Source organism: Pan paniscus, chromosome 9 (genome assembly GCF_029289425.2).
Source record: "Pan paniscus chromosome 9, NHGRI_mPanPan1-v2.0_pri, whole genome shotgun sequence".
NCBI lineage: Eukaryota > Metazoa > Chordata > Mammalia > Primates > Hominidae > Pan > Pan paniscus.
In genome coordinates this window covers 118,891,658-119,453,497 of record NC_073258.2, presented here as the reverse complement: position 1 = coordinate 119,453,497, position 561,840 = coordinate 118,891,658, and the positions used below count along the sequence as shown (strand labels likewise).

The 561,840-nt window shown below is 44.6% G+C and overlaps 16 protein-coding genes, 5 long non-coding RNA genes, 2 other non-coding genes and 1 pseudogene across 107 annotated transcripts; 10 read left to right on the top strand and 14 right to left on the bottom strand.

Moving 5' to 3' along the window:
• Window positions 1-17,991: 17,991 nt before the first annotated feature.
• On the top strand, window positions 17,992-26,475 carry LOC129393417 (uncharacterized). The gene is made up of 2 exons (XM_063608290.1): window positions 17,992-18,479; window positions 25,502-26,475. Exons 1-2 carry the CDS (start codon window positions 18,329-18,331, stop codon window positions 25,639-25,641), a joined length of 291 nt encoding a protein of 96 aa, XP_063464360.1. The 5' UTR covers window positions 17,992-18,328; the 3' UTR covers window positions 25,642-26,475.
• An 18,658-nt stretch (window positions 26,476-45,133) lies between these two features.
• Window positions 45,134-45,239, bottom strand: LOC112441349 (U6 spliceosomal RNA). Its single transcript, XR_003029270.1, has one exon. It is a non-coding gene; the product is annotated as a U6 spliceosomal RNA (small nuclear RNA).
• Window positions 45,240-64,625: 19,386 nt separating this feature from the next.
• TREH (trehalase) lies at window positions 64,626-91,097 on the top strand. The gene is made up of 15 exons (XM_003820034.5): window positions 64,626-68,485; window positions 84,590-84,690; window positions 84,833-84,977; window positions 85,061-85,148; window positions 86,050-86,150; window positions 86,311-86,403; window positions 86,531-86,647; window positions 86,758-86,880; window positions 87,125-87,174; window positions 87,307-87,501; window positions 88,076-88,293; window positions 88,559-88,670; window positions 89,023-89,135; window positions 89,307-89,360; window positions 89,599-91,097. The coding sequence occupies exons 1-15, from the start codon at window positions 68,397-68,399 to the stop codon at window positions 89,749-89,751; spliced, it is 1,752 nt and encodes a 583-aa protein (XP_003820082.3). The 5' UTR covers window positions 64,626-68,396; the 3' UTR covers window positions 89,752-91,097.
• Window positions 78,191-89,640, bottom strand: LOC117975041 (uncharacterized). The gene is made up of 4 exons (XR_010113496.1): window positions 89,450-89,640; window positions 88,580-89,331; window positions 83,536-83,675; window positions 78,191-82,744 (listed from the first exon to the last, which is right to left on the bottom strand). It is a non-coding gene; the product is annotated as an uncharacterized LOC117975041 (long non-coding RNA).
• On the bottom strand, window positions 90,015-140,620 carry PHLDB1 (pleckstrin homology like domain family B member 1). 35 transcript variants are annotated; one of them, XM_034933828.3, is made up of 27 exons: window positions 140,493-140,620; window positions 134,154-134,234; window positions 133,368-133,491; window positions 131,846-132,016; window positions 122,990-123,115; window positions 119,402-120,747; window positions 116,592-116,864; window positions 116,018-116,158; window positions 115,775-115,912; window positions 113,020-113,148; window positions 112,523-112,678; window positions 109,066-109,176; window positions 108,816-108,905; window positions 108,063-108,206; window positions 106,292-106,462; window positions 105,684-105,824; window positions 104,138-104,278; window positions 103,891-103,993; window positions 103,374-103,418; window positions 102,415-102,709; window positions 102,240-102,330; window positions 99,940-100,086; window positions 97,862-97,978; window positions 97,508-97,610; window positions 92,359-92,444; window positions 92,157-92,189; window positions 90,015-91,360 (listed from the first exon to the last, which is right to left on the bottom strand). In XM_034933828.3, exons 2-27 carry the CDS (start codon window positions 134,211-134,213, stop codon window positions 91,220-91,222), a joined length of 4,623 nt encoding a protein of 1,540 aa, XP_034789719.3. In that variant the 5' UTR covers window positions 134,214-134,234; window positions 140,493-140,620; the 3' UTR covers window positions 90,015-91,219. The 35 variants fall into 35 exon arrangements, with proteins under 35 accessions (XP_034789719.3, XP_034789716.3, XP_054950908.2 ...); XM_034933825.3 differs by lacking the exon at window positions 140,493-140,620 and adding an exon at window positions 137,514-137,777; XM_055094933.2 differs by lacking the exon at window positions 140,493-140,620 and adding an exon at window positions 137,514-137,777 and having other exon boundaries at window positions 119,402-120,744.
• A 4,613-nt stretch (window positions 140,621-145,233) lies between these two features.
• Window positions 145,234-175,776, bottom strand: ARCN1 (archain 1). Its single transcript, XM_003820039.5, has 10 exons — window positions 175,591-175,776; window positions 166,684-166,947; window positions 164,821-165,000; window positions 164,161-164,366; window positions 163,531-163,695; window positions 157,663-157,828; window positions 155,310-155,457; window positions 154,454-154,562; window positions 150,242-150,446; window positions 145,234-147,529 (listed from the first exon to the last, which is right to left on the bottom strand). The coding sequence occupies exons 1-10, from the start codon at window positions 175,591-175,593 to the stop codon at window positions 147,440-147,442; spliced, it is 1,536 nt and encodes a 511-aa protein (XP_003820087.3). The 5' UTR covers window positions 175,594-175,776; the 3' UTR covers window positions 145,234-147,439.
• On the bottom strand, window positions 154,059-154,164 carry LOC112441214 (U6 spliceosomal RNA). Its single transcript, XR_003029162.3, has one exon. It is a non-coding gene; the product is annotated as a U6 spliceosomal RNA (small nuclear RNA).
• On the top strand, window positions 167,538-178,088 carry LOC134731259 (uncharacterized). The gene is made up of 2 exons (XR_010113497.1): window positions 167,538-175,545; window positions 176,049-178,088. It is a non-coding gene; the product is annotated as an uncharacterized LOC134731259 (long non-coding RNA).
• Window positions 178,089-182,069: 3,981 nt separating this feature from the next.
• Window positions 182,070-204,770, top strand: IFT46 (intraflagellar transport 46). 5 transcript variants are annotated; one of them, XM_063608817.1, is made up of 13 exons: window positions 182,070-182,333; window positions 183,046-183,142; window positions 188,227-188,306; window positions 190,208-190,360; window positions 191,057-191,196; window positions 192,778-192,852; window positions 193,017-193,110; window positions 194,724-194,852; window positions 196,995-197,116; window positions 197,478-197,544; window positions 203,464-203,524; window positions 203,824-203,909; window positions 204,306-204,770. In XM_063608817.1, exons 3-13 carry the CDS (start codon window positions 188,262-188,264, stop codon window positions 204,399-204,401), a joined length of 1,068 nt encoding a protein of 355 aa, XP_063464887.1. In that variant the 5' UTR covers window positions 182,070-182,333; window positions 183,046-183,142; window positions 188,227-188,261; the 3' UTR covers window positions 204,402-204,770. The 5 variants fall into 5 exon arrangements, with proteins under 5 accessions (XP_063464887.1, XP_063464889.1, XP_063464890.1 ...); XM_063608816.1 differs by having other exon boundaries at window positions 182,087-182,333; window positions 203,782-203,909; XM_063608819.1 differs by lacking the exon at window positions 190,208-190,360.
• Window positions 186,399-187,668, bottom strand: LOC129393416 (large ribosomal subunit protein uL18-like; annotated as a pseudogene).
• TMEM25 (transmembrane protein 25) lies at window positions 202,631-218,147 on the bottom strand. 31 transcript variants are annotated; one of them, XM_057299260.2, is made up of 10 exons: window positions 218,112-218,145; window positions 217,467-217,563; window positions 216,877-217,188; window positions 216,131-216,421; window positions 215,787-215,918; window positions 215,451-215,481; window positions 215,209-215,309; window positions 214,983-215,069; window positions 207,252-207,385; window positions 202,703-203,198 (listed from the first exon to the last, which is right to left on the bottom strand). In XM_057299260.2, the coding sequence occupies exons 2-9, from the start codon at window positions 217,534-217,536 to the stop codon at window positions 207,288-207,290; spliced, it is 1,122 nt and encodes a 373-aa protein (XP_057155243.1). In that variant the 5' UTR covers window positions 217,537-217,563; window positions 218,112-218,145; the 3' UTR covers window positions 202,703-203,198; window positions 207,252-207,287. The 31 variants fall into 31 exon arrangements, with proteins under 31 accessions (XP_054950904.2, XP_057155243.1, XP_063464878.1 ...); XM_063608808.1 differs by lacking the exon at window positions 207,252-207,385 and having other exon boundaries at window positions 214,983-215,072; window positions 217,467-217,560; window positions 218,112-218,147; XM_063608810.1 differs by lacking the exon at window positions 207,252-207,385 and having other exon boundaries at window positions 217,467-217,560; window positions 218,112-218,147.
• A 205-nt stretch (window positions 218,148-218,352) lies between these two features.
• On the bottom strand, window positions 218,353-222,219 carry TTC36 (tetratricopeptide repeat domain 36). The gene is made up of 3 exons (XM_008973453.5): window positions 221,750-222,219; window positions 220,571-220,759; window positions 218,353-218,692 (listed from the first exon to the last, which is right to left on the bottom strand). The coding sequence occupies exons 1-3, from the start codon at window positions 222,003-222,005 to the stop codon at window positions 218,430-218,432; spliced, it is 708 nt and encodes a 235-aa protein (XP_008971701.3). The 5' UTR covers window positions 222,006-222,219; the 3' UTR covers window positions 218,353-218,429.
• Window positions 218,703-234,784, top strand: LOC117975040 (uncharacterized). Its single transcript, XR_004665262.3, has 3 exons — window positions 218,703-218,842; window positions 228,051-228,099; window positions 229,671-234,784. It is a non-coding gene; the product is annotated as an uncharacterized LOC117975040 (long non-coding RNA).
• Window positions 222,531-313,614, bottom strand: KMT2A (lysine methyltransferase 2A). Of its 5 annotated transcripts, XM_055094925.2 has the most exons (38): window positions 312,619-313,614; window positions 310,436-310,534; window positions 280,725-280,794; window positions 277,589-277,912; window positions 275,259-275,395; window positions 272,597-272,774; window positions 271,218-271,452; window positions 269,181-269,245; window positions 267,327-267,704; window positions 266,924-266,997; window positions 265,093-265,224; window positions 264,432-264,545; window positions 260,637-260,783; window positions 259,519-259,614; window positions 259,157-259,277; window positions 258,088-258,210; window positions 257,476-257,660; window positions 256,174-256,347; window positions 255,007-255,117; window positions 254,638-254,711; window positions 253,511-253,704; window positions 253,048-253,154; window positions 251,337-251,474; window positions 250,882-251,040; window positions 249,989-250,106; window positions 249,497-249,575; window positions 248,265-248,425; window positions 247,555-247,740; window positions 242,764-247,012; window positions 241,800-241,880; window positions 240,208-240,272; window positions 239,285-239,455; window positions 237,379-237,453; window positions 229,571-229,749; window positions 229,303-229,406; window positions 228,480-228,563; window positions 227,948-228,077; window positions 222,531-227,468 (listed from the first exon to the last, which is right to left on the bottom strand). In XM_055094925.2, exons 1-38 carry the CDS (start codon window positions 313,360-313,362, stop codon window positions 227,193-227,195), a joined length of 10,137 nt encoding a protein of 3,378 aa, XP_054950900.1. In that variant the 5' UTR covers window positions 313,363-313,614; the 3' UTR covers window positions 222,531-227,192. The 5 variants fall into 5 exon arrangements, with proteins under 5 accessions (XP_054950900.1, XP_054950895.1, XP_054950897.1 ...); XM_055094920.2 differs by having other exon boundaries at window positions 275,259-277,912; XM_055094922.2 differs by having other exon boundaries at window positions 258,097-258,210; window positions 275,259-277,912.
• Window positions 313,615-315,461: 1,847 nt separating this feature from the next.
• On the bottom strand, window positions 315,462-335,106 carry LOC129393415 (uncharacterized). The gene is made up of 2 exons (XR_008620273.2): window positions 320,273-335,106; window positions 315,462-318,521 (listed from the first exon to the last, which is right to left on the bottom strand). It is a non-coding gene; the product is annotated as an uncharacterized LOC129393415 (long non-coding RNA).
• On the top strand, window positions 333,699-371,246 carry LOC130540615 (uncharacterized). 2 transcript variants are annotated; one of them, XR_010113495.1, is made up of 4 exons: window positions 333,699-333,737; window positions 333,888-333,994; window positions 335,090-335,173; window positions 370,960-371,246. It is a non-coding gene; the product is annotated as an uncharacterized LOC130540615 (long non-coding RNA). The 2 variants fall into 2 exon arrangements; XR_008954613.1 differs by having other exon boundaries at window positions 370,907-371,246.
• On the bottom strand, window positions 343,309-355,991 carry ATP5MG (ATP synthase membrane subunit g). Of its 3 annotated transcripts, XM_063608792.1 has the most exons (5): window positions 353,198-355,991; window positions 351,168-351,276; window positions 350,789-350,998; window positions 345,412-345,572; window positions 343,309-343,508 (listed from the first exon to the last, which is right to left on the bottom strand). In XM_063608792.1, exons 3-5 carry the CDS (start codon window positions 350,838-350,840, stop codon window positions 343,410-343,412), a joined length of 312 nt encoding a protein of 103 aa, XP_063464862.1. In that variant the 5' UTR covers window positions 350,841-350,998; window positions 351,168-351,276; window positions 353,198-355,991; the 3' UTR covers window positions 343,309-343,409. The 3 variants fall into 3 exon arrangements, with proteins under 3 accessions (XP_063464862.1, XP_063464861.1, XP_003820098.1); XM_063608791.1 differs by having other exon boundaries at window positions 350,789-351,276; XM_003820050.5 differs by lacking the exon at window positions 351,168-351,276.
• UBE4A (ubiquitination factor E4A) lies at window positions 353,295-392,991 on the bottom strand. Of its 4 annotated transcripts, none has more exons than XM_055094919.2 (21): window positions 392,847-392,955; window positions 388,216-388,346; window positions 387,291-387,452; window positions 383,682-383,855; window positions 382,951-383,063; window positions 380,815-380,967; window positions 379,813-379,972; window positions 379,187-379,389; window positions 378,790-378,981; window positions 377,244-377,577; window positions 375,750-375,870; window positions 372,702-373,006; window positions 370,944-371,076; window positions 369,691-369,878; window positions 367,743-367,843; window positions 367,533-367,646; window positions 365,870-366,044; window positions 362,574-362,754; window positions 361,691-361,838; window positions 359,621-359,778; window positions 353,295-356,196 (listed from the first exon to the last, which is right to left on the bottom strand). In XM_055094919.2, the coding sequence occupies exons 3-21, from the start codon at window positions 387,409-387,411 to the stop codon at window positions 356,070-356,072; spliced, it is 3,201 nt and encodes a 1,066-aa protein (XP_054950894.1). In that variant the 5' UTR covers window positions 387,412-387,452; window positions 388,216-388,346; window positions 392,847-392,955; the 3' UTR covers window positions 353,295-356,069. The 4 variants fall into 4 exon arrangements, with proteins under 4 accessions (XP_054950894.1, XP_034789700.1, XP_034789701.1 ...); XM_034933809.3 differs by having other exon boundaries at window positions 378,772-378,981; window positions 392,847-392,932; XM_034933810.3 differs by lacking the exon at window positions 388,216-388,346 and having other exon boundaries at window positions 392,847-392,991.
• Window positions 392,992-396,848: 3,857 nt separating this feature from the next.
• On the bottom strand, window positions 396,849-417,056 carry LOC100979261 (T-cell surface glycoprotein CD3 gamma chain). Of its 4 annotated transcripts, none has more exons than XM_008973495.5 (7): window positions 407,551-408,512; window positions 402,935-402,958; window positions 402,016-402,243; window positions 401,303-401,434; window positions 400,311-400,354; window positions 399,495-399,578; window positions 396,849-398,867 (listed from the first exon to the last, which is right to left on the bottom strand). In XM_008973495.5, the coding sequence occupies exons 1-6, from the start codon at window positions 407,603-407,605 to the stop codon at window positions 399,513-399,515; spliced, it is 549 nt and encodes a 182-aa protein (XP_008971743.4). In that variant the 5' UTR covers window positions 407,606-408,512; the 3' UTR covers window positions 396,849-398,867; window positions 399,495-399,512. The 4 variants fall into 4 exon arrangements, with proteins under 4 accessions (XP_008971743.4, XP_054950892.1, XP_054950893.1 ...); XM_055094917.2 differs by lacking the exon at window positions 407,551-408,512 and adding an exon at window positions 413,026-417,056 and having other exon boundaries at window positions 397,011-398,867; XM_055094918.2 differs by lacking the exon at window positions 407,551-408,512 and adding an exon at window positions 413,026-417,056 and having other exon boundaries at window positions 397,011-398,862.
• LOC100979946 (T-cell surface glycoprotein CD3 delta chain) lies at window positions 408,671-414,658 on the top strand. 2 transcript variants are annotated; one of them, XM_003820054.6, is made up of 5 exons: window positions 408,689-409,472; window positions 411,419-411,637; window positions 412,106-412,237; window positions 412,524-412,567; window positions 412,791-414,658. In XM_003820054.6, exons 1-5 carry the CDS (start codon window positions 409,418-409,420, stop codon window positions 412,854-412,856), a joined length of 516 nt encoding a protein of 171 aa, XP_003820102.3. In that variant the 5' UTR covers window positions 408,689-409,417; the 3' UTR covers window positions 412,857-414,658. The 2 variants fall into 2 exon arrangements, with proteins under 2 accessions (XP_063464860.1, XP_003820102.3); XM_063608790.1 differs by lacking the exon at window positions 412,106-412,237 and having other exon boundaries at window positions 408,671-409,472.
• A 15,331-nt stretch (window positions 417,057-432,387) lies between the features above and the next one.
• On the bottom strand, window positions 432,388-444,778 carry LOC100978919 (T-cell surface glycoprotein CD3 epsilon chain). Its single transcript, XM_003820051.5, has 9 exons — window positions 444,658-444,778; window positions 444,433-444,540; window positions 442,128-442,148; window positions 440,995-441,009; window positions 437,261-437,278; window positions 436,565-436,813; window positions 435,557-435,724; window positions 434,938-434,984; window positions 432,388-433,953 (listed from the first exon to the last, which is right to left on the bottom strand). The coding sequence occupies exons 2-9, from the start codon at window positions 444,479-444,481 to the stop codon at window positions 433,897-433,899; spliced, it is 624 nt and encodes a 207-aa protein (XP_003820099.3). The 5' UTR covers window positions 444,482-444,540; window positions 444,658-444,778; the 3' UTR covers window positions 432,388-433,896.
• Window positions 444,779-484,999: 40,221 nt separating this feature from the next.
• Window positions 485,000-496,001, top strand: MPZL2 (myelin protein zero like 2). The gene is made up of 6 exons (XM_055094916.2): window positions 485,000-485,340; window positions 486,333-486,499; window positions 486,782-486,992; window positions 489,231-489,378; window positions 492,122-492,197; window positions 494,203-496,001. The coding sequence occupies exons 1-5, from the start codon at window positions 485,283-485,285 to the stop codon at window positions 492,183-492,185; spliced, it is 648 nt and encodes a 215-aa protein (XP_054950891.1). The 5' UTR covers window positions 485,000-485,282; the 3' UTR covers window positions 492,186-492,197; window positions 494,203-496,001.
• A 1,052-nt stretch (window positions 496,002-497,053) lies between these two features.
• Window positions 497,054-523,033, top strand: MPZL3 (myelin protein zero like 3). 2 transcript variants are annotated; one of them, XM_003820056.5, is made up of 6 exons: window positions 497,054-497,210; window positions 509,068-509,198; window positions 512,148-512,358; window positions 514,158-514,323; window positions 516,222-516,285; window positions 519,822-523,033. In XM_003820056.5, exons 1-6 carry the CDS (start codon window positions 497,138-497,140, stop codon window positions 519,846-519,848), a joined length of 672 nt encoding a protein of 223 aa, XP_003820104.1. In that variant the 5' UTR covers window positions 497,054-497,137; the 3' UTR covers window positions 519,849-523,033. The 2 variants fall into 2 exon arrangements, with proteins under 2 accessions (XP_003820104.1, XP_003820103.1); XM_003820055.4 differs by having other exon boundaries at window positions 509,032-509,198.
• A 14,984-nt stretch (window positions 523,034-538,017) lies between these two features.
• JAML (junction adhesion molecule like) lies at window positions 538,018-559,164 on the top strand. 2 transcript variants are annotated; one of them, XM_003820057.5, is made up of 9 exons: window positions 538,018-538,080; window positions 540,341-540,495; window positions 542,191-542,416; window positions 546,883-546,992; window positions 549,203-549,440; window positions 552,257-552,395; window positions 554,790-554,883; window positions 556,060-556,146; window positions 558,472-559,164. In XM_003820057.5, the coding sequence occupies exons 1-9, from the start codon at window positions 538,038-538,040 to the stop codon at window positions 558,562-558,564; spliced, it is 1,185 nt and encodes a 394-aa protein (XP_003820105.1). In that variant the 5' UTR covers window positions 538,018-538,037; the 3' UTR covers window positions 558,565-559,164. The 2 variants fall into 2 exon arrangements, with proteins under 2 accessions (XP_003820105.1, XP_008971746.1); XM_008973498.5 differs by lacking the exon at window positions 538,018-538,080 and adding an exon at window positions 539,569-539,987.
• Window positions 559,165-561,840: the final 2,676 nt, after the last annotated feature.

Below are 561,840 nucleotides of genomic sequence, written 5' to 3'. Positions count from 1 at the left end.
TACCACCTCCTACAATTGTTCTCAAATGTAAAGCTGAACATACATACCCCCAAAACCAAGGTATACTACATCTTAACAGTATGAATGGAATTCATATGCTGAGAACTACAAACCACTGATGAAATAAAAGATTGGGAAATAAAAGTTGGGAAAAGCAGACACTTAAAGCTGAGCACATCACTCTTACTACCTCTCTACCCAAAGAAAGGCTTAAGTATAACTAAGAAAATAGTCAGTCCCCTGTATCTGGGTTTTACGTCTGCACAGTCAACTGCAGACCAAAAGTGTTAGGCCTACAATGGTTGGGTCTGTACTGAGTATGTACAGATTTTTCTTGTTCTCTGAACTACAGTATAACAACTATCTACATAGCACTTATTGCACTAGATACGAGTAATCTGGAAATGACAGAGTGTACAAGATGATGTCCAGAGATTATGCGCAAACACTACATCATTTTATATAAGGGACTTGAGCATCTGAGGGTTTGGGTATTTGCAAGGGAGGGTGGAATCCTGGAACCAACCCCCATGGATACCAAGGGGCAAACAACTGCAATACCTATATGCTGGAGCTACAAAATAAACTGACAGAAAAATCAGACCTAGATAAATGGAGATGCCATGGTTCATGGACTGGAAGAATAAATCTGAGTTTCACCAATTTGGTCTAGAGGGTCAATGCATTTCCAGTCAATCCCAATAGGCTTTTTTGTAAATACCCACAAGCTGATTCTATAAAATAATGTGGAATGCTGGGTGTGGTGGCATTCACCTATAGTCCCAGCTATTCAGGAGGATAAAATGGGAATATCAGTGGAGCCCAGGGGTTCCAGGCCAGCCTGGGCAACATAGACGTCTCTAAAGTAGTAAAATTTATATGGGAAGGCAAATTATGCCGTAACAATTCTGTAATAGGAAGAAATTGGAGGAGTCACTACCTGATTTGGACTCAATATAAAGATGCAGTAACGTATTAGCAAAAGGATAGACATGTATTGATGGAACAGAATAGCCCAAAAATAGACCCACACAAATATAGTTGATTTTTGACAGTGCAAAGGCCATTCAATGAAGAAAATAGAGTCTTCAATAAGTGATATTGAATACGTTGCAAAAATCTTTCACCCATTCCTTGTGCCTTCTATAAAAACTCAAAATGGATCATACGGCCAGGCACAGTGGCTCATTCCTGTAATCCCAGTACTTTGGGAGGCTAAGGCAGGCAGATAACTTGAGGCCAAGAGTTCAAGACCAACCTGGCCAACATCACAAAACACCACCTCTACTGAATATATAAAAATTAGCTGGGTGTGGTGGTGCATGCCTGTAGTCCCAGCTACTTAGGAGGCTAAGGCACAAGAATTGCTTGAACCCGGGAGAGGGCGGTTGCAATGAGCCAAGATTGTGCCACTGCACTCCAGCCTGGATGACAGAGCAAGACCCTATCTCAAAAAACAAAAGAAATGAATCATAGACCTAAAAGTAGAACATGAAACTAAAATTTCTGGAAGAAAATGAGAGAATCCGTGACCTGGTTGGGTTTGGCAGAAAGCTGAACATGCAATGTTATGGAGAAGATTGATGAGCAGCTGTTAAAATCTTCTTATCAATTAAGTGAGCTGTGGAGGATATAGAATAAGTAGTAACTTAGAATAATAGGAATTAGAATTTAGTTCAAGTAAATTCAGAAGTTAAGGAGAAAGCTGGGCCCAGTGGCACACGTAGTCCCAGCTACTCAGGAGGTTAAGTCTGGGGGATCGCTTGAGTACCTGGAGGAGTTCAAATCCAGTTTGGGCAACATAGACCCTGTGTGTGTGTGTGTGTGTGTGTGTGTGTGTGTGTGTGTGTGTGTGTGTGTGTGTGTGTGTGTGTGTGTGTGTGTCTCAAAAAAAAAATGTTAAGGAGACTTCAAAGATTTACAGATTGTACATTGGAAAAGTACATTGGCCAGTCACAGTGGCTCACACCTGTAATCCCAACATTTTGGGAAGCCGAGGTGGGGGTATTACTTGAGGTCAGGAGTTTGAGACCAGCCTGGCCAACATGGTGACACCCTGTCTCTACAAAAATGCAAAAATTGGCCAGATGCAGTGGCTCATGCCTGTAATCCCAGCACTTTGGAAGGCCAAGGCAGGCGGATCACGAGGTCAGGAGTTCGAGACCAGCCTGGGCAACATAGTGAAACCCCGTCTCTACTAAAAATACAAAAATTAGCCGGGCATGGTGGTGCATGCCTGTAATCCCAGCTACTCGGGAGGCTGAGGCAGGAGAATCACTTGAACCTGGGAGGCAGAGGTTGTGGTGAGCCAAGATCGTGCCACTGCACTCCAGCCTGGGCAACAGAACGAGACTCCGTCTCTAAAAAAAAAAAAAAAGTACAAAAAAATAAGCCAGGCATGGTGGTGGGCACCTGTAATCCCAGCTACTCGGGAGGCTGAGGCAGAGAATTGCTTGAACCCGGGAGGCGGAGGTTGCAGTGAGCCGAGATCGTGCCACTGCACTCCAGCCTGGACGACAGAGCGAGACTCCGTCTCGAGAAAAAAAAAAAAAAAATTAGCCGGGCATGGTGGCATGCACCTGTAATTTCAGCTGTTCAGGAGGCTGAGGCAGGAGAATCACTTGAACCCAGGAGGCGAGGTTGTATTGAGCCGAGATCGTGCCACTGCACTCCAGCCTGGGCAGAGTGAGACTGTCTCAACAAAAAAAGTCAAGTCAGGTAACCTGTCTCCAAATTCAGTTCTTTCACTGCACTACCCTGTCTATAAAGGAATGTGGGGGGACATGTCTTCAATCAGAGGAGCAAAGAGAACGGATATGAAAATCACTTAACAGTACTGTACAGTCTGGTCTAAGGTCAGACTTCCTTGTAGACTCTGTGGGAAAGTATTGATCCTTAGATTCCCCGGTTGTCTTTCCATTATCTCATTAATCTAATTACAGAATAGAGAGTGTAGCAGGTGCCTACATCTTCAGGGCTGTTCTCTAAGCTCACTGTCTCCACAGATTGGCCCGTATGAACCACACTAACATTCCCTTTGGTCCCTGGCTTCCATTTGGGTTTGCTCACCAGGGATTCCCCCCAGGAAATCAGTGGGAAGGAAGACAGTAATGTCCTCTAATTCCCTAATTAGAGTGTGTCTGCCTCTAATTCCCTCCCTGCAAGATTGTCTCTAGCTGCTTCGTCCTTCAGCCTGAGGTCTCTTACTGAGTCTGAATCTACATGACTCTTGTCTCATTTTCTGGTAACTGTTGCCTCCCTTTGTTAAGTTCTGCTACATAAGTCCTCTTCAAATTATGCTATTACAAGTGCGCCATCTGTTTCTTTTTGGGATCCAGACTGATAGAGTAATTGGTACCAGAAGTGGCCCTGGGAAACAGACTCTTAAAATTAGATCTGGGATTGGGTTAGTCATACTTGAAGAGCTCAATAACCTCCTCATGGGAGGTGGTGGAGGGGAGGCCGGGAATGGGACATGAGTGATCCATGGCATACAGTGGTGTCACAATTCAAATTTTGACTGGTGGTACCATGGGATGGAGTGAGGTAAAGGGCAAGGCATGGGGAAAGGGAGCTGTGACAATTATAGTGACAATAGGCCCTCAAGTGCATGCAGAAGAATAAGAGAAATAAAAATTAGGGACATGCCAGCTGGGTGCGGTGGCTCACACCTGTAATCCCAACATTTTGGGAGGCCGAGGCAGGTGGATCACCTGAGGTCAGGAGTTCGAGACCAGCCTGGCCAATATGGTGAAACCCCCATCTCTACTAAAAATACAAAAATTAGCTGGGCATGGTGGTGGGCGCCTGTAATCCCTCGCTACTCTGGAGGCTGAGGCAGGAGAATCGCTTGAACCCAGGAGGTGGAGGTTGCAGTGAGCTGAAATCGCACCATTGCACTCTAGCCTGGGTGACAAGAGCAAGACTGTCTTAAAAAAAAAAAAAAAAGGAACATGCAATTAACATTCAAAGAGAAAGAGAGGGCCTCCTTGGGAGTTTTGGTGAAGGGCCCTTATCTGTAGATATTTTTGGTGTTAGCTAATTGATTCCAGTGTCCCTAGGACTGAAATAGATGGCAGCCTTTGAAAATCAAGTTTTACTTGATTTGTATAAACAGAAAAGCTCTAGATCTGTTGAAGAGAATTCTGACTTGAGCTAGTCTGTTGAACTCCCCTCAACAAGGCCAGTTCCTTGAATAAAAGGGAATCTGAATCTGGGTCCCCCTTCTAGCCTTTCTTTTTTTTTTTTTAGACGGAATCTCGCTCTGTTGCCAGGCTGGAGTGCAGTGGCGCGATCTGGGCTGACTGCAACCTCTACCTCCTGGGTTCAAGCGATTCTCCTGCCTCAGCCTCCCAAGTAGCTGGGACCACAGGCACGTGCCACCACACCTGGCTCATTTTTTGTACTTTTAGTAGAGACGGGGTTTCACCATGTTGGCCAGGATGGTCTCGAATTCCAGACCTCATGATCCGCCCGCCTCGGCCTCCCAAAGTGCTGGGATTACAGGCGTGAGCCACCAGGCCCGGCCTTCTAGCCTTATCCCAAAAGGGCTTGTGACTGTTTACCAGGAGACAAGGGAAGAGGAAATAAACAGACGTTTGAGGACTACTGTAGACCCAAAATAATATGGCTCAGAGTAAAGACTATGCTGGTCAAGTGATCCATGGAGTTTTGGCTTGGGTCCATCTCACAGTTGGCCTAGTGGGTCCCTGAACCCAGGTCCACACAGCATAGTGGGAATGGACAGCCTCAGCAACTGACAGAATCCCCAATTTAGTTCCCTGACCCATGAAATAAGGAATATTATGATAGAAAATGTTAAATGGAAGACAGCAGAACTGCCTCTTTCAAAATAGTAAACCAAAAACAACACTGCATTCCTGAAAAGACTGAAGCGCTTAGTACCATCAACAAAGACTTAGAAAGTGTCGGATGGTGGTTCCTGCCATTACTCCACTCAACGCACATATTTTGTTTGTTCAGAAGATAAAGGATCATCAAGAACGACAGTGGATTATTGTAAACTTAATCATGTGGTGACTTCAGTGCAATCTGCTGTCCCAGATACTGTGTTCTGTTTGTCTTTTTACAGAAGCAAATCAACATCCCCTGCCACCTGGTATGTAACTATTGATGTAGTGAACATGCTTTTTTTTTTCCCCCCCAGACCTGATAGTAAACACTACCAAAAGCCATTTTCTTTCAGCTAGCAGGACCAGCAATACAACTTCGTTGTTGTATGTCAGGGCTCTATTATCCCTCTACGTAGTGTGCAGAGACCTTCATCACCTCTAAATTCTATGGGGTATCATGCTGATCCACGGTATCATGGACGTGGTGAGCAGGATGTAGCATCTGCCCTGGATACTTTAGTAAAACTCAAGCCTGCCAGAGGATAGAAAATAAATCCAACAAAAAATCATGAACCTGCCTCCTCAGTGAAATTCCTGGGGATCCAGTGGGCTGGGCCATGTTGCAATAATCCCTTTCTAGGTAAAGGATAAATTACTGCATTGGCCCCTCCTGCCACTCAGAAAGAGGCACAATGCTTAGTAGGCCCCTTTGGATTCTGGAGGTAATATATATTTGGGTGTGGTACTTCAACCCATCTGCTGAGAAATGTGAATTGCTGCCAGTTTTTAGGGTGGCCCAGAACAAGAGAAGGCTCTGAAACAGGTCCAGGCTGCATTACAGGTAGCTCTGCCACTTGTGTCTTATGGTCTGGCAGAAGTGTCTATGGCTGACAGGAATGCTTATATGGAGGCTCTGAAAGGCTTTTTCAGATGTGTGGTAGCACAGCCCTTTAGGAATGTAAAGAAAAGCTATGCCGCCGTCTACAGGTAACATTCTCCTTTTTTCCCCCCTTTTTAAATATATAATTATTCTTTAAGGTAGTGATGGGGGCTTGCTATGTTGCTCAGGTTGGTCTCAAACTCCTGGGCTCAAGTGATCCTCCCGTCTCGGCCTCCCAAAGTGCTGGGATTACAGGCATGGGCCACTGCACCCAGCCTCATTCTGCTTTTGAGAAGCAACTTCTGGCTGGCTATCAGGCCTTATTAGAGCCTGGACTCTTGACTGAGAGTTACCAGGTTACCATATAACTGGAGCTGCCCATCATGAACTGGGTGTTGCTTGGCCTATCAAGTTATAGGGCGACTTTGGGCTCTCCTGGTCCAGAGGTCTGAGCTCCTAGAGGAGGAATACCTCTGTCAGGGAACTCAACAATGGTTCCATTAAATTGAAAATTGAGACAGCCACGTGCCTATTTTGGGCTTTTTATGCTAATGAACCAACAAGCAAAGCACTGTTGGGATGATTGATGCTGATGTGAAAGGTGAAATTGGGTCATGACCACACAAAGAAAATAAGGAAGAATATATCTGGAATGCAGTAGATCCCTCAGGGCTACCATAAATGTGATAAATGTTGATGGAAAATGACAACAACTAGGTAGGCTGTACTACTAACAGACCCTTCAGGAATGAAGTTTCAGATCTTATCACCAGGCAAGGAATCAGGACTAGCCAAGATATTTGCAGAAAGCAAAGGAAATGCAGAATGGGTGGTGGAAGAAGGCAGTTATAAATACCATTTATGACCACATGACCAGTTGCAGAAATGAGGATTATTATAGTTATGAGTATTTCTTCCTTATTTTATCATAAATCTTGTAAGTATATATGAACCAATTCTTTCCTTTTCATCCCCTCCCATTCTCCTACTGAGATAAGATGTGTTAGCAAAGTTTAACCTTGGCCAGGCACAGTGGCTCACACCTGAAATCCCAGCATTTTGGGAGGCCAAGGCGGGTGCATCACTTGAGGTCAGGAGTTCGAGACCAGCCTGGCCAACATGGCAAAACCCCATCACTACTAAAAATATAAAAATTAGGCAGGTGTAGTAGCATGCACCTGCAGTCCCAGCTATTTGGGAGGCTGAGGCAGGAGAATCGCTTGAACCTGGGAGGTGGAGGTTGCAGTGAGCTGAGATCATGCCACTGCACTCCAGCCTGGGTGACACAGCAAGACTCTGTCTCAAAAAAAAAAAAAAAAAAAAAAAAAAAAGGATTATCTTAAGCTGGAGGCAAATGGGAATCAACAGGGGCAGAAAAAAAGCCTTCCCCTGGAGCTTCCCTCTTCAGCTTTAAGTGGAAACTTCTGGAAAATTCCCTCGCCTAGGGAAGTTTCATGACCATGAAGAAGAGGGAAAGTCAGTTGAGCTGGACCTGCATAAATAATCCTTATCTTCCATTAGTTTCCCCCATACATTTATCTTCCCATAGTTTTCTGCCCGTTCAAGCCTAAAGCCCTTTTTCTTTGTCTTAACTCTTATCTATAAATGTATTGTTCTTTGCTAAGATGTGATATAAGTCCAGGTTCTAACCATCCCTTTGGGTTGTTCACCACTGAATTTTCTGCCTTGCGATGTGCGCTGCATGCACTGACAAATTGTTTTTCTCTTGTTAATCTGTTTTTTGTCAGTCTAATTTGCTACGCTCTAGCCAATGAACCTAAGATGAGTAAAGGAAAAAGAACATTTTTTCTCCCCTAGGAAGTGAAGCAGCAGGCATTACAATCTGAAGATCATCATCGTTAGTGGTGATGAGCGACAGACGTAGACGTGGCAGAAGGTTCTGGTTTCTCCTTGCTCTTTTCCCTGCTCCATGTCCTCATACTTGCTTTGTGTTTAGCTGTTGCTCCTTTTTGCCAGCTCTGCTGACCAACAGCAACGCTAGACCTACTGCCAGATATTTGGCTGTGAATTCACAGAGACTGTAGATATAAAGAGACAAGCTCTCATGGTCTTCTGCCCCAGCACCCTGGGTGATCCCAACACAGCAGCTGGATGTGTCCCACTTGCAGATTTCCCTGAAAGCATTAACTTGTGCCCCCAAGCTACTGTTTCACGAGAGCCAGTTCGTGATTTTTCCGTTGGCTTCCTAGCACCCTTATTGGACCATGACTTCTCCGGGCTGTCTTCCATTAGTTATTTCATCTTGGCAGGAAGTGGAAGGCAGAAGTCTTTCTCCCCAGTTCCCACCCCAACTGGATGTTCCTTTTTTTTGTTTTGAGAGATGGAGTCTGGCTCTGTCACCCAGGCTGGAGTGCAGTGGTGCAATCTTGGCTCACTGCAACCTCTACCTCCTGGGTTCAAGGGATTCTCCTGCCTCAGCTTCCTAAGTAGCTGGGACTACAGATGTGTGCCACCATGCCCAGCTAATTTTTGTATTTTTTTAGTAGAGATGGGGTTTCACTATGTGTTGGCCAGGCTGGTCTCGAACTCCTGATTGCAGGTTGTCCACCTGCCTTGGCCTACCAAAGTGCTGGGGCTACAGATGTGAGCCACCTTGCCCAGCCTTTATGAGTTTTGTTTTGTTTTGTTTGAGACAGGGTTCTCACTCTGTCACTCAGACCAGAGTACAGTGGTAAGATCTCGACTCACTGCAACCTCCACCTCCCGGGTTCAAGTGATTCTCTTGCCTTAGCCTCCCAAGTAGCTGGGACTACAGGCACGCACCACCACACCTGGCTAATTTCTCTGTATTTTTAGTAGAGATGAGGTTTCACCATGTTGGCCAGGCTGGTCTCGAACTCCTGACCTCAGGTGATCTGCCCACCTCAGCCTCCCAAAGTGCTGGGATTACAGGCATGAGCCACTGCAACCCGCCTCAACTGAATGCTTTTTTTTTTTTAAGATGGAGTCTTGCTCTGTCACCAGGCTGGTGTGCAGTGGTGCTATCTTGGCTCACTGAAACCTCCACCTCCCGGGTTCAAGCAATTCTCCTGCCTCAGCCTCCCGAGTAGCTGGGATTACAGGTGTGCACCACCATGCCCACCTAATTTTTACATTTTTAGTAGAGATGGAGTTTCACCATGTTGACCAGGATGGTCTCAATCTCCTGACCTCATGATCTGCTCGTCTTGGCCTCCCAGAGCGTTGGGATTACAGGCGTGAGCCACCGTGCCCAGCCTAACTGAATGCTCTTAAGAGCACCCATGTCACCTCTTCAACACTTTGCTGCTTAGAAATTTCTTCCACCAGATACCCTAAATCATCTCTCTCAAGTTCAAAGTTCCACAGATGTCTAGGACAGGGACAAAATGCCATCAGCCTCTTTGCTAAAGCAAAGTAAGAGTCACCTTTATTCTACTTCCCAACAAGTTCCTCATCTCCACCTGAGACCACCTCAGCCTGGACTTCATTGTCCATATCACTATTAGCATTTTGGTCAAAGCCATTCAACAAGTCTCTAGGAAGTTCCAAACTTTCCCACATCTTCCTGCCTTCTTCTGAGCCCTCCAAACTGTTCCAACCTCTGCCTGGCACCCAGTTCCAAAGTTGCTTCCACATTTTTGGGTATCTTTATAGCAGCACCCACTCCCAGTACCAATTTATTGTATTAGTCTGTTCTCATGCTACTATGAATTACCTGAGACTGGGTAATTTATAAAGAAAAGAGGTTTAAGTGACTCACAGTTCCACATGGCTGGGGAGGCCTTAGGAAACACAATCATGGCAGAAGACACCTCTTCACAGGGCAGCAGGAGAGAGAATAAGTGCCGAGTGAAGGAGAAAGCCCCTTATAAAACCATCAGACCTCTTGAGAACTCACTCACTATCACGAGATATGAGGGAAACCAGCCCATGATTCCATTATCTCCTCCTGGTCTCGCCCCTGACACATGGGGATTATTACAATTCAAGTTGAGATTTAGGTGGGGACACAGAGCCAAACCATATCACCAATCAAGCAAGAAGAGAGCTAAGTGAAATATTCAATGTGTTCAGAGAGAAAAACCACCAAACTAGAATTCTGTACCTTGTGCAATTATCCTTCAAAAGTAGACTTTTTCAGACAAAGAGAAATTGAGGGAATTTGTTGCCAATAGACGCGCCTTGAAAGAAGTGCTTTAAAAAGTTCTTTAGAGAGAAGGAAAATAATATAGGTCAAAAATTTGTATCTATATAAAGAAAGGGGCTGGGTGCAGTGGCTTATGCTTGTAATCCCAGCACTTTGAGAGGCCGAGGTGGGGGGATCACGAGGTCAGGAGTTCAAGAGCAGCCTGGCCAACATGGTAAAACTCCGTCTCTACTAAAAATACAAAAATTAGCTGGGTGTGGTGGCGTGCACCTGTAATCTCAGCTACTTGGGAGGCTGAGGCAGGAGAATCACTTGAACCCAGGAGGCAGCGTCTGCAGTGAGCCAAGACTGTGCCACTGTACTCCAGCCTGGGCGACAGAGTGAGACTCAGTCTCAAAAAAAAAAAAAAAAAAAGGAAGAGTACTGAAGCAGGAATAAGTGAAGGTAAATTTTATTTTTATTTATTTATTTATTTATTTTTAGATGGAGCCTCACTCTGTCACCCAGGCTGGAGTGCGATGGCACGATCTCGGCTCACTGCAACCTCTGCCTCCCAGGTTCAAGCAATTCTCCTACCTCAGCCTCCCGAGTAGCTGCGATTACAGGCATGCACCACCACACCTGGCTAATTTTGTATTTTCAGTTGATGTTATGCACACCAAAGTTTGAGAACCAGTGGCCTACAATTGATAAGGTCAAAATGCCAGATCCGGCTGGGCACAGTGGCTCATGCCTGTGATCCCATTACTTTGGGAGGCCGAGGCGGACAGATCACCTGAGGCCAGGAGTTTGAGACCAGCCTGACCAACCATCTCTACTAAAAATACAAAAATTAGCCAGGCATGGTGGTGCATGCCTGTAATCCCAGCTACTCAGGAGGCTGAGGCAGGAGAATCGCTTGAACCCAGGAGGCGGAGGTTGGAGTAAGGCAAGACTGAACCACTGAACTCCAGCAAGGGCGAAAGAGTGAGACTCCATCTTAAAAAAATAAATAAATAAAATAAAATAAAAAGAGACCAGCCTCAGGTGCTTCAGTCAAAACATTAAATTCTGGCCAGGCGCAGTGGCTCACACCTGTAATCCCAGCCCTTCGGGAGGCTGAGGCAGGTGGATCACCTGAGGTCAGGAGTTCAAGACCAGTCTGGCCAACACAGCAAAACGCTGTCTCTACTAAAAATACAAAAATTAGCCAGGTGTGGTGGCGGGCGCCTGTAATCCCAGCTACTCGGAAGGCTGAGGCAGGAGAATCGCTTGAACCCAGGAGGCAGAGGTTGCAGTGAGCCGAGATCGCACCATTGCACTCCAACCTGGACGACAATAGTGAAACTTTGTCTCAATAACAACAAAAACAAACAAACAAAAAAAAAACATTAAATTCTGAATCGCAGATGACTGCACCGATGTTATTGAATTTGGCCCCATCAAGTCTTATATTCCATCACCTTTCATCCAACACACTGAGAATTCACTCCCACCTGTTTCACTCCAGGCTGTGCTAATACAGATTAGCAAAACCTTCTACCTCTTTGGTGTATAAACCATACAAAAAAAACAAAAACAAAAAACCAGTCGGGTGCAGTGGCTCATGCCTGTAATCCCAGCACTTTGGGAGGCCAAGGTGGGTGGATCACTAGGTCAGGAGTTCAAGACTAGCCTGACCAACATGGTGAAACCCCGTCTCTGCTAAAAATACAAAAATTAGCCAGGCATGGTGGTGTATGCCTGGGCTACTCAGGAGGCTGAGGGAAGAGAATTGCTTGAACCCAGGAGGCAGAGGTTGCATTGAGCCGAAATCGTGCCACTGCACTCCAGCCTGGGCAACAGAGCGAGACTTCATCTCAAAATAAAAGGCCAGGCGCAGTGGCTCACGCCTGTAATCCCAGCACTTTGGGAGGCCGAGGTGGGTGGATCATGAGGTCAAGAGATTGAGACCATACTGCCCAACATGGTGAAACCCCATCTCTACTAAAAATACAAAAAATTAGCTGGACATGGTGGCAGGCGCCTGTAGTCCCAGCTACTCAGGAGGCTGAGGCAGGAGAATCACTTGAACCTGGGAGGCAGAGGTTTCAGTGAGCCGTGATTGTGCCACTGCACTCCAGCCTGGCAACAGAGCAAGACTTTTTTTTTTTTCCCCTCAAAAAAAAAAAAAAAAAGAAAGAATTAGCTGGGCATGGTGGTGCATGCCTGTAGTCCTAGCTACTCAGGAGGGTGAGGTGAGACGGTTACCTGAGCCTGGAAGTCATGACTGCAGTGAGCCATGATTGCACCACTGTACTCCAGCCTAGGTGACACAGCAAAAGCCTGCCTCAAAAAGTAATGCCAGATCTTCCCTGGTATAATGTTGTCAGGAAAGGATTCCTAAGACTTCAGAAAATGGGTTTGGTGGAATGGCTTCATTATACTCAACCTGCTGTTACCGGAAAGGGGTCCCAATCCAGACCCCAAGAGAAGGTCCTTGGATTTTGCACAAGAAAGAATTCAGGGCAAATCCATAAAGTGAAAGCAAGTTTATTAAGAAAGTAAAGGAGGGCCGGGCACGGTGGCTCACGCCTGTAATCCCAACACTTTGGGAGACCCAGGCGGGCGGATCACGAGGTCAGGAGATCGAGACCACGGTGAAACCCCGTCTCTACTAAAAATACAAAAACTTAGCCGGGCACGGTGGCAGGCGCCTGTAGTCCCAGCTACTCGAGACTGAGCAGGAGAATGGCATGAACTCGGGAGGCGGAGCTTGCAGTGAGCCGAGATCGTGCCACAGCACTCTAGCCTGGGCGACAGAGTGAGACTCCGTCTCAAAAAAAAAAAAAAAAAAAAAGAAAGTAAAGGAATAAATGAATGGCTACGCCATAGGCAGAGCAGCAGAGCAGCGGCAGGGGCTGCTCAGCTGTTTATACTTATTGTTACTTCTTGATTATATGCTAAACAAGGAGTACGTTATACATGAGTTTTCTGGGAAAGGGGTGGGCAATTCCCAAAACTGAGGACTTTTCCCCTTTTAGATCATACAAGGTAACTTCCTGATGTTGCCATGACGTTTGTAAACTGTCCAGGTGCTGGTGAGGGTGTCTTTTAGAATGTTAATGCATTATAATTAGCGTATAATTAGCAGTGAGGACGACCAGAGGTCATGTTCATCACCTTCTTGGTTTTGGTGGGTTTTGGCCAGCTTCTTATCTGAAACCTGTTTCTGATGGCGAAGCTCCTGGCCTTTCCCACTCAGCATCTCCATGATTCCTGCTGAAATTAGACAGCCCAGTTCCAACATCCCTGTTGTCATCTCCAACTGCTATCCTGGCTATCACCGATCTCTTGTAGGATGGTGGTGCTTCTTGTAAGAAGCTTCACCAGTGGCTTCTTAATGCCTCAGGGAAGGGTTTTTCTTTTCTTTTTTTTTTTTTTTAGCCCTCCAGGAAGTACAGGTGTCAGAGGCATTTGAACCAGAGTGACCCCATCTTGAATGGGTCTGTGTAAAAAGAGGCTGAAACCTACTGGGCTACATTCCCAGGAAGTTCAGGCATTCTAAATCACAGGATGAGATAGGAGGTCGGCACAAGATGCAGGTCACAAAGACCTTGCTGATAAAACAGGTTGCAGTAAAGAAGGATTACAGGCAGAAGCCACCATACCCAGCCCTTCTTTTTTCTTATACACATCTTGCAAATGTGTTTTTTGTTTGTTTCTTTGTTGCTGTTTTTGCTTTGAGACGGAATCTTGCTCTGTTGCCTAGGCTGGAGTGCAGTGGTGCGATCTCAGATCACTGTAACCTCTGCCTCCCATGTTCAAGTGATTCTCTTGCCTCAGCCTCCCGAGTAGCTGGTACTACAGGTGTGCACCACCACACCCGAACTTCCCAGGAATGCAGCCCAGTAGGTCTCAGCCTCATTTTACCCAGAATAAACAAGGTGATCGCAATGATCACAACAAGCACAGCGCCTCAGTGGTAAGTGTTTTGAACCACATGGATCTATGATCGAGGCAGTTGATCATGTTCTTGAACCAAACTATGGTCCACTCACCCACAGTAGCAGAGCCAAACTGTGGCATTGGGATAACAGTGAGAGAAAGTGAGGCATTTGTTGCAGGGCACCAAGCAAGGAGAATCCAGCAGCTCATGCTGAAGACCCAAACTCCTGGATGGCTTACAGGTAAGGGTTTTTCTTTGTTTGTATTTGAGACGGAGTCTTGCTCTTGTTGCCCAGGCTGGAATGCAGTGGCATGATCTCAGCTCCCTGCCACCTCCACCTCCCGGGTTCAAGTGATTCTCCTGCCTCAGCCTCCTGAGTAGCTGGGATTATAGGCATGTGCCACCACACCAGGCTAATTTTGTATGTTTAGTAGAGACTGGGTTTCTCCATGTTGGTCAGGCTGGTCTCAAACTCCCGACCTCAGGTGATCTGCCCACCTTGGCCTCCCAAACTGCTGGAATTACAGACCTAAACCATAGTGCACGGCCTAGGTAAGGGTTTTCTTTTTTTTTTCTTTCTTTTTTTTTTTTTTTTGAGACACAGACTCGCTCTGCTGCCCAGGCTGGAGTGCAGTGGCGTGATGTTGACTCACTGCATCCTCTGCCTCCCAGGTTCACACCATTCTCCTGCCTCAGCCTCCCAAGTAGCTGGGACTGCAGGCACCTGCCACCACACCCAGCTAATTTTTTGTACTTTTAGTAGAGACTGGGTTTCACCATGTTAGTCAGGATGGTCTTGATCTCCTGATCTCGTGATACACCAGCCTCGGCCTCCCAAAGTGCTGGGATTACAGGTGTGACCACCGCGCCTGGCCAGGTAAGGGTTTTCAAAGGCAGAGAGGCACAGGTTACAGGCAAAGCCATAAACCAATATATGATGGCTATACATTGGTGTTCATTGTGAGACCCCCATCTCTACAAAGAAAAATTTTTTTAATTAGTAGAGTATGGTGGCTTGTGCCTGTGGTCCCAGCTACTTGGGAGCCTGAGGTAGGAGGATCACTTGAGCCTAGAAGGTCAAGCTTGCAGTGAGCTGAGATTGTGCCACTGTACTCCAGCCTGGGCTACAGTGCAAGACTCTGTCTCAAAAATAAAAAAAAAAAGGAATGTTAGCCCTGGCATGTGGGAATGACCTCCTCCAGGCCCCTCAGGAAGAAATGTAGAACAAAGAACTGTGGTCAGAGTTCAGTCCTCAGTTTCCCCTTATGTGAGGCTTACAAGCTGGTGGGATCTGCTTGGTGGGTTTCTGTTTGGTCCGGGTTTCTGAAAAAACAACTCGGGGACATATGGTAAGATGTTATCTTTAGTTTCTATAGGGAACAAAACATCTCCTGACCCTAATTTGCTTAGCGATTATTTTAAGTTACTTTTACCAAAGAAAATGGTCCGGGCACAGTGGCTCATGCCTAAAATCCCAGCACGTTGGGAGGCCAAGGCAGGTGGATCACCTGAGGTTGAGAGTTCAAGACCAACCTGACAAACATGGAGAAACTCCATCTCTACTAAAAATACAAAATTAGTCGGATGTGGTGGTTCATGCCTGTAATCCCAGCTACTCGGGAGGCTGAGGCAGGAGAATCACCTGAACCAGGGAGGCAGAGGTTGTGAGCTTAGATAGCACCATTGCACTCCAGCCTGGGGAACAAGAGCAAAACTCCATCAAAAAACAAACAAACAAACAAAAAAAAAAAAAAGAAAATGACTGAGGCAATGTTCAATTTAGAGGTTTATTTTGCCAAGGTTGAGGATGTACATGGGAAAAAAAGACACAAGCCACAGTAAAATCTGTGGCCCATACTTTTTCCAGAGAAGACTTTGAGGGCTTCAATATTTAAAGGGGAAAAAGTGGCTGTCAGGCCTCTGAGCCCAAGCTAAGCCATCATATCCCCTGTGACCTGCACGTACACATCCAGACGGCCGGTTCCTGCCTTAACTGATGTCATTCCACCACAAAAGAAGTGAAAATGGCCTGTTCCTGCCTTAACTGATGACATTGCCTTGTGAAATTCCTTCTCCTGGCTCATCCTGGCTCAAAAGCTCCCCTACTGAGCACCTTGTGACCCCTACTCCTGCCTGCCAGAGAATAACCCCCCTTTGACTGTAATTTTCCTTTACCTACCCAAATCTTATAAAATGGCCCCACTCCTATCTGTCTTTGCTGACTCTTTTCGGACTCAGCCCACCTGCACCCAGGTGATTAGAAGCTTTATTGCTCACACAAAGCCTGTTTGGTGGTCTCTTTACATGGACGCACATGAAATTTGGTGCTGTGACTCGGATGGGGAGGGGGGACCTCCCTTGGGAGATCAATCCCCTGTCCTCCTGTTCTTTGCTCCATGAGAAAGATCCACCTATGATCTCAGGTCCTCAGACCGACCAGCCCAAGGAACGTCTCACCAATTTTAAATCAGGTAAGCGGCCTCTTCTTACTCTCTTCTCCAACCTCTCTCACTATCCCTGAACCACTTTCTCCTTTCCACTCTTCAATCTCTCCCTTCTCTTAATTTCAATTCCTTTCATTTTCTGGTAGAGACAAAGGAGACACGTTTTCTCCGTGGACCCAAAACTCCGGCGCCGGTCACGGACTAGGGAAGACAGCCTTCCCTTGGTGTTTAATCATTGTAGGGACACCTCTCTGATTATTCACCCACATTTCAGAGGTGTCAGACCATGCAGGGACACCTGCCTTGGTCCTTCACCCTTAGCGGCAAGTCCTGCTTTTCTGGGGAAGGGGAAAGTACCCCAACCCCTTCTCTCCGTGTCTCTACCCCTTCTCCACCTTTCTGGGGGGCAAGAAACCCCCAATCCCTTCTCCTTCACCCTTAGCAGCAAGTACCGCTTTTCTGGGGGAGGGGCAAGTACCCCAACCCCTTATATCTCTGCACCCTGATCCCCAATTTCCACACCCCAACCTCTTATATCTCTGCACCCTGATCCCTTATTTCCACGCCCCAACCTCTTATATCTCTGCACCCCAATCCCTTATTTCCATGCCCTGACCTCGTATCTCTGTGCCCTGACCCCTTTCCCACTTTTCTGGAGGGTCAGAACCCCCAAACCCCTTCCCTCCATGTCTCTACTCTCTCGTTTCTCTGGGCTTCACTATGGGCAACCTTCCACCCTCAATTCCTCCTTCTTCTCCCTTAGCCTGTATTCTTAAGAACTTAAAACCTCTTCAACTCTCACCTGACCTAAAATCTAAGCATCTTATTTTCTTCTGCAATGCTGCTTGACCCCAATACAAACTCGACAGCAGTTCCAAATAGCCAGAAAACGGCTCTTTCAATTTTTCCATCCTGCAAGATCTAAATACTTCTTGTCATAAAATAGGCAAATGGTCTGAGGTGCCTGACATCCAGGCATTCTTTTATACATCCGTCTCTCCATAGTCTCTGTTCCCAATGCAACTCATCCCAAGTCTTCCTTCTTTCCCTCCCGCCTGTCCCCTCAGTCCCAACCCCAAGCATCGCTGAGTCTTTCTAATCCTCCTTTTCTACAGACCCATCTAACCTCTCCCCTCCTCCCCAGGCTGCTCCTCCCCAGGCCGAGCTAGGTCCCAATTCTTCCTCAGCCTTGTGGGGAAAAGCAAGAGAGATCAGATTGTTACTGTGTCTGTATAGAAAGAAGTAGACATAGGAGACTCCATTTTGTTCTGTACTAAGAAAAATTCTTCTGCCTTAAGATGCTGTTAAGCTACAACCTTACCCCCAACCCCGTGCTCTCTGAAACATGTGTTGTGTCAAACTCAGGATTAAATGGATTAAGGGTTGCGCAAGATGTGCTTTGTTAAACAAATGCTTGAAGGCAGCAGGCTCTTTAAGAGTCATCACCACTCCCTAATCTCAAGTACCCAGGGACACAAACACTGCAGAAGGCCGCAGGGACCTCTGCCTAGGAAAGCCAGGTATTGTCCAAGGTTTCTCCCCATGTGACAGTCTGAAATATGGCCTCGTGGGAAGGGAAAGACCTGACCGTCCCCCAGCCCGACACCCGTAAAGGGTCTGTGCTGAGGAGGATTAGTAAAAGAGGAAGGCATGCCTCTTGCAGTTGAGACAAGAGGAAGGCATCTGTCTCCTTCCCGTCCCTGGGCAATGGAATGTCTCGGTATAAAACCCGATTGTACGTTCCATCTACTGAGATAGGGAAAAACGCCTTAGGGCTGGAGGTGGCACATGCGGGCAGCAATACTGCTTTGTAAAGCATTGAGATGCTTATGTATATGCATATCTAAAAGCACAGCACTTAATCCTTTACCTCGTCTATGATGCAAAGACCTTTGTTCACGTGTTTGTCTGCTGACCCTCTCCCCACTATTGTCTTGTGACCCTGACACATCCCCCTCTCGGAGAAACACCCACGAATGATCAATAAATACTAAGGGAACTCGGAGGCTGGCGGGATCCTCCATATGCTGAACGCTGGTTCCCCGGGTCCCCTTCTTTCTTTCTCTATACTTTGTCTCTGTGTCTTTTTCTTTTCCAAGTCTCTCATTCCACCTTATGAGAAACACCCACAGGTGTGGAGGGGCAACCCACCCCTTCATCTGGTGCCCAACGTGGAGGCTTTTCTCCAGGGTGAAGGTACACTCGAGCGTGGTCATTGAGGACACGTCGACGAGAGATCCCGAGTACGTCTACAGTCAGCCTTACGGTAAGCTTGTGCGCTTGGAAGAAGCTAGGGTGATAATGGGGCAAAATAAAAGTAAAACTAAAAGTAAATATGCCTCTTATCTCAGCTTTATTAAAATTCTTTTAAAAAGAGGGGGAGTTAAAGTATCTACAAAAAATCTAATCAAGCTATTTCAAACAATAGAACAATTTTACCCATGGTTTCCAGAACAAGGAACTTTAGATCTAAAAGACTGGAAAAGAATTGGTAAGGAACTAAAACAAGCAGGTAGGAAAGGTAATATCATTCCACTTACAGTATGGAATGATTGGGCCATTATTAAAGCAGCTTTAGAACCATTTCAAACAGAAGAAGATAGCGTTTCAGTTTCTGATGCCCCTGGAAGCTGTTTAATAGATTGTAATGAAAAGACAAGGAAAAAATCCCAGAAAGAAACGGAAGGTTTACATTGCGAATATGTAGCAGAGCCAGTAATGGCAATGCAAAATGTTGACTATAATCAATTACAGGAGGTGATATATCCTGAAACGTTAAAATTAGAAGGAAAAGGTCCCGAATTAGTGGGGCCATCAGAGTCTAAACCACGAGGGCCAAGTCCTCTTCCAGCAGGTCAGGTGCTCGTAACATTACAACCTCAAACGCAGGTTAGAGAAAATAAGAGCCAACCACCAGTAGCTTATCAATACTGGCCGCTGGCTGAACTTCAGTATCAGCCACCCCCAGAAAGTCAGTATGGATATCCAGGAATGCCCCCAGCACCACAGGGCAGGGCGCCATACCCTCAGCCGCCCACTAGGAGACTTAATCCTACGGCACCACCTAGTAGACAGGGTAGTGAATTACATGAAATTATTGAGAAGAAAGGAAGGAGATACTGAGGCATGGCAATTCCCAGTAACGTTAGAACTGATGCCACCTGGAGAAGAAGCCCAAGAGGGAGAGCCTCTCACAGTTGAGGCCAGATACAAGTCTTTTTTGATAAAAATGCTAAAAGATATGAAAGAGGGAGTAAAACAGTATGGACCCAACTCCCCTTATATGAGGACATTATTAGATCCCATTGCTCATGGACATAGACTCATTCCTTATGATTGGGAGATTCTGGCAAAATCATCTCTCTCACCCTCTCAATTTTTACAATTTAAGACTTGGTGGATTGATGGGGTACAAGAACAGGTCCGAAGAAATAGGGCTGCCAATCCTCCAGTTAACATAGATGCAGATCAACTATTAGGAACAGGTCAAAATTGGAGCACTATTAGTCAACAAGCATTCATGCAAAATGAGGCCATTGAGCAAGTTAGAGCTATCTGCCTTAGATCCTGGGAAAAAATCCAAGACCCAGGAAGCGCCTGCCCCTCATTTAATACAGTAAGACAAGGTTCGAAAGAGCCCTACCCTGATTTTGTGGCAAGGCTCCAAGATGTTGCTCAAAAGTCAGTTGCCGATGAAAAAGCCCGTAAGGTCATAGTGGAGTTGATGGCATATGAAAACGCCAATCCTGAGTGTCAATCAGCTATTAAGCCATTAAAAGGAAAGGTTCCCATAGGATCAGATGTAATCTCAGAGTATGTAAAAGCCTGTGATGGAATTGGAGGAGCTATGCATAAAGCTATGCTTATGGCTCAAGCAATAACAGGAGTTGTTTTAGGAGGACAAGTTAGAACATTTGGAGGAAAATGTAATTGTGGTCAAATTGGTCATTTAAAAAATAATTGGCCAGTCTTAAATAAACAGAATATAACTATTCAAGCAACTACAACAGGTAGAGAGCCACCTGACTTATGTCCAAGATGTAAAAAAGGAAAACATTGGGCTAGTCAATGTCATTCTAAATTTGATAAAAACAGGCAACCATTGTCAGGAAACAAACAGAGGGGCCAGCCTCAGGCCCCACAACAAACTGGGGCATTCCCAATTCAGCTATTTGTTCCTCAGGGTTTTCAGGGACAACAACCCCCACTGTCCCAAGTGTTTCAGGGAATAAGCCAGTTACCACAATACAACAATTGTCCCCCGCCACAAGCGGCAGTGCAGCAGTAGATTTATGTACTATACAAGCAGTCTCTCTGCTTCCAGGGGAGCCCCCACAAAAAATCCCCACAGGGGTATATGGCCCACTGCCTGGGGACTGTAGGACTAATCTTGGGAAGATCAAGTCTAAATCTAAAAGGAGTTCAAATCCATACTGGTGTGGTTGATTCAGACTATAAAGGTGAAATTCAATTGGTTATTAGCTCTTCAATTTCTTGGAGTGCCAGTCCAGGAAACAGGATTGCTCGATTATTACTCCTGCCATATATTAAGGTTGGAAATAGTGAAATAAAAAGAACAGGAGGGCTTGGAAGCACTGATCCGATAGGAAAGGCTGCATATTGGGCAAGTCAGGTCTCAGAGAACAGACCTGTGTGTAAGCCCATTATTCAAGGAAAACAGTTTGAAGGGTTGGTAGACATGGGAGCAGATGTCTCTATCATTGCTTTAAATCAGTGGCCAAAAAATTGGCCTAAACAAAAGGCTGTTACAGGACTTGTTGGCGTAGGCACAGCCTCAGAAGTGTATCAAAGTACTGAGATTTTACATTGCTTAGGGCCAGATAATCAAGAAAGTACTGTTCAGCCAATGATTACTTCAATTCCTCTTAATCTGTGGGGTCGAGATTTATTACAACAATGGGGTGCGGAAATCACCATGCCCACTCCATTATATAGCCCCAGGAGTCAAAAAATCATGACCAAGATGGGATATATACCAGGAAAGGGACTAGGAAAAAATGAAGATGGCATTAAAGTTCCAGTTGAGGCTAAAATAAATCAAGAAAGAGAAGGAATAGGGTATCCTTTTTAGGGGCGGCCACTGTAGAGCCTCCTAAACCCATACCATTAACTTGGAAAACAGAAAAACTGGTGTGGGTAAATCAGTGGCCGCTACCAAAACAAAATCTGGAGGCGTTACATTTATTAGCAAATGAACAGTTAGAAAAGGGACATATTGAGCCTTCATTCTCGTCTTGGAATTCTCCTGTGTTTGTAATTCAGAAGAAATCCGGCAAATGGCATATGTTAACTGACTTGAGGGCCATAAACGCTGTAATTCAACCCATGGGGCCTCTCCAACCCGGGTTGCCCTCTCCGGCCATGATCCCAAAAGATTGGCCTTTAATTATAATTGATCTAAAGGATTGTTTTTTTTACCATCCCTCTGGCAGAGCAGGATTGTGAAAAATTTGCCTTTAGTATACCAGCCATAAATAATAAAGAACCAGCCACCAGGTTTCAGTGGAAAGTGTTACCTCAGGGAATGCTTGATAGTCCAACTATTTGTCAGACTTTTGTAGGTTGAGCTCTTCAACCAGTTAGAGACAAGTTTTCAGACGGCTATATTATTCATTATTTTGATGATATTTTATGTGCTGCAGAAATGAGAGATAAATTAATTGACTGTTATACATTTCTGCAAGCAGAGGTTTCCAACGCAGGACTGGCAATAGCATCTGATAAGATCCAAACCTCTACTCCTTTTCATTATTTAGGGATGCAGATAGAAAATAGAAAAATTAAGCCACAAAAAATAGAAATAAGAAAGACACATTAAAAACACTAAATGATTTTCAAAAATTGCTGGGAGATATTAATTGGATTCGGCCAACTCTAGGCATTCCTACTTATGCCATGTCAAATTTGTTCTCAATCTTAAGAGGAGACTCAGATTTAAATAGTAAAAGAATGTTAACCCCAGAGGCAACAAAAGAAATTAAATTAGTGAAAGAAAAAATTCAGTCAGTGCAAATAAATAGAACAGATCCCTTAGCCCCACTCCAACTTTTGATTTTTGCCACTGCACATTCTCCAACAGGCATCATTGTTCAAAATACTGATCTTGTGGAGTGGTCATTCCTTCCTCACAGTACAGTTAAGACTTTTACATTGTACTTAGATCAAATAGCTACATTAATTGGTCAGACAAGATTATGAATAATAAAATTATGTGGAAATGACCCAGACAAAATAGTTGTCCCTTTAACAAAGGAACAAGTTAGACAAGCCTTTATCAATTCTGGTGCATGGCAGACTGGTCTTGCTAATTTTGTGGGAATTATTGATAATCATTACCCAAAAACAAAAATCTTCCAGTTCTCAAAATTGACTACTTGGATTCTACCTAAAATTACCAGATGTGAACCTTTAGAAAATGCTCTAACAGTATTTACTGATGGTTCCAGCAATGGAAAAGCGGCTTACACAGGGCCAAAAGAACGAGTAATCAAAACTCCATATCAATTGGCTCAAAGAGCAGAGTTGGTTGCAGTCATTACAGTGTTACAAGATTTTGACCAACCTATCAATATTATATCAGATTCTGCATATGTAGTACAGGCTATAAGGGATGTTGAGACAGCTCTAATTAAATATAGCATGGATGATCAGTTAAGCCAGCTATTCAATTTATTACAACAAACTGTAAGAAAAAGAAATTTCCCATTTTATATTACTCATATTTGAGCACACACTAATTTACCAGGGCCTTTGACTAAAGCAAATGAACAAGCTGACTTACTGGTATCATCTGCATTCATAAACGCACAAGAACTTCATGCTTTGACTCATGTAAATGCAGCAGGATTAAAAAACAAATTTGATGTCACATGGAAACAGGCAAAAGATATTGTACAACATTGCACCCAGTGTCAAGTCTTACACCTGCCCACTCAAGAGGCAGGAGTTAATCCCAGAGGTCTGTGTCCTAATGCATTGTGGCAAATGGATGTCAGGCATGTACCTTCATTTGGAAGATTATCATATGTTCATGTAACAGTTGATACTTATTCACATTTCATATGGGCAACTTGCCAAACAGGAGAAAGTACTTCCCATGTTAAAAAACATTTATTGTCTTGTTTTGCTGTAATGGGAGTTCCAGAAAAAATCAAAACTGACAATGGACCAGGATATTGTAGTAAAGCTTTCCAAAAATTCCTAAGTCAGTGGAAAATTTCACATACAACAGGAATTCCTTATAATTCCCAAGGACAGGCCATAGTTGAAAGAACTAATAGAACACTCAAAACTCAATTAGTTAAACAAAAAGAAGGGGGAGACAGTAAGGAGTGTACCACTCCTCAGATGCAACTTAATCTAGCACTCTATACTTTAAATTTTTTAAACATTTATAGAAATCAGACTACTACTTCTGCAGAACAACATCTTACTGGTAAAAAGAACAGCCCACATGAAGGAAAACTAATTTGGTGGAAAGATAATAAAAATAAGACATGGGAAATAGGGAAGGCGATAACGTGGGGGAGAGGTTTGCTTGTGTTTCACCAGGAGAAAATCAGCTTCCTGTTTGGATACTCACTAGACATTTGAAGTTCTACAATGAACCCATCGGAGATGCAAAGAAAAGGGCCTCCACAGAGATGGTAACACCAGTCACATGGATGGATAATCCTATAGAAGTATATGTTAATGATAGTGTATGGGTACCTGGCCCCACAGATGATCGCTGCCCTGCCAAACCTGAGGAAGAAGGGATGATGATAAATATTTCCATTGGGTATCGTTATCCTATTTGCCTAGGGAGAGCACCAGGATGTTTAATACCGGCAGTCCAAAATTGGTTGGTAGAAGTACCTACTGTCAGTCCTAACGGTAGATTCACTTATCACATGGTAAGCAGGATGTCACTCAGGCCACGAGTAAATTATTTACAGGACTTTTCTTATCAAAGATCATTAAAATTTAGACCTAAAGGGAAACCTTGCCCCAAGGAAATTCCCAAAGAATCAAAAAATACAGAAGTTTTAGTTTGGGAAGAATGTGTGGCCAATAGTGCGGTGATATTACAAAACAATGAATTCGGAACTATTATAGATTGGGCACCTCGAGGTCAATTCTACCACAATTGCTCAGGACAAACTCAGTTGTGTCCAAGTGCACAAGTGAGTCCAGCTGTTGATAGCGACTTAACAGAAAGTCTAGACAAACATAAGCATAAAAAATTACAGTCTTTCTACCCTTGGGAATGGGGAGAAAAAGGAATCTCTACCCCAAGACCAAAAATAATAAGTCCTGTTTCTGGTCCTGAACATCCAGAATTATGGAGGCTTACTGTGGCCTCACACCACATTAGAATTTGGTCTGGAAATCAAACTTTAGAAACAAGAGATCGTAAGCCATTTTATACTATCGACCTAAATTCCAGTCTAACGGTTCCTTTACAAAGTTGCGTAAAGCCCCCTTATATGCTAGTTGTAGGAAATATAGTTATTAAACCAGACTCCCAAACTATAACCTGTGAGAACTGCAGATTGTTTACTTGCATTGATTCAACTTTTAATTGGCAACACCGTATTCTGCTGGTGAGAGCAAGAGAGGGCGTGTGGATCCCTGTGTCCATGGACCGACCGTGGGAGGCCTCGCCATCCATCCATATTTTGACTGAAGTATTAAAAGGCATTTTAAATAGATCCAAAAGATTCATTTTTACTTTAATTGCAGTGATTATGGGATTAATTGCAGTCACAGCTACGGCTGCTGTGGCAGGAGTTGCATTGCACTCTTCTGTTCAGTCGGTAAACTTTGTTAATGATTGGCAAAAGAATTCTACAAGATTGTGGAATTCACAGTCTAGTATTGATCAAAAATTGGCAAATCAAATTAATGATCTTAGACAAACTGTCATTTGGATGGGAGACAGGCTCATGAGCTTAGAACATCGTTTCCAGTTACAGTGTGACTGCAATACGTCAGATTTTTGTATTACACCCCAAATTTATGATGAGTCTGAGCATCACTGGGACATGGTTAGACACCATCTACAGGGAAGAGAAGATAATCTCACTTTAGACATTTCCAAATTAAAAGAACAAATTTTTGAAGCATCAAAAGCCCATTTAAATTTGGTGCCAGGAACTGAGGCAATTGCAGGAGTTGCTGATGGCCTCGCAAATCTTAACCCTGTCACTTGGGTTAAGACCATCGGAAGTACTACGATTATAAATCTCATATTAATCCTTGTGTGCCTGTTTTGTCTGTTGTTAGTCTGCAGGTGTACCCAACAGCTCCGAAGAGACAGCGACCATCGAGAACCGGCCATGATGACGATGGCGGATTTGTCAAAAAAAAAAGGGGGAGATGTGGGGAAAAGCAACAGGGATCAGATTGTTACTGTGTCTGTATAGAAAGAAGTAGACATAGGAGACTCCATTTTGTTCTGTACTAAGAAAAATTCTTCTGCCTTGAGATGCTGTTAATCTATGACCTTATCCCCAACCCCGTGCTCTCTGAAACATGTGCTGTGTCAAACTCAGGATTAAATGGATTAAGGGTTGTGCAAGATGTGCTTTGTTAAACACATGCTTGAAGGCAGCAGGCTCTTTAAGAGTCATCACCACTCCCTAATCTCAAGTACCCAGGGACACAAACACTGCGGAAGGCCGCAGGGACCTCTGCCTAGGAAAGCCAGGTATTGTCCAAGGTTTCTCCCCATGTGACAGTCTGAAATATGGCCTCGTGGGAAGGGAAAGACCTGACCGTCCCCCAGCCCGACACCCGTAAAGGGTCTGTGCTGAGGAGGATTAGTATAAGAGGAAGGCATGCCTCTTGCAGTTGAGACAAGAGGAAGGCATCTGTCTCCTGCCCGTCCCTGGGCAATGGAATGTCTCGGTGTAAAACCCGATTGTACGTTCCATCTACTGAGATAGGGAAAAACCGCCTTAGGGCTGGAGGTGGCACATGCGGGCAGCAATACTGCTTTGTAAGGCATTGAGATGTTTATGTGTATGCATATCTAAAAGCACAGCACTTAATCCTTTACATTGTCTATGATGCAAAGACCTTTGTTCACGTGTTTGTCTGCTGACCCTCTCCCCACTATTGTCTTGTGACCCTGACACATCCCCCTCTCGGAGAAACACCCACGAATGATCAATAAATACTAAGGGAACTCGGAGGCTGGCGGGATCCTCCATATGCTGAACGCTGGTTCCCCGGGTCCCCTTCTTTCTTTCTCTATACTTTGTCTCTGTGTCTTTTTCTTTTTCTTGTCTTTTTTCCAAGTCTCTCGTTCCACCTTACGAGAAACACCCACAGGTGTGGAGGGGCAACCCACCCCTTCAAGCCTCTGCTCCTCCACCCTATAATTCTTTTATCACCTCCCCTCCTCACACCTGTCCGGCTTACAGTTTCGTTCTGTGACTAGCCCTCCCCCACCTGCCCAGCAATTTACTCTTAAAAAGGTGGCTGGAGCTAAAGGCATAGTCAACGTTAATGCTCCTTTTTCTTTATCCCAAATCAGATAGCGTTTAGGCTCTTTTTCATCAAATATAAAAAACCCAGCCCAGTTCATGGCTCGTTCGGCAGCAACCCTGAGACGCTTTACAGCCCTAGACCTAAAAGGTCAAAAGGCCATCTTATTCTCAATATACATTTTATTATCCAATCTGCTCCCATTAAATAAAACTCCAAAAATTAAATTCCAGCCCTCAAACCCCACAACAGGATTTAATTAACCTCGCCTTCAAGGTGTACAATAATAGAAAAAAGTTGCAATTCCTTGCCTCTACTGTGAGACAAACCCCAGCCACATCTCCAGCCCACAAGAACTTCCAAACGCCTGAACCGCAGCGGCCAGGCGTTCCTCCAGAACCTCCTCCCCCAGGAACTTGCTACAAGTGCCAGAAATCTGACCACCAGGCCAAGGAATGCCTGCAGCCCAGGATTCCTCCTAAGCCATGTCCCATCTGCGCGGGACCCCACTGGAAATCGGACTGTTCAACTCACCTGGCAGCCACTTCCAGAGCCCCTGGAATTCTGGCCCAAGGCTCTCTGACTGACTCCTTCTCGGCTTAGCAGCTGAAGACTGAGGCTGCCTGATTGCCTTGGAAGCCCCGTAGACCATCGCGGATGCCGAGCTTTAAGTAACTCTCACAGTGGAGGGTAAGTCCGTCCCCTTCTTAGTCAATACGGAGGCTACCCACTCCATATTACCTTCTTTTCAAAGGCCTGTTTCCCTTGCCTCCATAACTGCTGTGCGTATTGACAGCCAGGCTTCTAAACCTCTTAAAACTCCCCAACACTGCTGCCAATTTAGACAATACTCTTTTGAGCACTCCTTTTAGTTATCCCCACCTGCCCAGTTCCCTTATTAGGCCGAGACACTTTAACTAAATTATCTGCTTCCCTGACTATTCCTGGATTACAGCTGCATCTTATTGCTGCCCTTCTTCCCAATCCAAAGCCTCCTTTGCGTCCTCCTCTTGTATTCCCCCCACCTTAACCCACAAGTATAAGATACCTCTACTCCCTCCTTGGTGACCAATCATGCACCCCTTACCATCTCATTAAAACCTAATCACCCTCACACGGCTCAATGCCAATATCCCATCCCACAGCATGCTTTGAAAGGATTAAAGCCTGCTATCACTCGCCTGCTACAGCGTGGCCTTTTAAAGCCTATAAACTCCCCTTACAATTCCCCCATTTTACCTGTCCTAAAACCAGACAAGCCTTACAAGTTAGTTCAGGATCTATGCCTTATCAACCAAATTGTTTTGCCTATCCACCCCATGGTGCTGAACCCATATACTCTCCTATCCTCAATACCTCCCTCCACAATACATTACTCTGTACTGGATCTCAAACATGCTTTCTTTACTATTCCTTTGCACCCGTCGTCCCAGCCTCTCTTCACTTTCACTTGGACTGACCCTGACACCCATCAGGCTCAGCAAATTACCTGGGCTGTACTGCCGCAAGGCTTCATAGACAGCCCCCATTACTTCAGTCAAGCCCAAATTTCATCTTCATCTGTTACCTATCTTGGCATAATTCTCATAAAAACACACGTGCTCTCCCTGCTAATCGTGTCTGATTAATCTCCCAAACCTCAATCCCTTACAAAACAACTCCTTTCCTTCCTAGGCATGGTTAGTGCAGTCAGAATTCTTACACAAGAGCCAGGACCGCACCCTGTAGCCTTTCTGTGCAAACAACTTGACCTTACTGTTTTAGCCTAGCCCTCATGTCTGCGTGCAGCGGCTGCTGCCGCCCTAATACTTTTAGAGGCCCTCAAAATCACAAACTATGCTCAACTTACTCTCTACATTTCTCATAACTTCCAAAATCTATTTTCTTCCTCATACCTGACGCATATACTTTCTGCTCCCCGGCTCCTTCAGCTGTACTCACTCGTTGTTAAGTCCCACAATTACCATTGTTCCTGGCCCGGACTTCAATCCGGCCTCCCACATTATTCCTGATACCACACCTGACCCCCATGACTGTATCTCTCTGATCCACCTGACATTCACCCCATTTCCCCATATTTCCTTCTTTCCTGTTCCTCACCCTGATCACGCTTGATTTATTGATGGTGGTTTCCACCAGGCCTAATCGCCACACACCAGCAAAGGCAGGTTATGCTATAGTACAAGCCACTAGCCGGCCTCTTAGAACCTCTCATTTCCTTTCCATCGTGGAAATCTATCCTCAAGGAAATAACTTCTCAGTGTTCCATCTGCTATTCTACTATCCCTCTGGGATTATTCAGGCCCCCTCCTTTCCCTACACATCAAGCTCAAGGATTTGCCCCCACCCAGGACTGGCAAATTAGCTTTACTCAACATGCCCCGAGTCAGATAACTAAAATACCTCTTAGTCTAGGTAGACACTTTCACTGAATAGGTACAGGCCTTTCATACAGGGTCTGAGAAGGCCACCGCAGTCATTTCTTCCTTCTGTCAGACATAATTCCTCAGTTTAGCCTTCCCACCTCTATACAGTCTGATAACAGACCAGCCTTTATTAGTCAAATCAGCCAAGCAGTTTTTCAAGCTCTTAGTATTCAGTGAAACCTTTATATCCCTTACGGTCCTCCGTCTTCAGGAAAAGTAGAACGGACTAAAGGTCTTTTAAAAACACACCTCACCAAGCTCAGCCACCAACTTAAAAAGGACTGGACAATACTTTTACCACTTTCCCTTCTCAGAAGTCAGACCTGTCCTCAGAATGCTACAAGGTACAGCCCATTTGAGCTCCTGTATAGACGCTCCTTTTTCTTAGGCCCCAGTCTCATTCCAGACATCAGACCAACTTCCACTGTGCCCCCCAAAAAACTTGTCATTCCTACTATCTTCTCTCTAGTCATACTCCTATTCACCATTCTCAACTACTCATACATGCCCTGCTCTTGTTTACACTGCCGGTTTACACTGTTTCTCTAAGCCATCACAGCTGTTATCTCCTGGTGCTATCCCCAAACTGCCACTCTTACCTCTTGAAGTAAATAAATAATCTCTGCTGGCAGGACTATGCTGAATCTCCTTAGGCACTCTCTAATCAGATGTCCTGAGTCGTCCCAATTCTTAGACCTTTTATACCTGTTTTTCTCCTTCTCTTATTCCATTTAGTTTTTCAGTTCATACAAAACCGTATCCAGGCCATCACCAATAATTCTACACGACAAATGTTTCTTCTAACAACCCCACAATATCACCCCTTACCACAAAATCTTCTTTTAGCTTAATCTCTCCCACTCTAGGTTCCCACGCCACCCCTAATCCCGCTCGAAGCAGCCCTGAGAAACATCGCCCATTCTCTCTCTCCATACCATCCCCCAAAATTTTCGCCATCCCAACACTTTACCACTATTTCATTTTATTTTTCTTATTAATATAAGAAGACAGGAATGTCAGGCCTCTGGGCCCAAGCTAAGCCATCATATCCCCTGTGACCTGCACGTACACATCCAGATGGCCGGTTGCTGCCTTAACTGATGACATTCCACCACAAAAGAAGTGAAAATGGCCTGTTCCTGCCTTAACTGATGACATTGTCTTGTGAAATTCCCTCTCCTGGCTCATCCTGGCTCAAAAGCTCCCCTACTGAGCACCTTGTGACCCCCACTCCTGCCTGCCAGAGAACAACCCCCCTTTGACTGTAATTTTCCTTTATCTACCCAAATCTTATTAAATGGCCCCACCCCTATCTCTCTTCGCTGACTCTCTTTTTGGACTCAGCCTGCCTGCACCCAGGTGATTAAAAGCTTTATTGCTCACACAAAGCCTGTTTGGTGGTCTCTTTACACGGACGTGCATGAAAGTGGCCGGGCACAGTGGCTCAGGCCTGTAATCCCAGCACTTTGGGAGGCCGAGGCAGCTGGATCACAAAGTCAGGAGTTTGAGACTAGCCTGACCAACATGGTGAAACCCTGTCTCTATTAAAAATACAAAAATTAGCCGAGCGTGGTGGCATGCACCTGTAATCCCAGCTACTCAAGAGGCTGAGGCAGGAGAATCGCTTGAACCTGGGAGGCGGAGGTTGCAGTGACCCAAGATCACGCTATTGCACTCCAGCCTGGGTGACAGAGAGAGATGCCATCTCAAAAAATAAAAATAAAAAGTAAAGGGGAAAAAGCAGGCAGGACGGGAAACGGAACATTAAAAAAAAAAAAAGAGGGAGGATATGGTCACTTTGTTTTGCAGCTTTGTTTAGGCTCACTGAATCCACATGTTGCACAGGAAAAAAAGGGAGTAGAAGGCCGGGCATGGTGGCTCACGCCTGTAATCCCAGCACTTTGGGAGGCCGAGGTGGGAGGATCACCTGAGGTCAGGAGTTTGAGACCAGCCTGGCCAACAAGGCGAAACCCCATCTCTAATAAAAATACAAAAATTAGCCAGGTGTGGTGATGCACGCCTGTAATCCCAGCTACTGGGGAGGCTGAGGCAGGAGAATCGCTTGAACCTGGGAGGCAGAAGTTGCAGTGAGCCAAGATCACACCACTACACTCCAGCCTGGGTGACAGAACAAGACTCCCTCTCAAAAAAAGAAAAAAAAAGGGGGTTGGGGACGGTGGGTAGAAGGAACAGTCAATTCTGTATTCATCTCACATGGTAAATTGGCACTTTACATAAGACAAAATAAACAGTACAGGAAACAGTCAAATATGCATTTATCTTGGAGTGGGTGGGGACGATGATTTCTAGTCTCCTCTTGTCCCTTACCTACCCTCATCCCCCGCCTGCAAAGATAAGCTGTTAATTTACATTGTCAGGGTGAAGGAGGCCACCTGTGGCCTTCCATCTGCAGCTATCAGTTTAGAAACAAAAGGAAAGGCACTTGTTCCCGCCCCCTCCCGTGACTCAGCTTCCACACTTAACTTTTCCTTTTTGGCATCGTGAATTTGGGCTCCCAAGATTTTATTCTTCCTTTCACACTTTCTTGCTTATCAAGTTGCTCATTTACTTCTCAAGGTCAGCTAGGTGCCTGGAATTTCCCTTGAAGGAAGGAACTCAAGGTTTTTGTTTTATTTCCATGCTGGGGTGGTCGGGGGAGCAGCCACAGGCCTCTAAGGAGGAATCCTGCTCTGTCTCAGTCACAGGGTCTCTGCTAAGATAATGCAGCCTTCTAACATGCTGCTAGACACAGGCAGGATGAAACACTCCAGTCTGATGGAACAAAACCTAAATCAAGCTTGTCCAACCCACAGCCCACAGAGTGCATGTGTCCCGAGACAGCCTTGAATGCGGCCCAACGCAAATTCTCAAACTTTCTTAAAACATCATGAGATTTTTTTGTGATTTTTTTTTTTTTTTTTAGCTCATCAGCTATCGTTAGTGTATTTTATGTGCAGCCCAAGGCAATTCTTCTTCCAGTGCAGCCCAGGGAAGCCAAAAGATTGGGTAACCCTGAAAATCAAGTCACTGTAGTGTGGTTTCACAACCTTTTACACAGGCCTCAGAGCTAAGCTAGTGCAAGGATCCAGGGCCTGTGGCCTGAGACAGGCCAGGCCCCTTTGGGAAGGACCCTGCAATGTGCCACAGGTAACCTGTGACTCTTCCCCACGCCCTCACCCTGCCACCCCATATGCACAGAGGGATCTGCAGCCATTCCCCAGGGTAACGGGGGCAGTCACTGTGTGCAGGGGCAGATGTGGGTTTGGGGGCTGTAAATAAAAAATGAAATTCTAAGGCCCCCCTAATCATCTGAATGGACCCCTCCTCTTGGCCAAAGACATTCCAAAGTTAACCTGAAAAACTAGTTCAGGCCATCATAGAAAAGGAGGTTGGACATGCCTCATTATCGCTCCAGCATCAACATCAACACAAACCTTACCTCTGATAAGAAACATTTACAATCTATTCTCTCTGAAGCCTGCTACATGGAGGCTTCATTTACATCATAAAACCTTGATCTCCACATCCACTTATAACCCAGACATTCCTTTTTTACTGATAACTGTGTTTTTTTTTTTTTTTTTTTTTTTGGAGACAGAGTTTTGCTGTTGTTGCCCAGGCTGGAGTGCAGTGGTGTGATCTCGGCTCACCACAACCTCTGCCTCCTGGGTTCAAGCGATTCTTCTGCCTCAGCCTCCTGAGTAGCTGGGATTACAGGCATGTGTCACCATGCCCGGCTAATTTTGTATTTTTAGTAGAGACGGGGTTTCTCCATGTTGGTCAGGCTGGTCTTGGACTCCTGACCTCAGGTTATCCGCCCACTTCAGCTGTATTCTGACCACCCTGGGTACATGTCATCAGGGCCTCCTGAGACTGTGCCATGGGCCCTGCTTAACCTTTGCAAAATAAACTTTTTTTTTTTTTTTTTTCAGACGGAGTCTTGCTCTGTCACCAGGCTGGAGTGCAGTGGTGTGATCTCAGCTCATTGCAACCTCTGCCTCCTGGGTTCAAGCAATTCTCCTGCCTCAGCCTCATGAGAAGCTGGGACTACAGGCACGCACCACCACGCCCAGTTTATTTTTTGTATTTTTAGTAGAGACGAGGTTTCACCATGTTGGCCAGGATGGTCTCAATCTCTTGACCTTGTGATCTGCCCACCTCGGCCTCCCAAAGTGCTGGGATTACAGGCGTGAGCCACCACGCCCAGCAGCAAAATAAACTTTCAAAATCGATTGAGACCTGTCTCAGATACTTTTGGGTTCACAAGGCCCTGAGACTAATACAATTTGAGGTACCATTTTTTAATAAAATAACCCAAAATGACAAATAAACAGTTGTAAATAAAGCAAATACTATTTATTTATTTTCTCTTTTTTAGACAGATGAGGCCTTGCTCTGTCGCCCAGGCTGGAGTGCAATGGCACAGTCATAGCTCACTGCAGCCTCAACCTGCTGGGCTCAAGTGGTCCTCCTGCCTCAGCCTCCTGAGTAGCTGGGATTACCAGTGTGCAACACCATGGTTGGCCAATTTAAATTTTTTTTTATAGAGACAGTGTCTCACTATGTTGTCCAGGCTTTTCTCAAACTCCTGGGCTCAAGTGATCCTCCTGCTTCGGCTTCCTAAGGTGTCAGAGGCGTTTGAACTTTAGATTCCATTTGGGGTTTTTTTGTTGTTTTTTTGTTCTTGAGATGGAGTCTCACTCTGTTGCCCAGGCTGGAGTCCAGTGGTGTGATCTTGGCTCACTGCAACCTCTGCCTCCTGGGTTCCAGCAATTCTCCTGCCTCAGCCTCCTGAGTAGCTGGGAATACAGGTGTGCGCCACCATGTCCCGCTAATTTTTGTATTTCTTAGTAGAGACGGGGTTTCACCATATTGGCCATGCTGGTCTCGAACTCCTTACCTTGTGATCCGCCTGCCTCAGCCTCCCAAAGTGCTGGGATTACAGGTGTGAGCCAGCACACCTGGCCTAGACTCCATTTTGAATAGGGGCTGGGTAAAATGAGGCTGAGACCTACTGGGCTTCATTCTCAGGAGGTTCAGTCATTCCTTTTTTTTTTGAGACAGAGTCTTGCTCTTGTTGCCCAGGCTAGAGTGCAGTGGCACGATCTCGGCTCACTGCACCTCCACCTCCCGGGTTCAAGTGAGTCTCCTGCCTCAGCCTCCTGAGTAGCTGGGATTACAGATGCCTGCCACCATGCCTGGCTAATTTTTGTATTTTTAGTAGAGACAGAGTTTCACCATGTTGGCCAGGCTGGTCTTGAACTCCTGACCTCGTGATCCGCCTACCTCAGCCTCCCAAAGTGCTGGGATTGCAGGCGTGAGCCACTGCGTCCAGCCCCAGGCATTCTTAGTTACAGGACAAAACAGGAGGTCAGACAAGATACAGGTCACAAAGACCTTGCTAATAAAACAGTTTCAGTAAAGAAGCCAACCAAAACCCACCAAAACCAAATGGCGATGGAAGTGACCTTTGGTCATCCTCATGCTCATTATATGCTAATTATATGTATGTATGTATGTATTAGCATATATACACTCCCACCAGCGCCATGGCAGTTTACAAATGCCGTAGCAACGTGAGGAAGTTACCCTATATGGTTTAAAAAGAGGGAGGAACCCTCAGTTCCGGGAATTGCCCACCCCTTTCCCCGAAAACTCATGAATAATCTATTCCTTGTCTAGCATATAATCAAGAAGTAATAAGTTCATGCTGCTTGCTGCTCTGCCTATGGAATAGCCATTTTTTATTCCTTTACTTTCTTAATAAACTTGCTCTCACTTTACTCTATGGATTTGCCTCAAATTCTTTCTTGCTCGTGATCCAAGGACCCTCTCTTTGGGTCTGGTTTGGGACCCCTTTCTGGTAACAGGATCACTTGAGCCTGGGAGTTGGAGGCTGCAGTGAGCCGAGATCACACCACTACATTCCAGCCAGGGCAACAGAGAGACCCCGTCTCAAAAAAAAAAAAAAATGCTGGGCGCAGTGGCTCACTTTGGGTGGCTGAGGCAGGAAGATTCCTCAGGAGTTGGAGACCAGCCTGGGCAACATTGTGAAACCCTGTCTCTACAAAAATTAGCTGGGTGTGGTGGTGCACACCTGCTGGGGAGGCTGAGGTGGGAGGATCCCTTGAGCCCCCTAGGGAGGTCTAGGCTGCAGTGAGGTGTAATCGTGCCATTGCACTCCAGCCTGGGTGACAGAGTGAGACCTTGTTTCAAAAAAATTTTTTTATTAAAAAAAAATTGCTGTTGTTTTAAAGTTATAGTTTAGAAAAGTTTCAGCTTCTAACACATTATTGGAAAAGTGCAATTTTAGGGTTGTTGTCAATGTTGGGGAAATCTTGATCAGGTTTCTTTCATATATGAGCTGTAAGATTTGTTTTTTGTTGTTGTTGCTGTTTTAATTTTTAAATTTATTTATTTATTTAATTAGAGATGGAGTTTTGCTCTTGTTGCCCAGGCTGGAGTGCAACAGCACAATCTCGACTCACAGCAACCTCTGCCTCCCGGGTTCAAGCAATTCTCCTGCCTCAGCCTCCTGAGTAGCTGGGATTACAGGCGTGTGCCACCATGCCTGGCTAATTTTGTATTGTTAGTAGAGACAGGGTTTCTCCATGCTGGTTAGGCTGGTCTCAAACTCCCGACCTCAGGTGATCCACCTGCCTTGGCTTCCCAAAGTGCTGGGATTACAGGCATGAGCCACCACCCCCAGCTTTAAATTTTTTTTTAATATAGAGACAGGGTCTTGCCATGTTGCTCAGGCTGGTCTTGAACCCTGGGCTCAAGTGATCCTCCCGTCTCAGCCTCCCAAAGTGCTGCGATTACAGGTGTGAACCCCATAATATTTGGAAGCATCTTCTATAGTTTAACTTATGGCTCCATACGTTTCAAAGCTTGGTTCCCTTCCATTACCTGTATTTTCAGTGCCAGGGACTGTAAGCCAGGTTCATATTTGAAGACTACTTATAACCTGCATTCATGTTGCAGTACTGGACGATAGGCACAGTAGGTGGTAGAGTATTTTTGGAAGCCATTTCTATACCAGAATTGTTACCAATTACTTAACTACACACAGCAGTGACTGTGAACTTCATACAAATATCTACATAAACATATCTCCGCCGGGCGCAGTGGCTCAAACCTGTAATCCTAGCACTTTGGGAGGCCGAGGCGGGCGAATTGCCTGAGGTCAGGAGTTTGAGACCAGCCTAGGCAACACAGAGAAACCCCGTCTCTACCAAAATACAAAAAATATACTACATGAGAGACTGAGGCAGGAGAATTGCTTGAACCTGGGAGGCAGAGGTTGCAGTGAGCCGAGATCGCACCACTGCACTCCAGCCTGGGCGACTCCATCTCCAAACAAACAAACAAACAAACAAAACTCAATAAACCCAAACAGATGTATCTCCACCTCAATTTTCCTTTAGATGGTCCCCCAAAATAACTACAACCATTCTAGTGCCTTAAGGAAAGATGAGAGAGAAGGTAATAGAGAGTGGAAAGAGGCAGGGATTGCCATTAATATGCCTCAATCTTGTGCAATTTATTTTGTGTAACATTATATTTCAATAAAGTCCAACTAGCCCAGCATGGTAGTTCATGCCTATGATCCCAGCAACTTGGGAGGCTGAGGCAGAAGGATCACTTGAGGCCAGGAGTTGGAGACCAGCCTGAGCAACATAGTGAGACTGTTGCTAAAAAAAAATTTTTTTTAATTAGCAGGATATGGTGGTGTGGACCTGTTGCCCCAGCTACTCAGGAGGCCGAGATGAAACAATCACCTGAGCCCAGGAAGTCAGGGCTGCAGTGAACTAGGATCATGCCACTGCACTCTAGCCTGGGCAACAAGGTGAGACACCATCTCTAAAAATAATAATAAAAAAATAAAGTCTGGTCAGGCGCTGTGGCTCACGCCTATAATCCCAGCACTTTGGGAGGCCGAGACAGGCGGATCACTTGAGGCCAGGAGTTTGAGACCAACCTAGCCAACACGGGGAAACCCTGCCTCTACCAAAAAATACAAAAAAATTAGCCTGGTGTGGTGGTGTGTATCTGTAGTCCCAGCTACTCGGGAGGCTGAGGCGGAAGAATTGCTTGAACTGGGAGGTGGAGGTTGCAGTGAGCCGAGATCACACCACTGCACTCTAGCCTGGACGACAGAGTGAGATCCTGTCTCAAAAATAAATAAAGTCGGGGGGCTGGGTTCAGTGGTTCATACCTGTAATCCCAGCACTTTGGGAGGCTGAGGTGGGCAGATCACTTGAGGTCAGGAGTTTGAGAGAGACTGGCCAACACAGTGAAACCCCATCTCTACTAAAAAAGTACAAAAGGCCGGGTGCCGTGGCTCACGCCTGTAATCCCAGCACTTTGGGAGGCCGAGGCAGGTGGATCACGAGGTCAGGAGTTCAAGACCAGCCTGACCAACATGGAGAAACCCCGTCTCTACTAAAAATACAAAATTAGCCAGGTATGGTGGCACATGCCTGTAATCCCAGCTACTTGGGAGGCTGAGGCAGGAGGATCGCTTGAACCAGGGAGGCGGAGGTTGCAATGAGCCAAGATAGTGCCATTACACTCCAGCTTGGGCAACAAGAGTGAAACTCCGTCTCAAAAAAAAAAAAAAAAAAAGTACAAAAATTAGCCAGGCGTGGTGGTGTGCCCCTGTAGTCCCAGCTACTCGGGAGGCTGAGAGGTGAGAATCTCTTGAACCCAGGAGGCAGTGCTGCCATTGCACTCCAGCCTGAGCGACATAGCAAGACTCTGTCTCCAAAAAATCAATAAATAAAAAAAAATAAAGTCCAGGTGGGGCACGGTGGTTCATGCCTGTTATCCCATCACTTTGGGAGGCCGAGGTGGGCGGATCACCTGAGGTCAGGAGTTCAAGACCAGCCTGACCAACATGGAGAAACCTCATCTCTACTAAAAATACAAAATTAGCCGGGCATGGTGGCACATGCCTCTAATTTCAGCTACTCGGGAGGCTGAGGCAGGAGAATCCCTCGAACCTGGGAGGCAGAGGTTGTGGCAAGCCAAGATCGTGCCACTGCACTCCAGCCTGGGCAACAAGAGCAAAACTCCATCTCAAAAAATGAAAAATATTAAAAAAAAAATAAAGTCCAACTAAAAAATTTTATATGTTTGCAAATTTTATAAATGCATATGATCATGTTAACACCAGGGCTTTAGTAAGTGAGCAGTCTTGAAGCATAAGCATCATTAGCTTTATGGTAAATATGCCTCTGATCCTGGGGAAATAGGAATATCCACACCTTCCAGGGGTTATTCAATCTTGCTCTGAGCTTGACTGATCCTCAGAGACCTAAACTACCCACAAGGTTCCAGTCAGAGTAGGGACATGTGGAGGTCAGGCAATTGGATGGAGTCTTGGCTATAGGATGTCTACCATTGGGACTGGAGACACATCTTGTACATTAAACCAGTGGCCAATATATGGTTCCATCTTCCCCACAGGTGAGATGTGTGGGTCCAGGAAGCAAGGCCTGGAGAGGAGAATTATGCTTTTCACTATTATTCCTAATAACCCACTAAAAAAGTTTGCTTCCCATTGTAAGAGTTAAAGAAAGAGGGAAGAAACACGAACTGTGGCTCAATTTAACGACAGATGTATTTTAGAGAAAATAAGCCGGAGAGGGGCTTCTGGACAATTTTGTTCAGGAGCACTTTCTCTTACGGACTAAGAGTATATATTGGTTTTAGGATGAGGGGGCTTATTACAAGCTCAGAATGTTTCTGTGTGGGGGAGAAGTTTATGGCGGGGTTGGGATGTCTCTGGTCGGAGGGGAGGTTATCTTGGGTCTGACATCTTTCTGGCCGGAGGGGAGGTTATCTCAGGGCTGGCATGTCTCATGGAGGGGTTTGGAATGTTCCTGGTCAGAGATGTTATTTATGGTTTATGGTCATGCTGACCTTAGCCATCAGGCTGATATCCTTTGGGTTTAGGCAGTTTTTGATCAAGGGGAACTTCAGAATGACAGTGCTTGTCCAAGATGGCGATGCTCTGGCTCTGTCACCCATCATCCCACAACATTGACGCTGGAGGTTCTGGGGCCTAGAAAAGAAATGCTGTTACAGGAAACAGTCATGCTTCTGATGAATCGGAAGTTGAAGCTACTCCCTGCTCATTTGGGGCTCTGCATGCCATAGACCGAGAAGCAAAGAGAGGGGTTATGGTAGTAGGTAGAGGATGGACCCTGATCACAGGATGAAACTGGATTGCTGCTGTTGAAAAGGGGCGAGGAAGACAGTGTCTGAAATCAGAGACATCACTGGAGCACTCCTAGTCCAACAGTCCTAGTCAGTGGAAAACTGTGGCCACCCCCAAATACAATGCAACTGTCTTAGTCTGTTTTCCATTGCTATAACAAAACACCTGTCTTAGTCCAACTGGGTAAATTACAAAGGAAAGAGGCTTATTTAGCCCACGGTTCTGGAGGCTGAGAATCCAAAATGGATGGCCACATTTGGTGAGGGCCTTGTGCTGCTTCAAGCATGGCAGAAAAGAGGAAGCAGAAGAGGGCACGCGGCCAGAGGCAGCCTTGCTTTGTAACAACTGGCAACTGCAGTAATCAATCGAGTCCCACAAGAAGAACTCACGCACTCCTGCGCTAATCCCTTCGTGAAGCTGGATCCCTCATGACTCAAACACCCCTTAAATGTCCCGCCACCTCTCAACACCATTACAGTGGGGACCAAGCCTCAAGATGAGTTTCGGTGGGGACAAACAATGTTCAAATGATCGCAGCAGCCGAGGACTCAGACCCTGCAGGAATGAAGATTTGGGTCACCTCGCCAGGTAGAGAACCCTGTCCAAAAAGTGCCAGCAGAGGTAAGGTGAGCATAGAATGGAAATTATGATTACCTGCTTAGGTTTTGGGGACAGCTAAGGAGGTGGGGACTGTAGCAGCTACATTTCATGAATTTGGGGCTTTTTTTCTTCCCCATCTCAATCCATTCTCCATCTTAATCCATCTGGGTTGCTGTAACAGAATACTATAGACTGGGTGTAGCATAAATCACAGAAATTTATTTCCCACAGTTCTGGAGGCTGGGAAGCCTCAGATCGAGGGGATCGAGGAGCCAGCGGATTTGGTGTCTGGTGAAGGCTTGCTTCATGGCTCATAACCAGCATCTTCTTCATGTGGCCTCATATGTCAGAAGGGGCAAAGGATTCCTCTGGGGCCTCTTTTATAAGAACCTGATCCCACTCATGAGGACCGCATCCTCGTACTCTAATCACCTCCCAAAGGCCCCATCTCACACCATCCCCTTGAGGGTCAGCATTTCAACACAGGAATTGCGAGGAGACGTAAACATTCACTCTGTTGGATTGGGCACCATGGCTTACGCCTGTAATCCCAACACTTTGAGATCAGCAGTTCAAGACTAGTCTGGCCAACATGGCAAAACATTGTCTCTGCTAAAAATACAAACATTAGCCGGGTGTGCACTTGCAACCTCAGATACTTGGGAGGCTGAGGCAGGAGTCACTTGAGCCTGGGAGGCAGCAGTTGCAGTGAGCAGAGATCATGCCAGTGCACTCCAGCCTAGGGGACAAAGCAAGACTCCATCTTAAAAAAAAAAATTCACTCCGTTGCACCCCCTTTTACTCATTACCTTAACTGAGGAACACCGGCGATTTCAGCTGAGAGTATGACCAGCTGACATCAGTCCACAATGATATGGTAGCTATTACGACTTATAGATCCCCTGTGTTAGGCGAACAAGCTCTTCACCTGGACAAAAGTCTAGAGCGGGTGCTGAGAGGCCAAAGGGCTGGGCTGGGCTATTTACCTTTTGTTTGCCCCTCCGTATGCACCCCCTCACCATCTCCACCCTGCCCTCTGAGGCTGACCTGTGTGGTCCACATCCACCAACTCCCGTGGCAGGTGGCCAGAGGGAGACAGGGGAGGGAGGTCGGGGTGTTTATTTCCCTGGCTGGCTGTATCCCTCAAGGGACAATGACATCTTCTCTTCCTGGGGCCTCGCAGCACCGCTCTCTCCCTGTGGGTGCCAGGGACTGTTCTCCCCTTCATCCCTTCAAGCTTCGTGAGGGCACCGCCTGGCTGCTGCTAAACTCTGGATTACTGCGCCATCCTTTGTGGTTCCCCGACACCCACATCTTTGCAAATAAACTCTCCTCCAATGATCCTATTTTGAATATGCCATCTGTTTCCTGGTGGGAGACCAACTAATACAGTGGGTTTTATGCCAAAATGACTCTGCTAACAGTTTCATATTTGAACTGCAACTTGTGGTGTCCTGGCATTTCCCTCTTAAAATCGGAGCTGTTTTGAGGAGAGCCTGGGAGTGCCTGCCGGTCACCCTGGCAAAAGGCAAAAGGGCGAAGGAACACAATGTAATCATCTAACATGGGGCCTGGGGCAGACAGACTCAACTGCTGGAAGATTCTTTCCAGTTCCCCATTTCCCTGTTATCCCATTAAGGGCCCCAGGCTCCGTACTGCAAACGAGGCTGCTGGAGGGAGTCAGCATCCTTTGTGTGCCTATAATGCAAGTTCGTGATTTGAAGCAGGGAGGGGTTAGATTCATCTTGGCAAAAAAAAAAAAAAAAAAAAGAGAGAGAGAGAGAAGCTATATTATTGAAGGCCTGCTCAATTCTTAAATGTTAATACACTTGCAAATGCAAAAGGAAAGAAGAAAAGACATCTAATTTAATAAGTTTGGAAACAAACAAAACCGGACTCCAAGCAGGACAAACCCAGTCCACTGGCAAGCAGGCGTAGACTGAACGCGAAGTTAATGAAGCTGAAGTCCCAGGCACCGCACTTGCATGAGGCCCTTCAAACACCCTCATCCTAATTTTGTATTCATAATTTGATTCTTTTTCTTAAAGAGGCCTCCCCAAATTATTTAAGCTTCAGGTACCACAAAACCAAGCTCCGCCCTCTGGCAAGTGATTATTTTGCCTCCTCTCCAGTACACAATGAGATTCTGTTTGGGACACTTCAGTGACCTTTTTGTCTGCCGGCTTACCCCATCAGAATTTACATACATTCTGGGTTCATACAAACAAAATAACGGCTCAGAAGAGACGTGAGCTGTGCTCCGTGACAGTGGCAAGGCTGCAGCCTTGGCCACAATGAGAGCTCTCGCTCTCTGGGCTTCACCCATAATAAGGACACGTGAATGGGTGGGATGACAGACAGGAAACACTTCCCCAGCTTCCACCGGGGCAGGGCATGCAACCACAGCAACCACAGGGCATGGGGCGATTATTTGACTTCCAAGCCCAAATTAGAACATCACAACCAGCTGGGCGTGGTGGCTCAACGCCTGTAATTCCAGCACTTTGGGAGGCCAAGGCGGGTGGATCACCTGAGGTCAGGAGTTCGAGACCAGCCTGGCAAACATGGTGAAACCTCGTCTCTACTAAAGATACAAAAATTAGCCAGGCATGGTGGCGGGCACCTGTCCCAGCTACTCGGGAGGCTGAGGCAAGAGAATCGCTTGAACCTGGGAGGCAGAGGTTGTGGTGAGCCAAGATTGTGCCACTGCACTCCCAGCCTGGGTGACAGAGACTCTGTCTCAAAAACAAAAACAAAAAAATCACAACCACCATTAACCACTACCTCGAAACTCTGTGGCTTCACATCGTGGAGTGGGAGTTGTCCTCAGCTCCTCATGCCAGGGGTAAAGACTCTTCATTATTCAAAAAAGGTGCCATCTGATTTGCTTCAGAAGTCTAACATTTTGTGAATCCTTTGACACTGCCGTTCCATGTTCAGAAGTCTGTTGTAAGGAAATAATACTACAGTGCATAAAGACATGAGTACTCAGGCGTTCGTTCTCCCCAGCGCTGTCTGTAAGAAAAAAAGGAATAAACTAAAATGTTTATGTTTATTCAGTGCTTAGTGATAAATAAATAATTAAATAAATGTTGACACATCCACATAGTAGAATGCTGTGAGGCCATTAACATTAGAAGGTGGTAGAAAACATAATAACAGCCGTGCACGGTGGCTCATGCCTGTAAATCCCAGCACTTTGGGAGGCCTAGGCGGGCAGATCACCTGAGGTCAGGAGTTCAAGACCAGCCTGGCCAACGTGGCGAAACCCCATCTCTATTAAAAATACAAAAATTAGCCAGGTGTGGTGGTACATGCCTGTAGTCCCAGCTACTCAGGAGGATGAGGCAGGAGAATCACTTGAACCTGGGAGGCAGAGGTTGCAGTGAGCCAGGATGGGGCCACGGCACTCCAGCCTGGGCCAGCAAAGTGAGACTCCATCTGAAAAAAAAAAAAAAAAAAAAAACAAGAAAAGAAAAGATACTGACACAGAAAGGTAAACATGGTATGAATAGACCCAGGGATGGGCCCTGTGGTCCCACTCCCTGGTGTTCACACCCTGTGTAACCTCCTCCCCTGGAGTGCCGGTAGGACCTGCAACTTACTTCCAGCTAATAGACTGTGAAAAACGTGAGGGGGTTTTGCAGACATAATTAAGGTCCTAAGTCAGTTGATTTTGAAGTCAAGGGGGCATTTTCATGGGTGGGCCTGACTAAATCAGGTGGAAGTCTTTGAAAGAGTGTCTGGGCCCTCTCAGAGGGTCAGAGACTCTCCGTCTATTACTGGCTTTGAAGAAGTAAGCTTCTATGTAGTGACAGGGCCACTCGACAAGGGACTACTGTAGTCTCTAGTTGCTAAGGGCCATCCCTGGCTGACAGCCAATAAGAAAACATGAACCCCAGTTCTAGTCTTACAACCATAAGGAGAAGAATTCTGCCAACAGTCTGAGGGAGCTTGGGGGCCAATATTAAGCCTTAGATGAGACCAGCTGAGCCTCAGATGAGACCATAGCCCCAGCCAACACCCGGACAGCAGCCTGGTAAAGCTCTGAAGCGGAGAACCTAGGTGAGCTGGGCCCAAATTTCTGCCCTCAGAAAAAGATGTGTGTTGTTTTAAGTTCCTTATCATGTGAAAAACAAAGAGCAGGTTATGAAATAATGTGTAGCAAAATCCCATTTTTGACTTAGAAAATGGGATCTTGACACATACTTAGGAAAAAACCTGAAACAAATACCAAAACACAGATGTTATATAAGGACTACAAAGGTATTATAAAATAGGATTAGAAAGTCTAGATACTTGAGGAATTAAAAGCATAAGAAAAGAGTAAAATACTATGACTAGGTACCATGGTTTGAATGTTGTCCTCTCTGCAATTTACGTTGAAACTTCATCCCCACTGTGTCAGTGGTTTTTTTTATTTATTTATTTTATTTATTTATTTTTTGAGATGGAGTATTGCACTGTCGCCAGGCTGGAGTGCAGTGGCGAGATCTCGGCTCACCACAACCTCTGCCTCCTGGGCTCAAGTGCTTCTCCTGCCTCAGCCTCTCCAGTAGCTGGGACTACAGGCGCATGCCACCACACCGGGCTAATTTTTTGTATTTTTAGTACAGATGTGTTTTCACCATGTTAGCCAGGATGGTCTGGATCTCCTGACCTCATGATCCGCCCGCCGCGGCCTCCCAAAGTGCTGGGATTACAAACATGAGCCACTGCACCAGGCCTAATTTAATTAATTTTCAAGTAAACTAATTAAGTGAAGATACAAAGTTGCAGAGAAAGAACATCTAGATCAGGCTGAGGCTGGGCACCTAACAGTTAATACCCTTTCATTTGTAATTGACATAGAAATATATTTAAATTGGCTTAAACAACAAGAAGCAGTTACTGCTCGTGTTACTGAAAATGAATGTGGTTGAATTCAGGTGGGAAACGATGTAGCTTTCAACCAGGCTTCAGGATCTGCTCCCTTTAAATCTCAGCTCTGCTCTTCTCCATGCTAGCTTCATTCCCAGGCTCTTTCTCTAACTAAAATGTAAGCTTAGGCCAGGCATGGTGGCTCATGCGGGAGGATCGCTTGAAGTCAGGAGTTCAAAACCAGCCTGGGAAACATAGTGAGACCCTGTCGCTATAAAATAAAATGTAAATGTATTGCTATTTTTATTTTATTTTTTAAATATGGAACACTTCATGAATTTGCACATCATCTTTGTGCTGGGGCCGTGCTAATCTTCTCTGTATTGTTCCAGTTTTAGCATATGTGCTATGAACCAAGCACTGTGAATGTAAATAAAATAAAATAAAATGTCACTATCATGAGGATAGTGACTTTCTCTTTTTTGTTCACTATTTAATCCCCAACACTTAAAATCGTATTTTTATTACTGCACATAATAAGCACCAAAAAAATTTCCAGGAAAAAAAGGAGGGGGCCAGGAGTGGTGGCTTATCCCTATAATCTCAACACTTTGGGCAGGAGGATCTCTTGAGCCCAGGAGTTCAAGACCGCCCTGGGCAACAAAGTGAGACACTGACTCTACAAAAATAAAAATTAAAAAAGAAAGAAAAAAGGAAAAGAAGGTGGAGGTATAGCAGCACAACAATTCCGGAGCAGAATAAATAAGACTATGTTAAATACATTTTAGAGAAACCGAATAACACTGAAGACAAAGAGATGATTTAAAAAATAACCTGAGGGGCCAGACATGGTGGCTCATGCCTGTAATCCCAGCACTTTGGGAGGCTGAGGTGGGCGGATCACTTGAGGTCAGGAGTTCAAGACCAGCCTGGCCAACATGGTGAAACCCTGTCTCTACTAAAAATACAAAAATAATCCAGGCATGGTGGCGCATGCCTAGAGTCCCAGCTACTTGGGAGGCTGAGGCAGGAGAATGGCTTGACCCCGGGAGGTGAAGGTTGCGGTGAGCAGAGATTGTGCCAATGCACTCCAGCCTGGGCAACAGAGTGAGACTCCATCTCAAAAAATAAATAAACAAAAATAAAAAACCTGAAAGATTACCTGCAAAGCAAAAGAAGACAGAAATCAGTGGAATTCTAAATTCAAAGTGCTGCCGGGCGTGGTGGCTCACAACGGTAATCCCAGCACTTCTGGAGGCCGAGGCGGGCAGATCACAAGGTCGAGGCAGATCGAGACCATCCCGGCTAACATGGTGAAACCCCGTCTCTACTAAAAATACAAAAAATTAGCTGGGCGTGGTGGTGGGCACCTGTAGTCCCAGCTACTCGGGAGGCTGAGGCAGGAGAATGGCGTGAACCTGGGAGGCAGAGCTTGCAGTGAGCTGAGATTGCGCCACTGCACTCCAGCCTGGGCGACAGAGCAAGACTCTGTCTCAAATAAATAAATAAATAAATAAATAAAAACTCAAAGTGCTGACAAGGAATAACTCATCCTAGAATTCAACCCCCCTCCCCATGTCAAAATTCCATTCAGGAGTGTTTTGGTTACCTATTGCTCCATAACAAATAACTTTAAAATTTAGTGACTTAAAACAACCACCACCAGCCAGGCACAGTGGCTCACGTCTATAATCCCAGCACTTTGGGAGGCTGAGGCAGGAAGATTCCTTGAGCCCAGGAGTTCAAGACCAGCCTGGCCAATACAGTGTAACCCCATGTCTACAAAAAAATGTATAAAATTAGCTAGATGTGGTGGCACATGACTGTAGTCCCAGCTACTCAGGAGGCTGAGGCAGGAGGATCACTTGAGCCTGGGAGGTCAAGGCTACAGCGAGCTGTGGTCACACCATTGCACTCCAGTCTGGGCAACAAAGCAAGACCGTGTCTCAAATAAATAAATAAATAAATAAATAAATAAATAAATAAATACCCACCACCATTTATTTGCTCACAATTCTGTAGTTTGGCAGGGCTCAGTTGGGACGGCTCATCTGTGTTCTTATGTGATGTTTTGGCTGAGGTGGCTCAACTGGGACTGTGAGATCCCACAGCTTCACTCACCCATGCAGTGCCTCAGCTGAAGGGGTCAGAATGGCTGGTGGCTGGCTGGGCATCCTGCTCTCCCTTTGCTGTCTTTCATCTTCTAGGTCATTTCTCTCTCCAATAAAGCAGGTGAACTTGGTTTCATAGTGGCTGGATCCCAAGAGGGTGAAAATGGAAACTGCCAGGCCTCCTAAGGCCTAAGCCTGGACCTGGCATAATATCACTTCCACCTTCTACTAGTCAAAGTGAGTCACAAGGCTGGCCCAGATTTAAGGGAAGGGGCGAAAGGAAATAAATTTCACTTCTTTTTTTTTTTTCTAAGAGGAGACTAGCTCTGTCAGCCAGACTGGAGTGCAATGGTGCAATCTTAGCTCACTGCAACCTCCGCCTCCCAAGTTCAAGCAATTCTCCTGCCTCAGCCTCCTGAGTAGCCCAGCTAATTTTTGTATTTTCAGTAGAGATGGGGTTTCACCATGTTGACTAGGCTGCTCTCAAATTCCTGACCTCATGTGATCTGCCGACTTTGGCCTCCCAAAGTGGTGTGATTACAGGTGTGAGCCACTGCGCCCGGCCACATTCTACTTCTTGATGGGAGGAGTGACATTACAGGGATGAACAAAACTGTTGGTGGCCATCTTTGTTGATAATGCACCACAACGAGTAAAAGTGAAATGGAGATTTTTTCATCAATGGGAGGCTCCACATGAAAATTTTCTAAAACAAAACAAAATTTAAAAATTAAAACAAGGTCTTTTCAGAGGAAGACTTTTGAAAGAGTTTATCCTAAAGTACCATCAGCAAGAGAGCTGCTAACACATTTTTGTTAAGAGAAAGGAAATTGACCTCAAAAGGAGTGAGAGGGCAATGAAAGCAATGAAGAGCAAAGAAACTGGTAAACATGTGGGTAAGTCCACAGAAGCACCGATGGTGGGAACCACAGCGGCAATGACGATGATTGGTTGGAGGCATGAAAACAAAGTCAGCCTGTGATGCCGAGTGACAGTCTGTAAGACAGAAGGTGTGATCAGAGCTAAAGAGTGCCTTTCCTCCTGCAGGGGACAATTTCTGATTAGCTTTAGATTCTGTAATTCAGTGCGCATGTGAAAAATGTGGATGGAGGGAAGCATGAGAGACTAGGAATGAAATCCATCACTTCCAAGCCCAAACAAACAAACAAACAAATGTATGAACAATAAACAAATAAAGAAATAAAACTAGAAAAAGTAATAAAAGAGACTCAATACTTTTTTTTTCTTGAGACTGAGTCTCGCCCTGTCACCCAGGCTGGAGTGCAGTGGCACAATCTTGGCTCACTGCAACCTCCACCTCCTGGGATCGAGCAGTAAGAGAATCAATAAATTTGAGGCCGGGTGCGGTGGCTCACACTGGTAATCCTAGCACTTTTGGAGGCTGAGGGGGGCAGATTACCTGAGATCAGGAGCTCGAGACCAGCCTGGCCAACATGGCAAAACCCTGTTTCTACTAAAAATATAAAAATTAGCCGGGTATGGTGGCAGGCACCTGTAATCCCAGCTACTGGGGAGACTGAGGCAGGAGAACTGCTTGAACCCAGGAGGTAGAGGTTGCAGTGAGCCAAGATTGCGCCACTGCACTCCAGCCTGGGCGACAAAGCGAGACTATGTCTCAAAAAAAAAAAAAGAAAAATTTGATAGGAGTAGGACAAAAGTGAAGAGAAACAAAAAGGGCTAGGTGCGGTGGCTCACACCTGTAATCCCAACACTTTTGGAGGCCAAGGTGGACAGATCATCTGAGGTCAGGAGTTCGAGACCAGCCTGGCCAACATGGTGAAACCCCATCTCTACTAAAAATACAAAAATTAGCTGGGTGTGGTAGCAGGCACCTGTAATCCCAGCTACTCAGAAGGCTGAGGCAGGAGAATCACTTGAACCTGGGAGACCGAGGTTGCAATGAGTCAAGATTGCGTCACTGCACTTCAGCCTGGTTGACAGAGCAAGACTCTGTTTCCAAAAAAAAAAAAAAAAAAAAAGTGGATGTTCTTAATGTCCCTGAAATGTACACTTAAAAGTGGTTAAGATAGAAAATTTTATGCCATGTATATTTTACCACAACAAAAAAACATGCCAAGCAACCCTAGCAGATCCACGCATGAACAGCAGAGGTATAAAAGCATGCAGGGGACTGATACACCATACATTCAGGAGCGCAGTCATGCCTGGGTGGGCGAGGAACCCAGGTAGGAAAGGGAACACCAAACACAGGATGCTTTCGGTGGATCTGTTATGCTTCCGTTCTAAAAACAGAATCTGACATGCTTACATTTCTTACCATTATACTGTAGGCTTTTCTTTTCTTTTTCTTTTTGAGGTGGAGTTTCACTGTTGTTGCCCAGGCTGGAGCGCAATGGCATGACCTCTGCTCACCGCAACCTCTGCCTCCTGCGTTCAAGCAATTCTCCTGCCTCAGCCTCCCAAGTAGCTGTGATTACAGGCATGCGTCATTACGCCTGGCTAATTTTGTATTTTTAGTAGAGACAGGGTTTCTCCATGTTGGTCAGGCTGGTCTCGAACTTCCGACCTCAGGTGATCCATCCGCCTTGGCCTTCCAAAGTGCTGGGATTACAGACGTGAGCCATTGCACCCAGCTTGTTTTTCTTTCTTTTTTTTTTTTTTGAGACAGAGTTTCGCTCTTGTTGCCCAGGCTGAAGTGCAATGGCACCATATCGGGTCACTGCAACCTCCACCTCCCGGGTTCAAGTGATTCTCCTGCCTCAGCCTCCTGAGTAGCTGGGATTACAGGCGCCTGCCACCACACCCAGCTAATTGTTTGTATTTTTAGTAGAGACAGGGTTTCTCCATGTTAGGCAGGCTGGTCTCGAACTCCCAACCTCAGGTGATCCGCCCACCTCAGCCTCCCAAAGTGCTGGGATTACAGGCATGAGCCACCGTACCTGGCCAGCTGACCACCTCTTTATCCTGGGAACAAGCTCCTCCTGCAGCTGCCTCCGCGTATTTGGCATCATCCTTGCCAAGTCTGGAGCAGGGCCTTGTGTGTGGTGTTGTCTCCCCTGGAAGTCTCCAAGTCAGAAGATCCTTCCTGACCCACCCTCTCCAGGCCGACCCACCACATCGCCATTGCAAGAATCCCAGCAGCAGAGGGTGGAGAAACTGCCTGGGGAATCTGAGCTATTAAACAAGCCGTCATCCGCAGGGGCTGCAGCAGCAAAGGCTGCCTTTTCTGGGGAAACCTGGAAGTGTCTTTTTGAGTCAACAGTAGGTGCCCTGCTGTCCTCGCTGCATTTGCTGGAAGTTGTTTGCAGAGGTCTGGGCATCTGGAATTCACTGCCAAGGCCGTGAGGAAGGTGGTCGACATTCCAGCTCAGCATCACCTGCCAGAGCCGCCTCCTTCCCCAGCAGGTGACCCCTTCCCCCTTGAACCGGAGATGAAGGTGTTTGCTATGATCTCACCTCCATGTTACTGTCTCCATTCCCCTGGCTGAGCTGAGCCTCTGTGGCCATGGGTGTCCTCTGAGCTCTCATGCAAATGGTGAAGCCAAGCCTGGACTGCATGCGGACCATGGTAAGGCCCCAGAGGACGCGGTCCTATTTGCTGCTTTGAGGCTGATCTTTGCTTATCTGACCACCAGGGTTACCCTGAGGCTGCAGGCGTGGAAGTAATGCCCAGGTGGGCCCCTGCCACCCTCCCTCCAGCCACAGGCTTGTGTTATGTGAGGTTCAGAGTGAGAAGGCTCCTGAAGGAGCAGCTTTGTGGTAATTGGCTGACAATACTCTCAACACGCCTCCTCTGAGCCTTCTGGAATATTTGCCAGGAACATGACTGAGGCCTGCACAGTGAGGCAGAGGACACAGTCCTCTGGGCCCCTCAGCTGCTGAAATGGAGTCAACTGCGGTGTTTCTACCCATAAGTGAAACAGGCGTATGGCTGACTATCTGCGCGGCTAAAATACATCATTTCCGACTTTTTTTCTTTTTTTTGAGATGGAGTTTCGCTCTTATTCCCCAGGCTAGAGTGCAATGGTGTGATCTCAGCTCACTACAACCTCCACCTCCCAGGTTCAAGCAATTCTCCTGCCTCAGCCTCCCAAATAGCTGGGATTACAGGCATGCGCCACCATGCCCTGCTAATTTTGTATTTTTAGTAGAGACGGGGTTTCACCATGTTGGTCAGGCTGGTCTCGGAACTCCTGAGGTCAGGTGATCCACCCACCTCGGCCTCCCAAAGTGCTGGGATTACAGGCATAAGCCACCGCGCTGGCTAATTTTGTATTTTTAGTAGAGACGGGGTTTCACCATGTTCGCCAGGTTGGTCTTGAAACTCCTGAGGTCAGGTGATCCACACGCCTCGGCCTCCCAAACTGCTGGGATTACAGGTATGAGCCACCGCGCCCGGCTTATCATTTCCAACTCTTACAACGGCTTTTGAAGAGAGCTGTTACTATCCCCACTTTGCCAAAGAAGAACCTGAGGCTCAGAGAAGTCATATAACTTGCCTGCATGCAAGCCAAATGTGGTCTCAGAGGTCAAAGGCAGGTGGTCCCAGGGGGTGGGGTGGTGGGGTGGGCAGGCCCGAGCTCTGAGCTAGGGCAGGTGCTCTTTTGGCCCCGAGTTCCTGCCATTGCAGGCAGCACTGATTGAGGAAAGTGAGTGGGAGGTGTTAGACCATAGTAGTTTCACAGCAGCAAATGACTGTCACAGTAAGGACAAGCTTGTTCTTTGCCTGCTTATTTATTTATTTAACTACCACTCGCCACAACAGAAACTGGTTATCTGCAGGTGCACAGCTATTCTAAGAGAGTGAATGGGTGTGCAGCTTCCTATTAGAGCTCCAAGGATCAGTCAGAGCCCTCTGGCCTGGCCCGCCCTGCCCTGCCAGCTCTGCTGCCCCGGGAGGCCACCTCACGTGCCGGCTGCTTCACTGCTCTCCCCTCCCGTCCAAATGGGGCCAAACCAAGCATGGTGGTGAACTTTTTTTTTTTTAAGACAGAGTCTCGCTCTGTTGCCTCAACCTCCCCAGTAGCTGGGACTACAGGCACCCGCCACCACAGCCGGCTAATTTTTGTATTTTTAGTAGAGACGGGGTTTCACCATGTTGGCCAAGATGGTTTCAAACTCCTGACCTCAGATGATCCACCCACCTAGGTAGGCCTCCTAAAGTGCTGGGAGTACAGATAATAAGCCACCGAGCTCGGTTCTGATAGACTCTTTTTAAAAATTCTCAAAAATGTCTGGGCGCGGTGGCTCACACCTGTAATCCCAGCACTTTGGGAGGCCGAGGTGGGTGGATCACCTGTGGTCAGGAGTTCAAGACCAGCCCGGCCAACATGGTGAAACGCCATCTCTACTAAAAATACAGAAATTAGCCAGGTGTCATGCTGCATGCCTATAGTCCCAGCTACTCGGGAGGCTGAGGCAGGAGAATCGCTTGAACCCGGGAGGCGGAGGTTGCAGTGAGCCCAGATCACGCCACTGTACTCCAGCCTGGGAGACAGGGCGAGACTCTGTCTCAAACAACAACACCACAAAATTCTCAAATGATTTTATTATCAGCTGTAGCACAACCCAGGAAGGTGCATAAAACACATATGGCAGTTTAACAGATCACTGTGAAGCAGACACCTGGAAATCGAGTGGTGACAGGGCCTTGCATCCCAGAAGCTGGAAGTGCGCAGCTCCACACCATCCCGGCCTCGCTGCCCGCCACGGGGGATGTCGGGAAGCGTTTGCCCTAGAGCTCAGGTGAGAGGTTTGGGGATCCAGAGCTGGTGTCTACCAGACAAGGCAGGTGTGAGAAGCTGTGGATGCACACGCTCAGTGTCACCTGATGTTTGGGTCTGTATATATGGATATTAGTCCTTGGTTCCTTATGCATTATTCGACACCCTTCCTTCACCCTCTTCCTACAGTGAGGTCTGCCTCTCACATCCAGAGGGAGGTTGAAGTTAGGCCAGGCAGAGGCGTGCTACAATATCCCTAGGACATTAGAACCTGGACGGAAATGTAATGGGAATGAAGGAAAGCGTGTGACCGGAAGGCCCCTTGAGAAGAGAGCAGATGCTCAGAGGAAGGATCTGCTTGAGATTCCCTTCAGCTGTGACAGAAATCTGAAAACCAGAGGCTTAAACAACTATGAGGGTTGTTTTTTCATATCACAGAAGTCTAAGGCTGTCGTGACTGGAAGTTGCCATCGAGAACCCAGTCTCTTTTCACCTTCCTGGGCTGCCATCTGAAGCAGGTGGCTGTCAGCTGAGGTTTACTGCCTTGTGGATGCAAGGTGGCTGCTGCAGTGCCAAGCCTTTCATCTGCATCAACGCAGAGCTGGTTGAGTCTCTCCCCTTTTAGGAGCCTGCCTCGGATCCTTTTGCAGTGACGTCCACTTATGTCTCATTTGCCAGAACTGGGTCCCTGGCCACCCTGAACTGTAGGGGAGCCTGGAAAATCAACTTAAACAAAGCTGGTCACGCTGATACCCTGAGAACAGGCATTGAGAAGGAAACTAGTAGCTTTTCCTCAAAGAAATAATTTGCAGTGGGGACAATAAGACTTCCCTCCCCTAAGCTGCTTTCTAAGGATGGTGGGCCCAGGAGGGCTCAGAGGCCTTGCTGCATGGGGTGAAACTTGGGGTCAGAGCTGAGTTGCTGAGGACAAAGAAGAGGCTGAGCTGCGTCTCCTGTGGTGCCCTTCCCAGCCCTTCACACAGCTTGCAGCTTCTCCTTGAAATCAAAGCTGAACCCATATTTTAAAGTGTTCTGTTTTCCCACCAATGATGTATCTGCTTGTAAGTATGTTAAGAAAGACTGGGCAGACAAGCTAAGTGGTGAGATGTGGGTGGGGACTCAGGTACACGCAACCCCGAGGGCAGCCCAGAGCTGCGTCCTTATGGGCCAGGGCTTCACCATATTGGTCAGGCTGGTCTCAAACTCCTGACTTCAGGTGATCCGCCTGCCTCGGCCTCCCAAAGTGCTGGGATTACAGGCATGAGCCACTGTGCCCAGCCCTATCTTCCTTTTAGACTTGTAAGAGATCTCTACATATTACAGATACCAATATGTACATAGGATACCAATTTAAAGGGACACCAAATGATTGTGTCAACATTCCAGGCTGAGGTTGCATTCAGGGGTACGGTCCTGCGCTCTGCAGGAGTACGAAGTCCCGGCCCACAAAGCCCCTTTGGTGGAGGTCAGACTCCTCCTAACCGTACACACACAGGTATCACTCTTAGATTTACAGTCAGAATTAGAGACATTGAGACATTTTAAAAACAGGAGCGTGTGAGCTGAAATATAAATTTCCACCTTCCTTTGACAAATCAGGATCCCCCAGCCCCATAGCAGCCACCCTCTGAGCAGTGGCCTCCCTTACACAGGAATACGCTTCCGGTTCAGCCCAGTTCCCGTCACCCCAAGACTAGGTCCCCAACACTCACTTCCCCCTTGCACTGTTGGCTCCCTTATCCCCAACATATTTTGCACATTCCTATTACTGGAATTTGAGTTTGCAACACTGACCTAGAGCAAAGCCTTCAATTTATATACAGGCAACGAGGAATGGTAGAGGTTCTTGCCCAAGGGCACACAGCCTATGATGGTACAGCCAGGCCTTCAGTGGGGTCTCCTGGGAACTAGTGTCTCCCGGAGATCAACTAACACTGTCAATCCCTGGGACTGCAGAGCCTGTGGGGGAGAAAGGGAATGTAACTTGAGTTGGGGTCACTTGGTTGCATCTGAATTTGCTGGTATTGGGCTGTGGCAGTGGAACTCCTGGCCTGGCAGGGAGATGCCTAGTTGTCTGGGCATGGTAGCTCCCTCACCCCATGCCCCGTTCCCACGGGGAGAGAGGAAGCCACAGTGGTTGAGGTGAAAACCAGAGGTCGTGCAGCCCTGGCAGACAGAGGCAACCACGGACAGCTGCAGCAGGCTGGTGACTGGCCCACAGGCACCCTCCACACCCTTTCTGCAAAAATTGCTGTCGTGTGCAGAATTTCGGAAACGTGCAAAGCCTGAGAGTGGGTGCTCAGGAGCCCTCCCTGGTGTGTGCAGGCGGCCCTCGGTGACTCAGCCCAAACCCCAACCATGGGCATCAGGCAGCTGAGGGTTAAAAAAAAAAAAAAGTTTTTGATGCACAGATGGCTGTGGTTTGAGTAGAGGAGTAGGAGGAGAGAAATGGAGCCTTCCTTGTCTTGCTCCAGGCTCTGGTTGAGGCGTAGGCCCTGCTCGGGGAGGAGGAGGCGGCAATGAGGCACACAGGCTGGGGGTCAGGCTGCGAAACAGCAAGCCTGCCCCTTGGTGGTCTGCCCGCTGCCCTACCTGTGTCCTCCCCACCAGCTCCTCCTCTCCTCTTGTTTCAGGGAGTTCTCTCCTCCTCTGTCTCCCCTCACTGCAGGCTCATGTCCTGTTTACCCTCTGGGATCTCTCCTGTCCAAGGATGACTCAGAGATGGGCCTGGAACATCAGGAGAGCCGGAATGCAAGAAAATAGAGATGAGTTCGGGCCTGCCCTCATGACCAACCCACCAGCCTTGGGCAAATCCCTGCAACCACTGTGTGGTTCTCTGCAGAATGAGGGGCTTGGCCTGAATGAACTTGAGGCCCCTTGTGCAGTCATAATAGGCCCCATAATAGGCACTGGACCTGCAGGCCTGATACAAGATGCAGCTGCCAGAGCCTGGCCTGAGGTCCAAGAGCCCACTGGCCAGAGCCTGTCCTCCCTCCCTCTCCTCCTCCAAGCTGCCCCTTGAACTGTGCAGGCCTCTTCTCAGGATTGTTCTAGCAAACTTTCTGCTCCAGCTTCCTAGTCTGGGTGTGAGAGGCGGCCTAAGGGCCTGACCACAGCACCCGGGCTCAAGCCCTGACCCTAATATTCTCTCTGTGACCCAGGGCAGGTCAAGGCTCTTTCCTAAGCCTGAGTTTCCATCACCAGGGACAGAGATGAGTGACCCTGTCCTGTCTCCTGGACTCAGGCAATGTCCACCCTTCGTTCCACATGGATTTATGGAGCTGTGGCCACATCAGCCACTTTACCAGCTCCTGCAAGAACAATAATAATAGAAGAAAAACAGCTGGGCACGGTGGCTCATGCCTGTAATCTCAGCACTTTGGGAGGCCAAGGTGGGAGCTATCATCTGAGATCAGGAGTTCAAGACCAGCCTGGCCAACATGGTGAAACCCCATCTCTACGAAAAATACAAAATTAGCCGAGCATGGTGGCGCATGCCTTGTAATCCCAGCTACTCGGGAGGCTGAGGCAGGAGAGTCGCTTGAACTTGGGATGTGGAGGTTGCAGTGAGCCAAGATCGCGCCATTGCACTCCAGTCTGGGCAACAAGAGAGAAACTCTGTCTCAAATAATAATAATAATAATAATAATAATAATAATAATAATAGAAGCAAAACAGTAACAGAAGCACGGTTTGAAGTAGAGAGAAGTTAGGGCCCGCTGGTGTGGGTGAGCGGAGGGTGTGTTAGAGAGGATGGGGAGGGACAGTGTCTCTGAGGAGGTGATGTGTGAGCAGAATTGTGGCAGGAACCATTGCTGAGCTGATCTGGGAGAGGACAGTCCAGGCACGGAAAGGGCCGTGCAGAGGCCCTGAGGCGCTGTTCAGGGATTGAGAAGAAGGCCTGTGTGACTGGGGCAGAGTGGGAACAGGTCCAGGGAAAGCGGGGCTCCAAGCAAGAGGGTCTGGGCTTGGGCTCCAGTGGTAGGACTAGGGATGGGATAAAACCCCAAACCCTTTCCCCAGATGAGGGGATGTGGATGAGCAAAGTAGCTCAGGACGGGGCTGAGCAAGCAGTAGCCCTGATTCCGCCTGAGACGGAGGCCTGGCCCAGGAGCTCAGGGAAGGAGAGCCCAGCAGGCAGTGAACATCTACCCAGTGATGCCAGAGACAGTGCAGGCAGCCCAGAGGAGACAGGACAGGCTGGGGTTTCCTGGGGAGGGTGGGGAGCCTTCCTGGAGGAGGTGAGGCGTTAGAGTAGATGCTGCCCGTCTGACCTCAGAAGTTCTTTCTAGAGGGCTCCTGTAGGGCCCAAAGGCAGCACTGCCCCAGGGAACGACTCCCAGGCCACAAAGTACAGAATCCTGCGGGCGCAGCGCTTGGCCGCCCTGAACACAGTCCTGTGGGATGAGCAGACCAGTGCCTGGTTCGACTACGACCTTGAGAACAAGGAGAACGGGGAGTTTTACCCATCCAACCTCACTCCACTCTGGAACGGGTGTTTCTCTGACCCTGGCGTGGCGGACAAGGCTCTGAAATACCTGGAGGTGAGGGCACAGAAGGTGGGTCTGGCCCACTGCAGGCAGCACTGCCCCCTCCCGACCCTGAGCAGGACCTGCAGGGGAGGCCGCTTCCTCCGGCTGTGCCCCTTGTCCCAGCCGGTGGGTCCCGCGGAGCCACCGGGGGGCAGCTGTGAGCCGAGAAGAGAAGGGCCAGGAAAGGGACATCTGGCTTCCCGCCCGGCCAGGCGTCGTGGCTCCCAGTCCAGCCCCACCCACAGTCACGGGAATGTCTGGAACCTTCTAGGGCAGCCAGATCCTGATCTACCAATATGCCCCAGAATTGGATCCGAACCAACTTTGATATCTACCAGCAAGTCAGCCATGTATGAGAAGATGAGCTGGCCTGAGCTCTCCCCGCACCCCCAGGGCGTCCCCGTGATGAGGCAGGAGGGTCAGGCTTGGCAGGGCTCAGGGCAAGCGCAGCTGGGATGGTGGCGGCGCCCAGTGGGCACTCCTGGGCACTGCAGGGGCTGCTGGGAGGCAGAGCGGCTTCTCCCGACAAGGATCCCGTTGTTTGTTGTCCCTGTGGCTGGGGGTGGGTGGGTGGGGGCAGTGCCTGACCTACGGCCCGCCCTCTTATTCCCAGTATGACATTAGCAACGGTGGAGAGCCCGGTGGCGGAGGGGAGTATGAAGTTCAGGTGAGCAGGCCAGGGGTGGGCTGGCCATCACCCTACAGGGAACTCCTGGGCTCTGCTGCCCACGACCTCCGCCCCAGGCCTCAGTGTGCTCACCTGCATGTGGGCCTGGAGGAGGAGCTGACTGGTGCTCCCTGTACCGCTAGGGTTAGGCAGGGCCAGTGCCCCTGGGGGGAGAGCCCACAGCCCCCACTGAGAGGTGACAGCGTGCTGGCAGTCCTCACAGCCCTCGCTCGCTTTCGGCGCCTCCTCTGCCTGGGCTCCCACTTTGGCGGCACTTGAGGAGCCCTTCAGCCCACCGCTGCACTGTGGGAGCCCCTTTCTGGGCTGGCCAAGGCCGGAGCCCACTCCCTCAGCTTGCAGGGAGGTGTAGAGGGAGAGGCGAGAGCGGGAACCGGGGCTGCGCGCGGCGCTTCCGGGCCAGGTGGAGTTCCGGGTGGGCGTGGGCTTGGCGGGCCCCGCACTCGGAGCAGCCGGCCGGCCCTGCTGGCCCCGGGCAATGAAGGACTTAGCACCCGGGCCAGCGGCTGCGGAGGGTGTACTGGGTCCCCCAGGAGTGCCGGCCCACCGGCGCTGCGCTCGATTTGTCACCGGGTCTTAGCTGCCTTCCCCCGGGGCAGGCCTCGGGACTGCAGCCCGCCATGCCTGAGCCTTCCCCCGCCTCCCTGGGCTCCTGTGCAGCCCGAGCCTCCCCAACGAGCACTGCCCCCGCTACACGGTGCCCAGTCCCATCGACTACCCAAGGGCTGAGGAGTGCAAGCACACGGCGGGGGACTGGCAGGCAGCTCTACCTGCAGCCCCGGTGCGGGATCCACTGGGTGAAGCCAGCTGGACTCCTGGGTCTGGTGGAGACGTGGAGAACCTTTATGTCTAGCTCAGGGATTGTAAATACACCAATCAGCACTCTGTATCTAGCTCAAGGTTTGTAAACACACCAATCAGCCCCCTGTGTTTAGCTCAGGGTTTGTGACTGCACCAATCGACACTCTGTATCTAGCTGCTCTGGTGGGGCCTTGGAGAACCTTCGTGTCCATACTCTGTATCTAACTAATCTGATAGGGAAGTGGAGAACCTTTGTATCTAGCTCAGGGATTATAAACGCACCAATCAGCGCCCTGTCAAAACAGAACACTGGGCTCTACCAATCAGCAGGATGTGGGTGGGGCCAGATAAGAGAATAAAAGCAGGCTGCCCGAGCCACCAGCGGCAATCCGCTGGGGGTACTCTTCCACAGTGTGGAAGCTTTGTTCTTTTGCTCTTTGCAATAAATCTTGCTACTGCTCACTTTTTGGGTCCACACTGCTTTTATGAGCTGTAACACTCACCACGAATATCTGCAGCTTTACTCCTGAAGCCAGCGAAACCACGAGCCCACCGGGAGGAACGAACAACTCCAGACGTGCTGCTTTAAGAACTGTAACACTCGCCGTGAGGGTTCGCGGCTTCATTCTTGAAGTCAGTGAGACCAAGAACCCACCAATTCCGGACACACCACCAAGGGTTTGGGGCTTCCCCAGAAACCTGGCCTCACTGCCCTGCCTCTCCCAGGAGGGCTTTGGCTGGACGAATGGCGTGGTCCCGATGCTACTGGACTGCTATGGTGACCGGCTGCCCTCAGGGGCCCAGCTGGCTTTCTTGGAGCCCCACTGTCTGGCAGCCATCCTTTTTCTCAGCCTCCTGCCACAGTGACAGCCCTCCCCTCCTCACGTGGCCCCAGCTCCTGTCCCATTAAACCCCTGCACCAGTTCCTGTCTTCCCCTGCCTCTTCATGCCCTCCTACCTCCCAGCCTGTCCTCTGATCACAGTGAGGTGGGGGGCAGGGTCATGACCTGGAGGTCATGAGTAGGGGCCTAGCTCCCTCCTGGAACCTTCAATAGGGTGGAAATCCTGCTCTGGGGGGAAGACCTATCCCTCCTACCCCAAGCGCCCCAGCGCCAAGCCCCACACCTCCAGCCTTCCACTCACTTCTTTAGTCCGAAGGCTTTGCAAGTACTGAAAACCCCAGCCTGGGCCCAGGCAACCAAGGGCTCAATGCTGGGAAGGAGAGCAGGGGAGGTGGGGCCCGAATAAATATGTATAATTTATTTCTGCCCCTGATATTATTCCTTCAAAGGAGTCTGAATTTGAATGGATTGTCTCTGATCTATTTATCCCCCAGGGCATCGTTAAAACAATTGTAAAATCAGCTGGCAATTAGTGGAGTTTAACTGCTGGATGTGCTCAGGGAAAGAGAGGAAGGGAGCCCTGCCAAGACCACTGTCACCCCAGAGTGGCCGTAGCCATCCCCAAAGCTGTGTCTCCCCGAGGAGCAACCTCATGGGCTTAACACAGAGGGTGGGAAATGGACCAGGAACGTAATTCAGCCAGTTGCTCCCCAAACACACAAATGAACAATAGCACGCTCTGGGTAGAGTGTGGTGAGGCAGCCAGTACCCAGCATTGCTACAATATGTTATCTAAAATGTTTGTTTTCCTACAAAAAATTACAAGACACACACAAAAAAACAAAAGTATGACACACACACACACACACACACACACAAGCAGGCAAGAGAAATTGTCTTATAGGAGTGACCACTAGGCTGGGCACGGTGGCTCACACCTGTAATCCCAGCACTTTGGGAGGCCGAGATGGGTGGATCACCTGAGGTCAGGAGTTCGAGACCAGCCTGGCCAACATAGTGAAACCCTGTCTTCTACTAAAAATACAAAAATTAGCTGGGTGTGGTGGCGGGCGCCTGTAATCCCAGCTACTCGGGAGGCTGAGGCAGGAGAATCGCTTGAACCCAGGAGGTGGAGGTTGCAGTGACCCAATATTGCACCGCTGCCCTCCAGCCTGGGCAACAGAGCGAGACTCCATCTCAGAAAAAAAAGTGACCACTATATACTAAGGAAAGGGTATCAATAAACAGATGGAAAGTATTAAAAAGGGCCAGGGGTTATAGTGGCTCACCCCTGTGGTCCCAAAATTTGGTAGGCTGAGGCAGGCAAATCACTTGAGCCCAGGAGTTCAAAACCAGCCAAGGCAACATAGTGAGACCCCATCTCTACAAAAATAAAAAATTAGCAGGTGTGGTGGTGCACACCTGTAGTCCCAGCTACTCAGGACGCTGAGGTGAGATTGCTTAAGCCCAGGAGGTGGAGGCTGCAGTGAGCTGTGATTGTGCCACTGCATTCCAGCCTGGGCAACAGAGCAAGATCCTGTCTCAAAAATGATAATAATAAAAAAATAAAAATTAAGAAAGGGCTGGGTGTGATGGCTCACACCTGTAATCCCAGTGCTTCGAGAGGCCAAGGCAAGACGATCACTTGAGGACAGGATTTCAGCGCCAGCCTGGGCAACATAGTGAGCTGTAATTTTTAAAATTAGCCAGGCATTATGGCACATGCCTGTAGTCCCAGCTATTTGGGAGGACAAGGTGGAAGGATTGTTTGAGCCCAGGAGTTCAAGGTTGCAAGGAGCTGTCATTGAGCCACTGCACTCCTGCATGGGTGACAGAGGAAAACCCTGTCTCTAGAAAATAAAAGAAAAAGAAAATACAAAGAGAACTGGCCAGGCACGGTGGCTCATGCCTGTAATCCCAGCACTTTGGGAGGCCAAAGTGGGAGGATCACCTGAAGTCAGGAGTTCGAGACCAGCCTGGCCAACATGGTGAAACCCTGTCTGTACTAAAAATACAAAAATTAGCTGGGCGTGGTGGGGCATGCCTGTAATCCCAGCTACTGGGGAGGCTGAGGCAGGAGAATCGCTTGAATCCAGGAGGCAGAGGTTGCAGTGAGCCGAGATTGTGTCATTGCACTCCAGCCTGGGCGACAGAGTGAGACTCTCAAATTAAAAAAAAAAAAAAAAGAACTAAATGGGGGTTTCTTGTTTCTGGCTTAGGGTGTAAGGAGTGTGGCAACTGTCACTCCATCTTAACAACAGTAAAAAGCTGAATAAACAACACCAGCAACTCTTCTTAGATCTGTCAGAGAATTAAGGTCACAGAGCAAATTAAGGTCACAGAGCTGCCTCCAAAACTGGAGACAGACAGGCAGATACAGAGAGTCACAACTTACCAGAGTAGACACCTCCACACTGGGTTTCTTTTACCCAGTACTGGTTTGGTTTCAAGAAAAAACTAGAAGTCTTACTAAAAGGCAGAAAATACCACTTGAAGAGACAGAGGGGGTATCAGAACCAGACTCAACTATAGCGGGGATGTTGGAATTATCAGGCTGGAAATTTGAAACAACTATGATTAACATGCCAAGGGTGCTCATGGAAAAAGTAGACAACATGCAAGAACAGATAAGTAATTTAAGCAGAGGGATGAAAATTCTAAGAAAAAAACAAAGAAGAAGAACAATGAGGAAAAAAAAAACACAAAGGAAGTGCCTTTGATCAGCTCTTTAGTAGACTGGACATAGCTGAGGAAAGAATCCATGAACTTGAGGATATGTCAATAGAAACTTCCGAAACTCAAAAGCAAAGAGAGGCAAGACTGAAACAGACAGAACAGAATATCCAAAACTGTGGGACAATGACAAAAGGCATCACATATGCATTAATGGGAATACAGAGCAAGAAAGAGGGAACTGAAGATACATTTGAAACAATAATGAATGAGAATTTCCCCAAATTTGTATCAGACACCAAACCACAGATCCAGGAAGCTCAGAAAACACTAAGGAAGACAGATGCCCCCCAAAAAGAAGAAAAAATCAACACCTAGGCATATTATATTCAAATTGCAGAAATTCAAAGATAAAAAGTCTTGGAAGAGGGCAGAGGAGTAAAAAAACCTTACCTATGGAGGACCAAGGATAAAAATAACACCAGACTTCTTAGAAACCATGCAAGGAAGAAGAGAGCCATGTGAGATATTTAAAGCATTGACAGAGAAGAAGACCCCACAAACCTATAATCCCTAGAATCTCTTTCCTGCAAAACCATCCTTCAAAAGTGATGGAGAGGCCAGCACAGTGGCTTATGCCTGTAATCCCAGCCCTTTGGGAGGCCGAGGCAGGCAGATGGCTTTGAGCTCAGGAGTTTGGGACCAGCCTAGGCAACATGGTGAAACCCCGTCTCTACAAAAAAAAATACAAACTTTAGTGGTGGCACATGCCTGTGGTCCCAGCTACTTTGGGGGGCTGAGGCTGGAGGATCACTGGAACCTGAGAGGCGGAGATTGCAGTGAGCCGAGATAGCACCACTGCACTCCAGCCTGGGCAACAGAGCAAGAATCTGTCTTAAAAAAAAAAAAAAAAAAAAAAGAAAAGAAAGAAAAGAAAAAGAAAAAAAGGAAAAAAAAGTGATGGAGAAATGAGAACTTTCACAAGCCAACGAAAATTGAGAGAATCTGTAGACCTGTCTTGCAAGAAGTATTTAAAAAAAAAAAACTTCTTCAGAGAAAAGAAAGATGATATAAGTTAGAAACTTTGAACTACATAAACAAGGGAAGAGCTTTAGAGAAGGAATAAGTGAAGGTAAAATAAAAGCTTTTACTTTTCTTATCCTTAGTTAATCTAACAGATAATGGTTTGTTCAAAATAAAACAGGGCATTTATCCAAAATGCTTGATACCAGGAGAATTTTGGATTTTGGATTTTTTTTTTTTGAATTTTGAAATATTTGCAATATACTTACTGGTTCAAAATCCCAAATCTGATCATCCAAAATCTGAAATGCTTCAGTGAGCATTTCCTTTGATCATTATGTCTGTACTCAAAAAGTTTTGGATTTTGGAGCATTTCAGATTTTGGCTTATCAGATTTGGGGTGCTCAATCTGTAATAGCAACTGTGTATTCAACGATTCTAGTTTATGGATAAGGGAACTGAATGACAGCAATGATAGAAGGGACAGGAGGGAGAAGTTAAGACTACTTTGTTATCATAAGGTACTTGCACTACCATGAAATGTAGTGTTATTTGAGTAGACTTGGTTAGTTGTAAACGTATAATACTAAAAAAAGAACTGCTGGAGGCCGGGCGTGGTGGCTCATGCCGGTAATCCCAGCACTTTGGGAGGCTGAGGTGGGTGGATCACGAGGTCAGGAGTTCAAGAACAGCCTGGCCAATATGGTGAAACCCCATCTCTACTAAAAATACAAAAATTAGCCGGGTGTGGTGGTGGGCACCTGTAGTCCCAGTTACTCAGGAGGCTGAGGCAGGAGAATCACTCAAATCCAGGAGGCGGAGGTTGCAGTGAGCCAAGATCATGCCATTGCACTCCAGCCTGGGTGACAGAGCAAGACTTCGTCTCAAAAAAAAAAAAAAAAAAACTACTGGCTGGGCATGGTGGCTCATACCTGTAATCCTAGCACTTTGAGAGGCCAAGGTGGGAGGATTGCTTGAGCCCAGGAGTTTGAGACCAGCCTGCACGATATAGTGAGGTGTTCCCCCAGAACAAAGCCAGTCTGCATAATGGGCAGAAGATCTGAATCACTATAAACCTTGCTTAAAAGAAGACATACAAGTCGCAAACAGGTATATGAAAAGGTGCGCTACATAACTGATCATCAGAGACATGCAAATCAGAACTACAATGAGATATTATCTCACTCTGGTTAAAATGGCTTTTATCCAAAAGACAGGCAATAACAAATGCTGGTGAGGATGTGGAGAAAAGGAACCCTCATATACTGTTGGTGAGAATATAAGTTAGTACAATCACTGTAGAGTCATGTGTTTTTTTTAAGAACATTGGCTGGGCACGTTGGCTCATGCCTGTAATCCTAGCACTTTGGGAGGCCAAGGTGGGTGGATTGCCTGAGCTCAGGAGTTCAAGACCACCCTGGGTAACATGATGAAACCTCGTCTCTACTAAAATACAAAAAATTAGCCTGGTGTGATGGCAGGCTAATAAGTAAGTAAGCCCTTACTAATAAGTAAGCCCAGCTACTCAGGAGGCAGAGGTTGCAGTGAGCTGAGTGACCAAAAGTTGGTCCTATGAAAAGATCAACAAAATTGACAGAGAAGACACACATAAAATCAGAATGAGTGCAGAGGCACTACTATCAACCTTACAAAATTGAAAATAGAATACTATAAACAAGTATATGCCAACAAATTAGATAACCTAGATGAAACAGAAAAATTCCTAGAAACAGAAATTATCTAAACTGATGCAAGAAGTAAAAAGTCTCAATAGGCGTGACAAGTAAAGAGATGGCAGTAAAAAACCTTGCAATAAAAAAAGATGTTTAGGCCGGGCGCGGTGGCTCACGCCTGTAATCCTAGCACTTTGGGAGGCCAAGGCGGGTGGATCACCTGAGGCCAGGAGTTCGAGACCAGCCTGGCTAACATGGTGAAAACCCATCTCTACTAAAAATACAAAAAGTAGCTGGGTGTGGTGGTGGGCGCCTGTAATCCCAGCTACTCACGAGGCTGAGGCAGGAGAATCGCTTAAACCTAGGAGGCAGAGGTTGCAGTGAGCCAAGATCGTGCCACTGCACTCCAGCCTGGGCAACACAGCAAGACTCCATCTCAAAAAAAAAAAAATGTTTAATTTTATGTGTCAACATGGCTAGGCAAAGGTATCCAGATAGTTGGTCAAGCATTATTCTAGATGTTTCTGTGAAGATATTTTTTAGATGAAAATAACATTTAAATTTGTAGACTTTGAGTAAAGCAGGTTACCCTCCCTAACTTGGATGGGCCTTATCCAATCAGTTGAAGACTTTAATTTGAAAAAGACTGACCTCCCCAGAAGAAGAAGGAATTCTCTCAGCGTGCTGCCTTCAGACTTGAACTGCAGCTTCTTCCCTGTTTCTCCAGCCTGCCAGCCTACCCTAGAGATTTTGGACTTGCCAGCTACCTCTCAAACTCTCTCTCTCTACCCCCATCCCCCATATATGTATTGTTTCTGCCTAATATGGTCCAGGACCAGATGGCTTCATTGGTAAATTCTACCAAACATTTAAAGAATTAACAATCCTTCTCAAACACTTCCACAAATAGAAGAGGGGCATATTTCCTAACTCATGCTATGGGGCTAACATTACCCTGATATTAAAACCAGATAAAGACATCACAAGAGGGCTGGGCATGGTGGCTCACACTTGGGGAGAAACACTTTGGGAGGCCAAGGCGGGAGGATCACTTGAGGCCAGGAGTTCAAGACCAGCCTGGGCGACACAGTCAGATGTAGTCTCTACAAAAAAATTTAAAAATTACCCAGGCGTGGTGGCATGCACCTGTAGTCCTGGCTACTCAGAAGGTTGAGGCCAGATGATCACTTGAGCCCCAGGAAGTTGAGGTTGTGGTGAGCTGTGTTCATGCCACTGTATTCCAGCCTGGGTGATGCAGCAAGACTGTGTCCAAAAAAAAAACAAGGAAAGAAAATTACAGTCAAATATGCTCTGTACATATTGATGCAAAATTCCTCAAAAAAATACTCGCAAGCCAAAACCAACAGTTTATTAAAAGGATTAGACATCATGACCAAGTGAGATTTATCCAAAGAATGCAAGGGTGGTTGCACAGCATTGTGAATGTAATAAAAGGAAATTGAATTGTACACTTAAAAATTGTTGACCAGGCATGGTGGCTCACACCTGTAATCCCAATACATTGGGAGGATGAGGCAGGAGGATTGCTTGAGCTCAGGAGTTCCACACCAGCCTGGACAACACAGGGAGACCCAATCTCTAAAAAATATATATATATTTTTTTAATTTAAAAATTAGTTGGGCATGGTGGCATGTGCCTGTGGTCCCAGCTGCTCAGGAGGCTGAGGTGGGAGAATCCCTTAAACCTGAGAGATCAAGGCTGCAGTGAGCTGTGATGGAGCCACTGCACTCCAGCCTGGGCAACAGACCGAGACCCTGTCTCAAAAAACAAAGCAAACAAAAAAAACAATGCCAGCTGCCCACATTACTGGGTGGAGCTATCTGAACCTTTACTAGTTCAGAGTGGTGCCTGATTCATGAGTCATTTCTTTGCTTGAATAAATGGTTACATTTAATTTGTCTAAGGTTTTTCTTTTTAATAGCAGTAAACACTGCTCAGGTGCCACAACTGACATCCTTAACTGCAAACCTAAGTCCTTCAGGAGAGGTCATGCCTATCACTAAACTCCATGTGCCTTGCCCACCCCCTGTCCCCTGTCCCTTCAGCTCAGCTTCCATATGTTGAGGGGATGAGCCTCCTAAAGTAACCGAATCTGCTTTTTTTTTTTTTGAGACAGAGTCTTACTCTGTCGCCCAGGCTGGAGTGCAGTGGCGTGATCTCGGCTCACTACAACCTCTGTCTCCCGAGTTCAAGCGATTCTCCCACCTCAGCCTCCTGAGGAGCTGGGATTACAGGCACCCGCCATCATGCCCAGCTAATTTTTGTATTTTTGTAGAGACAGGGTTTCACCATGTTGGCCAGGCTGGTCTTGAACTCCTGACCTCAGGTGATCCACCCGCCTCGGCTTCCCAAAGTGGTGGGATTACAGGCATGAGCCACTGCACCCAGCCTGAATCTGCTTCTTAAGCTCACAAACTTCTCTGCTGGTTCCACTTTGGGGAATTACAAGGAATTACATTCCTTGGCTTGGCAAAGACCATTTCCAGACTGGTGCCAACATGTTCCTCCAGCCTATCTCAAAACCCTTCCCTGCATGAACACCAAGTTCTCTGCAGCTAGGCTGAGGGGTTTGCTCTTCTCTTCACATGCTCTGTATACATTGTAGTGGTCTCCAGCCCATTCCCTTGGCAAACTCCTATGCAATCATCAAGACTCATTAGGACTGGCGCAGTGGCTCATGCCTGTAATCCCAGCACTTTGGGAGGCCAAGGCGAGCGGATCATGAGGTCAAGAGATTGAGACCATCCTGGCCAACACAGTGAAACCCCGTCTCTACTAAAAATACAAAAACTAGCTGGGCGTGGTGGCGGGCACCTGTAGTCCCAGCTATTCAGGATGCTGAGGGAGGAGAATTGCTTGAACCCGGGAGGGGGAGGTGGCAGTGAGCTGAGATCACGCCACTGCACTCCAGCCTAGCGACAGAGTGAAACTCAGTCTCAAAAAAAAAAAAAAAAAGACTCATTACAAATGACACACTATTGTGGGTCTCCCTTAGTCCTCCCCAGACAGAATGGTTCTACTGTCCTGTGCTTCCGCTGTATCTCTTGCAGATAACAGTGAGAGTCCCTGAATTTCACACCACACCAGGGACAGGATCTTGAGCCATTCCATCTGAAATGTTAAGGGAAATGGTAACTCTCTGAGGTTGGTGGTCTTGGGGCCACCCAAGGAACCTGGCATCCAGGTTACAGGTATGTGGCCTCGACTGTGTCCCTGGCCTTTGGGTGCCCACTCCCCACCCCCACCCCCATGCTCTGAGGGAAGGGCCTGAGCCATCGGCACCAGCTGAGATTGTGAAATAGAAGAGGCAAAGTAGAAGCAGGGGAGGTGGCCACTGTGCCCTGAGAGCAGGAGGGGCAAGCGGGCCACACACAGACCAAGCACACATCCCCTCAGGTGGCCACGCCTCAAAGGCTGGACTTTGGCCGACTTGGACAGGCAGGTGAGCCAGGCTGTGCCCAGCAAGCCAAAGGTGCCTGGGCTTGCTCATTCAGTCACAGTCACAGCCACCATGCCAGGGAGGACCTGGGAACTGTGCCTGCTACTGCTGCTGGGGCTGGGACCGGGGTCCCAGGAGGCCCTACCCCCACCCTGTGAGAGGTAGGGGTGTGGGGAAGGCAGCAGGGGAGGATGGCAATAAGAGGGAGGCTGGGATGAGATCTCAAGCTCTGGGGTTGGTACTTCAGAGGGAAAGGAAGAGATTATAAAGGAAGGAAAGAGTAGGGAAGAGAAGAAAATGAGAATTCCTATGTAGCAGGCTCTGTGCTGGGCACTGCACCTGCAGTCTGTTTTTTTTTTTGTTGTTGTTAAGAGTCTTGCTCGGTCGTCCAGGTGGAGTACAGTGGCACCATCTCCACTCACTGCAGCCTAGACCTCCCGGGTTCAAGAGACTCTTGTGCCTCAGCCTCCTGAGTAGCTGGGATCACAGGCATGCACCACCACGCCCAGCCTGTCATTGATTTTTACCAACATTTTCTACCTTTGGAAGGGACATTAGGCTTGGCGACTGTGCTGGGAATACAAGCGTGAGCCACTGCCCCCTGCCAGGACCTGCAGTCCTGATACCAGATGCAGCTGTCAGAGCCTGGCCTGAGGTCCAAGAGCCTGCTGGCCAGAGCCCGCCCTCCCTTCCTCTCCTCCTCCAAGCTGCCCCTTGAACTGTGCAGGCCTCTTCTCAGGATTGTTCTAGCAAACTTTCTGCTCCAGCTTCCTAGTCTGGGTGTGAGGGGCGGCCTAAGGGCCTGACCACAGCACCCGGGCTCGAGCCCTGACCCTAATACTCTCTCTGTGACCCAGGGCAGGTCAAGTCTCTTTCCTGAGCCTGAGTTTCCATCACCAGGGACAGAGATGAGTGACCCTGTCCTGTCTCCTGGACTCAGGCAATGTCCACCCTTCGTTCCACATGGATTTATGGAGCTGTGGCCACATAAGCCACTTTACCAGCTCCTGCAAGAACAATAATAATAGAAGAAAAACAGCTGGGCACGGTGGCTCACACCTGTAATCCCAGCACTTTAGGAGGCCAAGGTGGGAGCTATCATCTGAGGTCAGGAGTTCGAGACCAGCCTGGCCAACATGGTGAAACCCCATCTCTATGAAAAATACAAAATTAGCCGGGCATGGTGGCGCACGCCTGTAATCCCAGCTACTCAGGAGATTGAGGCAGGAGAGTCGCTTGAACTCGGGAGGTGGAGGTTGCAGTGAGCCAAGATCACGCCATTGCACTCCAGTTGGGGCAACAAGAGCAAAACTCTGTCCCAAATAATAATAATAATAGAAGCAAAACAGTAACAGAAGCACAGTTTGAAGTAGAGAGAAGTTAGGACCCGCTGGTGTGGGTGAGCAGAGGGTGTGTTAGAGAGGATGGGGAGGGACGGTGTCTCTGAGGAGGTGATGTGTGAGCAGAATTGTGGCAGGAACCATTGCTGAGCTGATCTGGGAGAGGACAGTCCAGGCACAGAAAGGGCCGTGCAGAGGCCCGGAGGCGCTGTTCAGGGATTGGGAAGAAGGCCTGTGTGATTGGGGCAGAGTGGGAACAGGTCCAGGGAGAGCGGGGCTCCAGGCAACAAGGTTTGGGCTTGGGCTCCAGTGGTTAGACTAGAGACAGATACAAGGGGTTCAATAGGGGGTGTGTGTTACAGGGAGAGTTGACAGTGCTTGCCCATGACAATTGTGGAGTATAAATGGGAAAAGTGTACCTGGGATAATTAATAGGTTTTGTCCTGAGCAATTGTAATGAGGACTTCAGAGAGTCTGGGTGGTCCAGTGCTTTGTCAAGCATTAGGCTGTTTGCCAAATGTAGGGGAAGATGACTTTATTGGTGTTCCCTAAGACCAACCTCAGGCCAGTGATTCACTAACACTTCCAAATGGTTATACCATGATTATGGTTTCGTTTTTTTTTTTTTCTTTTCTCGAGACGGAGTCTCGTTCTGTCGCCAGGTTGGAGTGCAGTGGTGCAATCTCGGCTTGCCGCAACCTCCACCTTCTGGGTTCAAGTGATTCTCCTGCCTCAGCCTCCCCAGTAGCTGGGACTACAGGCACCCGCCACCACGCCCAGCTAATTTTTGTATTTTTAGTAGAGACGGAGGTGTTGCCGTGTTGGCAAGAATGGTCTCAATCTCTTGTCCTTGTGATCCGCCTGCCTCGGCCTCCCAAAGTGCCGGGATTACAGGCATGAACCACCGTGCCCAGCCTTGATTATGGTTTCTTACAGTGAAAAGATACCATGTTAAAGCCATCAAAGGTTAAATATTCTAGGGCCAAGTCCAGGAGAAAATAATCTCAATCTTCCAGTTTTTCCTCTCCCAGTGGATTTATATGGACAGCACTTGATTTTTCCAGCAATAACATGTGACAGCACACGTGAAGTATTGCCAGTCACAAAAGTTCACCTGAGTCTTGGTGTCCAGTGTTTTTATTGGAGGTCAGTGATGAAAGCGTGGACTACCTGTGTGGCTGACCTCAGTTACTCACTCTCCAGAGTTCAAACTGATACTGGGTGGCCAAAGGCCCCTGCCACAAATCACATTATCAGCATCAAATATCTGGCATGGCCCAGGGCCCCAGAAAAACAAAGACTTACCAGGCAGCATATTTCGGTAATTTAAATCTCATCTCTCAGGGCTGGTCACAGGCCAGAACTTTCTCTGAAATGTGCAGGGTTTGAACACAGCAGACCTGCTGAGTCAATCCTTTCATGCATAAGCCACTTCTTGTATAATGAGGAATTTGTTTCATTTTTGTCTTGGGTTCCTCCAAAGTAACCTCTAAGCTCTTGGAATCTCCCAAGTGATAGGAATATCTGTTATTAATAGTGGTCCCTGATTAGTGTTTTTTTTTGTTTTTTGTTTTTTTTTTTGAGACGGAATCTAGCTCTGTTGCCCAGGCTGGAGTGCAGTGGTGAGATTTTGGCTCAATGCAACCTCTGCCCCCAAGGTTCAAGTGATTTTCCTGCCTCAGCCTCCCAAGTAGCTGGGACTATAGGCACGCACCACCACGCCTGGCTAATTTTTGTATTTTTAGTAGAGATGGGGTTTCACCATGTTGGCCAGGCTGGTCTTAAACTCCTGACCTCAAGCAATCCACCCACATTGGCCTCACAAAGTGCTGGGATTACAGGCATGAGTCACTGCACCTGGCCTGATTGCTTTTCGAGACAGGGTCTCACTCTGTCACCCAGGCTGGAGTGCAGTGGTGCAGTCATGGCTCACTGCAGCCTCAATCTCTCTGGGCTAGGTGATCCTCCCACCTTGGCCTCTTGAATAGCTGGGACTAGGTGTGTGCCACCACGCCTGGCTAATTTTTGTATTTTTTGTAGAGATGGGGTTTTGCCATGTTTCCCAGGCTCTTGGTAGCTTTTGTTAATGAGGTGACTTATGGTGGGTCCCTAGACAGCTTCTGCTAACAAGATGACTCCACATGAAGGCAGGCCGTGCCAGAAAGGCCAAGCGTGTGTGTAGAGGGTTGGGGTTTTGGTCCACATGATATCAGCCCAACTTCTCAACCCTTCAGGGAGGAGAAGGGGCTGGAGATGGAGTTCAATTACATGATCAATGATTCAATCAATCATGCCTATGTCATGAAACCCCAATAAAAACTCTGGACTTCAAAGTCCTGTTAAGTAGGCTGGGCACAGTGGCTCATGCCTGTAATCCCAACACTTTGGGAGGCCGAGGTGGGTGGATCACTTGAGGCCAGGCGTTTGAGAGCAGCCTGGCCAACATGGTGAAACCCTGTCTCTACCAAAAATGCCAAAAATTAGCAGGGTGTGGTGGTGCATGCCTGTAATCCCAGCTATTGAGGAGGCTAAGACGTGAGAATCACTTGAACCTGGGAGGTGGAGGTTGCAGTGAGTTGAGATTGCACCACTGCACTCCAGCCTAGGTGACAGAGTGAGACCCTGTCTCAACAAACAAACAAATAAAACAAATAAATACCAAGTCCTGGTTGGTGAACACATTGATGAGCCAGGAGGGGAAACGTCCTGGTTCCATGGGGAAAGGACACAGAAGCTCTACATTCAGGGTCCCCCAGACCTTGCCCCATGCATCCCTTCATTTGGCTGATCCTGGCTTGTATTCTTATAATAAAACTATAGCCCTAAGCATAACCGTAAGCTTTTCTGAGTCCTGTGAGTTGTTCTAGCAAATTATCAAATCTGAAAGGGTTATGGGAACCCCTACATTTGTAGCCACTTGGTAATAAGTGCAGGTGGCCTGGGGACCCCTGAACTTGTGGCTGGTGTCAAAAGTGAGGCCATCTCACTCAGGACCGTGCCCTTAATCTGAGTGTGGATTCTGCACTAACTCCCGATGGTTAGTGCCAGGATTAAATTGCAGTATTGCAGTTGGTGTCAGAAAATGTGGATTTACTAGAATGACCCTGACTCACTGAAACATGTGGGTTGGGAAAAGAAAAGTTGAAAGGGCAGGGGATGAGAAACCTTTCATTCTCGAGTGGCTACAGGGTCACCCATGGTGTGAAGAGCAGTGATGCTGCAATCAGTTACTGGAGGTAAAAGTTACCAATGGAAATTAGAGATGATTGATCACTAACTTTTGGGGAGTTGACTCATGTGCATAGGGAAATGTATACTAAGAAGAAGAAAAGCAAATATACAATCCCTATAGATTTTTATCTCTAATAGCCAAACTGAAAGTAAAAGATGGGCCATGCTTAGATTTTGGTCAGTGGAATTACAACCTCCAGTCCTGCACTGTGGTACCAAAAACACCTGCTGAAGTCCTGATGGGCACTGCAATGAGATTGAGAGAATATAAAAATGCGGCCAGGTGCAGTGGCTCACGCCTGTAATCCCAGCACTTTGGGAGGCAGAGGTGGGTGGATCATCTGAGATCAGGAGTTCAAGACCAGCCTGACCAACATGGAGAAACCCTGTCTCTACTAAAAATACAAAATTAGCCGGGTGTGGTGGTGCGCACCTGTAATCCCATCTACTCGGGAGGCTGAGGCAGGAGAATCACTTGAACCCAGGAGGTGGAGGTTGCAGTGAGCTGAGATCTCGCCATTGCACTCCAGCTTGGGCAACAAGAGTGAAACTCCATCTCAAAAACAATACAAAACAAAACAAAAAAGTGATATGCGCTTGAACAGGTTTTATGTGGAGTGGTTGCATCTCTTCTACCTGAATGTATTACAGGGATGGATATTGTATCTGACCAGGAAATATTTCCACTACCTAGTATTGTAAAACAGAAGGTATGGAAATCCACTCATCAAGCAATATTGATTAGACATTTCAAATGGGAACCAATAAGATTGCCCAAGTCCACAGAGATTGTTAGCCTTCTCTGGAACATAGACTGGACTTTATAGCAAAAGTCTTAGAGCACCTCCTGGCACAAGTGCTGAGACTTTGGACTAGAGAATTTCCATGTGAGAGGTAATTATTAGCTTGCTATCAGACATTATTTGAAATTGCCCCTATGACTGAAGGATGTAAGATAATCTTGAAACCTGAAATACCTATAATATCTTGGGGAAATGCTCACAGAGAGTGGGCAGGGCCCAGAAGAGTTCCATAATGAAATGGAAATGGCTGGATCAGGAACAAGCTCCTCGGGGAATGCAGAGTTACTCAGTGTATTCAAAAGCAGAGAGACTCTTTTCCCCTAGGACTGACTTTGGATCCACTCAAGGAGTTGTTAGATTCTATTGCCAATTGGACAGTGCCCTATTGACAGCTCTCAATTGACCAACAAAGAGCTGTTTGACTTATGGATGGCAGTCCCAAGGTGAATGAACAGCCTACTGTTTGGAAGGTTGTTACTCTGATCAAAGAAGGCAAAAACAAATCAGCTCTGTGGGTTGAATTACATACTGTTTAGGTTTTTACTAACTCTTGGACAGTGGCCAATGGCCTGGCCATATGGTCAGGCGGAAGGACAATGGGAACCTTGTCTATATGGAAATCACAACAGGAATTTTAGGAGTGCATTAAAGAAGGTTATGTTGATTTCCATCAGAAGCACCCCTTTCCAGGATCAAAAGGAACTGGGGCAACAAGCAGACATCCCTGCGTGCTCACCTGAGGTGGCCACGTGTGTTCATGAAATAAATGGACATTGCGGGGCAGCAGCCATGCAGAGAAGAGCTGAATTTAGACTTAGTCCTCTTTTCCCGCTGAGGCACAAAATGCCAGTAAGTACTTTTCTGTCTGCCAAAAAGAGAAAGACCGCCCATGGCTGTGGGAAGATGACCTTGGAGGGAAGGCCCTGCACATACCTGGCAAGGTGGACTGATGCTGGTAGGCCTGGAGGGCTACCTGGGTCCTGACAAGAGTAGACACTGATTCTGGACTGGGCTTTGCATGGCCAGTGGTAGATGCAAATGCTCAAAATACTGACACTGTAAAAGGGTCAGAACAAAAGATACTCCACCAATTTGAACCACTGAGTTACATTTCTTCAGATCAAGAAACACTTTCATCTTCAGAGGAGTGGTTCAATAGAGAATTGGGATGGGCAGTTGAAGCATGTGCTATCTAAAACAGCAGGGAATAAGGGTATGAAGGTATGAAAGGCTGGCTTACATGCCTTCACAAGTATGTGCTCACACTCAACGCAAGGGGGCTCAAGGGTTTGTCCCTATTAGATAGATTCTTCTGCTTTTCTGGAAGCTAAAGGGAAGAGGGGCTGGGAGACGATGACTAGCAATTCTTCCAATGTGGTATGACTATACCATTTTCTTTTTTCCCTACATTAAACTTTCTTTTTCCCAGCTGATTCAGTGGTTCCAGTAAATCCCAGTGGTCCCAGGACTGCAGATACATAGGATAAGAGTAGTTTACACACCACAGTTCTAGTGTGATTATATTCTGTGTTTTTTCTGTGTGCTTACTATTACCAGTGAGTTTTGTACATTCAAGTGATTTCTTTCTTTCTTTTTTTTTTTTTTTGAGATGGAGTCTCGCTCTGTCACCCAGGCTGGAGTGCAGTGGCGCGCGATCTCAGCTTACTACAACCTCCATCTCCTGGGTTCAAGCAATTCTCATGCCTCAGCCTCCAGAGTAGCTGTGATTACAGGCATGCACCACCACGCCCAGCTAATTTTTCGTATTTTTAGTAGAGATGGGGTTTCTCCATGTTGGCCAGGCTGGTCTTGAACTCAGGACCTCAAGTAATCTGCCTGCCTCAGCCTCCCAAAGTGCTGGGATTATAGGCATGAGCCACTGAGCCCAGCGATCATTAACTTTTTTTTTCTTTTTTTTTCTGAGACAGTGTCTCACTCGGTTGCCCAGGCTGGAGTGCAGTGGCGAGATCTCAGCTCACTGCAACCTCCACCTCCCCGGTTCAAGCGATTCCCCCACCTCAGCCTCCTCAGTACCTGGGACTACAAGTGCGTGCCACCACACCCGGCTAATTTTTTTGTATTTTTTGGTAGAGACAGGATTTCACCATGTTGGTCAGGTTGGTCTCGAACTCCTCAAGTGATCATCCCGCCCCGGCCTCCCAAAGTGCTGGGATTACAGGCGTGAGCCACCATGCCCGGCCCAGGTGGTTTCTTATTGCATGTTAACATCCTATTCTTTCTGATCGAAGTATACTCTTCAGTATTTCTTGTAGGACTGGTCTGGTATTGATGAAATCCCTCAGCTTTTGTTTGTCTGGGAAAGTCTTTATTTCTCCTTCATGGTTGAAGGATATTTTCACCAGATATACTATTCAAGGGTAAAAGTTTTTTTTCCTTCAGCACTTTAAATATGTTAAGCCATTATCTTCTGGATTGTAAGATTTCCACCGAGAAGTCTGCTGACAGACTTCTCACCAGTTTGAACCACTGAGCTCCACTGTATATTATTTGTTTCATTTCTCTTGCTGCTTTTAGGATCCTTTCTTTGTCCTTGACTTTTAGTTTGATTATTAAATGCCTTGAGGTAGTCTTTGGGTTAAATCTGCGTGGTGTTCTATAACCTTCTTGTTCTTGGATATTGATATCTTTCTCTAGGTTTGGGAAGTTCTCTGTTATTATCCCTTTGAATAAACTTTCTGTCCCTATCTCTTTCTCTACCTCCTCTTTAAGTACAATAAGTCTTAGATTTGCCATTTTGAGGCATTTTGATTGTATTTTCTAGATCCTGTAGGCATGCTTCTTTGTTTTTTATTTTCTCTTGTCTCCTGATTGTGTATTTTCAAATAGCCTGTCTTCAAGCTCACTAATTCTTTCTTCTGCTTGATCAATTCGGCTGTTAAAGGACTCCGATGCATTCTTCAGTATGGCAATTGCATTTTTCAGCTCTAGGGTTTCTGCTTGATTCTTTTCAATTATTTTAATCTCTTTGTTACATTTATCTGCTAGAATTCTGAATTAGGACTGCAGATACAAATGCAAGAAGCAGGAATTATTCCTAAGCAAAAAAATATAACTATATTCTTAAACTTTTATGTGAAAATTCCTAAGGGTCTGATGGGGCAGGTTGTGCCTTCACCTTATCTAGCAAAAATGGGGCTAACAATAAACACAAATATATTGCCTACTGCTCAAGATAGCTTACTAGTTCTGTACCTATGTAAGCCTGCCCTATATGAATGGGAGTGGACTGAAGGAGAAGCATTTACAAGACAAGTGTTTCTACCTACAATCTGGATAAATACAGTGGCCTAACCCAATGTCCTTTCCAAAGGTGGAAAAGTTTGGGTATAAATGGAGAGAAAGAGGTGTAGTAGCTGGGAATAAATGAATGAATCCATGCATTAATAAGAAATGCAATGAGGGAAGTCCACCATTACATTAATGCTTAGAAAGAAGATCAGAGAAAAAGATGACACCGCCTCTTCATTCAATTATACTTGACGCCTGAAAGGGTAAAGCCATATTTTGCCAAGACCACTCCTGCTCTGGAAGCTGACAGGATCAAAGGGGAACCTGCCAGCCTGAGTGGCCTTATCCTGGGAGACATTTTGTCATATGATCTGGTGATGAACTGGACTAATTATTAATGACAATGGGACTCTAGTAATGTGTGAATATCTTTTGACTCTTATTTTTCAGGTTACTTCTACCATAATAAAGCACTGGCATTGTTGGCAAGATTATAATTCTAATATTGAGGGTCACATGTATTGGGGAATTGAGCTAAAAGCTCCTATCTCTACTTCCACATTAGCTCCTCTAAATTTTCGGCATATTCACGTTGATATTATCTCTTTGTCTGTTATAAAAATGCTATCCCAAATGCAGTTGCTCAGGAAAGCATAATTGTTTTGCTACAAGGGATCTACGGGTAACGGCTAGGGACTGGACTGTTGTATAATAGAGTTTGTCTGTTCTTTGACCCAGGTTGCTGGGAAGTAACTTCTAAGCTCTTGGAATTTCCCAAATGATAGGTGTGTCTTTGGTATTCATGGTGAGGCTCTAGATGGATTATACTAACTAGCTGACTCAGGACGAGGACTGGACATGCCAGAAAGACCAAACTGTGTGTTTGGAGAGGTGGGGCTTTGAGCCAAGTGATATCAGCCTGACCTCCCAATCTCTGGGTAGGGGAGTGGAACTGGAAATTGATTTCTTTTTTTAAATAAAAAATAATACCTTACATTTATTTAATATTTAAGACATTTGAAGGAAGCCCCTCACTTAATCTTTTGTTTTGTTTTGTTCTTTTTTTTTTTTTAATTTTTGGAGGTACATAGTAGGTATATATATTTATGAATTACATGAGATATTTTGATACAGGCATGCAATGGGTAATAATGACATCAGGGTACATGGGGTGTCCACCACCTCAAACATTTATCCTTTGTGTTACAAACAATCTGATTATACTCTTTTAGTTATTTTTAAATGTACAATTAAATTATTTTTGACTACAGTCACCTGTTGTGCTAGCAAATACTAGGTCTTATTCATTATTTCTATTTTTTTGTACCATTAACCATCCCCATCTCCCTGCGACTCCTGCCACTATACCACTATACCACTATTCCAGCCTCTCCTAATCGTCATTCTACTCTCTATCTCCATGAGTTCAATTGTTTTAATTTTAAGCTCCCACAAATAAGTGAGAACATATGAAGTTTGTCTTTCTGCGTCTGGCTTATTTCACTTAATATAATGACCTCCAGTTCCATCCATGTTCTTGCAAATGGCAGGATCTCATTCTTTTTTATGGCTGAATAGTACTCCATTGTGGATATGTACCACATTTTCTTTATCCATTCATCAGTCGATGGACACTTAGGTTGCTTCCAAATCTTGGCTATTGTCCATAGTGCTGCAATAAACATGGGAGTGCAGATATCTCTTCAATACATTGATTCTTTTCTTTTGGTCATATATCTAGCAATGGGATTGCTGGATCATATGGTAGCTCTATTTTTAGTTTTTTGAGGAAACTTCAAACAGTTCTCCATAGTGGTTGTACTAATTTACATTCCCACCAACAGTGTATGAGGGTTTCCTTTTCTTCACATCCTCACCAGCATTTGTTATGACCTGGCTTTTGGATAAAAGCCATTTTAATAGGGATGAAATGCTATCTCATTGTAGTTTTGATTTGCATTTCTCTGATGATCAATTATATGAAGCACCTTTTCATTTGCTTGTTTGCCATTTGTATGTCTTCTTTTTTATTTCTTTTCTTACTTAAGGGAATGTATGTCTGCTTTTGAGTAATGTCTATTCAGTTCTTTTGCCCATATTTAATTGGATTATTAGTTTTTTTAATAGAGTTGTATGAGCTCCTTATTTATTCATTCCGAGATGGAGTCTTGCTCTGTCACCCAGGCTGGAGCACAGTGGCGCAACCTCTGCCTCCCGCGTTCAAGCAATTCTCCTGCCTCAGCCTCCCGAGTAGCTGGGACTACAGGCATGCAGCACCACGCCTGGCTAATTTTTGTATTTTTAGTAGAGATGGGGTTTCACCATGTTGGTCAGGCTGGTCTCGAACTCCTAACCTCAAGTGATCCGCCTGCCTTGGCCTCCCAAAGTGCTGGGATTACAGGCATGAGCCACTGCGCCCAGCCCATATGAACATTTGAACATTTTAACAATATTGATTCTTCCAATCCATAAATAATGAACATGGAAAATCTTTTTTTTTTTTTTTTTGAGACAGAGTCTAACCCTGTTGCCCAGGCTGGAGTACGGCAGCACAATCACGGCTCTGCAACCTCTGCCTCCTGGGCTCAAGCGATCCTGCCACCTCAGCCTCCCAAGCAACATGGTGCATGCCACCACGCCCAGCTAATTTTTTCATTTTTTTTGTAGAGACAGGGTTTTGCCACCATGCCTAGCCAAGGTTTGCTAGTGTTTTGTTGAGGATTTTTGCATCAATATTCATTAGTGATACTGGCCTATAGTTTTATTTTTATTTTTTGATGTGTCTTCATCTGGTTTTGGTATCAGGGTAATACTGGCTTTGTAGGAAGAGTTTGGAAGTATTCCCTCCTCCTCCAATACATCTTTTTCTCTAAATGCTTCTCCTTGTTAAAAGTAAATTTGTAAGCTGGGTGCAGTGGCTCACGCCTGTAATCCCAACACTTTAGGAGGTCGAGGCAGCTGGATCATCTGAGGTCAGAAGGTTCAAGACCAGCCTGGCCAACATGGCGAAACCCTGTCTCTACTAAAATACAAACATTAGCTGGGTGTGGTGGTACACGCCTGTAATCCCAGCAACTTGGGAGGCTGAGGCATGAGAATTGCTTGAACCGGGGAGGTGGAGGTTGCAGTGAGCTGAGATGGCGCCACTGCACTCCAGCCTGGGCGACAGAATGAGACTCGGTCTCAAAAAAAAAAAAAAAAAAAAAAAAAAGTAAATTTGTTAGGGATAAAAGACTTTAAGGTGATAAAAATAGGATTAATAAATTCAGCTTGTTCCATGATGGGGGAACTTATCTCCCTTAGAGCCTTTTCTATCTCATGGGCCAATGTTTATTCCACCATGTATGCTGTTGCCATTTTGTATTAAAGGCCTGAGTGCTGTTAGGATACATGTTTTGTACCCAGGATTTGTGAGTTCCCCATAGTAGGGTTAGATGAGTGGACATCACACCTAGGTGTAATTAGTTTGAGTATGCCATAAGGCCTCCCATAGCCTTCCTTGTCTCAGTATGGGGCTGTTCCCCAGGAGAATTTGGACAAATCATGGGATGTCTACTGCTTTAATACTATAAGAAACCCATTTGGGCTGGGCATGCTGGCCCACATCAAAGTAATCTCAACACTTTGGGAGGCCAAGCCGGGAGGATCACTTGAAGCCAGGAGGATCACTTGAACCCAGGAGTTCAAGACCAGCCTGGGCAACATATTGAGACCCTGTCTCTACAAAAAAATAGAAAAAATTAGCTGGATATGCTGGCATATGCCTGTAGTCCCAGCTACTCAGGAGGCTGAGGTGGGAGGATTACCTGGGCCTGGGAGATTGAGGTTGCAGTGAGCTGTGATTGCATCACTGCATTTCAGCCTGGGTGATAGAGCGAACCCTTGTCTAAAAAAAGAAAAAATAGGCTGGGTGCAGTGGCCGACACCTGTAATCCCAGCACTTTGGGAGGCTGAGACGGGCGGATCACCTGAGGTTGGGAGTTTGAGACCAGCCTGACCAACACAGAGAAACCCCATCTCTATTAAAAATACAAAATTAGCCGGGCGTGGTGGCACATGCCCGTAATCCCAGCTACTCGGGAGGCTGAGGCAGGAGAATTGCTTGAACCCAGGAGACAGAGGTTGCGGTGAGCCGAGATCATGCCATTGCACTCCAGCCTGGGCAACAAGAGCAAAACTCTGTCTAAAAAAATAAATAAAAATGATAAAAAATAAAATAAAACTTTTTTCTATTCTGTTTAACAGCTTTTCATCCACGAAAACAAGGGTGATCTGCATTTGTGCATGGAGCTCATTGGGACAGGCTGGCCATGCTGCTGCTGTATTTCGCTCATTTTAACTGGAGACCTTTCTAAGCATTCAGTGATCAAGGTTTACAGTTACACAGTGATTAGTCTGCCATGAGTTGTAAATCACACAATCCAAAGGCCCCAAAAAGAGTAGTTCCTGGAAATTCCTTCCCAAATGGTATCCTTCGTAGTAGATGTAACCAGAAAATTAACAGTCAAAAATCTCTGGCACATTGCTAGAGTTACATCCTGTTGTCAGCAATTAGTGCAGCTCATCATCATATCACATGACCAAATCTCAGAGCAGTGCCACTCAGGTTTGCAGGCTGCCATTTGACCTTGTCAGGGCCCAACAGCAGGAGTCGTCTTGGCAAATGCATGGCTTCCCCCTTTCAGGCATCTGGTATAATCGTGCTAAGAGACAATCTTATTCTCTTGTTTCGAGTCTCTCCAGACACCAATGTGATATTGGATTCCCCTCATTGTATAACCCATTTACTCATTCCTTTACCCTCAGCTACTATGTCTCTTCCTCACCATCTGTCATTTATTTTTTTTTTTTTGAGATGGAGTTTTACTCCATTGCCCAGGCTGCAGTGCAGCGGTGCAATACCGGCCCACTGCAACCTCCACTTCCTGGATTCAAGCAATTCTTCTGCCTCAGACTCCCAAGTAGCTAGAATTACAGGCACCATCATGCCCAGCTGATTTTTGTATTTTTAGTAGAGACGGGGGTGTTGCCATGTTGGCCAGGATGGTCTTGATCTCCTGACCTCCTGATCCACCCGCCTTGGCCTTCCAAAGTGCTGGGATTACAGGCGTGAGCCACCGCGCCCGGCCTATCATTGATTTTTACCAAATTTTTCCACCTTTGTAAGGGACATTAGGCTTGGCCACTGTGCTGATCCACATTGCCAGCAGTAATAGTAGTGTTGCAGGTGCCTTGCCCTCAGTCTGCTCCCATGCATATAAGGAAGAGTTACAAAGGTGCGGAACTAGTGGGTTATCTTGACCACTAGGCAATACAGCTGCATTCACTAAGAAGCCAAATTTAGCCAGATGCTGTGAAGCCACAACACACCCCATCAGGCCCTTAGTAAATCTGGCATGAAGGTTTAAAGGTACAGTTGCAGTTTTTTCTTTTTTTGTTTTTTTGAGACGGAGTCTCGCTCTGTTGCCCAGGCTGGAGTGCAGTGGCGTGATCTCGGCTCACTGCAAGCTCTGCCTCCTGGGTTCACGCCATCCTCCTGCCTCAGCCTCCTGAGCAGCTGGGACTACAGGCACCTGCCACCATGCCTGGCTAATTTTTTGTACTTTTTAGTAGAGACGGGGTTTCATCGTGTTAGCCAGGATGGTCTCGTTCTCCTGACCTTGTGATCCGCCCTCCTCAGCCTCCCAAAGTGCTGGGATCACAGGCGTGAGCCACTGCACCCAGCCAGTTGCAGTTTTTTCTTTGAGAATTGTCCCTTCTTCTGACACCCACATTTGCAGTCCTAGTCGTGGGGCCACTGTATTGGGTAGGAAAAAAGTAGTTGAGATGATGTGGGAACAAATCATATAGTCATACCAACAACTCCGCCCTCCCTCTTCCCAGATCCCCCAGAAAAATTAGGGGAATCCAACCAATGGAGACCTCCCTTTGCTCCTCTCAAGCTGAATGTGAGCACACACTTTTTTTTTTTAAAGACACAGTCTTGCTTTTGTTGCCCAAGCTGGATTGCAGTGGCGTGATCTCGGTTCATTGCAACCTCCACCTCCTGGGTTCAAGTGATTCTCCTGCCTCAGCCTCCCAAGTAGCTGGGATCACAGGCACGTGCCACCACATCTGTCTAATTTTTGTATTTTTAGTGGAGATGGGGTTTCACCATATTGCCCAGGCTGGTCTTGAACTCCTGACCTCAAGTGATCCACCCACCTCGGCCTCCCAAAGTGCTGGGATTACAGGCATGAGCCACTGTGCCCGGCCAGAGCACACATTTTTGAAGGTATGTAAGCCACCCCTTCATGCTTTTATCTCCCTCCCCCACTGTAGACAGCAAATGTTTCGACTCTCTGTTCCAATTTTCTATCAAAGCGCTACTCTGAGGATGGTATGCAACACCGTATGTCCATTTGCTGTGGTATTGCTTGGCCCATTGTTGGACACTAGGTGCTGTCAGTTGTGTTCTTGGATCTGAAGAAATGTAACTTGGTGGTTCATATTGGTACAGCATCTTCTGTTCTAATATAGCATCTTGTAGTATTTTGCACATTTGCATCTACGACCTGATATGCAAAGCTACTTTAATGTGTCCCTTACCTTTCCATAGGGTTATGCCCCAGGTGGGCAACACTTTAATAGTTCAGTTTTTCACTGCCCATCTGCCAGGCCATTGGCTACTGCCCATAAGTCAGCAAAAACCCAAACACAGGGGCTTTTATCATTCGATTCTTCTATCACTGCAAGGAAAACAGCATGCAATTCAGTCCACTGAGGTGATTTGTTCTTACCTTCTTCAAAGATTTTCCATCCTCAGTCAGAGTGCAAAGGCCTTCCAAACAAGGTCTTTCTACCCATAAACCAAGCAGCTTTTTGTTGTTCAACCAAGAGCTGTTCATAGGGCCCCTCCTATGTGGCACTAGGATCCATCAGCTCCTCGGTGCTTCCAAAGTTGGCCCTAGGGGGAAAGAGGCTTCCTGCTCCTGAATACCATTAGCACCTCCTTGCATTCCCTGAGCAGCAGACTCCTGAATAAACCATTTCCATTTTATTCAGGAACTCTTCTGGGCACTGCCTTCGTTACAGAGTGTTCCTCTGACATCACCCAAGACATTATGGGTATTTCAGGTTTCAGGATTATTTTGTGTCCTGCCATCATGGAGGCAGTTTCAGGAAACACCCAAGAGCCAGCTAGTAATTGTCTCTCAAATGGCCTATACCATACACCGCCTGGAAATGTTCTGGCCCAATCTCAGCCATCACCACTGAGTGCACCTCCCAGGTTTCTGCCATAAGCCCTTCCGATCGAGTCTACACAGGGCCATTGTACAGAGAATTGGCCACACCAGTATGATTAAAGTGCTAACCTTCCTTTGTCCACCAGCTATTCTACACCATCTCAAATTAGCAACCAGTGTGGGCTCAGGCAGTCAGACAGCTACTTTACTGCCCAAAGACCCTACTTGTTCCCTCAGCCCTGTATGTCACTCCAACCCACAAACTCCTAACACACACACACACACGCACGCACACACAGCCCTTGTCCAGTCCCAGGGAACATGCCTTGACCAGTCTACCACAGACTCTAGCCTTCTCTTCTGTCCTGATGGGGTGGTGGTGGTGACCTGACCTGCTCCTATCCCTGTCTCTGCAGTGAGATTTACTGCCACGGGGAGCTCCTAAACCAAGTTCAAATGGCCAAGCTCTACCAGGATGACAAGCAGTTTGTGGACATGCCACTGTCTATAGCTCCAGGTGAAGCACCTAGGGCTGAACCTCCTCTCCAGAGAACCTTCTCTCCAAAAAAGGCAGGGGGCAAGACCAAGTAGAGAGGCCCCTGTGATCAGGGAGTGGCTTGTGACACCCTGCTGACCCCTCCCTGCTGCCTGCTCTCCAGAACAAGTCCTGCAGACCTTCACTGAACTGTCCAGGGACCACAATCACAGCATCCCCAGGGAGCAGCTGCAGGCGTTTGTCCACGAACACTTCCAGGCCAAGGGGCAGGAGCTGCAGCCCTGGACCCCTGCAGACTGGAAAGACAGGTATGACTCTGGAAGGGGAACAAGAGAGGGTTCCTTCCAACTGAGCTGCCTCCTTGAACCCTGTGGGGCCTGTGTTCTTTCAGCCCCCAGTTCCTGCAGAAGATTTCAGATGCCAAACTGCGTGCCTGGGCAGGGCAGCTGCATCAGCTCTGGAAGAAGCTGGGGAAGAAGGTATCAGCGTCCTGGGCCTGCCCAAGGCCTGACCAAGGCCTGACCAAGGGAACTGAAGAGAGGAATGTGCCTGGGGCCCACAGTGTCTCCGGAGCACAGATCAGGTTTCCTTTCCTGAGAAACCAGTCCCTGGCCCCTGGGTCCCCAAATAGAGGCCCTCTAGAAAGAACTTCTGAGGTCAGAAGGGCAGCATCTACTTCTAACATCTCGCCTCCTCCAGGAAGGCTCCCTAGCCTCCCCAGGAAACCCTAGCCTGCCCTGCCACCTCCAGGCTGCCCAGCACTGCCTCTGGCACCACTGGGTAGATGTTCACTGCCTGCTGGGCTCTCTCCTTCCCTGAGCTCCTGGGCCAGGCCTCCGTCTCAGGAGGAATCAGTGCTACTGCTGCGCGGGGCCAGGCCCTGTGCTCAGCCCTGTCCTGAGCTACTTTGCTCATCCACATCCCCTCACCTGGGGAAAGGGTTTGGGGTTTTATCCCCACCTGGCTCAGAGAATGGGGGTGATGGGCCAATCCTCTGGGCCCGGCTGGGTGGTGGCAGCAAGGATGGGGAGTAGAGCGGAAATGGGGGGCTGGCACCCCCCTCACCCACCCAGCCCACCCTGGGTCTTCATAATGGCCACTGCTTGGTGGATACCTGCCCAGTGCCTGGCTGAGTGGTCGGGTCTTCTACCCGGCACCAAGTTGAGCTGGGACTCCCAAGGCCGGCAGGTGAGGGATGAGGACCCCAAGGCTCCCAGCGGCCAGGCCTTGATTACATGGCTGAGTAGCAGTGGAGCCAGCGCTGAACCCAACTGCCCGGCTCCAAAGCTGTGACTCCCGGGGCCTCAGATCCCCCAGCTGCCTGCAGCCTCTGCTTCCGTGGGGATTCTAGGCTCCCCTTGCCCTCTCTCTTGACTCCAGATGAAGCCAGAGGTTCTCAGCCACCCTGAGCGGTTCTCTCTCATCTACTCAGAACATCCCTTCATTGTGCCTGGCGGTCGCTTTGTTGAGTTCTACTACTGGTGAGCGCCCAGGCCCAAGAGACCAAGGGGCCTGCAGGACTGGCAGTGGTGGAGAAACCCAGGGCCAGCAGGGTGTCTTCAGCAGGGCAGAGTGCCCCACTGGCTGGTGTGCAGGGCAGAGGGAGGCAGCAGGGTGGTGCCTAAGCTGCCCCTTCCCCAGGGACTCCTACTGGGTCATGGAGGGTCTGCTCCTCTCGGAGATGGCTGAGACGGTGAAGGGCATGCTGCAGAACTTCTTGGACCTGGTGAAAACGTGAGGGGGGCCAGGCACCTCCAGCCTAGGTGGGGAGGAGAGGCAGGTGTGCCACGGGCGTGCAGCTGGATTGCCTTGGTGCCAGTTGCTGGGGAGAGGGCATCTCAGCAGGCCTTCCCCTTGGCAGCTATGGGCATGTCCCCAATGGTGGGCGCGTGTACTACCTGCAGCGGAGCCAGCCCCCACTCTTGACCCTCATGATGGATTGCTACTTGACTCACACCAATGACACCGCCTTTCTACAGTGGGTACCACCCTCCCTGTGCTGCTCTGCAGACCCACCCACCCCTCAGACCTCTCAGGGCTGGGGATGGGCAGCACGCCTGGGCTGAGGTGTTGTCTGCTTCACTCCAGGGAAAACATTGAAACACTAGCCTTGGAATTGGACTTTTGGACCAAGAACAGGACTGTCTCTGTGAGCTTGGAGGGAAAGAACTACCTCCTGAATCGCTATTATGTCCCTTATGGGGGACCCAGGTGAGGAACTGGGCAGCCCACCCCTCAATCTCTTACCTGCTCACTCTGGTTAGAGCATCACAATGCCCCGGGCAGGAGGAGGAGTGACTTAGCCTGGCCTCTCAGATGGTGACACCGAGAGCCCTCTGCAATCCTGGGCTGTGGGGCCCAAGGGCAGCTGGATCAAGATGGCTCAGCCTCTTCTTGACCACAGAGGGGCTTAGTAGCTACTAGTGCCAGGCTGCCCACCTCTCCTCTTTGCCAGGCCTGAGTCCTACAGCAAAGATGTGGAGTTGGCTGACACCTTGCCAGAAGGTGAGCAGCAGGAGGGTGAGGGAGGGCTGGGGGCAGGGCAGCTGCACACCTGCTGTGTCAGGCTCTGGTCTCCTGTCAATGGCTGCCTATCCTGCAGCCGGGACTGGCTGGTTCCCTGCTCTGTCCTCACAGGAGACCGGGAGGCTCTGTGGGCTGAGCTCAAGGCTGGGGCTGAGTCTGGCTGGGACTTCTCTTCACGCTGGCTCATTGGAGGCCCAAACCCCAACTCGCTTAGCGGCATCCGAACAAGCAAACTGGTGCCTGTTGACCTGAATGCCTTCCTATGCCAAGCAGAGGAGCTGATGAGCAACTTCTATTCCAGGCTGGGTGAGCACCCCAGGAGGGAAGGGAAAGCAGGGAGCTTGGTTTCCTGCTCAGGCTTGGCAATAGAACTGGAAGTAGGACCCTTGTGTGACAGGCCTGCAGCAACTTAGCCTGTCGAGCTCCGCCCTAGTGGAAGCCTGCACTCACATTTGCGTACCAGACAAGAGGACAAACGGAGCCAACCCTAATCCTCTCTTCCTCCCTTTCTTACTGTGAGGGTCTCTAGGGTCTGTGAGGGGAACCCTAGTCCACGCATCCAAAATCCTTCCACTCCCTCTCCCTCAGACAGCTGCCCTTGACCCCCTAAGAGCTAGGGGAATCCACCCAGCCAGTACCCTTGGGAGGATAGACCCTGGAGACCCTGGGGACAGATCAGCTCCAGTGGTTCCCTGGGAGCAGTGCGGGGCCATAGGCCAGAAATGTGGTGGGCTCCAGGTCGGCACATCCCCTTGGTCATCAGGGTGTCTCAGCCTTTGCAGAGAAACACAAAGGGAGGAGTCTAAAGTAGAACCACGAAAAAAGCCTGGGGCTGCAGGCAGGGTGCTGGCTGCTGGCTCTAAAGGCAGCACTGCCCCAGGGAACGACTCCCAGGCCACGAAGTACAGAATCCTGCGGTCGCAGCGCTTGGCCGCCCTGAACGCAGTCCTGTGGGATGAGCAGACCGGAGCCTGGTTCGATTACGACCTTGAGAAGAAGAAGAAAAACCGGGAGTTTTACCCATCCAACCTCACTCCACTCTGGGCCAGGTGTTTCTCTGACCCTGGCGTGGCGGACAAAGCTCTGAAATACCTGGAGGTGAGGGCACAGCAGGTGGCTCGGGTCCACTGCAGGCAGCACCGCCCCCTCCCGACCCTGAACAGGACCTGCAGGGGAGGGCGCTTCCTCCGGCTGTGCCCCTTGTCCCAGCCTGCGGGTCCCACCAGAGCCACCGGGGGGCAGCTGTGAGCCGAGAAGAGAAGAGCCAGGAAGGGGACGTCTGGCTTCCCGCAGGGTCCAGCGTCCTGTCCTGGCTCCCAGTCCAGCCCCACCCTCAGTCACGGGAATGTCTGGGACCTTCTAGGACAACCGGATCCTGACTTACCAGTATGGGATCCCGACCTCTCTCCAGAAGACAGGCCAGCAGTGGGATTTCCCCAATGCCTGGGCCCCCCTGCAGGACCTGGTCATCAGAGGTAGGGAGGCAGGGCTGACACAGCCAAGGACCCTTCCCAGGGTGTAGAGGTGGGCCTCCCTGGTGCTGGGGAGGCATGAACAAAAGACGCAAGAGGCGCCGTGTCCTTTCTCTCGCTCCTCTGCTCTCCTGGCCTCCACTTGACACTTATGTCCACCCAGCCTGTCCAGTGCAATCAGTCCTGTTCGCCCTTCAAACCAGGGCCGTCGATTAAGGGCAGTTTGGCCTGTGGTCTCAGGAAGGAAGTCTTAGGGCCCAGGCCTCTTTCCCTCCTTGGGGAGAGTAGGGTGCAGCCACTGCTCTGTCTGGGATGGGAGACCTGGAGGTTGAGTCCTGCCTGCAATGGGGTCTAGGCCTGGCCAAGGCACCTTTACGTCGGGCCCAGGAAGTGGCTTTCCAGCTGGCTCAGAATTGGATCCGAACCAACTTTGATGTCTACTTGCAGAAGTCAGCCATGTATGAGAAGGTGAGCTGGCCCAAGCCCTCCCTGCACCGCCAGGCTGTCCCAGTGGCCACTCCTGAGCACTACAGGGGCTGCTGAGCAGGCAGAGCAGCTTCTCCCCAGGGGCTCTGGTTGTTTGTTGTTCCTGGAGCTGGGGGGCAGTACCTGACATACAGCCCACCCACTTGTCCCCAGTATGACGTCAGCAACGGTGGACAGCCTGGTGGGGGAGGAGAATATGAAGTTCAGGTGAGCAGGCCAGGGGTGGGCTGGCCAACACCAGGGAACTCCTGGACTCTGCTGTGCATGACCCCCGCCCCAGGCCTCAGTGTGCTCACCTGCATGTGGGCCCGGGGGAGGAGCTGACTGGTGCTTCCTGTACCGCTGGGGTTAGGCAGGGCCAGTGCCCCTGGGGAGAGAGCCCACAGCCCCCACCAAGGGTATGAGGCTTCCCCAGAAACTGGCCCCACTGCCCTGCCTCTCCCAGGAGGGATTTGGCTGGACGAATGGCGTGGTCCTGATGCTGCTGGACCGCTATGGTGACCGGCTGACCTCAGGGGCCAAGCTGGCTTTCCTGGAGCCCCACTGCCTGGCGGCCACCCTTCTGCCCAGCCTCCTGCTCAGCCTCCTGCCACGGTGACAGCCCTCCTCTCCTCACCTGGCCCCAGCTCCTGCCCCATTAAACCTCTGCACCAGTTCCTGCCTTCCCCTGCCTCTTCATGCCCTCCTACCTCCCAGCCTGTCCTCAGAGTGAAGTGGGGGGCAGGGTCACAACCTGGAGGTCATGGGTAGGGGCCTAGCTCCCTCCTGGAACCTTGAATAGGGTGGAAATCCTGCTCTGGAGGGAAGACCTATCCCCAAGTGCCTCAGCGCCAAGCCCCACACCTCCGGCCTTCCACTCACTTCCGTAGTCCAAAGGCTTTATTGTTCTGCTGAAATGCTTACAAATACTGAAAACCCCCAGCCTGGGCCCAGGCAACCAAGGGCTCAATGCTGGGAAGGAGAGCAGGGGAGGTGGGCTTAGTGTTAAGGCGTGAAGGGCGAGGCCAGACAGCTGGAGGCCTGGTCCTCCACTCTCCATTTCCATCACCCTTCGGAGGCTGAAGGAAGGGCGGCGGCACCACAGGGCCCTTCCCCTCTGCTGCATCATCTCCTGCTCAGGCTTTCTCTCTAGGAGCATTGGAGGAATCCTCTTTCCCTGTCGGAAACTCAACCCTGTACAGAACTCCAACCATAACCCTTCTAGCTTCCTCTCCCAACTGCATCGCTCCTCCTCTGTTCCATAGATCCCCCGGCTTCATCCCTTCTGGCTCTAAGCAAGGCACCAGTGGAAGGGAGAGGGCTGGACTGGGGGGCTGGCAGCCTGTGCATCAGGGCTGAAGACACAGGCAGGGGGAAGGAAAAAGGTGTTCAGTCCCTTCCCCCCAGCATGAGATGCCCAGGGGCCTGGGCTGGAGAGATGATGGCACGTACCCTCAGATGGCCCACAGCTGAAGCAGTGGGCTGGGCCACAGAGCTGCAGCAATTAGTATGTAACCATGGCAATGAAGCAGTCACTATGGTAACCATGGTGATGAGTCTGCAACTAGGGGATGGAGCTGGGACCTCAAGGTTGACACTTGAGATCTCTGGCCCTTGAGCAAGGTAATAAAAAGTATAAGGGAAAGGAGAACAATGGGGCAGAGCGGGGTTTGAGAAATGGGAAGCGGGCCGCCTGAGCTATTACCCCACTCTGGATGTGGCTCTGCTCAGCCCCCAAAGCCCCTGGCAAAGGGGTCTGAGGCAGGAGGGGATCTTTGGCAGCTTATGGTACCATAATTTGTCTTTTAGAAAAGAGAAAACAGGCTGGGGAGAGCAGGTGTCAGGTCGGAGCTGAGGCCCTCTCTGTGACAGCTCCTCAGCCCTGGCTGGGCCTGGGGCAGGACCCTAAAGGGTTACTGCAAGTTCTGGGTTCCCAGGAGGCAGCAAAGCCACCTCTACTTTTCTTCTTCTGGCTGGTTCTTCAGGAGGCCAGAGCCCAGAAACTCACAGGACCAAGCTCCTTACAGAATATTAAAGTCTTCTTATACAAAAGCCCCAGTTGTGCTCTGCCAGGAGGCCCATGGCAGTTAGTTCATGAACTGAGTGTAGCCCTCAGCCCCTGTGACAATGACATCCATCCAGATACGCATGGCCTCTGCAGATGGGGCCACCATGTAGTACAGTCGGTCATGGGTCTTTACGCAGAAGGTGAGGGCTGGGTTCGGGCTCTGCCAAAGGAAGAGAGGAAGGTCTAAGATGGGGCTCACCCATGCCCAGGAATATTCTCACCTGCCTCCCTATCTGCCCTTTCCCCTCCCAGCCCCTAGAAAGCCCTGGAGCTTAGTCCTAAATAGGTCCAGAGCCTAGACCCTACCAGTCCATGTGAGCCCCAGGCTGAAATGTTCCCTTCTCACACCACAGCAGTCCTGGGCTCTCTAAACTCCCTGGACCCTGACAGAGCTATACCCTGACAAGGGGGGCACTGGTCCTTGGCGCCCCAGGTTCAAAAGTGAGTATCAAGAGGATCAAACACAAAGGCTTTTCCAGTGAGGACCAGAGTTTCCTCTCAGCAAAACAGCGGCAGACAGAAAAAGCAACAAGTAGGATGCTAGGCCCTGGGACCCCAGAGGAGCAGAGATCAGGACTGGGGTGGGCACCAGAGGGTTGGTGGCAGGAAGGCTGACTTGCATTAGGGAAGCAGGCCCCAGCCTCAAATATCTCCTGTTTATCAATTTCTCCCTATCAAATCTAGTCTTTAAGGGTCCCCTCCACCCCTTCCGGCCATCCCTTCTCTATCACCAGACCCCCATGGGGAGACATCCTGCTGTCATTTCCAGGAGAGGGAGGCAACAAGGAGAGGGAGGCACCCAAGCCCACAGGAGCTTCTTGCTCTTTGCAACCTGCTTTCTGCTCCTCCCTTGGGCCTGGGGGAAGGGAGGGGGATGAAGGGGAGGTCAAGGGTCAGGGATGAGTCGGGTACAGGAGGTGTTAATGTGCTGGTTACAGCTAAGTGGGGAGGGGTACCTCAGTCACCATAGTGAAGCGGAAAAACCTCTTCTGGGAAGGGGAGAGGGAGAAAGGAAGAGAAAGTTGACAAAGAGAACAAGGACTGGGTTGGAGCCTCTGTAGAGGGCAGGCTGGAGGCCTTTGCTCCCAGAGCCCCACCAGGCCACCCCTTCCCCATGGCTGTCCCTCTGGCCCCCCTCTGGTGCCCTCCACCCCTGACCTTGGCTGCACTGCGCAGGTGGTCGTAGTACACTTCCTCAATGGCCTGGAAATAGATGACTCCCTTCAGCTTCGTCTCATGCTTGTCTGCAAAGCAAGTAAGGGTGGGCTATGGAGCCGGTCACACTTCAGGTCTAGCTCCATTTACGTGGAGCTCCACGGCCTGAGCTTCCAAATCTGGGAAATGGGGTGAATATCCTAGTCTCCCAAGACCCCCAAACAGAACCCAATACAGAATCCTAAAGATATGGATAATGCTCAGCCTCATTCATAATCACAGAGAAATACAAATCAGAACTCCACTGAGATACCACTTCTCACCTACCCCAATGACAAAAACATACAACAAATATATAGCACACTTTTGGCAAGTCTATGGTGAAGGAGGCAGTCTAACGACATGTGGGAGTATAAATTGGTAAAACCCTTATGAACAATTTGGCCATGTCTATCAAAATTAGAAAGGCATTTATCTTTTGATCCAATGCTTACATTTAGGAGAATTTCTCTTTCACATATACAAAGTAACACACACAAGATTATTAAGTATAGTATTGTCTGCAGTCACAGAAGATTGGAAACAACCAAAATATCAATCAAGTGGAGACTGGTTAATAAGTTAGTGTGTGTCACATCATGGAAGACTAAATACAGCTGTTAAGTAAAATGATATAGGCCAGGCATGGTGGCTCATGCCTATAATTCCAGCATTTTGGGAGGCCGAGGAGGGTGGATCACCTGAGGTCAGGAGTTCGAGACCAGCCTGGCCAACATGGTGAAACCCCGTCTCTACTCAAAATACAAAAATAAGCCGAGTGTGGTGGTGCATGCCTATAATCCCAGCTATTCGGGAGCCTGAGGCAGGAGAATCACTTGAATCCGGGAGGCGGAGGTTGCAGTGAGCTGAGATCACGCCACTGCACTCCAGCCTGGGCAAAAAGAGCAAAACTCTGTCTCAAAAAAAAAAAAAAAAAAAAGAGAAAGAAAGAAATATCTGATACAGATACAGACTCAGAAATAAGTCTATAATTTATACCCAGATATAATGTCTAGATATAGATAAATTTGATATAAAATGATCTCTAAGACACATTAGGAGGTAAAAAAGGAATGTACTGTATGCCACCTTTTGTGCAAGAAAAAGTATTTGTTTATATTCTCCTACAGAAACTCTATAAGGATACATAAGAGATTTATAAAATTAGTTACTGTAGTGGGTGGGGCATAATTCTCAATTTAAACCTTTTTATATATTTTTTATTTTTGAACTATATGAATACTTTTACCTATTTTTTTTAAAAAAAGATAGGAAGCACACTCCCTTGATGTGTACAGAGCAGTTAGCATATACATATAGCATATAGCCTCTGGAGGTCAGAGGTGGCAGGAAAGGGGCAAACTACTGAGCAGAGGTGACCATTCAGTGAGAAGGGGCAGGATCCCTGTCAAGGGAAAGCACAGGGCCTGGGCCAACTTGTCTGTGGCACTGCTCAGATGCTACAGCTGACATCCTTAACAGTGAGCCTGCGTCCTACAGGAGAGGTCACGCGAATCACTAAATTCAATGGTGCCGGCTGGAAGTAAGTTCCTTCCCGAGTGCTCCTCCTCTCCCCGACCTCTGCAGCTTAGTAAAGGCAACTTACGGACTGCTGCCAACATGTCCCTCCAGCCTTGTATCATAACCTTCCCCTGCATGAGTCCCAAGTCCTATCTGAGCTTCTCACTGTTCCCTTAATAATACACTCTGTATGCTGGAACTATCTCCTCCAGCCCATTTCCTTGGCAAACTCCTAAACGATCTTCAAGACCCATTGCAAAATGTCACCACTGCAGTGCACAGTTGTGCTCTCCTGTGTTCCCACAGCACAGATGCTCCTCTGTATAGAACTTATGCTGAATCTGAATCCTCCTTTATCCATTCCATGGTCTACCTCCCCCAACACAAACAACTATGTGCCTGGCACACAGTAGGTACCCAATACTGAAGGAATGAGTCCTAGACACTGGGATTCAGAGAGAAGTCAGAGACCCTTCTCTTAGGAAACTACAATCTCACAGTGAGGAAAATACAGACACACAGCTATGTAAATAGCTACTAAAGGCATGGCTAGGAACCCCATGAGACCACCTACGCATCACAGGTTGTCATGAGTATTAAATGAAAGAACACATTTAAGGTATTCAGCACAGTGTGTGGCACATAACGTGGCACTGTTATTATATCATTACACTCCTGGATTGATGTCACATGGAAAAACAGATGCTGGATAATGCAGGGGTTCAGAGGAGGGTGGGAATCACTCCTAGTAAGGTGGGGTCAGGAAAGGCTTCCTAGAGATAATACGTAATCTGGACTCCATGCAATGAGGGGGTTTCTATCGAGTTGGCAGGAAGAGGGTCCAAGCGGAATAGGCAAGGCACCCATGGCCCTTATCCAGCCACAGGCCCATTTCTGACATTTCCTCCTTGGTAAAGGACCAGCCCTGCCTGGCTCTGGGCCTGCTCAGCCCTCCAGCTCCTGTTCTCTCCCATCCTTTCCTTCACAGGAAATAGTAACACACTCCTGCCTCCGCTTCCTTACCACCCACCTATCCTCAATCTTGTGCAATCTGGCTCCTGGCCCCATGCACAGCAGAAAGCCTTCTCTTGACAAGCTCCCATCCCTGAGTCTAACAGCCTTTGGGCCACATCTTTCTTGGCCTTCCTGCAGCATCCATCACTGCTGGTGACACCTCCTGCTTGTGAATGTCTGCTCCTTTGGCTGGCTTCCTTCCCTGTTTCTGCTCCCATTTCTATTCCTGCCATCTGAACTTAGTCTTTTTGTTCCACAGGCGCTAACTAAGGCCACATATGCCAAGCACCAGCCCAGCACCTGGCATGTGGTTAGTGCTGGCTTCCTGTCTCCTGCCCTTTCTCCCTCTGCTGGTCTCTCCTCTTTCTCCTTCCCCACACGGGTAGGCCTGCCCCATGGTTCGGCCCTCTCCCTCCCCTCTTCTCTGCTCTGCAGTCTGACTGCCCAGGTTCAGTCTTATCTCTGTCTCTTAGGAGCTGTGGGACCTTGGGCAATTTACCTAACCTCTCTGAGCATCATTTTCCTCATCGGTAAAATGGCATAAAAATAGTGTTTCCCTCATAGGATTATTTCAAAGATTAATGAGATGATGCATGCAGAGTGCTTAGCACAGCGCCTGGCTCATGCAAGTGCTTGATAAAGGTGATCTGCTATTACTATTATTCCACCTGATTCAACTATTACTCCACCTCTAATCCTGACCATCCTCCTAAACCTAGATGTCCCAGAGGCACTTCAATCTCAACATGCCTAAAATGGAACTCCTTTCCCCAGGCATGTTTCTTCCTCTCCAAAGTCCCTAGTCCCTCTACCTTCCTGGCCCAGAGAGAAACATGGGACACCTGTGCTTCTGTTTCTCCTGCCTCCTCAAAACACCCAGGACCCAGGGTGGTCAGGGAAGGTTTCTTAGAGGGGCCAGCAGGTGATCAGGGACCAGGTTAGGGGGGAAGTGGGCACTCCAGACCTGAGCATCTCTGGCACCAAACTCTGCAGCCCTTTCCCCTCTTCTGAGCTCCTAGCAGGATTGCTCTTCCCAGCTGTGTGGCTAGGTGAGGCTGTGTGACTGGCAGACAGCCCCATCTATGACTTCTGGACAGAAATGATGTGTGTCACTTCCCAACTAGGACATTTAATACCAAGGCCGGGCTCACTTAAGCCTCTCTTTCCCTCTGCCACTGTGGCCAGAAATGTTCCCAAAAGCCATGCTGAAGCAAAGACAACGCTGATGCACAGCAGAGCCCCCACCAACTCACAATGTGCAGTCGACATGTATTGGGCATAAGGAAGCCTAGTACTTGTAAGCCACTGGGATTTCCTTTTTAATTTTTTTTTTTTTTGAGACGGCGTCTTGCTCTATCGCCAGGCTAGAGTGCAGTGGCACGATCTCAGCTCACAGTAACCTCTGCCTCCTGGGTTTAAGCAATTCTCCTGCCTCAGCCTCCCGAGTAGCTGGGACTACAGGCGCGTGCCACCGTGCCCAGCTAATTTTTGTATTTTTAGTAGAGACGGGGTTTCACCACGTTGGCCAGGATGGTCTCAATCTCTTGACCTCGTGATCTGCCCGCTTCGGCCTCTCAAAAGTGCTGGGATTACAGGCATGAGACACCATGCCCGGCCTTTTAATTTATTTTTTTGAGACAGAGTCTCACTCTGTTGTCCAGGCTGGAGTGCAGTGGCGCAGTCTCGGCTCACTGCAACCTCTGTCTCTTGGGTTCAAGCAATTCTCGTGCTCAGCCACCCGAGTAGCTGGGACTACAGGTGCATGCCACCATGCCCAGCTAATTTTTGTATTTTTAGTAGAGACAAAGTTTCACCATGTTGCCCAGGCTGGTCTCAATCTCTTAGCCTCAAGCTATCTGCCCACCTTGGCCTCCCAAAGTTTTGGGATCACAGGTGTGAGCCACTGCACCTGTCCAGCCACTGGGATTTTATGACTTCTTGTTACTGCAGCATACCTTACCTCCTCCTCCTGACTAGGGTATAACACAGCATCCCACGCTCCAAGTGGGAAAAGTACAAGGGAGTTCCAGGGATGGGAAACTAGGCTAGATGCTGGAACGGAGAGAGCTGAGAGAGCAAGAGGGTCTAGTCGGCCTGTTCCTGGGCTATCCTGAGCACTCCTTGGCACTGTTCAACTGCTTGTCTTGGAGTCTCTGATGGAATTTGTCCAAGGGGGAGTTCCCAGCCCAACTCCGACCATAAGACCCCATGCTCCTGCAGTGCCTGGATGTCTCCTATCAGCATACCCATTGTGCGTGGTTATCACTCTTGTCTGCTTCCCTGATTATAAGCTCCATGAGAGAGCTGTGGCCATCTTACTCATCACCAGAGCCTAGAACAGTGCCTAGAACTTACTAGATGCTTAGTAACATTGCTGAATGAAGGAATGAATGAATGAACACAAAAATGGAGGTGAACCAGGTACATTGTGTACATTTTCAGGGAAGGAGGGCAAAGCCTAGCCCAAGACTCTGGTCCCCTACTTGGAAGCTTGGCCTCCTTCTAGAAGTCCAGCCGTCCTGGGTAACAGAGCCCAGGGATCCTAGCTGGCCCCCAGGGTGGCCTTGTGGGAACTCACCCACATAATAGGAAAGGGTGCGCTTGAGCCGGTCGAAGACAAACCAGCGCTTCTTCCATGATTTAATCTTGCCGCCCATCTTGACCAAGTAGCCACGGCAGACCTGGTGGGAAGCAGGAGTAAGGAAGGACCCAAATATGCAGCCCTTAAGCCTTAAGTGTGTGCCATCGCCTGTGCCTGTATTCATGGGGGATTGTCCCCAACATCTCCTCAGGCCAGCACACCAGGTCCTGGGACAGAGATCTGGTTAGGTGAGGGTAGAGACTGACGCCACTATTCCAACGACCCAGGAGGTGCCTCTCACCACGGAATTCTCCCTCTCCCCAGCACCCCAGGGCCACACACGCCTTGTACCTTGCTGCTGAGCACCACGTGCAGGCAGGTATCAACACCATGGCCCGATGACTCAATATGTGTCTTCAGGTCAAAGTCCTCCTTCCGGATTGGCAGGTAGCGGGTCAGGGGTCGTGCCTGGGAGCAAGAGGGAGGGTCAGGACAGTCCCCTCTCTTCCCTCATTATTCCCCTGTCCAGGCCCCTTGGCTTCACTTCTAAACCCCAACAGCCTGACATCACACCTCCCTAACCCATGGCGGTCACTGTGGCTCCACAGGGCTTATGGCAAAAGTGGAGACCTACCATGCCTATGTTGACTCTACCTAGGGCCGGGCAAACTGCGAAGTCACTCTGTGCCTCAGTTTTCCCACCTATGACCAAGACACGGCATCTTTGTCTTGCCCTGCCCCTCCTTTCCCTCCTGAGCCAAACAGAATAAAGCAAGAGGCCAGATATGAACGTGGTCTGGGAAGAAAAGCCCAATAAGAAATCTAGTTTCTGACTTCGCATGGGACCTTGTTTGGGTCACATCCCTTCTCTGGGCCTCAGTTTCCTTCCATGTAAAACGCCAGCTTTGAACTAGATAATTACTAAGGTCTACTCTACCTCTGATACTAACTAGAATTCTCAGTCAACCGGAATATTTTTCTACTCTTCCTGTCCCAGAAGAACATTAAAATGGCCAGGAAACATCACATATTATTTAAAGAAAAAAACAAAACACACGACCCCACAGATAGCTGATTCTACCCATCTCCCACACCAGACACCAGTGGCCACTGCAGCAATGCCTGAGCCCCAGGACAGGGGCTAGAAGAGAGACTCCCAGAACAGTCACTGACTGAAGCAGGAAAGGGAAACCAAGCATTTTACAAATATTCCAACCACGGGGGTAAAATTCACAGAGCTTCTTTTTTCTTTTTCCCGAGACAGAATTTCACTCCGTCATCTAGACTGGAGTGCAGTGGCATGATCTCGGCTCACTGCAACCTCCACCTCCTGGATTCAAGCGATTCTCATGCCTCAGCCATCAGAGTAAGCTAGGATTACAGGTGTGTGAAACCACGCCCAGCTAATTTTTGTATTTTTTGTAGAGATGGGGTTTTGCCATGTTGGCCAGGCTGGTCTCTGAACTCCTGGCCTCAAGTGATCTGTGTACCTCGGCCTCCCAAAGTGCTGGGATTACAGACGTGAGCCACTGTGCCCAGCCCCTTCTCATTATTTCCCAAACCCAATCCAGTTGACCTATCCCTTAGGATTTATTTTGTTGCACTGTAGGAAATGAGGGAACTGTGATCACTGCTTGGGAAAGATTCCAGGGGACTCCCAACCTGGGGAAGCCTACTAATCAGAAGGGACAGCCTATCTAAGTCCTACAGATTCTCATGGGGGGTTGTGGGAGTTAGGATTTGGGACCAGAGACATGGGCAGATTTCCCAGCCCAAACCAATTTCTCCTTCTGCTTTCAATTGTTCTGCTCAAGTCTCCTGTTTAAGGAGAAAGGGTAGGGCTGGCTTTTGGGCAAGGAAGGATTTCTGTCCCGAAGAGAAACTAGTACAATTCTGTCTTGGAGATGTAAACCAAAAGTCAGAGTGAGGTCATCCACTGATGGTGGGGACTGGAGCTGAAAGGTCCTGTGGGGTGTGGGCCAGCACACCCTGAAGTTCCACATGCAGGAGGGGCAGCAGGGGAAGCAGAAGGGAAGGTGCAGTGCAGGCTCATGAAGCGGATCTGAGGCCCTGGAGAGAGGCCAAGGGGAGCCACTCTGATTCTTGACTACCAGCTCCCATCTCTGGGATGCCTGTCCAGACCTTCTTCTCTGACCCCGGATGTCTGCAAGGTGGCCTGCCACATCCTTACAACCCACTACCCCAGCACACAAACACACACACACACACACACACAACTTGAATAGTCCTGGTGCGTCTGTTTTGGGGTCAATGAGTCCCAGGTAGAATTCTGCTAGTATTAAGCCAACAGCAATCTTTTCTGGAGTAGAACAGGTTTTACAGCCCAACACAGAAACCCTGGGATCTCCCCACTTCCCTACAGCCCTCACCGTCAAACCAACCACCACTGTGCCCCACTGCCCATTCACCTGGGAAAATTGTTTCTCTCGCATCTTGACCTCCTTCTCGACCAGCTGCTGCCTCCGGGCACTCTCACTCTGCAGCCTCCGTTCTACCTGCTCACGCCTCCGCCGCTCCTCCTCCAGGGCCTGCCGCCGCAGCTCCATCTCCCGCTCCTGCCCCCAAAGCCAAGGGGTCAGCACCTATGGCCATCCTCTTCCCCCCACTGGCCCTCGTCACACCTGGGCAGGGCTGCAGGAGGCATCCACCTCAGGGTAGTCTGGCATGAGGAGGCATCATCTTCAAAGCCCACCCTCTCCAAGAGCCCTGGCTGGTTAAAGAGAAATGCTTTAAGCATGACTGTCCTGACTTCAAACCCTGGCCCCGCTACCACTATGGGCTCTGTGATCCTGATAAAATCATTTAAACTTTTTTTTTTTTTTTTTGGAGACTGAGTCTCACTCTGTTGCCCAGGCCGGAGTGCAATGGCACAATCTCGCTCACTGCAACCTCCGCCTCCCAGGTTCAAGTGATTCTCCTGCCTCAGCCTCCCAAGTAGCTGGGATTACAGGTGCCTGCCACCATGCCCGGCTAACTTTTTTGTATTTTTAGTAGACAGGGTTTCACCAGGTTGGCCAGGCTAGTCTCGAACTCCTGACCTCAGGTGATCCGCCTGCCTCGGCCTCCCAAAGTGCTGGAATTACAGGCGTGAGTCATCGCACCCAGCCATTTAAACTTTTTAAGCCTCAGTTGCCTCATCTGTGAAATGAAGTTAAGAATGCCCATTCCTGGAATTATAGTGAAAATGAAATTAGATCATGTAGATAAATGCCCATCACTGATTCCAGTTGGAAAGCACTCAAAAAATAAATGGGGCTCTTACAGTTGTATCTGAATCCTCGCAACATGGGTTATCTTGACAACTTTTTTTGACAGCTAATATATAGTCCTTTCCTAATCACTAACTGAAGGCCTTCTGAAACTTCAAATTAGAAACATTTGCTATTGAACTTCAAACTTTATGGGAAAAAAGTGACTAGAGACTAAGGTCAGAACTGAACTTATAAAAGCCACTATAAAAGGATTTTAGAAGTCATTAAAACAAATAATTAAATACAGAGCATGTCAGTGATGCTTTATATGTCTTAATTACTAATAAAGACCTCCTATACCATTAACTCCCATTTACTATTTCTTCCCAGCTCAAAACTTAGCAGAATCTCCTTTCCCCACATTTGCCAGGAGATGCTTATACATTTGCCATACTCAGACATAAATAAGATAGGAGGCATTCTTTTCTGGCTGGTCCTCCATTCAGACTGTCAGTATCTGTTTTTTATTAAATCCCTCAAACTGCTGACCTTACTCTCTGCGTCCCACTCTCATCTCAAATATGCAGAGTGCCTCCAATGGTGGACACAGAACAGCTTCTGCAGATCCTTTATTTATCCTCCTTCCTAGGCACACATTTCATCAGCCTGCCTATGCCCAGGATAAACCATGGGTCCCTCTTTGCTGAATCCCAGCTCCGTGCCCAAGTGAAGGAGCTGTCAGCCCTCTCTGCTCCCAAGGTTCCCCTGCCAACACCTCTACACTGACTTGGACATCTGCCTCCTCTTCTGGTCTATACTTCACTCATAGTTCCTGCTTTTCCTAATCAGCCCCAAGAGGAATGGCCTGCCATATGGGTAGACAGGAATCAAAATTCCTGTAGTTGCCAAAAAGTCTACAGAAGTAAACATGCAAAAACTGGAAGTTTCCATACAGGAAATTATTGGTTAGAGAATGGTTACTATGCTGCCTTCTCTGTTCCTAAGAGCTATGAAGTTGTAATCAAACCAAGCCTCCCTAAGCCTGTTTGAGGAATACAACCTTTTTTTTTTTTTTTTTTTTTTGAGACGGAGTCTCGCTGTGTCGCCCAGGCTGGAGTGCAGTGGTGCGATCTCGGCTTACTGCAACCTCCGCCTCCCGGGTTCACGCCATTCTCCTGCCTCAGCCTCCCGCGCAGCTGGGACTACAGGCGCCTGCCACCACGCCCAGCTAATTTTTTGTATTTTCAGTAGAGACGGGGTTTCACCGTGTTAGCCAGGATGGTTTCGATCTCCTGACCTCGTGATCCGCCTGCCTCGGCCACCCGAAGTGCTGGGATTACGGGCATGAGCCACCGCGCCCGGCCAGAATACAACCTTTTAAAACATTTTCTACCCCAAGGGAATGTGGCAAGGCTAATGTGGGTGGAAGGGCTTGGGGTGGAGCACAGGCCCTTGACATGCAGTAGGTAGCTCTGTGCCCCAACACCTTCTGCCTCCTCGATCCAGGTCAGACTCACCCTCGACTCCATGAGCCGGTTCTTCTCTGCATGAGCCTCTTTCAGCATCTTCTCCATCTCCTCGATCTTCCCCATGTCCAGACCACTCGCGCTGGGGAGAGAAGGGGAAGACGAGGTGCATCAAGGAGCTGAGGCGGTGGCTGAGGGAGGCTGCGGGCCCAGGCGTCGGGTGTACCTGGACATGTTGTCAGGGGAGCAGGCCGAGTTGCCCCCGGTGGAGATGCTGGTCTCCATGCTGTCAGAGCTCTCCAGACTCAGCGTATCGTAGGCGTGCTCACCCTCCTCCCCACGCTCCCGCCCCGCAGGCAGGTGGTGTAGGATAGAGTGGTGCATGAGAGGGGGGAAGCCCGAGGGGCCCGCTGGGAAGGGTGCTGCCCCGTGAAGGGCATCCCACTGGCACTGTGCCTCAGCTGCCGCTTTCTGCTTCAGCTCAGCCAGTCGCCGCCGCTGCTCTTCAATCACCTGTTGTCCTGAAGGAGAGACAGATGGGAGTCACAGTGGGCTCCCCACGCAGCTAAGGAGCAGGCCACTGGCAGCACAACACACAGAGGGAGGGGCAAGCAGGGAGAGGTTAACACAGAGCAGCCCCCTCTCCCCGCAGCTTCCCTAAGGCCCCTGCAGCTCCAGGCCTGGCTGCTCTGCCAATGCTTCAGTCGCCTGCACAACCGGCCACAGACGCACAGTCTGGCTTCAGTGCTCTTTCGCACCCTGAGTCCACATAGGACACCAAACCTACCCAAGTAGTGCTGGGGCAGCACGACAGCCAGTTGGCTCCAGCTCACAACCAAGGCCTAAGTAGGTCTAGGCAGGATACATGCACCCACCCTGCCTGCTGGAGAAGGGAGAAGGAAGAGATGGCGGAAACCCCATGAGCACCCAGACTGCCAATGCAGACCCCCCTGCAATGCAGAAGCAAAAGCAACAAACGCAAGAAAGAAGGCAGGGGAGACACGGTAGAGCACAGCTGAGAGCAGAAGAGAGGCCAGCTGGAGGGGTGAGGCCAGCAGACACCCCAAACCAGCTCAGCCTGGGACCCTGCCTGCAGGCAGTGGGGACCTGGGCAGGACACATCATGCTGATGCCAGGGCAGGGGCTGCCTGGCCAAAGCAATGCCCTCTATGACCAACGTTCTACCTGCTGGGTCGTCGGTTGGGAGGGGCTCGGCGGGAAGCGACTCGACTGGCGTGGGGGACCCCAGGCAGAGGGTACGGTAGAGACACAGAGGGGGTAAGAGGAGAGAGAGGCACAGACATGGGCTTTCAAAACAACCAAATTGCACACAAGCAACAAGGACTCCTGGGTCCCCAGAGCCAATATCTCAGGCAACCATTTCTAGAAGTCATCAAATCCATCCCCTCCCTCCAGAGAGGGCAATGTCTAACCCGACTCAGGTCAACAAGCAGTTCCCTTATTGGCTAGGCTCTCTAGGAAAGATGTCACAGCCCCCTAAGCCCTTAGTCTCCTGCCCTGAAGGCTTTAGATAAATATCCAGGAAGCTCTTCTTTAGGTACCCACTCTAAATCCTTTCTGCTCTTGCCTAGATCCCAATTAAAGGAAAAACATCCTGTGAAAGGTGTGAGCATAGAGGAGGCATGGCAACTACCCAGGGTCCCCTCAGGAGAGCAGGTGGGCTGGCGGGGCAGTCACTCACCCTTCTGCTGCAGAGCTAGTTGGCGCTTGGTCTCGATGTCCTGCAGTGTGGCTGCCAGGTTGCGAGGAAGGCTGCCCGTGCCATTCTGGGTGAGTAGAGCGCTCTGCAGAGGAATGGAGAGTTCAGACCTGGGCTCAGAAGGCCCTTACCCCCATTCCCAAGGCTTTTATGGGTGGTCTTGGCCTCTCCCCAGGGTGGAAGTCTCTATCCCCAGCCACATGTGCAGCCCCACCCACTGTCCTCAGACCTTTGGGGAGGGGCTACGCCCCAGGGTAGCCACGCTGAGCTGGGAGGAGGAGGAGGAAGAGCCAGAGGAGGAGGGGAGGGGGCCACTGCGGGTCTGGGGAAGGGGGCTGGTGGCCTCGCCATCCATCTTGGAGCGGTAAACCTGGAAAGAAAAGATAGTGCCCAGTGATTTCTGGCTCCCCCATTGGCCACCTCCCCCATGTCACCTAGTCTGCTGTGATCTGACGTACCGCCCTGGCACTAGGCCTCTGAGGCCTTCTGGCTCTGACAACAAGCCTCCTGAGCCAGCCCAATGGCCAGATGCTATTGGCAGCTGCCAATTCTCCTTTCCAGGCTGTTCCTCCCTGGGCCAATCCCTAGCCCAACCCTGGGTCTAAGAAAAGACCTGTAAACAGACCCATGAAAGGATTTAATGTCAGTCAGGCAGTTGTGCAGGAGACCAACTAGAAGCTGGGTTCACTCTAGTCCTAGCTCTGCCACTAACAGGCTGTGTGACCTTGGGCCACACACCTCCCTACTCTGGGCCTTGGCTTCCTTATCTGCAAAAGAAGGGGGTAGGACTAGACTAAATAATGGCCAAGCTCCCCTGCAGCACTAGCATGTGGTGAATATGGCCTTTAGTGTCACAAACCCTGACCTGGCATAAGCTCTGCTACTTCCTAGCTGTGTGGCCTTGGAGAGATTACTTATCTTCTCTAGGCCCCAGTGTTTCATCTATAAAATGAGTTAACTTCATCTACCTCAAAGGCCTATGATGATGATCAGAGAATCAAAACACGTTAAAGTCTCTAACCAGCTGGGTACACAGTAGAGGTCTTACATGATCAAACTGCTCCCCAAGGAAACATGAAATTTTAGCTGAGGTCACAGTCTTACAGATGCAGTGCCTTCACTCAAGGGGTGATCTTAAATGGTCAATCTTAGGCACTGTAGCAGGTCAGTGGAGGAAACCTGAGGAGAAGACTAGCCCAGCCCCCTTTCCCACCCCATGGTCAGTTGCTTGGTGCAGGTTCAGGTAGGCCCACGCCCTCCATGGCAACTCTGAGGAGGCTTAGGCTGTCACTTCAGAGTCTTTGCCCTTTGTTTTCTGCTTCCAAGTGTCACTGCTGGAGAGACCAGGAGAAAAAAATACTGGCAGTTCTTCCCAGGACACACTAGTTCCAGTTGCCACAGGCCCAAGAGCCTGTCAGGCCCCCAGACTGGGTGAGAAGCTCCGGGTGTTGGGGGCTGCCAAGCATAGGCCAGACCCACAGCCTAGCTCAGCACAGGGCACCAAACAGATCCCAAACTGACCACAGCTCCAGAATCCTCTTCCACCAGACACTCAATCAGATAGTTTTAGACTATGGAGGCTGGCCCTCCGGTTGCCCACATGCCAGGATGGCTGCCCAAGGAGTGACCCTCTCAGGGCCCAGAGGTGCCCTCATTGCCCTGACTGGGCTGACGCCTCCACTCAAGGTGGTACTGTGTGGCTGATGGATTGGCAGGAGGTATCAGAGTGGACAGGTGCAAAGGCTGGGGAGGACGGGCAGTGAAGGAGGGGTTACCTGCAGTTGACGGGAAGCTTTGGCGGGCAGAGGCGGGGGAGAAGAGTGAGGGGAGGCTGCAGCGGGGCCAGTCCCCAGCCCGGCCATCAGCTCCTGGTACCACTGCTCTAAGTCTACAGCAGGGAGCAGCAGCTTCTCCATCTGGAGGTGGGAATGGGGAGGGGAAAAGGGGACAGGAGGGGAGGATAGAGAGGAAAGGCCAGGAAATAAAGGGAAAGGAAAAGGCAGGAGAAGGGAGAAAGAAGAAAGAAGAGGAAGAAGGAAGGGGAAGGTTAAAGGAAGGCCACATCAGGGAAATGGACAGGAAGGTGAAGGAAGAAGGGGAGGAAGGAAGGGAGAAAGGAGAGCATCAAGAAAAAGAAGAGAAAAACAGTGAGACAACAGTTGCCCTGAATGTACTAAGGGCAAAGAGAAACAGTCAGGGTACAACTTCCAGACCATAGACATGTGCTACACCAGCCATGAAACCAGCCACCAGACAGAGCCTGCAGGCACTGGGCACTCCCCTTGGGCTGGCCCAGAACCAAGAGGCCAGGTGAGCAGGAGCAAAACACACACAGAGCACACCAGTCATGGGTGGGGGTAGCAAGAACTCACAAACCACCAACCTTAGGTGAAGGCGTGATGGAAGCGAACGAGGAGGAGGGCAGCATGGGAGGAAGGCAGGTGGTGGGAACCAGGTCCCGGGAGGCGGAGGCCCAGGGAGAAAGGCCTGGCACAGGGGCTGGGGGCATGGGCGAGGTGCCCCGCATCACCTTTAGCTGCTCAAGCATCACGTACTTGGGGCAAGGCCAGACGCAGGAGGGAATATAAGAGGTTAATGGAACCAGAACACATGAGATGGCCCTACCCACAGGGGAAGGGAGGGAAAGGGCAGAAAGTACAGAGCCTGCAGCCTAGGAAAGCCAGAGTCCTCTCAACTCGACACCCTCATCCTAGAGCAGAAGGCGTGCCCCTCCCGAGGCCATAGGAGCTAAAGAAAGCTCCCAAGGCCCCAGGGAAAAAAAGAAACCACTCCCAACCTCCCCTTATGCAGGCTGCCCTTCTCCCTCACTGTCGAACACAGACCCTTCTGTCCCCCTAGCTCCACCCAGGCCCAAGGGGGAATCTAGGCCATCCATAAAGAGGTCCTTGGGCATTGGTGGGCACCCTCGGTGGCTGGTACCTCACTGTCAGGCAGGGGCTGGGCGAGCACACTGGGGGAAGTGGCAGAAGCATAGGGGTCCAAGCGGGAACACAGCTGGAAAACTTCTGCCAGGGTCACATATTCCTGGGGTGCCCAGTAGAAGGGGTAGGGGTGGGCAAAGAAGGGGTTAACAGGGTTCAACAAGGTGCCCAACACCCCAAACTCCATGCCAGGCCACAGGGCCATCACTCCATGTCAATACAAAATCCAAGGCAGGGGTAGGATGCCTGCTATGCCCATAGATGGCTGCAGGGAGTGACAGAGACCAGAAAAGGGCAGCAGAACCAACTGTCTGAAGGCTCCTCCTGCCCTCCACTCTTAAAGAGCCACTTTGGCATCCAGTCCTGCCCCAAGCAGACCCTGAAGGCCCATGCCTGAATTCGCCCTGGGCTGGGGGCAGGCAAAGAAGCCCACAGAAGGCCTTCTAAGAGTTCACTGAGGATCAGAACCCAGCTTCCAGAGACCCCCTCCCCGTCCCCAACAACCTGGCAGTCCCCAGTGGGGCACACACATGCAGCATTGAGCACCAGTCACACCATTCCCCAGGGTCCCCTCACACCCCATCAGCCTGGGCAGGAGCTAGAAACAGGTGGGGGAAGGTGGAGACATCACCAGGGCCTGAGCAAGATGGGCTGTGAGAAAGAGGCCTTAGCAAGAACAGCTAAAAGCCTAGCAGAAAAATGGGCCCACTGCCCAAGGTGAGTCCTTGGAAAGATGCCAACACATTCAACTGTGGGTTGGGAGGATAGGGACTGTCGTATTCATCACCTGTCCTTAGAAACTGAGCTTATCTGGGTGCTGGGAGCATGGTAGACCTCCACAATGCATGCTGAATCAAAGCGCAGGATCATAAGCCTGCTCTACCCAAGGGGCCCATCCAGGCCTAGCTCTAGAACCAGGTTGTCCTCTGGGGTCATGGAAAAGGAAAGTCAGCCAGAGGGTCCAGCATGTTGTGAGAACTAATGAATGGCATGCAGAATATAGGCAAATAAATATGCAATTCAATGGGCTGCCCAGGCACTCTATGGAATGGCGGCATGGCATGCTCGCACACACTCTCCCAAACTCTGGCCAGCCAAGAAACTATCACCACATGCCCTTCAGCTAAGCCCTGGGAGGAGCTGTAGGCAGGGGCTCAGCGGGCAGGCAGACAGGCAGTGGGCAAAGCAGAGCACGCAGTTAGCTGTGATTACCTCTTGTGCTTTGGGGCAGAGAAGAGTGGAAGCAGGTGGGGTTAAAGAGACAGAGGAGGCCCCAGCCTGAGAAGACCCTGGGAAAAGGCCCAGAGCCTTAGTCCCCAGCCCCATCTCTGAGGACTCGGAGATGAGCAGCTCAGCCTACAGAGAGGGGACACGGTGAGGGGCTGCATCCCTCACACTTGGCCCAGTTCCCCACCGCAGGCCTAAATTGTTTGTGTAGTGAGGCAGGGAGGGAGGGAGGGAGGGAACGAAGTTGGTAAACCAGATATGTTCTATTTGGAATTCACACACCAGACATACAGACTTGGGGAAGAACCACTTAAGGGGCCTCAATATCCTCTTCTGAGACAAATGCCTAACTCAGGACTGAAGCCCAAGAGCCCCAGGATCAGCACCCCTATATCCCTATGCTCCCCTTCAAGGTGAGTCCATCCAGCCCAGCCCCTACCAAGCCTCTGAGCTGTCTACCCACCCAACCCAGGCCCCTGAGTCCCCCCACATATATTCAGCCACCAAAAACAGTGAAATCTGTGGGCTCCTGGGAACCCCAGAGGCAACTAAACAGAGGCAGCTGGTAGCCATGGAAAATCAAATCCCAGAGCTTGGGGCCATTCCTCCTCAAATCTCTCCCATTCAGGAAGATGCCCCCACACAACCTCATCTACTGGGGTGAAAGTGCCATGTGTTACTCAGAGCCTCCCAGGACACCCCTTGGGCCTGAAGCTGCGGCTAATCCAATCATGATACCTCTTTGAGGGTCGATGTGGTCTTCGGGAAAGGCCTGCCCCCTGTGAGTGAGTGGTATCTCCTTTCCAGCACAGTCAGCTTCTCCTTCTCCTGCGAGCCCAGAATGGCAGAGTCAAAGAGGAGTGGGAGCCAGGAGACTGTGTGAGGGGGGCCCTGTGCTCCACCCCAGCACATTTACACCCCAGCCCTTCTGCACTCCCCTCCCACTTACCCTACTCCAAATCTCCCGGCCCAACCTCAGGGACCCTACCTTTTGCAGCAGCTGTAAGGAGGCATTCTTGTCCCGGGCCAGGCGTTCTGACTCCTGCACGGCCTGAGCCCGGATCTGCCCAGCCTGACTGTCCAGGATGGCCAGGCGCTCCTAAAGGAGATGGGGTGGTTGATCAGGCCCTGGGGAGACAGGGCTGAGCCCAAGGTGAGAACTAGCTGGCTCTCCTGCCCAGAGACTCAAGGCTCAGGTGAAGGGGATCAACCAGCTCTTCTGCTTGGCCTCAACTCACCCTAAGAAAACAGGCTGCCATGTGGGCTCCTTCCCTCAGGCCTCCCTCCCTCCCTTGACCAATGACCCCTGTGCCATTAGGCACACCACTCAGATCCTCAAATCTCCCTTCCCTTACCCCACAACCAATGGGTCCCAAAGCCTAGAGACACTCCATCTGCCTCATTCTCCCTGTCCCAACCCCACTTGCCACTACCCAAATCCAGGCCCTCTGCTTCCCTGGTCTGGACCTTCTCACCAGCCTTTGCTTCCACTCTCTCAACTTCCTGATCCACTCCACACTGTCACAAATATCTTCCTAAGATGACTTTGAGGTTTGTTTGCTTATCTGAATTTTCTAATCTTTCTAAAAAGAAAAATTACTTTCTAAAAAGGAATATTACTTGAATAATTTTTAAAAAATCCACAAGTAAGGTCAGATCATGCCTCTCCTCAAAATCTTTCAGTGGCTCCTCATTACACACAGGATAAAGCACAAACTCCTTACCAGGCATTCGGGGCTCCCGAACCCTTTGCAGCTCCCCTCCCTCTTACAGCCTCCATGTCCTTTCAGCTCAGTCAGCCACACTGTACACTCAGCTGTGTAGCTGTAAACTCTCAGGCCTTTCTTATGTCGCTTCCTTAGGCCAGAAGAGCTGTTCCAATCTTCTCTACCTATCAAGAGCTTACTTATCATCTAAGACTAGACCAAATGCTATCTCTTCTCCAAAGCCTTCCTTGATTGCCGATTTCTTTGCTCCTTGCTCTGTGCTCACATTCTTCTGTATCACCATCTGCCTTTATTATTGTTATTTGTGAATATATCTGTTACCACCACCACCAGCCTGCCCCAAACGTAAGATCCACATTGTCTTTTCTGTCTTTATACCCCCAATAGGGCTTTTAGAACAGTACCTGGCTCAACAATCATGTGCTAAAAGGAAATGAAAAGATAGTAAGCAAGGGGGAAGGATGAGAGATGGGAAAAATGGGCTGGGTTAATCCCAGGAGGGCTTCCTGAAGAAGGCGGCCTTAAACCACCATCTTTAGGAACAAATCATGGGAAAGGAAGAGTTAAAGAAGGGAGATGTCCTAAATCTGGGGTCAGTCCAAGAAAAGACCAAAGTAGGCTGGCTGGGCGCTGTGGCTCACGCCTGTAATCTTAGCACTTTGGGAGGCTGAGGAGGCTGGATCACCTGAGGTTAGGAGTTTGAGACCAGCCTGGCCAACAGAGTGAAATCCCACCCCTTCCAAAAATACAAAAATTAGCCAGGTGTGGGGTTGGGGGGGGGCACCTGTAATCCCAGCTACTTGAGAGGCTGAGGCAGGAGAATCGCTTGAACCTGGGAGGTGGAGGTTGCAGTGAGGTGAGATCACACCATTGCACTCCAGCCTGGGCGACAACAGCGAGACTCTGTCTCAAAATCAACAACAACAAAGTAGGCTAGGCAGTAATCCTCACCACAAGAGGTGCCATCTACTAAGAACCCATTAGGAGCCAGGAACTCTGCTAAATGTTTTGCATTTGTTACGTAATTTAATAAGCTCCTTTATGAGGCAGGTGCATTTATACCCATTTTATAGGTGAGAACACCAACATATTTAGGAGCTAAGATCTCTTAGCCAGCTAAGTGGTAGAGCAAGGATTAGAATCATCTATTGGACTCCCAGACCAGTACTCTGAGTCACTCTGAATCAGAGTGGAAAGGGCAGGGGAGCACAGGGCACCAGGGCAGACAGAGCCTAGGGTGGGACACTAGGGTCTGAGGATGAAAGCTGGATAAGGTTCCTAAGGAGGAGCATGGGGAAGAATGTGACACCCCAGGTCCTAGGGGCTGAGCTCCGGTTTCCCAGGAGGCAGGGTGGGTGTGGGAAGAGGAATCCACTACTGCCAAGCCCTCCCAAACTCCCTGGAGCTTATACTCACCAGAACCCCAAAGGGATGAGATTAGCTGATCTACAGCTCCCTACCGCATTCCCTCCAGAAAGAAAGAGGAAGAGGCTAGAGAAGTGCCCACCCCAGCCTCAGTGCAGTACAGTCGAAGGAACGTGGGATTTGGGCCAACAGGCCTGGGTTCCAATTCTGACTCTGAAGCTTATATAATGGGAGGCTTTGGGCAAAATGTGTAGCTTCTCCTACTCCTAGTTTCCTTGTCTAGAAAATGGGAATAACAGCACTTGTCTTGTGATACCGTCCTAAGGACAGCATGAGGTAATCCAAGGAAGGCTCCCAGCAAGGTGCCTGACACACACCCATGTGCTTAGGTGTGTCAATTTTCTTCCTTCCTTTCATCAGTCAGTCTTACATCCAGAAAGTGCGTTTGTAAGACAGCAGCTCAGGGAGAGAAGCATGGGATCTGGACTCAAGGAAAGTCCAGCAGCTCCCCACTTACCACCAACCCCAGGCTAGCCAGCAAATCCCCTACGTCACCAATTTTAGACACCCCTCCCCAATCTCACCACCCTCACTTCCCCCACACTAACTCCAGCCAAGCAAAATGTACATGCATGTGTGCATGTGCATGGCCACAAGCTTCAGCCACAAGGGTGGAAGCTGCTTGAGCCATCCTCTCCAATCCCTCCCTCACCTCTTCCCAACCCTTACTAACACATACCTCCTCCCAGCTTTACTCCCCAAACATACACAGTCACCTGCACCACCATCCTGTGGTCTGGCTGAGATCAGGAGCAGATGATCACAGTATCTAGCTAGCGTGTCACAGCCGGCCAGGCCACAATACCCAATAACCCTTGTTTTATAGCTCAGCCAAGGCAGGACTGAGCCATGGCTGGAACCGAAATGAATGCCCTTTCTAGGGCCCCTAGCTGGCTCTAATATCCAGATCTCAAATCTTTCTGTGTGTCCCAGCACTTCCACCAGACAAGAGCTCTGCAAGCACAGGGGCAAGCCTCCTCCTCCTCCATCTTTCACCTTCCTGCTGGGCCAGTGCCAAGCTCTGAATGGGAGCAGAATCCACTTTCCACTGGAAGACTGAGGGGAGTCAGAGCTTAATAATAATAGTTATTCTTCACCGAGTGCTCATTACAATCACATCCTATTCTGTCTTTACATCTTGTTTAATTCTCACAACAACCTGTTATAATTCTCATTTTACAGACAAGGAAATCCAGGCACAAAAGACGAAGTTAACTTTTGTGAGGTCATTGGGATTCAAACCCAGGTCACTGGCCTCCAACAGCACGCAGCAGGGAACGAGGTGGGGCACACCTTCCTCTTGGCGATGCTGCGGAGCAGCTCAGCCTTGCTCCGGAGCAGCCCCTGGCCGGCCAGCTCGCGCTCCTCCTCCACGCGGCTCTCCCGCTCCAACTGCTGGAACTCCAAGTCCTCAAAGAGCTTTGTCTCAGTCTCCAGGGCCTCTGCCTCCTTCAACGACAGTGACAAAGGGGGTTGGGTGGTGCTTGCAATGCCACTCTGGGCCTGGAAGACCAGGCCACAGGGGCATGCGTTGTATGGGGCTGGACCCGGGGAAATTGGGTAAGAAACCTGCCTCCCCCCAGCTCCCGCTGTACTTGGCCTTGCCCTTTTGCGGGCATCACGGCCTGGAGCGCTGATTCCCCAACCTTCCCGGTTCCCTCCAAACCGCAGCACCGACCCTGGTGTCCGGCAGGTACTGCAGGGGCCAGGTGGTCCCGTCCCACCGCTCTCCTCTCTTCCTTCTGGGGCGTGGCCCGCGGGGCCGGGGGAGGGGGGGCGGTGGAACTGACCCTTCTCAGCTGCTCCTGTAACTGTTCCCGCACTGACTCGGGGCAGTTATCGAGCTGCGTCTGGAGCTCGGCGTAGAGCGCCTGGCGGGCCTCCAGGTGCCTCCGTCCCGCGGCCAGCTCCGCCCTCTCCTGGTCGGCGGGAGGGCGAGGGAGAGGGCGGGGCACAGGGGAGAAACAGAACACACACTCCTCAACTCCGGCCCGGCAGCGGCGGGAGGGGAGCGCGGGAGGGCGGCCAGGGCGGGACAGAATGGGGGTCGGCAATGGGGGTTGAGAGAGGAGAAAAAAAGGCTGGAATCAAAGAGGAGAATAACCAGGTGAGGAGAAAGAAAAGGGCAGAAAGGGAAAGTGAGGAGGGAAAGAGGTGAAGAGGGAGAGGGCCCAAGGCCAGGAGCTGAAGGTAACACGGCAGTCAGAGGTGCAGGGGATGAGGTAACACAGGCAGAGGTGTGGGGGCAGGGCACAGATTTTGGTCTCCTGAAGTCCCTTGAACTGAAATTGTTGGGTAGGTCTCGAGAAAAGGCCCTCTGTTTTCTCTCCAAACCAGTCAAGGCTGGTTCTGCATCACAGAGCCTCCAGCTCTCATCCCTCCCCTTCTACTACAGCCCAGAGACCAAAATTTAACCCAGGGAAAAAGGGTAGTGATGGTGAGGGTTAAATCCAGGGTTGGGCGTCAATCAGGAGCTGAGGATGTTAAAGCAGTGTGGCAGAGGGGACCCCAACCCAACACCCTTGGCCTCCCTCCCCTCCTGCCCAGGGTCGGGGTGGGGTGTTGGCCCTGCAGGCTGAACTTCAGGGATGAGGGGTGCAATTAGTTCGGGCTGTTTCCATGGTAATGAGTCCCAGGAGTGGGTACAGAGGGGGTGGACGGTTCTGTCTGGGGTGAGATGACACCTCTGAGGGTGGGAACGGGGACGAGGGGAGGGTTTGGTGAGTCACCCCTCAAAGGACAGGCAGAGGAGAAACTGTGATTACTGATTCCAAAGCCAGAGTGGAGCCATGGGCTGAGGGCAGGGGAGGGAAGCCGAGTGAACCCTCCACACCACTGCCATCACTACCACCATCACCACCACCACCATCACTACCACAGCCTCGAATAACCTCTCTTCCCCACAGAGAAAGCGAAGTCTAGGCCTCCAAAAAACTCCAGGTCAGTGGGAAATGAGGTTAGGCAGGTTCCTTCTGAAATGCTGAGCTTTATCCCTGGGAGTGAGGCCCTGTGCTGAACCCAGTCACTCCCATCCCTCTACCCAACTCATCTACCCATCCCCAGAGAGGAGGACCTAATCAGGCCAGTTCCTGGGGTCTAGGTGCTTCCTCATCCTTGGACTCAGCCTTTAAAATACCCTGTGTTATAGGTGGCTCAGGAGTGAGGAGAAGAGTAGGGGCTACCCATTACCAACCTCTGATGGGTATCTGAATTTGGGAAGCCTCAAGGGAAAGCTAGGAAGGGTAGCCACTATGTTGGCAGAGAGGTCCTGTTCAAGCCCTCCAAGACCATGCCCACAACTGGGCCTCCTTACTCCTTGGCTCCAGAGGGCAGGCAGGGGAATAGGTGGAAGACAGCCTACTCTGCTGTGCAGGAAGCTGCCAGGAAGCTTCCTTGGGTTATCTCATGCTGTCCTCAGACAGTAGCCTAAGACAGCAGCCTAGGCATTTCCAATGGAAAGAACTCTTCAGTCTGAGCAGCTCCACAGCCAAGCATTTCCCCCACCCTCATACCCCTCCTGCCAATGCCCCCTTGAGTAAAGTTGAGCTACCAATCCTCCTGCCAATTCCTTTCATATAAAAACTCTGGGGTCCCACACCAAGAAAAGAAGGAGGCAGCATTAGAGGGGAGAGGCCAGGGGCACAGAGGCACCCATTGAGTTAGTGCAAAAGCGGGCATGGCTCAGCCCTACCTGGGTGGCACTGGCAGTTAGGGGCATGCGGAAAGCCCAAGTCAGTGATTAGAAGGGACGTTAGTGTAGGCCTAGTTAGCAAGCGTGGAGTTAATTTGGCACAGAATTTGGGAGTGTGGTTTTGGGGGCCAGAGCCAAAGCTCCAAAAAAAAAAAAAAAGGGTCAAAGAATTTTTAAGATTCTCAAAATTGAGGGCAGGAGGAAGAAACTCAAAAAATCCAGAAGGAAAATTAAATTATTGGAAAAATACTGTCAGATCCAGAAATAGATGACCCCTCTCCACTTCAGAGCTTTTGGCACGGTGTTGGGCATCTGGGAGTGGCCCCTGCAGGCTGGCACGAAATCTGAAAGGGGCAGGGGCAGGAGCTAGGATCACCTGGGATGGGAGGCTGCAGATCCTGAAGGCTCAAGGGAAGCAGAGGCCCGAGGGCCATCTCCCAAAGATCACAACATAAGCACTTGTGGCATGCTTGGAGGGAGATGTTCTCCAGATGGTGGGACCCGAACTTGAATCACTCCCCAATGTCAGTCCCTTGGGCTGTGCTCACTGCCCAAGAAGGGGCTTTGGCACTTCCTAGAAGGGCCATAAAGGGCCTAGGATGGCAGGCACCCAGAGGTAGCACACAGACCCAGACAGAGGAGACCCCAGACACCAGCCCAGCCCCTGGCAGTGCCCTCCAAGCTGGTTCCTTCCACAGAGGAGGACAAGTCACCCTGTCTCTGGAAAGCCACAGAGACCACTTGTACTGCAGAATGGATGATGAGGTGAAGGGTACAGGGCCCCAGAGAAGACATTTCTCCTTCTCTCCCAGGCCACTGGTACCCAGCACTAAGCTGGGCCAGGTGTGGGTTACCTTGTCCCTCTCCTTCTGGATGCCTGTCTCCAAGGCCACCAGCTTCTCCTGCAGCTGATCCACTGCCTTCTGCTCCTTCTGCAGCAGTGCCCGCTCTGCCTCCCTCTCTCCCTGGAGCAGTGCCCGCTCCATTTCGGCCTGGGGGCAGACACCAGGGTCCCCATCAAAGCAGCTGACTGTGGCCCCTCTCTGGGGCCTTCAGTTGGCCTAGGGAAGAGTCCAGCTAGGGACTTCATGGCTCACCTCTCGGGCTGACTCCTGCAGCTGCTGCTCTAGCTCCTTCACACGGACCTTGAGCTGCTCCACGCGCCCCAGCACCTGAGCCCGCTCTTCTTCCAGGGCTAGCACCTCTCCCTGGAGCTTGGTGCTAGGTGCATCTTCGTGCTGGAGGGGAGGGAAGCTATCAACTGAGGAAGCCTAGAGCCTTTTGGAATCAGACTAAGAAAATGGATCACCTGTTCCTCCAGGCACTTGCTGAGGAATAGCTGGACTGAGACAGGAGGCTAATTCCCTGCCCCCCCCAACCCCCACCTTTGAGGGGAGCAATAAGGGCTCTGCGGAAGAGAATATTTACCACTGAGTGCCAGGCCTGGGTGGGGCCCCATGGAAAGGCAGGTCCATAAAGCATATTTATAGCTTGGGAAGCTCATCAACACCTCCCTTCTCTTCCTTGTCTCATTTCTGCACCTCTGCTCTCTAATCTCTTCCCAAAGTTGATCCTTCCCCTCACTGGACCTTGGCATTCGATACACCAGCCTCCTCTGCCCCCAGCAGGTCCAACTTCAGCCTCTTTGTCTTGCCTACCCCTCCATCTCACCTCCTGCTGGGTGCTCTCAGTGCTGCTGCACTCCTCCTTGAGATTTTCCTCATCTGAGCGCTCCATACTCTCCCATAGGCGTTGGGTGGCAACTCCAGGCTCCTCGCTGCTCCGCCCAGAGGCCCCTGCAAGGCCTCGTGAGGGCCTCCGGCCTGCCAGTGCCAATGCTGCGGTGGCCTCCCCAATGCTGGGAAGCTCCCCAGCCTCAGGTCCCCCATCAGCCCGGCTGTATTCGGCACACAGGTTCAGGATGGTCTCCAGGCGCTGGCGTTCCTGGGGAGGATGGACAGAGCAGGACATGAAGGGGAGGAAGCTGAGCCCTGGTGGGGATAGAGCCAGGTTCAGTATCCTGTCAGGAGGGAGAGCAGGGTTACAGGGGGCTAGGACATCAGTGTCAAGTCAGGAGAGGCCTGACCCCAAGACCTAGGGGAGGCAGAGGGAAACAGGGTGCCCCAGAAGTGGGCAGGAAGAACCAGGCTGTTGTGCCACATGCCCACATGGCATAACAGCCTGGTTCTTCCTGCCCACTTCTGGGACAGCCCCTTCCGTCTTCCTGTTCCTTTCTTTTTTCAATCTACCCCAGGACACACAGGAATACACCAAATGGACACACAGGAACACACTAAACACATACAGAAACACACTGTTAAGCAGACTACAGACCACAATGAGACACAGATAAACTCAGGTGCTCGTCCTGACGCAGGTACACACAGATCTACAGACACAAGGACACACACTGACACACCAGCACTGATGCACAGGCACACAAGGATACAATATGTGCCCTGGCCCTGCATTAATAGGCAGGTACAAAGACACCAGCCCTGACATGCACAAATGCACACTGATGCACACTCACAGATAAACACAGTCTAGCATACAGACAGGTGGGCACGTATGCAGACAGACAGTGCTGGAAAACAGACCCATGAGCCCACAGGGACCAGACACCCAACCACAGACATACATGGAGAAGAGGTAGACCAAGGACACAGCCCTCTTTGTCCCCACCTCAGCTCCAAGTTACCCTCAGGCAGCCCTTGGCTGTTTACCAGCAGGATGGGCTGCTGCCAGTCCTTGAATGCCCAGGCCCATGAGTGAGTACTCCCATGGCCCTACCACTTCATCCACCCCTCTCCACATACACACCCACCCAGATACAGTCACCTCTCAGGGGCCTAGGAGGTAAAGGAGGGGTGACACAATCACATTCCTGGTCTTTGTCGCCTTCTCCTGCAGGCCTACCTATAGGCCTGAAGCCTGGTTTGTGAGGCTTCCATGGCTCTCTAGGGTCCCTAGACCTCCTCAAGTGTCTCTCATCACTTACAGTTTGGCCATGAACCCAAACCGCAGGAAGTGGAGAGAAGGCTGGAGAGGTGTTCTCATACACTTACCCAGCTTCCCTCCTGTTGCTTGCCCAGTTCCATGGCAAAAAAAAAAAAACCGGAACAGAGCCTCGGCACCTGGGAGGCTGGGCCAGTGCCTCCACCCCTGCCCCAGGACCCAGATAAGCAGCCTGGTTGAGGTGGGAGGGGCAGGGCGGGCAGCCTCCAAGACTTAAAGTGGCAGGTGAGGCAGGTCAGGACTAGTGGTAAGATGTGTGCTTATGTGTGGGAATGGGGGTGGGAAAACTGATGGAGGAGTTGGGGGAGGCTGTGCCTGCCACTCTGCCTGTGCCAGGCTCACTGCCCCCTCTCCAGGATGAGACCCCAGCTTAGAATGGCCATGCATTCCCGTCTAGACCAATGCAAAAACAGTGAAGAGAAGATGCAGCAAAGGAAAAGATGGGATCCGCCTCATCTCACCCCCATCCAACACAAACACACAATCCTATACCCTCATCCAAAACTGTCCCAACCTCTTCCAAAAGCATCTCCAGATGCTTCAGTTCTGGTTCTCATCAGTTCTAGTTCTCTTCCTCAAACCAATCCCAGGGTTCCTGCCCACCTTCCAAAGAACCCTGTTCTGCTTGTAAGGGACAGAGGGCAGAATCCATTCTTCTGTACATGGGCTCGACTGTGTACACACCAGCCAGAGCCCCTTAAGCTCCCTGAGCTATCTGGGGAATCCTGGCCCCCACTCAGCTCAGATGCCATCTCCAAGACAGCTGCCTAGAGCCACACCCAGCCCCTGCATGCACATGGACACACACAGTCACAATTACACAGGCTGGCTAACGGTCAGGCCAGGGTTGCCTATCCTGTTCTGTCCCTCTACCCTGCCACCCCCACTCCTAGATGATACTGCCTGGGCCAGGATGAGCAGCTCCCACCCACTTGTAGAGGCCAAAGACAAGCAAAAAAGAAGGACAAGGTACTTTTCTAAAGAACAAGTCTCAGAAAGAGTCAGACAGGGGACCTGGGTTCCAATTCTAGCTCTGCCAGAACTTGCTGTGTGACCTTGGACAAAGCCATTCCCCTCTCTGAGCTTCAGCCTACTCATCATCACCAACTGCTTCTCAAACTGGGAGGTTCGAGGTCTTACCATACCTGTGGTATGTTTTCCTAGAGCTTCACTGTGCTCAGGTAAACAATGTGAAATTTAATTTAACATTAAAACAAATGTTATGTTGAATAAATGCAAAATTAGCAAGAATTTAAAATAAAGCCTTAGAGATTTCAAAGGAATTTCTTCTTCACGGCACCAGAACCATAAGATATTGATCACTAAAGTGTATCCTGGAGGTGGGGAACCTTGAGAAGCCCAAGCCCTGTTTGAGGGCCTCTCCTGCTCTGCCAGCTGGCCTGCTCGAGCCCTGGCAGAGACTCTGCCATGGACAGTGGCAAGCCTCCCTGGCACCCGCTCACCAGCCTCTCCATCTCCTGCTCCCGGAGCCGCTCTTGGCGCTGTCGCCGGTGGTACTCCAGGAGGTCGTCCTCATTGTCACTGATCTCTGTGATGCTATTTTTCCGCTCCCTTGTGACAGGCACCCGCAAGTCCCCGCTGGAGAGCTTCCTCTGGACACAGGGACTCTGGCAGGGTGAAGCCCCAGTAAGAGAGCCCAGACTGTAGGCTGGGCTCAGCCTGCCACTGAAGCTGCCCTTGCGGGGTGCCAGAGACTCACCCAGTGTGGGTGAGGGGCTCCGTGTCCTACGGCCCCGTGCCCCCAGCGTCAGGGAGAAGTCCTCTGGTGAAGCCCCATGGGCTGCCCAGTGCCGGGGCCGAGGACTCTCTGCCACTTCCCTGTTTAGCTTGGGATCTGGGGTGGTCCGGGTGGGCAGCGGGGAGAGAGCTCGCCGGGACAGAGATGGACTTAAGGGGGGTAGTTCTCGCATACTGTCCAGGCCCCGCCGGCCCAGGCGGGGACTCTCAGGAGGCTGCAGGGTACGAGTGGCTAACCCATCTGAAAATGTTCGGCCCACCAGTTGGCGTGAGGGGCTGGTTGTTAGCACCCGCTCACTGCCTGGAGGCTCACGGAAAGGGCTGGGAGGGCGGTCCTGGAGTGTGCCAATCTTGTTTCGGGGAGCAGGGACTGGAGGCTGAAACTTGGGGCTGCCAGGAATGCTGGTGGGTTGACTGAGAGCACCAGAAGCTGGGTATTCACTCAGGCTGATGGCCACCACAGGCAGCTGCCCACCCAGCCGGGGGCTCTCAGTGGCTCTCCGGGCCTCCGCCAAGACAGTAGCTGCAGGGCTGTCTGTCAGCAGACCCCGGAGGCCAGGACTGGGAGGCCTCTCATGGCCCCCTTTCCTGCTCAGCCGAGGACTCTCGGAGCGAGCACCACTTGGGCGGGACTGTGGGGGCTGTAGGGCCAGATGGTAGCTGGAGGAACGGGCAGGTACCAGCGGGGGCACAGAAGGTCCTGGCTCTTGCCCACTGGGTGAGTGACTGGCACAGCTTCCACTGCTGGCTGGTGAAGAGAGTGGAGAGAAGGCTGGAGAGGTGTTCTCATAGCTGGAGCCCACAGACATGGCGCCGGGGCTGGTTGGGGGAGACAGCAGGTAGCGCCCACCATTAGCCATCGGCGACAGTGGAGAGGTTGCGGCAGGCTTCTTGCCAGCAGCTCCAGGCTCCTCTAGCACCAGTGAGTCCATGATCTCTTGCAGGTCCTTCTCAATAGAGCTCACCAGGGAACTGTGGCTGGCACAGGCAGAGGGTCCCCGTGTTGCAGTCTGTGGGGTGTGGTTCCCATTTACCAGACTTTCTGATTCTGCTGGAGGGAAATGCAAAGGTCTTTGACTTTAGGGAGCTGCATATGCATAAAAGCCAGAGCACTAGCCCCCCTCCTCCTAGCACAGTGAGGCTAACAAGGCTCTGGAGAAGAAGCCAGGAGATGTGGTTCTGGTACCAGCTAGCTCTGCCACTGACCTGCTATGCAACCTTAGCCAAGTCACTTGTCCTCAGTTTCTCCTTCTGTAAAGGAAGGGAATCGGCAGGGCCTTCCTGCCTGTGACTTAAAACAGTTAACAATGGTAGGCACTTCTAAGACTATTGTTGTCAATTCACCCCAAGACTAGACTCCTCCAATCTATATCCTATATCCCTCCTCAAGAAGGGCACGTAGGCCAGGCGCGGTGGCTCACGCCTGTAATCCCAACACTTGGGGAGGCCGAGGCGGGCAGATCACTTGAGGACAGGAGTTCAAGACCAGCCTGGCCAACATGGTGAAACCCCACCTCTAATAAAAATACAAAAAATTAGCTGGGTATGGTGGCACATGTCTGTAATCCCAACTACTCAGGAGGCTGAGGTATGAGAATCGCTTGAACCCAGGAGGTTGCAGTGAGCTGAGAACTTCCTGGGTGACACAGCAAGACTGTCTCAAAAAAAAAAAGAGGCCAGGCGTGGTGGCTCACGCCTGTAATCCCAGCACTTTGTGAAGCCAAAATGGATGTATCACCTGAGGTCAGGAGTTTGAGAGCAGCCTGGCCAACATGGTGAAACCCCATCTCTACTAAAAATAAAAAATTAGCCGGGTGTGGTGGCATGCACCTGTAGTCCCAGCTACTCGGGAGGCTGAGGCAGGAAAATCACTTGAACCCAGGAGGTGGAGGTTGCAGTGAGCCGAGATCACGCCACTGCACTGCAGCCTGGGCGACAGAGTGAGACTCCATCTCAAAACAAAAAAAAAGAAAAAAGAAAACAGAAGGCATTATACAAAGAAGATGGGCGCCTGCTGCAGAGCTGGCCAGAAGTTCCAGGGGCTCCTAGTCTAATAGGATGTCAGGGCCTCCCAATGTAAAACCAGAGGCCCAGGGGTAAAAAAAAAAGAAAAAGAAAAAAGCCTGCAGGGCTGGGTGAGGGGTGTGTGCTGCACCACTTCGTCCAATCAGAGGCAGGGGAAGGAGCTAGTGCTAATGGCTGGTTCCTGGAAGCCAGGCTGCCAGCAAGGAGGTGAAGCTCAGTGCCTCCAATTATCCCATTAAGCCATGCCAGCAAGAGCCTGCTTTTGCCATGCCCCAGCACTAGTCAACCATACAGGAGTCCCTGGAACCACTGCCCCAAACAGCTAAGGGAGTGACATGACAAGGCTGGGGTGGGGGCAGGGTAAAATTAACTAGGGAGTAGACTGGGAACCCAGGCTTCTGAGCCCCCAGAGGACTAGAAAAGATCGAGGGTAGGGAAAAGAGAAGGGAAAGCCTTTGCAAGACTGAGTTGGGGTCCAAAATTATGGAGACTGTGTGGGATATAGTCAGAGGGGATGCCATGGATACTGATAATCCCAGTGACCACTCACCTTTCTTCAGGTCCCCAGGCTGTCCACTTAGGCTGCTGATACCACCCCACTAGGTGTACCTGACATCCATGTCCATCTGTCCCAGCACCTGTCACCCCATAGCCATCTAAATGCCAGTGCAAAGTCTGAGATGGTAAACCCATAATAGCCTCCTGGTCTGCACCCCTCCTGCCCCCCTGTGCAGCTGGGCTGAGGGGGCCTGTGTTGGTTCCCCAGAACAATCACCAATTCTCTTCTGGGGATCAATAATTCACACACAAAATACAGCTGCTCCACTGAGTCATCAGGGGGCAGGGCATGGAGTGAGGGTTGGGCGAGGCCCAAGGACATGATCCCCACCACAGCTTACAGGGAGTTCAACCTAATGCTTCCTTCTGCCCCTCAGGGTACCCTAGAGGGTGAGGCTCCCTGTGGTGACACAAGTGGGCCAGAGTTCCAGACACTGAGTGGCATCCTCCAGGGCAGTGGGGTACAAGCTGGCAGAGCTTGCCATCCCTCGAGGCACATAATTTCCCAATTTTAGCTAAGCAGCACTGCCTTGGTTAGCTCTCAGTGGCCCCACTGCCTGGCATTCTCCACCAGCCCATGGCAGGTGGCAGTGAGCCCAGACCTTAGGTATTGTCTTGCCCTAACACTCCAAGTGTGGCTGAAGTGAGCAAGGAGGAGGACTGCTGAAGGAACACCATCAACCCAGCACCCTGCCCCCGTCGGTACCTACCAGGAACAGGGCTATAGGGGGGCCCAGGGGCTCGGCCCCCTGCTGGAATCATGCTTTTCATCCACTTGGCTTCAGCCGGGTGGTTAAAGCGAAGGAAGGTGGACTGACCCAGGCACAACATGCAGCCTGCAGAGAAAGCAAACACTTGAAGACCGGGTGTGGTGGCTCACACCTGTAATCCCAACACTTTTGGAGGCAGAGGAGGGTGGATCACCTGAGGTCGGGAGTTGGAGACCAGCCTGGCCAATGTGGTGAAGTCCCGTCTCTACTAAAAATACAAAAATTAGCCGGGCGTGGTGGTGGGCGCCTGTAATCCCATAATCCCAGCTACTCAGGAGACTGAGATCAGAGAATAGCTTGAACCCAGGAAGCGGAGGTTGCAGTGAGCTGAGATCATGCCACTGCACTCCAGCCTACATGACGAGAGCTAAACTCTGTCTCAAAAAAGAAAAAAAAAAAAAAAAAGAAAGGAAGAAAGAGAGAAAACACTTGGAAGGGCAGGCAGGACTGAAGTTACCCCACCTCACAGCACTAGCAGGCTCACCTCAGCTCTAAAGACCCATCCCCATCTGCTCTCAGAGTCCACACAGTCCACACCTGACCTTGCCTGTGCTTGAGATGGGCACCTCCAGGGCTCCGCAGCACAAGACAGAGTAGAAAAAGCACTGGTGAGTGAGTCCCAAGATCTGAGTCCTCGTCCTAATTCCTCTTCTTACTAGCTGTGAGATCTCTGGGTGAAGTAACTTCACCTCTGAATCTAGTTCTCTTAATCAGAAAAATGGGGACAATACCGCTGATCTTGTAGGGTTAATAAGACAGTGTATGTGAAAGTACTCTGTAAAAATATATTCAGAGAGGCCAGGCATGGTGGCTCACACCTGTAATCCCAGCATTTTGGGAGGCCAAGGCGGGCGGATCACCTGAGGTCAGCAGTTCGAGACCAGCCTGGCCAACATGGTGAAACTCCGTCTCTACTCAAAATACAAAACTTAGCTGGGGGTGGTGGCGTGCGCCTGCAGTCCTAGCTACTTGGGAGGCTGAGGCAAGAGAATTGCTTGAATCCAGGAGGCAGAGGCTGCAGTGAGCCGAGATCACGCCACTGCACTCCAGCCTGGGCAACACAGCGAAACTCCGTCTCACACACACACACACACACACACACACACACACAAATGATCAGAGAACACAGACACGCCTGTCCCCCAACCCCAGCCTGTATCCATGATCCATCTATCTGCCCCTTGGGTAGAAGGGTAGAAGAGTCAGTCTGAGAGGCAGCAACTTCCAGGGTCACAAAAAAAAGCTCTGAGATAGGGAACAAGGGGGAAAACCATGGATCAGTCAGATGACCTGGGGGGGGGTCCTGAATTTGCTCCCACTCTTTCTTGTTTTGTGACCTTAGGAGAGCTGTGCACTGCAAGTCTAGGGAGCGACCACCACCTTTCTTTCTGACTAAGCACCCTCTGCATGCTCCCTGGTCTCCCCTGGCATCAGGCCAAGACTAGGCCACCAGGCCCGGCCTCAGCCAAGCACATTCCCAGGCAGTAGACACAAGCCCAGTCCTGCCCGGGAAGTGTGAGTACCTGGAGGGGGAGGGCATGTGGGAGCTGGAAAATGTAGCCAGGGGCACCTGGAGTGTGCACAGTGGCAGATGTGCCCACAGGCGCCTAAGTGTAGCTAGCAGAACTCCACCTCCCAGCCACACCAGGTGCTGGAGGGCTACTGCAGAAGATACTATGTTGGGAGAAGCCAGAGCCCTGTTGCTCTCTACCACCAATCCTTTCAATTTGTCCACACCCCTGGCCCCCGGCCTCAGCCTCCTGTCTACCCAATCTGGTGCCACTTGGCACCCCAAGCTTCATGCCAGTCTGAGCTAAGACTGGCAGAGAAGTCTACATTCCTGGACGCTGAGACAGTTCAGCTCAGGCAGGCCGCAAGGGCAAGAGGCATCCCAGGCCACGTGAGTACCTTGGCAGGTCCCTTACTGAGAAGCTCAGGAGCCTGTTCCTGGGATCCTGGGCATTGCTTGGGTTGGGGGTTTAGTAGGCTGAGAAGCCCATGGCAGATAACCATAGTGGATAAAGCCACTCACTATCCTGGCATACACAAAGGCCCTCCCAGGCAGCCAGACACCAACAATTCTAAAGGAGAGAGAGGGAGCCTTCCCTGCCAAGTCACCAATCAGAGAAGAGGATCCCAGAGTATTCAAAACTGGAATAAATAATAGCCAACCACACTGTCCACCTAATTACAACCACAGTTGTTTCAGAAAGAGCCCTGTCAAGCCCCTCCCCCTCCATTTAGCCATTTAACAAGCCTACTGGTGACGAGTTCACAGGGTCTAGACAGACCCACTCAACCCAGGGTCGTGGGTGGGAGGGATCAGGAGCCTGACCACACAGTCCAGGCTGGGAAGGAGGCAGGGAGTCTGAGTGGATTCCAGCCCAGCAGTGCCAGGCCCACCCAAGTAGGATGTAGGCATCTAGGGGTCCTCTGCCTGGGCCCCTATAGCTGTGTGTTTTCTGCCCCCTCCTCAGCCCTTCACCCTCCCCCACATAAGGGGGTGTGGCCGTGCTGCCTCTGGGCTATAAATAGTGATGCCAGGCAGCAGAGCTGGATCCGTATTAATAGAGCGGGCAGGAGGGCAGCAGGACTGAGAGCAGCCCAGCTCCTGCCCAAATTAACTTTCTATTTGCATGCAGAAGCTTCAGGAATTGCCCCGATGCTGGCCCCTACAGCCCCCAGGGGTCTGGCCAGCCTGTTTCTGGGAAGAAGCCTCCTCTCTGCCCACTGCCACCCCAACCCGCAAAGGCCAGCCCTTTCAGGGAGCCCAGGAATCCCTGCCCATCCTGCCAAAGTCATGATCAGTGTCCCCCATGCCCAGAGGGGATCAGGGTCCAGCTGTGTGCAGGTGGGTGGAGGAGCTGCACGTCTGGAGGGGAAAAACTGGGCGAAGGAGAGGGTGAATCCTATCTGTGAGAGATGCAGAGGAGAAACACCAACACAAACAGGCTCACACTCATACACACTCATACACACTCATAGTAACACAACAGACTTATGGGCGTACATGCTCACACACTCTCAGAGCTACTGTCACTGCCCTCCTGGTCACACAAATAGAATGGATTGGCCAAAGGGAGACCGAGTGAAGGGAATATGGGAGGAAGGGCCTTGGTCCTTCCTATCAGAGACCCTCCTTGGCCATAAGGTAGACTCCCCTCATTCTAACCAGGACTCTTTAACCCCATCTGAGGGAGGTGGGTCCTAAGGAGGGGACTGCCGGAGCGCTGGAGAAGATAAGGTCTACCGGCTGAGAAGTGCCCCCAAGCCCAGAATCCCCATTTAGAAATGTTCAGGGAACACACACAATCGAGTCTCTCCGCCTCAAGCTCCCAAAGAAGGTCAGAGGACCCCATGCCCCTCCTCCCGCCCACCCTCCTCAAGACGCCCCTCCCAGTCTGAGCTTCTCCAAGCTTGGCTGCTTGGGGACTGTGGCTGGCCCGGGGCTGAGGACTCACCGCCGAAACCGGACCTCCGGACCGCTCGCCCCCGCTAGCTCGGGCCCTCCAGGTCCCGGGCCCGCCCGGAGCCTTTGAGGGGGCGGGCCGACCTCCCGAGCTGCCGGCTCTAGGCTCGGAGCGAGCAGCGAGGCAGCGAGCAGCCGCCAATGCCCGGGGAGGGGCGGGCCGGCCACCAGCGGCGGGGGAAGGGAGCCAGGGAGGGAGGGACAAAGGAGAGGAGGAGGGGAAGAGGAAGTGATGGAGGAGACGAGTGGAGAGCTGGATGGAGAGGGCGGGGCGGGAGGATGCAGAAAGGGAGCCGGCTTGGGATCCTGCACCGAGGGCAGAAAGAAAAGTGGGCGGGAAGGAAAGGTTCAAGGGAGGTGACTGAGTGAAGGAAAGGTGAGAGGTAAGTACGGAGGCCAGAGTGAAGAGCCAGGAGGCAGGAGTGGGGCCAAGCAAAGGACAGGGTCTCATTCCCAGCCCCCTGTGGTAAGAGGTCAGTGGCAGCTGGGCTGGCCGGCCCTGACTGGCTGTAGTAGCTTGGGCCAGTCACACCCTCTGGCCTCGGCTTCCTTATCTACAGAAAGTCAGCTCTGACATTCCATGGGTCCATATCTGAGAGAGAGAGGGAGAGGAAAAGAGCAGGGGCTCTACAGGATCCAGCTAGGTCACTAGGGCCTGCTCAGGCTGCCACTGTAACAAGGTCACCCTGGGCTGGGAGTTCAGGCCAAAGCAGTGCTCTGTACAATGCAAGCACTCAGCCCACCTCCTGTCTCCACCCTAAACACCTCCTCTTCCGGCCCCACTCCCCATAGCTCAACTCATGACCCAGAGTGGACCAAGGCACTGCCCTTTCCGGCCAGCCCACTTCCTGGGCCCCTGGGAGCCAGCCCGCACCCCAGCCACAACATCCAGTTGTGCTAGACCCAGCAAAGAGCCCTCCGACCCCAATAAGGTACCCATCCTACTTGGGAAACAGATATCTGGAGCCCGCAAAGTCAGGCTGAGATTCTGAGTCAGGCAGGTGTTTTGTTTTGTTTTGTTCTATTTTTTTGAGATGGAGTTTCATTCTTGTTGCCCAGGCTGGAGTGCAATGGTGCGATCTCGGCTCACTGCAACCTCCGCCTCCGGGGTTCAAGCGATTCTCCTGCCTCAGCCTCCCATAGCTGGGACTACAGGCATGCGCCACCACACACCCAGCAAATTTTGTATTTTTAGTAGAGATGGGGTTTCTCCATGTTGGTCAGGCTGGTCTCGAACTCCCGACCTCAGGTGATCTGCCCGCCTCGGCCTCCCAAAGTGTTGGGATTACAGGCGTGAGCCACTGCACCCGGCCCAGTCAGGTATTAATACCTACCATCCAGCCAGGTCCCCCAGAGAGTTCCTCTTGTTCCAGGGACCTGGCCCCTGCACACCAGAGCCTTATGGGACACAATGTTTTATGCTCTCAGCAGCTCACACAGCCTGACACAGTGTCTCTCAGATACACACCAACACTTGCTCAGTCACACTGACACTACTTCATCTCTGCATGCTCTGAGTCACACAGACACCCTCATTAAACACACTGTCTCTCACACACCTTTATTCTCATGCACACATCCCCCAGACAACTCCTTTTAGTTACACACTCACCCAGGCATAGCTTTCCTTTCACTTAGTCCCTGGAGAAACTCTGAAATAAAATCAACCTCTTAGATGAATAATCAGGCAAGTTTTCCATTCTTGCTAAACAGCCCACTAGCCCACTCACCCATGCTGCCAACTATATGCATACACATGCACACGCTCACATGTGCACACGTATCTTATTCCCTTCTGAGGAAAAAGGAAGAACCATATAGGGTCAAATGCAAAATGAAGGGAGGCTTTAAAAAAAAATCTCCTCAGGAAGAGTGATTCATCGGTCTGGAAACTGTGAGGGCCAGCTGGATAGGCCTAGGCAGACACAGAGGATGCCCGCCAATGAGAAATAGGGCAGGAGGCAGACACAAAGAAGTGGGAAGCTGGGAGCCTTGCTCTGCCCTCCTTCTTTTGAGCTTTATTAGTCAAGATTGTTATCAGTCTCATAACAGAAAAAGGTTGAAGGCTTCACTCCCAATTTACAGATGGAATAACTGGGTGGGAAAAAAAAAGAGGCTGAATGTCCTGGATCCCAGAGAGAGGCAGCTGGATAACCCAGAGATCCGGCTCCCCAGCCACACTCCTCTGCTGGCCCTCACACAAGCCCCTACCCACCAGTGAGAGGCTTAGGGAATGAAGGAGACTGGAGACCAGGGCTCGGAGGAAATGCTAGGAGTGGATGGGGACCTACTGTCTAGACAGCCTGGGCCCTGAGCTGGTGGCTTTCTGGGTCCTTCCCTGCTTGGTTCCCTCCCAGATCTTTCATGTGGTCTGGCGCTGTGGTCCCAGGGTGGGGCAGCCTAGACCCAGATTGAGATTCCTCCTCATTCCCTTGGTCCTATTCCCAGCTCCACCCCTTGCTCTGTAGAGAAGAGGGCAATGTGGGATGTGCCAAGATGCCTGGGTACAGGGGGTGGAATCAGGACCTTCCTGGCTCCCGCACTTCATGCTCCTATGTTCATAGCTCTGTGCTAAAGGTTGGCATCTGTTTTCTGCCTGCCTCCCCTTTCCCCTGGCCCAGGCATATTCCTGCTGGAAGAGCCTGTCACTGCCATCTCTGCTTGTCATGAAGTGTGTCTCTCCAAGTTGCCTATGGCTGGGCACAGTGCCCAGAATGATGCATCTAAGGCCAAAGCACACTCCTTGTTATTCCCAGAGTAGCCCTTGTTTTTCAAAGAGGAGGGTCCCGTCTACAAGGCCAGATTAGGGGAACAAGGTAGGGAAAATGATTGTCTTGTATATATGCTCACAGATAGGCATATGACTAGTGAGGTCTCATATACACATAGGAGTACACACACAGACATTTTGGTACCATCAGTCCTGAGTTCACCCCTGCCGCCCACTTGAACACACTGATCGATAAACACAAGGAAAGACACAAACACAGGATTCATAAGCCCAGAGTCACAAACACATCCGGAGCTACATAAACACACTCTGGTTACACAGACACACAGAGATAGCACATGCACCCCCGAGCCACCCAGTTTCCAGGGAAACACACTCCCAAGAATGTCCGGAGTGGGGCCAGGCAGGGCTGGGCTTGGTGCCTTGCTCCAGAGATGAGACAAGGAAACCCTCAGCTCCTGGAGCCCAGGGGAGGGGGAGGACTGGGGAGAAGAACACCCATTCCTTTGTGCCTCTGCCTACCCCTCCACAGGCTGCCAAGCTTCTGAGACAGGCGAGCCCAGACAAGAAGGCTATGGGGGTTGGGGAGGGAAAATGGGAAGGGGTTTAGGGTCAGAAGAGAGTGGGAGGGTACATACTTGGCTGGGTAGGCCTCTGGCTGGAGAAGAGTCGGGAAGGGTCACTGGGCAACAGGAAATGCTTCAGAATTCCATCTTAGCCCTAGGCTCTCCCCTTCTCAGGGAGCTAAATGATGCATTGGAAAGACTGGACAACAGAAGCATACCCTGCTCACAACATGCAGGGGAACAATGTTCTTACCGATGAACGTGATGGGTTTGGGGCGGGGGTGGTAAGTGCTGGGCCTTCTTTGAACTTTGCCCTGCCTCTCCTTGCTGCTCTATTGTCTCATCTCCATGCTCCCAAATCTTAGAGAAGATGCTCTCTCTGAGACTGAACAGGACTGTTAGGAACCCACTGCCATCATAGCCAAGCCCCAATTTTTGGGGGTTCCTCCTCTCATCCAAAGTCAGAGACCTTGAATCCCTGGAGAAGGCAAGGGCCTACGTACTGCTGCTGGTGGACCTGCCTCCCTGAAGTCAATTGTCCATGCCCTGCCCCCTACCCGAGGGCAGGAAGAAAAGACTGGGGTCAAAAAAAAAAAAAAATTAGCCGGGCAGTGGCAGGTGCCTGTAATCCCAGCTACTTGGGAGGCTGAGGCAGGAGAATCGCTTGAGCCTAGGAGATGGAGGTTGTAGTGAGCCGAGATCACGTCACTGCACTCCAGCCTGGGCAACAGCGTGAGACTCCGTATCAAAAAAAAGACGGGGGAAGTGTCAGGTCTCCTGGATCAGCTGTGAAGGAAGTGACATTGAAAGGCCTTAAGGAGGATGAAGAGGAGAGAAGGAGACAGTGGAGTGAGTAGGATGGCCACTTCCAAGGGGCTTCTAGGCAGTAAGAGCCCCCAGAAAACAATGCCAGACCATCAGAGCCTGCTCAGAGCCAGGCTTAGCTCTGTCCTCCTGTTAAAGTTCCTGTCCTCCTGTTAGCCTTTAACTTCACCTCTAACCTCCACCCAAATCTGTTTTTCTCATTCTCCTAATCTGACAACTCACTGTATGAACTGATGCCCAGAACCCTGTTTCCAGGGTGAGCACACCTGGTCTGTCAAAGTGCTACCTGGGCCAACCGCTTACCTGCCTGCTAACCACAGTAATTATGGGCCTAGTTTTTATTTATTTTTATTTTTTATTTATTTATTTTTTGAGATGGAGTCTTGCTCTGTTGCCCAGGCTGGAGTGCAATGGTGCCATCTCAGCTCACTACAACCTCTGCCTCCCAGGTTCAAGCGATTCTCCTATCTCAGCTTCCCGAGTAGCTAGGACTACAGGCGTGTGCCACCACGTGTGGCTAATTTTTGTATTTTGGGTAGAGACAGGGTTTCACCATGTTGGCCAGGCTGATCTCGAACTCCTGTCCTCAAGTGATCCATCCACCTCGGCCTCCCAAAGTGCTGGGATTATAGGTGTGAGCCACCATGCCTAGCCAGGGGCCTAGTTTTTAGAGCTACCGTACACAACAGAATGGCCTATTGCTTTGGGTTATATTCGTGACCCAAAAGCTACTGTCAGCAGTCTTGTAACAGGAGCAGGCATGTCCTCAGATTTACCCTTGCCCCATCCCCATCAGGAAGTACTGTCCTCCTCTCCAGCTTCTCAAAACAACTTCCTCTTGGCATCATGGAACAATGCCATTGATACCCTCTCACTGCTGCTCCAATTGCTCTTCCCCAACAACCATTAACAACGCCATCATGCCCCAGGCCCTCTGATGGCGGGAATCAGAACCTCTTCTCTCCCCATAGTATGTGAAGACAGGTTGGGGGTGACCAGAGAAGAAAAGCAGATTGAAAACATGTCTGGATGCTGAAAGGGTTTGGGATGTTGTTTAGGCACATCCAGATGCACCTGAGTACTCCATTCCCAGTATGGTCACTCAGGCAGTTACCATGGCAACCACGACAGCCAGCCTCCCCTGTGCCTAATACACACAAGCCTTTAAACAGAGGCCCCCTCCATCTGGAGGTGTCCAGCCTTACCCTGAGTGAGCCGGGTAGGCTGCCGGACAGGGAGCCCATCAATAGTGCAGGCATTGCCACAGGGGTAGAGGGTGAGGGTGCCCCGCAGGTTCTCGATGTAGCAGTGCTCTGGAGCCAGGCCTGGGCCCTGTAGTGAGATGTCTCTGGCTGCAGAGCCAATCACCGTCCTCCCTGGAGACAAGAGGCAAACTGAATCAGAGGGGTTGTCCAGGCTGAGGAGGCAGTGACAGGGCAAGGAGGGCCACAATGGAAACATATTTCCACCTCCTACTCCAGGGAGAATCTCTGCCCACCACTGGCCACCCCTACTAGGCCCCTGAGCCTGGTCTATACAGTAAGTGATGGATGCTGTTCTCAAACAGAGAAAACTCTGCCTGAGAATGGGAGGCCCAGAGATGGGAAGACCCAGACAGCACACAGTAGGACCTAGACTCCACAGATGGAGAAGGAAGACAGCTTTTCTGCAGATCTTCCCTTATTCCCCCAACTGCCTCTCCCTATTGTCCTTTATCCTTTCTCCCCTTCATCCTACTCCTCATTTCTTCTAAATCTCCCTTTCTCTCCTTCTTCTCTTCCCCACTTCTGCTACCTGCAACACTTCGTCTCCCTTGCTAACCTCTCTCTTCAGTGCAACCTCTCTCTTCAGTGCAGGCTCTCCCCTAACTGCAGCAAGAACAGCCCCTCCCGCTGACAGAGCCCCTGGGACTGGTATTTGGAGAATGTGGAGAATGTAGTATCACCCAGGCAACAAGTGCAGCCAGGAGAGGGGAGAGGGCGGGCAGAAGCTGAAAGGTGAAGGGGGCTGTGCCAGGGCCTTATCTTGGGAGATCTTGCCCTGACTCCCATCTCTCCATTCTCCGTCTATGGTATACCTTCCCATGCAAGACAATGCCCTGGAGCGGGGCCCTTTTTCTTCTTGGCCACATTGGTTGCTAAGAGCAGTGTGTTCTCCTGTTTCTCTCAGTGCTTTCTTCATGGTTTCTTTTCTTCTTTTTTTTTTTTTTTTTTTTGAGATAGAGTCTCGCTCTGTTGCCCAGGCTGGAGTGCAGTGGCACGATCTCGGCTCACTGCAACCTCTGTCTCCTGGGTTCAAGCAATTCTTCTGCCTCAGCCTCCTGAGTAGCTGGGACTACAGGCCCGTGCCACCACGCCTGGCTAATTTTTGTATTTTTAGTGGAGATGGGGTTTCACCATATTGGCCAGGCTGGTCTAGAACTCCTGACCTCGTGATCCGCCTGCCTCAGCCTCCAAAAGTGCTGGGATAACAGGCGTGAGCCACCGCACCTGGCCTCTCCTCCTTGTTTCTAAGCTGATCTTTAAGCCCAGTCGTGGAACCAGATCATCTACCAAGGAAGGCAGGCAGTCTGGGGAGGCAGCGACAAGGGAAGCAAGCTGGTGGTGTGGGGAGGCGAGCACCAGCAGACAGTAGAAGGGCCCCAACACATGCAGGAGCTGGGCCTCCAGGGCAGGAATGCCTATAAGGATAGAGGGGTGGTGAGTGAGATGCCCTGTTCACACTTACCTTCCTCCAGCGGCAGGAGGGTGATGGCTGTGCTGAGTCGCCCACTGCCCAGGCTCACCAGGTGGGGTTTGTCCGTTTGCACTTTCAGCCCTTTGCCTGTCTCGATCAGGTCCAAGGGTCCTTTCTGTAGGTAGTAGGGGTGGAGGACAAGCATCATTAGATTCAGCACCTTACCACTCTAAACCAGTCACACCAGCACTCTCTCCAGCCCTTGCCCCTCTCCGAAGGGCTCTGAGGGTGCTGAAAGGCTTAGCACAAAATCTTACACAGAGCATGATTCCACTAAATTGTAATTAGGTCTGAATCTAGGCCACTAACTCGTCCCACTGGATTTATCGCAAGTCTTGGCTTAACTGCGCCTTTTGTCTATTAAAACAGAAGCAAGGAGAAAGGGGTGGGGGGTGGGGGTGGCATTGGATAAGCAGCAGGGGTACTGTAGAGGAAGGCCAATCAAGCTCCCTGCTGACTTGTCCATGGCTATCCACGTGGCCATTGCTTGCCCCTGCTAAGCTCAAGTACAGGGAAGATAGAGGCATGGATCAAGGAGAGTGATACAGCCCAGGGTTAATCTGTAAACTGCTTTCGGACTTTCGATGGGTAGTTTCTGGGTGAACCAATTAACCTGATTCAGATAAAGACTGAGCTGTTAATAGGCTTGGGACCTGGGGAAGGGCAGAGAGGAACAGAATTGCTCCTTTCATCCTTGGGCTGGGACCACAAGGGGGTAGAAGAGCTGATCCCATCCCTATTATATCTCTCTTGCCTCACAGCCCTGATCCCACTCACCTGCACCATGGTCTGGGTCTTGCATCCAGGGCCTATTTGGTTCCTATTGAGAGCGTCCATGGTCCTAAGGCTCCAGAGCTCCTAGGGACACAGCAGAAAGGTGGTGAGTGGGGAGGCCAGGGCAGGAGAGGGAAAGAAGTAGGTTCTGTGGCAGGGTTCTCAGGGCAGAGGTGTCACCAGTCACCATCATTCCCCAAATGCTCATGCTGAAGGGAAATAGAGGCAGCTAAAGAGCTTGGGTGGGAGTTGTCTGGGAGCAGTGCCAAGTCTCCAGCCAGCCACAGCATGGATACCAGTCCTGCCCCCTGCCACTGTAAGCACAAACGGTCCTATAGGGCCCAATCTATACTTCTGTGCTTTCTTGCCCTATGCTACTCAGAACCCAGGTCTTGACAGCTGAAGACCCTTGGCCCTGTGGAGCCTTAAGCAGGGTGGGGAAAATCTACCTTAGTGGGAGAGGCAGCAAGGAAGCCCCTCCAAGGACACTGGTAGCCAGAGGGCCCCCAGGTAGGTGGCAGGGCTAAAACAGGAGCTCCCTCCTGCAACCTTTCATTCTCCTCTTCACCATTTGTCTCTTTTCCCAGGGCTTTAGTAGGATGTTTTCTTAAAGGAGACACAAAAGAAAAACTCAGCCATTCCTGCTATCTCCAGATGTCTCAACTCCTACACCTTTTCTTCCCCAGAAAGCAACCTCAACCCAACACAATCAGCTAAAAAAAAATTTTTTTAATTAAAAACAAAAAACTTTAGTGATAACTAATACTGGGAATATTGGGCTCAACTCTTGGGTTCTTAATTGGCTAGGTGCTATAGGAAGCTTAAACCATTAGAACCAGGAGTAAGACAGATTCCAGAGCCAGAACTTGAATACTCCCCACCACCACCCCACTGCCCCTCACCCACCATGCATCCCTCTCTCCCTGGCTCATGTTTTTGGTATCTGAGATGTGAGGACCTTTGTGTACTAATGTATGCCCCCATGCCCATCCCTTGGCCAACTAGCTAAGCTGAGAAACTTCCCACTTGCTGCTGAAATGTTACTGGGGAAAGCTAAGAGTGTGGCTGAGGGGTAAGGAGGCAGACCCAGGGAAACAGGGTTTCCCTCCACTCTCTCTTCAAGCCATCTACCAGGGGACTTGGAAAGGAAGTAGGGGCAGCAGCCCGCATTCCAAGGAGTGTCTGACCCTGGCAGTGGGTCCCGAGGACCTTAGCTATGTTGTTACTAAATTTACCCTCCCAGCTTCCACCCTTCCGGACCTGGACTGCATCATCTCCGTCACCATTTCCACCCAAGCTGGCGGAAGAGAGGCCGGAACCCAGGCTGGGGCCCACCCCAAGACTGCCAGGGAAGAGGGGAGGAAAACACCATTAACCTATGCAAAGCCCCAAGCTGGCCTGGCACCTCCCCAGAATTCCTGGCCATGGAGAAGAATTTCCAAGGACAAAGATTGCTGTACTGCTTCCTTAGACTCAGGGAAATCCCTCAGCATTTTCTGAGGGAGGAGGGGCAAGAGAGTGGGTTGGGAATGGGGAGTTTATGTAAAAAAGGGGTTAAGAAAAACAAAATAATAAATAATGGTGAAGGAGAAACATCAGCCTTTGGTAGAAAGAACTTTAGACTGGGATATATAAAGCCTTAAATTCTACCCTGACTTTATTTATTTATTAGCTATAAGATCCTAGACAAGTTATTTAACTTCTCTGATTATCAAGTCATTCTTCTATAAAACTAGAGTAATAGAAAAAAATAAAAAAGACTGTCTGGATCAGTGCTTGCCTGGGGCTAGGGGTGGAATGAGGAGTGACTGTAAAAGGGCACAAGTTTGGTGGGGGTGGGGTGGGGGGAATGTTTTCAAATTAAATTGTGATGATGATTGCATGGCTCTGTAAATATACTAAAAATCTTTTAATTGCATACTTAAATTGGGTGGATGTTATAGTATATAAATTATACCTCAATAAAGCTGTCAGTTTTTTAAAAAGGACTGTCTGAAATTCAGGTATTATATTAAATGGCATTCTGTGAAACAAAGCACTTAATGCCATTTATTATTATTATTATTTTTTTGAGACGGAGTTTCACTCTTGTTGCCCAGGCTGGAGTGCAGTGGTGCTATCTCGGCTTACCGCAACCTCCACCTCCCGGGTTCAAGCGATTCTCCTGCCACCAAGCCCAGCTAATTTTGTATTTTTAGTAGAGACGGGGTTTCTCCATGTTGGTCAGGCTGGTCTCGAACTCCCGACCTCAGGTGATCCGCCCGCCTCGACCTCCCGAAGTGCTGGGATTACAGGCGTGAGCCACCGCGCCTGGCCCCGTTTATTATTATGAGCTGTGTGACCTGGAGCAAGGCAGTTCACCTGTCTGGGCCTTAGTTTATTTATCTGTCATATTGGAGTATTGGTCACTATCGCCGTGTGGGGCAGCTGTGGTGTGCTCATTTATTTACACCCAAGAACTTCAAGTGGAGATAAAGATTGTAAAGGAGTAAGGCCGATGGAGAACAAGAGTGATTAGAGGAGAGAAGAGAATAAGGAGGCGAAAGTAAAGGGAGAGATAAGGAGAGAGGTGTAGGGAGAAGATAAGAAAAGATGGAGAGATTGGGAGGTGCGAGGCTGTGGCCCCAGCACAGTAACCTGATCCAAGAGAAGTGGAAAGAGACACCAGGCCAACCTGCCCTGCACTCAGGCGGTGCTTTCCCAAAGGGCGATCGCCGCGGCCGAGAGCGGCCACCTGGGGGCGCCCTCACCTTGACTCCCGCTCTGGCCCCGGCGGCTGAGTGACGCTGCGCGAGGGACGTCCCTCACCTGCGGCCCCGCTTCCATCTGGCCCGCGGCTCCCCAGCAATCCGGCTGTCATTACCCGCCCGCCCGGCCCCGCGGCCAAAAAAAGACCCCTGCGGTGCGCGTCCGGCCCTGGGGGCCCTCCCGCACGCTGGGTACAGACGCCCCAGTGCCGCCCCGGCAGCCGAGTGGCGGAGGCCCAGGTGTCTGGATTTGACGAGCGACAGGCAAGGCCCTCTGTGCGCAAGGCCGGGGCGCCGGCAGGTGACCCCGGCCCGGGCCCTCGGCCTCCTCCCCCGCGGGAATGCGCCGACACCCCAGCCACGCGGGACACCAGTCTGAAGCCCTCTCCGCCGAGTGGAGCACCCAGAGTGAACTCTCGGGGGTCTCGGCCCCCGCCTGAAGGAGGCCAAGGAAGGGCCGACTGGCTCCAGCACCAAAGGGCACTGACACAGTTCCCGGGCTCCCACGGAGTCCCAGGACGAGAGGTCCAAAGCCAGACCCAGAGCACCAGACCCGGCCCTTCGCGGGGCCACTGCTCGGGCGCTCCCCGGAGCCCCGCGGGTCGCCCGGCCTCACCTGTGTCCCTGGGGGTCGGCCTCGGCCTCGGCCCAAGCGGTGCATGGCTGTGGCCAGAGGCCCGCCAGGCCGAGCTGGGGTCCTCTCGGCCGCCGCCTTCGCCCTCCAGGCGCACATCCGCCCTCGAGAAAGGGCCGCCGTCAGAGGAAGGAGTCAGGAAGGGAAGGAAACTGAGGCGGGGAGCCCAGCGGGGGACGCCCGAGTGGGGAGGGGGACGAGAGAACTTAAGGATGAGAAAAACCTGACAGAGATGAATGGGGGTGTGCAGAGGGACGGGGCGGGGAAGGGGAGCCACCGGGATGTGAAGGGGAAAATGAAAGGCAGACTAAGAGATGGGAAAAAATGCAAGTTGGGGAGGGGAAGACCGAGGGCAGAGGATGCGGGGAGACTGAAGAACACAGAGGTGGAGGGGTCGGGGGAAGAAAGGACAGGCGGGTCCTCAAGTGGAGGCGACGACAGACGGGAAGACTGGGGATGCGCGAGGGCAGCGGAGGGGAGGCTGACGGGCGGGGAGATGGGGCGAAGGAGAGGGAGGCTGGGGCCCACCGGGACCCCAAAGGCGGAAGAGAGGAGAGATGGGCGGCCCGAGGAGAGGGGGAGCCAGCCGGGAGAGCGCGGATGGAGCGAGGGCTGTTGCTTGGGTGTCCGGTGGTGGAAAGGTGCCTCTCCGCGGTCCGCAGGGCCGAGGGAGGGAGGTTTCCAAAAGGTAGCGGCCCCTTGCACCCCTCGGCCTGCTCCTGCCCAGGCTGCCCGCGTGGGACAAGGCCGCAGTGTTGGGCGCCTGCCGCTGCCGCCTGCCCGCCCGCCCCTGACAAGCGGCCTTTCTTTGGCGGGGCAGAGAGAAGGAGCCGCTTGTTTGCGCGGCCGGGAAACGGGGCGGCCCCACAGACACCGCCCGTTCCCAGCCTGGCAGCTGCGGGAAGGGCGGCTGAATATGTGTGAGGGGCCGCGTGTGTGAGCTGGGGCTGCGGTGTGAGCTGGGCTGTGTGTGTGACTGGGGCTGCATGTGTGAGGGGGCTGCATGTGTGAGCTGGGCTGTGTGTGTGAGCTGGGCTGTGTGTGTGGCTGGGGCTGTGTGAGCTAGACTGTGTGACGGGCTGCGTGTGTGAGCTGGGCTGTGTATTGAGCTGAGCTGTGTGTGTGATGGGCTGTGTGTGTGAGCTGGGCTGTGTGTGTAAGCTGGGCTGTGTGTGTAACTGGGGCTGTGTGTGTGAGCTGGGCTGTGTATTGAGCTGAGCTGTGTGTGTGACGGGCTGCGTGTGTGAGCTGGGCTGTGTGTGTATAACTGGGGCTGTGTGTGTGAGCTGGGCTGTGTGTGTGAGCTGGGCTGTGTGTGTGACGGGCTGCTTGTGTGAGCTGGGCTGTGTGTGTGAGCTGGGCTGTGTGTGTGACGGGCTGCTTGTGTGAGCTGGGCTGTGTGTGTGACGGGCTGCTTGTGTGAGCTGGGCTGTGTGTGTGACGGGCTGCTTGTGTGAGCTGGGCTGTGTGTGTGACGGGCTGCTTGTGTGAGCTGGGCTGTGTGTGTGACGGGCTGCTTGCATGAGCTGGGCTGTGTGACTGGGGCTGTGTGAGCTGGGCTGTGTGTGTAACTGGGGCAGTGTGTGTGAGCTGGGCTTCGTGTGTGAGCTGGGGCCTCGTGTTTGACTGGGGTGTGTGTGTGAGAGCTGGGGCTGCGTGTGTGAGCTGGGCTTCGTGTGTGAGCTGGGGCCTCATGTGTGACGGGTACGTGTGTGAGCTGGGTTGTGTGTGTGACTGGGGTGCGTGTGTGAGGTGGGCTGTGTGACTGGGGTGCATGTGTGAGCTGGGGCGCGTGTAAGCGGGGCTGCGGGTGTGAGGGGCTGCGTGAGCGCGGGGCGGTTTCCTGTGAGGCGCAAGGCATGGAGTGCGTGGGAAGGCCTCGGCGTGTGGGCGGGTCCGGGTGTGTCTGGGTGGCGTGACGCAGGGACGTAGGTGTGCGAAGTGTCGCGGAGGCGTGCGTGTGTGCCGCGTGGGAGCCCGGCGTGGTGGGGCGCCTGCGTTTGCGTTTGACGGCTGGGGGGTGAGCCCGCCGCCCGATGAGTCAGCCTCGGGAGGCTCCAGGACCGCTGAGCTAACGGCCCAGAATGCAGCCCCGCCCCAGAGCCGTGGGTCCCCGGCAGGGCTGTGCGGTCGCTCGGTCAAGTCCCCACTCGAGCCTGCCTCGGCGGAAGCGCTAGCGGGCGACTCGGCCACCCTGCGCCGGCGCCCCTACCCAGCCGCCCGCCCGCACTTCCCTATCCCGGGGGAGCCCGGATGACTTGGGTCAGCCTCCGCTCGGGGAACTCCGCTAGGGATTCCAATAGGGACCGCGCGGGCGTGGCAAGGCGCCCCAGGCGGCCTCCCCGGCCCCCGAGGACGTGGGGCCTTGGGGAGTGCCTGGGAGGCCCCAGGCGGGCTTCCCATCTCCTGGACACCCCCAGGCAGCCCTCCTAGACGCTCAAGACTCTGAGCCGGACTCCGAATCCCTTCCTGGTCCATCAAGGCGGCCGGCCTGGGGACAGGCGGGGGAGACGTCACAGGAGATACCCCCGCCCCAAGGTCCTGCTGTGGGCGGAGAGGGGGAGGTGTGGGGCGCTGGAGGACGAAAACCCGCGCGCGCGCTCGCCGCCCGATACCCCGCGAGTGTCCGCCCGGCCGCCTGGGTGCCGGCGGGAGAGTCTGGATAGGGCCAGGATCAGAGTTTCTCCAAGGGGGGGAGAGCGTCACGGCCCCCTCTGGCGGTGGCGTTGGCAGCGGCCGAGGAAGGCAAAAGCAAGAGGCTCACAGGAAAACTCCCCATAACGCTCCTTTCGCCCCCACGCACTCACCTGGGGTGCCCTCTCTCCCCCACGGGTTTCTGCCGAGCTCCCTAGCCTAGAGCTGATCTCAGGGCTCTCGCCAGGCCCCAGGGACTTCCCCTTATCCAGTCCTAGCACCGCAGCGAATGGGACCCGCAAGTGTAGTGGGACGGGGCGCTCTTACCTAGAGGTGGGGTGGGGGCAGGGAGACACTGGTCCCTTAGCCTGGCTCGGCTCGGTCGCGGTGGCCTCAGGCTTAGGAGGACACTGTTGCTTTTCCCCGGGAGCTCGCTAAGTAGGAGGAGAGCGAGCCTGTCCCGCCCCCCTCCCGCCAGTCCCCGCCCCCGTCCCCCGTCCCGTCCGCCTGGCCAGCCAAAGAAGACGCCCTTGTGGGGCTGGAGCCCAAGGTCCCCCCACCCACCCTTTCCCACAGCAGCACCCCCCCCCCCCAGCCTGCACAGCGCCCGCTTTGTTCATCTTTGCAGCTGGGCTCTCCACCATCACCACCACCACCACCACACATCCCCCTCTCCTCCCACCCTGCCCTCCCGACTCTCCTAGACCACCCTCCACTCCCAGGCTTTAACACGCTTTTGAGAGGGTGTTTTTGACAATCCGTTCTCCCGCCCCCAAACTCTCCCCTCTTTCTTTTTGCCTTAGATGCCTGAAACCTCCACGGGCTCCCACTGAACCTCCCAAATCGAAGCCCCTACAACATGCTCTCAACATCTCCAGAACATCTACTGAGGGTACCCAGGTCTTCTCCCTGTCACCTCCTCCCCTCGCCCTATTCCAAGCCCCACCATGAAGAGCTGTAAATGAGATTGATAGCCACGCACATCAGACTTCACAGACTTTCTTAAGGATAGGCACAAGAAGACTCGTTGAAGTGCCATGCAAACTCCAAAGCACAGGAAAACCGAATGGAATTATCATCTTGCCCCCATGGAGCTCCACACCCCTCCACCCCGACAGACTTGCTGGATTACAGATTGGGAGATGGAGGCAGGCTATAGACATACAATTGAGCACACCAACCTGTAGTAGGAGTGGGAGTTAATAAGGAAGAGAAGGAGGCACTAAACACCTAAAAGCAGCCCCCAAATTGAGCTAGGTTGAAGTCATTCTCCATCTCAACCTCCACTCCGAAATCCAACACTGACAGTGGATCCTTACCTTGCAAAGCCAGCTCTTGGCCCAGGAGACTGGCTGGGGAGGCCCTAGGGAGCTGAACTCAGCTGGACTGGACTTCTTTGACCTGCACTAGAGGGACCCTGGAGACTCTTCTTCACTGAAGGAAGGAGCAGAAAGCCTGTAAGTCTGGTCTAAATTCCAGCTGGGGTGGATAGCAAAAAATAATTTGTCCTCTTTGAGATGGACAAGTGCTGTTCTAATTCAATGAGTTTAGTTTGTGCCGTCTCTCCCTAACCCAGGAACAGCAGGAGGCTGAACTACAGGAATCTCTGGTCACTCATTGACAGGGCTGGCCTTAGCAGGGGACCCCCCACGGCTGGAGACTGAAGCTGACTGGGGCCAAGCAGCAGACAAGGAGGGGGAGGGGAGAGGCCGCCCTTTGCTGCCACCTGCTATAGCTAATGGAGGTGGAACACTCAAGATCCAGAATATGCTGTGGGTACCAGGAAGTCCTAGGATTTGAGGAGCGAGACTCTAGTTTTTCCTCTCTTCATACTGTTTGAAGTCATGAAAGTAATTCTGATGAACCTTCATGAGGCAGATCACAACAGTAATATTCAGGCTATTTGGGTATGTAAAAAAAGGAAGAAGGAAAAAACCCAAACTGTTGTATCCCATGTGCCAAGACCCAGCACTGAGGGGAGGGGTCCAGATTGCAGTACCTCAGAGGCTTTTCACTTCATTCTGTTTCACGGCCCCCAGCTCCTCTTTACTGTACTGGGCAGGAGGAATTTCAGGGAATAATCAAGCCTGCCATGGAGGCAGTGGATGCTGAGGTAGAGGGTCGAAACAGCACCCAACTTCTCTCACTGACCTCCCAACACAGGGACCAGCTGACCCTATGATAAAGGCGCTGTGCAATGTGTCCTCTCCCCTGCTGTGTCAGGCCTCTATGTTCCCACAGTTAGAGCACTCAGGGGACTAAAGACCTACCGCCCCCACTCTCCATCCCCGCCCTGCTCCACATCTGGAGCCCATCAAAAAACTCAGCGCTCTCTCACAGTTACGCAAGAGGTCGAGCAGCTGGGAGCTCAGGAAAGGGGGAGGAAGAGAGGGAAAGAAAGCAGAAAACAGCTTTCCAGGCCTGCTTCAGACTTTCCGAAGTGGAAGCAGGGGGAGAGGGCAAAGCCTGGGTGTGGAAGGAAGAGTGGATTTTTCTAAGGCCCTTTGCATTGGCTACAAGTGTCAGGAGTGAATTTCCATACTCCGCTTTTGCCTTGGCACATTCCCCACTTTGTCCCACCTCTCAAATTGTACTCCCTCTAGCCCCAGAGAGGTGATTATTGCTCATACAGCAAGCAATCCTTGTAGATACACACCCTCTTCCAGAAAGCTGTCCGTTTCTGGCCTCTGGATCCTGAAGTCAGGCATCATTGGTGTAGGCGTGGTGGTAGCAATGACCCTGCAGCAACTTGGGGAAAAGTTCAAAGCTCTCTTTTCAGCTGTCTTAGAAATTGCATAGTCTGCTTCTACCCAAAGCTAACATGCATCCAAGCTAAGTGGGAAATTTGGGTAGGACAGAAGACTGGTCTTGTGTACCTCCAAGGCTAAGGGCTTTCCTAATGAGCTAAAAGAACAAGCATTCATTTGGGCAAAAGAATGGGAGACAAGACCTATTTCAATTTCTCTCATTGTCTTGAATTTCTAATGCTTCTTTCAAACAGCCCCTGTCCTGGTTTGGTAATCAATCTGATCACCCAGAGTACACCTAGGGAAGCTTTCCAGTATTGGTTTAGACCCTAAATAACCACTTAGCCCCTGCCCTAAGAACAGCAGGGCAAAAAAACTGCGGTGGGGGATGGGAGAAGTGGTCCAAGCTTCTGAAAACTGCCTAATAGCTTGACTTGTGATTGTGAGAGGGAAAACAGCCTGGTTTGGAAAGATAGTCTAATTTTTCTAAAGGCCTACCTCCGTATCAATCCCCAACTCCCCAGGATAAGACGTTAAGGCAGCTATTTGTAGTGTTGCTGTCTGCCCTTGGGTAACAGCAATGCACAGCAACCAACCTACTTGTGGATCTTCTAGGACAAGGGAATTGGGGGTAAGGGGGTTGTAATAAGACAGATGTGCATAGCAAAAGAAAATCATTTGTGAGGTTTTGCTTGAGATTCCTCTAGAGCCTACAAGACAGAAGCCATGTTACCTACTCTCATATAGATCCATGTTCAGTACTAGCTGTAGTTAACACTTGTCTAACTTGGAAAAAAAAAGGCTTTACAAGCAGATAGTCATTGCTTCTAGTTAGACTTTAATCTTCCTGAGGATGACTTTTTCCATTTTTCTCCTGTCTCCTTCCAATAAGCCCTGCCAGATGTGAAGTTTAATAAAAAGCTATTCTATATCAACCCTGGAAATCTCAGACCCTAGCCAGTGTGAACAACTTTAAAACTGTTCACAATTTAAAAATTAATTGGAGGGCAAAGTTTCCCATCAGAGATGCATGGGTTGACAAATTTGAAGCTATGGTGAGTAAAGGAATGACAGACCTTAATCATTTCATTCGATTAAGGCTACAGTCTCAGACAGCTAAGCCACACTTGAGCAACATTAGACCAGATACTTTTTTTCACCAAGAAAAAAAAAAAATCAGAATCTTGGCTTTCAACATTAGAAATTTCTCATCCCAGATACTTAATAAGTGAGAATAATTTGCCTTCCAATTTTTTGACACCCAATAGTTTTTCCAAGTTAAATTTTAAAAAAGCATAAGCAAGCAAGCAGCTCTGGCGGAGCGCGGTGGCTCAGGCCTGTAATCCCAGCACTTTGGGAGGCTGAGGCGGGCGGATCACGAGGTCAGGAGTTCGAGACCAGTCTGACCAACATGGTGAAACCCTGTCTCTACTAAAAATACAAAAATTAGCCGGGGGTGGTGGTGTGTGCCTGTAATCCCAGCTACTCAGGAGGCTGAGGCAGGAGAACCACTTGAACCCTGGAGGTGGAGGTTGTGGTGAGCTGAAATCATGTCACTGCACTGCAGCCTGGTGACTGTCTCAAAAAAAAAAAAAAAAAAAAAAAAGGCTGGGTGTGGTGGCTCACACCTGTAATCCAGCACTTTGGGAGGCAGAGGTGGGCAGATCATCTGAGACCAGGAGTTCAAGACCAGCCTGACCAACATGGTGAAACCATCTCTACGAAAATACAAAAAAAATTAGCCCGGCATGATGGCGGGTGACTGTAATCCCAGCTACTCTGGAGGCTGAGGCAGGAGAATCGCTTGAAGCTGGGCGACGGTGGTTGCAGCGAGCTGAGATCGCACCACCACACTCCAACCTGGGCAGCTAAGCGAGACTCCATCTCAAAAAAAAAAAGTAAGCAGGTTTATCCGAGGGAATTATCAACAGTTCCCAAAAATTGTTCCCATTATCCCTCATCCCTGGATCACTTCTCATCACGGTCTAATGGGGAAGAGAAGACTCCAAGACTCCAAGATTAAAGATGAAGCCTGACTTTTTTGACTCTCCAACTGCTGTCTGACAAAATTAAGACTCCAATCCCCAAAAAGGCCAGAAGTAGCATCAAATTCAAAAGCTACACTGTCAGGAGTGCATGTATCAAATGTAGAAAAATACACAAGGAAGCACAATACATATAATATGGAAAAAGGCAATGAATACTCTCACAGATTACTTTCTCTTAAAAAAACATGTCATTAATTTTTAATGTTAGGTCCCATTACAGCATCCTCAATCAACAAGCAGACACCAAAGTGAGTCAAGAATCCAATAAACATCTCATTTTATAATGCACTTTATTTGATTAAAGAATTTGCCTTCTTTGTATACACTGGAATGTTATATTCCCTATGTATTTTACAGGGTTACAAAATGTCTCTCATTTTAAATATTACCCCAAAAGTAATCTCAGAAAAAAAAGGTTTTTTGAAATTAAACTTGACTTTTAAAAAATCATACGGACAAACAACTTTCAAACAAAACTGGATTAGTAGGATTTCTTGCCTGCTTAACTAACATGACAGACTTCTTGTCCCAGGCCCTTCTCAGAAAAACCTCATGTGGAAACCAAGCTAGAGATAAGAATTCTTCCCTGATGCAGTTAGGGGAAAGGGAAAGGCTAGAAACTTCTTTGGCAAGCAATTCCACACACAGCCATTTATGTGTGAGTGCTCTGCTTCAAGCACAGTACACTCTTTGCAGGGACGGCCAGATGTTCAGAGTGGGAGTGGTACTTTTCAACCAGCTAAAAGTGCAGAAGTCATCTAGTCATCTGCCTCTTCCCACTGCCAGTGCCTGCAGCCTTGCAGCAACTTTTAACCACCCCTATGGACTGGAATACTGAGTTAAAAGCCAAGGCTGAGCTGGCTGACGCTGTAGTCTCCATTGAAAAGGAAATGGATGAGATGGAACCGAGAAACCACCAGTACATGATGACACTCAAAAGACTTAGGGGGAAAGGGAAGGATTTCAGAGATGGGGACAGACAGACTGGTGGAAAATGTTGGGCTGACTGGAAGGAAATGGGGTATACATGAGTAATATGTACATATCGAAACAATCAGTTGCCTCCTGAAATGCAAAAAATCAAATGGTGAAATGGAGCCTCCTTGATAGTTTAGGGCCAACAGGATTGGCAAAGACTCCCTGAACCCACAGCCTTCAAAATCATAACCCCATTTCTGTAGAAAGGAGGGGACTGATGACAGAGAGTGCAGTCTGGAAGAGGGAGGTGGTGAAACTGAGGAATGTGAATGGATTACAGACTGTGGCCATTACGTTTTAGCTTAAGTACCCAAAATGTGGAGAACTGAAAATTTGGGTAGCAACAGCAGCAGACATGATTACATGTGGATGTGAAATCCCTAACTGGACAGACATAACCATTCTTTTAGACATCTTGAAGAGGGACTGTGCCATTTGAAAGGTGCTTCTCAGCTATCTTTAATATTGACACAAGTGGGATTCATGGTACTGTTCTAAACTGGAAGGACAGGCCCTGAAAGGAAAACAACTTGGCAAAGAGATGAAGGAATGAATTGATACGGGAAAAGAACAGAAGACATGCTTATCTTTTAACTTCTAGACCCCATACCCCTCAAATAGTTCACTTGAATAGTCCAAAAATCAAGAATGGGTTAGATATACTTGTTCCAGGAGTGCCAAATAAATATAATGCCTGTAAACAGATGATCCCAGTGCCTGACTGAATGTATAGAAAGAAAAACCTAAAGGTAAAGGGTATGAAAGATTAAAATTTTCTACAGAGAAAACTTTTTAAAAACAAACTAAGTATGAAATATAACTATATTTAGGGATTATATTTAGGGATTAAAATAAAGGAGCAGCTGGGCATGGTGGCTCATGCCTGTAATCCCAACACTTTGGGAGGCTGAGGTGGGCGGATTGCCTGAGCTCAGGAGTTTGCGACCAGCCTGGGCAACACGGTGAAACCCCGTCTCTACTAAAATACAAAAAATTAGCCAGGCGTGGTGGCGTCCACCTGTAGTCCCAGCTACTCGGAGGCTGAGGCAGGAGACTTGCTTGAACCCAGGAGGCGGAGGTTGCAGTGAGCTGAGATCATGCCATTGCATTCCAGCCTGGGTTACAAAGTGAGACTCCATCTCAAAAAATAATAATAATAATAATAAAAAAATAAAAATAAAGGAGCAACTTAGGTAAAGGTAGAGGAGGTATTTAACTGGGGGCATTCTCTGGAGAGCTTGCTTTCCTGCTGGCCAATACAATCTGCCAAAGAAAATTAGCAGCCTTTCCCTTTATGTTTGTGCCATTTCCTTATCAAAGAATGTCTCTGTGACACTGAAACATGGGGGTGAGTCGAGGGTCCTTGCGCTCAGAGAATCGTGCATTGTATCAGAAAAAAGGGTCTCCAATGGCTTGTAAATCTGGGAAAAACTCTTCAGCCATCGTTGGCATCTTCTTTATTAATCTGAAAATTTTCCTTTTCAGCTCCCTCTTCTTGGTATTACAGGATTTCATACTTATCCACTAGGAAAGTGGTCTCTGTGGAAAACCTGACGGGGCTGTTTCCATCTACCTGGGTCACTTTGGTAACCTAGGAAAATAAACAAAGAGTAAGGTAAAGCAGGAGGTTTGAGTCTCCACCATGTTGACTACATTCTCATTACAGAACATATCAATTTCCCTAAAAGCAGTATTAAAAGTAACTGTAAAATACTAGAAAAATGTTCAATTCACAACTGAAAGTCACAGCATCACTCTTCCCCACCAAAATGATTAAGCTGCTTTTCTTCTAGATGGAGAAAAGACAACTGTTGGGATGAGATGTTCCGTAGTATTAAGTAAAAGCTCCAAAATGAGTGGCCACAGCCCAGCCCTGCCCTGTATAACCTATGAAATTCATAGACATTCTATCAGGATGATATATTAACATTCTGACCCAAAAGGCAACGTTCTAGCTCTTCACATTACTCATTTGCTCTGCTCTCAAAGTCTCGTGTTAAAAGTCCCAGTAAGCTGCTCTATCATACTTATTTTTTAGGCATGGCTGGTCCAATGAGGTTTTTCCTTTTTAAATAAATAAATGTCCAGCTTAATTAATTACATGTAACAATGGTACCTATAACGGCACCAATACAACACTTGAACCACTGATTTGTATTTTCTAATGAAGTTTTGGGAGAGCAATTATAATGTCCTAATCTTTGAATAGCCCCAATAGGAAAATTTACCCATTTCTATCTAATGTCTTGAGTTCAATACAGTTGCTTCCAACACTGATGGGGTTATGTCACTAACTAACAGGATAGGGAGAGAGAACTGCTCTTTGGAATCATTCAAGGGAGGAAGCTGCAACTTTCTAAGCACTTACAGGGGAGACGGAGACCATATGGGAAGCTAAGGTAGGGCCAGAACAACAAGCAAGTCAAAAAGGGGAATATTAACAATATAAACTGGGTCCTAGTAATGCAAATTAAAAAACTGGAAGAACAACCAGACGTGGAAGCTCACTCCTGTAATCCCAGCACTTTGGGAAGCCGAGGTGGGCGGATCATCTGAGGTCAGGAGTTAGAGACCAGCCTGGCCAACATGGTGAAACCCCATCTCTACTAAAAATACAAAAAAAAATTAGCTGGGTGTGGCAGTACACGCCTGTAGTCCCAGCTACTTGGGAGGCTGAGGCAGGAGAATCACTTGAACCTGGGAGGCAGAGGCTGCAGTGAGCTGAGATCGCACTGCACTCCAGCCTTGGTGACAGAGCAAGACTCCGTCTCAAAACAACAACAACAATAAAAACTGGAAGAATGATAAGTTAAAAAATAATGATCCGGGCCAAGCGCGGTGACTCGCGCCTGTAATCCTAGCACTTTGGGAGGCCGAGGTGGCTGGATCACAAGGTCAAGAGTTTGAGACCAGCCTGGCCAACATGGTGAAATACCGTCTTTACTAAAAATACAAAAATCAGACAGGCGTGGTGGCGCATGCCCATAGTCCCAGCTACTCAGGAGGATGAGGCAGGAGAATCGCTTGAACCTGGGAGGCAGAGGTTGCAGTGAACCAACATCACGCCATTGCACTCCAGCCTGGGCAACAAGAGTGAAACTCCGTCTTAAAAAAAAAAAAAATCCGCCGGGCGCGGTAGCTCACGCCTGTAATCTCAGCACTTTGGGAGGCTGAGGTGGGCGGATCACCTGAGGTCAGGATTTCGACACCAGCCTGACCGATATGGTGAAACCCTGTCTCTACTAAAAATACAAAAATTAGCCAGGCATGGTGGCAGGCGCCTGTAGTCTCAGCTACTGGGGAGGCTGAGACAGGAGAATTGCTTGAACCCGGGAGGCAGAGGTTGCAGTGGGCCGAGATCATGCCACTGCACTCCAGCCTGGGCAACAGAGCAAGACTCCATCTCAGAAAAAAAGGAAAAAAATCCACTGGGCACTGTGGCTCACACTTGTAATCCCAGCACTTTGGGAGGCTGAGGCGGGTAGATCACCTGAGGTCGGGAGTTCGAGACCAGCCTGACCAACATGGAGAAACCCCGTCTCTACCAAATATACAAAAATTAGCCGGGCATGGTGGCACATTCCTGTATTTCCAGCTACTTGGGAGTCTGAGGCAAGAGAATTGTTTGAACCTGGGAGGCGGGGGTTGCGGTGAGCTGACAGCGCGCCATTGCACTCCAGCCTGGGTGAAAAGAGCGAAACTCCATCTCAAAAAAAAAAAAAAAATCCGAAGGAACAGCTCACACTTCTCCATTGCTTTGCCTACCTAAAGGACAGAGTTTGCAACAGAATTGGCTCATGATTATTTGTACTAATAAAGGGAGCTGTGACATAAATAACTCTCAAATAATTTCCATTTGTAATAGAATGGATTTTTTTTTTGTAGTAATTTTGTCTTCTAAATAAAACAATTTCATTCTTTGGGTATAAATCAAGTGACAGCAAGGCCTTAAAAAAACCATGTGTTGGGGTGTTTTGGCAAATCGACTTTAAAATATATAAGGTTAAAAAAAAAACAGGCAACTAAGTGTTTATGAATCTTGCATAATCCACAAGTACTTTTATCTGTATTAACATTCCATTTCTTTACTTTGTCTGATCTACAGAGGAAAACTGAGGTAAAGCAATAAAAGAATTTGACCACGATCATACAATGAATTAGAAAGGGAATTCCTGTAGGAGACATCAGTTTTTTTCTGAGCTTTATCTGACCACAAAAAGCCATGCTACCTGTCTGGCATCCTATACGTGTTCCTACTGTCCTACCACTTTCCCTATATATGTTCTCAACTAAAATGGAGTACCTGTATGTTACAGTAATTTTTCTTGGAGACAAAGGAAACTTGAACAGGGAAGAAGTCATTGGGCTGCCCAGCAATGCTAAACTCCAGGCTGCCACTCTTATTTTTGGCATCAATCACAGGCAGGCACCACTCCAGGGTATTTCGTCGACTGTCATGTCGATACTCCCCATCGATCTCACCGATAACAGGCGCGCCGACACCAGACCTGTTGTGAGAAACATTCTGGTCAAGGTAGCTGTTCAGAGCTAGAACTCCACCACGGAAAACCAACCCCAAATTTGATATATGATCCCCAAATTTTGCCTTCTAGGACTACAATTTCAGGGGAAAAAAAGGCTCCCTAATAACTTCAAGGATCAAACGATGAAGTCCTAGCACCTTGGGCTAAGAGTTTCACTCAATTCCCTCTGTAGATATAGTTAATATGCAAAAATAGGTATTTGGCAGATATGTCTATGGGCTGCTCCAACTTAAGGACTAGATCTGGGGACTGCGACCAACAGATGTGTTAAGATGGCTATGTTTCCAAAAACCCTGCACCAATAGGTTGCTGCCCTATAAATAAGGAATTTTAACATAATGTAGCACTCTTTGTAGGAGACAATGGGGAAACAAGCAGATTGATAATAGTGGGGGAAAACTCTAAACATCAATAGTGGAGATGAATGGAGGCCTTTGAGAGAATTTGTTTTCTTGTTCATTTGTTTTTTGAGACAGAGTCTTGCTCTGTCGCCAGGCTGGAGTACAGTGGCGTGATCTCAGCTCACTGCAATCTCCGCCTCCCCAGTTCAAGCGATTCTCCTGCCTCAGCCTCCCAAGTTGCTGGGACTACAGGCGTGTGCCGCCACGCCCAGCTAATTTTTGTATTTTTAGTAGAGGCGGGGTTTCACCATGCGGGCCAGGATGGTCTCAATCTCCTGACCCCGTGATCCACTTGCCTCGGCCTCCCAAAGTGCTGAGATTACAGGCATGAGCCACCGCACCCGGCCGAGAATTTGTTTTTAAAGATTTCGGAATGTTTCAAACTTATTGAAGTTGACACCAATGGGTTTATTTGATTTACAATCCAGTAAATGGACTTTTATTTGATAAGTGAAAGCACAATTACCCCTGGGGCAAAATGGAAACATGATGGGAGAAACAGATCCGTAGTTGTCCTTAATCTGCAAGAGAAGCAGGGCTAGTTAAGATTTACTCTGCACCCCTACACACGGCTGACAGGCAGTGTCACCTACTCCTACACATTCTAAATTTACCAGCTTTTAATTCACCAGTGACACTCAATGTTTATATTAGGGATAGGGTAAATAAGGGAGACAAAGTAAACTTTAAGGGTGGCATAAGACTATTAACTCTTCCCTATCAATTTCAGGGTCCTGGTTCTTTTATGTTCCTTCTCTGTGCCCTTGCTCTAATTCTGATTCTGATCTCTCCTAATTTGATCAGTTCTAGACAACGGGAGTAAAATGTTGTGTAAGGGTCTCTTCTGGAGACCATTGCAAAACTGAACTAGAATACAGGAAACCACCACAACCACAATTATAGGGTAGACAGGCCTCAAAATTGTGGCATTCTATAAATAGTCTAGTAAACTAAATCTTGACAAACAAAACTCTACCTGTCACCAACGCCCAAGTCCTACAACAGTTCAAGGCAGCCATCTATTGTTCTGAAGCAATAACCATACTGTAGAGGATAAGATGGTTACCCATTAAAGGGGATACTGGTAATAAAGTATATTTTTAAAATTGGAAACAAGAATGACTAAAACCAGACCTGATAATGTAAAGGCTTGAATTATCAAAAAGGGAAGAAAACTATGAATTAAATTAGTACTTTTTTTTCTTTTTGAGATGGAATCTCGCTCTGTCACCCAGGCTGGAGTGCAGTGGCGCGATCTCAGCTCACTGCAAGCTCCGCCTCCCGGCTTCACACCATTCTCCTGCCTCAGCCTCCGGAGTAGCTGGAACTACAGGCGCCCGCCACCAGGCCCAGCCAATTTTTTGTATTTTTAGTAGAGACGGGGTTTCACTGTGTTAGCCAGGATGGTCTCCATCTCCTGACCTCGTGATCCGCCCGCCTTGGCCTCCCAAAGTGCTGGGATTACAGGCGTGAGCCACTGCGCCTGGCAAATTAGTACCATTTTCTCTGCAGCCATAACTGAGCGACATAACAGTAAAGATACACTAAGAATACACTTACTGGTGCTCATAATTAAACATTGTGCTTAATCATGAGGGCTGATGGGTAGGTGAAAGGAGCTAGGATTTACTGTGAAGTAATAACTGCATGCTCACTGTAAATGTTACTAAAAAGATAAGGTAGAGACCATTTCCAGCTGATCCTAGATAGTGGGCCATTTAAGTGTACAACAAAAGCTTATTGGAACTCAACTTCTGGGGTTGACAAGACATTTTTGTTATCTTGATTATGGTGGTGGTTTCACAAGTGTAAACATGTCAAGATTATACAATTAAAATATGTGTAGTTTATTGTATATAAATTATGCTCCAAAAGGGCTGTTAGGAAATTTACTGTAACTAATGTAGACATCTTGTTCAACAAGAATCAACAGTTCCCTTGAACACACTCTCATCTTTAGTGAAAGTTTAGAGAGCACGTGAAAATGAAACATTCAGCCCGATAGACTCAATTTCTTTGAAACCTGCAAAATAGAAAGTTCGACTGACAAATGGCTCCTCCTTCTGGAAATCTTCATTACTACACAAACAAGCTGAGGACCAACATCTAAAAACAGCTCCAGGCCAGGTGCAGTGGCTCACGCCTGTAATCCCAGCACTTTGGGAAGCCAAGGCAGGTGGATCATTTTGAGGACAGGAGTTTGAGACCAGCCTGGCCAACATAGTGAAACCCCATCTCTATTAAAAATACAAAAATTAACTGGGCGTGGTGGCACACGCCTGTAATCCCAGCTACTTGGGAGGCTGAGGCATGAGAATCGCTTGAACCTGGGAGGTGGAGGTTGCAGTAAGCCAAGGTTGCACCACTGCACTGCAGCCTGGCTGACAGAGTGAGACTGTCTCAAAAAAATAAAAATAAAAATAGCCAGGTGCGGTGGCTCACGCCCATAATCCCAGCACTTTGGGAGGCCAAGGCGGGCAGATCACCTAAGGTCAGGAGTTTGAGACCAGCCTGGCCAACATGGTGAAACCCCGTCTCTACTTATAATACAAAAATTATCTGGGCATGATGGCACATGCCTGTAATCCCAGTTACTCGGGAGGCTGAGGCAGGAGAATCACTTGAACCTAGATGGTGGAGGTTGCAGTGAGCCGAGATCACATCATTGCACTCCAGCCTGGGCAACAAGAGCGAAACTCAGTCTCCAATAAAAATAAAAAAAATAAATAAATAAAAACAGCTCCAGATCTACAACTGGCTTGTTCAATTTGGTTTTAAAGTCAGTAAAATCCATCCCTTCCAAGTGCTCAATGTATTTCAACAAGTGTATGCAGTAAGCACCACCACAATCAAGTCACAGAGCAATTCTTGGCTGGGTGTGGTGGCTCACGCTTATAATCCCAGCACTTTGGGAGGCCGAGGCGGGCAGATCACTTGAGCTCAGGAGTTTGAGATCAGCCTGCACAACACAGCAAAACCCCGTCCCTACAAATAATACAAAAATTAGCCAAGCGTGGTGGTGTGCGCCTGTAGTCCCAGCTACTCGGGAGGGTGAGGCAGGAGGATAGCCTGAGCCTGGGAGGTGGAGGGTGCAGTGAGCTGAGATCGTGCCAGTGACCTCCAGTGACAGAGTGAGACTCTGTCTCAAAAAAACATTTCCTTGCTTTACTTATTTATAAATATGAAATGTTTCATAACTTACATGTCAGCCTTGCACAGGGGCCATGCTAATCTTCTCTGTATGGTTCCAATTTTAGTACCTGTGCTGCCAAAGCAAACACAAGTCCTAGAACATTCCTATCATTCCCAAAAGTTCCCTTGTGCCCCTCCGAAGTGAAGTACCTTCTTCTCTACCTCCTCATTTTTATTCAATAGTATTACCTTTTCCAGAAAGACAAAGAAGTGGAATCACATAACATGCAGCCTTTTGTATCTGGCTTCTTTCACAACTAGCTTTTTAAAGAAGTATCTTTGAATGGACAGTCAGGTCAGGTAGGTGCTGACTCCAAAATGAGTTCCAAAAGACCAGTTCTCTAAGTCCAACGTAGGGGACACAGGGACAGCACTTACGGGAGTGGGATGGTGATAACCACATCATTCAGTTCTAAATTATCTTCTTGTAGCTCATATTCTATGTTGACATCACAGCCATTTCCACTCTCCGAGGGCCAGCAATTAACTGAGGAGAAAGCAAAGCAGTCATACTAGAATATTAGAAAAAGATGGCTGGGTGCAGTGGCTCATGCCTGTAACCCCAGCGCTTTAGAGGACCAAGGTGGTAGGATCGAGGTGGGAGGATTGGTTGAGGCCATGAGTTCAAGACCAGCCTAGGCAACAAAGTGAGACTCCACCTATACCAAAAAAAGAAAAAAAAAAAAAAAAAAAAAAAAAGCCAGGCGTGGTGGCACTTCCCTGTTCTCCTAGCTACTCAGGAGGCTGAGGTGGGAGATCAGCTGAACCCAGGAGTTCAAGGTTGTAATGAGCCATGATCACACCACTGCACTCCAGCCTGGGTGACAGAGGGAGTTTGTGTCTTTTAAAAAAAGTTAGCTGGATGTGGTGGCATGTGCCTATAGTCCTAGTCCCAGCTACTAAAGAGGCTGAGGCAGGAGGATGGCTTGAGTCCAGGAGTTTGATGCTGCAGTGAGCTATGATTGCCCCACTGCACTCCAGCCTGGGCAACAGAAGAAGACCTTGTCTCTAAAACAATAACAACAACAAAACTACAATGGTTTCAAAATGAAAGCTATTAAAAATGAAAACTAATGATAAAAATATACAAAATGCAGCACCAGGTCCATTTCAAAAGAAAGTCATTTTGTCAGAAAGAACTTTGCTATGGCAATAAAAATAAAAGTGTACCAGCAAGGGCTATTTCTAGTTCTCAATGCAAACTAGCTTAGTGGGACTGGCCAGAGGCACTTACTTGTCAGTGGAATAAAAGATTCCTCTGTGGTTTGTAGTCTCCACTTTAGCACCCCTACGTCACTGTTGACTGGAAATGACTTCTCTGGATTCTTCAGGCCAATTAGAGACTCTGCAGTGAAAAGTTTTTTATCCACATTTGGATGGGTCTAGAATGAGAGGGAAAGGAAAACTCCTGAGGTTCAGACAGACGAGAAACAACCCCTCACTAGGCTTATATGGCCCACAATCTAAACATCCAAAATAGAGTACCTAACAAATTCCAATTCTTTTTCATTTTGAAGAAAGATTTCCCTTCTTCAAAGACTTATTTTAAAATGATTTAAGATATTTAAAAACTAGTAATTTAAAAAAAAAAAAGCTAATTTCAACTCTAAAAGCCATTACAGAACAAGTTTGCACCTGAAAAAGTTAAAAGACTATTAACCAAGTTCTTTCCAAAAATACTTCACAGGGAGCAGGTTCATGGTGGGGCCAGGTTTGCCAAGCAGAAGGCTCCAGTAAGACCCTGATCAGCTGCCTGGGTCAGACAGCAGTTCTGGCCTTAAATAAAGTAGCAGAAAAGGGCAAGCTCTGTGTAAAGTCTAGTTGCAATTTTGCCTAGAGACTTAAAGTTGTTAAAATCCAAGCCAATTAAGATAGTCTTATCTTTTTAAAAGAAATTGCTTTTGGGGAGGCTGAGGTGAGAGGGGCACTGAAGGTCAGGAGTTTGACATCAGCCTGGCCAACATGGCAAAACCCTATCTCTATTAAAAATACAAAAGTTAGCTGGGGCTGGACATGGTGGCGCACGCCTGTAATCCCACCTACTCGAGAGGCTGAGGCAGGAGAATGGCTTGAACCCGGGAGGCAGAGGTTGCGGTGAGCCGAGATCACACCATTGCACTCCAACCTGGGCAAGAAGAGTGAAACTCCGTCTCAAAAAATAATAAATAAATAAATAAATAAATAAATAAATAAATAGCTGGGTGTGGTGGTGCACACCTATAGTCCCAGCTACTATGGAGGCTGAAGAGGAAGCATTGCTTGAGCCTAGGAGGTTAAGGCTGCAGCGAGCCAAGGTTGTGCTGCTGCACTCCAGCCCGCATGACAGAGAGAGACTCTGTGCAAAAACAAAAAACAAAAACAAAAAAAAAACAAAAAAACAAGACAAAAACAAAAAAAACCCAGAAGGGCTGGGCATGGTGGCTCATGACTACAATCCCAACACTTTGGGGATGATGAGGTGGGCGAATCATGAGGTCAAGAGTTCGAGACCAGCTTGGCCAACATGGTGAAACCCCATCTTTACTAAAAATAAAAAAAATTAGCTGGGCATGGTGGCAGGTGCCTGTAATCCCAGCTACTCAGCAGGCTGAGGCAGGAGAACTGCTTCAACTGGGGAGGCGGAAGTTGCAGTGAACCAAGATCGTACCACAGCACTCCAGCTTGGGCAACAGAGAGAGACTCCATCTCAGGAAAACAAAACAAAACAAAACAAAACAGAAATCACTTTTGGATAGCACTTTACAAGCCAGCAAAAATGTCAAATAATATAAGCACTGCTTCCAAAAGACAATTCTGTGCTGACTACGGTGGGGAAAGTAGACAAAAACACTCTTCCGTAAAAAGGCTTTGTTCTTGTGACGAGATGTCAGCTAAATGAAATGAAATTACAAGAACACCTGTAACATAAAGCAGGGCTTATATATATCTATCCAATAGTTGGAACACACACACTTATATTGAAAGGATTTTATGTACTTTTCAAATACACCATTAGATACTGCCCTTCAGTTAACAAAACAAGCACTGGTAGTTTAATAGCAGAATGAGTAAATTTCGCATTGTGCCACCACGCCTGGCTAATTTTTTAAGTTTTTGTAGAGATAGAGTCTTGTTGCTCAGCCCTCATTGCTCAGGCTGTTCTTGAACTCCTGGGCTCAAGCGATCCTTCAGCCTCAGCCTCTCAGAGTGCTGGTATTATAGGCGTGAGCCACCACGCTTGGCCTAAAGCCTTTTTTTTTAAAAACTGTATTTCAAGCAAGATCCTAAGTGATTAATTTACTGTTTTCATAACAGCAAAAGACAAACACCTCCTTGTACTTTTTATTGGTGAGTATGAAGTCATTTATTAGATTTCGAAATGACCTTTTATTCAATTCCAATATTTAAAAGTCATCCTTACACAGCTGCTTTACTCACTCTCAGGTAGCTACTGTATGCAATATATTAACTTCTTTCCTATGCGTTTAGAGTGATGCTAGTTATATAACTTAAATAATTTTCTGTGGTTCATATTGGGAACTCTAGTTGAGAAAGACTATAATAGGTAGACAAAGTGTTAATATTCCCTATCAAAAGCTTCTACACACCTGTAGCTGCACCCCTTTCTTATCTTCATTTTCCACATGAAGACGAATTCGGCCATACTTGTCATCTGAGATCCTAAGCATGATCATGCCATGCAACTCCATATTCTGTAATCCTCCGTCTCGTCCACAGGTTAATGTTATCTTTTCTTCAATCTTCATATGTACACTATAAAGAGAAAGTAATACATTTGTTCAGAAAGGTAGAAACCAATGGCCGGGCGTGGTGGCTCATGCCTATAACCCCAGCACTTTGGGAGGCCAAGGCGGGCAGATCACCTGAGGTGGGGAGTTCGAGACCAGCCTGACCAACATGGAGAAACCCCGTCTCTACTAAAAATACAAAATTAGCCAGGCGTGGTGGTGCATGCCTGTAGTCCCAGCTACTTGGGAGGCTGAGGCAGGAGAATCGCTTGAACCACGAGGCAGAGGCTGTGGTGAGCCGAGATTGTCCCACTGCACTCCAGCCTGGGCAACAAGAGTGAAACTCTGTCTCAAAAAATAAAAAAGAAAAGAAAAAAGAAAGGTAGAAATCAGAACTCCCTTTCTCCAAGGTCTAATGATTAGCCATCAACAACGTTTTTTTAAAGGTACTACTGCTATAGCTATCAACATTTAAAAGGCGATACCCTTTGATACAGCAATTCTTCAACAGACTCTATCCTACAGATAAATTCTCACCTGTGCAAAACAATCTGCTAAGTTATTCACTGAAGAATTGTTTGTAATGGCAAAAGTTTAGAAACAAATGTCTGCCAATAGGGGGCTGCTCAAATAAAGGCATATTCACGGGCGTGGTGGCTCACGCCTGTAATCCCAGCACTTTGGGAGGCCAAGGCGGGTAGATCACGAGGTCAGAAGATCGAGACCATCCTGGCTAACATGGTGAAACCCCACCTCTACTAAAAATACAAAAACAAAATTAGCCGGGTGTGGTGACGGGCGCCTACTCAGGAGGCTGAGGTGGGAGAATGACGTGAACTCAGGAGGCGGAGCTTGCAGTGAGCCGAGATGGTGCCACTGCACTCCAGCCTGGGCAACAGAGTGAGACTCTGTCTCAAAAAAAATAAAAAATAAAAAATAAAGGCATATCCACCCGAATGAATAGTAGGCAATGGTGAGAAAACAAACAATTGAAAAAACTTTCTATTTGTAAGTATTTTCAAGCTTAAAAAAATTAAAATTATACAAGGAAGACATATATACCCTTTTCCAGATTCACCTATTGTTAACATTTACCTCATTTGTTTTATAATTTGCACTTGTGTTTCTCTCTCTCTAAACATTATATATGTATGTTATACATTTGATTTTTTTTCCCTGAACCATTAAGAAGCAGATTATATACAACACGGCACTTTACCCCTAAATACTTCAGTGCTTATTTTATAAGATTAGGGATATTCTCTTACATAATCAATCACAGTACCATTATTAACTTCACAAATTTACACTGATAGTTTTTTTAGCTTTTTGTTGTTGTTGTTGTTGTTTTGAGATGGAGTTTCACTCTTCTTGCCCAGGCTGGAGTGCAATGGTGTGATCTCGGCTCACTGCAACCTCTGCCTCCCGGGTTCAAGTGATTCTCCTGTCTCAGCCTCCTGCGTAGCTGGGATTTCAGGCACCTGCCACCACGCCCGGTTCATTTCTGTATTTTTACTAGAGTCAGAGTTTTACCATGCTGGCCAGGCTGGTCTTGAACTCCTGACCTCAGGTGATCTGCCTGCCTCAGCCTCCCGAAGTGTTGGGATTACAGGCGTGAGCCACCGCACCCAGCCTGTTGTTGTTGTTTAAGAGACAGATCTTGCTATGTTGCCCAGGCTGGAGTGCAGTGGCTATTCAGAGACACAATCATAGTTCACTATAACCTTGAACTCCTGGTCTCAAGTGATCCTCCTGCCTCAGCCTCCTGAGTAGCAAGGACTACAGCCATGTGCCATCATGCCAGGCTAACAATGATACAATAATTGTATCCGATCTATCAACCATATGTCAATTTCGTCAGTTGACCTAATAATATTTTTAATAGTAGTTGTGATATTATGATATACATACATACTGGTTTTCATCCATGGTTCCTGGCTCATAACTCCCATATCCCTTATTATACATAATGTTGGGGCACTTTAGGCCTCAGGAGCAGCCCTTAGAAAAAAGAATCTCTCTTTGACCTTCTCCTGCCCTCCTTTCACCAGCCCAAGGCAGGATCTCCAAAAGGGGTCCTGCACCATATCCTGGAGGAAGATTAATGCTGCACAGAGAGGCCAAGAATTTGGACAGGCCTTGCTGTGTTTCCCCACTCAGCCTATCAGTATTAGGTCATACCCTTTGCCCAGTCACATTTCTGCATGCCTGTCAATCATGCCTATCCAATGAAGTCTCCATAAAAGGCTCAAGAGGACAGGATCTGGGAAGCTTCTGGACAGCTGAACACATGGAGGCTTACAGGAAGATGAACAAGGTCTCATCTATTTTCCAGGAGGGTGGTGTACCCCAGCTCCCTGGGGACAGAAGCTCCTGCGCTCAAGACCCTCCCAGACCTTGCCCTATGTATCTCTTCATCTGGCTGCTTATTTGCATCCTTTAAAATGTCCTCTGTAACAAACTGATAAATGTCAAGTAAGTTTCCCTGAGTTCTGTGAGGTACTCTAGCAGATTAATTGAACCCCCCAGAGGGGGTCGTGGGAGGCCAAACTTGAGGTCAGTAAGAAGTTCTGAAAGTCTGGACTTATAACTGGTGGGAAGGAAGAATCAGTCTTGGGGGACTGAACTCTCAACCTGTAGAATCTGAGGCTATTCCCAGGTAGATAGCATCAGAATTGAATTGAATTGGAGGACACCAGCTAGGTGTGACCGCTTGATGTGTGCGGAAAAATCTAAACACACTTGATCACAGAAGTCTTCTGTGTTCATTGTTGCTGTTGAATGAGAAAATAGAAAAAACAAACAGTTTGAGTTGTTTTTTCTACACTACATTAGTAGAGGATCCAGTCTAGGGTAAGGTATTGCGCATTTAGATGTCATATCTCTGCAGTTTCAAATAAGGAGATTCTTATCTCCAAAATAATTAAATGAAAAATGCAATTGGAAGATGTGTCTAGTTTTACTGCTTTGCATAAAAGGGGGAAAAATAGACACACTGTATACATGTTTTTTATTCATCTGTATATCACAGACCATCCCCCTTAGAAGGATACACAAAAAACTCTGTTAATACTAGTTGTCTCCAAAATGAGAAACTGGCATGGCTGAGTGAGAGGAAGACTTCTGACTTAACAACTTTTGAATTTTGTACTATATGAATGTATAATCCAATTTTTAAAAGATTAAAAACTGCTGCTGCTAGAGGCAAGTATTAAGTACAATCTATTCATATTCAGTAATAGATATATGTTTGGCTGGATGAACTACAGAGGCTACAAAAAATATTTTGTTATCCTACCATGTTCTTTGTTCCAACCTCTTAGGTCTTCCTAGAAACAAAGGCATCAGGGTCAAGACCATAAAGGAGTGCATCTTAAGACAATGCATGGTACCATTTTACCTTCACAAAAGTTTGCTCTGTGCTCAAGAGGCAATTTATCATTTAGAAAAAAAGAGTGTCTCAAATTCTCTTTAATATGTGATGATCTCCAACATTTTTTTTTTTTTTTTTTTTTTTGGAGATAGAGTCTCACTCTGTCGCCCAGGCTGGAGTGCAGTGGCACCATCTTGGCTCACTGCAACCTCTGCTTCCCAGGTTCAAGCAATTCTCCTGCCTCAGCCTCCTGAGTAGCTGGGACTACAGGTGTGTGCCACCACGCCCATCTAATTTTTTGTATTTTAGTGGAGAAGGGGTTAATTTTTTGTATTTTAGTGGAGATGGAGTTTCACCATGTTGCCCAGGGTGGTCTGGAACTCCTGAGCTCAGGCAATCCGCCCACCTCAGCCTCCCAAAGTGCTAAGATTACAGGTGTGGGCCACTGCACTCAGGAATATCTTTTTAAAACTGTGAAGCCTCTGTCTCACTCAAAGCAACCACTAGGAAGAGCACAGCGGCTTTAATGAATCAAGAAATTTATCCCAATGTAACCCTGTTCATTTCATACAGAACAGGGCATATAAAGAGTAAATACTTGGCTGGGCACCGTGGCTCACGCCTATAATCCAAGCACTTTTGGGAGGCAGAGGCAGGCAGATCACTTGAGGTCAGGAGTTCGAGACCCACCTGGCCAACACGGCAAAACTCTGTCTCTACTAAAAATAAGAAAATTAGCCGGGTGCGATGGCATGCGCCTGTAATCCCAGCCACTTGGGAGGCTGAGGCAGGAGAATTGCTTGACCCCGGGAGGTGGAGGTTGCAAGATCGTGCCATTGCACTCCAGTCTGGGAGACAGAGCAAGACTCTGTCAAGAAAGAAAGAAAGGAAGAAAGAAAGGAAAGAAGAAAGAAAAAGAGTAAATACTCCTCTTTTATGCACACCTGATAAAGGTATCCTCCTGGTATTATCTTTCACTTAACCTCAAAACCATCAGCAACAGTAGAAGGTCTGGCTTCAAGACGAGAAATCTGAGTCACGAATATGTGAACTTGATAACTACCACTTAAAAATGTCACCAACCAGTACCACAGCCCTGAGATAAGAGATGAATCAAAATATTCCATACTGGCTTCAAATATTTAAACTGCAAAAGATGGCTGGGCATGGTGGCTGACGCCTGTAATCCCAGTACTTTGTGAGGCCGAGGCAGGCAGATTGCTTGAGTCCAGGAGTTCGAGACCAGCCTGGGCAACAAGGCAAAACCCCATCTCTACCAAAATACAGAAATTAGCCCGGCGTGGTGGTGCATGCCTGTAGTCCCAGCTACTTGGGAGGCTGAGGTGGGAGAATCACTTGAACCTGGGAGGCAGAGGTTGCAACAAGCTGAGATTGCACCACTGTACTCCAGCCTGGGTGACAGAGTGAAACCCCATCTCAAAAAAATAAATAAATAAAATAAAAATGCAAAATATATTAATTTGCTATTAAAGATATCTACAAGTTTTGGATTAAAGATTGGTTCTACTTAGAGTTTAATTAGAAAAAGTCATGCCAAAATACAGTGTGGGGTCACCATAGCTCTAGTCCCCTAATTCAAGTGCATTCTAAGAGATAAGCTACATACCAGGTGTGACTACAAGTAACTTTAATTTAGCTGTAAAAGGAAAGTTCTAAACTTCATAGAAAATAGGTGGCTGAGGGCCCCCAATCATGGTTTAAGGAAAAAGGAAAAGGTCAGGTGCAGCAACGCATGCCTGTATCCCAGTTACATGGGAGGCTGAGGTAGGAAGATTAACTGAGCTCAGGAGTTGGAGGCCAGCCTAGAAAACATAGTAAGACCCTGTCTCAAAAAAATAAAACAAAACAACAGCCGGGCGTGGTGGCTCACGCCTGTAATCCCAGCACTTCGGGAGGCTGAGACAGGCGGATCACAAGGTCAGGAGATCGAGACCATTCTGGCTAACACGGCGAAACCCCATCTCTACTAAAAATACAAAAAAATTAGCCGGGCGTAGGGGCGGGCGCCTGTGGTCCCAGCTACTCGGGAGGCTGAGGCAGGAGAATGGTGTGAACCTGGGAGGGAGAGCTTGCAGCGAGCCGAGATCACACCACTGTACTCCAGCCTGGGTGACAGAGTGAGACTCCGTCTCAAAAAAAAAAAAAAGTAAATAAAAGAAAACAAAACCAAAAACGATCTTATGTTAATATGTAGAATCTGCTCTGAATAAATCTTTTAAATCAGGAACGATTAAAAGACAGAGAAAGAATTTATAGCACACTGAAATAAGATTTTTAAAAAATTATGTGGACTGTATTCAAAGCTTGAATTCTTACTCAAAGTTCCTACTTACCTTTCCATATTAATGGGTGGAGCATGCATTTTGGTTGCTTCAGAAGTACGCTTGCCCACACTAGAGGACATGATGGTTTCACCTTCAGATTTTAATTTGTCCACAAAGTTATCTACTTCCTTTCCTTTGGCTCCAAGTTTTAAAGCCTTGCTGGGGCCTGAAGGCCTAAGTGGAAGAATTTGAAATTCATTACCCAAAGGTTTATTTTTACAAGCACACATGATCTGATGAAAATTTTGTATCTCCCATCCAGAGAAATACACCTGTGCACAAAATTTTGTATATAATTTTGGGTAATTCACAGATTTCCCCTAAAATCAATCACTGAACATCAAGATTAAAAATCTACATTCCATAAAGCATTAAATAGCCCTTTCCTCCCCATGATAAGGCAACTCTCATAGGAAACTGAGGTCATGACATAATTTATAACTCTCTTTTATACAAAAGGAAAAACACCATATTCAGATTTCTTCTTTATCCTCATATTTTATGTGGCCAAATGTAACATCATATCTTACTTCATCAAGTCCTTCTTTATTTACAGCTTTCCAAGAAATCAGATTATGACTTCAAAGATAGACACATATACACCCTTCACCTGGTATTCTAAAGTACACTGGATTATACCTGGCTGGTGCAGGTGCCACTTTTGGTTTATCAGTTTCAATGATGGTCTCTGTGATCATGGCAGCTGTGCTGCCTCCAGATACTGCAGAGCTGCCAAATCCGCCAAATCCTGGTGCTTTTTTGCCCTGTCTCTCTGCATCTCTTCGGGCCTGTTGTAATTCCTTTGCTTTACGACGCATCTCAGCCTTAGCTTCACGTTCTTGAGTCTACAGAAAAAGACATACATTAATGTAGCTTTTTTTTGGGGGGGGTTTTTTGAGACAGGGTCTCACTCTGTGACCCAGGCTGGAGTGCAAGTGGCACGATCACAGCTCACTGCAGCCTCAACTTCCTGGGCTCAAGTGATCCTCCCATCTCAGCCTCCCAAGTAGCTGGGACCCACATGCACGTGCTACCATGCTTGGCTAATTTTTTTTTTACTTTTTATAGAGACAGGGTCTCACTACACTGTCCAGGCTGGTCTTGAACTCCTGGACTCAAGTGATACTCCCACTTCCGCCTCCCAAAGTGCTGAGATTATAGACATGAGCCACTGTGCCTAGCCTGGACATAGCTTTGAATACAGTCTACATTAGTAAGTAAAAATAGGAAAATGAGATTAGTGAAGCCTAAGAGAAAGACATACGTATAACAGGTAGTCCCAGAGAAGATCCTATTTACCTCTCTGACGGCTCTGAACACCTTCTCCTCATGAGAATCCATTTCTGTGAAGGTTCTGATCTGTGCCAAGTTAACATTCTCCCGGTATCCCAGTGCGACAATTTCATCAAAAGCAAAAATCAAATCAAAACAGTGCTCAGATATTTCATTCTCTTCTAAGGCTCGGCAATATTCAGGGATCTAAGCGTGGACACCAATAAAAAAGAAAGATTTAGAATTTATCAGCAGCTATATTTCCAAGTCTTATCCTTTAGAGTACATAAATTTCAATAACCTAAATCCCTTTATTAGCTACTTCTAGTCTTTATTTTATTTTTTGAGACAGAGTCTCGCTCTGTTGCCCACGCTGGAGTGCAGTGGTGCCATCTCGGCTCACTGCAACCTCCATCTCCCGGGTTTAAGTGATTCTCCTGCCTCAGCTTCCGGAGTAGCTGGGACTACAGGTGTGTACCACCATGCCCAGCTAATTTTTGTATTTTTAGTAGAGACGGGGTTTCACCATGTTGGCCAGGCTGGTGTTGAACTCCTGACCTCAGGTGATCCGCTTGCCTCGGTCTCCCAAACTGCTGGGATTACAGGCATGAGCCACTGCACCCAGCCTAACTCCCTGATTTTTTTTTTTTTTTTTTTAAGACAAAGTCTAACTCTGTCACCCGGTCTGGAGTGCAGTGGCATGATCTCGGCTCACTGCAACCCCCACCTCCTGGGTTCACGCAATTCTCATGCCTCAGCCTCCTGAGTAGTAGGATTATGGGTGCCCGCCACCATGCCCAGCTAATTTTTTTGTATTTTGAGTAGAGACGAGGTTTCACCACGTTGGTCAGGCTGGTCTCAAACTTCTGACCTCAGGTGATCCACCCGCTTCAGCCTCCCAAAGTGCTGGGATTACAAGCGTGAGCCACCACGCCCAAGACCCTGATTCTTACAGCCGGGTGCAGCGGCTCATGCCTGTAATCCCAGCACTTCGGGATGCCAAGATAGGCAGATCACCTGAGGTCAGGAGTTCGAGACCAGCCTGGCCAACATGGTGAAACCCCGTACAAAAATTAGCCAGGCATGGCGATGCACATCTGTAATCTCAACTACTCGGGAGGCTGAGGCCAGAAAATTGCTTGAACCTGGGAGGCGGAGGTTGCAGTGAGCCGAGATTGCACCATTGCACCACTGCACTCCAGCCTGGGCAAGAGCGAGACTCCGTCTTTAAAAAAAAAAGAATCAGGGTCTTGCTGTGTTGCCCACACTAAAGTATAATGCCTGTGCACTTGAACTCCTGGCCTCAAGCAATCCTTCTGCCTCAGCCTCCTGAGTAGCTTGGACTACAGGCACATGCTACCGCACCTGGCCTTAGCCTTCATTTTAAGCAAGACTTTGGCATAAAGTCTTAGAAGGTGTGTGTGTCTGTCTGTCTGTCTGTCTGTCTCTGGATCAGTAAGTCTTACCTAAGTCTTCATTTTAAGCAAGACTTTGGCATAAAGTCTTAGAAGAGGGGTGTGTGTGTGTGTGTGTGTGTGTGTGTGTGCGTGCGTGCGTGTGTGTGTGTGTCTCTGGATCAGTAAGTCTTACCTAAAAAACATTACCTAAAAAGCATAGCCAAACAAGTGTCAGAACTAGAACGGCAGATTAGAACAACTGCTTAAGAACTGGGAAATGAAACAGTAGTTCCCATATTCTTTTGAGACATCTATAGTCTAAGAGGACACCCAATAAATGTCTGCCGAATAAACAAGGTGCTGCAGCAATAAGTCGCTGGGGTGGGGAGTAGGAGCCTGCAAACTGGTTAGCATCAGCTGCTTTGGAGGAAAAACTGTTTCACATAAAATGTAAAACAAAAAGTGGAACCCAGTATTATAGCAGTACTCTTACCACTCTTGAGAAGAGCCTTAGGGTCTCCAAATCTTCTAAAATGTTGCTGTTTTTGGTAGTGATCAGTACCATATACAGTTTCTCCATAGGCTGGTAGACATATCTTACACTCTCTGTTTCAACAAACGTATGTTGTTTTCCAGTGTTCATGAGCTTTGGAAAAGCTGCTAATAAGCCCTCAATCCGAGTTCGGGTCATTTCCACAAACTGTCGAGAAACAATAGCCTTTCCTGCTTTTGTGCAGACCGCTGCTGCCAACAGCACCTGCCAGGAACATATGCATAAGTAAGTACTAATTAATTATTTCTTCACATCTGTTTTCTCAACGTCTCAGGAAATGTTCCATAGAATGACATATTTATTTAGTGACATGACTAGTAGTAGTATTATTTTTAAGACAGGGTCTCACTCTGTCACCCATGCCGGAGTGCAATGGCAAGACCACAGCTCACTACAACCTCAAACTCCTGGGCTCAAGAAATCCTGAGTGGCTGGGACTACAAGTGTGTGCCACCAAGCCTCGCTAATTTTTAAAAAGCTTTTAGTAGAGACAGTGTCTCGCTATGTTTCCGAGGCTGGTCTTGAACTCCTGGGTTCAAGCGATCCTCCTGCCTTGGCCTCCCAAAGTGCTGGGATTATAGGCGTGAACTACCACGACCAGCTGACATGACAAGTAATAGAATACTGACTTTCACAGGCACAGTGGCTCACACCTGTAAACTCAGCACTTTGGGAGGCCAAAGCGAGTGGATTACTTGAGGTCAGGAGTTCGAGACCAGCCTGGCCAACATGGTGAAACCCCATCTCTACTAAAAATACAAACACATTAAGAGACTTAGACATGTCAATCAATCACAATGTATAAATCAAATTTGAACAGTGACTGAATAATTGACAATATTAAAAATTATTGCTAATTTTTTAGGTGTGAAAATATGCTATCATGGTAATATATTTTTATGTAAGGAATACTTATATATTTTTAAAAAAGAGTTGTGTAGTTTTGAATCCTTCCATAGTCTCTCATATTAAAGGTGCTCCCTCAATGACTTTATATTGAACTAAAAGAATTGTCTGGGATACATCTTATCTTCAAACTACGCTAGTTTTGCATGTAGTACTAACAAAAGGTCACTGGATTTAGTAATTATCCTGAGGATCAGAATTCACAATTTCTTTCTTTTTTTTTGGAGACAGGGTCTCACTTTGTCACCTAAGCTGGACTGTAATGGTGCAATCTTGGCTCACCGTAGCCTCAACTTCTGGGCTTGAACAATCCTCCTGCCTCAGCCCCCTGAAAGGAGCTGGGACTATAGGCAGGTGCCACCATGCCTGGCAAATTTTTGTATTTTCAGTAGAAGTGGGGTTTCACCATGTTGCCCAGGCTGGTCTTGAACTTCTGGACTCAAGTGATCAGCCCACCTTGGCCTCCCAAAGTGCTGGGATTACAAGCATGAGTCACCACGCCTAGCCAGAACTCACAATTTCATGTGTTGAATATCAGTTATAAATATTCCTTTTAAAAGCAACTATCCTAATATTATATAAATGGGTTTTTATGACTTGGGATAAAATTTCCCAAACTGCCAATATATCACACATGGATTCAAAACTGCTAAATACCAAACTGATGATTCAAACAGTGGCCCCAGTGATGACATGATGTTCATAAAGAATCTAGAAAAAATTGTTTTATTAATATGAAAATGGAAAAAAGTAATTATTTCTAAATTAAACTTTATTTAAAACATATACATATAAGTGAATTATTAACTATTTTAAGAACATATTTGACTATTTTTGCTACCTTTTTTTTTTTTTAAGACGGAGTTTTGCTCTTGTTGCCCAGGCTGGAGTGCAATGGCAAGATCTCCGCTCACTGCAACCTCCACCTCCCAGGTTCAAGCGATTCTCCTGTCTCAGCCTCCCAAGTAGCTGGGATTACAGGCGCCTGCCACCACGCCCGGCTAATTTTTTTTTTTTTTTGTATTTCTAGTAGAGATGGGGTTTCACCATGTTGGTTGGCCAGGCTGGTCTCAAATGCCTGACCTCGGGTGATCTGCCCACCTCGGCCTCCCAAAGTGCTGAGATTACAGGCATGAGCCACCGCCCGGCCTATTTTGGCTGCGTTTTAAAAAGTTTATACAATTGGCAAAAAGCTTTCCTTCTTAATAGTCTCATCAGAAAAGTAGGGAATTCCCTTATATTTGGGATCATTTCACATTGGTTTCTCCTTTTCCTAAAGACTTAGAACTAGTGTCCCTAATTTGCAAAGAACCAAGCTGATATTAGAAAAACTAAATGACTGGGAGTGAGAAAATCTATTTTCTAGTTTTGTTCTTCTATTTACTATCTGCCTGACCTTCAGTTACCCAACCTCTCTTAACCTCGTTTCTTTTCCTATAAAATGCAGCATTATCTAATGACCTTACAAGCTATTATGAGGGCCAAATGACTATAATGAAACCGTACTTCAAAAGTGCTATACAACTTGTAGCACATATATTCATGATGTAAAACAGCACCATTAGTAATAATAAACATGCATCTCATGAAAAAAATTTATGCCACTTCAAGGTAATGGATTTTTCTTTTTTTATTAAAAAAAAAAAAAAAAAAAAAAAAGAGAGACGGGGTTTTGCCATGTTGCCCAGGCTACAAATTCCTGGGCTAAAGTGATCCGCACACCTCAGCCTCCCAAAGTGCTGGGATTACAAGTGTGAGCCACAGCATCCGGCCAAGGCAATGGATTTTTGCCTTTGTCAATATTTTGATATTCAAATAATGAATATTGACTCTCCCCCCAAAATTTTACATATAGTTTCAGGGAATGCATTGATCCTCTAGAGAAGTTATTTCAAATGGCCCATAGAAAATCCCCTCATGTGATGAGAAATATTATTAATAAATGGGAGCATATTGTAAATGTAATCCCTGTAGAGCCTCCTATCCCTAAAAGGTTGAGAGTCATAGCTCTAGGAAGTCATGGTCCTCTATGTTAGAATTTTATGAGGTTTTGAAGGAATAAGACAAATCAAATGAACACCTAAAGAAAGGACAGCTCATACCAAAATTTCAGACCTATATAAACATGCTGCATTTAATAGAAACCCCATATCTAATAATAAACCTGTTAGAAACAATGTTTATAGGCTCAAGGGTAGTTCTTAGGTTTCCAACTGGAGTTAAAAACACCTCTATACCATACAAGTAAAATTTAGGTAAAAACATCAAAAGCAACTTGAGAGGGAAAAAGGAACAAAAAGGTGTATGTTACTATCCACTTTATTTATTTATTTATTTATTTATTTATTTTTTGAGAGAGTGTCTCACTCTGTAGTCCAGGCTGGAGTGCAGTGGTGCCATCTTGGCTCGCTGCAAGCTCTGCCTCCTGAGTTCAAGCAATTCTCATGCCTCAGCCTCCTGAGTAACTGGGACTACAGGCACAGGCCAGCACCACCAAGCCTGGCTAATTTTTCTATTTTTAATAGAGACAGGGTTTTGCCATGTTGGGCAGGCTGGTCTCCAACTCCTGGCCTCAAGTCATCTGCGCGCCTTGGCCTCCAAAGTGTTGGGATTACAGGAGTGAGCCACTGCACCTGGCCCATCCACTTTACTGATGAGCATGTTCAAAAACTAATTATAGGTACTGGTAATCTCCATTTTTGCGATATTATAAGAATTAACTGAGTAATTATTTATCGAACATCTACTATACATACAACATGCTTTCTGAGAATTAAGATGACACAGGCTAGCATTCTGCCTACAAGAAGCTTAATAGGGATAAGACACAAACACAAATAACTGTAATATGAGGCAGAATGTGTTAAGTAACATGAGAGAGTAACCGATAAAGTGCGTGGAAATTCAGAGGAAGAGATTACTTCCAGCTGGTAAAGTCAGGGATGACTTGATAGAAGAAACAGCATTTAGGCCGGGAGCGGTGGCTCATGCCTTAATCCAGCACTTTGGGAGCCAGGGCAGGCAGATCACCTGAGGTCAGGAGTTCGAGACCAGCCTGGTCAACATGGGAAAACCCTGTCTCTACCAAAAAATTAGCCAAGTCTGGTGGTGCACGCCTGTAGTCCCAGCTACCGGGGAGAGTGAGGTGGGAGGATTGCTTGAACCTGGGAGGCGGAAGTTGCAGTAAGCCAAGATCATACCACTTCACTCCAGCCTGGGCTACAAAGTGAGACTCTGCCTCAAAAAAAAAAAAGAAAGAAAGAAAGAAAGAAACAGAATTTAGATCATGCTTTGATGAATTCCAGGATTTGTTTGTTTTGAAACAGAGTCTTGCTCTATTGCCCAAGCTGTAGTGCAGTGGCGTGATCTTGGCTCAGTGCAGCCTCAACCTTCTGGGCTCAGGTGATTCTCCCACCTCAGCCTCCCAAGTATCTGGGACTACAGGCACAGGCCACCACACCTGGCTAATTTTTTGTATTTTTCTGTAGAGACAGGGTTTTGCCATGTTGCCCAGGCTGGTCTCAAACTCCCAACCTCAAGTGATCTGCCCGCCTGAGCCTCCCAAAGTGCTGGGATTACAGGCATGAGCCGCCACACCTGGCCAGAATTCCAGGATTTCAGTATGTCAAGATGAAGAAAGCAGTAGGGTAAAATCATATGTCTCTCTTTGAGTCATTCCATTATCCAGATACAAGCAAAACAAGGCTTCCAAAATAGGACCATAGTTCCCCATACTAAGTATAGCATAAATCTCCGAACACCCAGGACACCACAAATTACAGGTTCCAGGCAGTTGACACAGGTCTCTCTGTTACAGCTACTAATATGGCTAGAAGGTATGGTCACCTCTAAACATGATAAATTTATCCTATCCTAAATTAACATTTGTCTTCTTAAAGTTCTTGAAATAATAAACCTCTTTACATTAATGTTTACTGGTTTAACAATTATTAAAATATAGCATATACTAAAAGGTAAGTTAACAATTTTCCCTATTGAAATTTGATCTGATTTTCTCTGAGGAAGAATTAATAAATATGATTACAAAGTTTTTGTTTTTTTTGCTTTTTTTTAACATTTTTGGAAAAAAACATTCCAGATCTAAAAGGAACTTGCAAGAGCCCTTGATTGTCTTACAGATGTGAAAAATGAGGGCCCATAAGTTAGATGATCTCTCCAGGACTGTTAAAAAAAAAAAAATTCCCTCATGAAGTTGAGCTTTGCCAAACAACTTTTAATAATTCTTACATGGTTTGAGTACACTATCTTTGGACTAAATAACAACTCTCTCCTACACAGACTTAACTACATGAATTGTTAAGTGCCTCAAGTAAAAAAAACCTGGAGAATTAGGTTTCTGTTCTGCCTTTGCCACTAATTATGTGACCTTGGATAAGTCACTTAATTGATTATTGAAATATCCCTAAAATAGGAGGTTAGTTTACATGAAATCCAAAGTGCTCTGTGTCTTTAAAGTTCTGTAAGTCTAAGCATTTGAAAACTACAATAACAGAAAAAAAAAAAACAACTACAGTGACAGAAAATGTACAATACTTCCATTTTATACCCACTGCTCCAGTTCTAACCACTTTGGAACAATATTTTATAGTAACATTAGGCTGCCAGAAGGCAAATTGTCTAACCATAACAAATTGTGTGTGCAAGAGAGATACAAGAATAACAGGTGGTATAATAATTCAGGATAAATATGCACAACTCTCTCTCAAAAAAAGTCAAGTTCTTTCTTGAATCTCTAAATGCTTCAGGATCCCTTACTTCCAGAATTATAGTCACCTTCTCCTTTGTAATTCACCGCAATATTTTATACACATATACATGCACACACAATTCATGGTCATATTAAGGCTAGTTTCTATAATTGTCAGGGAGGACTGTTCTGTCTTTTCTATTTATATGAAGCTATTATAGATAAAATCAGAGAGAAGATTACAATAAAATGTAGACCACACACGAAACCTAAAACTTGAAAAGTAATTTACTCAGTGAGGGTTTTAAGTCCATCACATTTCTATTCTAAAACAAAAGCTTGCAGAGAATTAAAACACACACACACACACACACACCCGTTATCAGTTTCTGCAGTGAACTTCTATATGAAGACATAAATAGATGGCAAATCAATGGAAACTCAAGAGAATCATTTTCTTTCTTTGCTGTCCCTCAAAACACAATTAAAAAGATACATAAATAATACAGGGGCCGGGCGCCATGGCTCACACCTATAATCCCAGCACTTTGGGAGGCTGAGGCGGGCAGATCACGAGGTCAGGAGATCGAGACTATCCTGGCTAACATGGTGAAACCCCGTCTCTACTAAAAATACAAAAAAGTAGCTGGGCGTGGTGGCAGGCGCCTGCAGTCCCAGCTACTCAGGAGGCTGAGGCAGGAGGATAGCTTGAACCCGGGAGGCAGAAGTTGCAGTGAGCTGAGATTGTGCCACTGCACTCCAGCCTGGAGACAGAGCGAGAATCCGTCTCGAAAACCAAACAAACAAGAAAAAAAGTCAGAACATGTTCTCATTAATTTGCAGAATACAAAAAAAAGATCAAATCAAGGCCCGCATGCCTACAGTCCCAGCTACTTGGGAGATGGAGGCGGGAGGATCGCTTGAGGCTAGGAGTTCTAGGCCGCAGTGCACTATGATAGCGCCTGTGAATAGCTACTGCCCTCCAGCCTGGGCAACATAGTGAGACCCTGTCTCTTTAAAAAAAAAAATCAAAAGATGCCTTTCTTTGTACTTTATTTTATGATGAAGTCATGAGAAAGCATTTGTTTCTGCATTTGTTCACTTATTTATCTATTGGAACTTTGCAGTCTAGGACATTCTGCACTTCAATAACTAAAGCCAAAGGGAATTTATTTTTTAAAAAATCAATGTTTACGTACTGATATCTGCAACTTACTTTGAAATGTATATTTTTTTTTAATGGAGAGAGGGATGGATGGATGATTAGATGCATGATAAAATATAGTGAAATGTTAGTTATAGAATCTAGTTGGTGGTTATATGGGTATTCACTACAAAGTTCTTTCAACTTTTCCAGATGTTGGAAAATTTCATAATGAAATGTTGAGCTAAAATAAACGCTGGAAATTTTGATACAACTTTTAGATAAAAATTTCACCCTATCTGGACATTTCTACTGTCCAGGGATCTGTTTGTAAAGGAGCAGGACCCAAAAACATTACACAGAAATCATACCAATGTCTTAACACTCTACAGAGCAGAATGTACTGAGATAAATTGTTCTCCAGAGTACACAAATCTGTGGGTATCTGGATCATGTTAAGTCCCAAATAATTCAGAAATATGTGACACAACTCTATGTATACGTACACATGTCAAAATAGCATGCAAAAGTTATATTTTATATATATCACGTAGGGCTTTACCATCCCTCAGTTATCAATGAATTAAAAATACTAAGTTCCAAGAACCTTTTAACAAATATTTTTAGAAAGATTACCTTTATCTGGTTTATATAATACAAGACCTTAACTTTACTATTAAAATAAAAATATGCTCTAAAATGCATTATTAATTCCAGGGTGTAAACGGGAACTGAGTTTCAAAATCACTAACCAAATACAGAACCTCCTGCAGAAACTGAAAATACAAGTTTCTGGAAATTTTGTGTCCAACACAAAAATTTTAGGAGGCAAACCTGTTTGATGCAATTTATATACCTGAGGCTGAGAAAAGCTGTTCAGTGGCCTAAAGTCCAAGCATGAATTCCCCCCATTATCCAAGTTCTTATCTAAAGGGTTGTCAATAGAACTTATTAGGATTGCCACCAAATTACATTCTGTCATCTCTCAGGTACACTGGACGATGTTTTAAATCAAGTTATCTATTGACAAAAGAATAAAAAAGAACAGAACAGAACATCCTTCAAAAGACTAAAGGACATAAGGTGCACTGAAAAATAAATTACTAGCTTTTTTGAAACCAAAGAATGTCTACTACTTCATGAATATCCACAAATCACAGCGATAAAGGAAGATTGAGTGATGTCAGCAGTTCTGATTTCCTCCATCCTCAACCACATTAACCTTTCTCATCCTTGTAACAGATGAGTATACAAAGATAACGCATGTGAAGGCAAGTAACTGGTCTCGGAGGCTAACCCATCCCTCTTACTCCACCTCCTGTGAGACATCTGACTACGACATGCCACATACACATTTTTCTTCACCTGGACAATAAGTTCCTTGAAGGCAAACCCTGTGTTCTCTGGAACTTGCTCACATTTTCCCAGTGGTCTACACAGTGTATGTACCCCGAGTCACACTAACAAATGGACACAAGTGAGTTCTGCGGAAGTAGTGGAAGGTTTCAGAGACACTTGGGTCCTATAAATTAGTGTTAGAAGTTACTCCTTTCCGCTCTGTGTCTCCATTTCCCCCTTCTGAACAAAAAGAAAAATTTCTGGACACCAGTGGATTTGCATTTCGAGTTATCAACGGCCTAGCAAACACCGGGGGTGGGAGACAAGCTCTGATTAACAGAAGGACCAGAACCTCCGGAGACAGGCCCAGCCTGCTGAGCCTAAGCGCCAGGGAACCGGCGGGACAGCATCAGTTCCGAGGTCCGCAGCCTGGGACCCGCACCACCACCACGAAGTTCTCGCAGAGCAAAAACGCCGGGCCGTCTCAGGGGCAGGTCCCAGCAAACGAGGGAGTCCAGCTGGTTGGGGGGTGGTGCGGAAGCGGGCACGACGACAGATGGACTGGAGTCAGCTCCATCGGATCTCCAGGAGACCGGGCACAGGAGGCCACACTGCTCCCCGAGCCCCGAGCAAAAGCACTCTGCCCTAGACCCTCAGGGCGGGGCTCCTCCGGCCCCTGCCCCAGGCCCGCCGACAAGGAGAGACGGTGAGGCTCGGACCCCAGGAGTTCGGGTCCTGGCTCGGATCTTACCATGGTGAGGGCGGTGGTGGGGCGCGCCCGCACTCCGGCTCCACTGGGGATAGGGGTAGGGTCTGGGGAACGGGAGCACCAGCAGCTCTGGACCTGCTGCCCCCTTGACAGGAACCGCTGCCGCTTCGCCTCTTGCCAAGATGGCGGCCCCAAGCCACGTCTTCAACCGGAAGCGGCGCAGGTCAAAGGGCGGGGGGCGGGGCCTGTGGGCTGGGGAAATTGAGGGTACCGCGCTCCGGTTACGATTAAGCACAGGAGGTGTAGGGAGCGTTCACCCTCCAGCTGTGGAACCTCGTATCTCTCCCCTTTCACTGTCATCGCCTTCATTTATTTTGCGTCACATCTTACAGTTTAACAAGCCGCTGGCACAGCCACTATTATTTAATATACAGGATAACCTGTGTGCATAAAGGACTAGTATCCGGAATATATAAAGAACTTTTTTTTTTTTTTTTGAGGTGGAGTCTCACTCTGTCGCCCAGGCTGGAGTGCAATGGCGTGATCTCGGCTCACTGCAACCTCCACTTCCCAGGTTCAAGCGATTCTTCTGCCTCAGCCTCCGGAGTAGCTGGGATTACAGGCACGCGCCACACCACGCTCGGCTGTTTTTTGTATTTTTAGTTGAGACGGGGTTTCACCATGTCGGCCAGGCTAGCCTCAAACTTCTGACCCCAAGTGATCCGCCCGCCTCAGCCTCCCAGTGTTGGGATTACAGGCGTCAGCCACCGCGCCTGGCCTAAGAACTCTTATAACTCAGCAATAAAAAGACAAATACAGTATTCCTGTCTAAAAATGGGCTTCATCTGCAAAATGGAGGGAGTAGAAAACACAAAATTAAAATGAGCAAAAGATTTGAATAGATATGTGTCCAAAGAAGATATATAAATGGCTACTATGCACATTAAGAAATGTTGAATATCCTTAGGGAAATGGAAATCAGACCCGTGGTGAGATGTCACTTCACACTCACTAGGATGGCTATCATAATAATTGTTGGTGAGGATGAATGTAAAATAGTGCAGCCACGTTGGAAAAGAGTTTGGCAGTTCCTCAAAAAGTTAAACAAAATTACCACATGACTGAGCAATTCCACTCATAGGTACATACCCAGGAGAACTGAATATATGTCAACACAAAAATGTGTACTCTAATGTTCATAGCAGCATTATTCATAGTAGCCAAAAAGTGGAGACAATCCAAACAAATCCATTCATCAATAGATGTGGCATATATATGCAATGGAATATTATTTAGTCACAAAAAGGAATAAAGTACTGACATGCTACAATATGGATGAACCTTGAGAATATTATGTGAAAAAAGACGGATACAATGGGGCACTCATATATGATTCCATTAATACGAAAGATCCAGAATAGAAGAAAATCCACAGAGAAAGAAACTAGCTTAGTGGTTTCCAGGGGCTCAGGAAGGGTAGGAATAGAGAGTGACAGTTAATTAGTGTAAGATTTATTTCTGGAATAATTAAAACATTCTGGAATTAAGCCAGGCATGGTGGCATGATCCTAGAGTCCCAGCTACTTGGGAGGCTGAATTGGGAGGATGGCTTGAGACCAGGGGTTAAAGGTCAGCCTGTGCAAATTGTGAGACTTCGACTCTTAAAAAAAAAATAGTTCTGGAACTAGATAGAGGCAAATATACTAAAAACCACTAAATTGTATAATTTTAAAAGGTGAATTTTTATGATTTGTAAATTATATCTTTAAAAAAACATGCACTGGAAGCAGGGCAGTTGTGCTCATGTCCATTTTGTATATGAAGAAAATGGTGAAAAGTTTAAGTGACTTACCCAAAGTTTCTAAACCAGTATATGATGGAACCAAGACTCAAAATCTGTTCTTGTGATTCTCATGTTATTTCTTGTATGCCAAATTTCAGATTTTTCAGAGTATAGCTGATTCAGTAGTTCTTCCTTAAATCATTTTATCCTACATCCTTAGCTCAACCGAACAGCACTCATCCATATTAAACCTGTATGTCCACAATTAAGTATAATAGCAACTTTTAATTGAGTGCTTCATTTGTGTCAGGTACTTTACACATGTTATTTCCAATCCTTTACATCAATCCAAATAAAGATACTGAGGATCAAAAAAGTTAAGCATTTGTCCAAACTCACACAACTAGTAAGTGGTAGAGCCAAGTTCAAAGTCAGTTTTTTCCTGGCTGGGCGCGGTGGCTCACGCCTGTAATCCCAGCACTTTGGGAGGCTGAGGTGGGCGGATCACAAGGTCAAGAGATCGAGACCATCCTGGCCAACATGGTGAAACCCCATCTCTACTAAGAGTACAAAAAAAAAAAAAAATTAGCTGGGCATGGTGGCGCGTGCCTGTAGTCTCAGCTGTTCGGGAGGCTGAGGTGGGGGAATCCTTGAACCCAGGAGGCGGAGGTTGGGTTGCAGTGAGCCGAGATCATGCCACTGCACTCCAGCGTGGCGACAGAGGGAGAATCCGTCTCAAAAAAAAAAAAAAAAGAAATAGTTGGGCGTGGTGTCTCACACCTGTACTCCCAGCTATCTGGGAAGCTGAGGCATGAGAATTGCTTGAACCTGGGAGGCGGAGGTTGCAGTGAGTTGAGATCACAACACTGCCCTCCAGACTGGGCAACAGAGTAACACTCAGTCTCAAAACAAACAAACAAAAAAACAAAGTCAGCTTTTTCCATTAAAACACACTGCCTCTGTATCTCCTGTGTGTTCCCTAACATTTATTGAACACTTACAGCATACCAGCCATTACTCTAACTTCACACAGATTATCTCATTTAATCCTCACAAGAATCCTCTGAGATAGGTACCTTTATTGTCTCCATTTTACACATGAGGAAATCAAGGTACAGAGAAGAAAACTATCCCACCACAGGTCTCATGGCTAAAAAGTAGGTAAGCGAGGGTTCAAACAAAGGCTGTTCAACTTTGGACTATACCCTTAAGCACTGCATTATAGACTTCTTGCTCTTACCCGTATCAATTCCATCTCCAATGGCCTTCTAATAGAAATCTTTAGAAAGCTCAAATATTTTTAAATTTTATATGTCTGGGAGGATATATGTCAAACTGTATTTTAAAGTTTTTTTCATTAAAAAAACTTTTTTAGAGAGATGGGGGTCTTGCTATGTTGCCCAGGCTGGTCTCGAACTCCTGACCTCAAGCAGTACTCCCATCTTGTCCCCCCAAAGTTCTGGGATTGCAGGAATGAGCCACTGAGCCCAGTCAATATTTAAAAAAAAAAAATTTTTTTTTTTTTGGGAAGGAGTTTCGCTTTTGTTGCCCGGGCTGGAGTGCAACGGTATGATCTCAGCTCACTGCAACCTCTGCCTCCTGGGTTGGAGGGATTCTCCTGACTTAGCCTCCCAAGTAGCTGGGATTACAGGCATGGACGACCACGCCTGGCTAGTTTTTTGTATTTTTAGTAGAGATGGGGTTTCACCATGGCCAGGCTGGTCTTGAACTCCTAACCTCAAGTGATCTGCCTGCCTCAGCCTCCCAGAGTGCTGGGATTACAGGCGTGAGCCACAGCTCCCGGCCTATTTTTAAATTTTTTAATTGACACGTAATACTTGTACCCACTGGCCAGGTGCGGTGGCTTACGCCTGTAATCCCAGCATTTTGGGAGGCCGAGGTGAGCGGATCACTTGAGGTCAGGAATTCCAGACCAGCCTGAGCAACATGGTGAAACCCCATCTCTACTAAAAATACAAAAATTAGCTGGGCGTGGTGGCCCATGCCTATAGTCCCAGCTACTCGGTGGGAGAATCGCTTAAACCCCGAGGCAGAGATAGCAGTGAGCTGAGGTCTCGTCACTGTATTCCAGCCTGGGCGACAGAGTGAGACCCTGTCTCAAAAAAAGAAAAAAAAAGTGACAATGGGTACAAACTTTCTTTAGGGGATGATGAAATGTCCTAAAAAAGATAACAACTGTACACATTTATGGGGTAACTTTTTATTTATTTATTTATTTATTTTGAGACAGTCTCACTCTGTTGCCCAGGCTAGAATGCAGTGGTGCCATCTTAACTCACTGCAACCTCCGCCTCCCGGGTTCAAGCGATTCTCCTGTCTCAGCCTCCTGAGTAGCTAGGATTACAGGCATGCACCACCACACCTAATTTTGTATTTTTAGTAGAGATGGGGGTTTCACCATGTTGGGACAGGCTGGTCTTGAACTCTTGACCTCAGGTGATCCACCTGCCTCGGCCTCCCAAAGTCCTAGGATTACAGGCGTGAGCCACTTCACCCGGCCCAATTTTAATTTTTGTTACAAAAAGCAGACATATTTTAAGAAACATGGAACAAATTCTTATTTTTTTAGAAAAGTAAAAATCCTGTTAGAAACTATTGCCTTATTGTAGCACCTTCCAGGGCTTCCAATTTGGATCTCAGAAGCTCAGCAAAGACCAGTTGATGCTGCTTCTTCGGAAATATAACGGTAGCTGAATTAAACCACAGAAGAAAAAGCAACCCTGTAAGCATGCTTCTTGAGGAGTCCCATAGTGGCAGTATATTATAATGGTTAAAAGCAGAGACTTAGGAATCAGACTGACCTGTGTTTGGCTGCTATTTTCAGCGCTTATTATGAGTGACTTTAGGCAAGTTACTTTAACTGTCTAAGCCTCAATTACCTAATCTGTAAATTGGCAGTAACATCTATCTCATAAGGTTGTGAAGTAAATTAGATGATATAATCTAAGTGCTCCCCACAAAAAAACTAAGTGCTCCTACATAGTAAGTACTCCACATTACATATCCACTTTTACGAGCAAAACAGATCACAAATTTTTTTTAAATGCAGTTCTATTTTTAACTATCAGTATCCCAGAAAAGCTGTCTCTCATTTTTTAAAGGCACTTTCCTTGTTTACCTCTGGTAGGTTTTCAGGGTCAAATTTCCAATATTATTTTCTTTTTAAAATTTATTGCTATTATTATTATTTTGAGACGGAGTCTCGCTCTGTCGCCCAGGCTGGAGTGCAGTGGTGCGATCTCAGCTCACCACAACCTCCACCTCCCGGGTTCAAGCAATTCTCCTGCCTCAGCCTCCTGAGTGGCTGGGATTACAGGCACGTGCCACCATGCCTAGCTAATTTTTGTGTTTTTAGTAGAGACGGGGGTTTCACCATGTTGGTCAGGCTGGTCTTGAACTCCTGACCTTGTGATCCACCCACCTTGGCCTCACAAAGTGCTGGGATTACAGGCGTGAGCCACCGTGCCCGACCAAAAAATTATTATTGTTATTATTCATTATTTGTATTTGAGATGGGGTCTTGATCTGTTGCCCAGGCTGGAGTGAATGCAGTGGCCCAATCTCGGTTCACTGCAACCTCTGCCTCCCTGGCTCAAGCAATCCCCCCGCCTCAGCCTCCCGAGTGGCTAGCACTATAGGCGCGTGCCACCACACCTGGCTAATTAAAAAAAATTTTTTTTTTTTATTTTTAATAGAGTGGAGGGGGGCGGTTCCTGCTATGTTGCTCTAGCTGGTCTCAAACTCCTGAACTCAAGCAATCCTCCCACCTCTACCTCCTGAAGTGCTGGGATTACAGGTGTGAGCCACCGCACCTGGCCTCCAATATTTTATGTTTCTCTCTCCCTGACTTCCCAAATTAATTATGTCCACAGTTTGAAAATATTTGTTCCTTACATCTCCGTTCACTCATTCCTCGATTCATCCACCCAATGAGCATTGTTAGTGTCTAATTTCTGCAATGCACTGGTGTTACAAAGCTTAAAAATTAATTAGACACAGGTCTTGCTTTAAATAAGTTAACAGTCTTCTTTAGCAAATAAGAAAGACAGGACACAGAGTGAAAAAAAAATTTTTTTTGCGACGGAGTCTCGCTTTGTTGCCCAGGCTAGAGTGCAGTGGTGCGATCTCGGCTCACTGCAAGCTCCGCCTCCTGGGTTCATGCCATTCTCCTGCCTCAGCCTCTCGAGTAGCTGGGACTACAGGCGCCCGCCACCACGCCCGGCTAATTTTTTGTATTTTTTAGTAGAGACGGGGTTTCACCGTGTTAGCCAGGATGGTCTCGATCTCCTGACCTCGTGATCCGCCCGCCTTGGCCTCCCAAAGTGCTGGGATTACAGGCGTGAGCCACCGCGCCCGGCCCACAGAGTTAAATTTGAACCTCAGATACCCGAGGAATAATTTATTGCTATAAGTATGTTCCATTCCATGGCACCCTGTGGAGGGGAAAGACTATAGTGTAATATAGTGCTAGAAAAGGACTTACAGAGTGCTGCGAAATTTCCCCTGGAATGTGTCTACATCCTGCTAAGACTGATCTGGGAGCAACTGCATCCCCAGAGATTGTTGTCCTAGGGGAACAAACGCACACCTTGTTTCCAGATTGAAGGGCTAACTCTACACCAGCCCGAAATTTATCAGCCGGCGTTGCCACCCACAGCCGCTAGATGCCGCAACAGACGTATTTACGGAAACCATAGACAAACAGGCGACTTGGCCGCCCAGAGAGGCTTTATCCGTGACTCCTTGATCTTCTTCCTGCGTGGAGAGCCTTCGCGGGTGAGGCTTAACGCGCAGGAGGTCTCACGAGAGTGGAAGCAACTCTCGCGAATTTTAAAATTTATCTTTTTGCCTAGCGACTGACAACAGGCTGGTTGCTTGGCGTGGAATCCTAAAGTGGCCTGGCTTTGAGACTGGAGTGAGACCCCAGCCCTAGGCTGGGGTTCTTTCCATTATAGAGGAGACGGATTCAGAAGGGCTACAGGTAATTAGTACTCATCCCAGCAAAAAGGGAACTGTCGTCTTTCTAGAGAGGCTTAAGAGGACTCCCCTTTACCCCATTCCCGGTTACCTCTTCCAATCTCCGTGGTAACTGTTCCTTCGTCACCTCACCACCAACCGTCCTGCTTCCTTTATTCCCCCAAGAAACTTAGGTGGGATCCTATCTGCAAGATAAGGGTGAAAGTGGAGGTGATGATTTGGGGATTATTGGATGGGACTGAGAGACTGGAGTTTCCCCGCTCTTCGGGGACCCTCCCACCCTACCCTGCCTCAACCCACCCCACCCCACCCCACCCCAGAGGTGACTCCAGAGACAGAACTCTTTCTAGAACCTCTACAGCCTTCCCTGAGAAACCTCAACAGCCTTGGCCATCCACATACAAATAGTGTTCTGCCCTTGCGCGTGGTCGTACAGCTTTGGGAAGCTGCAGAAGTTGGCTCTCTTTCCCTCCACGATTCCCTGGTTCCTCAGCCAGCCTGCCAGCAGTTCCTAAATAAGGGCTGCAACAGAATGACTTAACTGCTTGACCGAGGGCCAGGAAGCCTGAAGGAAAGTTTGGATGCGGTGATGGTTTTGTGAAAAACTGGTTTCTTGAGTAAGGAAGAGGAGCCAATGCTGGTTTGGAATATACCTCCTGGCAGAGTGCTTTATGTCTCATGATAGGAGCTATGTAATTATGTCTCCCTTTGCTCAGACCAAGGTTGTTGAAAACCAGACATATGATGAGCGTCTAGAGATTAACGACTCCGAAGAGGTTGCAAGTATTTATACTCCAACCCCAAGACACCAAGGTAAGAGAGGAAAGAAGAGAAATGCTACTGAAAGAGCAGGTTGGATTCACGGTTGTCTTCAAGAAGTTCTTATTTTATAATAGCAAATGTTGACTTTCAGCGTCAATTTACTTCACTTGCCATTGTTTGTTTTCTGACTAGTTAAGGGGGAGAAATCATAGCCTTCCAAATTACAGGATCTTCCCCCAATCCAACCCTGTCACCATTTACTTCATGTTACTGCTTTGCTCACTGTCTGCCAGGAATTCACTGTTCTTTTTCTTTTCTTTTTTTTTAACTTATGTCTTTCCTAGCTTTGAAGATGCTTCATAACCTCCCCTTAGCCTGCAACCCCAACCAAAATCACAGTGGAATGTTTTTAAAGGACTGAACACTATTTATTTATTCAACAAACTTTTTTTTCTTAATTTTATAGAGACGAGGCCTCCCTATGTTACCAAGGCTGATCTTGAACTCCTAGCCTCAAGCAGTCCTTCCGCTTTGGCCTCCCAAAGTGCTGGGATTATAGGTGTGAGCCATCGTGTCTGGCCAACAAGCATTTTAAAATGCCTACTGTGTGCCAGCCTTATGCCTGGCACTTGGGTAAATAGTGTTAAATGACACAATGTCCCTGCCATCCCGATGCTGGTAATCATGGGAGGCAGATGACAAATGAGTAAACACATGCCAAATGTGGTAAGTGCACACTGATGGAGGCAGATTGTTTGCTGTTAAGGAGAATAACAGTGAGGAAGGAGACCCACTTTTTTTTTTTTTTTTTTTTTTTTTGAGACAAAGTCTCACTCTATCACACAGGCTGGAGTGCAGTGGTGCGATCTTGGCTCACTGCAATCTCTGCCTCCTGGGTTCAAGTGATTCTCCTTCCTCAGCCTCCCGAGTAGCTGGGATTACCACACCCAGCTAATTTTAGTATTTTTAGTAGAGACGGGGTTTCACCATGTTGGCCAGGCTGGTCTCAAACTCCTGACCCCAACTGATCCACCTGCCTCGGCCTCCCAAAGTGCTGGGATTACAGGTGTGAGCCACCGCACCTGGCCAGAGACCCACTTTTGATAGGGTGGTCAGGGAAGACCTAAAGGGGTGACATGTAAGACTGATAGATGTCAGGGATCCAGACACTGAGGAAAAGTAGACCAGGAAGAGGAAACAGTATGTGAGATGTGAAAAACCTTGAAGCCTGAAAGAACTTGGCTTAGTTTGAGGACCTGAAAGAGACCAGCTTATGGTAGAGGGGACACTACCGTATGATATGGTCAGATCAGAGAGGTAGGGCAGGAAGCACAATAAGCAGAGCTTTGGAGGCTGTGTTGCTGTCGTGTGTGGAATGGACTGTTGTGATGGCTGAGTTGAGATGATAGTGGCTTGGCCTCTGGTGAGGAAGCTGAGAATAAAGAAAAGAGGCAAATACGGTATAAGACATTGTCGCAGAATCACTAAGACTTGGTGATGGATTGGATTTGACTCGAGTTAGGAATCAAGGATGACATCCAGGGTTTCTGTTTGTTTATTGTGGTAAAATATACATAACATAAAATTTGCCATTTTAACAATTTTTAAGTGTGCAATTAAATAACATTAAGTACATTCACAATGTTGTTTAACCATCACCACTATTTCCAGATCATCCCGAACAGAAAATCCATACCCTTCAAAACAATAGTTCCCTATTGCTTGCTTCAACTCCTCCCTGGTAACCACCATTCTACTGTCTCTATGAGTTTGCTTATTCTGGGAACCACATAAGTGAAATCATACTGTATTTATCCTTTTGTGGCTGACTTACTTCACTTATTGTGATGTTTTTAAGGTTCATCTGTGTTGTTGAATGTAGACTTTCTTTTTAAGGCTGAGTAATATTCCAGTGCATGTATATTCCACTTTTTTTTTTTTTTTTTTTGAGACTGAATTTCGCTCTGTCACCCAGGCTGGAGTGCAGTGGCACGATCTCGGCTCACTGCAACCTACGCCTCCCGGGTTCAAGCGACTCTCCTGCCTCAGCCTCCTGAGTAGTTGGGACTACAGGTGCACACCACCACACCCAGCTAATTTTTTGTATTCTTAGTAGAGACGGGGTTTCACCATGTTGGCCCGGATGGCCTCGATCTCCTGACCTTGTGATCCACCCACCTCGGCCTCCCAAAGTGTTGGGAATACAGGCGTGAGCCACTGCACCAAGCCTATGCCACGTTTTTTAATTCATTCATTTGTTAATGGACACTCGGGTTGTTTTCATATTTTGGCTATTGTGAATAACACTGCTATGAACAGAGGTGTACAAGTGTCCATTTGAGTCCCTGTTTTCAATTCTTTGTGACCTAGCCACCTAGTTTTTTGACTTGAGCATGTTTGTGCTCTTGACAGCTGTGGATATTATAGTTTGTTTTTAATTTGGGCTAATTTAGTAAATAAAAAAAGGTGTTTAATTTGCATTTATTTGATATGGAAATCATTTATCATGTTTTCATTCCAGTTAATGCCTTACATCTAATTATACTTTTATTTTAATTTAATTTTTTATTTATAGAGACAGAGTTTTGCTCTGTCACCCAGGCTGGAGTGCGGTAGCATGATCACGGTTCACTGCAGCCTTGACCTCCTGGGCTCATGCAGTCCTCCTGCTTCAGACCCCCCGGTAGCTGGGACTACCAGCCCATGCCCCCATGTCCAGCTAATTTTTTTTTTTTTTGAGATGGAGTCTTGCTCTGTCGCCCAGGCTGGAGTGCAATGGCGTGATCTCGGCCCACTGCAACCTCAACCTCCCAGGTTCAAGCGATTCTCCTGCCTCAGCCTCCCGAGTAGCTGGGATTATAGGAGTGTGCCACCACGCCTGGCTAATTTTTTTGTATTTTTAGTAGAGACGGGGTTTCACCATGTTGGCCAGGCTGGTCTCAAACTCCTGACCTCAGGTGATCCACCCGCCTCAGCCTCCCAAAGTGCTGGGATTACAGGCATGAGCCACTGTGCCCGGCCTAATTTTTGTATTTTTTGTAGAGACAGGGTTTCGCCGTGTTGCCCAGGCTGGTCTTGAACTCCTAGGTTCAAGCAATCTGCCTGCCTCCGCCTCTTAAGAGTGCTGAGATTACAGGTGTGAGCCACTGCGCCTGTCATTAATTATCCTTTTAATTGTTCAGAATATTTAAAAATTGCTCTTATCTTTGCATACTGATTCAGATTCAAACTTGTGACTATTATTTGCCAGGCCCTGGGTCAGTTCCTTGCACATAAATTTTTTCACTTGATCCTTATAAGAGGCCTGGGTTAGAAATATTAGTGACCCCATTTAGAGGTGGGAATACTGAGACTCAAAGAGGTTAAATCTTTTTTTTTTTTTTTCTGTCCATATGTTTATCGTCTTTATCTGAAAAATCTTTATAGAAAATTGTTTGGTTTAGCTCTCAGCAGCCCACTCCTGAGCTCTGAGGGAGCTTGCCTTCTTTTAAGCTACCTGATGTTTCTTCTGAGCAAGGGACATTTTGGGACGGTTCCACCTATTCTTTTTAACTTCTTTCTTGGGCCTCTTTTCATAGACTGGATTCTCTCCTATAGCAGCATGAGCTTTCTTATACATCTCTTCCATCATGTCTGGAGTTACGCTCTTCTTTATGCATTGAGAGAACTGGTTCTTGTAAGCATCTTCATCTTCTTCTGTTAAGTAGTGCATGTAATCTGCAACATTCTGGCCCATGATGTGCTTCTGGTGTACTTCTGCATTAAATTTCTTGCTTTCAGAATCATAACTAGGGAATCGTTTGGTACTGTGAGGGACAGACAAGCCTCCATCCACAGCTCCCTTCAGGGTGCCAAAAACTTTATTGCCAGTAGTTCTGGCAAGACCTGTATCCAAATAGCAGGTAAAGGCACCTGGCTGACCATCAATGCTTTCCACATTGTATTCATTGCCAGTCTCCTCCACTTGGCCTTCATAGATCTTGTCCATGCCAAACCTATTGGGAAGCCTGCGGGCCAGCAGCAGGCCAGTACAATAAGCTGCAGCATAATTTGTCAGGCCAACCTTCACACCACATTTTGGCAGTTTGTGTGCATATGCTGCACAGACTATATCCCCCTCTATACGGGCATAAGCAGTCTGACAAATGATATCTCTGTTTGTTACATGAACTATCATCTTATATTTGGGTGTGTTGTATTTATTTTTACCCTGTATCACCAAGCGTTTCTGAGGATAGTAACCAGTTTTACCCTCTCGTCGTCTTCTAAATTTCACTTAGTATCTCTTAAAGTAGGCTTTATTCTTAACAATTTTAATAAACCCCATTCTGCGGAAGAGAGACCCGCGTCCGCGGCTCGACAGAGACCTGCCGGCCCAGCAGTGCTAGGGGGTGAAAAGGCAAAATCATTTTAAGTAATTTTTCTTCAAACCCACTCTTAGTATGAATTCAGCACTCTGTACTTTACTAGTTATTAACCTAATTTGACTAATGTGTAAACTAAGGGCAGAGTGTATATTTTTCTCTTTCTTTTCTTTTCCTTTTCCTTTTCTTTTCTTTTCTTTCTTTCTTTTTCTGAGACAGGCTCTCACTCTGTTGCCCGGGCTGGAGTGCAGCGGCATGAACACTGGACACTGCTCACTGCAGCCTCGAACTCCTGGGTTTAAGCAGACCTCCTGCGTCAGCCTCCCGAGTAGCTGGGACCACAGGCGCATGGCATCACACCCAGCTAATTTTTTTCCTTTTTTTTTTTGTAGATGGGATCTTGCCATATTGTCCAGTCTAGGCTCAAACTCCTGGGCTCAAGTGATCCTCCTGCCTCCCCTTCCCAAAGTGTTGGGATTATAGGCATGAGCCACTGCCCCTGGCCAGAGTTTATATTATTTATGTAATGGCAGATAATTTGAATAGTATAATGTCTAACCCAATGCCTTAAGCACAGTAATGTTTAGTAAATATATCTTGAATTGAACTGGCAGAGCCATGACTAGAATTCAGTCTCCTGTCTCTTTAGCCAGATGTTCCAATAAACCTTGTTTTATAAAATGGTTAGAGCATAAATTATTAAAAACTAAAAAATATTTGTCTTTAAAAATCATTTTAACAATAATCTAAAGGAAAAACTTTTTTTCTAAGGACTTCCTCGTTCTGCCCATCTTCCTAACAAGGCTATGGCTGATAACAGCAGTGATGAGTATGAAGAGGAAAATAACAAGGTACAGTAAAACTCACAGCTTCTTGTAGAATTTCTGCTTTGGGTTTTTAGTAGTTAGAGATGACACCAGTTCAACGGTAAACATTTCTTGAACACTCACCTCCAGGGGTTAGGGACCTTTGAGCTCATGGAGGAAAATCAGTTACAAAGAGCCTTGAGATTTTGACCCTTCTTCAGGAATAAAGCCTACTACTACAATTGACTTTGGTGAGGAATTTCACATAATGTAGGCCAGTGTTTCACAAACTTTCCTGATCATAATACTCAACTGAGGTACTTATTTTTAAATATACGGATTCCCAGTCCCAGCCCAGAATCTCAAAAGTAAAAGCCTGGGAATTTATATTTTTTAGGAAGCAGTCCAGGTAATTTTATGCTAAAGCGAGTTTGAAATTATCAGTCTAGGCATTTTTTCATTGTCAATACTTGTGATACTGCCAGTATTTTGTGAAAGAGATTTTAATTTTGAGGTCTTAAGACCCAGATATTGGCTGCTGTTATTCTGTGAACCTAGAGAATCACCCTGCTTCTGAAAGAAACATGGCAAGAGGCCCACCTCTCTAGAAACATATAGGACCTTAGAGTTGCACATATGATTTCTTAAAAACCGTTTATGTTGGCCGGGTGTGGTGGCGCACTCCTGTAATCCCAGCACTTTGGGAGGCCGAGGCGGGCGGATCACCTGAGGTCAGGAGTTTGAGACCAGACTGTCCAACATGGCGAAACCCCGTCTCTACTAAAAATACAAAAAATTAGCTGGGCGTGGTGGCGGGTGCCTGTAATCCCAGCTACTCGGGAGGCCTCCCAAGGTGCTGGGATTACAGGCATGAGCCACTGTGCCCAGCCTGTTTTTTTTTGTTTTGTTTTGTTTTTTTGAGACAGAGTCTTGCTCTTTCACCCAGGCTGGAGTGCAGTGATCTTGGCTCACTGCAACCTCTGCCTCTTGGGTTCAAGCAATTCTCATGCCTCAGCCTCCCGAGTAGCTGGGGGATCACAGGCCTGCACCAACTCGCCTGGCTAATTTTTGTATTTTTAGTAGAGATGGGGTTTTGCCATGTTGGCCACACTGGTCTTGAACTCCTGACCTCAGGTGATCCTCCTGCCTTGGCCTTCCAAAGTGCTGGGATTACAGGTGTGAGCCACTGTACCCAGCCTGATGGCTGCATTTTAATGGTTTTTGTTTTTGTTTTGAGACAGAGTCATCTCGCTCTGTTGCCTAAGCTGGAGTGTAGTGGCATGACCTCAGCTCGCTGCAACCTCCGCCTCCAGGGTTCAAGCAATTCTTCTGCCTCAGCCTCCTGAGTAGCTGGGATTACAGGCGTGCGCCACCACGCCTGGCTAATTTTTGTATTTTTGGTAGAGATGGGATTTCACCATGTTGGTCAGGCTGGTCTCGAACTCCTGACCACATGATCCGCCTGCTTCGGTCTCCCAAAGTGCTGGGATTACAGGCATGAGCCACCACCCCGGGCTGACAATATTCTTAAAAGTTCCCTCTGCCAAAACTGCTTCCTATGTGACTAAGGATAATTTTGGCAAATCTTGAACTGAGAAAGAATGCTCTAGAAAGTTCTTATCAGTCATATACTAATAAGGCATAGTCACTGAATAAATTCTGCAACTGTGTTTCATTATCTGCCATGCATATTATAGCTTAGTTAGAATATACTTTTATCTATGTATAATAAATTTGTTATTCTTAGAGCAAAATGTGACCAAAAGCAGTTTTTGGTGTCCTGTAACGTGTCACAATTTTGTGTGCCAATAGCTGCTTTACCATAAAAACAAATTAATTTTAAACAACTGGAATCAAACGTGTTAACCTCAGTATAAGCCATATGGTATATAGAAATCAAGTTTTGAAAACCTACTTTTAAAGGGGGCCAATTGGTCATCCTTCAGGTCCTAAGGGAGGGCATGCCACAGGCTCCAGGCCACAGAGGCAAAGACATGGACCCTGTTCCACCCGCCCCTGCAAGTCTCAAGTGCCACCAGACCCCTTCTCATGTACTTGAGAGGGCGGGATGGTACAGAGAGAGCCAGAAGCACAGAAAGGTAGGTTATAATGTCAAGAACAAAAGAGCTGTTTATCTTGAGAGAGAATGTGTAGTCATTTTATGTAATTTATGGGGTAAGGGAAGGGAAATACAGATAGGTCAGATACTCCATGAAGAGAAATATCACTGAACAAAAATGGAAAGTCCATAGTCTCTGGGACTGCTGGTTTGATGGGCACAAGGTTGATTTTGAACTTTCTTCTTTTGATAGTTTCAAGCAGCTTATGCTGGGCAGTCTTGCAAATTAAGTACTAGATTTCCTCTCTATGGTCTTTGTGAGTATTAAGACCCCTAAAATTTCTATTCCCACTTCATATTCCCTGATTTTCTTCCAAAATAACTAGAGTTGCCATCCTCTTCTTTGAAAGTCCATAGCTTTTCGGGCCGAAGCTGTCTAAAGTGTACACAGGGCCCTGAAGACCTAAGTAATATGTACAATAGATAAAATTAGATAGAATTTATACCCCAGCCTCAAGTAGAGAAATGGAATAGGGTTCTAGAAAGTGGAGTCCCCATTTGTAGCTGAGCAGGGGCAGAAGAAGGCTCTCAAGCCCCTTCTGGGAAGTGCCCCCTTCTCTTTCTGGTGACGAGGTGCCAGGTGGTTGGTGTATTGGTTAGAGCAATAGAGAACTGGGCATAGGTACATTTGATTTTTTTACTTGAAGCTTTCTATGCCTGCCCTGCCCTATCGCAGGAGAAGAAGAAGACCTCACAGTTGACACCTCAACGGGGCTTTAGTGAAAATGAGGATGACGATGATGATGATGATGATTCATCTGAAACTGATTCTGATTCTGATGATGATGATGAAGAGCATGGAGCCCCTCTGGAAGGGTGAGGAAAGAACACCCAAGCCAAGGGTGCTCTTCAGAATACCTCCTTCAAAACACTGGAGTGGGAGGACGTCAGTTAGAAGTGAAATTCCAGCATCTCTTTTCATCTCCTGTATTTAGGATTTTCAGATGTCTCAGAAACCCAACATAATAATGAGTTTTCCTCCCTTTCTGACTCCACTACCTTATCCAGTCCTATAGTATCACTTTACTATCTGAAACGTTTGTGGGCTTGGGGGTGACATGAGATTTTGCTGAGTAAATCTAAAAGGTGGTGGCCAGGCATGGTGGCTCAAGCCTGTAATCCTAGCATTTTGGGAGGCTGAGGTAGGAGGATTGCTTAAGGCTGGGCGTTCAAGACCAACCTGGGCAACATAGCAAGACCTCGTCTCTACAAATTTTTTTTTTTTTTTTTGAGACAGAGTCTTGCCCTATCGCCCAGGCTGGAGTGCAGTGGCGTGATCTCGGCTCACTGCAAGCTCCGCCTCCTGGGTTCACGCCATTCTCCTGCCTCAGCCTCCTGAGTAGCTGGGACTACAGGTGCCCGCCACCACGCCCAGCTAATTTTTTTGTATTTTTAGTAGAGACGAGGTTTCACCGTGTTAGCCAGGATGGTCTTGATCTCCCGACCTCGTGATCCACTCGCCTTGGCCTCCCAAAGTGCTGGGATTACAGGCGTGAGCCACTGCACCCGGCCGCCCAAAAATTTTTTTTAAATTAGCTGAGCATGCTGGTGTGTGCCCATAGTCCCGGCTGCTCGGGAGGCTGAGGCAGGAGAATCACTTGAGCTCAGGAGTTTGAGACTGCAATGAGCTATGATCGGGTCACTGCACTCCAACCTGGTCAACAGAGTGAGACCCTGTCTCAAAAATAAATTAATTAAATTTTAAAAATAATAATAACACTGCTAAAAACACTTCTATAATTTTTTTTTTCTGGTGCAAACTATTTTCATGTCAGATATTTAAATCTCTTTTTTTTTTGAGACAGAGTCTTGCTTTGTCACCCAGGCTGGAGTGCAGTGGTGCGATCTTGGCTCACTGCAACCTCTGCCTTCCAGGTTCAAGTGATTCTCCTGCCTCAGCCTCCTGAGTAGCTGCGACTACAGGTGTGCACCACCACACCTGGCTAATTTTTGTATTTTCAGTAGAGATAGGGTTTCAACCATGTTGGCCAGCCTGGCCTTGAACTCCTGACCTCAGGTATCCGCCTGCCTCGGCCTCCCAAAGTGCTGGGATTACAGGTGTGAGCCACCACGCCCAGCCCTAAAATCTCTTGTTCTACCTTTTCTTGTCATCCTTTCATTAAAAAAAAGGAAAACCATTTATGCTACATTTTAACATCAAAAAAATATTATGTTTTGGATTTTCTGCACCTCTGTCCTTCAGAGTCAGAGATAATTGAGAGTTAAGTACAATCAACCTTAAAGTTGCCTTGCAAGCCACCAGGAAAGGCAGATATTGGAGAGGCAGAAGCTAGCTTCAGGATCATGTCCCTATAGTCAGTAACACACCAGCACCTAGGACCCTGCCACCTCTGCTCTTTTCTGGCCACCTCGAACAAACTGTTTTCCTTTTCCCAGGGCCTATGACCCTGCAGACTATGAGCATTTGCCAGTTTCTGCTGAAATTAAGGAACTCTTCCAGTACATCAGTAGGTGAGTACTAGGACCTCCCACCATACCCCACTATCCCTACCTTGCCCCAAACCTTTCCTATCTCTAGGCTGAAACAGGGCCATTCCCCTTAGATTTTTTTTTAGCCTGAATAGTAAAGTAACTTTTTCTGACTGTCTCTACCTTCCCTTGGCAATATCTCCTAGGTACACACCTCAGTTGATTGACCTGGACCACAAACTGAAGCCTTTCATTCCTGATTTTATCCCAGCTGTCGGGGATATTGATGCATTCTTAAAGGTATAGTCAGTACATCCTGAAAATGACTCCTTAAGTATTTCTTCTGATGCCCCTGTTACTCTTAACAGTTTCCCTAATTTCTTTGACTAGCATTGGCTAGTCATGTTCATTTCATTGGAGTTCTTAACCTTGCTCTCAACTCCAAATTACACTCATTGCTCTTAAGTAATACTTAATATCTCATTACACATTAACAGTTTGTCATGTATTTGCTTCCTAATTATCTATGACAACAGGTTCATATTTAAGCTGCTATGGATCATATTTTTTTTCTGGATAGTATTGAGTACAGCATGATAAGCATGCTTTTTTTTTTTTCATATTTATTAATTTATTTTGGGTGGTGGGGTACAAATGTGCATTTATTTTTATGGTTCATAATTCATATAACACAAATATTATAAATATGTAATGCTAGAGAAGAAAACAGTTTAAAAATTGCCTTTAAAAAATTGAAGTTGCCAAATACCATAAGGACTCAGTATCAAACTTCTTGCAGTTGTGTATGAATTTCCTAGGGGCAAGCTCATGCTCTATTCATCTGGGAATATCCAGGCCCTAATATAGAGGCTCACTTAGTAGATAAGTAGATATCCATAAATGTTTTTTGAAAGAATGATGGGCTGGATTTCCCTGTTCTCCTCTATTGCCACTTAATAATTTCTCATTCTCACAGAACACTTTATCCTCAATTCTGTATCTGTGTGAGTTGACACCAGCAGGTAAATTGTTCTCCAATCTAACCAGTATTTCTGTGAAATCAGTTATTTTTATTCATCTCTAAATAACTCATTTTATTCATTCATTTATCTCCCTTATACATACTATCCAAGTGATTATTCATATCTCTTCTTCTCTTAAGCCCTCTTGTTTGAACTCTTTCCAAAACTTATGCCCTACAGAGAAAACTGAAACCATCTGGTGAATGCTCTCATCTGAGTTCTTATTTTCAGCAGGGCATGAATTCCATCTTACTTTCTTTTTTTTTATTAATTAATTAATTAATTTATTTATTTATTGATCATTCTTGGGTGTTTCTCGCAGAGGGGGATTTGGCAGGGTCATAGGACAATAGTGGAGGGAAGGTCAGCAGATAAACAAGTGAACAAAGGTCTCTGGTTTTCCTAGGCAGAGGACCCTGCGGCCTTCCGCAGTGTTTGTGTCCCTGGGTACTTAAGATTAGGGAGTGGTGATGACTCTTAACGAGCATGCCGCCTTCAAGCATCTGTTTAACAAAGCACATCTTGCACTGCCCTTAATCCATTTAACCCTGAGTGGACACAGCTCATGTTTCAGAGAGCACAGGGTTGGGGGTAAGGTCACAGATCAACAGGATCCCAAGGCAGAATAATTTTTCTTAGTACAGAACAAAACGAAAAGTCTCCCATGTCTACTTCTTTCTACACAGACACGGCAACCATCCGATTTCTCAATCTTTTCCCCACCTTTCCCCCCTCTCTATTCCACAAAACCGCCATTGTCATCATGGCCCGTTCTCAATGAGCTGTAAGCATGCTTTTAATACTAGTAATAATGATGAACCAGAAGTGTTCTTCCTCTTTAATTTATTGGAAACATTTTCCTTTCTGCTTTCTTACCTTTTTCTTAACCAGGTCCCACGTCCTGATGGAAAGCCTGACAACCTTGGCCTATTGGTATTGGATGAACCTTCTACAAAGCAGTCAGACCCTACAGTGCTCTCACTCTGGTTAACAGAGAATTCTAAGCAGCACAACATCACAGTAAGATACTAGCTTAGTATAGGCCCCAGCTGGAGAGGGCCGAGAGTGGAGGAGGCCTTGCTGGCACTCATACAGTTGACTTACTGCCTGTCAAAAGAGATGGGCCCGGGCGCGGTGGCTCACACCTGTAATCCCAGCACTTTGGGAGGCCGAGGCGGGTGGATCATGAGGTCAGGAGATCGAGACCATCCTGGCTTAACATGGTGAAACCCCGTCTCTACTAAAAATACAAAAAAAAAATTAGCAGGGTGTAGTGGCGGGCGCCTGTAGTCCCAGCTACTCAGGAGGCTGAGACAGGAGAATGGTGTGAACCCGGGAGGCGGAGCTTGCAGTGAGTCGAGATCATGTCACTGCACTCCAGCCTGGGCAACAGAGCTAGACTCCATCTCAAAAAAAAAAAAAAAAAAAAAAAAAAGAGATGGTTATTGCTTTGGGCCAGCTCTATTTTCAAATGACAGCTTTATTTATATATAACTTAAATACCAGCAAGTTTAGCCTTTTAAATTGTACAACTTATTAGTTTTAATATAATCACAGTTTTGTAGCCATGACCACTACCTAATTTAGAATATTTCATCACCTCAAAAAGAAACTTCATACCCATTACTATTCACTCCTTATTCTCCCACTTCCTCCTAGACCCTGGTAATTATTTCATTCCTTCATTATGGCTGAATAATATCCACTGTATGGATTTACCAGATTTTCTTTATTCATTCTCTAGTTCTGTCCACTCTTATTAATAATGGTGCTTTGAATATTTGTATACAAGTTTTTGTGTAGGTATATATTGTTATTCTGTTGGGTATATACATAGGAGTAGAATTGCTGGGCCATATGGAAACTCTATGTTTAGCCATTTGAAGAACTACCAAACTGTTTTCCAAAGCGGCTGTACCATTTTACATTCCCACCAGCAATGAATGAGAGTTCCAGTTTCTCTACATCCTCATCAATACTTTTTGTTTGTATTTTTTATTCTAACCATCCTAGTAGGTGTGAAATGGTATTTCTTTTTTTTTTTTTTTTGAGACAGTTTCACTCTTGTTGCCCAGGCTGGAGTGCAATGGCGTGATCTTGGCTCACCACAACCTCCACCTCCCGGGTTCAAGCGATTTTCCTGCCTCAGCCTCCCGAGTAGCTGGGATTACAGGCATGCGCCACCACGCCCAGCTAATTTTGTATTTTTAGTAGAGTCAGGGTTTCTCCATGTTGGTCAGGCTGGTCTCGAACTCCTGACCTCAGGTGATCCACCCACCTCGGCCTCCCAAAGTGCTGGGATTATAGGTGTGAGCCACCAAGCCCAGCCTAAATGGTATTTCATTATGGTCAGTCCTGCCATTTTGACCTGCTGCCTTTCCATGGCTTCAGCAAATTATTTTTTTTTGAGACAGGGTCTCGCTCTGTTACCCAGGCTGGAGTGCAGTGGTGTGATTGGGGCTCACTGTAGCCTCGATCTGCAAGCAATCCTGCTACCTCAGACTCCCAAGTAGCCGGGACAGACCACAGGTGTGTGCCATCATGCCTGGCTAGGTTTTTTTTTTTTTAATTTTTATTTTATAGAGGTAGGGTCTCCCTGTGTTGTCTAGGCTGACCTCAAGTGATCCTCCTGCCTCAGCCTCCCAAAGTGCTAGGACTGCAGGTGTGAGCCACTGCACTTGGCTTTTTTTTTTTTTAAAGACAGGATCTCGCTCTTGCCTAGGCTGGAGTGCAGTGGCACAGTCGTAGCTCACTGCAACCTCAAACGCCTGGGCTCAAGTGATCCTCTTGCCTCAGCCTCTCAAGTAGCTGAGACCACAGGCACACACCACCATGCCTGGCTAATTTTTAAATTTTTAGTACAGACAAGGTCTCACTATGTTGCCCAGGCTGGTCTTGAACTCCTAGCCTCAACTGATCCTCCCACCTCAGACTGCCAAAGTGCTAGGATTACAAGTGTGACCGCCATGCCTGGCCTGGCTGCAGCAGATTTTATCAGGGTTTCCTATCCCCTTCATTTGGCTACTGTTTCATGTGGCAGCAGCTGGCAGCAGCTGTCATCAGCAAGCTCAAATATGAAACAGCAGCAGATATAATGAGACACTGTAAAAACAAGAGAGCTACTTCAGTGCCATCAGCTAGGCTTTCTCCTTACTTTCCTAGCAACATATGAAAGTAAAAAGCCTAGAAGATGCAGAAAAGAATCCCAAAGCCATTGACACGTGGATTGAGAGCATCTCTGAATTACACCGTTCTAAGCCCCCTGCGACTGTGCACTACACCAGGTAAGAAATACCACATTCTTTGCAACAGTAACACATAGTAACCTTCACTACCTGTGAACTATTGCTCCTGAGAAGAGGCCCAGAGGCTGGGAACATATTTGATCAACCTGAGGTCCTGTGGATCCTGGCAACTACTGGCTGAGATTGTAGACATAAAGATTGTAATTTCTCTAGTATTACTTAGCTACCTCCTCCAAACCCCAGGCCCTGGGTAACTTTGGTATGCCCAGTCTAGGTTCTCCTGAAGCCTTCCTGATGTGCCAGATTGAAGACCTCTCCTTCATCCTAGAATATGCTGATCCAGAGGTTGCTGATGTTATCAGTTCACGTTTCTTGTTCATATTTACCTTTATACTTTTAGGCCCATGCCCGACATTGACACGCTGATGCAGGAATGGTCCCCGGAGTTTGAAGAGCTTTTGGGCAAGGTGAGTGGAAGGTAGCAGGAGGCAGGGTAAGAAAGTACAGTATTCGCTCTAGGGCCCAGTGTTTTTTCTCTTCCTCCATTATTATTATTGGTAACTTTTTTTTTTTTTTTTTTTGAGACAGGGTCTTGCTCTTCCCAGGCTGCAGTGCAGTGGAATGATCATGGCTCACTGCAGCCTCTACCTCCTGGGCTCAAGTGACCCTCCCACCTCAGCCTTACCAGTAGCTGGGACCACAGGCATGCACCACCACACTCAGCCAGTTTTTTAATTTTTGGTAGAGACAAGGTCTTGCTTTGTTGCCCAGGCTGTTCTCAAACTCCTGGGCTCAAGCAGTCCTCCTTCCTCAGCCTCCCAAAGTGCTGGGATTACAGGCATGAGCCACTCCACCCAGCGATCATTAATTTTTTTTGTTGAGATGGAGTCTCTCTCTGTCTCCCAGGCTGGAGTGCAGTGGCATGATCTCAGCTCACGGCAACCTCCACCTCCCAATTCAAGTGATTCTCCTGCCTCAGCCTCTCGAGTAGCTGGGATTACAGGTGCCTGCCACCATGCCACCATGCTAATTTTTGTATTTTAGTAGAGAAAGGGTTTCACCATGTTGGCCAGTCTGGTCTCGAATTCCTGACCTCAAGTGACCCGTCTGCCTTGGCCTCCCAAAGTGCTAGGATTTCATTAACTTTTTAATGGTAACACAGGAAACCCATGTATATGTGGTAATTTGATATATAAGAAAGATAGTTTTTTTTTTTTTTGAGGCAGTCTCACTCTGTTGCCCAAGCTGGAGTGCAGTGGCATGATCTTGGCTCACTGCAACCTCCGCACCCCCCGCAGGTTCAAGCAATTCTCCTGCCTCAGCCTCCCAAGTAGCTGGGATTACAGGCATCTGCCACTGTGCCTGGCTAATTTTTGTATTTTTAGTAGAGACGAGGTTTCACCATCTTGGCCAGGCTGGTCTTGAACTCCTGACCTCGTGATCCACCCGCCTCTGCCTCCCAAAGTGCTGGGATTATAGGCGTGAGCCACTGCGCCTGGCCAAGAAAGGTAGTTTTTTAAATGATTGGTGATAGAATTAGGGTATAATGAGACAATTATTTGAAAAAAATTAAAGTAGGTTTCTGCCTCAACTGTATACATATGTGAATTTCAGATGAATTAAAGAGTTAATGTGGGCCGGGCACAGTGGCTCATGCCTGTAGTCCTATAATTTTGGGAGGCTGAGGCGTGAAGATTGCTTGAGCTCAGGACCAGCGTGGGCAACATAAGGAAACTCTGTTTCCAAAAATAAACAAATAAATAAAAGAAGGGAAAAAAAGAGTTATTGTAAAAATAAAGCCATGTAAGTAATATAATAAAATATAGGAGATACAGAAGGAGCATGACTGAAAAAATAAATGAAATAAAATATAGGAGAAATTTAATTATCTCTTTTTAAAAAATTCAAGTGTCTTATAACTTAGGGAAATTTAATTCTATTAGGATAGTTAGGTGTTTCTCAGTGTAATAAGAAACTTAAAAGTCATATTGAGGCCGGGTGCAGTGGCTTAGGCCAGGCGCGGTGGCTCACACCTGTAATCCCAGCACTTTGGGAGGCCGAGGCAGGTAGATCACCTGAGGTCAAGAGTTTGAGACCAGCCTGGCCAACGTGGCGAAACCCCATCTCTACTAAAAAAATACAAAAATTAGCTGGGTGTGGTGGTGGGTGCCTGTAATCCCAGCTACTTGGGAGGCTGAGGCAGGAGAATCACTTGAACCCGGGGCGGAGGAGGGCGCGGAGGTTGCAGTGAGCAAAGATTGAGCAACTACACTCCAGCCTGGGTAATAGAGCGAGACTCCATCTCAAAAAAAAAAAAAAAAAAGTCATAATGGAGTGGGAGGCTGAGATGGGAGGATTGCTTGAGCCCAGGAGTTTGAGACCAGCCTGGGCAACATAGACCCATCTCTGTTAAAACCAAAAGAAAAGGCCAGCCACAGTGGCTCACGCCTGTAATCCCAGCACTTTGGGAGGCCGAGGCGGGCTGATCATGAGGTCAAGAGATCGAGACCATCCTAGCCAACATGGTGAAACCCCATCTCTACTAAAAATACAATAATTAGCCAGGCGTGGTGGTGCACACCTGTAGTCTCAGCTACTTGGGAGGCTGAGCCAGGAGAATCGCTTGAACCTGGGAGGCAGAGATTGCAGTGAGCCGAGATCGTGCCACTGCACTCCAGCCTGGTGACAGAGCGAGACTCTGTCTCAAAAAAAAAAAAAAAAGTCATAATGGAGAAAATGTGACAGTTTAAACTCATAGAAATGAAAGGTTCTACATACCAATAGATACCATAAACAAAGTTAAAAGACAGTAGCAGTCTGAGAAAAAATATTTTATATATGTATGTAATAGAAAAAATTACCGTCCAAGCAAAGAGCTCTTATATATCAATAAGAAAAGGAAACTGGGCCAGGCACGGTAGCTCATACCTGTAAATCCCAGCACTTTGGGAGGCTGAGGTGGGACGATCACTTGAGGCCAGGAGTTCAGGACCAGTCTGGGCAACAATAGGAGACTCTTCTCTACAAAAAAAAAAAAGAAAAAAGGAGCTGGACATGGTGGCTCATACCTATAATCCCAGCACTTTGGGAGGCTGAGGTGGGCACATCACCTGAGGCCAGGAGTTCAAGACCAGCCTGGCCAACATGGCAAAACCCCATTTCTACTAAAAAAATTAAAAAAATAGCTGGGTGTTGTGGCAGGCACCTGTAATCCCAGCTACTCAGGAGGCTGAGGCAGGAGAATCTCTTGAACCCGGGAGGGGTGCAGATGTTGCAGTGAGCCAAGATTGCACCACTGCACTCCAGCCTGGGTAATAGAGCAAGACTCCATCTCCAAAAAAAAAAAAAGTCATAATGGAGTGGGAGGCCAAAATGGGAGTATTGCTTGAGCCCAGGAGTTTGAGACCAGTCTGGGCAACATAGACCCATCTCTATTAAAAGAAAAAAAAAAGGCCAGGTGCAGTGGGTCACGCCTGTAATCCCAGCACTTTGGGAGGGCGAGGCAAGAGGTCAAGAGATCAAGACCATCCAGCCAACATGGTGAAACCCCATCTCTACTAAAAATAGAAAAATTAGCTGGGCATGGTGGCGCACACCTGTAATGTAATCCCAGCACTTTGGGAGGCCGGGGCGGGCGGATCGTGAGGTCAAGAGATCAAGACCATCCTGGCCAACATGGTGAAACCCCATCTCTACTAAAAATACAAAAATTAGCCAGGCATGGTGGTGCACGCCTGTAGTCCCAGCTACTCAGAAGACTGAGCCAGGAGAATCGCTTGAACCCGGGAGGCGGAGGTTGCAGTGAGCCAAGATCGCGCCACTGTATTCCAGCCTCATGACAGAGTGAGACTCTGTCCAAAAAAAAAAAAAAAGTCGTAATGGAGAAAATGTGACAGTTTAAACTCATAGAAATGAAAGGTTCTATATACCAACAGACACCATAAACAAAGTTAAAAGACAGTGGCAGTCTGAGAAAAAATATTTTATATATGTATGTAATAGAAAAAATTACCGTCCAAGCAAAGAGCTCTTATACATTAATAAGAAAAGGAAACTGGGCCAGGCATGGTAGCTCACACCTGTAATCCCAGCACTTTGGGAGGCTGAGGTGGGATGATCATTTGAGGCCAGGAGTTCAGGACCAGCCTGGGCAACAGAGACTCTTCGCTATGAAAAAAAAAAAAAAAAAAGGCTGGGCGTGGTGGCTCACGCCTGTAATCCCAGCACTTTGGGAGGCCGAGGCGGGCGGATCACGAAGTCAGGAGATCGAGACCATCCTGGCTAACATGGTGAAACCCCGTCTCTACTAAAAATACAAAAAATTAGCCGGGCACTGTGGCGGGCGCCTATAGTCCCAGCTACTTGGGAGGCTGAGGCAGGAGAATGGCGTGAACCCGGGAGACGGAGATTGTAGTGAGCCAAGATAGCACCACTACACTCCAGCCTGAGCGAAAGAGTGAGACTGTCTCAAAAAAAAAAAAAAGAAAAGAAAAGAAAAGTAAAAGGAGCTGGACACGGTGGCTCATGCCTGTAATCCCAGCACTTTGGGAGGCTGAGGCAGGTGGATCACCTGAGGTCTGGAGTTTGAGACCAGCCTGGCCAACATGGTGAGACCCTGTCTCTATTGAAAACACAAAAAAATTAGCCGGGCCTGGTGGCGCACATCTGTAATCCCAGCTACTCAGGAGGCTGAGACAGGAGAATTGCTTGAATCCAGGAAGTGGAGGTTGCAGAGAGCCAAGATCATGCCACTGCACTCTAGTCTGGGCAACAGAGCAAGACTCTGTCTCAAAAAAGAATTTTTTTAAAGTATCAAAACAGAAAAGGAAACTGAACAAAGATGACCAACAGGTCCTTCCTAGCCATCATGTTTAAACTGCTGCACCAGCTCCCCAGCATTCCCCGCCCTCTGTCCCTGCTTTTTCTTGATAACACTTATCTTCTAACATACCATAGACTTTATTTACTTATTTTGTTCTTCCCTACTAAAATGTAAGCTCTACAAAGACAGATTTTTTTTGTATATGAAGAATTGATTGTAAACACACAGAATTTGGAAACAGTCTCTTTCCTCAGAGCATTTTGAAGCTGTAGTTGAGGGGAAGGTGTCTGATTAGGGGATTGAATAGCTAGGTTGCAGTACATCCATTCAGTGAAATACTATGCAATGGAATATTATTTGGCCTTATTTTGCTCTAATATGAAGAAATATCAGTGATATGTTGTTAAATGAAAAAAGCAAATTGCAGCAAGTTGCAGAACTATATGTACTCTGTTTTTTGTAAAAAGAGAAAAGAAGTTTTAAGAAACCAGTAGTTTAAAAACTTCACACTGTGACTTGTTTAGATCCAGAGCCTGTTACCTGAGTTAGATGTCATGCCCATTTTCTCTGTTCATATGGTGTCCTGGAATCATTAGGCATTATAACACCAAGTAATGCATATATAACTGTTAATACTTGCCCATAACTTGGTATCAGTTTCTTTTTCACAGATTCCCACAGGAAAAGAGTATGGCAGTGTATTTTACCTATAAAACGTATGACCAATTCCATACTGATCGGGGGAAAAAATAGCATGTTGTATTATTTTGCTAGGCTGCCATAACGAAGTACCATAGACTGAGTGGCTTAGACATCAGAAATGTATTATTTCATAGTTCTGGAGGCTAGTAGTCCAATAGTAGTCCAAGATCAATTTGTTGGCATGATTGATTCCCTCCCTCCCTTCCTTCCTTTTTTTTTTTTTTTACAGGGTATTACTCTATGCCCAGGCTGGAGTGCAGTAGCTCAATCTCAGCTCACTGCAGCCTCAACCTGCTGGACTCAAGCAGTCCTCCCACCCCAGCCTCCCAAGTAGCTGGGACTACAGATACTCAACACCACACCCGGCTAATTTTTTTGTAGAGATGGAATTTCACCATGTTGCCCAGGCTGGTCTCGAACTCCTAGGCTCAGGCGATCTGCCCACCTCAACCTCCCACAGTGCTGGTATTACAGGCGTGAAGCCACCACGCCCCACCAAGATTGATTTCTTCTGAGGGGTCTCTTCTTGGCCATCTTCTGTCTGTGTCTTCCCATGGTCTTCCCTCTGTTATGTGTCTTTGTCCTGATTTCTTCTTCCTATAAGGACACCAGTCATACTGGATTAAGGCCCACCCTAATGACCTTGTTTTAATTTAATTATCTCTTTAAAGATGTTATCTCCAAATATAGTCACATTCTGAAGTACAGGGAGTTAGGAACTCAATATCTGAATTTTAGGGCAACACATTTCAGCCCATAACCTGTGTCTTATGCTAGAAGCTCTTTTGCTTCAGAGAGAGAGAGTGGTTCTGGGACCACTGACACCATCCTTTTGACTTTGGTCCTTCCATGCCCCTTCCAGGTAAGCCTGCCCACGGCAGAGATTGATTGCAGCCTGGCAGAGTACATTGACATGATCTGTGGTGAGTTCCTCTTTCCTTTCCTCGTCCCCATCTCTGGATAGAGACACTCTAGGCTTTTGGACAGGCTTGTTTACTCTGGGAAGATAGTATCTTGAGTTTTAGCCTTCACTTTAAGCCCGTTGTGCTCTTTGGCAGCACTCAAAGGTGGTGTTTGGGCTTATGTGACTACCTGCTGGGTATTTAACCCCCAAAGTCATAGCGACACCCCATCTGCCAGGGCTTTGCCTATGCTAAACAGAAGTGCCTCTAATTCCCAGAGTTTGTTTGGTTCTGTTCCTGGAAGTTCTTCTTCGTTTCAGCCATTCTAGACATCCCTGTCTACAAGAGTCGGATCCAGTCCCTCCATCTGCTCTTTTCCCTTTACTCAGAATTCAAGAACTCACAGGTGAGCCAAGCGTCAGGGGTTGACTTAAGCTGTAGAGAGGATCACTACAGTTTCTACTGTTCTGAGCCTGCTGTGATTGCATCCTATAGCGATGTAGGATGTCTCTGCCCAGTTACCTTCGCCCTTTCCCATAATTAGGAGAGCAAAGGAGGCAGGGATGGAGTTTTCAAGGGGAAAGTGGAGGAAAAAAAGGGTGGGTAGAAGTAGGAGTTGTGGACCTTAGATGAAATCAGGTGAGGATCTACAGAGGACACTCATTCTTTCAGAACCAAGTGGCCTCATGAATGGAAGCAGGAAGGAAATAAAGGGGGTTCATTTTAAAGAAATTAATTCTTGTTAAAATATAGCAATTAGCATATCCCTAATACTCAATATTCCCTCTCCTCTTCCTTGCAGCATTTTAAAGCTCTCGCTGAAGGCAAGAAAGCATTCACTCCTTCATCCAATTCCACCTCCCAAGCTGGAGACATGGAGACATTAACCTTCAGCTGAGACACCTCCCAAGCTGCTGTTTCAAGGCTGAGCTGGCCCCTCTGCCCCAGCTGAGATGCACAGATCGTTGTCAGCTACTTGATGTCCTTGCCCATGCCACAGCTTGGCTCAGGGGCAGTGCATGTCCTGCTGCCCTCTCTGCCAGAGGGCACAGAACATGTTTGTTTAATGAACCTGCCTGCCTCAGATTGCTGTCCCCGGGGAGTTAATGCATCTACACCACTGTGGGGATTTGAGTTATAAGAATTGGAATTTCTGAGATCCCATGGAGGTTAGATTGGGAGGAAAGCTTAAAAGATGTCCTTTTTGTGAGAGGGATGGAATTGTTTTCTTTCATTCGTAAAGTTAGTAAAGATTTTATAAATCAAATGCTCTATTATATTGTCAGATTATTCTGCTATTTAATATGAAAGAGAAAAGGCTGACTGAGCATAACGCAGAGACACAGGAACTTTGCTTAGTAATGGGCATTAAATGAAGAGTAGTTAAAGCAAACACATTTTGTGAAATAAAATGAAACCCCAATCCTCCAAGATTGGCAGTCGAGGGGAATCATTTTTCCTCTGGAATTTAATTTTTCTAAGGGTCTCTCTTCAGTTAATGCCACCTTCCTGAGGCTGTCTGGCTCCAGACCTGTCTGGTTGTGGTCTCAGGGAGCGTAGCTATTGCAGTAATCCAGGTGAGAGGTGATTGGGGTGGCAGTAGTAGAGATGGACAGATTCAGTAAATATTTTGGAGTTATGTCAGCCAAGCTCCAGTCAGGAAGTCTGAAACCATGCTAGTTATTTCTAACAAAGGGTGTTTGTTTAGCCAGGCACAGTGGCTCACGCCTGTAATCCCAGAACTTTGGGAGGCCCAGGCAGGCAGATCATGTGGTCAGGAGTTCGAGACCAGCCTGGCCAATAATATGGTGAAACCCCACCTCTACTAATAATACAAAAATTAGCCGGGTGTTGTGGTGCATGCCTGTAGTCCCAGCTACTCAGGAGACTGAGGCAGAAGAATCACTTGAATCCATGAGGTGGAGGTTACAGTGAGCTAAGATCGTGGCACTGCACTCCAGCTTGGGCAACAAAGCAAAACTGCATCTCAAAAAAAAAAAAAAAAAAAAAAAGGGGGTGTTTAATATGGGGAATTGGCCAGGTGCAGTGGCTCATGCCTGTAATCCCAGCACTTTGGGAGGCTGAGGCGGGTGGATCACTTGAGGTCAGCAGTTCAAGACTGGCCTGGCCAACATGGTAAAACCCTGTCTCTACCAAAAATACAAAGAATTAGCTGGGTGTGGTGGTGGGCACCTGTAATCTCAGCTACTCGGGAGGCTGACAGGAGAATCACTTGAACCCAGGAGGTAGCAGTTGCAGTGAGCCAAGATCGCGCCACTGCGCTCCAGCCTGGGCAACAGAGCAAAACTCTTTCTCAAAAAAATATATAATAATATGATAAATTGGTTACAAAAGTGTTGTAGAGGCTGAAGGAGCAAAAGGGAGAACGGAGGGTACTGAGGAACATAAAAGTCAAAGGGGTGGTAGTCATTGCCGGCGCTGGTAGCAGAGGTACTGTCTAAAAAAACAAAACAAAATCAATATCATCAGCCTAATAGATACACAATAAACACATGGGTAGGAGAGGAACTGTTTCTTACAAACCCTTTAACTATGATCATCATGCTTGAGTTTAAGGAGCAGGCACGTTTGAGCTGATGACAAACTTTGAGCTGACAAAACTGAGGCTTACAGCAACCTCCACCTCCCGGGTTCAAGTGATTCTCCTGCCTATGCCTCCCGAGTAGCTGGGATTACAGGCATGCACCACTACACCTGGCTGATTTGTTTTGTATTTTCAGTAGAGATGGGGTTTCACTGTGTTAGCCAGGGTGGTCTCAATCTGCTGACCTCATGATCCGACTTCCTCAGCCTCCCAAAGTGCTGGGATTACAGGCATGAGCCACTGCGCCCAGCCTCACCCAGCAAATTTTTGGTTTTTTGTTTTGTTTTGTTTGTTTGTTTGAGACAGAGTCTCGCTCCGTCACCGAGGCTGGAGTGCAGTGGTGCGATCTTGGCATACCGCAGCCTCTGCCTTCTGGGTTCAAGCAATTCTCCTGCCTCAGCCTCCCCAGTAGCTGGGATTACAGGCATGCACCACCATGGCTGGCTAATTTTTGTATTTTTAGTAGAGAAGGGGTTTCACCATGTTGCCCAGGCTGGTCTTGAATTCCTGCCTTTAGGTGATCTGCCTGCCTTGGCCTCCCAAAGTGCTGGGATTATAGAAGTAAGCCACTGTGCCCAGGCTTAATTTATATATATATATATATATATATTTTGTAGAGGCAAGTTCTTGTTATGTTGCCCGGGCTGGTCTCCAACTCCTGGCCTCAACTTATCCTCTGGTCTTGGCCTCCCAAAGTGCTGGGATTATAGGCATGAGCCACTGCGCCTGGCCCTCAATATTTATTTATGATTTGCTATTGTTTGCCTATTTGTCCCCTCCAAAACTCATGTTGAAATTTAATCCTCAATGCGGCCGTATCAAGAAGTGGGGCCTTTAAGAGGTGTTTGGGTCACGAGGGCTCTGCCCTGATGAGTGGATTAATCCACTTATAGATTAATGGGTATTAAATGCATTGGCGGCTTATCATGGGAGTGTGACTGGTGGCTTTATAAGAAGAGAGACCTGACTTAGCATGTCCAGCCCCCTTGCCATGTGATGCTCTGCATTGCCTCAGAATTCTGCAGAGTCCCCACAAGCAAAAAGACCCTCACCAGATGTACCCCTCAACCGTGTACTTCCCGGCCCCCAGAATTCTAAGTGAATTAACGCAGGAACAGAAAACCAAACAGTGCATGTTCTTACTTGTAAGTGGGAGCTAAAAAGCCCAGGCACAGTGAGTCACACCTGTAATCCCAGCACTTTGGGAGGCTGAAGCCGGAGGACTGCTTGAGCCCAAACGTTTGAGACCAGCCAGGGAACGAAGTGAAACCACGTCTCTACAAAAAATACAAAATTAGCCAGGCATGATGGTATGCACCTGTGGTCCCAGCTACTCGAGAGGCTGAGGTAGGAGGATCGATTAAGCCCGGGAGGTCGAGGCTGCAGTGAGCCGTGATTGTGCCACTGCACTCCAGCCTGGGTGACAGAATGAGACCCTGTCTTAAAACATATATAAAAATAAGAGCTAAACATGGAGCACACATGGACATAAACATGGGAAGAACAGACACTGTGGACCACTAGAGTGGTTGAAAAACTACCTATTGGATACTATGCTCACTACCTGGTGTAATACCAGGTAACAATCCTGCACATGTACCCTGTGTATCTAAAATAAAAGCTGAATTTAAAAAAAAATTTGTTTTTAATAAATGACCCAGTTTTAGGTATTGTTATAAGTAACAAAAAATGGACTAAGACATTGTTCTTTTGTTAGGTGAAGTTTCTTTTTCTTTCTTTCTTTTTTTTTTTTTTGAGACAGGGTCTCGCTCTGTCACCCAGGCTGGAGTGCAGTGGCACAATCTTGGCTCACTGCAAGCTCCGCCTCCCAGGTTCAAGCCATTCTCCTGCCTCAGCCTCCCGAGTAGCTAGGACTACAGGTGCCCGCCACCACGCCCGGCTAATTTTTTGTATTTTTAGTAGAGACGGGGTTTCACTGTGTTGGCCAGGATGGTCTCGATCTCCTGACCTCATGATCCGCCCGCCTCGGCCTCCCAAAGTGCTGGGATTACAGGCGTGAGCCACCGCGCCTGGCCTGTTAGGTGAAATTTCTAAACAGTGAAAAGTACAAATCAAATTAACATTTGATCAGTTTTTAAACAACAGCTTTATTGAGATCTAACTCATACCATAAGTTCATCCTTGTGTGTTTTTAGTATGTTCACAAAGTTGTGCATCTATCACTACGAATTCCAGAACATTTTCATCACCCAAAAAAAGAACCCCATATTCACCAGTAGTCACTCCCCATTCTGCCCTCCCCCCAGACCCTGGCAACCACTAACTTGCTCTCTGACTCTGCAGATTTGCCTACTCTGGACATTTCATATAAATGGAGTCAAACAACGTGTGATCTTTTGGGTTTGGCCTTTCACTTAGCATAATGTCATCAAGGTTCTTTCATGTTGTAATCTGCTAGGTTTTGATCTGCGTAACAAGCAGGAGTCTCTTATCTGTGTCTTCTGAAAAAAAGAGTGTTTGGCTTTCATCAACTTCTCCAAGGGGTCTGTCACCCGACAAAGGAACAAGGAATCCCTGATCTAAGGGATGTGTATCGAGAATTGGGACAGTAGTTTGCCAGTCCACCCCCTACTGAATATTTGGAAAGATGGAAGCCTTGTCAGGAAGAGTAAACTTTCTGATAATTAAGACCTTGGGTGCAGCTGAGAGGAGCTCAGAGCTTGCAGTCTTGCCAAGGGGCTATCAAAGGAAGAGCCCCAGGACCTTCTGAGGGAGCATGGATGAGCAAGTCAAAAGAAGTGACAGCAAGGCCCTCTGGCTAAGAAAAATTTTGGAGTGGCAAGGCGCTCACACGCAAAATCAGTAGAGGCTAGAACTCAGCTCCTTTCAGGTGGCTGGCACGGCCTTAGCCATTCTATGGAGGAAAACACTGAACAAGAGAGAAAGGAGGAAAGGGCATGAACCAGAAGCCCCCACAGCCATGGAAGCCAAGCCAACCCGTAGTCCCAGCTAGTGGGGAGGCTGAGGCAGGAGAATGGCAAGAACCCGGGAGGCGGAGCTTGCAGTGAGCCGAGATTGCGCCACTGCACTCCAGCCTGGGCAACAGAGCGAGACTCTGTCTCAAACAAAAACAAAAACCAGAAGATAAATCTGCGCTCAAAACGTCATCCCATTTCTAGGCTTTTCCCGCCTCATGATTCTCCAATGTAATTTTTTTTTTTTTTTTTTTTTGAGACGGAGTCTTGCTCTGTTGCCCAGGCCGGAGTGCAGTGGCATGATATCGGCTCACTGCAACCTCCGCCTCCCGGGTTCAAGCAATTCTGATGCCTCAGCCTCCTGAGTAGCTGGGACTACAGGTGCACACCACCATGCCTGGCTAATTTTTGTATTTTTAGTAAAGATGGAGTTTCACCATGTTGGCCAGGCTGGTCTCGAACTCCCGGCCTCAAGTGATCTGCCCACCTCTGCCTCCCAAAGTGCTGGTATTACAGGTGTGAACGATTGTGCCTGACCAAAAATTAAAGAAAAAATCACAGCCCATCGACAGAGCCGATGAAAACTTACACTTGGGAAAGTACACCCTCCACAATACATGGTGCTGGGAAAATTGGATAGCCACCTGCAGAAGAACGAAACTGGACCCCCTATCTCTCATGGTATATAAAAATCAACTCAAAATAGATTAAAGACTTAAACATAAGACCTGAAACTATAAAAATACTAGAAAAAAACCTAGGGAAAACTCTCCTGGACATTGGTCTAGGCAAAAAATTTATGACCTGGCCGGGCGCGGTGGCTCATGCCTGTAATCCCAGCACTTTGGGAGGCCAAGGCAGGTGGATCACGAGGTCAAGAGATCGAGACCATCCTGGCCAACATGGTGAAACCCTGTCTCTACTAAAAATACAAAAATTAGCTGGGTGTGGTGGCACGCACCTGTAGCCCCAGCTACTTGGGAGGTTGAGGCAGGAGAATCGCTTGAACCCGGGAAGTGGAGGTTGCAGTGAGCCGAGATCACACCACTGCATTCCAGCCTGGCAACAGAGCGAGACTCCGTCTCAAAAAAAAAAAAAAAAAAATTTATGACCAAGACCTCAAACGCACAGCAAAAAAAACAAAAATAGACAAATGGGTCTTAAACTAAAAAGCTTCTGCACAGCAAAATAAATAATGAACAGAGTGAAGAGACAATCTGTTGAATGGGAGAAAATATTCACAAACTATTCATCCAACAGGGGATTAATGTCCAGAATATTCAAGGAATTCAAACAACTCAACGGGAAAAGAAACCAAATAATTCCATTAAAAAGTTGGCAAAGGACAAGAATAGACATTTCCTTTTTTTTTTTTTTGAGACGGCCTTACTCTGTTGCCCAGGCTGGAGTGCTGTGGCATGATCTCAGCTCACTGCAACCTCCGCCTCCTGGTACAAGCGATTCTCCTGCCTCAGCCTCCCAAGTAGCTGGGATTGCAGCTACGTGCCACCATGCCCAGCTATTTTTTGTATTTTTAGTAGAGATGGGGTTTTGCCATGTTGGCCAGGCTGGTGTCAAACTCCTGAGTGCAAGTGATCCGCCTGCCTCGGCCTCCCAAAGTGCTGGGATTACAGATGTGAACCACCATGCCTGGCCGACATTTCTCAAAAGAAGACATACAAACGGCTAACAGGTATATGAGAAAATGCTCAACATCACTAATCATCAGAGAAATGCAAATCAAAACCACAATGAGATACAAGCTTACCCCAATCAGAACAGCTATTATTAAAAAGACAAAGCCTGGCGCAGTGGCTCACGCCTGTAATCCCAGCACTTTGGGAGGCAGAGTTGGGCAGATCACGAGGTCAGGAGTTCAAGATCAGCCTGGCCAATATGGTGAAACCTCATCTCTAGTAAAAATACAAAAATTAGCCAGGCATGGTGGTGCACGCCTGTAGTGCCAGCTACTGGGGAGGCTGAGGCAGAAGAATTGCTTGAACCTGGGAGGTAGAGGTTGCAGTGAGCTGAGATCGTACCCCTGCACTCCAGCCTGGGTGACAGAGCAAGACTCTGTCTCAGATAAATAAATAAATAAATAAATAATAATAATTACAGATATTGATGAGGATGAGGAGAAAAGGGAACTCTTATACTCTTATATTGGTGGGAATGTAAACTAGTACAACCACTATGGAAAACCGTATGGGGATTCTCTCTTTTCTTTGGAGACAGGGTCTCACTCTGTGGCCCAGGCTGGAGTGCAGTGGAGTGATCTCAGTCACTGCATCCTCTGCCTCCTGGGCTGAAGTGATCCTCTTGCCTCAGCCTCCCAAGTAGCTGGCACTACAGGTACACACCACCATGCCCAGCTAATTTTTGTGTTTTTGTAGAGATGGGACTCTCACCATGTTGCCCAGGCTGGTCTTGAACTCCTGGGTTCAAGCGATCCGCCCGCCTCGGCCTCCCAAAGTGCTAGGGTTACAGGTATGAGTCACCACACCCGGCCTGTAATTTCTCAAAAACTAAAAATAGGATTACCATTCAATCCAGCAATCCTACTTCCGGGTATCTCCAAAAAGGAAAAGAAATCAAAATATCAAAGAGATGCCTGCACTTTCATGTTTATTGCTGCACTATTCACAATAGCAAATATCCAGAATCAACCTAAGTGTCCATCAATTGATGAATGGGTGAAGAAAATGTGGGTGAAAGAAAATGTGGGATAAACAAAAGAAGTGAGTTAAAGGGTACAAACATATAGTTGGAATAAATTCAATGCTTGATAGCAGAGTGGGGTGAGTATAGTTAACAAAAGTGTATTGTACTTGGGTAATGGACACCTTGAATATCCTAACCTGATTACTACACATTATACACATGTCACACCAGCCTGGGCAATAGAGTGAGACCCTGTCTCTACAAATTTTTTTTTTTTGGACGGAGTCTTGCTCTGTCACCCAGGCTGGAGTGCATTGGCGCGATCTCGGCTCACTGCAATCTCTGCCTCCTGGGTTCCAGCATTTCTCCTGCCTCAGCCTCCCGAGTAGCTGGGACCACAGGCACATGCTACCATGCCAGGCTAATTTTTTGTATTTTAGTAGAGATGGGGTTTCACCATGTTGCCCAGGCTGGTCTCGAACTTCTGAGCTCAGGCAATCCACCCGCCTCGGCCTCCCAAAGTGCTAGAATTACAGGCGTGAGCCACCATGCCTGCCCCCTCCAAATTTTTTTAATTAGCTGAGCACAATGGCACACACCTGCAGTTCCAACTAGTCATGAGGCTGAGGTGGGAGGATCCCTTGAACACAGGAGTTCAAGGCTGTAGCGAGCTATGTTTGCACCACTGCACTCCAGCCTGAGTCATAGAGCAAGACACACACACACGTGCTCTCTCGCGCTCTCTCTGTATATACACATACATACATAGATATGTTACAAAATTTCAATGAACCTCATAACTTTGTACCAAAAAAAATCACATCCCAGTCTGAGCCTTCTGTTCCCAAGGGCAGGACAAAGGGGCTCAGCATACTTTAGCCCAGTCCTGAGGTGGGAAGAAGCAGCTGAGTGAGGACCAAGTGAGAATCAGATGCTAGTTATAGCCAAGAGCCCCTGAAATAGAAAATGCCAATCCGGCCATTGGGAACACTATAATTAAAGAAATATTATTTATTTTTCTGAAGCACATTTGGTAATGTCAGAGTTGAATGGTGGGTATACAGGTGCTTGCTATATTTTTTCCACTGTGAGACTGGAAAACTTCATTTAAAAAACATATTAGGCCGGGCGCAGTGTGGCTCATGCCTGTAATCCCAGCACTTTGGGAGGCTGAGGCGGGTGGATCACCTGAGGTCGGGAGTTCAAGACCAGCCTGACCAACATGGAGAAACCCCATCTCTACTAAAAATACAAAATTAGCCGGGCATGGTGGTGCATGCCTGTAATCCCAGCTACTTGGAAGGCTGAGGCAGGAGAATCACTTGAACCCAGGAGGCAGAGGTTGCAGTGAGCCGAGATCACACCATTGCACTCCAGCCTGGGCAACATGAGCAAAACTCTGTCTCAAAAAAAAAAAAAAAAAAAAAAAAAAAAAAAAAAAAAAGCATATTAGAAGGCTGGGTGTGGTGGCTCACACCTGTACTCCCAGCACTTTGGGAGGCCGAGGTGGGCAGATCACTTGAGGTCAGGAGTTCGAGACCAGTCTGGCCAACATGGTAAAACCCCATCTCTACTAAAAATATAAAAATTAGATGGGCGTGGTGGTAGGCATCTACAGTCCCAGCTACTTGGGAGGCTGAGGCAGGAGAATCGTTTGAATCTGGGAGGCGGAGGTTGCAGTGAGCCAAGATCGCGCTGCTGCACTCCAGCCTGGGCGACAGAGTGAGACTCCATCTCAAATAAAACAAAATAAAACAAAAACAAAAACATATTAATAGAAGAAATGAAGCAGAGATATGTAAATGAATTCAGTCAAGTTTATTAAACTTGCTGTGTGCTCAGCACCGCCCTAGGCAGTAACATGAAAAACATTACAAAAGAAGATCTCAACAAGGGAAAAATATATTCTGTACTATACTAATTTCCAATCATTTACATGTTGCTTTTTAAAGCGTTCTTAGGTCATTTTGGGGTATGTGGTCTCCTTCTTTCTCCATGTTCCCCTAAAGCTTCCACACTGTTGAATTATGTGCCTGTGGCGACCATCCTCCAGGAAGGGCACCTTCCTGCTGGTGAGGCAACCATGGGTTGGTCAGGGCTGGGGTCCCGTGGTGGAGGAGACATGCTGAGAGAAAAACCATCAACCCCGAGAGCTCAGGACACTCACAGTGAATCCCAGAAGGCCAAACGTGGGGAAGCCACAAAGAGGGCTCTGGGCCCCTCACTCACCCCCTCCCCTAGGGGATGTGCTTAAAGTGCTAACGCCGTAGGAAAATGATGCATAGCTACAAGCCGTCCTGGGTGCTACTAGACTCATCGCCTGCCTCTTCCTCCCTAACTTGTGCTAATACTGGGCGATGGCACAGGCCAATAGAAAAGTCTAGTGCCCAGTGAAGTAGTAGAGAAGGTCCAGCGTGTAACCTAGAATTCCCAAGAGGAGGTGGGGACAGAAGAGAAGAAGTGAAGGGCAGAGACGTGTGCAGCAAAAAGGACGTTTGTGCTTGGCCGGTACCCCTGGGTCAGGGGTTGGTTTCTGTGCAAAGGGCAACTGGGTTCTGCACAGCTAGCAGGGTCCTAAATTTTACCTGAGGGAACAAGGCTACATAGCATAGGAAGGAGGAAAATCCATGCAGGGCCCTCCCTGTCCCCCACACAGGCACGCCCCCATGCCTACTGTACAAGGTGCTGTGGAGTACTGGGGTGGGGCATACAGCAGGCCATGCCACACTTGGATGCTGGATGACATCTGAACACCCCTGGCCAAAGAGCTCCCTCTGGAAGGGCCCAGTCATCACATGCAGGGCCCACCCTGAGTCAGGATGAGGGGCTTACGTCCAACTGGTAGCCTTGCCAAAGATACCTGTGCCCCTGCGGGTTACAGCCCAGTGAAATGCATCACGTGCATGACATAGAGGGCACCCCAGCCAGGAGGGCAAGCAAAAGTGGCAGTGGCATAACTTCTTCACATTGGTGATGTAGCTAGGCAGAGGATGCCTTGGAGGAATGGGAGGGTGTCCAGAGGCCAAGAGAATACTCCTGTCTCGCCCTCGGCTCAGAGCCAGATCTCATCACTGCTCACACTGGACACTCGATAGATATAGCCCAGCATTGGAAGGCGGATGAAACCTGCGGGATCAAAGAAGCCCGCGGGGACTCAGTAACGCTTGTTCCTTGGAATTTGGAGAGCTCTCTCTGCCTCCTGGGCACTTGGAGGCCTCTGGCATAAGCACAGGGCTGGGGGACAGGGGAGGAGGGTGGCAGGCCCCTTCCCCAGTACCTCGGCTGGTGAGGAGGCCGCCGGGCTCCGGGTCCAGAAGCTCTGGCCGGCTGTTGTTCTGAGCCATCTGCCGGTCTGCTGGTTTCACTGCTGGTTGACAAAGAGGGCAGTGTTCAGGACGAGGAGTGTGCCTGATGGGGCCTCGCCCCTCCCAAGCACCAAGTTCTTTTTCTCAGAAGCACTTCTGGAGATTAAGCAGGGGCAAAGAGCAGGGCCCTAGATATACCTCTGGAATCTGGAGTAAGGTCATTGAGCTGAAGGTTGGACGGGAGGGACATGTTCTCCCGTGGCAGGCGCACGTTGTTGAGTTTTAGGTTGTTGGAGTCACTACAGGGAGGACAAAGTTCGGGATGGATATGAGTCCCGGCACAGGCACTCATGGCTGCCTCTACCAGAAACCCCAGGCTCCCTCCTGTTCCCATCCTGCATTTCGGTTAGGCTTGTCCACCCAGCCCAAGGAAGAGTTACCTTGATATCAGAGATGGGCGCCGGGAGGGGCCTGTGGAGAAAGAAACCATGTCCCTAATTCTCAGTGTGCCCTCCCACGCTGGGCTGTCCTACCCTTTCAGACCCAGGACCCTCAGGCAAGGGGTCTCTCAAATGCCCAGGCCTGGCCCTGGGGCCAGAGACTGGGTTCCCAGTGCTTGACCCTGCTACCTGGGATGCATGTCACCGTACCCATGGCCACCCCCTGGAAGTGCTCTGCCACCGTCAGAGATGACCGGTTCTGCCCAGCTGCACTTGCTGTCTTGGCTGCTGCTCAGCCTGACCTCATCCACACTGCCCCCAGTGTCCCTGGCCTACCTTTGGTTTTCTTCTCTTTTCTGCAGACCAGGCAGGCCACCAAGGTGCTGAACCCCACGAGGGTGCCCAGGGCAAGCCCAGCAGCCACAACAATGCCCAGCAGTGGCACTTCCACCCGGGTAGCCAGAAGCCCTGGAGGATGTCCTCTGTGTCAGGTCCCAAGTGGGTAGTGCCCCAGCCCCAACATGCCATAGGTACTACTCTGCCCTCCTTGCCCAGGGTGGCTGGGGACAGTTCATCCACAAGACCCAACCACAGGGCAACAAGTATTCCCATTTCTGTATGGGGACGGGACCCCTGAGCCCACCTGAGGCTTTGCAGGGCCGCTTGCTGGCCATGCTCACCTGGGGCTGGAAGCGACGCACTGGTGACACCCACGTCATTGGTGGCCACCACCGAGAGGTTGTGTGCCAGGCTGCGGAGCTGCAGCTGCACCGTGTGGTTGGTGAGCCAGGGGTAGTTCTGCGCATCCAGCACCAGGAAGTCAGAGGTGTTGACAGTCACTGGCCCATCCTGGTCGATCCAGGTGACATTGGCAGGCGGGTTGGCACGCACCAGGGCAAACAGGACAACCAGGAGGCCTGGGCCCTGAGCTTCCTGGTACTTGGCGCCGACTTGGGCAATCTCTGGCTTGACTGGTACAAAGCAGAGGCCAATATGCTCTCACCACAGCCCCTCATACTTCTAGCCCTTTCTTCCCAAACCCAGATGGGAGCCAGGGGCCTGGGCCTCTCCTCAGAGGGGATGCTGAGGAACAGGATGGCTGGGTCTGCCAGAGAGGCAGCATTTCGGAGTGATTATGAGTGTAAATACTAGAGCCAAATGCCCAGATGTGAATCCTGGCTCTGCTTCTTACCAGCGGGATCATCACCCTGGGCAGATTGCTTACCTCTTTCTGCCTCAGTTTTCTTATTTGTAAAATGGTGACGACAATAGTAATGACCTCATGGGGTTACTCAGAGGATCAAATGAGTTCATATTTGCAAAGTGCTTAAGTGTCTGCTAAATGTCCTGCAGACCACCTGCCTGGTGGGTGCTGGGGGTCCCTGGGCAAAGAACCTCTCTCCCTGCCCACCTCAGGGCCACTCACATTGCACATTAAGGATGACAGAGGCGTTGGCTGATCGGCCACTGCTGGGGTCCTGCAGGGAGCAGTTGAGCTCATGCTGGGCCCGATGGGCAGTGACAGTGAAGGTGCTGGTGCCTCCAGAGAAGGCCTCCCCTCCCACGCTCAGCAGTCTTGAGGTGCTGGCCTCCTGCAGCTGTCCATCCAGATACCAGGCCAATCTGGGGGTGCCAGGCCCCCCTGCCACCCGGCAGGTGAAGGCGTGGCGTTCATTCTCCCGAAGTGCCCGCTCAGCCCAGGTCTGACCATCTATTTGTGGCTCCAACTCCCCCCAACCTGGAACACAGCAGGGGGCCTCTGGGAAGGGCTCAGGCACGGTTGGTACTGTGCTGTGACCAGGAATTGGCCCAGTGAGAGAAGCAGCAGGCCAAAGGAAAGGACGCCTGAGTCCTCTCACCAGGGACTGGCTGGTTGGACCTAGGGTAGGTGGGTGAAGGGGACAGGGACTCCAGGGCTTGGGGCCTGGAGTGGGTACCCAAACAGAAGTGCAGACAGGGGAGAGAGGGGGCTTTGGAACCCAGAAGGACTTGGTCAACGACTGAACAGGGGTGTACCTGAGCTCAGAAGGGCTGGCAGGAGCAGCAGTGTGTGCCGGAGGGCGGCTGGGCCCGGAGGCAGCGCCATGGTGGCCCGGGCCTGGGCCCTAGGCTGCTGAGAGAAGGGGACGGGCCTCCCTGTCAGCCAGGTGACAGCAGGCAGGCCTAGCAATTGCTCCAGGAATTTACTCTCCAGAAACAAAAGGAACCATGTACGGAAACGCAAATGTAGACCAGCCCCCAGTGGCGAAGGCACGGACACGAACGGCAAAGCCCAAAGGCACAGACCCACCCAGCAGACACATGGACATCCTGCAGGCGCAGAAGCGAGCACTGACTCCAGGCTACAATACAAAGAGGCACACATCCGCAGATACGCAGAAGCAACGAGCATCCGTGCAACCACACCTTGCACACACGCACACTCACACACACTCATACTCCACGCGCCCCTCCCCCAAAGGGATCGCCTTTCTCCTAATCCTATCCTCTCTCCTGCCCTGTTCCCATCCTCTCTCCTGCCCTGTTCTCTCTCCCATCCCTCGCCCTACGCCCCCTTTCCTGATGTTGGTGGCTCCGGTGGATGTCGGCGGAAGAGGAGAGGGTCGGAGGGTGGGGTCGCCGAGCATCCCGCCCCCGCCCCCCGCCACCGGGGCGGCTCACCTGGCTCCCTTCCCGCGCGCCGCCGGAGCAACTGCTCAGGTCTGATGAGCACCGCAGTCCGCTGCAGGGGCGGGGGCTGCGCCAGGCGGGGCCAATCGATGCCCGACCACGGGCCCGAGGGGCCCTTACCCGGCAGGTGGGCGGCCGCGGCTCACCACCCCCCGGCTGGTCCCCAGCCCGCGCCGAGTACCCCCGAGTGCCCTTCTCTCCGGGCGCGGGCAGGACGCAGGAGCAGGCGGAGTCGGTGAGGCCCGACGGCTTTATTGGTTCAGGGCCCAGTCCCGTCCCCTCGCCCGCGGACGCCCGGGTCCGCGGCGCTCAGCGGCTGTCGCGGGGGCGGCGCAGCTGCCCCATCATGTCGGCCAGCATGCGGTTGCACAGCGCGGCGTAGGGGTTGAGCAGCACCAGCTGGCGCCGCGCGAAGGGGCTGCCCAGCCGTGCCGCCCTCTCGAAGTCCCTGCGGGCGTCGTCATCTCGGCCCTGCAGCCGCGCCAGGAGTCCGCGCTGCACAAAGCTCTGGCGGGCGGCGCGGCCCCGGCCGCCGCTCAGCTCCACCGCGCGTTCCAGATCCTCCAGGGCGCCTGCGGGACCGACGAGACGGGCGGGGCGGGGGTCAGCGGAGGCCAGGGCGGCCTTGCCCGAGCCCCAGCCCACCTGCGGCCGCGCGGATCACCGTGGTCCTTGCGGCTCCCGGGCGTGGCCATTTACAACCCGCCTCGCACCTGCTAGAGGTACGGATCGTTATTCCCATTACACAGATGAAGACTGTGGAAGAGTTAAGAGGATTTGCCGAGGGCTCTACAGCCAAGCCACTTAGTGGCAGAGCTGGGACTGAAGTCCAGGTCTCGCCTTGTTCCTATTATTTTCCACCCCTGATACACGAAAACATGAACGTTGCAGGATTCTGAATGGCCACTATGTTTATGAGTCTGGCCCACTGCCCGGGCAAGTAGCAGCCAATTTATTCCACCCCTGTTATTAAGCATCCACTATGTGCCAGGTGACTGACTCTGAATGTCAGGGTTCAAAAAAATAATATTAACCGCACAATCATTTCTTAAAAGTACAATCAAGACAGTTTCTCATTGTTTTCCTTTTGAGGGCCCTTTTCTCTTTTCCATTGCTTTCTTTAGAACACCTTCTCTCTCCCCTGTATCCTGGACTGATTGCCTTTCATCATTCTTTGGTTATCTCCATGTATCTAATTTCCTTGGTCCTGGAGCCAGAGCTGGCCTGCACCATTTTTATTTTTATTATTCTCATAAAATACTTGGGTTGGGCCTCAGAACTCTGAACTCAGAACTTCAGGCAGCCAGCCACCTTCTTAAAGTCCACCAGGCTGGCTTCTTTCGGGCTCTGCTTCAATTCACTCATGTTCTCTAATCTCCCAAAGAGCCTGAGCCTCCGGAGAAGCACTCAGAATGCAGTACTCCTTGGTTTCCCTCAGACGAGCTGGTCTGGAGGAATCTCCAGTTGGAATCACCACTGCATCTCTCTGGGGTTTTGGTCTGCAGGCTGTCTCCAGTGATCTGGGGCACATAAGCCTGGATAAGGGGCTCCTGGGAGGTTCCCATCGTTCCTGGAGTGGACTCAAAACTCCCTAGCCTGGCATTGCTGGTTCTGGGAGCACCTGTGTCACCACTGCTCCTAACAGTCAAGTAGTACTAGGTTTCCGTGGTTTATACCTCCACATTAGCCTCATCTTTGGTCCCCAGCATGGTCCCATTGTCTTCACTTAATTAGAATAACCTGAATGCAGCAGGAGTTTTGGACCTCTACAGACTGTACCTTCTCCACCCACCAACTAACTCCCACTCATCCTTCAAAACTCGCCCTTCGGGAACAGGTCCCACGCTGACCCCTCTCAAACTTGTTTTGCTAGTCTCAGAATTATGTGTCTGCTCTGCCTCCTGGACTGGGAGCTTTTCCAGGAGCAGTATCATGTGGGGATTAAGAGCACACACTCGAGCCCTACCACCTGGCTGACATCCCAGCTCTGCTGCTGCCTGACTGTATGATAGTGGGCAAGTTACTTAGCCTCTTCATGCTTCAGTTTCTTCATCTATAAACTGGGGATAACAATAGTACATACTTTTTAGGGTTGTTGTGAGGATTGATTTACTAGTTTGTATGTAAAGTGATTAATGCCTGGTACATAGTGACTGCTATATAAATGTTGGTGATCCATATACCTTTTATCTCAGTGTCCTCAGCACCAGCCTACTGCCACATAGTAGGCTCTCATTAACTGTTCCTTAATCAATGGAATGCAGTCTCTTCTGAATTTCACATTAGCCCCATGATATTAGCAGGTCCCCTGATACTACTCCTACCTTATAGGTAAGAAGACAGGCTCCACAGGGGTTTAGCAAGGCCACCCCAGCCGCACAGCCACTTCAGTTCTGGTCTGTGCCCTCCCGTGGGCCTTTTTGCAGAGGATACAGGGCATCTCCCCTTACCTGCCACGTCTCCCTGGAGTCGCCGGGCCTGGGCACGGTTGTTGTAGGCTGAAGCCCTCTCAGGCAGCAGGCAGATGGCTTGGCCAAACCTCTCCAGGGCTGTGCTGAGGTCCCCAGCCTCTGCTGCCATCACCCCCTGCAGCTCCAGGGCCTTGGACTGTTCCAGCTGTGCTTGAGGGAAAACTTCATCTGGGCCAGGGAAGGAGCCAGGAGAAGCCAGGTGTGCAGTTGGTAGCAAGAAGAAAAAGCCACCTCAGGCTTTGGAATTCTGAGATCTGAGCCAGAGCTGACTGGGTATGGGTCACAGCAGGGGTCAGTTGCAGTGTTTGGTGTAGGGGGAGATGAGGTCACTAAGGCTGGGAGCTAGCATTGCCTGAGTTCCAAGAGACCTGGGAAGGGGCCTTGGTTGGTTCCCCATTGCCAAGAAAATGAAGCCCAAACTCCTCAATCTGTTAAAGAAGTTGCTCAAGTTTTTTGTGTATGGCCTCAGCAGGCCATACGTTGCAGAGCTTGGATTTGAACCCAGGTCATTCTGGCTCCTGTCTGCATTTTACTCTACTACACCGCCTCTTATGCAAAGGCCACCATGACATTCCCAGATCATGAACATCACTTCTGACGTATCCCTCTGCGTTTCGGCCTGAGTTAGTAAGGTGTAGGCTTTACTCCTCTAGAAACAAAGGATCAAAAACTCCTTCATTAGGGACTAATGGAAAAGCCAGTGAACGCACTCACTGCAGAAGAGTTAGTTTGGAGCTTGGCTTGTGACAGTGTTTAACGGATACTGGTTGTGCTTGCTATATTGGAACCACTCAACTGAGCAACCATGCCCTGCCTTATTTCAGTCTTCTGTTCTGGTGGTGGTATTCTCTGTTATGACAAAAATGTGAGAGTTTAACATCACCTGGCAGTTAAGCTTGGATCATACAGTCAATTAAGTGGTAAGTTCAGAGGCATGAGAGCTGATGGATTGAGAGACAAACCCCAGCTTACTCCTCTTGGCAGGACATCTCTTACCAAACCCCCATCAGTGCGCTAAGGAGCAGCCAACCTATCTGATTCCAATCTCAATCATAATCATGGAACAAGGGGCCTTATAAAACCACCTCCCTCTCTGCTACCTCGGGAGGCCAGCAGGCCAGCCTATGTGCAGAGCTACACTCCAGATGAAATGCCTACCTTCTTCTCGTTCTTCCTTTTCTGCTTCCTCTCCGAGGTCCAATCCAACAATGTCTCCAAATGGGGTGTCAGGGTTGAAGATGGCCTGCAGCACTGCCTGATCATTTGGAGTCCCCATGGTGCTCAACTCCAAAATCCCAAAAGGTGACTCCAGATGAGAGAAGAGGGAGGGACGTGGTGAGGGTGGAGCCTCCAGCAGGAAGTTGATCTGAAAGGATGAGGACCACCCCTTCATGAGGAGTGTCTCCCTGTCCATGGCTGTAGCATTTGCTCAACCTGTGGCCTGGAGGGTTGACCCTGGCTTGGCAGACTATTTGGTTATTTCTCAACTGCCCCTGCCCCCAGGAGAAACAGTAAACAAATCCAGCTTCAGCCTTAAGGTGGAGTGCAGCTAAGAGAAGGTGCTCTCCAGCTTCTCCCTGAAATGCTTTCAGTTTATTATATTCACAGTTGAGAAAATCGATACAAATCAATACTTAACCTCCTTGGATAAAACAGGGGAGCTATGTAGAAGGTAAAGGCCCTGTTCCTTTGTCCTCTTGACCCTGCCTCATATCCACAATTAATTAGGTCCTGAACATACATCACTGATGAATAAAGGAAGAAAATAGTCAAGAGAGCCAGTGTGGAGTGGACCTGAAGGTGGGCTACAGGGAATAATTTAGTGATGCCACCTTAAAGTAAAGGACTGTGGAAGGTACTTTGTGACCAGGTCACAGGCCATGCCCCTCCCGCTTTTCTCCACCCTCTCCAACCAAAGCCAAAAGGAAGCTTAACCATGTGCAGCAATAAACTTGACATGTTTATTAATTAAACTATCACTTAAATAAAAAAAAGTGCATAGAAAATAAACATGTTTAAAAACTCCTTTTTTTTACAACTATGTACACTTTTTACTTTTACATTCAGTCTTTCGTAGAGAGCTTTCAGCATTATTATTTTTTGAACTATTAAAGTATTTTCCTTCATCCCTGTCACAGGGAGTTAACACTGATGGACTTTAGACACATTTTCCTTTTTTTTTTTTTCTCTTTTTCTCTAACCAGAAGCTTGGAAGAACACAAGGAAAAAAAACAGATCTGTTATACATGATAAAGTTGTCAAAAAATGTCTTATTTCTAGAAAAGAAGCTTGTCATCTGTTGAGCTCTTGAAACAATTATTCAACTACCTGTATTTACTAAAGAGACTGTTAAAAGTTCAATAAAAGAAACACCACAATTCTATTTTCTTGGTTGAAAGACAGAACTAGAGTACCTCGGAACAAGATACCAGGAAAGCACAGAACACAATTTTCCCCTAAATGCAGGTGGTAACCCCAACATTCATAACCAAAAATAGAGAAACAAGGAGGACAGGTACTGACTGGCAACATTCATGGGCAGAAAAAAATCCAGGTGACACCATGTCTGCATTTTTCTCTGATCCGAGGAATGGACTGTTCTACCATTCCTTTATGGTTAGAGGTTCCCCCATTTCGGGAATCAGAGGAAAGTGAGCCTGACATCTTCCTGCCGCTACTAGCAACTGTAACACAATCCTTATCTATAGTGTTAAGAGAATTAAAAGCCATGGACTGAACTAGGCTTTGTTACATGGTGCATTACTATATTAGTTCCTATATATATCATATTTATATTTATTTGAAAACCAAAACAAACAAAAAGTTGCAAGTTTCCAGAGTGTGTGACTTGACTAGTATTCATGATTCGGCACAAAACCATCTGCTCCATAACCTTGTATTGCTTTAAAATGAAGGAAATGAAACATAAAATTACACCCAGCCCTTTGCAATGACCCGCTTTTCCTTAAAAACAAAAACAACTTGATTTCTATTAAAAAAAAAAAATCCCAAACCGAACTTAAAAGTTAACATCTGACAAGGTTTTGACCTTTAGTATTTTCAGATATTTGATTGAACGTCAGTCCTTTAGAAAGATACATTCATTAGAATATTTTTTTTTATTTTTGTGTGTGTGTTGTATTTTTTTTTCCTTTTTTTTTTTTTATTTTTTATTTTTTTTTAAATCAAGGGAGCTACATGGTGCTCACTGCATTGGCCGGGGGTTTGACGGAGGCGAGCAGGGTGGCGGGCTGGGTCCCGGCAAAGGAGTCTGGTTGAAAATGTATAGCTGCCAGGGCTTCCCCCTTAATTCTTGTTATTGGTGTAAAAACAGAGGGGCTGTGCGAGAGGTGGTGGGTGGCCAAGGAGGGAGCCAAGAGACCAAGTTCCGGCCAAAGGGTCAGCGCCATGCAGCTATTCTGGTTACACAGTTGTCACTGGCCACCAGGAAATGCAGCCACAACAGGTTCTAGCAGCAAAGCTATAAGTGAGCTGGCTCTCACTGAGAACTGACCAGGTTTGCAGCTGTTACTCCTCAGGGATTTGGGATGCCCCTTGGGGGATTCTTGGGAATGACCCATCACAATTCCTCAATCTGCACTTTTGTGCGGAGATTCCCTTGGTCACTTTTGAAATGAACTCAGATGTGTTTGGAGATAGCTGTGCCGTTTTTGCCTTCTTTCCCTCTTGTAGGGAAACCTTCGCTTATCCCCCCAAGTTGCTGGCAGGTGTGCTGAAAATTTGGCAATGGACTCAAGGCTGAGCTAGAAGAGGAATTTCTCATTTTTGTGGTTGACAATTAGGGGGTGGAAAGGCAAGGCAAACCATCTGCAGCTGGCAGGAGAAGGAAGCTGTGGGTTCCTCCCCTGTCCTCAGGGTTTAGGGTTGGTAGAGAGTGAGGAGGGGGCTCACAGTACAGCATGGCCTAGCAGGGCAGTAACTAGGTCTATTTAGCTGAGTTCCCCCCACCCCCTGACTGGCCTTTGGGTCTTTCTCAAGGTGAATTCAGGACCCATCAGTGCATTAATCATTTCAGTAACAAATGCAGCTTAAGTTTTTTTTTTCTTTAAAAAAAATAGGAATACAAGGATTTACAAAAAAACCTCACACAGTGCAATAATAAAGGAAAGCAGACACTAGTGGAACCCCTAGGGCCACTGCATCTTGTTCATGGGCAAAAGGAGGAAGGGAGGTGAGGTCTGGGTAGAGTGCTTTTCCCAGTCCCCTGCTGGCACTTCTCCATGATGACAAGGAAGTCTCTGCCATCCTGGCCACAGTGCTGGGCTCCCTGCATGACAGTGAAAACAGTGACAATGTTCCAGCAAAGCCACCAGACAAAGTTCTTAAGGTCACGGGAGAGAAGGGAGCCCAGGATGGAAGGCACAGCAGAGCCATGAGTCCTGGGGCAGAGAGTGCTGGGCTGAGTCGTATTGCTTTGCTAGACTTCCATAGGAATGGGCTTCTTGCGGCGAGAAAAGGGTGCCCCACCCTCTACTTGGACTACACTACTCTGAAACCTTGTGGCAGAGGCAGAGAAAAATCTGCTTTATCGTGAGTGGTCAGACTGTGCTTCAGTTTCAACAGGCTGCCCCAAAAGAGGGCACAAGGTGATCAATGGGTTCTCTGCAGATATGAGGACTTGGTGGGCAGAGGGAAAGGAAAGAGTGGCCTATGAGGCAGATGGTGATGGAAAAATGTCAAGTTGCCATTCAACTTGTTGTTTGCTAACTCTGAAGTAAGAAAGATGAGGGAAATGTAAAGATTGCCGTCTCCCACCACTCTGGAAGTTGCGCCGGAAAGGAGAGAGGCGGGAAAGAAGAGAAGCTGTTGTATCAAGATATTACTGTAGCCTTTTGAGGAGCTTCAATAGGGGAAGGAGGGGAGTGGCCCAATGGAGTTGGGTGACCTTCCTTCTCCATTTATTGTCAAAGAGCAAACCCAGGAAACATTTATGTCAACAGGGCACAAACAAGCTACACATTAAACAACAAAAAGTACACCTTCCAGGGGGAAGTTGGGCAGGAAAAACCAGACTTTGTGTGTACAGCTGAATATTTTCTCTAACTTCATCCTATGAAAATAAAAAATTATTAAAAACCGATCTTCTTTTAAATTAGGATAATACCGCGGTTTAAAAAATAGCCTTGTCATAAGTGCTTCTCCCTATGAAGTGCTTCTCATAGAAAAATATACAAAATATATTTACATTTATAAAACCTTAAATAGTAAACTGTAAACAGAACAGAGTAAAATCCAATGACTTAATTTAACAGGTTCAGGACACTGTCTTGGGGAAAGGAAGAGAAGAAACATTTGATGCTGTTTTGACCACATCCTAAGGAGTAATCAGGGCAGTAGTGTCATTGAATTTACTTTAGCTGTGGGTTGCACGCAGGTGGCAGAGTTCCCTCAACATAAGGTGGTCTAGTCCCCAAGTTGTGGGCCTTGAAATCTGATTAGTGTTCTGCCTTCAACTGGACACTGACCGTTTAAAAATTAAGTCTCCTATGTCTTAACAAGGGGAAAATAAAGTAACCATGTCTTAGGAATGGGACCCAGGGGTCATCCCGGCTGTGATACTCTCGTTGTTGCATGATTTAAATCCTATTTAAATAATCTTTTTCCTCTCCTAAAAAATCATGCTACATATGTTTCTTTAAAACTCTCCATGGAGCTTTATGAAAATGTTTCCAAATTCTGTCTGGTTATGACCAATGGCTCCTGTCCACTTCCCCACCTGGAGTGCTTACAGGCTCAGGGAACTTTTTGCAGGCACATCCTATGCCCAGCAGGGAGTGTCCTTGAGCAGGCAGTCAGTCTCCCCTACAACCAGAAAGAAGCATGGGAAAGCAGTGGGATGAAGACAGGGGAAAGGAAGAAAAGGGAGTGAAGAGGGAATGGGAGAGGGAAGCCGCTCCTACTGTCAAGAAAGGTAATTGGCTGAGATAAGGCTCCTGGGGGCAACACTCCCACTCAAAGCCTGCAGGCTCAATGTTTGGTAATTAATTGGCACAACCCCATGACAGCCTTTTGACACCGGAGGTGCTAGGAATCCTGTCTCCCAACCAGAAGTGAACTCTCGAGTGGGAGGATAGTAGGGAAAACCACCAGACCTCTGTTTGTTCGACAGACGCTGTAGGTGGGGCCTGGCTGGCAAACTGTCAGGAATCCAACCAACCCTCCATTTGGGGCTTTGCCTGACCCACTCACTTACAGTGCTTGGGAAAGGGCCAACCTGAGGATGGCAACTTATTTCTGTGGAGAAATTCAGGCCCAATCTCCCAACATAACCAACCCTCTATAATAGGCTCCTTCCAGGCAAGTCTGCTAGGGACCCCATTCCCACTTTCTAACAGTAAACAACTGGAGGGGCCCCAGGAGAAAGCCGATCATGGATCTTTTCTTCGAGACCTCAACTCTGTCTCTGGGACTATGATCACACGTCTGATGTGAGTATAGGACATAAGAGAGCTCAGCCATCACAGAGGCCCCTCAGCTGTGCCACGCAATCCGGGAGCTCCCAGCTGCTGGAAAAGGCCTTCAGCGTTGCTTTGGATGGCCCCGCGTCCTTGCACTCCAACACTGGGGGAGAAGAGCAGCTTTAGTTTAGGAACTTCCGGCATTTCTTGGCGCCACAGTTGCAGGGCAGCTTGTTGCTGGCATCCTCAATGGGGAACTTATAGTCGTAAGTGAGTTCCTCTCCTCGGTAGATCTTACGCATGGCAAAGATGACAATGTGCTTCTGCCCATCAATATTGATGACCCGAGAATAGCAGTTAGGCTCACACGAGTGATTGATGAAGCGTGCAGCATTTCCATGCATGGTGGCATCCACTACCTCTGAGTCATCAATTCGGAACATATAGCAACCAATGCCCTGCACATGCAGAAGAAGGGAGAAGAACTTGTCATTTCTTATAAACTCAGCTTTAAGAACATGTCCCAATCTTCTCTTGATGTTACCTATAGCCGCTGAGAAAGTTTCTTCTAGTAAAATTTCCAGATTTCTCCCAGTACTATCTTTCAAGATGCTTCCACGAGGATTTCCTAGATTACAGGCCACTAGTCTAGAGGTTTCTAACGTCTCTGCAGGAAAGAGAAACCTAAAACTTGTATAGCTATTTGCTTCTGATACTAGGAGCCACTCAGACAAACCTTCTAAGAGCAACTTTCTGTACTAATCCTCAGAGTGGATTCTGTATTTTTACTGGGCCCCTCACAAATTTCAGAGTTTATTTTTTTAAGAAAGGTCTTTGAATTGATAACATACACTATTTCTTTTGTGATCCAGGGGTCATACTGGTCCCTTTCTACAGCAAAACAAAAGAACTGTGTGAGTGCAAGTGGGAGACTTACCTTGCTGTCGTAATACTTTTCCCGCTTGTCAGTCTGGATGGAGCGGATGACGTTGCCGGCATACTCAATCACCATCTCACCTGCATCAATGTTTCTCTTACAGAAAAGACCCCGGCCATGGATGGGAGACCTAGGACAAAGACGGAAAAGAGGTCAGACACAAATTTTGCAAGTAAGGTTAAGTGCATGAATACATGAATAAGTTCTCCTGGTCTGTTAGTTCCCCAGGAGGGACATATACTTGAGAAAATAAAAATTTGGACCCACTTGATTTGGCCATCTAACACATGGCCAAAGATAAAAGTTATTTCCATTCTGCGACCCGCTGGAAGCAGCAATATTTTAATGCTTATTATGTTAAAGTCCTTGTTCAACACAAGGAGGTGCAGGATCCCAGGATATGAGGGTCAATAAATAGTGTCCGTAAAATCCTCACTTACTGAGTGAGGAAGGTCACTCCAGCATTTGGTCTGCTTTGATTTTGAAAAACTGCATTCGTTTTCTGTAATTCTTTCTAGAATTTTAGCCATACCTGTAGACACCAACTGCCTCCTTAGAAGTCTTTTTTAAGTGCCGGAAGCGCATGGGCATTGGCAGATCCATGCTAGTTGCCCTCCTAAGAGATAAGACATACTATTAACGAATTTTTTTCAGGAAATAATGTTTTGAGTCTTGAATCGAAGGTTCCTAGAGACAATTAGTACACTCTTTGTTTAATGCCAAACTGAACAAGTGCCTTATAAAATGAGCCCCCCTTTTTTTTTTTTGAGATGGAGTTTCGCTCTGTCGCCCAGGCTGGAGTCCAGTGGTGCGATCTCGGCTCACTGTAACCTCCGCGTCCTGGGTTCAAGCGATTCTCTTGCCTCAGCCTGCTGAGTAGGTGGGACTACAGGCGCACACCACCACGCCGGGCTAATTTTTGTATTTTTAGTAGAGATGGGGTTTCACTATGTTGGTCAGGCTGGTCTCGAACTCCTGACCTCATGATCTGTCCGCCTCGGAGGCTTCCAAAGTGCTGGAATTACAGGCATGAGCCACTGTGCCTGGCCAATGAGTCCCATTTTTAGTATACATAGTACTTTCTGACCATGACAACTATGGTGGTACAACCAAAGCTGACAGGGCATACTATCATTAAAGAAAACAGGCATCTTACAGTTCTTTGAATTTCTCTTCTGTACCTTATATTCCTCACTCCTTACCAGGCACCTACTGCTACTTCAACACAAATGGTTTTCAGTCCTTTTAAATCTTATCCAGGAAATTCTGATGCAAACAAATTCCTACGTAGTGCCCTGACCAGCTGGAGGAGAGGGAAAGCAGTTTCTAATGACTGCTCCCCACTCAAGACTTACCGAGCTGACTTCAGCTGTACCTCCTCCTCTTCTTCATCATTGGGGTTGTATTCAGGAGGCTGACGATGTTTAGAAGCCAGGAAGTTAAACATGTCAAATGCTGACTTCCTGGGGCCAAAAGATTAAAACATATTTAGAGAAATGCTTTAATAAAGCAGTAAAGGATGATGGCATTAAAACTGGAAATCTCAAAGGGTATGTGGGAAGATGACAGTGTCATGAGATAAGAAAATCGAGACCCAAAACTGCTGACAGAAAAGAAGGGAACTTGCCTGAGGTGGACTTCAGCCCTGGCTGAGCCGTGAGGGTTCAAGGGGGGTTCATTGGCCTCCTCTGGCTTGTGGAAACGGAATTTGTAATTTCGACAGTGCTTGGCACCAGACAGCTGCTCAATGAGGAACACAACTGCATCATGGAGAATCCCCAGCATCCTCAAACCGTTAACACCTAGAAGAATCAGAAGCACCAGGGCAGTGAGGAGCGCAGTCAACAGGAAACAGCATGGTCCTACAGAAATGCCTATGCTACAGTCACTCTGCCAGAGGCTGCTCCAGGGTGAATTATAGTACATATTAGCTCGAAATTAGCATCAGATAGCCATTAAAATGATGCTGATACAGATCTATCAATATGGAAAATGTTTGTGATAGACGGCTAAGTGAAAAAAGCATGCCACCAAACTATGGACTATTTTGCTGTATTACACAGAAATGCTATATGCTAATGCTATATACACGTGTTATTTCATTTCGTGCTCATAATGACCACACAGGGCAGGAGTTACTAGCTTCATTTTCAGGTGAGCAAACAGGCTTAGAGAACTGATGTAACACTCCCAAGGCTACATGATTTGACAAGATATGAACTCTGGACTGCATAACTACAAATATAATCCATCTAGGAACAGATTAGCTAGGTTCTATAAGCTTATGTTCCCCCAGATACCTCACTAAAGTTTAATTTTTTTTTTTTTTTTTTTGAGATGGAGTCTCGCTCTGCCACCCAGGCTGGAGTGCAGTGGCATGATCTCAGCTCGCTGCAAGCTCCACCTCCCGGGTTCACGCCATTCTCCTGCCTCAGCCTCCCGAGTAGCTGGGACTACGGGCGCCGCCACCACGCCTGGCTAATTTTTTTCGTATTTTTAGTAGAGATGGAGTTTCACCGTGTTAGCCAGGATGGTCTCGATCTCCTGACCTCGTGATCCACCCGCCTCCTTGGCCTTCCAAAATGCTGGGATTACAGGTGTGAGCCACCGCGCCCGGCTTTTTTTTTTTTTTTTTTTTTGAGACAGACTCTAACTCCGTCACCCAGGCTGGAGTGCAGTGGTCCGATCTCAGCTCGCTACAACTCCACCTCCTGGGTTCAAGCAATTCTCCTGCCTCAGCCTCCCAAGTAGCTGGGACTACAGGGGCACGTCACCATGCCCAGCTAATTTTTTTGTATTTTTAGTAGAGACAAGGTTTCACCATATTGGCCAGGCTGGTCTTAAACTCCTGACCTCAGGTGATCCACCTGCCTCAGCTTCCCAAAGTGCTGGGATTACAGGTGTGAGCCACAGCACCCAGCCAGCCTCACTAAAGTTTAAAAGCAATGTTAATACACCCCTAACACAGAACTCTTGTGTTGTTATGATGAATGTGTGGAGTAATACACTCAGTAGCTGCTTTGTTCTACTCACCGTCTCATGCTGTTAATGAGCATTTTTTATTTATTTTTATTTTATGAAAACAACATTTATATAAGTCTGCTGGCATTGATGGTGAAAGGCTTTCATTTTAAAATTATTTGGCTTTTTCCATTAAAGGGACAGGGCACAATTACAACTGCCACACTTCTTTTTGACACTAGCAAATAGCTAATGTTCTTTATATTTTTATTAAGTAAACAATATTATTTCATTTACAAATACTGGTTTGGTATTATTAATAGATATAGAAACAGTAATGGTGTTAATGTTGGATCAGGTATCCATTTCATAAGTGTAATTGTATTAGGACTGCAATTGCACATATGCAATTCCAACAGACATACAGTTTGCATTATGAAGCATATTTAGAGATGTAACCTTGGTGTAATGTCCTGGTGCAGAGGAAATAGCAGATGAAAAAGCAGATGATCACGCCACTGCACTCCAGCTTGGGCAACAGAGTGAGACCTCATCTCAAAAACAAACAAACAAACAAAAAGAACGTTGTCTCTAGATAAGCAATATTCTTTTTCTAAGAGACAGGTTTCACTTTGTTGCCCAGGCTGGAGTGCAGTAGCATGATCATAGCTCACTGTAACCTTGAGTTTCTGGGCTCAAGCTGCTCCTGCCTCAGCCTCCCAGGTAGCTGGAACTACAGGCATATATGCCACTGTGTTTGGCTAATTTTTAAATTTCTTGTGGAGACAGGGTCTTACTGTGTTGCCCAGGCTGATCTTGAACTCCTGGCCTCGAGTGATCCTCCTTCCTTGGCCTCCCAACTTGCTAGGTAGGATTACAGGTGTGAGCCACTGCACTGGCCCCAGATAAGTGACATTCTTATGATCACAACTGTTGGTCCCTTAAGAATTTGGCTTAAGTATGTAACACTATGTAACACAACTCTATAAGATAAGAACTTAAGCCATATAAGGCAATGGCAAACTCTTTTTTCTTTTCTTTTTTATTTTTATTTTTATTTTTTTTTGAGACGGAGTCTCACCCTGTCGCCCAGGCTGGAGTACAGTGGTGCGATCTTGGCTCACTGCAAGCTCTGCCTCCCGGGTTCACACCATTCTGCTGCCTCAGCCTCCCGAGTAGCTGGGACTACAGGCGCCCGCCACCACGCCTGGCTAATTTTTTGTATTTTTTAGTAGAGACGGGGTTTCACTGTGTTAGCCAGGATGGTCTTGATCTCCTGACCTCGTGATCTGCCCGCCTCAGCCTCCCAAAGTGCTGGGATTACAGGCGTGAGCCACCGTGCCCGGCGGGCAAACTCTTTTTTCTACAGACCACTAATTTTCCTTAATAATTTTTTCCTGGAAGTTCTAGATAGCTGTGAATTCTTAGGTTAAAAAAAAAGACATTGAAAAACATACTACATACTCAAGTATATTTTCACAGAAAGTTCCTTTTAATATGTACGCTGAATGTTCAACTCTCACTCACCAGAGAGATTACAATGAGATTAATGTTGTGTTGATAATGGGAAAACAAAGATGCATTATGTGTGGGCCCCCGTCTGTTCTTAAGGAGCTCACAGCAGAGGAAGGCAGAGACGTATACAAACCATGCAACGTGCAGGTGTCCAAATTAAGGTATAATATAAAGTACTATGGGAACTCTTAAGAAGGAACAATCTGTTCTGCTTGTGGGAGACTCATTTATTCATTCAATAAATATTTACTGCACACCTAAAATATCCCAGGCACTCTTTCCATCTTTCCACTGTGCCAGACAGGACCTTAGGAACTTACAGGTGAGCAAGACAGGCAAGGTACCTGTATTCATAGAGCTTTTACTTCATGGAAGAGACAGACAATAAACACATCAAAGATATTCCCACTTCAGGACTTTTTCATCTGCTGTTTCCTCTGTGTCAGGACTTTAGAAAACATAGTTAATTTAATTTAATTTTTTTTAAGAGAGAGTTTCACTGTTGCTCAGCTGGTGCCGTGGCTATTCACAGGTATGATCTTGGCACACTATAAGCTCAAACTCTCCTTCCTCAGCCTTCTAGCTTGCCTCGAGGACTTTCGCTTTATGTATATGCATGATTGGCTTCTTCTCATCATCACTCAGGTCTAAGCTCAAATGTTGCCTCATCAAGAGATTCCAGATTTCCTGCCACCAACTACCCACCTCTGTGTCACTCTCTATTTCATTTCCCCATGTTATCTTCTTCATGGTACTTACATATACATATACACCACTAGAATACAAGGGCATGAGGGTAAGGACAAGGTGGCAGCACTGGAAATGGAGAATAATGGACAGGTTTTGGATTGGGGAACACAAGGGTCATTGTGGTTAACCTCCAGGTTAAACCTTCCACCCCAGATGATTAATCTAAGACAATCCTGGGAATCCCAGTCCCTTTGCCAGAGACTGGCTTAGAAATGGACATGGGGCTGGGCACAGTGGCTTATGCCTGTAATCTCAGCACTTTGGGAGGCCAAGGTGGGTGGATTACCTGAGGTCAGAACTTCAAGACCATCCTGGCCAACATGGTGAAACCCCGTCTCTACTAAAATACAAAAATTAGCCGGGTGTGGTGGCGTGTACCTGTAGTCCCAGCTACTCGGGAGGCTGAGGCAAGAGTATTGCTTGAACCCGGGAGGCGGAGGTTGCAGTGAGCCAAGATTGCACCACTACACTCCAGCCTGGGCAACAAAGTGAGACCCTGTCTCAAAAAAAAAAAAAAAAAAAAAAAAAAAAAAAAAAAAAAAAAAAAGGACAGAAAAAGAAATGGACATGGTACCAAATTCTGGTCTGTGAGATGTCCATTTGTTCCTAAGCCTCTCCTGTTCCTCTGAACACTGTGATGACTGAATGTTATTGTGGGAACTGCTGCAGCCATTTGCTATCAGCTTGAAGATGAAGTTTTACTATAGATCGTAAAGTGGAAAGAAGAAAAGAATCTAGGTATTTGATGACATTGCAAGCTCCTGTACCAATCAATCCTGACGTCTGTCCTACCTCTGGACTTTCTGTTATATAAGATGATAAATTATCTCACTCTTTAAATCAGTTAAGAGTTGGGATTTCCGTAGGCACAGGAAGAACGATCAAAAAAGGTTAAAGAAAAGAGGTGACCTTGAGCAAAGTCTTAAAGGATTAACAGGAGTTTGTTGTGTAAACCAGGGAATTTGGAGGGAAGAGAGTAGATGGAGGAAGTAGGTCCTGGTGGAGGGAACTGCATCAACCATGTTATGCTGATATGAAAGCACATTTAGGGTAAGTAATAAGAATTGCTTGGGGGCACATGTTAAAAATTCAGCTTTCTCAGCTCCAAGCCCAGGGATTCTGATTCACACCTACAGGCTACACTTTAAGACACATGGATGGGCCGGGCGCAGTGGCTCACGCCTGTGATCCCAGCACTTTGGGAGGCCGAGGTGGGCAGATCACAAGCTCAGGAGTTCTAGAGTAGCCTGGCCAGCACGGTGAAACCCCGTCTCTACTAAAAATACAAAAATTAGGCCGGGCGTGGTGGCTCACGCCTGTAATCCCAGCACTTTGGGAGGCTGAGGCGGGCAGATTACCTGAGGTCAGGAGTTCAAGACCAGCCTTACCAAGATGGAGAAACCCTGACTCTACTAAAAATACAAAATTAGCCAGGCATGGTGGCACATGCCTGTAATCCCAGCTACTCGGGAGGCTGAGGCAGGAGAATCGCTTGAATTCGGGAGGTGGAGGTTGCGGTGAACCGAGATTGTGCCATTGCACTCCAGCCTGGGCAACAGGAAAGAAACTCCGTCTCAAAAAAAAAAAATAATAATAATAATAAAAAAATAATAATAATACAAAAAATAGCCGGGTGTGGTAGCATGCGCCTGTAGTCCCAGCTACTCAGGAGGCTGAAGCAGGAGAATCACCTGAACCTGGGAGATGGAGGTTGCAGTGAGCCGAGATCACGCCACTGCACTCCAGCCTGGGTGACAGAGTAAGACTCTGTCTTGGAGAAAAAAAAAAAAGACACATGGATGGATCTGGAACAGTAAATAGTGTAGTGTGGCTGCAGAACAAAGAATCTTGAGCAGTGAGGGAAGTGGGGAAAGCTGAGACTGAACAGATGAATCTGGCTGAAGAGGACCTCGCCATGTAAGGATCCGTAGACAGGAAACCTCAAAGAGCAGGGCTAGGTCGCTACTCAGCGACTGTATCCTGTGTTTAACATGGTACCAGGCATTTTACAAGTGGTCAGTAAATATTTACTAATAACAAATACGTAAGGGTTGAAGATTGTACTCTGTAACTAGTAGGCAATAGTAAGATTCTGAGGCACCTCTGGAGACTCTGAGGGTACAAGGAGGTGAGATAGGAGACTCAGTTATAGGGCTTTTTAACATTGCATGAGAGAATAACAAGGGATATGTCAGAGAAAAAGAAAGGGATGTGACTTATATTTTTGGGGTAGAATTTTAAAAATTATGAGCAAGACTTTTTTTTCTTTTTCTTTTTTTTTTTTTTTTTTCCAGACAGGGTCTTGTTCTGTCACCCAGGCTGGAGTGCAGTGCCATAATCTTGGCTCACTGTAGGCTTGACCTCCCAGGCTCAATGTGCTCCTCCCACATCAGCTTCCCAAGTAGCTGGGACCACAGGCATGAGCCATCATGCCTGCCTAATTTAAACAATTTTTTTTTTTTATAGAGATGAGGTCTCACTCTATTGCCCAGGATGGTCTTGAACTCCTAGACTCAAACAATCCTCCCAAGATGTTGGAATTCAGGTGTGAGCCACTGTGTCCAGCTGAGATTGAGTACCCTTTCATGCTATGGGCCATTTGTATTTTGTGGGAGATAAACTGCCTGTTGGGTCTTTTTCTCTTTTTTTTTAATTAAAAAAGTTCTGAAAAATTTTAAGTATAAAAAAATACACAGGGTGTTATAATAGCCATGCATGTACCTGTCACATAAAATGAACAAATGTTAGTATTTTCTAAAGTGCATCCAAATATTTTCCTTCCCTTCCCTCTTAAAGGAAGAACATCACTGATAAAATTAAATTCCTAAAAAAAAAAAAGTTAAAATTCCTGTAAGTACCCATTCGCCCACCTTTCCAGGAGCAATCTGAAAGGAGGTAGGAGAGGTAGATATGGATAAAACAAAGTCAATGGAAGGTTCTACCTTAGCTTAATTAAATCCTTCTTCTTCTTCTTCTTCTTCTTTTTTTTTTGCGACAAAGTATTTATCTGTCGTCCAGGCTGGAGTGCAGTGCTAAGATCATAGCTTAATACAGTCTCATACTCCTAGGCTCCAGTGATCCTCCTGCCTCAGCCTCCAGAGTAGCTGGGAGTACAGGTGTGCATGCCACGGTGCCGGCTAATATATATTTTTATTTTTTGTAAAGATGTATTCTCTGTATGAAGCCCAGGCTGGTCTTGAACTCCTGGCCTCAAATGATCCTTCTGCCTTGGTCACCCAAAGTGTTGGGATTACAGGTGTGAGCCACAGCATCCACTGATTATCTTTAGTGTTTGCTCAAAACAAGTGTATTATTAAGTTTGTATGCTGCCTAAATTTAATATGAAGTCTAATACCAATGGTAAATGATTTCAACTTTAAGAAAAGATAACATTTCACACTACAATGTCTAAAATAAAAAAAAAAACCAAAAAACAGGTAAGTGTTGGCAAAGGTGGAGAAATGGGAACACTCATGCATTGCAGGTGGAAATGTAAAATGGTATAGCCACTTTGGAAAAAAAACCTGGCAGTACTTCAAAAAGTTAAAGAGTTACCATATGACCCAGCCATTCCACTCTGAGGTATATACTGAAAAAAAATAAAAACATGTCTACACAATAACTTGAACATGAATATTTGTGGCAACATTATTCGTAGCAGAAAATAGAAAAAACCCAAATGTCCACTGACTAATGAATGGATAAGCAACATATGGTATATCTACACAATGGAATATTTGGCAATAAAAAGGAATGAAGTACTGATGTGGAAGGGAAGATGTAACAGAAGGGAAGAACCTGGAAAGCATTCTGTTGAGTGAAAGAAGACGGTCACAAAAGGCTACATATTGTCTGATTTCATTTATATGAAATGTCCAGAATAATCAAATACATAGAGACAGAAAGTAGATTTGTGGTAGCCAGGGGCTGAGGAATGACTGCTAATGAATAGGGGGTTTCTTTTAGGGATGACGAGAATGTTCTAGAATTATAGAGTAGTGGTGGTTATACAACTCTGAATATATTAAAAACCACTGAATTGTATGCTTTAGATGGGTGAACTGTATGGTATATGAATTAAATCTCAATAAAGCTGTGAAAAAAATTTTTAACTGATTTTTTTTTCACAGAATCAACTCTGCCTTAGGCGAACAATTTACCATAATATTCTGAGACAGGAGTGGAATAACACCTCCAGCCATTACCTGCAAATGAGAGCTGCTTTAGGCGGGCATTTGATCGAGCTTCCTGGACTTTATCTGTCAATGACTTCCAGGCATCTGAAAGGAAATAAAGAAAACCGTAAGCCAGAAAATATGCACGTAAATCCTTCTTAATACCAATGATGTGCACAAGCACTGCTTAGAATCCCTACAGTGTGAACACTTGCCCTCCTAGAGCAGTGTTTTGTTATTTTTCTTAGAGTTTAAATCAGTTCATTACATGTGAAAGGAGCCGAAAAGGTACACTCCCCAGCAGGGCTTCTTTCTGTTGGAGGACACAGAAGCACTAAGGAAAGTCAGACCTTCCGAAATGAACTCTGAATCCCCAACGCATTCACATCCCTTGATGGAAGTCTGGGTCTCACACCTGAATGTTTGGTACTATTATGTTCCCCATACCCCTAATCAAAACAGCACTAGTAATGATGATTTAACCAGGACTGTGGGAAGATCATAACCTCTCTGTTCCTTAAAGTTAAGAGGCAGAACTAGAAAATCCTTACAGTTCCTTCCAGCTCTAACCCAAGATTCTGTGATCTTTTCCTGTCTGCTAGGCATTTCCACATGGATTTTTTACATCACTCCACATCAATGTCTTCTGTGGAACCCCCATACTCCTTACTTATCTCCTTTGTTCTCCATGCATTATCTTTTGTTTTAGTCACCCAGGCCTGAATCTTTAGGGTCATCTTTGACTCTCCCCTCTCCATATTCCACCAAGTGTACTCATTCTTCTTTCCTTTCCTTTCTTTTCCCACCAAATGTGGGCTTTATTACCAGACATCTCTACTCTAGCAATACTCTCATTAGTAAACTCTCGTCTTTGAGCATCTCCAGTTCATGCTCAATCTGTCTCATATAGAGAGCTTATCACATTATGTTTCCTGAAATTCTGCTTCTATTCACTCCCTCAAGTTTTCAAAGTCCTCAAGGTTTGGCACTGAAAGCCCTCTAAAACCTGTGCCCTATCCACCTTCCCAATTTTCTCTTTCACTACTACCTCACATGGATTTCAATGCCATCTCACCTGACACTACTCTGAACCCACCAAATGCAATCCTGCCTTTCTAACTTTGCTTACCTCCCTTCTTCTTCCTAGAGAGCCCTGCATTCTTCTTTGCCTAACCCAAATTCCATTTTCTCCTTTAATAGAATCTTCTATTTATCTTCATGGGTTTTTGATAACCCTAACTCACCCATGGTGACCTTTCTCTTCTTTGTACTCTTCTAGTACTTACAACCTAGAGAACATTTACTAGTCCTTCAAAGGTGGATGAACACTTAGATGCTTGCGATACAAAGATGAATAAGAAAATAAAATTCCAGCCCTTATGGAGAGCTCGCTGTTGAGTGAGTGATAAAAGTAAACAAACACGGACAAAACAAAATTTAAGCTATGAGAGAAGAACATGTAAGATTCAAAAGGAGGGAGAGGGAGGGCTTAGCTACCTCAGAAGGTCAGGGAAGACCGTCTGAGCTGGATCTTGAAGGGTGAGCTGGAGCTCACCAGGTGATTGAGGGCAGGGAGAGAACTCCAGGCAGAGGAGAAAGCACGTGTGAAGGCACACAAGGGAGAGAGAAGGGCACAGAAGGCGCATGAGGGAATGGCAAAAAACAAGGCTGGAGGGGGAAGCAGAGTTCTCAGGGGCTCTGCTAAGGTGTGTGCAATGTTGAAAACATAATCTGTATCATTAACTTTTCATGTAAAATATGGCTATTTCTCCAATAAGACAAACTTCTCAAGGACAAGGAAAATGTATGATGCCTCCAAGTATCCCCCTACCATCTAGCATAAAACAGCCACCTAAATGGTGCTAATACTCAGAAAATGAAGCTCTAGCTGAAACAGGGCTTCTGCTGATGGGTCAACCTGATTTAATCCACTCACCTTCAATACTTTCTGCACAGATCTGAAAGCCATCATCACTGGAAATTTCAAAAACAAGTCCTTTCTTGGGTTTTTTCTCAGTAATGCTTTCCTTCCGCTTTTGTTCTTGCTGAAGCCAAAGCATCAGTGGGGAGCTGAAATTACTTTCTTCTTCTTCCACTGTTTTAGGTTCTAATAGGGAGAAAATAGATAGTGGTTGCAGTAACAAATGCTCACTGAGCACTGACTACATGTAGAGTACTTTACATAAATGATCTCTAAGCCTAACAACATTCCACAGTTGGTTTATTATTCCCATTTATAGATAACAAACCCAAGACTCAAAGAGCTTGCCTAGGTCATTGCTAGAAAGTGGTGACTAAAACCAGATTTTTTTTTACATGAAGTTATGCTGTCTCTGTGGTAGAATTTCTAGTATGACGATCTGATAGTTTTTCAATAAGCAACTGTCCTCAATAGAGTTATACCCAGAACTCTCTAATCTTGAAGTGACCATTTGTTTCCTAATCAAATTCATTAGAACTGATGGAAAATGCTATGGAGATGTATCTGGTATTGTAACCAAAATCTGACTATCTAATAAAAATGGTTCTTAGTTTTCTTTAGTAACAACTAAAAAGTGAAGTCAGGTTATTACTAGCTATTTAAGCCTCAGTGCTGGTAAAACCAGTACAGCAGAAGAGTATGGGTATGGTCTTGAGTCCTTAGCTGACAGGTGATCACAGAATATGTAGTGGAAGAACACTGCACCGAGAGACAGGTGCGCCAAGTTTCAGTCTCCAATGTGGGCCAAATCACTCAACTTCTTTGGAGCTTAGATTTTTTTTTTTTAAATGTAGAAAATAAGTAGGTAAAGTGGGTGATTCTCATAATCCTTTTAGCATTGATATTCTCTGATTCTAACCTTTTACCCACCCACATACCTGTACTTTCTTGTTCATTTGCTGGATTTTGGGTCACCTGAACTTCCGGAAGAACAGCCACTTGCCTAAATAAAAACCAAATGTAAGATATAATATCAGCTAGTTCTTCAATTCAAAGAAAAAACCCATAATTTTCTATACAGCTCTGGTATACAAAATAACTGCTAGAAAATGAGCCACAGGGGGCTTTCTGTAGAACTTGTTGAATGAATACAACCACCACACCACTGTTTTATGTATAACATAAAACTCTTTTGTGAGATTCTTTACCAAATACTGACATTAAGTTTCTGTTTTTAAAGTTGTAAATTGTGCCCTTGAAATTCTTCTCATATTCAGTATTAGAAAAAAATGAAAGGACACTTGTCAGAAGCAATTCTAAAGTTACTTAAATAAGTAAGCTGGTTTAACTAAAAATAAAAAATAAGCTGCATGAGCTTATAAACCACAATCAATTTTCACTTTTTTTTTTTTTTTTTTTTTGAGATAGGTTCTCACTTTGCTGTCCAGGCTGGAGTGCAGTGGCAATCACGGCTTGCTGCATCCTCCAACTCCCAGGCTCAAGCAATCCTCCCACCTTAGCTTGGACTGTGGATGTGCACCACCATGCCTGGTTAACTTTTAATTTTTGTAGAGAGAGGGTCTCCCTATGTTGCCAAGGTTGGTTTCAAACTCCTGGGCTCAAGCAATTCTCCTGCCTCAGCCTCCCAAAGTGTTGGGATTACAGGCATGAGCCACTGTGTCCAGCCCCAATTTTCACTTTTTTAAACTAAATAAATTCTGGAAACAATCCAAACGTATATCAATAGAGGACTCATTAAATTATTGTAGATCCACACAATAGAATTGGGGGCAGCGATTTAAAAAGTGAAGCACACCTACATATATTGGCACAGAAAGATGTACATAAGTGAAAAACCAAATACAGAACAGTATGTACAGTATTATTCCTTTTATGTAAAAAAGTGTATACATATTCATATATATACCACGTTATATCTTTATATGCATTGAGATGTCTGCACAGATAAAAACAAATTATTAGCAATGACCACCTCTAGGGAATAGATTGGGCGGGGGTGAGGGGGACAAATAGGAAACTATTATCCATTATTTAAATAATTCTTGTTATATTTTTTGTTTACTTGTTTACAAGCCTGTACTATTCTCATTTAAAAAACTTTGGCAAGAAAACAAAAATCAATGTGAATCAGGAAGAACTATTTTTTACCTTTTTTTTTTGAAACGGAGTCTTGCTCTATCGCCCAGGCTGGCGTGCAGTGGCGCGATCTCAGCTCACTGCAAGCTCCGCCTCCTGGGTTCACGCCCTTCTCCTGCCTCAGCCTCCTGAGTGGCTGGGACTACAGGCGCCAGCCACCACGCCCGGCTAATTTTTGTATTTTTAGTAGAGACGGGGTTTCACCATGTTAGCCAGGATGGTCTCGATCTAACCTCGTGATCCACCCGCCTCGGCCTCCCAGAGTACTAGGATTACAGGCGTGAGCCACTGCGCCCGGCCTGGAAGAACTATTTTTTAAATGAGGTGGACAAAACTGAGAGCTTAGTCTTAAAGGACGAATTCTTCAGCTTACCCTGCAGGTTGCCCACATTCCTTCTGGGAGGACTGCTCCACACTAGCTGTATCCTGCTGCTCAGCCTCTGCTCCTGGAGTCCTGGAACACAGGCATTTGTATCTTTTCAAGACAAACCACCAGTAAATATGTACTGAATGTGGAGGTGAGTCGAAAGAAATGGCTCTATCAGGATCTGATAAAGTCTATAAGCCAGCAAAACTGACCTAAGGTCATAAAGGTTAGAATAATGGTTACTTTCAGGGGGCACTGACCTTATAAGAGAAGACACCCTTGTGGGTTGCTAGAAATGTTCTGTATCTTGATCCGAGTGGTGGCTACATAGGTGCACTCCACCTAGGCTGGAGTGCAGTGACATGACCATGGATCATTTAGCCTCTAACTCTTGGGCTCAAGCAATCCTCCCACCTCAGCCTCCTGAATAGCTGGGGCTACAGGTGTGCAACACCACACCCAGCTGTTTAAAAAAATTTTTTGTAGAGATAGGGTCTTACTATGTTGCACAGACTGATCTTGAACTCCTGAGCTCAAGCAATCCTTCTGCCTCAGCCTTCCAAAGTGCTGGGATTACAGACATGAGCCACTGTGCTTGGCTTTCAATGATAAAGTTTTAAAAAAAAGGACTCTGTGGATCTACAAGAGGGAGCTTTGCCCTCAAGATAAGAATAATCATTCTAGTATAAGCCTCAGTAAAAAAGAAACAGGAACAAACAGCAACACTGTTTGAAATCAGAGCAAAAAGTGATTAGATGTGGTTCTATTCAAGAGACAAACTGCCCATGGATGGAACTACATTTTGTTATATAAATCACCACTCAGAGAGAAAAAAAGTCAAAACCCGGAAAACTCCCAAGTAATGCAACTTGAACAGAAGAGTGTCTCTCCCAGACTACCACATCAACAGCCCCTAATTTACAACATGAAATCCCACAGACCCAGCCTAGCTAGTATTTGGATCTCTCACCCTGTGCCTGAGGTCAGGGATGTTGTTTCTTGGTCTGGAATGTGTGCTTCAGAAGAACTGGTCCGCAAATGGGAAACTTTGTGCTTCTTGCCATTCCCTTTGTCTAGAGGCAGCTGAAACCGTTTGGTTTTTGGTTTGGGTTTAGTGGGACCCGGCACTGAAGGGCTTGCTGACCGCTGTCCAGAAGATGGAGAGGATGGAGAACCCCCAGGAGAGGTGGGGCTGGCTTGCACAGCTGAGGATAAAGCCTTGTTCTGCTCCAGTCCCATGCTATTAGGAGCGTCTACCGTCTGGGTAAAGTTGGATACCTGGGGCCCTGAAGCAGAATCAAGATCACGCTGGGAAGAATGAATCCCAGTTTTGCTGGCAAGCAGCTGGTTCACATGCTGAAGCTGATAGTGTTCGTCTCCTTCCCCAGAAGGTGAAGCGGCTGTTATGCCCGTAGTCTGAGTGGAGGGGAGCACACAGATGCTAGATGCCGCTGTCATTGCAGCAGTAGAGGGGGTCTGTGATGTCCCCAGTTGTGGAAACATTCCTGAACTTGGTGGTAAAGCCACAGGCTGGTCCTGAATCCCCAGGCTCTGCTGGCTAGCTTTGATTAAAAGATTGCTTATTGAGCCAATATCTGGGGTACCAAGCAACCTTGGGTTGGTTAAGGTGACGTGTCCTGGAACTGACGCACTACTTGTAGGGGTTGTGGTAGTTTGCATGGATACAACATTCAAGACAGAGGAACTGGATGCCAAGCCAGACACAGACCCTGATGTGAGGTGGCTAGTATCCTGGCTTATTGTTGATGTGCCTGCCGCTGTGGCAGCAGTTCCTCCCACACTCTGTGGTAACAGGGGTGCCGGTTCAAAATACATGATGCTAGATTTAGATCTTTTTATGATGTTGGGGACAGTTCGGTGAGATGAAGTATTAAGTGACCCCAAATCTAACAGACTGGGATGATTAGGAAGCTGGGAGGGTGTGAAGTTAATCAATGTCATATTAGAAACCACATCAGAAGGGGCAATGTTTGAAGGGGTACTAGAGGGAGCAAGTTTTTTATTCTTTCGGGTCTGTAGACGAGATATGGGTCTTTTCTTGAGTCCAGAGGATGGAGTGGCTACTGTGGTACTGAGGTCTGTCCTCTGGCTGGATTCTGAAACCAAAAGTTGGGGATCCGGAGGAGGCTGAACCCCAATAAGCAGGCCTGAAGGAGGATTGCTGATGTTTGGTGGGAAACTACTTTGAGTAGCTGCAGGGAAGGAATGTAAGTGCTGGTGATGAGACATGGGTAGCAACCCTTTGCTAGCAGAAGGGAACAAAGACTGAGAAGTTGGCAAGCTTGGATTTAGTCCTGTGGTAAGGGTGAGACCACCTCCCATGGGTCCCAATACTGAAGTATTCGTCTCCATCACACTGGGTGTAGAACTAACAGAAGAGGTCAATTGGATTTTTTGGGTCACTCCATTTGGAAGAGTTTGGAGAACATAAAGTGGCTGCATGTTCTGGTTAACAACTATGAGTTTCTCAGTGGCTGGCTTCAGGTGGGGTGGAGTGGTCTGGACAGCTGCATTGGAAATCTGAGACGGGCCAGGACTATCAGTAGAATTGGGCACATACTTCTGGTTCTGGATGGGAACAGTTGGGGAAACAGGTACCTGAAGGCCAGGGGTGCTACTGTTCCTAGTTAAATCCTGATTGTTGCCATGACCTTGCTCTACTGAACCACAAGGAGGGCTAGAGATGTGGTCTGCATCCATGTGTCCTTGGATAAAATGATCAGGAGTCATGTGGCCTTCAGGAGTTGGATCTACTCCTGGGCTCAGCAGTGCTGGGTCACCTTCAGAGGAGGCTACAGACTTTTCTGTGATGGTTACTCTCTTCTCCCCTGAGTCTGAGATAACAGCTAGTCTACTGGGATTCTGGCTGGGGACAGTGGGACTCCGGGTGGTCAAGACAGACAGATCAGATGGTAGCTCTAGAGGCAACTCAAACTGTTCCTCTGCTGAGATAGAGGAAGAGACACTACTATCCACAGGTTCTGTTGTAGGCAGCTGCTGAGAAAATACTTCAAAAAGACCCATGTCTTTTTCACGATTACTGTCAAGACCCAATCCTTCACCAAGATTCAGGAGTTCTGATGAAGATGACTCTGGGCTCTCACCCAAAGCCTGCATGGATGGAGTATTCTTTAGTACAAAGTCCATAATGTCTGAAGGCAGGATATTCCCACAGTCATCACTGTTGTTATTGTCTGAATCTGATTTCAGGAGCTCAGTATTATAGGTGTCCAGTAAATTTTTGTCGGAGGGGGTACTTGTGTGGACTCTGCGGCTTGACTCCAATGAGCTGAGCTGAGCTTCCAAGGAATCCTGTCCCTGTGTTTTAACTCTGCTTACAGAATGGCAGTTATCCATCTTTGGCTCATTTTTGTGGCCGACAGAACTCTTAGTGACATGTTCTTTCTCCCCAGCATCTTCAGGTCGATCAATCTTTAAGTTCTCTGTTCCATTTTCTTTACCATTTCTTTTTGGAATCTGGCTGCTTTTCCTTGTTGTGGCTGTGACACTAGTATCACTCTCTGTCCCATCATCAACACCATCCAACTGTGAGATTTTTGGAAGATCACACTGTTCCTCCTCCCGAAATAAATTATGGGATGCCAGTCGTTCCTCTCCACCTGAAGAAATCACTGTTCTAGTGAAGTTGTAATAGTATAAGTCGTCTTCATCTGAAGTGCTTAAGTCATCGGCCCCATCCACCTGTCCTTCAGCTGATCTCTTGCCTCGCTTCTTCCCAGTTGAGCTGCTGTAGAATGGAATGTCTTCTTCACCATAGGATCTTACTCCATAGAGTGGGGTAAGCCCAAAAAACATGTTAGAACGTGCACGGGCACTGCGACGGGGATACCTCCTTTTAAAAGAGCCATCCTCCTGAGGTTTGGGGCCATCTGGAAGCATTAGGTTTCTGTCCTGTACTGGAAGATTCTGATAGTTGTTACTTTGAGAATCCTGGCATGAGGTATTATTGGGGCTTGGTTGGGCCACTGGACCATCTCCTGGATTTTCAGAGGCTGAAATTGGTTCTGTGGGAGATGTTGACTCTATCTGCAAAGGGGAAGCAGGACTACTTTCTTTCAGGGCGTTTTTGGATTGACTCTCATTTTCCATTTTTAGAGGTGTCAGTGTCACTTTGACTGTGCGTTTCCGTGGTGCCTGTAATTCCTTGGCAGATCCTTCTACTTGCATGGGTGGAGCTTTGGGGACTCCTGGCATAGAAAGGCCTTTATCACCAATCTTATCAGAAGAAACATTGTTACATGGTCGTTGGCCCATATACTCAGGAGTCAAAACCTCATCCATAAACTCTGGCTTCAAGTTTCCTTCCTCACCAGTTGTCACCTGACCAGGTTCCAAAAAAGATTTACTGGAATGCTTTTCTTTGAAAGTTTCTTTACAAGATTTTTTCCCTTTCTGTCTCCTATCTCTGGAACTAGATCCCATATGTTCATTGATAATGGATGATCTGTTGCTCATTCCAGATAGCTTCAAGGTTTTGACTTCAGTATCTTCATCTGCAGAGGAGTTTGCTGATTGGGTAGAATCTGTGTGTTGGTCTCGATCATTCCTTTGCCCTCTCACATGGAGGTGTGGGAAGGAGAGGGCCTCTTTAGAAGAAAACGACACTGAAGAGGGTTCAGCAAAGGAGCCGATTTTACTAACATTCAGTTCTCTAGATGTTGTGTTATGAACCTGTGGGGCCAGTTTAGGAATTCCAGGGTAAGCCACATTATGTGCAGATCCCTCTGAGCTCTTGGAACTCAGCACTTTGGTCTTCTCTCCCTTTAAAGAGGAGCTCTTGGATGCCAAGTCTGAAGCACTGGACTGCTTCATTTCTGAAGATGAAGATCCATCCAAGTGACTGTTTTTATTGCCTACAGTAACCACTGTCCTTTGCAAATTTGAAGAGGTGGAAGTGTTTTGCCCTAAACTAGTACTTGAATTCAGTGGCCCTAAGACATGATCAACTACTTTGGCACTTGATTCAAGATCAGTAGCGGTCCCAATGGTGGAGACTGAGGAAACATTATTCCTAGAGTAAGTATTCCCAGTTCTCATTGGAGACATTATCCGGAGTTTGGACCGCTGGGGTGATAAGGAAGAGGTACTGTGACGCCTGGAGCCAATGCTTCGAAGTCCAGAGGACAGTAAAGGATCACCTACTGTGACTATTTCATGAGTGGTTGGGGTAGGACTTCCTAAACAAGAGAGAAAAAGTAATAAATGCTATTGTAGATAGAACAAATGTGTAGAAGTCACTGGTTTCAATGATTTGACTATATATATATATATATTTGTAGGTAACTGGAAATCTACATTTTCTATTTATTTATTATTACTTTTTTGAGACAGTGTCTCACTCTGTCACCCAAGCTGGAGTGCAGTGGTGCGATCTTGGTTTACTGCAACCTCCACCTCCTGGGTTCCAGCGATTCTCCTGCCTTAGCCTCCTGGGTAGCTGGGATTACAGGCATGCGCCGCCACACCCGGCTAATTTTTGAATTTTTAGTAGACATAGGGTTTCACCATGTTGGCCAGGCTGGTCTTGAACTCCTGACCTCAGGTGATCCACCTGCCCTGGCCTCCCAAAGTGCTAGGATTACAGGCATGAGCCACCTCACCCACCCGGAATCTACATTTTCAATCAGTAAAAGTCACCAAGATAAAGTTGCCTGAAAGAATTACAAATTAGTCTTTGGGCTGATCTTCTTAGGTCAAGTAGGTCAATAAAGTCTTTTACCTGCAGAAGGCAATGGTCGACAGCCAGGGGATCTCTGTGTTGGAGAATAACTGGGTGTTCGAATCCTGGGGACCTTTGAGATGACATGATAATAACAGGAGCCAGAGGTTTGTGAATGAGGAGGTCGGTCTGGTGATGGAGGACTTATAATTTCAGCTGTGTTTTGACTCTCTTTTGATGAACTTTCTGTGGCAGGAAATAAAAACTCTTAACTAAAAAGGCCCAATTAAAATATCAAACAAATTAACCAATAAAAAGTCAGCTATCAGGTAAATGTAAAACTAGAAGCAAATGAGACTTCCCAAGTAAATGACTTTTCCCCCAGCTTTCAATCATAGTACTCCCTGAATCGAATTCAAGTTCCATCCCATCTTTTTTTTTTTTTCTTTGAGACACAGTCTCACTCTGTCACCCAGGCTGGAGTGCAGTGGCGTGATCTTGGCTGACTGCAACATCTGCCTCCCTGGTTCAAGTGATTCTTGTGCCTCTGCCTCCTGAGTGGCTGGGATTACTGGGATTACAGGTGCCTGCCACCATGCCTGGCTAATTTTTTTGTATTTTTAGTAGAGATGGGGTTTCACCATGTTGGCCAGGCTGTTCTTGAACTCCTGGCCTCAAGTGATTCGCCTGCCTCAGCCTCCCAAAGTGCTGCGATTACAGGCGTGAGCCACTGTGCCCAGCCTCAAGTCCCATCTTGATTCAAGACTAACCTGTAAAAGATGTTGGACTATGGGCAATGGTCCTGTTTTCATCATGTTCAACAGTGCTGTTGATATCCGGCTCTACGACTGGAGGACGGCACTCCACTATCTTGCATGTATATACACAGCGCTTGCGAGCATCTGTGGTGCTCCAGTATACCCTGGAACACCTGGGTAAACAGATTTGGGAAAATCATCATAAGGGAGAGGATAGAAGCAGAAACTAGCATTTTTCAAAACCTCTCTTTATCCTAGGTTCCCTGGCCCTCTTAATTACAGAATTTAGCTTTATTTTATGGGTTCTTAGTATAGATTCCCCTAGTTAGGTTGTTCCAAGCTTTTTGAAGTCCTTGGTTTTTCTTAGCCTCTCAGAAAATAGCCTAAGATCTTTTTTTCTTGTACCATAAGCAGGCACCAAATATAGTAAAATATCCTAAAAGCAAGAGAAAGAAAAATATTAACTATTACAAAAATTAGTTTTGGTCTTCAGGACAGAACTATTGCCTTACAATGTATACAAAGTACGGCCTGAAAATAAAACAAAGGGCAAACCTGAGGTTTCCTTTGGGAGAAGAGCCCCATGAGACAAGAGAAAGGTAACTGCTTCAAATCTGCTGAATGCTAGTGGAATCTGGTTTGTGTGAAAAGCTGCCAGCTAAATGTGGAGCACAGACTGTGTCATCGGAATAGGAATACAGAGTAAGTTGGAGCATATATTGCAAAATGAGACTCCAACGCGGGAGCGGTAGAAGGGGAATTTTGAACTTATATTGTTAGCTTGTTAGACATTTTAACAACTTACTTCATATAGGTAAGAATATAAATTCTTATTGAAAAATTTGATCATTATTGTGGGGATTTATAGTTTTAGAAGGACTTATAAAATGTAAAGTTGGGAACAGGGCATGAGCTGTTTTATCCATGAAAACAATCTGCACTTCTGCATGGAGATGAATGGAATTTGGAGGAATCTTAAGAGACTGACCTTGTGTTTTCTACTAAGGTTTTATTTTTAAGTAATTCTGAAATTATGTCAATAATACTTTCCTTCTATAACTGGATTCCGCCAACATAGTCCCAATCTACAAGCAGACGAATCCGAGAACTAGCAAAATAAGTGATTAATTTTTAGTAGCAGTTTAAAGTAGCTAACAGGTATGCCTCTACATTTAATGACCTGCACATGGCTTCAGTGTGTTCAGGTTGTGGGGCTGCTGTCTTCTCTTTATAGTGCTACTTACTGATATCCAATAGGAAAGAGCTTATCTTCACAGTCGGAGAGATCATTTAGAATTCCTAAGCAGTCGATTGTCATAGACCCTGACCAAGGAAAGAAGAACCGATTAGAGAAGATAATGAGTGTCATTTTATTTTTTTGAGAGAGTCTCACTCTGTCGCCCAGGCTGGAATGCAGTGGCGCAATCTCAGCTCACTGCAGCCTCTGCCTCCAGGGTTCAAGTGATTCCTGTGCCTCAGCCTCCCAAGTAGCTGGGATTATAGGGATGTACCACCACTCCCAGCTAATTTTTTTTAGTAGAGACAGGGTTTCACCACATTGGCCAGGCTGGTCTCCAACTCCTGACCTCCAGTGATCTGCCCGCCTCAGCCTCCCAAAGTGCTGGGGTTACAGGCGTAAGACACCACACCTGGCTGAGGGTCATTTTATAACTGAGGACCAGAAATTTCCCCAATGATATATACAGCCTTCCCCAATAACCAAGGCTAGGTCATACCAATCATCATGTGGATATTTTCTGGTTCCAAGCCATTGAGAAACTTCCTTCTCAAGCTGATTCCTTCAAAGTCCACAAACACTCTTCTGAAAACTTCAAATCCATTCTCAGGAACCACCTTAAATAAAACCCATGGTAGCTGTTAATAGGCTGTCCCTTTGCACATTATACTCATGATCCTGACTGTCTCAGAGTGGAAGGCACATAGCATATCTCAAAAGCATCCTTCTGTTTCACTTAGCAGGACACTTCTGTATTTCCCAAAAGAGGTGGTGCCTCTAGGAACACCAAGTAGAAAAGCAAAACAGTTTATCATCTTGCTGTATTTTTGTTTTTCTTTTGCATTTCGAAATAATTCAAAAAGCAACTACATAAGCCATGAAAAGACTTGAAGGAAACTTAAATGCTAAGCAGAAGAAGCCAGTCTGAAAAGGCTATGTACTATATGATTCCAACTATGTGAAACTCTGCAAATGGCAAGACTATGGAGATAGTAAAAACATCAGTGGTTGCCCAGGGTTGGGGAGAGGCAGGGATGAATAGGCAGAGCACAGAGGATGTTTAAGGCAGTGAAAATACTCCATATGATGCTATAATGGTGGATATATGTCATTATATATTTGTCCAAACCCACAGAATGTACAACAACAAGAGTGAATGCTGATGTAAACTACAGGAGTCAGGGTGATAACCATGTGCCCAGTGTAGGTTTATCCATTGTAACAAATGCACCACTCTGGTGGGGGATGCTGATCATGGGGGAGGCTGTGCATATGTGGGTGCAGGAGGGATATGGGAAATCTCTGTACCTTCCAGTCAATTTTGCTGTGAACCTAAAACTGCTCTAAAAAATAGTCTTTTTTTTTTTTTTAAAGCAACTAAAGCTCTCTCACTTCGCCTTTGATCAAATCCCGATGTCGTTGGCAATATACTTTTTTATCATCCAGAAAGACACAGTTCTTGGCTCGGGAACACATGAAGTGATAGTTGCTGGTGCAGGATGTGAGACAGCAACCCACGGTGGCTCCTGGCTTTTGGCAGAATTCACATCTCTAAAAATCCAAAAAGAACAGAGCCCTATTCAGACTTTCATATGTTTTAAGACGTTTACCGTCTCCTCTATAGACTCATCCCATTCTACAGTTCCTACAATTCATTTTATCTATTGATAAATTGAAAACAGATAAAATTTATCATTTTATCTGTTGAATTATGTATATCAATACTTGTTGGTTAACTACCCTGATGGCACTGTGAAAAATATCAGGGAGGCCATATTCACCCACAGGAAGAATATCTGGAAACTGAGAGGGAATCTCTTTCATAAAATTTACCCATAAGGTCTTACCAGCTGCTTGCCCCTGATCACAGCCATATGCACATTCTTTAGTGATCCATCATCATCTTCAAACACTTCCGCTGACCACAAAGCACAATTTACATGTGTCCACTCATTTTGGCCAATATATAGTAAACGACCAGCATCCTATAAAATAAAGAGATTTCTTTTTTCCTAAAGAATATAATGCCAAAGGAGGTTTTCCTTGGCATTAGCTTTTCCAGTGAAGATAACCTCAAGAAAGCAACTATAATTCTTTAATGTAGGGAGGCACACAGAAATCAGAATTCTTTTTGCAACGTTGCTCTGTTTCCACTTCCTTCTTTTCAAGATGACTTTTTCCATAGACTGAAACTATTTTACAAATCTAGAGAATAAAAAAATGAGCTGGGTATGGTGGTTCACGTCTGTAATCCCAGCACTTTTGGAGCCTGAAGTGGTAGGATCGCTTGAGCCCAAGAGTTTGAGACCAGCCTGGGCAACATAGGGAGACTTTGTCTCAACAAAAACAAAACAAAAATTAGCCAGGCATGGTGGTGCGCATCTGTGGTCTCAGCTACTCAGGAGGCTGAGGTAGGAGGATCACTTGAGCCCCGGAAGCCGAGATTGCAGTGAGCCAAAAGCATGCCACTGTACTCTAGTCTGGGTGACAGAGCGAGACCTGGTCTCAAAAGGAAACAAACAAACAAAAAGAGCAATAGGTGGTAAGTTTATAAAAATGTGCAGTGACATCTATAAACTGTATTTCAAAGCCAGTTCTCTCAGATTGTATTTAAAAGCTTTTGGCCGGGCACGGTGGCTCACGCCTGTAATCCCACCACTTTGGGATATGAGGTGGGTGGATCACCTGGGGTCGGGAGTTTGAGACCAGCCTGACCAACATGGAGAAACTCCGTCTCTACTAAAAATACAAAATTAGCCGGGCATGGTGGCACATGCCTGTAATCCCAGCTACTCGGGAGGCTGAGGCAGGAGAATTGCTTGAACATAGGAGGCGGAGGTTGTAGTGAGCCGAGATCACGCCATTGCACTCCAGCCTGGGCAACAAGAGCGAAACTCCAGCCTGGGCAACAAGAGCGAAACTCCGTCTCAAAAAAACAAAACAAAACAAAACAAAAAACACAAAAAACTTTTAAAAAAATTGTAGCTTACTGTGTGTGCCAGGCACCAAATAGAGGCTTTACATACATTATTTCATTTAATCCTCACAGCCACTCTGAGGTAAGCATTATTATCTTCATTTTAAAGATGAAACTGAGGGTCAGAGAGGTTAAACTACTTGCCAAAGTCAATAAGTAGGCAGTTAAGCACAGAAATGTATTCAGGCAGGCGGCAGAACTCGGGCTCTTAACGATTCTGCTATCCTATATGAAACACAAGCTTTTTAATATGCAACTTAGATTTTATTAACTTTCACAAAATATTCTTGAGGAACTTCCATTAGAAATTACTAGACATCAAGGGTTTAATTTAAGGCAAATCAGTCACCTTTTAATCAACAAAATCAGTCATTAAAAAACTCCAAGTGCCATGAACTAAGTGACAAAAAATAAGTTACAAATTAATAAGTTATAAGTTATAGGTAAATAAAAGTTATAAATTAGTAAGTTATAAGTAAGTTCATTAAATAAATGGCACCCAGTCATCAAGTATGGACACAAGGACAAACAGTTCTTTTGGAGTATGTATTAACTAGGGCCCTGTGTTGCAAAGTACTTACATTAGCACTGTCATCACCATAAGTCAAACATAACGCACACTGTCTATTGTCTTCTATGCCTGGAGGTGGGTTCAGCTCTGGACTGTCTTCTCGACTCCTATCAGTACCTTGAAATCCAAAAGACTCCCATCAATACCTTGAGATCCAGTTAAAATTGGCAATACTATGTCTGATTTCCAGGAAAAAAGAAATAATTCAGCTTACATAGCCCACAGCCTATAAAATAATCACTTTTCAAAAAGTGTTCAGAGTTACGCTACCTCATCATCTATGTTACAGTACTCCAGAGTGTCCTCATTAACACCTCAAGTGAAGCAAAATTAATGATGGTATTACATTTAAGGATGACCTGAAAATTCCTTTCTGATATCCAAGTATATCTAATTTTAGTGAATTGGATTCACGAAGTCAATCATCTGCATCTAGAGGGAAATGGGTGACGACTCTCCTTTTGGTGGCTTACTCAAAATTGGTGGTGTAGGAGGATGCAGAGGAGTTGGTGAGTCTGGTTCTCCAGGACCTTTGGGTTTGGGAGCTGGAATGATTTTCTTCATTAAAGGAGGCTGCTCAGTGTGGCTGTTTTCCTCTCGCTCCTGCCACTGAGCATAATTATGGTCAAGTGAAGGTGGAAGCACTGCGTTTGGTAACATCCCACTGCTGAAAATAATTGATTCAACAAGCATTTATTGAACTCCTACAGTATACCCAGAACTGTATAAAATAAATTCTTGATATCACCTGTTGCCCCATGTAGGAGCCATTCACAGAATATAAGAACAAGTCACAGCGTTTGAAAATTGCTGAAGTACACAGAACTCAATATTTTAAAAAATATCTCAACATATGACTCTTGGTTAAACTTGCTGAAACAAATGATAACCCTATCAAAAACTCAAAAGAGGCCGGGCATGGTGGCTCATGCCTGTAATACCAGCACTTTTGGGAGGGTGAGGCAGGCGGATCACCAGGTCAAGAGATCAAGACCATCCTGGCCAAAATGGTGAAACCCAGTCTCTATTAAAATACAAAAATTAGCTGGGCATGGTGGTGCCCGCCTGTTTTCCCAGCTACTTGGGAGGCTGAGGGAGGAGAATCGCTTGAACCAGAGAGGCGGAGGTTGTAGTGAGCCGAGATCACGTCACTGCACTCCAGCCTGGTGACAGAACGAGACTCCGTCTCAAAAAATAAATAAATAAATAAATAAATAAAATAAAATCAAAAGAATTTACTGGAATAAAAATTAAAGGTTACATATGGAAAATCAAGAGCAGTACAAAGCACCATTTGAACTATCAGTCAAACAGAACCCATTTATAACAAGGCCAGCTACATGGCTATACCACACATGTATTGTACATTTGTCACAATTAAACCAAGCTCCCTACAATAAAACAAATATAAAAGTAAAGAACAAAAACGCAATTGCTTATAACAAACATTAAGTGTAGTCCTCAAAACCACACCGAAAAGGCATTTCAACCAATTCATTTCTAGTATTAAAACCTTTCGGAAAACTGCAATCTAGAAATATGAGAACTCTCAGATTTCTAGCCGATGAGGAGAAAAAAAAGTTATGCTAAATTCACTTACTTGCTTGATACTTTATTTGGCTCCCAAAACCTGGACTTTTTGACACTGAACCATGGAAAAACACGTTCCATTTGCTAAAAGAAAACACAAACAAAATGTAAATATGTAAACACTCATTTAGATACCACATGAAAAATCTTCAAACCAGCTTCTCTGTTAATACGAGGATAATTTCAGGCCACCAAGGGAAAGATCCATCCACTCTGGCAACCTCACCAAATTCCTCTCAAAGAATCAGGGGATCAAATTAAACCAAAGATGTTTTATACACACGACAAAGCAAAAAGTAGAAGAGAACAAGTTCATTGTATTCACAGGGTAATTACTTATAGGTAAGCATTAAAAACATGAATTAGTAATATCATTCACCCGAATGAAGAAGGACTTGACCATGCTGTTGGCTTTTTTAATTTCTGGCTGTCCTCCATCTGAATTAATGGCTGCTTGAATGATCTTCACAATATCATCACTGAACTCCAACTGTATACAAAAACAAAATGTTAATTATTCTTAAAACAGTGTGCTCTCAGTGTCCTCTTCCCTCCTTAATCATCCAGCACAGAGATCCAACAGAAAACTCACACCCTATTTTAATGTGGTATAATACTCTTTGGCTGAGACCTTTGAGATTCAATTCACGATTAACCTGTGGCAATTAAGAGATGCCAGGCTAATGAGGTAAGAATGCAAACAAATTGGCTGTATCATGATAAATTATCCAAGCAGGTCCACAGTTTTTAATTTGGATTAAAATAAATAAACAGTGGCTCACGCCTGTAATCCCAGCACTTTGGGAGGCTGATGTGGGTGGATCACTTAAGGTCAGGAGTTCAAGACCAGCCTAGCCAACATGGTGAAACCCAATCTCTACCAAAAATACAAAATTAGCCAGGCATGGTGGCACATGCTTATGTAATCCCAGCTACTTGGGAGGCTGAGGCAGGAGAATCACTTGATTACGGGAGGCAGAGGTTGCAGTGAGCCGAGATCATGTCACTGCATGCCAGCCTGGGTAACAGAGCGAGACTCCATCTCAAATAAATAAATAAATAAATAAATAAAAATAAACAACAGAATAGCAAATATAGATCATGAGATAATAAATAATCATTTCCTATACATACTTAAAATCATAAAATTAACAGGCATCTATCTACAAATGAAGACCTTATAAAGAAAGGCACATTATTCAGATCTGATCTCAAAAGGGGAGGGAGAACCAATTAATTTCACATTAGCATTTCCCACATCAACAGTTTCTTAGTGCTTCCTCTTAATATAAAAATAATTTTCAGAAAACTGAGATGAAAGCCAAATAAAAGAACTATTTTAAGACATTACCTTCCCTATCACCACCCTTCTTCTGAAACACAAAGCTAAAATAACTCATACATTTTTAGGTATCTAAAGCCACGTGACATTTCTAAATATAATACAATTCATTTTTTAATTTGCTTATACTCAGTCTCATGCCCCAAAGGTCCAAAGAAGCTTTACTGGCACTAGAAATTCTGATGGCTCACTGTAGAAACATACCACAGATGTGTAATTCCCTTGGTCCATCTTCCTCTTGACTCCTTCTAGATCTAAAGGCTGCTGATCATCCTGTTTGCTGACCTCAGTAAGAACTGGTGGATCAGGTCCTTCGGGGGAGCTGCGGGAAGGTATACTCTCCTCTGTCTCGGGATTTAAGTCTGGAGGCTTGGCAGCCTATTGCCAGGAAAGATATGTTGCTTTTATCTAACACTAAAACCAAGGTGTCCGTGCAAATTCTATTAAAATTAATAAAGATGGTACTGAATGATTAATATTGTAAAACCCAAGGAACATGAAAATAATCAGATTTCTCAAATAGAAAAGGAAAGTTAAAAATGAGACTGTTATGTAATAGCTTAGCTAGGGTAACTTAGGAGCTTTTCTTGATAATTCCAAACCTAGTATGAAGAAGCTGAAACTGTGTTCAGTTCCTTTTAACATAGAAAGCAGCTAATTTTCCTATTCAAAAAATGGAGCTCTATTAAAAGATAAAACAGCAGCTTAGCTCTGAGGTAAAGTGATCCATGTGGTTCTTCTTCTTTTTTTTGTTTTGAGATGGACTCTCGCTCTGTCACCCAGGCTTGAGTACAGTGGCGCGATCTCGGCTTACTGCAAGCTCCGCCGCCCAGGTTCACGCCATTCTCCTGCCTCAGCCTCCCGAGTAGCTGGGACTGCAGGTGCCCGCTACCATGCCTGGCTAATTTTTTGTATTTTTAGTAGAGACGGGGTTTCACCGTGTTAGCCAGGATGGTCTTGATCTCCTGACCTCGTGATCCGCCCGCCTCGGCCTCCCGAAGTGCTGGGATTACAGGCGTGAGCCACCGCGCCCGGCCCCGTGTGGTTCTTCTAATGACTACTTTATAAATGTGTAAAGTTCACAACTTACATAAACAGAAAGTGTTTTTCCAATTGATTACTATAACTGTCCCCTAACTACGAATCCTGCCTCTAGGCTCAGGTGTCTCCAGTCCTTCCTCTCCACTCAGTCAGAACAATATTTTTTCTAAGAAGCAACTCTGATCAGGTTACTGTCTTGGGTGAAGTGCTTCACTGGCTCCCTATCACCTTCAGAGTATAAAGTCCAAATTTCTCATTGTAACAGCAAGACCTTTGAAGATACAGCTCCTTCCTACTTCTTACGCTAAAGAAGGTCCTATTCTTGGCTCTAAATATTTTCCTAATGGTTATAGCCCAAACAAGTAACTAAAAATTAAGTGAGGAGAATGAAGTGAAACAAAAGAAAAACACTAGGTAAAGACTACCTAAGAACAAGCTCTCAGAAAAAAATGAGACTTGGCCTACCTGCCGGTAGCGTAGCAAATGGCTGGTAGTCCGAGAATTCAACAAAGCTGTCAGAACTTGCTTCAGAGAAATCTGCAGCTCTTTTTCAAGGGCCAGTCGCCACTCTGCAGGGTGCCGCTCAGTACAGTTCACGCAAGTGTAGGCCACACTTTCTGGCAGATTAGATAGAATCTCATACATCTCATCTAAGAAAACAAAAACCTACCATGATGAGGTCCTCTGAAGAATGGGAGAGAGGAAGAAGAGGAAACTATTCCACTGAACTTACTATAAAGCCATATGTTGGGAACCACATTAAGATTCTAATGTCCTCATGGATATGACACATATTGATCTCAAAAAGTGGCATTATTAATTAACACTAATCCTGAATTTGGTTATTGAGAATCAGGTTATGGAACCCACAAAGGACAGCAAATAAATACTTTAAAGGCATATATTCAAGATAAGTGAGCACAAATGTAATACAATGCTGCTTATTCTAGAGACTAAAAAATAAATTTAGAGATTTCAAATAACAACACAACCATAATTTTAGGTTTAAAGTGCTCTAGAGGCTAATAAATGTAGTAGTACCTAGAAAGAAGAAAACTGAAATAAAAAGACTCCAACCTTCTGTACCTGAAAGATTCTCACATTTGGAATGGACCCAGCGATCACACTTTCCACATTGCATCATCTTACTCTCATAGTCATCATCATCATAACATTTGTCACAGAGAGGGCAGAAGTTTCCTGAAAGCAAAGCAAAGTTTACAGCAGTGCTTTGGCTCACATACCTGTGTTTTTACGGCTCTTGACTTGCATTTACCAACCCAATCTAAATCTATATTCTTCTGGGATCATGAACACCAGCATGGATCTACTGTGCAATGTTCACACATCTGCAGTCTCAAGATTATTCTGAGCCCCTCGAATACTCACAGAAAAGCTTCATATGCTACTAGTTTTCTTTAGTTTGCTAGTTTTCACTTATAAAGGTCATGAGGTAGATTTTAAAGATAAAACAATAGAAAAGAATGGAAGAGAGAAGTTTCTCACACATTTGTAAGAAATATTTAAATATTTAAAAGAAGTGGCAATATGGAAGTCAGAAACAGTACATGTAAGCTTTTTCCTTACTTCTAGGGCATTTACATTAGAGCTTAGAGGAGCACTTCCTAAGATTCAGTACTCTGTATAACCTTCATACATTTTCTTTATATACAGAGATCTCCTATATTATTTTTTACTTAATGAACTTCTTCAAACTGATCTGCTTATCTTACTTAAAACAGTGAACTTTATATGATTATCCTAAGTCAGTAATATAACAGGTTTAATGTACTAGTTATATTAATATTTTTTTCTAATATAACTATTGAAAGAAAATGTTTGGGTAGCAACTAAAATAATGTCTGAAATAATCAAATATATAATATATATACCACACTTTGGGAAATACTAGCTTTGAGGATTTCTTTGTGGTTAGTTATAATGAAAAGTCCCCTTAACACTTCCCGTATAAACTAACAAGACATTTCTAGTTGCTAAGTTCTAAACAGGAACTTAGGAAATGTGTCTAAATGGTATCCTTGACATAATGTGTGAGACTTTTCATTTCATTTCACTAGAGTCTAGTTCACCTCCAGAACACCAAGTACAACCTCCGAAAGTTGGCAAAACTGGCTTTTTTGGGTACCTTTAGCAAAGAGCTTGGCGCAATCATGACACAGTGAGAAATCGTGAGACCACTGTGCATCCCACCCTTTGCCTGGAGTTGTGGATCCACAGCTCTTACAGCGAACACACTTGGTACAGATCTAGAAAAGAAGAAAAGAAATTCAATAGGAATTTCTTGTTTTTAATATCTTTCCTTAACGAAAAAGATCTTAAATGCATCCATTTATAGATTTAATTTCTCTGCTGAGATGATTTCCTAGTAATGAGGCAAAAAGATTGTTATACTGACATCCTCAAGCATAGATATTTGTAATACAAGTTACATAAGCCCAATAGTCACATGGTGGTTCTCTGTAAAAGAGCATCATGTGTATAACTCACCCAGACTTTCTTCTTCTTTGTGGGTTTGGTGGGGTAGTTTGGTCCCAGGCACTCAGGGTGATAGCTGTTTCGGCACTTATTACACTCCAGCAGCTGCTGTAAGAAAATATAATGGCAAAAAGATAAGCATCATATTACCTTCACCCAACACCTATTACTTAGTACCCCATTTCCCATTTACTGGCAAGTGAGTACAGCACACAATTATAAGTTTAAATTTCCTCATACATTATTTACTCCCAATTAAAGCATTGAGATAGATTTATTTCCTGCCAAAGGCGCTCAGTGATGAGTATTCATATTAGGTAGATTTGACTTATTTTTGGAATTTTATTCAACATCATGTTTTCTGCTATAGTCCCAAAATTAAAACACAAAATAGGCAACTGATTACACCCAATTAAATGCTAAAGACAGACTAAGTAAAAAGAGAAATAATATAGATACAAAATCTTAACTGGAAGACAGAAATACAAATCAAGAAAGAAAGCAATACTCTAAGCACAGTCATCCTTGGTTTCCATGGGGGATTGGTTCCAGGACCCCCAGAGGATACCAAAGTCCATGGATGCCCAAGTCCCTAGACAAAATGGTGCAGCATTTGCATATAACAAAATGCACATCCTCCCATATACTTTTTTTTTTTTGAGATGGAGTCTCATTGTGTCACCCAGGCTGGAGTGACAGACTGCACCACAGGCTGGAGTGGCTCACTACAACCTCTGCCTCCAAAGTTCAAGCGATTTTCCTCCCTCAGCCTCCCAAGTAGCTGGGACTACAGGTGCCCACCACCACACCTGGCTAATTTTTTGTATTTTTAGTAGAGATGGGGTTTCACCATGTTGGCTCAGGCTGGTCTCGAACTCCTGGCTTCAAGTGATCCGCCCACCATATACTTTAAATTATCTCTAGATTACTTATCATACCTAATACAATGTAAATAGTTGTTATACTGTATTGTTTAGGAAATAATGACAAGAAAAAGTCTGTTCACATAGAGTACAGAGGCAACTACTCATTTTTTCCCAGATACATTCAATCCAAGGTTGGTTGAGTCCAGGGATACAGAACCCACTGATACAGAGGCCCAGCTGTAGTTCTATTACCAAGTTTTGTACCTTTGTAGCCTGATGTTGCCTTCCACAAACATGACAGAATTTGCAGCGACGACAACACCAATTTTCCAGCTGGTCCTCCAGAGGGCGCTCGTTCTCCTCTAAACAAAACTTGTGGAAGGGCTCACAACAGACTTGGCAATACACAAACTATAGTAAGAACATGGGAAGATAGAAGTACGTCAAATAATATGTAGAAAAACATAATCAACCATACCCTTCTTATATACTTTGGGTTTTAGTAGTCCACTGGCATATATTTAATTCAATACATATTCATTAAGCAATGACTATGTAAAAAAGTACAGTATTGGACACTGTGGGAGATTCAGAGTACTAAAGTGGTAATACCAGTGGAAATAGAAAGTAACAAAATAAATATAATACAAGATTTAACAGAACATGCTAAGTGACCTAAGAGTGGTATAAACAAAGAGCTATGGGAATATAAAGGAGTGGGGTGGGGGAAATAGGGAGGGTTTAAACGTTTTCTGTAATATACGAAACAGTTGTAGGGTCTGGTTTGTCCTTTCCATTTCTAATTTTATTTTTTTAATTGTTTTAATTTTTATTTATTTATTTTTTTGAAACGGAGTCTCGCTGTCGCCCAGGCTGGGGTGCAGTGGTGCGATCTCGACTCACTGCAACCTCCGCCTCCTGGGTTCAAGCAATTCTCCAGCCTCAGTCTCCTGAGTAGCTGGGATCACAGGCGTGTGCCACCACACCTGGCTAATTTTTTGTATTTTTAGTAGAGATGGGGTTTCACCGTGTTAGCGAGGATGGTCTCCATCTCCTGACCTTGTGATCTGCCTGCCTCGGCCTCCCAAAGTGCTGGGATTATAGGCGTGAGCCACCACGCCCAGCCTCCATTTCTAATTTTAGAAATAAGTTATTTTCATATTGATATAGGATTTTCAAAAATACTAATTAGGATAATCCAGAATTTTCTTTTGCCATAAAGGAATTATTGGGACAATTGGTCAAACCTAAATAAGGCCTATAGATCAGATAATAGTAATGTACCAGTGTGTTAATTTCCTGATTTGGTAATTATACCATGGTTAAACACGAGAACGTCCTTGATTTTTAAAAATATACACTAAAATATTTAGAGGTAAAATGGTTTATGTCTGCAACTTGTTCTCAAATTTTTAGATACATGTGTATCTACAGGTAAAATGTGTATATGTATTTTATTTGTTATTTTGTAAAATATATACACACAGAGAAACATATTAACACTTAGGGAATTTGGGTGAGGGGTACTTAGAACTCTCTGTACAACTCTTAGTTTTTTTGTAAGTCTGAAATCATGTCAACATAAAAAGTTTAAAACATTCGCATGGAGGAGAGTTTATCAAGCACTGGTCATGCTTTAGGAGTGCAGTGCAGGCAGCATGCTATTCTCTAATTTATATTTTAGGAACCCTGTGAGATTGCTATGTACAACTATAAAGAATTTAGATCAGAACAATTATACCCTGAAAAAAAATCTGTTTAATCCCAGAAGTTGAAGGACTGGTGCTATAAAAAAAGTTATTCCTGTGGGTGGCATATATATGGGTGCAAAGCACTGTATTAAGAGGGAAAAGAGGATACAGTAGACCCCTGGCACTTATAGACTGAATATTCTCAGTCTCAATGATATCTGAACTTCTGCACTTAGAACAATAAGTTGTTCGTAATAGGGACTAAGAGAATATTTGCTTAGTAAATGAATAGTAGGCAATAATTTGTAATTTTGCTAGTAATAACTTCAAATGGCAAGTGGGCAGGGTTGACTTTCTTAGCTAGTTTGTGTCTCACTGACTGCTCAACATTCAGATTTCAACCTAGCTTGGATTTTCTTATTTTTTAAATTTTTAAAAATTTTTTTGAGACAGGGTCTTGCTTAGTTGCCCAGGCTGGAGTGCAGTGGCGTGATAATGGCTCACTGCAGCCTCGATCTCCTGGGCTCAAGTGATCCTCTCACCTCAGCCTCCCAAGTAGCTGGGACTAGAGTAGCTGGGACTACAGGCACATGCTACCATGCTTGGTATTTTATTTTTTTTTTTAGTAGAGATGAGGTCTCACTATGTTGCTCAGGCTGGTCTTGAACTCCTGAGCTCAAGCGGTCCTCCTGCGTCAGCCTCCCAAAGTACTGGGATTACAGGCGTGAGCCACTGCACCCGACGTGGATTTTCTTTACCACCTTTGAATACATATCTTATGTGGTAAGTAATAAGCCAAAGAGGTATCTGCCAGGAATTTAAGAACTGTAAAGGATGTAGGATATGTCCCTTATAAATGACAAACTACTGCTTCCTATTCAAAATTGTGCTACTTTTTCCTTCCTCATTGTAAAGGTGGTACATACTGCAAAAAAACTCAGAAAGATTAAAAAAAAAAAAAAACCAGAGAAACAAATAAAGGTCACCCATAATCCAACCACACTCTTAATATTTTGGTGTGAATCCTTCCAGATTGTTTTCTAGATATATATTTTAAAAACACTTTTCCAAACTAAGATGGGATTGTGCTTTATATATTATCTTGTAACCTGCTCTTTTCACTCAGTGATATGTCATGGACATCTTTCCATGTTATTACTGCAATTACTTTTGCACCAACCTAATAATATTAATATATATTATCTTTAGGACTTCATATTTGCCACTATATATGCCCTACACTTTTATTTTTTTTTGAGACGGAGTCTTGCTCTGTCGCCCAGGCGGGAGTGCAGTGGCGCGATCTCGGCTCACTGCAAGCTCCACCTCCCGGGTTCATGCCGTTCTCCTGCCTCAGCCTCTCGAGTAGCTGGGACTACAGGCACCTGCCACCACGCCCGGCTAATTTTTTTGTATTTTTAATAGAGACGGGGTTTCACCGTGTTAGCCAGGATGGTCTGGATCTCCTGACCTTGTGATCCGCCTGCCTCGGCCTCCCAAAGTGCTGGGATTACAGGCGTGAGCCACCGTGCCCAGCTATATGCCCTATGCTTATTTTAACCCATGCTCCCTATAGATGGACTTTCAGGTTGTTTCCAGTTTTTTATTATTATGAACAATATTGAAATGAACACTTCTTTATATCTACAGATTTGCCAATTTATCTAATTATATCCATAAGATAAGTGTTTGAAGTGCAATTGCTATGTTAGAGGATATACCTATTTTAAAGATAAATATATATTTCCAAATAATTCCCTCAGAAAGAAAGATTGTAACTAATCTATATTTCTTTCCACCAACAGAAAGTCCCCATTTATTCAGGATTCTTTTTTTATCATGCTTTAATTTCCAGTTTTTGGTCACTAGAGGGCTAAAAAACAGACACCCTCCCTTCACCTCCCCCTGCCACCCAACATGTATTTATTTCTAATTTTGTGAATTATCTATTTCTGTCTTTTGCCTATTTTTTTTTCTGGATGTCATTCCTTTTTCTTATTAATTGGTAAGAGCTCTTTATAGATGAAGAGGCTTTGATATACAATATAAAATAACCATCAATAGCATCCCTTTTAATAGACCACTGTATAATTTTTTCTCTTATTTAGACATCTAACAGAAAGATCAGAGCTCTAATAAAGACTGAATTTAAGAGAGATAGGATTATTGATCTTTTCACTCTCAATAACTTTGCTACTCTAATAGCAGATTCCTTCCTAAAATCTCTAAAATACTTCAAAACATTTCTTTAGCTGGTTTAAACAGGGAATAGTACCTGCTAAATACCAACAAAACAGACTATAGTAATTTCATCCACAGAAAAATAATTTATGTACTTCCTGGGGTACAAAGAAGCAGGATGCCTTACCTCTACATGCCCACTACTGGCACAGAGAAAGCAAACCACCCTGGGTGTTATAGGAACAGAAGTCAAGATTCCTAAGCCTCCCATCTCCCACACATTTTCTGCTTCACAATCCTCCTGTGGAGAGAGAAAGGTCACTTAGGAAAGTTTTACAATTACACAACTTTGGATGGAAAATAAGGATGAAAAGCATAAAATTAGTGTGACATCACAATGTCAGAGTATTTCATTTCAATGAGTCCAAAAATAACTGCTGCTTTAAAAAGTTTTAATCTCAGACACGGACTATTAAAAGGCTCACCTAGTTGTTCAATTCATATTGAATATATTGCAAAAATACACTGGGATTGAATTTCTCTTACAGTTTTGCTGACTCAAGGAATCATCATGGTTTGATACTTTCCATGTGAAGGAATTACTTCCTCTGATACTGCTCAGGATGGATAGGAATGTTTCATTATGTATGTTCTGCAGTCAGTTCACAAACAGTGACCTAACAACACTGACCAAAGCTCTCCCAGCGCTAAACCCATCTGCTAATGGGAGTTCTTATTCATTCCCCAAGTTGGTGCTGATTTCCTCTTTCAACACCTTTGGTAGTAGCATTTTCTTTATTTAAAGTATTTGACACTCAATATACTTTATGATCACTGAACACCTTTACCTTAAAGTCCACTCTGATCCTGTGGACTCCATCTGCTGGAATTTTTTGCTTAGAACTATTGCCATTGGAGAGAGTGCTGAGGATGTTCAAAGTGCCTGCATTCTCCTGCTTATTGACCGGAGGTGGTTTTTCCTAAGGAGACAAAAGATGAATATAGAACAAAATCACACCCTATTTGCCTTCACATTTGCAACAGATAATAATGCAAATGACAAATTTTATTAATAGATCTAAAAAACATGTTTCCAACATAAACAGAGAAATAATCTTTGAATTTTTTTTTTAAAGAGATTGGGTCTTGCTTTGTTGCCTAGGCTGCAATACAGTGGCACAGTCACAGCTCACTGCAGCCTAGACCTTGTGGGATCGTGATCCTCCTGCCTCAGCTTCTCAAGAGTAGCTGGGACTACAGGTGCATGCCACCATGCCTAGTTGATTTTTAAATTTTTTATAGCAACTGTGTGTCACTGTGCTGCCCAGGCTGGTCTCCAGCTCCTGCCCTCAAGTGATCCTCCCGCCTTGGCCCCCCAAAGTGCTGGGATTATAGATGTGAGCCACCACACTATCTCTTTATCCATAATAAATAAAAATAGTGAATACAGGGAAGGGTGATTTTTACAGACAAATAATTGCTAAAGGATGTTGGGGTCAAAAAATAATTACGCCAAATGGCCTTTAGAATAAGCAGATTCCTAGGCTAGAACATGTGGGGCCACAAAGAAGGGAAAAGCAACAAGGAAGAAACCAAAAAAGAAACAGGCTAAAGCCTAAACTTTTTATTTTTTTTTGAGACGGAGTCTCGGTGTCACCCAAGCTGGAGTGCAGTGGCGCGATCTGGGCTCACTGCAGGCTCCGCCCCCCGGGTTCACGCCATTCTCCTGCCTCACTCTCCTGAGTAGCTGGGACTACAGGCGCCCGCCACCTCGCCGGGCTAATTTTTTGTATTTTTAGTAGAGACGGGGTTTCACCGTGTTAGCCAGGATGGTCTCGATCTCCTGCCCTCGTGATCCGCCCGCCTCGGCCTCCCAAAGTGCTGGGATTACAGGCGTGAGCCACCGTGCCCGGCTACTTTTTTTTTTTTTTTTTTTTGGGATGGAGTCTAGCTCTGTTGTCCAGGCTAGAGTGCAATGATGCAATCTCGGCTCACTGCAGACTCCGCCTCGCAGGTTCAGGCAATTCCCCTGCCTCAGCCTCCCAAGTAGCTAGGATTACAAGCACCCACTACCACACCCGGCTAATTTTTGTATTTTCAGTAGAGACAGGGTTTCACTATGTTGGCCAGGCTGGTCTCCAACTCCTGACCTCAAGTGATCTGCCCGCTTCGGCTTCCCAAAGTGCTGGGATCACAGGCGTGAGCCGCTGCGCCTTGCCAAGCCTAAATTTTTTTTGGAGACAGTGTTTTGCTTTGTCACCCAGGCTGGACTGCAGTGGTACAATCATAGCTCACTACAGCCTTGAATTCCTGGGCTCAAGACAATCCTTCTATCTCAGCCTCCTGAGTACCTGGGACTACACGCAAGTGCCACCATGCCTGGCTAACTTCTTCTTCTTCTTCTTCTTTTTTTTTTTTTTTTGTTTAAATAAAGACAGGGTCTTGCTATGTTGCCCAGGCTGGTCTTGAACTGCTGGCCTCAAGCAATCCTCCCACCTCAGCCTCACTAAGTGTTGGGATTACCGGCGTGAGCCACCGTGCCCAGCTAAAAGCCTAAACTTGAAGTTTCTTAATTTTAAGAAATTCCACTGCCATCTACATAGAAGTCAAGGATAAGGCTTTTCCCTACAAAATAGAATACATCCCTGAGAAATGGCAGAGAAACAAATCTCTCCTCACCTTTTCTTTTGGTTTTTGTTTTACAGGGATACTTGGGCGGGGAGCCACTTTTTTCTGTTTGCTCTGCTCTGGACCTAAAAAATTCAGAATAAATTGCAGTCAGATGCTGGCAACGACTACTTTAGTACTGACTGACCTGTGAAGAAAGGGCCATTAGAAAAAAAAAAAACAACTATTTAAACTCTAGGCTTCGAACAGGAAATTAAAACAATACCTCCAATTTAACTGTTTTTTTTTGTTTCTGTTTCTTTATTATTAAACATAATAGTTAGAAAGAGAGCTGATTTTCTTGAACTGAAGACTTCAAATCATACATTTCCTGCTTTCAAATGCTGTTTGAGACATCAGTGCTTTTTCGTTAGTACTTGTGGTTCAGCAATTCCTTCTTGCCCTCCTCACTCACCTGATTCTGGTGGTGGAGGCTGCTTTTTCTTGGGCTCACTAGGAGTGGTTTTGGGAACTTCTTTTCTTGGCGGTCCTGTAGTAGGTGGCTGAGGCGGGATGACCAGTGCTGGCTGGGAGACCTGCTTGCTTGACTTCCTGGAAGCTGGAGTGGTGGCCTGTTTGGATTCAGGCCCAGGGGCCGAGACATTCCCTTCTTCACTCTTTTCCTCGACGGGCTTTCGTGGAGGAGGCTCACTACTGCTTTTCTTTGGGGCAGGATCCTCTCTTGCTGATGGGGTAGGTTTCTGACTAGAGTCCACCACGTTCTTCACAACACTGCTCTCTTTGCTGTCTTTCTTTTCACTGGTCTTAGACTTTTTCTCTTTCTTTTTCACAGCTGAGGGAAAAACACAACAACATCATCTGTCTATAGTGAGAATAATTTTATTTATAATAGAATTACAGAGCCACCATATGATCCAGCAATCCCACAGCTAGGTATATACCAAAATAAAGGAAATCAGTATATCAAAGAGATATCTGCACTCTCATGTTTCCTGCAGCACTATTTATGATAGCCAAGATTTGAAAGTAATCTAAGCATCCATCAACAGATGAATGGATAAAGAAAATGTGGTACATATCCACAATGGAGTACTATTCAGCCATAAAAAAGAATGAGATCCTATCATCTGAAACAACATGGATGGAACTAGAGGACATTATGTTAAGTGAAATAAGCCAGACACAGAGAGACAAACATCACATGCTCTCACTCATTTGTGGGAGCTAAAAATTAAAACAATTGAACTTATGGAGATAGAGACAGAGAGAATGATAGTTATGAGAGGCTGGGAAGGGTAGTGAGGTTGAGGGGGAAAGTGGGGATGGTTAATGGGTACAAAAATATAGCTAGATAGAAGTGAATGAGATCTAGTATTTGATAGTACAACAGGGTGATTACAGTCAACAATAATTTACTGTACCCTTAAAAATAATTACAAGAGTATAATTAGATTGTTTGTAACACAAAGAATAAATGCTTGAGGTAATGGACATCCCATGTACCCTGATGTGATTATTACCCATTGTATGCCTGTATCAACACATCTCATGTACCCCCATAAATATATACACCTGCTGGCCAGGTGCAGTGGTGGCTCATGCCTGTAATTCCAGCACATTGGGAGGCCAAGGCGAGAGGATTGCTTGAGCCCAGGAGTTCAAGACCAGCCTGGGCAACATGGCAAAATCGTGTCTCTGCAAAAAAAATTTACAAAAATTAGCTGGGCGTGGTGGTGCGCACCTGTAGTCCCAGCTACTAGGGAGGCTGAGGTGGGAGGATGGCTTGAGCGTGGGAGGTTGAAGCTACAGTGAGTCATAATCATGCTACTGCACCCCAGCCTGAAAGACAGAGTGAGACTCTGTCTCAATAAACAAATAAATAAATACACCTGCCATGTATCCACAAAAATTAAAAATAAGTTAAAAAAATACATTTAAAAAATAGAAGCGTAGAAATGTGACACAACATTCTCAGTTTCCTGCAGTTAAAAGTTAGCATTGAAAGGCTAAAGAAAGTTAATGCCAAGTTGATCAGGTGAAATAGGTATACTTTATTGCTCTAGGAAATATAATGAACTATGATTTTTATATAAATTTAAAAAATTTATTATGGAAAATTTCAAAAATATCCCCCAATACAGGAAATAGTCCAATCAACCCCCATGTACCTATTACCTAGCTTCAACAATCTACTCCCTGAGAAAGAGTTGTACTTTAAAAAAAAAAGTATTCTCTTCTACTGGGTGTATACAACTATACACCATTTAAGCAAGGAGCATTTGGGGGAAGACCTTTTTAACAACACTACCTTTAGCTTGCTTCTGCAGGTAGGCTTTGGAAGGCATCCATTGTAGATTCTGACATTTTCTCATCCTAGGAAAACAAGGAATAAACCATGAAACAAATTAAATTTAGAAGAAAAGCACTGAAACAAGTGTTCATTTTGTCTGCAACAATCAGTGAATCTGTATTCAGGTTCACATTTTTATAGTTGAAAAAAGGACTGCTCATTACTCAGATTAAATCTGAGCCTTTGAATCCCTGGATCAGCAATTTCACCTACCTTTAGGATCTAAAAGGAGCAAATATCAAATTATTTTTGAAATGGGACTCAAATTTCTTGTAATCCAACACTGACTAGCACCACACAGAAAATGATCAGTCAGTATTTCTTGTAGTCGCATCAGTCCTACTCTCTTACGACGTTAATATCCATCAAGTAATCTTAACACAAAACAGACTAAAATTATCAAACAACTCCTTTGTCTACCACTATAATGCTATAATTAAATCTGGTGGCTTTGATATATACTTCACCCCTAAATTTAGATTTAATAAAATTCAAATGTAATCTGAAGTCTACAATTGCACTGAATCCACTTTAACTCTTAAATTTAATGCAACTTTATCTTGCTATCATGTACTTTTTTGTGATCTGTGAATTAGTTTACTTCTTTCCACTAATGGGACTGAGACAAGATTCTTGTTTAAGGTCAGACCAAACCAAAGCACAGAACTACTTCTTGTCTCCTAGAAATTATCTCCCCTGAAGTAAATAATGTAGCATTTCTCCCAACTGTTCTTTATATTAATCACTTGCATGTGACTCACTCATTCAGCAAATATCTATTGACACCTATTATTTGTGCCAGTAGTTTACAAGATGCTTAATCACCAAAATTTCTGTTTATGCTACTATCTCGATCTATTTTAAATAAAGTATGCCAGATGGCAGAAAGTACCTCCACAAACTGACTAAAAAAGAGGAGAAAAAGTAGAGTAATAAAAATTTCCACATAAAAAATTCCATATTAGGGGATGGCTAATGGGTACAAAAAAATAATCAGAAAGAATGAATAAGACTTAGCATTTGATAGCACAACAGGGTGATTATAGTCAATAATAATTTAATTGTACATTTAAAAATGACTGAAAGAGTATAATTGGATTGTTTGTAATACAAAGGATAAATGCTTAAGGGAATGGATACCCCACTCTGCATGACATGATTATGATGCATTGCATGCCTGTATCAAAGCATCTTATGTATACCATAAATATATATACCTACTATGTACCCATAAAAATTAAAACAAAACTTCTTCAAAAAAGAAATTTCATATGAGGCCAAGCACTGTGGCTCATGTTTGTAACCCCAGTACTTTGCGAGGCCAAGGCAGGAGGATCACTGGAGCCTAGAGTTCAGTGTTGGCAGTGAGCTATGATCATGTCACTGCACTCCAGCCTGGCAACAGAGCAAGACCCTGTCTCTTAAAAAAAAAAATTCCATATGCATGAACATATTCTAAGAGAGAGTGAGAAAGCACAGATATTTATGCAAGGTATCTCCAATGTTTCCTGAATTGTCATAATTTTGTTGGGTCAACATAATTTCAGTAGACCCAACAAAAATTATACATAAAGTTGTCAGGTTTTAAGTAGAAATCCTCCAGAGCTACAGTCTGATATGGTAGCCACTAGTTACACATGGCTAAAGTTAAACGAAATAAACAATGTGGTTCCTCAGTCACACTAATCACATGTCAAGCGCTCAATAGCCACATGTGGCTAATGGCTGCCATACTGAACTAAACATTTCCATTATTGTTGTCTACTATTCCAATAGAACATTTCCATTGTTGCAGAACATTCTATTAATGACAGCATGGCCCCAGAGTATTTCTTATTTAAGCACAGCCCACACCACAAAATCTAACTGTAACAAGTCTTGCAACTCAATTACAACCACATTCAGTTTCCTGATGCATCTCTGCAACAAACTAGGGATAAATAAGCAACCTTTATGGTTGAGAGGTCAACATCTCAGAGTGAAACACCCACTTACTTGCAGCACTGCTTCTTTATATTGCGACCACCAAACTTGGGCTTATCTAAGCAATTAGTACAAACACCACAGTCCTCAGGCACCTGGCAGCCGGGACACTGCCCACACCGCCTCGATCGACGTCCTTTCTTTACTGGAGGTTCCTGGGGTGCCTTGTTTCTAGTGACAGGTTTAATTGGTTTGATGGGTGGAGCAAGAGGTTCAGCATCTTCTGAGCCAGCAATTGATGACTTGTCTGTTAAAGAAATGTGGCATTAGTTCCAAGGGAGTACTGAATTCAAACCTTGTTTTAATTGGTACTCCAAAAATGAAATATGTTAAAATAAAATATTTATATACAGAACTCAGAATCTATTTTAAATAATTATTTAAATGTTTAAAAATGCCAATAACTTGGCCAGGAATGGTGGCTTATGCCTGTAATCCTAGCACTTTGGGAGGCTGAGCCGGGCAGATCACCTGAGATCAGGGGTTTGAGACCAGCCTGGCCAACATAGCAAAACCCCTCTCTACTAAAAATACAAAAATTAGCCAGGCATGGTGGCACATGCCTGTAATCCTAGATACTCAGGAGGCTGAGGCAGGAGAATCGCTTGAACCCGGGAAGTGGAGGCTGTAGTGAGCCGAGATCACACCACTGTACTCCAGCTTGGGCAACACAACGAGGCTCCGTCTCAAAAAAAAAAAAAAAAAAAAAAAGCCAATAACTTGCATCTTGATGAAAGCAAAATTCCAAATACTGAAAACAAAAGTCTAATCTAAAATCGAGAATAGAAATCAAATGCTTCTAAGGATTCTTCAAACCTCTAAATTTGTTCTGAGTGGCTACTCTGCACTTAAGAACTATATGACAGCCATGAGAATGTGCCTCCCAGACCTCCAACTACAGAAAGCACAACTGACCTGGGCCCGCGCTTCTGTGCTCTGAAATCCAGTGGTGTAGGGGCCACACTTACCATGGGCTTCCAGGCAGTGACTCGGCGGAGGAGCCACTCCTCCACCTGCTCCCGACTTGGCCTGTTCCTGAGAGACGCAAGACTCCCCTGACAGTCCACTTTTACTCAAAGACTCCTGGACAGCTTTGCCAAATCTTTCTCACCTGCACAGCAGTCTAGGAAGATTCTGCCTTCCTTCCCCTGCTCCTTCATGGGGGTAAGATGGGCATCACAGTCTGACAGCTCTCCCAGCCTTCCCTGGCTACCTCCCCGTTTTCCTTCTCAGGCATTTCTTCTAATAAAATCCTCATGTATTTAATCCCCTCTTGCCATCTGTTTTTCAGAGGACCTACTAACTATGAAGAGCCTACTGGGCATCCCCAGAATAATCAACAAACAAATCAAAAGTCTGTTCCGACTCCAAGATTGACCTTCTTGACCTACCATCATTCCCCATGGAAGACAAAATCTTTTCTCGTTCTTCCCATGGTAAGGCACTCAGGGTGGGCATGTCATCAGGAAACACAGCTCGTTTTCGGCCAAGGGCAACAGCTGCTCTTCTGCAGACATGTTTAATCCGGGGTCCTCGCACAGAGGTCTCTGATGAGTCACTTTCTTGACCCTGAATATGAGGCAATCCAAAAACAATAACAACCATACATGTTGAAATTATAACTGAATGAAGCCAAGGTATACTTGATCAATTTCAGTATGATTTAGAATCAAAACACACAACTCTAATTATTCCCAGCTGATAAATCATATCAAAACAGAAATCAACTATTACTGTATCCTAATTGGCAGCACAAAAAAAGGCCTCTAATCAAAAAATAAAAAACAGCTTGAGGTGGGAAGATCATTTGAGGCCAGGAGTTCAAGACCAGTATGGGCAACATAGCGAGAACCCATCTCTACACAAAATTTAAAAATTGGCTGGGCGTGGTGGTACACACCTGTAGTTCTAGCTACTCAGGAGGCTGGGACAAGAGGATCACTTGAGCCACCCTGGGTGACAGAGTGAGACCCTATCTTAAAAACGAACAAACAACTAAGCTTCTATTCCCAATTATACTACTATTTTAAATTCCCCTCAAAATTCAAGCTGCCAGTCTATATTATCAAAAAGTTCAGTGTGGTATAAATACGGCTTATCTAACCAAAAACTATTTCTTATATTTCCTTGATCATCAGAGAAGTAGGGGTGAAATAACTTATAAATGAAAGTATAGGTGGTGGCTCACGCCTGCAACTCCCAGCACTTTGGGAGGCCGAGGCGGGCAGATCACCTGAGGTCGGGAGTTTGAGACCAGCCTGACCAACATGGAGAAACCCTGTCTCTATTAAAAATACAAAATTAGCTGGGCATGGTGGTGCACGCCCGTAATCCCAGCTACTTGGGAGGCTGAGGCAGGAGAATTGCTTGAACCTGGGAGGCGGACGTTGCAGTGAGCCGAGATCACGCCATTGCACTCCAGCCTGGGCAACAAGAGCGAAATTCCGTCTCAAAAAAAAGAGAAAGTATAAAAGGCTCCAAAAGAAATGTCTCAGATTTTAAAGAGCCGCTGCTCCTATCACAAAAACATCCAACATGGTGTTAAAAATAAGTCCCATCACATTCCTGCTACAATTCTCAACTGGCAGAATTAGTAAATGTAACTATGGCCCTAGGTTGAATAACATTAATTTTATTTATTTATTTTTTTTGAGACGGAGTCTCGCCCTGTCACCCAGGCTGGAGTGTAGTGCCGCGATCTCGGCTCACTGCAACCTCCGCCTCCCAGGTTCAAGCGATTCTCCTGCCTCAGCCTCCCGAGTAGCTAGGACTACAGGCGCATGCCACCATGTCCGGCCAATTTTTTGGATTTTTAGTAGAGACAGGGTTTCACCGTGTTAGCCAGGATGGTCTCGATCTCCTGACCTCGTGATCCACCTGCCTCGGCCTCCCAAAGTGCTGGGATTACAGGCGTGAGCCACCGTACCCAGCCCGTGAATAACATTACAAATATAAGTTTATGGCCATCTTAATCTAACCTGATTTGCTGCCATAAATAGGCATCTACTACATGACGATTTTTTTTAAACCCTAAAGATCAGCAACTTTTCTCAGAAAAGGCCAGTGACTAGCTTACTTTGTTAAACAAATAAACAAAACAATAAAAAAAAACAAAAATGCTGGTCTTTGTAAAAATATTTGGCATCATCTTAACTAACTGAATTCTATAGCTTTCCTGTTCCATGGCTCAAGGCTAAGTGCTTCCAATCTGTTTGTTTATTTATTTATTTATTTTGAGATAGAGACTTACTCTATTGGCCCAGGCTGGAGTGCAGTGGCGGGATCTCAGCTCACTGCCATCTCTACCTCCGGGGTTCAAGAGATTCTTGTGCCTCAATCTCCCCAGTAGCTGGGACTAGAGGCATGCATCACCACGCCCAGCTAATTTTTTTTTTTTTTTTAGTAGAGATGAGGTTTCACCGTGTTGGCCAGGCCAGGCTGGTCTCAAACTCCTGACCTCAAGTGATCCGCCCACCTTGGCCTCCCAAAGTGATGGGATTACAGGCATGAGCCATCGCACCTGGCCAGTACTTCTCATTTGTATTCTGCAAAAACATATTATCTATTGCTCCAATCCCTCACTACTCAGAGGAAGAGAATGCTCCCCTCTGGTTTTCTATTCTATCGGGGATAGTAAAACAATTTGACTATTAAAATGTACCTTTACAATTAAGTCCCTGGTTTAATTACATCAAACTTATAAGGTACAAACAACTCGGCATCCTCTGTGATATAGTCCCAACCTTAGTTCATTCAGCCTTAGTTCACCAGTTTTCCACAGATGCCAATCCAGCTATCCAGTATTCCTCAAATATGTTTCTTACTTTTCCATTTCTACCCACACTGTTCCCTCTACTTAGAATGTTATGTCCTGCCATTTTCTACCTATCAAAATCCTACTGGTCCTTGAAGGACTACTGCAAATACCACTGCCTCCACCATACTTTTCTTGGTTCTCATAACTGGATGTAATTGAACCACTTAGCCTAAAACTTGCCCATAGAAAGGGCTCAATAAACTGTTAGTTTTAATAGGCAAGGTGGAAAAGAGTACCTGTGCTTTGGGCTGGTCAGTTTGTTTAAGACTCTTACTCTTCTCAATCTTGCAGAGCTGAGCTTTGGCCTTTTTTAGGAGGCTGGCAACCCTCTTGTCAGTCATTGGAAGCTTGTCTGCCTGAGCCAACATGGAGCCTATGGAGGAAGTGGAATGTTTAACAGTGCTAGATGAAGGAGTGGAAAGGCAGAGGGTTTTCTCCTTCTCCAGGGATGGGGCAGTTGGGCCGAGGTCCAAGTTGGTTTTTTCCAGATTTCCTCTCCCTTTCTTTATAAGTATTTTGGTTTTGACAGCTGTTGTATCCCCAAGAGTCACAGAAGTAATATCAGTCCCAGAATCATGTGATGAAGACTTCTTCCGCCCTGTTGCTTTTTTGGCAGAAGATGAAGTGGCAACATCTTCACCAACAACCTTCTCTTTGGAAACCCTACCCACAGGATACAAAGCAGAACTACTCTGAATTTCTGATCCCTTTTTCCTTTTCTCTTTCCTTGACTCCCGCTTATTCTCCTTTTCTCTCTCCCGGTCTCTCTCTCTACTCTTGTCCTTCTCCACGCTCTTGTCAGCATCTCGATCTTTGGACAGCTCCTCGGGGGCCTTGTCTTTATTTCTCCCTCTTTCAGTCTGAGAGCCTGGGGTAAACCAAGGGAAGAGAGGAGTAGGACTACTTGATGAAAATGGCTCTGCCGGAGCACTAGTCTGCTTCCTTGGTCTCTGATTTTTCTCTGCAGATTCCCCAGACTGAGTCAGGGAATGAGAAGGAAAAGTAAAAGTTGGGTTTAAGGCACTAGTGGCAAGAGGACTAACAGAAATGCTTAACGAGGAAGAGACAGAAGACGGGGGGGTGAGAGGTGACAGCTCAGAAGTACTAAGCCTTCCACTTCTTGTCCTCATGGAGTGAGAAGGAGATCTTGGTTCAGATCGAATAGGACTAAACACTTTTCTTTTCCTTTTTCTATTGGATACTCCTGAAGAAGATGTTCCAGCAGAAGTTCGATTACTAGGCAAGGTTACAGACTCAAATATTCTAGAGTGAGCCTCACTTGGAGTAAATCTTGGAGCTCTCAGAAGAGGGCTCCTTTTGTGCATATCAAACCTTGTTCCAGAATGGAGTGGCGAAAACAATCGGGCTGAAGCAGCGGTACCAGATGCAGAAAAACCAGATGCAAAGCCAACGTCCTCGGGAGTTAGCGGAGGGGGTCGGAAATTATCAAATATTGGTTTGCGAATAAGACCTTCTTTGGCATACTTTGCTGAGGAAAAGTATTGTGGCTCTGACCTAGAATGCTTTAAAGAAGTCCACCTAAATGTCGGTTCTCGCAAAATAGATTTTCGCTTCCCTTGCATAGGAGCAGTGGAAGCAGGCAAAAATGGTGATGCTAAGGGGATTGTTGGAGGCATAAGCCAAGGTGTGTGGTCAGAGATACTGGAGGCTGGCTGCAGTGGTGGCGGTGGAGTCAGCAGAGGTGGAGGTGGAGACGAGGAGGTCTGCTGCTGGGGGGCACTTTGTAGAGTTGATAATTTTTTCGTCGTTCTAGATCCAAAACTTCTCTCCGACACTGAATACCTTCTGCTTCTCCTATCATTACTCTCATTTTCTGGGGACTGGGAAATGGGCAGTGGAGGATGAACTTCAGGGGTATCGCTCCGCTCCTCAGGAAGTACCTGAATCTCCTCAGAAGCCTGAGAGTCTGTGGAGGTATCAACACTGGGGCTACTAGATCGAGAGGAGTCTGAAGACATTTGAGAGGAGTGCTGAGAAGCTGCACTTGATTTTTCAGAAGATCCACAGGACGGGGCACTGAATCTACTATTCGGTGTAGACTCTAATCGGGCAATTTTAATTGGAGGGTCATAATCCTCATCCTCTATAAACCGCCGAGGGGTCTTAATGATCCGCGAGGAGATAGCACTGACAACAGGCATGATGAACTGTCGAATATTTTTGACCTGTGTCTTCACCTTTCTTCCCTGCAGCTGAGCTGCTTCTTTTTCAATTTTCTTTTGAGCCCCCTTTTTTGCCCTCTGTAAGAGTTGCTTAGCAATGGTTGCATCTGTCCTTTTTGAAGAAGGAATAATCCTAACTGGCTTAATCCTTCGAGGGCTTTGTCTGACAACTGTCTTATCTTCTTTTGTAAGTGGAGGTGTTCCTTCCTTGTCTTTCCGGACTTTCTGGGGCTTTTCCAGTTCAGAATTAATGAGGAGACCCGAAGGGGTCTTTATCCTTTCTGTTGATGGAGGTCTTCCTCTCCGTCGTACAATTTGTACCCCCTTCCTTCCTATTTGAAGCTTCCCTGTCTTAAACTTAGACTTGAGAGGAGAGAGTTTACCTGCTCTTAATTTTTTAATCTTTGTGGCTTGCTGAAACGTAGCAGAAGGTGTCCTTTTAATTTTTTTCAGGCTATCTTCTTTGCTTCCCTTTGGTAACTCTGAAATGTCCTTTCCATGTGTTATTTTGATTTTTACTCCAGGGAAGGTGGGAGGTCTTCCTCTCTTCTTTTCTATACTTTTAGAATCTTTCTTCTTGATCTTATCTCCAGATTTGGTCTCTGATTTATTTAGAGGGGAAAACACAGATGGATCTGAGAGGATAGCTGAATTTCGGTCAGAGCCACTTCTAGGTCTCCCACGAGGTTTTCGAGGACTAGTTTTAACTGTGTATAGAAATTAAACAATGAAGAGCATATATTTAGCTATGTAGTTTAGGTTTTAACTAAGCTGAATATAACTTAGCACTGGCCATTTTGTACTGAGTTCAACTTGAGTCTAATGAGTCAATCAAACATCTTAATTGTGCTTAGTTTCTTTTCACCCAAAATTTGCCTCAAAGAAGTCAGCAAATAACATTCCACCTGAAAGAACATTTAATTACTTTTTTGATACAAAAAGATAATAAAAAGTTTTCAGTTGAACGATTAATCCACAAAACTGATTTTCTTACAATTTTAGATGAGCAAGAAGGTTTTTTCTGAATTCAAAGGAATTGTAAAGAAAAAACATCTGAACTTCCTCGCCATATCCTAGCCACCAAGATTAACATTTAAGAATATGCTTCTAGTTAGTCATCCCATCTTTTCAATTCAGAATTCTGGCTTTGAACAAATTTGAACACGCTGCTCTTCAATCATCAACATACCAACTCCCTGGGCAGCTCAGAGTCCCATATTTCAATCTGTTTTGCCAAAGTAGACTAAGAAAGTTTTACTGAATAGAAAAATGTTCATTTATGACACATCAGAATAAGATCACTGAACTCAGTGGCATGTGAACTAATCAGTGAAGTGACATAATGTGTCCACTAAATCTACTCCCCTGCTTAGAGGTTCTTGAGCTAGCCTCAAGTTGCAAAAAGATTTAACCTTAACTGATGTCAACAGCAAAGTGACAACTTATTAAATCAAAGTTCTATTCTAAATAAAAGGAATTTGCCAATTTATAAATAAGCTCAGTTTGCTGCTTTTCAAGCCATTCAAGAAAACAAGACTGTTTCTAAAACACCTTGTATAAACCTGTATTTTAAAAAGTAGTAAGACTAGGCTATTTTATCAAATCTTCTTTTCCCTTTTGATAACATTCTTCTGAGACTAAAACTTCCCTTAATAGGCACCAAAAGAGATGAACATTTTTACAGTGGAAATGCCTTCTAACAGAACAGAAGTCAACAAAGGTTTTATTGTTGAGCTTTCTAAATATAAATGCATTCCTCATCAATTAATTTATGAGACTTCCTTTAATAGATTAAGGATTCACAGCTCCTTTCTCAACATATCCTAATTACAACAAAGGTAATAAACTAGGAGACAGCAGAGAAACCATGTTTCATTTCTCAAATAATGAAGCATATCGAGATGGTTTCTTAGAAAACAAGACAACATCCAAGGTAGACTGGTAGTCAAGAAAAAAAACTTAAGAGGAAACTACCATGAAAAAGTTGTGAATTAACAAAATAAAACTCCTGCCCGGAGCCTGGGTGACAGAGTGAGACTCCGTCTCAAAAACAAAAACAAAAACAACAAACAAAACAACTCCTGCCCGGAAATACATCAAAAGATTCCTTACCATTGTGGTAGACTTGAACCTGGCCAATCAGAGGGCTTTATCAATTCTGAAAACCTCTTCTATCCTACTTTTTTAAAAACTCTTTTGGTAGATAAGTAGAAGCAGCAGAACAGAGAAGAGTCCCAGCACTGCTGCTAACTTCCCTGATCCACAACATATCCAAAGAACTCTCAAACTGGTTATAAATCATTACTCATGTATTTCATGGACCTAATTTTTTCATCTATAAACAAACAAACAAAAATCCCAGATGATCTCTCTAATTCCTTTCCTATATGAAGTTTTAAGACTTCATCACATGTTAAAGAGAACACTGCTACTGTCTGAATAGCACAGATACTGGGACACTACTGGCCAACTGCCCCCAACTAGAATGGCAATACCACTCCTCTTTAAGAAAAGAAAAACTGTCAACTTGGATGTTTGAATTAGATGATAATATATGATGACTCTTAAGTGAGACCCTAATGCTAGCACACATCACAAGCTAAGTCAATGTCAAAAAGCAGAAACAGCTAACAATACCATATTTAGCTGGAGTGTCTATCCACATAAAATCAAAGAAAACCATATATGAAGTCAGAATGGCAGCACAGATGGGGAATGCATTTTCATCAAAAGATACATAGCTTTCTCCTATACAGAACTGAATTAGGCAAGCCATTAAACGTTATTTCCATTGAGGGTCTTCTCTTAGGAAACTGCTTGTAAGTCTAGAATTTCAAGATATTCTAGATATTTTGTTGGTGAGAATAATGACAAATATTGCTAATTTTCCATTTTTTTATTTTAATACAGCCCTTCAAGAATCAGGTAAAAATGTTTCACATAATGCCAATTTTTTTTTTTGGTTCTTTGACAATAGTGGACCAAATTTCATCCAAAAAAAATAATGGCCAAATTATTCCCAAAGACATATACACTACCACATAACACAAAATGTGTAAATCTGAGGATACTCTTACTAGGTTACCTTCACTTTGCCTACCAGATTTCCCAGTAATTCTGTGGAAACCTACTTCCCATGCCCCAAGTAGTTCCCAGAGAGAAAGAATAAACCCAATGTGGCCTGATAGATAAGAGTCCCATAAGGAAGTCTAGCTGGGGGGAGGGGGGAGGGATAGCATTGGGAGATATACCTAATGCTAGATGACGAGTTAGTGGGTGCAGCGCACCAGCATGGCACATGTATACATATGTAACTAACTTGCACATTGTGCACATGTACCCTAAAACTTAAAGTATAACAATAATAAATAAATAAATGAATAAAAAGAAGTCTAGCTCATCAGTCATTTCCTAACCCAAGTATGGTAGAGCATCCTTTACATGTAAAGAAGGCAAGAGGAAGCCACAATCTCCTAACAAACAAAACTTAAAAGGCACCATGCACTTAATTGGCCGTACCTGAAGGAGACCTTGTGGGACTTCGCACTCTGACTTCTTCATCTGAGCCAAAACCTAAGAATTGCTCATCCTACAACAAAGGAAAATTATTTTAAAATCAGAAGCAAAAACGTGCATACAAACACATCCCAAAGAAATGCCCAGAGGAGACACAAATGAATTTGGAAAAGTTGCCTTTATATATTAATTATCATCATTCCAATGGATACTATAAAATAACTAATATTGAAATAAATGGACCCAGCCATACAGCTTTATTACAGACAAACAGGAGCTGTGTAGTAACTGAACAATGCATTGAAATGTCATCTTTGGTGCATAGTACACAGAGGATAGTCCTAATTTCAAACCACAGATACAGCCCAAAACAATTAAAGGACAACTTTAAATCAGGTAAGCAAATAAGTATAATGGCAGAAACATACAGCCCCAATACAACAAACAAATGCTTTTCAAAAAGTATTTAAGTCTACAGACACATAAGGAGTAACATAAACAATATAATAATCTCTTGCCTTCTAAATATTAATAGAGACTGAAAGTGCCATAATTGTCAGTTCCTTAACTCAGGAATTGACATTTAGATGTGATTTCTGTACATTTGAGATCCAGAGAGTCTCAACATGCATTTTATGGTATAATTTTAAAAATGCCTGTGATAAGAGACTTAATGGTGGGCAGCAGCGTTTGTGAAAGGGATCATGAATTGACTGCATATAGGATGAAATCCTTTACTAAAACTTAGGGAAGCATCCTATTTTCAGTTATAGTTGGAAAGGACAAAAAGCAAAAGCTTCTGCTTACCTCTAATTTTTAACCTGCTCTATAAAAAAAAAAAAAGGATTTGTTTAACCTATTTTGCACAAGTTCTCAAGAAAGATGGTCTATTTAAACAAACTGATTAATAGAAATTCAATGATTCAGAGATTGAGTTCTTTCCAGAGACAGACACAGAATGATAGAATTTCAGATTCCAGAAACAAAATCCACATAAAACAAGAACAAAATAAGGAATGAAGAACAGACATTCTGGAACCTCCAATTTATAGTGGTAAGTCCCAAACTGAGTTCCAATGACAAAAGCATTAACATTTTCCTCTCAAGAGGTAAGAACACATGTATGTGGACAACATCAATGATTTTCTGAAGGATTATTTTCTCAGTTAATTTAAAACTAGAGTCAGATGCTAACTGTCTTAGCCATTTTTCAGCCATGACTATATTAAAAGACATATATAACTTTTAGGACAAATTAGCAGGTTCATCTCTTAAATTTAAATGCTTTAGAGGAGCAAAACATTTAAGGCCCAGCCTTTGCATACTAGGCAACTGAGAGAAAAGTCTTATTGGCATCTAAAAAGGCTTTTGCTCTGAGATTGCTAAGATTAAAGTATTGGACTTTTTAAGAAAAGGCTGAAATTCTCCTCTTCAAAGACATCTGAAAAAGTATTATAATTTTTTTTTTTTTTTGAGACGGAGTCTTGCTCTGTCACCCAGGCTGGAGTGCAGTGGCGCGATCTCAGCTCACTGCAACCTCCACCTCCTGGGTTCAAGCGATTCTCTTGCCTCAGCCTCCTGAATAGCTAAGACTAGAGGCCCTTGTCACCATGCTCAGCTCATTTTTGTATTTTTAGTAGAGACAGGGTTTTACCATGTTGGCCAGGTTGGTCTCAAACTCCTGACCTCAAGTGATCTGCCCACCTCGGCCTCCCAAAGTGCTGGGATTACAGGCATGCACCACTGTGCCAAGCCATGAAAAAGTATTATAATTCTAAGAATGTATGAAACCTAAATTTAAGGAACACAGACTACAGTAATTTTTTTTTTAATTACATATTTTGCTCAGGCTGGTCTTTAATTCCTGGTCTCAAGTGATACTCCTGCCTCAGCCTCCTGCGTAGCTGGGACTACATACATGCACCACTATGCCTGGCTGTAAAAGTACTGGAGTACTTTTTACAGTTTCTTCTTTCATCACTAATTTAAATTCTTACACGTAAGTTCTTTTTTTGTTGGTTTTTTGTTGTTTTTGTTTTTGTTTTTGTTTTTGTTTTGAGGCAGAGTCTTGCTCTGTCGCCCAGGCTGGAGTACAATGGCGCCACCTCAGCCTCCCGGGTTCAAGAGATTCTCATACCTCACCCTCCCAAGTAGCTGGAATTACAGGCGTGTGCCACCACACCTGGCTAATTTTGTATTTTTAGTAGAGATGGGCTTTTGCAATGTTGGCCAGGCTGGTCTTGAACTCCTGGCCTCAAGTGATCCACCCACCTTGGCCTCCCAAAGTGCTGGGATTTACAGGCGTGAGCCACTGTGCCCAGCCAGTTCTTTTTACTTTAAAAAAATTTTAAGTAAATTCTTACTGTGAACATTATTTGTGAATAAGAAAAATTCTCTCTTGGCCAGCACAGTAGCTCATACCTGTAATCCCAGCGCCTTGAGAGGCCAATATGGGAGGACTGCTTGAGGCCAGGAGTTCAAGGCTAGCCTGGGCAACATAGTGAGTCTTTAGAGAAAATTTTAAAATTTGCCAGTGCTCACTCTGTCACTCAGGCTGTACTGCAGTGGTGTGATCACGGCTCACTGCAGCCTCAAACTCCTGGTCTCTAGCAATGCTCCTGCCTTAGCCTCCTGGGCAGCTAGGACTACAGGCATGTACCAGCACTCAGCTAATTTTAAAATTATTTACAGAGACGGGGTCTCACTATGTTGCCCAGGCTGGTCTCAAACTTCTGGGCTCAAGTGATCCTCCCATATTGGCCTCCCAATCTAAAAAAAATCTAAAAGTAATTTTAAAATAAAAAAATTATCTCTCTTCATCTTAAAACAAGTTAGTATATAACTAACCTAAGACATGTGAATCTGAACCCCAAATAAATTTCTGGAATAATTTTCAGGGTTTACACTTGTAGGCTACAATGTTACCAAAAAAACAAAACAAAACAAAACAAAAACAGCCAAAACTCCTAACAGCACAATTAATATAAAATCTTATCACAATAATGAAATTCCATACTGTTAACTTTTAAAATGTACTTTCAGGCAGAAAAAAAAAGACATTAAAAATAGTAACCCTAAAATATATTTTGAGGAAAAAGCAAATAAAATAGGTAATGGCAAATCACTTCAGAAACAAAAAAATCATAGAATATTATAATTGTAGAGGGGGCCAATCCAGTCTTCTCATACGTGATGCCAGTGAGGAGAGTGCTGGATGTGGGGAGAGAAGGGTTGGTTTAGGGTCTCAGTCTGATTCTCTCAGACTATGTAATCTTAGACAACTCACTTACTGTATCTATCCCTCAATTTCATTTTTTATTTGAGCACTGTAAGGAATAAATAATTTATGTGAAATCACTTGGAAAGCTATAGGCAACATACATATGATGGGACTTCAAAAGGTTCATGGAAAATGGAATGAAAAGATAAAAATTAAAAATATAAATTTTATTTCTCAACTTAATCTCCAAGGTCAAGACACTTTTGTAAGCCATGATACCAGCTATTTAGCCCATCCCTAAAGAACTGGGGGTCGTGGGAACTGAAACATTTTAATGCAGTCTTTTTTACATTATTAACTGAAGAAAAATGGGTGCCCTTCATAGATTTCTTTTTTTTCTTTTTAAGATAGAGTTTCACTCTGTCACCCAGCTATAGTGCAGTGGCACAATCTTGGCTCACTGCAACCTCCGTCTCCTGGGTTCAAGCGATTCTCCTGCCTCAGCCTAGATGCTCCGCCTCCTTCATAGATTTTTAAGATTGGGAAACAAAAAAGGCAAAGGAGACAAATCAGCATACTTAATGATACTGAATGACTTCTCATGAAAATTCTCACAAAGTTGCCCTTGTTTGATGAGAGGAATGAGCAGGGACATTGCCATGATGGAGCAGGACTCTGGTGAAGCTTTCCTGGGCATTTTTCTACTAAAGCTTTGGTTAACTTTCTCAAAACACTTTCAAATAAGCTGATGCTATCATTCTTTGGTCCTCCAGAAAGTCAACACGCAAAATGCCTTGAGCATCCCCAAAAAACTGTTGCCATGACCTTTGCTCTTAAACAGTCTGCTTTTGCTTTGACTGGACCAATTCTACCTCCTGGTAGCCATTACTTTGATTGTGCTTTGTTTTCAGGATCGTATTGGTAAAGCCATGTTTCATCTCCTGTTACAATTCTTCAAAGACATGCTTCAGGATCTTGCTGCCACTTGTTTAAAATTTCCATTGAATGCTCTACATTTGTCTGCAGCTGATTTGGGTGCAATGGTTTTGGCACCCATTTGGTAGAAAGTTGCTCAACTTTAGGTTTTTTTTTTTTTTTTTTGAGACAGAGTTTCCCTCTTGCCACCCATGCTGGAGTGCAATGGCACAATCTTGGCTCACTGCAACCTCTGCCTCCTGGGTTCAAGTGATTCTCCTGTCTCAACCTCCCAAGTAGCTGGGACTACAGGCATGCACTACTACACCTGGTTATTTTTGTATTTTTAGTGGAGATGGGGTTTCGTCATGTTGGCCAGGCTGGTCTCGAACTCCTCACCTCAGGTGATCCACCCACCTTGGCCTCTGAAAATGCTGGGATAACAGGCGTGAGCCATCACGCCCAGCCAACTTTAGTTTTTCAGTCAGAATTGTGTAAGCTGAACCAATTGAGATGTCTATGGTGTTGGCTATTATTTGTGCTGTTAATCATCATTCCTCTTCAATTACGGCATGAACAAGATGAATTTTTTCCTTGCAAACTGGACAGTCTGCTACTACAGGCTTCATCTTCAACATCATCTTGTCCCTTCTTAAAATGAGCCATCCAATTATTTATTTGGGGCATTGTCCCCATAAACTTTATGTAAAGCATCAATGATTTCACCATTCTTTCACCCAGCTTCACCATAAATTTTATGTTTGTTTTTGCTTCAATTTTAGCAGAACTTATGTTGCTCTGATAGGGGCTCTTTTCAAACTGATGTCTTATCCTTCTTAGTGCCTCAAACTACATCCTGTTCAGATATGTTATAAGTTAGTGCAAGTTTATTTTGGTGCATAAAAAAATTTTGAAATTCTGCAGTTTTTTCATAATATGTATTTTTCCATGAGTTTTCTTTGAAGTCCCCTCACATAGTAGTTCTTATTGTTGTGTTTGAAGAAAATGAAGCTCTAAAAGGCCAAATGACTTGCCCAAGATCACACAGTTAGCTACAAAGAACCTAAGTGTCTAAACTGGCTGTAGAATAGTTTTCCTACCATAATAGATACAATATAAAACAATAAATATTTAAAGGAATTGAATAAGTTGTCTAAAGTACAAAAATTGCTATTCTTTTAGCTACTGTAAAAGTCACATGATGGCCATTTTCAGATCCTTCAAACTTCTGATTAATTCATTCTTTTCCTGAATTATACTCGTGGAACAACCTGCTAATCTATGCATTTCACAAAGACATCTGGGGATTTCCCAACACTTACTAGGGGATTACATTGCTAAATACACGCATTTTATGTTCCAAATGCTACAATGACTGACAGCTCAAGCAACTATACATATAATAATCAATAGGTAAAGTATTCAACAGGTAATAAAAAGTTATTACTCTTTAAAAGAAATGGGCTGGGTGCAGTGGCTCATGCCTGTAATCCCAGCACTTTGGGAGGACAAGGTAGGAGGATTGCTTGACCCCAGGAGTGCAAGAGCAGCCTGGGCAACATAGCAAGACCCCATCTTTATTTAAAAAAAAAAAAAAAAGATAAATGTAAGAGATACACACTGCTAGGTTCATTATTAACAACCTAATGAGTCATTTTTATATATTTCAAACTTTTACAAAATGTAACTATATAATCCTAACTGCAATGTATTCCAAAACAAGAGTTCCACTGAGCTGTCAGGCAGTTTAACTGCCAATATTTAAAGTTTCTAAGTACTTTCCAAAATGACAGGAAGCATTAATTCGTTTTCCTTCTGGTCTTGTACTTGGAATAAGGAAATAAAAAATAAGTAGTCGGGCCGGGTGCGGTGGCTCACGCCTGTAATCCCAGGACTTTAGGAGGCCGACGGGGGAGGATCACAAGGTCAGGAGATCGAGACCATCCTGGCTAACACGGTGAAACCCTGTCTCTACTAAAAAAAATACAAAAAAATTAGCCGGGCGTGATGGCGGGCGCCTGTAGTCCCAGCTACTCAGGAGGCTGAAGCAGGAGAATGGCGTGAACCCGGGAGGCGGAGCCTGCAGTGAGCCGAGATCGCACCACTGCACTCCAGCCTGGGCGACAGAGCGAGACTCTGTCTCAAAAAATAAATAAATAAATAAAAATAAGTAGTCAAAATGAACTATACTTTTACCCAAGAACTTTCTTTGCACTTGAAATATTGATTGATTTCTTGAAGCATGCTTTAAAAAATAAGTACCCATTGTTTAAATAATCCGGACAGCTTAGCCAAAAACAAAAGCTGTCATTGTTGTTAAAGAGCTCCAGTCTTCTAACTTGGAACTTCCAAGTCTATGTAAGAGCCCTAAAAAACAAAACAAAACAAAACAAAACAAAAAAACTAAGTAAAGCCAAGTTGAGAAAGCACTGGGAAAGAACGCTACAAGAGGGTGCTGCAGCCGGGCATGGTGGTTCACACCTGTAATCCCAGCACTTTGGAAGGTAGAGATGGGTGGGTCACCTGAGGCCAGGAGTTCGAGATCAGCCTGGCCAGCATGGTGAAACCCCGTCTCTACAAAATATACAAAAATTATCCAGTTATGGTGGCACGCGCCTGTAGTCCCAGCTACTCGGGAGGCTGAGGCACGAGAATTACTTGAACCTGGGAGGCAGAGGTTGCATTGAGCCAAAAGCTCACGCCACTGCACTCCAGCCTGGGTGAAAAAGCAAAACTCTGTCTCAAAAATAAATAAATAAATAAAGAGGGTGCTGCAAAAAAGTCCTCCTTTCACTGCACTATCATGAGCAACAGGCTTCTCACCTTGCTCCATCACTCTCCTTAAGCACATGGGATCCCTGGAGGTTGGAAACAAGGTAAGAGTGTTGGCTTCCCAAGGATTTAAACTTATCTAGAAATCAAAAGACTACAGTAATATGTGTATAAAAAAGACAAAAGAAGCTACAATTAAATCCACATTTGGCATCGTGGCATCATAAGCCTGGACAGCCCTGAAGAGAGAGGGTACAGGAGACATCATGCTATACATGACTAGGGACTCCTGGGAACTGGGCTCAGGCAACCATTCATCACACACTTTTCCTTTCAACTTGGCCTACTCTGATGGGCACAGCATTCCAAGACAGTATAGCCACAAAACCTAAACCTTGCTGACACTGATGTCCTTGGAGACTAGATCACCAATATTTCATTTTCTTACCAGCAAAGATAGAAAAACACCCTTGCCAAGTAGAGCACTGCAAAATACTGTTAACTCATATTTAGCTTCCAGTGATTAAGACAGCAAATTAAGCTATGTAATGTCCCTTCCTAAGTGAAATCTAGTTGTAAAAATAATAAACATGTAGAATGTCTTTCTGACCCCTGCATCTCCACTCTGGGGTAACCAGTTATTTGAGAGCTTCCAAGCATACCTTTACCACTAAATTCACGTTATTCATAAATATCTTAATATTCAGAAATTTTATTTTAGTGGCAAAACTTTAATTCTTTAGTGGCCAGTTATTTTTGTGAGTGACGAAGCAATAGGAATATTTCTCCCACAAAAGAACCTAAGTGAACCCTAAATAAGTATTAAACATAATGTTTGTGTATAAAATATAAGGTATATTAGAAAAATACATGAAATTCTGTGTTTCAAGGAATTATGTACTACTAAGACAACTTTTCAAACAAAGCAATATTTAATTCATTTGTTCACTCAAAAAACATTTATACACTTGCCCTAGGGCTATATGTTCCAGATACAACATTGAGTAAGACATGATTCCTGCTCCCAAGAAGTATCTAAGGCAGACAGGCAGTGTGCAATTTCAGCCTTCCTTTTAAAAATCAGTTGCATTAAAATGTCACTAAAGAATAGCTGGGTATGGTGGTGTGCGCCTGTAGTCCCAACTATTTGGGAGGCTGAAACAGAAGGATCACTGGAGACCAGGAGTTCAAGGCTGTGGTCCCCTATTATTGCACCTGTGAATCCACTGCACTCCAGCCTGAGCAACATAGCCAGATCCTGTCTCTAAATAAACAATGTTACTGAAGGATAAAATACTATGTGTAATTCATATTCTGGAATAAAAATTTTTGCTTAACTCTTGAAGGCTGGGTGTGGTGTCTCATGACTGTAAACGCAGCATTTTGTGAGGCCAAGGCAGGTGGATTGCTTGAGCTCAGGGAGTTTGAGACCAGGCTGGGCAACATGGTGAGACCCCCATCTCCACTAAAAATACAAAAAAATAGCTGGGTGTGTTGGTGCATGCCTGTGGTCCAGCTACTCGGGAGGCTGAGGTAGGAGGATCCCTGAGCCTGGGGGACGGAGGTTGCAGTGGGCTGAGATCGTGCCACTGCACTCCAGCCTGGGTGACAGAGCAAGTCCCTATCTCAGAAAAAAGAAAAAGTCTATTCTTCCTTCTATATTAGTATGTGGTTCATGGAGAAATATTCAAATTTCAAAATTCTTCCAAAGGATGGCAATGTATATCTCCATTCCTCAGTATTGTAACTAGGCACTCCAGAGCTAGAAATCAGAGTTTAGGCAATCAAGACCTAAATTATCTATAGTAATTAGATGTGACAGTTTCTAGTAATACCAGTGACCTGATAAAATTTCAACTGATAAACTGTAATGTTTTCTTCCCTATCCCCAACTAAAATGCATAGCTTTTAGTTCCTCCCTTAAATTCTTCCCAATTGGGCCTAAGGCAGTGGCTCAAGCCTGTAATCCCAGCACTTTGGGAGGCCAAGGCAGGCAGATCACTTGAGGTCAGGAGTTTGAGACCATCCCGACATGACCAGAGACATGGTGAAACCCTGTCTCTACCAAAAATACAAAAATTAGCCGGGCGTGGTAGTGCCCGCCTGTAATCCTAGCTACTCGGGAGGCTGAGGCAGGAGAATCGCTTGAACCCGGGGCAGGGGGTTGGGAGGGCCGGGTAGAGGTTGCAGTGAGCCAAGAGCTCATGCCACTGTACTCCAGCCTGGGCAACGGAGCAAGACGCCATTTCAAAAAAAAAAAAAAATTATTTTCAATATACCATAGTCAGAGCAAAAATCACCCGCCTAGACTTCTTTACCTACCAGGCTAAGATGGAAGCTCCAGAGCTACTTTGAGAATTCCTCTATTGAATAAGCTCCAATACTCCTGGCCTCAGATGAATACAGCCTAGGATGACTTTGCTCACTCCCTCACCTTCCTTTTCTAGCAAGAGACTCCTAGGTACTTCACAGCACTTAATTAAGTGGTAGGCATCTCAAACATGCCCTTTAGCAGCTATATCTTAGCATTCTTCTGTTTCCAAAATTTTTAGTCTTATGAAAAATCAGGGCCTGGCATGGTGGCTCACACCTGTAATCCCAGCACTTTGGGAGGCTGAGATGGATGGATCACTTGAGGCCAGAGTTCAAGATCAGCCTGGCCAACATGGTGAAACCCTGTCTCTACCAAAAATAAAAATTTGGTGGGCATAGTGGTACATGCCTTTAATCCCAGCTTCTTGGGTGGCTGATGCACAAGAATCACTTGAACCTAGGAGGCAGAGGTTGCAGTGAGCTGAGATTGTGCACTGCACTCCAGCCTGGGTAACAGAGCAAGACTCTGTCTCAAAGGGGGGAAAAAAAGAGTTTGAAAAATCAAATCCCTTCAATTACAAAACAAATTTCAATGAATCAATTGAAAATAACATCAATACCATAGACAGTATCAAAATCACTCCTGATGCACTTGTTTTTTGAAATACTTTGTTTTGAAGGCTTCTAGTACCATTATATATCATTCCATCAAATGAGGAGGCCACAGGAGAACTAACAAAATTACTGAGAACAACTAAAGTTGAAGAAATATCCAGGAGGCAAACTGTGCATCTTGGCAGCGATAAGTTTAAAAAGAATACCACTTCCCCTTTGGGAATTTATTCCAGGTAGCTATCACTTCAGCTGGCACATTTCCCCTTGTGGCTACTGCTACAAGCTTCAAAATACCAAGGTCTTAATGTTGCACCTTAAAGACATGCTCACATAATTACTAGTATTAGCAGAAGGAATTTTAAAAAATGTGTTCACACATTTGTCTTCTTTAGAGTGTGTACTCTGAGGATAGAAACAGTTTCCCTATTCATTTTTGTATTTCTAATATCTAGCACAAATTTAGCACCCAATAAATGTTTGTAAAATGAAAATAAAAGAAATGCAATAAACTTGTTTTAAAAACATTAAATACCTACTGTGGTAATAGTACTATAGTAGAAAATACAGAGGGACTTCAAAGAATTACACAATATGATTCTTACTTTTAAGAATGTATAGGGGCAGGACGAGGTGGCTCACACCTGAAATCCTAACAATGGGAGGCCAAGGAGGGAGGATGGCTTGAGCCCGGGAGTTGTAGACCAGCCTAGTTCTAGACCAACATAGTGAAACCCTCTCTCTACAAAAAATAGAAAAAATTAACTGGGTGTGGTGGGTGCCTGTAGTCCCAGCTACTTGGGAGGTTGAGGTGGGAGAATCACTTAAGTCCAGAAGATACAGGCTGCAGTGAACTGTGATCGAGACACTGCACTCCAGGCTGGGTGACAGAGTGAGATCCTGTCTCAAAAATAAACCAAAATAAAATAAATTTGAAAGCATCTCAAAAAAAAATGCATAGGGAGAATGCCCTCAGGTTGGGAGGACAGACTGTACCAATTCATTCATTCACTCACTCATTAAAATATATATCGGCCATTCCTAGGCTACGGTATGAAAACAGAGATAAAGGACAGCTTCTATCTTTAAGGACCTGCTAGTCTTAAAAACAGATGAGTAAATTAATGAAATATCGTATGTTGCCTGCTATGCTAGAGGAAGACACTGCTGGAAGAGCACAGCAGAAAGACAATTAACCCAGTCAAGGAGAAAGGATCGGGAAAGCCATTGCAGAGAGGATGAAAACTTAATCTTTCGAAGGATGATAAAGCTGGTGGGGGGTGGGGGAGGAGTGTACTGCAAGCAGAGAGAATAACACATACAAAGGCACAGAGACACAAAAGAATGTGGCATGGAGTGAAATTAAAAACAGTTCTGGATGACTGAGGCCTTAGCTGATGTGGGAAAGGGGCAAAAGATATTGAAGGGAAAAAAAGGCGGTCAGGCATGGTGGCTCACACCTGTAATCCCAGCACTTTGGGAGGCCAACGCAGGCGGATCATGAGGTCAGGAGTTTGAGACCAGCTTGGCCAACATGGTGAAACCCTGTCTCTACTAAAAAATACAAAAAAAAAATTAGCCAGGCGTGGTGGTGGGCGCCTGTAGTCCCAGCTACTCAGGAGGCTGAGGCAGAGAATCGCTTGAACCCAGAAGGCAGAGGTTGCAGTGAGCCAAGATCATGCCACTGCACTCCAGCCTGGGTGACAGAGCAAGACTCTGTCTCAAAAAAAAAAAAAAAAGGCAGGAGGTGTATCATGAAAGGTCTTATATGCCTTCCTGAGTTTGAAGTTTATCTTTGAGGACGTGTAGACCTCATCCTGAAGGCTATAGCAGATTAGTGACTCTGGTAGGAGAGAAGTATGATTAGATTTGGATTTTTGCTGCCAAAAGCTATGACAGCAGTAGAGAAGTAGAGGCAGGAAGAACAGTTGTAAAATGACTGTAGTGGCCATACGGATTAAGGGGAAAAGGACAGATCCTATAGACATTAGGAGGCAAAATGGACAAGACTTTGATATAAAGGTTTAAGGGAATGCAAAGAATCAATAAAACACTTGTGGATGTCTGGCTTAGGTTGATTAGGTTTATGGTGGTATTTACCAAGACTGGGAACACAGAAAGGAGACAGGTTTAAAGGAGTGGGAAGAGAGATCATTTTAGACATCTGAATTTGAAATGTTTATCCATGTTGTCTAAAGGGTATAATGATCTGAAGAAAACACATCTGACTCAATGAATATATGAATGCTGAAACTGTGTATGAATTCAATCACCCAGGGAAAGAATATAGTACTGAAAGAAAAGGAGGGTAGATGGCAGAGCTCTGAGGAATACCTACATACTTAGAAATATACAGGCATGCCAGGCGCGGTGGCTCATGCCTGTAATCCCAGCACTTTGGGAGGCCAAGGTGGGCGAATCATGAGGTCAGGAGTTTGAGACCAGCCTGGCCAACATAGTGAAACCCCATCTCTACTAAAAACACAAAAAATTAGCTGGGCGTGGTGGCAGGTGCCTGTAATCCCAGCTACTTGGGAGACTGAAGCAAGAGAATTGCTTGAGCCCAGGAGGCGGAGGTTGCAGTAAACCAAGGTCACGCCATTGCACTCCAGCCCGGGTGACAATGTGAGACTCTGTCTCAAAAAAAAAAAAAAGGTTCATTTTTTAAATTTTTAGTAGAGATGAGGTCTCACTATATTGCCCAGGCTGGTCTGAAACTCCTGAGCTCAAGCAATCCTCCCAAAGTGCTGGGATTACAGGTGTTAGCCATCATGCATGGCCCTAAAAGTTTTAAAGAATGCAGCTCTGAAGGAAATAGATCATGAAGGTAATGAGCGATGGCTGATTAACAGTAACAGGGAGAGGCCAGGTGCAGTGGCTCACATCTATAATCCTAGCACTTTGGGGGCCTGAGGCAGTGGGATATTCCAGGAGTTTGAGATCAGCCTGGGCAACAAAGGGAGACGACTTGTCTACAAAAAAATTAAAAATGTATTAAAAATGTAGCCAAGGCTGGGCACAGTGGCTCATGCCTGTAATCCTAGCACTTTGGGAGGCTGAAGCAGGCAGCTTGCTTGAGACAGCAGTTCAAGACCAGCCTGGGCAACAATGTGAAACCCCATCTCTACAAAGAAAAACACAAAAATTAGCTGGGTGTGGTGGCTTGTGCCTGTAGTCTCAACTACTCAGAAGTCTGAGATGGGAGGATCACCAGAGCCCAGGAGGTCAAGGTTGCAGTGAGCCATGATTGCGCCACTGAACTCCAGCCTGGATAACAGAGTGAGACCCTGCCTCAAAAAAAAATAAAAATAAAAATAAAAATAAAAAAAATAATAATAAGGGGCAGAGAGGGGGAAGAAAATCAGATGCAAGGATTGGAGGATTGGTAAAAACTGATTAGGCTGAAAAGGGGTAGCCACAGTAGGGCCAAGATAGAAGACAAATGAAATAATCAGAACCTTGTTAATTCTTATATGGTATGGTCAAAGCGAATGCAATGAATACAGACTGCTACCATTGGTTCTCAAATGTAGAGAAGGCATTAACTGTGAAGTTTATTCTGGAAATGGTATATATAATGAACTAGAGTAAGAAAGACTTAAAAAAGGGGGACCAGATAGCAGGCTACAGGCATAATCCAAATATGACTGTCACTCAATCATTCAATAAGTATTTACTGAGTATTGCCAGGTACTGTTTGACTCTCAAGATACATGTAAAGAACTAACAAAATTCCTGCCCCATGAAGCTACAGTCTAATGGAGAGACAGAAAATAAACATATAACAAATAAATAAAAGACACTAGGGGCTGGGCATGGTGGCTCTCGCCTGTAATCCTAGCTACCAGGAAGGCTGAGGCAGGAGGTTCATGTGAGCCCAAGAGTTTGAGGCTGCAGTGAACTGACTGAGCCACTGCACTCCAACCTGGGTGACAGAGTGAAACCCTGTCTCTAAGAAGAAAAAAGACACTACGACAATAAGAATTGACAGGAGTGGGGGGTGGAGAGGTGTTAGCTGTGGGGTTATATTCGCTAGGGTAGACAGGAAAGGCTTCTCTAAGGCAATAGTTTACCGAAGACTGGAAAACTATGGGCCACAGGCCGAATTTGGCCCACCATCAATTGTTCTGCAAGTTAAAATTAAAAAAAAAAAATTAACCATTTTTTTAAAGTCAAAAGAATATTTTGTGTACATGAAAACTATATGAAATTCAAATTTGTGTTCATAAATAAAATTGTATTGGAACATGGCCACGTTCAGTTGTTGATGGACAGACAGTCCCTGACTTACAATGGTCTGACTTACAATTTTTGACTTTACGACGAGCTTCTAAGTGTATTAAATGTATCTTTGACTTATGACATTTTTGATGTATGGGTTTTTCAGGATGTAGCCCCATCGTAAGTTGGGGAGCATCTGTATTGCCTGTGGTTGCTTTTGCACTACAACAACAGAGTGGAGTAGTTTCAACAGAGGCCATCTGGCCCTTTGCAGAAAAAAACTTGCCAAACCTGGTTAGGCCTAAATGAGAAAAAGTCAGACATATAAAGACCTTGGTGGAGTAGTGTTCTAGCCTGAGAGCAAGTGCAAAGGCCCCAAGACAGCAACAGGCACAGCATGCATGACAGACAGAAAAAGGCTAGTGTGGCTATATAGCAGAATGGATGAGATGAGAAGAGACAATGCTCGAGAAGTAGGCTTGACCAGAGGCCAGATTATGTGTGGCTTTTTTGGCCATAGTAAGGAATCTGGATTTATCCTAGCAGTGTGGGGAGACACAGATAGGTTTAAAGTGAAGGAATAGGATTTGATACCAGAGTTTACTGTTGCTATGTGAGGAACAAACTTTAGTGAGGTAATAACACAAGCAAGTCCAACCAAGAGACTATAATGGGAGAGTCTGAGGTTTTGGTAGCAAAGTTGTTGAGAGGTAGTTGAATTTAGGGCTTATTTTGGATGTAATACAGACAGAATTTGCTGATGGGATAGATGTGGGATGTGAATAAAAGAGATAAATCGACGATAACTCTTACATGTTAGGCCTGAGCAACTGGATTTTTGGTGGAATAATTAAGAAACAAAGAGACTGGGAATGGAAAAGGTTTGAGGAAGAAAGTCAAGACTTTTTAGATATGGTAAGTAAGAGATACCTATTAGGCATCCAAGTGTTTCAATGTATATGTGTTTCCTTGCCTATGAAATGGGAATACTAGTGATACTTCAGACAATGGTCATGAAGGTTAGGTGAGATAATTCATGTGAAGTGCTCAGAATATAGCCTGGCCCACAATAAACACTCAGTAACTATTAGCCAAATGGAAATATCAAATTGGCAGCAGGCTATACAAGCCTGGAACTCTGAGAAGTAGTCAGTGTTAGAGAAAAAGATTTCTTAGTTGTCAGCGTATAGCTGAGGCCTGGATGAGATGACCTAGGAAGAGTGTGTAGACAGAGAAGGCAGTGAAAAGTAGACTCCTGGGAACCTTATTCAGGAGAGTTAAGCAGAGGAGGGAAGCCATACAGAATACTGAAAATTAACAGCCAATGAGTTAAGAAGAAAAACAGGTGAGTACAATGTTAAAAAAAAAATCCAAGAAGGGAGTGGTCAGCTGGTTCAAAGGCTGCCAAAGGGTTTAACAAGATGAGAACTGAGAATTATCTATTCAATCTGGTAAAATAGAGCTCCTTGAGAACCTTGATAAGAGCTATTTCAGAGGCATCATGGGGATAAAAGCCCAACTGGAGTAGTTGAGGAAAGAATGAAAGGTGAGAAAGTAGAAATAGCAATTACACACAGCACTTTCAAGGAGTTTTGCTGTGAAAAGGGAGAAAAGAATCAGGTAGCAGCTAGAGGTGGACGTGGGGTCAAGCGTTTTTTTAAAGGATTATATTAAGGCAGATAGTTTTATATGGTGATGGGACCAATCTAGTTGTGAGAGAGAAATTACCTATGCAGCAGGAGAGATGAGATAACTGCAGGTACAACCCTGACTAGATGAGAGGAGATGGGATCCAGAGCTCAAATGGAGAGGTTGGCCTTAGATAGAAGGGGGCACTTCGGCCAGGCACAGTGGCTCACGCCTGCAATCCCAGCACTTTGGGAGGCCGAGGTGGGCAGATCACGAGGTCAGGAGTTCGAGACCAGCCTGGCCAATATGGTGAAACCCCATCTCTACTAAAAATACAAAAATTAGCAGGGCGTGGTGGTGGGCGCCTGTAATCCCAGCTACTTGGGAGGCTGAGGCAGAACAATCGCTTGAACCCAGGAGGCGGAGGTTGCTGTGAGCCGAGATGGCGCCACTGCACTCCAGCCTGGGCAGCAGAGTGAGACTCCATCTAAAAAAAAAAAAGAAAAAAGAAAAAAAAAAAAGAAGGGGGCACTTCTTTAATGGTAGAAGGCAGCAGAGCATGTAGTCACATCTAAGTTCCATTTTAACAGGAGGGAAAAAGTTTTGTTTTTTGACAGGGTCTTATTCTGTCGCCCAGGCTGGAGTGCAGTGGTATGATCATACCTCACGGCAGCCTCCTATTCCTGGGCTTAAGTGATGCTCCCATCTCAGTCTCCTGAGGAGCTGGGACTACAGTGCTCACCACCATGCCTGGTTATTCTTATTCTGTTGTAGAGAAGGGGTCTCACTATTTTGTTCAGACTGTCTTGAACTCCTGAGCTCATGCGGTCCTTCCTCTCTGGCCTCCCAAAGTGCTGGCATTACAGGTGTGAGCCACCATGCCTGACTGAAAAAGCTATTACATACTTTGAGAACATTTAAAATCTCCTGATTCAGAGCCAGACGTAGTTGTGTGCACTATGGTCTCAGCTATTTGGGAGGCTGAGGGAGTAGAATCGCTTAAGCTCAGGATTTCAAGGCTGTAATACATGATGATTATGCCTGTGAACAGCCACTGCCCTCCAGCGCAGGTAACACAGTGAGACCTCGTCTCTTAAAAAAACAAAAAGCAAACAAAGAAAAACCCTCCTGACTCATGCATTACATTTGGTGTAAGACAACTGACTCAAGAATCACTAAATCCGTAAATGAAGAATAGCTGAATTGCTCCCAAGGACAATTCTGTTAACATTAGTTCTGAGAGCTTCAACCTTCAAATTATCAATTTCCAAAGTATCTTGCAAAGTATTAAAAATGTGAATACTTATATTCCTGCTACATTTTAAGCTGAGCTCATTAAAAAGAATGAGAGGCTGGGCATGGTGGGTCACACCTATAATCCCAGCACTTTGAGAGGTCAAGGCAGGACGACTGCTTGTGCCCGGGAGTTCGAGACCAGCTACACAAGATGGTGAGACCCCATCTCTACAAAAAAAAAAAATTCACTTTGGGAGGCTGAGGTGGGTGGATCACCTGAGGTCAGGAGTTCGAGACCAGCCTGGCTAACATGGTGAAACCCCGTCTCTACTAAAAACATAAAAAATTAGCCAGATGTGGTGGCATGTGCCTGTAGTCTCAGCTACTCAGGAGGCTGAGGCACGAGAATCACTTGAGCCCAGGAGGTGGAGGTTGCCATGAGCCGAAATTGTGCCACTGCACTCCAGCCTGGGTGACAGGGCAAGACTCGGTCTCAAAAGAGAACAGAAAAGAAAATTAAAAATTAGTCAGGCATGGTGTTGTGAGCCTATGGTCCCAGCTACTCAGGAGGCTGAGGAAGGAGGATCCCTTGAGCCCAGGAGTTTGAGGCTGCAGTGAACTGTGTTTGTGCCACTGCATCCCAGCCTGGGTGGAAGAGCAAAAACCTGTCTCTAAAAAAAAAAAAAAAAAAAAAAAAAAAGAATTAGATAGCAAGTTTCATGAGGGAAGGGACGTCTCCAATGGTAGAGCCCCAGTAGCTGGTCATCCACCTAGAGTATAAAAGATGTTCTTTGATAAATGAATTCGATTTTTCAATTTCTATTTCTTACTTTGTAATGCAATATTTATGATAGCCATTTTTAGGAAGATGAGCCTCTTTGCAGGTACTTTTTCATTATTTGTAGTAGAAAAAAAATGTAGTGACACCTGTAAATCATTTCCAAAAGCAGAATATAAAAATAATGCTGCTCAATCAGTAAGAAAAGTATAATATACCCAAGCACAGTCAAATACACAGACATCAAGGGGCAAACTTCTTAAGCCAAAATAGTTAATGAAATTCAACCAGTCAAGAAATGTATGCTGTTATTGAACTGACATCATATTCTCTTGTGAACAGATTGTCAGGGGCAGGAACAAGGGCAGATTCTCTCTGGTTATTGGTGCATCAAGAGAACAATGCTTATTTGAATGCATAACAGATAGGAAGAGATTGAAACTGTTTAAATATGATCTCTGCCTGATATTGAGAAATGTTAACACGAAAAGGTCACTTGGGATTTAAGAGCGCTAAGACAATAATTCTCTGTTCTTCAATAACAACAGAAGGTAAAAATTTCACCCACACAAGAATGAAGTCCAGTTTTCAAATATTTAATTCAATTCTACCTAGCAACTGTCACCTAAGAAACACAAATGCTACTCACTTTGTAACTAGAGAAATAGGTAGTACCCCTCATCCCCACTCCATGTCAACAAGAATAAGCAGCAAAGATGCTGAAAACAGCAAAGCAGATGAGACAGGTGAACTCCACCCACCCTGCTTCAGAAAAAGAGGTAGTCATAAAGTAGCTTATCTGTCTTAAAAACAAAAAAACAAAAAACAGCAAAATGAATGCACTACTTCAGATAGTAAACTATTCTGATTCCTGGCAATGTCCCAAATTATTCTGCAGAATCTTTAAAAAAAAACAAAAAAACAAAAAACTCAAGAAAGGTGTATTTCCAGAATCCTCAGGTTCCAAGTCTGAACTGGTTTATCTACTTGCTAAAGCAGAAAAAATAAGCCCACTTAACTGATTCACTGTAGAAAATTAAGTTAAGCACCACAATCACAGGGTTTATTTTTCTCTAATAGGAAAGTACCATAAATGATCAGATTGATTTGAATAGGCTAGAAAAATTAAACAAACACCAACTTTATTTTCAGATATAGTTCTTTTTATTATAAGAAATTTTGGTCCCCCATATGACAAGTTTAAGTGGTTAACTTCATTTTGAGCTACATGCTCATTCAACTACAAACTTCTACTATAAAACTCAGTTTTTTTCTTCTGTTTGTTGTTCTTATCCTGGTGCAAAAGTCAGGTTACATCTTTCCTTCTGGGAAGATGGGCTGTTGAATGACCAATAGTAATGGGAGTAAGACTGAGGAATCCACAACTTCCTTCTTTCTAAAGGTAAACAGGGTTATCTCTCCGTAAAGTCAGTTTGCTGAAGGAGCAGTGTAAAATTAGATGACAAAAGTGAACATTCTTCTTGGCAAAATAACACTGAAGCCTCCAAGTTGGCCAATACAATTTTTTTTCTCTCTCTCTTTTTTTTTGAGATGGAGTCTCACTCTGTTGCCCAGGCTGGAGTGCAGTGTCATGATCATGGCTCACTGCAGCCTCGACCCATTGGGCTCAAGCAATCCTCCCTTCACAGCTTCCTGAGTAGCTGGGACTACAAGGCGCCAGGCCACCATGCTTGGCTAATTTTTTTTTTTTTTAATTTTTTAAATTTTAAATTTTTATTTTGTAGAGATCAGGTCTTACCAAGTTGCCCAGGCTAGTCTTGAACTCCTAGCCTTAAGCAATCCTCCCACCTCAGCCTCCCACAGTGCTGGTATTACAGTTGTGAGCCACTGTGCCCAGCCCACCAACACAATTTTGACTTATTATTTTTTAGGAATATTCAAATATATGAGTTGGGAAATTTTGTGTTCTTAATATTTTGTAAAACCAGTTGGTCTCTTTTGGCTCCCACATCATATTTGGAAGTTTGCCATCACATTCTGAGAAGCCCACATTAGGTGGCATTAACCTATTAAAAAAAAGAAAGTCCCTGGTATTTTTTATTACTCCAACACTTGAATCTCTCAAGTAGAACAAAGAATCGTAAGACAATTTGTCTTTGCTTTTATAATCCCGTTTTCTGAATTTATACAAGCAGTTTTATGAATTTTATATCTCTTGTTTTCTGAATGTATGACAAGCAATTAAAAGTTATAGGGAAAGTATGAATTTGTTCTACTTCCAATTCCCAGAGTTTCTCAAATGACATCCAACTTTATAATTAAGGAGTCAAACTGCCCTTCGCTTTGCCAACAATTGCAGAATTCCTGCAACAATCCAGCTTCACCTATGAACCCCAGGCATTTTATGAGACTGGTTAAAAGTAGAGACCATTTATTATATGCCACTTAAAACATACTTAAGATATATAACTAATCTTAAATAAATCTAGTATCAGTTCACTTGAAAGAAGGAATTCATACACAATTCCAGTTGGAAATTCAAAAGTCCTAAAGCTTCAATAACCCAATGAAGGTTTTGGAGTTAAGAGTTAGTAGGAAAACTGGCTGGTGGTAATATCAGCTCTGCCCAGACTTTTGGTAATCTATATGAATAATCCCAATTCAAGTTTTCATTCTGACTGTACAGGAAATGCTTTCTGCAACCCAACATATCTAAAAAGGTTTCATTCTGAGTGATGCAAGCCCTCTACACAGCCTCAAAAGCCAAGGGTCAGAGGCTTTTATAATACTAACTAACATGAAGCAAACTTCTATTAGTTTGGAAATGATTTATAAGCATTTGTTACAATGTATCCACAAGCAGTGACAGCCTTAACAAGAGCTATTCTGAACTATACCTCTTTAAATGACAACTGAAAATGGACATAAAAGCTACAAATACTTATTTGTTTCCTATATTGATACCACACCTACTGTTTTCCTTGGTTTCTCTTGATGTTTAAGATTTCTCTCTTAGCTCCACTTAAAAATTTGTATTCTCCTATAAAGCCACTACAAAAACCATTACTTCCTAAAGAAATATCTCTGGAAGCTTCCTACTGGAAAGTAATTATTGCTTCGAGGAGCTGAATAAGAATTTATTTACTGATTCACAGAAGGAAAAGGTAGCTTAAGAGGTCATTTTATACATATGTAGGCAGGAGTGTACTTTTAAAATATACTTCCAGAGAAGATAATAAAATTATTTTGGTAACCTTTTTACCATGACTATAATGACAACCATCATTACCAATAAGTTCTTTACACAACTACTCCTGATTTCGGTTTAAACCTATTTTCTCTTATTCTGCTGTCAGTGGAGCTGGGAAACCGCTGGTTACCATTCCTAATAATGGATCCATTCATGTTTTTTGAAGAGTTATTAAGTTGCCTCTTAACCTTTCATTCTCTCAACCTTTCCTCATAGGACTGACTTCCAATCATATAATCATCTTTTGAGTCTCCTCAGAACCGTCTCCAAGGTCTCCTCATCCCTTTTAAGTTGAGGAACCTAGAAATGGAAACAACACTCAAGTAAGGGGATGATCAGTGCTAAGTATTATCTACATAAAAGATAATGCCATCCCATCAGGATACCTTAACATCGCTTTCAAAACCCCAATCAATACCTTTACAAAAATGTCGCATCATGGCGCCTGTGCTTTCCTTTGCCATACTTAAATTAGTATTTCTTAATGATTAGTCCAAATATTCTGTTCGTAGTCTTAAGTTCTCCTAGTTTATGTAATGTGTCCCAGCAAAGTATTCCTAAAAGTTGTATGGACATCAAATTTTCAATTCAACAAATACTATATAAAAAGTCACCATTATAAAAAACATAAAACATAAATGATGACTTAGAAATGGCCCGTGTCTTAAGGGAGTCACTATCTAATGGGACAAAGACAGACACATTTCAAAAGTACCATGACATAAGGTATACTGGGTTAAATTTTTTAAGGATAACATACAAAACACAAAAAGAAAACAGGAAAGAAGTTCAGTTTCAACTAGCAGTACAATCTGTGAAAACTTCATGGAAGAGTTAGGATCTGGGGATCTGAGTTGAACCATGGGAGACGAATAATAAGCCCAAGACAGGTCGAAATGGGAAAGACTTTAAGGCAAAGGAGAGGCTTTAGCAAAGGTACAAAAGCAGATAAACAAAGACTGTGGAGAACACCTAATAGTTCAGTAGTCCAATGTGGTTGAAGCAGTAACGATGTACATTCAGGAGACACGGTTCAAAATTTAGAAATACAGGCTAGCAAGATCATGCAACGCTGAGAATCTTAAATTTTATTTCATATTCAGTGAGAAGCCAAAGAATTTTAGGAATAAAGTGACATACTCTGATCTGTATTTAAGAAAACCATCATATTGTGAAGCACTGTGTAGGGTGAAAAGAAAGGTGGGAAGACCAATGAGAAGATTACCACAATAAACAATCCAAAAGTAATGGAAATTTAAACTAGGACAGCAGGAACAGAACAGCAGGGACAAATGAAAGAAACACTACAATAATATAATGGACAAGACTCAGAAATTGATTGGATGTGAGTGGGAAGAGAAAGGACTTAAAGACAGCACAGTGTAGAGAGCAAGAATCAACTTTCAAAGAGATGTAGGTTCAGATTTAAATTCTAGCCCTGCCACTTACTAGCCATATAACTTAAGGAAAACTGTTTAACTTGTCTGTGCCTCAGTTTCTGAGGTGTATTGATGGTTTCTGATGGTGTACTGAGTATGTTAGCAAATCTTTTCTTTTCTTTTCTTTCTTTTGAGACACAGTCTCACTCTATCCTCCAGGATGGAATGCAGTGGTGTGATCTCGGCTCACTGCAACCTCTGCCTCCCGGGCTCAAGCGATTCTCATGCCTCAGCCTCCCAAGTAGCTGGGATTGCAGGTGTGCACCACGACACGTAGCTAATTATTGTATTTTAAGTAGAGACAGGGTTCCACCATGTTGGCCAGGCTGGTCTCAAACTCCTGACCTCAAGTGATCTGCCTGCCTCGGCCTTCCAAAGTGTTGGGATTACAGGATTGAGCCACCCCACCCGGCCTGCAAATCTTTTTAAAGAGAGTACAGCAAAACTGTACTTTTCTTTTTTTCTTTCTTTTTTTTGGAGACAGAGTCTTGCTCTTTCGCCCAGGCTGGAGTGTAGTGGCGGAATCTCAGCTTACTGCAACCTCCACCTCCTGGGTTCAGGCGATTCTCCTGCCTCAGCCTCCCGAGTAGCTGGGGATACAGGTGCGCAACCACCACACCCAGCTAATTTTTGTATTTTTAGTAGAGACAGGGTTTCACCATGTTAGCCAGGCTGGTCTCGAACTCCTGACCTCAGGCAATCTTCCCGCCTTGGCCTCCCAAAGTGCTGGGATTATAGGCGTGAGCCACTGCGCCCGGCCCAAAACTGTACTTTTCCTCCTTAAACACACTACTCTTTACTAGTTATTCTTAAACTCTAATCTGCTTTTGACCATTCTGCTCAAGTTCCAACCCCCAGAAATTGCAACCTACAATTCAGCATTTCTTCTATAATTAAATGGTTACTTGCATTGATCTCTGTAGACCAGCACTCATTCTCCTCAAGCTGACACTTAAGAACAAATGTCACCAAGTATAGACTAATGGGTCTGAACCTGGAGCCCAAGAACCCTGAAGAGCCTCAGAGCTGTTATAAGGAACGACCAAGTGCCTCCTCATAAAAATATCAGGAACACTAGTTATAGAGACAACAGGTAGCAACCCCATTATAGCTGCCTTGGCCTGATAATTAGCAACTCATGGAGGCACTGTGTTCCTTGGTGTCTTACTTGCCTATTTACCATCTTGTTCTCTTTCTTCTTTTTTGCCTTATCTTTAATATGCTTTAGTTGGACACTAATGTTGCTACCAAGACGGGTGGCTGGCCTTCAATTTGGTTCCACCTAGTTTATAGAAGAACTTGACACTCAGACTAATATCAAGAACATTCTAAGATTATAGCACTCAAATAGGTGTATGTATGCATACATATACAGGTATAACTTAATGTAATAAAAACCAGTCATTTTGATGAAAAAAAAGATTATAACCCTGCTCTCCTTTCAATCTCTTGGTTCTAACAATTAGGGCTTCCTATGTGCCAGGCAAAGTGCTAAGTGCTTACATGCATGATCTCACTTAAGCCTCACAATGAGACTATGAAGCATGAGTACCTCTCAGTTACAAATGAAGAAACAGAGGTATGGAGAGGTTCAAAAACTTTTCTGGTTGGGTGCAGTGCCTCACATTTGTAATCCCAACACTTTGGGAGGCTGAGGTAGGGGGACCACTTGAGGCCAGGAGTTCAAGACCAAAAACCTGGGCAACATGGTGAGACTCCCATCTCTACAACAAATAAAACAATTAGCTGAGTGTGGTGGTGCATGCCTGTAGTCCCAGCTACTTAGGAGGCTGAGACAAGAGGATTGCTTGAGCCCTGGAGGTTGAGGCTGAAATGAAATGTTTGTGCCATTACACTCTAGCCTAGGCGACAAAGCAAGATCCTGTCTCAAACAAACCAAACAAAACACAAAAAAAACTTTTTCAAGATGGCTGAGCTTAGATTTGAACTCAGGCAGTTTAAATCCAGAGCCCATGGTCTTAACAACTCTTAATTACTGTGCTAAACGATCTCACACCACTACAGATTAGATTATGAGATTCTCCCTTTCTTCTGTAAAGGTATTTATATATGCACAAATAAAAAATCCTAGCCAAAGAGATTACAAAAGGATTTCCTCATTAGCTAAGCTTAAAGAGATGTTATCCACAAGGTTTTACTGCTTATAATTAAAGGCAATAATCTAGGGACAATGTTTGTGTTTGATCTAAAAAGTGGTCAATCCTCATGGATGGACAGAAGTTGAATATGGGCATGTGTAAATATTTCTTTCTCTAGGTGTAGGATATTTATTAGAGATAAGAATTAACTTTTCCCTAGTGTTTAGAACTGAGATAGTATAAAGGACAACCTAAAGAAAAAACTATTCTCCAAAACCCTTCTCACAAGTAATATCACTCTCCTAATTCAAGACCGAAAGCTACCATTACCTTGATGCTGTAAAATAAGAATGAAACAATGATGCTTCAGCAAAGCATAGATAATACAAGTGGATCTCTCTAAAACAGTATGAGTGTTAGAAAGATTCATATCTTTTGTTGCTGAAAGACATCAAAACATCTATACCCAAACATCCCAACAAAACACAAAACCAGAAATGCAAGAAAATGGATAAAACACTATACATGGAAGAAACTCCAGCTCCTGAAATAAATGCTACTGGACCGATGCTGCCCACTGGTACTTCACAGGGTACTGCTGCAGCAATAATTGAAGGTAAGATATCTGGGGAAATCCCTTCAGTCTATTTGTCAAATAGAAAAACAACTACTCATTTCAAGGGAAGGGGAATTTTCATACACTGCACACAAAACTGCCAACTAACTCTTATATCTTTGTTGTTTCCTTAAAACTAAAACTCATTAGGGCAATACATTCAATTCAACATCTAAAAGTTAAACCAAGCTTGGCCTCTTAGAAGTTTTGGACTAATCCTTCAAGGGGATTTATATCATCCACAACAATTACAAATCACGTAACAAAATTCTTCTTTCAAATGTCTTAAGTCTTTAGAAGCGAATGTTTGGCAGCAGCTACAGTCTCATGGTTGGCTTCCCCTGGTGTGTAACCTGACAAGGTAAAAAAACTCTTTGAAATATTTAACAGTGGTGGTATGGATTTCTTTGGATAGGTCAAGAAAAGCGGCTCATCATTTTAAAAACATAAAGAACCATTTTATGGGAAGTCATTCCCTCAGTCCAAGTGTCTCTGTATTTCCTCAGGGTTTTCGCAGAGACTTTATTGAGGGGCAAAATGAAAAGGCTAACAAAAGGACCCCTTTTTCCTCCCTATTCCCAGCATAATCTACCTCAGCCACAGGGCCAGTAGCATCCACACTGTCATAAATGCCAGCAATTAGAGAATTAGGCCATAAAACCACCCACTCAGGTATAAGAGTGCAGGCCTCCAGCTTTATTTAATGCATGCCATAAAAGATCCTGTACTTCCTTCTCCCAGGCCTTCTTCAACAACCAATGAAATGACAATAACAACAACCAAAATAGCCCTTTGTCTGCGTAACCTCATACTGATGTGATCAATGAAGCCATCTGGGTCCAGGTAAAGGACTTAAGATTCCTTTTTCTTAATAAAAGATAGCATTTTCTCTAGCATGCCACATGTAGATCTAGTAAAGAACATACTGTATTTTGAATACGAAGGTCCTGGAAACTAAAGTCAAACTACTTTTTCCAGAAAAGCTATTTTATCTTATTCTGAAAATACTCTAGAAGCCTAGACAATTCCTGAAAATCTCAAGAAATAGTGGAGCCTACAAGGGTATTCTTAATTAACTCAACAATTTCCAGAACCTCCTAAAGTCTTTCTAATCAAAAGTTAACTCAGATCTGAAAGCTAACTTTAATTCAGTCTGTGTCTCAAAGCCGATACAACTTAGGAGCAATCAATAATTTCATCTGATTGTCTTGTCTTCAACAACCTCAGAGTCCACAAAAATCACGAGTCTGAGATTTACTCCACGACAATATTTTACTCATCAAGTTTCATAAACCAGTCTAGATAAGATCCAAGGAAATACTTTGTAACAGTGAACTCTGTGGCATCCTCTTTCCTACTAGTGCCTACAGGGTTAAGAATCTGATTAAAATGTAGGTACATCATGCCAGACTCATTAGTAATTTAACCTTTCTTAATCCCTGAAAATAACATATGCAAACAAAGGAAGGTCCCATCCCAGCAATCCTCGAATAAATTCCTCCCAAAGCAGTGATAGTCACAAAGCTTCCCCCTTCTCAAAGGTCTATGCCACTGGGCTCTCCACCTTGGCAGAGGAAGAATGGAAAGAGACAAGATATTCACAAAAGGCCCGATTGAAGGCCTTCAGTTAAGTGCTAGAAGGAAGCTGAAGCTCTGTGCCAACACTAGTGGAATGTGGGCAGGCACAAAGAGATCTTAATTAGGAGACCTACAATTAAAACACAGCGAGTTTCCAAAAGAGAGAGGCACTGCAGTCTGTTATGCCTCTGAGCAAGCAAAGCACTGTTGCCACCCCCTCTAGCCACAGGGTAAGGGAGGCAATTGGTATAGAGTCTGCACAGCTGCCCCACGGAAGGACAGCTCTAAGGTGAGCAAAGAGATGAGAATTAAGTCAAGATGGGAATAGTTTCTCTCAACTTCCAATAAGAAGATGGATCACTATTGTGTGAATGATGATTTCCTCCAGGAGTATGTGCCTTAAGATAATTAAATGGAAGTGAAAGATGGGGACATGTCATCTGGTTTTCAGTCACAGAGGAAGAAAAGTTCTAAAGACTGAATTTCTAATGCTCAGTATAAACCATTTCAGAACATATTAATAACTATATCCTATGAAGTAGGTACTGTCACTTCAGATTTATAAATACATTGATGTATTGGATTTTTCTTTTCATTCAAAATTCATACACCTACAGGAATATACCACCTAGACTGAAAATAACTTCTCTTTTGGATAGTCTGGAATTCACAACAATGACAACACATTTAGCCAAACAAGAGGGCCTCTAAACACCAGATAATGCCTGGGATTCTGTAGGTTCTCAGAACTATGTGTAAAAACTTTATCCTCATTTTTCTTATAAATGAAACTGGTCAACTTCACCAAAGTCCTTATGTTTTTTCCACACAACGAAAACTTTCCAAGTTGAAATTTCTCCTCCTAATAATAATGCCAGTTATATAGGCAAATGTATAATCTGATATTAAAAATTACCAAACAGAATCCCAGCTACTCAGGAGGCTAAGGCAGGAGGATCAGGAGTTCAAGATGCACCTGGGCAACATAGTGAGACCCTGACTCAAAAAAAAAACAAAAATTATCAAATCGTCTCACTTGACTCTGACTTTTGAAATAAACTCAGAATAAGAAATTCTGATTTGACCAAAAGTTTAATACAACAGAAAGGAATCATAATACTGACACAGAACAGATTCATGAGCTATTTAGTCCAAACTTTTCATTTTACAGATCAGAAATTTAAGGTTAAAAGTGAATTTGCCCAGGGTCTCATAACTGTTCAGTAACGGAGATGAGAGCCCACATCCACTGACTTCTACTCGGAGGCTTCGTGCACTCCACTCTACTTGTGTTCCCTCCTTCATTTACCTTCTGCCAATCTTAGGACTAGCTGTGAAGGCAATGAAGGAGCAACTCCCACTCTTGGTACATACATGACCAGTAAACATTTAAAAAAAAAAAAAAAATCACGCTCTCCTACTACCTTTCAGCTGCAGGAGTACTATCTTTTCAAGTCCAATCCAAAAGCCTGTCTCAGTCCACATGAACTAAACTGCAATTTCAAGTGAAAATAAATACACACCAATGCTGTAACTCAGTTTCAATTTGTATCTAATTAAAGTTTGCTATGTTATGATCAGGATGGAAATTTTGCTTTTAATATTTTGTGAAGTAGTAGTGAAGGTAACTGGATTATGACATTAATAAACGAAGACTAGTTACTGATAAACACACTGTTTCAGGGGTTTATTATTACAACAGCCTAACTTCTAGTCAACAGAAAGGGTGCTGCTGTACTATGTTTATTTAGATGGCAAAGTACAGTAGTATGAACATTACCTGAGAGAATCCTTAGAAAAATGGGATACTGACACTACAGAGGGAAGGGGAAAGGCAAAAAATGGACCTCTGATTTCTTACAGTGCTCAATAAAACAAAACCTCAATTCTACTTCCTAATTGTCATACAAAGGAAGTTAGGAACCAACAGCAGTGAAGGACAAGTCTCCTATGGCTAAGGGAGTTCAAACAGCAAAGTCATCTGGAAGTTCTGTTACCTAGTTTTAGAAGTATTAACATAGGTGTTGTTACAGGCAAGTTATAGTCATTATTCACTGAAGGCGAACCAGAGTTTAAAGAGGTTAGAATCATTTTGGATCATATAACCATTTCTTCATGAATCCAGATAAGACTTGATACAGAGCTATGAGTGAGTTCTGAGAAGCAGTCTTTAGAATTCTATGTCAGCCCAGGGTGAACCCTAAACTTCCCTTTTGGAACTTTATCATTGATTAGTAAGGCTATGTTAAAAAAAAAAAAAAAGTGCTTGCTTCTACACTGAAAACTACCAGCTCAGAGGTTTACCACTACTCAATGCATACCATCAACTCATACTGGATTGCCTCAAACACCACATAAAAAGCTTACCCATGGAACAGAGCTCATTCAAGTCCAATTCAGAAAAAATACTCAAGTTTAATGTAAGGAGTCAACCACTCTTCTCATAATGAAGCAGCAACTACTGTTCAGGAAAAAGTTTTAAAGACAAAAACCCCTTATAAATATGATCCTATTTGAAATAACTGCAATTCCTTGACAGGCTTTACATTATATACTAGTGTTAAGAAAAATAAAACAGTAGTTTACAATTATCTCATAATGCCAGTAGATAAGAAAACGTTTAGCCCCTGATTAAAACTTTAAAAGTGATTTGTCAAAGACCAACAGATAAAATATTCTGGTGCCCAGACATTAGGTCCCTGAATCCAGGTGGCTCTCTTTCTAACCAGTCTCTTGAAAAACTATGATTGGAAGCTGTCAGCATAAAACTTTGCTTTTGAATATGTGATAATATTTGGAATGTGAATGCTTAGTCCTTCAATACAAAATAAATAAGCATACTGAACAAGAAGAAAATGCTTCTTAGGATCCCCTTAAAATGGACTAACTTCTCCTAATAGAGACTTTCTTATTAAACTCAAATATACATGGGGCTAAAATGCTACATATAACCAGGCAAGTCTCAATTTTGAAAATAAGCAGGTAAATGAAATGTCAGTTTTTTTCTTTTTTTTCTTTTTCTTTTTTTTTTTTTTTTTTGCTGCTGTATCTTTTAAAAAAGCAAAATCAACTCACATTTAAGCACCAACTCCATGCAAGTAACCTGAACGGTTCAGTCTTTTTGTCATGTATGTGGCCTTTGGTTCTCCAACTACATGGGATCTGTGTTGTTAGCTTAAAAAATACAGAATTGGCCTTTCAAAAAAAAATAATAATCTACAGCAACCAATAAATAGTCTCAAACAACCCTGCTGACTGCAGCTGCCTTCTGAAGGCTGGGAAAAGGAGGTGGAGATAGAGCAGAGAGAGGCAGGGAAAGGGGACGCTGCAGCTAGCTACATAGCAAGGAACACGCCCCCATCATGTCCTCCTTGCTCTGTCAGAAGGCGGGTTGTTGTCAGTCTCCTGATCAGGCTGCCTTAGAAACGATTAAAAAAAAGGAGGCAGGAAGACTAACAACTAAAAAATGCCAGCTCCTTGAAAGGAGGGGCCGGGGTCCTTGGGATCTCCTCCCTCCCCTTCTTCCCAGGATCTTTCCGTAAATCTAAAGGGGTGCGGGGCACAATAGGGGACAAGGGGTTTGCCCAGGATATTTTGTGTGCACCAACGGCAGAGCACGCAGGAAACGGCTGGTTGTTATCTTTCCCTTTCTGTTTCAATCAAGAGCACTCCAGAGCAGCAACCCCCTACCCCCCTTCGCTTCAGCCCCTAGCAGCTGCTCTTCCTCCTCCTAGCATCCCCCATGCCATCCTCCCCCCTCTACAATTCGAACTCCCCCCTTCTGCATCCAATGGAAAACAAATGCGCAACGCCACTGGCTGAACCTGAACTCAACTTCCCTTCCTTGGGCAACTTTCCTTTTTGCTGAAGGGGGCCGAATAATGTTTATAGAAGCAACTCCGTTCTTGCCCCAGTACTAATGGGGAAGGGGCAACGCTCTGACCCTTCATCCACCTTGGGTCCCCTTACAAGAATCAGAGACAACCCCAAGTCCTTTCTAAGGAATAACTTTGCTTGATAATCCTTTTTCTCCCATCCCAAAGCAACCACCGCCACCACACTAAAGTATAACTGTCCCTTATCTACTCTCCTCACCCCAACCTGGCTTCCCCCACCCCTTCCAAGCCCCAGGATTGGCCTAGGAAAAGGTGGATCAATAATGAAATGACGAGAAGAGAAGGGCGGGAGGGAGCTCGGGTTGGAGATTGCGTGCTCTCAGGCGCAGTGGGTGGGGTAGGAGAGCAGCTGCTTCCCCTGGGAGGATGCTGCCTCAGTCCCCCCACAAACACCTCCCCTCACAGGGGCCCCCTTCCCCAGAGCTGGAGGGAAAGCCTGCCTCCTCTCCAAGGGGAGTGGTGGAAAGCTGCTCTTCTCTAAGCCTAGGGGACAGTGGACTATTTTCCCCTCCAAGATGCCACTAATCCTTCATTCTAAAGGAGGGAAAGGGTGGAGTGAAGGTAGAGTAATTCCCGGCTACCAATAGGCTAGAAACTGTAGCCCTGTAAGACGGGGGGGGGGGGGGGGGGGAAGAGACTGCTGTATGAGGAATCACCGTTATCTTCAGAGGGAAAGGAGGTGAGACCAGGCAAGGTGCAGAGGAGAGATTTTCCCCGGTGGGGTAGGGCGGGATGGGGGAGGATCGGTCTGCTTGGGGTGGGGGTAGAGGGTGGAGGTGAAGGAAGGGGGAGTGGCTGGCAGTATAGGGACCTGGCCCGGGGATGGGGTGAGGGTTCATCGGGTTTTCGAAAGCAAGGTGCTGGAAGGGACACGATCCCCAAGGGCTAGGAGAACGTGGCCCTGGATGAGGCCATCACCCGAGAGATGCCCGAGAGGAAAACTGCCCTAGGAGTAACACATCTGCCCAGAGAGGGAGGCGGGGATGTGGCGGGATCAGGTCTCTAGGAGGGAGGGAGGGAGGAATCTTGCTCGGATGAGGTAATCTGTGAAAGGGAGGAGGGGTTCAGTCCCGGGATGGGAAACCCCGGCGAGGGGGTCTGTGCCAAGGGATTTGGGGAAGGGTCAGGGGGAGGAGAGCGGGGGGCAAACGCCCTCAGCCAGATGGGCCCAAACCCCGGGGTGGGGGCGCCTGGGGGTCTGCAGCCCTGCATGGGCGTCCCAAGATGGGAGAGCCATTCGCCCCGGGTCAGGGACCCCGAGATGGTCCCAGAATTGGGATGCTCCTCAATCCCGGATGGGGGAGGGGAGGGGGCTCCGCAGAGGGTCGAGACCCCGGACCTGGGGGTTCCTCGCCCCCTTACCTCTCCGCTGCCGCCTCCCCCGCCGCTCTCCCCAAACACGGCCCGGAACCGGCGCAGGTTGGTGCCGATGGCGGCCGAGACCTGCAGCGCCGCGTCGAAGCCCGGGCCCACCCGGAGCAGGGCCGGCCCTGAAGAGGCTGAGGACGATGACGAAGACGAAGACGAGGCGGACGACGAGGAGGCTGCTGAGGCGGCGGCCGCTCCCCCTGGAACCCCAGCCCCGCTGCTTCCCGCCGCCGCCGCCGCGGCCGCCACAGCCGGGGGGGAGGGGGGCGCCCCGGGGCCGCCACCGCCGACCGGGGGCCCGGGGGGAAGCAGCAGGGCCGGGACGCGTTGCCGCGGGGCGCCCCCTAGGCCCCGGCGCCCCCCGCCGCCGCCGCCCCCGGTGGTCCCGGGTCGGGCGGGGAAGCGCCACCGACAGCTGTGCGCCATGTTCGCCCCGTGAAGTGAAGCAGCGAGAGGGAGAGGCGACAACACAGGGGGGCGGGGAGGCGGAGGGGGGGGCACGGGGCCCCGGAACCTGCCTAACCAGCTCTGCGCCGCCCGGCCGCCTGCACCCTGCCGGCCGCTATGCAGAGCGCCGGGCCGCGCCCGCCAGCCCCGCAATCTGTATAGCGGCCTCGGGCCTCCGCCTCTGACGCCTGGGCGCTGCAACTCCATCCCGAGGCCCGGGCCGCCGCCTCCTGCCCGCCCGCCGGCCCCGCAACCTGGATAACTGCATGCCCCGCCCTCCGGGAGAGGCATTGCTCGGGAAAAGGAGGGGGGAAGGAAGCCCGGGAGCCCGGAGCAGAGCGCGGGTTCCGGAGAGAGGGGGAGGGGGCGAGGACTACGCGGAGGATGGAGGCGGAGGGAGCCGGGCCGCCTGCAGCCTTGAGCGCCGAGAGGCCGATTACACACGTTCCCGGGACGCGCTGGGAATCGAACAGCCCGGGAGAGCAGCTTCCAGTATAACGCGGCGGCTGGGTCGGGGAGCAGTGAGCCTTCTCCTCCGCCCCAGGGCACGGATACAAGATGGGTTAGCCCGAATTGAACGCTTCTAGAATAAAAGAGCCCTTATTGTACTACATGCAAAACAGAAGCGCTGCCCAGTTTACTATATGCAAAACAGAAAGGCCCTCAATGAACGCACTTTAAAAAATAAAAAAGGAGCCCCTCCCATTTTCATGCTGGAGCTCTTTCCAAAATGCACACACCGAGTGGCAGGTCTCCTGCCACCTCCTCGCTCTACTGTGCACTCGTCTGGCTTTCGTGCCCTTCTGCAGGGAGTTGGGTTGTGTTTCTCCAGCCCGGGCACTGAGGCCACGGCGTGCTCCGCTAACGACGCGGTGTTACAACGAAGCTGAAGCTGGGTGGCTAACGGGGCCTGGAGGGAAGAGGCGGGCAAAAGCGCCCCCGCCCCTTCTTCCTCCGGTCTCTGCCTGCCGCTGCATGCAAAGCAGACCCTAATGTATGCACGCAGAGGGAGGGGGGCTCGCGAGCACGTTTCTGATTAAGAGAGGGGGAGGAGGAGAGCGTTGGGCATTATGATACACTGGGTGGAAGGGGCCCGCCGGCGGCGAGCTCTGTGCGCGGGGTTAGTAAGCTGAGGGGGGAGGGGGAAAGAAGGAGGCGAGTTAGGGAGGGGAATGAATATCCACCGGGTTTACTTTATTGCGGGAAAGAGGGGAGGGCGCCTCGAGCGTAGCGTTAGAAGCCTGCAAGGCTGGGAAAGCCGAGAGGGTAGGGAGGGGTTTGTGTCGGGAGAACTTGCGTTGGCTGAGGCTGGGGGATCGATACAGAGCCTGCAGGCCCCGGGGCAGCCTCCATCCCCCAAGCCGAGGGGGAGTTCGCTGGAAGGTCACGCAGCCTTCCTGGACTCCCGCACCGGTACAGCGCACTGCATGTAATATTACAGCCTGGGGCGGCGAATTTGGGAAGGAGGGAGAGGGTCGTTGTGAGCAGGTTGCACTCAGCTCTGGCCCTCCGGAGGGTGCACTTCACGCCTCCAGAGAAGGTCCACAGCCTCCTGGTGCTGAAAACCTACGTCCCTCCACTGGCGAAACATTTGTGCAGAGCGGACGATGGGATGGGGGCTGGAGAGGAGCAATGAAAGGGAGGAGACACAGGCAAGCCTCAACTCCCCCAACTCGTCCCGAATCGATCTTCGTTCCAACCGCGCAGGATGGGGCCCAGATGGTTTGCAAAGCGCACACTCGCACAACGCATACACAGAACAAGATTCCGTTGTTACAGCGCGTGGTTTACTAGATGCTAAAAGGGTGGGAGTAGCAGGAGGGTCTTAAACGGCAGCCCCAAGGCTCTGCTAAGGACAGAGACACCCCATTGTGGACGGTTTCTCCATTGCAATATATTTAGCGTTGGGCGCTGGGGTTTTTGCTTCAGTGTAGCTGCTCTGATCAGTTACAGATTGGCGACCACGTGGATTCCCTCAAGCATCCTGATTTGTTCTCTCTCTCTCTCTCTCTCTCTCTTTCTCTCTCTCTCTCGTCTCTCTTATTTTTCTTTTGTATTTGCCGCCCCCCCTTCTTTAATATGCATAACGGTCTGCAGAGGTAATAGGCAGGGGACTGAATGACAGGCTTTATATAACTGTGTCAACAGATTTCTTCCCGCCTTCTACCCTTGAGAAAACATGAACCGGGTGGGTTCTGAGTAACCTCACTTCAAGCATTCTTCATTTAACACAGGTGGGAGGTCTGCAGGTTGCAAGGCAGCAGAAAGAAGGAAGAATGTCTTCGAATATTGTGTGGAGTCCCCAGACTCAAGCCTCTGAGCAGAAAAACTCCTTGAGAAATCATATAGTTTGTCTCTTTGCCTCTAGACTAGTCCAAAAGGAGCCAGAGCAAGTCAGAATTTGGTTTATTGTTGGAGATTTTAGGGCGAAAATATTAATAATAACATTTTTCAGTGCTTTCTGTGAGCCTAAGTGCTTTATGTGCATTCAATTCTCTCCAATTCTATAAGTTTGATTTTACATATGGGGAAACTGAGGCTTAGAATAATGTCTAAAGTCACACAGCTAGTAAGTAGAAGTGCTAAAACTCACTGGGGTCTGACACCAAATATCCGTTAACCATCCTGCTGATCATAAAAAGACATTACGACTCCTGTAATCCCAGCACTTTGGGAGGCCGAGGCAGGCGGATCATGAGGTCAGGAGATCGAGACCATTCTGGCTAACACTGAAACCCCGTCTCTACTAAAAATACAAAAAATTAGCTGGGCGAGGTGGCGGGCGCCTGTAGTCCCAGCTTCTCGGGAGGCTGAGGCAGGAGAATGGCGTGAACCCCGGGGGGCGGAGCCTGCAGTGAGCCGAGATCGCGCCACTGCACTCCAGCCTGGGCGACAGCAAGACTCCGTCTCAAAAAAAAAAAAAAAAAAAGACATTCTGTGCCTTACACATTAGGTACCTTAAATTCGATGTGCTTTACTTATTTTTTATTTTAAATTTTCATTCAACATATTTTTCTTGAATACCTAATACATTCATATGGTTAAAAATTTAAGGCTGGGCACGGTGGCTCACGCCTGTAATCCCAGTACTTTGGGAGGCTGAGCTGGGCAGATCACCTGAGGTCAGGAGTTCAAGAACAGCCTAGCCAACATAGTGAAACCCCCGTCTCGACTAAAAATACAAAAATTAGCGGGTGTGGTGGCGGGTGCCTGTAATCAGCTACTCGGGAGGCTGAGGCAGGGGAATCACTTGAACCCGGGGGGCGGAGGTTGCAGTGAGCCGACATCGCACCACTGCACTCCAGCCTGGGCGACAGAGTGAGACTCCATCTCTAAAAAAAAAAAATTAAAAAAAAAAATTTAAAAGGAGGCCGGGCGTGGTGGCTCACTCCGTACTTTGGGAGGCCAAAGCGGGCGAATCATGAGGTCAGGAGTTTGAAACCAGCCTGGCTAACATGGTGAAACCCCATCTCTATGAAAAATACAAAAATTAGCCGGGTGTGGTGGAAAGTGCCTGTAATCCCAGCTACTTGGGAGGTTGAAGCAGGAGAATCGCTTGAACCTGGGAGGCAGAGGTTGCAGGGAGCTTAGATCCCACCATTGCACTCCAGCCTGGGCGACAGAGCAAGACTCCATCTCAAAAAAAAAAAAAAAAAAATTAAAGGAATTAAAGTCCTTAAAGTCCTCACTTTATTTTTGCTCTGAATCATCCTCTCCCCAACCTCAGTAATATTACTTACCCTTTAGTAGGAGTAACTGTTATCAGTCTATTGTATATTCTTACATACATAGTCTATGCCTACAAAAGCATACACATATAGAAGTTTTTGCATAAATAAAAGCATATCAAACCAATTTCCTGAATCTTGCTTATTTCACTTATATCTTGGAAATATTACTATAAGTAGACAGTTTCCTCATTATTGGGGCTGTATGGAATAGAGATAGAGCTTACTTTAATCAGTTCTCTATCGGTGGGCACTTGAGTTGTTTCCAATCTGTTGCATGTATTTCACACAATGCTGCAGTGCATAACCTTTAATATACGTCATTTTGCAAATGTTCAAATGTATCTGTAGTATAGATTTCTAGAAGAGCAGTTGCTGAGTCAAAAGGTATGTACATTTGTAGTTTTAATAGACAGTGCCAAGTTGTCCCCGGTAAAGGTTATGCTAATTCATACTCCCACCAGCAATGTTCTAGAGTGCCTTTTGGCCGGGTGTAGTGGCTCATGACTGTAATTCCAACACTTTTGGGAGGCAGAGGTGGGCAAATCACCTGAGGTCAGGGGTTCGAGATCAACCTGGCCAACATGGCAAAACTCCGTCTCTACTAAAAATAGAAAAATTAGCCTGGTGTGGTGGCACACACCTGTAGTCCTAGCTACTCGGGAGGCCGAGGCACCAGAATCACTTGAACCGGGGAGGTGGAGGTTGCAATGAGCCAAAATCACCCCACTGCACTCTAACCTGGAAGACGGAGAAGAGTGTCTCAAAAAAAAAAAAAAAAAGAAGAAGAAGAAGAAAAAAAGAGTGCCTCTTTCATAATTCCAGGACTTCGGGAGGCTGAGATGGGAGGATCTTGAGCTCAGGAGTTTGAGACCAGCCTGGAAAACTTGGCATGTGCCTGTAGTCCCAGCTACTAGTGGAGCTGAGGTGGCTGAGGCTGCAGTGAGCCGAGATCAGGCCACTGCACTCTAGCCTGGGCAAGAGAGTGAGATGAGACCTTGTCTCAGAAAAAGAAAAAAAATAATTAATTAATAAAATAAAATAAATAATAAATAAAAGTGCCCCTTTCTCCACAGCATTCCAAAAAGGGTTTTTTTTTTAAACTTTTTTGATCTTTGTCAACCTAATGCACATATTTTAAATTTTTTCCAAGTGACAGAAGGAAACTTTTAAGAAGGGAACCCCAAATTTTGCCAATTTCTGCAAACGAATTAATTACTTCTGTTTAAGGGGACTTCTAGATATTTATTCCCTTTCCCCCTCACCTGGAAAGATTTATCTTGAGAACCAATATTGTGACAGAATTAACATCAGCTCAGAGTCACAAATCTGGGCTTGATTTGCATGTCCAATAATGTTAGCTATATGATCTTGAACCAGGCACCCAGCCTCAGTACGTCTTAGTTTCCTAATCTGCAAAAATAAGGATATTAATTACAGCTTCACAAGATTATCATGAAGATTGAATGAGTAAATAAAATGTCTCCTCTCTAATCCAGACAGAAACATTTTCTCCCCAGGGATTTCCTTAACCATTGGTGCGGCTGCCCCTCTGAAATTAGCAATTTTTTCTCCAAAGGGCCCCCAAGTGGACACATTGCATCAGTAGTCCCAAAGTCCTGCAACAAAGAACAGTGGCTGAGTTATTTAAGCTTGTCCAAAGGAAGGCTTGATCATCACTGAGCAGAGAACTGTTCAGAATCCTCAGGTGCTGCTTTTTTTCTGGGGAAAGAAGGGTACAGTCCATTACTCTTCCACAAAAACACTCTTCTAATTAAGGAAGCAATGGCTGCATTTTACCCTGAATCCGTGAATTTCCATTTCTGAGCTTTAAAAAAAAAATTATATATATTGGCCGGGCGTGGTGGCTCATGCCTGTAATCCCAGCACTTTGGGAGGCCGAGGTGGGCGGGTGACCTGAGGTTGGGAATTCGAAACCAGCCCGGCCAACGTGGAGAAAACTCTGTCTCTACTAAAAATACAAAATTAGCTGGGCGTGGTGGCGCATGCCTGTAATCCCAGCTACTTGGGAGGCTGAGGCAGGAGAATCGCTTGAACCCGGGAGGCAGAGGTTGCGGTGAGTCAAGACTGCGTCATTGCACTCCAGCCTGGGCAACAAGAGCAAAACTTCATCTCAAAAAAATAAATTATATATAGCTATTCCTATGACTAAAAGGACTTTTTTGTTTGTTTGAGACAGAGTCTCACTCTTGTCCAGGCTGGGGTGCAGTGGTGCAAACTCGGCTCACTGCAACCTCCGCCCCAGAGTTCAAGCGATTCTCCAGCCTCAGCCTCCTGAGTAGCTGGGATTACAGGCACCCACCACGACACCTGGCTAATTTTTGTACTTTTTTTTTTTTTTGAGACAGAGTCTCGCTCTGTCATCCAGGCTGGAGTGCAGTGGCGTGATCTCAGTTCACTGCAACCTCCACCTTCCGGGCTCAAGGAATTCTCCCACCTCAGCCTCCCTAGTAGCTGGGATTACAGGTGTGTGTCACCAAGCCCAGCTAATTTTTGTATTTTTAGTAGAGACAGGGTTTCACCATGTTGGCCAGGCTGGTCTTGAACTCCTGACCTCAAGTGATCCATCCATCCCAGCCTCCCAAAATGCTGGGATTACAGGCGTGAGCCACTGCACCCAGCCTTAATTTTTGTACTTTTAGTAGAGATAAGGTTTCGCCACCTTGACCAGGCTGGTCTCGAACTCCCGACCTTAAGTGCGGGTCAGGAGTTCGGCTTCGGCTTCCAAAGTGCTGGGATTATAAGCATAAGCCACCGTGCCCAGCCTAAAAAGACTTTAAATACAACCCTAGCATAGGCATCTGGCTTTCTGTAAAGAGGTCAGGAGTTCGAGACCAGCCTGGCCAACATGACAAAACCCCGTCTCTACTAAAAATACAAAAATTAGCCAGGCATGGTGGTGAATGCCTGTAGTCCCAGCTACTCGGGAGGCCCAGGCAGGAGAATCGCTTGAACCTGGGAGGCGGAGGTTGCAGTGAGCTGCGATCACATCACTGCACTCTAGACTTGGCGACAGAGTGAGACTCCATTTCGAAAAAAAAGAAAAGAATTCAGTAGAGTTCTGCGCAAAGGCAAGGGCTAGATGCTTCTTGGACCATGAGCTCTTTGAGGACAGGAAACCGTGTATTACTTATCATTTTATCCCCTGTGCTGAACAGTGTCTATACCACCCAATTAATGTTTGCAAAATAAATGACTCTTCCCAGATGCACTCTTGGACCTTGGGATTTATACCCAAAGGGTCATGTTTTGTCAGGATTTTGGCAGTTACATGTCATGTCCTGGGCTGTTTGGGTTTGTGTGTGTGTGTGTGTGTGTGTGTGTTTTTAAGAAACATTTTATTTAAAATCACTTAAGCAGTCCCCATTTGAAATTGTACCAATGACAAAAGTTCATATTTTTCAAAGAGACTAATTACAGGAGTAATTATTATTTGATTATGATTGTTTCACCTTGTAGAAGCTTGAAGGAAATGTTACACTAAAGCATTTTCTTTCCTTCTCTTCCTGATTACTCCAAATTGTACTCTCATAGTAGTCTTCTGGTCAGTGTCCTTACTTTCAACCTTTGTGCTTTCTGATTTTCTTTTGTCCTTTTATTTATTCAACAAGCATTTGTTGAGCACCTACTTTGTACCAGGTACTACGTTAGAGCTGGAGATACAAAGGTGCTACGTCATAAAACTTTCACAGAAGCAGGAAAAGGCATGGGGTTTTTGAGAAACAAAGAGTACTTCGGTATTATTTAAACATAAGATATGTGGCGGGGTGCAGTGGCTCACGACGGTAATCCCAGCACTTTAGGAGGCCGAGGCGGGCAGATCACCTGAGGCTAGAGTTCGAGACCAGCCTGGCCAAAATGGCGAAACCACGTCTCTACTAAAAATAAAAAAATTAGCTGAGTGTGGTGGTGCACGCCTGTAATTCCAGCTCCACGACAATTGCTTGAACCTAGGAGGCGGAGGTTGCAGTTAGCTGAGATTGAGATTCTGCCTCAACAACAACAAAAAAGATATATGTGGGTGGCTGGGCAGGTGGCTCATGCCTGTAATCCCAGCACTTTGGGAGGCTGAGTCAGGCGGATCACTTGAGCCTAGGAGTTCAAAAGCAGCCTGGGAAACACAGCGAGACCTCGTTTCTACAAAAAATAAATGAAAAAATTAGCCGGATGTGATGTTATGTGCCTCTAGTCCTAGCTACTTGGGAGGCTGAGGTGGGAAGATCCCTTGAGCCTGGAAAGTTGAGGCTGCAGTGAGCCGTGACCACACCATTGCACTCCAGCCTGGGAGACTGAGTGAGACTTTGTCTGGAAAAAAAAAAAAAAAAAAAAGATACATGTGAGAAAGTGTCAGAAGATGACTGGCCAGAGCATATTAAGGAGTTTGAATTTTATTCTATAAAGGTTAGGAAACATTTGAAAAATTTTGAGCAGGAACCGACATGATAGAATTTGTACCACATCCCTCGGCAGCTGAGTATAAGGCTGGTAGTGATAATAGAGGCAGAAAATGTAGTTAGGATATTTCTGGTCTCTTCCTAGGGGTTCAGACTCATATATCCATATGCAGTAGTCCAGATCATTGGTAATGAATGCAGTGACAGTGAAGATGTAGGAATGAAGACAGATTGCTGAGATATTTAGCAAATAGAATCACTTTTGTTGTCCATTTAGATACAGGAAATAAAGAAAAAGGTCTTTTCTCAGGTTGCTAGATGGGGTCAATAGGGCAGATGGTGGTACCACCAAGTAAGTTAAAGAGAACAAGAGGAAGCAGATGTTTTTAATTAGAGATGATGACTTTGGTTTTGGAACAGTTGAGTTGAGATGTCTGTGAGATCTGCAGGTGGAGCTGTCTAACAAGCAGGTTGGTACACTGGACAGGGGCTCAGGAAAAAAGGCTAAAAATACAGATCTGGGACTTGGAAGCATGGAGATGGTAGTTGAAACTATGGGCATGGACCACACAAAAGAGTATGTGTAGCACACAGAGGCAAAGGCATTAAGACTGGAACCAGAAGAAACCCAGGTCTGTGGGATGGGCTATAAAAAGCAGCCAATGAAAGGAGACTGAGAAAGCAGCTCAGGAAGGTAAAAGGGGGCAAGAAGGAAAGCAAAGGAGAACGTTTCAGAGGAGCTGTAAACAATGTCAAATGTGGCAGAGAGGTCAAGAAGCAAGAGGACTGCGAGTGTTCGTTATAGTCAGAGGGAAGTCACAGGTGTTCCCAGGAAGAGTAGGCGTAGGGGAAAGGTGAAGTCTAAATCAGATGGCATTTGGTTAAGAAGAAAATGGGGAAGGCAAGGAGGAACATGTGTAGGAAACTGTTTCAGGAAGCTCAGCTGCAAAAAGAAGGAGAAGGGGCTTTAGCTGGAGTCCCTTAACACATGGTTAAGAGTTGATTTTGGGCCAAGGTGGGTGGATCACCTGAGTTCAGGAGTTTGAGACCAGCCTGGCCAACATGGTGAAACCCCATCTCCACTAAAAAGACAAAAATTAGCCGGGTGTGGTGGCGGGCACCTGTAATCCCAGCTACTTGGGAGGCTCAGGCAGGAGAATCGTTTGAACCTGGGAGGCAGAGGTTGCAGTGAGCTGAGATCACACCACTGCACTCCAGCCTAGGTGACAAAAGTGGGACTCCATCTCAAAAAAAAAAATGTTGATTTTTGTAAGCTAATTTTTGGTTACTATAAAGGTAGGATATGCAAGAAGTTACAAATACTATGGAAAAATACAAGACAGAAAATCTAGGCTGGGTGCAGTGGCTCATACCTATAATCCCAGCCGAGGAAGCCGAGGCGGGCGGATCTCTTGGGCTCAGGAGTTCGAGACCAGCCTGAGCAACATGGTGAAAACCCATCTCTACTAAAAATACAAAAATTAGCCAGGCATGGTGGTGGGCGCTTGTAGTCCCAGTTACTTGAGAGGCTGAGGCAGGAGAATCGCTTGAACCTGGGAGGCGGAGGTTGCAGTGAGCTGAGATTGCACCACTGCACTCCAGCCTGGGTGACAGAGGGAGACTCCTTCTCAAAAACTAAATAAAATGAAATAAAAAGTCTAAATATCCCTTCCTTCTCTTCAACTGTAGTCTAACTCCTACAAGGTAATCACTGTTAACTTTGTTGTCTGATATTTCAGACTATAAATAAGTATGTATGTATACCTATCTATATATGTGTATGTATGCATATACACATAAGCACACACACATATATCTTTTTAATCAATGTGATTATACCACACAAGCTACTATGCTGAGTAATTTAATCTTTTCATTTAGCAGCATGTCCTGGAAACCTTTCATAGCTTTCTGAAAGCTTACCTCCTGCCTCTCTCCCCCTAGTTCGTCGTATCCCTTTTTGCTTTGACCTCCTTGGAGTTCCTGGAACACGTCAGGCACACTTATACCTTAAGGCCTTTGCACTTACTGTTCCTTCTGCCTGGAATGTTCTTCCTCCAGATAACCTCTTGGCTCACTCCCTCTTTTCCTTCAGATCTCTGTTTAAATGTCACTTCCTCAGAGGTCACCACTTATCATTCATGATACCTTATACTACTTCATTTTTCTTCACAGCACTTATTACCGTAGATTTGTTTACTTGTTTAATGTCGGTCTCCCCTACAAGGATATAAGCTCCATGAAGGGAGGGGGCTTTGCTTCACTGCTGTATACCCATAGCCCAGAACAGCACATGACCCTTAATAGGGTCAAGAAAATATGAAGAAGCATGGAGAGTGGGCAGAGTGTGGTCTTATGGATAACAATGTAATGATTAAGAGCAAGCTCAAATTGCTTGCGTTCAAAGCTTTCTTTTGTTTTTTTTTTGAGATGAAGTATCGCTCCGTCACCCAGGCTGGAGTGCAGTGGTGCGATCTCAGCTCACTGCAACCTCTGCCTTCCAGGTTCAAGTGATTCTCCTGCCTCAGACTCCGGAGTAGCTGGGATTACAGGCACCTGCCAACATGCCCAGGTAATTTTTGTATTTTTATTTGTTTGTTTGTTTATTTATTTATCTTTTGAGACAGAGTCTTGCTCTGTCACCCAGGCTGGAGGGCAGGGGCGTGATCTTGGCTCACTGCAACCTCTACCTACTGGGTTCAAGTGATTCTCTTGCCTCAGCCTCCTGAGTAGCTGGGATTATTGGCAAGCACCACCATGCCTGGCTAATTTTTTTTTTTTTTGTATTTTTAGTAGAGATGGGGTTTCACCATGTTGGCCAGGCTGGTCTCCAACTCCTGACCTCAAGTGATCCACCCGCCGTGGACTCCCAAAGTGCTGGGATTACAGGCATGAGACACCCTGCCTGGCCCAAATCTTTATTTCTTATTAGGTGTGTGCACTTGGGTGAGTGAATCAGTTTCCTCATCTGTATAATGAGGTTATACTAGTGCCTAACTCCTGGGGTTGTTGTGAGGCTTTATGTGTGAAAATATGGAACGTGCTTACAACAGTAACTGACGGGTAGAGAATTGTTAGTAAATGTCCACTGCCATGATTATTGGTAGTATTCGATAAAGGCAATCTAGGAGCTCCGCCATCTGAGGACCTACTGGTCCAGCTCTTCTTCCCCTCTTTGATTATTCCGTCTCAGCCTCCTTTCTTTGTCCTTCGCCTCTTAAACACTGGTGTCTCCTGAGTGTTTCTCATTTCTCACATTCTCTTAGAGTGAACTCATAGTTTTAACTATCACCCAGGCTGAAAAGTGCCATAACTGCCACCCAAACCACATGGTTCCCCAGGGCCTCAGCCTGTGGCATCCAACTGCTTTGAGTATTTCCATTCTAATTACTTGTTAGGTTATATGACTCACTGAGGTGTGGGTTCCTCAAGGGCAGGAATAGTTTCCTGGCTATCTTTTTTTTTTTTTTTTTAACGGAGTCTCGCTCTGTCACCAGGCTGGAGTGCAGTGGCGCGATCTCGGCTCACTGCAACCTCCACCTCCCGGGTTCAAGTGATTCTCCTGCCTCAGCCTCCCAAGTAGCTGGGACTACAGGTACGTGCCACCACACCTGGCTAACTTTTGTATTTTTAGTAGAGATGGGGTTTCACCATGTTAGCCAGTATGGGCTCAATCTCTTGACCTCGTGATCCGCCTGCCTCAGCCTCACAAAGTGCTGGGATTACAGGCGTGAGCCACCGCGCCTGGCCTCTGGCTATCTTTATCTCTGCTCCTTTAGGCGAGGTGCTCTTGGTAGGTATGCTTTGTGGGTGCTCACAGTATAGTGAAGGGAACCAGACAATAAATAAATAACTAGGACAAGCCAGGTGGTGAGTAGTGCAATGCAAGCAGGATAGAAAGTAGAGACTTGGGAGCGGCTGAGGTACAATAGTTTATAAAATGTGGCCAGACTTTGGGTTAAGGGGCTATTTGAACAGAGCGTTGAAGGAAATGAGAATAAACCAAATGATGTCTGAGGGAAAAGCATTCCAAGCATAAAACAGCAAATGCAGAAGCCCCGAGGTGAAGTGTGTTTGGAGGTGACGAGGCCAGTGTGGCTGGAGGAAGAGTGGTAGGAAACTAGATGAGGGACGTCTGTGGTGGTGATGGTTTCAGAGCATACGAGAATGCAAAATGATAGGAGAAGCTATTGGAAGTTTCTGAAGACCGACAAAATATGACTTAATATTTGAAAGGATCACTCTGTCTGCTGGTTTAAGAATAAACAATAGGCCGGGCGCGGTGGCTCACGCCTGTAATCCCAGCACTTTGGGAGGCCAAGGCGGATGGATCACAAGGTCAAGAGTTCGAGACCAGCCTGACCAACATGGTGAAACCCCGTCTCTACTAAAAATATAAAAATTAGCCGGGCGTGGTGGCATGCCTGTAATCCCAGCTACTCAGGAGGTTGCGGCAGGAGAATCGCTTGAACCCAGGAGGCAGAGGTTGCAGTGAGCTGAGATCATGCCACTGCACTCTAGCCTGGACAACAGAGTGAGACTCTGACTCAACAACAACAAAACAAGAATAAACAATAGAAAGGCAAGGGTGAAAGTGGGGAGACCAGTCAGAAGGCTATTGCAGTGGTCTGGGTGAGAGAAGATGGTGTCTGGGCCTTGGGTGGTAGTGTTGAGGTGATGGAAAATTGTCAGATTCAGGATACATTTTGAAGATAGATGGTACAATAGCTGTAGGCTCTAAAAAATGAAAAAAAAGGGTAAGGATTTGCTGATTTGCTGATTGTATTAAATGTAGGGTGTGAACGAGAAGGCAAGGAGGCAGAGATAAGTAATGAATGATTAGGTCAGAATATAAATAGTTGGGAAATATTAGGAGAACCAACAGAAGAAAGAGGATTCAAAATACGCTCACATACCCTACCATTCACTTATAGGGAAGAGTAATGAAAGATAAGTCAGTAGCTTGAGAATGAAGTAAAGGGAAGACTTTTTTTTTTTTTTGAGACATAGTCTCATTCTGTCGCCCAGGCTGGAGTGCAGTGGCACGATCTCGGCTAACTGCAACATCCACTTCCCAGTTCAAGTGATTCTCCTGTCTCAGCCTCCAGAGTAGCTGGGATTACAGGCCCCACCACCTCGCCCAGCTAATTTTTTTTTTTATTTTTAGTAGAGATGGGTTTTTCTGGTCTTGAACTCCTGACCTCAGGTGATCCGCCAACGTCGGCCTCCCAAAGTGCTGGGATTACAGGCATGAGCCACCATGCCCGGCCAAGGTTTTTTAAAAATTTAAATATTGGGGCTGGGCATGGCAGCTCATGACTATAATCCCAGTACTTTAGGAGGCTGAGGTGAGTGGAACACCTGAAGTCAGGATTTCAAGACTAGCCTGTCAACGTGGTGAAACCCGGTCCCTACTAAAAATACAAAAATTAGTCTGGGCACGGTGGCTCATGCCTGTAATCCCAGCACTTCGGGAGGCCAAGGCAGGTGGATTGCCTGAGGTCAGGAGTTCGAGACCAGCCTGGCCAACTTGGTGAAACCTTGTCTCTACTAAAAATACAAAAATTAGCCGGGCGTGGTGGTGGCGGGCACCTGTAATCCCAGCTACTTGGGAGGCTGAGTCAGGAGAATTGCTTGAACGGAGGCAGAGTTTGCAGTGAACTGAGATCGTGCCACTGCACTCCAGCCTGGACGACAGAGCAAGACTCCGTCTCAAAAAAACAAAAAACAAACAAACAAACAAAAAACAAAAGTTAGCCAGGCATGGTGGCTGGCACATGCCTGCAGTCTCAGGTACTCAGGAGGCTAAGGCAGGAGAATTGCTTGAACCCGGGAAGTGGAGGTTGCAGTGATCTGAGATTGCACCATTGTGCTCCAGCCTGGGCGACAGAGCGAGACTCCATTGCAAAATATATATATATATATATATAAAAAATATATGTTTCATATTTAATATAAAAAATAGGTTAGGCGTGGTGGCTCACGCCTTTAATCCCAGCACTTTGGGAGGCTGAAGCAGGCAGGTCACCTGAGGTCGGGAGTTTGAGATCAGCCTGACCAACATGGAGAAACCCCGTCTCTACTAAAAATACAAAATTAGCTGGGCGTGGTGGCACATGCCTGTAATCCCAGCTACTCAGGTGGCTGAGGCAGGAGATCACTTGAACCTGGGAGGCAGAGGTTGCAGTGAGCCGAGATCTCGCCATTGCACTCTAGCCTGGGTGACAGAGCGAGACTCCATCTCACACACACACACAAAAAACAGCCACATTTCTGAAAAGAGTCACCTACATTCACAGTCTCCATTCCTTGCCATGTTCCATGTACCTTTTTTTTTTTTTGAGATGGAGTCTCACTCTGTCGCCCAGGCTGGAGTGCAGTGGCACGATCTCGGCTCACTGCAACTTCCACCTCCTGGGTTCAAGCGATTCCACAGGTGCCCGCCACCTTGCCCAGCTAATTTTTTTTGTATTTTTAGTAGAGACAGGTTTTGCCATCTTGGCCAGGCTGATCTTGAACTCCTGACCTCAGGTGATCTGCCAACCTTGGCCTCCCAAAGTGCTGGGATTACAGGCATGAGCCACCATGCCCGGCCAAGATTTTTAAAAAATTTAAATATTGGGGCTGGGCATGGCAGCTCATGACTATAATCCCAGCACTTTAGAAGGCTGAGGTGGGCGGATCACATGAAGTCAGGATTTCAAGACTAGCCTGCCAACACGGTGAAACCCCGTCCCTACTAAAAATACAAAAATTAGTCTGGGCACGGTGGCTCACGCCTGTAGTCCCAGCACTTTGGGAGGCCAAGGTGGGCGGATCACCTGAGGTCAGGAGTTCGAGACCAGCCTGGCCAACTTGGTGAAACCCTGTCTCTACTAAAAATACAAAAATTAGCCGGGCGTGGTGGTGGTGGGCACCTGTAATCCCAGCTACTTGGGAAGCTGAGTCAGGAGAATTGCTTGAATGGAGGCAGAGGTTGCAGTGAGCTGAGATTGTGCCACTGCACTCCAGCCTGGACGACAGAGCAAGACTCCGTCTCAAAAAAACAAAAAGCAAACAAACAAACAAACAAAAATTAGCCGGGTGTGGTGGCACATGCATGTAGTCTCAGGTACTCAGGAGGCTGAGGCAGGAGAATTGCTTGAACCCGGGAAATGGAGGTTGCAGTGATCCGAGATTGCACCATTGTGCTCCAGCTTGGGTGACAGAGCGAGACTCCACTGCAAAAAAATATATATATACACACGTATATATTATATAATATATATATTTTTAATATTTAATATAAAAAATAGGTTGGGCGTGGTGGTTCATGCCTGTAATCCCAGCACTTTGGGAGGCTGAAGCAGGCGGATCACCTGAGGTCAGGAGTTCGAGATCAGCTTGACCAACATGGAGAAACCCTGTCTCTACTAAAAATACAAAATTAGCCGGGCGTGGTGGCACATGCCTGTAATCCCAGCTACTCAGGAGGCTGAGGCAGGAGAATCACTTGAACCTGGGAAGCACAGAGGTTGCAGTGAGCCGAGATCTTGCTATTGCACTCTAGCCTGGGTGACAGATCGAGACTCCTTCTCACACACACACACAAAAAGCAGCCACATTTCTGAAAAGAGTCACCTACATTCACAGTCTTCATTCCTCGCCATGTTCCATGTACTTTTTTTTTTTTTTTTGAGGTGGAGTCTCACTCTGTCGCCCAGGCTGGAGTGCAGTGACGTGATCTTGGCCCCATATAGTCTTTAGGCCCATATCATCTGACTGCCATCTCCGTTGAAACTACTGTCACAAAAAAACACCAATGGCTTTCTATTTGCCAAAATTAATGGACACTTTTTTTTTTTGAGACGGAGTTTCGCTCTTGTCACCTAGGCTAGAGTGCGATGGGACAGTCTCTGCTCACTGCAACCTCCGCCTCCCAGGTTCAAGCGATTTTCCTGCCTCAGCCTCCCAAGTAGCTGGGATTACAGGCATGTGCCACCATGCCGGGCTAATTTTTGTATTTTTAGTAGAGACAGGGTTTCATCATGTTGGCCAGGCTGGTCTTGAACTCCGGAACTCAAGTGATCCACCTGCCTTGGCCTCCCAATAGTGCTGGAATTACAGGCGTGAGCCACCGAGCCGGGCCTAGCACACTTTTTTATTTTTTATTTTTTAAAGAGGTGGGGTCTCACTGTCTTGCCCAGGCTGGCCTAGAACTCTCCAGCCTCAGACACCTGAGTAGCTGAAACTACAGGTGCATGTCCTTGTGCCTGGCTAAGGAACACTTTTTAGGTCTCACTGTATTTGATCTGTTTGCAGCATTGTTGATCTTCTAGAAGCTCTCCTCCCTTGGTTTCTGTGACCTCACTCTCTCCTGCTTTCCTCCTACCTCTCTAACCTTCCCATCTCAAACACCTTCCTGGGCTTCTTTTCTTGTTTAACCCTAAATGCTCATGTTTCTCAGAGTCATGTTCTTAGCTCTCCTTTTTTTCACTATTCCATTCATTTATTCAAATATTGAATGCTTACTACATGCCAGGCACATTTCTAGGCGATGAGGGTATAGCAATAAGCAAAACCTACAAAAATTTCTTGCTTTCCCTTATGGAGCTTACCTACTCTTCCTAAGCAATCTCACCTATACTCAAGATGCTTATCACTTCTAAATTTACATCTCCAGCACTAACCACTCTTGAATTTCAGACACATATAACCAGTACTGTGTTAGGCATCTTCATTTGTATGTCCTTAAATCAAATTCCTCTTTACACTGAAATTTGCCTCTTTCTATAGTCCCTCTTCTTTTTTTTATTTTTTTCTGAGACAAAGTCTTGCTGTGACGCCCAGGCTGGAGTACAGTGGCATGACCTCTGCTCACTGCAACCTCTACCTCCCCGGTTCAAGGGATTCTCCTGCCTCAGCCTCCCAAGTAGCTGGGAGTATAGGCACATGACACTACACCTGGCTAATTTTTGTATTTTTTTTTTTTTTTTGAGACAGAGTCTCGGTCTGTCCCCCCAGGCTGGAGTGCAGTGGTGCCATCTCGGCTCACTGCAAGCTCCGCCTCCCGGGTTCACGCCATTCTCCTGCCTCAGCCTCCCGAGTAGCTGAGATTACAGGCGCCCACCACCATGCCCAGCTAATTTTTTGTATTTTTAGTAGAGATGGGATTTTGCCATGTTGGCCAGGCTGGTCTTGAACTCCTGATCTCAGGTGATCCACCCGCCTTGGCCTCCGAAAGTGCTGGGATTACAGGTGTGAGCCACTGCACCCAGCCTATATTCCCTCTTCTAATTATACCACCATACACTTCCAATTGCCCATTTCTCTTCAAGATTACACAATAGTTCCCAGTCTTTTATTTTTTTTCTTTTTTGAGATAGAGTCTCACTCTGTCGCCCAGGCTAGGGTGCAGTGGTGTGATCTTGGCTCACTGCAACCTTCAGCTCCCGGGTTCGAGGGAGTGTCCTGCCTCCGCCTCTGCAGTATCTGGGACTACAGGCATGTGCCACCACCCCCAGCTAATTTTTGTATTTTTAGTAGAGACAGGGTTTCACCATGTTGGCCAGGCTGGTCTGGAACTCCTGACCTCAGGTGATCTGCCCGCCTCGGCCTCCCAAAGTGCTAGGGTTACAGGCGTGAGCCACCACGCCCTGCCAGTTCCCAGTCTTCTCCTTTGATATGTGATTGAATTTCCTAAAATGCAAATCTGACCATATTACTTCCATCCTTAATATATTTTAATAATTCCTTATCACCTTCGAGATTCTTTATTATCTGGTGTAACTCTCCCTTACCCCTTGTCTTCAAAACACATCTATTATTTGTGTTCTTTCCTTAGTGAACTAATTTTATTTGAATTCTCTTGTGTGATCATGCTTTGGTGCATGTTTCCTTTGTTTAAATGCCTTTCCCCTCTTGTCCTCTTGGTTAAGCTCCAGACCCAGCTCTGCTACATGCACAACCAGAGCATCATGTGTAGACTTTTATTGTTGCTCTTTAAATACTGTATCACAGTATCACAGTTGAATGATTTGTAGTTGTTTTACTACCTCTTCCACTAGACTGTGAGCCCCTTGAAGGTAGGAAACATGTCTTTTAAAATTTCAGAAGCACAATCTGATGCATAACAAGAATATAATAAATGTTTGCTGAACAAATAAATAAATGGACAAATGAAAATGAGGAATAAATAGGGAGAGACCACTGAAGAGTGAAATGGAAGAGAATCAAGAGCAAACATAGAAAGATAGTTTTGGAAAGAATGTCCTGTTTTCCTCTGGGATAGGAGAAAGAAGGGAAGGGACAGCAGAAAGAGGGTGTAATCAGAAGTAGATCCGTTCAGGCCAGGTGCGGTGGCTCACACCTGTAATCCCAGCACTTTGGGAGGCTGAGGTGGGTGGATCACCTGAGGTCAGGAGTTCGAGACCAGCCTGGCCAACATGGTGAAAACCCCGTCTCTACTAAAAATACAAAAATTAGCCGGGCATGGTGAAACATGCCTGTAATCCCTGCTACTTGGGAGGCTGAGACAGGAGAACCGCTTGGACCTGGGAAGTTGAGGTGGCAGTGAGCTGAGATCATGCCACTGCACTCCAGCCTGGATGACAGAGTAAGACTCTGTCTCAGAAAAAAAAAAAAAAAAGTATATCAGTTCAAAGTGAAAGGGAGAAAACTGAAGGAGTTCGTGCTGGATGGTTTCTATTTTCTCTTTAACGTAATAGGTAAGGCATTCCTCTTTTTTGGAAGACACTGCATGTCAGTGAAGTTACGTAACAGCTTCTTTAAATCTCAACTTTCATACCAGCAAAATTCTTGATTCTACTCTCTGACCCATATCTCTTGTAAAGTTGTGAGAACCAACAAGACCATATAGGATAGGGCTTTGAGCTCTTTAGGTAAGCAGCAATGGACCTACTGATCATCACTTAAATCTAACTTTAAATCCATGCAGTTGAAAGCAGCTAAATTCCAAAGTCCCTCCCATTTTATCATTCCTTTTATTTCTGTGTATTATCAATGCTGCAGTTCCCAGAATTGTAAACATTTTGTTTGCCTCCAAATTACTTTGAAAAAATTCACTAAGCCTAGTATTACTGTTTTTCTTTTTTGAGACAGAGTCTCACTCTGTTGCCCAGGCTGGAGTGCAATGGCACAATCTTGGCTCACTGCAGCCTCCACCTCCTGGGTTCAAGCACTTCGCCTGCCTCAGCTAGGATTGCAAGTATACATCACCATGCCTGGCTAATTGTATTTTTAGTAGAGATGGGATTTCACCATGTTGGCTGGTCTCGAACTGCCAACCTCGCCTCGCCTCTGCCTGCCTCGGCCTCCCAAAGTGCTGGGATTACAAGCGTGAGCCACCGAACCTGGCCTTTCTTTTTTTGACATAGGTCTCACTCTGTCACCAGGCTGGAGTACAGTGGCACGATTATAGCTCACTGCAGCCATGAACTTCTGGGCTCAAGCAATCATCCTGCCTCAGCCTTCTGAGCAGCTGGGACTACAGGTGTGCACCATCACCCTTGGCTAAGTTTTTAATTTAGTTTTTATTTATTATTTTTTGAGACTGGGTCTTGCTCTGTTGCCCATGCTGGAGTGCAGTGGTGCGATCATGGCTCACTGCAGCCTGTACCTCCCAGGCTCAAGCAATCCTCTAGCTTCAGCCTCTTGTGGAGTTGGAACTACAGGTGCACACCACCATGCCTGGCTAATTTTGGTATTTTTTTTGTAGAGACAGGGTTTTGCCATATTGCCCAGGCTGGTCTCAGACTCCTGAGCTCAAGGGATCCACCCGCCTCAGCCTCCCAAAGTGTTGGGATTACAGGCATGAGGCACACCTGGCTTTATTTTTAATTTTCTGTACAGACGAAGTCTCGCTGTGTTGACCAGGCTGGTCGTGAACTCCTGGCCTCAAGCGATCCTCCCATCTCAGCCTCCCAAAGTGTTGGGATTACAGGTGTAAACCACTATCAACTATTAGTCTTCCCACAGCTTCAATTGCTCTCATTATTCTAATCCTACTGACCATTCTCAAAGTCCTCCCAAGTTTTTTTTTTTTTAATGAGGGAAAATGGATAAAACTGAGCAATATTATCTCTCCACTGAGATGTCTAGCTTTTTTTGAGTCATGCTTAAAGTCTAACTATATGGTCTAAAATTGGTTTAGGATTCCTTTCAGCCACCAGTGCCAACTTATCTTAGGCTAAAAGGAATAGAGTTCAGTTGATCTAATTTAGAACAAATTTGTATCCGTAGATGGGACGGAAATCTAGGTGAGGATTAAGGTCATGGCCAAGGTACAAGAGGAGGAGGAAGTCTGAGTTAATTATAACCTAGGTTATGCAGTCTTAATTCCAGGAAGCTGTGCCTCAGCTAGGTAGACAACTTGTTGATTGAGGAATATTCTCAGAGGAACTGGAAGCTATCCATTTCTGAATTCCGAGCTGAATTTCTACGTCATCTGAGATGAAGGTGAAGGTGTCAGTGTCCAAAGACTAGAAATTCTAAGAGAAATATGTCGCTTGGAGAAAGCCCTTTAGTAAGTATTTGCTTATTTTCTTTCCAGCAGTCATGACTGGCCTGGAAGATTTCCCAAAGGTTATCTTTTTCAAGACTAGTTGGGTAAGGCTGTTTTGATATGTTTTTGAATATACATTATAATGCATTCATTGTGTTTGTTTATTCCTAGATTTAAAAAAAAAGTATATATTTTGCTAATAACTAAAGTAAAAACAGATAAAACCAAGAGAACATGGCCATCATTGTTCAAGGCCTCATACTCTCTGATGCAAAAAGGTAAGCCTGAATTAAAAGCTACATTTCTTAATGTCTCTCATATGAAAAGCTATATAAGCTCCTGGTGTCAAGTTTAAAAACTGAGAACTTATTTGTAAACATTATGGGTAGAGATTAGGGAGTTAAATGATCACTTTTAAAAATGTTTAGGATTAGGTATTAACACCTATTTGCCTTATTCTCTTCTTTACTAAGAGCCCTCTCTATCAATATATAGCCAATAGTCTTGCTTAAGGCCCAGGAAAAGTCACTGTATCCAAGGCTTGATGCAAATTATATGTTACGAATCTTCACTTACTCCTGCTAAAGTTAAAATGGAGTGTCTTACATGCGGGTTAGAGTTCAGATGTAAGTTTCTGAATAAAAACATAAAAAGTGAACCATCTCCCTTACCTATTCCTGCTCCTCACAGTACAATAAACAACTTAAATATCGCAGAGTAGAGGGAATGTGGTTAGAGTTAGGACACCGAGGAATCAAGTCCTGCATTCCAGTCCCCTACCCCTGACTCATTTACCTCAGGCAAATGGTTCCACTTCATTTCATTTTGTACTGAAGTGAGGAGAGTAACATTTTGTTTCAAATTTTCTTAGGTGAGTGGGTTGGGCTAACCTGCAAGGCTTTTGCTGAAGTTGAGATGAACAAATAAGGAAAATATGCAACTATAGATTGTTTTAAGAGAGGTGGGAAAAAACCCAACGGATTTTGTTGCTGATTTGTGTCCTTAGGACTTTCCACAAATAACTTTGAGAGATTTACTACTTAGTCCTTAGAGGCAGCTTCCTTCTGGGATGGGTGGATATGAGGCGTGCGCTGGGGTCAGATGGTGATGGGAGAGCAAAGGAACACAAGGGTCCCAAATCAAGGCCCATTTGGCTTCAGTGTTTACCCTCAGTGCAGTGGGGGTGAAATTTGGAGCCTAGGGTGAGGTAGAAATTAGTTTCCCTGTTGCAGTAGTAACTTGGGTATCAGATAATAAAGTATATTTCTGCCAGCATATTCTAAAGGCAGATGAAACTATACAGGGGTTTAAGGTAAAGCTATGATGAGCAAAATATCACCCCTGACTTTTTAAAATTTCATTTTATGTTCCAGGGTACGTGTGCAGGATGTGCAGGTTTGTTACATAGGTGAACGTGTGCCATGGTGGTTTGCTGCACCTATCAACCCATCAACTAGGTAATAAGCCCAGCATGCATTAGTTGTATTTCCTGATGTTCTCCCTCCCTCTGCCCTCCCCTTGACAGGCTCCATTGGGTGTTGTTCCCCTCCTTGTGTCCATGTGTTGACATTGTTCACCCTCACTTGTAAGTGAGAACATGTGGTGTTTGATTTTCTGTTCCTGTGTTAGTTTGCTGAGGATAATGGCTTCCAGCTCCATCCCCATCCCTGCAAAGGACATGATCTCGTTCCTTTTTATGGCTGCATAGTATTCCATGGTGTATATGTACCACATTTTTTTTATCCAGTCTATCACTGATGGGCATTTGGGTTGATTCCACGCCTTTGCTATTGTGAATAGTGCTGCAATATGTATGTATCTTTATATGTACCTAGTACATCCACTTTCAAAACAACTTAATCACTTTTTGGAGAAGTTTTTTTCTGATTTTCCCAAACTGCTTCCCTTTACCCTCCTGTTGATGCTTCTTGTAGCACACATCATTGTATAATAGAATGATTTATATAATTTATAATGATATAACAGAATGATTTATGTTAGAATGATTCATATTCTATAGAATAGAATAGAATGATTTATATTCCTTTGGGTATATACCCAGTACTAGGACTGCTGGTTCCAATGGTATTTCTGGTTCTAGGTCTTTGAGGAATCGCCACACTGTCTTCCACATCACCCCTGACGTAATGTTTACTTGGTCATTATTACTTTCATTTTTTCCCCCAATCTGGGGCTTACATGACTTCCTTTCCATTGTTCTACCCGGAGGTCACTAAAATTGGTAACCACTCTTCCACCATCACCTTATAATTCACTGTCTTAGAACTACATTTATTCAGTTGTTCTATTAGGTTCCCCACTCTCTTGAGACCCATAGTCAGATGACATCAGGTAAAAATGCAGGCTGTCCTTAGGGGAAACAGTAGCTATTTTAACAAGCAGGCTATAATTCAAAACCACACAACAGTATTTAATTGCTTTTGGATTTGACAACACTGGAATGCATTAAAACTTGGAGCCTCTGAAGATAACCTTCCTAACTTCATGCAAGAAGTCCAAGGTATAGTTCTTATAAAAATCCATCCATAGGTTGGTTGCATATGTAAAATCCTCTGAGGAAAATGGTGGTGCTAGAAACCTTTATATGATGAGCTTCTTTCAGCTGTAACAAGGATATAAATCAGGAAATGCGGGCTTGGCAAAGAAAGAGTTAAGATGATCAATTTCTAAGGAATTTCAGGGATTTTCAGATTTCAGGCTTGGTCTTTTATAAAGGATCTTCTGCTGCCTACCTCCTGGTTCTCCCCTGCTAGACCTTACATATGCAAAGGTAGCTTTGCATTAGCTAGCACAGTAGAGAAGGCTAATCAGAGATCCACATCTCTGTTTCAGAGTTGGAGATTGAGATGCAAGAGTGACTCAGCTGGCATCAGCTCTGTAGCAGTCTCAGCCTGCAGGCCTTCAGGAAGTGAGTCCTCCAGGCCTGCATCTCCCTCTGTGGCAAATTGCCACTAAACTCTGCTGTTTATCAACCCAGTACCAAACACAGTAGGAAGAAGAGTCTGCTGTTTCACTGTTTTCAACAAAACCAAAAACACAGAAGCCAGATTATATGATGGGATAGTATTACAAAAGTGTATTAGATACAGTATCTCCCTTAAGAAGCTTACAGTTTAGTAAGGAAATAAATGTAAATATAGCATTAGAGTGCAATGATGTGTGCTACAAGAAGCATCGACAGGAGGGTAAAGGGAAGCAATTCGGGAAAATCAGAAAAAAACTTCTCTGAAAAGGTGATGAAGTGGTTTTGAAAGTAGATGTGCTAGGAAGAAAGTGCCAGGAATGAAGGCAGAGGGGAAAACATTTATATAGATTCATTAATGGATACATTCACTTTATTCATCACATTTGCATTGAGTGACTTCTGTGTGCTTGCAGCATGTGATATGAACCATATAGTACAGGCAAGGTGGTGTATATATATAGGTGGAGATATGGTAAGATGAGATAATGATGTTGTGGGAGTAACTGGGAGTTCTCCAATTGCTTAAATTTTCTTAGTCAAGTAGGAAGTAAGGTCATCTGTTGAAGGATGTAATTGCGGTCTGAAGAAACATAATATGATTGGCTGGTAGTATTAAGTGCTCTCTTAAGGTTCTGATCATCATGAATATAAAGTGAGACTACTTTTTTTTTTTTTTTTTTTTGAGACAGAGTCTCGCTGTGTTGCCAAAACAGGAAGGAGTGTAGTGGTGCAATCTCGGCTAATTGCAACCTCTGCCTCCCAGGTTCAAGCGATTCTTATGCCTCAGCCTCCCAAGTAGCTGGGACTACAGGTGCGTGCCACCATATTCAGCTAAATTTTGTATTTTTAGTAGAGAGGGGGTTTCACCATGTTGGCCAGGCTGGTCTCAAACTCCTGGCCTCAAGGGATCCACCCAAAGTGTTGGGATTACAGGCGTGAGCCACTGCACCTGGCCAGACTAGTTACTTTGTTTTCTCCAACTTCATTTGGCTGCATAGGTGCAGAGCAGGTAGACAGCTGAATTAAGCCAAGGAGGTGGTTTTGGTAAGTGAGTACAATGAAGTGAGTGAGAGGCAAGGAAGTTGAAGGTGTATTCAAGAGAATGCTTATGATTGATCATGGAACCTAAGTTGTAACAGGAGAGAAAAGCTGAAATCAAGGGGGTGAGGGAGATGGTAGGATCAATTTATTGATGGTCATGAAAACTCTGAATTTGTGTAGTTATTTGACAGAATGGGCTAGGAAGGTCATAGGTGGTCAGAGAGAGGGATGCATGAAATTGAAACTAAGATGGTTGATGTTTTTGGTAAAAAGATGGGAATCAGTATTTAAGGAAGGTGAAAGGTATTAACTGTTAAGTTTTTAGGGAATCAAAAGGCCAGGTTGGTTGAAGGATCATTTATGTTAATAGTTCTCAAACTTTAGCATGCATTAGACTTATATATGGAAAGATAATTAAAACACAGATTGTGGTGGGTGCAATGACGTATGCCTGTAGTCCTAGCTACTTGGGAGACTGAGGGAAGAAGATTGCTTGAGCTCAGGAGTTTGAGACCAGTCCAGGTAACATAGTGAGACCATCTCTAAAAAAATGCAAAACAACACAACAACAACAAAAAAATACAGATTGCAAGATCCCACTCCTAGTTTCTGGGGTAGAGCCTGGTAATTTTCATTTCTAAATTCCCTGGTGATGCTGATGCTGCTGTGGTCCAGGGACTGTACTTTGGAAACTACTGACCCATGTGTATGTTGAAATTGCAATTGTCAAGAATTAAGATAGAAGTAGTGTTATAAAGTGACAGTGAGCCAGGACACAAAATTGGCAAGAAATAAAGGGGACCAGCTGCGGTGGCTCACGCTTGTAATCCCAGCACTTTGGGAGGCCAAGGTGGGGGATTCTTTCAGCCTAGGAGTTTGAGACCAGCTTGGGCAATGTGGCTACCCTGTCTCTACAAAAAAATAGCCGTGTGTGGTGGCATGCGCCTGTAGTTCCAGCTATTTGGGAAGCTGAGATGGGAGGATCTTGATTGAGCCTGGGAGGTTGAGACTGCAGTAAGCTGTGATCATGCCACTATACTCCAGCCCAGGCGACAGAGCGAGACCCTGTCTCAAAAGACAAAAAGAAAGAAAGGGGAATGAACTGATTAGTGGAAAATTGCAACAATCAGGGACAGTGGATACACACTCTAATAACATGACATTTAAAGCTAGGTTTTATGGGGATTGGTTAGAAATGGTGGCTGAAACAATGGTTGGCAGCTAAGTGAGATTAAGGTGAGGCAGAAGGGAGATTGCCAAGGGCTTTGCATGTTAGCATTTTATTATATCAGGGCCTTTTGTTTGGTAAACAGGTCTAGTGTAAGTTCCCTAAGGGATTACCTCTGGTGGAACTGTTACTGAATTCATCACAAGGGTGATCACAATCTTATGTCCTGGTAGAAACAAAAACCACACTAATTAGGAAATAGTAAGTCCTACTAAACTACCTATCACTTTACATAAGATTAGGGAGGTTGATATCTAATGAGATAAGAAATCTTAAATAACTTAATAGTAGGGCAAAGCAGGACCAAGAATATATAATATAGAATGGAACTGTGGAAATACAAAGCAGGATCCACAAGCTGGTCACAGGTAGAGTCAGGGCACAGACTACAACACAGGATCATGACCTGGGCCCAGCTTATGCTGCCACCACTTATTGCTCTTGGGATCCTAGCCAAATTGTTTTATGTTTTCTGCTCAGTTCCTCTCTTGTTAAATGGTATATCATTTATGGCACGTGCTTCAGAGGAAAGTTGAGGGCTAAATGAGATAGTTGGTGCAAGTGCTTTGAAAAGGTAAAGTGTTACACAAATATGAAATATTTAAAAAGAAAGTATTGAGCTATCCTTAGAAATCAGGGTAGAATACTTAGGTATGTAAGAGATGAATGGAAAAGAGGAGAAACTGTTAATCTAAGAACAATGCTGAGATGTATAAAACAAAGGATGAGGCCGGGCGTGGTGGCTCACTCCTGTAATTCCAGCACTTCGGGAGGCCGAGGCAGGCAGATCACGAGGTCAAGAGATCGAGACCATCCTGGCCAACATGGTGAAACCCTGACTCTACTAAAAATACAAAAAATGAGCTGGACATGCTGGCGCGCGCCTGTAGTTGCAGCTACTTGGGAGGCTGAGGCAAGAGAATCTCTTGAACCCAGGAGGTAGAGGTTACAGTGAGCCGAGATGGCACCACTGCACTCCAGCCTGGCGACAGAGTGAGATTCCGTCTCAAAAAAAAAAAAAAAAAAAAAAAGGATGGAATATGCAATGTGGACGGTTTCACATTAGTTTTTTTTTTTTTTTTTTTTTTTGAGACCAAGTTTCGCTCTTGTTGCCCAGGCTGGAGTGCAATGGCATGATCTTGGCTCACTGCAACCTCCGCCTCCCAGGTTCAAGAGATTCTCCTGCCTCAGCTTCCCAAGTAGCTGGGATTACAGGCATGTGCCACGACGCCCGACTAATTTTGTATTTTTAGAAGAGATGGGGTTTCACTATGTTGGTCAGGCTGGTCTCCAACTCCTGACCTCAGGTGATCCGCCAGCCTTGGCCTCTCAAAGTGCTGGGATTACAGGTGTGAGCCACCGCACCTGGCCTCACATTAGCTTTTTTTTTTTTTTTTGAGACGGAGTCTCGCTCTGTGCCAGGCTGGAGTGCAGTGGTGCCATCTCGGCTCACTGCAACCTCTGCCTCCTGGATTCAAGCGATTCTCCTGCCTCAGCCTCCCAAGTAGCTGGGACTACAGGCATGTGCCACCACGCCCAGCTAATTTTTGTATTCTTATTAGAGATGGGGTTTCACCATGTTGGCCAGGATGGTCTTGATCTCTTGACCTCGTGATCTGCCCACCTCGGCCTCCCAAAGTAGTGGGATTATAGGCGTGAGCCACCGCACTTGGCCACATTAGTTTTGAAATGATGAAAGCCTAAACAAAAAGCCTCATTTACTTATATATAGATAGCAGTTTCCTTAGGAATAAACCTTTGGACCACAGTGACAAATATTTGCATAACTGGCTTTGACTTAACCATTATGTTCTCTCTCCTCGTGATGCCTACTACTAAATGAGTACTTCTACTTTTACATACTGAGAAAATTGTAGGACCACATGCACTGTTACATGAACCCTATGCAAGTTTGCAGGTTTCTATTCTGGCTTTTGTTACATGGAATTGAAATTACCTGCTGATGTTAGACTACCCAAGTTACTTCAGGGCAGGACTGTGCCTTGTCAAAATCTTTCAATGGCTTTCCATTCAATGTCCTTAAAGAAGTCCAAGCCTTAATAGGCATAAAATACAATCTGGTCCCCACCATCTCTGGCTTTACCTCTCAGTGCTCTCCTCTGCCTGGCAATTTGGCCACACTTACACTCTCAGACCCTCAATGTACTACACTTTTTCTGACAGTAGCTTTTGCACAGGTTGTTTCACTTGGCCAGCATACCTTGCTCCATTCTTCTTGGCTAATGTAATTTCCTGGTTTATATAGCTACTATTTTCTCTGACAACCTCCCTTGAACATCCTTCTCGTCTGGGTTAGCCTTTCTTTTTTTTTGAGACAGAGTCTCCCTCTGTCGCCCAGGCTGGAGTGCAGTGGTGTGATCTCGGCTCACTGCAACCTCCACCTCCCAGGTTCAAGTGATTCTACTGCCTCAGCCTCCCGAGTAGCTGGGACTACAGGTGTGTGCCACCACGTCTGGCTAATTTTTGTATTTTTAGTAGAGACAGGGTTTCACTATATTGGCCAGGCTGGTCTCAAACTCCTGACCTCATGATCCGCCCGCCTTGGCCTCCCAAAGTGCTGGGATTACAGGTGTGAGCCACTGCACCCCGCCCTGGGTTAGCCTTTCAAGTATACCTTCCCCTTCCCTCATTATAGTACTTCTCACATCTTATTATAGTAATTGCATGCCTAATTACCTGTCTTACCAGATCAAACTCTGTGAAACAGCTAACAGTCTTGTTCATGAATGTTTCTGCCATTTTAATTGTGCCTAGAACTTAGGAGGTGCACAATAAACACCGACTTTGCCAATGTCAAACACTTGGCAGCACACATTCAGTGAAAGCCTCAACAGTTCTGTTAGAAGATATTTGGGGTTGATGAGGACAAAAAAAAAAAAAAGAGAAACAAGCCTGGTGAAGTCAAGTGGCCACTTCAAGGAGCTCACTGCTATTTTAACCTAAGAAAATTCCGTACATGCACTATTAGCCACAGGGGAGACCAGAGGTGTTGTGTATGGCAAAACAGGAGGAAGTTGCAGTGAAGTGAGTAGTAAATGTTTATTTTGAGGACCTTCTGGTGTGACCGTGGCGTTAAAAACAATCACATTACATATCATTAATCAACTAGGTGTCTGTAGGTTTTAACTAGTACTAGCTGATCTCCTACCTTGTTTTTTTCTGGTTAGTTTGAATAATCATGCACTGTATGAAAAAGAAACTGATTGCCTTTCTCATATCAGTCTTTTTGAGCACTTTTTGAAAAGAGGTCGTTTCAGTTTTGACCACCTGTTTATTGCAGGAGTAAGTTAGGCATTACTTCACATTTTAGCAGCGTGGCAGTCTCTATGGAGACTTTCTTGTCTATCACTTAGATAAGCTGTGACGTTTATTAGGCTAAAATAGCAGTGTTCTAAATGCAGTGGGTAAATTTGGGATTGACTGGATAAAGGTTCAACACTATTAAAGGATTAATACTATATTGTGAGCCATAATGCTTTTGTAATAAATATACAACCACCTTTTGGTTATCATCAGTTGGTATTGCATGTTTTGCTGTGGCTGCAAGAATAACAGTGGATTTAGGAAAGTACCAATGAGTCAATTAAGGATTCTAAGATCCCGGGGAAAAGCTAAGGAATGATCAATCTCTCCTATATACCCAATAAAATCGCTCCAGAAGACAGACTAATAGCAATCATTTCATTTATTTCAGGATATAATATACTATTTAGATCCAGGGAAGATGCTAAATTATAACCTTGTTTAAATATCTGTAGGGTATTTTGTTTTTGCAAAGGTAGTAAAACCAGACAAACGAATAACACACATAAAAATCAGATTTCAAATGTATGGCTCTGTCCTACTGCTAAAGATGTTACAAAGAAACATACTTAGAATACCACCCTGTTCTCTCTTGGGGAGGCTATATTCAAGATGACAAGTACTCTAACATTTTTACAGACATAGATGTTCTCAATAGGGTCTTTCTGTGATTTTAGCAAAGAAAACAGTTGAAATGTTATTCTAACTACCGACATGATTCATCTCTATCACTTTGGCATATGGTACTACTATTTCTTCTACTTTGGCAAGTTATAGTTTTCCCAAGACCTAACCCTCACTGTTCTGGAAATAAAGCTTAAATATATATATTCCAAACCTTCAAATTAAAATGTTATCCCCATATATTCATGTACCAGGTTAATATTGCCACATATATCCTTTCCAATTGCGGGCTAAACAGACGTGTATTTAGAGTTGTTTAAAGACAACCCAGCCTAATATCAAGAGAAATTGTGACCTTTCATGGAGTATCTGATGGAGAAAACACTGAGTTTTGACAAATCTTATTTTATTCAGATAGCAGTCTGATCACACATGGTCCAACAACACTCAAATAATAAATCAAATATAATCAGATGTTAAAGATTGGTCTTCAAACATCATAGCCAATGATGCCCCGCTTGCCTATAATCTCTCCGACATAAAACCACATCAACACCTCAGTGGCCACCAAACCATTCAGCACAGCTTCCTGAAAAAAGAAGCATACATTTTAAGGTACCTTTTATATATATATATAATTATATATATATATATATATATTTGAAACTATTCTTTTCCAGAATTAAGGAGACAAAGAACATAAAAGATGCTATTCAAACTAGAAGGCAGTTTTAGTCAAAGTTGAGAATTACTAACATTACTTCTCTTCAACTGCTGAGAACCCTTGAACTTTCAATTTTGTAAGGTAAGTAGTCAAAGCTTATATAAATTCTTTCAAAGCATTCTTTAAAGACCTGAACTGACTTAACCCTTTCATTATAAGTTTATGAGACACTTTATGAGCCCTAAAACAATCCACATCCTGGATATAGCTGGCGCATTTAGATAGGATGGCTATAGGAAGGCCGAGTCTCTCAATAGACATTTTTGTCTGGCAAAAGAAAATCTGCTGAAAGATGAAGTGCTGTCTTCCCCTTTAGACCTCATTTTTATTCATTCAGTATTTGACTTAACTCTGACTAAGTATCTGGTATTCATATCAACATTTTGTTGTCCCAAAGAGAAATATGCACATATGGCTCAGGAAAGCACTGTTATTAATACATGGAGCAATAATATGGATCTTGAAATTCTAGTTGAAAAAATAACTTTCCATAACAAAACTGGACCTTTTCCTTTTAGCACTTCTGGAAGTGAATTTTCCCCATCAAATTAGACCAGAAATTTATGGAAGTCTTCTGAAAAACAACCACACTTCCCAGGATGTAGGCTCTAAAATTAGCAATTATTTAGGCTTTTTGTACTCTGTGCTTGGATCATGCAAATAAAATCCAAGTTCCAGTTCTTTTTTTCCTTTTTCTTTTTTTTGAGATGGAGTCTCGCTCTGTCACCCAGGCTGGAGTGCAGTGGCGCGATCTCGGCTCACTGCAAGCTCCGCCTCCCAGGTTCTTGCCATTCTCCTGCCTCAGCCTCCCAAGTAGCTGGGACTACAGGCTCCCACCACCACGCCCGGCTAATTTTTTGTATTTTTAGTAGAGATGGGGTTTCACCGTGTTAGCCAGGATGGTCTTGATCTCCTGACCTCATGATCTGCCCGCCTCGGCCTCCCAAAGTGCTGGGATTACAGGCGTGAGCCACTGCGCCCAGCCTTTTTTCCTTTTTTTAAGAGATAGGGTCTTACTCTGTCACCCAGGCAGCGACACAATCAGAGCTCACTGCCTCCTCTAACTCCTGGGCTCAAGCGATCCTCTCGCCTCAGCCTCCCAAGTAGTTGGGACTACAGGTGCATGCCACCACACCTGGCAATTTTTTTTCACTTTTTTGGATAGAGATAGGGCCTTGCTATGTTGTCCAGGCTGGTCTTGAACTTCTGGCCTCAAGCGATCCTCCTACTTTGGCCTCCCAAAGTACTGGGATTACAGGCAGGAAGTGACTGCGTATGGCTGCAAGTTCTAATTCTTACAGTTTTTAGATTTTATCTTCACACAATTCAATAACCCAGTTTGGTATTTTTATCTTATATATAAGAAGTGTTAGCTTCCTGACTGTGACATAGTTCAAGAGATGTTTTGGCTGAACTGGGGACAATCTCAGGACTACAGATGAAAAAAGTACAGACTCAGCAAACCAAGCCATCATATTTTAGTATACTATCTAATATAGGAAAGGAAAAAAAATTTCCCAATAAAAATGGTCACTTTTTTGCTAGGTTTAAGACTCTTAGGAAACTAAGATATAAAATGGGCTAATTATTTCTACCCAGGTGACAAAATTAGAAAAGTAAGTATCTTCCTCAGCAGTCAAAATTTTTTTCCTCATTATGCTGGATTCAGCCTCATTGGAAACATATATATTAATCAAAACAATCAGAAAAATCCCAAGGGAAGACATTTTCTGTTATGCACATCCGTTTTCATTTAGCCGGTGGTTACCTTAACTGTGAGCTGTTTGAAGCTACCAGTCTGAGCACTATTGACTATTTTTTTCAGGCTCTGAATAGCTCTAGGGATCTCAGCAGGGGTGGGAGGAACCAGCTCAACCTTGGCGTAGTACCAAAATGTGGCCAATCGAGGCTTCGAGTAAGTCACAGCAGCTGGAAAACAAAACAAAACAAAACAAAAAACCAGGATGAACTCACTAGAGACCGAAAGAAGCAGATGTGTGGGCTGGACACAAATATTTATTCATGCATCACCTTCATTCACTGCTTGTACCAAATGTGCACCCGGTGTGAAAAGTCAAAGCTGCTCCCTGGTAACAAGAGGCTTTTAAAGATGCAGAACACCTGTGCCACAGGGATGTTCAATCAGGCAGGATGCTATAAGCACATTCAATTATGCCAGTACTTCACTAGTGGCCAGCTAGTACTGTACTGCATTTATGAATGGCAAATCTAGCTAACTGTAAAGATGCTAGGAATTGGATTTAAAAACAAGAGAACAGTCAATTTATTCATATTTTCTTAGAGAGAGACCAGCAAATTTGAAGAAAGAGGTGAAGAAAGGGATGAAGGATTTAGAATGGCACTCTTAAGAACAAGATGAAAAGTTATCATAATATTATCCACAAGTCCAGATGGAATTAAAACAACTGGTACCCATTTTGGTATCCTCATCAATATGTGCTGGATTAAATGTTTCTCTGACAAAAGCACAGCTGCTCCTCTTTTAAAGGCACCACAAATAATAAAAGTAAAATCTACATGTATAGTTAAGAAGAGCCAAAACTAGAATCTATTACCAAGCTGGAATTCCTCAAGGTATTTACTATTTCAAGAGAAGAGATCATTAACAACCAGGGTAGTTGTGAGACTGCAGTAGTGATTTCAGAAAGAGGAAGACATTTTTTATTTAAAAAATTATAAGAGAGGCTAAGTGCAGTGGTCATGCCTGTAAACCCAGCACTTTGGGAGGCCGAGGCGGGCAGATCACTTGTGGCCAGGAATTTGAGACCAGCCTGCCCAACATGGTGAAACCCTGTCTCTACTAAAACTACAAAAATTAGCTGGGCATGGTGGTGTGTGCCGGTAGTCCCGGCTACTCGGGAGGCCGAGGCACAAGAATTGCTTGAACACGGGAGCCAGAGGTTGCAGTGAGCCAAGATCTCACCATGACACTCCAGTCTGGGGGACAGAATGAGACTCTGTTTCAAAAATTACAAGAGAAACGTAATAAAAATAGCATGAAAGCCCATAAAGTGTCTACTGTTCAAAGACAGATTACCCAAGGCTCTTGGTGTTTTCCTCATATTAACGGCCTCCATTTGAGTATTTCTGAATTACTGTCTCCCTCATCTTCTGTGTTTGGGGATATGGGCATACCTTTAAGCAGACACAAAGCTCTAAGAGATAGTTCCAAACAGAACTGCCAATGCCTGTAAGATGGGACAATAAAAAAAAAGCACAATCTTGTATAAGTCAATCAATTGTCAATATTATCTCCAACACACAGACATTTCATCCTTAAAAAAAAAATGAATCAGTATACTGTACATAAACACTATTTTAGGTGGTAAATTTGTTTCTTAGGGGATACAGGTTAAAGAGTTTGAAACTGCTTTACATGTATACAAGAGATAAAACATAATGAATGGTAGATAATGGGAGCTAGATTTCTCAGTGGAGGTTGAGTGACGTTACAGGTAAGCAAGAAAAGCAGCAAGAATAAATCCCACAGTACTGGGTTAGAGTTGGACTCAGGTTTAGCTTAATATATACACAGACTGATAGACACAGAAATAATTATATATACATATATGCATGTATATACATGGCTTAGTATGCATGTATATACACATACACACATCTATACTGATACATATCTATATTCCTGTCAAATGAGAGGACCTAGAAGTAGTGATATTCTGGTAGCAAGGAACATAAACAGCACCCAGACCTTAGTTTCTTAATTCTATTGTCCAATAAAAGGAACTCCTTGGAGAAATGGCTGATTCTAGGGCTGGGACAGGGAAAATACAATATAAATCTGAAGCATCTTGTAGTATCAGAAAGGGTGGCGGTATGTCAAAGGGACAGAGGTGCTAACCTGAAAGAGCTCCCAAATAGCCAAGGCTGAAATAATTTGAGCAATAATACAGTATTTGATACAGAAAGTATGAAATCAATGTACAAGTCCATACAATAAGTGACTGGATAAATAAATGGAGAAGAGACAAATCTTTCTCACAGAAAAATTCTATTTAATTTATGTAGATATTCCCTCCTACAGGAGATGGAATCCCCCCACTGTAATCACACCTTGCCTTTATGGGATAGGCTTAGTTATTTGCTTCTATAGAATAGAACACGGAGAGAAAAACAGTAACTTTACAGTAGAGGAACCTATAACCAAGTGATGAAAGCTTGTATCACCAGAGATGTCACAGGAATATCATATATCTCCTGACATGTGATTAGGGCATCTCTTCACTGTGGTATTTCCTCAAAATCCATAGTGCCAAACTAAGCATGAGAAAAACACCAGACAAATCCAGATTGAGGAAATTCTTCAGGATACCTAGACAGATACTTTGACAAGACAGATACCTAGACAGACAAGATACCTAGATACCTTAAAACTGTCAAGGTCAGGAAAGATGAGGGAAGACTGGGAAACTGTCCCAGACCAGAGGAGATTGGGAAGACACAGAAACTAAATGCAATGTGGTACACTGGATTGGATCCCGGAACTGAAAGATTATTGGAAAAACTATTGAAATACAAATAAAGTCTACAGTTAAGGGAAAAAAAATCAGATTCTATGATCTTCCTAGGCAAACCTGATGATAAATTTACTTATTTCCATAAGCTTTTTTGACCCCCAGGGGAATTAACAGATATAGTCAGTAATTTTTATTAAATATTTAACATTCACATTTAATACACTAGCCTATGTATGTTATAAAGCAAAATGTATTTCCACGTTAACATTCCAGCCCAGTTGAGTCCTCCTTTCTAAGTACTTTTGGAAGAATAACAAGTTATCTTTCAATTATTTACAACGGAGGGAAAGGTTCATATTATATATTTCATAACAAAAAAATTACCTTGGTGTTACTTTTCTTTTTAGATCATAAAAATTAGTTTGCAATTCCTTAATATGCGCCACCTAAAAAATGTGAAAGCCACACCAGAAAAAAAATCCACTTGAAATATTAAGAATTGTGCCTTAAATCACCCACAAAGTCCAGAGTGAAGCCTCTAATCCTTTTTTCTCTTTAGTTTGTTTGTTTTTTTTTTTTTAGACGGAGTCTCGCTCTGTCGCCAGGCTGGAGTGCAGTGGCGCAATCTTGGCTCACTGCAACCTCCGCCTCCTGGGTTAAAGAGATTTTCCTGCCTCAGCTTCCCGAGTAGCTGGGATTATAGGCGCCTGCCACCATGTCCGGCTAATTTCTGTTTTAGTAGAGACGAGGTTTCACCATATTAGTGAGGCTGGTCTCTAACTCCTGACCTCAGGTAATCCACCTGCCTTGGCCTCCCAAAGTGCTGGGATTACAGGCGTGAGCCACAATGTCCAGCATTATTATTATTATTTTTGAGACCTAGCCTCGCTTCGTCGCCCAGGCTGGAATGCAGTGGTGCAATCCTGACTCACTGCAACCTCCGCCTCCGGGGTTCAAGCGATTCTCCTGCCTCAGCCTCCCAAGTAGCTGCGATTACAGACATGCACCACCAAGCCTGCCTAATTTTTGTATTTTTTGTAGAGATGGGGTTTCACTATGTTGGCCAGGCTGGTCTCGAACTCCTGCCCTCAAGTGATCTGCCCGCCTTGGCCTCCCAAAGTGCTGAGATTACAGGCGTAAGCTACCGCCGCAGAGCCATCTCTTTTGATTTATATAAAATTGTAGAGCTCTATGACAGGTATCTTAACAATCTTAGTAAAGTAAAAGACTTTCTTGCAAGCTTACGAAATTATTTGGGAAAATGTGTAAAATGTCTCACTAGTAGGCTGTGAGGTTCTGCAGGACAGCCTTCAATAACTCATAGTTTGGCTGGTGATGGAGGAAGGGAGGAGAGAATGGATAAATTACCCGGCTGGCGCTGTGGCTCACACCTGTAACTCTGGCACTTTAGGAGACCGAGGCGGGAGGACCCCCTGAGCCCAGGAGTTAAGAGACTAGCCTGGGCAACATGGTGAAATCCCGTCTCTTAAAACATACAAAAATTAGCTGGGTGTGGTGGCGCGTGCCTGTGATCCCAGCTACTCAGGAGGCTGAGGTGGGAGGATCGCTTGAGCCTAGGAGGTGGAGGCTGCAGTGAGCTGTGATCTGCACTGCACTCCAGCCTGGGCGACAGAGTGAGTCCCTGTCTTCTAGAAAAAAAAAAAAAAAAAAAAGAAAGAAAAAGAAAATACCCAAACCAAACTCAAACACAGCAAAATAGGCTAGAAAGTATTACATTTTTTTTGAAGTTCTGCTTTCTATTCACATTTCACAAATGTAGGCGAAAGTTAAGAGATCCGACCTTCAGTCACTTACTGGAATACAGCACATCTAGGAAAAACTTAGGTCAATTTAGCTTATCTCACTTCAGGAATAAAATGAATAGCTTGCCACTGAGAAGACAACTGAAATATTTACTGGCCAAATAAACTAGTACTCAGAGGCTGTGATTATTCAGGGTTCTTGTGAAATACAGCGGTCTACCAGTGAGGCTCTTCAAGCTGAAAAAATTCCACGAATGCTAAGCTGTAGTAACAAAGATTATTGTTTATACGGATCCCGTTCTATGCTTCTTGGGGCATGGATACTCATCCATGAAGTCCATTTCCACCTAAAATTTCCCTCGGATTAAAGCGGAAGTATCTTAGAATCCGTCTAGGACAGAAAGCAAAGTCAACGTTCAAAAAAGCTCACCCATCCTTAAACATTTCTGTTGACTTCCAAATACTCCACTGAGAACAAGACCACATGTAATGAGGCCGAATTGATTTACTTTCACGTTTCTGCCCTTCCTTTTCTTAGCTCTCCTAACAGAACCAACCCCTCTAGATCCCTGCTCTTAGCGATCTCAGGGGGCGTAATGGTTGCAGCTGCCGGGCAACGCCGGGCTTCCTTCACACTACCTCTCTTCCCAGTCGTGGTGAGAATTCAGGAACTTCTAGGTTGTGTAGAGAACCCAATCTGCAGGTCAGACGAGCGGAAGGCTAGAAAAGAGTCGCCAACCTGCTTCCTGCTCCCTCCACCTGCAGGCCATCCCGCCCCGGCACCCGCAGGCCCCTCGGGTCTTCGCCGCCCGCTTCTTCCTCTCAGGCCATCGCAGGCCTCCCTGCCGCCCGTGTGCCCGCCTCGGCGGTCTCACATCGCGCTCACCGTTCACCAGCGCCGGGGTCTTCTCCACAAGGTTACGGACAAATTGGGCCATGGTTCTGGGATGGAGAGTCCGTCGCCCCGAACCGCCGGCTGAATGTCACCCGCCGGAAGGACCCGCTGCAGGACCCCGTCCCACTTCCAAGGTCAGGCCGCCTCTTTTCGCGCCGGTCGAAGATACTTAAATGTCCAAAGATCTTTGCAGAATCCAGTCTGTCAATTTAATTTTTCAACATGGAAGAGAAAGTGGATATGAAAAGATGGCATTAGAGAGCATGTGAAGAACAGTAGGATTCCGCAGAGAAGCAGGCATTTTGTGGGGCAGCCACTCGTAGAGGTCCGGAAAACCGGCAAGGAGCGGAAATGCGCATGCGCCCTGAACCTGCAGTGCTTTTCTTGGCGCCGACCTCCGCTATTTTGCGTAGGGTGCTTTCGCTGCGATTCCGAGAACCTTTGAAGTCAGTACTGGAGAAGGATTCGCTGAGATTCTTCTAGTCCAACACGATCGTTGTACAGAGGTAGAGAGGGTCCAAGGCCAAACATATAAAGTTAGGGGCCGAGCAATCACCACACAGCCTGTCACCAGGCTCAACCCATAGCCCTTTTTATTTGAGACAGTCTCGCTCTGTCGCCCAGGCTGAAGTGCAGTGGCACGACTTCGGCTCACTGCAACCTCCGTGCCCCGGGTTCCAGCGATTGTTGTGCCTCAGTCTCCCTAGTAGATGGGACTACAGGCGCCCGCCACCACGCCTGGCTAATTTTTGTACTTTTAGTAGAGACGGTGTTTCACCATGTTGGCCAGGCTGGTCTCGAACTCCTAGCTTCAAGTGATCCGCCCGCCTTGGTGCTGGGATTACAGGCGTGAATCACCGCGCCTGGCCCCATAGCCCTTTTAAAGTTGATTTTTTGTAATCCCCATCTCCCCAAAGTGCTGTATCACGATTGGAATCCATTTCCCCTAATTCCCTAGTTAACCACAAGGAGCTGTGCAGATGTGAGGAAAAAATCACCTGTATTGAACGCCCACACTATGCCAGGCATTTTGGAATTTAAAGAAAGCCTGTAAGGCATTGTCCCCATTGAGACTGGGCTTGAAAAATGGCCACACAGTTTGGAAGTGGCAGAGTTGAGATCTGAAGTTGCAATGTATACTCAGAGAGGGGGCATTCCATCAGATTAGGCATGGTGCTGATTTCAGCATACTTCCTAGAAAAGATCCTTGAGCCGATGTGTAAGAGAACAGCTGTATACTACAGAGGGCTGAAACTTCATAGTTTAATATGAGGAGGAAAAGATGTATGTAGGGAAGTGGCATTTGATGAGAGGAACAGAACTATAAGTAATGTAACCTGGGGAAGTCTGAGCAGAAGTAAATCTCCGATTTTTGGAATGGTTAGAGAGATGGGAAGAAAAATTAGAAGTGTTATCAAGGAAGTAAGAACTTTTCAATGAAGGAGTGGTTCTGCTGCCCTAGATACTGCAGAAAAGTCAAATTAAGGATGGGAAAGTTAATTTAGCAATATGGCAATCTTTAACTAATTAGCGCCTTTTCAAAAAATTAGGATAGAATCCAGGGTGAATGGTGAAGAAATATGGCTGTAAAGGATTACAAGTCAGAAAACCAAAGGAGAATGTGGAACTCAGGGGAGAAATTGAAGACAGAGAAGAGGCAGTCATTTATTTATTTAGAGATGGGGTCTTGCCACATTGCCCAGGCTGGTCTGAAACTCCTGGCCTCAAGAGATCATCCCACTTCAGCCTCTTGCTTAGCTCTGGGATTACAGGCACAGGCCATCCTGCCTGATAAAAAGGGATATTGACAAGAGCCCTGATGAGGCAGGAAAAGAGAACTAGCCAGGGATCTATGGGGCCTTTTCCACAGATGTGATTGTGGGAGAGAGGTCTGAAAGTCTTCAAAGTCTCTGAAGTCTTTATCTTCCCAGCAAAATGAAGGCAAAGTCATCGGATTGTGAGGGGTCAATGGGAGGGGGGTATGAGAAGGAATTTGAGGAAGGAGGCCAAAGTTTGGAATAGCTGAAGGACACACAGAAGGGTTGTTGGGCAACGTTAGAGATAAGTTTGTGGTTGTACCATTCTAAAAATTGTGTTTTTCCTCCAACAATGGTCTGCAGTTTGGATATTACAGCAGAGGGGAATGGCTGAGTTAATCTAGGCTGACATCTTGCATGGCAGGGGTATGGAAACAAGGAGCAAGAAAGGGGAAGATAACAGCAAATGATTACAAAGACCTGGGGTTCAGGCCAGATAAAGAAAAACAGTGAAGCCAAAAGACAGCTGGTTAGGAAAACCATACTGTGAGATTCATCTCCTGAGGGTAACCCCAGGGTCCCCTCCAGAGGCCTGGTAAGGCAGGCTGGGTCAGCCAGGTCACACATATTTGATGTTACTTACCTAAAAAAAAAGTGAAACGTCAGAATCCTCTAAGTTTTCAGGGGGATTTCTGAAACTGCCACTAGCTTTTAATACTGGAATAAAGTGATAACAAAGGTTGTAAGTCAGATGTTCATTTATTAAATACAAGTTTTGAACAAACACTGCCAGGCAAGTTTGACAAGAAGTAACCTTCCTGGAATGTTTCAAAATACAGTCGCGTTGATCAAGTTTTATTTCAATCAACCTTTTCAGTTTCTGTTTCTAGGTTCATTTCCTGTTGAGCAGTTAGAGCATGTGCATTATTTCCTCACATGACATCAACAGTGCAGCATCAGCCTCTGGCATGTAAAGGCACCCAGTAGACTTATGCTCTGTGCAATGGCTGCTTAGCAACCACCATCAAATAAAGTAATGAAGCTTTTGTAGAGTGTGATATCAAATAGCAACTGGCACCTTCACTTGCACCATTAAAAAACCTTTAACGTTTCCTTCAGTTTTCACATATCCATTAAAAAGTATATTAAAAAACAAAACCCAGACTGCTTGATAAAACATACTTAAACAATTTTCCAAGTTTAGTATTAGCCTCTTGGTAAGTTATGAGCAATACCAGAGCTGAGTAAAAGAGTCTTCATTTTGCTATCATACTCCAGCAAAGCCAATACACAAAACTAGGTATGTTAGAAAGTCTGCTCTACTAGATTTAGAGCTGCTTCTAAGTTCCAGACAAAACACCTTTTTAAGCTTCCAAGTGTATATACACACGGTGTTGTACCAAGATAACTTTTTAAAGTCTAATTTTTTTGGATATTCTTAAATTACTTCACAGAAAGAAAAAAGGCACAGAGGACACTTGGTTTCCTTACCAGTAGTGGCCTTAAGCTACACACTTGCCTGTGCAGAGTTTAAAGATATTCAGCAGCATTAATGGTGCCATAGCCATTCATAAAAAGTTTCAGGAAAAGAGTTTAAAAAAAGAAGAAAAGCTTGCCAGAAAAGGCTTACAATCTGAAGGTTAAATACAGAAGAATACAGACAAAGACTGGAGGCAGCATGGGGGTTGTTAACTAGGAAGCTGCTGGGAATAGCTGCCTTCTGAGTTTTTGTGCCCATTTTCCTCCAGTTTTCTCCTGAAAAACTCTGGTCTTTTCCCCTCGTTTTTAAAATGAGAACATCCTACTAGATTGGGTTTGGAGGATAAATGCAAATAGGCAGAAGCTTATTTTATACATAGTTCATTCTCAGAGAGGGAAAGGAGGATGATAAATATTGAATGAAGCTAATTTTAGAAAATAAACAAATCCTGTCAACCCATGCCATAAAGGCCCAGGGAGCACACTGAATGAATCTTACATTCTGGCATTTGCAAAAGTGTCCTCAATTTCCTTTTTCATTTTATAAGCACAGCAATAGGCAACACCTATTTTATATCTAGGATGGGAAGCCCTCTTAGATTTGAGGCTTTCCAGCTGATGCAATCAAAAACCCATCAAGGACTGCTTATAGCAACTTGTGTTGAAATATAAAACTACTATTTTATTTTAAAGAGACCATAGTTAATAACATGTTCCAAATGAAGCAGTGACACCCATTTCTTGATCCTATCACTTTTCTTGTCACTTATGACATCTCTGGGCTTAGAAAGACAGTGATATAAAGATAATCCATAGGGGAATGTCCCTAGTCAGCATATTAAGCTGCACAATTGAGTAGTGAGCTCAAGTTCACTTATGAAAGTGGTGTCCACCTACCAACTACACAGGGCTAAGTGGATATTTAAAATGGCTGTGGACAAGGTTGTGCTCAACTTCCTACTTTGTTAATTGAAGACCTAAGGCTGTGTTAGAAGTAGCTCTTAGAAGTCAGGTCACAAGCTCAAACAAATATTAACTATATACATTTTATAATCTCAGAATTTTGTGAAGAATGAGTATGTTAGTAAACATGGCCACATACTGCATACATCTCACTATGGAAGAGAAAATATAAAGTGGTACTCAGTTTACACTAAACCAACAAAAAAGCACATGGGGTGTATGTGTGTATTTATATATCTCACACACTGAGATATACTGTTGATATTAGTGTCTTAAAATGACATTTTTCATGGATATGATACCCGTTGCCTAAATCTACTTAGGCCTAGTCCTTGTAGAAACAGATTTTCATAAGAGAATAAGGGCCCAACAGTCTCCTCACCCCCATCAATTGGTAGGATTGCCCTACCAATCCTCATTAAAAAGACTGTATAACAAAATTAAGAGCTATCAACAGAAGTTGCACAAGATTCCTTTAAATTCCTTTTTTAAAAAAAATTCTCGTCTATCATCTTATTCAGAAGTCTACACAAACTTAAAGGTATCTGCTTTTATGTGAAGTTACTCTGTAACACAGAAAAGGGGTTAAGTCTAGATCATGAGGACTAGTAAATACACAGGATAACACAGGATTTTTCTGATAACATCAGCTGTCACTGAAATATGTGACATCACATACTTATAAAAGCAGCACTCACCAAAAATGTTTGAACAGTAATTGGAAGAGAAATAGCAGGGTGGCGGGAAGTTTTAGTAGTTGAAATAATATAATTTCATTTAGGAAAAGGAAGAAGAATATGAAGAGACAACAGAGGGTGAAAATTAGTGATGATTTCTAAACTTGGTGATGCTATAATAAGTATAATTTCCTGCAAGCCAGGGGAGCATTGTCAAGTTCTTAGGAATCTTAACTATCATAATTTCGGCAAGAGCAGTTCTCTAATTTAGTAAAGAAAAAAAAAAAAAGAAAAAGAAAAGAAGAAAGAAAAGGAACAGAACCAGAAAGAGAGAAACCATAAACAATTGTTTATCTGCACTCTGGGGTTGGTTTTGGTTTGGTTAGTTCACAGTATCTATTCAAGTTGCTCCTTTTGTTGTTTCCTCTCTGCAAGCCACCGTTGGATTTTTTCTTTTAGTTCTGTGTTTGGCCGGATCTGGTCCATGGTGAGGGGACTACGGTTAAAGGGATCTGTTTGGTCACTGGGACAAAGAGAGAAAGGGAAATAGGGTTATTTCCATAAGTTCTAACATTCTAAGCCAAAAACAGAACACCTGGGCGTTGCATCTTAAGAATGAAGCCAGAGTGCATTATAACTTTGAGTCAAATGCCGAGTTGGGGTTAGAAAGAGTGAGAACAAGATGATTCAGGAGTTTTTGTAGCTACTTTGTCTATTTCTTTCTTTCTTTCTTTTTTTTTTTTTTTGGAGACAGAGTCTTGCCCTGTCGCCCAGGCTGGTGCAGTGGCACCCAGGATGGAGTGCAGTGGCGTTATCTCTGCTCACCGCAACCTCTGCCTCCTGGGTGAAAGCTATTCTCTGACCTCAGCCTCCCAAGTAGCTGGGATTACAGGCCTGCACCATGACACTCAGCTAATTTTTGTATTTTCAGTAGAAACAGAGTTTCACCATGTTGGCCAGGCTGCTCTCAAACTCCTGGCCTCAAGTGATCCACCAGCCTTGGCCTCCCAAAGTGCTGGGATTACAGGCGTGAGCCACCCACCTGGCCTCTATTTCTTAATAAACTTTGTCTCAACACTGCTGTTCAGATGATATTTAATTACAGTGGCTTAAAAAATGCTATGCTTCTGTCACCTTTAGATTTCTCTAAGGCAGAGACACTATACATTCATGTCGGTGTAAAGAACTATTTGTAATTATAGTAACAGATTCTTAGAACAGTATGAGATGTTAAGGAATAAAGCCTTGTAGACCAACATTTGATTTAGTCAGCTGATTGTTATGCAAGTACATGCAGATTACGGTTTCTTGAAACATAAGAAGGTTTATGACAGATGTCAATCTTTTGGCTTCCCAGGCCACATTGGAAGAACTGTCTTGGCCTATACATAAATTCTTATAATGTTTTAAGAAACGTTATGAATTTTTGTTGGGCCACATTTCGAGCGATACAGTGAATGCTTAATACCAAATACCAAGAGGTAGAAAATTCTTTTTTTTTTTTTTTCTGAGATGGAGTCTTGTTCTGTTGCCCTGGCTGGAGTTGCAGTGGCGTGATCTTGGCTGACTGCAACCTTTGCCTCCCAGGATCAAGGGATTTTCCTGCCTCAGCCTCCCGAGTAGCTGGGACTACAGGCACGTGCTATCATGCCCAGCTAATTTTTGTATTTTTAGTAGAGATGGGGTTTCACCATGTTGACCAGGCTGGTCTTAAACTCCTGACCTCAGGGTGATCCACCTGCCTTGGCCTCCCAAAGTGCTGGGATTACAGGCGTAAGCCACTGCACCTGGCCAAAAATTCATCTTTTTAATATTTAAAAATTTCCTTAACTTTGGGTCAAAGTGTACCACATGTATCTATCTGTTTATTTAGAGACGGTGTCTTGCTCTGCTGCCCAGGCAGGAGTGCAGTGCTGCCATCATAACTCAGTGCAGCCTTGAATTCCTGTGCTCAAGCGATCTGCCTCAGCCTCCTGAGTAGCTAGGACTACAGGCATGTGCCATTATACTTGGCTAATTAAAAATAATTTTTTGTAGAGATATAACTTAATTTTTTTTTTTTTTTTTTTTGAGACGAGTCTCGCTCTGTCACCCAGACTGGAGTGCGGTGGTGTGATCTTGGCTCACTGCAACCTCTGCCTCCCAGGTTCCAGTGATTCTCCTGCCTCAGCCTCCCAAATAGCTGGGATTACAACAGGCATGTGTCACCACTCCCGGCTAATTTTTGTATTTTTAGTAGAGACGGGGTTTCACCATGTTGGCCAGGCTGGTCTCGAACTCCTGATCTCAAGTGATCCACCTGCTTCAGCCTCCCAAAGTGCTGGGATTACAGACGTGAGCCACTGTGCCTGGCTCGATATAACTTAATTTTAAATATGGAGAGGCCAAACAAGGTGGCTATGCCTGTAATCCCAGCACTTTGGGAGGCTGATGTGAGTGGACTGCTTGAGCCCAGGAGTTTGAGACTGGCCTAGGTAACATGGAGAGACCCCTTCTCTACAAAAAATACAAAAATAAATAAGCCAGGAACAGTGGTACATGGCCTGTGGTCCCAGTTACTTGGTGACGCTGAGATGGGAGGGTTGCTTGAGCCTGGGAGGGTGAGGCCACAGTGAGCTGAGATCATGCCACTGCACTCCAGCCTGGTGACAGAGCAAGACCCTGTCTCAAAAAAATAGATAAATAAATATATAAATAGGCAGAGTCTCTCAGTACTCATTTCTTTCTAATGCCGGACTAAAAAAAGTTAAGGGGCCCATTAAGCAGCTAATAAGCTACCATTTATTGCTTTATTCCTGTCTTTTCTATAGTTATCATGGGGCAGACTGTCTAAAGAATAGGCAGGCTGGGGAAAGTTCATGGTTACCACAGCTGATACAACAACAGCAACAGAACGTGAGTTAATCCACATGGTGAATATAGTGTAAAACCTGAATTAGAAAAAGCAGGCTGGGTGAGGTGGCTCATGCCTATAATCCCAGCACTTTGGGAGGCTGAGGTGGGAGGATCACTTGAAATCAGGAGTTTAAGACCAGCCTGGCCAATATGGTGAAACCTCATCTCTATTACAAATACAAAAATTAGCCAGATGTGGTGGTGCTCACCTGTAGTCTCAGCTATTCGGGAGGCTGAGGCTGAAGAATCACTTGATCCTGGGAGGCAGAGCTTGCAGTGAGCTGAGATCGCGCCACTGCACTCTAGCCTTGGTGACAGAGCGAGACTCTGTCGCAAAAATAAAAAAACAGGCCAGGCGCAGTGGCTCACACCTGTAATCCCAGTACTTTGGGAGGCTGAGGGGGGTGGATCGCTTGAACCCAGGAGTTCAAGACCAGCCTGGGCAACATGGTGAAACCCTGTCTCTACAAAAAATACAAAAATTAGTTGGGCGTGTTAGTGGATGCCTGTAGTCCCAGTTACTCCAGAGGCTGGGGCAGGAGTATCACCTGAGCCCAGGCTGGAGTGCAGTGGTGCGATCTCGGCTCACTGCAACCTCTGCCTCCTGGGTTCAAGCAATTCTTCTGCCTCAGCCTCCCGAGTAGCTCAGACTACATGTGCGCACCACCATACCCCTCTAATTTTTTGTATTTTAGTAGAGACGGGGTTTTACCATGTTGGCCAGGCTGGTCTCAAACTCCTGACCTCAAGTGATCCACCTGCCTCGGCCTCCCAAAGTGCTGGGATTACAGGCATGAGCCACTGCACCTGGCCAGAAATTATGTTCTTAAGGCAGGAAGAGGTAAGGTTAGAGTTAGCATTTCTCAACAGAATGTTTTGTTTTGAAATGTTTATATCCTAGCAATTGAAACCAAAATGTCTTCCAACATATCAGTAAGTCAATAATATGTGGTATGTGTTGGGTGCAAAGTACTGTCTTAGGTGCCTGGGAGAAAAAGATAGCAAACTAATATATATATGTGCTCTTGAGTCTGTTTTTGGGACTGGCCTACCTGAGCAAATGTCTTGCAATGGTGGATCTATCCACAGTGACTCTGGAAGATGGCAGCACCACAGGGTCACACATCAGTGTGCTCATAATGGGATCCAGGAACTCATCACAGGCATCTGCATAGGTTTCCTCTTCCTGTTGTTGGAGGTCTGCAAGAGACTGAATATACAACATCTGGTAGTTAAAGTGAATTCACAGTGTAGCTGAATTCAGCGTGCTCAATGACAGAGCAAGACTCCATCTCAAAAATAAAAAAACAGGTCATTAATAACCCTTGACAGTGATAGTGACACACGTGAGCTTCATTTTCTCAAAAACAAGCCAAGATATTCTAAGAACAAACTATGCATTGAGCCCCAACTCTGGACCTTTAGGTTGGCTCAGCTGCTGGCAGTCATACTGGAAATGGGTTTAAATGTTAGGAGGAAAAGAAATACATCACATATAACATCCATCTGGCAACAGTTCTGTTGTAAATGCCATAATTCAAAAGGGGACGGAGAAGGGGGAATGGAGGAGGGTATTATTTGCATAATTAGAGTCACTCATGCAGCCTGTGTATGAAAAGCAGTTTTTGATTTTTGATACAAACAGGTATAGGAATTTTAAAGTCATTTTGACATTTAATTCCTTCACAACTTGAGTTCCTCAGGGATCCACCTGGCTAAGCTCTAAACAAAGATGAAGTCCAAGTCAATAAAAAAGAAACTCAATAGAGGGAAGACTGACAGCAATAAGGAAGGTTTTCTATTAGACTTTTGTGCCATGATTTTCCTTCTTCTTACCTGCTAATAGAGCTCTGTCATACTCTAACTAAAGGGATTTAGCTAAATACAATATAGTATTTTAATCTTTAAAATGTATGCATATTCCAATAAAAGCCAACTACCAACTACAAACATAGAGACAATCCAAATAAAAATTAATGACTGAAAACTACTCATATTTTTTTTTTTTCTAAAAAGTTATTCTGCATTAACACCCTAGCTTTTAAAATCTATTGGTAACACTGTGCATAAACGTTTTCATAAAAACATCTTACATAAATGTGCACATTCTTCTCTTCTAGTTGAGGTTTCTTAAATTTTTTTTTTTTTTTCTTTTTTGAGATGGAGTCTCGCTCTTTTGCCCAGGCTCACTGCAAGCTCTGCTTCCTGGGTTCACGCCATTCTCCTGCCTCAGCCTCCTGAGTAGCTGGGACTACAGGTGCCTGCCACCACGCCCGGCTAATTTTTTGTATTTTTAGTAGAGATGGGGTTTCACCGTGTTAGTCAGGATGGTCGCGATTTCCTGACCTTGTGATCTGCCCGCCTCGACCTCCCAAAGTGCTAGGATTACAGGCGTGAGCCACCACGCCTGGCCCTTAAATTTCTTTTTTCTTTTTTTTTTTTTGAGATGGAATCTCACTCTGTTGCCCAGGCTGGAGTGCAGTGGTTGTGATCACTGCAACCTCCGCCTCCCAGGTTCAAGCGATTCTCCTGCCTCAGCCTCCCGAGTAGCTGGGATTACAGGCGCCTGCCACCACACCCAGCTAATTTTTGTATTTTTAGTAGAGACAGGGTTTCACCATGCTGGCCAGGCTGGTGTTGAACTCTTGACCTCAAGTGATCTGCCCACCCTGGCTTCCCAAAATGCTGGGATTACAAGCATGAGCCACTACTGTACCCAGCCGATTTCTTAAATTTCTATTCTCACTCTCATGTTGACAAGAATAAAACTAAGAATATTGTAGTTCTAAGTGACTGTCCAAAAAGAACCATCTGTTTATATTTTCTCTTGGTAATGCTCTTTTTCTCCCTGAAATAGAGTAAAAATCAGCACAGCTGAGGTGACAATCTGATTTTTTTTTGCGTGGATTTTTAGGAGATGGGGTCTTGCTATCTTGCCAAGGCTGGAGTGTAGTGGCTATCCACAGGCATGATCATAGCACACTGCAGCTTCAAACTCCTGGGCTTAAGTAATCCTCTAGCCTTAGGCTCTTAAGTAGCTGGGACTACAGGCTTGAGCCATCATGCCTGGCTGACAACGTGGTTCTTAATGAAATCAGCAAACAATTCCTCCTCTTCCTCACCTTGATTCTCTCTGCCAAGTTGCTGAAAGCCACAATCATATTCCCAGGCTTATTTATTTTCTTCAAGACTCGAACTGTCTGTGCAAAGAGAGTTGGGGAATAGGAACGTCCATCCTTGGGCACAGTGGCACAGAAATTCTCCTCATCCCTGGAACGTTAGCATCAGAAAAAAACTGATCACCAGAGGGGTGGTCAATGGAAGAGACAATAGGTAGGCTGCAGAACAAGCATTCTCACCACTTAAAAGCCATGAACATTCTTTTGATATAGAAAGACTTATTTCAATATATATTATTTATAATATATAAATATTATTTTATTATTTATAATATATAAATATTATATTATTTATATTATATTATTTATATATTGTAAATTATATTAAATATAAATAATATATATTAAATATATTATATATTTAATATATATATACTTTTTGATACAGAAAGACTTTCTAGGAAGTCTATCAAGTATCATGTGACCTTAAAAGAATGCTACTTTTCTAAACAGTGGTACAACCAGTAAAGTTTCTCTTTGCACAGATCAAAGCAGAATACTGGAAATCTCAATGTCCCATGGGTCACACAAAATCTTACTAGTTTTTAGAGACAGAGTCCTGCTGTGTTGCCCAGGCTGGTCTCAAACTCCTGGCCTTAAGCAATCCTCCCACTTCAGCCTCCCAAGTAGCTCGGACCACAGGCACACGACACCTTGCCCAGATAAAATCTCCTTATTTAAAACTACAGAAGATTCCTTCATCAAGCAACTAGGAATTAACCATTTCTTTTCTATTTTCACGTAATCACCAACCAGTCATTCTACTATCAAAACCCTAAATCAAAACAGCATCCCCTCTGGCTTGACAGATTTCAATCTCAGGTACCCAAGATTTAAGTAGATAGTGCAGATATCTGATACAAGCTGCTGGGGCTTGAAGTCAAATTCGCTGAAGTCCTTGACTTTTAAGGCACCCATCTTGGGGCCAACCAGGTGTTGCAGGAAGTAGTTCAACATGGAGATGATGCGCTCAGCCAGGAAGGGATGCACAAAGAGTGACTTGATCTCTGGAAAAGAATCCAAAGTCTCTGAAAACTCAATCCATTAGCACTCTTTTCCTTATTAGGTATAGTTTATTTGGAGACCTCTGGGGACTACTGTTATTTTATTTCTAAAAATTTTGAAGGAACTACTTTTTTTAAAAACTAAGTAATTCATTTTCACTGCAGAAAATATAGACAAGCAAAAAACCAAAACCAAACAAAAAACAGAAAAGACAAAAACTACCATCCAGAGATAAACACTGTTAACATCTTGCTAATTTAACATTTTGTCGTTCTCTAGCTTTTCTGTCCTTATTTACACACACACAGACATTTTTTAAACAAAAATGATCATATTTTACATATTCTGAAACTTACTGTTTTCAGTAACTATATTGCAAATACTTTATCATTTTAGTAAGTGTATGTCCCTGTGCTATCCAACATAGTAGCCACTGGCCATATGTGGCTATTAAAATTAAAAATAAAAAATCCATTCCTCAGTCACACTAAGCCACATGTGGCTAGTTAAGTATGGTTCTGGACAGCCCAGATTTATAGGACATTTTCCCCATCACAGAAAGTTCTATAGAATAGGGGTGATTCACATAACCTTTTTAAAAAATGAGATGGGGTCTCACTATATTGCCCAGGCTGGTCTCAAACTCCTGGGCTCAAAGTGATCCTCCTGCCTCGGCTTCCAAAGGGTTAGAGGATTATAGGCGTGAGCCACTGTGCCCAGCTGTTTTACATCATTTTTAAAAAAAATTATTTTTTATTTTTTTGAGACAGGGTCTTGCTGGTGCCTAGGCTGGAGTGCAGTGGCACGATCATGGTTCAAGGCAGTCTCAACCTCCTGGGCTCAAGTGATCCTCCTGCCTTGGCCTCCCAAAGTGCTGAGATTACAGGTGTGAGCCACTGTACCCAGTCTGTTTTACATCATTTTTAATGGCTGACTTTTCCAGTTGTAACTGCACCATAAGTTATTTATTTAATGTCTTTACTGGTGGACATTTTTACTATTTTCAGTTTTTTCCTACACTTATCAATGAACTTCATTGTGGATACATCTTGTAGACTCATTGCTTCTTTTTTTTTTTTTTTGAGATAGAGTCTCATTCTGTTGCCTAGGCTGGAGCGCAGTGGCGTGATCTCTGCTCACTGCAACCTCCGCCTCCTAAGTTCAAGTGATTCTCCTACCTCAGCCTCTCAAGTAGCTGGGACTACAGGCACATGCCACCACACCTGGCTAATTTCTGTAATTTTAGTATAGACGGGGTTTCACTATGTTGGCCAGGCTGGTCTCGAACTCCTGACCTCGTGATCTGCTTGCCTTGACCTCCCAAAGTGCTGGGATTACAGGTGTGAGCCACCGTGCCTGGCCTATCGCTTCTTCTTAACAAATCTGTAAGGAACTGCTATGTTATAGGGCATGAATTCCAAAAATTAAAAAAAATTTATACATGCCAAATTTAACAAGTCAGACAGTATCATAATGCTATGTTTGGTTGGTACTAATAGTTCTTGATTTTTCAGTTTTAGTCATTATCACAGATGCCCTCAATATATAGTCAAATTTTTGGTTAAATAATTTAGTTTGTTATTAAGATTATGTAAATATTATTCACAGCAGAGCCATGTGCTGTCCTAATGAGTATATAGTTCCTTTTTAGTATAACTTTTTGCTTATTTGCTTATTTTCAGAGCCTCTTATCACTAAATCCTTTCCAAACTCTCCATTGGAATTTAAAACTCTCAACATGGTCATTTCCAGCTGCTGATTAATTTTTGGAAACATTCTTTCTGGATGTTTCCATCCTTTGCTCCAACCTGGACTGCTTGCTCTACAGGCCTGCTATGTAGTGGCCACACAAGCTCCTTTCACCGTCATCCTGGGAATCTCCTTTGCGTCTCCCTTGTGTTGAATTCCACCTTCCTCCTCCTAGGTTTACTTTCCCTCAGAAATGTGTCTCAGCTTCAAATGACACTGTTGGAAGTGCAAAGCCATTTTGATACTTAAACTATGGTAACATTACCTGACTTCTCTGGGCTCTTTTAGGGTCTTGTTTTTACCATGATTTCCTAAAATTTCACAATGTCATACCTCACTGTGGGTTTTAAAAAATTCTCTGTGCAGGGGCCTTGGCAAGCCCTTTCAATTTAGAGGCTGTCTTTGAGTCTTGGGGATTTTTTGGTATCTTTGATAACTTCCTCCCCTCCATTTTTCGCTTTTGAGACTTCCTAGATCCATCCTTTGTTTTCTTATCCTTTCTCTTCTAATTTCCATCTTTTTCCTTCTGTTCTACGTTCATAGAAGAGTTCCTTGAATTTATATCTTCTAACTCTTTTACTGAATATTTAACATTTCCGAGGTAAAAATTTCAATATCCAAGGGCTCTTTCTTATTCTTTAAATAATCTCTTTCATTGCCTCTTTGTTCTTGTTTTGTGGCTGCTGTATCTTCTCTTATCCCTCTGAGATTAAAAAGTTTTTTAAAAAAGTTTTTACAAAGTTTTCACCTATTTGTTTTTCACATTAGAGGATTTCCTCAAATGTCTGGTGATTACTGATTGTCATATCACATTTAGCTGAGACATTAAAAATGATAATTTCAGTATGTAATCAGTATAAAAATGGACAGATTTCACATTTTAACACTAAGTCTTGTTCTTATAGCACATCTCAATTCAGACCAGCTACATTTTAAATCCTTGAAAGCCACACGTGGCAAGTGGCTACTGAATTGGACAGTGGAGCTATAGAAGGAGTAGAGATAAATTTCTGTTAGATCCACCATATTTAACCAGGATTCAAGCATATTTCTCAGATTAACAAACATATATGTATATATGTGTGTGTACAGACACACATATATTTATACGGCTAACTTGTCCTCAAGAAAGATTTTACCACCTTATGCTCTCTGGCAGCTGTGTGAGGGTGACCATTTCCTCACTTCCATGTCAACAATGGGCATCATCATTCTTTTTGAAGCTTCTCAAGTGATTCGTTTCCCTTCCAGATGTGGAGGATACTGTCACCAGGGTCTGAATTCTTAGTTTCAGCTGGGCTGATCCCCCAAGTGAAGCTGATCTTGGCCATTACTTTTTTGGGGGGAAGCAGTACTTCATGTCCTTACCTGATGTGAGAAAGGCAAGGGTACCGATTGTTTCATTGGACATGATGTTATGGAAACGTGCCAGCTGTCCAAACATCTGTAGGCCAGCCTCCTTTTCTCGGCGGGCTTCTGGAGTCAGACTATCCCATTCACCTCGATCCTTCTCAATTTGCTGAATCTTTATCTTGCTCAAATACTGCAGAAACCAGAGATGGGATATATCAGAGAAGAAAGGTGCAGTTGAAGGGACGTGACATTTAAGAGGTCCTATTCAAAATCCAGTCAACTAAGCTGGGAAAACGAGGGACCATGTAAGAGACATGAGCCTTTATTTCTCAGCATAAGGCTGAAGCTCAAAAGAACTTTCAGGAAAAAAAGAAATTGTGGCTTCATACAGATTTGTTTCAGCTTGGGTAGATTCACAGGTAATTCCCCTAGAAATAGTATAGCATTGTGAAATGCAAAGAAGGATGAATAGTTTAATATATGAAACCCAGGCCAAGAAACAAAAAACTAAAAAACCCCACACTATAGTGAAAAAACAATGAATCCTTCCTGAAAGATGACAACAAATCCCCCCTGCCAAATTGCTTACAAAAAAATCAAAGCTCTATCACATATGCAAGATGCGTGGAAGAACCATAATTATTTAAAACTCTCTACCTCACGTCATCCTTCCTGTTGTAGCAAACAACTTGTTAAACTTACAGTCTCATGAAAATACCATCTGCTTCATGCTTTGTGTCACACACCTCTTGCTTAAAAGGGCCTGTTTGTAACAGGACCTATTCTCGCTTTTGAAGAAAACCTATCTTAAATCCTAAAGCGTAGGATTATGAAGAAATCAGATCAAACCTTTCTCACAAATTAAACACAAGCTACTCAGGGGATTGCTGATCATAAGGAGGAGCTCATGACTGTCTAAAGGCTACCCTCAGGATTTACCTGCTTCATCTCCCTTTAGGTCAGTGCCCTGTCCATCCTATACCCATCACAGGTAAGGGAAGTTTTGCTCTACAGACAGCCAAGTTTTTATGGGAGAAGTAAGCAGTTCCACCAGGGAAGGTTAAGGAAATAATACACTGAAGGAGCTGAGAGGCACCCAGCTGCATTTTATACTTTGTGAAACCTTTGTTTCACCATATAGCCAAGAATTTAGAAGGCAGTGGAAATATAAGAAGTATTGACAACTTGGAGCCTTTATATGAAAAAATAACCCAAATCAGAGATTTTCTTTCAAGTAGTGGTGCAAAAATCAGAATCTTTTAGGAAAGTGGGTTAAAAATCATTGTCTTAGTGAGATATTTTACTGACATGTTGGGATTATAAGGGTTGAAAGTCACTGACCAAAAACAAGCTCCTCTGATTTCTTTCTGTAGTGCTGGCCTGATGAATTACTCCTGCCAGTACAACTTAGTTTGGCTTCACCATATGGTATTTTTGACTCTGCCAAAATGTCCATCTCATGATGCTTCAATGACCCTTGATCTTGGTCTCTAATGGAATGAACTAGAAAGCTCTATAATGACAAGCTTGGTGGTACACTACTAATCACAAATTTTTGGTGTTCAAGTCTGGTACTAGGGGCATAAGGACTGCTCTATGATTAAAAGGTAAAATGTATGTACTGCTGATGATTTGATGGTATGGAGAAGTTAAATCTTTTTTTTTTTTTTTTTTTTACCTGTATGGCTTCATCCAAAAGGAAGATGGCATCATTCATTAGCAGGTTAAGAAAGCGGAGGAAAAGTGGGGGATTCATGGCTTCTAAATTCTTAGAGGCATAGTCAGCCAAATCCTGTAAGTCCCAGCCCACAAGAAAACCATTTTAGTACTGAATTACAACTCATTAGGGCTTATATAAAGCAACAGGTTTCATCAAAAACTCTCTCACCTTAATGCTCTCCCGATAGGTATCTGTCCCCCACATGTATCTTAGGATAGGATACATGGGACGGCGGTAATTAAACTTCTGTTCAAATTGATGGGGGTCTCCTGGAGTAAGGCAAGAGCGAAATATCAGCAAAGGCGGTGCCATAAGAGGAAGAGTTTATGCTTATGTGTAGTCATTTGCTTTGTAGTCATTTGCTTTTGAGTGTGTTAAGGCTACTAACAAAATCTGCCCTGGAGTTTCTAAAGGCCTAGAGTTACGGCCAAGTGTTTGCTCATTTCCTTACTGATGAAGTAAGGGGGAGACAGAGATAAAGGATACCTTACTCTGCAAGAGACAAGTACCAAGCTGTAAAATAAAATTAAGGGAAACAAATGTTTCCGTATCCAAACATGAGTACTTCTCAGGCTTTAAATGAGGGCTCAGGGCTGGCCATTATGGCAGTGAAAGCCATGTGCAGGACGGGACACTAAGCAATTCCCACATTCTTCACAGACAATATCCCAAACTGTGTAGCCAACAGGTTCTTGATTACTCTGAAAAATCAGGTCAGGAGCTAAAAATCTGAGGCTTATACTGCTTTTGAAATACCAAAGGTATTACTAGAGCTCCACAGGCTGGGTCATAATAAAGGAAGAGTGTAGGATTTGGAGTCAAAAGACCTACGTTTTCATTCTGGCTCTGCTTAATCTAAGTCTCTTAATCTTCTTCAGCTTCCACTTCCTCAGAAATAAAACAGAAATTGTACTCCATTACAACGCTTTGGTTGTATGGTCACATAACGAGATAACTGCAGTGATTTATTATACAATTTCTTATGTATTATAAAGATTTACATGCATTATTTCACTTAATCATCACTTTGACCCATTTTATAGATGAGGAAACTAAGGTTGATAGGTGAGCGAATTAAAAAAAACCAGAATCCAAATATGGAAAGGCGGCCAGTAAAATGTTAAATGCCTCTTTAAATGTTAGTTGTATTTATCATTGGATGGTAGATATCCCTTTAAAAAATGGTCTTCAACAACTTCTTAACATATCTTATTTACTGATTGAGACAGGGTACTGTTTAAACAAACACAGGGGCTCAGGGTTAGATAGAGAGGGAATGTTGCCTGCTGGTTTTTTTTTTGAGAGGGATTTCTTGCTCTGTCATCCAGGCTGGAGTGCAGTGGTGCGATCTCAGCTCACTGCCACCTCTGCCTCCCGAATTCAAGCAATTCTCGTGCCTCTGCCTCCTAAGTAGCTGGGATTACAGGCACCTGCCACCATGCCTGGGTAATTTTTGTATTTTTGTAGAGAATGGGTTTCACCATGTTGGCCAGGCTGGTCTCAAACTCAGGAGCTCAAGTGATCTGCCTACTTTGGCCTCCCAAAACGCTGGGATTACAAGCATGAGCCACTGTGCCTGTCCGCCTGCTGGTATTTTTAATCGAACCATTAGACTGTTGGAGAGTTAGATAGTCTGGTTAAGATAAAAGAATCTTTCAACCAATACACTGCCTCTTTATGCACTATTCTGTAATTTTAAGGCAGAGAAATATAAAGACCCAAATAGTCTAATTTGAGTCTGATTTGATGATGCAACATAATAAGGGTGTTGAATATGTAGATTTCTTTAGGTGACACAGACCTGATTCTACCACTTGGTAGTTTGTTATGACATGGACAAACTGATCTTTTGGGCAGTCATGTCTTCATATGTAAAACAAGAATAATTAAAAAATAAAAAATAAATAAAACAGGGATAATAGAGTGAAACTTTTCCGATGGTGACAATGGGATAATGTTAAAAAAAAAAAAAAGCACTTATCATCAAGCCTGGCATATAGTAGGTATTCAATAAGTAATGGCTTGACATTTCTTTGATATCCAAATACGGATCAAACTATGAAACTCCACTGGTATCAGCTTCCCAGTTCTGGGCTCAGCTTCATGACTGCTTTACCTGTAAATTCGATGTCCACAAAAACCTTGATTAGAGCCTCTGCAAGTTGGGGTGCATACTGAAAGTTGCAGAACACACGTTTCCGGTGGAATACACTGGATACCAAGGGATTTGGGGTCTGATCCAGGTGGGGCATCACTGCTTCCAACACTTCTGCTAGTTTGGCCCTCAGGTGGGGATTCTTCATTCTGCAAAATGGGCAAAAAGCAAGATGAGCAGATAAGCTTAACTCCAAATTTATGACTCTGTTCTCTCCACATAAGAATCAAAATCCACCCTAAACCATATTATAGGAAAAAAAAGGATCCACTTCTGCAGTTTTAAGTTTGTCAGTTTCTTGGTGCAGCTGGGCGGGGGGTGGGGTGGTGATGCAGGGTACATCATTTAACTCTTGAGTTGACAGCTTACCAAATAAGAGGGTGAGCACTTAAGTTTCTATTGAATGCTTAGCCATTGTTTACTTCTCTGTAATAATACATTATTTACTGCTTCCTATTCTCTGACAGTTTCATGTGGAATAAACTTGCCTTTTCAAGCTTTCTGAGGGTAAAGACTAGAATATAATTACGCTACATTACCCATGACGCATACAGTGTATGCATAATACTTGTTGACTTATGACTTCTCATTAGGTATGCTCAGCTCAGTGACGAAATGGCTTCTCTCTACTTATCACTGATACGGCTCAGGGAATTGTGGGTCATTCTCTTCATTGTGCAGCAAATCTTCACTTTTGTACACAGAGTTTCCACTTCCTTTAGCCTATGCATCAAAAAAATCAGGGAAGCAATTCTACAAGTCACAGTATCTTCCTTTGGAAAAGAGGACTAGAAGCTATGAGTGAGAAAACTTGAAATGAGAAATAACATTGACTTAAGTTTACTGCTCATCCAACTCAGAATAGCAAGAATAAGCTTTATTATCATATAATTATTAGAAGATCATTAGCACCTGGCTGCCACTGTTAAGTTTCTGGCATTACGTTAACTACTTTAACCAGGGACTGGCAGTGGAATTCCCATAAGATACTTATATGCAGGATTAAATTCTCTGTGGACAAAGTCCTTTGTTTATTATACCTCTCAACAGCGGGATTTCTGGCTACCCATATGGATGGTCAGGTGATTCCTTAATGTTACCATAACTTCTGAAGGCAACCCCTTATGATTCAGGCTTGTTTATTTCTTGGTTTAGAAGTCTTCTGAATGTTTTACAGCCTAAACAGTGACAGAACCAAGCTTTCAGCACTTCACCTTTCTATGCTTCCAGTGAAAATGGTGATAAAGTGAAGGACATGCTCCAGGGAATCTGCTGATGTCTCCAAAATGTCATCGGCAAAGCGGCGGAGAAAAATGAGAAAATCACCTAGGTTATCTGCAAAAAATTCTGAAAAAGAAAATATTCACTGGAATTAGCCAAACATCTGTATATCTGTACTAATAAACAACATTTAAATTCCTTTCACCCTACTTAATGAAGGTTAAAAAAAACCCTAAATGTTTTGTTGGTACTAGAGATGGTGATAAGTCAATAAATGTAAAATCTCCTTTAAATGTAAGTCAATTTAAATTTTTATTCAAGTAAATATATGAACAGTAATGACACAAAATGTTAACACACCAGTATACTAATATATACATTTTTACTCTCAAGGTTAACTGTGGTTTAAACCCTTCAGATGTGTGAGGACTCCCTAATAAAGATTAATATGTTAGGTGACCGTGGTAGCCAGACTCCAGGATGGTCCTCCAATGATCATTGCCTTTTGGTATTCATGACCTTATGCAGTCCCCTCCCACATTCACTCTTTCAGAGTAGAAGATAAACTCTGAGGCATACAGCAGATGTGATAGTATGTCATTTCCAAGATTAGGGTATAAAAGCTTACAGTCTCCATTTTGGTCACTTGCTCTGGGGGAAGCCAGCTGCCATATCATGAGTAGTATTTAGAAGACACGTACATGGCCTAGAAAAGAAGCTGCTGGCCAATAGCACAAGCAACTGAGGCCTGTCAACAACCACATGACTGGGCTTGTAAGTGGATCCTCCAGCCCTAGCAGAGTCCTCAGATTCCTAAGGCCCTGATTGACAGCTTGGCTATATAACTTCCTGAGGAACTCTGAGTCAGAACACTGCAGGTGAGTGAGCTGTTTGCAGTTGTTGTTGTTATTTTGTTTATTAATTAATTATTTTATTTTTTGAGACAGGGTCCTGCTGTCACCCAGGCTGGAGTACAGTAGTGCAATTATGGCTCACTGTGGCCTCAACTTCCTGGGCTCAAGCGATTCTCTCACTTCAGCCTCCTGAGTAGCTGGAACTACAAGTGTGCACCACCATGCCTGGCTAATTTTTTATTTTTTGTAGAGATAGGGTCTCTCTATGTTGCCCAGGCCAATCTTGAACTCCTGGGCTCAAGTAATCATCCTGTTTCGGCCTCCCAAAGTGCTGGGATTACAGGCGCGCACCATCATACCCGGTCTGTAGTTTTAAGCTGCTATGTTTTGGGGTAATCTGTTACTCAGCATGATATGACCAATACAATGGTTAAGAACACATAACCTGATTAGATTGACAACACCTGCCCACCCCTCAATGACTCAATGACACACACACACACACACACACACACACACACACACACACACTCTTTCCCTTCTGAGTTAACCAACAGGAGCTAATTTTTTTTCTACAAAAAGGACGGGGAAAGTTAGATGAATGTGTAAGTTGAACAAATATTAATGATAGAAACTAACAGCTCTGAAAACTCTGATTACACTTAATCCTTTGAAGATGATTTTCTGATATGCATAGCAGGGGGACACAAGGTTGAGGGAACAAACTGTTAGTCCCCTAATACTTTGACCAGTAGATATTATCTAAGTTTGAGTTGTTTCTCCAAAAACAACTGAATGATAACGAAGAAAGGGTATTTTGAGGATTAAACTTCCAAAGTGACCTACTTAAACTCAGAAGGCTATAAATAGGACATTCCCAAGGGAGAGCCTGCTTACCTGGCACATAAGCCAAAGAGCTGTAGCCATCTGGCAAAGGAAAGGTTAGCTCTATTGGCTGTGAGCCCTCATTGCCTATGGCCAGTTGAACCAGTAGAACAGCCATGGACACCTGCAAGTTTAGGCAGTTTTGTAGCATTTGTGGCTCTGTCATGGCAGTCTTGGTAGAAAGATAGATGGTCATCAGTCGTTCAAACTGCTCACGAAGATTGTCAGCAGCAGGGCTAGAACTTTGCTGAGCATCCCGCCAGGCAACCTGCAGCCGATGCAGATTTTGGTTGATTTTTACCATCTGATCGTGCAACCTGCCCCCAAGAAAGCAGAAGAGACTGGGTCAGGGAAAACAGAAAGTCACAAAAAAACAAATCCTCAATTATTTATCTAGCCTTCTCTTTAAGGATAGTAGGGAGTTGCAGTTGCAATGACACAGAAGGCACTCACAAAAGTTTTTGACAGGACACAGGCAGGGTGCACAGCAATGGGAAAATGCTGCCAAGTATTCAACATAATTGAAGCTAATTGCAAATAGTTAGCAGCCTTCAGTTGAAATGCACTATCCAAAGAAAGGCAGCTTGGTTGAGTAGGGTGTAGAATGGGTTGTTATTACATAAAATAATTATTAGGCAAAGTACAAGAAGCCCAGCAGGATAGTTTTACATCACACAAGGGCAATGATCATACTTTGATGCAATGATCATACTTTGATGGGGTTATATGGATAGTCTTTCTTTGTTTAGTAGAAAACTAAGCTGGTGAAAAGGGACTCTAGATTAGTAATGACCACATATAAACTAGTAGCCACCTGAGATGCAATCTAAGAGCAGCTTCCAGCTCTCTGTTGTTCAATATTAAATTAAATTATTCTTCAGAAAAGGTCAGCCTAATATTCTCTACTGAAAGGAAGACACATAATTCAAAGTTATGGATAATAGTCCAAAATCATTTCCTTTGGCCCTGTAGATAATGTCTTGAGCTAGTTAATATTGGGAAACTAGATGATATTCATTTTTTGTTTGAATCTAGGTAGCTGAGCAGCTTAAGCACATGCTGAACTTTTATCTACTGTCTTATTTAAAATGTCTATGATGGAGATTTCTCTCTAAAGACATAATTTCCTTCTTCCGGCAATGTGTTGACTGAGTAGTTTTGAAAAATGCTCTGCATCAATTCAGGTATCTTGAGAAGGCATTAAAAATTGCTATTCTTAGTGTCCCTTTCTATGACTGAGTTGCTGTTTTCTCCCTCTACTTATACCTGTCATAATCAGCTAAATCAAATTACAGAATAATGAATAGCCAGAACCAGAACTGTTTTTGGAAGTCATACATTCTAGTTCTAAAATCTTAACATTTCTAGAATCTTCTTTATCTAATGTCTTCTGTGGTCCTATTGATCTCATCAGCTCCCTTATAAACATTTCCTTAATATTTGCCACTTTTGTCTCTATCTGTAGAGTAGAACTTGGTCTTTTTTTTTTTAAATTAATTAATTTTTTTTTTGAGACAGATTCTCGCCCTGTCGCCTAGGCTGGAGTGCAGTGACACCATCTCGGCTCACTGCAACCTCCGCCTCCCAGGTTCAAGCAATTCTCCTTCTTCAACCTCCCGAGTAGCTGGGACTACAGGCGCGTACCACCAAGCTGGGCTAATTTTTTGTATTTTTAGTAGAGACGGGGTTTCACCATGTTAGCTAGGACGGTCTTGATCTCCTGACCTTGTGATCCGCCTGCCTCAGCCTCCCAAAGTGCTGGGATTATAGGCATGAGCCACTGCGCCTGGCCGAACTTCATCTTTTATCACCAGGAGTAGTAATGAAATTTTTTTTTTTTTGAGACAGGGTTTCACTATGTTGCCCAGGCTGGAGTGCAGTGGCGCAATCTCGGCTCACTGCAGTCTCAACATCCCAGGCTCAAGAGATCCTCCCACCTCAGCCTCGTGAGTAGCTGACACTACAGGCACACGCCACCATGCCCAGCTAATTTTTGTATATTTTGTAGAGACGGGGTTTTGCCATGTTGCCCAGGCTGGTCTCAAACTCCTGGGCTCAAGTGATCTGCCTGCCTCGGCCTCCCAAAGTGCTAAGGATTACAGGCATGAGCCACCACACCCGGCCAGTAATGAAAATTTAAGAGCAGAAAGTGCAATATAAAATGAAAACAATTCCACTTTCCCAGATCACAATAGGAAGACAGTGATTTAATTTTTAAAGTTTAACAGGTCAAAAGTTAAAAACAGGCCAGGCACAGTGGCTCATGCCTGTAATCCCAGCACTTTGGGAGGCCAAGGTGGTGGATCACCTGAGGTCAGGAGTTCGAGACCAGCCTGGCCAACACAGCGAAACCCCATCTCTACTAAAAAAATACAAAATCAGCTGGACATGGTGGTGCATGCCTGTAATCCCAGCTACTTGGGAGGATGAGGCAGAAGAATTGCTTGAACCCAGGAGGCGGAGGTTGCAGTGAGCAGAGAATGTGCCACTGTACTCCAGCCAAGGTGACAAGAGCGAAAATCCATTTCAACAACAACAACGACAACAATAAAAGTTAAAAACAAATTTAAGGAATCTGGACAAAGCTGATTCATGAAACACAAGTAAATTCATACAATGCCCCTTTTCTATTAGATTCTAATGTGAACCTTTAGAATAAGCTCAGATTATATCTGTAAGACTCTTCCTCTCTTTTTTTTTAAGAAACAGGTTATCACTCTGTCACCCAGGATGGAGTACAGTTGCACAATCATAGCTCACTGTGGCCTCCAACTCTTCGGCTAGAGCAATCCTCCTGCCTCAGCCTCTGAAGCAGCTAGGACTACAAGCATATGCCACCATGCCTGGCTAATTTTTTTTTTTTGGTAGAGATGGGGGTCTCACTTTCTTGCCCAGGTTGGTGGTCTTAAACTTCTGGCCTCAAGCAATCCTTCCGCCTTGGCCTCCCAAAATCCTGAGATTAAAGATGTGAGCTACTGTGCCTGGCCAAAGACTCAATTTCTACCTTCTAGTTATCAACACAACTAAACTGTTTTTTCCTAATGACATCAGAGGAGTTACCTGTGAAATCCCAAGTACAAGGTGTACTCTGTCAGAGCAAGGTTCTCTGTTACAAGGTTGTAGTTCTGTGGAAACTTCGGCTCCTGCACAGCTGGGATCAAACAGGTTTCTTTGTCCAAACCTCAAAGAAGTTAAAAAAAAAAAAGAGGGTAAATGTCTTGTCACAGACATCTATCTTGGTCTCCAGTCTCCTCTTACACTCATTCAATTTCCATACTGTTAGCAGTGATATCTTCTTAAAAACATATCTTGTCATATTAGTTCTTTGTCTGAATATATCTTTTGGTTTCTCACCGTCTACAGAAATACAGTTAAATCTTTTTCATGAAATCACCAAAAATTAAAAGGAATACTACTATAGATTGTTTCAAGTGATAGGCAATAGATCATTTGTATTTATTTTGTGCTTTTCTGAATTTGACTATTTGCTTTTGAGCAGTTATCATGTTTACAATTAGTATTATAAAACTGGAATGAAATATACCAAAATTAAGAGTGATTTCACTTTGAATGGTAGGACTATGAGTCATTTATTTTCTCTTCATTTCTCTGTACTGTTTTCTCCAATCCAGCCCCACCTATCTTCCTCCCTTGATCCATTTCCTCCCCAACTCAACCCCATCTACCCCTTGCCCTAGCCACATTGAGCCTCTCACCATTCCTTAGTCAAGATTTTCCATAGCTTTGTACCTTTACACTTGCTTTTCTCTCTGTATAAAGGGACCCTCTTGCTTCTTTGCCTGGTAAAACCTAACTTGTCTCTCAAGACTCAGCTATGAAGACCTCCAACTTCTGCAGAATTGATTATTTACTCCCTCCTCTGTGCTCCCATAGCTTAGCCCTATACCATATTATAATTATCAGTTAATATATCTGCCTTCTGGAGCCTTTCAAAAAGGATGAGGACTCTGCTTTATTCATTTTTATAAACTATGAATGAATGAATATGCAAGGCTGCCAAATCCAGAGAGAAGGTCTCACTAAAGTACAACATTCAAAAGCTACCAGGTGTTTTTTTTTTCTCTCAAACATCTGTCTTTAAAAAATTCTGGCTGGGCGTGGTGGCTCACGCCTGTAATCCCAGCACTTTGAGAGGCTGAGGCGGATGGATCATGAGGTCAAGAGATCGAGACTATCCTGGCCAACATGGTGAAACTCCGTCTCTATTAAAAATACACAAAATTAGCTGGGCGTGGTGGCGCGTGCCTGTAGTCCCAGCTACTCAGGAGGCTGAGGCAGGAGAATCGCTGGAACACGGGAGGCAGAGATTGCAATGAGCCAAGATAGCGTCACTGCACTACAGCCTGAGTGACTGACAGAGTAAGACTCCATCTCAAAAAAAAAGAAAAAAAAAATCTAAATAGCTCTTGTTTCTGCCTCATCTTTTTTTGAGAAAGGAACTCTGTGAAAAAGGATAATGGAGTGAATGCTTTACACGTTACACACACACACACACACACACACACAGTTTTGAGAAGCCTGGTTCTCTCCTACCTCTCATGTGTACATTTTTAATTTTTCGTTCTTCATCATTCAACTCCTTGAGGGCACAGTATGTGGGATTAAAGGTGAGGAGCCGAGAGGATCTGGGTTTGCAAAATGGCTGGCATAGCTTCAGGAGAGCAGCACCCAGATTCAGAAAGAAAGCATCTGAGGCATACATTTGGAAAAAGATTTCTGGCATCTGATTGGCCCAAATCTTGGTGCGGCCTGCATTTGCATGCAAACAGTTTCCAAGCCAGGACAAGATACAGTGTTTGGTTTCTGGAGAGAGCTGGAGTAAGTTCTTCAGCATCTGGTAGATCTTTTCGTGGAACTGAGCCATGAACTGTTCAACCAGAAAACACAACCACAGAACGTTTCACAATCCTAATAGTTTTTATTCCCAAACCTTAGCAACTGGCAGTTTCCAAAAATATGCTAATCCTAATCTTTCCCCTCACTCTCTGTGCCTCATCCCCTAATTTGATTTTAAAATATATTTCTGGGCACTTATAAGAGATTTTCTGATCAGCTGCCCAACTGCAGATGGCATTACACGGTATTAGAGCACAGGTCTGTAAATTTTTTCTGCAAAGGGCTAGACGATAAGGATTTCTGGCATTACTTGCCATACAGTGTCTGTAGCGATTATTCAACTCTATCACTGTAGTATGAATTCAAACCAGAAACAATACATATACTAATGGGCATGGCTATGTTCAATAAACCTTTATTTACAAAAACAGGTGGCAGGCCAGATTTGGCCACTGCTAGTTTGCCATGCCTTGCCTTAGAGAGTTGTAATGATTAATGATTAGGGGACTTAAACTATCCCCAATTCAATCATTCAATGCCTCATGTTGGCCAGACCTCTACTATAATTTATGTGAAGAAGCCCAAATAGAGAGGGCATAGGTGGAGACAGGAAAAGGAAGAAAAACTGGGTTTATAAGCTAGAGTTCAGTCAAAAGACTTTCAGAGCTAAAGTTATAGCTCAGTGAGAAAAATGAGGGTTGGGGAGAAGTAGCTGTAGCAGTGCTACAGCAAAGGGTAATGAGTAGCAGCAGCTCATTCTTACCCCACACATGCTGTTCTTAGCATATGCTACAAAGAGGGGATTGTTTTTTTTTGAGACAGAGTCTTGTTCTGTCATCCAGGCCGGAGCGTGATGATGCAATCATGGCTTACTGAAGTCTTGACCTCCCAGGCTCAAGTGATCCTCCCACCTCAGCCTCCCGAGTAGGTGGGACTACAGATGCTTGCCACCATGCCCACCTAAGTTTTGTATTTTTTTGTAGAGATGGGGGTCTCACTGTGTTGCCTAGGCTGGTTTCAAATTGAACTCCTGGGCTCAAGCGATCCTCCCACCTTGGCCTCCCAAAGTGCCGGGATTACAGGCTTGAGCTACCATGCCCAGTTTTAATTTATTTATGTGATGTAAAAGCCAACTAGATCAATTTGCTTTCCCAGAGAGGCTTGAGCAGCCTTATCTGTATCTGCTTTCTGAGAAAACTCTTTTAAGATCAGGGGGCTGGGATACCCTGGTAAACAGTTCCACCTGATGGATGTTGGCCTCCTGTACTTTGATCTCCTGGGGGCTGGAACGAGATGGATTCAAAAAGTAGCCATGATTTTCTACAACACCCGGAGTCTTTAATAAGCAGGAGATACTCAGAATTACTCCCAGCAAGGTCTTCTGGTACATTTGCCCATTGGTAGGGTCCTTGGGCTGAATGTATTCTACAAAAACCTGTAAGAGAAGACAAGTTCTGCTTATTCATCTTCATGGTGAGATAAGGTGATGGGGGGGGATGGCCTCAAAACAGTTAAGTTGATACAACAACCAAGCTATCTTTTTCTTATTTTATAGGTAGTATTATAGTGTCTTCAGGATAGGGAAGCATCATGTATTACACATCTAGCTCAACTGAATACATATCATCTTTCAGACCTACCTTTGCCATATCTTTTTGCCTAGTGAAATAGAGAAGAATATCCAGATATGCATACAAAAGGATCTGACAGAGCTCTAGATCTTTTATTCGGCCCAATAAAATATCAAACACTGGAATCATGACTTCTGGAAATGTTCTAACTTCCTCATCCAATATCAAGGCTTTAATGACCTCTTCCAGAAACTCAGTTACATCTTCAAAATCTAACAGAAGACAAATGAGAGAGAAAGGAGGGCACAAGAATTTTTATATGCCTTTACACACTAGCTCTTTACTTTCAATAATTCTTTTTTTTTTTTTTTTTTTTAGAGGTGGGGGTCTTCTTTTTTTGCTCAGCCTGGAGTGTAGTGGCTATTCACAGGTGTGATTATAGCACACTACAGCCTCAAACTCCTGGGCTCAAGGGATCCTTCTGCCTCAGCCTCCAGAGTAGATGGGACTACGGGGGTGTGCTACCATGCCCAGCTTTATTCTATTGGTACTCAACCTCAAAGATCAAGATGTGAGCCCTCCTCCTTAATTTATACCAGAACCATAATGGCTCTGAGACTTTCTAATGCAATTAGTGAAATTTTAAATCTGAAAATCAAAATGTAGAAGCTTACAGATCTTGTTCATGTACTCACGGGCTCCCTGGATGGCTTCTAACATCAAATCTACCAGTTGCTCATGGATGTTTTGGTCAACATAGATCTCTGGGGTGAGAACAACTGTTCGGGTATTGGACACAGTGAGGTTTCTGCACTGCACTGCAAAGGGTAGCAGGTTCTCTGGAACTTTGGTAATCTGCAAACAGCATGAAGAAAAGAGGGACTATAGTCTAACTCTGTAATCTGGAACGAAAGTAGACATAGTGAATACAATAGAAGAGACATACTGGTCTCCTGTGGATGCTTGAAAATTAATTAGAGATTCCTTCCTTGGCTTAAGGAATCATCTATCTGCCTATTTAAAATTCCAAACCTGGAAATATCCGGCTTAGCCTACTCTAATATTTACATCTCAGTGGAAATGAATTCATGAGCCCTTTTCTGATTTTTGAGACAGAGTCTCGCTCTGTCACCCAGGCTGGAGTGCAGTGGTGTGATCTCAGCTCACTGCAACCTCCACCTCCCAGGTTCAAGTGATTCTCCTGCCTCAGCCTCCTGAGTAGCTGGGATTATAAACATGTGCCACCATGCCCGGCTAATTTTTGTATTTTCAGTAAAGGTTTTGCCATGTTGGCCAGGCTGGTCTCGAACTCCTGGCCTCATGTGATCCGCCTGCATCGGCCTCCCAAAGTGCTGGGATTACAGGAGTGAGCCACTGTGCCCAGCCTCATGAGACTTTTTTAAGGATGTGATTTCTAAAGAGGTTTTAGAGAGAATAGGAGGCACTGGTTAATTGGGGAGAAGGGTGGAACCCAAGATACGGAAAGGAGACTAAAGCTTTAGTGCATCTGATATCCAGTGTTCTAAACATACTATGACATATATAAATTGATATAAAAGCTTTAGTGTCCCTGATATTCACTTCTAGACATACTATGACATATATAAATTGAAATAAAGACTGATCCAACTCTGGCCCACATGCTGAAGTCATACCCAAGACGACAATACAGTATTCAATGGGGATTATTCCTTTACCTCTTCCTTGGCTCTCTGGAAGCAGGAGTAAAGGTAACAAAAAATGTGCCTCTCTCCCGCATCTCGATCAGCAGAGAGATTTAGCGTTGTAGAAGAAGTCATGTTAATTAAGTGGTTGCCTGGATCTTGAAGTAATAAGCGAGCGAAGAGGGCCTATAAAGAAAGCCAAACAAAAATACTAAACTATTGCAAAATTAATCTGAGAACATTAAGATGTAAAAGGTAATTCTGACACAGGTTATTAGCAAGAATCACAGATTTGAATGTAGAGTGAAGGAGAAAAAAAGGGCCCTGTATATTTTTACTTTAGAAAATTTTAGAAAATTATGGCATATATAAAGTTATCCTAAATCAAGCCTCAAGTGTCTAGTATAGCCCCAGCATAGAGTAGGCATTAAAAGACTATTTGTTGAATGGTGCTGAGATCAGTGATTAAACTTAGATGTGAAATCTACTATTCTGTGTGATTGCTGATCTCATTCAGACTTATATAAAGATACTCCAAATGTGAAGTTAAACTGCAAGCTGTCAACTGTCTTTCCTACCAAACTTTTATTCTTTTAATGTTACTCAGGCACCTGCAAGGTACAACGCACTGTTTTGATTTTTAAAGTGCTGTGGTTTATATGTTTGTCTCCAACAAAATTCATGTTGAAATTTGATCTCCATGTGGCACTGTTGGAGGTGGGGCTAGTGGGAGGTGTCTGGGTATGGAGGCGGATCCCTCCTGAATTGCTTGGTGCTTTTCTCAAGGTGCTGAATGAGTTCTTGCTCTCACAAGACTGGATTAATTCTCATAGGAATGGACAAATTTCCTCCAGAGCGGGTTCTTATTAAGCCAGGACACCTCTCAGGTTTTCTCCTCTTTGCATGCATCCTCATGGTATGTGTCCTTTGGTGACTTCCTCCACCACATTGTGAGGGAGCACAAAAGCCCTCACCAGAGGCCAAGGACATACCCTGAATCTTCTCAGCCTGCAGAACTGTGAGCTAAATAAACTTTTCTTTATAAATTACTGCTTGGGTGTTCTTTTTTTTTTTTAGATGGGTCTTTCTTGCTCTGTCGCCCAGGCTGGAGTGCAGTCGTGTGACTATGGCTCACTGCAGCCTCTGCCTCCCAGGCTCAAGCAATCCTCCCACCTCAGCCTCCTGAGTAGCTAGGACTTCAGGTACATGCCATCACACCCAGTTAATTCTTTGTATTTTTTGTAGAAACATGGTCTTGTTATGTTGCCAGGGCTGGTAACTCCTGGCCTGGAGATCCTCCCAACTTGGCCTCCCAAAGTGCTGGGATTACAGGTGTGAGCCACTGTGCCTAGTCACAGGTATTCTTTTATAGCAACACAAAACAGACTAAGATAGAAAGGATATAAAGAAGAAAAAGTGATGGGCCTTGCCCTTAAGAACTTAAGTCTAATAGGGGAGATAAGACAAGTACATAAGAAAGCCGCAACATGAGACAGAAAGTGACAATTCCCACAAGAGATTCAGAGGCTGATTATTCTAGGTACCCAGAGGAGGGAGTAACAACTTTTATTTGGCAAGGCTTTGTAATTTTTTCTTTTTTTTTTTGAGACAGAGTCTTGCTCTGTTGTCCAGGCTGGAGTGCAGTGGTATGATCTCGGCTCATTGTAACCTCCGCCTCCTGGGTTTAAACCATTCTCCTGCCTCAGCCTCCCAAGTAGTTGGGACTACAGGCGCCCACCACCATGCCCAGCTAATTTTTTGTATTTTTAGTAGAGATGGCGTTTCACCATGTTAGCCAGATGGTCTTGATCTCCTGACCTCGTGATCCACCTGCCTCAGCCTCCCAAAGTGCTGGGATTACAGGCATGAGTCAATGTGCCTGGCCAAGGCTTTGTAATTAAGAAGGCATTTTAACTGGTTCTTAGAGGATGGGTAGATTTGGGCATGTGGCCATGGTAGATGAAAAGATTCCAAAAGAGGAACACCACAATGTTAGAGATGCACATCCAGGTTAATTGGCCTTCTACTGGTAAAAAAAAAAAAAAAAAAAAAAAAAAAGAGAGAGGGATGGACATATGGACACAAGCATAAGTTGGAGAACAGTGAGCAGAATTCAGCTGCATAGCTAATTTTTGCTAAGGGCACACATTAGGAACATAAGAATATTACCTGCTCAACATTGCTCATATCAAGCCAGTCTTGATCTTCTAGCTCTACTGCCATTTCTTCCAAATACACACAACGGCTAGGGATGCCATTCCCGCTTTTCAAGCTGGGATCACCTGGGAAATGGTTTTAATATGATAGGTTAAGGATAATGCTTCTGTTTTATACAGACAACTGATCTTGACAGCATCACTCTTGAACTGCAAATCTGACTCAAGTAATACCAGAATGATCCTGATACACAAAGCAACATCTAAAGATTCAAATCTTTTTTTTTTCCCCTCTAGTCACAGAGAATGGGATTTGTTATAAACCTAGCATCATGACATTTAAAGAGTAAATCCCAGACATTAGTACCAACCTTGGGGTTTAAACACAGACAGGGCACAGAGGGCAAACACTCTCTGATGCCTCTGAAGGCTTCCATCTGAATATTTAGGTTACCTCTGAGAAGAAAATGGGTTTGGCTACCCTTCCCATTTCCTTTTTAAGGTAGTAAAGGCAAGTAGCTATATAGTGCAGTCAGTATTGAAATGGGAACAAAAGTTAGATCTGCGTCTAAATACTGTTTTTAGGTCATACCAAAAGGTTCACTGAAATATAAACCCTGAGTTCCAGGGAGTGCAGTGAGTAGGTTTGTATCTAACCATTAGCTGTAACCAGTTTCAAAGAGCAAGCCCCTAGCCCAAGCTCAAATAGGAAGGGTAGAATAATGCTACAAGTTTGTAACTCACTGTTGTCCAGAGTAATAAGGAAGATCCTTTGGATCATGTGATTGATGTTGAGTTGCTCACATATTTCCTGCTGTGATCGGAATGAGCGGCTAATCTCAGCCACAGAGTAATCGAATTCATCCAGGCTCTCTGACACGCTATTATCCGAGTCATCTGGGCTAGCTGGGAGTTCATCTGCCAGAAAATGTATACTGTTAAATGTTACACCCCTTTAAGAGAGAACCAAGCATGCTACCAAAAATAATAAATGTAACCAAGAGGATGATAATTTCAGATGTAAAACAAGCTAATCATCTAATTAGTGAACATCTCAAGTCAGGGAAGTTAAGTATAGGGTTTTGAAATTCCTGGCTATAAATCCTACCACATTTTACAAAGCAAAAGTTTTATTTCTATCCATAATTATACTCCACACTGCCAGAAATAGCAAAGTTATCTTCTCTACAGAATCCTAGTGAACAAAGAATTACCTAATAGATCAAAATGCCTTTAATTATTTTAAATGTATGGCTTTTCTCCCTGATTTTAAGAGATCACATTTGTTTTAATAGTTCTTAACTGTACAGAAAAATATAGTATAGAAAGTCTCCTGAACCAATTCCCTAAAGACACTTAACAGTGTTCAAGAATTTTTTTCTTTTCTGGTGCTAATATTCATTACTATCTTTTTAATTTTTTTAAAAAATGGGATACTATACATAGCTCTTTTCAGCTTGCCTTTTAATCAGCACCAACACCTTTCCCTGTTAGGCCATTTAGAGGCCTACCTCACTCTTTTTAATAGCTGTATTGTATCACATCTTTTGCATGCCCTGTGGTTTATGTAGCTACTTTTCAACTGATGAACAATAGGGTTGTTTCTAATATTTCATGATTTTAAATACTCACTGAATACAACTTAACTCTTTTTGTTTACTTGTATGAGTATTTCTATAGGATAAATTCACAGTAGCAGAACTGCTGGATCAAAGAGCTTGAACATTTAAAAAGTTAACATTTACTGCCTGGCACGGTGGCTCACACCTGTAATCCCAGCACTTTGGGAGGCTGAGGCGGGCAGATCACGAGGTCAGGAGATCGAGACCATCCTGGCTAACATGGTGAAACCCCATCCCTACTAATACAAAAAATTAGCCGGGCGTGGTGGCACACACCTGTAGTCCCAGCTACTCGGGAGGCTGAGGCAGGAGAATTGCTTAAACCCGGGAGGCAGAGGTTGCACTGCACTCCAGCCTCGGTGACAGAGCAAGACTTCGTCTCAAAAAAAAAAAAAAAAAAAAAAAAGTTAACATTTACTACCAAGTTACCCTCAAAGAGACTGTCTGATTTACATGCAAACCCAACAGTATATGAGAGAGTGCCTGTTTGAATCTTCACGAATTTCATAGGTAAAAAAACTATTTAATGGTTGTTTTAATTGGCACTTCTCTAATGATTGATGAGAATAAATTTTTTAATCATTTGGTTATAAGTTGCATGTCACATCTTTTGTACCTTTTTATTCTTTCTTGTTATTTTTTTCTTACTGATGAAATTCCTTCGATTTTTTTTTTTTTTAAACTTCTGTCCTCAAAATCTGCTCCCATCCTTTGATTTTTTTTTTTTTTTTTTTTGAGATGGAGTCTCACTCTGTCGCCCAGGCTGGAGTGCAGTGGTGTGATCTCGGCTCACCGCAACCTCTACCTCCCAGGTTCAAGTGATTCTCCTGCCTCAGCCAAGTAGCTGGGACTACAGGCGCCCACGACCACGCCCGGCTAATTTTTGTATTTTTAGTAGAGATGGGGTTTCACCATGTTGGCCAGGCTGGTCTCAAACTCCTGACCTCAGGTGATCCGCCCACCTTGGCCTCCCAGAGTGCTGGGATTATAGGCGCCTGTCATCATGCCCGACTAATTTTTGTGTTTTTAGTAGAGACGGGGTTTTGTCATGTTGGCCAGGCTGGTCTCGAACTCCTGACCTCCGGTGATCTGCCCACCTAGGCCTCCCAAGGAGCTGGGATTACAGGCGCGAGCCACTGTGCCCAGCCCCATCATTCATGTTGAATGACTACATAAAAGTAGTGTTATTCACTATATGCCACATATGAGTCTATACCTACTTTTCTCTATTGACAGAATGGTTACTCTGAAAGTCCAGGTAAAACTCTCAAAGTAAGAGTTGTTTCAGTGTGGTGAGTATAAGCTCAACATAGGAAGCCAAAGGTTTTGGCAAAGTACTAATTGCTAGTGGAAACAGGTTGGACCTGGTAGCATGATAAACTCAGTGTAAACAAACTAGGATGATGAGGTGCCAAAATAGTAACAGAAGGGCATGTGCCTTCAATGCTCCCAACTCTAGCCAGATTTATGTCTGTTTATAGCCAGAAGGACAAGCGTTCTGTTGCTCAGCTGCTATACTGTTGAGTTTTTCTCTGACCTCCAATGGTGACAGAAGCTAAGAATCTGTTTAGCAAAATTTCCCTCAACCACATACTCATAAATCATACTTTCTCATTCCTTATTTTTCCTATTTTTCACTCTGCTTTTTCCCCTACAATCTTCTAAACCAGAGTTTCCCATTCTGGCCCCGTATCATAGAAATCTGGGAGAGATTTCAGAGACTGAAAATACCATGTTAAAAAAAATCAACATTGATTTTGTTTTTCCCTTGCATCAATCACTCATCTGTCTTGCCTTTACCTCTTTTTTCTTCAGCCCTTTCTAACTGAAAGGCCAAAAGTCAGCTATGCACCTGAGTGTTTTTTTTTTTAAAATAAACAAAATAAAGGGAAAATGCAAACACTTCTCCTTCTCTCAAAAGAAAAACACTATTATTCTTTTCGGAGAGAGGAGAAGTGGAGCAATTTCTGGTTTGAAAGATTGTGAATATCTTCAGAAGACTAACATATTTGAGAAAAATCCTAATTCTTCTAGTGTATATGTCTCCTTATAGGAGGAAGCTGGACTTGATCTTAAATTCAGTGCCTGAAAGAAAACCGTTTTTTTCTGATTAGTGAGATGTTATTCTGATGTTTTTCATAGTAAGGCTAAGGATCAGATTTTTTAAAAAAGTCTGTCCTAACACGACTAAGCTACAAATGATGCCACTCATCGGAACAGAAGAAGCACTTTGCTTGGGAGGGCCTTTGAAGTGCTGAGCTTAAGAACAAGTCTCATTTGCCTACAGGTCAAAAAGCTTTTATAGTTCTTCCTTTTACATCTACTTTCTATAGCTGCACATGACTTGCTTTCTACACCTACACTTACCACCTCTGTGTCCCATGTTAAAAACATTTATTTAAATAGCTTTTACTAGGTGATTTTTTTTTCTTTTAAAGAAAACAGCCTGACAGCTTTGGGATCACGACTGGCATCTGTTACTATGGAACCACCTGTTATCTGGTCTCTTTTTGTACAGTGGAGAGGACAGCGGAGGGGAGGGACTCACAACAAAACCAACAACAAAAGCAAACAAACAAAAAACCCCAATTTCTGCTCTAAACAAACAAACAAAAACCAACTTTTGTTCCAAACTTAAATTCCAATTGCAATTAAGGACTCAAAGAATACTTAATTTCGGAAGACCCCATTCTAGGTCATCTTATTTGCTGCTATTGGCTCCTCCACTTACCAGATTGTTGCTTCAGCTGCTCTTTTTGGATTGCCGCAAACTGTTTGGCATCAGCCAGGGAGCCAAAAAGAGCAGCAAAGGGGTTACTTGAGATGTTGTTGTTATTCTCCTGGTCTGTCATTTCACTTTAAGGTATCCTCCATCCAGACCTAGTGGGAGAGGCTGTTCAAAGGACAGGTATTAGACACAAGAGGGCAGATGACACAATAGCTGTAATATACCTGTGGTTGTTTCTTTTCCCATTTCTCAAATACAATACATTTTAAAATACTTTGGGTTAAGATTTTCCAATTCCTGTCCCCAAACTCAAAACATTTTTGGCAAAATGGTTACAAACCTACCAGCTGGACTCGGTGGCTTGATTTGTAGATAGCTGAAACTAAAAAGTCTAAAACATGTTTAGCTGGAATGCATTAATCTGTTGATATGCTTTTATTTGCAATACCTTTAAGAAAACAGGTTAAGTAGAAAGTACTATTGGAGTCAAAGAGAGAACTCACCTACTAATTGTAATAACAATGTGGCACTGAAAAATAATAAGACAAGAATTATGGATTTCCCAAGAATTAAGCTGGCAGTCTAGTTCTCATTCACTGGAGTGAGGACAAGGCACTTCTATGACTTAGGGCTGGGGATGGATATTTCTCAGCTACATATAAATTAAGTAAAAGCCCATATCTTAGATTTGGACTCTGGCAAATCAGGACTGGAAGCAGTTCAGCTGTATGTTGTGGGTTTTTAACATAGATTAAGCAATCTATTTATTTCTAGGCTTAAAAATACTGATATTTCTTCCACTAAAAATTAAATGGTCTTTGCTTCATGCTATATCTAACCTTCACTGTTTACCTGATTTCTTAAAATAATACTGAAGAAACACGAATTCCAACGGTCAGGTCTACTGTGTAATATGAAATATAGATACCTCAAAGGTGTTTAGTAGAGCTGGCTGAGCCTGCATTCACACTCTTCTGATTACATTTCCTCATTCAAGACCAAGTGAACTCAGTGGCACAACAGAATAAGCAGGGCTCCCTGAAAGGCTTTCTCCCCTTTCTGAAATTTTAAGGCCATGACATAGAAATATTAAATACAACCCTGAAAAGGGTGGGAAGAGACAAAGGGTATGAATGTTTTGTTCATAAGGATCTTGAACTGCTATAAGGACAGAGACCTTAGAAACAGCGGGAGTAGGGGTACAAAGGAAGAAAAAAAGAACATTTGGTCTACCTTTAGGTTATTGAGGCAAGACTCCTCACAGGATCATATCAACAAAAGCTAATGTGGGCCAGGTGCAGTGGCTCATGCCTGCAATCCCAGCACCCTGGGAGGCTGAGGCAGGTGGATCACCTGAGGTCAGGAGTTCAAGACCAGCCTGGCCAACATGGTGAAACCCCATCTCTACTAAAACACGAAAATTAGGCAGGCATGGCGGCAGGTGCCTGTAATCCCAGCTACTTGGGAGGCAGGAGGCTGAGGCAGGAGAATTGCTTGGACTCGGGAGGCAGAGGTTGCAGAGAGCTGAGATTGTGCCACTGCACTTCAACCTGGGTGACAGAGTGAGACTTCGTCTCAAAAAAAAGAAAAAAAAAAAAAAAGAAAAGCTAATGTGGTCGAAAAAGTTACCCTTATTTACCAGAGAAAGAGATTATGTATAACATTTCTTGACAATTCTGAGGCATCTTCAGCACTTGCTTCATGCTCCTCTGCCATTTTTTCCACACAAGAGCTAAAGGCTAATTAGCTGTAATGATTTAGGCAGTCTAGTCTCCTCTCAGTGCAGCTCAAAGCTTTACTGCTTCAAGGAACTGAACTGTTATTTGGATTTTTAGTAGAGACGGGGTATCACCATGTTGGCCAGGCTGGTCTCGAACTCCTGACCTCAAGTGATCCTCCCACCTCGGCCTCCCAAAGTGCTGGAATTATAGGCATGAGTCACTGCGCCTGGCCTTCTGTATTTTATTTTTTGCTATGTATATTTCAGTAAGCTTAATAATGCAAAAAAAAGGGAAAGATACCATATTTAGTATTGAAATTAATGAGAGGGATTTTCCCCATGTAATTACTGCACAAGTTTAATTATTACCTGTAGTTAATGTAAAAACACCAAGAATTGTCTTATTGTTAGCTGACCACCATTCTACTTCCATCCTAAAATACCTCAAATTCCAGAGGAATGCAAAAAGTATATTGAGCTCTTGTTATTTCTCTCTCTAAAACATCACATTCATTTTTTTCCTTTGGGTATCCACTCCACTCAATCCAGAAGAGGCTGACCAGTTCAGAAGGGGTTGACCTCACCCACTAGCCCCAGGAATGAACATACAAGTCTGGCCAGGCTAAAAAGAATACAGCATTTTCCGGCCAAAGCAATTGATCCAGGAGTGGGCACAAGACACTATGGAGGCCTAACAGAGTCAATGAATACCAGCTTCAGGACTTCAGCTGAATCTACGGAAAAGTGAGTTTTTTCCTGATTGAGTTGATAAGCCGGTAAGATAAGAGTTGCCATCTTTACACCATTTAGAAAAGGCCTAGCCTAAAACCAAGCCAACATACACTAGAAAATAGAATTGAGAGATGGAAAGATAAGTCTGGACTTTTCAGTTATAAAAACCAATAAAATTTCCCTAAATGCCTAAACCAGTTTGATGTTTTTTAAAACACAACTGAAAAGTGTCCAGATTATTACAAAGGACATGCATCACCTGCAACACGTAAGCAGAAAGGAAGCTGAAAGCCAGGAATATAGGACATATGACAGAGAAGCTCTTAAGACTATCAAGAAGGCCGGGCACAGTGGTTCATGCTTATGATCCCAGCACTTTGGGAGGCCAAGGCGGGCAGATCATGAGGTCAGGAGTTCAAGACCAGCCTGACCAACATGGTGAAACCCCATCTCTACTTAAAACACACAAAAAATTAGCCAGGCATGGTGGCGTGCACCTGGAATCCCAGCTACTCAGGAGGCTGAGGCAGGAGAATCGCTTGAACCTGGGAGGCGGAGGTTGCAGTGAGACAAGATCGTGCCACTGCACTCCAGCCTGGGCAACAGAGGGAAACTGTCTCAAACAAACAAAAAGACTATCAAGAGAAACAAAAAGAATTTATCACCATAAACTGCATTACTTCCTTCTTTCTCAATACTATACTGTTGCACTGTATAAAGAAACTAGCTTTCTACATTTTACCTCTATTTTTACTAGGATTTTAAACTTTCTGCATTGTATTTCTAAGCAGATCTTCTACATTGCTAGGCTGTAAGCTCTTCTGATTACCTGTTCATATCTGATTATTCTTTCTTCTGTGTCTGGCATTATACATCACAATCACAAAATCCTAAATAAGTAGTTACTGAATGGCTTCAATCTTACATGTAGTTCTTTCTGAACTCCTTGTAATCAACAGCATCACCCATGACCCTACTTCAAGGTAAGGGCTTTACTACTTGTCTTAGGTTGCAGTGGAAGGTCAAGCTACCAGGCTAGACACTGGTTCTTTGGTATCTTGGCATGTGTAGAATGGTGGATGGAAATAAGTCTCTGTTGTCATCTCTACTATCTGTGAAAAACAAAAAGGTTCTCACCTACCTTTCACTAAGCTCATCTTTTTCACACGTACGTCAAATCTGTGCACAAACTTTTTTTCATTAAAAAAGGGCTAAAACTGCGTAGTCACTTATAGAAAAATTTTACAGGAAAAAGGAGGACTGATCACTTGATGAGAACCTTTGTGGAGATGCCAGTTTAGATTTGTTCAATGGACTTACCAAAGTAAGAGTACCCAGATAATCACCCACTCTAAAGGTCCGATAAAATGAAACCTAAATATTTTGTTTAATATTCAATAATGTCACTCGGGATTTATAATCTCCTATTTTCAGGGCCGGGCGCAGTAGGTCATGCCTGTAATCCCAGCACTTTGGGAGGCCAAGGCAGACAGATCACTTGAAGTCAGGAGTTTGAGACCAGCCTGGCCAATGTGGTGAAACCCCGTCTCCACTAAAAGCGATTACAGGCGCATACCACCACACCTTAGCCAGGCTGTAATCCCACTACTTGGGAGGCTGCGGCAGGAGAATCACTTTTAAACTGGGAGATGGAGGTTGCCGTGAGCTGAGATTGTGCCACTGCACTCCAGAGCAGAGCCTGGGTGACAGAGCCAGACTCTGTCTCAAAAAAAAAAAAAAAAAAAAAAAAATATATATATATATATATATACACACACACACACATACACACACATATATATACACACATATATGTATGTACTTTTTTTCCTATTTTCAACTGCCATACAGAGATACAACACTATCCTGTTGTCAGACACTTTGGGATGTTACAGCTACCAACCTTAGAAGCTTTTGGATTTGATTCTTTTAAAATATATCCTCCCTGAAAACAAGTTTCACTCTGATATACTTGCTGCAAAGATCTGTATCTATAATAGCTGTCCTACAAAATTCTGTCACTTCCTCCTGATACAAGCTTTTGTTTATGAATAGTACCACTAATCCTTTAAGACCATTGTCAGCTCTCATGAACACACAAGTGTGTTAACATCAGACTTGGTATTGTTTTTCAACAGAAATATCTGGAACACTTTGTAAAACTGGGATCGTCAAAATCAAGCTCTACCAAATCATACTCCCATAAGGTCTGTGTCCTGGCAAATAATACATATATCAATTTAAAATAGAAATTAAAATATCAATTTAAAATAGAAATTAAGAAACAATTTTCGTTGTCGTATGTTTCACCTAACACTATCAGGCCATGCTAATGTGGCAACAAATTCCATCAACACATCTATCTGCAGCCTAGAAGGATCTCAAGTCAAAAAGCAGACAGCAGTCCTTCTTGGATCCCATTTTATCGCAGGTGGGCTTCCACGTGAGACCAAAACAGTAAATGACAGCGAGACTAAACACATGCTTGCTGTCAGGGCATAAAAGTGATCCTAAAAGGAAGGCTCATCAAATATAAGGTCATGAGGCATGGTCACTCAATTTTAGAAGTGTCTTCTAAACCCAAGGAAACATGAAGCAGAGTGCCCCAAGAGTTATCTGTGGTGAACTCATCACCTGCCTTAAGAAATATCAACACCCTGACGTATGCATTGAACTGGTTTGCTTACGACTCGCGATTAATCTTATCTTCTTGGCATCTGCCTATTTGTTATCTACTCTTTATATTTTATCCTTCCATGTTCCATAAGGGATTCGCGGGAAGGAGGGAGATCCACCCGCCCGGGGCACGTTCTAGAGAAAGTTAAGTCAAAAGATAATGCAATGATAGCGCTCTGGCCTCTTCCTGGAGGGGCTTGGCAAAGATGGGGACAGAAATGTACAAAGAGACATCAGAAGCTGGGGCACTGTAAGGGGTTCCAAATCAGACAGGGTCGAAGTTCAAGAAGGAGAAGGTCCCTGGTTAGGAAAGCACAGGAGAAAGAATTTGGAGAAGATAAGAGTGAACAGGCTAAGTCGCATCGGACCAGCAGAAAACATCACAACGCAAAGTCAACGACCCCGTCCCCTGAAGCTATTGCCTGCCTTACCAGAGCCTGAAGTGCCAGCAGCGACGACACGACAGAAACTCAGCAGCCGAAAGGCTCTCACTTCCGACTCAGCACAGCAACCGGAAGTTACGTCATCAACAAGCGCCGGGGCATGTGGAAGTTCATCTCCGCGCCGGAAGCACGGTGTGCAGGCTCACCCGGGGGACCGGCGAGCAAATAGTCCTACAGCGCATGCGCTAGCTTGTTAGCGGCGGGCTGGAGGCGGGCCGGAAGTGGCAAGAAGTGGCTTTGGCATCGGATTGTGGGGGCTGGAGTTGGGCCACCTGGCAGTGCGCTTTGGAGTATAGAATATGAGGCTGGGTTTTGGAAATCAGCGTACCGAGGGCAGATAAAACTCTGTGATCCCCGGCTCTGCTCGCAACCTCTGTTGGGGGTCTGCTCTCTTATTTTCCCACCAGTCCTAGACCTTTTTGAAGCAGCTTCTGTTACTCTCTATTATTCAAAGGGATAACACTAACAGCAATAACAACTACAAGTTTGTTGTTATTGTTGTGCTGTCTTTGGAGCAATCTTTGGAGTGTGCTATCTTTGATTGGATTTCAGTTTTCTTATCTGTAAAGTGGAGACAGTATACATCCTACAAGGTTGTTTTGAGATACACATAGATGGCCAGGCACAGTGGCTCACGCCTGTAGTCCCAGCACTTTGGGAGGCTGAGACGGGCAGGTCACGAGGGCAAGAGATCGGGATACACATAAATAATAGAAGCAGCATAATTTTCAAGAGTTAAAAGCGCTGTGCAAGTGAAAATTCACAGATTGAGAGAAAATAGTTGCAACTCATATATCTGATAAAGGATTCATCTCTAGAATATATAAAGAACTACAAGAACGAAAAACCCCCAAACAGTTCAGTTCAAAAAAGGGCAAAGGACTTGAATAGACATTTCTCCAAAGAAGATACATGCCAAGAGAATGACTATCCACTTGGTATCTGTGGGGGATTTGTTTCAGGACCCCCTTGGGTACCAAAATCCAAGGATGCTCAAGTTCCTTACATAAAATGATGCAGTATTTGCATATAACCTATGCACATCCTCCTGTGTCATCCTAGAGATGACTAAGTCATCTCTAGATCACTTATAATACCTAATACAACATAAATCTAAATAGTGTTGTATTGTTTAGGGAATAATGACAAAAAGTCTGTACATGTTCAATACAGATGAAATTTGTTTTGGAATATTTCCAATTCATGGTTGGTTGAAGCCACAGATGCAGAGCCCACAGATATGGAAGGCCAACTGTACAAATGGTGGATAAGCATATGAAAGAGTGCTCAACATCACTAGTCTTTAGGGAAATGAAAATAAAAATCATGAGATACCACTTAATACCTACTAGGATGGCAACTATAAAAAAAAGGAAAGTAACTGTTGGCAGATGTGGAGAAATTGAAACCCTATGCGTTGCTGATGGCAACGTTAAATAGTCCAGACTTTTTGGAAAAACAGTTTGATGATTCCTCAAAATGTTAAACATAGTATAACCACATGATCAAGCAATTCTGCTTTGATATAGATGTTCAAAATAACTGAAAGCAGGAACTCAGATACTTGTATACATATATTTACAGTAGCATTATTCATAATAACCAAAAGGTAGAAATAACCCAGAATGTTCATTAACAGATGAATGCATAAACAAAATATGGTATATAGCTACAGATGACTTATTCAGCCTTGAAAAAGAATGAAGTTCTGATACATGCTGAAACATTGATGAACCTTGAAAACGTTATGCTAAGTGAAACGAGCCAGACAGAAAGGACTAAATAGTGTATGATTCAATTTATATGTGGTACACAGAATAGGCACATTCCTTGAGAGAGAAAGTATAATAGAGGTCACCAGGGATTGGAGGGAGAGGCGAATGGGAGTTATTGTCTAATGGGTACCAAGTTTCTGTTTAGGAGGATGAAAAAGTTCTGAAATGGGTACTGATGATGGCTACACATTGTGGATATATTTAATGCCATTGAATGGTACACTTAAAAATAGTTAAAATGGGGTTGGGTGCAGTGGCTCATGCCTGTAATTCCAGCACTATGGGAAGCCGAGGTGGACAGATCACTTGAAGTCAGGAGTTCGAGACCAGCCTGGTCAACATGGTGAAACCCTGTCTCTACTAAGAATACAAAAATTAGCTGAGCATGTTGATGTGCGCCTGTAACCTCAGCTACTTGGGAGGCTGAGGCAGGAGAATCACTTGAACTTGGGAGGCAGAGGTTGCAGTGAGCCGAGATCGTGCCACTGCACTAGAGTGCCTGGATGACAGAGTGAGACTCTGTCTCAAAAAAAAAAAAAAAGGTTAAAATGGTAAATTTTAGGTTATATATCTTTTACCACACACACACACACAAAGCCCTGGGCAATCTTTGTGTGCCTACCACTGTTCTAGTTCCTAAGGATACCATGGTGAAAAAACATAAGTCTTTTCCTTCTTGGAGCTTATAATCTGGCAAGTGGGGTTGTAACAGCATTTAAAATTAATGGACACAAAATGAATCATTCAATAATATTTCTGGAATAACTGGGTAACTATCTGTATTTAAAGTTGGTTACTACATTAGATCTGATGCTAAAATCAATTCGAGATGGGTCAAGGATATAAATGCATAAAATAAAACCATAAAAATTCTAGAGGAATTCATGGGGGAACTTTTAAAAAAGGATAATTTTAAAATGGAGGAAGACTTTCTAAATATGAAACGTAACCTAGAGGCCATAGGAGACCAGTGAATTATACTACATGCAAATAATTGTAAAGTGTGCGTGAAAAACTAACCAATGTGTTTTTTTAAGCAAAGTTAAAAAACACATAAAGTTGGAAAAAGACTTGCAACTAATATCACAAAAGACCTAGTTTCCCAAATATGTAAGGGGTTAGTGTAAGTCAATAAGAAAAAGACCAAAGATGTGAACTTATGTATCATGAGAAGGAAAAACAAATGGTTTACTCCAGTTTTTTTTTTTTTTTTTTTGAGACGGAGTTTCACTCTTGTTGTCCAGGCTAGAGTGCAATGGTGCAATCTTAGCTCACTGCAGCCTCCACCTCCCAGGTTCAAGCAATTCTCCTGCCTCAGCCTCCTGAGTAGCTGGGTTTACAGGCACCCACCACCACATCCAGCTAATTTTTTGTATTTTTAGTAGAGACAGGGTTTTGCCATGTTGGCTGGGCTGGTCTCAAACTACTGGCCTCAGGTGATCCACGCGCCTTGGCCTCCCGAAGTGTTGGGATTACAGGTGTGAGCCACCACACCTAGCCTCCAATTTTTAATAAGAAAAATGTAAACTAAAATTATAGTGAGAAGCCATTCAGGTTGGCATGATTCAAAAGTTTAATAATACACTGTTGGAACATGTATGGAGTAACAGGCACTTTTGTTTGTTGTTATTGGTAGTGTATATTGGTACAACCTGGCTGGGCACAGTGGCTCACACTTGTAATCCCAGCACTTTGGGAGGATGAGATGGGAGGATCACTTGACCCCAAGAGTTTGAGACTGGCCTGGGCAACATAGTGAGACCCTGTCTCTATAAAAAAAATTAAACAATTAGCTGGATATTGTGGCACATGCCTGAAATCTCAGCTACTCAGGAGGCTGAGGTGGGAGGATTGCTTGAGCCTGGGCAGTCGAGGCTGCAGTGAGCCAATGTTGTGCCACTGCACTCCAGCCTTAGCAACAGAGCAAGACCCTGTCATATATATGTATATGCGTATATACACATATATGTGTATATGTGTACATATATACACATATACGTATATGTGTATATATGCATGTATGCATATGTGTATATGTGTATATATGCATATATGTATATGTGTATATATGCATATATGTATATATGTGTATATATGTATATATGCATATATGTATATGTGTATATATGTATATGTGTATATACACTTGTGTGTGTGTATGTGTTTACAACTGCTATTTGGCAATAGTTAATAAAATTACAAATGCAAATACAAGTGCCTAACAATTCAATTTATTTGTGTTTGTTACAAATAGTCTTATGTATGTTCAAAATCACATTTATTGTTAGAGTTAAAACCATAAAACTGTAAAAAGTATAAAAAGAAGACAGGAGAAAATCTTTGTAACTGTGGGTTTCGTAAAGATTTATTAGACATGATACCAAAAGCACAATATATAGAAGAAAAAATCAGTAAAATGTACTTCAAAATTCAAACCTTTTGCACTTCAAAAGACACCATTAAGAAAAACAAACCACAGATTGGTAGAAAATATTTCCAAATCATATATCTGATAAAGGACTTATATCAAAAACATATGCAACCCAATAGTAAGAAGACAAACAAATAAGTCAACTTAAAAATGGGCAAAAGATTTGATAGACATTTCACTAAAAATATATGAATGGTTAATAAACACATGACAGGACACTCAGCATGGTTAGTATCTAGGGAAATGCAAATTAAGGCCATAATAAAATACCATATTAAATCCATAGAATGGCTATATTAAAATACAGTTACGGGCCTGGTGTGGTGGCTCACACCTGTAATCCCAGCACTTTGGGAGGTCGAGGAGGGTGGATCGCCTGAGGTCAGGAATTGGAGACCAGCCTGGCCAACAGGATGAAACCCTGTCTCTACTAAGTACACAAATACTAAATACACAAATACTAAATACACAAAAAATGAGCTGGGCGTGGTGGCATGTGCCTGTAGTCTCAGCTACTCGGGAGGCCGAGGCAAGAGAATTGCTTGAACCCAGGAGGTGGAGGTTGCAGTGAGCTGAGATCGCGCCACTGCACTCCAGCCTGGGCCACACAGCAAGATTCCACTTAAAAAAAAAAAAAGAAAAGAAAAGAAAAAAAAGAAAATGTCCTAAAGCTGGATTATGGTAATGGCTGTATAATTAGTTAAATTTACTAAAAATTTCTGAGAACAGGTGAAATCACTTAAGATGGGTGGATTTTATGGCATGTAAATTATGCTTCAATGCAATTATTTTTTAAAATGATATTTATACAATGTTAGTCATTGCAGAATTGTTGTAAGAGCAAAAGATTGGAACCAACTACCAACTTAAATATCCACTGATAGATAACAGGTTAAATAACTCATAGTCTATTTGTACAATATGGCTGCATTAAAAAGGAGTTCTTCATATAATGGTATGCAATAATCTCACAAGATGTATAGTTTGATATCATTTGTCTAAAAGATAGGGGAAGGGAGGATAATATGTACTTGAGAATGTGCTCATATATGCCTAGAATACCTCCAGAGAGATATATAAGAAACTGGTTTTAAGACCGGGCATGGTGGCTCACACCTGTAATCCCAGCACTTTGGGAGGCTGAGGCGGGCGGATCACTTGAGGTCAGGAGTTCGAGACCAGCTTGGCCAACAGAGCGAAACCCTGTCTCTACTAAAAATACAAAAATTAGCCAGGTGTGGTAGTGTGTGCCTGTAATCCCAGCTGCCCGGGAGGCTGAGGCAGGAGAATCGCTTGAACCCAGGAGGCAGAGGTTGCAGTGAGCCGAGATGGTGCCACTGCACTTCAGCCTGGGTGACAGAGCAAGACTGTCTCAAAAAAAAAAAAAAAAAAAAAAAGAGAAACTAATTTGTCGCTGAAGAGGGCAACAGGGTCACTGGGTAGCAGGGGATGGCGGTGGAGGGAGATCTTTCACTGAATATTTGAGCCATGTGAATTATAACCTATACAAAAACGAAATAAACATTACAACACAAAAAATTATGTTCAAATCCAGGGGGTTATTTGATCTTTTCATTTTTCTTTTACAATTTTCCCCAATAGGTGGCGCTTCTGAAACACAGTATTTGTTTTTATTTTTATTTTATTTGAGAAACCCCCAAATTTGCTCTGATGGCCTTTCTTCTCCATTTGTCATCTCTGGGAACCTTGAGTCTAGATTTAGGGCTGAAAGTCTCTCTGCTAGGAGCTTTCCAAAATGCATTGCTTTGATTCTGGGAACTGAATAGGAGGAGAACACCTGGACTGAAAAAAGAAAAATTGCAATTTGTTCAAAAAAACCAAATAATGCTTTCAACCCTGTCTTCCTGATAGAAACTTCAGATAGATTAATTAAATCATAACTTCTGACTGATTGATTTATTGATTGGAAGGTTAATATGGGTTAGTGGTTCTTAACTAAGGGTGATTTTGCCCTGGAGGTGATGTTTGGACACATTTGGTAATGTCTGGACACATTTTTGATTGTCACACTGGACAATCTACCAGCATCTGGTGGAGAGAGGCCAGGGATGCTTCCATAACTCCTACAATGCACAGGCTAGCCCCTCATCACAAATAATTAATTAGCCCAAAATGTTAATAGTGTAATGAGAAATTCGAATGTAGGTTAAGATTAATATTCAGCATCTCTATGGCTTGAGGCCCTGCTCTGACAGGATTTACAGATACATAAAATTCATATTTTCCTAGGCCAAGACAATCAGTATGGCCCCAGAATTTTTAGAAAAGAGTACCCCAAACCACGTCCCAATCCCTGATCCCCAGAGTCTGATGCTTATAGCCGCTTAGGGAAGGGAGCTAGACTTAGAAGCAACTGGGAGGGCAGTTGATGCAAGGGTCCTTTATTAGAATTGGCATTGAAGAACCCACCTACTCTGAGTCGTGAGTTCAATTCCTCCTCAACTGGTTTCCTTGAAGGTGGCTGTACTGGTCATCTTCTCGATCCTTGAGGGGCTGGAAAGGACAGCACAATCATAAGTCATTTTTTCCATCCTCTATTAATTAATTTGATGCATGTTTATTGAATGTTTTTTATATGTGAGAGTTTGGAGTGGGTACTTCATGGTCCTGAGGATGGAAAGAGGACAAGGAGATGGAGGCTCTGTCTTTTTTCTTTTTTTTTCTCTCTCTTTTTTTTTTTTGAGACGGAGTCTTGCTCTGTTGCCCAGGCTGGAGTGCAGTGGCGCAATCGCAGCTCACTGCAACCTCGACCTCCTGGGTTCAAGTGGTCCTCCTGCCTCAGCCTCCTGAGTAGCTGGGACTACAGGTGCGCGCCTCCACGCCTGGTTAATTTTTTTTGTATTTTTAGTAGAGACAGACTTTCATCATGTTGGCCAGGCTTGTCTCGAATTCCTGACCTCAGGTGATTCACCTGTTTTGGCTTCCCAAAGTGCTGGGATTACAGGCATGAGCCATGGCCTGTCTACAGTGAGTGCCCGGCCTGTCGAGAGTTTCTTCATGTGTCCCTCTCAGTGTGTTCTTCAACTTGTGCTCACTAGATCCTGACCTCAGTCTCTGTCAATCCTTCTCTTTAGTTCATTTATTCTACCCAAACTGATCTCATCATCTGGTATGCTGTTAGCAGTTTCTTACCTGTATAGGATCTTCCAAATAACATGCCCCTCAATCCCAAAGATTTACCCCCACTAATTACAGCAATGTCTCTTTTATTCTTCATCCCCTTACCTGGTAGAGCTGGTCATTGGGCAACAGAGTCTGCTTGTCTGAAGCTGCACAAAAAAGAAACAGAATCCACACAAGGTAGAATGCATAATAAATTGGGTTATATTCACAAAATGGAATACTAAATAACAATAAGAGTTTTATATACACACAAGAGTATGGATAAAGCACATAAACATGTTGTTGAGTGAAAGAAGCTACTCACAAGAATACTTAGTATATGAGTCCATTTACGTAAAGAACAAAAACAAGCAAAGTTAATCCTTGTTGTTAGAAGTCAGGACAATGCTCACTCTTGAGGATGGGTAGTGGCTGGAAGTGACCACAGGAGGGGCTTCAATGGCATTGGTAATATTGTCTTTCTTAAATTATGTGCTGGCTGCATGGGTGTATTTGCTCTGTGAATTTTTTTTTGAGCTGTATGCTTGTGATTCACTTTTCTGTATGTAAGGGTTTACTTAAAATAGTTTTTTTTTTTTTTTTTTTTTTTGAGACGGAGTCTTGCTCTGTCGCCCAGGCTGGAGTGCAGTGGCACGATCTCGGCTCATGCAAGCTCCGCCTCCCTGGTTCATGCCATTCTCCTGCCTCAACCTCCAGAGTAGCTGGGACTACAGGCACCCGCCACCACGCCCGGCTAATTTTTTGTATTTTTAGTAAAAACGGGGTTTCACCGTGCTAGCCAGGATGGTCTCGATCTCCTGACCTCGTGATCTGCCCGCCTCGGCCTCCCAAAGTGTTGTGATTACAGGCGTGAGCCACTGCGCCTGTTTTTTTTTTTTTTTTTTTTTCACAGAGGGAGTTGTATCTTGAGACCGGTGAACACGCTGTGATAACACCAAGTATCCTTTTCTCCTGTCTCAGAGAAATACAGCCTCACCCAACTATGCACACTAGCAAGAGGCACCAACTCAGTCTCTTCTATTGGGTACATAATGGTAGGAGGAAAGCTGAGGGTCTCAGGTGGTCCCATCTCTCATCTAAGAGCATTCTTTTACCTCTCGACTGGCGAACTCCATCCTGTCCAGCAATGAAGTAGACCCCAACAGCAAGGACGAAAATGCTGACGATTTCAGCAAAGAGAAAGCCAGATATGGTGGCTGCATTTAGTTCAATGCAGTTCTGACACACTGCAGGGAAAAGGAGAGACAAACCTTCAGGTTGCGAAAGTTGTTTTTCCTGGTTCGTTTTCTCCTGCCTATCTGCAATAATGCCGCTGTGGAGGGCAGCAGGCTTTTCCTCTGTGGGTGGCGGGGCAAGGGAAGATCCTTGCGCCAAAACTCAATGCATCTTGATGCTCTTAAGTCCCCCAGGATTCCTGGGGAAGCCCATGTAGTCTAACTACCAGGAAGTATCTGGAACAGAAGGAAGACTAGATGCTCTTCATGCTCCACTGCGCTCCAGTTCTCACTGCTGCTCACCTTATGATCACCCCTGTCTCCCCAACCCCTTCATTCAACTCAGTGCTGAATTGCTCGAATCCATGGAGCCCACCCAAAGGTAAACAAAGTTTTACAGGACTGGCTGTAGTTTTTCAATAGGGTGAGGGAAGTATCTTACAGTATTTTAAAAGAGGCAAGCTGAAATTAAGAGAACAGGCGATAATATTACTGTTGAGGATCTATTTCCACTTTCACCCCAGATAAAAAGCTCACCAGAACAGCAAATACTGATTAATTTCACAACAAACAGACCAAAGGGGATTACATACTTCTGTAATACACTTGGAGTGGTTTTGACTTGTTCTGTGATCCTTTACACTGATACATCCCTCGAGGGTCCTTGGCATTACTTCCCAGATTCCATTTTTTTTTATCTTCAGTTAGGAAGCCTATCATCTTCCCATCTTTAAACCATGTGATATTTTTGGCTTCCGCATCACAAGTCAGAAGTACCGAACCATCTTCTTGATAGTCATACACCTTAACCAAGTGGTTTCCTGAAATGAGAAAAGCCATGGTTCTATTAAGGATCTTGCCTCTGAAATTCTCCCTGCTTCTGCATACCAGGAGATCATTAGAGTAGTGTTTCTCAAACTTTGATGTGCACATGAATCACATGGGGATCTTGTTAAAATTTCAGGTGCTATTTAGTAGTTCTGGGGAGGGGAGATTCTGCATTACTAACATGCTCTCGGGTGACGCCAATATCTGCATCGGGGGTGAAGAATAAAAGAGACATTGCTGTAATTAGTAGGGGTAAAACTTTGGGATTTTGGGGCATGTTATTTGAAAGATACTATACAGGTAAGAAACTGCTAACAGCATACCAGATGATGAGATCACTTTGGGTAGAATAGATGAACTAAAGAGAAGGATTGACAGAGACTAACGTCAGGATCCCAGGTGACGCCAATACCTGCTGGTTCATGGGTCACAGTTTGAGATGTGTCCCTAGCTACTAGGGTCCTGCTTCTCCTGTAAGAGACCAGTGAAATGCTTAGCTACAGGCAAGCTGCCCGGAACAGGTTATGTCAGATCACTGATTTGGTTGACAATAGAGACATCACCTATCTATCCCCGTCCTTTCATTCATTCTAAACTGTTCGCTCCTGTAGGACTACTGTTGTAGGAAGCCAAATTTCCGTCAATATTCTGAGTCTGAGTATAGAAAGAAGCCATTTCTCCTACCTTTGATTGACTGGGCCAAAGTACCTGTAAAGACAGAAGAGAGATAGAGTATTACCTGGGCATGGAGTTGTTCAGATGCCCTGAAGTATTTCCATGGTTATTTGAGGCCAAGATGAAGAAAGATCCAAATCCATGAAAATGGTAGTATCTATACTTAGTTTTCCGGATTGTAGACTAAATCACCCAATTGAATTCAAGGTGATAATAAATAATTTGTCTCATCTTTGTCCTGGTATCCTGGGAGGGTGTTTCTAACCGTTGGAATTTCATGAGTGACAGGAGTGGCTTTGTTATCTGTGGTGGACCCTTAGACCATACCTGAGTTTATGCATGGCAATGACTCAGGATGGTGCTGGTCAAGACCAACCATATGGTAAGAGGATTGCAGCTTTGAAACTAGTGGTATCAGCCCCAGGAAGGGATCCTAGAGATTGAGATCAGTCAAGCGGCCAATGATTCAATCAATCATGCCTATGTAAAGATACCTCAATAAAAACTTGGTGGAGCTTCCTGGTTGGTGAACCCATCAATGTGCTGGCAGAGTGTGGGAGAGTGCTGGGGGCGATGTGTTCTAATTCCACGGGGAGAGGGCACGGAGGCTCTGTGTTCAGGACCCTCCTAGACCTTGCCCTTTTCATTTAGCTGGTTCTGATTTTATTTTATTTTTTAATAAAACTGAAATAGGGAGTACAGCACTTTCTTAAATTCTGTGAGTTATTCTAGCAAATTATCAATGAGGAGGGTCATGGGAATCCTTATGATTGCAGGCAGTTTGTCAGAAATGTGAGTGGTCTGGGGTACCCTGAACTTGTAGCTGGCATTTAAAGTGAGGGCAATCTGGTTGGGAACCATGCTCTTAACCTGTAGGGTCTGACACTAATTTGGGGGGTTAGCATCAGAATTGTATTGTAGTATATGTAAGTAAGGATATTGCCTATCCGGTCCAGAACACTCTGCTTCTTAAGCAGCTAATGCCCTGGCAAGGAGTGGGTGTGCACTATCCAAAACCTTTAGGCTGAGTTCCTTATAAAATATTCAGCCTTGGTGATCCTTTTCTTATAAAAACCCTGGATGTCCCAGGGAAGTTAGCTTTTCAATTAGTCCTCAAAGCTGTCTCAAAACTCAGAGTTGACTGGCAGCAGTGGCTCACACCTGTAATCCCAGCACTTTGGGATGCTGAGGTGGGCAGATTGCTTGAGCCCAGGAGTTAGACACCAGCCTGGACAACATGGCGAAACCCTGTCTCTACAGAAAATACAAAAAAATTAGCCGGGCATGGTGGTATGCACCTGTAGTCCCAGCTACTCAGGAGGCTGAAGTGGGAGGAATGGTTGAGCCTGGGAGGTGGAGGTTGCAATGAGCCGAGATTGCACCACTGCACCCCAGCCTAGGTGTTAAAGCTGTCTCAAAAAAACAAAAACAAACAAACAAACAGACAAACAAAACCTTAGGGTAGTAGAGTTGCATGGTAGACATATTACAGAGATCTGGCACTTGAATTCAATTCAATTAGATTTAATCCAAACATTTAACGAGCACTATTACGACCTAAAATAATTAGATATTATGAAAGAAAAGAGTGCTGATATGAAGAATCAACTGCTGCTTCCAAAGTTTATGAATGAAGTGAAAAAATTGAAACATATATGCAATTAATTTAATAGAATGTATACATTATCTTTTAGTGCTTATATGACTGCATATGAAAAAAGGGTAGAAGCTATTAATTTTGTCCAAGGGTGAGGATCAGGGAAAGCTTAATAGAGGAAATGACATTTGTCGGGGCCTTGAAGAGTAAGCAGGAATATACCAGATAGAGAAAGTCATTCTGAGTAGAAAGAATAGCTGAATAAGATGCAGCTTTGGAAAAGGACAAGAGAGGTAATGTGGCTAGAGTTGGAGTGTGTGTGATAGGGAGAGGCGGTCATGAGTCAAAGTATAATGGAAATACAAGAAGTGAACTGTCTTAGAACCTCATGCAGGGCGGGATTATTTTTGAACAGTATCCAGTGCAGTGCCTGGAACATGGTAGGAACTTTATTTGTTGAATGAATGTGCAAATGAATAAATGAGCAAATGGGAGAAAAGGCAAGACAAACAGTTAAAGAGGTTTCTAACTAGTTCTTCTCCTGACCACCTGATCAGAAGACCAAGAGAAGACAGAGACCCCTCATTCTAAATTGGTTTCAGGGAAGGAGATTGCACTGAACGTTGACATAGTTTTTTTTTTTTTTCTTTTTTGAGACATCTTTTTTTTTTTTCTTGCTCTGTCACTCAGGCTGAAGTGCAGTGGTGTGATCATGGCTCACTGCAGCCTCGAGCTCCTGGGCTCAAGCAATCCTCCCACTTCAGCCTCCCAAGTAGCTGGCATAAGTGCATGCCAACATGCCTGGCTAATTTTTGTAGTTTTTGTAGACACAGGGTATCCCTATTTTGCCCAGGTTGGTCTTGAACTCCTGGGCTCAAATGATCCTCCCTCCCTAGCCTCCCAAAGTGTTGGGATTATAGCCATGAGCCACTGTGCCTGGCTGATTGACATCTTTTAATGTTGCATATCTGAGTGAGGTTTCCTTTTAGGACTTAAGAGGTCATATAGCCACATTTCTTTTTTTTTTGTTTTGTTTTTTTGAGACGGAGTCTCACTCTGTCGCCCAGGCTGGAGTGCAGTGGCACCGTGTTGGCTCACTGCAACCTCCATCTCCTGGGTTCAAGCAATTCTCCTGCCTCAGCCTCCTGAGTAGCTGGGATTACAGGCACCCACCACCACACCCCACTAATTTTAAAAATATTTTTAGTAGAGATGGGGTTTCACCATGTTGACCAGGATGGTCTCGAACTCCTGACCTTAGGTGATCCACCTGCCTCAACCTCCCAAAGTGCTGGGATTACAGGTGTGAGCCACCATGCCCGTCCCTGCCACATTTCTGGATTGGCTGGCATGAGAACTCCCAGACAGTGGAGGAGTTGTTCAAGTACACATAGCTCATTGGTGTCCAAGCTGGATCCAGAGCTCAGGTTTTCTACTGCTCAACTCAAATGCTCTTTCCACGATATGCAGCCACCTCACCCAGGCTTGAGAGTTGCTCCTCAACCTGTGTTGTCTTTAGCTGACTTTTCCTCACATTTCTCTCAGAAATAATTCTATTCTAAGCTCTCCGTTTAGACTAGACAGTTTAGACTCCGTCTCACTGTCCTCTTCAAGTCTCCCAACCGGTCATCACCCAGCTCAGTTTCAGCAGGTGGCATTGCCTCCCACCTGGATTTTTTAGAACACGGAAGTTGTTATTGTCCTTTCTCCTTTAGCTTCCTTTCCCTTTATAAACCTATTTGTGGCCAGCTCCGTTTGCACTTCCTTTCTCCCGGTCTTAGAGGGTAACGTTGCCTTCCCCTCTGTGCTCTTGACCCCACTCTTGACTCTGTCCTTCCACCATCAACTCCAGGACCTTGCTCTACTCATCATCTTCTCCTTTAGCCTAGAAATGTGCTCAAGTTTCTCTCACCCTCAAAAACATTTATTCTTAGACTCTACTTCCTCCTCTACCTACCACCCAGTCTTTTCTCCCTCCTCATCTAAATTTCTTTAAAGAATAGTCTACACTTGCTGACCTCATCACCTGACCTTCACCTTCTACCAATTTTCACTTGGCTTCCACTCACAATACCCTGCTGAAACTGTGCTAAATCACCCATGATGCATATTCTGCCACATCCCGCAGACTTAAACTTTTAAATATATTCTTATATTAGTGGGCTCTCTTTAACATTTTATACTCTTGGTAATTCTCTTCTTCTAGAAGCTCTCTACTCCCTTGGTTTCCAAGGTAGTGCATACATTTGATTATTTCAGCTCTTTGATTCTCCTTTTATCTCTTTCCTGGAATGTTTTTTTTCTCTAACTGCCCCTTAAAATTGGTGCCCTCACTGTTCCATCTTCAGCTCCCTCTTCCTCACATAGTACTTATGTGACTTCAGCAAATTCCATGGTTTCAACTTTCGCAGTATGTCCAGACTCCAGGCATCAACCCAGTTCATCCACTTCCTATTGGATATTCCAATGGAGTATTCATGCAGGCACCCATACTATACTGTACACTCAGTCTGGCACCACGAAAACTAATCTCTCCAATGAGACTATGAGCTCTGTAGAGCATAAGTGTTTTATTCATTTTTATTTCCTCATGGCGTATCACATATTAGGGTCTCACCCATCTTTGTTGACCAATTGGCCAACTGCCGAACTGAGTGAATGGACATTTCATAGCTCGACTGCTAGCCCCCAGCTCTGAAGTAGGGAACATATACTTTTTCCTTCTAGTTTCTTGGCCTATGCCCTTTTGGGCTGCATTCAAATCTAAGATGGCGGTAACAGGGTCCTCTCTTCAGCCAGTTAAGTACTCTGTTTGCATTTTTCAGAGACAAAGATTCCTTCTCTTCCATGGGACACTGTTTCTCTCTAGCAGAGAACAGTTAAGAGGCTCCATTTTGCCCTTCTTTGAACTCTAAGGTGACAGCAGAGGTAGGCTGAAAGTTAGGGATCCCAATATTCCTGTCTCACTAGTGATGGGCTCTTCCCTTGAGCCCTTCCCCAGGCTGCCAGACCCCTAGTAGGCCCTTACCTTGAAGAAGAATGATAGCCAGGATGAGGACAGCCAGGCCCTTCCCCTGTTCCATGTCAGTCTCTGTCCTCCGGCAAAAGCGTGGAGCAGCCCTTAGCAGCCAGCCAGCCAGCCTGTGCAGCAGCTAGACTGGCTCCACCCATCACTGTTGGGGCTAGGGCCTTTGAGAGAAGGCAAGAACCCAGAGCCTCCACCCTCTGCTGCAAGCGTGAGCAGCAGGGGCCTCAGCAGGGCTGCAGGTGCAGATGCCTTTTGTTTTTCCGTTAAGGAGGGTGGAGGTGGTGGAGGAGGAGAGGGAGAGAGTGCTGGATTCCCACTCAGAGGCTCATCTTGCACAGGGAACCGCAATGGATGCTGGGTGGGAGATGGTCCTGGGACTGTTTCTTCATGAGGGAGATAAATGTCCCTGTCATTAGTTGTTAGGATTGTAGCCAGTTGTTACTTGTTGCTAGTTGTTGTTGCTATAGGTAATGAATTTAGGAGGGACTCTCAGCTGCTTGGGGCTGGACCTCCGAATGGAAAGCCACCTCAGTCCAGGCCTTCATTCAGGAATTTTTTTCAGTTTTTTTTTCTTTTTCTTTTTTGAGACAGAGTCTCACTTTGTTGTCCAGGCTGGAGTGCAGTGGCGCTATCTCAGCTCACTGCAACCTCCACCTCCTGGGTTCAAGCGATTCTCCTGCCTCAGCCGCCTGAGTAGCTGAGATTACAGGTGTGTGCCACCAAGCCCGGCTAATTTTTGTATTTTTAGTAGAGACGGGGTTTCACCTTGTTGGTCAGGCTGGTCTCGAACTCCTGACCTTGTGATCCGCCTGCCTCAGCCTCCCAAAGTGTTGGGATTACAGGCGTGAGACACGGCACCTGGTTTCACTATTCTTTTGAGATCATGAAAGAGGCGCCTGGAAGGGAATAGGTGGAAAAATTCTGAGGACAGGCCAGCACATTTTCAGGGGCCAGAGCCCGGACTGAATGTCCAGGATCTCAGGCCCCTATCTCCCTCAGCCAGTCAGTCAGTGAGCCAACAAAAATGTGCAGAGCTCCTGTTATGTACCAGGCACAAGATATAGCAGTGAGCAAGACAGGCATGACTCTGTCCCCAGGTAAGTGACAGTCTAACTGCAGCAGCGTGAAGAGTTTCAGATCCTCGTAGGCCACAGGGGAAAAAGGTCCATTTGTCTCACCGGGAGGCTCAATATTGCCTGTCAGTCAATTATATTATTATTAATAACTACCCCTTATTGAGCACATATGATGCGTGAGGCACCATGCAAACATCTTGTTTGAATCCTAATAATGGTACTAATGGAATAAGACTCTGAAAAATCTTATGGCTGGCCCAGGCCCCACAGGTAGGCAGTATTGGACCCAGGATTCAAATCTCTGGCTGGGGTCTGTAAAGCCCAACCTCCCACTGACAAGAAGCTGCTAGATCTGGTGTCCCTGGCTGCCTAGTGAAGGGTCCTGAGAAAGATCAGCCTCCATGAGAAATCTAGCTGCTACGGCTTGCGCTATGGGGCCGACGGCTTCTCTCAAGGGGCTTCGAGATGTGGCAGTGTTTAGGTTGTGTGTAAATGTGGTTGCATTGTCAATAGGGACGCTAAAGTTCAGGCCACCTTTTCCATATTCTCTGCCAGCTCCCTGCTCAGAGATAGAGCAATTTACACCGCTTCCTTCCTACCCTACCCCTAGCCCACCCCCACTCTGACAATTTCCCATCATCAACGGCAGAAAGCAGAGAAGCAGACATCTTCTAGTTCCTCCCCCACTCTCCTCTTTCCGGTACCTGTGAGTCAGCTAGGGGAGGGCAGCTCTCACCCAGGCTGATAGTTCGGTGACCTGGCTTTATCTACTGGCTGAGTTCCGCTGGGAGATGGAACATAGCACGTTTCTGTCTGGCCTGGTACTGGCTACCCTTCTCTCGCAAGGTAAGGCTACTCCAGGTGGGTGGGGGAAGGGACCTGAGAGGGACATTACTGATGGGAGTGAGGCCCACTTGAAAGCGTTTCTTGCCAGGCACGGTGGCTCACACCAGTAATCCCAGAGCTTTGGGAGGCCGAAGTGGGAGGATCCTTTGAGGCCAGGAGTTTGAGACCAGTCTGAGCAACATGATGAGACTCTATCTTTACAAAAAACAAAAGAATTAGCCAGGCATGGTGGTGCACAACTGTAGTCCCAGCTACTTGAGAGGCTGAGGCAGGAGGGTCACTTGAGCCCAGGATTTCAAGGCTTCAGTGAGCTGTGATCATGCCACTGCCCTCCAACCTGGGCAACCTGTGAGACCTTATCTCAAAAAAAAAAAAAATGCTTCTCGGTGCTAGCTTCAGTTCACCAGGCACCCCAGGGGTGTCAGGAGGGCAGGGGCAGGATGTAGCATAGAGTCTGGGAAACAGGCTCTTGGCTTTGACTGACTCCAGCCATGGGTGCATGTGGGCCTAGAATGACTCTCAGAAGGCCTTAGGCCAGAGATCTGCAGAAAATAGCTCAGTACGTATGTACCTGAATCTGGGAGCACAGCTTCCTGCACTACTCCTTTTAGGCCTGATGGCCTCTGGAATCAGGACTCTTGTTTGTTTGGCCGTGATTATGTCATCCCTGGAGGCATGTCCTAGCACTCATGTGAATGCTTTAAGAGAAGTTAACTTTAGGTTGAGCAGGAGGGAGGGAAGATTTGAGGGGTTGTTACATGGGAGGATTTTAACTCATCTCAGTTTGCCAATTTCAGTTTTAAAATGGAAAGTCCCATGTCCCAGGAACCCCTTCAACACTAAGCAAACTGGGTCCAATGGTCACCTAATAGTTGGCTGCACTAGGACACTCAGGATTTCCACTGGAGACAGATCCCTGAAGAGGACGCGACTGTAGGATGTGAAGCATTTGATGTGCATGTGTCTCCCTGAGTATACATACATATACTTCCAACCTGCTTCAGAAGTGTGAGCAACAGCTGTTTCAGGGTTTTCTAGAAGATGCTCTTGTATCCAAATTTGGGACTGAGTGTGAAGCCCAGGATGAATGAATGTAGCCTCCACTTTTCCCTGTGTTTGGAGGCATAGACTGTAGTGCCTCTGTGGCCTGTGGAGATGTGCTCAGGCTGTCAGAGGAACTCACTGCATCTGGAATGTTGCTGCACTCACCTCCAGCCCTAAAAGTCTCCCACAAGACTTGACTTGTGAGGAGCTCTAGGGATGGATTCAATAAAATTTTTTTCCTGTTCTCCTCCTTCTAACCAAGGGTGGAAAACTGTACATGGGATTTGCCCTGGTCCCGTTCTGGACCACTTGGCTGATAATTCAGGGGCTGGTAAACCAGCTGGTCTCCACCCACAGCCATCCCTGGCCCTGTGAAAGGCTTCAGTATTGAGAGCCCCGCTTTCTTGGTTGTCAGTGGAGCAGGGGCAATGAGGAAGGATGAGGATAAGAAGCTGAAGTGGGAGTGTTGTAGATGGCTGGGAAGTAGAATTAGATGTTTCCTTGAAGAAAAAATGCAGACATTTCCAACCGAGGAATGTTCTTCTGTCTTTCCACATCTTCTGGGTGCTTCAGTGGTCCGTGCTCCCCCTACTCCTCATCAGTGGTCTGGATTCATTTCCAGGAAGGTGCTTGGGTCAACCCTGCTCTGAGGGGTCCTCTTTTGCACCAAGGCCCCAAGACCTGTCCTCTGCTTGAATGGCATCCTCATGTCCCCCTTGACCCCTGCAGTTGGCGGGGAACTTTCTGAAGGCTTTTTCTTGTGACTTCTGTCTCTCTTGATGGAAGCCATAAACTGTCCTGGACCAGGAAAATGGTCTCTGTTAAGTATGAGCTTCCGCAGAACAAAGGGCTTGGTGCAGACCAAAGAGCTGTCTCCAACTGTGATATTTTTTCCCCTTTAGTGAGCCCCTTCAAGATACCTATAGAGGAACTTGAGGACAGAGTGTTTGTGAATTGCAATACCAGCGTCACATGGGTAGAGGGAACGGTGGGAACACTGCTCTCAGACATTACAAGACTGGACCTGGGAAAACGCATCCTGGACCCACGAGGAATATATAGGTGTAATGGGACAGATACATACAAGGACAAAGAATCTACCGTGCAAGTTCATTATCGAAGTACGTGCTTCCTGAACCCTTTGGGTTGGAATGGATAGGGCTTCTGGATGTGAGAACTTTCTGGCTAGAGAGGGATATGGTGAACCCATCTGTTCTCTAAACAAAGTGAGGTCACTATTGTAATGGTACAAGCCAGATTTGGGGACCTTCAAAGTGGAAGAGAGAGCTTAACTCAGCAAGACAAAGCAGTAGGGGTCATGTTACTGCGGCCTTGGTTGGGTGAGAGGTTTGGCCCACCACCTTGTTCAAGGTCCCAAAAGCTGAAATTACTTCTTGGCTCTTCCCAGGGATTCCTTAGGATGCAGGGTGGAGGAAGGTGTGGCAAGCCCATCACCAGGCCTTTCTCCCAGGGTCTTATTGAAGTTTGGGTTTTGGCATAAGAGATCTAAGGGTTGCCCTAGGAGGCAGAGGATGGTTCCCTGATCTTAAAGGCTCTCAACCTCTCCTCTCTCCTCCCTTCCCCCACAGTGTGCCAGAGCTGTGTGGAGCTGGATCCAGCCACCGTGGCTGGCATCATTGTCACTGATGTCATTGCCACTCTGCTCCTTGCTTTGGGAGTCTTCTGCTTTGCTGGACATGAGACTGGAAGGCTGTCTGGGGGTTAGTGGAAGAGCAGAGCATGAGAGTGTGTGTGTGTGTGTGTGTGTGTGTGTGCGCGTGTGTGTGTGTGTACCAGTGAGCTTATGCACCAGCTAAGGAATGGGGCTGGTGGTAGGTTTAGTCTCAGCTGGGAGTTACTCTTGTAATCTCCTAAAGACTCCTAGAACTTTGACTGTTGAAAGAACTTGTGTGTTCATATCACTCATGCAGACTTCTGAGGGTGTGGGAGGGTGGATCTCACTGTCCCATCTGCTGGGCCATTGATGTCTCTCTCTGGTTCTTCTAGCTGCCGACACACAAGCTCTGTTGAGGAATGACCAGGTCTATCAGGTGAGCCTTGAGGGGAAGGAGGCAGGAATGAAGGGAGGGTAAGTGGGGATAGAGAGGCTGACACTGAATGCTGTTTGCACGTGGGAAGGGTCCTACTGGGGAGTTCATTGCTGGGTGTGACTGGAGAGGTCAGGCAGGAGCTCTCATCGTCGGGGCCTGCTGGGGCCCTTCCTTGAAGAGTTCTAACCCTGCCTCCTGACCGTTTGCTCTTCTCCTCTCTTAGCCCCTCCGAGATCGAGATGATGTTCAGTACAGCCGCCTTGGAGGAAACTGGGCTCGGAACAAGTGAACCTGAGACTGGTGGCTTCTAGAAGCAGCCATTACCAACTGTACCTTCCCTTCTTGCTCAGCCAATAAATATATCCTCTTTCACTCAGCAGGTGCCTGGGCTTCTTAAGGCTCCTGAGCAAGGCATGGGAGTTGTCCTGACTTGCTTGGGATCTCGCCCTCCTACCTACCTGTTCCTTCCTTCATCTCCTTCCTTCCTCTGCCCCACACAGACAGTGTGTTGGGCAGTCTCTCGCCACATCCTGGCTGTCTGGTGTTTCTAGCCCACAGGGCTCCCTGGGTGAAGGGTCTGCGCCACCACGTTCCCACAGCTACTTGTTGACTCCAGTCCCTATCACAACCCTTTTAGGGTTTTGGCTGCCTCATCCAGCCGAGGGCAGGCTGCTGTGTTCAGGAGCCCAGCCGCACAGAAGTTTCCATGATGTCATGAATGGGGGTGGCAGAGACAACAAGGGGCCCTGGGACTAGTTTCTCACCAAGACTCAGAGGGTGTGTGTAACAAAGTCCCACTGCTGCTAAGGGGATGGCCTCAACTCTATGGCCCTGCTGACCAGGTGCCACTAGCTGTAAGGAGGTCTCACCTAAGCCCCTTTCGTATCCCTTTCCCCTGTATCAAAGGCACCATTTTAGCTTCCTTTCGCCAGGACCCGTCCCTGGCTTGCTCCTGCCTTCTGCATGATAAACGGGGATCAGAAACCCTTCACCAATTAAAGCACATTATCCTGCTCCATCTACCTGGAAAGCAGGAGTTTGAGACAGGGATTTTTTTTTTTTTTGAGATGGAGTCTTGCTCTGTTGCTCAGGCTGGAGTGCTGTGGCATGATCTTGGCTTACTGCAACCTCTGTCTCCTGGAGTCAAGTGATTCTCCTGCCTCAGTCTCCTGAGTAGCTGGGATTGCAAGCATGTGTCACCAAGTTCAGCTAATTTTTGTATTTTTAGTAGAGACAGGGTTTCATCATGTTGGCCAGGCTGGTCTCGAACTCTTGACCTCAAATGATCCACCCACTCAGCCTCCAAAAGTGCTGGGATTAGAGGCATGAGCCACTGCACCTGGCTGAGACAGGGATATTTTCAATAGATGTCATCTTCTATTACTTCTAATGGTAGTGGTTCTAGGCTGGGCACAGTGGCTCATGCATGTAATCCCAGCACTTTCGGAGGCAGAGGCAAGAGGATCACTTGAGCCTAGGAGTTCAAAACCAGCCTGGGCAACATAGCAACATCCCATCTCAACCAAAAAAAAAAAAAAAAAAAAAAAATCAGCTCGGTGCAGTGGTGGGCACCTGTAGTCCTAGCTATTTGGGAGGCTGAGGTGGGAGGATTGCATGAGGCCGGGAATTGGAGGCTGCAGTGAGTTATGATTGTGCCACTGCACTCCAGCCTGGGCTACAGAGTGAGACCCTATCTTAAAAAAAATAGCTATGGTTCTGAAACTTTGGAGGCCTGAAGGATTTATTAAAAATATAAATGCGGCCAGGCATGGTGGCTCACACCTGTAATCCCAGCACTTTGGGAGGTTTAGGCGGGCAGATCACAAGATCAGGAGATTGAGATCATCCTGGCCAACATGGTGAAACCCCATTTCTACTAAAAATACAAAAATTAGCTGGGCATGGTGGCGCACGCCTGTAATCCCAGCTACTCGGGAGGCTGAGGCAGGAGAATTGCTTGAACCCGGGAGGCGGAGGTTGCAGTGAGTCAAGATTGCACCACCGCACTCCAGCCTGGTGACAGAGTGAGACTTGGTCTTAAAATAATAAAATAAAATAAAATAAAATAAAATAAAATAAAATAAAATAAAAGTGCTAGAGACGCACTCTAGGCAGGGTGTTTCCAGTTGATTCTGAAACAGCCCAAATTCAGAGTCTCTGGTTTAGAGGGAGAATAGAGGCCACTTTCTCTCTTATGTCTTTTATGCCTGTTCCTGGATCCCAGAGCAGGGGATTCCTTCTTTTGTTCTCTGATTACACAAATAATTTAAAGAGCCTCTGGAAAGTTTAATGACTGAGAATTTCCTAGACCTGGGTTCCCAAAGGAGAAAAGAATTAGTAACCACATAGCCAGAAAATTGGATGATTCTGCCCACCATCTTCTCAAGATACATTCAGACCCTAATTTCATGAGAGACAGAACAAATGTCTAATTCACATGTTTCATTCATAGTTCTGAGTTATCCCTATCCTTTTTATCCCTACTCCTGCAGTCGTCCTAACCCAAGATCCTGCTTTCCCACTGGATTCTCTACCTTGGGCATCCCTTCCATGGCTTGTATCTAACCAAAACTTTGGATCCTTCTCGCGTTCCACACATTCATAATACCTTGTATTCCTCGGATTCATTTACATCCCTCATTCCCCAGTTCTCAACATTGGCTGCACATTGGAATCTTCTGGGAGCTTTAAAAACACTGGTGCCTGGCCAGGTGCAGTGGCTTATGCCTGTAATCCCAATACTTTAGGAGGCTGAGGTGGGTGGATCACTTGAGCTCAGGAGTTCGAGACCAGCCTGGGCAATATTGGAGAAACTCCATCTTTACAAAAATACACAAAAAAATTAGCTGGTGTGGTGATGCGCACCTGTAGTCCCAGATACTTGGGAGTTTGAGGTGGGAGGATCACCTGAGCCTGGGGAGGTCAAGGCTACAGTGGGCCATGATTTCACCACTGCACTCCAGCCTGGGCGACAGAGTGAGACCCTGTCTCAAAAAACAAAACAAACATGTACCCTAAAACTTAAAGTATAATAATAATAAAATTTAAAAAAAGTTAACAATACTTAAATGCTGATATGAAGTCAATAAATCTTATGTCACATGATAAAAAAACAAACAAAAAACCAACAAAACAAAACAAAAACAAAAAACACTCATGCTAGCTAGGTGTGCTGGTGTGCACCTGTAGTCCTAGCTACTCGGGAGGCTGAGGCCAGAGGATTGTTTGAGCCCAGGAGTTCAAGGATGGAGTAGTGATCTCCACACCTGGCAAATTTTAAAAAATTTTTTGGTAGAAACAGAGTCTTGCTTTGTTACCCAGACTGGTCTTGAGTTCCTGGGTTTGATAGATTTCACCAGTGTTGCTACCTAAGTCTGAAGTGATCCTTCCTCCTCAGCCTCCTAAAATGCTGGGATTACAGTCATGAACCATCACCCCTGGCAAGGTGAAACTTTTTTTTTTTGATGGAGTCTCACTCTGTTGCCCAGGCTGAAGTGCAGTGGCCTGATCTTGGATCACTGCAAACTCTGCCTCCCAGGTTCAAGTGATTCTCCTGCCTCAGCATCCTGAGTAGCTGGGATTACAGGTGCCCACCACCATACCTGGCTAATTTTTGTATTTTTAGTAGAGACAGGGTTCCACCACATTGGCCATGCTGGTCTTAAACCCCTGACTTCAGGTGATCTGCCAGCCTTGGCCTCCCAAACTGCTGGGATTACAGGCGTGAGCCACCATGCCTGGCCCAAAACTTTTAAAGGAAGTTGTTTTAGCTACTCTAAGTCCTTTGCACTTCCATTTGAATTGGCTCCTCAGTTACTACAAAAATGCCTGCTGGGATTTTGATCAAGATTGTATTGCATTTATAGATCAATTTGGGGAGAATTAACATCTTAACACTATTGAGTCTTTTCATACATGAACATATATTTTACCAGATTTATTCCGAAATATTTTATATTTTTGATGCTATTATATGTGCTTTGTTTTTTTTTTTTGGTTTTTTAGAGGCAAGGTCTTGCTGTGTCACTCAGGCTGAAGTACAGTGGCATGATTATAGCTCACTGCAGCCTCGAACTTCTGGGCTTAAGTGATCCTCCCACCTCAGCTTCTCAAGTAGCTCTGGCACTACAGACATGTGCCACTATGCCTGAATATTTTTATTTTTGTGTAGACACGGGATCTCACTATGTTGCCTAGGCTGGTCTTGGACTCCCGTACTGAAGTGATCCTCCCACCTTGACCTCCCAAAATGCTGGGACTATAGGTGTGAGCCCCTGTACCAGGCTATATATGGTATTAAAATTTTTTAAATTTCCAATTGTTTATTACTAGTATATAAAAATACAATTAATTTTTGTATATTAATCAAAACAAAAAGCAAAACTGCTACACTCACTTATTAATTCTAGTAACTTTTTGTAAGACCGTTGAGTATTCTACATAGACAATCATGTTGTCTGTGAACAAAAACAGTTTGTTTCCTTTCCTATCTGGGTGCTTTTTGTTTCTGTTTCTTGGCTTATTGCACTGGCTAGAACCTCCAGTACAATGTTGAATAGAAGTGGAGAGAGGACATCCTTGTCTTGTTCATGATCTTAGGAGGAAAGCATTGTCTTTCATCTTTAAGTACATTAGCTGTGGGTTTTTCTTAGATGTCCTTTAACAGATTGAGCTAGTTCTTTTCTTTCTAGTTTGCTGAGAATTTTTATCAAAAATAGATGTTGGGTCTCGTCAAGTGCTTACCCTGCATCCATTGAGATGATAATATGGTTTTACTTTTTTAGTCTGTTAATATGGTACATTACATTGATGGCACGATATGTTAAACCAACCTTTCATTCCTGAAAAAAATTCTAGTCATTTGGTATTATTCTTTTGATATGTTATTAGATTAAATTTATTAAAATTTTGTTAAGAATTTTTGCCTCTAAGTCATAAGAGGATTTGTCTATAGTTTTCTTTTCTTGTAATGTCTTTGTTTTTGGTATCAGTATATTAGGGTTCTCCAGAGACAGAGAACCAATGTGATATATATATATGTGTGTGTGTGTGTGTGTGTTTGTGTGCGTGTATCCCACTTTGCTATTGTGAATAGTAATCTTTATTATTTCTTTGTCTACTTTAATTTTATACACACACACACACACACACACACACACACACACACACACACATATATATATATATCTCCCATTGGTTCAGTTTGTCTGTTTCTCTGAATCCATGGGTTCTGCATTTGTGGATTTAACCAACTGAAGATCAAAAATATTTGGAAAAAAAAAAAGGATGACTGCACTTGTACTGAACAGATACAGAATTTTTCTTGTCATTATCCCCTAAACAATATAGTACAATAACTATTTATATGGCATTTATGTTGTATTAGGTATTACAAGTAATCTAGAGATGGTTTAAAGTATATAGGAGGATGTGTGCAGGTTACATGCAAATATTACATCATTTTATATAAGGGACTTGAGCATCCATGGCTTTTGGTAGCCATGGGGAGGTCTTGGAACTAATCCCCCACCGAGGGATGGGACAACTGTGTATGTACCCTATTGGTTCTGTTTCTCTAGAGAAGTTGGCTCATGTAGCTGACATGTCTAAAATCTGCAGGGTATTTTGGCAGGTTGGAGACCAAGGGAGTTGCTGTTGCAACTGTCCATAGACAATCTAGAGACAGATTTTCCTCTTCCTCACAGGACCTCAGTCTGTTTTCTCTTAAAGCTTTCAAGTGATTGGATGAGGTCCACTCACATTATGGAGAATAATCTACCTTACTTAAAGTCTACTAATTTAAATGTTAATCTCATCTATAAAAATACTTTCACAACAATATACTGATGTATTAGGCCAAATATCTGGGCCTAGCTAAGTTGGCAGATAAAATTAACCAGGGTAATCAACACAGGGTAAATCTGGTCTCCACAGAACAAGTTGGAAGAATTCCTTCTTCAATTTTCTTGAAGTGTTTGTGTAGAATTGGTATTATTTCTTCTTTAAATGTCTGGTAGATTTCACCAGTGATGCTACCTAGGTCTGGATTTTTTTTAAACTACAAATTCAATTTATTTAATAGATAAAGGGCTATTTGGGCTATCTATTTCATCATCAGTGGGCTTTTTCAAGGACTGTGTCCATTTTACCCGAGTTGTGAAATTTATTGGCACGATTGTTCATAACTGTTATGGGCTGAATGTTTGTGTTCCCCCGAAATTCCTGTGTTGAATTCCTAACCTTGAATGTGATGGTATTAGAAGGTGGGGCCTTTGGGAGAAGGTGGGGTGTGGTGGCTCACGCCTGTAATCCCAGCACTTTGGGAGGCCGAGGTGGGCAGATCACTTGAGGTCAGGAATTTGAGACTATCCTGGGCAACAGGGTGAAACCCTATCTCTACTAAAAATACAAAAATTAGCTGAGTGTGGTGGTGTGCACTTGTAATCCCAGCTATTCAGGATGCTGAGGCAGGAGAATCTCTTGAACTCGGGAGGCAGGGATTGTAGTGAGCCGAGATCATACCACTGCACTCCAGCCTGGGTGACAGAGAGAGTCTCAAAAAAAAAAAAAAAAAAAAAAAAAGGTGGAGGCTTTGGGAGGTGATTAGGTCATGAGGGTGGAGCCCTCATGAATGGCATTAGTGCCCTCACAAAAGAGGACCCAGAGAGCCCCCTTGCCCCTTCTACCATGTGAGGATATGGTAAGAAGATATGAACCAGGAAGTGGGTCTTTACCAGATACTAAATCTGGGAAATCTTGGATTTCCCAGCCTCCAGAACTGAGAAACAAATGTTGTTCAAGCCACCCATTCTGTATTTTTGTTATAGTAAGGTGAATGGACTAAGACAATAACATTCCTTTCTTATTGTTTTTTTTTTTTTTTGAGACTGAGTCTTAGTATGTTGCCTGGGCTGGAGTGCAATGGCGTGATCTTAGCTCACCGCAACCTCCGCCTCCTGGGTTCAAGTTATTCCCCTGCCTCAGCCTCCTGAGTAGCTGGGATCACAGGCATGAGCCACCAGGTCGGGCTAATTTTTGTATTTTAGTAGATGGGGTTTTGCCTTGTTGGCCAGGCTGGTCTCAAACTCCTGACCTCAGGAGATCTGCCTGCCTCAGCCTCCTAAAGTGCTGGGATTACAGGCGTGAGCCACAGTGCCTGACTTCTTATTCTTTTAATACCTGTAGGACCTGTGATGTTATTTCTCATTCCTAATATTGATAATTTATATCTTCTCTATTTTTTTCCTGATCAATCTGGCTAGAAATTTATCAGTTTTATTGGTCTCTGGACCATTGTTTGGTCTCATTGATTTTTGTTTTTACTTACAGATTATTTATTTCTGAAATGTTTCATTGCCTTTTCTGTTGTTTTTCTGTTTCCTATTTTATTGATGTCAGCTCTGATCTTATTTTATTTTTCATGGTTATTCTCATATTGTTTATTTTTGTTTAAACTTTGTTTATAATTGTTTAAATTATTTTTCATCTATATGTGGTTTAGTTTTATTTAAAAAAATATTTTAACTTTTATTTTAGGTTCAGGGGAGCATGTCCAGGTTTGTTATATAGGTAAACTTGTGACATGGGGGTTTGGTGTACAGATTATTTCATCACCCAGGTACTAAGCATAGTATCCAATAGTTTTTTTTCTGAACCTCTCCCTCCTCCCACCCTCCACCCAGAAGTAGGCCCCTATTGTTTCCCTCTTTCTGTCCATGTGTTCTCATTATTTAGCTCCCACTTATAAGTGAGAACATGAAGTATTTGGTTTTCTTTATTAGTTTGCTAAGGATGATGGCCTCCAGTTCCATCCATATTGTTGCAAAAAGTACATGATCTCATTCTTTTTTATGGCTGCATGGTATTCCCTGGTGTGTATGTACCTCATTTTCTTTATCCAGTCTACTGTTGATGGCCATTTAGGTTGATTTCACATCTTTGCTATTGTGAATAGTAATCTTCACTATTTCTTTCTTTCTTTGGGGTCTACTTTGAGTTAATTTGCTCTTCTTTTTCTAGTTTCTCAAGGTGGAAGCTGTGCTCATTGTTTAAGACCTTTATTCTTTTCTAAGATACGTTTAATTCTGTCTATACGTTTCCTTCTAAATACTGCTTTAGCAGGAACCCCAAGATTTTGATATGTTTTGTTCTCATTATTATTCAGTTTAAATACTTTCTAATTTTTCCATTGATTTGTTTTTTGTCCATAGGCTACTTAGAAGTGTGTTATTTGCTTTCCAAATATTTCAAGAGTTCCCAGTGTATTTGTTTTCTATTACTGCTGTAACGAATTACCGTAGGTTTAGTGGCTGAAAACTACACAAATTTATTATCTTATCGTTCTATAGGTCAGAAGTAGAGTATGGATCTCACTGAGCTAAAACTCAGGTGTCAGCAGGTTGCATTCCTTTTTGGAGGCTTTAGGGGAGACTCCGTTTCCTGCCGAGTTGAGTCGTTGGCAGAATTCTGTTCATCGTGGTTGTATGGCTGAAGTCCCTGTTTTCTCAATGGCTGTAAAATGAGAGCCATTTTTAGTTTCTAGAGGTCACCCACATTCGTTGGCCTCATGGCCTCCTTCCTCCATCTACAAAGCCAGAAATGGTGAGTTGACGCCCTCTTACACTTTGTATCTTTTCTTTTTCTTCTTTTGTTTCTTCTCCGCAACTCATGCTTGTGCCTTCCTCTTCCTTTTTAAAGACTCATATGATTAGATTGGGCACACCCAGATAATCCAGGGTAATCTTCCCATCACGGAGTCTCTAACTTTAGTTACATCTGTAAAGTCCCTTCAGTCATGTGAGGTGACCTCTTGTTAGGTCTAGGAATTAGGATGTGGACATACTTGAAGGAAGCATTATTCTGGCTAACATCCCTAGTTTATCTTTCTGTTATTTATTTCTTATTTAATTCCATTATGTGACTAATCTTTTAAAATATATTGAGATTTGTTTTATGACCCCAAATATGGTCAATTTTGATAAATGTTCTGTGTGCACTTCAAAAGGCTGTGTATTCTGTTGGTGGTGGGTGTGGGGTTTTATAAATGTTAATCAAGTGAATTTGGTTTACGTATCTTACTGATTTTTGGTCTATGGTGGTACCTCGGTATTCACAGGAGATTGGTTCTAGAATCCTCAGATACCAAAATCCATGGATGCTCAGGTCTCTTATACAAAATGCCATAGTATTTGCATATAATCTATGCATATTGTCTAATATACTTTAAATCGTCTCTACATTATTTATAACACCTAATACAATGTAAATGCCATGTAAATAATTATTATACTGTATTGTTTAGGAAAAAATGACAAAAAAGTCCATACACATTCAGTGCAGATGCAACCATCCGCTTTTGTTCTAAGTATTTTTGATTGATGATTGATTAAATCCGTGGATGTGAAACCCTCAGATAGAGAGGGCTGATTGTACTTGTTTTTCTACCTTTTGAAAAAGGGATGTTGACATCTCTAACTACAATTGTGAATTTGTATATTATTCCTTGAAGTTTCATTAGTTTTTGCTTCAATTTTTTTTTTTTTTTTTTTTGAGAGGGAGTCTCGCTCTTGTTGCCCAGGCAGGAGTGCAATGGCGTTATCTCAGCTCATTGCAACCTCTGATTCTAGGGTTCAAGCGATTCTCCTGCCTCAGCCTCCAGAGTAGCTGGGATTACAGGCGCCTGCCATCATGCTCTGCTAATTTTTGTATTTTTAGTAGGGATGGGGTTTCACCATGTTGGCCAGGCTAGTCTCAAACTCCTGACCTCAGGTGATCTGCCCACCTCAGCCTCCCAAAATGCTAGGATTGCTTCAATTTTTAAATTGTGTAATTGGGGTTTTTTTATTTTAAAAATTTATTATTTATTTAATTTTAATAAGCTAATATAAATTGTATACATTTATGGTGTGCAGTATGATGTTTTGAAATATGTACATCTTGTGGAGTGGCTAGATCAAGCTAATTAATATATGCATTACCTCAAATGCTTATCATTGATTTGTGGTGAGTTGCTTCAATTTTTTTTGTTTTTGGAGACAGAATCTCGCTCTATTGCTCAGGCTGGAGTACAGTAGTGTGATCTCGGCTTACTGCAGTCTCCACCTCCTGGGCTCAGACTCCTGAGTAGCTGGGATTACAGATGTCCACCACTCCAACTGGCTAATTTTTGTATTTTTTATAGAGACGGGGTTTCACCATGCTGGTCAGGCTTGTCTTGAACTCCTGGCCTCAAGTGATCTGCCTACCTTGGCCTCCCAAAGTGTTGGGATTACAGGTGTGAGCCACCATGCCTGCCAATTTTGCATCCCTGTTATTAGGTGCATAAACATTTAGGATTGCTATATTCTCTTGACTCCTTTGTCATTGTGACATGGCATGATATCTCTCTGTATTCCAGGTAACATTCTTTGGTCTTTGAAGTATGTCTTTGGCTGATGTTAATATACGGTTTTCTTTTGATTAGTGTTAGCATGATATATTCTTTTCTATTCTTTAATTTTTTTCTTTGCATTTCATTTTCTCTTTGTGTTTTTATTGTTATGTCTTCAAGCCCACTAATCTAATCTTTTCTTCTGTAATATCAAATCTGCTGTTAGATATGGGCAATGCATTTTTCTTCTTTTCTTTTTTTTTTTTTTGAGACGGAGTCTCCCTCTCTGGCCCAGGCTAGAGTGCAGTGGAGTAATCTTGGCTCACTGCAACATCCGCCTCCCTGGTTCAAGCAATTCTCCTGCCTCAGCCTGCAGAGTAGCTGGGATTGCAGGCGCCCACCATCACGCCCGGCTAGTTTTTATATTTTTTAGTAGAGACAGGGTTTCGTCATGTTGGCCAGGCTGGTCTTGAACTCCTGACCTCAGGTGATCTGCCTGCCTTGGCCTCCCAAGGTGCTGGGATTACAGGCATGAGCCACCGTGCCCGGCCAGATATGGCCAATTCATTTTTTTCCCTCTCAGATATCATAGTTTTCATCTCTACAAGTTTGACTTGGGCCTTCTACACTCTTAATCTTTCCTTTATTCTGTATTCCTCCTTTCCACTGTTTCCCACCTATACACTGCATTCAAATGCAACGTGGTGTTCCTTCTATAATGTGTATCCCTCCTATCCTCTGCATCCCATATGTAATCTACAGCCTCCTCATCCTGCTTATTTTTCTCACCTCAGCATCTACATTTATCCTGCACTACTCTGCTTCTGTCCAGGTAGGAAACCTACTCAAGATTTCACCTCCACTTCCAACCCTTCCATCTGTCATTCCAAGGACATCTGCTAGGATATTTCTGCCCATGATGTCAGTAAGCAACAGGTACCTGTGGGATCAGACTTCACAAATAAAACCAATGTTCAGGGCTAGAAATTCTTTATTTAAATTTTTTTAATTTCCATAGGTTATTGGGGAACAGGTGGCATTTGGTTACATGAGTAAGTTCTTTTTTTTTTTTTTTTTTTTTTTTTTTTTTTTTTGAGACAGATTCTCACTCTGTCACCCAGGCTGGAGTGCAGTGACTCGATCTCATCTCACTGCAACCTCCGCCCTCCAAGTTCAAGCGATTCTCCTGCCTCAGCCTCCTGAGTAGCTGGGATTACAGGTGCCTGCCACTGCACCTGGCTAATTTTTTGTATTTTTAGTAGAGATGGTGTTTCACCATTTTCGCCAGGCTGGTCTTGAACTCCTGACCTCGTGATCCACTCACCTCAGCCTCCCAAAGTGCTGGGATTACAGGCCTGAACCACTATGCCCGGCCATGAGTAGGTTCTTTAGTGGTGATTTGTGAGATTTTGGTGCACCTATCACCTAAGCAGTATACACTGTACCCAATTTGTTGTCTTTTATCCCCAACCCTGAGTCCCCAAAGTCCATTGTGTCATTCTTATGCCTTTGCATCCTCATAGCTTAGCTCCCACTTATGAGTGAGAATATATGATGTTTGGTTTTCCATTCCTGAGTTACTTCACTTAGAATAATAGTCTCCAATCTCATCTAGGTCACTGTGAATGCTGTTAATTCATAATTCATTCCTTTTTAAGGCTGAGTAGTATTCCATCATATATATATGTATATATATATACACACATATATATACTATATATACATATATACATATATACACATATATACATATATATATACACATATATACATATATATACACACACACACACATACACACACACACACACACCCATATATATATACATATATACACACCCCCCCCCACATTTTCTTTATCCACTTGTTAATTGATGGGCATTTGGGTTGCCTCCACATTTTTGCAATTGCAAATTGTGCGGCTATAAACATGTGTGTGCAAGTATCTTTTTCATATAATGACTTCTTTTCCTCTGGGTAGATACCCAGTAGAGGGATTGCTGGATCAAATGGCAGTTCTACTTTTAGTTCTATAAGGAATCTCCACGCTGTTTTCCATAGTGGTTGTACTAGTTTACATTCCCATCAGCAGTGTAGAAGTGTTCCCTGTTCACCACATCCACGCCAACATCTATTTTTTTTTGATTTTTTGATTATGGTCATTCTTGCAGGAGTAAGGTGGTATCGCATTGTGGTTTTGCTTTGCATTTCTCAGGGCTAGAAATTCTTAGCTAAAGAGGGAATTAAGAGACCTGTTGTTCTGGTCGGCTTTAAATTTGGGAGGAGGAATATGGGATTAGGGTAAATAGAACCCCTGAGTCCATAGCCTGCTGAGTGAACAGGGTGTGATGATGGAGTGATAGTTACACTGCAATGTTGGAATTGTCTCTGAGTTATCAGGGTTTCCCTGGCTTCTCAGCATCACCTCCAATTCTTCCATTTTGAGATATTCTTAAATAAAATAAGTGCTCAGGGTTAAATAGCTCAAGAACTCATTGGAAAAAGTTGGGAAATATTTTTGTCATTATATCTAGTTGCTTGTACTTTACATGGCCAGGGAATGGGCAAATGCCAGGGGGGCAGATCTCTGTCTCCTAATCATGTCCCAGCTCTGGGATGGGGCCAAGACTTGTACCAGGGATGTCTGAAGGAACTAAGAGTTGACATATCTGAAAAGGGACTCTTGGTTTTTAGACAGCTTCCCTTTCTGAATAATCTATAACTATGGGTTCCCCCAGTAAAGAAAGCTCTTACCTTTTCTCATTCCACACCAAACTTTTTCTCTTATTCCCTACTGCCAACCAAAGTATCTTTGCCTAGGATGAGGTTGATTTTAGCTGGCTGTTCCTAGACATCAATCCAAGCCAGAGAGTTAGAGGAATAGCAAGTTCCTTTGAGTAGGGACGCTGTGCTTGCAAGTTTTTAGTATGTTCATTTTGATTATTTTTCTATCTATGTTAGTAATATCTGGATTTCCCATCGGTATCTTATTGGTCTTCTGTGGAAGTTCCATCAGCATCATCTTCAAGGTCAGTTCATGTCAACATTTATTGAGGATATATTATGAACTAGGCTCTGAACTGTGTAGGAGCTGGTATATCAAAGAAAAATACAGATTCTGTCCTCTTATCTAGTAGTGAAAAAATTCATCCATCCATCATCTATTCATCCATTCATCCACCTATCATCCATCCATCCATTCACCCATCCACCCATCCATTTATCATCCATCCTTTCATTAAACATACAGATACATCTAATATGATGGTAGGAATATGACAGAGTTATAGAGTTGTTTGGTACCAAGGAGTAGCGGCTTTTAGCCTCATCTGGGAGGGATTTTGAAAGCTTCCTGGAGAAAATCATCATCTGTTTAGTTTTGATGCATGAATAGAAGTCATGTGAGAAGTGGAGGCAAGGTGAATCATGCCGCAGCTCGAGGCCTGGATCCACAACATCACCCATGGATCAGGGATTGGCTGGCCACTTGAGGCCTTCTAGACTTTGTCTAGGAATGAGCTCAACGCCTTCCAGGCCCGGCGCCACGCGCTGCCCTTCACCAAGGTCTTTGCCACCTGCCGCCCTTTGCGTGTGCAGGAGGTGTGCGGCGGCGCACTGCAGCTGCAGGGCTACCGGCCCGTGTACTCTGAGGACCAGCAGCACGACCTCGCCCTGGATCTGGTGCTGTCACAAGGCCCAAACCACTTCAGCTGGTTGTCGCCTGACTTCGCGAACTCTGGGCCTCAGAGGAGGCCCCAAATTGTGGTCGCCAGGCCTAGGAGGCGACTGTATGGTGGAGAGGGAGCTGGGGTGCACGGGGAAGCAGGTCCCTACTATTAACCAGGAGTTTGGGGTCCTCCCCTGAAGCAGGCAAGACCTGCGCTTTTCTTTCACTCCTGATTCTTGGTTTTCCTTTGAGTCATCTGGAGCTGCCTTCTCATCAGGTGCACTCATCATGGGAAGCAACTCTTGCCTCTACCTCCTCTGGGCCCAGGGAGTAAGTTCTGCTAAATTAAATTAAATGTGTTCCAGGCTGGGCGCGGTGGCTCACGCCTGCAATCCCAGCACTTTGGGAGGCTGAGGTGGGCAGATCATCTGAGGTGGGGAGTTCGAGAGCAGCCTGGCCAACATGGTGAAACCCTGCCTCTAGTAAAAATACGAAAATTAGCTGGGCATGGTGGCGGGCACCTGTAGTCCTAGCTACTTGGGAGGCTGAGGAGGGAGAACCACTTGAACCCAGGAGGTGGAGGTTGCAGTGAGCCGAGACTGTGCCACTGCACTCCTCCAGCCTGGGTGACAGAGCAAGACCGCGTCAAAAAAAAAAAAAAAAAAAAAATTAAATTTGTTCCAAAATGCTGCAATTCAGTGAACTGCAACCTCCTTTTTTCTCTTCTTCTTCTTCTTCTTTTTTTTTTTTTATTGTGTGATTCCATTTATTTAAAGTTGAAAAACCAGAAAAACTAGTCTATGATGATAGAGGTCAGAATAGGGGATACTTTGTAGGGAGGATTTGACTGGGATGTAACCTCATTTAATATGTAAACAAACTACAACCTGACCTGAGGGCATATTTTTGTAAGAAGAAAGGAAGTCTCCTCCAACCATAGCAGCCAGCTTTCAGCCAGGGGCAGACTGCAGACTGATCAGATGTGTCTAAATTAGGCAAAGGGTGACCTGTAACCGATCAGGCTATATCCAATGCCACTTCCTTTTTCTGTTTATAAACACTGGCTGTCCACTGTTGCTGGGTGGAGGTCTCTGAGAGATCTCTAATATAGCTCTCTCATTTAATGGAGTGAGTTTAAATCAGGTCTTTTTGTAGTGAACTGTGGCCCTAATCACCATCATCTCCTGAACCAAAACTGACCAGCTGGACTCAAATGCTACTGAACTATCTTTATTGAACGGACTTTGAGTTGTTTGATTTTGACTAGTTGTTTGTGGAAACTCCTGATAAGGAGTGTACTTCAGTTTCTTGGCATTGTCCACTCATAGTCATCATAATAGTCTCCCTGGCCAGGCGCGGTGGCTCACGCCTGTAATTCTAGCACTTTGGGAGGCCGAGGCAGGCAGATCACTTGAGGACTAGAGTTCAAGATCAGATTGGCCAACATGGTGAAACCCCATCTCTACTAAAAATACAAAAATTAGCTGGTTGTGGTGGTGGGTGCCTGTAATCCCAGCTACTTAGGAGGTTGAAGCAGGAGAATTGCTTGAACCCAGGAGGTAGAGGTTGCAGGGAGCCAAGATTGTGCCACTGCACTCCAGCCTGGGTGACAGGGTGAGACTCCCTCTTAAAAATTAAAATAATAATAATTGTCTCTCTGTTGTGTTGCTTCCCCTGGGAAGTCTTAAGTGCTCCTATGCAGCCATTCTTTATACATCAACTGGTCTATTAGGGTTAGAATAACAAAAACATGAAGAAAGCATAAAGAATCATCCAACTAAGGTGAAGTTGTGAATTGTGAATTCAATATTGAAACAAAACAAGTCCATTATGATGGTGACAGAAAATGGGGTCAGGGGCCAAGGTTCTGGTCAATCTCTCAAAATTGAGATGCTGACCAAAAGGCAGAAATGTTTAAATTAAATTTCGCCCAAAGCTGCTGGCATATCTGTTGAACTGCAACCTAACTTAGTATTTAAGTAAACTGCCTCCCAACTGAGACTATATTCTTGTAACAAATAGTTGAATCTCAGCAAGTCACAGCCACTGTGCTTTAACCAGTCACAGGCTGATCAGACCATGTCCATATAAGGCAAATGCTGAACTGTACCCCGTCAAACTGTTTCTGTGTGTTACTTCCGATAAATTTGGCCTGCCCATGTTGCTGGGTGCAGCACTTTGAACGTTTACTGGTTCAGGATGCTGCCCGATTCATAAATTTTCTTTGCTCAAATAAAGTCTGCTTAACTAAAAAAAAAGAAAAAAGAAAAAGAAAAGAAAAGTGGAGGCAAGGAAAGAACAGTCTAGGCAGAGAAGAAAGCATGAGCAAAGATGGGGAGAGACACCACGGAGGTGGAGAGCAGGGAGAATTTCAAGAGGTTTAGTTTTACTAGAGCATGAAGTTCAAGTTGCAGAGTGTTAGAAATAAGGGAGAGGTGGTAAGGGTCCAAAGGCGGAAGACCTGGAGTGTAAGGCTAAGTAGGGGGTATGGGCTTTTTCTGTATGAGGTAATGCATCCTTGAAGAGCTTCCAGCAGGAAGTGATATGGCACACATAATTCTGGAGGCAGAAACAGAGAGAAATCACTTTGAAGAGCTATTTAGGGAGTGCCATTTGGATGTGGAAAATGAGGGTGCAGGAGGCATCCAGGCCAATTCCAGGGTTTCTGATCCAGTAGCACTGTGTAGATGGTGGTACCCTTCGCTGGGGAAGGACATGCAGGTTGAGGAGATGGTTTGAGGGATTGGGGGTGGGTGGGGGGTGGAATGGTGACTTCAGTTTTGAACATCTCAAATTTGAAATGTCTGTGAAGTCTGTGGGCTCCCAAATGGATACATCCAGAATATGTCTAAAGCCTAAGAGGATATCTGATCTGGTCAGGTCTGGGGGTAGAGATATGGGAAAGTAAGAAAAATAGGTGAAGTGTGAAGGGTATTGGAATGAGAACAGAACCTCGAAGAACACCAGTGTTTAAGGAGCAGGGAGGAGGAATTTCAAGAGAGGTAAGGAGGGGCAGAGGATGTCATGGAAGCGAAGGAAGTGAGCAGTCAATCTTTCACATACTTCCAAGAGGTCTGCTCTTGAAAGGCTCATGGAGTGCTTCTTTGATTTGGCAAGAAGGAGGGCACTGTGATGTTTTTGAGAGTTTCTGGAGTGGGAGAGGAGGAAGCCCGACTGTAAAGGGCTGAGGATCAGAGGGAAATGAGGAAGTTGGCCTAGTAGACTTCTCTTTGGGACTTAAAAAGGCAGAGAGAGAAAGGGAAGTATCTGGGCAGGAGGCATGCAGGGTCAAAGGAGAGCTTATCTTAGCATGGGAGAGATGTGAGCATGCAGTGGAGGGGAAAGATCAAGTTAAAGGGGACAGTTGGGTAATACTGGGGAGAGGGAGAGGTGATGTCATGAGACACTGGAGCAGAAGAAAGGGGAGGCTATCAAGGTTTTAGGTGAGTGGGAAAAGGCCCATCCTTGGGGCAGGAAGGGCAGGTGAGGAAGCACGTGAGGGAGTAGGTAAGGGGTTGGCTGCAGGCCCCGTGGGCCTATTCTCTGTTCTCCGTGAAGCTGGAGTTGCCCTCAGCTGCTCACGGTGAGGAGAGCAGGGATTGGGTGGCCTTTTGACAGGAGCACTGAAAGTGTGGCCCAACCACTCAGGGGAGTGGAAGAGGGAGCCAAGAAGGGACAGAGATTGTCAGCCTCCCTGCTTTGATGTGGCCAGGCACAGCCAGGAACCACAAGGTCCTAGGATGTACTTTGGGGACCTGCCATACTCACTGTATTTCAGCAAAGCAGAATCAGACATTTGTGGGAGAGTGTGCTAGAGGATCTGGGTTTAGGTTCCAGGGCCTTCACTTCCTTGCTCTGGGAACTTAAGGAAGTTACCTATTATTGCTGAAAGTCAGTTTTCTCTTTTGCGAAACTGATAAAATAATACCTACTTTGCATGATGCATTAAGGAGTGAGTAAGTAAGGCGCGGCTAGAACTTGAGAAAGGACCTGAGCATAGCATGTGCCCTCAAATAGCCACTTTCCTTCTTCTTTCCTTAAGTCGATTTGCTTCTGTAGTGCGGAGCTGGTTGCCTGGAAGTCTTTGTTCATAACCTTCTCTGCAATCTGGAGTGCCTTCTTCTTCTTTTTTTTTTTTTCGAAGATGAAGTCTCTCTCTATTGCCCAGGCTGGAGTGCAGTGGCACAATCTCGGCTCACCCACACAACCCCCGCCTCCCGGGTTCAAGCAATTCTCCTGCCTCAGCCTCCCAAGTAACTGGGACTACAGGCATATGCCACCATGCCCAGCCAGTTTTTGTATTTTTAGTAGAAACGAGTTTTCACTATGTTGGTCAGGCTGGTCTTGAACTCCTGACCTCATGATCCACCTGCCTTGGCCTCCCAAAGTGCTGGGATTGCAGGTGTGAGCCAACGTGTCTGGCCTGGAGTGCCTTCTTTATCTCCAAGTTCTATTCATCCTTCCCTTCAAGGCCTAGATAAAGTCTTTCCTCCGTGGAGCTTTTTCTGCCTCTGAACACCTGCAACACTGTCTGTAACACGCATGAGTGCTTAATCACATCATCTGTTCTTGTGTTGCTCTTTAACTTTTTGCATGTTTGACCGCTTTTATATAATTGCAAGCTCCTTGAAGACAAGAACTGTTTATTGATATCCTCTTAGCAGTTAGCATAGTGCTGATAGCCACATGAGTGATTAGAAAAGCACTCATTGAAGGAATGCATAAACAATTAAATACAGAGCTTTTAAGTCAGGACAATGAGAAACATTCTTTTTTTTTTGAGACGGAGTCTTGCACTGTTGCCTGGGCTGGAGTGCAATGGCACGATCTCTGCTCGCTGCAACTTCTGCCTCCTGGGTTCAAGTGATTCTCCTGCCTCAGCCTCCCAAATAGCTGGGATTATAGGCACCCACCACCATGCCTGGCTAATTTTTTGTATTTTTAGTAGAGACAGGGTTTCACTATGTTGGCCAGGCTGGTCTCGAACTCCTGACCTCATGATCCGCCTGCCTCGGCCTCCCATAGTGCTAGGATTACAGGCGTAAGCCACCGTGCCCGACACATTCTTTTTTAAAATTTTTATTTTTAAATTTTACTTTAAGTTCTGGGATGCATATGCAGAACGTGCAGGTTTGTTACATAGGTATACATGTGCCATGGTGATCTGCTGCACCTCTCAACCCATCATCTAGGTTTTACGCCCCTCATGCATTGGGTATTTGTCCTAATGCTCTTCCTGCCCTTGGCCCCCACACCCCCGACAGGCCCCAGTGTGCGACAATGGGGAACATTCTTTATGATCACAGTCAGTAATGAGTAGATGCTCTGACCATTAGAATTGGCTGCTAGTTCCAGCTCTGCCCCACCCCATCTGTGACTTGGGCAATGACTTGACCTCTCTGAGCCTCAGTATCCTCGTCTGTAAAATGAGGATGACGTCTAACTTCTTGTGTCAACATAAAGATTAAATGAGATAATGCAGGTAAAGTGCTCCGTACAATTTCTGAAGCATGTATTGAGTAAATGCTCAACACACGTTAGCTGTTATTGCCTGTATTACACTGAGCCATGCCTCCCCTTGACAGGGCACAATCAACTATACTTGGGACAAAACTGCCATCCAGCAGCTAGTGATGGACAACATCATGGAGGCATCTTCTGAACATAAGTGTTGATGCTTAGAGTGAAGGAAGTGACTCTTCAACAGCGACCAAAAACAAATAGAAGCTGTAGCTACAGCCCAAGGCTGAGGGGGAACAGTATGTGGAGGCTGCTGGTCACGAACGGCCTTTTTAGTGGTGGTCGCACTCATAAATCAGGAGGGTGAATTATTAGTGCAGGGAGGGAGAGAAGAGAGCCCACTGGTTTGAGCTGGATTAGGACAGTTCCTGGATGCTCCAGCCTCCTCTCTCTGCAAGCAGAGTGTGCTGTGGGAGACTGAGAACAAAGCGCTCTCACACGGGCCTCCGCCCAGCTGCCGCTGTACCTCTCCCACCCTCACTCCCAGAAGCCACGCTTGGCAGTGCAGCCCACATCCTGCGCTGCTTAACCACAGCCCGCCTCTGGCTGCAGGCGGCTGCCTCAGGGTGGGGGTGTGCCTGCTTGAGACACCTCCCTCCTTCACTTCCCCAGCCCTGGCTCGCAGCTTTTCCTGGCAGCTTGCGGAAATCTGTGTCCCATCCCCAAGCCCGGCTTCCACCGCCACCGTCCTCTTCCGTACCTTCATCTGTCTTTCAAGGCCTGTTTCTGTCTTGTCCATTTTCTACCAACCACTCCATCAGGGACCCATCAGTCTTCCTCTGCCACGTTTGATGTTTTCCTCCAAGAGAAGTTGGTGAAACTTCCTTTCTTTCTCTCCCTCCCATCCTCTTTCTTTCTTCCCTTCCTCAATCCCTCCCTTCTTTCCCTTTCCTTTTATTTTTCTTTCTCTCTCTCTTTTTCTTTTCTTTCCCCTCCCTTCACTCTCTCTCTCTCTTTTTTTTCTTAGTCCCTTATGCCCTCTCTAAAGAGAGCTTCAGGTAACGGCCCTACCAGCTGTGGAAACAGAGAGTGCTCGCATCTGGGGTCATAGCTGAGAATTTAGTCAAAGGTAGTGAGAACCTGAATGGTCTTGGGAGTTAAGGCAGCCTCTGAGGGTCTCTCAGAAAACAGGGACAGCAACTCTTGCAGCCAAATACAGTTTATTTTTTTTCTCTCTCAGCTGAGGAGCAGAGCACATTTACGGAGATGCAAATGACCATCCAGTGGCCTACAGTGGAGGGGGGGTGGAGGGAGTAGGGGATTAGGGGGTTGGTAGGGAGTGTTGGGGGAGGGAGGAGCACAGGGCTGGCTCAGGGCCAGGATCTGTGAACGGGGCAGGGCCTCTGTCAACATTTACCCAGTCCATCCCCAGAGAGGGTTGCAAAAGGGGACGGCGATAGAAAAGTAGATGGCATACTTTGGGATGGGGGACAACTTACATGCAAGAAAAGGAGGGAACTGAACGGAGAAGTTACATCCAAAGGGAAGGGAGTGAATAGCACAAATAAATATCCTGGCAAGAGGGCAGACCAGCTGTGAGGGTGTGACTACTGATGATGCTTCAAAGGAAGAGGAAGCAGCAATGTTTTAGGACCGGGTACCAGCAGAGAAGGCAGGAAGGAGGGAGCGGGAGATCAGGCTGGAGGGCGCGAGTTCACCATGAGGCTAAAGAATGATTCTCTTCTGGGGTCCAAGACTAGCCCAGGAAACAGGGAGTCGCAGGGGGACTGGAGAGGAGACCTGGGCCAGCGGGAGGCAGTGTTCTCCAGAGGGTCAGATGCGTCTCTGATTCAGGCCAGAATACAGGTCCCGCTGGCCTTTCCGGATGGGCTGGGGGTGAAATAGAGAGGGGGCGGTCAGTGGTGCGGGAGGAAGTACCTCCTAAGAAAGGACACTGAAGAGCTAGCTTTAGTGCGAGGGAAGAACTTTGGACTTGAAGTCAGGAGGCAGGCTGGAATTCTAATTTGGCATGGACGGTAGGAGACTTGAGCTGGTCACCTCCTTCCATGAGCCTCAGCTTTCCCATCTCAAAAATAGGAACTTAAAGACCCACATTCCAGGGCTTCTGTCAGGGCTAAATAATTCGCTTAAGCTAAAGTAAATACTACATGCTTGGCTGGTGTTGAGTATTTGGCTCAACAAATATTTGTTGAGTATATCCAGGTGTGATAGTGAAAATATTTAACAACTAGGAGTGCACACATACCAATCAACTAGAACAATCCTGGTGATCCTCTGCCATGCCAGGCATTAACTCTTTGTTACCCCAACTCAAGAGGCAGCCCGGTAGGGGAGGGACTGGGATGTCTGGTCACGTGTGTGTGTGTGTGTGTGTGTGTGTGTGTGTGTGTGTGTGTGTAAGGGTGGGTTGGGGTTAGCAAAGTTTGGGGCTATTTTCCAATGAAGTATTTTAATATTTCAATAACTTTTATATAATATTTATATAATTTTAATATTTCAATAACTTGCTATACTGGTGCATGCTGGTGGAATATCAGCCCTGAATTTATTGTGTTAGAATTTGCGTATATGATATTCTCCATGGCTGTATCCCAGTCAATGAATAAGCCAGAGAAAGAGGAGTATGTCTCCTGCAAGCTTCCACCTCTCCATGGTTGTGGAAGCCATGCAGCCTTTGAGACAGTCCTGTTTTACCATGAAGGAGGCAGAGGTGGCACATAGAGGGTTGTCATGGAAGCCCTGAGTGAGGGGCTTTGAGGCATCTGGCAGACAAGATGGGCCATCCCATCTGTTCCCTTCCCCCCTGGAGGGACATCCCCTCCAGCGTCCTGGTCCATTTCTATCCCACGTTACCTCATAGTCTGGGTTGGGAACAGGTGGTGGCTTCTCCTTGTTTTGTCCTGCGGAGAAAGGAGGGGAAATGTTTCATTCCCATGAGGGAACCAATCTTGCAGCACTGTCTGTGCCAGTGAGACCCAGATAGAGAATGGCAAACCCCGTTGATCTCTCCTCTACCGCTCCCTTTTCTTTTCAGACATCCTTTCTCTTGTTTTTCTTTCATTCATCTCTAAGGACCCTACACTCTTCTCATCATTTTGTGACTTTCCTCAGCTCAAGATCCTCCCATTGTTTCTCTCTATAGGGGAAGGGAAAGGAAAAGGCAGGAGCTAATATATCAAAGTCTCTCTTCCCACAGCTTAGGGGTGGAATCGGATGACTGCAGGCATTGACAGGTATGTGAGGAAGCCCATCACTTTCATAAACTTTTTTGCACTTTTCTAGGATGGGAAGGAGGGGAGTGATGTGAGATTTGAAAACCTCTGTTGAGATCTTGTCATCACAGTAATAGAAGCTGTGCATAGAAGCTCTAGAGAAGCTGTTCTGACCTAGCTGTGGACTTGCCACCCACCCTGGCCCAGGCTGGTCATCCCCCTTGGCAGGAATCTCCTCTGACTGGACTCCACAGCCTTACCCCTTTGCCTGCCGCCAGCACCCGCTCCTCGTGTCACAGGCTTGGCCTTGGCCTTTCTATTCTTGCTCCAGTAGTAAACCAGCAGCAGCAAGCCCCCAGTGATGCAGATGTCCACTATGACAATTGTGGCCACCGACATCACATCCATCTCCATGCAGTTTTCACACACTGTCGGGGGTGGGGTGGGGAGAGGGGAAATCACTAAGCAAGGAAAACACAAGGGGCTGGAGGTGAGGAGGGAGTGCATGAAGGCCATTCTCCCCTTACTACTCACACGCTTGCCACGGCCAGAGCCCCCCCTTCAATATGTTTAGAACAACATTGACAAGCAAAGAGTGGTGGCCGTGGGTAGAGGCACTGGAGTCAAACAGCCCTGGGTTTGAGTCCCAGCTTTATTACTCACTAGCTGTGAGAAGTGTGAAATGTGTTTTCAACTCACAAACCCTCTGTTTCCTCATCCCTTTACTCATGGGAATAAAATGATACTTAACCCATATGGTTGTTGAGAGGATTACATGAAAAAAAATCCTTGATAAGTGTTGGGTACAGACAGTGCTTGAGACTTAATAAGCACTCAATAAATGTTAAGTATTGTTATTATTTTATTATTATACCTTAGCTTATGCCATTTTACTATAGTGGCCTTGAGTGTTTTTTGCAAACCTTTCTGAAAAATTTATCTCTGGAGGAAGCATTAGATAAACTCATGTTGGTGTGCTATGAACCTGGGTGTGATGCAGTGCGAATGACCCAGTCCTGTCTCTTAGGGAGTTGCTATTTTAGATCTCGCACAGACTGGGGTTACCCAGAAGCCTCATATTGGTGTTTAATCTATATTCCAGAAAACACTGATGCCGTGTGGTACCAGAGAGTCCCGGGATTGAGTGTGGGAGGAAGCGCAAAGATGCCTGGGCACTGTGAGCTGGGTTAGGGAAAATCATTGAGAATGCCCTTTTGAATGGTCCTCCCTAAAGAGCCGGTGGTACCTGTTCTGGAGACCTGGATTACCTCTTGCCCTCAGGTAGAGATAAAAGTTCGCATCTTCTGGTTTGCTTCCTCTGGGGTAGCAGACATAATAACCACTTTGCTCCAATTCTGAAAATTCCTTCAGTGACAGGTGATCCTCATCACTGCCTATGTTTTTATCATCCTCATCACTGCCTATGTTTTTATCATTGTGTTGCCATAGTATTTCAGATCCAGGATACTGAGGGCATGTCAATATAACTGTGGTTCCAGAGATGGAGACTTTATATGCTGGGGAGAAAGAAGGGAAATTGGCAGAACAAACCAGGACAATTTTAGAAAAGGCAAATTAGTGACAAAAGAACCACCCAAATGCAGGAAGTCATCTGTCATCTAGGTCTTAGACTTGCTTGTCAGAAGGGAGCTCTACTGGCTAGAGGGTGTGGAAGAGGAGATATGTGGAATGAAGGGAACTAGAGAACCTTGAAGGGAACTAGAGAACCTTTTGAGAGGTGGCTTTAGGGTTTACGCAGGGACATGGGGACTTGGGAAGGGTAAGATGGATGTAAAGAAAAACCCACAGAAGTCCCTATTTGGAACCTTTCTAAAATGGGGTTGAGAATGCAATGCTGGGAAGATCTCAGTTCTTGGGGTTAATCTCTCTCAATCAGTTCCTTCTCATCTACCCACCAATCTGCATCCTCAGACAGGGCATAAATAAAAGACCAATAAACTCACGTGTCTGTGTAATACCACCTGAAAATGAAAAAAGGAAACAGCAGTCAGAAAATATCTTGGTTTAAGTTTAAATTGTAGGTAAAATTTTTCTAGTGGAATTAGACACTGCCCACAAGACTTCCCAAAGAGGGTCTCATCCATTTAGGAACCCCGAGTCTTGGAGGTGAGGTTCATGGTTAGCCTATGAGATTTAGCTCATAGATATATTTATTAAGTAGCTCATAGATGTAACTCAGATACATCAGATTCAGAATATAGCAGCATGAGCTCCTAGATCTAGATCTACTGAAGCTCAGAAAGCCTGAAAGTCCTAAAGCCGAAAAATTCCAGAGGTCTTTAAGCTTATCCTCTTAAATTAGCCAGAACTGTATTACAGATAGATATGAATGACAAAAGAACCAACCAAATGCAGGAAGTCATCTGTCATCCAGGTCTTAGATTTGCTTGTCAGAAGGGAGCACTACTGGCCTTCTCAGAAATAAAGCTCTCCACACCACTGAATCACTGATTCGTGGACTTACCTATTTCTTACAATTTAGAAATCCTTTCTCAGAACTGAGTCCCTCATAATAGAGAAGAAACATCTTTGTTCTTATTCCATATAATTTTCCCTCTATTTGCCTTTAAATAATGTGAAATACTCTACATGTTTTGAGGGAATGCCTCTTCCAATAAAAAGTGGCTTCACTTTCCATTATATCTGAGCATAATCGGCTCTCAATTATTTTTGTTAGAGGGAGGCCCATTAGTGTGGACAACTGAAATCAACTAATAAACCACTAATGCCATTCGTAGGTCCAGCCACATTTCCCACAGCAGCCATTTTTGCCCTGGGAGGTGGAGCTAGGAGTCCTTTATTATTTCCTGGAAAAGTTGTGGCTGGAACACTGGGTTCTGCTACAGTCTGGACATAACAGCTGGAAGAGAGGAGAGGCGGTGCTGCCGCTGTCAGGGACAGAGCTCTGGACTCAAGAGTCAGAAGCCCTGAGTTTGAATCCTGGATCTGCCCTAGTCTGTGTGACTGAGGGCAAGTCATTTAACTTTGCTGAACCTCAACTTCTTTATCAGGGAAATGGAGATAAAACACCAACCTCACAAAGTTTTTGCGAAAATTAAATGGATTATGAAGGTGAAAGTGAATGACACATAGCAGGTGCTCAAGAAAAAGTTACTTCCTTTCCTCCTTTCCTTCTTGAGGTCCTGCTACTCCCAGAACAGAACTGAACTCTGACCCAGTTGCTCAGGCAGCCCTCTGACAAAGACTGCACAGAATGTAAACAAAACATTCTCCAGGTTTTTCCACCTGCTTATAATTGCGAGCTGAGTATAAGGACAGTAGATAGTTTATATTATTTTAATTTATAAATAATTTTTCAACACGGATGTTTCTTAGACATGTTAAATGAACTAGAAATCATAAATAAAGTACATAGACATTATACTCTGCTGGGTGTGTTTGTTTGAAAAAAATGTAAAGAAAATTGCTCACAACTTTTATTGGCACAAATTCAGTAGCAGAGCTTAGACTTAACTCATGCTCACACAAGGGTCTAGATGTCTGTGCTTAGACAGAAATGTGCTCCACGTATGTTCATTGTGCACTATTCACAATAGCAAAGACATGAAATCAACCTAAATGCCTGTCAGTGGTAGACTGGATAAAAAAATGTGCTGCATATACACCATGGAATACTACGCAGCCATAAAAAAGAATGAGATCACGTCCTTTGCAGGAACATGGATGGGACTGGAGGCCATTATCTTTAGCAAACTAACACAGTGACAGAAAGCCAAATACCACATGTTCTCATTTAGAAGTGGGAGCTAAATGATGAGAACACATGAACACAGAGGGAAGTGACACACACTGGGACCTCTCAGAAGGTGGAGGGTGGGAGGAGGGAGAGGATCAGGAAAAATAACTAACAGGTACCAGGCTTAATGCCTGGGTGATGAAATAATCTATACAACAAACCCCTATGGCACAAGTTTACCTATATAACAAACCTGCACATGTACCCCTGAATTTAAAATGAAAGTTAAGTTAAAAAAAAGATATGTGTGCTCACAAAGATTTTATACATATCCAGAGACAGTATTTCATAATGGTTGAGAAAATGAACTTTGGTATCATATAAATCTGCATTAAAATTTTTTTATTTTTAAATTTCTATTTATTAATTTTTTCAGAGACAGGGTCTTTCTCTGCCACAGAGGCTGGAGTACAGTGGCACAATCTTTGCTCAATGCAGCCTCCACCTTCTGAGCTCAAGCGAGCCTCCTGCCTTGGCCTCCCAAAGTGTTGGGATTATTGGCATGAACCATGGCACTTGGCCTAAATCTGCATTTATATCCCCAGGACTGGATTGTTTATTTATTTATTTATTTATTTTTTTGTATTTATTTGAGGCTTTGTTTCCTTAACAGTACAGTAGGGGTGTCAGAAGAATTAAATGAGGAAATTCAAGTAAAATATTTAGAGCAATGCCTAAAACATACATGCTCAGTAAACTTTAATGCTTATCATCTATAGTCAGCATGCTTTCCATGTATTAATAGCTAAAATTCACCTACTGTCTGTTTGTTTGTTTGTTTGTTTTGAGACAGAGTCTTGCTCTGTCGCCCAGGCTGGAGTGCAATGGCACAATCTCAGCTCACTGCAACCTCCGCCTCCCAGGTTCAAGCAATTCTCCTACCTCAGCCTCCTGAGTAGCTGACATTACAGGCACCTGCCACCACGCCTGGCTAATTTTTGTATTTTTAGCAGAGATGGAGTTTCACCATGTTGGCCAGGACAGTCTCGAACTCCTGACCTCAGGTGATCCTCCCACCTCGGCTTCTCAAAGTGCTGGGATTACAGGTGTGAGCCACCATGCCCGGCCCTCCTACTGCATTTTATGTCAGATAATGTTCTAAGTGCCTTAAATGAATTACTCATTTGGTCCTCATCATAACCCTACAAGTTAGGTAGCACTATTATTTCCATTGTACCACGATGATGCTATGGCACAGAAAAGTTAGGTAAATTACTCAAACACACCCAGCAAGTAGAGAGTTGAGCCAAGATTCAAACATTCTGATCTAGCTCAGTTAGACTCTTACCCTCATACTATACAGCTTTATCTCTTCTGCATAAAATATTTTTCTTCCCTAAAACATAAGCTTATCCTTTAAAATTCAGCTCAAGGATCACCTCCCCCAGGGAACCTTTCCCAACGACACTCAGTAGAGTTGACCACTCCCCTCTTTATACTTCATTTTACTCTGTATCTACCCATATTATAACATGCAACTCACTATATTTTCAATTATTTGTCTCTCACACAAGACCATCAGCTTCTTGAGGGGAGGTAATTAGCAATGTGTTCATATGTTAGTTCATTTATTCATTCAAAAAATATTCATTGAGCACCTACTATGTGCCAGACACTGGGCTAGGTAAATGAGACACTGTCTCTGTCTGCCTTCAAAGATTTCATGGCTTATACAAAAACACATGGTAGCTCCAACCCACATCCATATGTGTATGATCAGAGATACATATATGCACAGCTATAATCTGACATGACAGCTAGCAACAAATACAGGCAAGTTTCATACAGATCCCATTGAAAGATACTTGTATTTTCCCTTTAATAGTTTTAGTTCTCAGGGTTTGTTACTGTGATTGTACTCTATGAGCATTTCATTCCACATTTGAAAACTTTTGCTAGATAGAGTGGAAATCCTCTTACCCATTTCTTCATTACCTGAAAAAGAAACAGTAAGAAGCCATTAGTAATGTTTCTATTGGCAATGAAAATCAGACCCTGCTCCCGTGGGTTGGGACTCTTCCCTCAACTCTTAGGAAACAATGGATCTCCCAATTCCCTCGGCTGCACAGAAAAAGCTGTTTTGGGCCTTACATCTTATCTGATGACTATTTACAAAAATGGCTCCTAAGGACACTACAAATTAGGCAGCATGGCAGAATCTAGGCTGGCATAATGGTTGTCTTTATTTTATTTTTGAGACAGTCTCGATGTGTCACCCAGGCTAGAGTGCAGTGGTGTGATCTCGGCTCACTACAACCTCTGCCTCCCAGGTTCAAGCGATTCTCCTGTCTCAGCCTCTCGAGTAGCTAGGACTACAGGCGTACACCACCATGTCTGGCTGATTTTGGTATTTTTAGTAGAGACAGGGTTTCGCCATGTTGGCCAGGCTGGTCTCGAACTCCTGGCCTCAAGTGATCTGCCCACCTCGGCCTCCCAAAGTGCTGGGATTACAGGTGTGAGCCATGGTGTCCAGCCATGGTTGCCATTAAATACAACATTGGTTCACTCAGTTTGGAAGAGCTGATTGAATAGAGGGGCTTCCAACGTTGGAACACTCCTGACTCTACCGCTGTGGTTGAGAGAGTAAGTTCAGGCCGGGCACACTCATATGCATGTGCACTCGCATAAATACGCATGTACACACATGTATTCAGAGTATTCAGACATGTGATTCTGAACACACATCCAAATGTTGCCCCAGCAGCTTATCCAGAGTAACCCTGTGCATGCATTCTGGCTATGTCTCCTCTGCAGAATCTCACATCAAATATGAAATGCAAACAAATGAAAACTGTTAGTGCTTTCAACTTCATTTAAGTCTCAATTTTTCTTTTGTATGGTTAAGACTCATTATTTCCTGCCTCTGTTGCTTCCCTCTTCTGGGCTAGAAATATCTCCAGACTTGTGAGGAAAGTCAAAGGGGTAGATGGCAGAAACTCCTTTTCCTGACCTCTGTGGAAGTTCTGTAGGAGGCCTAAGAGAAAGCTCCATTCATAACTACAAAGAATGATGGGGTGATTTCATAAAAAAGAAAGAAAGAAAGCATATCTCACCATCTTGCCCCCAAACGCCAACTAGAAAATAAATAAGAAAAAAAAAGTGTTAGTAAATGTTGTGGGTATCTGCATTCCTAAACAGAAAAAGGGCTGTGTTGCAGTATGACCACTGATGACATCTGATGTCCTTCCCTCTTGCTGCTGGGTCACAGCCATTTCTACACCCTAGAACAGTGGAACTTACTGCTGGTATTGACCAGGGGTTCCCAGGAAATTTGGGGGGAAATAGAGGAAGGAAGCATCTAGCATTAACTATGAGCCCACAATTTTTGACAAGCAGGAGTCAGAAAAAGTTAGGACCATTTTTTGGACGACTAGAGACATAGCAAAAGAATTTTGCCCCCAAGCCTCCATTTTGAACATTGGTCTCTGTGGAAGAAAAACACGCTCTTGGTTGGGTACAAACACTGGGATTCTTGTTCCATCTCTGGCTCTGCTTTTCTGGTGGTTCAGTTTTTCCATTTGTTTTCTGCTTGAGACAGAGACGGAAATATTTGAAACCCTGATTACTCATCAACTAGGGCCTGTGCATTGAAGAGCCTGACCACATTTCCACCGGGCCCTCCAGGATGCCCTCACTCAGCAATACCCTGGATTCATTACAATGATCAGTTTCCCTGGCATTGCCTGAAAGCTTTCTGCACACCTAGGCCTTTCTTTTACTGAAACCTCTACACAGGGGGAGACAGGATCCCCACTTTCCTATCCCCAGAGCAGACTGGGCACATTCCTATGATGCCAGATGTCTAGAGGTGATTGGGTCTTTGATACTCTCTCTTTTATTTATTTATTTACTTACTTATTTATTTATTTATTTTGAGACACTCCAGGCTGGAGTGCAGTGGCTTGATCATGGCTTACTGCAGCCTCGACCTCCTGGGCTCAAGTGATCCTTCCGCCTCAGCCCTCCAAGTAGCTGGAACTATAGGTGTGTGCCACCTTGCCTGGCTAATTTTTAATTTTTTGTAGAGATGGGGTTTCACTACTTTGCCCAGGCTGGTCTTGAACCCCTGAGCTCAAGTGATCTTCCCACTTTGGTCCCCCAAAATGCTGGGATTACAGGCGTAAGCCACTGCACCTGGCCCTTCTCCTTCTCCTCCTTCTTCTTTTTTTAAGGAAAAGCATACTTTATAACACAGGTCTCTAAGAAAATGCCTGGCCCCTCCTTACAGGAGTCACATCCTGCCCCTCGCTACTCAATATGTTCCTAGGACCAGCAGCAGATTAATAAACTTGAGAGCGTACTAGACATGCGGAATCTCCATTTCCAGTCTGGGTCTTTTGAAACAGAAGCTGCATTTTTAACAAGATCCCCAGGTGATTTGTGTGCACATTCAAGACGTGAGAAACCCAAGATGAAGCAGGAAGTGGAGACATCGTGGCTGTGGCTCTGAGACGGGAGCCCCAGCTGTGATAGTGTTTTCTAGGTCTTTGAAATAAAACCATCACGAGCCATTTTGCCTCATGTGGTGCAGCCATTTAGAGTACAAACAGTCCTGGTCTCACAGATTGGCTTCGGCACTTACTAACTATGTGGTTTAAAACAAGTTATTAACTTTTTTGAGTATCAATTTCTTAATCTGTGAAGTAGAGAGGACTTATCAGTTTATATAGTCAAAATTAAAAAGAATTTTAAAAAGAGGATATAACACCTTCCTTCCTAGGCAGAAGTAGGATTAAACCAGTTAACACGTCTAAATAATTTTTTCTTTACACAGTATCTGACACTCAATAAATGGCAACTTTTTTTGGTATTATTTATCTCACATGAGATATAGAAATGCTCTTGGTTATTTATCAATTCATAATCCATCTTGCTTCAAAAAAACGAAATAAACTGAAAGTTGTTGGTCACTTGAAAAGGACTAAAAATTACGAGGCGTTTTATGGTCTCAAAGATAGTGAATTGCTATATATGCCCTGTGCAGAGTTTGGGCGCAAGTATCTGGTCTCTTCAAAACAAGGAGTGGAGCTTCGCTCTTCCAGTCTCTTTTGGGTTAGTTCTGGAGGGCTGGGTAAGTTGGAATGAGCTCGTACTTAGAGGTAGCGAGACCTCTCTGCTCACAATAGCTATGATCACCCCAACTGCTCTTCTTTGCCTGCTCCCCGAACGCTCTCCCAGGCACCCGTGGCCTATCTTTTTCTTTAGTCCCCAGCTCTAATCCCTCACCCTAACATAGCACAAACAGTTCCTTACATCTGGTAAATGAGGCTCCTTGGTGCCACTAGGCAGTGCCAGGTAAGGCTGTAAGCCTTCCAGCGGTCTGGAGACACACCACCCTTTCCACTCCATCCTACTCACCTGATAAGAGGCAGAGGCCCAGAACTCTCCAGTGAGTGCCCGACTGCATCTTTCTTTCATGGGACAGTTACTTTACTAAGATGGCGGAGGCCAGCAGACTTACTACTTCTGGAAAAAAAGCAAAACAGATGACTTTTTCAAAACATCTGCTAGACATAAGGACCCTGGGGCCATTGTTCCCAATGCTAGGATGAAAAAGGAGGGCTTTATAAGAGAGAGACTCACCATTTTCTGAAGCAGGCACCTGAGGCTGGGAGGGGAGGAGGGTTTCTGAACCCCACACAGGAAGTAGAGAGGCCTCTGGGCCTGCGGGTTTTACCTCACTTGGAAACGTTCAAGGCAGAGGCCTCCACCTGGACTGGTTGAAGAAAGCTGGGTCCCACAGCCTTCCTAGAAGGCCAAACAAGAGGACTCTGACAATACCTGGAGGGGCCATGAAAAATACATGACATTTAGCTGTCCAGACCATGTAGTAGGTTGGCACAAAAGTAACTGCAGTTTTTGCCATTAAAAGTAATTGTAATACAATATGCCTCCACATTGCGGGGTCCTCCTTCCTCTATAAGCTCTGACAGGAAGAGGGAGATGCACTGAACATTTGCTTTCTTTGTGGTGGATCTGGCATGGAGCAGCAGGGTGCAGCCATCTTATTAACAAAACTTGTTGGCTTGAAAATACATGTTGACTTAAATCCACAAGAATTAAATCCAAAGAAAAAATGCCATTTTTTTTTGCCTATATTCTTTACAAAAATATTTAAAAACACAAGACTCAATGTTGAACAGGGTAAAGAGTGATAGTGTCAAAGTCTGCTGGTATGAGCGTGAATTGATGTAACTTTTCTTTATGTTTAAGCATGCATTAATCAAATGCTTACTATATCCAAGCACCGTTCTAAGAGCTTTTCTGACATATCTTATTTAATCCTCAAAACGACCCTCTAAGGTAAGTATTATTTTTATTTTTATTTCCATTTTATACTTGAGCAAACTAAGGCTCAGGCAGGTTATCTAAGTTGCAGATTACAGAGCTGGGACTCTAGAAAACATTTTGATGAAATTCACTTATTTAATACCTATTTTCTGTCTACTGTACTGTAGTTATATGCTGGGTGCTAGTAATACAGGAGAAACAAGATAAATAGTCCTCTTGGATAAAAAAGGAAATGTGGAGATTAAACAGATAACCTCATAACCAATAACCGTGCCCCGCATGATGGTGTACACCTGTATTCCCAGCTACTCAGGAGGCTGAGGCAGGAGGATTGACTGAGCCCAGGGGTTCGAGACTGCAGTGAGTGTGATTGTGCCTGTGAATAGCCACTGCGCTCCAGCCTAGGCAACATAGTGAGATCCCATCTCTAAAAAACCCCCCAGATAACTTCAGGAGATTGATGCTAAGAAAGAAGATGTTCAGGTGCTGTGGGAGTGATAGAAGGGGTCTAAGATAGTCTGGGGTGGGATGGGGAAGAGAAGGTCCCCCTGAGCAGGTGACATCTAAGCTGAAATTTGATGGAGGAACAGCAATGAACCAGGTGGAGTGGAAAGCATTCCAGATAGAGGCAGCAGCATGTTTGAAGTCCAGAGATGAGGAAGAGAAATGGAAAGTCCAGCACAGCAGGTAACAGGGAGAATGAGGAGCGTAAGAAATAATATAGGAAATTCGCCAGATATGGTACTTTGGGAGGCCAAAGCAGGCAGATTGCTTGAGGCCAGGAGCTCAAGACCAGCCTGAGCAACATGGTGAAACCCTATCTCTGCAAAAAAATACAAAAAATTAGCCGGATGTGATGGTGCTCACCTGTAGTCCCAGCTACTCAGGAGGCTGAGGTGGGAGGATCACTTGAGCTCAGGAGGTTGAGGCTGCAGTCAGCTATGATTGTGCTACTATGCTCCAGCCTGGGCAATAGAGCAAGACCCTGTCAAAAAAAAAAAAAAGAGATAGGAAACTCAGCAGGGGCCAGATGGGAAGGGATTTGCAAGCTATGTTAGGGATTCTTAAGGATTTTCTTAGGGCTGTAGGAAGTATTCAAATAGTTTTAAAAAGGTGAGTGACAGTATCAAATTCTTATAATATTCAAATGGAAAAAGTTGGGGTTTTTTTTTTAGATGAAGTCTCACTTTGTTGCTCAGGCTGGAATGCAATCGTGCGATCTTGGCTCACTGCAACCTCCTGCTCCTGGGCTCAAGGGATCCTCCTGTCTCATCCTCCCAGGTAGCTGGAATTGCATGTGCCTGCCACCACGCCCAACTAATTTTTGTATTTTTGGTAGAGATAGAGTTTCACCATGTTGCCCAGGCTGGTCTCGAACTCCTGAGCTCAAGCGATCTGCCCACCTTGGCCTCCTGAAGTGCTGGGATTACAGACATGAGCCACCATGCCTGGCCAAAATGAAAAAAGTTTTAATGATGGAAGTAATACGTGCATGTTAAAAACAATGCATATAGAAGGGCTGTATAACAATAGCCCCTGTTCTACCTTGCTTCACCCCTACACTTCTCCCTAGAGAAAACAACTTTTAAGTTTTTCAACTTTTTTTTTTTTTCCTGGTGGTTACCTTCGTGTCTGTAAATGTGCCTTGCTATCCATCGGGTTTTCTGGGAAAAAAAGATGGAGATTTGGGCAGGTGGCTCTCTGAGGAAGCACAGGAGCATCATCTGTAAGGGAGAGAGGGGCAGCATCTGGCAGAGAGAGGTGAACTGCGATGAGACATATCAGGAGCCTCAGCCAGAGCCATGGGGAGTTCTTAGCCTGGGATCACCTTCCCAAGTTATCCTGAATTATCCTGAATTGAGCAAAGGGGCCATGAAAAATACAGGTATTATGAATTGAGGGGCTGCGAAGTTGGGTGAGGGGGCTGCGAAGTTGGGTGAGGCAGCTGCTTCTGCTGAAGGCAATGTCTTTGAAAGAGCTCAACTGTGAGTCCTCTGAGTACAAGAATCCCAGCAGTTGGGGGAGGGAGCAGCCCTGGAGTGATGACCTGGGTGCAGCCACAGCATCCATGCAGTTTAACCCTTGCACTGCTTGGAGCCATTCGCTTCATGTGATAATTTCATCCTGTCCTTAAACAGCCTTTTCGGGATTCTGGTTATCTCTTTTTTTGGAGAAGCTTATAAAAGGAAAGTTTCCTAATGGGACAAATTACAGCCCCATTAGCACAGTTGCCCCAGGGCGCATCTGATAGGCAACGCTTGTTCCCTTTTCTGGATTGCTCCTAGCCTCAGTTAGCACCTCTGCTGACCTCAGGGAAGACATAGATTGAGGAGTCTGAGCCCCTGGCCGTCGTGGTCTTTTCAGGTTGTGGCTGCTGCACTTGCCCATTTACCATCAAAATTGCACTAAAAGATGCCCCAGGGGAGCCCTTGGATTCTATCTGAGTTGTCCCTGCAGCCCTGCCTCCTCCTTATCATCAGATATGGAAAGATTCACTCTGCTGGGGGGGCAAATCTTTTTTTTTTTTTTTTTTTTTTTGGCATGCTGGTCTCTTGGCAGTGGTGTAGCTTAAAGTTTAATGGGTGCTGTGGTGAAAGTGTTCTGTCTCTGGAAACCATGGCCCCTAGAAGCTCAGAGCCTAGAGTTAGCGGGACAGGAAGCACAGATTTCCTAAGTGGGTCACTGGAAGTAATGGCAAGCATGAATATCCCTACTTCTAACCTTTAGCTCTTGCACACATGCGTTTTACCTTTTGGAGACATAGTATCATATAACAGTCATTGGCTTAATATGTACACCACATCCTGAAGGATAGTGCCCAATCCTAGCAGGGTGTCATCTCTAAGTTGATAACTTAGCTATGTCTTCAAAAGACTATTCCATGGATCCATCAGGCTGGCAGCTTCTGGGTGTTGTGGTATATGATAGGGCCAGTGGATCCCATGGTCATATGTCCACGGACACATCCTTGTTTTAAAGTGGGTCCCATGATCTGTTGTGATGCTATGGAAGATCTAATGCTGACGGATCAGACAGTATGTGAACTCTTGGATAGTAGGGCTAGCTCAGGCACTGCAGGTAAGAGAATCAAACTCATACCCAGAGTATGTCAAATGAATTGATTTGTCCTGTCAATGAATTGAGCCCTTTCCAGATTTTGGTTTGAAAAGGGTCCAGTGTAATCCTCTTGTCAAGAAATGACTGGTTGGTTTCCTTCAATGATGATGCCAAATTGGAGGTTCTGCACTGAACTCTGTTTTGGCAGTGGCAGTAGCTGGATCAACCTTTGTGAGTGACAGCCCACCCTGTTGTGCCGAGGTCTAGCATTTACCATTGCCACCATAGCTACTACATTCATAACCCCACTGTTTGAGTCTTGAGATGGCCATGGACAGAGGCTAGTTGACTTTAACGGGCCAAGTCATTTTCTTCTACTTTGTGTCGTGGTGCTTCTTCCACGACGGATGTTCTCTGCTTGGTGTTCACATGTGACACAAAGATCTTCACACCTGGTAACGACTCCCGTGGGCCCATACACGTGCCTCTTCCCCAGACTTTTCTGTCCCCAATCTTCTACTCTTACTTGTTCCAGGCCCCTAATCAATAAATCAAGCCACTCACCACTGCCCATGGATCTCTATATATTCTAACATTAGGCCACTTCTCTTTCCACATAAAGTGAATAACCACGTACAATGGCAGAAGCTCTGCCCTTTGAGAGGATTTCCCTTTACTCCTCTTTCTTTTTCTTTTCTTTTCTTTTTTTTTTGAGACACAGTCTCACTCTGTCGCCCAGGCTGGAGTGCTGTGGCACCATCTCGGCTCACTGCAACCTCTGCTTCTGGTGCTCAAGCGATGCTTGTGTCTCAGCCTCCCGAGTAGCTGGGACTACAGTCACGTGCTAACACTCCCAGCTAATTTTTTGTATTTTAGTAGAGACGAGGTTTCACCATGTTGCCGAGGGTGGTCTTGAACTCCCAAGCTCAGGCAATCCACCCGCCTTGGCCTCCAAAAGTGCTGGGATTATAGGTGTGAGCCACCACACCCGGTTCCCTTTACTACTCTTTCAAGCTCGTTCCCTAGTGGGAATGCAGGACTGCAGGACTGCAGCATTCCATTTTTGGCTTGCATCCACATACTAAGATGACATCTGTCAAGGAAGCTCAGGCTTTATTCTCCTCTGTCAGCTGGACTTCAAGAATAGCCCATCAGGCAGCCACAGGTTGAACTGAAGGTGAATTATTAGTGTAGTAGCGGTGGATGATGGAGGCCATGTGCTCCTGCAGTTGCTGCTTGTGTCCTCTGGCACTATTCATGCCTCAGCCAGACTGCATTCCTTCCTTCTTACAGTGGATTGTTGCGCCCACCCAAACTTGTGACTTGGAGGGTCTGACACTGCTTAGCTTATAATGGGCAGATCAAGTTTAATGGTCAGCTGATGTCCCATTGTCAGTTACTCAACTTCTTCCTGTGTATCTACTCTAGTAGCATGCCAAGAGCTGCTTTTCAAATGGTATATAATTCACTGCTGTAGGTAGAATGGCTTTGTTCCTGAACCCTAGGTATCAACATTTTGATTCTCCTGCTGGAACTTGCCATAGACTCCAAAAGGCATCTTTTCCCACCACAGATACTTCTAACTGCCATCAGGGTTGCTGGTATGTGGCCCAAGCTGCAGAGCTGCTTGTACCACAGCATGGATTTGCTGCAGAGCACTTTACTGCTCTGGGCTCCACTCAAAGCTGTAAGAGTTTTATGTCACTTGGAAATGAAGAGGCCTATAAGGTATTCTCTTTCTTAACTGAGGGGATGGTGCAAGGTAAAATAACATAGCCTCTACTTTGGAAGAAATGACCTGGATGGTCCAAGACCTTGCACTCTTAAAAAGGACACCTGGCCAGGCACGGTGGCTCATGCCTGTAATCCCAACACTTTGGGAGGCTGAGATAGGTGGATCACCTGAGGTTGGGAGTTCAAGACCAGCCTGACCAACATGGAGACACCCCGTCTCTACAAAAAATACAAAAAAAATTAGCCAGGCATGGTGGTGCATGCCTGTAATCCCAGCTACTTGGGAGGCTGAGTCAGGAGAATTGCTTGAACCTGGAAGGTGGAGGTTGCGGTGAGCCGAGATAGTGCCATTGCACTCCAGCCTGGGCGACAAGAGCGAAACTCCATCTAAAAAAAAAAACCAAAAAAACCAAAAACACACTTACGTGGCAGGCCCCAGAATCTTCATAGAGTTTATCTCCTATTCTCCAAGGCCTCCAAATACTCACAATTTCTTGCTCATTTGATGTGATTAACACAATGTCATTGATATAGCGGACCGATGTGATGTTCCGCAGAGCGTCCGGATTGTCCAGGTCCCTTCAGACTATGTTATGATAGAGAGCTGGCAAGTTGACACAGCCCCAGGCAAGACCAGGAAAGTATATTGTCTCTTGGCTGTGAGTGAATGCTCTGATTAAAAATATTACATTTGGCATAACTGCTGCAGTTGGGGCTACTACTTGTTTAAATTTGCAGTAGTCCACTCTCATCCACAATGATTCCTCAATTTTTGCAAAGGCCAAATCAGTGAATTAAATAGGGTGTATAATGGGACCACAATTCTTTAAGTCTTTGAAAATGACACTAATCTCTACCATTCTCTCTAGGATGCAATATTATTTTTTATTTACTGTCTTGGCAGGGAGTCATGGAAAGTTACAAGGGCTTCCACTGGCTTTTCCTAAAGCAATAGCTCTTATTTACACGTTAAGGAGCCAAGGTGAGGGTTCTGCCAACTGCTATATCCATTATCATACTTTTGGGAACTGGGTAGATGGTGACTGGGTGGGTCAGTGAGATGGACCTGGGCAAGGACCCCATTTACCACCTGACTCTTATGTGCCTCTCCTGTAACAGCCATAAACAGCACTTTGGGACCCTGGTTATAATCATCAACTTGGGCCCTGTATCCAACAGCCCTTGAAAGGTCCAGGTATTCCCCTTTCCACGAATAAATGAGTCCTTGTGGGGAAGGACTGTGGGAATCACTAATTTATATACTTGCCATGGTGTTGTAATGTCCTTTCTTATGGGGACTTGGCCTTTCTTTCAGTTGATTGGTTCTGGGTATGAGAATAGGCTAAGATCTGGAAACTCAGAAGGGAATTACGGCTTTCCATTAGTAAGCTCAACTTGGCCATCTGTTCATTCATTCTTGGATCAATTTTGGGGAAATAAAAATACACACACATATTGTCAGATGTGTATGGGACATACTGACACTAAAAAATTATTTGTTATTTATCTGAAATTTAAATTTAATTGGGCAGCCTATATTTTTATTTGCTAAATCTGGCAAGCTCACCTTAGGAAAAACATATTCCATCAGTCATTGCCATAGATCTCTGTGAATCAGGCCTCCTGACTGGCAGTTTTGACCTTATAGCCACCTTGCTTTGGAAGATAAATGCCGCCAACTGGCCTCTGCTTCTCCGGGACCTTCTCATTCTCATTACTACCTAGGAACCAGGTCTATGATACCATTAGCCCAGGCCTACAGAAAATGACTAATATTAACTGTCTCAATAATGCTGGTGCAACAGTTGAACTCATGGACTTAGAGAGTAGAAGGATGGTTAACAGAGGCTGGGAAGGGTAGTGAAAGACTGGGGTGGGGATGGTTAACTGGTTAAAAAAAAATTAGAATGAATAAGACCTACTGTTTGATAGCACAACTGGGTGACTATAGTCAATAATAACTTAACTGTACATTTTTAAGTAACTTAAAGAGGCCAGGCACAGTGGCTTATGCCTGTAATCCCAGCACTTTGGGAGGCCGAGGTGGGTGGATCACCTGAGGTCAGGAGTTCAAGACCAGCCTGGCCAACATGGCGAAACCCTGTCTTACTAAAAATACAAAAATTAGCCAGGCATGGCAGTGGGCACCTGTAATCCCAGCTACTCAGGAGGCTGAGGCAGGAGAATCGCTTGAGCCCGGGTGGCAGAAATTGCGGTGAGCTGAGAACGCGCCATTGTACTTCAGCCTGGGCAACAGAGCAAGACTCTGTCTCAAAAAACAAAACAAAACAAAACAAAACAACCAAAAACCAAAAAATGAAAATGTAAAGAGTGTAATTGAACTGCTTGCAACTCATGGATAAATGCTTGAGGGAATGGATACCCCATTCTTTATGCCGTGTTTATTTCACACTGCATGCCTTTATCAAAACATCTCATGTGCCCCATAAACATATACGCTTACTATGTGCCCACAAAAATTAAAAAAAAAAAAACTTAAAAAAAATAATGCTGGTGCTCATTTATTAGAATGTGTTGGCAAATCCTCTAGGCCCCCCGAGGGATAGAGTCAACTGGTGGGTTTTCTGGTATTTGAGAGTAGATTCATTCTAGCATGCTCACTTTCTGATCCTTTTTGGTCCTTTCTCCCTAGTCTGCCACAGCAGTTCAGACACTCTACTTCATTTAATGTGGGCCACCACTCTTACCAAACTTTCAAGAGCCTTCCTAGCAGCAGATTAAATCAGTCTCCTAGGGCCCATACCAGGTATTAAATCTCGTGTCATGAGAGTGCCCCCACATTGACAAAGCCTCTTCCATTCAGCTTTACATTCCACCCCACTTGATCCACATGCCTCCCACAGGCAAATGCCCCAGGTCTTGCCAGTCCACATCAGTGGGGTCCTGCAGCGGCCTTGGCATATCAATCTCTCTCTTCTCTCAGCAGCCCCAGCACTTCCTCAGTTGGGTCATCTTGAGATTTGACTGTAGTGATTGATCTGATGGCCAGGAGGGGAGGTGAGGGCAGATTCTGAGATGGGCTAATGATGTCTTGTAAGGTACCTTCTTATATGAAGCCTAGGCCCAGCGGGTTCAGGGGGAACTGGAAGTTCAGGGGTCTCAATCACATTTGCTCAGCCTCAGGGTCCCATATCTTCCTTATCATGGCCCTGATTTTGGCATAAGCAACTTACCTAGGCTAAGAATTCCTCCTCTGAAATTCTTCCAGTTTTACAGAGGGTGCCCTCTAGCTGCAGGAGATGAGGTGCTCTTTAAATGCTGCTAAGGAAGCCAGCCTCTGACTCACTTTGTTTTAAGTCGGTGATTAATTGATATGAGCTTGTCATTTTCTTTAACATATCAGTGGTTCTAAGCAAGGGCCACCCAATTTCACAATCTTCATAGTTACTATTTACCTGAACTTCTGACATGCCAGGAGCATTTCGTAAGCCAGTGTATTCCTTCCACCTTAATCTTGGCCCAGGTCATCGCAGGGGCTGTAGCTCCTCCTACCATTGATGATGGGGTCTTCATTGCCATCTGTTATCCAACTCCAGAATCCCATCTTTAAAATCTACTTTTTAGGACCACTTCTAGAACCAACTAGTTTAGGATTGATCCCCCAAGAGCAGAGCTTGAGATTGCAATTCTTGTTCAAGTGATTTGGTGAGGGAGTGCCTTCAGATGAGTTCTGTAAGGGAGTAAGGATGGCACTGGATGGCACATTAGAAGAGGAGAAAAAGCTAGTTCAAAATGTGGGTTCAGCTGAGGTCTAGCCTTAATCTGATCTCCAGGGGAGCTCTAGAGCAAGAATGCCCCCACGGAGTTGTCCCGTCTAGAGGCAGGAGACTGAACTTCTGTATTCCCCTATCTGTCAGTCATTGGCTGCAGGATGCCAGGTAAGGCAGCTTCCTGGAGGTGGAGGGCAATTCTCAGGCGAAGTGTGCTGCTGTGAAGCTATTAGCAGTCAATACTCACAGAAGCCAGGGGATGGGTGCACTGAGCAGGTGAAGGGAATGCGACAGGGCACCAACAACACCTGCTACAGCATGCATCTCTAAACACTAATTTCCATTTCCTTTTAATGAGTTTTATGTAAATGAAATCACTCATATCACTCACACTTTGTGTTTGGTGTCTTTTGGTTAACATTGGGTTTCTGAAAATCTTATATGTTGTTGCTTGGGCTGCGTTCCGCAAATTTTAATATGTTGTATTTTACTTATTCAGTTAAAATACATTCTAATTTCCATTGATTTATCTTTGACTCATGGGGTATTCTGAAGTGTATTGCTGGAATTGGCATTAAGAATAGACATAATTCAATAAAACAGAGTAGAGAGCCCAGAAAAAGACCCTAACATATATAAACAATTGATTTTCAAGGAAAGTAAACAATGAGAGAAATGATAGTCTTTTCAACAAATGGTCTAGGAAAAACTAGATAGAAATCCATAAGGAAAATAATGAATTTCAATCCTTACCTCAAACTATGCCAAAAAAAAAAAAAAAAAAAAAAGAGAGAGAGAGAACTTGAAATAAGGACCTAAATGTAAAAGCTAAAACTATAAAACTTGTGGAAGAAAACATAGGATAATATCACTATAGCTTTGGAGTAGGCAAACATATTTTAGGATACAAAAATAGTAATTTTTAATAAATAATAGAAGGTAAAAAAGAGTAAGTTAGACTTTGTCAAAATTAAAAACTTTCCTGCTTTTTGAAAGACTCTATTAAAATGAAGAGGTAAGTCACAGACTAGGAGAAATAATTCACAATATGTGTATCTGACAGGGGACTTGTATTCAAAATATATAATTAACTCTTACAACTTAGTAAGAGGGCAACCCAATAAAAAATTGGGCAAAGGATATAAATAGGCACTTCATAAAAGAAGACATACAAATAGCCAAGAAGCACATGAAAATATTCTGAACATCATTAGTTGTCAGGGAAATGCAAATTCAAATCACAATGAGATACTACTATACACATTCTAAAATGGCTAAAATTAGGATGACTGACAATAGTAAGTGTTGAAGAGGATGTGGAACAATTGGAACTTTTTTACTTTGCTGGTGGGAGTGTGGAATGGTACAACCACTTGAAATAACAATGGAAAAATGGTTGTCAGTTTTGTTTATGAAGTTAATATACTTTTATGTTACGACTCAGCAATACCATACCCAGGTTAATGAGATAAACGAAAACATGTATCCACAAAAAGACATGTATATGATGATCACAGCAGTTTTTTTAAAAAATAATAATGGCAAAAACCTGGAAACAGCCCAAATGTTCAACAAGAGATGAATGAATAAATAAATTGCAGTACATTCAGAGCATACTACTAAAGCAATAAAAAGGAGCAAACCACTGATGTAGCAAACTACATCTCAAAAACTTTATTTTAAGCAAAGAATCCAGACACAAAAGTGTATTGCTGTATGGTTTCTTTTATATGAAATTCTAAAACAGTAAAGTTTATTTACTATTATTTTTTAATTTATTTTCTGTTTTGTAGAGACAGGATCTCACCAGGTTACCCAGGCTTTTTTGGACTCCTGGACTCAAATGATCCTCTTGCCTCGGCCTCCCAACATGCTGAGATTACATGTGTGAGCCACTATGCCTGGCTTAGAACAGTAATATTTAATTTACAGTGACAGAAAGAAAATAATTGGCTGTTTTGGGCTGGAGGTAGGTGGAAGATTGATTGCAAAGAGCCTTGAGGGAAACTTTAGGGGTGACAGGAATGTTTTGTATCTTAACTGGGGTGGTGGTACACGAGTGCATACATTTGTCAAAATTCTTGAACTGTATATTTAAAAGGGTGCATTTTATGGTATGTAAATCAAACCTCAAAAAAAGAATGTACAAATAGACACCTATACACACATGGGAGAAAGACTACAGAACAATGTCAAAGTAATAGATCATAGAGTAAAAGGGGAGGGGCAAGGATTTGTTGGTTGTTTTTTCATTCTAAGCCTTCAGCAAATTGATTTTTTTTTTTTCTGAGACAGGGTCTTGCTCTGTCGCCCAGGCTGGAGTAGAGTGACGCGGTCGAGGCTCATTCCTGAGCCTCCCAGGTAGCTGGGACTACAGGCATGCACCATGCCCAGCTAATTCTTGTAATGTTATATAGAGTCTTGCTATGTTGCCCAGGCTGGTCTCAAACGCCTGAGCTCAAGCAATCCACCGGCCTCAGCCGCCCAAAGTGCTGGGATTACAGGTATGAGCCACTGTGCCCGGCCTAGCAAACTGATTTTTTAAAACAATGTCCTTATACTTCTTCACTAAAAAAAATTAGGCATAAATGAGAGGTAAAGAGGTAGAGTCAGAATGTAGACATCTCTTTTGAGAAGTTTTTCAGTGAAAGAGAGCAGAGAATGGGGCTTTGGTTGGAGGGGATGTGATTTCATGGGAATTCTTTTTTTAATGATAGATACATAAAACTAGGCAAGAACTCAATATGCTTATATCTTTTATACAACTATAGAACCAAAAGGAATTGACAAGTTAAATCTAAAAAATTCAAAACCAATTCAATTTAATCATACAAAAAAGACAGAATTGCACAGTATAATCTTTACCATGTACAATGCAAATGTATATTTATGAAAGTGACTGGAAAAAACTACAGCAAAATGCCTACAAAGATGGTACATGAATATAAATAGAACAATCTAAATTTTCTTCGTATACTTTTCTACGTTTGAAATTTTCTGTAATGAATATTTATTACTTATATAACTAAAGATAAGCATTTAAAAAAGAAAAGAATAATTGATGCTAATTTTCAAATAGGTATGAATCTAATGTGAAATATAGATATATTTTTGAAACAGTCTCACTCTGCCACTCAAGCTGGGGTGCAGTGGCAAGAACATGGCTCACTGCAGCCTCATCCTTCTGAGCTCAAATGATCCTCCTGCCTCAGCCTCCCAAGTAGGTAGGACCACAGGTGTGTGCTACAACACCCAGCTATTTTTATTTTTATTTTTTGTAAAGATGAAGTCTCCCTATGTGGTCCAGGCTGGTCTTGAACTCCTGGGCTCAAGCGATCCTCCTGCCTTGGCCTCCCAAAGTGCTGGGATTACAGGAATGAGCCACTGCACCCTGCCTAACGTGCATGTATTTTTGATATCAGCATGTGGACATACCCATCCTGCTTTTCCTAGCGTTCACGTGTCTTACTTATTTATGCATTTATTTGTTAATTTTTGCTTCTTCTGACTCAGTCCTCATATCATTCATGCTTCTGTTCCTAGGTACCCTCCTTGGCTTGAAGTCCTTCCCTTTCCGGCACCATCCAGTTCTTAATTAGTTGAGATGGCACAGCCCAGAACAACAACTGGCCACCTTAGTGTAATGTAGTGCTTCTCAGCTCCTAAGACACATGCCCCTTCCTATAACAACTATTTTGTAACATCCCCTTTACTACGCTGAAAGGAAATCACAGAAAAGAAAGCGAATCTCCACACACAATTTTCCCTCAAATCAATACAATGCTCCTTGTAAAGAAGAAATACAAGAAGTGTATGATGAAATAAATCCTTTGGCATGATTCCATGAGAAGACAGAATAAGAGTCAGATTCTTGCCTGTGTATGTATTAGCCATGTAAATGCTCAGCTTCAAATGTATGCTATTGGGTGGTGCCGGTGACTCAAATACCACGGATGCTTTAGTGATGTAATTTTCAAAAGCAGTAAACAACAATTGATAAAGCTCTGAACAAAACAATCTTCCTTTAAATTATATGGTAGTTGCATGCCTGGAAAATTCAACATATATTAAAACCATGCAAAACATATTGTGTAAAATGGAGCTAGGGTCTAGGATCAGATATTACACATTTAGGTTTTCCAGCTTCATTAATGTCCCATGTGCCATTTGAAAGTCGTGTGGGATGTAGGACAATTCTTTGTTTTGCTGAACTGTTCTCATGCATTGCAGGATGCCAGCATTTCTAGCCCCCAACCACTAAATGCCTCTAGCATCTCACAAAAACAGTCCCACACATTTCCAAAACATCTTCCGGGGAACCGTGCCATCTCAGTTAAGAATCACTGTTTAGAGCCTTCCTCCGACCTGGGTTTGCAGAACCTAGTATCGCGATCCCTCCCAAAATGAACAGAAGGAGGCAGCAACTGACTGGAAAATCAGTATTATGGACACGAATATACTTGGCATGAGGTGTCCTACTTCTCTGAACTTTGCCCTCACTCAACCTCCACCACGAGCCTCCGGACCAGCTTGAAGCCTGCTCTGATTTCTGGCACTCTACTTAATCATGTTCTCCTCTCTGGCCTCCCAGATGATTCCTATCTCCTCTCAGGTTCTAGCAAACTTGCAGTCCTTGAGCAGTGGCCCTATGTTTTTTTCAGGATTGTTATTTTTTTAAAAAATTGTGGTGAAATGCAAATAACAAAATTTATCATCTTAACCATTTTAAGTATACAGTTGAGTAGTGTTAAGTCCATTCACAATTTTGTGCAATCAATATCCAGGATTTTTTTAATCTTGCAAAACTGAAACTGTATACCGATTAAACATTCCCCTATCCCCTCTGATATAGTTTGGATGTGTGTCCCTGCCCAAATCTTACGTTGAATTGTAATCCCCAATGTTGGAGGTGGGTCATGGATCATGGGGGTGGATTTCTCATGAATGGTTTCACACCATTTTCTTGGTGCTGTCCTTGTGATAGTGAGTGAGTTCTCTCAAGATCTGGCTGTTTAAAAGGGTGGCACCTCAGCCAGGCGCGGTGTCTCACACCTGTAATCCCAGCACTGTGGGAGGCCGAGGTGGGCAGATCACCTGAAGTTGAGTTCGAGACCAGCCTGGCCCACATGGTGAAACCCCATCTCTACTAAAAATACAAAAATTAGCGGGCATGGTGGTGCATGCCTGTAATCCCAGCTACTCGGGAGGCTGAGGCATGAGAATTGCTTGAACCCAGGAGGCGGAGGTTGCAGTGAGCCGAGATTGTGCCATTGCACTCCAGCCTGGGTGACAGCAAGACTCTGTCTCAAAAAAAAAAAAAAAAAAGTGTGGCACCTCGCTGGCTCTCTCTTTCTCCTGCTCTGGCCATATGATGTGCCCGCTTGCCCTTTGTCTTCCACCATGATTGTAAGTTTCCTGAGGCCTCCCCAGAAGCCAAGCAGATGCCAGCATCATGCTTCCTGTGCAGCTTGCAGAACCATGAGCCAATTAAACCTCTTTTCTTAATAAATTACCCAGTCTCAGGTATTTCTTTGTAGCTATTTGAGAATGGACAAATACACCCACAAAGCTGCAAGAAACATCTGTGTACATATCTCTTCAGCAACTATAGCTACAGGATAAGCTACTAGAAGAGAGATTGCTGAACCAAAGGATACATGTACTTAAAATTTAGACAGATATTTGTAAATTACCCTTCCAAAAAGTCATACCAATTTATATTCACACAGGGTATAAATGTTACTCTTTCATTACATCTTTGTTAACCCTGGGAATTTTTTTCTTTCTTAAAAAGTAGTTTGTATTTTAATCTAAATAACATAACAGTCTAATAGTATTGTAAAGTTTATAATGAAAACCAACAATCTCCTGCCTGCCTCCTCCACCCCTTAACCATCTGGAGTTGATTTTGTGTACAATGTGAACTAGAGATTCAATTTCATTTTTTCCCCTATGGCATTTTTCCAAGCTCCAAATTTGGACATATTTTCCTTTCCCCACTGATCTGCTATGCCACCTCCATCATATACCAAATTTTTATATGCATAACATATGCATAAAGGCCTGACTTATAGGCTATATATTGTCTCATCAGTTAATTTTTCTATCCTTACATCAATACCACATCATCTTAACTATTATAGATTTACAATACATCCTGGCATAGAGTCAGTTCCCTGCCCTGCTCTTCCTTTTTCTGGCTATTCTTGGCTTTTTACTTCTCCATATAAATTTTAGAATCTTAAGTTTCATGAAAAACCCTGCTGTGATTCTGATAGGAAATGAAACAAATTTATAGATCAATTTGGGGGGAATTTATATCTTTATGATATTATTATATTGTTTAAAATACATGAACATGACATAGCTCTCTGTTATTATTGCTATTTTTTTGAGACAAGGTCTCACTCTGTTGCCCAGGCTGGAGTGCAGTGGCACGATCTCAGCTCACTGCAGCCTCAACCTCCGGGGCTTAAGCGATCCTCCCACTTCAGCCTCCAAAGTGGCTAACACTGCAGGTGCACTCCACCATGCCCAGCTAATTTTTTGCATTTTTTGAAGAGAAGAAGTTTCATTATGTTGCCTAGGCTGGTCTGAAACTCCCAGGAGCAAGTGATCCGCCCGCCTTGGCCTCCCAAAGTGTTGGGATTACAGGTGTGAGCCACCATGCCTGGTCTATGAAGGTATTTTTAAATGTCACTAAAGTTTTATAATTTCCTTTGTGTAGGTCATACTTTTTTTTATTAGATTTATTCTTAGGTATGAGATATACTCTGATAATATAGTATGTAGTATCTTTTTAAAAGTTATGTATTTTTGGCTGGGTGTGGTTCCTGACGCCTGTAATCCCAACACTTTGGGAGGCTGATGCAGGCGGATCACTTGAGGTCAGGAGTTCAAGACCAGCCTGGCCAACATGGCGAAACCCCATCTCTACTAAAAATACAAAAAACCGGGTGTGGTGGCTCATGCCTGTAATCCCAGTTACTCAGGAGGCTGAGGCAGGAGAATCGCTTGAACCCAGGAGGTGGAGGTTGCAGTGAGCTGAGATTGCGCCACTGCACTCCAGCCTTGGCCGGCACAGGGAGACTCCGTTTAAAAAAAAAAAGAAGTTATTTTTTTGTTGTTGATTGTTGTTGCCTTATGGAAATGTTTTTAAATATTATGTATATTGGTGTAATATTCAGTTTCATTGCTAAATTCTATTATTCTTAAACATTTGTCTATATTCTTTTGCTTTGTCAATGTAAAAAATCACGTCATCTGCAAACAATTACAGCTTTATTTTCTCTTTTTTTGTTCGGTAAGCTTCTAATTTGTTTTTCTTGTACTGTACCAGATGGTCCTCAAATATAACACTGAATAGCAGCGAAGATACTGGGCATTCTTCTTTAATTATTGAATTATATTGAATATTGGGAATGATCTAATATGTCTCCACTTAGAACAATATTTGCTGTGGGGGTTTAATAGTTACCCTTTATCAGGCTAAGGAATTCCCTTCTAATACTGATTTATAAAGAGCTTTTATCCTGAATAGGCATGGGATTTTATCCAATACATTTTCCGGTTCTATAGACAGGTTCCTATGATTTTTCTCTTTTAAGCTGTTTATATGATGAATTACATTTATAGATTTCCTGATATTAAACCATTGTTATATAACTGAAATAAGTCCTACTTGGTAGTGGTGTGTTATCTTTTTAAAATTTTTACCCATTTGAAGTCAATTTGCTAATATTTTGTTTAGAATTGTTGTCTTTATTTTCATGAGAGAAATTGGCTTGGAATTTTTTTCTTAAGTGTCCTTATCTTATTTTCTTTTGTATCAGTGTTATACTGGCCACAATAAATGAGTTGAGGAACATTTTATTTCTTTTATTTTCTGGAAGAATTTAGTTTTTTTCTGGCATTCTATTTTATTTATCACTCATTCACTTGTTTTTCAGCTTCCACATTTTTATTCATTTCTTGTCTGCTATTATCCTTATATTGTCCTTGTCTTTTACGGGTATATGCCATTTGAGTGGGCTTTCTAGGAGATAAAAAGAATGAAATACATGTGTGTTCACTTTGTCATGTTTAACCTAAAATCTGGTATTTCTGTTTGCTTTCCCATTAATTAATTTATCTACAAAGTTTGACTAATGGAGAGTTGATTGAATAAAGAGTAGATTGAAGTCTGAGCCTGGGTATTTAATTTTAAATTGTTCATTTTAATGGAAAAACTAAGAAGCCTATACAGTCATACTTCAGAGATATTGCAGGTTCAGTTCCAAACCACCACAATAAAGTGAGTACTGCAATAAAGTGAGTCACACAAATTCTTTGGTTTCCCAGTGCCTATAAAAGTTATGTTTACCCTATACTGTAGTCTTCTAAGTGTGTAATAGCATTATGTCTAAAAAACAATGTGCATACCTTAATTAAAAATACTTTTTTGCTTTAAGATGCTATTGATCCACTGGGCGTGGTGCCTCACACCTCTAATCCTAGCATTTTGGGAGGCCGAGGCAGGTGGATTGCTTGAGCTCAGGAATTCAAGACCAGCCTGGGCAACATGGCGAAACCCTATCTCTACAAAAAATACAAAAATTAGCTGGGGTGGTGGTGCATGTCTCCTGTAGTCCCAGGCTGAGGATTACAGTTTGGTGGCTGAGGCAGGAGAATCACTTGAACCTGTGGGGTGGAGGCTGCAGTCAGCTGAGATTGCACCACCACACTCCAGCCTGGGCGACAGAGTGAGACCCTGTCAAAAAAAAAAAAAGCTATTAATCATCTGAGCTTTCAGCAAGTCATAATCTTTTTTGCTGGTGGTGGGTCTTGCCTCCATGTTGATGGCTGCTGACTGATCAGGATGGTGGTTGCTGAAGGTTGGGGTGGCTGAGGCAAATTTTTTTAAAAAAAACAATGAAGTTTGCTGCATGGATTGACCCTTCCTTTCATGAAAGATTTATCTGTAACATTCAATGCTGTTTGATAGCATTTAACCTACAGTAGAATTTCTTTCAAAATTGGAGTCAATCCTCCAAACCCTGTCACTGCTTTACCAATTATGTTTATCTAATATTCTAAATCCTCTGTTGTCATTTCAACAATGTTCATAACATCTTCACTAGGACTAGATTCCATTGTAAGAAACCACTTTCTTTGCTTACCCATATGAAGCAACTCCTCATCCATTAAAGTTTTATCATGAGATTGCAGCAACTCAGTAATATCTTCAATCTCTACTTCTAATTCCAGTTCTCTTGCTGTTTCCACCACATCTGTAGTTACTTCCTTCACTGAAGTCTTGAACCCCTCAAAGTCATCCATGAGGGTTGGGATCAACCTCTTCCAAACTCCTCTTAAAGTTAATATTTTGACCTTCTCTCATGAATCATGAGTGTTCTTAAATGGCATCTAGAATGGTGAATCCTTGGCAGAAGTTTTTCAGTTTCCTTTTCCCAGATCCATCCCACTATCTATGATTGTTATAGCCTTAAAAAATGTAGTTCTTAAATAATAAGACTTGAAAGTCAAAATTACTCTTTGATCCATAGGCTGCAGAATAGATGTTGTGTTGGTAGGCATGAAAACAGCAGTAATTTCTCTTTGTACATTTCCATCAGAGCTCTTTGGTGACAAGGTGCATTGTCAATGAGCAATAATATTTTAAAAAATAATCTTTTTTAGGGGGGCAGTAAGTCTCAACAGTGGGCTTAAAATATTCAGTAAACCGGCTGGGTGCGGTGGTTCATGCCTGTAATCCCAGCACTTTGGGAGGCTGAGGCAGGCGGATCACGAGGTCAGGAGATCTAGACCATCCTGGCTAACATGGTGAAACCCTGTCTCTACTAAAAATACAAAAAATTAGCCAGGTGTGGTGGCGGGTGCCTGTAGTCCCAGCTACTCGGGAGGCTGAGGCAGGAGAATGGTGTGAACCCGGGAGGCGGAGCTTGCAGTGAGCCAAGATCACACCACTGCACTCCAGCTTGGGCGACAGAGCAAGACTCTGTCTCAAAAAAAGAAAAAGACAAAACAAAACAAAACAAAAAAACAAAAAACCATGCTGGAAACAGATGTGCTGTCATCCAGGCTTTGTTATTCCATTTATAGAGCTCAGGCAGAGTAGATTTAACATCATTCTTAAGGGCCCTAGGATTTTTAGAATGGTAAATGATAAATAGGCTTCATAAAGTCACCAGCTGCATTAGCCACTAACAAGAGACTCAGCCTGTCTTTGAAGCTTTGAAGCCAGGCATTGACTTCTCCTCTAGAGCTATGAAAGTCTTAGATGACATCTTCTTCCAGCGTAAGGCTGTTTTGTCTACATTTAATTTTTTTTTTAACTTAAAAAGATTTGATGGCTGGGCATGGTGGCTCATGCCTGTAATCCCAGCACTTTGGGAGGCCGAGGCACACGGGTCACCCGAGGTCAGGAGTTCGAGACCAGCCTGACCAACATGGTGAAACTCTGTCTCTACTAAAAATACAAAAAAAAAAAAAAAAAAAAATTAGCTGGGCATGGTGGTGCATGCCTGTAATCTCAGCTACTTGGGAGGCTGAGGCAGGAGAATTGCTTGAACCTGGGAGGTGGAGGTTGCAGTGAGCCAAGATTGTGCCACTGCACTCCAGTCTGGATGACAGAATGAGACTCTGTCTCAAAAAAAAAAAAAATTGAGAAAGGATCTTGCTTTCTTGCCCATACTGGAGTGCGGTGGCACAATCATAGCTGGCTGCATCCTCAAACTCCTGTACTCAAGTGATCCTCCCATCCCAGCCTTCTGAGTAGCTGGGACTAGAGATGTGCACCACCATGCCCAGTTTTCTTTCTTGTTTTTTTTTGTTTTTGTTTTTGTTTTAAGATGGGATCTCACTCTGTTGCCCAGGCTGGAGTACAGTGGCACAATCATAGCTCACTGCAGCCTCCTGGGACTCCTGGGTTCAAGCCATTCTCCTGCCTCAGCCTCTCGAGTAGCTGGGACTACAGGTGTATGCCACCATGCCCAGCTAATTTTTTATTTTTTTTGTAGAGATGGGGTGTCACTGTGTTTCCCAGGCTGTTCTCGAACTCCTGGCCTTAAGCGATCCTCCCGCTTCAGCCTCCCAAAGTGCTGGGATTACAGGTGTGAACCCCTGCAGCTGACTACATTGAAAATCTGTTGTTTAGTGTAGCCACCTTCATCAATTATCTTACTTAGATCTACTGAATAACTTGCTGCAGCTTCTACATCAGCACTTGTTGGTCTACCTTGTACTTTTATGTTATAGAGATGGCTTCTTTCCTTAAACCTCATGAACCAACCTCTGCTAGCTGCAAACTTTTCTTTTGCAGCTTCCTCACCTCTCTCAGGCTTCATAGAATTGAACAGAGTCAGGGCCCTGCCCTGGATTAGGCTTTGACTTAAGGAAAGGTTGTGGTTGGTTTGATCTTCTATCCAGACCACTCAAACTTTCTCCATATCAGCAATAAAGCTGTTTTGCTTTCTTATCATTCATGTATTCGAGTAGCACTTTCAATTTCTTTTAAAAACTTTTCCTTTGCATTCACAACTTGGCTAGCTGTTTGGTGCGAGAGGCCGAGCTTTCTGCCTATCTCTGCTTTCCATATGCCTTCCTCACTAAGCTTACTCATGTCTAGTTTTTGATTTAAAGTGAGAGACATGCGACTGCCTTTCACTTGAACACTTAGAGGCCATTGTAGGGTTCACCTGGCCTGATTTCAATATTGCTGTGTCTCAGGGAATAGGGAGGCCTGAGAATAGAGAGAGAGATGGGGGACTGGCTGGTCTGTGGAGCAGTCAGAACACGCACAACATTTTCTGATTAAGTTTGCCATCATGTATGGGCATGGTTTGTTGTGCCCCAAAACATCTACTACTGTAACACCGAAGATCACGATCAAAGGTCACCACGACATATAGAATAATAATAAACAAGCTTGAAATGTTGTGAGAATTACTAAAACATGACACAGAGACACAAAGTGAGCACATGCTGTTGGAAAATGATTTGCTCTATATGGGGTTGTCACAAACCTTCAATTTGTAAAAAACACAATACCTGCAAAGTGCAATAAAGTGAAGTGCAATAAAATGAGGTCTGCCTATACAGCATAAAGCAGTAGATGAGTCACAAAAATAATTTAACAACCTCGTAGCAGTGTATCCTTAATGCCCAGATTGTAGGTTCAAACACCATTTCCCACTAAAAGAAATCAGGGATCCTTGAAGAATTGCGGATGATTTTAAGTCTATGGCAAGAAGTGTTCAAGATGAGCCTGGAACATCTCGTCATATGGGTCAAAAGGACTGTCACATGAGGAATTACCTTGGTGCAATGATAACCTTCTAACATATTACATAACAAGCTATCCCAGAGGTCACAGAACAGAATGGCTCACAGACAAAATTACGATCCTGAATCACTTGGTTTATCAACTCAATTAAATGTTTAGTAAGAAGCAATGGAAAAGAGATGAGGAAGGTTAACACCCTTAGCACAGGGTGGAAGAAGTACCCTATGTGAGTTCTGTGTTATGTAACGCTCATATGCCCAATCTTTCTACTGCATCAGCCTTCCCCACCGATGGTTACAAGGACCCGAGTTGTGGATGAGCAAGAGGACTCAGCAAATTGACTGGGCCTGGAGCCCAAAAACACTCTTGCTCTATTGTAGGAAGGCAAGGACAAGAATCCTTGGCTATAGCTGTAGCTTGCCGATTACCCTGTTGGGCAGCTATGGGTTTTATCTGCATATCTCAGGCAGAGGATGCAGATTGCCAGAATGGGTGTCACAACGGGATGGCTGGTTTAAATTTTTGTGAATATTCAGTGTCTCATAAATATTTGGTGTTTCCTGTGTCTTGTGTCTACTTGGTCTGTCCATCCCTTCTTATATCAGCATAAATCTGCTCTACCTACCAAGGTCTAACACGTCTTACAAGCTACTTGCTTCTACACTTAATTTCATCTAGTCTCCATATTTGTTTCCTTCTCTTACTTTCTAAGCAGACTTTAACATTCATAAAGAATGCAGCAAACACACCTTGCAAGGATGCACTTAAAGCTGGAAGAGCCTCTTCCAACTTGAAGAGGCTCCCGATGGCCAAAGATGAGAAAATTTGAGAATCAATAAGAATAATAATGATGTTGTTTGAAACACATCAAATATATTTAATGCTATGTTTAGCTTTCAATTTAAAGTGAGAGGTGTGTTAACTACCTTTCACTTGAACACTTAGAGGCCATTGTAGGGTTTAATTGGCCTAATTTCAATATCATGTGTCTCAGGGAATTGGGAGGCCTGTGAAGAGAGACTGGGGAATGGCTGGTCATTATGTCACAATGTCATTATGTGTAATAACACTAAAAACAAAAAACTCTCATTGCTAATCACTGGAAGATGCTAGTGAACCAATGCATTGTGCTCAAAATCGATCTTTTCTTTTTTTTTTTCTTTTGAGACGGAGTCTAGCTCTGTCGCCCAGGCTGGAGTGCAGTGGCTCGATCTCGACTCACTGTAAGCTCCGCCTCCTGGGTTCATGCCATTCTCCTGCCTCAGCCTCCTGAGTAGCTGGGACTACAGGCGCCTGCCACCACGCCCAGCTAATTTTTTGTATTTTTAGTAGCAACGGGGTTTCACCATGTTAGCCACGATGGTCTAGATCTCCTGATCTTGTGATCTGCCCGCTTCGGCCTCCCAAAGTGCTGGGATTACAGGCGTGAGCCACCAAGCCCGGCCTCAAAATCTATCTTTTCTATATGAACCATCCCAGTGAGTAGTCACTTTGTAGATGAGGAAGTTTCTGTTTCTAGAAATAGTCTAGCTAATAAATAAAGTAGGGATGATATGATTAGAAGATCATCACTTTGCACACCAAATGAATGAATGGATCTGGGCACTGAGCGTCAAAGGCTACTGACATCAAACACACAAAGGAGACAACCACATACTATATTCCTCCTGGAGGAAGACCACAACACTGCCTGTGAGGTAGTCCTGCTTTAAAAAAGTCAGATTTCAATCTGATTGAGCCTCAGTTCAGTCCACATCAATAGTTTTCAAGGAGTGGTCAGCATCAAGCACAGGGGAAGTTGCTGGAAATGCAAACTTTTGGGACTTTCCCAGACCAGAATCAGAAACTCTGAGGGTGGTGCCCAGCAATCTGTTGTGACAAATCATTCAGGTGATTCTGATGCTCACTAAAAATGGAAAACTACTGCTTTAAATACAATACCAGTCTATAGGAAATACAGAGGAACATATTAAACAACACCTTTGTGATGCAGGCAAAAAAAAAAAAAATACTGTGGAAAACCATGAGACAAATGACTCAATTTCTTTAAATGTAAATTGCAAGGAAATAAAAAGTAATAAGGAATAATAATAAAAGATAATAAGGAACCCATAGATTAAGAGAGATCTAGGAAACATAAAGACCAATTGCAAATTTTAGACCTTATTTGGACCTTCATTCAAATAAACAAATTGTAAAAACATGTTATAACATTTATGAGATAACTGGAAATTGTAACACTGGTTATTTGACATTTAGGAAATGCTAATTCTCTTAAAATATGATAATGGAGACTGGGTATGGTAGCTCAGGCCAGTAATCCCAGCGCTTTGGAAGGGCGAGGCAGGAGGATTGCTTGAGGCCAAGAGTTCAAGACCAGCCTGGGTAACATAGACAGACTGTCTCTATTATAAGATTAAAAAAAAAAATTAGCCAGGGATGGTGGTGCACTCCTGTGGTCCTAGCTACTTGGGAGGCTGAGGCAAGATAATTGATTGTGCCATGCACTCCAGTCTGTGTGACAGAGCAAGACTCCATCTCTAAAAATATAAAATAAAATATGATAATGGTGTTGAAGTATTTAAATAATTAAATGGGGGGGCCATCAGACTGAGGAGGCTCTAACTAAGTTCCTACTAAGCAAGCTAAAACCTAACTCAGTCTCATTTCCTGTAAGCAGTTAATTTAAAAGAAACTTAGCCAATCAAAGAAGGCCATCTGGGCATTAGTTATATTGTCTTTAACTTCCTATTGGATAGTCTAAATAAGGCAATTTCTGGAAGTTTAACCAATCAAATAATTTCTTTGCTCTGCTTCTGCATTTACCCTATTAGAGCCTTCCCCTCTTGCTCCGTCCTCGAAGCCCAAACCATTTCCAGTTTGGAGCAGCCTGATCAATGAATTGCTGTTTGCTCAAATAAACTCTTCAAAGTTTTAAAGTGTGCCAAAGTTTATCTTTTAACAGAAGTTATATTTATTGGCAAAATGATATGGTATCTTCAATTTGCTTCAAAATAATATTGGGTGGGTAGATAAAGACATAAATGACCATGGGTTGCTGATAATAAGGGCTGGGTGATAGGACATGGGGTTTGTTATATTATTTTATCTACATTTGTATATGTTTGAAATGTTCCATAGTAAAAAGCAAAAAAAAAAAAAAAAAAAAAAAAAAAAAAAATTATTGACTTTGTGTGAGCCCATGAGAAAAGCTTTGGATTTAGAGACAGAACTCCCAGATTGAGCCCTAATTTTTCCATTTATTTTCTAGCCAGAGTGAGCTGAGTAACTGGGTAAACTGTTTCATCTCTGTCATCCTCATTTTCCTTATCTAAAGTAGACGAGGAAAATTGGGTAGAATAGAATAGTGAGAATTAAATGATACAATGTATTCAAATGCTTTGCAAAGAGCTTTGCAGATGGAAGGTTCTATTATCCGGGTTGTGAATTCCATGAAGCTAAATATGGCATCTTCATATATTTTTTTCAGCACAGTGTTGGACATATAACAGGTGCTCTATAATTATTCAGCCTTAGTTTTTAAATTCAATTTAAACATTATTTGGCAGATGAATGAATGGGTATATTCCAAATCCTAGGTTTCAGCCCAACATAGTACCATTCTTGATCATTAACTTAGTAATTAAAACTTATAAAGAGTGAATAAAAGTAGGAGACACATTCTGAGAATTAGTATTTAATTAGTGTTTATTATTTAATCAACATTATCAATTAGCTTTAATTTAATCATGTTCAAATAGAATATATTATAATACAGATTACATTTGCTCCTTTCCTTTCATGGTTGCGCCTAGGCTGAAAACAGAGGAAGGTGGGAAGCCCTTGTTCAGTGTAGATATTCCAGTCTTAGAGATGATCTTCACTTAGATGCAAAGATAAGCCAAGTTAAAGCTGGGACTGAGTTTTAGGTTGTCACTTCACTTCTTTAGTAAACTTCTTTAGGTTCCAGCAGTGGGAGCTCCATACTGCTTAGCATCACTGAGGTGTGGGGCACACAGATGCTTCAGTAAGAATGCATTCACTCATCAGCAAATGCGTATTGAGCATCTACTATGTGCCTAACAGTTGGGTGTTGGGGATACAGAGACATGAACCCTGCCCTGGAGGGATTCAGTCTACAGTAGAGGCAGGCGTGTAAACAAGTAATGACCATACAGTGCAGCAAAGGCTATAATAAAGGTGTCCCAAGGTGCTAAGGGAACTATTAACTCCAGGTCCAGGGGACAGGGAAGGCTTCATGGAATGTGAACTTAATTTTGAAAGGCAAATAAGAGTTGATCAGCTGGATAAAGTAGACAGAACATATGCACAAATATATATGTGGAGGTAAGAACAAGCATGTGATTAGTTTGGCATAGTGATGAATAAGGCTTAAGGAGCCTGGAAAGTGGGGAAAGAGGGGCTGGTTAGTTGACAGGGGCAGATCATGAAAGGCCTTAATCTGTGAATTAAGAAGAGCCAGTTAAGCTATACATCCAGCTTAATAAGGTAAGAGACCTTAAAGTAAATGGAAAATTATACCTTTATTATAGTTATGCACAAAACAGTTTTTAAAGAGGTTTTTTTTTTTTTTTTTGAGACAGAGTCTTGCTCTGTTGCCCAGGCTGGAGTGCAGTGGCGTGATCTCGGCTCACTGCAACCTTCATCTCCTGGGTTCAAGCGATTCTCCTGTCTCAGCCTCCTGAGTAGCTGGGACTACAGGCACGCACCACCATGCCCAGCTAATTTTAGTATTTTTAGTAGAGACGGGGTTTCACCATGTTGGCCAGGATGGCCTCGATCTCTTGATCTAATGATCCGCCCACCTCAGCCTCTCAAAGTGCTGGGATTACAGGTGTGAGCCACCGATCCTGGCCTAAAGAGCTTTTAAAGAGAATTCTGTCTTTTGAAGGATCCTCAGGGACCATTTATGCATTTCACAAGTCATCATACTTATGATTTTATAATCAGTGCCTGGTTTGGTCATTCACTTTCTTACTTTCTTTGGATTTGATCTACATGACTTTTAAATGTGTCCAAAAATCAAGCCCATTCTCAAAAGCATGAGGATTTGCCATCATTAAAAATCTCAAGGCTGGACGCAGTGGCTCATGTCTGTAATTCCAACACTTTGGGAGGCTGTGGTGAGTGGATCACTTGAGGTCAAGAGTTTGAGACTAGCCTGGCCAACATGGTGAAACCCTGTCTCTACTAAAAATACAAATAAAATACAAACTTAGCCGGGCATGGTGGCACGTGCCTGTAGTCCCAGCTACTAGGGAGGCTGAGGTGGGAGAATTGCTTGAGCCCAGGAGGCAGAGGTTGCAGTGAGCCGAGATTGCGCCACTGCACTACAGCCTGCGCAACAGAGCGAGACCCTGTTTTTTTTTTAAATCGAAAAATGTTATGATTCAAACTCCTAGGGCAATTCTAAAAATGTTCTAGAAATATCTGGAATAATGTCAGCATCATTAGAATAAAAGCTTGTCCCCAAGGTGACAACTTTAAATGACAATTTTTTTTGGCTTTAAAAGCCTCTTTTCCTCTTGGTTATTGCTAATGTAGCTCAGCAGATATTGACACTCAAGACAGCATATAACATTGGAATAAACTGCAAGAAAAGAGCGATGTTGCTGGGATGTTTCCCTGAGTTTTCCCCTTTCCAAAGCTAAGGGTGGACCCCCTCACTGAGCTAGGCAGGAAAGGCTTTCCTATTTAGCTCTGACTCACCTGAGAAGACTCACATCCTGTTTGCCTGGACAAGCAGCTGGCTGCCCTTTCTACTCAGAAAGGCTTCTCAACTCTGACAAGTCCAACCTGCTTGTTCTCTTGAAGCTTCAGGCCTCAATGGGAAATAGAGGGGAAGGTAGAAAGGCTGAAATGCCTTTGCTAACTCAGCACCTTTGCTGCTTTTCAGCATTTGGCAGATCTATGATGATGCCTCCTGCCATACAATTTGCAACCCCTGCACTGTTCTATAACCTGTCCAGTGAGTCCTCTGATCACAGCCTTGGATGTTGAGGCAATGTCAAATTTAAATTTAAATTTAAATACTTACTCTCAGGTTTTGTATTTATCTCCTTAAGGACCAGTGACAGTTTCCAGGTAGTCTGCAGGCCACACTTTGAGATGCATTGTCCCAATTTTTTTCAGTGAACAGAAAGTTCTGGAAAGATGACTAGGTAAGGTATAAAAAACCTGGTCCCATGTTAGCATATTGAAAGCCCTGAGGAGTACGGTAGCTAAAACCAAACCAAAACAAAATTCTGTTTCATTAGTTTAATCTAGCATTTTCCCTTGTGTACAGAATCTTTTCTGTTGTTCAGTACCTACTAATATCTTGAGGAGTGGTGTCTGTTCAGATGCCAATCTAGGAGATGTTATTGTAATAGATCTCCACGGCTTCTTGCAATTCTGAGTTTTAAACAGGCAAACTCTTCTCATTGCTTGAGTTATTGATTCTATACTTCGCCCTGCTTACATTATCTCAAACAAAATGTGTCTGCTGCCCCCCTTTTCTCCCCTGAGATGGCTGAGATGGCTTCTGAAAAGAGCAAAGAACAAGAGGTGGAGTTACAGTAAGTCAAGGACCCTGGACAGAAAGTTGCTGAGGCTGAGGCCAGGGAAAACAAGAATTACTGGTGGGGATTACAAGTCAGTTCTTGCCATGAGCTTCTAAGCTTCCACTTGCTGTTATTCAAGTAGGCTACTTGCAAGATCAGCTTTCCTCCAAAAAAGCTTATGTCTGTTTTCAAACGTAAGCTCACTGTCTCAGTGGTGTTGATGGATCAAAATGTTTAATGGTGTTGGAAAAGGTGGAGCCTTTTTCCACTCTGCCTGGGACAGTGTACCTCTTGCGGAGAATCCACCTAACCTTCAGATTTTCCTCTACCCCTCTTCCTGTTCTGATTCAGTGAGTGCTCCATGCAACCACTTTTGCATACCTATGCTTAAATCCTTATATGTGTACAAAACCCATTGATAATGAAAAAGGTAAAACCTCTTTAGCATTACTGACAAGTCTCTGTTGCCTTTCTCTTTCACACTTATTTAAAATTCCCATCACTTCTTAGAATTTCCCTGACATCATCAGACTTCAATGAAAAACCCTTGGACCAAACTGGAGACAAAAGACTCTCACCTTCGACAGCTCCTTTCCTGCTGCTCTGCCTCTTCTGTCTTAAGCTTGTTTTGTGGAGGAAGGATCATGGAGTTTGGAATTAAAGCCCAGTTGTACTACTTCCCAGCTATGTAAGCTTGGGTAAGTTACTAAATGTCCTAGTGTCATTTTCCTCATCTGCAAAATGAGGAGATTAATAAAGTACTTTCTAAGGTTGTTGTGAGATGTAAAGATATTAAAAGAAAATTATTGCCTGGGTGCGGTGGCTCGCGCCTGTAATCCCAGCACTGGGGGAGGCCAAGGTGGGAGGATTGCTTGAGCCCAGGAGTTCAAGACTAGCTTGGGCAGCATAGCAAGACCCCGTTTCTACAAAGAATCCAAGTGTGGACGTGGTGGCGCGTGCCTGTGGTCCCAGCTACTTGGGTTGCTGAGGCAGGTGGATCGCTTGAGCCCAGGAGGTGGAGGCTGCGGTGAGCTGTGATCGAGCCACTGTACTCCAGCCTGGGTGGCAGAGTGAGACTCTGTCTCAAAAATAAAAAAAAGAAAGAAAATTATTTAACAAATGGTAGTTATTGCGATTCCCACAAGCTGGCCTCTGACTTGAAGCTCTTGTGTGAGCCATGCTATTTCACCCTAACCCAGTCCCCCTGTTCTTTTGTCAACTGGTCTTGGCTAAAGGATGCCATGTATGGTTAGCCTTTTCAGAGACAGCTTCCCTCATGCTTCCAGGCAGAGCTTGTTCTTCCTGTGCTATCATTTGAACTTGGCATTTCCTTTATTATTGACGTCACCCTGTATTGTGACTAATTTTTTTTTTTAACCTGAGAGCTCCTTGAGGGCTAAGATCTTATCATTTTCACCCTTGAATTCCTGAGGATGGTGCCTGACACTTGGTAGTTGCTCAAAACTATTTTTTTTTAAAGTAATAGGAGGCAAATGGAACAAAATGAGATTTTGCACAGTCCTAACCTCATTGTAGGCAAAAATTCCAAGTATTTTCCCTTCGACTTTTTCTTTCAGGAGAGATGCTGAGAAAAGGATACCTACTGTTTATTTCATTTGCTTTTGCTTCAAAAGTCTTCCAGAATGGTGGAGGTGCAGTTCTGGGGAGAGAAGGAAGGCACTACTGGTCAAAGAGTGGTTGGTACATACAACTGAGAGTTGACTGTTGACATGTTTGGTAGATTCTAATGAAGAAGGGAGACTGATGTTGAAGGAGGAGTTGAAGTTGTCTCTGGAGTTGACCTGTGAGTTAGGCAGGTCTTGTTGTGAGTCTGACTATATCACTAGCCTGGTGACCTTGGTTATACTACTTGATCTCTTAAGTCTCAGCCTTAGGCCAATTTCCTCTCTTATTCCTGTCAAAAAACTGTTGGGTCACCTCTGTCTTCAAGACTTCTGCCTCTCCATCTCCTCTACTCTAGGACAGTGACTTTCCTTCTCTACTACGTAAGGAAAGTAGAGACCACTAGATGATAACTCCCTTACAGGGGAGAAAAAAACTATAAAATCACACACACACACACACACACACACACACACACATGCCCAGATCAAAAACTCCTTCAACTTTCTGTCCCAACCCTTTTACCTTCAAAGTTAACTATACCTGTGCCCCATCTGGGGGCTCCCCTTTATGTAGATTGACTATATAAATTTTCTTCCAAACTGTAACACCACAGCGTAAAAGGCGTACAGTTAATCATTACAGTGGAATAAGAGGTATGAGTCAGGGCTGATTTAAGCAGCCAGAACATTCTTTACCTCTTCTTAACAATGCAAGAGGTACACTTCCTCCTGTCTTTGGCCTCAGTCCTAAAAGCATTTTAACATGCTAAAGTCTTTCCCTTAAAACCAACAAATAAATCAAGATCTGAAAACTTCTTTCTATTCCTATTTCTTTCCAGCTGCCTCTGTCTCTGCCCTCTTTATAAGCTCTGTCCTTTGAAGAGTAAACTACATCCTAGTCTACCACGATTCCTCAATCTACTGCAAAATGGGCTCTGCTTCGTAACTTTTCTGATGAAACTGCTTCCACCAAAATCACCAACTGGGGAATCTTGTAGACATTTTCAGTCCTTGTTTTATTTGACTTTAGCAGCATTTGATATTTTGTGTATTCGCTCTTTTTTTTTTTAGATGGAGTCTTGCTCTGTCACCAGGCTGGAGTGCAGTGGTACGATCTTGGCTCACTGCAACCTCCGCATCCCGGGTTCAAGCAATTCTTCTGTCTCAGCCTCCCGAGTAGCTAGGACTACAGGCGTGTGCCACCACATCCAGCTAATTTTTGTATTTTTAGTAGAGACGGGGTTGCACCAGGTTGGCCAGGATGGTTTCGATCTCTTGGCCTTGCGATCTGCCCGCCTCGGCCGTATGCCTGTACTCCTAGCGTAGCCACCACGTCTGGCCCCAATATTCATTCATTATTTAAATACCTCTCTCCCTTGGCTTCTGTGACCACTCTCTCCTGGTAATTCTCCTCTTTCCCTTTCATCTGGACACTCTTATTCAGTGACTTTAGACATCTCCTCTTCCCCTTGTCCCTTAGGTATTGTTCAACCTCTAGATTCTGTCCTTTCCCACTCTACTGTGGTCTCGGGCCATCTCATCTATTCCCACTCTCACAGTTACCTTCTAGAAAGGCGAAAGACGTCAGACTGGTATCTCCAGTCCAGAACTCTCTGTAGAGCTCAGATCTGTGTTGGGTACTATTGTCAAAAGACAAAATTACCACAGATTTAGCTTAAATATTGAATTGCCTTTTATTTGCAATTCTAGAAGAGGGCAACACCTCATTCCATAAAACAGAATGAGTGTTCTGATGAGCTGAGCACAGGGGGTTGGCTTTATAGGTAGAAAGGGGCTGAAGAAAGCAGATACAGGAAACAAAAAGTGGACGAATGGTTTTTTTGCTTGCTTTTGAGACAGGTTCTTGCTCTGATGGCCACACTGGAATGCAGTGGCATGATTATAGCTGATTGCAGCCTCGAATTCCTGGCCTCAAGCAATCCTCCTGCTTCAGCCTCCGAAAGTGCTGGGATTACAGGCATGAGCCACTGCACCCAGCCTATGGGTGGTTTGGAAGTGACCTTCCTTCTTGGGCTAAAATAGAGGGGACTTCTGGCTGGGTGTGGTGGTTCATGCCTGTAATCCCAGCACTTTGGGAGGCCAAGGCAGGTGGATTACCTGACATTAGGAGTTCAAGACCAGCCTGGCGAACATGGTGAAACCCCATCTCTACTAAAAATATACAAATTAGCCATGCGTGGTGGCACACGCCTGTAATCCCAGCTGCTCAGGAGGCTGAGGCAGGAGAATCGCTTGAACCCGGGAGGTGGAGGTTGCAGTGAGCTGAGATCATACCACTGCATTCTAGCCTGGGCAACAAGAGTGAAACTCCATCAAAAAGAACACACACAAACACACACACACACACACACAAAACAAAAAACAGGCTGGGCGCAGTGGCTCATGCCTGTAATCCCAGCACTTTGGGAGGCCGAGGCGGGTGGATCACCTAAGGTCAGGAGTTCGAGACCAACCTGACCAACATGGAGAAACCCCATCTCTACGAAAAATACAAAATTAGGCAGGCGTGGTGGTGCATGCCTGCAATCCCAGCTACTTGGGAAACTGAGACAGGAGAATCACTTGAACCCAGGAGGCGGAGGTTGTGGTGAGCCGAGATTATGCCATTGCACTCCAACCTGGGCAACAAGAGTGAGATTCCATCTCAAAAAACCAAAAAACAAAACAAACAAACACACACACAAAACACCAAAAAACGAAACAAAACAAAACAAGAAACCAGGGGACTTCCTTACCATACCAGTTCAGGTACACTGGCCTCTTTTGATTGGTTACTGTGACTCTTCTGTTCGTTTGTTTTAAACTGGCCCATTTCAGAGTTCAGTCTGATAACATGTCACCTAGCATGAGTGGCTCTATTTTGATTTGGTCTGGTCTGCTGGGACCTACTGCAGGAGGCTAGTCCAAAACAATGGGCTCCCATAAACTTTACTTAATAGTGCTGTACTAAACATCTCTGCTTGGCTGTCCCACAGAAACATCAAATGCAACAAGTCTTCATCTTCTCTGTTTCAGAGAAAGGCAGTCACCTTCCACCCAGTTACCTAGGTTCGAAATTTGAGAATTATCCTCCAATACTTAATATCCCTTCTGTCCACTTTTAATCATGTACCAATCCCCTTCCTTTCCATCTCCTTGATAGCTCTCAAACTCTTAACTTCTCTCAATTCCCTCTGCCACCATTTCAGCTCAGGTCAAATAATCTCTTGCCTGGGTTCCTGGAAGCCTCTTGCTTGGCCTTATTCCTCTCCAGTGCCTTTCTCCATACTGTAACTGAGCGATCTGTCAAATTCCCAAATCTGATCAAATCACTTTCGGCTTAAACAGTTTCAATGTTTCCTCATTGGCCTCAGGATAAAGCCCTAACTCCTTAACTCTTATCAAGGACCTCTTGGGTCTGGCCCCTGATTAGATTTTCAGCCTCATCTCTGAGGGTCATTCACTTTTCTTTTTGCCCTTTTCTCTCCACTCACACTCAAGTTTTTTAATTGCCAAAAAGGCCATGTTTTCTCTTTTTTCTTGGGCTTTGTACCTACTTTTGCCCCTACCTGGGCTCACCTCTCAAATGCCACCTCCCATTGCCTACCTTGTATGTATCTTCAGAATTGAAGAATTATAATAGTAATTGCAATAATAGATAATGTTAATTGAGTGCCATTATGTGCTAAGTGATTTATTTGCACTATCTTATTCAATCCTCACAACCGCCCCATGAGGAAGGCCTCATTATCCTCATTGAATGGTTGAAGAGACTGAAATCCAGATACCCACACAGAAGTCAGAGTGATCATTTTAAACGTGAGTCAGATAATTTTACTTTTCATTTCATAACCTTTCTTTTTCTTTTGTATTGTAGCAAAAATACATAACAAAAAATTTACCATTTTAACTACTTTTAAGTGTTCAGTTCAGTGGCATTAAGTCCGTTCACATTCTTGTGCAACCATTATTACCGTCTATCTCCAGAGCTTTTACATCTCCCCAAATGGAAACTCTGTACCCATCGAACAATAACTCCCCATTTCCCTCTTCCCCCAGCCCCTGGCGACCACCATTCTACTTTCTGTCTCTATGGGTTTGATTATTCTTGATGCTCCCATATAAGTAGAATCATTCAGTATCTGTCCTTTTGTGACTGGCTTATTTCACTTAGCATAATGCCTTCAGAATTCATCCATGTTGAAATACGTGTCAAAATTTTATTCTTTGTAAGGCTGAAAATATTGCATTGTATGTATATGTCACATTTTGCTTATCCATTCTTACTTTGATGGACATTTGAGTTATTTTCATCTTTTGGCTATTGTGATTAATGCTGCTTTGAATGTCGGTGTCCAGCTATCTGTTTGAGTACTTACTTTTAATTCTTTTGGGTACATGCCAGAAGTGGAATTCTGGGTCATATGGTAATTCTATGTTTAATTTTTTAGGAACTGTAATACTAATTTTCACAGTGACTGCACTCTTTTATATTCCCACCAGCAACACACAAAGATTCCAATTTCTCCACATTCTTGCCAACACTTATTTTCTCTCTCTTTTTTTTGGTAATAGTTATCCTAGTGGATGTGATAATAGCATCCTAATGGATTGAGGTTTTGATTTATATTTTCCTAATGTCTAGTGATGTTCAGTATTTTCTCCTGTGCCTACTGGCCATTTATATCTTTTTGAAGAAATGTCTATTCCAGTCCTTTGCCCATTTTTTAATGGGGTTGTTTGGTTGCTGTTGTTGTTATTGAGTTGCAGGAATTCTTTATGTATTCTGAATATTAATCCTTTAGCAGAAATGTGATTTGCAAATATGAAATATTTTCTCCCTTTCCAGAGATTGTCTTTCATAGCCCTTTAATGCTGCCCTGTACCCCTGGTGGTCTGGTCTGCCTTGTACCCCTCCCTCCTTAGCCCCTCGCCACTGCCCCTTCACTCTTCTCCAGCCACACTGGTCTCCTTGTTTTTCTTCAAATACTACACACATGCTCCTGGGAGCCTCAGGCCCTGTACTGTTTCCTCTGCCCGGAATGTCCTTCCTCCTGATCCATGTGGTTCACTACCTCACTTCATTCAGATGTTTCTTAAGTTTCATCTTATCAGAGAGGTCTTCCCTGACCACCCCTTGTCCCTTTGTTCACTACTTTATTCCTTGTGTGCCCAGGAAAATGCCTGGCGTGTCATAGGTATCCAAAACGTGTTTCTTAAATGAATGAATGAATAAATGATGTAGACCTTTGATTCACACCCATGTTTCTCTGACCCTAGAGCCTGTAGCTGCTAGCCAGCTACACTGGATGGTTCCTGTTTTGGGAAGCCTTCCCAAGGCCTCCAAGGCTGGCGGAAGGACCCTGGCTTCTGTGTTTCTCTGATCACAACTCATTTGTCACATTGCATTGTAATTGTCTACTTATTTGACTGTGTTTCCTAAGATATAGTTAGCAACTTAAGGGTACACAGTAATGTCTTGTTTGGCATCTAGCACAATTTCTAGCAACAGGGCTCAACAGGTATTAGAATGAATCAATCTCTCTGAGTCTCAATTCCTTATCTATAAAATGGAGATATCTATGTATCGTCTTGCAGTTATGGAGATCAGAACTAATATATGTAATATGCCTACCACAGTGCTGGGTACATGGTAGGCACTTGATAAATAGTAATTTAAAATTATTAATGGTAATTTTGATTTGTTAAAATCTACCAGTATTCTAAGGTATGTCTAAATTAGAATGATATAATGTAATGAACCTCCTATGCTTTATTACTGAATTTGTGTTGTCATTTACTTAATGCTGAAGAAACGTGGTGAATGTGGGAGCAAATTTCCCCTTAACATTTTATTATGAAAAATTTCTAACATGTAGAAAAGTTTAAAGAATTATACAGTAAATACCTGTGTATCCCACCTAGGTTCTTCAATTGACATTTTACTATACTTGATCACATATCTATCCATCCATCCATCCATCCATCCATCCGCCCACCCACCCATTCTTCCTTCCTTCCATCCATCCATTTATCAATGCATCTTATTTTTGATGCATTTTTAAATTAAATTGCAGACATCAGGATGCTTCCCCATAAATACTTCAGCATTAATGAGAGTTTAGAATTTGTTTACAATTCTTTTAAAAAAATTACTGAAGTAAAACTTACATTCAATTAAATGTACAAGTCTTAAGAGTATACCATTCAAAGGGTTTTGGCAAGCGCGTAACTCAAACCCTTGTCAAGATGAAGAACATTAATATCACTCTAGAAAGTTCTCTCATGCCCCTCTAGTCAATCCCTGCCCCCATTCCCCCAGGGGCAAACACTACTTTTGTACTTTTTTCATGACAAGGTAGTTTTGCCTGTTCTAGAACTTCATATAAATGGAATCAAAGAGTTTATACTGTTTGTGTCTGGCTAATTTGTTCAACTTACTTTTGAGGTTCATCGTGGTGATATGTATCAGTGATTTGTTCCTTTTAATTGCTGAGTAGGATTCACGATATGAATATTCTACAGAGGATCTATTTTTCTGTTGATGGATCCCTGGGCTGTTCCAGTTTTGGGCTATTATGAATAAAGCTTCCATGATTATTCTCCTACAAATATCTTTCTGTATATATAATTTCATTCATCTTGGAGTGGAATTGCCAGGGTGGCTGAGTGTTTAGTTTCATAAGAAACTGCCAGTCCTTTTCCCAAACATCTTAACTAAGTATAGCCACAAACAACTAAAATTTACTGAATGTTTTGTGTGGGTGCTGAGCATAGAGCTTTAGTTAATGTATTTCACTTGATTCTTACAGCCAGACTATGGGGTAAATGTTACTGTTCCCATTTTACATGTGAGATAACTGAGGCACAGAGAGTTAAATAACTGCCCAAGGTCACACAGCTAGTAAGCAGCTGAGCTTGGATCTGGATCTAGGCAGGTTGGACTCTAGCTCCTATACCTCATGCCTCTTAGAATATAGTAGCAAAAAAAAAAAAAAAAAAAAAAAAAGTGGCTATTTCTTTTCTCAGGAAATTAATTAACTTCCTAAGAATAAAAAATTGGTCATGGTAACCAATTTTAACAAGAGATAACTGGAACAATAATAAAAGATGCAGTGTTCATCAATAAACACAATATAATGTAAATTCTCACCACCATTTAGATGTGGTGTGCATGGTTAACAGGGAGGTAGATAAATTCATTTATCAAGGTCCCTTTATCCTCCCGAGAGGTTCCTTAAAGTTATCTTCAAAAATGCCCCATCTCTCTAGCCCTCCACAATCTATGTAGCTTCCCTTGAGAATAAGTGAAGCGTTAAACCACTTCAGAGTCTCTTCTTTGGGCTGGTTAATAAGGGCATGGTGCCTGTCCTCTATAATTACCAGAGGAGCCTGAGGCTTATTGGAGAGGTGCATATCAGCTGTAATGAGGTGGGGCAGGAAAGCGTTCCCTCCCACGATTTTTCTAAACTCATAGAGGCTCAGTTTCAGGCCCAGACCTGTTTTGGAATATCTCTAGGAAACTTCAGGCAAGAGGGAGGGCCACAGGGAACACAACTATTCCTTTGGGCTAAGAGCCCACCCCTCATCTAGGACTCTTGACAGCCTAGCCTCCCTCTCTCATCTTTGAAAAGCTCCCTAAACCCGGGGAAGTTTTGACAAAGGATGCTAGAGATTGGAGTTGTTGGTTGGGGAAGGCTGGGAGTCCCTGAGTCTTTGGAAAACAGATGTTAGGTCTACACTTTCATTCTGGCTCACAAGCCAGGAGCCCAAACGAAAGCCAGGAGAGTAAGTGGTGGTTGGTGTCCCAAGACTTTCCTTCTTGTTTTTAATGGTTCTGGGAAATACCAAAGTAATTCTACTTCTAGGGATGCTCTTCTCGGGTCACATATTAGCCATCTCCAATGGGTATATTTGTTAGGATCAAGTCCACACTCCTTAGGATGGTGGATGAGGGCACTGCCCAGGTGGACCTAGCCTCTCACCTGGCCTGCCACTCCTCTCTGTGCTCCAGGTTTGAGGAATTGCATGCTAGTCCCTGTGGGTACCACATTCCCACCCATTTGTTCCAATGGGAAGGACTTTGTTTATCCTCTTTCCAGAATTCCTATTCATCCTTTAAGGATTGAATTTAAAAATCAAGAAAGTGGTAATTATTTGTTTACTTCACCTTCCTATCTTATATTATTTCCTCCCAGGTAGAAATATTCTATGTATGTCTGATTTTTTTCTAGTAAAAACATATGAACAGACACTTTTGAGTAAACGAATGCTTTATTTGATGACCCTAAGAGCTAAATTATTTGTTTTCCTTGCTTCACAGAATGCTAATTTCACCTTAGGTGAAAAAAAGATTTTTGCCTAGGAGGTTGAGAAAGACAACTTTTACAAATATTGATACAGGCCCATTGTCCCTTCTGTCTCCTGAGCCCCCAGTGAGTCTCCTGCTGGCTAAGGTCTAGATACTCACTAGAAATCATTTTTTGGGAAATGTGTAGATGGATGGGACAGATGAGATTCTTTCAAAAACTATTGGTATGTCACAATTTTAAATGACAATTAGGATCTTTCTCTGGAAAAGTTTAGAAAGAAAATGGTGTCTCTGAAAACTTTACTTTTCTTCTTTTCAATTTCCAGAACTCCTCTTCCTTTCCTTCCATTTGCCTGGGCACAAACATAACTTAGGCCTTATGTAGATGCCTGCAGTTTTGGTCTAAGTCCTGCTGACTGGTGTCCAGAAAACTGTGAGGGGCAAACATCCTTTTTATTTAGCATTTTCTCTTCTTAACCTTCTACCCTTGGCCTCTTCCTTGCCCAGCGAGGTGAAGTGGTTGACTGTGGAGCCACTCCTGCTAACTGGAAGGAACTGGGCGTTGCCAGGCACTAAGCCAGGAACTTGAACTCAGCTGAGAAGTGGGATCTGGATAACTCCTGCCCCTCAGAGCAAGGCTGGCAGCCAGCTCATGGGTGTTTGGCTACCTGGGGGAGGGATTTCTGCTCCTGACAACAGGCAGTTTGTTCAGTTCTTCCTGCCCTGATTCTTCTCCTGTTGCTTTTCACTGCATCCCTGAGCTCTTTGGTAACTCTACCTCTCACCAGTTTTTGCAATTTGCTGTAGACTTCAAAATCCTGGCTCTACCTCTCCTTCCTCTGTAGCTGTATTTCCCTGCAAAGTTGGAAGCCAACCAAGATCAAGTTTCCTTAACTCTTTTTCTTTCAGGGTCCTGGAGCTGAACTCTTCTGACCTACATACCAGAAAGGCTGTATCTTATCCTTCCTCACCAACATCTGAAAGGTTCCCCCAGCAGACTGATTTTAGGTCCCTTTCTGAACGAGAATCTGACAAAGACGCCACACAGTTTTCAGAAACTCTCACCATGCAACAGATTTTCACTAGCACACAGCTGGTCTGCATTTGGGGCCACCTCTGTTTTCTGAGTTCCAACACAATGGATTTTTGTGGTTGTCTACCTGTTTTTGCTCCATGCCCATGTCATCTTTCTCCTGTTGCTTTCTGTTTTCTGCACTTCTGCATTCTCCTCTCTTTTGGTAGAATTTTCTCTTTTCTTCCCTCTTTATGATGTTTTATTTTTTTCTATTCAGCCTGCCGCCTTCTCTTGTTCCTGCCACCCTTTCTGCTCTGGATTCAGCTAGAAGATTTTATGAGTGACTGAAGAGTTTCTAGACTGCTAATCCAGGGATAAACGCAATCTGTCTTTTTTCAGGGTTAGATTCCCAGCCCAGCCTACTTCTTAACTGCATGTGTAATCTTCATACCCCTCCTACCGATGTTTCTGTGCCACTTCATTAATCTGTAACGATGACCCACCCTCTTTCCAGACAAGGAGGCATCTTTTCTCGTTTAGATTCCTCAGCTCTTTAGACTTCTCAGTCATTTAGCTATTCAAAAAATGACAGATGAAATCCGAGGCACAACAAAGTTATCATGAAAACCTTTTCCTTGAGAGCCCCATGTCTGATTGTTCATATTAGCTGTTATTTGGTGGAAAGAACACTAGATTTTTAAGAAAAGTTCTGGTTTTGCCACATGGTAGCTGTGCAACCTTGGGCAAATCATTTACCTTCCTCGGGTTCTTAGCGTCCTCGCTGGTAGAATGGGAATGCTTCACAGGGGCGTTATGGAGATGAAACAATCAGCAGGAGAGCACTTTGTAGATTGCACTCGGATGGCAGGGTGAATGAGCAGGGATGGTGTCCTGATTTGTTTTTAAATTCTTCAAAGGTAAAGGATTGTTAAGCGTGGAGATTTGATTTGGTTTGTTTCTGCCAGGTCTCCTGGAAAGCTACAAACTAGAAGAAGTGCAGGAATCCTTGTGGTAACAAGGGTATCAGCTTTTTGTCCACAGAGGGTCCTAAGGAATTCCGACTCCCGTTTTGAAATTGTATCGAATCCAGTCCCAGGTGAATGTGGCCCTGGGGTGGTGCTTTGAGAAGTGGAATCACTGCAGGACAGTTTCAACATTCACTTCCCAGGCAAGCCTAAAGCCTGTTTTAAAAGGGCGTGTGGGGGCCAAACCCATAACAGTCTGGGACATTTCAGACTGGCACCACCTCCTCTGGCTGTTTCCGAGGCCATCTAGAGGCCAGAGCCCAGTCAGATTAACTGAAAGTAAAGAGAGGACTGCGGGAGTTTGGGACCTTTGTGCAGACGTGCTCATGCTCGTTCGTGTAGAGGGCGGGAGAGAGGAAAGGAAGGAGGGCATTGGGAGCTGAGGCCCCACCTTTCATTTCAGAAAAGTGCACAAGCAGAGCGGGCTGAGTCACAGGCACAGGTGAGGAACTCAACTCAAACTCCTCTCTCTGGGAAAACGCGGTGCTTGCTCCTCCCGGAGTGGCCTTGGCAGGGTGTTGGAGCCCTCGGTCTGCCCGGTCTGGTCTCTGGGGCCAAGGCTGGGTTTCCCTCATGTATGGCAAGAGCTCTACTCGTGCGGTGCTTCTTCTCCTTGGCATACAGCTCACAGGTAAGAGCCGGCGGGCTTCTCTCAGCGTTTCCTCCTTCACTGCTCACTCTATAAAGTTAGCTAATTGTCTTAGAAGTTGCAAGACTTTTGTTTGGGAGCCTGAGCCACAGATACAGTTTGTTTTACTTTGGGTTTTACTGAAACCAAAGTTGGTGGACTGTTTTTGGAGAACTGCTCTCGGACAAACAGGTTTAGGTGTGTTCAGCTGCCAGTGATTCAGGCACAGAGAGGGCTTTCTAATCTCAGGTTACATGCCATTTTTTTGTGTGTGGCTGTTCTCAACCTCCCACTGCTGGCAGGACTTGGCATTTGGATTTCTGTGTGTGGGTCTTGTCTGTGATTCTCAGCAACACCAGGAAAGTGGAGATTGTTAGAGAGAGACCTACTGTGATTTTGAAAGTGCCCCAACACACACATTCTAAATGTAAATATCAAGGTTAAAAAAATGCCACGTGGTACAAAGGTTCCAGGGGTGCAGGCAAACATAAGCTGTCTGGAGTTGATTAATTCAGTTTCTGTAATAGACTAGTAACAGTACGAAATCCACATAAGGACTCATCTGGAAAACTTACCTGCTAGACCACTTTACATACAACACATAATGCTTAACCTTAATACATAATGTAATGTCTAATCAATGTTATGATTCATTTTAATTTTTTGTTTATGCTTTCGATTCTATTTGCGGATGTTTGTAGTTTGTTATAACAGTTTTGAAGTCAGTACCACGAGGCGAGGCTATCATGCTGTGGAGAAAGTAAAAGCACTACGAAGGCTTGCTGTGTGGTAGTTTAGTTGTCACATGGAATGGGAGGGTCCAGGCTGCATACAGGTAGGAGTATGTAGATTCTGGGTGAAGTAAGTTTGGGAGATGGGGCATCTCAGTTTCACTTTACTTTAAGTCCTACTCAGATATTTATTTTGGAAGTGTCAGAAGTTCTCACAATACTATATCCCCTGTTAACCCTTCTTTTTCTTCTTTTTCATTGCAGCTCTTTGGCCTATAGCAGCTGTGGAAATTTATACCTCCCGGGTGCTGGAGGCAGTTAATGGGACAGATGCTCGGTTAAAATGCACTTTCTCCAGCTTTGCCCCTGTGGGTGATGCTCTAACAGTGACCTGGAATTTTCGTCCTCTAGACGGGGGACCTGAGCAGTTTGTAAGTAGATTATCATCATTTTCCAGGGTACTCTTGTTTAGGGAAATAATAAGCCAGTCCATTTCTCCTTTCCCTTCCAGTATTTTTCTTAGCAGCAAGCACAAAGTTAAGCTTGGAAACAATTCTTGGGACAGAGACTGAGAGGCCGTTGAAGGGGAAAGCAAGTGACAGAGTCGCAGACAGGACAGTTGGGTTTGCTGGTGTTTCACTTCCGCTCCCACCATCTTGGCCTCCTTGCCTGGGTGCTGAGTAAGAAGACCTTTTGCCATTTCCCCTCTCTAGGTATTCTACTACCACATAGATCCCTTCCAACCCATGAGTGGGCGGTTTAAGGACCGGGTGTCTTGGGATGGGAATCCTGAGCGGTACGATGCCTCCATCCTTCTCTGGAAACTGCAGTTCGACGACAATGGGACATACACCTGCCAGGTGAAGAACCCACCTGATGTTGATGGGGTGATAGGGGAGATCCGGCTCAGCGTCGTGCACACTGGTAGGTTATGCAGGGAACAGTGGTTTTGGAAAGGATGAGAGCTTGTAGAAAAGAAAGGGGCAATCTTTGTTAAGGCTGAGAGAGAGGGATAATCTTTTGTGATGGATAGAGAGAGGGACTAGCCCTTCAGAACTGGGAGCCTCAGAGGGAGACCGAACAGTTCTGGGGTAAAAAGAGAAAGGCTTTGTTTGGCTGTGGAAAGAAACAGAAAGTAAAGCAAAGGAACTCAGAGAATCCGTTACAAAAATGGCATTGAGATTGTGAAAGGGAGAGGGAGCAATTCTTTGATGAAAGGCTTACAACAGGTCTGTTCACTCACTCATTTATTCGAGATACTTATTGAGTACCTACTCTAATGCTAGGCACCGTCAAAAGTGCATGACATACACTATCTCATTGAATCCCCACACCACTCTAGGAGGCAGGTACTAATGATGGGAGCTAACACTTACTGAGTACTTCCCAAATGTCAGGGGCTTTACATGACACATTTTATTTAATCTTTACATATCTCATCAGTTTATTGTGCATTTAATGCCTCCCATCTTGCCAATGAGGAAACGAGGCTCACAGAGGTTAAGTCATTTGCCCTGAGTCATGTAGCTGATAAATGGAGTAACTTAGGACTCAAACCCAATCAACTTTGAATCTAAAACTGTGCTCTAAACTGGTGCATTGTATTGTCTGCATCCCTATAAAGGACAATCTGGAAAACCATGCCAGGCAACAAAGGGCAAAGTACATGAAACTTATGAGTTGTAGATCTGGGTTTGAGTCATTGCTACCATTTACCAGCTATCAATAAGTCTTATTTTCCTCATCTGTAAAGTGAGAATAACACAGTGAGGATCATGGTGAGGATAAAATGAGATAATAAATGTGAATATGTCCCAACCTCTGAATTGTACTTGACAGCTACCATACATTCAGTGTTTATTTTGTACAGGCACAGCAAGGAACAACTTACATGAATTATTTTATTTTTTATTAAGAACTCAAGAAATGAATATCATTATCTCTGTTTATACATGAGGAAACTGGGGCTCAAAGAAGTTAATTACTTCAAATCACACAGCTAAGTATTTCAACCTAGTGCTCTCAGGTGTGTGCTCTTAACCAACACTACCCCAAACATATAAGCCTGTGCAGTGGTACGATTTCCTTTCATTCATAGTACAGTTTAAAACCATTTCTCAACACCTCACCAATAGAGGGCTGTGTGACCTTGCAGAAGTCATTTGAGTATTGAAAGAAATAATGTAATGGTTTTGGACCTCAGTTTCTTCATCTGCACAATGAACAGGTTAAACAAACAAAAAATCAGTGGTTCTTAAACATATGTGGGTAATTATTCTTTGAGAATCAAATAAAAGCCATGGCCCCGCTTCCCATAAAACAGTGGAGACATACAAAATGAGACATGGATTCTGTGGGCTTGCAGACTACCTTCCATCTTCTTCCCCATCCTCCTTCATGGAGTCAAGGCTGGGAATCCTGGGCTAGACATTCTCTAATGTCCTTTCTGGCTCTGAGGGCTTATGGAAGTATAATCAGAAATAAAGCTAAAGGACAAGAAAACCAGGGTTCACAGACTCTAGTGTGGCTTAGGGGACCTTCCCTCTGGTTTCCCTTTTCCATCATTTATCCACTAGACTGTAGCTTCTGATTTACTTTCCTATCCTCTCAGTGGCATGAGCTCCTTGAAGGTGATGTCTTTTTTGGCTCAGCATTTCTATCACAGTGCCAGGAATGTATTAGGCCCTTAATAAATCTGAATAAATAACTGACTGAGTGAAAGTGGTGAGAAGTCAGGGAGAAATGGGTTGGGCACTACGTTTGATGAGGTTAGCAAAAACCTTACCCCATAAGTAGTTCAACCCACCCAGTGGTTTTCAAATCTGCATCAGAATCACCTGGAGGACCTGTTAAAACACAGATTGCTCAGCCGCACCTCTAGTGTTTCTAATTCAGTAGGTCTGGGGTGGGGCCTAAGATTTCCATGTTCTCAAGTGATATTGTTGCTGTTACTTCGAAGACCACACTTTGAGAACCATTAAAGTATGTGTATGGTTTTCCTATTGCTAGTAGGATTTACAAGGTAATATATTATTTTATGCATAAAGGTAGGACAAAGGAAGATTCCATCTATTGATTAAATGCATCCCTATTATGTCATTAGATTTCACTGTAGTCCTCTTCTTTTTAGAGAATCCTAATTTAATCTTTTTCTCCTTACAGTACGCTTCTCTGAGATCCACTTCCTGGCTCTGGCCATTGGCTCTGCCTGTGCACTGATGATCATAATAGTAATTGTAGTGGTCCTCTTCCAGCATTACCGGAAAAAGCGATGGGCCGAAAGAGCTCATAAAGTGGTGGAGATAAAATCGTAAGGCTGGGCAGTTCTGGGAAAGTTCTAACACTCTTATGGCGACTCTTGGTATTTTGCAATGGGCTAAATAGTTGCTGAACAGATGTTTTTCCCTTTGAGTAAATCCTATATAAAAGAATTCACATTTGCAGGACAGATAAATTAGGTATGAACTAGTAACTTTACAAAAGCTTTCTTAATTTTACAAAATATTTCCTTATGGGATTTCTTTACTATGTGGGGGCGTTGATTTTATAAAAATCTGCTACGTAAAGCTTTTCTAAAAAATCCCTTATGTTTAAAGCTTACATTTGTAAAAACCACTGGGCTAGGCAGTCAGCAGGGCCACTATGAATCAGGGCTTAGGAAAGTCTGTTGTGCTGATAGCAGGTGTTCATTATATGTATTTTAAAATTGAGATACAATTTACCCACCATAAAATTTACCCTTTTCATTTTCACAAAGTTGTGCAGCAATCATCACTAATTGCAGAACCTTTTTAAGCTCCCTCCCGTAAAGAAACCCCATATCCCTAGCTATCACTCCCTATTATCCCCTCCTACCAGCCCCTGACAACTACTCATCTACTTTCTGTCTCTATGGATTTGCTTATTCTGGACATTTCATTTAAATAGAATCATACAATATGTGGTCTTTTATGCCCAGCTTCTTTCACTTAGCATAATGCTTTCAAGGCTCATCCTTGTTGTAGTATGTGTTAGTATTTCTTTCCTTTTTATGACTGCATAATATTCCATTGTATGACTATACCACATATTGTTTGTCCATTCAATTGATGGGCATTTAGGTTTTTTCTACTTGTTGGCTATTGTGACTAATGCTGCTATAAACATTCATTTACAAGCTTTTGTGTAGATCATATGTTTTTAATTCTCCTAAAAGTGGAATTGTTGGGTCTTATGGTAACTCTGTTTAGTTTTTGGAGGAATTGCCAGACTGTCTCTAAATAGCTGGACTATTTTGCATTCCTGTCAGCAATATATGAGGGTTCTGATTTCTCCCCATCCTCCTCAACACTCATTGTCTTTTTTTTATCATAACCGTGTATTAGGCCGTTCTTGCGTTGCTATATAAAAAAACCCTAAGACTGGGTAATTTATAAAGAGATTTAATTGGCTCACGGTTCTGTGGATGTACAAGCAGGGCGCCGATGTTGGTTGGCTCCTGAGGAGGCCTCAGGGAGCTTTTACCGATGGCAGAAGGCACAATGGGAGCAGGCATTTCGCATGGTGAGAGCAGGAGAAAGTGAGAGAGTTGGGGGGAGGTGCTACATAGTTTTATATGACCAGATTTTGTGAGAACTCACTCACTATTGAAGACAGCACCAAGCCATGAGAGATCTGCTCCCATGACCCAAACACCCTCCACCAGGCCCCACCTCTAGCAATGGAGATTACAATTCAACATGAGATTTGGGCGGGGACAAATACCCAAACTATATGAAGCCATCTAGTGGATATGAAGTGGTATCTCATTGGGGTTTTGATTTACATTTTTCTAATGACTTGATGTTGAGCATCTTCCCATGTTCTTATTGTCCATTTGTATATCTTATTTGGAGATGCATACATTCAGAGTTTGCCCATTTTAATATGGGGTACATTATTTCACTTATTCTTGTTGAACTGTGAGAGTTATTTAAGGGATACTAGTTCCTTATCAGATATACAACTTGCAATTATTTTTTTCCCATTCTGTGGGTTGTCTTTTCATGTTCTTCATAGTGTCCTTTGAAGAACAAAAGTTAAATTTTGATGAAGTCCGGTTTATTTTTTCTCTTTTGCTGCTAGTGCTTTTGTGTCTCATCTAAAAAACCACTGCCTAATCCCCAAGATCATGAAGATTTATGGCTATGTTTTCTTCTAAGAGTTTTATAGTCTTAATTTTTACATTTAGATCTTTGATTTGAGTTTGTTTTCGTATACGGCTGAGGCAGAAGTCCAAATTCACTCTTTTGCGTGTGGATATCTAGTTGTTCCAGCACCATTTATCTCATTTCCTTAATAAATATTTAATGAAATAAACAGACTTTTTTTTTTTTTTGAGACAGACTTTCACTCTGGTTGCCCAGGCTGGAGTGCAATGGCACGATCTCAGCTCACTGCAACCTCCGCCTCCTGGGTTCAAGCGATTCTCTTGCCTCAGCTTCCCAAGTAGCTGGGATTACAGGCATGTACCACCATGCCCAGCTAATTTTGTATTTTTAGTAGAGATGGGGTTTCACCATGTTGGTCAGGCTGGTCTTGAACTCCTGATCTCAAGTGATGTACCTGCCTTGGCCTTCCAAAGTGTTGGGATTACAGCGTGAGCCACTGCGCCTGGCCAAACAGAACTAATTTTAAGAAGCCTAACAAACCCAACTCTGAGGTTCTAGTTTGAATAGAACCAATAAAGATGACTTAGGTCAACACAAAACTTTTTATTTTTTTTTTGAATAACAAATACAAATTAGAGGTGGGATACTAATGGTAAAATAAGGTGTCTGCTTTAAAACTCTGGAGTTCCTGAATCAGAACCCAAACTGTATTCCCTTACATTCTGAAAAGTCTCTAAGTTCAGAGGTGTGAATATTATTAATTAGATGGCACCAGTATAGCTCTGTGTAAACTTCAATCTACTCCCAAGTGCATGTAATTCTTCCAAAAATATGGGGGAAAAATACCTTACCTGAAGCTTCTGTGGGATTTACCCACTTGCTTCTTGTCTTGTTCACCTGACATTTGGTTTCTGCTTGTTACAGAAAAGAAGAGGAAAGGCTCAACCAAGAGAAAAAGGTCTCTGTTTATTTAGAAGACACAGACTAACAATTTTAGATGGTAAGGTTCACAAATAGGTTGATTTCTTTCTTCAGCTTTCTGACATGTCCAGCCCATCTCTAATGAGGACTCCCAGATCATCACTTTATGGCTGTTAGGTGTTTCCCATATGAAATTAGAGGAGCTGGGTCAGGGAGACAAAAGTCTTCTATTAGTCTTATGGATAGCTCCTCCTTGAGTATTTTGTGCAAAAGATTAAGAAGCTGGACTCTACTGCCATTAAAGCTGAGAGAATCCTAAGGTTATTTGTGGCTTCGGGGTTATATTTATTACTACTACTACTAATAAATATTCAACAAGTAAATAAATCTTTTTTAAATCAAAAGATTAGTATCTGCTTATTCTTTTTTTTTTTAATTGTAAACCAATTATGGTATTAAGAGAGTGTCTCAATAGACATATCTGGCAGTTTTTACAGGAGAGCTTTTGTACTATTTGGAATTGATTTCAACTCCTCTCATTTAGTTATTGGCACTAATAACTACATGAAATGAATCCAGTTTTAGTAGTGCATAATTTTATTTTTCCAGTTTTCAGGTTCATCAGGCTTAAAAAGTAGGATAATTTATTTTTCTTGTCTTTGTTTTTGAGACAGGGTCTCAACCTGTTGCCCAGGCTAGAGTGTAGTGGTGCGATCTCAGGTCACTGCAACTTCTCCCTCCCAAGGTCAAGTGATCCTCCTACCTCAGCCTCCCAAGTAGCTGGGACCACAGGTGCGCGCCACTACACCCAGCTAATTTTTGTACTTTTTGTAGAGGCGGGGTTTCGCCATGTTGCCTAGGCTGGTCTCACCTGAGCTCAAGCGATCCACCTGCCTCAGCCTCCCAAAGTGTTGGGATTACAGGCATAAGCCACTGCGCCGGGCCAATTTATTTTTCATATGCTCAGAATTTCTCCCATTCTCTGAAATAGGTCCACACATTTAATTTCTAGATGTTATAAATCCGGACATGCAAACTTAAATTTTACGCTCATAAGAAAGTTCTTGATATTAATGACTTTATCCTGTAAAACTCTGGCTCTGTTACACGGGAGAACATTTTTTATAGACCGTTATTAGTTGCAAAGAGGGTCACATTTTTATAGGCTAAAGCTCCAGTGAAAGACCTCAAGGATTTATAAAATAGAATATGGAGAAAAATGATTGTATTGTAAAACCAGAAAACCAAAATTAACATCAGGGAGTTTTTACCCACCAACGGCTATTGTCTTCTTAAAGTTAAGGGGATTATCTAACAACTTGGGGTCATGGAAAATAAATATGGGAGATGTTTTAGATCAAAAGAAACTTAAGAGATGAACACAATCAAAGTGCAATGTGTGATCCCCAACTGGATGAATAATAGTGTGAACAAGCTAGTTGTAAAAACAAGCTTGGAGGGGCAATTGGGAAAGTCTTGAATATGAAAATGTTAAATATATGGATAATATTAGGGAATTATTGTTAGTTTGTATTAGGTATAGTGATGGTATTGTAGTTATAAAGAAAATGTACCTATTTTGAAAAATTCATACTGGAGTATTAGGGGTAAATGTCAGCAATTTACTTTAAAAGCATAGGAAAAAAGCAAATAAAACAAAAAAGGCTGCAGAATTAGGTGATGGGGGAGATGAGGGGAGAAAAGAAAAGAAAAGAATGAATTAATGAATTTAAGGGATGGGTAAATTCCACATACTCTGTTCTCTACTTTTCTATATGTCTGATTTTGTTTGTAATGAGAGTGAGAAGTGGGGAGAATATGGAATGTATGTGTGTGAACAAGTTGTGGGTCATCCAAGTGTCCATGCAAGGTACTTAGAGGCCATGATTTAAGGATACTAACTCTGAAAATTATGTAATAAGGATTAGGAAACTTCTTTTAAAAATTAAATTGGGGGAGAATATGAATACTTTCCCTCAGAATATTTTCCTTCTAATAACATATATGTAATTCATAATGCCAAGTATTCCTATTGTACTCTTCTCAAATATATTATCCATTTAAACTTTTGTTTTGTGTTTTAGGAAGCTGAGATGATTTCCAAGAACAAGAACCCTAGTATTTCTTGAAGTTAATGGAAACTTTTCTTTGGCTTTTCCAGTTGTGACCCGTTTTCCAACCAGTTCTGCAGCATATTAGATTCTAGACAAGCAACACCCCTCTGGAGCCAGCACAGTGCTCCTCCATATCACCAGTCATACACAGCCTCATTAAGGTCTTATTTAATTTCAGAGTGTAAATTTTTTCAAGTGCTCATTAGGTTTTATAAACAAGAAGCTACATTTTTGCCCTTAAGACACTACTTACAGTGTTATGACTTGTATACACATATATTGGTATCAAAGGGGATAAAAGCCAATTTGTCTGTTACATTTCCTCTCACGTATTTCTTTTAGCAGCACTTCTGCTACTAAAGTTAATGTGTTTACTCTCTTTCCTTCCCACATTCTCAATTAAAAGGTGGGCTAAGCCTCCTCGGTGTTTCTGATTAACAGTAAATCCTAAATTCAAACTGTTAAATGACATTTTTATTTTTATGTCTCTCCTTAACTATGAGACACACCTTGTTTTATTGAATTTCTTTCAATATTCCAGGTGATAGATTTTTGTTGTTTTGTTAATTAATCCAAGATTTACAATAGCACAACGCTAAATCACACAGTAACTACAAAAGATTACATAGATATGAAAAGATTGGCAGATGCCATTGCAGGATGAATCACTTGTCACTTTTCTTCTGTGCTGGGAAAAATAATCAACAATGTGGGTCTTTCATGAGCAGTGACGGATAGTTTAGCTTACTATGTTTCCCCCTCAATTCAATGATCTATAACAACAGAGCAAAATCTATGCTCATTTGCAGACTGGAATAATTAAGTAATTTAATAAAAAGATTGTGAAACAGCATATTACAAGTTTGAAAATTCAGGGCTGGTGAAAAAAAATCAACTCTAAATGATGATAATTTTGTACAGTTTTATATAAAACTCTGAGAACTAGAAGAAATTATTAACTTTTTTTCTTTTTTAATTCTAATTCACTTGTTTATTTTGGGGGAGGAAGACTTTGGTATGGAGCAAAGAAATACCAAAACTACTTGAAATGGAATAAAACCAACTTTATTCTTTTTTCCCCCCATACTGGTAGATAAAGCAAACTTTGTAAGTGGGCTATTGAAAGAAAAGTTACAAGCTTAAGATACAGAAGCATTTGTTCAAAGGATAGAAAACATCGAAAAGTTTAGGCTCAAGATCAATCTTTACAGATTGATATTTTCAGTTTTTAATCGACTGGACTGCAGATGTTATTTCTTTTAACAAACTGGAATTTTCAAACAGATTATCTGTATTTAAATGTATAGACCTTGATATTTTTCCAATACTATTTTTTAAAAAATTGTATGATTTACATATGAACCTCAATTCTGAAATTCATTACATATGTCTCATTCTGCCTTTTATACTGTCTAAAAAAGCAAAGTTTTAAAGTGCAATTTTAAAACTGTAAATTACATCTGAAGGCTATATATCCTTTAATCACATTTTATATTTTTTCTTCACAATTCTAACCTTTGAAAATATTATAACTGGATATTTCTTCAAACAGATGTCCTGGATGATGGTCCATAAGAATAATGAAGAAGTAGTTAAAAATGTATGGACAGTTTTTCCGGCAAAATTTGTAGCTTATGTCTTGGCTAAATAGTCAAGGGGTAATATGGGCCTGTTGTTTAGTGTCTCCTTCCTAAAGAGCACTTTTGTATTGTAATTTATTTTTTATTATGCTTTAAACACTATGTAAATAAACCTTTAGTAATAAAGAATTATCAATTATATAATTTGTGTATACACATATCTAGAAGTTCTACATTGCAGGGAAAACAGATGGATATGTATTTGATCTTTACCAAAAAGTTTTCTTAGTAGAGACAACCTGCAAGTCAATAATGGATACAGTTAGTTTCTAATGGGTAAACAGAAGTATACGGATTTCCACAGAATTTTCACACTGTTTTGGATAGCTGGGAATTGGGCATAACAACACTACTTAGTTTGAGGGCTCTTTCAAAGAAAAGTATCAAAGATTCTATTTAGTACTTTGCATTACACTTTTAATAGGGAAAACTACTGGCTTTCAAGTCTAGTAAAGGAATGGAAATTGAAAAATGGAAACTTATTAATTCTTCCCCAAAGCGAAAGCATACTTTTATTCTCCTCCTGCTTTCATTGACATGTGGCAATTTCCAGGGAAGAGGCTTACTGATTATTAAAGCAGTGCACTTATTGTACCATCTCTTTTTCAGAAGTATGTGACGCCATCTCACTTCAAGTACTGTGATAACATAACTTTCTTACTTTTCCAACCAAAGACACACAAATCCCAGTTCCTCTTTTCCTCTAATACAGGCTGTAATGATTTGATCATTATTGCCACCGCCAAAAGTAATTTAATAAACACCCAATTTTGGAGGCTGCAATACCTACACTAAAAAGGACACCAACCAATGAGGCTTGTGGCACATATCACTACAAGCACCTAATATATATTTATCTATACTGTATGATCTCCCAGGTGTTTCTGAACTCTAAATTTACGGTAGTGTATTCTGAGAACCTTCAACTAAATCTCGAGACGTAAAAACGATGTCTGACATGCAGTCAGAGCATCAAAATTATTTAGTTCTGCAGAATTCCATAAAAACAAAATTGTAATTATTCCAAGTCCGTAGCCTACTTCATTTTCAAGCAAAAGAGAGCATTTAGCTCCTGCCTGAAAGTTAATAAATCTCTGGTCAGTGAAACCAGGTGTGGTTCTGGAAAGACGCCAGGTTCCTATGGTAACTTCGGATCGCCATTTAAGTTGTCTCTCGGCCTCCTGCTCTGACGTCACTTCCGGTGTTACCTGTGTCGTTACTGGGAGCTGTAAACAAGGTGTGCAAGCATCTGAAGAGCTGCCGGGATGCAGCAGAGAGGAGCAGCTGGAAGCCGTGGCTGCGCTCTCTTCCCTCTGCTGGGCGTCTTGTTCTTCCAGGGTGAGTGCTCCGGCTGGCTACGCTCCACTTCCGGCTGGGGGGTTAGGGAAGATGGTCGCTTTTCCGGTTCCGGGTTGGGGGGTCTCCAGAAAGCCCCCGCATAGCTCTGGGAAGGAAGGAGGGAGGGAGCGGGACGTTGGGACGATGTCATCACCACCCCGTTGAGGATAGTTGGTATTTTGTCAGTCCTTTCCTGAGCCTTGGGAGCTTTTTCACCTTGCGTGACCTGTCATTGTAGTTTGGTGATGGCATACTTGATGGAACCACAGAGAGCTCTGGCTTTGGGGGCACCCGGTGTTATTTTGTGGTGGTATTATCAGTGCTTGACCGCTGTGGTTTGGGCGCTGTATACCCTGATTAGAAAGAAAACAGTTCTAGCATTCAGTAGTTTGCCCCAGTAGTTTTGGGAAACAAAATCATGACAGTTGGTAATTTTATTTTTTGTAGGTGATTATTGTGGTCTATAAAATGAAATATTTGTTAGTCACAGAAGGGATGTGATGTGATTCATTATAGAGAAGCATATCGATGAAAAAGCAACTGCTTTAGCATTTTCATAACTTTTTTTAATACAAGAAAGCATATAAATTCTGTTAAAATTTATTAAGTAATATCAGAAGTAGGGTATTCACACTGACATTCACATCTTAAAATTTAGGTGAGTTTTGCTTTCATATAATTTTCAAATTGCATAAATTTCAATCCAGCCTAATTACCTTCATCTTAAGGTACAATTATTTCCTGGATTTTGTGTATGTGTGTCTTCCTGGGAAATAAAATATTAGTATATCTAGTATTAGAGTGAATTGCTAAATTTATAAAATTTCCTTGAGGGTAATGGGGATTTCTGAAAGAGATATTTAATATTATATAAATATAAAGACTTTAATGTAAAGACTTCGGATGTCCTAAATCTTAGCAGTTAAGGCTGGAAAGTTTTTAACTGGTGACTAATATTCATGTTGCCAGCACACCCCCGATCCCTCCCAGCTGCCTGTGTCATCATAAGTCTCCAGTTTTTAAGCGAAATTACTTTGCAGTATGATATTTAGGCTGGCCTACTGTCACTCCTAATAAACCCAGTCCTCTCTCTCTCTCTCTTTCACACACACACACACACACACACACACACACATACACACACACGAGAAATATTCAAATATTGTCTTATTGAGAAAAAAAATCTGGAAATGGTGTTTTCTTAAATCTAATGTCATTTTGCTTTGAAGAGCATCTGTCAAGTCCAGCAGACCATATAATTCAATCAAACATTAAAAGTTGATTTTACAATCTCTATGTACTTGTGGAATAGATTTTTTGCCTTTTAAAAAATAACTGGTGGCAGGGTGCGGTGGTTCTTGCCTGTAATCCCAGCACTTTGGGAGACCGAGGCAGCTGGATCACCTGAGGTCAGGAGTTCGAGACCAGGCTGACCAACATAGTGAAACTCCGTCTCTACTAAAAAATACAAAAAAATTAGCCAGGCGTGGTGGTGGGCGCCTGTAATCCCAGCTACTCGGGAGGCTGAGACAGGAGAATCGCTTGAACCCAGGAGGCAGAGGTTGCAGTGAGCTGAGATCTCGCCATTGCACTCTAGCCTGGGCGACAAGAGCGAAACTCCGTCTCAAAAAACAAAAACAAACAAAAAAGAAACAACTGGTTTATCATATTATTCACATGCCATACAATTTACTGTCTTAAAGGGCATAATTGAATGGTTTTTAGTATATTCACAGTTATGCAATAATTACCACTATCAATTTTAGAACATTTTCATCACCCCAAAGAGAAACTTGATACCCATTAACAATCACTCCTCATTCCCCATTTCCCTTAGCCCCTGGCAACCACCAGTCTATTTTTTGTATCTATTGATTTGCCTATTCTGGACATTTCATATAAATAGAATAATATCTGTAATCCCAGCACTTTGGGAGGCCGAGGTGGGTGGATCATTTGAGGTCAGAAGTTTGAGACCAGCCTTGCCAACGTGGTAAAACCCCATCTCTACCAAAAAATACAAAAAAAAAAAAAAAAAAATAGCCAGGTGTGGTGACATGCCCCTGTTATCCCAGATTCTTGAGAGGCTGAGGCAGAAGAATCACTTGAACCTGGGAGGTGGGAGTTGCAGTGATCTGGGATTGCACCACTGCACTTCAGCTTGAGTAATGGAATGAGATCCTGCCTCAATAAATAAATAAATAAATAAAAATAAAGTAAATGGAATTACACAATATGTGCTTTTGGTGACTGGCTTTTTTCACTTTGCATGTTTTCAAGGTTCATCCATTTGTTTAGTGTTTTAAATCTTATGTGGTTGAGTTTGGTTTCATGTCAGTGTTTATTTTCCTTTTGTTTTCAAAGATAAGACCACTTAAATTATTAGATTATTTGAATTCTCCTTAAGTTATGAGTCTGGTCCTGCTATATCAGTTATCTAAGTATTTAGAAATGGTAGACTAGGGGACCTAGGTTTCTTAAACTTTTCTCTCTTTTACTTAGGTGTGCAATATGAATAAAATATCAGTAGATTTGTATTTTAGAAAATGGGGCATACAAGATTGGGGGCTTTATTGACACATTTAATTCTTTCATGTGTAAAATTACTTATGTGAAAATGTGATTTTCTTGTTTTTTCCCCAGACTAAAAAGTTTTTGTTAATTATTATGAGTATTTCTATAGTTGGCTGTTTTTACCTGGCAAGAATGCTTTTCTGCTCAGATGAAGAGATAAAGGCATTAGGCCTGGGATGGACATTTCTGAGTGAATTAATGTTGGATTGGTATTTTTTTTATGAGTGGAAGAGACAAGCTATCTTACATCCATTGGTTTTAAAACATTTTTTAATTTCAGTATATATATGTAGAGAAAAGTACACATGTCATAAGCCTATACAGCTCAATGAATTTTAAGAAACTGAACACACATGGGTAACTAGCACCCAAATCAGGATATATAAAATGTTCCTTGCATTCCAAAAGCCTTCTTTTGTGCTTCTTTCCAGTCATTATCCTTTCTCCCCAAAAAGGAGTCAACACCCTGATGTCTAACAGTATAGAATAGTTTAGTTCATCCATGGATGCAGTGAGCCAAGATCACGCCACTGCACTCCAGCCTGGGTGACAGAGTGAGACTCTGTCTCAAAAAACAAACAAACAAACAAACAACAAACCGAAAATATTAGTCTGTAAAGATTGATCTTGAGCCTAAACTTTTAGATGTTTTCTATCCTTTGAACAAATGCTTCTGTATCTTAAGCTTGGAAGGACACTGGGAAACTAAACACTTTTAAAAGACACTTTTCCTTCAATAGTCCACTTATAAAGTTTGCTTTATCTACCAGTACGGGGGAAAAAAAGAATAAAGTTGGTTTTATTCCATTTAAAGTAGTTTTGGTATTTCTTTGCTCCATACCAAATTCTTCCTCCCCCAAAATAAACAAGTGAATTAGAACCAAAAAAAATCAAGAAAAAGAAAAAAGTTAATAATTTCTTCTAGTTCTCAGAGTTTTATATAAAACTGTACAAAATTATCATCATTTAGAGTTTTTTTCACCAGCCCTGAATTTTAGTTCATCCATGGATAAACTATTACTTTTCTTATTTTTCTTTAACTATACAATTAAGACCCCACATATCCAGTATTTAGATTTCAACAAAATGACTTTAAATGTTTATAACTTTTTGGCAAAATCATGCTCATAAATATGGAGTTCAGATGTATTAACAAGGAAAAAATTGGTAGGTAGGTGGGTTTATTGATGGTGTACTTACTATAATTTAGCAAACAAAATTTGGTTTAGTAACCAAAATTTACTATAATTTAGTAACCAGAATGTGTAATTTTAATGCTTATTTTGTAATAATTTTTGTTTTATAAAAAGGAAACTGGGCTGGGCGCAGTGGCTCACGCCTGTAATCCCAGCACTTTGGGAGGCCGAGGCGGGTGGATCATGAGGTCAGGAGTTCAAGACCATCCTGGCCAATATGGTGAAACCCTGTCTCTACTAAAAATACAGAAGAATCATTTGAACCCGGGAGGTGGAGGATGCAGTGAGCCAAGATCGCGCCACTGCACTGCAGCCTGGGCAACAGAGTGAGACTCCATCTCAAAAAAAAAAAAAAAAAAAGAGGAAACTGTTGGTTTGGTCTAGTTGAATAAATATTACTATACTAAACATCCACAATATGCTAGGCTCTGTTTTGGTGGGATCAGGATCTATTGGAGAAGACATAAGTCAACAGATGATTTTAGAGTCTGATACTAAGAGGGAAATGCATTAGAAACCATGAGGATGGAGAGAGATGCTTTGATCTGGCATGAGAATAAAGGAAAGATTTCCTGGAGGTGAAGTTAAATCTTGAAAGAGGAATAAGTTTGTTAGAGATAGGGAGTGAAGAAAATATTAGACATAGAGAGGAGCATAAACAAGGCATGGAGGACCGGGCATGGTGGCTCATGACTGTAATCTCAGCACTTTGGGAGGCCAAGATGGGAGGATCACTTGAGCCAAGGAATTCAAGACCAGCCTGGGCAACATAGTGAGACCCCATCTCAAAAAAACAAAAAATAAACAAGGCGGGTGTGGGGTGGGGGGCATTAAATAACTTTCCAAGCAGGTTTTCTGAAACTCGCTTTGATTGGATTAGCTTAGATCACATATTGACCTATCTTTATGATTGGGAGGATGTGATTGGCTCTCAAGAGCCAATTAAGTATTAATACACCTCTTCCTATGTCAGCATTAGGGACTTAACCTGTGTAGCTTGAAATTGACCATGGTAGGAGTATTTGCACCACAGAAATTGTCCAACCCTATGTATGTGGACCTTTTATTTTTTGTAAAAATGTTTTGCTGTTTACCAGGACACCACTAGATGTAATGATTGGTTTAGGTAAATCTGAGTCAGCCTCAGCTGGCAGTAAAGTCAGTGGCTGTTTACTTTTAGTTTTCTCCCCTCCCACCAGACTCATTCTTTTCTCTACTCTACTCTTTGGAAAGCTAACTGTATAGAGTACATCATTCAGGCTCTCTTCCTCTGGTTTCCAGTTAGATTTGGCCAACGGGAGGCATTGGCAGGAGATTGGAGGGCAGGAGAGAGATCAGGATATTTATTTCCTGCTCCCTCCCTCTCTTGGTGCCATGATCTGTAGTACCTGTATCCCTCTAACAACAGCCCTGTCAGGTTGCCCACAGCTCCCACTCTTACCAGGATCTAGTAACACCATTTCCTCCCTTTGCCCTTCAGACCTGGGGATGGTAAAAGCTTTGTGTGCTGTCAGCTTCCTTAACCTTGGGAAAAGTCCCTTCAAAAAGTGGCCTAGGCTAAGCATGGTGGCTCACGCCTGTAATCCCAGCACTTTGAGAGGTTGAGATGGGAGGATTGCCTGAGTTCAGGAGTTTGAGTCCAGCCTAGGCAACATAGGGAAACCCCGTCTCTACCAAAAATACAAAAAATTAGCCAGGTGTGGTGGCACACGCCTGTGGTCTCAGCTATTTGGGAGGCTGAGATGGGAGGATCACTTGAACCTGGGAGGCAGAGGTTGCAGTGAACTGAGATCGCGCCACTGCACTGTAGCCTGAGCAACAGAGTGATGCCCCGTCTCAAAAAAAAAAAAAAGAAAAAAGAAAAAAAGAAAAGAAAAGTGGCCCATACACTTTTCACAATCTCAGCTGATTGTGCCTTCCATTTCCTGCCTGGATCCTGACTGATAGTGTCATTTCCTCCTAGCTCATAGGCTGTGTGGGAAAAGGTAGGTATCAAAAAAAAAAAAAAAGGATATTATTAGGAGATCAGGGGAAATGGATGTTGAGCTGGCAACAAACAAATGTTTACCGCATTCGATTTGAGGTCCTGTGGGGGTGATATTCAAGAGAGTATATCCGGTAACACTTGAACACTCAGAGGCAGATCATGGCTAGTAATATAGATTGGGAAATCATTATCCTGTTAGTGGTTGTTAAATCTACAAGTGAATAGGATTGTCCAAGGAAAACATGTTGAATGACTGTATATTCAGGCTGGAGCTCTAAGGAACACCAGTGTTTAAAGGATGGTTAAGAAAAGAATAGCGTTAGATATTTGATACATACTGTCAGAGATGTGGGGAGACAGAGAGAGTATGTGTGTGTGTATGTGTAACACAGTCAGTGGTGGAGTTGGTTGGAGGGAAACTAAAGAGATTCTGATCTTAAATTGTAACCCATATCTCTTTGTTCTAAACCAAGGGTTGACAAACATTTTCTGTAAAGGGCCAGAGAGTATTTTAGACTTTGTGGGCTACATGGTCTCTGGGGGCAACTATTCAATTCTGCAAAAAATGCAGCCACAGATAATACATCAACAAATGAACATGGCTGTGTTCTAATAAAACTTTGTTTTAAAAGACATTGTAAATTTTTTTTAGCTGTTTACCAAAAGACCACTGGATGTCATAATTGATTTAGGCCAATCTGGTCACACCCAGAGCTAGCAGTAAGGTCAGTTGCTAGTTGTTTTTAGTTTGTTCCCTTTCCACTAGATCCATTTGCTTCCATTTAGCTCATGGGCCATAATTTGCTCACCTTTGCCCTAAACCAACTGCTCCCTTGACATTATCCCTTGGGTATCTCAGAAGCACCTTAAATGCATCCAGAATCAAACTCCTGTTCCCCTGCCAAGCCTAGTACTTTTCTAGTCTTCCTGTCTCAGTGAATGACATCAGCAAGTCAGAAACCTGACAGTCATCCTTGATACCTTCCTTTCCCTAACATTCCACAGCCATACTTAGTTCAAACTTCCCTTCTTTCTTAATTGACTATCGTAGTAGCCTCCTCAGTAATTTCCCCATATTCACTCATTCACTTTTTCTTTTTTTTCTTTAAGAGACGAAGTCTTGCTCTATTGCCCAAGCTGGAGTGCAGTGGTGCGATCTTGGCTCACCGCAACCTCTGCCTCCCACCACCACGCCTGGCTAATTTTTCATTTTTAGTAGAGACGGGGTTTTGCCATGTTGGCCAGGCTGGTCTCGAACTCCTGACCTCAGGTGATCCACCCACCTCGGCCTGCCAACATGCTGAATTTACCCATATTCACTCTTGATTCCTTGTAAGTGTCTTCTCTAAAGTGATCTTTTTTTTCTTCTTTTTTTGAGATGGAGTCTTGCTTTGTTGCCCAGGCTGGAGTGTAGTGGTGCGATTTTGGCTCACGGCAAGCTCTGCCTCCCAGGTTCATGCCATTATCCTGCCTCAGCCTCCTGAGTAGCTGGGATTACAGGCACCTGCCACCACACCCCACTAATTTTTTGTATTTTTAGTAGAGACGGGGTTTCACCATGTTAGCCAGGATGGTCTCGATCTCCTGAACTCGTGATCCACCCGCCTCGGCCTCCCAAAGTGCTGGGATTACAGGCGTGAGCCACTGCGCCCAGCCTAAAGTGATCTTTTAAGAATGCAGATTTCATCAGGTCTCTTCTTGCCCAGTCCCATAGTTAAGTACTTTCCATGGCTTCCTATTACACTAAGGATGAGGACCCAAATCTGTAAGGTCCTGCCTGGTCTGTTTTTTGTTTACCTCCCAGACACATCTCATTCTATTTTCTCTCCCTTTCGTGTTTTTTTGTGTTGCAGTCATACTCCTTTTCAGCTCCTTGACTGACTGAGCTCCTTCCTGGTGCAGGACCTTTGCATGTGCTGTGTCCTCTGCCTAGAATGCCCTCCCTCTCCTCACCTTGTTACCTTTTTCTTCAGATCTTAGCTCAAGAGTAACTTCCAGGGAAGCTTTCATTAACCACTCTCCTCTCCCCCATCATAACAGGGGCCGTACCCATAGCCACTTTCTTTTTCCTTCCTTCGTAGTAGTTATCCAAGTTTGTTAATTATGCATTTGTCTTTATGATTACTTAATTAATGTATCAAACTTCTGCTGTATTTCAAGTATACAAGGGAGTGTATTTATTTTGCTTGCATTTAATTCCAAACCCAGAGGATGGCACAAAAGAGATGCTCAAGAAATGTATGTTTGAAGAATGAGTGAATGAATGAGAGCATTGTCATGCAAGCTTTGGGATAGAGAAGTTCAAGGAGCAATGAGTCACTGGTAGAGGACCCAGTAAAATAAGTATAGAAAGGTGTCTACTGGGGTTTTTATCCCTCGGATTTTACAATTTTAAGATATATGATGCCTTTTACCAGAAGTGGTAGTGGAGTTCAGTTGTACCATAAGGTCCATAAGTGAATGGGAAGAAGGAAATGGAGACCTCAAGTGTAGACCACTCTTTCACAAACTTGGCTTAGAAAGGAGAGAAAGGGCAGTAGTTGGTAACTAGAGTAATATTACAGCGTTAAAGAAAGATTTTTTAAAATTGCTATTTGTTTTTGAGGATGGGAGAAACCTGTGTATTTAGAGGCTGAAGGGGAGGGGTTGAAGGCAGTAGAAAGGTTTTTTTTTTTTTTTTTTGAGACAGAGTCTCGTTCAGTCACCCAGGCTGGAGTGCAGTGGTGTGATCTCAGCTCACTGCAACCTCTGCTTCCCAGGTTCAAGCGATTCTCCTGCCTCAGCCTCCTGAGTAGCTGGGACTACAGGCATGTGGCACCATGCCCGGCTAATTTCTTTTGTATTTTTAGTAGAGACAGGGTTTTGCCATGTTGCCCCGGCTGCTCTTGAACTCCTGGCCTCATGTGATCCGCCTGCCTCGGCCTCCCAAAGTGCTGGGATTATAGGCATGAGCCACCACGCCTGGCCTAGAGAGGTTTTTCTGCTAAAGCAGAGAATGGAGGGGATGAATCCAGGCAGAGCAGAGGACCTGGCCTCGCATAGGAAAAGGGACACCACATCCTTTCAGGTTGGAAGTAAGGATGAGAGCAGATGCAGGAATGTGTGTGCCTGGGCTGTTTATATGGCCTCAAGTTTCATGACGATGTAAGAGGTAGCACTTTCTTCTGAGAATGAGGGGTTTGGAGGTTGCATGGAGGACTAAGGGAGAATGACAAGGGTTTGAGGAATCATGGAATGGGAAGCTAAGCAAGGCCAGTTAAAGGTTTGCCAGGCCTCATTGAGGACTCAGCTGTGGAAGATATTCACGCATTTCTTATGGTAATTGTCCAGTCGTGTGATTTTTCTTGTTCACAACTAGCCTAGTCTGGTCGTCTAGAGCTGAGCTTTTTCTGAAAGGGTGCAATGGAAAGATAGGAGTGTAGGGGAGTTAAGAGTATTGAATGTACTATAAAAAAGGTGATAGGAATAAAGTGGGTGATTTACAAGCATGCTTTGTTCCTATACTAGAATTTCTGGTGACCTGTCCACCTGTTTCTCTCAGTGTCCCTCTGCCTGCTCCCCTCCCTCTGAATTTTTGCCCTGAAGGTGCTGACATTTAATAGAGGAATAGCCTTTGTAACTAGGTGCAATTGATGGCATCTGTGCCTGTGCAGGATTATGTACCTAGTGTTAGGAGGAGAAAGGGCGATGAACCGCATCAGGGAATTTGGGAAGGCACCGCAAAGGGGGCCGATATTTGAGCTGGAATTTGAAGGTGTGTGAATGTTGGGATACGGTGTGGTGGGGAACAACCCAGGCAGGATTATTAGAGGTGGGGAGAGCCTTTCAGACAGAGACCTGTTCAAAGAAAGGCTCAGTGGCATGAAAGGACACAGTACATGTGGGACATGGCAGGACATTCAAGTAATGATGAAGGGATTGGGAAGGTAGATGGGATGCAGTGACAGAAGTTTAGGGCTAGATTGCCACTGTCTGAATTTTATTTTGTAGTCCAATAGGAAATTACTGAAAGTTTTTGAATATGTGTGGTGTTCATTTTAATAATAATAGCTAACGTTTATTAAAGTTATTATTCCAGATGCTGTGCCAAGCGTTTCATGTTGTGAAATGAACAACATGATCGTAATGAAAAATTATCTTTTTTGATTTTAGTGGCTCTTCAGAGTGATCCAGTGAAGTAGATCTTGTTATTATTCCCATTTTCCAAGTGAAGACATTGAAGCTTGAACTGGTTAGGTAACCGAGATCACGGTCTCACGACCAGAAAGTAGCTGAGCTAGAACTCAAGTCCAGCTTTGGCTAATTCTAAATCTGTATTTCAAATCTCTATATTATACTTATGTTTTAGGATAAAGGAATGGACATGGGGAGAGTGTAGATTGTCCATTCATTTCCACCTTCCAGTTTTTAGAGCTAGATCTTGAGTGATGAATAAGGATTTTCTTACAGTGATGGGTCAGGATTGAGGGCCTAAGAAAGTGGGGACTGAGGGATAAAAGCTTTCCAGCAGAGGGACAGCATTTGCAAAGGCACAGAAGGCAGGACAGGTTTAGCATGGCAAAGTCGGAAAGGGTGCCATAGGCAGACCAGAAGTAATCTTCATCTTTGGGAGGGTCAGATTCTTATGAGTTCTTATTAGTGGGTTCAGTTTTGGTCTCCTCCTTTTAAAAGGAATGTCAACAGACTGGATTGTCTAGAGAGGAGCAAGAAAAATGATTCAAAGGTGGCAGAGGTAAAGGCACTGGAACTGATGACTCATAACTGTGACAGGAAAGGTTGAGAGTGTGTGGGCAGGATTGAAGAGGTGGCAATAATGACAATGACACTGTCTAACACGCACTGAGCACTTACTCTGGTTTGGGTAGGCTTCTTAGTGTTGTATGTGTTTTAACTCTTTTAATCCTCACAGTGGCCTTCTGAGGTAAGTACTGTTATTATCATTCCCATGAGGCTGAGAAGACTGAAGAAGTACGGTAACTTACTAAGGCTGCAGAGCCAGCAGGTGACAGGGCCGGGATTTGAACCCAGACCCTCTGGCGTAGGAGCCGTGGCCTGCGTGCTCAATCACAACACCATTCTGCCTGTACCAGAAGCACTGCCGATTTTCAGGACAGCGTGTGGGTTTGCACTTTTCTGAAATCTTGCTGCTCTGTTTGTCTTGGCCAGCAGAAGATTCATGGCTTCTTGAGGTAGATAAGGAAGCAGGAAGAACAAAGTACTGGCAATGTCATTTCCTAAAATATGCCCCTGTAGGGAAAGATAAGTTTTTGTTTTCTGAAAGCAGAAGGAACTGGTTAGAACAAAGTGCCAGCCCTTTTCAGGGAGATGAAGTGTCAGAGTTGGATAAATGAGTGGTTTTGGAAGACGTAAGTCTTTAGTGGGTTTTAAAATGGTTCCTTATTTTTACTTGCTAGAATGCATTTACCTATTCTGTTTTCTTCCCCATGATTTACTTTTAATGGTTGTGTGATTCCTCAGCCAGCTTTAAGAAAAAGGGAAAAACTAGATAGTACCTTGGGGGCAGTTTTAGAAAATTATTTGAAATAAATTCTCCCATTCTTACTTCCTATTCTCATTTTGCTGTTGATGAGGCAATGGTAGCTTCATGATGCAACCATGCTATACTTGGGGTAAGTCCCTTAGACCACAAAAGCTGCCATATTCCCAGAGTGTGTGTATGTGTGTGTGTGTGTGTGTGTGTGTGTGTGTCTGCGGGGGATGGAAGGGGATGGGTGATGTTGCCTTTTAGCCAGCCATGGGCAGACCCATTGTTTGTACTTAATTGAACCACAAGCCTGTATTCGGGAAAACGCTGGTGTGACCAGATTTTAAATTTTTACACAAGCATTCAGTTGTGATTTAAGATTAGAAAATGATTGAAAAATGCTATCTTTGATTAATGCAGATATCAACTCCTTGTCCCTTGTGGGCTTGCCTGAGAAGATAATTGTTAATATTTATTGCTCTGGCTTTTTGATGAGGGCTCTAAAAATAATTGTTCACTCACATCTGTATATTCCACCCACATGAATGCATTTTAAGTGTTTGGGTTTGCTTTGATTAGGTGTTTATATCGTCTTTTCCTTGGAGATTCATGCAGATGCCCATGTCCGAGGTTATGTTGGAGAAAAGATCAAGTTGAAATGCACTTTCAAGTCAACTTCAGATGTCACTGACAAGCTTACTGTAGACTGGACATATCGCCCTCCCAGCAGCAGCCGCACAGTATCAGTAAGTGTGTACTTTTTCGGAACGTTCCTTTGGTCAACAGTTTTGGAATTGTTTTACTGCAAATCATAGGCATGCCTGAGGCCATCTCATCTTAGAGTAGAAGATGGGCTTCTACTTTAATAGAGATAGATGACCTTTTATCCTATATGACATTCATTTGGTCACGCAGGGCCCCACGTAAGAATTCTGTAAATAAGCTGTAGGAAAAAAGCTGTCAGAAACTCAGAGGAAATGTGGTTTAATTTTGTTTCCTCTTTGTTGTTTCTTTTTGCATTATTTCATAGCTTCATTTTCAGATTTAATGTACTAAAAAGGGTACCTTCAGGACTATTGAATAGAAAAATTCTATGGGTCCAGTCATGGACATCCTTTCTCTTAAGGCTGCTCATTTTCTGTCATATTAAGTTGTCTCAATGGGTGTATCTGTTTGCATATTTGCGCTTTGTGGAGTTATCTTGGCACTTTCTCCCAGTGTATAAACATCTGCATTGATTTATATGGCTGCCTTTGAAGGAAATGGTGGCACCTCGTGTTGGTGACAGATGTTGGTGACAGATGGTCTTGCAATATTGGAAGCAATATACCTTATTGAGGTATATTAGTCACACATATAAAACACATTTATGGTCCAAGTTTCATTGTAGGTGTCTAATTGAAGATTAAAATGCTATAAAATTTTTTTCTCTTTAAGCTTCCAGCAGTATCCTTAGCTCAGGATAGATGTTATTCAAGAATGTGAATGTCATAGCTGTATGGAAGATTGTATTTTTTAAAGTATTGTTGATTTATTTATCCCATTTCCTTCACTGGAAAAATGTCCTCTTTGACTTTCATGTATAAATAAGCTTTGCATTCTGTGTTAGGAGCCATTATAGAATGCCACATAGCTTGAGGCTAGGTAGGGGACTCCAATGAAAGAAGCTAGGCTGTATTCATGCTCCCCTCCCACTTTTTTTTCAGACTTGAAATAGTTCACTTGATTCTGAGTGGTCAGGAAACTGTGGCTGGCCTTATTTGGCTCTGCCTCCTTGGTAAAAAGTAGGACAGAGCAAGCAATAGGGAGCTTCCTGGGTCAGAAACAGCAGCTCTCTCCTAGTGCTGCTCTCTGCAAGGCTGGTCAGAAAATCAACAAACTCATACAAGTTGGAATTAAAGTTACATAACATGATGTTGCAGTCATGGGGTTAGTCAATCAGGATTGTGTCAGATTAATCAATTTGCAAGGGATATGAGTTTCATGAACTTAACATCGAATTTATGGGCTAGACTAATCTCGAGGATACACAGTGGGCCGTGTTTTGTCAATAAGGAGTTTCAAACTCTTTTACACTGATGCTGATAATTAGTGGTAGGGATTCTTTACCTCCCCCTTTGAAATGTTCAACACACTTATTATTTCTCATTATCTGTCTTTATCACTAAAATGTAAGTTCCGTGAGAGTAGGGACTATGCCTGCGTGGCTCCCACCATATCCTTTTGCTTAACAATGCCTAGCACGTTAGAGGTCTGCACCAAATATTTGTTGAATAAATGCATGAACAAATGAATGAATAAGTGAGTCAGCATCTTTTCTGGGAAGTTGCTTTTCAAAATTGGGCAATTCAGTGGTTGTAAACACCCAGGTTCCTAAATGGGAAGGTACCAAGTAACAAAGAAAGAGGAAAGCCTGTATTTTGCATAAGCCATATTGCATAAGTCATATTATATTGTAATACCTGCCTGGCCTGCCCCAGGTATAATTAGGCTTTTGGTGATGAAGTGTCTAATCAAGGCTTTTGATAAGTGTCTGATAATTAGGCTTTTGGTGATGAAGTGTCTGATCAAGTCCTAGGCAGCATTATTTTAATTCAACATATATTCACTGAGTACTTATCAGGTATTAGACTTAGGGATTATATTAATTGTCAAGATAGATAACTTGAGAGAGGCTGAATTATATTACAACCTCCTTGTGATTTTGAGAATAAGCAAAAATCTCCCTTTTGTCACTTACTAGTTGTATACCGTAGGGCAACTCACTTAGTCTTTTGTTTGGCTTTGTTTTCTTTCTTTCCTTTTTTTTCTTTTTTTTTGAGGCGGAGTCTAGCTCCGTTGCCGAGGCTGGAGTGCAGTGGCACAATCTCGGCTCACGGCAATCTCCGCCTCCTGGGTTCAAGCAATTTTCCTGTCTCAGCCTCCCAAGTAGCTGGGATTATAGGTGTATGCCACCACACCTGGCTAATTTTTGTATTTTTAGTAGAGATGGGGTTTCACTATGTTGGCCAGGCTGGGCCTGAACTCCTGAGTTCAAGTAATGCGCTCACCTCGGCCTCCCAAAGTGCTGGAATTACAGGCGTGAGCCACCATGACCAGCCTGCTTCCCTTTTTATACATTTGGAATAATTATACCTGCCTCATGTAGTTCAGTGTAGTCATGAGGCTCAAGTGAGTAAATGTGTGGAAATTATTTGCAAACTATAGAGTGCTATTCAAATACGAGATGCTACTTTAGAACAAAGTTTCCCAACTTTGGCACTGTTGACATTTTGAGCCAGATAATTCTTTGCTGTGGGTGCTGTCCTGTGCATGGTAGGATGTTTAGTAGCATTCCCGGCCCCTACCCACTAGGTGCAGGTAGCATCTCCCCAGTTGTGACAATCAAAAATGTCTTCAGATATTGCCAATATCTCTTGGAGGGTGAAATTGCCTCTGGTTGAGAACTATTATTTTAGGGTTCCAGGGAGAATTTAGAAGAGATTCAAGGGTTAGGATCCCAGAAGTCTCTCATCGGGCCTTTTTCTGATCAGTTTTATTAACCTATAGGATGGAGGTTAAAAAAGCATAAAAAGTTGCCCAACTGAAAAAAAACACACCATTATACAGTTGTATTTTATTTTGGACCTACTGAGCTTTATATTTTCATTGCATTTTCCAAGTTAACTTTTTCTCTCATGGTGTTGCTTTCTTAGATATTTCATTATCAGTCTTTCCAGTACCCAACCACAGCAGGCACATTTCGGGATCGGATTTCCTGGGTTGGAAATGTATACAAAGGGGATGCATCTATAAGTATAAGCAACCCTACCATAAAGGACAATGGGACATTCAGCTGTGCTGTGAAGAATCCCCCAGATGTGCACCATAATATTCCCATGACAGAGCTAACAGTCACAGAAAGGGGTAAGCTCATTGCCACCAACCTTCTTCTGCAGTGCTCTGTGACTGCTGTGGTGCTTTCTGGAGAGCTCGATGATAAACAAAGCTGTCTATCTTTGTAAGCCAGTTGGGTCATTAAATCATTGAATCGAAGTAATTTTTCTGCCATCCCAATATGTATGTTGGGGTTAATTTTTAATCTTTATTTTGAAAACTGAATTTTCTCTCCAAATTTTGTCATAGTTTCTCCATTACCCTTTTTTTAATTTTAACTTTAGGTGACCAAAGTTCTTGTGGAATGCACGGAAAACCCCTGAGTAAATATAGGGTTGTTATCTCTGTGAAATAGAAGTCATTCCAGTTTTCCTAGCATGTTCATACTCCCAGTTATGACATAGTGTTCTTCCCTGTGTCTTGAAAGGGTACCCCCTCTAACGTTGAGAGGTAGTGCTTTTCTTTTATGCTGCAAAGAACAGTAGTTTCCCTTTAGTGTGAAACAGGAGAAGAGTAGATTAAGGACTGATTTTTTTTTCTGTGTTATTCCCTGATGACGATTAGGTGGTCATGCTAGTCCTTAATTGGATTTGAGCTAAAGATTTAGAGGTACATTATGGGTCATTATAGATTCGTCATCATTTCTCAAGTCTTTCTCAAGTTTCTCTCCCTTGCTCTTTTCCTCCTTCTCTCCCTCCCTTCCTTCCTTCTTCCTTCTCATCTTCCCTTCCTTTCTCCTTCCCTTCCTCTCTCCCTGTCTCATTTCTTCCTTCTCTTTCTCTTTCTTGCTTTCTCTCTCTCTCTTTCTTTTTTCTTTTAAAGGTAATAACTTGTAGGTTTCAAAGATGAGCACATTCATACTGCTGGCAGAAGAAGAAAATGATACAGTTTTGCTGGAAGGCAGTTTGGTAGTATGAATTAGTGCCTTAAAAATATAGGCCCTTTGGCCGGGCGCGGTGGCTCACGCCTGTAATCCCAGCACTTTGGGAGGCCGAGGCGGGCGGATCACGAGGTCAGGAGATCGAGACCATCCTGGCTAACACGGTGAAACCCCGTCTCTACTAAAAATACAAAAAAAAAAAATTAGCCGGGCGTGGTAGCGGGCGCCTGTAGTCCCAGCTACTTGGGAGGCTGAGGCAGGAGAATGGCGTGAACCCGGGAGGCGGAGCTTGCAGTGAGCCGAGATCGCGCCACTGCACTCCAGCCTGGGCGACAGAGCGAGACTCCGTCTCAAAAAAAAAAAAAAAAAAAAAAAAAAAATATATATATATATATAGGCCCTTTGATCTAGTAATTCCATGGTAAATTTCATCTTAAGGAATTAGAGCTAAAGATGAAGATCTATGTACAAGCCTGGCTATCCTAATGTGACTTGTAGATTCTAAGAATTGGAACCAACTTGAATGTCCAGCATTAGAGGATTAGTTCTATAAATTATTCAATATGATAGAATGCTATGCAGCGATTACACATCACATCTGGAAGGAATTGTTAAATATTTATCATATTATAAGTAAAAAAGGAGGTTAAAATAATATATAATATATGATCCATACTTAAAAATATATATGCCCTCCTTGCATCCCATACCCGATACCCCTAGAAGAAGATTAAATGGGTAGATACCAAAGTGTTCTTCCTAGGTAGTGGGATTATCGGTACATTTTTATTCTTCATTGTACTTTTGTGTATTTTCTACCTTTCACACAATGATTTATTACTTTTGTAATCAGAAGAAATATAAGAGCAAAAGTAGAACCTAGTTGCTCATGTCGCAGGAGGCATATTTGCACGTCCCTGTCTTTTACCTTCTCTTTCTCCGCCTCTAGGTTTTGGCACCATGCTTTCCTCTGTGGCCCTTCTTTCCATCCTTGTCTTTGTGCCCTCAGCCGTGGTGGTTGCTCTGCTGCTGGTGAGAATGGGGAGGAAGGCTGCTGGGCTGAAGAAGAGGAGCAGGTCTGGCTATAAGAAGTCATCTATTGAGGTTTCCGATGAGTAAGTCCAGCAGGAGCCCTGGGCAGCAAGCCTGTTTCCTCCTTAGTGCCCTTCCCAGACCCCCACATCCACACCTTCCTTTCTTCTGGACCGAGTTTAGTTCTGCTGGTGAACTTTCTTTTCGAAGAGAATAGTTCTGCTAAGGGGCGCCAAAAGGAAGGTTGAAAGTGATGTGTGTGAATATTAATTTGGAGAGAGATGGGGGAGTTGATATATGGTCCTAGTCTTCTGCTTTGGAAATCAGATTGTACAGTGCCATGGTCTGAATAAATTCTGAAGTCAGTGTTTCATTCTTTCAATTCCAGGTCAATTATTTTTCCTTCACCTTGTATTTGGCACTGAGCTGATGATGTCTCCTGACAGAAAATGCCTGAGCAATGAGAGAGGCTTTAAGAATAGCTGTGGAGGGCAAAAGCGATTTGAATAAGCGAGATCTATTCTTGGTCAGCATATGTTCTGAAGGGAGGGGCTACATGGATCGTGGTTATTAAAAAGATTTATTAAACATTATTCTGCCAGTAAGCAGGCATGATCTAGTATATTCCCTAAACATAAATGTAGTAAAAGGAAATCAAAACACAAATCTACGTAAAACCCCTTTTCTCCATTATCTATGTCAGGGGAGGGGAGTCTTACATTGAGAAGGTCCAAAATTCAATCTCTCTCTGTGTGTGTGTGTATGTGTGTGTGTGTGTGCATTTATTTAATGATAAGAGAGCACCCTGTGCCATTTCCAAGGAATCTGTGGCTCAAAAAAGACAAAGAACCCTTGGTAAAAATGCTAATGTCTATTTCTAAGCATGGTATCCAAAACCCCTTATGATTTTACTCTAAGTCACATTGTTCCCTGACATCTCCCCACGTCCCAGCTGCCATGAACTTATTTATGTCCCCTAACATACTATACTTCATTCGTATATTTTTCCTAACTCTTTCTCATCCTCTAAGACCCCTCCTTTTGACTTGCCGGGAATGCCCTCTTTCCTTCTCTTGTTTGCCTGGAAACTCTTTCTTATCCTCCAAGACCCAGCTGAAATAGCCCCTTCTCTTGAGTTTCCCTGAGACCTCAGGGGACAATTAGTCACTCCTCACTCTTTGCTGCTGCAGCAGTTTGATGTTAACTCTGTTAAAACACTTATCACACTGCATTATAACATATTTGTTAAGTTTTAACAGGTCTCTCACCCCCATCACGAGCCCTTCACAGGCTCAAGTTTTATTTTTCTTTTTACCTCTAGGCTAGCACAATGCTCAGACTTTGTCAGTGCTCAGTACACTTCTGAATGAGGGATAATTTATTGAGCATTTATTATGTGCCAGGCACTATGGTATGTGTTTCACATGTATTTGTTTTTTATTTATTCCTAACAACTGTGCTTTAAGGGTGGGAGGTAATATGTGCATTTTTTGTTTGTTTGTTTTTTGATATGGGAGTCTCACTCACTCTGTCACCCAGGCTGGAGTGCAGTGGTGTAATCTTGGCTCACTGCAACCTCTGCCTTCTGGGTTCAAGTGATTCCCCATCTTAGCCTCCTGAGTAAGTGGGATTACAGGTGTGCGCCACAACGCCCAGCTAATTTTTGTATTTTTAGTAGAGACGGGGTTTTGTCATGTTGGCCAGGCTGGTCTTGAACTCCTGACTTCAGGTGATCCACCCACCTCATCCTCCCAAAGTGCTGGGATTACAGGCATGAGCCACTGCGCCTGGCCAATATGTGCATTTTATAGATGAGGAAACAGGCTTCTGGGGCTTAAACAATTTGCCCAGTCACCCAGCTAGTGAGTGGAAGAACTGGAATCTAAAACCAGACCTGTCTGATTTCAACACCTGTACTTTCAACTGCTCTACTCTATTGAGGATAGTGGTGATTCAGATTTGGTTTGTCCTCTTTTTACAGCACTGATCAGGAGGAGGAAGAGGCGTGCATGGCGAGGCTTTGTGTCCGTTGTGCTGAGTGCCTGGTAAGTGCATGCCATTCCTTCTGCTTACTGTTGATGTCCCACCTTCCTGCTTACCTAAGAGGATCCATCCTATGCCCTCAGAGGCAGCAGAGGATATGCAGGTAGGTCCAAGCAAGATATGAACCAGCATCTTTCCCCAGAGCATTTTGGACTCAGGGGACCCCTACCAATTCTAACCAAGATTTTGTTTCCTGTCTCGTGGGCATAGAGCAGTGGTCTTAGGTTAGGGAAGGGGGCCACGTAGAGTAGTTTCTGCTGACTGACAGAAAATCTCAAAACAGGAGTGTCCTATGCCACTGAATTCATACTAGGAGACTTCGACTGGCTGGACTCGACCCTGAATTTAACTTTTCTACTGAGCTGTAGTACTTTTCAGGGAGTTAGGGTGATATAACCTTTTAGGTAACTTGATGTCTTTTATCAATAAGAAATACCACCCTGGAAGGCCCAAGTTTTGATTTAAATGTCGAAAGGCTGTCATCCCTCCTGCTTTGAGTACTCACTGTGACTAATGACAGAATCAGAGAGTCCAATTAGGAGGCTGGGGTGGGTGTCCTAGGATCCCAGCAGGAGGGAAGACTCTCTGGTGTGGTGCAGTTGGAAACAGGTCACAAAGAACTTCTGATCTCATATGATACATACCTGTCATTGCCTCCTGTTTACTTATTGCCAAGCTCACACTTGGCTCGATGACTAATTGCAGTGTTTTTTGTTTTTCTTTGTCTCATGCACTTGAGTATCATAGGGAGGATGAGAGAAAGGTTGGTAATGCCAGTGCAGAGGACCTAATACCAACCTTTGGAGGCTCGGATATTTTTAAGAACGCAAAATAAGTTAATGTTCATACGGTTATTATCCACATTTCAGATATTAATCCATTCAACAGTGATTTGTTGAGCATCTGTCACGTGCCATATGTACTGTTCTAGGTGCTTAGGAACCAGCAGTGAACAAAACTGAGAAAAATTCCTACCCTCCGAGAACTGAATGTTCTTTGCCTGGAAAACTTTCTCATCCTCTAAGACTGTTGAATTGGGGTACAAATACTCACAAAGTTTTTAAAAATAAGTAAAATATATAGTATATGAGATGGTACTTAATGATATGGAGAAAAAAGCAGAAAAGGGGGATGGGATGGCTGGATGGGGGTGTGACATTAAATAGGTTAGGGACAACCTCAGTGAGAAGATACTCAAGAAAACACCTAAGAGAAGCAAGCCATATGGCTATTGTGGAGGAGCGTTTCAGGCAGAAGAAGTGACTGGTGCAAAGGCTCTGAGGAGGGGCCATGATTGGCATATTCTTGGAGTAGCAAGGGGGCAGTATGGCAGAAATGAAGACAGCAAGGCAAAGAATAGTATTTGTTGACATCAGAGAAGTAACGCAGCAGCTAGATCTTACAGAACCTTATAGATTATTTTAATGACCTGGACTTCTACTCAATGAAATGGAATCCATTGGAGGGTTTGGGAAGAGAAGCAGTATCAACTTATGTCTGTTTAAAAAGCATTACTCTGGCTTTTGTGTTGAGAATGGGTGGTAACGAGCAATGACAGAATCAGAGAGTCCAAGTAGGAGGCATTTGCATTAATCCAGGTAGCTGAAGATGCTGGTAGTTTGGACCAGGGTGGTGGTGGTGGAGGTGGTGAGGAGTGGTTGTATTCTGATTATAGTTTGAAGGTAAAGCCAGAAGGATTTACTGCTTCTGCATTTATATATGAAAAAATGAGAGGACTCAAGGATAGTTCCAAGATTCTTGACTTGAGCAACTGGTAGAATAGAGTTACCATTTGCTAATATGTGGAAGTCTGTGGGTGAATCAAATTTTAGGAGGAAGAACAGAAGTTGGGTTTGGACATATTAAGTTTGAAATACTTATTAAACTTCCAAGTGGAGATGTGGAGTAGGCAGTTGTGGGTGTGGAGTTGAGAAGAGAGGTCTAGACTGGAGGTAGAGATTTAGGAGCCATTAGCAGATAGAGACTGATACAGACATTTCCTCCAGGGAAATGAATGTAGATAGGGAAGGGGTCAGAGGACAGAACCTGGGCCCTCCAAGATTTCTAGGATGGGGAGATGAAGAGGAATTATTAGTAAAGAGTCTAAGAAAGAGCGGCTAGTGAGGTAGGAAGAAAGCCAGGGGATTTTGGTATCCTGGGAGTCAAGTGGAGAATTATTTCTAGGAAAAGAGAGTGATCAACTGTGTCATTTGCTGTGGAGTCAGGTGAAGTAAAATGAGAGCTGATAATTGATTATTGGATGATTTGGGAATATGGAGGTCATTGGTGACCTTGGCAAAAGGATCTTCAGTGGAATAGTGGGAATGAAAACTTGTCTGGGGTGGGGTCAAGAAAGAGTGCAGAAAGATGCATTGGAGGCAGTGGGTATAAACAACTCTTTCAAGGAGTTGTGCTGTGAAGGGATGCAGAGAGACAGGCAATACGTGGAGGGCAATGTCACTGGTGGCTTTTCTTTTTAAGATGGGAGAAAATGAACACATTTGTATGCAGATGGGAATTATGTAGTAGAGAAGGAAAAAATTGATGCTGCAAGACAGAGAGGAGAGGATTGCTGGTGTAATGCCAGGATCTAGTGCATAAGTGGAGTGGAGATGTTGACCTTAGATAAAGTAAGACAGGGAGAGTGTATAAGAACAATAGGGAAGGCCAAATAGATGGATCCAGATGTAGATGAGTGGCCACATGTGATGGAGCTTGTGGAAATTCCCTACTAATTGCTTCTCTAGTCCCAATCATGGGAGAAAGCAAGGCCATCAGCTGAGAATGATGGGAAGAGGAGGTGTTGGAAGTTTGGGGAAAGAGGGAAGGGTATGAAATAGTCATCAAGGAGAATAAATAAACTAGAGAAGTGTGGTATGCCAGATAGTGCTAATGGCCCACTTGAAGTTAGAAGTAATGAATATGAGTATGAATAATAATAATGGTAACAGGAGCTAGTCTTGAATGAGTGCTTATGAAGTGCCAGGCAGTGCTAAGTAATTTACATATATTGCCTCATTCAATTCTCATAACAGTTCTATGAGGTGTATTTTTATTATCCCCATTTTACAGATGAGGAAACTGAGGCTTAGAGAAGTTAATAACTTTATCCAAGGTCACACAGCCACAAGAGGTGGAACTCAGTGGTAGACTGACACTTAGTCTAAATTCCTAACCACAATTTTGCACATTTCTGCAAGAGAGTGAGGAGAGGATCGCTGGGGTGATTCCACTGACACTTGTTTTGCTAAGAAAGGGTGCAGTAGACGGGCATCTTTTCTTGTGTGTTGAGGTTTTAAAAAATATTCACCAAGGGAAAGGAAACCACTAGGGCTTCAAAGCAGAAATTAGCCCAATAGACACCAATTATATTGAGGTCCTGTGAAGCTCCGTGGGAATTTAGGTGTATTGAGTCAGTGGCATTTCACTGTGGCTGTCTCCCCAAGCCAGGTTCCATTTGGAGGATCCTAACATGTGGTCTTTGCCTAAATTCCAACTCTGGAATTGTGTTTCACACCTGCTGTTTTTCTCCCTCCAGGATTCAGACTATGAAGAGACATATTGATGAAAGTCTGTATGACACAAGAAGAGTCACCTAAAAACAGGAAACATCCCATTCCACTGGCAGCTAAAGCCTGTCAGAGAAAGTGGAGCTGGCCTGGACCATAGCGATGGACAATCCTGGAGATCATCAGTAAAGACTTTAGGAACCACTTATTTATTGAATAAATGTTCTTGTTGTATTTATAAACTGTTCAGGAACTCTCATAAGAGACTCATGACTTCCCCTTTCAATGAATTATGCTGTAATTGAATGAAGAAATTCTTTTCCTGAGCAAAAAGATACTTTTTGATTCATCTTTGCTCTGGAATGTATTACATGTTTTCTTCCAACTGTTTGAAGGAGAATTTTGAATGTTTGCCACACTGCTGATACCCAAATAATTTTTTAAATGAAGTGGAGCTTGTGGCTTCCTGATGTGTCACCAGACAAAATATTCGCCTGGGATATGTATTCTTTGTTTTTTGCTCCATGTACACTTTCAGCTGTGAGTTAGTATAGGGCATATACTTACCAGTTTAATGACCTCAACCTCAGTTGTGTTTGGATAACTTAGGGTGTATACCCTTAGTTTCCTTAGAGTTGATAGGATCAAGTCATTGGTTTGCTTTGACTGGGTTTTTAAAGTATTAAGTACAGTGTCATCAATTTACAGTTAAGGAAAGGAATCGTGAAGTAGAAAAATTATTTTCTTTAGTCTTGCTGGTGCAATTTGGGCTAAGGAGTCTTTGTTATTTTCTTTCTTGCTTTTTTTTTTTGAGGCAGAGTCTCACTCTGTCACCAGGCTGGAGTGCAGTGGTGTGATCTTGGCTCACTGCAACCTCTGCCTCCTGGGTTCAAGCGATTCTTGTGCCTCAGCCTCTCGAGTAGCTGGGATTACAGGCATGCGCCACCACACCCAGCTAATTTTTGTGTTTTTATTAGAGACGGGGTTTCACCATTTTGGCCAGGATGGTCTCAATCCCCTGACCTCGTGATCCACCTGCCTCGGCCTCCCAAAGTGTTGGGATTACAGGCATGAGCCACTGTGCTTGGCCTGTTATTTTATTTTCTTATAACTACAATTTTCTTCTTGAATTTTCAGGTCAGAGGCAAGAAAAACTCTTTACAGGTTTTTAGTGGGGGGCTTATGGAGTATTTCAGGAGTTCTTTGCAATTAAATCATCTTTTCACTTGTATTGTTTTTCAAAACTTTGTTGATTTCTAAAATGTGCCAACTGTGAGTAAACTATGGTATTTGCAAGCGGTTTTTACATAATATTTGAGATGAGGAAGTGAGATTGTGCATGACATACTTCTCCTTTGTACTCTCTCAGTGCCTTATAGCAGGCTACTCCATTCTGCTATGACAATTTGTTTCAAATGTTAATTTACATAGGATTTTTTATAAGCCATTAAGGCATATGTATAGCATATCAGTAAAGATGGATGGTGCATATATAAATAGTCCTCTGTAATAGTGATTGGATTTACTTCTCAATTATGAGAGACAAAAATTATCCCCTCACCTGTCTCTATTCTTTCAACAGGTTGATCCCTTTTCATGATTTTTCATTAGGTGGTTCAGGAAGTTTCCATATTACAGCACTTCAGACTGTATATGTTAGTTTAAAAATCACTTTTCTCTCTCTCAATTTCTTTCTTTTTTTTCGAAGACTTAATTTAAAAAATTTGGGTTGTTAGATCTGTATCGTAGATTTGGCCTGGCCTCTTCTGTTAACCTAGTCCACAGATGAGCGAATCTGGTTAGTTGAAGGACATTGTGATTTGACTCTGGTCACGCGAGGAAGTAGAAGAGGCAAAGACAGGACTGGCAGTTTAAATTTCCAGTGGTTAAACCTCACGGTACTTTGGGGCTGCTTGTTAATTTTTGTGGTTGTCTGAGGCCAATCTAACGTGACCATTTCTGACACCTCAACAGAGAGAGGAAAGCAACTTGAGCAACGAGAGTAAATAACTTGGGCTCTCAGAGATTTGAAGATAGAGATCTCATTGTGAGGGGGACTATTTTGCAGGTCCACATTTCTCCAAGAAAGAGATGGTGTTACAGGAACCCACTGAAAGCCACATACCATTAAATGAGGAACCAATTTTGGCTGGGTCTTCTTGTAATGTCCTTGCAGGTGTGTTGTGAAGATTAATGCAGGGTAGTATGTTTGTAGATTGACACCTAGTCTAAACTTGAGGTAATTGGTGCTCTGTGAATACTCAGTCGTGTTCTTTTATAGCCTTAATCATGATTTGAACTAGTCCCTTGCTTTTTAAATGACCGAATGAAGTCCTTCGTGTTAAGGGAGTACATTGATAACTTAGTTTACTTTATGGGTTTGTGGTTGCATCCCAGTCATCAGCTGCTATCATTTTCCTTCTTCATCCCTTATACTGAGATTTGGGTTACAGCTTTTTATTCTTCGAAGGATCACAAAGCAGTGTACAGACACCTGCCTTCTTTAAGGATGAAAGGAAGATAAAGTGGCTTTTTTTTGTTTACTTATTTGTTTCACCTCTTGTTTGAGTAACTTCTAAGGTGCTATTCTCTCTCTCTTTTTGCTACCCCATGAGCTCTTGTCACAGCGATGGAAACCAGCCTCGTTTAGAAAGGGAACTTAGTTCAGAAGGGGTTAAAAGCCTTCCAGAATTTTTCTTTAGCTGCTGAAGTTTTTACTTGTGGTTATATGACTTTAAGTTTTATGCATTACACTCTTAATTCTATTACAAAATGTGGACTCACCAATTGCTTTGTGTTTTCCATGTGACCTGTTACTTCAGGCTACTTGGGGAACATCTTAGTCCTCTGTAGCTCCTGAACCCAGCACTGGTGCTTCAAGAGAGAAGGTAGCACGTCTTTGTTCAAAACAAAACAAAACGACACTTCTGGAGGCCACATCCTGAATATGAATGTTCTACTAAGTCACTCAGTTATGGTTCTAAAGGGAAACTGTAAGAAGACCCACAAGGAGTGGACCAAGACTATTATTTAATTGCACAACTTGAAACTTTGCTGCCAGAAGAGGCAGCTCCATTCCTTTGACTCCAGTGTTGGGCTGTTAACTGCTGCACCTCATTGCCTTTTTTTGTTTTTGTTTTTGTTTTGTAGGAGGGTAGGCACTGTTGGGCCATATGCACAAATATTGTAACTCTTGGTATCTTTACTGCATCATAGTCAATAAACTTCTTTGCACCCTTTAGCTACCTTTTGGTGTGTGCATATCTACATAAAAGGTGGGAGTTGTCATGTGAAAAAGATGGGGGTTTGTGGTATTAAAAGCTGAATTAAATTTAAAAGAGTTTAATTGAGCACAGAATGATTCATGAATCAGGCAGTCTCCTGAGCCAGAGTAGGCTCAGAGACTCCAGCACAGCCACGTGGTGGAAGATTTATGGACAGCAAAAGAAAGTCATGTACGGAAAACAGAAGTGAGGTACAGAAATAGCCGGATTGGTTACAGCTCGGTGTTTGCCTTATTTGAATAGTTTGAATCATTGGCCATCTTCGATTGGCCAAACTCAGTGACTGGCACAAGAGTAGACTAGAGTCCGTATACTATTCCATTTACGTTATAGTTCATGATGTACAGAGAAACCTTTAGGCCAAACTTAAAATATGTAAGGAGGCAGCTTTAGGCTAAACTTGATTTAACAGTGGTTTTCAGCATCGTGCAACCAGTCATGTCGGAGCTGTACCCCCGCAAGAACCTGCAGAGATTCCGTGGTGTGCTGGAACCGGCTTACATAGCAAGAGCTGATTACAGGCTGAGTACCCCTAATCTGAAAATACAAAAGAGTGGTTGCTATTTCAACTCCAAAATCTGTAACTTTGAGTGCCAACATGATGCTCCAAAGAAATGCTTATTGGAGCATTTTGGATTTTCAGACTAGGGACGTTCAACTTGTATATATTTGGCAAATATTCTAAAATCTGAAAAAAATATGAAATCTGAAACATTTCTGGTCCCAAGCATATTGGATAAGGGATACTCAACCTGTATTAAGTTTTTTAGGAATTTTGCAAGCCAGTTGTTAAACTGTTGGTAGCTTGAAATAGGCTATGATGGGAATATTTATGCTGTGGAGATTGCTGGCTCTCTAGCACATCACTTCTCAAGGACCATGCAGTGTAGTGCTTGGGAGCAAACGTTTGACAGCTTTTCAGATGATACAGGACAAGTTCCATGAGTCTGCCCATGCCTAGGTCAAGCCAATCTAGCCAAGGTTGAAGGTGCGTACATTGAGAACACCTATTTCGAAGTGGTGACTAAGACTGAGAGGTATCTTGAAGTGAAGAAACCTTGAGTTCTAATCTAGGATGTCCAAGTCACCCAAGAGGTTCTCTATGGGAATCAGTGGCTGCCTGTATTCTGGAAATGCTGATATCTCATGGCCAGAGGAAACTTTCATGTCTACGTGGTGAGTTGGAGGACTGGGCAGGCGTATCTTTGGAAGCAGGGATTGGGTGATTGCCTGGCGAGGTTGCACCTCTGTTTTGAGAGGAAAAATAAAAGAGGTTGCGGTATCTTTAACACAGAATGTTTTGTATTAATATTACATTTATTGTATTTTGTTTGCATGAAACGGATTTCTTTCTCAGCACCTATTTTCCTGGTGCCATTCAAGCTCCTACCCTCAGAGGGCTTGTCATCTAAAAGGGGAGATGGCACCTGAAGAGGTCTGAGTGTGAGGTTCCCCTCAGTAGGTTGAATTTGTCACCTCTTTTTAGAATGAAAGTATACATAACAATTGGGTAATGGGCCAGATGACTGAAATGAGAACATTGATTTAGAGGTTCCTGTTTGCATCTCTGCAACCACTTCAGAAGGCACGTGTTTGGTTTGCTCTGAGCCTAACCTAGAGTGCTCGCAGCAGTCTTTCAGTTGAGCTTGGGGACTGCAGCTGTGGGGAGATTTCAGTGCATTGCCTCCCCTGGGTGCTCTTCATCTTGGGTAAGCAGTTGCTTTGAATTTCTTAAGCCATTTTTTGAACTTTTCTCACACAGAAGTGTGCCAGTCCTGAAGGCTGGTTGAATTGGTAGTCTCTCAGGATTGTGAAGCTGCGATTGCAGAACTCTTGCTCTCTGCAGGGGGATGTCATAAAGTAGTCTAATGGGTGCTGTTTCAGTTACTGTCATGTAGAGTAACTTAGGTGAATCTCCTCAGCAAAAAGAGGAGCAAAGTTTCATCATAATAAGAGTACGTGACAATGATGATGACAAGGCTTCAGCTTTTAAGTCACTCATGGGTTTAGGTGGAGCTGTGACTGGCTGTTCTTGAGCTCACAGCAGAGCTCTTTCTTCATTGTTTTTCTTTTTAGAAGACAGTTTTAAATTTTATTTTTAAACAAATTTTATTGTGTATATTTAAGGTATACAACATGATGTTGTGGGATGCATGTAGATAGTAAAAAGTTTACTATGGTGAAGCAGATTAATATATCCATCATTTTACATAGTTATACCACTGTTTTTCTTCTCCCCATTATAGACAAACCAATATTTAACCTTTAGAAGCCCGAGACTTAAATCTCCCAGGAAAGCTAGGCTACTGTCCATGCTTGTTATACCCTCAGCACAGCCCTGACCTTGGGAAAGGCTGATGCAGGATGGTTTAGGTATAACCTACTCTGGAGAAGAGAGCAGGAGTAAGGACCTCCAGTGTCCCATTCGCATAGAGCATTAACCGATGTGACCTAGACTGTGTTACAGAAGCCACGTGACCTACCAGTCTGTATTCAATGGCTTAACAATGGAAAATGAGGGCATATTTTAAGACGCATGGCTTAGAGTGGTTATATGGACTTGTAGACCTAAAAACATCTGAGAGCCTAGAAGTGCACAGCAGTGTGCAGATAGATTGAGAGGACTCGGCTCTGCAGGTGGACAACACTCTGTGAGTAAAAGAAGGCTGTGCAGTTGTCCGTTTGCTCAGGGTTAGTTGTCCTTACTAGGGACAAACACTGAGAGACAGCAGCTCTCCCTTACTTTGTCTCATGATGTTGTAATTTGGGGGGTAACTTTCACATCTTGTATGGTAGTCTCATTGTAGCATGTCTCTTTTCTGAAGATTTCTTTTCTGTAGTAACTGCCAAGGAGGATAATTCCCCTACACTGTTTAGTAACTTTAAAAAATTGACACATAATAATTACACATATTTATGGGGTGCACAGGGGTGTTGTGATACATACAATGTATAGTGATAGGATCAGGCTAATTAGCATATCCATCTTCTCAAACTTTTTTTTCATTTATTTGTGTTAGGAACACTCAATATCCTCCTTCTACCTCTTTGAAACTATATATCATTGTTAACCATAGCCATCTTAAAGTGGTATAGGACACTAGAACTTATTCTTCCTACCTAGCTGTAATTTTATTTCCTTTGACAAATATCTCCCTATGTCCCTTCCCCTCTAGTATCCTCTGTTCTACTTTTTACTCCTATGAGATCAATATTTTTAGCTTCCACGTAGGAGTGAGTACATTCAGTGTTTAAGTTTCTGTTCCTGGCTTATCTCACTTTACAGAATGTCTTCCAGTGTCCATCTATGTTACTGTGAATCACAGGATTTCATTCTTTTTAAGGCCCAAATAATATTTCATTGTGTACATATATCACATTTTCTTTACCCATTTATCTATTGTTGGACACCTAGATTGATTCTATGTCTTGGCTATTGTAATAAGTGCTGCAATAAACATGGGAGTGCAGATGTCTCTTCAGTATACTGATTTCCTTTTCTTTGGATAAATGCCCAGTGGTGGGATTGCTAGATCATATAGTAGTTTTATTTGTAGTTTTTTGAGGGACTTCCATATTGTCTTGGGTGGCGACTAGCCAGGGCTGGTGTCATGGGTGGTAAAGGTATTTATCAAGACAGTCATAAGTAAAGAAAGGCAGATTTATTACAGACGGTGTGAAAATACATTGCAAGGTTGCTGGCAGGACAGCAGGGAAAGGGCTGTCTGCAAAGAGGCAGGGACTAGAGAGAAGTTTTATAGGGTCGTGCTGGAGGGGGCTATCTGTGGAACGAGGTCACTGTGCCCACAGAGGTCACTGTGCCCTTGGGTTGTTTGATTAGCTATCTCTCAAAACAATCGTTCATTGTTCTTCCCCACCCCCACTAACCCTCCCCAACTTGGGGCCCCTTCCTCATTGTTGCTTACTTATCAGGACTCTACATTCCACCCCTGGCAGAACAACAATGACAAATCTTTGGCATTGGGCAGAGGTCTCATCTTCCAACTGCTTCCTGCTGACCAGGGGCATAGAGTTCTCCCTACCTAGGATTGTTGATCTGTCAAGAGATCCATCCTGGATTGTGGGACCTAGGATATTGGATTTTGCTGGAGGAAGGGTCTCATCAGAGAGGGGGAGCATGTCAAGGCAAAACTGGTGTCCAGCTGAATTCTGGGGAGACTCGTAAAGGTAGCAGGCATCATTGTGGAGAGACTGATATCCCATTCACAGCATCATTTGAAGGTGAAACTGCTGAATTCTAGTAGACACAATTTTATTTCTTAAGCCAGTTACTGAAAAGATGAAGAAAAACCTTTTGCAGTCTGACTATTTTTCCTTATTGAAAGCCCATTTAGATAACCTGGAAGTTACTTGATGAAAAAGTGTTTGAATTTAAACACAGCATAGGGAACCAATTTTAGACAGACTATTATATCTTAATTACATACAACATTCCTTTTATAAATTTCTTTCATGAATTTTCTCATGACTTACACCGGTCATGACTATCTATGATAGGCTTGGACTTTCTGACTTGTCCTAAACTTCCCTCTTAACAATCAGTCATTTTACTTTATGACAAGAATTTACCACACAAGATCCGTTCTTATATAAAATTTCTTTCCTTATAACTCTCGTTATCAAAAATACCTCTTCACCTTTATAACTTTCTTCTTCTTTTTTGTTTTCTTATTTTTATTTTTATTTTTTTGAGACAGGGTCTCATTCTATCTCCCAGGCTGGAGTGCAGTGGTGCGATCTCGGCTCACTGTAACCTCTGCTTCCCGAGTTCAAGTGATTCTTGTGCCTCAGCCTCCCAAGTAGCTGGGACTACAGGCACGTGCCACTATGCCTGACTAATGTTTGCATTTTTAGTAGAGACGGAGTTTCACCCTGTTGGCCAGGCTGGTCTTGAACTCCTGACCTCAAGTGATCCACCACCTTGGCCTCCCAAAGTGCTAAGATTACAGGCGTGAGCCACCACACCTGGCCTTCACCTTTATAACATTCTTTATGTCCCTCTTATTTCCTCATTCCTTTTACCTTGTTTTATATATAACCTTTTTTTTTTTTTTGAGATGGAGTCTCACTGTATCATCCAGGCTGGAGTGCAGTGGCAAAATCTTGGCTCGCTACAGTCTCCACCTCGTGGGTTCAAGCGATTCTCCTGCCTCAGCCTCCCAAGTAGGTGGGACTACAGGTGTGTGCCACCACACCCAGCTAATTTTTGTATTTTTTAAGTAGAGACAGGGCTTTGTCATATTGGCTGGGCTGATCTTGAACTCCTGAACCACAGGTGATCTGCATGTCTTGGCCTTCCAAAGTGCTGGGATTACAGGCGTGAGTTACCACGTCCGGCGTATATGTAACCTTTAAGTAACCTTTGAATTAGACAAAAAATATTTTCCTTTTGTTAGGAAGTTAAGGGTTATACTGCATGTTGCTGTGCGAATTCTGTGAAGGGGCCACATATGAGGAGGTTATCCCCCCTCAAGAGATTGCTAGGTTAAATTTCTTGCTAGGGTGTGTCTGTATAAGTGTGGGCTATTTTTAAACCCCCGAGATAGGACTATCTAGGTTGAAGCTATTGGTTAAAGATTTAGGTAGCTTTCCTGGGAGAAACAGGGGTATTAGAGGGAAAGATGAATTCACAAGTTGGGTAAACATTAAGTAGGCACCCATCTTGGAAAGGATATTTTTGCCCCAAAGGGGTGTGGGGTATTTGTATATTACCAGGGACTGGTGGGAGATTGGTAATTGGTCCCTTAAATAATATAAAGGGGTATGGATTTTTTGGAGGGAGGGGGTGCCACTTGTTCTCATTACCCAACAGGATATGGAGGAGAGTTGCTCAGAGAAGATTAGTATAGAGTCACTACAAGTCATTTATTTAGCCAAAATGATAACTCCAAAATTTCTAAAAGGCAAAAATCTTTACTTGCTGATAGAGGGGAGAGTCCACTTTCCAAGCAGGTCGCAATAAAGACAGCATGATGCCAACCGAATCTATCTCCTCTCTCCTCCTTTTTCTGTTGTTTATTAAAAGGTAAACAAAAATCTCTCATTATTTTAAAATATTATGCAAAAATCTTGTTTATGAGAGAAAGCAAAATTTCACCTTTGCATTAGTATATTATTAATGTTAAATCCAATTCTTACTAAAACCTTATAAACAAATCTATACAATCATAGTTTGACCATAAGGTAAAACATCCACAAACCTCTCATAATTCTTTACAATTTTCTGTTTAAACAAATAAATTCTCTAGAAAACCATTATTCAGACACACGGGCCCGGATTCTGGCCCTACATCAGTGTGCTTTTATTTCAGTGTTCGACCTATGGAAAAACTAAGTAATCCCCTTTAAATCTTAGCCAACCTGCTTATACCCACAGAGCTTTTCACGAGATTAACCCTTCACAAACCCTTTTCAACTTGCTTAAACCATCAGTTTTGTCACATTACTCTTTTTTTTTTTTTTTTTTTTTTTGAGACAGAGTCTCACTCTGTCACCTAGGCTGGCATGCAGTGGCACAATCTCGACTCACTGCAACCTCCGCCTCCCGAATTCAAGTGATTCTCCTGCCTCAGCCTCCCAAGTAGCTGGGATTACAGGCACTCACCACCACACCTGATTAATTTTTGTATTTTTAGTAGAGACGGGGTTTTGCCATGTTGGCCAGGCTGGTCTGGAACTCCTAACCTCAAGTGATCTCCCCACCTCAGCCTCCCAAAGTTCTGGGATGACAGGCGTGAGCCACCATGCCCAGCTGTCCCATTACTCTTTTAGGTGAGGCCAATAGTTAAAACCCTCTGAGCTAGACAAAATTACGTTCTCTTTAACAGAAACCATATTCACACGCCTTCTTATAACCTCCCACCAAAACACATTCTTTACTTACACTGTCTTTATTTTTTATGTTATTTACACTGTCTTTATTTTTAAAAATCATTAGAGTCACGTGACCTAAAAGAGATTAAAGTTTCAATTTTTTCTGATAAAATGTTTGATTTTAGTTTCTTTAAACCAATTAATTAGAGCTCTTTTATATAAATACTATACATACAACACATATAAATACACAGACAGACAGAAATGGAAAATCAAGACAAAATTCCATTGACTGAGTAGTTCTTAGAGGGAAAGCAGGGGCTTTTTGTTTGTTTAGATGGAGTCTCGCTCTGTCGTCAGGTTGGAATGCAGTGGTGCGATCACAACTCGCTGCAGCCTCAGTCTCCTGGGCTCAAGTGATCCTCCCACTTCAGCCTCTTGAGTAGCTAGGACTACAGGTGCCTGCCACTACATCCAGCTAATTTTTGTATTTTTTTTTTTTGTACAGATAGGGTTTCACCAAGTTGCTCAGGCTGGTCTCAAACTCCTGGGCTCAAGCGATCTGTCCACCTTGGCCTCTCAAAGTGCTAGGATTATAGGCATGAGCCACTGTGCCTGGCCAGCAGGGGCTTTTAAAACAATATCTGTATACATACAGCCCAAATATCATCTTTAATTAAGTTGATTTCTGACTATGGAGTTCTCAAAATAAAAATCCTATAAAAATCTTTTATTACCAGATTTTAGCCAGGACAAATGGCCAATATTTCTGGCTTTTGAATCTTTACCTAAAGGTAACCTCCTATGTGAAATTAATAAACCTTAAGTAAGGGGATAACTTAAACAGGGACACACAAGGTGTCTCCAAAGAGGTGGTAAGCAATTTACACGATCTAGAATTGCCCCAAAGGTAACTCAGAGAAAAGAAAATTTCAAGACAGGAAATTAGGAGCTGTCCATGGAGGGGAAAAGAATCAATAAATGATTAAACCACAAAAGACTCACTTTTGGAGCCAGGAATTGAACCCAGGGCACCACTGTGAGAGGGCAAAGCTTTAGCAGTTGAGCTACAGCAGGGGTCCCCAACCCCTGGGCAGTAGACTGGCACTGGTCCATGGCCTGTTAGGAACCGAACCGCTCAGCAGGAGGTAAGTGGGGGGCAGACAAGCAAGCATTACTGCCTGAGCTCTGCCTCCTTTCAGATCAGCGAGGGTATTAGATTCTCACGGGAGCATGAACCCTATTGTGAACTGCACATGCGAGGGATCTAGGTTTCATGCTTCTTAGGAGAATCTAATGCCTGGTGATCTGAGGTGGAACAGTTTCATCCCTAAATCATCACCCACCCTCCCTGGTCTGTGGAAAAATTGTCTTCCATGAAAAAATTGTTTTCCATGGGGAAAAATTGTCCCCGGTGCCAGAAAGATTGGGGACTAGTGAACTATAGTGCAAGGTGACTGCTGTTGTTTTTTTCTAGGAGGAGTTTAGAGCATTTGCAAGCTTGCAAAGGATTTTAACTGCTCAAGAGGACTTTCTAGGACTAGCCATGTTATTATTACGCATGCTTCTTTTAATTTAGCCTTTTCCTTTTAATGGTGTACTCAGTTCCAATGGTGACTGAATCTAAAAGCCTGTTAAACTCCAGATAGTGATTTTCCAGATTTTTACCATATAAGCAAAAGGTATTTCCAGAAAGGGGTAGAGGAGGCATCTCTATGACAGGCAGCTCTTGAACTCAAGGGGAAATTGATAATTTTACTTGCCACCTCCAGAGTCACCCTTGGCTTTGTTTTGCTGTGATTTGGAATTCAGCGGGGGCAGAGAGCCCACTTCAGTTTAAGGCCATCAGGGGCTAGAATTCTGTCCTCAGGGCCTTTCAGCCCTCAGGACAGTCCCATTTTCAGCAGCTGAGCTTGTGGCAGAGGGTACAAGCTGTGCGGGGCTTTTTCCCATGTATCCCATTGGGGCAGTTTGCCTTCCAGTGGCCTGGCCATCTGCACTGAGGGCACTTACCTGGAGGAGTGTCCTTAGGGCAACCTGGAGGGAGCTGAGGGCTTCTAAATCAGCCAACAGTTGAGCCTGCGTTTTGTCCCTGCATTTTTCTTTCTCCTTAGCCCTGTCCTCCTCATTCTGCCCTTGGTTATAAAAGACCGAGGAGGCTAAATTGAGGATTTTTTTTTGCATAGGGACCACGCTGTATTACACAAGAAAGGTAGATGTTTCTTTTTGAGAGTCTGAGGGTTAAATTTGTCTCAATGTTTTAGGATGCAATGCAGAGGTGAGTCTGAAGGAACAGATGGGATTTGTCCCATGGTGGGACTGGAAAATGATGAGCCAACCTCTGGGGGCTAATGTCCGCTGTGGACACAAACTGCTTTCTCTTGGGGCTTCTCGCTGAGGAAAAGCGTTCCACTCACATCCACTGATGGACTTGGGTGCACTTTCTAAAGGGCATCCCAGCTATCAGAAAGACTTCTCTGCACTGGGGCCTTGCACCGGATGATCGGTTCAGGTATGGGGAGAGGGGAGGGGAATGGGGAGACTCACTGCTCTGAGGTTGCTTGAGCTCACCTAGTTTGGGAACATCCAGAGCAGGAGGTTTGCCTGTCTTCATGGGGAGAATTTAGAGTGAGAAAGAGGTGGGTCTGAGTTCCCCAAACCATGTGTGCCAATTGTGACACATAGAGGGACTTTTGACCAGAAAAGGTAGGAGAGGGTTTTCCTCTCTCCCGGGCAAGGCAGACAAAACTCTTCAGCCCCTGGCCTTCAGGCCACACCAGGAAGTGGCCCTGGTCAGTTGTCATAAGTCACCAGAGGGATACTAGAGTTTGTTTCAGTTGAAAACTGAAAAGGAAAGCAAACTCTGATTGGGTGGTGACTTCTCACCAGGACCTTCTGGTCCACAGGGAGCAGCCCTGGCCAGGACCTTCAGCTGTCTCCAAACTTGGATGCTGTTCACTGAGATAGTGGAGTTGGAGGAGAGGCAAGGGAGAGAGTAGGGGAGAGGTCCCCAAGCAATCCCCTTTTGGATCACCAAAATGTTGTGTGTAGTGACTAGCTAGGGCCAACGTCACCGGCAGCAAATGTATTTACCAAGACAGTCATAGGAAAGAAAGGCAGATTTATTAGAGAAGGTATGAAAACATGTTGCAAGGTTGTAATGGGCAGCACAGCAGAGAAGGCACTGTCTGCAAAGAGGCAGGGGCTGAAGGGAAGTTTTATAGGGTGGTGCTGGAGGGGGCTACCTGTGAAAGAAGTCATTGTGCCCATAGAAGTCATTGTGCCCTCAGGTTGTTTGATTAGCTATGTCTCAGAACAGTTGTTCATTGTTCTTCCTCACCTGGGTCCTCCCCAGCTGGGACCCCTCCTCATTGTTGCTTACTTAACAGGACTACACACATACTGTTCTCCATAGTGGCTGTACTAGTTTGCATTCCTACCAATAACGTATAAGAGTCCCCTTTTCTCTGCATCCTCACCAGCATTTGTTATTTTTTTGTCTTTTTGATAATAACCACCCTAACTGGTATGAGATGATAACTCATTGTGGGTTTGATTTGCATTTCCATGATTACTGATATTGAAAATTTTTTTTCATATATGTGTTGGCCATTTGTATGTCTTCTTTTGAGAAATGTCTGTTCAGACCATTTGCCCATTTTTAACCCCCCTACACTATTAGTAATAGAAAAGAAGATCCTAATAGTTATAACCCCCTAGAAGGACAGAAGGTATTTGCCAGAATTTATACTGTGAAAGAACCATGAGCTCAGGTCAAAATATTTGGCCAACAGATGAGATAACTTACCATGGAGAATTATCTCCAAACATCTGCTGAGGAGATAAAATCAGTATCTGGAAAGAGAAGGAAGCAGGGTAGAAGTTGTGAATGTCAATGGTGTCTGTTATCAAGGTGCTTAAGGTGCTTCTGAATGCTTTTGCTGGATTTTTTTTAAAACTGAAATTCATTTTATTCATCTACATATGAAATCAGAATTTTGTTATTCAGCTAAATATGTATATATAAAATTCAGAATTTGTGTGTGTTGGTGAATATATAGATAGGAATTTGCAAGTATCTGTCAACTCACTAGGAAATTCAAACTTGAATAGTGTTCTTGGTAAATGTCCAAGGTGTTATGAACTCATTTGACAAGTAGTTACTGAGGATGTCCCCGTACCTCACACCATGCTGGCACTGGAAGTGTGGTGGCTCATGGGCATGGCTCTTGGCTTCATGGAGCTTATAGTCTTGGGGGTGGAGGTAGAGAGCAGGGTCTTAATTAAATGAGCACACAAATAAATAGATAGTTAGACATAGTGGCCCATGCCCTAAAGGAAAGGTAGAGGTACTATTAAGACATGTGGCTGCCGGGCATAGCAGCTCATGCCTGTAGTCCCAGCCCTTTGGTAGGCTGAAGTGGGTGGATCACCTGAGGTGGGGAGTTTGAGACCAGCCTGGCCAACATGGTGAAACCCTGTCTCTACTAAAAGTACAAAATCAGCCAGGCTTGGTGGCTCATGCCTGTAATCCCAGCTACTCAGGAGGCCGAGGCAGGAGAATCACTTGAACCCGAGAGGCGGAGGTTGCAGTGAGCTGAGATCGTGCCATTGCACTCCAGCCTAGGCAACAAGACTGAAACTCCATCTCAAAATAAAAAAAAAGACATGTGGCTTGGGGACCTGTCCTGGGATGAGTGGTTGAAGAGAGGTTTCCCGAGGATACGATATTTAACTGGAGATGTGAGCGAGGAGCAGGTGTTAACTGGGTGAAGGCCTGAGCAAGGTGGATTGGAAGACCATTCAGTCAGGAGGAGCAGATTAATCTTGTTTAGACAAATAAAGTTCAGAAAAGCTTTGCTCTAAAATATTGATTACTTTCTCAAATGTGGAGGAAGAGCATAGTGTGGCAAAGACACAGGCTCGGATCCAGGATGGCTGGGTTTGAATCCTCGCTCTGCCACTTGCTCTGTGTTCTTAGGCAAGTCACATTGTCATTCTCTGTCTCATTTCCTCATCTGTAAAACCTCATGGGGTTGTTGTGAGGATTAAATGAGTTACTGTGTAAAGCACCCAGGGCCTGGCATTAACCTTCTCTGCTTTATTACACATCAACTACTGATTTCTAGTGTGCTGCTCTATTAAGAAAAAGGTCTGCGATAGTTTACTGAGAATGATGGTTTCCAATTTCATCCATGTGGTGGGGTTGGGGGAGGGGGGAGGGATAGCATTGGGAGATATACCTAATGCTAGATGACGCGTTAGTGGGTGCAGCGCACCAGCATGGCACATGTATACATATGTAACTAACCTGCACAATGTGCACATGTACCCTAAAACTTAAAATATAATAAAAAAAAAAAAAAAAAGAAAAAGGTCTGATCTTTTAATATTGAAAACAGGGCCCGGTGATTTTCCCAAAGATCAAAGAGTTGGTTAAAGGAAGATCTGAGCCCAGAAGAGCATTTAAAAAAAACTTTTAGTAATTTTTCCGCTAAAATCATTGCTTCTGTCTTCACTGAGTTCTAGAGGTGCATCCGAGTATGTAGGACTGACAATGAGCGTCTTCCATTCATGATACTCATGTTTCTTAGAATTTGTTTGAAGATGGTTTGGGTGTGGCTCTGAGTTACTCGGCTTCAGTGCCAAGATTCAGAATCTTTTTAGAGTTGCTGGCTTCCTCTTAGAATAGAGTGGAGCGGGGACTGCTGCAAGATGCCTTTAAGTTGATTTCAACTTAGTGGTCACATTGTCAGCTATGAGCATTTATCCAGTATATGCCAGGCATTTTACCAGTGCTGCCCCACGGTAACAGGACACACGTCTAAATAAGGCACGTATGGTGCTGCCTTTTAGAGTCTGCAGACTTGAGTTGGTGGCAGACATATAAATTAGTCATTACTCCTCCATGCGGTTGGTGAGGTGCAGGGGGAATGTCCCACTGCTAAGTGCTGTTTTCTGGGCAGAGGAGGGAGCACAACCAACTCCCTGGGGAAGGCAACAGATGTCCCAGATGTGATGAACTTATGTTAGGACATACCATAAAGGAAGCCCCTTATGACCTTCATCCATGTATGTATGGGGCAAGGTGGGTGGCATGGAGCAGGAATGGGGTTTTGCTTATGTTGAGAGAGGTCTGTGTTTTCATTAGAGGTTCTTTTGTTTAGGGGAATCTATGTGACTCCTGGTATATCTGGCTCAGTTTAATTATTATCCCCATTGTTACAACAAGGTTCAAAAATGGTAACTTAAGTTTCCTGTTCATTCTGATTCATCATTTGCCATTCTTAGAAAGGTAGAAGCTCAGAACCTGAAATCTCCCCTAAAGCTACAAACTCTGTTTCTGACTCTTATCTATATAAAGAATCTTCCATGGTAATGCTTCCTATTTTCAAAGCACTGTTATCTACGTTATACTATTAGATCCTTTCATTATCAATCCCTTTTAAAGGCAAGGAAACAGGTTCAGCAAGATCAGCTGACTTTGTGTAAGTGGGACCTAAGGTAGGAACCTCCTTGAATATCTTGACTCTGATTTTCCAGGTAGAGGATTTTGTTGATTGGAAAATACGATTAAGGAATGTCTTAAGTAATCAATTTTTTTTTTTTTTTTTTTTCTGAGACAGAGTCTCGCTCTGTCGCCCAGGCTGGAGTGCAGGGGCGTGATCTCGGCTCACTGCAAGCTCCGCCTACCAGGTTCCCGCCATTCTCCTGTCTCAGCCTCCTGTAGCTGGGATTACAGGCGCCCGCCACCATGCCCGGCTAATTTTTTGTATTTTTAGTAGAGATGGGGTTTCACCGTGTTAGCCAGGATGGTCTTGATCTCCTGACCTCGTTATCCGCCCGCCTTGGCCTCCCAAAGTGCTGGGATTACAGGTGTGAGCCACCACGCCCGGCCAAGTAATCAATGTTTATTAATTAAAATGGCTACCGTATGTGCCAGATGTCCCAGCAGAGCTGGGTGGGGTACCTTGCTGTTAATGCAAAAAACATATCTTTCCTCTTAGCAGATTCTGAGGTGGAATCTCCCCAGCGGCAGGGTGGCCAGGGGTAAAGACCACGGCTGAGGCCAGGAGCAGTAGCAGGTGGGAACTCAAGACTGGTTGCACTGTAACTCCTGAGAGTCAGGGTTCTTCTGTTTAGCTAAGAAAATTTGGGGGTGTTTGGTAGAACAGTGAATCCTTTTCCAGGGGCTGGTGAATGCAATGAAATGAATACTACAGAGATAACATGCATATCAAACACATACTTTTGTCCAATGCACAGCCCAACTCTCATTCTAGCCACACTGCCCTGCCTTTAAAAAGTTTTAAAAAAATAAGATAAAAAGTTCACCATGGGCCAGGTGCAGTGGCCAATGCCTGTAATCCCAACACTTTGAGAGGTTGAGGTGGAGGATCACTGGAGCCCAGGAGTTTGAGACCAGCTTGGGTAACACAGTGAGACCTCTCTACTACTTAAAAAAAAAAAAAAAAAAAAAGCAAGTGTGGTGTAGCATGCCTGTAGTCTCAGCTACTCAGGAGGCTGAGACAGGAAGGTTGCTTGAGCCCTGGAGATCACATCACTGCACCCCAGCCTGGGCAACAGAGTGAGAATCTGTTCCCTCCCCCAATCTCTTCCTCCCAAAAAAGCGGTAATTCTAATTTAGGTGGAGAGATGGGGAAAAATTTCAGGCTGGATATCCTATAATTTTTTTGTTTGTGTGAAACACACAGGTAGTGGAAAATCTAGGGTTGTCATCTCAAGGGCATCCTGCAATCATTTGCTTTTTTTCTCTTGAAAAGCAACTTTCATCTAATCTTCCCTTATGGCCAATCTAAAGCAGCCCCCAAGTGACTCTTCAAACACTACTCTGTTTTGTTTCATCATAGCGCTTATTGACATCTGGTATTTTCTTATTCATTCATTCACTTATTTGCTTCTTTTTTCTCCACCTCCCGCTGCATACAAACTGCAAATGAGCTGGGACCTCGTCTGTTTTTCTTGTTCAATGCTGCATACCAGTGTCTCAAACAGAGGCTGCTCCATATAGTCCTTCACTATTGGTTTTTTAAATTAATGAGCTTCTCTTGACATGATTTTCTGATTTTTGTTCTTTTATCTTAAGATTTGAAAGTTGAGAGCAGCATGTTTTGCCCACTGAAACTCATCCTGCTGCCAGTGTTACTGGGTAAGTAGAAGCTAAGGGACTCCGTGGGGTATTTGATTTCTCCTGAGTTCTGTGCATTATTAAAAGCCAATTTTACATATTTTCGATTCCCTTGGGTTTGTTGAAGATGGAAACCCTAATGTGGAACTTCACAGTTTTGTTGAAGCAGCTGTTTTTGAAGCCGACTAGCTTATGGTTTCTTGGGAAGCTGAAGCTTCCTGTTTCCATTAGAAACAGAATGCATTTGGGTCCTAAAGGGTGTTCTGGGACCCTCTTACGTGACAAAGGGAAAGTTTCTCTGTGGCATTCCTGCACTTTAAATTGTTATCTTTAAAACCACAGTTCGCCTTGAATCAGGAACTGAAATTACCAAAGAGAGACCCAAAGCTGTTTTTCATACTATGGCCATGTAAGCCTTCTTGTGGTTCCTCAAATGGACTGAGCTCTTTCCCAATTTATGGTGGTTTCCTTTGCCTGGAACCTTCCTCCCAGCACTTCAACCTAGCAAGCCCGCCCGATGCTTCCTTACCCTTCAGGTACCCTTATGCTCCACTTCCTTCTGAGGAGCCTGACCTGGCCATCTCCTCAGACCAGATTGGTCTCCTGTTTATGCCTCCACCTAAGTGCTGAGCTTCTCGTTGCTCATCTCCACTGGTTTCTAGGTTTTCATCCTTTTCCCCCATGCCTTTTTCTTTATCCCATGGATGTAGTTCTGGAAGGAGAAGAAATTAATCAGGTGCTTTGCTCTTATAGCCTTTTCTTTTTCTCTTTATTATTATTTTTTGAACTTTGGACAGTAATTTAAACCCTGACTCAGCAAAGTATACAACAGGGTTGCCTTTGCTCCTATTCCAGGCAATCCAGAGTGTGTACAAACATGCACATAGGCACGCACTCCAAAATGGTGTTCATTAGATAATTTTTCTCAAAGAAGCAGGGTTATAATGGCCTCAGAAGGTATTTAGACATTTTCCTAGAGGTCTGTGGAGCAGCCTGCAGGTTTTTGCCCTCTGATCCAGAGAGCTACCAGTCCAACCCCTGTATGTGGTGACTTGGTGGCACTGGGGGTTTTGTAGTTTTTTGTGGAGAGGTTTTCCTTTCTTGCAGAAAATCTCATCTTCTTCAGCTGTTTCTCTACCAAGATTGCCCTTCAAACATCAGTTTCTCTTTGCTTTGGTTGCTGTTGTTGCTTCCTAGCAGTCCTTCATTTAATTCTACACACAGTGTTCTTAATATTAAATTCGCTTATTACATTTTCAATCACACATGGAGCTGCTCAATTCTTCCTTACAGGAAAATTCCAAATATTTGTTGGAGCTAATTTTGATTTCTTTCAAAATAATTCCCTCTGAAGGGTTTAGAGTTGATGTTTTCTTTTGTGTCCTCCCTGCTGTGTGAGCCTGCTGTTGGGGCAGGAAGTTAACTGTCTTCTCTCAGGGAAACAGCTTGGATGAAAAGACTGGCACATTTTCTGTTCATTCCCATCACTTGGCTCTTCTCTGATATGAACTGGGCAGCATCTAAATGTATCTTTCTTGATTTTGTTGTCTCTTTGCATAGAGCATATCTTGTGAAAACAGAAATATCCATGTAATGGTTTTTTGTTGTAGTGACCGCTCGAAATTGCTTGAGCACCATAGAGATAATGGGCAGGGGTCCCTGTGTGAAGCACCTAGAGGCTGGAAAGCTGATGGCAAAGCTGGAGGGGTGAGGCAGGGAGAGGATAAACACAGTGGAAATGCAGGAGGAAAGCTGTGCTCTGTGGTGGCCTAATTACAAGGACCTGCCCTACAGCCAGAATCAGCCAGCAAATGCTTTTGTGAAGGAACTAAAAGAAAGGGAAAAGGGGAAGTAAACAAAAGGTCTCTTTTCAGAGAGGGAACCAGTGGGAGACTTAAGAGCAAGGAACAACCCATTTCGTCGTTATGGTAAGTGGAGGTGAGTTTCTAAATTGATGATCAGAAAGGAGAGACTTCTGGGGTTTCCCTTATTTCTTTAGAAAGGTTGGGAGGAAGAATTCCAGAAAAGTGTAAGGGGCTAGATAGGAGGAGGGAGCCAGATAGCATTTATTGTAGTATGAAGATTGCAGAATCCTTCTGATGAGCCATATAGGTAACTAGAGGACAGGGATGCCATGCTGCCTTTGAACATGCCTCTGAGGACTTTGTCTATGTTGGATCATCCAGGGAGAGGGGTGTTTAGTACTCCATGATTGAAATTGATTTTTGTTGTTGAGAGTATTTGTCTAAATGATGTGTCCTCTTGCCTTTGACTTCTATAGATTATTCCTTGGGCCTGAATGACTTGAATGTTTCCCCGCCTGAGCTAACAGTCCATGTGGGTGATTCAGCTCTGATGGGATGTGTTTTCCAGAGCACAGAAGACAAATGTATATTCAAGATAGACTGGACTCTGTCACCAGGAGAGCACGCCAAGGTAACGCGGGGGAAACATCACTATGTAATAGAAGCCCCTGACTGCTGGTGTCAGGACAGAGTGGTGTAAGAGTCAGGCATCAGGTGCCACCAGGAGGTGTTGCAAGAGCCGGGGCTTTGGAGATTATCAGAACTGGGCCTCGTCCTAGTTCAGGAACTTGGTTATGTTATCAGCTGGGTAAGTAAGTTACTCAACCTTGCTGATCTTAGCTTCCTGAGCTGTGAAGAGGAAGGCAATTACAATAATGGTAATGCTTACCTTTCAAGTAGTTAAGGGGCTGATGGGAGACACAAACATGAAACGAGAGGTTCCTTGTTCTTGCACATGAAATTCTTTGAGTTTCCTTCCTTTATCTCTGCCCTTTGTTAAGTAGCAGAAGCGGGTGAGAGGGGTAAATTCCGAGGTTCTAGAAAGGAGAGCTCTGACCTAGGCATAAGAACTATACCACAATGATCTTTTTTGGGGTGGGGAGGAGGACAGATTCTTTCAGTGTTTCACTGCTCCATGTATGTGCTGGGGAATCATCATTTTCTCCTTTGTGGCTGCTTAAAGTGTTGGGATTAGCAGATGCAGCATGGTGGGCAAGGTTCTTTCATGGAGCTCTTTGGAGTGAGGAACAGTGTATTAAGCCTCATCAGACAGTCTGTATAGATACTCGTATATCAGGATCATTTGTGAAAAACATCCCAAGTAGTTTGTTACTAACAATAAAGTCCTAATGTTTGCAAACAAAATATTGTTTTTGTAGCTCAGAGCACATTGCCTGTTGTCCCTATAATGCTACTCTCACTCAAATTTTTATTGGCCTTTATTTTTATACGAGGGATAAACCCATAGTGTAAGTAGAAATAAGAATTTCTGCCGGGTGTGGTAACTCATGCCTGTAATCCCAGCACTTTGGGAGGCTGAGGCAGGGTGATCACTTGAGCTCAAGAGTTCGAGACCAGCCTGGGCAACATGGCAAAACCCCATCTCTATAAAAAAAACAAACACAAAAATTAGCTGACTGCAGTGGCATATACCTGTAGTCCCAGCTACTTGGGAGACTGAGGTGGGAGGATCACCTGAGCCTAGGAGGTGAAGGCTGCAGTGAGCTGTGATTGTGCCACTGCACTCCAGCCTGGGTGACAGAAGAAAACAATACAAAACCAAAACCAAAAACAAAAGAATTCCCCAGGGCCCAGCCTGGAACCATTCCCTGTGGATGACTCCTTTTGTGTTACGATACTGCTGCCGGGAGGAGGGTAGAAATGAGAAAAGTGGCAGCCAGCCGGCCATGCCTGGAATTCTTACGCCAACACCACCCACTGCACTAGTGAAAATAGATCATGCATTTGAATGCCATCTAATCTGGGGCCGTGGCAGAAAATACGGTGAAAACGAGAGATGGTTTTCAAAAGTTGTAAGTTAAAAACCGTAGAGTGATCTTCAGAGTGGGTGCTATATTTTACCTTAAACTGTAAGAAATAAAATGTGGACTGCATTTCTCCATTTGTCTTTGTAGAAAGGGAGTCGCAGAGCTTGTGCAAGTTAGACTGTTGCCTGGCACATTATTTTTCTTAACTGGGTACCAAATGCTTTTGGATCATGATCATGATGATAGCTCTGCTGCCCCCACATAACAGAGTCTTTGGGATCCAGGCTCCTCGGTCTGGCACCTCTTTTGATTGTCTCCAACACTGTTTTGCCCTTCAGGACGAATATGTGCTATACTATTACTCCAATCTCAGTGTGCCTATTGGGCGCTTCCAGAACCGCGTACACTTGATGGGGGACATCTTATGCAATGATGGCTCTCTCCTGCTCCAAGATGTGCAAGAGGCTGACCAGGGAACCTATATCTGTGAAATCCGCCTCAAAGGGGAGAGCCAGGTGTTCAAGAAGGCGGTGGTACTGCATGTGCTTCCAGAGGAGCCCAAAGGTACGCAAATGCTTACTTAAAGAAGGGCCAAGGGGCAAGAGATTTCATGTGCAAGAGGCAAGGAAACTGATTATCTTGAGTAAATGCCAGCCTTTGGGCTAAGTACTTACCACAGAGTGAATCTTCAAAAAATGATCATAATTATTTCAGTCAATAAAAATAGTTATTTTATTAAATAAAATATTGATAATTATTGTATTATTACTTTAAACACACTCCCCCCTCACAAAAGCCCTGTGAAGGATGTTTTGTTCACATATATGTCCAAATATGTTTTGGACACATATTTATTAAATGGAATAAATAGTACTTGAACCCTGGCACCTCTGACAACAAAGTCCATGTTCTTTTTACTATGCCCTAATACCTTTCATCAGTTATCCACATTGATGCTACATCTGTATTTTATAGGTACCCTATGTTAGGTGTTCTGGGGGATAGAAAAGAAATAAGCAGGCCAGGCTCAGTGGCTCATGCCTGTAATCCTAGCATTTTGGGAGGCTGAGGCAGAAGAATTGCCTGAGCCCCAGGGTTCAAGACTGCAGTGAGCTATGATGGCACCACTGCATTCTAGCCTGGGTGACACAGCAAGACTCTGTCTAAAATTAAAAAAAAAAGAAAAGAAAAGAAAGAAAAGAAAAAGTCTGGGTGTGATGGCTCATGCCTGTAATCCTAGCACTTTGGGAGCCCGAGGTGGGAGGATCACTTGAAGCCAGTTTGAGACTAACTTGGGCAACATGGTGAGACCCTATGTCTAAAAAAAAAAAAATAATAATAATAATAATAGCTGGGCGTGATGGCACATGACTGTGGTGGTCTCAGGTACTGGGGAGACTGAGGTGAGAGGATCACTTGAGCCCAGGAGGTGGAGGTTGCAGTGAGCTGTGATCGCACCACTGCCCTCCAGCCTGGGTGACAGAGCTGAGACCCTGTCTCTTAAAATAGAAAAAAGAAGAAAGGAGCAGATCTTTCTAACTCTTCTTTGCACTTTATTTTTCCATTTATAAGTGGAAGGAGTGGGTGGTTTTTAAAATTTGTGCTCTGTAGAACCTTAAGCTCCAAAGAACATGAAGGGTAAGAGCGGGGCAGGGATAGGACCCTAGGCTCCCACCTGCGTTGCAACCAAAGTCCTTTTCCTTTTTCCTGTTGTATTCATTGGGCTGCCAGGTAAGATTTGGTCTGAATAAGTGTTCTGCTGCTTGCAAGCAGTTTGAAAGGGAGAGTATAAGCTGTGGTGGCCCGAGTCATTTAGAAAGTTTTTTTCGCCTCTTTGACTGGGTATTAGTTGAAAGGAATGCAGCTGAGACTGTAACCAAAGGAGGCATTATGCTTCCAGAAAAATCTCAAAAGTATTGCAAGCAACTGTAGAAGCTGTTGTATTGGGCTCTAAAGGAAAGGGTGGAGAGATTCAACCAGTTAGCCCAAAAGCTGGAGATAAAATTCTTCCCCCAGAATCTAGAATATGGAGGCACCAAAGTAGTTCTGGACGACAGGGATAATTTCTTATTTAGAAATGGTGGCATTCTTGGAAAGTATATATACCAAAATAAATCACTATTGAAAAATCCTCATGTGAAGCCACTCATTCCACTGGAGTTCTGAAATCTTTCATTGTGTAAATAATTTCCATGTCTCTCTTTTATAATAAACTAATGATATCCAAACTAATGTCAGCCAGTGTCTCTAAAATTTAGTTTTGCTTATTGATATAAAACTTACAAATAAAAATACATAAATGAAAGTAAAAGTTTGCAAGCCACAGAACTAGATGCATTCTTTAAGAGTGTGGAATAGAAGGAACAGTCTGTGACCCCAGGAGAGCTTGCAATGTAGTTAGGGAACTAGAATCTGGGGCCATTTCCCGCCTGCAGCTAGCTTAGGTCCTTAGCCTCCCAGCTTTATTAATGAGCTCCTCTGGTGCACCCTGCCTTCCTCTCTTATGACACTCATCACACCTATTCACTTGTGTCTTCCCTGCTTGCCTGGGCGTAGCCCCTGGCACAGAGTAAGCAATTAATAAGCATTTGTGGAATGAATGAAATTATTGAGTTAGCATCCCTTACTTGAATCTGATTTCTAAAAAATGGAGTTGTAGTAGGTGGCCTCTGGCCCCTCTCCTAATTATCCTACTTTTTTTTCATTGTCATTTTTCTCTTAATTCCAAAGCTCTTGTTCTCCAGGAAGAAGAAGCAAATCAGATGCTGTGCCCAAGGATTCTCTCTCTCTCTCTCTTTTTTTTTTTAGGTGGGGTCTTGCTCTGTCACCCAGGCTCTGGAGTTTCAGTGGTATGATCACGGCTCACTGTAGCCTTGAACTCCTGGGCTCAAGTGATCCTTCTGCCTCAACCTCCCGAGTAGCTAGGTCCATAGGTGTGCATCACCATGCCTGGCTTTGTTTGTTTGTTTAAGTAGAGATGGGGTTTCCCTACGTTGCCCAGGCTGGTCTCAAACCCCTGGGCTCAAGTGATCCTCCTGTCTCAGCCTCTCCAAATTGCTGGTATTACAAAGGATTCTCTTTTTGCTTCCTTTTTCTGCCTTTGGTCTCTAATGCCATGCCTGAACACTTGTCCATGCAAGCATAGCCTTTTCCTGCTTAGAAGAGACACAGAGGGAACCACAAGGAGTCAATTTCAAGAGCTGAGGAATCCATGGAAACAGGCTAGGGCAATGTTAGAGATAGTCAGATATTCCCCCAGTGGCTAGTGGAGCAAGCTGTATTTTTTTTTCTTCCAGCTAGAATGGGAATAGATCCAACCCCTAACAATTTTGCCTAGTGGACCGTGCTCCAACTTGCTTTATGTAAGTTGCCTCCACCAACATGGCAACTCCATTTTTTGCAGTCATCTATAATTTTCTATACAAAGTTTACCCTTCAGTTGATAGTCTCTCTATGATTCTACCACTTCAATTCTTTTTTTCATAGTTCTTGATTTAAATACTATAGATGAAAATAATAATTAGATTAATGTCCTCTACTTTTGCTCTAGAATCAGCCATCCTTCTACTTATGTGGGGTGCCACAGTAGAGTGAGTGAGAAAACTCTGGCTTTCCTTTCACTCAGACCTGGGCTTAAATGTTGGCTTTACCTTTCCTGGCCATGTGGCATTGGGTTCCTTTACTTTCCTTCTCCGTAAAATGGGAGAGTAGTCATACAAACCTCAAAATATTGTAATGACTAACTAATCTACTGTGTATAGGGTGTCTAGCACATGGTGGTGCATTGAAAGGACTCAGAATGTTCAGTTTTTATTATTGCATTTTAAAAATAGAGTTTAATTCTTAATGTGCTGATAGATTTAAAGGGAGTTTGCTTCCTTACTGGTATTCTTTGGAGTAACTTTTTTATCGCTTTCAAAATAATTCCTGCCATAGATTTTAGAGTTCATAATATTTTCTTTTGCTTTCCTCCTATTGTGCATTTCTCCTGCTGGGCAGGAAGTTACTCTTCTCCCAGGGAAATAATTTGGATGAAAGGGTGGCTTATGCACTCTGTTCCCTCGTGATCTTTGCTTAACACTCTTTTGAAGGAACTCTGTGCACTTAAGACCTAGACTTGTGTCTTCCTTATACACCACCCTGACTTTCATTGCTTAATCAACTTTGTGGTTGATTTGTATAGAGCATTACTGAAAAATCAGAAATGTCTTTCTACTTCTTTTCTTTTTCATGGCCACTTAAAATGACTTATGTAATAAACATATGGTGGGTCAGCTGCTTGTACAATAGGCAGAAGGAAGAGCCTAGGAGTTGGAAAGCCAGAAGCAGGGGAAATTGGGAGGGTGGGGGCAGGAGAGAGCAGGATTAAAACAGAAAGAAAAGTCAAGGAGAAAGCTGTCTTTTGTCTTGGCCTAATTAGCAAAGAGTCCTGTGACTTGTACCAAGGCCAGAACTAGGTCCTAGAATAAAAGAAAAATAATAAAAGAAGTTGAAGAAAGTTATCCCTGGTTCATTTTTTTAGTTGGGAGAGTCAGTGGGTTAAATATAAGAATGAGAGTTCTATAACTTTCCACTTCCTGTTTATGCTAAGCAGATGTTGGTGTCTAAGATGATGAACATAAAATGGGGGCTTTGAGATTTTCCATACTTCCTTTAGTACAAACTTGATGTGAAATTAGAGTTCATGGGAGGAATTCTGGAAAAGGGGAAAGAGAAAGGAATTAAAGAGGACCAGAAAGTGTTTATGGTGATATGGAGACAGCAGAAACCCTCAGGCTTGGTACATGTGGGCAGCTAGAGGGTATTCTCATCTTGGGGATGATGCTGTGCTGGTCTGAGGGAGGAGGCTCTGAGTACTTTGCCCACGTGGAATCATCTGGATCACCTACAGAGGGAATACGTACAGTGTTTGGTGGTGACAGCGATTTTTGCTGCTGAGGGTCTTTGGCTAAACATGATCTCTTCTAGAAAGTCTTTGACTTCTATAGATTATAACTTGAGTCTGACTTGATTTACTGTTTCATCCTCAGAGCTCATGGTCCATGTGGGTGGATTGATTCAGATGGGATGTGTTTTCCAGAGCACAGAAGTGAAACACGTGACCAAGGTAGAATGGATATTTTCAGGACGGCGCGCAAAGGTAACAAGGAGGAAACATCACTGTGTTAGAGAAGGCTCTGGCTGATGGTATCAGGACAGAGGTAGAATCAGGCACATGAGGAGGTGTTGCAAGAGCCTGGGCTTTGGTGCTTATCAGAACTGGACCTTCTCCTAGCAATTTCAGCTTTCTGGTGGGAAAGATAACTCCAATGAAGAACAAGAAGATGATGATGATGCTTAACTTTTTGGATGCCGATATGAGATTGTACATGTAAAGCATTTTGTATAAGACTTGGCCCCTGCATTTTAGTTTCCTTCTTTCTCCCTTTTCCTTCGTATAGAGTCCATGGGAGAATGAGGGAGATGATTTTTGTGGCCCAGCCAAGAAAGCAATGGGCTAGGCATAAAAGTGATTACACTTTTATTCTTACTGGGGTTAGTTCTGTGAGTTTTCATCTGTGCCCCATTGCCCCATTTATGTGATGGAGGGAATTTTCATGGGTACTTCGCGTGTTGGGATTGATTGATCCTGGGGGCCAGGGTGAGGGGTATTTTACGGGAACTCTATAAAGCAGGAAAAAGCAAGTTTATTCTTTAGACCAGTAGCTCTCAACCATGATGTGGTCGTATATTTATGGGTCAACATGTGTTGTGGGGATATCCCAAGTAACTTCTTATTAATAAAAGTTAAGTTGCAAAATTTATTAAAGACTAACTTTTATAAATTAAAACATATTTCAGGTCATCTCTCTAACAAAGTCATTTGCACTTGATTCCTCTATGCTATCTGAGTGGGTCACAGTGGGTGACATCATGATGGAGTATGGGGAATTACATCTGGTCCCAGGTTCACCTCTGAGAGCTTGCCATACATTTAAATGTCATCCATTGAGTGATTCACAGGAGAAAATAGGATGAGAATTGACATTTTGAGGTTGTGAATTTGAATCACGAGAGACAAAATGTTAGGGGCCAGGTCACTTCATTCATGTTTGTGTCTACACACCCATTAACTTTTCTTAAAAGCTTTAAAAAAGCAATCTACATGGCTTTTTTTTAATGCCAATATTCATTTAACAAGTTATTTTTAAAGCATCTGCTATATGAAGAATACTTAAAGCCCCAGTCCTGATGGGAAACTTACAACCAAGATGGAGGAGATACATGTAAAATAATAAAGAAGTATATAATACATCAGGCAATATTAAGAGCCTATGGGGAACAATAAAGCAGGACTTTGTGGGTTTTGTTATGTGAGTGCTTGGGGAGCCCTCACTGAGATGACATTTGAGGAGAGGGAGTGAACCCTGCATATGTGTAGGGGGAAGAGTGTTCTTGCAGTCATAGACAGTAGCAAGTGCAAAGGCCCTGCAGCCAGTATGCAAGGAGCAGCCAAGAGGTCCATGTGGCTGGAGCGCAGTGACCCAAGTAGGTGAGGGAAGAGCAAGTAGAAGTTGAAGTCAGAGGAAAAGGGAGATGGGCTGGGTCATGCAGGGCCTTGCATTTTAGTAGAAATGGGAGTGGGGGCCATGAAGGGTTTTGAGCACAGGAGTAACATGATTTAACTTACATTTTAAAAGGCTCATCTGCTGAAAATAGATTGTCATAGAGAATAAGCAGGGAGACAAGTAAGAAAGTTGTTGCAGGAATCCAGGTGAGAGATGAGCTGGACCAGAATGGTATCAGTGGAGGAGGTGAGGACTGGCTGGATTGGGGATATATTTTGAAGGTAGAGGTGATAGGATTTGCTGAGGGATTCGATGTGATTTGTTCCAGAAAGACAGAAATTAAGGATGACTCCAGGATTTTTAGCCTGAGTATCTGGAGGAAAGCATTGCCATGTACCAAAATGGGATGGACTGGAAAGAACTGGTTTGGGGGAAAGATGAAGAGTTCAGTTTTAGACATGTTTCAGGTTCCTATTGGAAATCCAACTAGAAATGTCATCAAGAATAAAAGTATACTTTTGCTTTTTTTTATTGGAAAGGTGCACAAAATGAAAGGCCTCCTTTTCTTATCCCTCCATTCAGATGGAAAAACTGTTCATGGTTTGGTGACATCCTTCACAAGTACACACGCATGCACATGTGTGTGTACATGACTTTGTGTTATTTAATGCTTTCTGATAATACCCTTACTGCCTTCACCTAGCAGGGCCTTGGAGTCCTGAGATCTTCCCTCCCCCATTTTCTCTGCTCCCCGCTCCACTCCAGTCCTCACAATATCATACTTTTTGCCTTTCACTTCTAGGAGGAGATTGTATTTCGTTACTACCACAAACTCAGGATGTCTGCGGAGTACTCCCAGAGCTGGGGCCACTTCCAGAATCGTGTGAACCTGGTGGGGGACGTTTTCCGCAATGACGGTTCCATCATGCTTCAAGGAGTGAGGGAGTCAGATGGAGGAAACTACACCTGCAGTATCCACCTAGGGAACCTGGTGTTCAAGAAAACCATTGTGCTGCATGTCAGCCCGGAAGAGCCTCGAAGTATCTAACATTTGGCTGGGGAGCATTGAGGGACCTCCTGGCTGGTGCATGGGGCCAGGACTAGAGTGAGGCCGGAGAGGTTCCTAGGATGCAAAATTGAAGGAGGCATCCCTCTCAGGTGCTGACTCTGGCCTTGCACAACCCTGAGAATGATGCCTCCTTAGAGGTGGCTCCTCAGGTGCCTGGCTTGCCTCACCCTAGTTCTGGCCCTGCTGCTAGGCCAAGGAGAGGGGAGCTAATTTAGTGAATACCAATCCTCTGCCAGACCCCACTCATTGCCAGGGTCATCTACTGATGTAAAGATACAGAAGCTCAGGGAAGGATTGGAGTTGATGTCCAAAGTCAGCATACTTGGTTTCAAGGGAGGTGCTGTATGTGTTAGAGTGGAGCGGGAAATGATCCTAAGCTAGTGAGAGACAGCCAGGAACAGAGAGGAACATGCAGGCACCAGAACCAAAAATGGAGGGTTTTCTGATCAGAGGTTCTGGATTCTGGCAAACAGTGTGCATCAAGGCCAGTGCTGTGTAGGAGAGGAAAGACTTGATTGTGTTGACAGAGAGAGGTTGATAAGTGAGGGGTTAAAGTTAAACCATAACCCAGTTAGCAATCAGGATGTGGCCTGTGGACTTTGCCTGTCACTAGGGCCTTCAGGAGTTGGCTGTGGTTGGCTGGGGGCAGGGAAGATTGGGTGAGGATGGAACATACCTCATACCTCAGGCCAGAGACCTAAGTCTGTGGAGGCACCTTGTCTCCAGCTGGAGAGGGGAGCACGGCAGATCTGTGTGCTTCCTTCTCAGAAGTCCAATTCACAGAGAAAATCGAGCCATTATGGGGGCTCATGCAGCTTCTCCACCCACAAACATATCTATGTCTCCCCCATTCTTATCTCTGCCCTGCCATCCTGAGGCAGAGGAAGGTCCCTTCTGCTCTGGGCTTATCTGGCCCCCTGTGCCCAAGTGGTATCCTTCTCAGGAACCTTACAACATGGCTCTCTGAGCTCACTTTCTGTTGGTTTCTACCATTCAATGGATACGTTTGCTCAATTCTACTACTTAATTACTCCAGCTCCATTCTATGTCTTTTTTTCTTCAGCTCCATTCTGTGTCTTTCTTTTTCTTAAGATTGCTTTCCTGAGATACAATTCACATACCATACAATTTGCCCATTTAAAGCGTTCAGCTCAATGGTTTTAGTACATTCAGAGTTGTACAACCACCACCACAATCACGTGTTTCTTTCTCAACATAGCCAAATAGCTTGCTAAAGGTCTGTGTTTGGTATCTTACTGTCTCATCTCCCATTAACTCCTCAGCGCACTGCATTCTGGCTTATTCTACCTCTACTCCAGCTTAGATCACCAATGGCACTGCAATTATCCATCCTCAGCCTTCTCTCCTTCAGTAGCATTTATATGCACTCTATGTTGGACACAGTTCCACACACACCCATGGATATACTTAGTCAACTCTACACAAGTTTTCCACAAATCCTTCATATGCAACATGTCTAACCTACCCCTGCACACCCCTCCTCAGCCCATCTCCCCAACCTCAGTTGTCTAACTAGATGCCTGGGGGTGTGCTTGATTCTTTCCCTTTCCTAGACCCCTAATCTAACAGGTCAGGTCAACAAGTCCTTGACTCCTACTACAGACTCTTGAAGTTGTCTTCCTTCCAGTCTGTCACTGCCGCCTTAGTTCTGGCTGTCTTCATCTCTGTCTTGAACTGTAGGCCTCTAACCAGTCTCTGCTTTCTCTCTCAGCCACTGCTCCTCATTCTTCACGCGGCTCTTGGTGCCATCTTTCTAAATCACATTAAGAACTTTCTCTTCCACTGCTAATAATCTTTCAATGTTTTTTTCATTGCCTGCAGAAAAATGCCAGATTCTTGGTTGAGATAGTCAAGGTCCTTCCTGACTTGGACCCTGTCATCTCTCCAGCGAAATTCTCCAGCACACCCACAGATGCCACTTTTGTGCCAGACCCATTGAACTCTTTCTAGTTTCTAAAATCATCATCCTGTCAGGCCTCCAGATCTCATGCAGAACATCCCCTCTGTCCTTCTCCATATTGTCTGCCCAACAAACTGGATGTTTCCTGTAAGTCTTAGGTTAAACTTTAGAACTTTTGCTGGCAAATTCTCACTTGCTGCATATAGAATTGGACACCCTTTTTTCTGTGCCCCTCTGTTCCCCATACAGACTTCTGTTGTAGCGCCTACAGCAGCCTGTGGTTTTCTGTTGACGTGTTTGTCTTCTTCCTTGGAAGCAGGGACCACACATCATCATTCATCTCTGAATCCCCTGTACCTAGTGCTGTCTGGCCCTGAGGAGGTGTTTGCTTTATGTATTTAGAAAGAACCATGCAGATGAGTAGAAGGTTCCATATGGGCAGAAGTACCTCCGGAGGCTTTACTTGGTATTGTCACTGTGGGGCTGAGTCTTGCGGCATGAGTTCTTTTGAAGACAACCACTTGCCCTAAGGAAGATCAGCAGCCTCTAAAATGCCTGTTATTTCTGGGTCACTTGTTAAGCCAAATTTTAGAATAGAATTGTTGATGTGAAAGGAAACTTTACTAGAGGTGAACTGCTAGCCTCTTCTCCCACCCACCTTAATCTACATCTTAGGGTAAACGAGGGGGTTAGACTTTGGTTCTCAATCTCATGGAGACAGTGTCCCTAGTGTCCAGATATGGGGTGGAATCTGGCCTTCCCCTCCGCTTCCTGGCCTGGCTGGTGCTACTTGGTATAGGGCTGTGGGGCTCTCAGCTCTTTGCCAAAGTATTGAGACCCTCTCCTTGCTTTTCTACTTTCCCAAGCACTGGTGACCCCGGCAGCCCTGAGGCCTCTGGTCTTGGGTGGTAATCAGCTGGTGATCATCGTGGGAATTGTCTGTGCCACAATCCTGCTGCTCCCTGTTCTGATATTGATCGTGAAGAAGACCTGTGGAAATAAGAGGTACAGGGCTGCCCCCACCCCTTGGGTTGGGAGGCTGGAGGTGCAAGGCTGCCTCTACCCCAAAGTAGAACAGGGTGATAGGGCCCTACTTATGCCATTCTCACAGAAGGGGGTATTTTTAAATGGAATCATCTGTGGTAACCCTGCCCACTTTGCTTACTGTGCCCGGGAAAAGAATTTAATATTCCTACGCTCTCCTCATTCACTTTGTTATTATGTAAAGACTACAAACTCCCTTAGAAATGGGGGCCTCAGTAGGGCATAATTCAGAGCATAAATCTTACACAAGAACTATCATGGTACCATTCACTGCCTAAAAGATGATTTTTAAATTATCCATACTGTATGTTCCGCATAGAAGCTAAGATCTTAAGGATTGCCAGTGGTTTTATCTAAAAGACCACATTATAATTATGAGATACGATCTTTAAATGGGTGCCCTCAGGTTCTAAATGAATTATTATTAAAAGGTGCTTTTGGCCGGGCACGGTGGCTCATGCCTGTAATCCCAGCACTTTGAGAGGCCAAGGCGGGCGGATCACGAGGTCAGGAGATCGAGACCATCCTTGCTAACACAGTGAAAAGCTGTCTTTACTAAAAATGCAAAAAATTAGCTGGACGTGGTGGCATGTGCCTGTAGTCCCAGCTACTTGGGAGGCTGAGGCAGGAGAATGGCGTGAACCTGGGAGGTGGAGCTTGCAGTGAGCCGAGATCACGCCACTGCACTCCAGCCTGGGTGACAGAGCGAGACTCTGTCTCAAAAAAAAAAAAATAAAAATAAAAAAATAATAATAATGATAATAATAATGTGCTTTTAAAGGCCTGAATTTCATCGATAGTTCTTCCAGGGTCTCAGAAGTGCCCAGATGCTCCAACAGGGACACTTGTGTTCCACTGGCTGTTGGCAGATCCATGTCCCTCAGTTTATCCAACTATCGATGGAGTATGCTTGTAGTGCAGATTGACTCCCTTGTTGAAATAGTGTCAGTGGGAAAGGGCCTCATGAATAGTCCTGACTTTTGAGTGTTCTTTCCCAGTGGGTCTTGGATCCTGCAGAAAACACTTGTGCCTGCTAAGTTTTCACTTGCACTCCCTAGGGCTTCTGATTTGCTTTTGAACTTGGCTGGCCTCTCTAAAGGTCTTTGCTCTGGGCATGCTCGGAGCACTGAGCTAGACAACCTGGATTCCACTCTCAGCTTAACTTCCCCTGTCGGGACCTCAGTTTCCAGCCAAAGGAAAGGTAGCACTTCCATGTCTAGTCGTTTATTCTAAAGAAATAATTAAATGGATATGCTGAGATTTGTGCAAAACTGCCGTCTTGCTTATAATTAAAAATAGGGATAATTGCCAGTGTCTGTCAGAAAGGCAACGATTCAGTGAACCAGTCAATGAAAACTCCAGATCCCTCTACGTAATGACATGGAAAGATATCCAAGGGGTAAAAATACAGAATTTATAGTATGACCTCATTTTTATAAAAGAGAAAATAATATGATGCTCACTCCAGCAGCATATGTACTAAGTACATTTTATGTGAGCTTATGCTTACACTGAGAGAGGCTTGGAAGGACAGTTGTAAAATGTGGGTAATTGTGTGGAATTTGAAGTGAAGGAGAAGGTGGATCCCATGGGGTGAGGGGTTGCAGGGAACTTCCACTTCCAACTGTCTACATTTCTGTATTATCTGAATTATTTGACAGTGAGAAGATACAACTTTAAAAGCAGAAAATACAATGAAAATATTTCTACTGAGACCAAAACATATGGCTTCTTTTCTAGCTTAAACCTTGAATTTTTTTTTTTTTTTTTTTAGTTCTGCCTTAGGCCAAAATAGAAAAAAAGAAAGTATGTTCAGAAGGCAAATGGTCATGAGATCAAAGGCCAAGGGACCCCGACAGGGCAGGCGCAGAGCTCCTGCTTGGGGCTTGGGTCGGGTGTTTGTGGGGGTTATTCTGCTCCGCCCCCCGGAAAGGCCAGGAGCCCTTCGGATTGGCGTCTTGCTGAGCTCCTGCTGCCCCCTGCTGGTTTCGCGGCACTCCCTGGTCCTCAGAAATGTAGACAGGCTGGTCAAATGGAATCCCATCTCCCCTCTCTCTCTTCATTCACTTAAAATTACCTCTCCCATACGGACTGAAAGTGGCTTGAGTGATAACAGAGAAGTTGAAGCTGCTTTTCAGCCTAAATTATCTCCAGAACGGCTTCTTGTTCTTCATTAGAAGAGATGCGCTTCTCAGGTTTCCAGGTGAGCCGGGTAGCCCTGGCTGTAGGAGTCCAGAGAGAATAGTTCCTTCTCTGGTGTCTCTGTCTTCACAAAGCCAAGAGGGGATCTCATGTAGGGACCCTTGAATAAACCATGCCCGCTGGTTAATTCCACATGCTTTTCATGTCTTGCAGTTCAGTGAATTCTACAGTCTTGGTGAAGAACACGAAGAAGACTAATCCAGAGATAAAAGAAAAACCCTGCCATTTTGAAAGATGTGAAGAGGAGGTGAACACACGCTTCAGCCTAAAACACTAAGTAGATGCAGGCCTGGGCCGTTCTCATTCCTCCGGGAACCATATCTTACCCATTGTATGTCGCAGCTTGCAGGCCAGTGCTTGGCACAGAGCAGGGACTCAGGAAGCCTTTGTCACTAAAGTAAGAGCCTCTGCGGAGTACAGTGCATGGGGCCGGCTGGGCCAGCCCCGGGCAGCAGATCCTGGTATTGGGCTGAGGAAAGAGCACTGCGCTTGGAGTCAGAAAGATCTGCCACCTCCCTGAGTCTCATCAGCAAAATGAGGATAAGGATAAAGATATTATAGTTGCCCAGCCTGCTTGACAGGGTTGTTGTAAGGTTCACATAAGATGATGATATGCAAATGCTTTGTAATCTAGGAGGTGCTATTTGTCTAAAGTCTAATGGAGAATTATAATACATCCAGGAGTTAAGGAGTTCTAATGCTTAAAATGAAATAGTCTAAGATCTTAGCAAGAAAGGATTAAGAAGGACTTTTCTCTCCATATTGATTTTGTAATGGAGTTATAAATAATTGCTTCTAGAGACTGAGAAATGGATTGGTTTTCTTTAACTCCTATTCTTTCTTTTCTTTCTTTAATTTTTAAAAAACTCTTTGAATAGTTACCTTTCTCTATTTTGGGCTGTTTTTGTCCCAAGAGTAGAATTTTCTCCCAGTAGAGTGCAGTGGTCCAAGAATGGGCCACTGGATGATACTGCTTTACCAACGAGTGACAGGACCATGAACCTCACAGTTGTGAGCTTCAATGAGGGCTGGCCCTGCCACATAAATCCTCTGAGGGAGATGATGACAATTCACTGCTGATTAATGCCATTCTGCCTTTACTGTAATTAGAAGGAAATAACCCCAGAATACAAGGAATTTAGCAAGATAAGGAACCCCTGCTGCTACCTAAACATCCATCTAAACAAAGATGTGTGGCTTTTGAAGCAAAGAGTTTGGTTCTTAAGACTGTGTTCTTTGACAGTTAATTTTCAAGAAGACTGAAGACTGAATTATCATTGTTGAGAATTCTCCAGGTCTCAGTAACCCTCTGAACCAGCAGTTTGGGTGGTCGATGCCCAGCAAATAGGAGTGGGTGGCCTTTTCTCTGGTGTATAAGATTCATCTAATTTTTAGGAATTTTTGTACCATTTCCCCCCTCTAGAAACACATTTACTCCCCAATAATTGTACGGGAGGTGATCGAGGAAGAAGAACCAAGTGAAAAATCAGAGGCCACCTACATGACCATGGTGAGAATGATTCTGGCCCCAGCCGAGCCAGGTGTCAGAGGCTCAGGTGGTGGTGGTGGTGGGCGTGGCCGGGTTGCCCAAGGGAGGCTGCTGAGGGCGGTGATTTTTCTAAGTAGCAGAAAAGTCTGAGAAACTGAAGTTCTGCTGGGTAGAAGAGTGATATCAAACTTTCTTACCCAAGCTCAAGGATTAAAGGTTATCACCAGAGATTATTTATATTAGTGGTGAAAAGAAGTGAAGAGTGGCTTTTACTGAGGGCAGGGAGGATGTCTTTTGCCTCATCAGTTCAATCTAATAAAGAAAACACGGCCGGGTGTGGTGGCTCATGCCTGAAATCCCAGCACTTTGGGAGGCCGAGGTGGGCGGATTGCTTGAGGCCAGGAGTTCAAGACCAGCCTGGCCAATGTGGCAAAACTCCCTCTCTACTAAAAATACAAAAATTGGCCAGGTGTGGAGATGCGTGCCGATAATCCCAGCTACTTGGGAGGCTGAGGCACGAGAATTGCTTGGACCTGGGAGGCAGTGGTTACATGAGCCGAGATCCACCACTACACTCCAGCCTGGGAGACAGAGTAAGACTCTGTCTCAAAAAAAAAAAAAAAAAAAAAAAAGGCCGAGCATGGTGGTTCACACCTGTAATCCTAGCACTTTGGGAGGCTGAGGCAGGTGGATCACTTGAGGTCAGGAGTTCGAGACCAGCCTGGCCAACATGGTGAAACCCTGTCTTACTAAAAATACAAAAAAATTAGCCAGGCATGGTGGCGGGCACCTGTAATCCCAGCTACTTGGGAGGCTGAGGCAGGAGAATTGCTTGAACCTGGGAGGTGGAGGTTGCAGTGAGCTAAGATCGCGCCACTGCACTCCAGCCTGGGAAACGGAGCGAGACTCCTGTCTCAAAACAACAACAACAACAAAGAAAATAGGATAAATAGGATAAGATCCTTGGGCAAGTATTGTGTTGCTGTGAGTCGTTTTCCTTGCTATGAAAAGGTCAAAGTAGGGTTCTTCCAATGCTTAGATTTTGTTTCTTAACTTTGTGACTTATTATACCTTCTCATAATCTAACTGCCAGGCAGGCTGCATGCTGGATCTCATACAATATTTCGGAGTCTGATTCCTAATTTCCCTTTGCTTAGACTTCTGTAGCCCCTTAGAGAACTACAGTGCCTGGAAAAGGCACCTCGGGGCGTGCAGTGAGTGGGGGTAGGGACAAAAGGAGTGAGCTGGCGATGAGCACGGTGCTATTTGTAGACTAATTATAGGCACCCAGCCTATTAAGGAGCAGTGTTCTGTGGGTTTGGGAAGGCTGGCCTCCTCTGCTTGTGGAATGCTGGGCTTTGTTTGTTCCTGTCGCACCAGCCCTGAGGACACATGACTCCCAGCTGATTGCAGCAGAGAGAGGTCTGCCAGGGAAGTGTGAGATCAGAGGCCTGGCCTGGATCCACCGAGTGAAACATTAACTCCACCCTGAAGTTGCAGCTGAATGGAATCATTTTCCCTCTGTATCTTTCTCCCATACTGTTATGTGATGCTGCAGTAACTTGCGAGGCCTCATCCTGGCTCCTGGAGACCTGCTGATACAGCTGCCTTGTGGCTACTGCTGAGTGGGTCACCAGCCAGGGTGGCACTGTTTGCAGAACGTCTCCGAGGTGGAGATGATGCAGGAGGAACAATTGTCTTCACAGCTAACTTCCCCAGGTTTAATGCTAGGCGATTATGGTTTTGATTCTGTTGAAAACACCATTCCTGTCCTCTTGATCTAGATCCAATAGAGTAAGAGGAGAGGCCTGAGCTGCAAACTCAAAGGCTGGCAGGGGCCAGTCAAGTTATTTTAAAATATGATGTGCCAAGTTAAATAAGGCTGTTGGTGAATTTGGGACTGCAGGCCACTTGTTTGAGACTGCATTTATAAAGGTGTTCTCTGATAGGGAGCAGGGGTAACAAAGAGCCTTTGTTTTTTGTTGTTGAATTGATGAAATTCATGTAAATGTAGTGGCACCTTGCTGTTTTCCCTTTCTGAGGCTGTACACACAGAGGTTAAGATCACAAGCTGTGGAGTTAGACAGACCTGGGTCCAAATTCTAACTCTGTGTTGCAGCCAGATGGTCTTGGGCAGTAACTTGGCCTGTCTGAGCCTCAGTTTCCTTATCCTTAGAAAGGCAATAATAATACCTACCTCCTGGTGGTAAGGATCACATGAGATAATGCATATGAAATTCAGTACTGGGCCGGGCTCATGAGAAGAGCTCAATGAACAGCAGCTGCTATGATTATGGAACTACTTCTTACAAGCATGTTTTGTTTCTTTCTGCCCTTCCCCCACAGCACCCAGTTTGGCCTTCTCTGAGGTCAGATCGGAACAACTCACTTGAAAAAAAGTCAGGTGGGGGAATGCCAAAAACACAGCAAGCCTTTTGAGAAGAATGGAGAGTCCCTTCATCTCAGCAGCAGTGGAGACTCTCTCCTGTGTGTGTCCTGGGCCACTCTACCAGTGATTTCAGACTCCCGCTCTCCCAGCTGTCCTCCTGTCTCATTGTTTGGTCAATACACTGAAGATGGAGAATTTGGAGCCTGGCAGAGAGACTGGACAGCTCTGGAGGAACAGGCCTGCTGAGGGGAGGGGAGCATGGACTTGGCCTCTGGAGTGGGACACTGGCCCTGGGAACCAGGCTGAGCTGAGTGGCCTCAAACCCCCCATTGGATCAGACCCTCCTGTGGGCAGGGTTCTTAGTGGATGAGTTACTGGGAAGAATCAGAGATAAAAACCAACCCAAATCATTCTTCTGGCACATTATTTCTAAATAAGTGTTGTTTGTGGAAATCGTCCTATTTTTATGCCTCGGTTGAGGGGGCAAGTAAAGTCCTGGTGAGGAATTTACAGTTAGAAACTTTTGGAAAAACTGAAGTTCCTGGAGGAAAGCCAAACCGTGCTAACACACTAGAGGCTGGTTTTGGTCCTGGGAAAGGTTTGGGGTGAATGGGTTGGAAGTAGGGTATGAATACAGTTTTGGGATTTAACTCAGTGGTTCTTCATTCCTGCTGGTGGCTCCTTGCGGGGCCTCACCACATGCCTCCTAATTTGAAATTTCTGGGTGAAGTTTAGGCATTTGTCTTTCTTGATACTCATGGGTTGCCACAGTGGACAGCCACTGATTTAATTCTTGGTCTGAAATGTGCGGTTCCTATACTTTTAGTTGCTATTGTAAGATTTGATAAGGTTAGTCTTAAAAATCCTTTGGCGGGGGGCATCCAAATTGGTAATGAGGAAGTCAAACTGTCTCTGTTTGCTGATGACATAATCATAAACCTTGAAAACCCTAAAGACTCATCCAAAAAGCTCCTAGAACTGGTAAATGAATTCAGCAAAGTTTCAGGATACGTAATTAATGTATACAAATCAGTAGCTTTGCTGTACACCAATAGCAACCAAGCTGAGAATCAAATCAATAACTTAATCTCTTTTATAATAGCTGCAAAAAAAATTAAAATACTTAGGAATATACTTAACCAAGGAGGTGAAAGACCTCTGCAATGAAAACTACAAAATACTGCTGAAAGGAATCATAGACAGCACAAATGGAAACACATCCCATGCTCACGCATGGGTAGAATCAATATTGTGAAAATGACCATACTGCCTGTATTTAGTTTGTTTTCATGCTCCTGATAAAGACATACCCGAGACTGGGAAGAAAAAGAGGTTTAATTGGACTTACAGTTCCACATGGCTGCGGAGGTCTCAGAATCATGGCGGGAAGTGAAAGGCACTTCTTATACGGTGGTGGCAAGAGAAAATGAGGAAGATGCAAAAGTAGAAACCCCTGATAAAACCATCAAATCTCATGAGACTTATTCACTACCATGAGAACAGTATGGGGGAAACCACCTCAATGATTCAAATTATCTCCCACTGGGCCCCTCCCACAATATGTGGGAATTATGGGAGTATAATTTAAGATGGGCTGGGCGCGGTGGCTCCCACCTGTAATCCCAGCACTTTGGGAGGCCAAGGCAGGTGGATCACAAGGTCAGGAGATCGAGACTATGGTGAAACCCCATCTCTACTAAAAAAAATACAAAAAATTAGCCGGGCATGGGGGCGGGCGCCTGTAGTCCCAGCTACTCGGGAGGCTGAGGCAGGAGAATGGCATGAACCCAGAAGGCAGAGCTTGCAGTGAGCTGAGATTGCACCACTGCACTCCACACTGGGCAACAGAGTGAGACTCCATCTCAAAATAATAATAATAATAATAATACTTTAAGATGATATTTGGGTGGGGACACAGAACCAAACCATATCATTCCACCTCTGGCCCTTCCAAATCTCATGTCCTCACATTTCAAAACAAATCATGCCTTCCCAACAGCCCCCAAAAGTCTTAACTCATTTCAACATTAACCCAAAAGTCTACAGTCCAAAGTCTCATCTGAGACAAGGCAAGTCCCTTCCACCTATGAGCCTGTGAAATCAAAAGCAAGCTGGTTACTTCCAACATACAATGGGGGTAAAAGGTATTGGGTAAATACAGCCATTCCAAATGGGAGAAATTGGCCAAAACAAAGTGGTTACAGGGCCCATGCAAGTCTGAAATCCAGCAAGGCAGTCAAAATTTAGAGCTTCAAAAATGATCTCCTTTGACTCCAGGTCTCACATCCAGGTCACACTGATGCAAGAAGTGGGTTCCCATGGTCTTCGGCAGCTCCGCCCTGTGGCTTTGCAGGGTACAGCCTCCTTCCTGGCTGTTTTCATGGGCTGGCAGTGAGTGTCTGCAGCTTTCCCAGGTGAACGGTGCAAGCTGTTGGTGGATCTACCATTCTGGGGTCTGGAGGACGGTAGCCCTCTTCTCACAGCTCCACTAGGCAGTGCCCCAGTAGGGACTCTGTATGGGGGCTCTGATCTCACATTTCCCTTCTGCACTGCCCTAGCAGAGGTTCTCCATGAGGGCCCCGCCCCTGTAGCAAACTTTTGCCTGGGCATCCAGGCATTTCCACACATCTTCTAAAATCTAGGCAGAGGTTCCCAAACCCCAGTTCTTGACTTCTGCGCACTCGCAGGCTCAACACCACATGGAAGCTGCCAAAGCTTGGGACTTGCACCCTCTGAAGTCATGGCCTGAGCTCTATGGTGGCCCCTTTCAGCCATGGCTGGAGTGGCTGGGATGCAGGGCACCAAGTCCCTAGGCTGCACACAGCACGGGGACACTGGGCCTGGCCCATGAAACCATTTTCTCCTAGGCCTTCTGGCCTGTGATGGGAGGGGCTGCCGTGAAGACCTCTGACATGCCCTGGAGACATTTTCCCCATTGTCTTAGGGATTAACATTCAGCAACTTGTTACTTATGCAAATTTCTGCAGCCAGCTTAAATTTCTTCTCAGAAAATGGGTTTTTCTTTTCTATCACATTATCAGGCTGCAAATTTTCTGAACTTTTATGCTCTGCTTCCCTTATAAAACTGAATGCCTTTAGCAGCACCCAAGTCACCTCTTGAATGCTTTGCTGCTTAGAAATTTCTTCTGCCAGATACCCTAAATCACCTCTCTTCAGTTCAAAGTTCCACAAATCTCTAGGGCAGGGGCAAAATGCCACCAGTCTGTTTGCTAAAACATAACAAGAGTCACCTTTGCTCCAGTTCCCAACAAGTTCCTCATCTCCATCTGAGACCACCTCAGCCTGGACCTTATTGTCTATATTGT

Coding starts and splice junctions, on each gene's coding strand:
- LOC129393417 (XM_063608290.1), top strand. CDS start 18,329: ATGAGAAACACCCACAGGTGTGGAGGGGCAACCCACCCCTTCATCTGG. Junction 18,480..25,501: donor CGTCTACAGTCAGCCTTACG/GTAAGCTTGTGC, acceptor GTCTGTTGTTAG/TCTGCAGGTGTACCCAACAG.
- TREH (XM_003820034.5), top strand. CDS start 68,397: ATGCCAGGGAGGACCTGGGAACTGTGCCTGCTACTGCTGCTGGGGCTG. Junction 68,486..84,589: donor CTACCCCCACCCTGTGAGAG/GTAGGGGTGTGG, acceptor CTGTCTCTGCAG/TGAGATTTACTGCCACGGGG. Junction 87,175..87,306: donor GGCTGACACCTTGCCAGAAG/GTGAGCAGCAGG, acceptor CTGTCCTCACAG/GAGACCGGGAGGCTCTGTGG.
- PHLDB1 (XM_034933825.3), bottom strand. CDS start 137,630: ATGTGCGCCTGGAGGGCGAAGGCGGCGGCCGAGAGGACCCCAGCTCGG. Junction 103,419..103,890: donor ACTAGCTCTGCAGCAGAAGG/GTGAGTGACTGC, acceptor CCCCCACGCCAG/TCGAGTCGCTTCCCGCCGAG. Junction 91,361..92,156: donor GCTTCACTATGGTGACTGAG/GTACCCCTCCCC, acceptor TTCCTTTGGCAG/AGCCCGAACCCAGCCCTCAC.
- ARCN1 (XM_003820039.5), bottom strand. Junction 165,001..166,683: donor TAAGGCTCTTCTCAAGAGTG/GTAAGAGTACTG, acceptor GTCCACGCTTAG/ATCCCTGAATATTGCCGAGC. Junction 157,829..163,530: donor CCACCCATTAATATGGAAAG/GTAAGTAGGAAC, acceptor TTCTCTTTATAG/TGTACATATGAAGATTGAAG.
- IFT46 (XM_063608816.1), top strand. CDS start 188,262: ATGGCTGATAACAGCAGTGATGAGTATGAAGAGGAAAATAACAAG. Junction 188,307..190,207: donor ATGAAGAGGAAAATAACAAG/GTACAGTAAAAC, acceptor GTCATCCTTCAG/GTCCTAAGGGAGGGCATGCC. Junction 194,853..196,994: donor CTAAGCAGCACAACATCACA/GTAAGATACTAG, acceptor TTACTTTCCTAG/CAACATATGAAAGTAAAAAG.
- TMEM25 (XM_063608794.1), bottom strand. CDS start 217,887: ATGAGTGTGTGTGAGTGTGCGTGTGTGCAAGGTGTGGTTGCACGGATG. Junction 217,189..217,466: donor GCCAGCCCTTCTGAGCTCAG/GTACACCCCTGT, acceptor GCTGTGTTCCAG/GTTGGGGGGAGTTGGAGCCA. Junction 216,422..216,876: donor TGTCATCCTTAATGTGCAAT/GTGAGTGGCCCT, acceptor GCTTTGTACCAG/TCAAGCCAGAGATTGCCCAA.
- TTC36 (XM_008973453.5), bottom strand. CDS start 222,005: ATGGACAGGGAGACACTCCTCATGAAGGGGTGGTCCTCATCCTTTCAG. Junction 220,760..221,749: donor AAAGGAAGAACGAGAAGAAG/GTAGGCATTTCA, acceptor TCCCTGGCCCAG/ATGAAGTTTTCCCTCAAGCA. Junction 218,693..220,570: donor ACTCCAGGGAGACGTGGCAG/GTAAGGGGAGAT, acceptor TCGGTCCCGCAG/GCGCCCTGGAGGATCTGGAA.
- KMT2A (XM_055094920.2), bottom strand. CDS start 313,362: ATGCCTCTCCCGGAGGGCGGGGCATGCAGTTATCCAGGTTGCGGGGCC. Junction 247,013..247,554: donor TCGACCATTGCCTTCTGCAG/GTAAAAGACTTT, acceptor TCTCTTGTTTAG/GAAGTCCTACCCCAACCACT. Junction 237,454..239,284: donor CTGTGCAGAAAGTATTGAAG/GTGAGTGGATTA, acceptor ATTTCCTTTCAG/ATGCCTGGAAGTCATTGACA.
- ATP5MG (XM_063608791.1), bottom strand. CDS start 350,840: ATGGCCCAATTTGTCCGTAACCTTGTGGAGAAGACCCCGGCGCTGGTG. Junction 345,573..350,788: donor GACCCCGGCGCTGGTGAACG/GTGAGCGCGATG, acceptor TTTGTTTTCCAG/CTGCTGTGACTTACTCGAAG. Junction 343,509..345,411: donor TCAAACAGCTCACAGTTAAG/GTAACCACCGGC, acceptor TTCTTTTTTCAG/GAAGCTGTGCTGAATGGTTT.
- UBE4A (XM_034933808.3), bottom strand. CDS start 387,411: ATGACAGACCAGGAGAATAACAACAACATCTCAAGTAACCCCTTTGCT. Junction 383,856..387,290: donor GCAGCTGAAGCAACAATCTG/GTAAGTGGAGGA, acceptor ATTTTCTGGCAG/ATGAACTCCCAGCTAGCCCA. Junction 379,973..380,814: donor TCCAGAGAGCCAAGGAAGAG/GTAAAGGAATAA, acceptor TGCTGTTTGCAG/ATTACCAAAGTTCCAGAGAA.
- LOC100979261 (XM_008973495.5), bottom strand. CDS start 407,605: ATGGAACAGGGGAAGGGCCTGGCTGTCCTCATCCTGGCTATCATTCTT. Junction 402,959..407,550: donor GGCTATCATTCTTCTTCAAG/GTAAGGGCCTAC, acceptor CTGTCTTTACAG/GTACTTTGGCCCAGTCAATC. Junction 400,355..401,302: donor TGGAGTTCGCCAGTCGAGAG/GTAAAAGAATGC, acceptor TTTTTTGTGCAG/CTTCAGACAAGCAGACTCTG.
- LOC100979946 (XM_003820054.6), top strand. CDS start 409,418: ATGGAACATAGCACGTTTCTGTCTGGCCTGGTACTGGCTACCCTTCTC. Junction 412,238..412,523: donor GACTGGAAGGCTGTCTGGGG/GTTAGTGGAAGA, acceptor TGGTTCTTCTAG/CTGCCGACACACAAGCTCTG. Junction 412,568..412,790: donor GGAATGACCAGGTCTATCAG/GTGAGCCTTGAG, acceptor CTCCTCTCTTAG/CCCCTCCGAGATCGAGATGA.
- LOC100978919 (XM_003820051.5), bottom strand. CDS start 444,481: ATGCAGTCGGGCACTCACTGGAGAGTTCTGGGCCTCTGCCTCTTATCA. Junction 435,725..436,564: donor TCTCTACCTGAGGGCAAGAG/GTAATCCAGGTC, acceptor CACCCCCGACAG/TGTGTGAAAACTGCATGGAG. Junction 434,985..435,556: donor TGCTGGCGGCAGGCAAAGGG/GTAAGGCTGTGG, acceptor CTTTCTCCGCAG/GACAAAACAAGGAGAAGCCA.
- MPZL2 (XM_055094916.2), top strand. CDS start 485,283: ATGTATGGCAAGAGCTCTACTCGTGCGGTGCTTCTTCTCCTTGGCATA. Junction 486,993..489,230: donor GCTCAGCGTCGTGCACACTG/GTAGGTTATGCA, acceptor TTCTCCTTACAG/TACGCTTCTCTGAGATCCAC. Junction 489,379..492,121: donor AAAGTGGTGGAGATAAAATC/GTAAGGCTGGGC, acceptor TGCTTGTTACAG/AAAAGAAGAGGAAAGGCTCA.
- MPZL3 (XM_003820055.4), top strand. CDS start 497,138: ATGCAGCAGAGAGGAGCAGCTGGAAGCCGTGGCTGCGCTCTCTTCCCT. Junction 509,199..512,147: donor GCAGCAGCCGCACAGTATCA/GTAAGTGTGTAC, acceptor TTGCTTTCTTAG/ATATTTCATTATCAGTCTTT. Junction 512,359..514,157: donor GCTAACAGTCACAGAAAGGG/GTAAGCTCATTG, acceptor CTCCGCCTCTAG/GTTTTGGCACCATGCTTTCC.
- JAML (XM_003820057.5), top strand. CDS start 538,038: ATGTTTTGCCCACTGAAACTCATCCTGCTGCCAGTGTTACTGG. Junction 546,993..549,202: donor TTTCAGGACGGCGCGCAAAG/GTAACAAGGAGG, acceptor TTTCACTTCTAG/GAGGAGATTGTATTTCGTTA. Junction 556,147..558,471: donor AGGCCACCTACATGACCATG/GTGAGAATGATT, acceptor CTTCCCCCACAG/CACCCAGTTTGGCCTTCTCT.